Consider the following 576716-nt stretch of genomic DNA (forward strand, 5'->3'; position numbering starts at 1 on the left):
TCTCACATAGATCATTATTTTGTAACTGCATGGTTCACCTTATTTCTCATTTATAAACTGTGTATTTCTATGTGAGAGAAGAAATAAAGATTTTTTATTATTATTATTATTATTATTCAAGACTTACACTGACTAGATATTCCATATTATTTATTCTACAGTATTTTAAAATAAAGGTAATGAATGATCTGTTCGTATCGCGTCGTCAATAAACCAAATAAATACATATTTTAATCTAGCGTTCTGGCAACATAGCAAAACTATATTTTCCTCGTCGTTTTTGCAGTTTTCTTTCAGAAATTAATAATTTAAATAATATTATAGTTTGAAAATCGAAGATTGCTTGAAAAAGATATCACTTTAGAATAAAAAAAAAAACAGTATCAACATTCAAAACGTGGAATTCTATTTGTTTAATATATAATTAAGTAGCAGTAAAATTAGTCATTTAATTATGATCGAAAATTTCTAGAATTATTTCCAGCGTTGTATATCTGTGTTTTAGACCTCCAGCGCTAGGATTCAATTCCTCCGGCCGACTATTTTATGGTGAAAACGAGTGTTTGTTAGAGATATTATTTATTGTATTTCAACTATAACTCAGGGCTATTGTCGTAGTTACGATAATGAAACCAGATACGGATAAATTCAAACCTAATACCGCTAATAAAATAGAATACACGATTGAGCAAATGGCAACTTGACGATGGAAAATATATTTAGTTTTCTAGATAAAGTAAGTTGGTAGTACTGCCAGCGTTTTGGGCACTGCCAAAGGACAATGAGCATAATATATACCTAGTTAGTTAATTTCGTTTACTCTTAAGTTTGGTGAGATTTAATATTTGCTAAATAAATTAAGTTATTTTCATTTTGAAGTTTGGTATTCACAAAGTTTGGCATTTAGATACTTATAGGTACAACATGGAGTTCTTCACTCAAACCCAAAATACTGGTGCACCTTTGGAGATGCTTATATCCAGCTGTGGACTGCTATAGGCTGATGATGAATTTTTTGTCATCATCATGAATGATGATGATGAATCATCTAAAATCCGATTTATAATTGAAAATGGATTTAATGCAAAACCATTAAAAAAATCTTTCATAATACAAAAAAAAAACTAATAAACTTGAAACATAAAACCACCACATTTTTTATTATAGGTATAGCTTTAATACAGTCTCGTGCTACAAGGTTGAAATCCTAAAGCGCTTAGTATGCATTTATTATCACGCTCTCCCCAAAAGTAATATTTCTCTCCTTACCTATGCGTTATTTATATGCTAATACTAATAAACTCATTTAATCTGTGAGGATTGTATAATATTTTAAGCTGGTGCATGTAAATTTATTAAATACAGTATATATGGACAACACTCAAACTCACACCAAGATTGTATCGCGGGTCTGTGTGTGTTTGTGTGTCTGAGCCAGTTTGTTTTTTTATCCAATACACCCAGAACCGCAGGCAAATATTTGTGATCACAGTACCAATATTTTTCTCGCGCTGGGAATCGAAGCCAGAACCTCCAGATGGTGTGGGCGTGGTGACCACTACACCAAGGAGATCGTCAAAGTCACGTCATTATGCCTAAGAGTAATGAAATACTTACGAAGGAATTTGATTTCAATTCCACCAATCAGGGTACTAATCAGCTAAAAGTTACCTTATTGTCTGTTATATATATTCTTTTGTTAAAAAATATATCAAGACGCACAGTTAATAAATTAACTTGGTAGGATAGTATTTTAACACTATGTTTTTAAAAGTTATGCATACTAATTATAAATGATAAAGTTTGTCTGTCCCGATTTCACGGCCAAACCGCTGCTGGGTCGATTTTGATGGAATTTGGAACATATCAAATTAATGACCCGGGATAAAACATAGGCTTACTAAGAGCAACGGCGAGATACGAGCAACCTTTTTAGTAGTGTTGAAAATTACTAACTTGATACTTCGAATTCAAGATCTACCCGAGGATTACTATACTTGTAGGTATTTTGTTATAACCTGTCTTCTTTTTTTCTGCAAGTGTGTCTATTAATGATGATGATGAACATGAAACACTGATGTCAGTTTTTATTTAAATCGCCTATAACGGCATCACATTCTGACATGACTGTTACGAATACCGCGTATAGTGCTAAGTAATAGCACACACACTTGTTTACCGTATAAATAATTTGTCATCATTATACACTAGGCATTATGAAGTCTTGACGTAAGAATTATTATAAACACCTTTACTTCATAATGACAAGGAAACCTTATACTCCTGGCTTCGGCCAATCGCTGTCACGGATTGAGCTTGTGCCGGATGGGCGAGGCCTGGCTCTTTGGTATTGGGTTGCAGCTCACTGGCAGTTGTATGGTATTCATAGATATTTTGAATAAAATTCACCGTAATTTATTTTCATATTCGTCTTTGTGTGCGCCTAAGGTTCTGTTATTATTTTAACTTTGTCATAAATACGTAATACGCAAGCCAATCAGAATAATAGAATATATTTTAAGACGGACGAATTTTAAACTAAACCGGAAAAAAAGCGGTAAATAATGTTGAGAGGAAAACAAAGGAGCCGTTTTGTTCTTTTTAATTGTACGTTTACTGAGAAATTGTTTCTAACAAATCATGGAGAATTTGAAGAAAAAAGTCTTCAATTTTGTAATATGCTTATAATCAAAAATTGTCATCACTTGATTATCTATCATATAAATTAAATATATTGCTTTAGTTGCATACTAATAATAAGAGCCCATACAATCATATTCAAAATGTATTCGTATAACGAAGTTACAATTGATATAATTAACATATTCAAATCAATAATAGAAAAAACAAAATGGTAAAACTACTTGGTGAAATTGTTTGCCTACTATACCATTAACAAAAATTACACTAACAAACAATCGCCAAAAATCGCCAAAATACAACTATCCAACATAGACAAAAAAATCTTACAAATGGACAAGATAAACAAACGGTCGAAACGCTCAAGTACAGCGCAAATCCCAAAAGCAGATGGTATCTCTAACAGAATAATAAACCCATGAGCGATTTCCTTAATTTCGTGAGCCGAATCAAGGAGCGATCCCTGATCGTAGTTAGCGATAGTGATACAGCATAAGGGCGGATATACACGTACATTTTTTCTTACCCTTTCAATGATACTTGAAGAATAGGTGTTTCAGCGGGTAAGTGCTATTATTATAAATATAATTAAGTCAGTCATATATCGTAATGAAATGGAAATAAATAAATGAAATGATACGCCTACTTGTGCTCGAAAGGTTTCAGGTTCGAATCCTACTCGTGCTCAAATGAGGGTAAAATACACTAATAGTTTATAAGTTTATCGCGAACAGACGCGGTAGAGTACTATGTAAGGATGTGTGAAGTGGAGAAAACAATGGCAAACTACTCTTTTAATGTCCATAATGTCGTTGTGTGTACATTCCTATAATGGCTATAACCCTCAGCCATGAGGAATACGGCTTTATGATAAAATAGATGCGAAAAAAATATAATGAAAAATCTATATTTAAAATAAAACATTTCAAATAGGTATATTAAAAAATAATGTAATATATATTTTATCCCAACGCATTGTGACGTCGCCCTAAATATAAATCTTTATTTCGATCAGGCAGCAGCATCCCTAGATGTCAATCGTCAATAAGGTTAGTGAGATAATGTGACATCGCACTTTTTCTCTTGTTTTAGTGCTCGAAACGACGCTACTTTATCCACACTTGACATTGAGAATATTAGGAGAAGATGGCTTCCTTACGAAGTCCGTAATGTCATTTACACCGAATTAATAAAATTAATATATACGTATATTAACATTTAAAAGATAAAGCGGGCGATAAATCTTCATAGTCGTATTCCTCATGGCTGAGGGTCGTGGTCATTACGTGGAATTTAACACACACAACAACTTTCAAAAAAAAATTCACATTTTATTTTATTCAGCACTCAGTTCCTCACTCACTCGAGCCCATTTTCACAATCACTCACTCCTGAAATTAACAGAGACGTCGTAGTTAAATTTATTGCTTTAGAAAAACACCAGTATCGTGTTCTTTCTTTAAAACTACAGAAATAAATATGTATGTAACAAACCGATTCTTCATCTCACCAACCTGCCGTCTAGTCGACCGCTTGTCATGTTGTCAGCGGTGACAAAATGTCCCACAACGCGTCAATTGTCATATTGTCAGAAGTGACAAAATGTCCACCCGTGCACCGTCTCCGGGTGGTCCGCTAATTGCTTGTCCAATATTTGACAAATATTCTTGACATGTTGTTAAGAGATAGGTTTGATAATTTGTCTTAATCAAGAATGTGAGTAATATAATAAGTAATTAGTTGGTTGATTGATTTCTTATCGTATTCATAGTGTTCAATTGTTCATGACCTAGCTGTTAGACTTTTATTATGGTCTATGTAATAAAATGATTATAATAATAAAACGCGATATGGTTTGTTTATGTGATTTTATTATATGTTGAAAAATAGACGTCACGCAGCGACCCACATGCATCGAGCCTGCCAGCGAGCCTGCATTTTAATTTAAAAAAGAATAAAGAAATAAGCTCTGTCTCTAGCCGAAAATTGAGAATTAACCTGATTGAAACCATGTCAATTTTATCTCCACAGTTATTGTCAATGTAATATTAAAAGTCTAATATATAATATGTAATATTTGATTATTTTTAGATATATGAAAAAAATGCATAATGAAGAAATGACCATTCATTTGAGTAAAGTTATGATAATTTATGTGTAGTATTTACATAATAATTAAAAAAACATAGTTTTATTGTCTATTTGTAAGAAACAAGCAATATTCTGTTTCTTTTTTCGAATCGAATTTAATTCACAAGATTGGTTTTATTTTTAGAAGATAGTGGGAGGATGGAAACTTTAGTAACAGTAATCGTTTACTTTTGTACATAATTGTCTATTCCCAGCGCTGAGACAGGGTGGTCTGTTCAGAACAGACGAGAGAATTATTGAAAATTGCCTCTCTGTATCAACTGTGCTGTCGTTTAGTCGTAATTGCAGTGGACTGTTGACGGGTGCAGGATTGTCTCCATGTTAAACTAAAATAGCTCCTTCTTAAAATAATATTGTCATTTACGATGCGTTTATGCATCACAATGATATAATAATAATATATTTTTATTTTTTTAGAATTAGTAATTCTTTTTCGTAGTACAAAAAATATTGGCCATCTACATTTATCAAGGTGCCGTACAGCGAGGTCAGAACGATGGCTGATTAGAAATAGAAAGATATGGACAGAACAAAAACGTTGCTCTTAAATGTTATCAATAATATTTATAACAAAAAAAAACTTTAAAAAAAGTTTTATTGTCGCCAAATAACTTGTTTCTTTTTTGGCAACGATAAAACTACGTTGTTTTTTGATATATTTTGTAAATACTACACATAAATATCATACCATTACTAAATTTGGCTCATTATAGGTACATTTTTTTCAGTCATTAATGCGCCCACAGCAAACACGAGTGTGTGCATATAAGTAGAATCTGGCGAATTCTAACGCTGATTAAAGGAAAAGCCTAGCATTTGAGCAAACGCTAAACTCTGGTGCGTATTTTAGGTTCTATTACAGTGCCTTTCACCAGCAAACATAATTAAGAGCTAAACTACGAAGATAATAAACAAAGCTGCTATTTCCAATAATTCTGTCGTTTCAGAATGGGCCACCCAGTATGAGAGGACATACGGACGCAATAACACGCGGGGCGAAACCGTCGACTGCCAAGGGAACTAGGTTCTTCGCTAGATTAACTTAATACAAAACCCCTATAATTATTATAGCATGCTGATAGTCCGCAGTTGCTTATGTTTGACCTAGGCTAATTTACTGTATGTATTCAAAATTTCATCAAAATCGACTCAGAGGTTTAGTTGTGAATACGCCTGATCCAGATTTTTGCTTTTAACAAAGTTTTTCGAAATAAAGTTCTTTATTTACATATTATTTTTTCTAGCCAGATTATTATTACCTAAAATTTAGTTATTGCAATGCAAGATACAATTTCCATTCTAATTTATTGCAATTTAGTTATATAAATAGATCGCGTAGTAAACGATATATAAATAATTGAATTTGAAACAAACGCTGCTGAAAAATCTACCACCATTGCACAGAGCCGATCGTTTCAAGCCGCAATTCCCTCTCGTGTGTTCCAATGATTGCAGAGCGTATAATGAGGGCAACAAAGGGCAGCCAGTCACGACCGTCCTACATGTGCTGCGACCTTCAAGGCAGCTGCTATGATGCTTAACTTTTATTGCCTTTTATCTTCTGGCATAGGAAGACCACGAAATTGCAAAAATATTTTTCTTTTCTTGTGTATTTATGGCCAGTATGAGCTGTCTAAACATTCTTCTCCAAATATGTCTGCGGGAAGATATTCTAGGAGCATCCACCCACATACCGAAATCAGGCTGGCTTAATGTTATCAAGTAAAACTCATACTTATAATACTATTGTTTTAAGAAAGAGGTAAGTACCTTTATGAACATGGATATATGTCAAAGGTGTGACTACTAAGGACCCCGATGGTGCGAAGTGAGGATAAAGTAGGGAGGCGGACTCTGAGTTCCAACGCCTTACACATAAAGAAGAAAGCCACAAAAACGCTCAGATGAGGGAGATAACCATCCCATTCGCATCATGGTTCCCATCATGGACCGCAAGTCTGTTTGCTTGCCCAGTTGTTTTAAAAAAATGTGAAATTAAATAAACATGCTTTTCCAAAATGGAACTCAAGCGCCATATATCCTCCTGTGAAAATCCATTTTAAAACTGAACAAATGAACTGTTCCAGTTTAGTTAACTGTCGTCCCCCACTTGCACAGGGAACGTTGCGTCTGTCTGTCTGTCACGCGCAATTGTATCTGCGGACGACGCTGAACATAAATTTCGATCGCTATCTCCCTGCCTGGGTTGTTGTCATAGAGTTGTTACTTACTAGACGAACAGTTTAAGCGTTCTTTGAAAAATAAGAATTTTATTAATGATTGAAACATTATATATCTATTTAGCACAAATGAACTCTATTAAGGTTTAATTAGAATTCAACATAATTCATTCAAATTTAGGATGACATAAATCACTTATACTCAAAAATCTGTTACTTACCTTTTATGTATTTAATAATACGAAGCTAAAATGATTTGTACAGTCTAAACATACTGTGTCCATCTATAAGCATAGAAATAAGTCTATGGCTCTAAACATAAACACAACAAAAGATATTTAGCGTGAAGACGCGATTATTATCATCAAACGCGCGGTATTTTAATTTAACTGTTACTACTTTTAAATATAAATCTAAAACTTGTCTAAAAGGAAATTAGAAATCTACAGATATAGTTTTAATTGTTGGAAATAAAATAAATGTTTTTTTTTACTTCAAAAATGTATGCCGCTTTAAAAAATATATAACCAAACTCAAAAGTGTATTAAAAAATTCTATACAATATAATTTGCAAATTTATTTTGTCATTTTTTAACACCAATATTTAGATTAGGTCCATTAAAAAAAAGAGGACGCTCTCAAATCAATTTATAAAGAATATTTATTAACGCATAAAATTTCTATAAGCTATTGTTAATTGCAAATTAAATAGTTTCGGTTCCATCGTCTTCCTAATGTTATCCATTAATTTAAAGAAGTACACGTGAAGATCGCAGCCATTTCCCATGAACAAAAACCTTACAGCTAGTAACACTAGTGCAGTTTATAAATTGACCAATTAAAACCAAAGATTCCAGTCACAGTTGCGACAACGTAATATTTTACGACAGATTGGTTTTAGAACGCGCGCATTCCAAATTCGAATTGACGTCTGAGCGGTTCGCCTCTTGGAGCTGAGGCGTCTTATAAGGTTGTACAGAGTGGAATAGATTCCAAGGCGGGCTTACTTCACGCGTTGTCAGACTGAATAAACTTCCAAATCGATTCCGCAGCTGCCTCTGACAACACTGAGGTTCGTTTCTCGATTTGCATAAAGAAAATCGAATGCAGGTGTATCAGTAAAACTTTAAAAATTTTTATATCTAAGATAGTCATTATTGTTGAATTTTTTTTTTAAATCTGAATACATAATTGTTTGTCAATTTAAGTGCGTCTAATATAAAATATTTCGTACTTACATATAGGTTTTTATAATTCTATTTAATATGAGAATAACAAAAAGTTTTTATTTGCACAAACATAGAAAACCTATATCATCCCAAAAATATAGAAAATCAAAAGATAAATAAGCGGATTTATATTAAATAAATGTTTACGATCATAAATCAGTTATAACAACAAAATATTTACTAAAAGGAGAGGTTATAAAAACGTCAGATATAACACATTAGGGCGCCCGCAACATTTTTATTGCATTCATTCGCGCGCCATTTGACGCATCAACCTATCGAAGAGCTTTTACACACAATTTGCGTTTATCCTTAAGGCATCTATCCATTACTACATCAGCTATCTAATAGGCTGGTAATAGATAAATATTTCATTCGTTGAAATGAAATAGATGTCCCGATAATAATTTAAAAATTTAAAACAGTTCTAAAAATCGAAACATGTTTCTTTATTTTGAGTAGGGTAATTTAGTCCCAAAATATTTAATATAGAGTAGGAGCCTTATTTCAGCAATAAGGAGATTCTGCGCAGGACAATATCAAACCTATGGAAAACCATGCAGCACAACGGAGTAGCACGACGCAATGGAGCAATGTAGCTGGACTTGTACCTGGTACAAGCGCATGGTACAGAATATTTAGGTTTGAAATGGTGTTAGTCAGTCCAAGTGCCCAATAGAATAACAAGAAATATCAAAATATAAAACGAGTACTTGTTTAGTTATTCAATGAACGTGAAGGGTCTGGGAACGAAATAATACCCACTTTGCTCTGGAGGACATCCCAACTAATATTATAAATGCGAAAGTAAGTTTGTTTGTTACCTCTTCACGTATTATCTATTGGACCGATTGTTATGAAATTTGGTACACGGGTAGAAAATAACCTGGAGTAACACGTAGAGTACTTTTTATCCCGAAATTCCCACGGGAGCAAAGCGTTGGGGCGCAGCTAGTTGAGTATAATATTGGTCAGACCGTATCCGGATTCCACTTATAAAATAAACTGTGTAATTTAAAACTATGGCAACACAGCGTTCATAAATTTAAAAATAAATAAATAAATAAATAAATAAATAAATATATTGGGACAAATCACACAGATTGAGCTAGTCCCAAAGTAAGTTCGAGACTTGTGTTATGGGATACTAACTCAACGATACTATATTTTATAATAAATACATATATAAATAAACATCCAAGACCCGGGCCAATCAGAAAAAGACCATTTTCCATCATGACCCGACCGGGGATCGAACCCGGGACCTCTCGGTTCAGTGGCAAGAACCTTACCACTGCGCCACCGAGGTTGTCAGAATAAACGAATTATGAATTTATTTTTATGGATGGATATCAAAATTGATCCAATTTTAAATAACGTGGCGTCCAAAGAACATTATAACAGCATTTTTAGATTAGATTGGCAATTTCGTTTTTAGTACGGGAACTGTGATTTGTTTGACGAGTTATCCGTTTTTGAAATTTTGCTAAAGAATTAGATTAGTTTGTTAAATATTATTTATTGGATTTTAACCGCTGAACTTTACTTACGTGAATTTCCCGCGGGAATTACCCTTTCCTCTGGCTTCTTTAGCTGAATGCCCCTTTGTCTAACCGGCAAACAATTAGTCTTTAATGGATTCGACATATATTGCTGGGTTTTTATTGCGGTGCATAAAATCTCTCATACAAAACACGACGTACGTTCATTCGTGACCACAACTACCTTAGTATTGCGAAAGTGTATATGTAGCCAGCATAATATACAATGATGTGCTCAAAAGGTGAAGGCTCGTATGGCCCTGGCAGAAGACAAATCCAAGAAATGCCGGTACCAATGGTCTTACAACTATGGAAACCGACGAGTAACTGGAGACGCAAAAGTAGGAAAGCGACCCTTGGACTCCAACTCTCAATGGCTGAGGAGGAAATCGCGAAAAATCTAAGCGAGATTTGAGATAGTGCTCAATAGGCGAATTAGGTTTTACCAAATTGATAAATTTTCGTGTGTTTCCATAGTGAATAACCAGTAGGAACAACACGTAAACACGAAATGTTTTCAGAAACAAATTCCGACCATTCGTTGCAATTTCACGGCTTATTTTACCCGAATTTAGTCCACAATTGAAAATCTGGAACCCTTTTGTGCCTCGGTATTTTTTATTACCCACTATTTTAGTGTTTTGTGGATAAATTACAGACATTATTTATACGATTTGGCTAAAGCGGATGTGGGAAATGGGTGGTTTTGAATAAATGGAAAATAGGGTGATGGGGTTAAATGTAGCAGATGTTATGATATTTTGTTGATAAGGTATATTTTTGTCGTTTATTCCGAAATAATTTATTATTTAGCTATATCAGTATCACTTAGTAAATACATCAATAATAAAAGTGTAAAAATGTTGGTGGTTATCACATCAGGCAAGATTTTCGCGCTATTAACCTTGTAATTTTGAAAAGTCAGCGGTGATTCTTAGACCGGCCGCCTGCCTGTCACTACTTTTTAGAAATGTTGTTGTTGCCAAACAACAGCTGACATCTTATCCCTTAGTCCCCTCGTACAACATTCACGAGAGAATATAGAGTGGTCCTTTTCTAAAGCGAAAATCATACGCTGACCATTCATTTTATTCTGATCAATTCTAAGGGTGAGTGGCACCAATCAACGGTTGATGTTGACTTTAACCCCGCCGACGTTTAGACAAAATGGCGTACTTTGCGTTTTTCTGCGCAGGTTAAAGTTAACGTCAAAGTTGATGGTGCCAGCCACTCAAAGAATTTTGTTCAACATTTTTTTATACAGTCGCCAGCGCATGAATATCCCCAAATTCAATGCAAAATCGCCGGTATTAACACTGCATAGAGTTCCAATTCAAGTTTGATAATGCAGTTGACGGTACAGAGATGAAGTCAGGTAACGAACCAGAATTACAATTACGGACGTTATTTAAACCATTGACAATCGACTTACATTTTACATAGGAATTTACCCGGTCCGAACGACTAAACGATCGCACAGTCCATAAACACACGCTGATGAATCACTACTGAACACTTCTCTTTAGTTGTAGTTTCAGGGGTGTCAACTATGAGTTTTTTATTTCACCAACTAACTGTTGGAAATCCCAATACTAGATGGCTGATGATGATGATGATGAACATTTTGTATACTAACTAAGCGTGTTTACCAATGCAATAAGTTAATTTTGATATGTTTATTAAAATAAAGCATTGTAAGAATGTTAGATTTTAATGCCATCCTAGAACACCGAAACGTTCATTTGGGGCTATATTGATTTGAGTTATTTTTCTTTTAAATTATTTTTTGATTAAGTAAAATTAATAGATTATAATAATATAGTACGTAAAATTGGTATACAATAATGGTATTTAAAATAAATTGGCTTAAAATGGAATGAGGAAATTTATTTCTATAAATAAATAAATCATTTTATTTCATCATACACTTGGGTTCAAAGCGATTTCTTTTCCCTATTTATTTTCAGAAATAAATATTGAAACTTGAAGGTCACCAATTCATCATCGACAACCCTACAGGCCTGAACGGCGGCCTCAGCAGGGCGCCACTTACCCGCTAAGTGATTTTATTTGTACACATGTGTATCAAATTACGACTGTTTGATCGATAGAGTCTGGTGCGCGGCTCAAATAATTATCTGTTTTACCCACCCTGCTCCCGGAAGGAGTAGAAATTAATTGCAGCTAGCTAGTAAGTCTAACTGGGTATATTATGTCCTACTCATAAGGTTTGCAATTGCAAGTCAAATGGAAAAGAAAAGACGCCCAAAATCGAAAGGTTGTTCGAAACATTCTTTTGCCACGAAAATTTCAATTTGACTCGCATCTTCTTCATTGTCATATTCCTCATGACTGAGGGCCGTGGTCACTACGTGGAATGAAACACACACAACAACTTTCTTGGCATTATTAATGGAGTGGTTTGCCATTGCCTTCTCCATTTCACACACAAGTTAATAATAATCAACCAGTGTGTAGGTTTCCTCACGATGTTTTCCTTCATCGGAAGCAGGTGGTGGTCTATGAAAACTACTATACATGAGTCAGATTGGTATACAAACTCATGTGGCACGAGTAGGATTCGAACCTGGGACCTTTCGATCCACAGGCGGGCGTCTTAACCTTATGAGACACATATATGTTCTCATAGACTACCTGCTACCGGTTAAGGAAACCTGCATTCTATTTAACTATTTATTAACCAATGTGAGAGATTTCAATGGCAAAAATGGCAATGGCAATCCCTTCATTTTCGACGTCATAAAAGTATGTGTTTAGGTTAATTAATCATACCAATAGAGCGTGTAGCTCAAAAGCCCTCGTTCGTACGGAGTAAAAAAGACCCCATTGGCAATCGACTTAGGGTGAGTTGCACAATCAGCTTTGTCGTTAAGTTTAACCTGCGCACTATTAACATTTACACAAAATGGCGTGCTTTGCATTTTTCTGTGCTGGTTAACGTCGAAGTTGACAATTCCAACGAATTATGCGCGTTGAAAAAACACGGAACAAAGCCTTAGTAACTTTGTTGGATCAATAAAATCGAGTTTTAAATAATTATCTGTGCTAGCTTGCTCCCGGAAGAAAGAATTAATCGCTGTACGCTGCTTACACAAGATATTAATGTCCTACCTATAGGGCTCTGCGTGTATACTAATGATTAATAAGGTTCTATTCTAATGCAGCTAGTAATTAACTGATATTTGAACTGCGTATATATTTATGTATAAAAGCTTCTAAACAAAATTTTGTGGTAAGAAAATAGTTACGATTTTTATAAAATACAATATATATTTATTGTTTATCAATAAGCTGAATGGATTCTGGGGAAGTTAAGGCATTTCTGTTCGAACATGGAAATAATAAAATGTTTTGTATAGTGGAAAAAATTGTGATAAAAATTCTCTTTAAAGTGGATAGATAGTTTAATTTTAGAAAAAAAAATGACTTTGCTAATTGCCCTAAGTTTACAACATAAAATAAAATAAGAAATTTACTTTCCAAAACCAAAATTTTGAAATCCAATTATATTCTAAATAAAGGCCTACAATATAATAACCTAACAATAACCGACAAAACAATAAAATTACGCTGAATGCCAGTTGCATTGTTTGACTTCCATATAAGTAGTCGCCGCTGACATAACGCCTTATTACATCGCTATAACGGTAACACAAGTTATACCTTATTCCGGATTACTTCTAAACACGATGTGAAGGCCTTTATCATAATACACAAATATATATTCAACCACCGTCCTATGCTCTACTATCAAATACAATGTTATGCCTCTATAAACCAATCAATTATGACCCTTAAAGTTGAAGAAATAAGATTGAGGGGATTAGAAAAAATAATCTGGTTTTGAAAATGTCTCACGCACTTGTGGCGCCACACTGCGCTGCTTGGCGGAACTAAGGCGATACTTGGATACAATATATAGAGGACACAGAAGTAGCACTAATGCAATACATAAGGATACCTACCAATAAAATGTTCAAATTAAAAGTTTTTTTTTAATTTCTGGAACTCGGAAATTGTTGAAATTTTGTTTGGTACTTACTTCAATTCCATTATCAAAACAATGCAAATCTTTTCACTCAAAAGAGTTCTATGTACATAGACAACAATAATGTGGTGTTTGTAAATAGGTACTTTTTCTTCATACTTCACGTGCAAATGGGCAAATAGCGCGTTTATATTTTTAATTTCGATATTCGTAGTAAAATTGCGTCCATTCGAATTTCAAAAGTCAAATTTACCCCGCGGCCTGTATAAGCTAATTCTTCCGTGAATTCTGAAGTGTTGCTTCTATACCATCTTTATTTTAAACTTGGGGGTTCTTGCCCTGCATTATCACCTCATAAATGATGCATGCTTTAAAATTGTTGTTTTTATTGATCGTTAAAACGTTCTCCATCTCAACATATATATCCATCCATAAATAAGTACTTCGGTGATTTATATCTAATACGATATTGATAAAGTTTATGTACGTTACGTGTTAAAAATGTAGACCATACGTGCTCTGAATTAGTTTAAAGTTAAAGTCAAATAAAAAATGCCACAATTGGACAAACTAACCTAAGGTAATTATTAACTTCCTAATTATTTTTTTGATAATAATGGCCAGAAAGTTGTGTGTGTTTCATTCCACGTAATGACGTGAATACGACTATCAAGAGAGAGTATCTGACTGTCAGTACTGAATTGTCCTCCAATTCACAAAACCATCTGTGTGTCAGCCCCGCACATGGTTTCTGCATAATTTCAAGCTAATTTTACTAATTATTTGTGACTGTCAATTTCCTTCGAAGAGTCGGCCACCCCGCGTCAGCCGTTTGAAACGAACAAATATCATAAAATTAGAATTGCGCTTGCTTTATATGCCGCTAATTTTATGAAAAACAGTGCTATAATAATTTTCATTATAAATTTGTCGCCATCATCAGCCATTTTTAATCTGAATTAGATTCGAAATCTGGCCTTTCTTTTGAATGGGATAAATAATGTTAGATATTTCTTTAAAAACATTTTGACTGAAACTTACACGAATCGAAAATCGTAACAGAAAAAGATCATCTTTTAAGTTTAATTATCTTAAGTAACTAATAAAAGAACTTTATATGAAAGATACATTCTTAAGAAAATGGTGCCGAGGTTTACAAATTAGGAGAATTATGTAGGTATCCCATTACAATTACGAATAAAGAAATAGACGATCTGCATAAATTGCTCACTCAAAAAACAATAAACTTCCAAACGAATCTTAAACAATTTAACCAATTACGAAAGATAGCAATCCCAATGAAACTACTTCATCTTTACACAGCCAAATTGGTCGTAATAAATTACGATAGTTGAATTTGAATTGAAAGGCGCACCCTTCTAAATTTCTTCCTCTATCAAATGGTCCGTGACTGTTAACCGTTAAGCACACTTTGTACAGTAAACCATCTATTTATCTTCATTAGATAGTATTAAAATAGAGGCTTTTAGCGATGTTATCACAGAGATAAATTTGTAGACGGAATGATTTTTTGAGAACCGTTTAATTTGGTTGTTAGTTAAATTTAAAGTACAATTTAAGTACTCACCTACTATTTCTCATCTAAGTAAAAACTATTCTACAAAATTAAGATGTGCTCTGCGAAATAGTTTATTACTTTTAAACTTTTGCGTTGCATAATTATCAGTACACTAAATAACGGGTACCTATTAAATGCGCATATACCTTTTCTATTTCCCAGACGTTTCGGACCTTGTTACAAAGGTCCGTGGTCACTGGGCGACTGACTCAGCAAGCTACGGCGACGACGTCTGCCCGGTAGAAATAGAAAAATCTGGAAAATAGAAAAGGTATATGCGCGTTTAATACCTGTTATTTAGTGTAGTATAACACTTAAATATTACTAAAAGTACTTTCAACTCACAATCATTGTTATCGACGTAATGACGAATCGAATATTATATATTCACTAATTTCTACACCTACATGTGAACCAATCCTTATAAATATTACAATACTTGCGAACGAAGCGTAGCGATAGCGCCTCGTACAATTAAAGTCACAATTACTATCTGTTCAGCGAAATCAGTTCATCCGCGGCTCAAATGCTTGTATCTGCGACTGTACCTCCCGCGGAGTCACATGTAGACTTTGACTAAAATATCTTCATCGAGTTTTATTGTGATTTTTTTTATTAGAAGAAACATGTGAAAATGGGCCCGTAAAGAACACGCGTATGACACACTTTTGGTATTGCAAGTGTCCATAGGCTGCGGTGACCACTTACCATCAGATGGGCCGCTTGCTTGTTGCTTGCTCAGCAATAGGTACCTACTTATATAAAACATACGCCCATATTTATGAACTAGCTCCCTCAGTGGTCATTTCGAAAAAACATTCGCTGTCCCATTGTATCGTCGTACGTTGCGTCTACGAAACGCGTTGCCGCACCGTTATTTTGAATACATTTTGAAAATTATCGTGCGTCATACCTACGTTGAAACTCCATACAATGTCTGCGTTATTTTAAGTTGATCCATCGACAGATATGGTAGGAGGACAACGGAATAATGTGTCAAGTAAAATGAGATATGGTTGTATAATATCAAGCATTTGTTGCGCTGAATGTGTCAATTATCACCTCACAAGATTGCATACAACAGGCATTTAAAACAAAGACAAAAAAGTGAATTCAACGAGACACGTAAAGTTGAATGGGAAGACTACAAACAGAGCATCGTCAATCGAAAGTTTTGAATGCCGTCCAGCGCTATTTCCAGACTCGATCTCTGGCTCTTGTGACGATCGAGATACATTATATCTTTACATATTATAAAACAAGTCCTCTGCCGCGTCTGTCTGTCTGTTCGCGATAAACTCAAAAACTACTGCATGCGGTTTTCACTAATAGATAGTGTGGTTCCTGAGGTAGGTTTAGATGTACAATTTATTATGTTCTTACCCGAGCGAAGCCGGGACGAGCCGCACGTGTCTTAATAAAATTTATTTGGTGTAAAGTAAAACTTGTTATTAAAAAAGTTTTATCAATTTCTATTAGTTAATTTTCTTTCACCTCAACACCATTGTGTTTCTTTTCAATTATAGTATCTTCTCATTAAGGATATTGGGCTTCGTCGCAACTTTTAATACAGCCTGTCGACGAGAGCGAAGCGCTAGATTTATAGCTCATTATCTACCGCCAAGAGCTTTAATGTGCTTAGCGTTCAAAAGCGTCGACGAAATATAGGCTTGTTACAACAGTTTTTTGTAATTTAGACGAACTTTATAACTTGGTTATTAAGTTAACAAAGATGTTTGAGTAAAAAGGTTTAGAGTTATCCAATAATGTTTAATGGGGCCAATAATGTTTCCAACGCTTAGCGGCTGAGGAAGTAGCCGGAAAACGCTCAGATATGAGCGAGAAGAGAGAGTGTGTGTACGTTATCAACATAGGTGATGCTAATATTGGTATCTTGGTATGATTATCCAAATTTTTACTTAAACTTAGTGACTAATTTGTAGCTATAATATTGATCTATTGGTACACATTTTTACCACGTACTATTATTGGCATAGTTATACTAGTTGCTTCTGCTTGTATTCCTAAAGGCACAACTAAACACTATCATTAATGATATTTCTCTCTCATCATTTTGTACTACCGGTTTCATCCACGGCCGTGTCGTCCTGAAGCCCGGTGTACATGTCAAATCTTTAAAATTTTGTTGACGAAAACGTGACTATGAATGTGAACGGTTAATGAGTAAATTTGACATTAAAAGTTATGATTCACATTTACAGCCATATATTTTCAGATTAATCTGCTTTAGTATAATGTTTTCTTTTTCGAAATTCCCGAAGGATACCAGTTCTAGTTGCAATTAAAAACTTCAACCCTCTTAATTAACTCCTCAACTAATTCTCACAATTACCAGTCTGTCGATTAGCTTGTCAAATTATCTGAGACAAAAGGTGACTTTAAAATTAAAAATATGGTAATTTCGACTTTGTCCGAACCCAGCCGAGTAGAAGATTATAATTATTGGGACATTGTTATGCTCAGTGTGGACCCCACAAGAACAGGGTCACTGGTTAGATCCGGTGAGGGATAGGAGAAAGTTTGAGAGGCGTGAAATCATTATAATAGCAATTTGAGTTAATTTATATGAATTAAAATAATGGAGAGATTATACCTAATATTTATCAATTTACATAGAAACTGCAGTATGAAATAATAACACTAGTGATAGAAAAGTGTGATAGAAAAGATTAACTATAAATTAATTCTCTCTCTTTTTCTCATTGTCTTATAAGAAATTATGACAGGTAGTCGTGAAGTTATGCCAGATGCCTTTAGGTAACTTGAATAAAATCTTACAACGGTGTTGGCAATGACATAATCGAAAAGAGAAGAGATATATTTACTATTTACACACACAGCCATACATTTACACAGCCGTTAAGAGTCGGAGCCCAGGATCCTATTTTCTACTTTTTCTTTTCTATTTCACACGGCCTTTGATCACGGCCATGCCTCTTAGATAATTGGCACGTAAATCCGCCATAAAGTCATTAATATAGTATTTTTTTAGTTTGCACCTTTTGCCTTTAGCAAGAAACAGACTGAAAACTGATGTTCAAGAAGACCCTGTAAATATTTCATTAGAAACAAAAATATCATCTATAATTGTATTGTTTAAAAAAATATATTATATGGTTCAAAATTTTAATATTTTAAAATAGATTTTGAACCATAAAAGTTTATCAGTACAAAACTCATCTGCATTTGATATGAACATGTAGTGTACTACACTACACTAACAATACACTCTTGACCGACTCTCGGCCGAGCTCGTCCCTGCAGCTACATTAATTAACTACACACGACCCACTCTGGAAAAACATACCGAAAATGTTTCATGTATTTGGTTTTTAACCGATTTTAATAACTATTTTCAAAAATTAATCACTTGGCTGTTATTTACCGAAATGCTTGGTCTCTTAATATTTTATAACTTTATTGTACGAAAATAAGTACATTACTCAAATTTAATACCTACAAGAAAGATACATGTATATAGGGATCTTTATTATATATTTAGATATTTTTTAAAGAGTTGACATTACATAAATAAGGTCTAATCACATAAAATTTGTGATTAAGAGTTGCCTTATAATACAAAGATAAATGTGGAAAATGAATGCGTGTTCATACAACTAATTTCTCATACGCACGTTCGTCTTTATTTTACAAAATGATTGTTCCCATTTTCGAGAATTGACATCAGGCATAGTCTGACAAAATGTAAGCTAACGTTCAAATGGGGGCGCTACGTACGCAGTAAAACATAAGTTTCAATAGCTCTGAATTTAGTTCCCTTTTCTGCCACGAGTCACCTTTTACTTGCCATATTGTTTACGACGCTCATCTAGGATAAAGCCTTATTTTATTGATCGTTAAGTTTTACGATCGAATCTTATCTGTTGTCAATTGATAATAAAACCAATTATATTCACACGTTATTTAAAGAAATTTATACCCACTATGTATTAATAACTAGTAAATCCGAAAATGGCAAGATATTTGAGCCATTTATTGATAGATTTAATAAAATATTACGTGAATTTCTGTAAAGAAAATATCTAAATATGTAAATCAATTACAGCTCAATTATTTTACTATCTAAGTAAGTTAATATCAGCGAGAAATAATAACTTATTTATTTACGGAGACGGTGTTCATTAAGCGACTCTAACTGAATTTTGTTTAAACTGTACTGTTTTTAGAAATACAATTCTAATATCATCTCATTTTCTCAATTCCGCCAGAAAGCCTGTCATAGTCAAACGTGACATTCAAATTTCGCAACTCTGCAGATGGAGAAGAGAAAACACGGCAGAAAGAGCCAGGAGTCCAAATTTTGTTGTGTGGAGCTCCGACGCTCAATGCCTGTGGAAATAACCGGGAAAACGCTCAGATAAAAGAGAGAGAGATTACCAGCCTATCGCTTATGAATCTCCAATAAATTAACCAAAAATAATAAATTCCTCAATTTGAAAGCTTTCTGCAATAAAGTCACAAACAATCAGTAAAATCAACGATAGCTTCGGTTTATTTACAGACTAAGAAATTGTAAATTCAGGAGACATAAAATTAAGTAATCAGGGAATCGAATATTTTAATAAACATTGAAGCTTCATCGAGGTATAAAAATGGATTGAAAGGGATCCAATAAAAATGAGAATTTAAAGTGATAACATAGGTACAGTCAACAGCACATCAAGTTACTCCATGGCGCGGTAATAGCGGCCAGTTTGCAATTAATTTGGGTAGGTTGACGTGCTGTTGACTGTACCATGAACATCAAAGTGGGGTGCAAGTCTTTTTTCTCTTAGTGACATGTAAAAAAACCTCATTGCTAAAAAAAACTAATGATTTGAAACAACTGTAGTGATTTAAAAGATTATATTTTAGCGTTACTTGCATCATTTCTATGTTAGGTACTATCGTACTAAACTAAATTTAGCTTAGATCGCATTGTTAGTTTAGCTTAGGCCGCACAGTTTAGCTTGACTTAGGCCGCTTAGCTGGTATACTTTGCGGTTGACGCACATATATGAAAAACTGGCTCAACTATGCGAGCCAAGCTAAACTAACTCAGTTTAGTTGGCAGTGGACGATTGGCCTGATGGCCCGAAAGCCAGCTCAATCTGCATCGTCCCTCACGGTGAGACACATAATCCCCTGAAGATGGTCCTCGCTTATTGAGTCGGAATTTTCTATTAGTCTCTGATTGATTGAAGCAACTCTCGCCGAGCATTTTATGATCCGTTCTAGTTCTTCACTAGACTAGTATAGTATGTGCTAAAATAAGAAAGTATTTTTCGGTTCAATTATGACAATTTTGTGAAAATCTTTTTTTAGGATACTCTGATTAAAATAATATTCTTTTATTTTAATCAGAGTATTAATTTAATAATACAAATGTGAATTTCAAGATTAGTTATTTTTTCAGATATTAGGCATTTCTTCTCAACGGTTATTCAGAAATGGCGTAGTTAGTAGCTTTTTAAGAGAAATAAAATATATTTTTTTGATTATTAAAAGTTATATGTTATAAGAATTGCCCGTAATGGCCTAATTTCTGTACAAATGCTTTGACTCGTGTACCGTGATTAAAGGTATTCTTATATGTTTTATTTTTTTGTCTTTTTGTTTTATTCTTCATGTGCTTAAACTACCAAGATCATTAAAATTTTTTACTCAAACTTCTTCAGTCTCCATTATTTGCTAAAATAAAAAATATTTTTCTAATTAAATGCTCAAGTTAGAAAACTTCATAACTTTTAAATTTAATAAAGTTTGGACAAAAGCAAAAGCCTTTAACCTTGTTAAGCCTTTCACTTGAAGAGATTTTTAAAATTAAGTTCTAACTTTTTAGCTTAATCTATTAGGTGTACAAGTAAAAGGGTGAGTTGTAACAGCCATCTTTGACGTTGACTTTGACTTGCGCAGCGCTAACATTTAGACAAAAGGATGTACTTTGCGTTTTTCTACGCAGGTTAAAATTAACGTCAAAGTTGACTGGTGCAACCCACACTATGAGTACATCATAAATTTTAATATCGACGATAATTTTTTTTTAAACTCTCGCAGTATCTTTATTAATGTGAGAAATCTTCATTAATGTGAGAATCTTTATGAATGTGATTTTAAGCTAATTAATTTCTTTATATTTTTGAATTATTCTCGACGAATATTGATAGCTTCGTAGTAAATTTAGTAGCAGATTCTAACATAAAATATAATATGAAGAAGGTACAACTAGAAAAATTTCTCCTCTTTCTCTCTCTCTCTCTTATGGACGTTTTCCCAGTTTCTTCCACAGCCATTGAATGTCGGAGCCCAATTCCACTTTCCTACATTTTCGTCTTCGCCGTTCTCCACGTTATCGAGATCTGTCGAAAATAACATATAGTTTTAAATATTGTTAGATTTGTCTGATATTATCAAGTATACTGTAACGTATCTGTACACAGGTTCTAATGCAATTTTCTATAATACAGCGTGGATACGTCTACTGACCATGTCACTGAAGATGCGGTTTTAAATTACTCTCACGTTTCATACGGTAGACCACTCCTGCATGGGAATATTGATTATGTAATACTTATCTGTACTAATCCATACTAATAATATAAATGCAAAAGTCTGTCTGTCACGTTTTCAGGGCTATGAAATTTAGAAATGGTCGGTTTGATAACTACGGATGCCGACGACAATGCGAATTGGAGACGAAAAAGTAGGAACGCGGACCCTGGACTCTGACGCTCAATGGCTGAGGAAGAAACTAAGAAAATACTCAGATGAGAGAGAGATACGAGTTAATGACCCGAGGTCAAATATAGGTTACCGCGGGTGGAGCTGTAAACAACAGTAAATTTATTCATAAAACAATCGTACTATTATCAAGACGAAAGTTAGGATGCCCTTTGTTTTTATCTATCTATCAAGGCAAATCAGCTGGGTAGCTTTTTATAAAATGAGGTACCAAATTTTATATAATTGGGAACATTTGATTGCTTGATTCTTTTCACTAGGCCTAATTCATTTCTGTATTTGACTGCGAATAATATTTTTTTAAGTACATCAAACGATGCTCTAAAATGTTACCTTTATAGGAGGTAAAATTTATAATTCCGACATTGTCACATCGCCACCACCTGGGATTGTTTAGGATGAGCCCGGGGACCTCCGAAACGCCTTTGACCCGGACATTTCAACATTTGTCCTCGGCAAATATTGGCGAGAATTACTTAAATGTGGGCAGGATCCCTCACGATTCCCGGCACGGTTGGAATCGACGGACAAAATTTTGTTCAACTTTTACCTTTTTCAATCAGTTCTTTCACTTCTTGCCCTTGTGGTGTTTGACCGATTAACTACACTGTATTGAGATTTAGAACTATCGTATTCATTATTACATTTTCTGATTAGAAATCAATCCTATTCCAGAATAGCCGATGAAAAACAGAGCAAAAATAATATCAATGTTATTTTAATTGCTGTTTGTTTTATATATCTTCTCCGTTTTATATTTTACGATTGAAAATTCAAAGTGAATGATGTACCGCAAGTGATCATTAGATTATTCAAATTTCGAGCCCACGTACCTACTGGTGAGTAAACTGGAATGAAACGAATTCAATTCCATCCGTAGATATTGAGCGGCTAAAGGACAAATAGCCTTGGCAGTTGATAGGTATCAATAGCATTTCCAGAAAGGATTGACGTTAGATAGGTGGCCGGTTGTAAAATCACAGGTGACACAGCTCCGAGTGAGAAAAACTAGATTATTCTACGTGCTGTACGTTTATGTGATGAATATTATTGCAATTCATACTTACAGAAATTAGCTTTGTCGTTTCAAATATCTATTTTTATATCCGAGTAATAAAGCTCAGTAAAGAAGGCTGTATTTCTGATTCAGCTAATCAGCAGAATCACTCGTATTAAGACATAAAGCTCATTATTTTTGCACAAATCTGCGCCTGACTCGCAGCCATACATGATTGATGAAGATTACTGTCGTCAAAGGGAGCTGTGATTACGTCTCCATTTTGTTGGTACTTACCGGAGACACAGATTACATAATACCCCCCGGAGACGTGAAAATGTCTGACCAAGTCAGAGTCTTTCTCATCTGTCTAATTTGATCGTTTTCTCGGTTACTTCCTCAGCCATTGAGCGTCGGAGCGAAGGGTCTGTTAATAATAATCCTTGTCGACATAAAGCTAGCATTTCTTAGGTTTGCCCCTTCTGCCAGGTCCAGTCGGAAGCGACATGACCAGACATTTGTTCCAATAATACACTTTGTAGTTCTGAAAATATCATGTATATTTTTAACATTATGGCACGAACTTAATTGGCGTATATTATTCAAACTTCCATGCGATTCTCTTTGTTAAATAAAACTCCTATTATGAATGAGGCATTTATCTTTTTGTTCCATTGTTCACACTCTTAATTAGCGAGGATCCGTATTCATATGTTAAAATTAACCTAAGGGCTTTATTTCAGACAAATAAAGCCTTTCTATAAATAGCAAATTCCTTTGTTTATTGTTTTTATTTCGTTATTTAGAAAGTAGATAAAAACGATTTCGGGTGGCTCGACGTTGCTATTACGAGTAGAAAATCTATATGAATTATTCATAGTTGATATTACATAGATTAAATCATTAAAAAAATTTAAGAAATCATATAAAAATCACACGAAATTAAAATCACAAAAGAAAATGTAATTACAGGATTCTGTAGCACAGATCCTAGTAGGCAATGCGCGTGTGACAATGGTTTTGCAGGTGTAGATTAGATAGGGTGCGGTGACCACTTACCAACATGTGGATTGAAGGCCTGTTTGAAAAAAAAAAGAAATAGACCTAAGTAAATCACGTCTAACTTTTACCACTAACCTCAATACAATTAATTCTCCAGTGTTTTACTTTGATTCGTCCAGTTATTTATACGGAGCATTTTTCCACAAAGGCACGGGTCAGCTTAAGAGGGTGGGGCCTAATCTGCTGACTTTTATTTATTCACTGAATTAATCTCAGGGTGGCGCCCCCTCTAGGTACCGCTGGACTTGGCGATAAAACATCCGTGCGCCTCAAGATTTATTAGTGTCATACTTGTGGGAATTAATTTTTAGGATTTCTTTGCGTTCCACTAGTTTTTTGGGGGCATTGTAAATGGGAGGTAATTAATTTTGTTACTTTTATCGACTATATGCCCGCTATTTTGTGTTTTTGTGCAAGACGGACGCAGTAAAGTCGACAAAATGTAACTTATTTGTGTCTCACATTTTGATATATTGATATGAATTGATCGCCATCTCAATCCAGATACCATAAGTAGTTATTGTTGATCAACTAGATTACTTTGAGTATTGAAATTTCTTTATGTAAAACATATATCATATGCTAATTTTCTAAACCTTATGAGTTATCACTATACACAAACTATTTACTATAAAGTCTGTTTTTATTTGTGATATTTTTAACCTCAGTGGTTACTATAGAACAGTAATAGTTTTATACATCATATACTATCGCAGATAAACAGAGAGATATATGGTAGGTAACAAGTTACTTATCTCTCTCTCTTTTTCTGCGATGGTATATGACCTGGTAGATAGCACCAATTATATTCGTTGCAAATCCGTCACCTTCATTTTCGACGAATTTGAGTGTCGTGTTTGAAAATTTGTGTGCTATTGATTAAGCATTACTTATAAAAACTAATAAAGATTTTTTTATGAGACTTACTACAATAGTACGGGCTAATGCACTTAGCTGAAGTTAAAAAGCAAAATTGAAGTGACAAGATTGCGTGAGCCTAGCGAATTGGAATTCTATTCATTAATTATTCACGAGTATTTTAACTTAACTCGTACATAATTTATTGCGAAGTCGGATTATCGTTTCAGGTATAAAGTTATTGAATTTTCATTCTTTGTTTATTAGAAAACTTAATTGTATTAAAGAATTTAAAGATTTCTTTAACCCAATTTGTAAATGTAATGTAATGGTAATATTTACTTTTAATTTATTTTAAGTGTGTTTTGAGCACTCTCTCACATCTTTTACAGCCATAATACGTCATCAGCAGATAAAAAATGTCAATTAAATAAAATACCATTACTTTTAGACTCAATAGATTGATTCAAAGTCTGAACTAATAAAAAAGCAAAAGTAGATGTAAGAAATATTTGGAGCTGCCATTTTATATTATTATTTCAACTCAAAAATGAATTTTACAAATGGCCCAATTTATTAAATTCTGTTCCCCCTAATGTTATTGATATTCCGATAATAAATCTCATTAATGTCAACATTAAGACAAAATAAAACACCCAATTCTAACACAAACAGAATGGGGTTAATCGCTAAAAATAAAAATCCAGATCTGTGAAATTGATCGTAAAATTCCTTTTCTGTTGATATGTTTATTATCAGAAGGAAACAAGGAAATCTATTTCTAGATCTGGTATATTCTACTTGGCTCCAATACTATAAGCCCGAAATATGTTAACATTGATACTTATAATGTTTACAATGCTTTTGTTAAGTCTCCGCTATTTTAAGTTTTAAAGTACAAACAGATTTGTTTGACCCAAACTGAATTGAATATGTAAATGTGTTCCCGACTTAATTCTATCATTAATTACAATTTGTCTTGTATGCTTTTTCAAATTTTAGGTACGTTTATAATTTTATTATTTTTATTTAGTGTTTTAGCTATATACATTGGCTCAATGTATTTATTGAATCTTTTGTTGAGTTGAGTTTTGTTTGATTTTTTGGGCAAATATATTTTGTATACAAAATATATTTGCTATGCGACAAAATGTATATATATAAGTGACATCGAATTTCACCCAGTGAATTTTATATGAAACATTTAATCATCCACACATCTACATCTGGGTTACACCAGGTCCAGTCAATTTTAACGATGACTTCAACCTGTGCAGAAAAACGCAAACGACGCGGCGCACAGGCCAAAGTTAACATCAAGGTTACTGGTGTAACCCACTCTTACAAACTTTAGCAGTCACAATATTTTAGTCTGATAAGTAGTAGAAATATTTCTAAGATTTTCAGGCCGCAATCTAAGTAAATTAATGAGAACTGGGTAGAATAAATGTGTCCAAGGAGAACCAATCTTTAGCCGTTCAAACTTTTATAGAAACGCATTTATACCCGCCTTTGATCGTGTGTGGTCCCGTGTGTACACAAGTCCTTGCTAACAAGTGTAATTCCGTTTAATATAACAGATATTTCATTGGTGTGTACTAGCCCTTTGATTTTTCGATCCTTGCACGTCGTTTTTCAAGTTAATAAGCCAGTTTCTTAGGATTTACTGGTCGTTTGTAAATAGTTTATTTGAGTTGTGAAAGTGTACGTGATTTACTCGTACTTTCAATTAATCAAATAATTTGGTATGAAAGCTATCGCCATGAAGCAAGGAATTGATTTTTTATTATTATATTATAATTATTTTATTTAATTATCTATGATTAGCTGTCGGTATTATACGCAATTAAACATTTTTTTATAATTCAATTGTTTCGAATTAGTATTTGATGTTTAAGCTTACTTATTGAATATTCACTTTTAAATTTAATACGATTAAATTGAAATTATTCTAAAACAGTACTTTTATTTCATAATAAATATATTTAAAACCATTCAATTCACTTAGAAACTAATTAAACGCTTCCATGCTGGAAACACATAGAATATACACTGTTTCGCCTCCCGCGCATATTGTAAAATCAATTCAGGGTAAGTAGGTAATGAAAAATGACTACATAAGAATGTTTAATTACAATGCTGTTTAAATTGTAACCAAAACAAAGCATACAATATCTACTACTGGAATACTTAATCACTGAACTCACCTGCACCGGGAAGCGAACCCGACACCACCCGTTAGAAAGGTTCAATTATCAAAACAAGGGCCGCTAAGTGGAAATGTTTGTCCCTGAAAACTAAACAGGGACACTTGGCTACCAAAACTCCCAAAGACATTAATGCTTAAATAAAAACAAATGACGGTTGCGAGGACAGGAAAGAAAAAAGTGTTGACCACACAAGTCTTCCCGTAGCTTCGCTTTTTAGGGTTCGGTGTATCAAAAACTTAACCCTTGTCGAATTTACTTTGTTTGTTTTCAACCTTTTTGTTGGTATAATTCAGACGTATCATATCTCGGAAGAAATATCTTCTTTAACGCGAATGAATACGCCGCTGGAGGCGTTTTTGTCGCGTAAGGTTAGTTTTAAAAACAAAATATTGACGTTTTTGTTGTGCATATCCCACGGACACGTGCTAAGTACAAACATCAAATCACAATAGAATTATTCTTTTATTTATTACAATTAAAAGAACAATACAAATTGTTCTTTACATAATTATTTCTATAAGGAGCCGATATAAATGTTGTTATGTATTATCTTCAAACATGATACAAATAGGTATCTAAATGCAGAAATGCAGATTTAGTTTAAAATTAATTTCTAAATAGCATGTGTTGTGTTATAAACAATATTTATAATAAACATGAAAATAAAATAAATGATAATAAGAAAAGAATTATCTATTTAATGAACAATACTTTAAATGACAAGTATTTATTGTTCATTAAATAGATATTTTTTTGTTTACTCGCTCAGTAGTATTATAAATTATGTCGACTTGTACGGAACCTATTCGAGATTGTTTACTTAAAGTTAGTTTCAAATAATGAAGGAAGTGTTTTGTATTTTGGGAAAACATGAATAACGCATTTGAAGATGTTTATTAAACTGCCCAATGTATAAATAGTTTATCTGTCTGTCATTGAACTGTATTACATCATCTATGTGCATATTCCCGTTGCGTTATTACAGCATATTGCGTTCGGGGTTATGAAGCCGCGTAGCCCGGGATCAGCGTAAACAAAACCTTAAAATTTTGAAGTGATTTTACAACCGGTCGTCTGCTTGACTTCAACCCTCCTTGGGAATGCTATCATTGAATATCAGCTGCTAGACTGTTTCCCTTAGTCGCCTCGTACGACATCCACGGGAGTATATAAAGTGGTCGTATTCTAAGGCGTAACCACATGCTTACCACAACTAATATGTGTACTTGCAATTATAATGTACAATTTCAAAATCAAATTTTTTATTCCGAAATTAGGGCTCCACAGCCACTTTTTCACATCACATTCTAAATTAAATGATATTTACCAAAGCTACAAACTACTAGCATTTCAGACGTACAAAAAAAAGAATAGAATTGGTCAAGCGATAAATTATGAAATTATTGAATGCCGATATATTGATATTATTGACGTCGAATGAGCAGCAAAAAAAATCAAATAAATATCAAAGTAAAAAATAATAATAATATATGACAGTAGAATGAGATGAACAAATGTACTATGTTTCTGTATCCTACGCATCAAAGGAATTTACTATATCTATGGTAGCACATGAATTTTGTATTCACTGTTTGAATACCAAAAGTATCGCGTATATTTCTATACTGATATGTCAGTAATTTTCAATAAAAGGTAGTATTAATGGGGCTGGTTAATAATTTATGAAAAATTATCTTTCGAGCGAACTCCATAGAAATCTATTGTTTCGTCTAAGAGTGCCGATTTGCATCACAAAAGTGTCAAAGGAATGTCTGATAGAACTTTTTGCATTAGTAACGAACCGCGGCAATCTATTGGAATAAAATGGAGTCTTTCCATGTTGGGACTTCTGGGTGAAATTAATGTTAAATTTATTTCTTGTAGTGTCAGATCTGCCCGATATCTTTTAAAAGGCGAATCTGTTTTTTTTTTCTTCGAAATTGTTTAATATTCATATTTGGAATCCCAATCTGTGTGCGTAGTGCGACTTTGCTATATACATCTCACCATCGAGTCACCGCACAACAACTGACAACCACACCGTAATGGGATTGGTTCGCTGCGTTTCACTTCGAATTGATTCGTTAGTGAGAAGTAAAATGTGAACCCGCACTTCGCCCTCTCCTGAGAGTGAATTGCGTCGTAAACTCTGACGTTACGTTGGAACTGCACAGAAAAATCCAAAGTAGGCCATTTGGTATTAACGCCAACATCAAATTTAACTGGTGCAACTCACCCTTACACTATCAAAATTAGGTATAGTTGTCATAGTTGTGGCATGGACTGGCCACTTGCTTCTGTATTTTTATGACGATGTTATTAACTGTCAGTGTCAAGTTCAATAAATCAGTCTACAGCCAGCTTCCGTCTTTCATTCGTTGCAATAGTGACATCTTGTAATTGAGATACTTCGCGCATAATTGCTTGCTGATTACGTATATTGTATAGAACTTATTTTCTAAAAGATGCAGAAATACCTACTGTTTTCGTATAACTTTGAAATTAGAACATGGAGCAGTAAATTTCAAATTTCGAATGCACTTTTACCCTACCCACCCATGACCCAACTTTTATCAGATTCGCGAATCGAAATCATGTTTTACGTATGTTTTTTTATGCATTTCATAAGTTATATGCGCTCGGAGATTAAAGGATACCGAATATCTGAATGGTCATTATTATTTAGTTATATAATAATTTACCTTTACTTACTTATATAAAGATAATATTTTTAAATTACCTCAAATACTAGCAATTGATCCCATTACATAATACATACTAACTGATATCGATAAACACATATCCGCATATTGAACGCACTACTTTCAACTTGGCATGGCGACGTATTTCCAAGAAAACAAGTGCAATTTAAATTATGAAATCACTATAAGTCAATAATTTATTTTGCCAAATTGCCCAATAATCCTCACATCAACACTCCAATGATCATTATGACGATACATTAGCGTTTTAAAAAATAAATTTGGAGCCAAGATAATTTAATAATCGCTCGAGTATGGAGGCCGGCCAATAAATGCGTTTAATAGCATTTTTATTGTGATGCATAAACGTGAATCATTCATAACTAGAGTAGTAAGTTTGCCAAATATGTCATATACTAGATATATGTCCCCGATTGACCCAAAACTTTTATGGAAATTTTTTTCGAAAATGCACAGTTAAGTACAGTACACTTTTTTCAAACTAACGTGATGAATGAAATGTGTCCAGAACTTTTGTAAATAAATTAAAATAAATTGGTTTTTAATGTTTGTAATGTATAGAATGTACTGTTTTATTTATCACTAGCGGCCCGTCCCTGCTTAGCTCAGGTAAAACCTTAATAAATTATACACCTAAACCTTCCTCAGGAATCAAACTATACATAAATAAAACCCGCATCAAAATCCGTTGCGTAGTTTTAAAGATTTAAGCATACATAGGGATAAAGGGACAAAGAAAGCGACTTTGTTTTATACTATGTAGTGATAGTAAAGTAAAAAATCGATCTTAGCAAATGATAGATAATTATTTGCTAATAACTAGGAACATTATAAAACATAAAATACACCTTGGGAACCGGAGGTATTTTAGTGAAAATAAAATCACGAAGTTATTCTTTAGTGGCCATAAAAATAAATAATCTTTTCTCATTTATGAGAAGTATTGTTGAAGATGAAATCAATATTTTTAAGTATAATTGCTGAGACAAAAGAATTATGTGAGATCTCAGTTCAAACATGTATGTTTCCATTGTACAGTTGATAGTGACGATTAAGGCACAAGAAAAAAAATGTACATAGCCTTATTTTATTCTGTTTTTCATACAAAATGTAATTAGAAAATCACTATCACTATATAGTTTCAACAAAGTAGGTTTCCGCTGTTTGTCTGTCCCTATGTATGCTTAATTTTTTAAAACTACGCAACGGATTTTTATGCGCATTTATTTTAATAGAGTGATTAAAGGCGAAAGTTTATTCGAGCGAAGCCGGGACGGGCTGCTAGTTACTTATAATTTAAGAAATTTCACATACTTTTAACAGAAGTATTAGCAATAATTTTATCAGTTTAATATGGTATTAATCAGTTTCAAAATATTATGGCAGTCGCTGCTACTATTAATTTATATGTACACGACAAGCATGTTTTTAAGTAAAATAAAAATCTGATTTCTTTGGCGCTTTTACAATTCCCCTAAAAATACAAAATAGTTATAATATTCCAACTTTAAACTTGACATTTTTCTTTTCTTACTCATCAAATGTTCGTGTCGGTGTGTACAATGAAAACGCGCCCGATCACAATCTACCTCGGAGCGCGTGCACCCCGTTCGTGTAGCTCTCGATAAACATCTGCCGATATGCAGTTAATAATGCAGCCATACTGCAACACCTACGATGCACTCGGTGCGTTTCCGACCGACCGTTTAAAACGATATGAAATTCTATTCCATTTTATTGGGTTTTGTAATTTCTATTTCTAAATGTTTTAAAAAGAGACGAGTGGAAGAAAAAAATGTAGTCATTTTCCATGCAGAGAAAATAATCAAATGAATAAGACACTTTGAAGAAATGAAAAGAAAATATATTTTCTGATGAATATTTCAATCCCAATCAGATTCCAACACAAATCCCGTAATCTGTTTACTGTGCATTTCATTCCACAAATTCTCCAAAATTAAAATCTAAAGATGTACGAAAGTAATTCGATTGGTCGCTTTCAAAGGCATTCTCTGTATCCAATATGAAATTTATTAAATTTTCTCTGAATCTACTTCAAAATCAATCTCAATCAATCGTCTGATTGAAAATTCAATTGCTGTCAAGATGGCGGATTACGTGACTGACTTACTTAACTGATGCTCAGCTGATGTACTTTGAAAGAAATGTATATACTGTGATTTACTAAATGGCTAAATCGAGTATCGAATAGATTCAACTGATTGTTTTAAGTGATTTGGGTAAAATCAGTTAAAACAAGAATCTCATTAGCAGTTATTTGACTGATAAGTATTTTGTTTGATAAAAACAAAATATTTTATTATCTAAAGTGCATTGTTCGAACTGTTAAAAAAATATCAAAATTGCTTCAACTGTTTGACTGATAGGACTAATACAGATCCACAAACAAGTTAAACTTATAACACAGCTAGTAATAGAATGTCCTATCTTTTTTGGAATATTAACATAACATTTAGCCTATATAACACAATTAGCAACAATAAAAAGTTCTTGTTCAACCAACAGCAACGACGCCCTCCCCGGACCAGATAAGTTTATCAACATGTATGCCAACCTTTAGTTTTTATCCTCGTCTCTTTCTAATTAATCAATTACAATAAAAATACGTTGAGAGCATCATCAATATGAGAGCATCATCATCAAAGCAATCATCGTAAATGCATGCAGGATTCTCTCAAATTTTGAAAAGTCCCACAATAAATGTTGTGCAATTTTTAATACAAGTACAGTCGCCCTACATTAGATCACTATGCGGTGTAGTAACGACTATGCGGTGGTAATAACGACGATGAATTTGAGTAGCTTTATGTGCTGTTGTATCTAATTACTTAAGATGCTATTTACCTCATTTTATATATGGTATCCAGCATTGTAGCGACCAATACAATACAATATTTATAGGAGGGTCTTCAGTTTCCACATGGAGGGTCCGTTCAGGTGAGGGCTGAATTAACATGAACACGGCTCGTTTGGAGGATCAAACAGGGGTATAAAGTTACTGGAACTGACTGGTGACTAAATTGTGTAATTCGACAATCAGTATTTTTTTACGTTCTGATTGCCGAATCTCAAAGTAAATCGGGTTATAATAACCGGAACGGAATGAAATTATTTTGCCAATTGAGGGCTTCGCTACTGTTAAATAAATTTAACAAGATTTTTTTATAAATAAATATTAACAAATGAGTATTAGGACAAATCACACAGATTAATTAGGAAGAAAATAAATTTTATAATTGACTTTTGTAAGTTGCAAAATTTCTCGTCGGATCTTGTATTTCTATATAACATCCATGGATCAAATTTTAATAATTATGGTATAGAAGATTAACTGCCCCTTCAACCGTGCATATACCGCATAAAAGCATATTGTATGTATGAAGACATATCTAGGATAATATTTAATCAGTAATATACAAGCGTGTCTCATCCAATTAAACAAATAGATCCTATTAATAAAAACTATAATATCACACATTTATTAACCACAAGCTTTTAGCCGAGGCTTCGCCCGCGTAAATTTTCCACGGTAACAGTTATTTTACAGAAAGGTATATCCCTATATCTTTCTCCATACTTCAAACTACATGTATACAACATTTCAAGAAGATCGGTTGAGTAGATAGAGCGTGAAGAGATAACAAACAAACTTAGACAAATATTAGTTAGGATATCTAGACAACCTAGATCTTAAATGTGGTTGCCTCGCCTCGGGACGTGTCCCAAAGCCGTAATTACGTGAACACGCCCTCTAGTGCAAATAGAAACGAAACCACACGCACCCGCGGAACTCACCAAATCCACATATGTAAATAGGGGTACCTCTGGGAATTCCTTAGGACTTAGAACTTGAGGTTTCGCCCGCATCGGATTATTATTTTGGGATTTAGAGGGAAACTAATTAAGATTCTGACGGTAATTCCCATATTAATTTATAATGAAGCTACTATCCTTGTTCCATAATAGTTTAATGGTATATTTTAGTGTTGCTCAAGTGGTTGATGTTTAATATTTTTGCAATAAAACTGATTAGGCAAATAAGAGTGGGTTGCACCAGTCAACTTTGACGTTAACTTTAACCTGCGCACCGCCGACGCTAAGACAAAATGCCATACTTTTCGTTTTTCTGCACAGGTTGTTTATTGTTAACGTTGACGTTCACTGGTGCAATTCTCCCGCTTCTTACAAAACTGTCGCTGCGAAAATAGTTACGTACCGCTTTTTCTTTAATCTCTCAAGTCAAAGCAAGCATTGAAAAACTGAACATGTGAAATTTATAACGAACTAAACTCTTTTCATGCCACTAAAGATCTTAATGAATATTAGGGATCACGTGTCCGTTACACTGAAGTAAATACATATCAATTAAAACTACGTCTGTGCGGGTTAGGTGACCACATACCAAACTTACCTGTGTAACATATACGTCGGTAGCCACGTTAGAAATGGCTTAAGATATTGATATTGTGGGGTCAGAATGGCAGAGGGTATGTACCCTGAGCATTTATTTAGCGATGGCCGAGAACCCGCAATCACTGTATAAATGTATCTACTCCATTAGATGTCTACTGAGTTTGGTAGACGGAAGACATTATACTATACATTTTTAGTTACTTTGAATCAACAATGGAAAGCCCACAAAAATGGGAAACCACAATAACAGGAGCAAACTTGTTACAAGCCTTTTTTGTACTCAGAACATGTAATACAAAATTTATTTTTATACACAGTATCAATTTATTTGTCATAATAACCGATGATATAAATATGATTTAGTTTTCATATAAACACTTCGGTCTTTCGAATATGATACAATTTTGATAGATGAAAATCTTTGGTCGCTAACTTAAATATAATTTATAAGTCTTCTTGGATATAACTGTTAATGCATAATGCCAGTATTGCGTAGTATAGGTAAGAGAAATACAATATAATTTAATATATGACGTGAAAAAGTACCTGTTAAGGTCCAATTCCTGAAGAAATGCCTTGAATGCACGTAACATAAATCAATTTGCGATTAGTCGCACGTCTGCACCTTAGACCACTATTTCAATATTTAACAAGGCCACCAATTATTTATTCACACGGTACGGGCCTATAGTTGTAAACTAACAAACAAATAGCCAATACAAACTATAATTTTGATATAACTGCGTTAATATACAGCGTAGTTTGGAAATTTCTTGTGGGGAACTTGAGAAACTAAAATGAAATTATTGATGAGTAAGGTTTATAAATTCAAATTCAAAATTCTTTATTCAATATAGGATGATATATTGACGTCAAAAAAATTACTTAAACAGAGTCTACTGCTGACTTCCAAAGAGCAGGTGAAGAAGAAACGGCGCAACAAACTTCACCGCGGCCTTTTCTCGTCAATTCTCCTCAAAGACGTCAATTAACAAATGTAGGTCTTATACATATAGATATTAAAAAGTAAAAGATCGAATTCACATCATTATTAAAAAATGACAAAATTTAAATAAATAAATGATAATATTATCAATATAACTATTGAAAATTGTCAAAAAGTAGCTTCTTCTCATGTTTAAGAATTATGGTGAAATAAAAATTACTTCATACGCTTACATTCTTCCTTATCGCTCCACGGTGTCGTCAAACAGATTGCCAAACTTTGGCGGATTCGGTATACAATGTTGGTCGTTCATTGCGGCAAATAAAATCACTCATATTAACTACGCAATATTACGCATTCGCGTCGGTATGTGTCAGAGTTTGGCGACAGTGTGACATTACAATCATATTCCTCATGGCTGAGGGTCGTGGTGTTTAAGTGGATTGAAACACACACAACGACTCACTTGGAAATATGAATGGAGTGGTTTACCATTGCTTCTTCATTACACACATTAGGTAAATTATCAACAAGAGCGTATTATAGTTTCCTCACGACGTTTTCTTACGCCGGAAGCAAGTGGTGGTCTCTAAAAACGTGAGACTGATTACAAACTCTTAAGTCGATGGTACGAATTTGCGATGCAGTTCAATTTAGGTCGTAAAGTGGATCGCCTTAAAGAGATGATAGTAAGCCCCCTGAACATCGAAAATTATGGCCCACAACATCCATAGTTAATTTAGTATTCCTATTTTGTTAGAAAATGACAAGTAATAAAATTAACATAAACAAGGAAATGACATCAAATATGTCACAATCCTTCCCCTCAGAGATGTTAACAGGAAACTAGCAAAACTTATAAATAAACGATAAATAGGATTCGATAACACGTGCGTGCTAAATGATACGGAACCGTAATATTACTTATTGTTGTAACGTTTGTGGCAGTTTATCAGTTGGACAGTAGTATCGAATAAATAATACTGTTTTTTATTAATTAAACATATATCTATTTAATTAAATATTCATTTCATACATATAATCGATCGAAAGATTTCAGTAAAATACAGAGAAGAAATATTAGGCATAAGCATTTAGACTGTTATGCATAAAATATATAGAGCATACTTTACGTTAAGGTATGTTTTGTCATTATCGCACTTAACAAAATTTGCCATTGACAGAACGAGACAAAACATAAGTATGTTTTTTCATTTTTATTAATTACAGGGTTACTTTGAACAAAGAAAACAAAAGTTAGAATCATCAGTAAGGGATAAGCACAATCAACCTTAACGTTAAACCACCTGCCCTCTTGTTCCGACAAAATAGCGTACTTTCAGTTTTTCTGCACAGGTTAAAGTTTCATAATTGACTGGTGCTATATTACCTAAAACTATTTAATTAGGTTCGGTTACATAATTAAACAGTTTTAGGTAGTATAGTGACTCGAGCTACTGATTAAAATGTACGTATACAAATTTTCACTTGAATTTTAGTACACAACAAATAGGAACAAAAATCGCTGTGAATTTTTCAATTTGTCGACCCGCACTGCTCTCATGTGGTCTATTTACTAAAAACAAAAGACTGTACGGGTACCTGATTGGTTGGTTGTTCAACCCTAACATATCGGGTTGCAGGCATGAGAAGCATCGGTTAACAAAAATGGCCGACATACGATGAAATCGAACACCACAGGATAATGTACTAGTGCAGTCACTCGACTGCGCACGCCAGAGATCATTAACGTAATAATTTATTTTAAATGCAGCTTACAAGACATCTGTAATGGCTGATACAAGTTTTATGTGTAAATTCACTTTTGACTTATTAACTTTATTTCATATACTATTATGTATACAGGGTTACCCCTCACAAATTATCTCTGTACCCCTCTGTGTAAAGGTAGGTAATTTGAAAACTAGGTACCGAAAATGGATTGATTCATATAATTCAGAAAATATTAGAAAAATACTTTCCTAGCAGGTCAGGTCAACATGGAAAATGATCTTTTTCAGATTGACCAGGGTCTTGGATGTTTATCTAAATTGCATATGTTATAGAATATAGTTGAGTTAGTATCCCATAACACAAGTTTCGAACTTACTTTGGAGCTAACTCTATTTGTGTGAGTTGTCTTTATTAATTTTATTTTAATAATTGACCATAAAAGAATTGAGTTGTGAATTTGTTTTCGTTTTTTACAAAGGGGCTAAAATGTCGATGAGTCCAGACCTGTGCTTCACCTGGGATCACCACCTGGGTGAAGCACAGGACACTTAAAAGTCCTCAAACATCAAAATGTCTCGCTAGTTCAATAGTTCAACTAATCAATTTTATTAGTGGTAATTGTCGATAATCAATTATATCAGTGAAAATTTCCATCGTAAGTAAAGATAATTATTCTTTAGATACTTTGTGTTAATGCCAGTGATTATTTTAATTCAATCATTACAATTATCAAGATTTCCTTTCTAAAACTTTAATGACTATTTTCATTCCTACATCAAATAGGACAAAAGCTAAGGGCGGCACAATCATAAAAACATGTTTTTAAGTGGGGGTTGTCCTAACTACGAGTGGATAGAACTCCACCAATGAGAGATCTAGGTTCCTAGGGTCCTTTGTTTCAAAAGCACTACTCTGGATTAGTTTTTAAGCGTAGCTCTAAACAATGTCCTAGGGGAGAGAAACGTAGGGTCCCGCACGTATTGTAGTTGTATACAAGTGTAAGTATATAGGAATGATAGCCTGAAGTATAGAGTGTATGATCATGATAGAAAATGTAAAAGCATGCTGATTGTAAAATTAAATATTCGATGGGTTTATAGTAACTATTCATACATATTTTATAATATATTATTCATGTATTTTATTTGTATATGAGACCTTTTGTTTTCGTTTTTATAACACGATTATTTTTACAAAATTTTTTTAATTTTTTTTTTAAATCCCAATGTGATTAAGGCCATTTTTTGTTACTTTTTCATTTGTGCAATAAAGTTTAAATTAAATAATTTTTGTTAATAACAATACTATATCCGGCCATTATTGAATGCGCTTTAGCCATCTATAATTTAAATAAATGAATAAATATTAGGACAACTCACACAGATTGAGCTAGACCCAAAGTAAGTTCGAGACTTGTGTTATGAGATACTAACTCAACGATACTATATTTTATAACAAATCCATATATACATAAACATCCAAGATCCGGGCCAATCAGAAAAAGATCATTTTCCATCATGACCTGACCGGGGATCGAACCCGGGACCTCTCGGTTCAGGGGCTAGCATTTTACTACTGCGTCACCGAGATCGTCAAATATTCATAAATTTCTAAATACTATGATTCTGATAATATTATAGTATACAATATATTAGTTACTTTATTTTTATTCTCAAATTCTAATAAATTTCCTCACAAATTTAAAAATGTTGTACGTATAATATTTATAATTTCGTTTTGACAATCACACGTAAAGAAAAAGACAAAGATTATTTATTTGCAAAAACATGAGTTTACATTTTTTTACAATGTGGTGTTAAAAGAAAAACTTAATCCTACATGTTTCACCGTCTACGGGTATGCAAATTCAAATGCAGAGCATGGTATCATCCCACAAAACAAAATCAAAAACAAAGTCTATCATTAAAGAAATCGTTCAAATTATAATAACAATTATCAATCAGAATGGTGCTTTTTAATTAAATTTAAATTCTGATCTTTAACTTGTTGTGGAATTTTGTTACAAACTTTAGGTGCATAAATACAATACTTTTACTGAGTAACGCCGTTTTAGAAGGGTGTAAACATAGTCTATAAATTATCCCAATGATTTCTTAACACAACATCACAAAGGCGGAATAAACAAGCATTACATTTAACAAACATTGCAACCTCAAATATGTAAAGTGAAGGAAGTGTTAGAATTTTATGTTATTTACAAAGCGGCTGACAACTATCAATACTTTGTAAACCAAACATTGCGCGAATACAACGTTTTTGTATTTTGAAGGCTACGTTACGTTAAATTACTCATATTATTACATTTCAAAATTGTCTGTAAATGGCTGCGGTGTCGCAAAAAGAAAAACCGAGTTGACACGAAGTATAGAAAGAACAATACACATTACTTTGTTACAATACAAAACATAAAATTACAGGAAACCATAAAATCTTACAAATTGCTAGGCATTAACGAAATTAGTCCAAATTATGGCACAGATGGGCGATACAGGAGTGCATGTTGCAGACAACAGTTGTTAACAAAATACCGATGGAGACAGATTTTACTTTGTCCTGACAACATTATTTAGCTTTTACTAGCGGCCCGTCCCGGCTTCGCTCAGGTAAAACATAATGCATTATACACATAAAAACGTCTCCAAGACTCAATCACACTATGTATGCCCGGTAGTTTTTGAATTTATCGGAACAGACAGACAGACGCGGCAGAAGACTTTGTTTTATAATATACAGTGATAGTGACGCAGCTCTCTCTCATCTCCGAATGAAATCCGCGTTGCGTTCGAGGCTGTGACAGCACCAGCATTTAAACTGTGCGAGGACAAGAAGCATATATTGTATCCTTGACTTGCCCCTTAGAGTCCTAAGACTCATACTTAGATCATTCAACGATAAAATACAATAAAATAAAAAGCAAAAAAATATTAACTTCTCCAACAATTATTGTACATGAGAAATACAAAATTTGGTATAGATTATTTAATGTTATAATTAAACTGCAGACTGATGAAGGCAGGCATGTATAATACTCCAAGCAGTGCTTCTCGCCTTTAGATTAGGTTATAATATGACACATAAATACATGGGCTTTCGTCACAAATGGTGATTTAAAATATTCTTACAACTAAGTAACTGAAAAATACAAAGCGTGATATTTCATGTAACACCTGTGAAAAAACTTTTTCTCAGAACACGGACTTCAGAAACTTGTGACAGATTTCTTTACAAAACTTACGCGGACTCTGGAAGAAAATTTTTCAATTCATATAGTCCGTACAAATGTTATTCCATTATTTACATGGACAAAGTTTTATTACCTGTAAAACGATGGCGATGGAAAACATTTCTACTGTGTAGAGTTTTAGATTGAACGAAAATATATCGATATACCATGGTCCGCGACATATGCTGAGCGAAGGCCATTTTGGTGCATAATTATGTAAATTTTATGTAATTTTAATTGACATTAATGTTGCCAAATAAACAATGTTTCTTTCTTTCTTTATATAAATAATATCAACAATAGTAATGCATAAGAGAAAAGTGTACAATAATATGTTTCTAGAAAAGTAAAGCAGAATATTACATAATATGTGAAATAAAGTTGAGAAAAGAATACAACAATGGGCTGTGATAATCTTTAGCGGTGGAAGAAACAAAGAAATCGCTCAGATGAAAATAAAACTTATTATTGTACAAAAATACTCGAAAAGTTTTTAATTCTTAAAATGCAAATTTTCCTACAAGGATAGGTATGATGATATCTAAAATAGGAACATTACAAGACTGTCTAGACGCCATCATTCTTGATCACCCTGTATTCCCCGGGGACTATGTTGTAGAGTTCGCAAATTACAAGATGTTAAGAATTCATAACTGAGATAATGTAACCTGCTGGTCTCTTTTGACAAGCTTTTCTGAACCTTCTGAAGATAATATTTTCCTATCATCTATGTTGTATGTCCCCAAGTATACTGGCAGGCAAATCTTAGCATTATAGTAGTATTTTTGAATGCAATGAACTTTACATATAAGATTTTCTTCATATTTTAAATGTTCGAATTTTGAACTAATTTATGCCAAGATATAACTATTTTTTTTAAATCAAACACGCGGGTCGCCTGACGATAAGTGATCACCGCTGCTGCACTGCACGAAGATAACTGCAACGCCCAACATTCTATTATTGTGTTTAAATATTGATATTTAATATATGTATTTTTTGTTATTAATATACAATATGGTTATTTCAATTTAAACAACAATTTTTTTATTCCCTATCGAGAGATAGGGAAAAATAGATTTTTTGCGTTGATATTTTTATTTAGTTATTGCTCGATCGATTTTGATCTACACTAAGAGTGGGTTGCACTAATCACTTCTGAGGTTGATTTTATCCTGCGTTGCCTTCCTAGTTCAGACAAAATCAGAGAAAAACGAAATGTATGACTACATTACGTTTTTCTACGCAAGTTAAAGTCAAAGTTGACTGATGCAACCCACCCTAATTATTTCATATTATTAAAAATGTAAAACCTGCTAATACGATTATTTAAAAGCTTCAAATTTATATGCATTTTATGGCTTCATTGATGATTGCATAACTTTGTTTCGTTTATTTTAGTATTAATTAGTCGTTTTCTTTGTCAAATGACCAAAGTACATTCAATCCCAGATCGATAACTCTGTATGGATCACTATTCCACGGTGACTTTGCAATGATTTTGGTAGATATGCTGATGCGCAATTTCCTCGAATTACAACAAAAATTTTAATAATACCTCCCGTTTTCATTACCACAAATACAGTAACCGCAGAGCTTTGAATTAACATGAGTGAACATGTTTGAGACGCAATAAACCCTCATAGTTGACGACTACAGCACCTTAGGGGCTAATTCTCCGTGGTGAGGAGTGATTATGCGCCTTGCAGATGGCCTGGCACAGACCGCAATATGCAAATGAATTTAGCCTTTAGCGACTGAAAGGACGCTCCTGTTCCATTATATTATGAAGGTTATTATTTTAATATTAGAGCTTCAAGGGTTAAGTTGAGGTTAAGATAATAGAAAATTGTAGTCTAGGGATCGACGGGTACTATAAAATTTAATATTTATTAGAATAATATCTAATCATTATACGTGTCAATCATAGTATTGATATAAAAATGTACATAATTTTGACATAAGACTTGGTTTGGACTTAAGCCTTCTTATAATCTTACAAATACAAAACAGGCGATTTACTATTACCGTTAATTCGTCATTCACAATATGTACGGACTAGATGTATTAAATTAACTTTCTATATAAAAAACTGATACATATACATATAGCAAATGGCCTATATGAGTAGCATACAGATATCTGTATGCTACTAATAGCCCATACAAAATAGCTATGTACAAAAAACTTTACATTTTTCATTGTTTTGTTTGTGGTACTCTCTCGTCGGCGTTTTCCCGGTTTCTTCACAGCCGTTGGTTGTCGGAACCCAGAGTCCGCTTTTCTACTTTTTCATTTCCACTTCGCACGGTTGTTTACATGCCTAGAGGAGGTATGTAGCAATAAAAAATACAGTTAGTCACCTGCTAACACTGTCAATCCTAACCAATCCGCTGGGACCACGGGGACAGTCGTGAACCATGAAATTGGCAAAACTTCTACATCCATCACGTGTCAAATGACACTGCGAATGTAAAGTCTGTAAAAGCACTCGTCACAGAAATACAATTTTGTAACACCTTTAGGAAATATCTTTTCGATTTTGTTTTGAACACACGTTAAAGTAGCATTATAAGTATTTATACCTATGCTTACTTCTAAATCAGTTCTTCTATTCTAGTTCGCTTTATATCTATCTTTTTTGCTCGAATCAAAAACATAGAAGTTTTGTTTTCATAACGATAGACATTATATTAATTACAAACGTTAAAATAAATAAATAAATATATTAGGACAAATCACACAGATTAAGCTAGCCCCAAAGTAAGTTCGAGACTTGCGTTATGATATACTAACTCAATGATACAATATTTTATAACAAATACTTATAATGATAAACTAAATAAATAAACATCCAAGACCCGGGCCAATCAGAAAAAGGTCATTTTCCATCATGACATGACCGGGGATCGTACCCGGGACTTCTCGGTTCAGAAGCAAGCACTTTACCACCGCTTCACCGAGGTCGTCAAACGTTGAAAATTTCAACTCTGGACTACAACAAATCGGGACTGGTGACACTAAATATGTACCTATATATGTATATAAATAATGCGCTTGTAAAATTATAGGTCAACTGTATACCTTTCTGTATATTTTTCATTTTGTAATAAATCGACGTCCGAAAACAATTAACGCGGAATAGCGAAGCGAAAAATTGGTGTAAACAATACAAAAAGCGGAATGAATGTTGCAAAATTCAATTTCAAAAGTACAAGTATAACAGCGCTGAATATTGCTACTATTTATTATTACAATAGACTCTTCTATCTAAAACTAAAAATATATAAAACTAGCTCTTGCCCGGTACTTCGCCCGCGTTAATTTCCCAAGCGAACAATTATTTTTCCGGGATAAAATACCTTTTATCCCTTATCTTTACGCTCTATCTACTGGACCAATCTTCTTGAAATTTTGCAAGGTATTTTTGAAAGGTCAAGGCAATTTTGAAAGGTAACAATCAAACTTGTTTTCGCATTTATAATATTATAGTCAGGACTAGGATAGAATATGTTTCAACGATTTCAACAATTAAAGTACTACCATACTTTTATTTAAACTCGGTTATCTGGAAGTTCTAGGTGCGATTTAGATATTTATACTTGTGTTGTCAGATGTTTATGTAGGTATATTTGACCCACGGATATGCACACGGCTAACTGACAAATAACTTAAGGCAAATTTATTTAGCAGTTAGTTTATCTGTCAGATTACAACATGATAAATAGGCCGTAAATCCATTTTGTGTTACTTTCCATTGAGCATATAGTGAGACAATATAAATAAATCTTATATCCAATTTATGAGTGTAATTCCATCCCATATCAAGAGCTCTGATAACCTAATCTTTTGACACGAACTTTCACCCCGATACAGAGACATGAAACTTGAAGGTTCCTACATAATGTAACGACGTAGGCGGGATTTTTAAACCTCCCCAGGGAAGAGGGAGCGAGCCACATTCAAATTTACTGCGGAAGAACCCGAGGCGGCCTCTGGCGTGATATAAAAATATAATGTTGCGAGATATTGAATATTGAAATACTCGTTCTGTTTTTAAATTGTGTAGAATTCCAGATTTCAAAAATGTTTTGAGAGCATTTAGCTAAAATATCATTAGATTTTATAAAACTGTAAGATATAAAATGTCTTATGGAATTTATTTTTGAATATCGAACGCTCTGAAGTTTGGATAAAAATAATAAAAATAAAAGACCCTCCTCTTTTTTTAAGTCGGTTAAAAAGTAATGTACGGATTTCCATAACATTTGATGTAATTATATACTTACATAAAATATTAAGGAAATCCAGTAATTTACGAGAAAGCGAAAAGTAAAAGCATCCATTCAAATCTTCTCGCAAACATTGTAGTATATCTGTCTGTATTTTTCTATCTCGTTAACACGAACACAGTTACCGATATTGCATTCCATTAAATACAAATCTATTACGTCCCAAAGTCCCGTAATTTTCGCAGGCTCGTTTAAACAATTGATTATCAATTTAAAGAACAAAGTTACCGAAGGCTGTTTGTTGAAAGCGTTGAAATTGAGCATAACGTAGCCATTAATATTTCAACGAATTTCTAACTACAAACACCTTGGTTACAAAGGAAATTAGATTTTATTTCAACAACAATAGAGTATAGATTTGTAGAAATTTGTTCGGTTACGTATAAGGATTGCGGGCATGTATGTACTTTCGCAAACGCATCGCTCGCCGCCCCAAAGTTAAACTCTGGAAATTTTAATACGTCCTGTCTGAGGGTGCTCAGAAAGTAGTAGGCTCACATGGAAAGGAGAATATACCAATGAAATGATCATAAAGAATAGGCTATTATTATCATAAGATTATATCAATACATACTAGTATAAAACAAAGTCGCTTCTCGTTATCTGTCTGTCTCTATGTATGCTTAGATCGGACGGACGGATATTGTTACGGTTTTTTTTATAGATAGTAATTCAAGGAAAAAGTTTACATTGCACCCGTGCGTAGGTCCTTAAAATGTAACTCAATCTTCCATGCTGGTCAAGGACTGAAAGAAACACCTAGAAGCTTAGTTCGGTTGGAAATGATGTAATGAAGATTTTTCTCTTACTGCATACGAGTATATTGTAACATAGAAATAAAATAATTAATTATAAATTACTAGCGACCCGGCCCGGCTCCATATGGTTTAATACGCTGTTTTATTGTATAAACCTTGTTAATAAATTGACAAAATAACAACGAAAACTGCATAAAAATCCCTAGCGTGGTGAAAATGAAGAAAGCTTAGAAACACACAGACGAGAGAATATATTGTATGCCTTGTAGTGATTAATTATAAGTAAAATATTTCTAGTTTACGATATAAAAATAAATAGTAATAAAATAAATAAAAAATGACAAATAAAAGTTAAAAGTCAACCAAGAGGAAGGGCTATAAAAAAGCTAGAAATAATAGAAACAACGAAACTCCATGTAAGCCGGATGTGAAATTAAAATCTATTCCACTAGCGGCCGCCGGCGAAACTCTCGAATGTTTAAAAATTCTCATCTATCTCCCTATTTTTTCATTTTTTTTTTGATACAAAAAGGCCAGTCCCTTTGATTGTTGCTCGAAAAATTCATATTTCGGGATTAAAATTGAGATTATGGTTGGATTTAAACCAGGCATAGTTCGCTTTTGGGAATATCAACCATGCTTCGTTTGGATTTAGCTTTAAAACTTGCTTAGTACATAGCCAGCTATATGACTGTAGCAACAGTATTAATATTATGCAGAATTTTATACATAATATAAATGAAGAATTTTATACATACTCTAAATATCGTCTAGAAGCGGTGGTGGTGTAATGCTTAAAACGCTCGCCTGTGAACCGAAAGGTCCCAGGTTCGAATCCTACTCGTGCCACATGAGTTTGTATACCAATCTAACTCATGTTTAGTAGTTTTCATCGACCACTACTTGCTTCCAATGAAGGAAAACATCGTGAGGAAACCTGCACACTGGTTGATTATTAACTTGAACGGAGAAGACAATGGCAAACCACTACATTACTAATGCCAAGAAAGTTGTTGTGTGTGTTTCATTCCACGTAATGACCACGACCCTCAGCCATGAGGAATACGACTATGAAGAAGAAATATCCTCTTAACCTATCATCGATTAACCTGTAAGATAACTTACATGAGGTAACCTCGGCGTTTTACATGTATCATTATTATATAAAACGTACATATATATTTCCAGTCATTTCAGGCAAACGAATTTCTATTCGTAATTACACCATATTATTAACACAGTCACAAATTACTAGGAAAAATCTAAATCAAAATCAAATCATTTATTCAGAAATTAGGTCTTTACAGGCACTTTTTCACGTCATATTCTAAATTATATGATATTTACCAAAGCTAAAAACTACTAGATAATTATGAGAGTTGTAATTCACATTGAACATAGATGTAAAAGAAAGTGCGGACAAAAGTTTTAGCATTTTTCAGGGGCGTTAATATCAAACGAGAGATCCGTTAAGTGAGAGTGAGATGGAAAATCCCGCTAAACAAGGCCAGAATACAGATTGTGTACTCAAGAAAATTGCTTTGTACAGCTTGAGGCAGTTAAAAAATGTTTCTGTGCCTGTCACAACCCGGGAACAATCATTCCCGAATACCTTATTTAAATATAACAAAAATAAATTGAAGGTAGATTACTTTTCCTTCACAATATTCATGTATATTGCCAAAGTAATTTTAAATCTGGCAATGACCTCAAAGTAAGCAAAGAAAGTTATTAAAATTATAATTGTTTTTTGGATCATACGAAAACTATTCTAAAATTTTGAGACTCAAATATCAACACAACAATTTTGTATGGTCTTTATTTTATTTTCTTTGCTTGCTACCTGTAGGACTAGATAGATAGATAGGTTGACCAAGTGTTCACAGAAAAAATAACAATATTTTAGAATAAACAGATAGAAAATTGTGCAATATTACTATAGTTTCTTTATAACTAAAATTACGTCCACTGTCTTATATCTTTTGGTCCAGCGAACGAGAAAATTAATGAAGTTTAAGCAAACTTCAAAATTAATATCAGAAACGTAAACGATACTGCAACTTCTGATATAAAATGCAAACTACATCAGTACTAAAGTCTGTAGTTTCTGAACTCTGAACTCCCTATCAGCGTCTGACTACTTATAGTTAGTTCTAAGGCGACGGGGTTTAGTATTACAGCTATAGATTTTATCTTTGTATCGTACCTTTTGCTCTGAAAGTACTAAGCGGACTCGATTCTTGATCTTAAAGTTATAAGATTCGAATCCTAACCGTGCCACATGAGTTTGTATACCAATTTGACTCATTTATAGTAGTTTTTGTAGACCACTTGATTCCGATGAAAGAAAACATCGTGAGGGAATCTGCGCATTGGTTGACTGTTTAGTTTACTAGTGTGTGTGTGCGACTACTTACCACTAGATGGCGGTACGTATTTGTAAAAGTCATGTAACATGCCTTAAGGCGACTTGAATAAAATCCGACAAGAGTGTTCGTAATAATATACTCGAAAAGAAAGAAAGCGGTTTTGATCTCATATAACAAATGCGACGTAATATGGACAAATAGAAAAACTGGTGCTCTGAACGGAACCGTTAGGTGTTATATAAATGGGTGCGAAAAACGCTATTGCAAACCGTGAGCATAATTCCTTAGCTTGTTTTTCCACAAAATATTCATAGCATTAAATTTTCACGCCCGCATTGCATCAACTCCTAAAGCACGTGAAAAATTATATTCAAAGCAAAACTGCAAACAATTCTCACAAATTATGGAACCCCTTTCTATAGGTTGCACTTAAAAGGAACATTCATTATAAGTGTAGCGCCATATAGAGCGGAGTGTGCAGTGGTTTTTACTTTAGGGAAAATAGAGATGACATCTTGAGTAAAAAAAATATTTTTTTATGTAATACTAGCTTTTGCCCACAACTTCGTACGTGAGTAAAAATCCGTCTCCCGCGGGAGTTTCAGGAAATCCCTTCTTAGTGCTCCCCTACACTGTTCTAGGAAGCTACACACGAAATTTCAGCTTAATAAGCTCAGCAGTTTCGGCTGTGCGTTGTCTGTCAGTCACTCAGTAACGCAAGAGTTATATACAAATACATATATATATTTATCAACGATCTTAAATGGAATTCGAATATAAGTACTGGTCCTGCCTTAGTTGTACCTGATTTTTATTTTCAAGTACCTTGTAGCTTTCCTGTTAAAATCCATGATGTACCTCAAGAACAGAAAATAGTATAAAAAACAGTTTGCATTACAATCTTCGTTCTCAAATAATTATACTAAAAGCTGCAGTATGGATGCCTGATGAATTGGCGAAATATATTTAGCATTATTATTGATATTCATTATTGTATTTTCGACAATTTATTAGGTATCGAAAACTGGAAAAGAGCTACAGATGATGAGTCTATAAATAAGACAGAAAAAAAGATTATTTTTCTGGTTAAGAGAATATGTAAAAAACCAATATGACTCGAATCAGAAAGAAATACTTTATTGTGATCTTTCACATACAAACATATATACACTATAGAAAAACTTGGTGTGTGCGCACATTATAGTAGCCTCAGTGTTCCGTTAAGCAAAAAATGCCCAGCACTGATTTTCAGCCATTACCTAGTGTAGGTGGCGCCGCGGACAAATGCAATTAATTATACAAAAGGGATGGATTTATGACAATGCAAATAGGTATAGTTTTCAATTTAGACATTTCTCAATATGAATAATTCCAGTTACCTCAGTTTTCACTGAACATACAGATATATTTTATTTGTGTTGCGGGTAAATACTTAGTCGATTCTATATGTTATAGGTCAATGTGTTTCAGTGGGAAATGCAGTCGACCTAAATTTGACACAATGGCCGATGTTTTCGGGAACGCGCTGCAGTTTGTTCAGGTGGAGCTTGCAGTTTACGGCATTGCGCTTCCGAATCATTCGTATTGTGGAGGTGCGAACACTTTCTAATTGGAACGTATGAAATTCGTATTTACATACTATAATAATCATACAATAGAAATGTTGGTAAATGTTAAACATTACTGATATAATCTTCTCCTTGTTGGCTGCTATAAGGTCATCATAAGTCCAAGTTAGAGTACTCAATGAAGATCTATCTCCAGATATATCTCCATTATGTTCACACTGACATGATTTAACTAAAATATTTTTGATATTTTTTCATTTCCCAATTTATGAATAACCTACTCCATTAGTATGAAAACCGAAAAAAAATATTGAAACTCCTACCGATCGATATGAATCCTAATATTTGTTTGTTTTGAAAGCGCTAAAAACAAAACGATAGATTATTATAATCGTACCTATTATTTTTCTCTCTCACTCTCTCGTCTCTGCATGTTATCAGTTGCGTTCGGGGTTGTGAGGCCGCGAAGCCGGGGATCAGCGTAAAAAAAAATTTAAAATTTTGAAGATTCGGCTGTGATTTTACAACTGGCCGACTACCTAACGGCAACCCCTTGCTAATGCTATTGATACCCTTACACATTTATTATATTATTAGATTAATAACAACCTGTTTTTCGTGTTCAATTTACAAATGCCAATACGGGGGAAATAACATAGCGAAATATAACAAGGTGTACTTGAAATATCATCGCAGTTACCTAATTGGCCACAGTAGTGGCTGTTCGTATAATTGGATTGTCTTGGCTCTGCGGTCGTCCGACTGGGTCTGTTTACGAATAACAACTATAGTTTCGCTTGAAAACCATAAATTTATTTTCATGAAAACTCGGCTCGAGATTACGGCAAAGCTGATTTGTTTCCTTGTCATGTTCAGATGTTGAGATATTTTTAACGTGTACCGTGTGTTTAAAAAGGTAGCTTTACCTTTTTAATTTATAAATAAAACATTTATAGAATGATAGCTTCAATGCGTTCCATACTTATGCATTACAAAACATCTCATATAGCAATGTACCAACCTCAACGATTTCCTTTAAAATAAAATTACATTATTACATTTTATGTCTTACAAGACCGCTCCATCTCGCCACAAGCTATCCTCAATTTATTTCTAAATCAATAAGACTTCACTGATATGGAAACCGATATATATTCTCGATATTTTCAAAGACGAAAGTTTTCCTAGACGTTTGTAATGTTATTTTTAAAATGTATTGAATCTTGCAAAATTTTATATCCCGATATGAAATAATAACCGAAGATAAAATGTGGTCGACACTCAATAATCTGAAAATATAGGTATCTGCAGAAATCACAGCTAGGATATATAACTGGATTGAAAACATGAGCAATCAAAAATAATACAGAGTAGGAAACTTATTATTGCCTGGTGTGGGCGTCGCTGCTGTTGAATAATTTTGACAAATTCAAATTCAAATTCAAATCATTTATTCAGAAATTAGACCTTCACAGGCACTTTTTCTCGTCAATCTTTATATTTATAGTTATTTCTCACAAGCTACAAACTACTGGCATTTCGGAACGACCACTGCTGAGAAGAAATGCCGAAAGAAACTCATTTGAACAGTGTTGGTCCCTATCATGCCAGATCGGCTTACCATTATTGTTTCTTACAATGTTTTTTTTTCTTTCTAATAATATATAAAAGTACATAATGTACATAGTCAAAAGGTATATCAAAACAGGTTATGATTGTGATCCGAGCGCTGATTATAATATATATATATATATATATACACAAGAAAGCGACTTTTCAAAGTTGTTCTAATTGATTGTTGATTGCTACCAGATAAAATGTCCTTAATGTACTTTACCAAATATATATTTATATACATATTTACGCAAGCAAAAATGAAATTTATGCCAATGATATTTAGATCATTTAAAAATACTAATTTTGTTCACAAATACTAACCTATGGATAACAGAATAAATCACGAATCCAATCTATGTAACTTAAAATTTATGATTTTTGTGGCTACACGACATATATAGATATATCATATGATTTATATCTCTGGACAGTGCTTCTAAATGTGGGACATGACTACACTTTGCACTTAAGTTCGAGGGCGCAAGATGTCCGCTTCTATTGTGGGATTTTGCTTGGAGTTTGACAAAGTGCAGTTTCCTATATTTCGTTCTTATCTGGATTTAATTCTGATCAAATACTTGTCATAAAATAAATATTGATAGTTTTGGTAAAATAATGACATTCTACGATTTGACGAAAAAAAAATTTGTTAGCTCTTTTAGATATAAGCGTACAATATAAATTATAATGTAACATGAAATATATTACCTGTGAACATCTAACATCAAAATAAATACTTCAACTTTGAAAAAAAAAATAGATGCAAAATCTAAACGAAAAATGGACGTGAAACGTTTTTAGACATGACACACTCAAATTGTTCTTCCAAATTGATTAGTGACATGCAATAAGTCGTCTATATAGGATAAGATCAATCGTTGAAATCGAGAGCCGATTGAAATTCATTAATCTTTCAAATTGGGCAGACCAATACCGTAACAGATAGCACTAATTAAATAACCCGGCTACCCCTGTAGTTGGCGATAAATCACCCACACCTCTCTCAAAACTAATCGCCGAATTAAGTAATTACCGAGGGCCGTGAAATGTGGAAATTAATTCAATTGAAATAATGGCTTTGCTATGGTTTAAGTCAGATTTTGATGTGAATGCAGCAGGTATTCGAGTTGTCAAATTTTACCCTCAGACTTTTATATTTTATTCGCACATTTTTATTTCTATTCCGTATAGGTATAGGTACATAATTTTTAATAGATAAATATCCGGGAAAATACAATTCTGATATGACACGCAAAGAAGAAGTAGGAGAACAGATAAATACATCTATATTAATATTAATTCATTATATTACTTATTTACTATGCGTAGAATAAAGAATTTAATATACTTACAGTTGGACTGTACTCGTAGATCTGTCGTTTGTCATTATCACTTCACCCAAAAATAATCATAAAGTCACTGCTCATACAACTGTCCAATAAGCCATATCACCTTTTCAACACTAAAAGATCAAATGCTAGATAATACGACGACTTGTCATCTTATTTTTTACTCCACACATTAATACTGTTACTCCCAAAGAAATTATATTATTCACGGATATTTAACGCCAACAGGACCTGAAAATAATCGCGTCAAGGCCCGTCAATATTCTGCCTGCCTGATTAAGTCTAAGCCTGTTCAGTCACAGTTTGACTTGTCGACAATGATGTTAAATCTGTATGAAATTTAATTTAATTGGTTTTGAAGAATATAAATGTAACATGAAAGTAAATATGTCTGTAAAGTAAGAAACCTGTAGTATAAGAACATGTTTTCTGTTATGTCTATGTAGTAGATATATTTAATTAACTTTTTTGAATAACATACTATTTTCTCTAAAATATTGAACGCGTTAATTTGGATGTCAACGTAGACACAAATTTGAAACTTTAATCGTGAAGGGGTGAAATATGGGGTGAAAAATTACATGAAAGATTAATAGCTAAAACAAATACCTACATCCGTCGTTGTAATTACGTGGAATGAAACACATACAACAACTTTCCTGGCATTATTAATGGAGTGGTTTGCCATTGCCTTCTCCATTTCACACACAAGTAAATAATAATCAACCAGTACGCAGGTTTCCTCACAAGGTTTTCCTTCACCGGAAGCAAGTGGTGGTCGATGAAAACTACTATATGAGTCAGCTTTGTATACAAACTCATGTGGCACGAGTAGGATTCGAACCTGGGACCTTTCGATCCACAGGCGGGCGTCTTAACCATTACACCACCACCGCTTCAATACCTACATGTAAATATATAAACGCATAATGTCTATTTCACAATACGTCAAACACAAAACACAGTTAATTTGAGCTTTTAAAAGACCACTTGAACCCACGTCCATTTTTAAGGACTAAAATGACCTTTTTAAAGGACACTTGGACCCTTGTACCTTACCTTTGTTTTACTGAGGTAAAGGTTTTAAGTACTTATCATGTTTGTTTACCATTTAAATAGAATTGAAATACAATCTTTCTACAAAATTTACTCATACAAGTTGACCTATAGAAGTAATAATATTGTTTGTTATGTTTGTATGTTTTTGTATTTTAGGACCAGTATTTTTTTACGGATTGGCATTTAATTTTTGTGAATTTAGTACCTAATGAAAGTTAGAACGAAAAAATATAATTTAACAAAACTACATAATAATCACTTGTCTCTCTCTAATCATGACTTATATATAAAGGCACTCATAAAAAATATTAAACTTGAAAAAAAAATTCAGCCCGACGTCAACTCTCCTTGGGAATGCTGGCGTTGCCTATCAGCTGTCTTAACAGCTTTACATCACTTAGTCGCCTCGTAAAACATCCACGTGAGGTTATGGTAGTTCTATTCTAGGGCAGAACTAAACGCCTGATAATAATAATCGGATATCATATGACTTTAATATCCAACCCATTCAACACCATCCTAGCATTTCTATTCCTCTCATGAAATGTGTCGTATTTCGTTGTATGGAATGTAGGCAGAAACATTCCATAGTCAACCAAAAAAGCGACACAAAAATTTAATTAACACTGACGTATGGACAGATGCCGCTTTCATTCAGTTAAACGATGTCGCTTGAATTTTTTTTAGTTTTTCTAGCCCTGTATCGGCTGTTACGTGTGTTGTTTTGTTTAGTGTTCAAGTGAAGTGAAACTGAACAATGGGGCCTAATACGAGTATCTGAGTCTTTGTAAATAGATCGCACATATTTTTTGACGAACAGATTATCATATATTTTTTTTCAATGGCGCAGATGTTAGCGCGCTCGGCCTGTGTTAGTGGCGGTTAAGACACTCTCACAATGGTTGGTCATTGGATGGGTGATGAAAATTATCTTGAGCTCCTCCGTGCTTCGGAAGGCTCGTAAAGCCGTTGCCGTCACGGTTCATGAGAAGCCTGGTAACAGACGGATCTTAATGAGACCATTAACAAGTATATTGCAAAGGCTACGAACTGTTCCAAATTAGCATGTCTTCTCTTTCGTCTAGTAACAAGAAGACAAAGAGCGTAGTCTTAGTAATAGCCTGTTTTACTGCTTGGGTATGGGACCCTAAAAACAAAATTTTCACGAATCGAATATTCACAGTAAATATAAACCGTATACTTTTAGTATATATTCATAAGACAAAAAAAAAATAACCAGACTCAAATGTCAACATATTTATCTGAAAACTATTAATATAAATTGAGTGTAGTTCATACAAGCCTTAAAAGCACGCATAGGATTCCAGTACCGTATGAATTATAACGGCAATTGCTAATGAAGTTAATAATGTTCCACCAAGCAAACTAACTCGACACGATTCTATTTTCAGAATAACTGATGGAAATGTAAAAGTTAGCACGTTATTAACAGCTGAATTTACTATAACTATTATATGAATTAATATTTATATCAATGATTCAATAAATTTCTAGCAATATGACATGATAATATAAATTATATAATAATATAAAGATAATTTAATAATATAATATGAAATGATAAATTGAATACAGGACATATTAATAGGCTAGTAAAAAAAACGTTTTTTATTTAAATAGATGTTGCCACTTTCCTATCCTTGATTTTTAAAAGCACTCTACAATTGTATGTCATCAAAGTTTTAATTGAGAAAAGGATCTATCTATTCCACAATAAAATAAATCTAAACGTTTATTGTCCCGTGTCGCAATGCTGATCAAAGATATAATTTTTCTATTCAAACCTTAATATTATTTATCACACAAAAATATATGAAAGTCTTCACGCATTCAGTGTTAAAATTCGTCATTCGCTGAAATACAGCGCCGTTCTACGAAAGTCTTTGAACCCGAGTCGTATTTATTTAAAATGATATCATTAGACGTTCCTCTAACAAGCATTGTTGAAAGTCTCTCGTTCTCAAGTTGGACCCTTTTCTCACTTTGACGAGTCAACCGTAAAGATTGCTTAGATCCTTGGCCCTCAACTCGAAACACGCTTATCTTTGGATTAATTGAGGAAATACCGTGCCCTATGAAGTTATAACTATGATTCTGGTATAATCTAGCAACGTTTTGATTGCGTCGAAATCTGTAAGTATATTATTTTCCTGTGAGAATAATGATAAATATTAGCTTTCAGATTATATTCCTGTTTTACGATCGGACGTGACTGTAATTATAAAATTTTACTCCTCACGATTTGTATTGTATAAGTGTTTTAAAAAAGGTCAACACTGTTGATATGCACATTGATGTGAAACATATAATATTTAAAGATCCATATGAATAAAATATTTATGAATTCGTTTTAATTGGTGATCTCTGTTGGTTTTAATATTCGCTAGTTTCGATCAAATTATGGCTACTATTATAACAATAATAAGCTCAATACAAAGAATACAACAATGAACTTGTTGTAATCCATATAGGCATTGAGTTAGAAAAAAAAAGGTTACGATGAAAGAAGAACTTAAATTTTACTTACCATACTAAGCATCAGTCAACCTGCATGCTGCGGTTTGTTTACACAAAATTGACCTACAATAAAAACTCAATATACGCCATTTTTCTGGGTAATGTGACCATATTATAGGTGCAACCCACTAATCCACTATGAGCCGATCAGCACATTTGTATAGGAGAATAAAAAAAATAAACCAACTCGGATTCATAATTAAACTCATAGACGTATTAAATAATACATCTATGATTATAAAATCAGGCCATTTAGAAATTTTAATAAATATCCTGCTTATGTCATAAAACTAAATGACGTGTTAAATTTCGTCCCCCATATATATTGCTGCTGTTATAAATTAGTCGTATAAACTAAATATTACCCCATTTCTCAGTGATAATAAAACAGATACTAGGAAGATAAGGGTCCACAACAGCCCCATTATAAGGGTAGTATAGCAAAACTTTTTAATTAATGGGCTCAAACATGGCTAATTTGTGAAATACCAGGCGTGCCGATTGCACCTTCAAATTTATTATTTTAAAGTTATTATTTGTGTTACAATATCGAAATAGTTTATGGTCTTCAAGAAAAATATGTAATTATATAATACAGACATAATATATGTACTGTAAAGATAGTGAATTCCTATGAGAGTGCGAACTAAGAAACCTTTAAGCCCCTTGCTTCCTTTGGTGTGGTTAATAAAATATGTAATGGCTTGTAACACGAATATTCGCTTAGTTGAAATATGTTCTGAAAGAGAATCACAGATTTTGCTAAACATAAATGGAACACAATCAGAAAATAGTAAAGCATCAAAACAAAATGTGCGTACGTACTTAACATTTGAAATAGGTAGAATAGGGTAAATTATATAATAAAGTAAATTTGAGTGCGTTTGACCTCAATCTAGTCTGATGGGAAGCAGAGAATAGGTCTAAGGTGTTACACGCAAGCTCAGATACCTATTCACTCTTGCCTTTAAAACTCCTAAATTGTAGGATTCGATTCGTAGGAAGTGAAATTTAATTTGCAAGATTTGATTACAGACATGATTACACATATTAAACTAAAATAAAAGATTGTTCAACCTTGACATCAATTTTAAGGCTAAGAACTCGACCAACGCGCTGCTACGCTATGCTGACCAACGATTGTTTTTGATCAAATAATAGAATTTCGTTATTTACACAGCCCAGTAAGTCATAGAAAGATTGCTGAGCGGAGTTTGTCAATTTTGTGTGCGCCAACTAGAACTCTACTAAAAATGCACTGTGCTGGTCGAGGCTGGATTTCGAATGGTTCCGATGGAGATAAACACATAAACGAGCACAATACGCCGTCTTTGATATAATTAAGTTTAAGTTACTGACGGAATAACATTGAATATGATCATGCTTACTTTGCCACGTAAACTCTCTATCATCTGCAATAGTTAATTTGTCTATCACAAGTGGTATTTTTCCAGATTTATGGAAAAACGCTGTAGTCAAACCTTTTCCAAAAAATAATAACCGTATAGAGTTCAAAGATCTCAGGCCTATCAGCATCTTACCCTTTCTGTAGTATGTCAACTATTAGTAGAATATCTCAATGTAAATAATATTTTACCATCTAAACAGAGTGGTTTCCGAGCTGGTAGAAGTACAAATACTACGCTCTTAAATGTGATAGATGATATTTTGTCGGGGAGAGATATAGGCAAGGCTTCTATTCTTGTACTTTTAGACTACTCCCGAGCTTTTGATACAATCAGTTCAACTTTACTTATGGCCAAACTAACATATTATGGTATTGATGGTTCCACCTTGAATTGGTTCTCAAGTTATTTAACAGGACGTTATCAGTCGGTCGAGTTAACGCAAAACGATGGTACTGAACAATATTCGGATAATTTGCCTATCAATAGAGGTGTACCTCAAGGCTCGATACTTGGGCCGATATTATTTATTTTATACACCTCAGATATGCCACTCCATGTGAAAAACAGCAACTATCATTTGTACGCAGATGATTTACAGATTTATCAAAGTTTCAAGCCATGTGATACCAATTTTGCTGTAAACAATATAAACGAGGATCTAAACCGTATAGCCGAATGGTCAAATACTAATTGTCTAGTACTGAACCCATACAAAAGCAAGTTTATTGTTACTGGCTCCAAATATCAAATATTAAATGTTAATAACCGATGTTATGACGAAACCGAAATAAAAAAATTGTACAAGTTCAGATACACTGCAACAAGATGTTGGAACAACATCCCACCCCCCATAAGAAACTTAAGTAATGTTAGATCCTTCAAAATTAAACTAAAAGAATATATTTTAAACAACCAAAAGTCTTAAAGTTGCAGCATTATAAAAAAATTACACGCATTTACTATTCATCTCAACCCATTTATTGTTATAATTACAGCCATAGTGCTTTGCACTTGTGCTTCTAACGTTTTATTATTTTATTTTGTGTCTCCTTTTATGGTATTCGCAGAAGACCAGCGTCGTGACTCACACCATGACATCATGCTGAGCGAAGACCATTTTAGTACAATATTTTCATACCTACTATTATATGTCCAGTGTTATATATGTCATGTTTTATTGTGCTAAATAAACGTTATTTCTTTCTTTCTTTTAATTCACCCAGAATCATAGACATAAATACAATGAAAGATCTTTCTTTCGAATCGAACCCAGGTCTTGCACGTAGACCAAATACGCTGTGGAGATCGTTCAATACAATTAATCTTTGGCCTTTGCACTACAATTCTCGGCTTAGCTCCGAAATGTTTAAGCTCCAAAAAGCCAAATATTTGCGCCCACTAATCCTGCAAACACGCTTAAAAGTCCCAAAGCAAATCCTAACAAAACGTGATCCGATACAAATGTCCAACCACAGAGTTATAAATAAATAGATGTCCTTATTTATATAAAAAAAATAGGTACTCCGCAAGTTTTCACTGTGTCGGCCCAAAGCCTGGGGTGAGCGTTAAAAGATATCTAGATATTTTTATAATTTGGAAGTTTTAATAAGTTGTTATTTCCCATAATAGGGTACATCAGTGTTACTGGTATGCAAAAAATATTTTTAGATTAAAGATTAAAAGATTTTTATTCAAAAATCACTTATTACAAATGCCAACTATCCATTATTATAAAACACAAAAAGTCATCATGGGAAAATAAGCGTGAGGAAAATCCTATTTTAGTACGGAATGGCGGGAAATTTGCATGGCTGATTGCTGGCCGCTGCTCAATCAAGGATATTTAACGAAATTAGTTAATTGAGTGAACGTTCCACCGTCCTGGCTAACTTGTTCGCAAATTTGCGCTGTTCTGCGCCGACAACAAACTCAACATATAGGTAGGGAATTTAATTTAATTTTCTCAACTTATGTTTAGTTTCAAAGTTTTTACATTATTATAGAGTAGTCCCGTAATTGAAAGGTAAACTGATGGTGAAGATGATGAATTGATAATTTAAACAAAATACCAATAGGGTGATGAAGATGTTAAGGTAAATATGATAATAAAGTATCTTCTTTTTAATCGGTCACTCTTATCAGAGAGATCGTGGTTGTATCGATGGTTTTTGTGTGTCTAGTTTGTGGTTGCTTTTTTCGCAATAGCTCTCCATCTCTGTCTACAGCTTGCATCACTGGTGCCCTGGGCTATAAAATAATGGACCTTGGAATGATGGTCTTGATAGTGTCTATCTATCTATCTCTAAAGTATGGAAAAATGAATTTCCATAATTGAATCGAGACTTCTTAGTTGTGGTAGTTACTTTTCTGTCGATGAGATAAAGCTTAAAACCTGATGTCGATGATGCCTTAACCGAAAATCCTTAAGCAAATAATTTATTCCTGGAGCAAAAATGTTCATGAAGTTTCTGAGAACTCAAAAATTTAAAATTTTTAGGACCAAATTTCGTATCATTATCGTATCAAAAAATTAATATAGCTAATACAGTTTTTCTAATATATCCCTAATTGCCCTTGGGTATGTCTGACCTTAAAACCACTTACAGCTCCACTGTCAACAGAGTAGACAGAAAAACAGACAGATAGACTTCGTAAAGAGAAATGCGAATTAGAAATACAAGACAAGAAATGGGACAGTCCCAATATAGTTTGTCCCTTACCGAGTGCTCCGTTTCATAAGGTTTAATCTGTCCATTTTACCCCTTTGTATGAGATGGATCAGGAAGTTGTATGGAAATCTTATTTGGCAACGCTAGCCCGTCATATCTATTTTTAATTTTGTACTTCCATCTTTATATATATATCTTTTGATAGATAATTTTAAAACGTCACAGCAGGAAATGTTTTAAATATATTAAAAAAACAGACCCTGGAAAGTACCAGGACATATATATTATATTGCCAATAGATTTCTGAGGTTTTCCAAAACTAGTTGTCGGGTTCCAAACAACCCTTAATTAGGCAATAGAGATTGGGTCGTATTAAATAAAGGCTTTTGTTGGGGTTTGGGCTCTCAAGGGCGATAGGATTCCACCGAAACACTACCGTTCTAACATACTTTAATGAATCAAGTTATAAAATTGATTACGTTCTATTTTAATTAACCTCCGACACAAAAAGAGGGGTGTTATTAGTTTGATCGCTAAGTATGTTTGCCTATCTGTCTGTCCGTGTATATAGCACCGTAGCTCATCAATGGGTGAACTGATTTGGATGAGGTATTTTTTTATTTGATAGCTAATTTTTATGCGGTGGTTCCTAAATATGTTTGATAGAAATCGGTTCAGCCGTTCAAAAGTCCCGACTTTCAATATTCATTGCGCTATAGATTTGTTAGACAAATTAAAAAACCTACGGGTATTTTAATTGTTAAATTTTAACTATTACTTTTGTGGTTTATTTATATATCTGTTTTCTATCTAATACGATGCAATATACCAATTAATGCCAACGAATTTTATTTTTCTTATATAATAATAAATTACTGATTTTTTGCAGTTATATTTATTTAGTGGATATATGTTTGGTTCAATTTGTTATAGAGGCGAGGGCCAAGAAAAGAAAAGAAGGTGGAGACAATAGCTGTTTTACAGGGGATGATAGAAAATACAGTTTTTTTCCGTCGCTTGTCCTTAAATTTGTTGGGGTCAAACTGAATTAAGGAGTGTTGTTTTAATGTCATAATGTCTTATAAATAGTACATTCGTTTTTTTTTTATGAGTTTGCCTAGTTCACAGTTTCATTCAACTCTTCTTCGTAGTCTTTCTTTTTCTCTTAATTCTCATCACAGATATTCTTCATTCAGTAAATGTAATTTCATTTGTTAGAGTATAACCTCTCATAGTTTTATTCTCAAGTAGAACATATCTATACTATTATTATAAAGAGGTAAGCGTTTGTGAGTTTGTATGTTTGAGGTAATCTCCGAAACTACCAAAACGATTTAAAAAAAATATTTCATCATTATAAAGGTGTATTATCCAAGATTCATATAGGCTATATTTTATCTCAAAATTCCCACGGGAGCGAAGCCCCGGCTAACATCTAGTAGAACATAAAATTCGAGGCAGTTATCTTACTTAATTGAAAATCATATGCACTAGCTAATGAAGAAAAATGTGTTTAAGCGAATGAACATTTAAATCTTTCAACTCATTCACAGTGCATACAATTAAGTGCAAAAAAAAAGTGATTCCAAAGCTAAATACGAGTACAACGGGAATTCAAATAAAAATTAGAGTGAACACGACAGATCGTACGCTTCTAATTATTCCAAACGTTCAAAAAGGAACTAATGAAATTTCCCATTGAGCAGCTTCAAACGAACGTACATCCAACAACACATTAACCTACCTTAATTCGTTTTAAATTCGCCCCTATTACCGCGTCGTATAGATGCGTGAAAGATTACTTAACGTATGGTCGTCTGTACCTGTACCGAACAAAAAAAAACCATTGTTAGAAAAAATAAAACTTCAATCACAATGTGAAAAAAATACGGTTTCTTCCTCAGCCCCAAAGCATTAAAGGCCACTGTCCTTACGTACTTTTTCTTTTGAGAAAATCATCTAAGTAAATAAATATTAGAAGAAAACGACGCCTATAGTCACATTATCATAACTCGTAAACTCAAATTATTGGCAATAATAAACGAATAACAAATTCAATGCAAAATCTAATCTCCCGCTTTTAAGAACCAAAACTTCAAATTCACAAAAGTATTCGATTTCCACAAACAAAAAAAAAATCGGTCGCCCTCAAAAGAAAGTGGCATCTTAAAATAAGGGAAATTAATCGCTTGACAAGTACCGTCGTGGGTTGAATGGAATAATAGAGGGCTCTTCAGTTGAGAGTCCTTATTTCTGTTTTTATATTTCATTATTGGCCCTACTCGTACGCTCTCCATTCGGACGCATAGAGACCGCCATAAAGGATTGAAACGCTACCGGCTTTCAATGGAGTAATTGCAAATGCACTTTTTTAGGGTTACTTTGTAAATGTGGATTAAGTTTTATGACAATGTACTGAAAAAGTAACAGACTTACAAAATTTTAAATACTGAAAATGGTAAAATTTCACCCGATAAAAATAAGTGTTCGCGTTTAAAATTCACGCGGCCGAAGTCGTGGGCAAAAGCTAGTTTTTAAGAAATGTGTTTGCTTATACATGTGGAGATACGAGTATAATTTCATATTTGGAATCATTCATAGACAGATCAACAATATAAATCAAACTAGACATTAAATAAAGAATAATAAAAAATACTGTCATTAGTTTTTTATAAAATATAGACTGAGGACCGAGGCATGTTGAAAGACCACGTGTCCACAGCAGTCCTAACTATTGAATCAAAGTTACGGCAAATGTTGCGGATGATGTCAGTATAACTCTTGGGCATTCCTTTGGAGCTTAGTGCCCACCAGATCATATCTAGTGGAACACAGTCGAAGGCCTTCTCTATATTCAAAAACCAGACATGCATGATATGACCTATCCTTAGCAGAGATCTCTTCCTGTCAACCGAATATCAGAAAGAACATTTAAAAAATTAATATTTTATCGCTCCTTCATAATATACAATAAGTGAAGTTATTAAATTGTACGGATCCCTTCACAAATTGACGATCAAGTCTTACATTTTTTTATTTAGTTCCTGTCGGCACAGGCAAAGCTGGAATGCACTTCATTGATATCGCAATAAAGTAATGAGTATTTTTTTCATAAACTACGCTTTGCCTTTGTTTATTTTTGCAATACTTTGCATATTTTGTATTTATATATCCTATTTTGATATTTAGTAATAGGAAAACTCATATTGTAATATGATTTCAATAGAAATGACTAGTCCACATCTCGAAATAGAGATATTTTATGAGAGCGAACCTTGTTTATCTTATTTTGGGTGTCTATATAGATCGCTTGTTACTCAAACTGCAAAATATACTGCAGTTATTTCGATGAAATTCGGTATACTGATAGAATGTTATATGGAATAGCACATAGGATACTTTTTAACCCAAAATTCTCACTGAAGCAAAGTGTCAGGACATAGCTAGTTATATACAAAAATTAAGACTTTTCAACTGCGAACGGCATAAATTATAATATCACTTAAATATTTCTTAATTAATATTTAATACAAAATGTATACTAACATACCATCTCTTAACTTCTTACTCATCTAATTTGACTGAATGTTGAAAGTCTAATAGAACTCATAAATTACTAATTACAGTTTGTTAAGCAGCTTATTCCTCCCATAACGGCAATACGTGTGATCAACTTCTGAAATGAATATTAAAGGGAGATGTTCGATGACCAACTTCAAAATCGACAAAGTATGTTTGTTGCTATAGTGTACTTCAAAATATTAAAGGCAACTATTAATGTGAAAATATCTCACGAAACAGATGGCGGGATGACATAGATAGATTACTGATGATGGGTTAGTTGCATACGAGATTTTTGAAAGAAAAGGGTGTTTGTCCAGCAGTGGGACAAAAAATTAAATACAGGCTAGAAGAAAAGAAAATTACAACACGCTATAAAAATATGCCTGTGATTGTGTAAAATGTGCCTAAATAATTTGACTTCGACAAGCTTATAATTCTTTTATTTCGCTCGAAATGATTTTCGGGTGGAATTTTGCTGCACGATTTTGAAACTATACTCGATTGAGTTGAAATTATTCCTAATTATAAGATAACTTACAGAGGCAACATTTCATTCAACATCCACATTCTATTTATTATTGTGTCAATGGTGTAACTCTTAGATATGGCGGGCTAGGGAGGATTAAAATTAATATAAATTGCTTTACACTTTAATTGTATTTCGGTATAATTTTCCGTGCGCCTGAATTCTAGCTAGTCCTGGGATTTGTGGAGACGCCTTCGAAGTTTGCTCCTAAAAACTTATGCGCATTAATTTTAATTCTCTATAATTTAATTTGTAGTTTTACATTGTTATTCCTACTTCTAATTTCTAATATTATAAATGGGTTCATCTTTCTGTATCTTACGTACTTACTTACTTCATATAAACCAATCAAACAGATTTTGATGAAATTTAGTAGTAAAAAAAATCCGCAAGAGCCTAAGTAAAAGTCGATAACGTTTGTATAAAAAACACTCAGGCTAATGCTTTCTGTGTGCATTGCATCACACACTGAGTCTAGGCAGGATGGACATTGAAGACGAGATCGGGTCTCCATACGAGCACTGATATATATTTACGAACTCCCACCGACTAAGTTGCTTTTGCAAGTACCAACCTGTGTCCTCAGCCTATTGGTGACTTTCCACATGGGCCTAGGGTATATATGGCCCGCGGGTAATACTTCGCAAGGTATTAACATAAAAATATAAAAGTAAAAAGCCACTTTATAATAATCCCTCCACAGACATCGTGTGCCGGTATTCGCTAAATTTCATTACTCGTTTACCTCGACGACGTAATTGCTCATTTCCCAGCCATCTCCTGAAAAATGTCGGCGCCACCTGTTTTTATTATATACTCTGTTATCGTGGCGGTTTCAAAGTGCCGTAATGTTTTTTTTTTAATTCTCATTCTCTTGCAAAATACCGGTTTTATACTTTTGACGTAAGGTAATATTACAGATCCATTCCATCCATGACATCATAACATGAACAATAAGCATGAACTATTGGTAGAATTTATTGTGAAGAAGGAAGGAGTTGTTTTAGAGCTTGAATCAATTGTATTGAATTTCTTTTCGAGACAAATAATTTACATCGGATTTTACGTATCGAAATTGATAAAAATGATACATATAATATTAAGTGATTTGAGTATTCCTTCTGTATAATAGTTTTTAAACATAACAAACATGAAACAATTATTATTAAAATTTATAACATAGTAGTGTAATTTTTAGTTAGAAGTTATTCTGTCACATTGTTCCTCGCAATCTTATAACCCAATGTATGCGCCATAAGAAAGAAAGAAAAACATTTATAGTAATACTTCATTTGACATAAAATTATATATGTACCAAAATGGTCAAGCTTAAAGCGACTTTATGCTGGGTGAAGATCGCCGCTGTTAAAAATAGTTAATATATTTATATACCTACTATACCACAAATTAGTTAAAGTAATGAAATATCCAGTATAAAAATGGGAACCGATTTACAAAATCTTTTATGTAATGCGTCCAATCCTTTTTTGTTAACATGTGTGTGGTTAGAGTCTAGAAAAAAACTGTTTGTACATATCAATGTAAAATGCATAATACTTGGCTTAATTAAAAAAAACTATACAAATTGTTCCACATAAATCATGATAAATGAAATCCGATTTGAAAAATGGTTTCATCAAACTTATCTAACAATTCGTCCAGCAGGACCGTTCAGATCTAATTAACATCTCAATACTTCGCCAATCGAGTGACGAATCGATTCCGAAATGAATTTACCGACCCCTCTGTCTATCATCAATCATACGATATTACCCCTGATAATACACGTAAGACATAGAAGAATTTATCATAGTATAACATACCCTCTGTATTATTCTAGATATACTTGCAAAGTGATACTCGATTTCTATTGGACTTATTTATACTGTGGTCTGTAAAAAGTCGTGGATGTTAAGAATTAATCTAATAAAGTCTCAGTAAATCTATCAATATAAGAGCAAATTTTCTAAAGAGACCGTGATTAAAAAGATGTTTAATTTGTAGTTTCAACTGGTTATGTTTGGAAGTGTCATGTTAATAAGCTGTCAAAATAAAAAATATTATCACACTGTTATTTATATATTTATCAAGGGAAAACTTCCAGATTTTAAAAAATCAATCAAATTCAATTGTCTTCTGGCAGTCAATAACAAATAAAAAAGAAATGTAACAGCGAAAACATAAAAGAATGTTAATAAAACCATACAAGAGACGTTTGAAAGGCAATCAATTGTTTGGCAATTTCAGTTACAAGTTAGTGACGAGAAAATTGTTTGTGTATAAATAAAAAGATTGTGAGAATCTTGGCGTTCACGGGCCGCGGGTCAAAGTTGCCTCAAGTAGAAACAATCTCCACAGAATCCAGATGCTAATCATAGCAAATTATGTACAGTAAAGAAGTTTAGATTAAATTGAAATATTATTCTTATGAATGACATGTTAGCAAAATATACAAAATTACATGGATCAAGCGGTCAAAACGGACAAAAGGTAATTTTGTTATTGTAAAACAGTATTGCGCTCAACGGGCTAAATACATAGTAAGTAACATATGCCGTATACAAATACAAAAGGATCCCAACTCAAATAGTGCCTTTGTTTCTTTTAATTTTCTGCCCCTTCGTATCATCTTCCTAATTTTTAATGTTATATATAATATATAATATTACATAAATCTATTTTAATCTTTGATCCGCTCTTCACCCGAAACGACATAGTTTTTTACGTACAATTACGAATCTTTATTTAATACTAGATGTTGCCCGAGGCTTCGCTACCATGAGAGTTTTAAGATAAAATCTGTAGCAATCTTTGATAATGTACCTATCTAAATTTGAAAGAATTTCTGAAATCGGTTCATACAAAACATACAAATGTTTGAGATGGGCAATCTCCGAAACTACCGAACCGATTTCAAAAATTCTTCTAAACTAGGTATTATTACAAAAATGTAATCGTTTGCGAGTTTGTACTCACAAACGCTTACCTCTTTATAATAATAATATAAATAAACTCTTCAACTACTTACTTATTTGATTTACAAATTCCTAAGGTTAATGTTAATTTACTGGTGTACTATTTGTGCTATGGTACACAATGAAATTGAAGACCCAACAATGTCATCGTAATGAAATTCTCTCTGCGTTGTTGTCGCGTTTGCTTGCAGTTTGCATACTTTCCGTTTTATCTACTACGAAAATGTTTAAATTACAACATAATTTGGAAATTGATATAATAGTTTTGTTGTCTTTGAAAGTAAAATGAAAGAAAGAAACGTTTATTTAGTACAAAACTTAACTAGACTTAACATAACACTAGACATAAAATTGCGATATTGTACTGAAATAGTTGTCGCTCAACATAATATCGTGGCTTGAGCAATTTTCCATAAAAAGGTATTTTAGGTAGGTTTAAAAAATATATAATAATTTTGACTACTTGCTTAAATTTAATTCAAGCAAGTATCGTCAAAATATACTATAATGTGTTAAACTATAAATACTTAATAAAAATTTGTTAGACTTATGTAATCAACAAGCAAATGTTATAATTTACTAACTGATTTATAAAAGTGCGTGTTTGAAGGCAAAATATAATAAAATATACCTATTTATTTTTGTAAATAAAAAAATCTCGCCTTGACACCTAAAACCCGGGCTCGCGTAAAAAATAAACCATTACATTTTGATAACTCTCTTTGGCAATGCTGTTCTTGCCTAGCTTTCAAGAGTTATAATCCCTGTCAATTTATACTATATATACCCATGCGATAATATGGAATGGTCCTATTCTAAGATAGTAATCACAGCGAAAGATAACTTTAACCTGCGCGGCGCTGATTAGATAACTTGGTTTTGCGTTGTTCTGCGTAGGTTAAAGTTGACTGAATATCACGGTGGAAAACTGAAAAGTGATATATTCCACAGCCAAAAGCGAATTTCCTCAGCGGAATTATTAATACTATCGCGTCGCCACGTAAATCATGCGAGAACACGCGATCTTGACGCTGTTATACTAGAAATTGTTTTATGAAATCTTCTTTTCGAGTCGAAAACTGTAGTCATTTAGACCAGGACGTAACCACAGCGATCGTGTTGTCATTACTCCCATTTAGGTTCTATGGAGGAGGAGGGACAGTTTAGGCTAGATAACCGATGAGCCGTGGATTGAACCGCTTCACAGTCACACAGTCTGTTTTCTTAGCACCTTCCAACATATACGTTAAGATATAAACACCTTGATAGCTGACGATTATGAAGATAGTCGTATTTCCTCATGGCTGATATTCATTACGTGAAATGAAAAACAAACAACAACTTTCTTGGCACTATTAATGGAATGGTTTGACATTGCCAGATTTCTGGACAGAGATCAGGACATCACAGCTAAAACTACGGCCGTGAGCACGCTCACATAAGAAAAATACTTTACTTGACCGAATTGACTTCGAAAAATATTATATACGGTTGGCTATTTACTTTAAACTTCATACATTTTCATATTGAGTAAAATATGATGAAAAATAAAATAAAATATCATATCAGAAGAACAATGTAAAATATCATATCAGAAACGGTGGTGGTGTAATGCTTAATGCCTGTGGATTGAAAGGTCCCAGGTTCGAATCCTACTCGTGCCACATGAGTTTATATACCAATCTAACTCATATATAGGTAGTTTTCATAGACCACCACTTATTTCCGGTGAAGGAAAACATCGTGAGGAAACCTACATACTGGTTGATTATTAACTAGTATGTGACATATTATAATGCCAAGAAAGTTATTATGTTTCATTCCACGTAATGACCACGATCCTCAGCCATGAGGAATACGACTATGAAGAGGAAGAAAATATAAATGCGCAATTCTATGTGCTTTTGTAAACACATTTAAATAGAATTTATTATTAGTATAATTTACAACGATGATTTGGACTATCTGCACAATTACTTGATTTAGTATCCAAATACAAAATACAGAATTCAATTTCGTAATTTATACAGATTGTTTTCATCATTTGCGTGAATAGATATATTCAAAGCTAACTGTGGAATTACTCAATTTAGTTTAATGTTATCAATTAGAGCAAGTTATAACGTCATCAGTGACGTCACGTGTGGATTGTGACGTCTGTGATAAAGTACGTGCCTATTATCTAATTCACACGATCATTATTTGTATAGTATAGGTATATTAGGGGACCTGTCCCATTGACGAAGTGTGCTCCGTTGTTTTACATAGGTTTTTACATTGACGTACCTCGAAATTTTATGGAGCAATTTTGCATTGTTCTGCTTTGATTTAATCATCATCGACGGGTTCTAGTAAATGAAAACATCGTGAGGATTCTGGTAATTATCTCATCCGGTAAACCATTGCCTTCTCAACTTCACACTCAAGAAGTCTCTACTTCGTTATTTGCCATTTTACTTACAGATTACATTTATTATATTAGATATTGGACCATAAGAGCCATAATAACAAATCCGTTAACGAGAAGGTAAAAGCGGGGGAAACTGACGTTGTACGGACGGATTGGCGGATTTCGATAGAAGCAACAGTCAAAATTGGAACAGAATTCATTTTATTAGGCCAATGAACTTATACAAAATATCATTACAATTCGTTAAATAGGACATATCCATCAATGTATGAATCCCAAGATTCCAAGATCCGATGTAAGAATTTTACTTGCAGATTACCATTTATTATTATTAGATATTGGACCATAACAGCATCAGTAGTCAAATATTGGCTAATAATCTTGTCTAATTTTTCTAGTATCAAAACCCGTAAGATAGTTAATAATATATATAACAAAGTAATAGACATTAATAACATATTTTATGAACCTCTGTTCAATGAACTAATATTGATTGAACAGGTTCTTTCAATAACTTCAATAACTAATTACAGTAATACATCCAGCGCATATTATTTCGCAGCAATATTTCCAGTTTACGATTTCGCTTCATCGCAACGTCAGAGTATGAATTCACCAGGATTTATTACATTCAATCCCTAATAGTCTACAAATTGATCTCATTTGCCAGTTGAAGTAGCGAACAAACTCGCAAATTATGCAAGTACCCACTGTCCAGAGGAGCAATATTGGAAAAGCACTCTGCTATGTGCTAACGAGATGCGAGTCTAATGAACTTGAAATCCTGCGCTCCCATTTTGTATAATGGACATTTACGGGGATCTACGAAGTTTCAGTGCAGTGCTAGGTGCAAAATAATAAGCATTTTAGGCACTCTGGATGTTTTGTCTCAGTGTTGCTCAGATTTCAGAGTGTCCTTGCCCAGAATGAATTTGGGTACACGTTGAGAGGCCATACGTGTATTAACTCAAATTCATTTGAGGGTAACAAATTATATTCAAAATTTAATATAAATAAAAAACGTGCGTCTAATGTATTTCAACTTTGCCTGACTTATATTATGTCAAAAAGATATTGTATTGATATGATAGTGAAAAAAGAAGTTGAGGATAAAAAATATGGCTGGAACACGTTCAACAGGATGTTTCCAGAAAAAAAAATAACAAATCAGTTAACGGGAAGGTAAAAGTGTGCGAAACTGACGTTGTACGGACTGAATATAAAGTGAAGGATTGGCGGATGTCGATAGAAGCATCAGTCAAAATTGGAACAGAATTCGTTTTATAAAGTCCAAAGAACTTGTATAAAATATCACTACAATTCGTTGCATAATTTATATAGGACATATCCATCAATTTATGAGTCCCAATAGTTTCGTAACTCCATGCTGCATCAATTGTGATGACGCGGCCGATGCGCTTTCCCGATGTAAGCCAAAACGCACTCAGTGGAAATGAGTCGACGTTTGTAAGCAGGATTAAGTGGTTTCCATCGCCAGCAATTAGTTAATGTTCCATACTCAGGGGATTGTGGGTGGTTCTGATGCAAATTGTCAGATAAATGATGCAGTTCTCACTCTTTTTGATGATGTTCTATTCATGCAATGAAGCCATTATTTGGTTTTGATTGCAATATTATAATAAGCTGTAGTATTAGTTTGCAATTCACTTTTCAATGTTTCAATCTCTTGCAGTAAGACGAAGTCAACTGAATGACTCATTATTACAGCAAAAAAATGTAATAGGGAAGATAAAATGTTACCTCAATTTTTTTTGTATTGATGTATATTTTTATAAACTGTACACAAAGGTCTGTTTTTGAAGCATGTCAACCCAGGCATCTGCTGCAGAACTAAAGAGGGTTCTGAATTCATATTGAAATATTATATATTTCTTGGCCAATAAATTCAGCATAAAAGCATGGCAAAATTATACTAGACTAACCAGAAAATCTAGCTACATCCAAAATGAAATGGCATTCAGAAGCGGAGTGACGGCTTGTGAGCCTCAGTAAATCTACAACCTGCGACAGACTCCCATCTAAATTGCTAACGTCACATGTGCGTTTGCAAAATGCAGCTTTATATACTTAGTAGGGATGCTACGTTATAATTATTAAATGAGAAATGAACAAAGAAAAATATTTAACATCGTACGCACAAGTTCTATTTCATTATTTATTTTGTTATCATTTCAATACAATAATACATAGAGTGTATTAAGCCAATAAAAGTATATAACTGAGGTATATAGGATTGCACTGGTCTATTTACTTGTCTGTCTGGTTATAAAACCTAAAGAAAAAATCTTAATTGATCTTTTCTAGCGTCGCTACTGTGGACTTCCAATTTAGATGACCTGAACAACTCTAGGACTAGAACTTTAAACATGCAAAATAACTAGTTATATTGCAATTACGGCGATTTGTCATAAACAGATAACTATTGGACCAAATCATATAATGAAACCATTATTTGGTTTAATCGTCGTAACTTGTGGCACACATACATAAATTAGTTGCAAGTATTTTAGAATCAGGCAACAAGGTCGATATGGCCTATTATTGTCGTCATCTGTTGCTCTTTTCCAATTTTTAATACCTAATAAATTGATTTAAGTATATTAACATAATTTGTCTTATACAATCATCAGACATCCCTATTGCTGCTGTAGATTTTACGAACAATGTATCTCCAACTGCAGCTTTTAGCATAATTGTGCATACCCTGTTATGAAATTACCTGGTTAATTACAGCGGTGTTTACGAAGCCGTAATGAGGGAATGAAGTGCTACAATATTTATTGCTATGCTTCTCCGATTGCACTTTGGAAGGGTTGATAATTAATTGATGACGTCATTAGGCTATACCGCCTGTTTTGTAATTTAACACTTTTTGACAGAAACTTTCGCCCGTTATTGGGACGTCATCTTAATATCAGTATATTGTTTATTAATATTTAAAAAAAATAATAATATAAGACCACGAGAGGTCTGATATGGAGCAACAATAATCTGAAGTTTGATGTAGTCTGGATTAAACATATTAGAAAGCAACGTGGGGAAACATTTGCCATTAGGACAATAGAAGTTAACTTAATAGGACCCAATAAAAATTACTTTTTATTTACACTAAACCAAAATTGGTAAGCAAGAGTGTAATGAACTTGTTTAGAATCTTATTTTTAATTTAGAAGATCTCCAGCCTGTATTAGTACTTCGTTAAATCAAATTATAAATAATTAGATATCTATTAATATATTCAGTGACGAGAGGCTATGTATATTCTGATTTTTGAAAAGTATTTTAATTATAATAATACTCAACAGGGTGTTTCAACATACCATAACAATTACAAGACAACAAAAATTTACAAGGCCATAAATTGTAATTCATACATTCCCATTCACTGAAGATTACTTGACGTGTAATGGGGGCATTACCATATGAACGGTGGGTCAACTTGGTTGAAGGATTAAGTGTTAATAGATCATAAGATGTTATATCTCAAGGGTTAATCCCCTCCTAATGGCTACAAATCTAAACGTGGCTAGAGTTATGTTTTGATTGGGATTTGTTGTTGATTCAGCTTCGGCTGTGAGTTTTAATACTTTTGATTAATTTGTTAACCCTTCGATCCTGGAGATAACAAAAACAATTGAAAAACAATAGGATCACGTCAGATCGGGCCGTGCGGGAATTAATAGGGAATTAACACTTTTGATTAAATATTGTTAAAACGTGTGTTTAGTATTGTACAAATGATACTTAATAATCAATTATCGTTGTTTTCTTGAACCTTGTCCAAGATCATTAAGTTTACCTTGTAAAAGTCAAACTCAAAAATCTTTATTGCAATAACTGTATAGTTACATGCTATATATACTTGTATTGACAAATTTCAACTGTTTGTGATGTGAGCGTTAATAATATATAAGTAATAATGTACTTTACTACATTATTTAATGTATAGATATTTAGATGATTAGCAAAGTTATAAAAATTTAAAAAATAGTAGATACCTATAACTATAATATGCAGATTTTGCAAGCACCCAATAATAATGTAAAAGGTAAACAAAGGCAATCTTATGACACGCAAATTGGATATTTTTTTGTCCCATTTTAAACTACGAAACATTTATATTATACAATTTATTTCCACTTCGCAAAACCTATAACCATAGAATATTGATATTACATTGTCATTTCGTTTTACGGGCCTATAGCATAAAAGTCGAGGTGAACGACGGCGTAGATGAAAACATAAATTTTGGCATTTCACAGTGATCTCATAATACCTTTATTGTTATTAAAACTCGAGAGGCTCTCGGTATAATCATTTGAAGTTAAGCTTCTGAATACGCATCGGCTTTTACGGTTTAGTAATAAAATAGGTAAGTATTTTTTTTTAAAACATTTATTGCGTCCTGAAATCCTCGATGCTATTACATCGACTGTAATTTAAATGTTCAATTATATTATGTCAGTTTTCTTAGATTGTAAAATTATGTCATAAATTTTAATATTTACATTGATGTATTGATATTGTTAATTATATTTAATTTGTCATCAACTCATACAAAAGCGAAAACTTATTGCGCAAAAGTATCAGTAGTAGTAGTATAATCATGTTAGTAATTCATGATTTAATTCATTACTACAGCACTTTTACACAAATGGCCATGCTAGACAAAGTACCTGCCCTGTAGCTTAATTTTTAATAACAAAGATTTACATTTAGATAATTTTTTAACGACCATTTGTTGGTTAAATTTTTCATGCATAAAATACAAAGATATTGGTTCATCAATGACAAAATGCTTTATTAGTTTACATTTAAATAGAAAGAAGAAAAAACATGAATGAAAATTTATATATCAGTGTTAGGAAAAAAGCGTGTATGTACCTGTTTATATCACACAAAAAAAAATAATATTGTGTTAATAACAATTCTGATTCATAGGCGAGCCAGTCATCTATTACTATTTAATCTGAATTCAACCAATAAGCTGCTATACAGCTAAATATGGTTTTGTAATTTCGTAACTCTTAACTTTGTCTACCCCGTAAGGGATAAAGACGCAAAATCACATCTATATCTGTATAAGAATTCGAAAACGAAGTTTAGGTAATTTTCTTCCAAGCAACGGTGCTTATCTTGCAAATACATCAATTAAACTTAGTCAAAACCCTATTGTTTCGGCGAAATCTAATTAACAGATACCAAGATGACATTGACCCTAGAGATAGCTAAGACGTTGTTATTAAGACCATCAATGACCCTTCAGTACACTAGCCGGGTTTGGGGCGTGGCTCCAGTGTCAGCGAGAACGACAACTAATCTCAACTAATAATATCGTAATGTAAAAGTAAGTTTGTTTAATTGTTCGTTAACTCTTAACGATTTAATTTTGTATTGAGTTTATACATGTAATTAAGAGTAAGAGAAAGTAAATGGTGCCTTACCATTTGTCTCGAAAAATGAACTATTCCCGCAGCAAAGAAATGCGGGCGGAGCCGCGAGCAAAAGAAAGTATAAAATAAACATAATTGCATTATTTCTAAAATTTACTATGCAACATAAATTTATGTATTCAGATGAAATATCAAACTAGTGTTGCCATATAATCGACAGTTTATATTTTCTATTTTTCATAAAGTCATTAGTTTTATTCTATGATAATAAAACTAAATATTTACAATTAATAATTAATAGTTGTTTTCTAGTCTAAGAGGTTAAATACTATTCATTATTCAGAAAAAGCTTTGATATTTTGGATCTTGAGACCACAATGAGAGATAAATATTTACTGCGAAAAAAGGCCAGGCGCTTACAAAATACAAATTACATTTTTTCTCACATTCAGGTAAAAGGTTCCAAAAATTTCGTCACTTACCTACCTAATACCTGTCACTGCCGCTTCTCTTTTACGAGTTCAGGGTGCAAATACGGGTGGTATTTTAGCTGTATATAGCGATACCGCTTTAAAGAGTCTGCCACAATGCTTTTCGATATCAAATGCTATGTTAATAATTCTAATAACAAAAAAGTCCTTTCACGTTGAAAAATAATAAAAATAATATTGTAGTTAATAAAAACTTTAATAGATACGATCTATATAAAATTTCAGCTACGTCTATATTGTTTGAACTGTTATTAGGTATGTATTAAAATCAACAAAGATAATTGTGATTATGACATCAAACTTTCACAAAAACACTTCACAAACAAAAACACAAATATTTTCATTACAGAAATAATCATATACTAGGTCCATACATATAGCAATATTAATAAACGTATATATCAAAGAGCTTTAAAATGAGCGTTCTCCTGCCAGCAAAACGAGCAAACTCGAAACGCACTAGAGTTTTAAAAGGCTATTTTGAGCTTCAAATTGGTGTTTCATTCAGTGGCCAGTCGGTAAGAGGTTGAATGAGTAAAATTTTAGGGTATGGTGTAAGTTTAACACGTCTAATGAATAGAGTAGCGCTAGTGGATTAGGCAAAAGACTTGTTGTTGATCATAAACCGCACAAGTGGAGATGGGCAAGACATGTTGCGCGTGGGTAAGACACATAGAAATCGAGCGGTTGGCAAAATAATAGCTCTAGAAAACCCCGAGATTCGAATGCAACTAAGATAACTCAAATACGAGAGAAAACATACTATCCGTTTTTTGTCGGATTGCAAACGTCAAATCACTGTTTCTGTAAACGCTTCAGCTTATGCATTACACCGTATACGTTGTTAAATCGCAATAACGGTCGGCCCGTACGTCGAGAGACTCAGGGACGTTATGACGGCAAACCTTGTCGGATCGGAAGAGTGAGAAGTCGCTCATTCTGCAAACGCTTCAGCTTATGTATTACACCATACACACTGTTAAGTCGCAGTAGCGGTCAGCCCTTACGTGGAGAGGCTCAGGGACGTTATGACCGCAACCCTTGTCGGATCGGGAGAGCAATCCCCACTTTTCCTCTTTTTTAAGCCTTTCATTGCATACAGAATAAGCATTTTTTCGGACAAGAAAATTAAACATACCTGTTATTATATACATACTCATACTACATTTTTAAAGTACTATATTTTTTAAGTACATATTGTCACGAAATGTTTGACACTTTGCAGGACAATTCATAAGTTTGTTAACAATCTGCTATAGCTGAAACTATTATAGAAATTGTTAACTAGAAGCAGTTATGCTCTCACGCTATCTCGTGTTCCTTTTACATTCTTGGCCGTGACACCCTGAATTAACATTTAAATATTGGAGATGCTGCCGTGATTTCACCTAATTTCAACCCTTATTGGTAATGCTACTGTCGCCTATAGCTAATAGTTGTCAAAATCGTTCTTATCCCTTTCTCGCCTCGTACGACATCCAGGGAGGGCATAAAGTAACTGCTGCTGCATAAAGGGCTGTGTCTCCTTGGAACTGGACAATTCCAAGGAGGCACAGCAGCAGAATAATACTAAGACTCGAAAAAGACAGCAAAGACTCCACCCCTAACTTGTAAAAACCAGAAATAATCAAAGAGTTTGAACCCAAAAAATCAAATCATTAACAAAACATTATACAAACATGTCAATCCATAATGTTTTGACACATTGAAATTCACATTTTTATCTCATCCTCTGTAAAAATGGAAAATCCCCCAGGCGTATAGACTCCGCATATTATGTACATCATACTGTATGAGATCTTCGAAATAAACATAATTTATTCAACAAAGGCATACACGTTTCATCTTTTCGTATAAATATTTGCTGAATACTTTATTTAACTCCGCACTTGGCAAATTAACTAAACGTTGTTCCTGTTTCTATATTCGTTCTGATGAATGACTTTTTGTAATTAATCTCACGTGATCTTTTATCTCACTCTGACATAGCGAATATATATGTTTTATCCTCTATGATTATATCCATATTTGGTGTTATGATTAACTGTGTATTCTCTAAGAATACCCATTTGTATATAATTTTTTGTAATTCTGTGTCACTGTTTATGCCTATGGAAACCTTTTTTACTCTTATCTACTGAAAATACTAAATAAACTACGGCTGAATAAGATCTAAGGCTCATATCTGTAGTTTCAAACTGGAACTCATTAGAGAATTTTCCCGGTATCTTCTTCAGCGATAGAACATCAAAACACAGTTTGCGTTTTTACTTTTCTGCAATATTTTGCACGATTTTCTACATCTTTATTCATAGTGCCAATGTTTATGAGAGTATTTATAAGATTAATAATATTTGTATGATTAATATCATAGTAATAAATATCAAAGATATCTAGACCGAAACATATTGTCTTCTAGGAACCAGCAAAGGAGGTCAGTATAACAGTTCCTTTTTTTACAAACTGATGTAAAATGTCGTCTAATGATATTATAATATTTTCACTAGATCTCAATCCTCGTAATGAACAAAATGGCGTGTGTTCAAGAGAAACGCTCGCGGAATTTTAAATTTTACACGACATTTACTCCAAAGTGATACACAGTACATTTGGTCGACATGTTCTTTGTACATTTTACGTACGTGGCCTTATTTTCCAGTAGACTAAGCCACACTAGCACACAAATAGAACAAGCGCAAAATGTACTCGACCAGTCTTTTTTAGGTGGTCTTTTTTTGCATGTCCATAAAGCATACCATATTGTTAGAAAAATATTTTGTAGAAAATATAAATTAATAGTCTTTTTGGCCATTCTTTACAAATGAAGCCAAAAGAACTTATTTTACTTCATTCTTTCTTGATTACTATTTTGTAAACACACCCGGAAAAGTCTAAAACTTCTTTTTATTTGTGTGGAAGGTTCATTGGTGAGATATACTATATACTCGTAATATAATTATTTGGTATAAATGTTGTAGTTATATTCCCCTGAAATCAACGTTTGATTTTAGGAGAATATAATTACGAAAATCTAGATCTGGATCTATCGTTTCAGCTGGAAATTGGTAAGATGTGACCGGTCACTACACACACCGCTGTAGTGTAAATAATCCAATTTTCAGTACACTAACACGTACCTTAATGAAGCGTAGTACGAGTTTATAATACAAACATAATTAGCTGGAACTGTTATTGTTGTGATCCCGGCATAATTGAATTCCAGAAGTTCATTCAGAGTTAAGGCAATTGGGTCTCGCACCCAATTATCAATAAAAACTCATAGTTTTAACTATTTCTTAAAATTTAAATTTAAAACATCTAAGTGAGTGATTTCTTAAGTATGATGTCTATTTGTCACGTTAGTTCTAATTAAATAACAGTTATTTGTTTTCATATATGTGCCATTTGTACTACTCTAAAGTGTGAATCTAAAACAATTTTTGCCTTTGCTTGCTGGCTGCGGAATAAGATGGATTGAGGTATTTTCTCACTATTATAGTGCAGTGTTGACCTTAACAAATCGTGTCAAGTTTTTCTAAGAGCATATTATTGGCTTAAGAGGCCGCTAGTACACTACGAATAGCCCTCAATGTAATGTAACCTTAAATTGAGCCTTGAGAGAATATTAAAGAGCTACCTGTTCTCTACGGTTCATTTTAGACTCTTTTTAATGAACTACTTAAGATAAATTATATATTTACATGCTACCTAAAGCTATTGCTACACTACATAGTCAAAGATGAGTGGGTGCAAGAGCAGCAATCGGGCAATTTGGGGTCTTGATTAAACTAAACAATCTTCCACGTTTGTTTGGGGCTACCCTCGCCGATTATGTGGGTAGGACTGTGTTTTCAATAGGTAATTGAATTCTAATTATAAGTTCGTTAACTAACGACCAGTTATAGATGTCGCGAAGAATTTGATTATTATACTACTGGAGGTATTGTATAATCTGTGGTGATACTCTTAACAGGACTGTTGTCATTTTGTTGTCGACGGAACGGCTTAGAAAATGTAATAAATTTATTTTACGAAATTTTGAGGATGTTATTAAGGACGATTTTCAAAATATAAGTTTCATTTCATATGAGAGATCATTACGTAGATACTAAATTAAAAAATTCGCACGACTAGAATAAAAGTGACACAATTCCAAAATCTTTTTAAATGAAATCGTAAAAAACTATTCACATTTCGGAACGCTCGCTTTGATATATGACAAATCGCTCCAACGAAAATATTTTTGCGTTTTTATACTATTAGTATATTTAACACACTGTCATTACTCAATTTAGCACATAATTAGTGTATTTTGGAACTTATTTTGCAACTGTGGGTAGCTTAAAATTAATGCAAGAGTATACTGTATTACATATAGATGCAAACAGCATTCGAATTTGCAAATAAGTAAATCTTATTACTAACAGTTGCTCTTGAGTGATTTTTGTTCCTGCTTTATTATTTACTTACTCAAACTAGCTTGAATCTTTTACTAAAAAGTATAATTAAAATTTGTTTTACTAAAGTGCTGCAAGTTTCAAAATAAAATTCATTCGCTTGACGGCAATCTCAAACTCCGGCGTCCTTTGTACACAACACAAGACGAAAAACGATAAAAAAACGAACTACCCTTGATGTGCGACAGACGGTGCTCCAGACAATGGCGTCCTCTTAATGCCTGTATCATGTGCACCTACTTAATCATTAAATCCTTATCGCGCTCCATATAGAGTCCAAAATGCATTATCCAAGATTTTGTCACAGTCTAGTAATTAGCTCGACTAAAACCCTGTTTGCTCGAATACATGAGCTCAAAATAATACGTTTCTAGTTTCCGCTGTAATGGTTAGGTTTTACATTAATTTCTGTGTTTTGTGTACGCTCTGGTGCAATTTCATGCTAATGTTAAGACCACAGCTTAATAATTAGTGCATATATACGTTTTTTCCCGAGAAACATGTATTATAATAGTACTGATTTATACTAGCCGTGTTTTTATTTGAAGTATAAAAAGAAAGAAGAAATGAATAATTTAAATGAATGAAAACACAGATAGGTATTGTAATTAAAATTTACTATTGTATTTAGTGCAGTTTATTGCGTGTAAAAATGGAACCAACAATTTAAAATGTTTGTTTAACGCTGTCTTTCTTTGAACTTAATATCACGAAAGACATTGCAATAATATTGTACAAAGACTTTCTACGTAAAATAGTATAAGATCATTATAAAATAATAATAGAAAAGTAGTTGCTGTGGAAAGCATTTTAAAATTTAACTTTCTAGTTAAGATTTAAAAGCATCCACGCCAATTAAGTAACCTACACTGCCCGAGCAAGGGTAACAGCGAATAATATACACGCTTTCTTTTCAAGTCCATTGCTTCTTCTAAGAAAGAGATTCTTGGAATCAAGAGATGATTGCAGTTTGCTGCCATTCCGAAAGAAATAACCTAATCTTTCGCGGTATTATTTTACTCCTATGGCACCCATATGACGACAAATTTCTCCATACATATACGCATACTGTTACACAGAAAAGGTTTTCCTATCTAAACATTCTACACTAGAGCTTGCGGGGTGCGCGTTCAACCAATGCAGTCGTGAAGGGCGTCGCTCGCTGCTAAGTGACTCTTTAGAAGAAATACTCTTAGCATGTGGCATTGGGAATTGCATGTTTCAAATATGTAATAAGTATATTATACTAGCCGTGCCCCGGGGCAGCTCTCCCGTGGGAATTCTGGGATAAAAATTACCCTACGTGTTATTCCATGTACCAAATTTCATCCACACTCCGTCTAGTAGATTTTTCGTGAAAATATAGTAACAAACATACATCCTCACAAACAATCGCATTTATAATATTATTACGATATACAGCATAAAACATTTTTCTTTGATAAGAGATGCAGCAGAACCCGGAAAAAAATATGTTATTACATAAGTTAAGAAATGCGATATTTGAATTCGATTGACTTCCTTCTGATAATAAAAATGACAAGATTTATCAATATTAGTATATTAATAAGCCAACGTTTAATAATGCCAAGATAGGTACTTATTGGAGAAAATGATATAAGTATATTACATTTTTCAAATTTCCATTATTTAATCGAAAAATATAGGTAATTTATATTTTAATTTACTATGAAAACATGCGTCCGAAGTTAAGTAATCACGAATCAGCAGAAACTGAACTAGTAGAGTTTATAAACTTTATTGTTGAAGACCAAGTTTAAACAACAGCAATCCATTTCAAGCTTAGCTGAAGTCTAGCTCAAAAATCCCAGTAGATGGAGCTACTATCCGATATAACAACGTCAGAGTTACACGTAGCTTATATTCCATTAAACTTGGGATCAAACTCGCTACATTGAAATTAAGTTGAAAGAAGTAGGACTGAGTGCTCATGCCGAGGTGTACGTGCAATGATCCTTTATAATTGAAATTTAAGACCAGCTGAATGTAATCTTCATCTTGGCTTGAATGGCTGATCTAGAGGTTTCTGCCACATCCTTTTTGAAATGATTTTTTTTTTTCACCTAACTCTGTACAGGAAACTGATGAAAATATTTTCTTTACTTAATGATACTGTCAAAGTAAAATATTATAGAATCGAAAAATGATTTTCATTTTTGTTTTGATAAATAAGTTATGTCGAAAACACCGACAGATTAATATTAAGACTTGACAATTTCAAGAATCTAAACTGAATTTTGATATGAGTAAGACAGCTACGTAGAGAAATGAATGGATAACAGTCAATAAATTAGATTTTTGTGTTGTATATTCACCTCAATACTATTTTGATGAAAATGCCGACAAAAAGAAAACTTCCAAAGATATGCAATGAAAAATGATTTTTAAATTTTCGAAAATATATTTCGCTATACTTCACCCCGCTAAATCGAGCTCCTCGTCAGTTCTTCGCAAATAGAGGCACCCAATACCCAACAAGAGACGATGGTAGATCGATTTCACCACTTTTTTTGGCCAGTTCTGTGAAACAATTTCCAGCTTCCGAATACGGAGTGCCGGCGCGATGTATTTGGTTGAATATTTCATCTCTGAATGTGCTAGTTGGTGCAGTGTTGTATGTAGCTGGCTAACTTTTTTATGGCAATAACATTTTTGTCTTATCAGTATTTTCTAGAGAATGATTTTCCACTTTACCTATGTGTCTTTAGTTCTGTCGATTTTATATTTATGATTATTTTTGTTTATTCAAATGTACTTTTAATCATTATTAGATGTGGTATAATCGTTTTCGAAATCGTGGGACTCTTTGTATATAAACTAACAAAATAAGGCATTTCCATTCTCTTTACCTCAATCAATTGTCAAATAAAGTTCTTGTGTAGTTCCCTACTTACACTATGCATTAATCTAAGTCGACTGAAATACTGGAAATATTATATTCTAAATTTTAAAACTAAAACGTTTGTCACTCAAAATCTAATCATTTATGAAATTAGAACTTCAGAGATAGTTCTTTTTATAATATGTAATTATTTCTCTAAGCTATAAAATATCATTTCAAAACTACCACTACCTACTGAGAAGAAATAACGAAATATATTCTACACTAAGGTAAGTAGATGATAACTTACCTCACCGCTTCCAGCCAGTCCAGGAACTTGGAACTAGTTCCAACTGTAACTTCTGTAGCCATTATGCTCGCGACTGATTTGTTATTTATTACTCAGCCCGCACATTCAAATGAGTTACATGTGCATTTCAAATGACGTGGAGACATTTTGTTTTATTACATTTCCGTTTTTGACCAGTATGTTGTGGTTTAATTGTTAAAACGCTCTGACTGCCACTCGGGTGGTTCAATTCCGTAAGCCCGCAGTCAGTTTCATCCCTCGTGCCTTTTAAGCCCTTACTAAAGCTGTGAGATAATGGGACCCGTCACTAGTTAAAGTAAAACTAAAATATGAAATGTTATTTTAATTTTGGCTATTAACCATTTTTCATGGATTTTCGCAATAAAATGAATTACTCAGCTGTCAGTCAGTATCCCATAATTTAAGACGTACTTTGCACGTGAGTGCATAGGAGACAATTCATTTTGAGTTATTTCAACGATTATGACCAAATCTGGGTATGTGCATAGCGTAGCTGCTGTTTAGATTTAAATTAAAGATTAAAATATTATTTACAACGCTTGTATATATTTTCAACCTAGGAATATGAAATTTGGGATAGTTTCGGATTAAACGTAATTTTGCAACATTTTGCATTAGCATTCTAGCATTAGTTAAGTGAATAAATATCCGACACAATCCATGTGTTCATGTGTGAGTAGTATTGAATAAGTCGTAAATTTTGTAAATACAATCCTTATTTTCGAAAAAATGTGTGTTTTATACAAGGAAATATAAGGATTACTGTATAACCATTAGTACTTTCTTGTCTATTCAAGTGTCCATATAATAAAGCTTTTTATATTTTGATCTTTTTTATATTGTCTAATATATCATTATTGTATTGTATTTGTGGGAATAAAGCCGGTTACCAACATATTTCACATATGCCATATCAACGAATCCCCAAATATCTATTATGTTTTAATTTTGTATCCACTTTTGGTAATACAAAACTGTTTCACAAAAAAAACTTACTTATTGGCTTTAAATTGGTTTGGAACATGTAAATGTGTTCCTCGTCAGCTACTTAATGGAAATAATATCATCGAAATTTTTATCTTCATTTTGTATTCCAAACATTGCACTTCCAAAATTAATAACATCGGTATGATGAATTCGATTGAATTTATCGAACAAAAGAGAACGTAATCCAATTGCCTAGGTATACGAATATGTATATATCCGACTGGATGAACAAAAGCAATATCGTCGAAACTAGCATTCGTTAAGCACTCTTTGTGATGCGATTGTGAATTACATTGTTTTATACAATCCAACGTCGAGCCAGAGGCGGATCCACATTTGCGGGCACGATGGGCATGCCCAATGCGCTTGGGCCAAACTTTAATCATTTACTGAGAATGCTGAAGCAGACACTTGCCTCTGACGTACAACGACTGAAAAGTAACTGGGAAAATTCTCAAATGAGAGAGAATAAATTCTACTTCTCAACGAGATTTACTTTAACAAAAAATTGAAATTACAGTGAAAAAAGATTTTTGTCCAGATCCATTAGTATCCAATGTAAATGGAATGGACCATGATCCACTCTACTTCTTCTTGTTCATCATCCGTATGCGATTTCACTTGGAGGTCACATATGATCAACTTCTATGCCCCAGAAAAGCTGCACACAAAAAATAATTTGCGGCAATTTTTTCAACAGACAGATCTTGATATTGTTTATTGATAACAATAAAATCCAAAACAAAGTATGAATTCAAAACAGGGAAATAACATAAATACACATTTAAATACAAAGAAGTCAATATGAACATAGGTGAAACATGTTGAATGTTTTTATAATAATCCTCAATGAGTTTCGATTCATCTGCCGGTATCCTGTTCCAACTGTACGTACTGCTATATAGAGGATTTGATATAGACCAATGACAGGGCGTCCGGCTTGGCCACATTCCTGGTCGAACACAGTTTGAGTAGCTACTTCGACTCCACAAGAAGAAGTAATTTTCGGTGGCTGTGATCACAACCTTTTTTAAAGAGCTAGATCCGCACCTGCGCTGACCCGAATTTGGGCCAATATTTATCATTACTCCGTTTGTCCGTAGTTGCAACGTTTTCCATTCTTTCAGTTCAATAAAGGTGCACCATCAATGCAGATTTTTCACACGTTTTTGATCTTTATTTTCTGTTTTTTTTTTTTTCAAGTTTATTTTTAGTTGCAACTAGACAGGTGAGAGATTGACAGACATGTGTAATCAAATCTTGCTACTTGCTTACTTAAATTTCACCTTGTCCGATAGAGTTGACATTTAAACGTCGCTTCAGTTTTCCTCCTCAATTGTTTACTATAGACTCTATTTTTTTGTCACGCGTTAAGTACAACAAGGATTCTCTAATGACAAAGCTTGTATCTATAATATCGTGTAATTTTAACTGACTTCAAAAAAGGAAGGAGGTTCTCAATTAATAGTCATATTTTTCCAATTATATTTTCTAATCAATAAATACCTACATTTTATATGGAATTTTAAGTTCTATAATATATATATATATATATATATATATATTGTTTCCTATACAAAAAATAAAAGAGGAAATTTTGTCCCTTTTTGCGCAGCGTATAATAAGAAAATCGTCTATATAATATAGCAGAAAAACCCCTAAAACAAATGGCGAAGCAAGAAACACACTTAGGATTATTAGGAGCGCAGTAAATCGTAGGTTATCGCGATTGCAAGTGTCTTACGTGACAAACTGACTCATTAAGGCGTGGTCTTTGATAAAAATGCTAAACAACTGACCCTTAAGGCCATTTTGTGCTATGTGAAAGCCATATTTTTACCATATTCTGATGTTTTGTGGTTTACCTATAATATTATATGTAATAAAATATATATTTACATGGTCGAAATCTGTATAAACAACATAGCTAATTATGTAGCAGTCGGAAATGCGTAAATACTATCATAAAATTAAATCGCGAGTTTCAAAAACAAAATCGATTTTGCACCTTGCATAGCGATTTAAGTAGAGATTTGGCAAATCGATTGATTGTGATCTCATGCAGTATTGTATGTTATCTGTGATTGACCCAGGCGTGCAGGTCACGACTCGAGCAGGTGTATAAGATACAGGTGATGGCTATAATTATTATTTGATAGCAACATTTCTGCAGTCTCGGTCAGTGCTATATCGCGTCATCCTTTGTTGAACTTACTCAGTTTGTCACTCCAGCGCATCCGTGGACGAACCGGCCGCTTTCGCCATTCGGAAGAACACAATCCGTCACTTGCTTTTTTAAAAATTATAACTCTAGTACTGTGATGTTTTATTTATCGATTATTAGCTCAAGTTAAATAAAATGCAATATTCCTATGGCTCCGTGTAAATAACTCGGAGCCCTTCAATGTTATTCATTTCTTTTATAACTAAATCTATGCTTGCAACGTCCATAATTTTGGTTTGTCATTAGAAAACAAATTTTAGGGGCACTAATCTATATAGCTTGTTTTGTGGATAGGCGTAAAAAATTCCTGTAAATCAAAGGAAGATTCGAAACTTTTTGGCGACAGTATTTCCTTAAAAAAGTCTAAATAAACCATTTACTCTATAACATGAACAATTTCCCGCAACAATCGACTACGAAATTTCAGTCACGCCTACGCCGTAGACGTGTTCGTAGACATACTCGTAGCTGCTCGTAAGTGATAGAACATGTAAGAATTCTGATGTATATGTGTGAATGAATTATGCCGATATTTTTTTACAAAACCTTACGATTTCTTCTCATCTCAATGTAACAAAATAAAGGCATAATAAATGTTACAAAATAAATTTTATAATTTAACATTACACCGGGCGCAATACGGCATTGTATCGCTGATATTTTTCTCAGCGAAATTCTTCCTTTATATATATTTTCAATGAATCCGGTATATAAAAATTGTATAATTGATATAAAAGCTGTAAATAGTCTAAGTTTAGTTTATTTGTTAAACTACAAGCTACTTTAAACAAATTTTTTTTTTTTTCAAAGAAAACACAACGACTCAAGAAACAGAAAAATCACAACGGCAGACTTAATACCATTATAGAAATCACTTCCAATCTTTAATATGTTGAACTAGAAAAATGTGTAGTGATGCGAGGGTTTATTTTTAATTACAATACAATAACTTTAAAATAGATACCCTTTGTAATAAACGAATAAAAATATCGACTCTATACAAAATTTACTAGAAAATTCGTGATAAACATTTTAGCACTTTTATCACGAGTTATTAAGAAAATATGGCTAGAATTGAATAGAAATGGAAAAACACCCTATTTATTTACCAGATTACACCTATTATTCGTTCAGTGGCTAAAAATGCATGATACTGGCTAATAATAAAATCCGAATATTCCCCGTAAAAAAATAAAAATATAAGTGCAAGTTTCAAACTTAGAAGTTTTACGGGCGACATGTGCCGTTGAAGCTCAGATTACGGCATTCAAATTTATAGCTCATAGTTCATAACCCAGTGGATGGCCGGGATATTAGAATACTTTAATGTTTTACAGTGGAACGTAACCATGCATTTGTGTGGAATGAAATTATTACTTTGTTGCCAAAATGGCTGTTGTTACAAGTTTATATTAGGCATAAACTTAGTCATTGACTCTGCAATGTCAACATAAATTCTTGTAATTTTAATTAAAATATCGTGCGTGAAAGTAAGAATATAAGAATGACTTCTACGTCAACAAATAATTTAATAGGACATTAGAACTTCAAAGGTAATTTTTCACGTCAAGATTTGAATAGGTATATAGTATGTAGTTTCACAAAATGGCATGGATGCGGTGGCAAAAACCACAATGTTCAAAGTTCCAGATATTTTTTATAAAAATGCCAAATAATTTCGACAAAAACTGCATAAAAAACGCAAACGCTATTCTGTGGCTTAAACAACCGTGTATATCACCCAAGTAGTCCAATCAAAAATCACCCCAACATAATTTCCCCTGTTACGCACCAACGTCGCAATTTGTACGAAGTAATGGCACAAAAATGGGATAAAATGGGATAAAGCCCAAAATTTATGTGTCAGCTCATCGGCCCATTAACACGTGCCTGCATAAAACATTAAAGCCTGCAACGGAATTTATGGTACTAGCCTTGCTGTTGTTAATTATGATATGCATTTATATTCGATGTTATAAATGATATTTGTGATGATTCATTATTCTCCTTTTAGGGTTCCGTATTTAAACGGTGAAACGGGAAATTACATACTAAGACTCCGCTGCCGTCCGTCTATCTGTGGATTTAAGAATCCCGTAAAAAATTTAAATTCATCATCTGTGAATTATTTTTATTGTTACTACATCAACATCATGATGATGTAGTAACAATAATACACAATACAACAACAATAAACATAATAAAAATAAATATAAATATACCTATGAATTCCATACAACGTACCAGCGTGTTTTTATTCTTTTCGTTTTTATACATGGTACGAGTCCTTCATGCGCGAGTCCGACTCGAACTTGACCGGTTTTTTTACGGTGTGTGTTCCGCCACTTCATATCCGTCCGACGAGATTATGAGTTATGAACAGCCTTGGCAGTAATAGGCAATAAGGGCATTCTCAAGGAGGGTTGACGTCAGGCGACCACCAAAAACACAGCCGAAACTCCATTTAAAAATTTTGCTATGACGTATAATCACATGGCTTGGACACTTCACTGCCGAAAAAAGAAAGGTATAAGCGAAAAAGAGAGAGATATTTACATTGTACCCTCAATACCCTCACTTTATTTTTACAACCTGTAAATTCTTACTCTCATGTAACAACATCATATTATAAACTACAAATCACGATTAATCGTGCAGGCACTTCAGATTTAACGCAAACTGTTTACTGTATAGTTTGAGGTTTACATTTTTAGAGTCTGATGGTGTGGGATTTACTATCAGTACTTGCAAACAAAGTATGTTTTGTAGTTGCCTTGATAGTTCATTGTGGTACTACGTGAGAGCGTTTCGACCGCTCCGACCGCTCTGTCATCACCATCCGTCAATTTTCTTAGGAAGGAATCATTACCAGTAAAACTAATTGTTGTCTTTGTTAAAATTTTAAAAATGCTAATAACAGCGCAGCCGCAGCTGTCGAAATGCTCTGAGAAACATCTGCTGGCGAATTGAAATGTACGGAACAAAGTCGAGCTACACAGGCCCCGCCAGGCAAATGGGATGAGCCCAAAAAGTGCTGGCTTTTCATCAAAGAAGTTGTATGTTACATATCAATAGGCTGAGAATTAAGGATACCGAAAACTGAGCGAAGTGGAAAAGAAAGCGTTACGCGCATCAACTTTAGTGACAAACTGGAAAAACGATACAATACATATATATTTTTTTTAATTTTCATTTGGTTTTATTCCTCTTTAGCTAAAGCTACTAATATAATCATTTTTTGGGATTGGTCCTTTGGGTCAAGGACCAATAGACTCTGCCAAGAAAATCAATTAAAAGTAAATTAAGTCGTCAAAGGTCATTGTGAAAGATAATCGGTATTTTATTCAAAGAACGACACTTTAAAGCTGACCCTATAAAAGTGTCGCTGATAGTTATCGCTGTGTACAGCTGCTATAAATTTTTGGACACGAAATATACCTCTAATAGAGCATAATGGCCTTAAAACAGCAGCATAGCGAACTATAGGCGGCAAATTGTCGTAGGCTTAAAATGGTGGGTTCTTATTGTAACCTAAAGAATTTTCATAATGGTTTGGAAAAATATTTACCTATTTTCTATTCCTTAGAAAATCTCATTTTCGTCCTATTGTTAATATTTTTACAATACCACAGTATATAATCAATATCTGGTAGTTACAAGTTTCAATTTAAATTGAATTTATCAATTCCTCGAAAGCACTTATCGTTTCCTGATAATGCAAGCGTTTTCAAGCATACTGGAGTCCAGTTTACCCTCCTTTGTCATATCGCATACTGAATGTAAGTAGGCATTTATTTTAAGATGTAAATAGACTATTTTTTCATTTTACAGGGTTCCCTTTCTTATTGACACCAAAGTAAGGGTGAGTTTGCACCGTTAAATTTGACATTGATTACCGGCGGTGCACCACTGACATTTAGACAAAATGGCGTTAAGTGACGGACGTCAAAGCTGGGGTTGCAACCCACCCAAAGTGATAAATTTCAAGTGAATGTAAAGTATCTATTCGATTTTTTGAATACAAGTATAAAATTATACCACATTTTATTCACAGATATAAGAACAATGTGATTTTATTAAAGGCTTATAGGGAAAAGAGGGCGTATAGAATTGGCTCTAATTCATCACTCTTTTGTTTTAATTGAGACATTAACAGTAAAAGCCCGAGGTTAAGATACCAGCTACACGAACGGTCATTGAGCGATAAGACCGCCAACTAAATTATAGACGGACAAATTGTAGAAAAAATTGTTTCAATCAATGAAAATGGTAAGAAAACAGCGCGAAAATCAAAAAGGACGTATATAAAAAGTTTTGGAATGTAGTAAAGCTATTCTATATTATATTATATTAACTAAAGTGTGAGCTAAATGCAATTTAGCATTTAAATTCAAAATAATTATCAATATGTTTATAAATTGCGAGTTTTCATTTCGATCTAGATGGCTTTTAATGCAGCCAGACGCTTCATGTCACGTTTATCCATGTAGCCGACGATGACGTGTGATAAATGAACGAAGTAGGCTAGTTGACAATTCTTTGTTTTGATGACTATTCAAAGGCCCTTATGTTAGTGAAAACATCAGAGAAAAAAAATAATTTGTATAATTATTTCTCGACTCCATTGCGATTTAAAAAGCTTGAAAAGTTTCTGATTTTTATTTTTACGTTTTTCTGACCAGTGAGGAAGAAATAATTTCTAAATAAATTATCAACATCCATTTTCAGTGAATTAATATTCGAGCATTGAAAACTTAATACCACTTATAACCAGTCATTACTGGTTTATGAGGTAAGGCACGCTTAACCTGACCTCTGCTTCAGATTGAGTCATTATTTAATAAAATACTTAGTACAAAATTTCTGTATAATTTTAAGTGTTACACGAAAATTATACACACAATATTTCTACCTTATTTTTTTCAATGACATAAATAGGCGTAAATTTTTCCACTTTAAGAAAATAATAACTTTTTCAAAACTATTAAACGAAAGAATAAGACGATCGTGAAATAAAATAAATAAATTAAGCAGGATGCCCAAGAAAAAAAATATATATTGGCACTTACGACTAAATGTATAATGTTTTTTTTTTTTTTTGGTTAGGTACCTACTTAGTATTCTGTCATTTACGGATGTTTCTTGACATGTAGTTTGGACATTATCAAAAAAAAAAGTCCTATTTAAAGATCTGATTTAGAAAATACTAAATGAATGACCCGAGATTTCAAATAATTGTTAATAATCGATTAACAAATATTGAATTTTTCCATGGTAAGATTTTTGGATACTTGGGACGGATATTTTTCTGTTCCTACACATTTTAATAAGTAAAGCATGTTGCGTATATACTTCTGTAGAATTTTATTTAGTGCATCGAGCAATTTGTAAGAATAAATACCTAAATACATTTTTATATTGTGACTTCATTTTCTCAATTAGAGAATTTGGAACGGTAATGAATGAACAGAAATTTGTTTACAATTTGTGTTTGTCATAGAAGGCAAACAATTGTTAGAGTGCGCCCCTTCGCACGGCAAATCGGATTTGTCTAATTTATTGCTGCTTCGAGGCACCGACACGGTTGCTTAGCTGTTCAGTGCAGATTTAAAGTATCTGGATGTTCTTTGAATCATACTCTTTTTCTGTCATCTTCGCGTGTTCCTGATTTCTGAAAAATAAACCCTTCAAATTTTGGCTTCCTGACTTTGGCTCCTGTTGTTGCCTCTCATCTGCTAGGGCTATGTGTCTGCCCTTTAGTCGCCTCCTACAACTTCCACGAGGATATGGAGTGGTCTTATTCTAGGACTACATAATAAAAATTCGTCAATCATTATTGTATTTAGTATCCACCATCTACTTGCTCTGTCAGAAATGGAAACCTAATAGAAGCGTGATTAAGACAGATATTTTGCCAGAATCTAAGGCAATATAATTAATTAGGGCAAAATTAAATTTCTTCGATATGAGAAATTGTAATAATAAAAAGTGACGTCGCTTGTATGGACTTCTATGCGGTAAATTGGAAATAAATTTTGGGTAAATTAGCTTTGTGTGGTTGATTGTACGAGATATTTTATTTGTAATATATATTACAAATAATTTATAATTCACCATAATTGGTGAAATATTGGTTATTACATATGAGGCGTGATTCGCGCGATACGAAGCGGAGTGCTACAATAAAGCCATGTTTGTAATGATCAATGTACGCGTGTGTTATACGACATTTTAGATCTTGAAGTTAAAGTAAAATATCGATTAGTGCTTAAAACATTTAACTGCTGGGCAAGATCTGCCAAAAGAGTACTTATGCGAAAAAATCTTATTTCGAAAGTTCACTTCCAGATTTCTGTATCCCCTCTCGACACCTTCACAATGATAGGATCCCTAGGGAAGATTTAAATTGTATCCAATGCAGCACTCTGTATTTAAGTCCGCTACAAAAGGCGCTTAGGAATTTCCATCGAGTATTTTAGGCCTTCCAAAGTAGGGCGTTCGTTAATGCTTTTGTCGAGTTGAGTGAGTTTGAGCACTCGGCTGCCAAGATTGGTTTTCCATTGAGCCTCTAGACTGTTAAAGAAAGCCAATCACTAAGTACACTTTTGTTTTTTTTTTTATTTACATTGTTATTGGCCATTAAAAAAATATATACTTACATATTTTATTCTTTGAATTCGTTCCTTTTTATAAATCTTTTTTCTGTTACCCACTTATTGAACATTAAATTTTATACCTTAAGTTATTATTAAGATTCCTTTGATCTCACTTTAATAGTGATCATGATTATCATTTTAATACATGTCATTACTTATTTCACACTGCCAAATATTGTAAAAAATTATATGTAACAGTCGACTTACAAAAATTTAAGATTTTTCTGGTAAAACAAGAAAGATTTAATTTTGCTCATTGTAATCTTCTAGTCCACAATAAATAAAAAAATATTCATTGAAATTTTATTATTTATGTAAAAAACGTTAAAAAACAAATTTCAATCTCAATTTCAGTATATCAATTTACTTAAATTATATTCAATTTTTGCCTTATTTTAAATTCCTCGCTCAAACAAATAGAAAAAAGTTGTTATTTTTTGTCTAGACGAATATATCAGAGAAATTCGCTCTTTAAACAAAGGGTTTTTGTTTAATAAAAAAGGAAAGTAGGGTATATTTCATTTACCCTTCAACGATGTATCAAGTGAAGACAAGGGTGCAAAAGGGGCAAGCAAATGAAAATACACGGTGAACGATCGTTTGCGCCCCTCAGACCTTATGGAAGAGGAAAACTGTAAAAAATGTACTGCGACAGTTAAATATAGACAAAATGTAGCCTACCTACTTTTGCTTTAGTTTTTTTCATCCCATTATATGATCTCTTTAAGATTTTTTTTCATACCAGAAGGTGGCCAGAAATCGCTATTGTCCACTTTTTGCTTTGCTTTCAAAGCTCTAAAATTCGTAATTCTGAAAATGCACAACGTTAATATCACTTCTGCCGGCACTCCCGGAGTGCGACCCGTTTTTTTAACATATAACAGATACAGTGTCACGTTTTGATCCCTTACGGTACAGACAAGAGACTGGAATTGCGAAACTCGAAAGCCACATTCAGGCGGAACCACACGCCTCAATTATCCAAACAAAGATATCGTATTCAACTATCGATAAGGCAATCTTACAATGCGCATTCTCTCACCTATTTAGTAAGTTATTGATTATAACGTATAATACATACAATATAATATAATACCATTTTTTGCATATCTATAATCAAATGTAATAAAGAATTTTTGTAATGTATTTCATGATAATAATTATATTCCTCTATTTGCATGTATACTTATTCAATTTCAACTCTAAACTACTCTTCTGGAAATTCCACCTGAATAAAGTATTCGAATTTGATTCATCGTCATCGTTTTTAAGTATCACTGAACTGACTGAACAACAAACATCGACATGTCAATTCAGTCCCCCAAAATGTCTCGGTCGGTTTCACTACTGTTATTTTCTGAAGAAAAATTTAAAGAAAATGTTAAACTATAAGACTTAACTGCGCTTTTAAAACAACAACAAGGGTATAAAGTGAAGAAACCCTCACACAAGTGGTAGTTGGATAACTTAGGATAAAATGGAAATGTCAGGAAATTGACAGTAAAAACAATGCCATAGATGTACAATTATTCATGTTTATTTAATTAAAAATTCTTAGTCTTTTATCGCAGGTTGAAAGTAATATTCTGAGCTATTGCGCTATTGATGCTATTGCGGTGGCAATTATAAATTAAAATTATAGCGAAACACTTTATACATACGATTCATACAGAGCATTTTTATTGCAGTAGGTTTTTTTTTTATTGCGATTCGAAAATTAATTTAAATTTAAAATAAACAATTCGTGGTATTTGATTACCTATTTTTTTCTTTAACTTGTTGGCGAATTTAATTTTTACACGTAACTTTTATCTTCCCTGCACTAACCATTAAGAAAAAAAAAGTACATTGCTATGACATTGTACAAGACTATGACTAAGAAAGCATCGATTAATCTTATGGGATTACAAATACAAATCGTTTATTGCCTGTACATATTTTACATCAGTTCTTAACGCTAGGCACACAGTTTCTAGTTACGTACTTACTATAGGTATATGATGCCTGTCGAGTATTTGCAAAATAGGAAAAAGGACACCAGCAATAGACTACGGTGTTATATGTATGTAATATTCTTTATTACCTCATATATCCAAAACCGCTGAACGGATTTAGATACATAATTCGTTACATTCGTCTTAGCTGCTCGAGTGTTCTAAGAAAGGTGACGGTAAAAAAAACGTGGCGTCTGTGCAACGCCGAATACTACAATATGTGTATCAAGTCTCAACGCAAGGAAAAAAAAATTAGCATATTTGCTTGTTTAAATCATAGAGGGCTTTTAATACTTATGTGAAATAGAATTTAAAATTCTTTTTGGAACTAAAACAGTAAGGACTTTGCTAAGTGCTAATTTCAACAAATTATTCGCCATAAATATAAAAGCAAAGCAGGTGGCTGCCTAGTCATTACTTTTACGGGTTTGGTCACGCTTGACCTGGTCACCGATTGAGCAATTATCATAATATATACGTCAACTCAGGTTGTGAAATTGTAGTGCTATAATAACTACCTACATAGTTTTGATATCGTATTTTACATGAAGAACAAAAAATTTCAATGAAATAAAATTACAGATTCAAATACAGATAAAGTAGGTATCACGTCTTTATATCTTACCGAGTAGACTCATGTGCACCGCATTTTGTACAAAATTGTCACAATAGTGCAAAATTTATTATTGTGGTTTTATCAATTTGGAGAAACAATTTTTTTTTTTGTAAAAAGAAACTTTCGAAATTTGTATTGTTGTTTTATATTACCCTGACTAACATTATAAATGCGAAATTGTTTGTTTATTTGTTTCCTCATCACGATCTATCTACTCAACCAATCTTCAAAGGGTGAAACCGCGGACAAATGCTAGTCATCAATAAATTTATGAAGGAGTTTATAATCTATGGCAGGGAGTAGAAAGGAAAAAGAACTGTGGACAAATGTATTCAAAAATGTTCCAAATTTAAAATCGCTCATCCGAAAACGGGAAATGTAAACCGATTTTTTCAAATGTCTTCTGAGGATAAAAGGCATATTAAAAATAGCATTATTTCCACACAGTTGCCCCCACCATTCCGAACAAGAAAGGCAGAGCAATAAGCTTAAATACTTTAAGTGGCCCGAAACAAATCTTAATTTCCCTAAACAAATTGAAAAAAAAGCAAACATTTAAAAATAAAGATGCCTCGGCTTATTTGGTCACGTGGCTATTTCAGATCGAGATATTTTTTCGATTATAACGATAGATATCAGATTTTTTTAGGTTATAATTTTTATAAGATGTTACTTTTTAAACGTTGATTTCTTCGTTTTCCGTAATAAAATCAAAACGCAAAATTATTATTTAGATTATTATACAGAATTATTTAGTTTCGATTTCTTGATGCTATCATCAATTTTATCGAAATATAAATATTATTATTAATACTTACGTACTTACAAACTCATGCACACGATTGATCTTATCACCAATGGTTCTTGTTATGTATTGTTTTAATAAATAAATTATTTATTTCTTGTGCTATAAAAGGAACATCGTATCGATTGCTTCCATCTATTTCTGCAAAATCATATCATTTATTCAGGATCTAGATGTTCACAGGCACGTTTAAGGTCATATTCTAAATTTAAAAAATATACCAAAGCTATAAATAAACTACTGCGAGGCAGTTTTAGGTTTAACGCTGGCCGCAAACGAGTAAGAAAAAAAAAATAAAACATAGCTAGCAGCTAAAAATACTTCCGTGAAAATATTAAAATTTTCCTTATGCTTGCATGTAGCCAGGTCAGCGACCACGATCGTATCTCGGATGTGACTCGAAAGACGTCTGAAGGACCTCGCCGAAAAACCCAAAGGCTTCAAAGAAAAAGCAGCCTTAATGACGCCGGTTCTGCAATTTCCGAGGTTTTGTTTTGTCTGAACTAGATAATTTGAAAAAATGGCTCTCGCCTCGTTACCGTGGCTTAAGGAGAACATTCGGAACGTAATGTCGTTTTAAGGGCGCCGTGGTTCCTTGTTAAATAAAAATTTTCTGTACATTCCCTTAATTAATTTATGAAATAATTTTTCATTATATACCTACTACAGTCGTAAAACACAAACCACTTATTTTTATTTATTTGAATTAATGTCAATAAACTTTACTCAATATATATGTAACAATTTTATTGTATTTAATTCTGTATACGGGTCATCATCATCAGCCATTATCCCACTTTATGTGGGGTCGGTACAGCATGTCAGTCTCCACTTCTCCCTGTCTGATGTTACATTTTTATTCTGTATACGGGTGTAAATAGTATATATGAAAAATGTGAAACACTGCATATTTTAGAAGTGAAAACTTCTTTAGCGTGTGAACTGTGTGATGGGTAGAAAATTTTAAACTCGCATCAGGACACGGGACTTCTAGTTTTAGTTTCAAAAACAACAATTAACGTTCGGATACGAGTTACAAAATAAACATGGCTCAGGAAGAAATGCGATCGGATATTCTGTCACTAGTAGACGGAATGGAGAATGGCGCGGGAGTAGCGGCATAAACTACGGAGAACACAGAATTTGTTAATTATTTATTTATTCAAATTTAATTTGCCAATATAATACAAAGGGATTAATGTTAAAGGCATTATCTAATATGTAAACTTCGGAAAAAACTTAAAGATATATTATAGCAATAGGTGTATGAAATATTTATAAATAAAAAATTTAAGGCACGCCTCATAAATTTCTCTAAAAAAATTACAAATCAGTTATTTTCCTGCTAAATAGTGGTGTATATACTATTTAGTGGGAAAATAACAGGATTATGATGATATATAATAGTAGTGACACTTCTGTATGCTCATTATTTTACAACACACAGGCAACAGGAACGAAATACTTCCATTTGTACGATTGGAACGTAAGTTTGCGCTAAAAGGAATAGTTTAATGTCGCGAAATGTGTGTAAAACTATATACAATTTGGTTTTTATTCTGTGACGGAATTTAAAGTAAGCTCCACTTAGTACCTACTAGGTACCTACCCCTATGTCCTTCTCTACATTACATTGTATGCAAAATTTCAAGAAGATTGGTTTAGTAGATAGAGCGTGAAGAGAAAACTTACTTTCACATTTATAATAATAGTAAGGATAAGAATTAATAAGGGTATTAGTTAGGATTTACTCACGATACTCTAATACTACCTACTTGTATTTGCCAATTGTACGAGTACTAACTATCAAAAACGATAAACATTGACATACAAAAAAACACAATTCTACTGTTAAAAATAACAGGGTACAACAATAAAAATTTATGAACAGAATTTTCCGGCAAACAGTTGGAATAAAAATTTTAAGATAAATTCTGAGAAATATTGAATTTAAAACACCTTACGCCCGTTTAATGCACTTTCAACAAATCCTTTGTAAGGAAAACTGCATTATTTGAACGTCAAAGAAAACCAGTGAAATATGAAATAGAATACCCGACAAAGAAAGACAACCGCTATGACTGGAGTTGTTAGAACTAAGGGACGTGATATTATACTGTAATAGGTTACGTATTATGTACCATTATATAATATATCATGTGGCGAGATCTTCATAAATACCGAAGTAATCTACGTAGTGTACGCCTAGATACTAGATTATGTTAAAGAAGCTATAAAAAATATTTTCTATGCCCACATAAATGTATGAGAACAAAACTAATATTATTCCTTTTAATAGGTATATACAAAGACATAAAAAGGTTAATTAAAACTGCTTTCGTATGGACAATACATTACTAGATAAATAAATGAATAATGGAACCCCATGTAAATTTAAATAATTTTCCGAGTTGTATTCTACCCGTGTACCAAATTTCATAATAATCCGTCCAGTAGATTTTGCGTGAAAGAATAACAAACATACATACATATACACATCCTCACAAACTTTTGGTATTTCTAATATTACTAGGACAGGATTACACAAATTTCAGAACGTTTAAGAAAATTTCAAGTTATTCAACATTGTTTTACGGAATTATAAAGTCGTTTCTATAAAACGTTTTAACTCTATGTTCGATTTTGCTACATAACGCTACTGTAATGACTCGTGTTGCTTGGCTATTACATAGATTAAGATGTGTAGAATCGCAAATTAGATGATATTTGTTTAATATGAAAAGTCGTAGAATAAAAGTTGCTTATTTTGATGTACCCAAGAAGTCTTAAAGAGGTTTTGCGTTTGATACCAGTAACCCTGTATACACGAGCAATAAACACGCATACCTCTGAATACATCCTTGGAACGTCTTTGACCCGAACAGGATCTTACATTGCCTGCCCTATTAAAATTCTTTGGCTAACTCCACAAACTTCATCTCAAATAACCGGCCATCTAAACTCAAAAATAGGGGGAGCTCTACCTACGTAAATGTACGTAGGAAGCGACGGATAAACGCATTTTCCAAATTTTTCCCCGCCCAAGTTTTGTAATTATATTTTCTGAGTTGTTAAAATAAAGTTTATTTTTCTTTTGACTTGATGTAAACAGGAAAAGGATATTTTACGGGCTTATAAAACGGAATTACTTTTGGAGATGCTGTTAAGTAAGTTGTTACATTTTTGATTATCTTTGATGAACATTTCTTTACAATTTATGAAATCCAATTACTAAGTCTATAATAACAACTCGCTATTGCCATGTTATAACAAATTAGATTCAGGATTATTTCCAAATTATTTTTTTTTATGTTCTTTTTTTTACCTTCTACTAAGGCCTTTGTATAACTGTATAAAAAAATAAAAAAAAAAAACGACGAGATCAATTTATATTCATAAACATAGTACGTAGGTAACGTAGGAGAAATTCAGAATTCTAGGGGTGGCACCCTCAGGTAATCGACTGACAAATGTCTAAGATATTTTACCAACTTCATTTCGTAGATAGTGACGTGCACACCCCTTCCTCCCCTCGTATTTGTATGGAAATTTTAATACACTCCTCCTTGTACCAACGCTGCAAGGTCTGAAGTATTTTTAATTGTGAAAGATTTTTTAAAAGGAAGTAGCAGAAGAGATTATCAAAGTGGAAACCAATTAATAATAATTTCTATTGATTTTCCTATATACCGAAAACCATTTCGTCCTTTAGATATAAATTATGTTTTAAAAACTGGTACACTTAATTTTAATAAACTTTTCTTAATCAAATTCATTGCAAAACAATACAGGTGGCTGGCCACGAAAAAAGAGACGCGAATATTATTATGTTTCTGAGACCGTAGTGCGTAGAGTTTTTGTAAGTAAATACAATAAAAAACATGTTTATTGTACATTAAAAGCAACAACCGTATGAAAAAATATATAGGTAGGTACTGTAGTACTTTAAATATTATATTTAAAGAAAATATTATTGAAAAAGTTGTCCACAATGTACATTATTGTAGTATTTATAGACTGTTTACCTTTTTGTTTATTCACTTTATTAAAAACAATGATAACGGCGGTCTTAAAGCCTACGGCTCTTTCTACAAGTCAACCGAAAGAGTGATGTAAAAATAGCATATCTATACATATATTATGGGCCAATGGCAGACTTAATACCCTTGACTTATGTTATGAACCACATGCTTTAATGCAGATTTTTATGGGATTGACGCAACTAATGTTTGCATCGTGTCGAATTCCATTCAAGGATCTAGTCACCCAAGCACAAGAGGAGTCCGCCAGCTCCCGTTTGTTTTACATTTTTACTTTATTTTGGTAATGAGCACAGGTATACCCCCGGGAAATGAGGCGCGAATATATTTCTGATGTTGAATTTATTTTCTGATTGTTTCATGACCGCGGTTCGCGCTCTCGCCGCGTATTTCGATTTTTATTGCTCTGGGATCGCATATTTTTAAAATATTTCAAAGAGTATTTTTGTTCATTTTTTTTTGTGAAGAACAAATTCAAAAACGTCTGAACCATGGGCAACTTTTTTGAATTTGGGAAAGAGTTACAAACTGTCAGAAAACACTAGAATGAAACCGCGAAATTTATTATGCGAGCGAACGTGACGGACCGCTAATAAAAAAAATAAAAAAATATAAAACCAGACAAGGGCCATAAAAACAAAAAACCCATTTCCCACTCCGCCAAAAGTGACCATCAAACAACTTAGTTCATCAAGAACCCCTACATCCCCACTTGGAACCTGCATGGAATTTTTATCAAAACCATTTCCCATTTCACCCTAACAAAAAGGTGCGAAATTAGGAGAAGAATTAGCCCCCTACGATCGTGTCCAGAATCCGCGATGCAGGGTGCAAGACAAAGCCACCCTTTACAGAAGTAATTTATTCCCTATTGATTTATATTCCGAAATGGTATTTCTTCATTTGGCCGTGTAATCTCTGGGTAATTCGCATCTTGTTTCTGAGAAGTAAGGTTGGGTATTTTAGAATTTTAACTTGAAAGGAATTTTCAATTTGCCACTGATTAATATTATGGCTGCGAAATTATGTAGATATTTTGTAATATTTACGTATTCTTTGTATTACTTACTCTTGTATTTTATATGGAGCGAAATTTCAACTATGTTTTTATTACCACAAAATCTAGGAAATATTGTGATATTTACAACCCCAGCTAGAATTTATAGATATATTGCCATCTAGTGTCGCAGTCCATCGAGTGAGAATCAACCTACTAAAATAAAAATTAGATACACCACTCTTGACGTTAACTTTAACCTTCGTAGAAAAATACAAAGCTCGCCATTTTGCCGAAACGACGTCGACAACGTGCGCAGGTTAATAGTTAATATCAAAGTTGACTGGTGCACGTCACTTAAATGTAAAAAAAAAAAAAAATAGTGCAAACTATCACACAAATATTTATATTACCGCAAAAATGAAAATATTTGCGCTTGTTTCATGGAACATGCAGAATCCCTAATAAGAGGGGCTTATGGCGTATAACATCTGAGGCTCAGTGCAAACACTCGGAGCAAGAGGATGAGAGAAACATGTTTTTGTTTCCAGATTGGGGGAAAAATAAAGACGCCATACTACTTCCTTCACATAACGTATCCTTCTCTCATCTGAGCGTTTTTCTGGTCGCTCTCGCAGACATAGAGCGACGGAGGCAAGGGTCTGCTTTTCTTTACTCTTCTACAACTTTCTCTCCTCCACTTTTCACGGTCTTGAACATACTTAGTTGTGTACCATGTCAGATATATATCATCCTTTACGACAACAAGCCAGCACATCATGGTTTTGCCCCTCCTGCCAGGGCCTGGCGGTAGCGGCAAAGACAGAACTTTGTTTTATTTGCTGGTGTAACATATACGCACTATAATGTGAAGTTTCTGTTAATTTCCACATCATTATCATTTACATGTTAACTTGGGCACTGATCTTCTCAATCAATGGAAAAGATGGCTCGAATTCTAACTGACACAAGAGTTTGTAAGGTACCAATCTGATTCATGCATAGTAGTATTCACCATACTTATATGTATACACATATAGACCATACTTTCGGTGAAGAAAAACAGCATGAGGGTACTGCGCACTGGATGACTGTTTAGCACAATAGTATACTGTTTAAACGACTATTTGCCCAGCCTGCAACAAGGCGACTAAAAAATCCGACTCCTCTCTCTGAAGAAGGACTTATGTTTATAATCTATAACATGAACCCAAACCAGATCAAAGGGTTTTCCAACGGATGTACGCACTTCTTTCCTCGTGCACATAGTAAGTCCTTTTGTTAATCTTTTTAGCAAAAGCTAGTTACATAATAAAGCACTTTTACAAATTCGATGATCGTCAAGACTCACGTTAGCTCCGTCTCATTATTTTCTTTGGTTACCCGCATTTTTTCTCATATATTTTCATAAGATATTCTGTGCTCGGATGGCTGCCGGCGATGCAATATGTTGTAATCATCCCTTCCTAGTTATCTGAAGGGCGGTGTCCCGAATAGCTTATTTATTCATAGAGAATTTTCAAAATGTCAAATGAATATTGAACCGAATTTTATCTTGTAAACTTATATTCAAATTTGTGTCTTGAGGTATACAAAATAAATTGTTCAGAATAGGCATTTTGTTTGTTTAAAGTTTTAAAAATAAATCCAAATGATAACATTTTTATACGGTTTAAAAATAAGAGCACTTCTATTATTTATTATAAATATTTAAAATAACCAATATCACTGTACAAATATAAATCTACGAATTTTTTGTCCAAAAAATATTATCTTTTTACTTTATCAACAAATAAATATTCAAAAATAAATGTGGAAAGTATAACACAAAAGAAAAACCGGTCAAGTGCGAGTTGAGTGTTTAGAGAGAATCTCACTCAGCACTTTTGGTGTTTGGAGTGAATACTCACCGAGATTTCCGTAAATTTTGTTCCCAAAATATGCGACTTCTATACTCGTAGTCATAATCTGTTGTTTGCGTTAAATTTTAAGTAGTTTTTTTACAGCTAAAAGGATGCGTTAACCTACAACTTGTTTAATTATTTAATTTAAATTTAAACTTCAAACCTCTAGGTCTTGACAGACAGACAGACAGGCGATGGTATCCTATTAGGGTTTAATTTCTCTTTTGTGGAACGGTACCCGAAAACTTAATTAAAATCTGAAATATTGAACAAAATATATTTTAATAAAAATATAAAAGTTTTGAGACTAACCAAACTAAATTGCCTCGGCTCAATATAAAATACTCAAGCTGAATCGCTATGAAAAACATTCATAAGAAAAGACTAAAGGATCTCTTTCAGAGGCACAGGTACAGTTACCCGCTGAAAATGTTAAAGAAAAATTAACTATCTAAGGTAAAAATCCAGTCCAAATTCAAGAAGCAATCTCAATTTTAGGAGCTCCCTTCACAATGAGTATATTAAATTACATAAATTTATTTTTCTTAACTTATTGTCATCGCCTGTAGCTTCAGGCGAAAGACATTTGCAACAAAATTACAACATTTCTGGTGAAATAACAAACAGACTCGTATTTATATAACTATACAATAAATATACACAGCAATAGGAATAAAAAAACGAGAAAGATCTGTGAGAATGAGTGACATTTTCTTATTTTACACTCCGACTATCATAACTTAAGAATTATATTATTCATAATAAAACTATCTAAAGAAAACTCATTATAGAAAATCTTGCAAAATGGTCGTTATTTGATCAACGTTTTCATTCGGGTTTGAGTCTGCGGTGGGATGCACTATCCGGTATTGACGCGATATCTTAGTACCTACACCTGATACATAGTACGACTGGAATTCGATCACAATAATTAGACTGTGGTCTAACACAATAAATTCATTACGAGTAAATTGATACCATCATATTTAACCGACTGTACTGAAAACCAGGTAAGTTTCAAGTAACTAGTACAAAGGCAACGAGCTAGTTAGCCCAGCGCGGAACTTCTATTAAGGTGAGCGTAAGAAAAATAAGATATAACTTTCCTTCATTTAAACTTTATATCTCGCTGCATTTGAGAGAAAAACGCAGTTCGATCCTTGACTTTGCTTAAAGAACTTCAATATTTATTGCGAGCGTAAAATTAAATGAATACACCCTGCATTTAAGAGATGGGAAATGAGTAAGTAATATATATATATATATAAAGTCAAAGATAAGTTATTCGTTTTTAAAGCAGAAATAACTTAGAACCTTATTAATTGTATCTGAGCCATAGAGCTTTTGTTTATTTGATGTTTTTCAATCTCAAAGAGTTTTAACGATTTCCAAAATCTATTAGAATTAAGTAATAGCCAATGTAACAAGTTCATTCCCCGACTATATATTCATTTATTATATATATATATTATATATTCATTTCGCCACAACTTTTGAACGGTTAAACCGATTTTGATCAAACATATCTAAGAACTACCGTATAAAACTTAGCTATAAAATAAAAAAACCGCATCCAAATCGCTTCACTCGTTGATGAGCTACGGTGACACGTATACAGATACACTTACCGGTCAAACTTATAACACCCCTCATTTTGTGTCGGGGCTTAAAAAAAGTATATAAAATACACTATTGACAACAAAGTCCAATTTTTCAAGTTAAAAGAGTGAGCCTAAAAATATATCCCAAAAAATCTGACTAAAGCTTCACGTTATACCCGTCCACTCGTTTTACAGCACAATCAGTCATAACCGGTATCCATATATTCGGGAAAAATCGGGAATATTTTACGTTCGGTCAGGTGTCGCGCTCCTCAGGGAAATCTAACTTTCCCGGAGGCGCAGACACCAATCGATTCTATTCAAATTTATGACAGAGAGGAACGGTTTACCTAGTATCTGTATAGAGGTGAAAGCGTTTTTCTATTAGTATCTGAGTGACGAGTTTCGCTCGGTATTTTTGTTTGTTTGTACTAAGCCAAAACATTAATTCTGAAATTAATCCTTCACTGGCACTTTTTCACATTTTAACTTTTTTTTTGAGATTTTACTATAGTAAATTCTTATACACCGCATTATTATTTCAACGAGTACAAAATCTATATTGCTCTATAGCGTAACCAATCCTAGAAAAGTTGTATTCAATGCTTGTTGAATTAAAGCAGAGCTAAAACAACAAACTAGGACGCTGAAAATACACAGTTTATAATGTTAGCATTAGTTTTGTTGGATTTCTCGAAATTTCGATGCAAAATGGAACTATCTTCCGCACATTAGTTCATTATTGTGTACTGATTATCTAAACCGATACAAAATAATGAAATGGTATTACACCAATTTTTAAGTTCTTAACATAGGATTATATTTAAATGTGTAGTTAGTATTCCTAGGTAGACATATAATCTATATATATATAAAACTCTTGCGTTACTGAGTGACTGACTGACTGACAGATAACGCACAGCCGAAACTACTGGGCGTAGAAAGCTGAAATTTGGTGTATAGTTTCCTATGACAGTGTAGCGGAGCACTAAGAAGGGATTCCCACGGGAAACGGATTTTTACTCACATACGAACTTGTGGGCAAAAGCTAGTATATTATAAAAATTATGAAATCAATGTCGTTACCCAACAATCCGCATTAGTCCCGCATATATCCTGGCCCATGCCTCCCTATGCATCCATAAGTAAGCTGGAGACATTAAAATGACTGATGTTGTTTAAATATTATCTGTCTCGTACTGTGAATGTCAATATTTTAAAGTGCTATAAGTGCAAACATATTTTAACTTAAAGGCTTTAAATATTCTATGAATAAAGGGTTGCTATCAATACACACCATTATTAGTGAATGTTTTTAAACCTTAATAATATCAGTCAATGTTTAAACTTTGTTCCTAATTTGAAAATCCCATAATGTGGTATTATCATCTCTTTATTTCCATTTAACATTTGGAACCTTATCAATAGCTGTCTGCAACTGGCATTGCGACGAGTTCTGGCGAAATTTGCGCCTTATTTTATTGCCATCCACCCGAGATTAAACTCGCCTACTTTTTCAAACCACTCGATGTGATAAACCATAGGAGATATCTGAGTACATCTTGATTTATTAACTTCCAAATTTTGCTTATTTTTACTCTGAAAATTATCTTCTTTTTTCAGCATTCAAAGCATTCGATATGCTAAAAAATAGGGCTTTTATTATAAATATTTTCATCACTATCATTTTTGATTTTGATGCGGGTCTTTTAATAGATAGTTTGGTTCAAGAGGTAGGTTTAGACGAATTTTTGCTCACATACGAAGTTGTGGGCTAAAGCTAGTAACTTATATATACCGAAAAGATTGATATAAGTATGTATATGTATGTACCATATATAAGTGACTAATAAAATTGTAATAACCCTTTACAGCCTTGGCATAGTCGAATGAAAAATCATGAAATTACACCTAAAAATTCATTCGCAGCAATAAAATATACGAAGCGCGAACTCATCTCACGAGTGACGTCATTGGCAAGATGAGGCAGTTGAGAAAGAGATCTTCGGTATGGGTTATTCACTACTAGTTGATGATCGCGACATCGTTCACGAGGACTCTATAACTGTATTGAAATATAAATACGAAATTGAGTATGTTTGTTACTTAGTTATGCTAAACCAGCGGGATGGATTTTATCAAAGATTCGTGTACGAGTACAGGAACAGAGAAGATTTTACCCCGAAATTTCCATATATATTTTTTTGCTAATCGACTTCCAAAGGTGAAGATGTGACAACAAACTTCACCGCAGCCTTTTCTTGAGAGATGAAGAAGTCAATTAACAGTGGCGGAAAATATATTTTTAATATATACAAGTATATACATAATAATCTTATTATGTTTACAACTGTTTTTGAATGTTAATAAATATAACTCTTCTGATAGTGGTTAGTTTTTGTCAAAAATGTCACTTTTGCCACAAGCTTTTATATCGCCAGAGAGATTTTGATGCACTCAAAGCATGACAAAAATATCATGTCTATTCAGTAAACCGTTGAGGACAGATAAAGCTAAATAACAAGCTTGTAAATATTTTTTTTTTTTTCAACTGTAAACATTGGTGTTTACGAATAACCCTCGGCTTGGTGCTCGCAGTTTTTATTTTATTTCATTTGTTATTGACGTCGTAAATAAAATTCTTCTGATTCTATAGGGACCTTTCTTAGCTGTATATTACAAAATTCCGCGCTACCTATTTAAGAATTTTTTTTTTATTTAAGAAAAAATTTTTTTGGATTTGTAGTGGATAGCATGCTCCTCTTTATTTATTTATATTTGCATACCTATATTCGGTAAAACGTGTAGGTCTAATTCATTTTGACTATTTGTACTCATGTTTTTGGCAAATAAATGTTTTCTTTCTTTCTTTCAAAAAAAAATAAAGGCTATTAATTCAGTTTGAATGTTCGACGGTGTTTTTCCTCGAACACCAAAAACGCCTGTCAAATTATTACGTATTGAAAAGAAAAAAGACTTTGTCTATCTTCATTATAGTCGTTAGGAACTAAGTCAATATTTCCGTCTCTAAATTCGTAATTTTAATTTCGTATCTTGCGATCTAATAGATATTCAAATGAAAAAAAAAAACTCCTATAAACTCATCCCACACTCCCGTTTCTATTATTTCAGTTCAAGTATATCTCAATAAATAAAGAGTTCATTCACCCAAGATCGCTCTTTTGTTTCTTAACACAAAGTAGATTTGAAATGAAAATTAAACAGAAGCCAGGTCAGGTCAATCGACTTTTTCTTTGTTCATAAATGGATGTAGAAATACTACATCTATTTAATTTAAGAGCAAGAACCCATCCACGTGGGTGGATTTTTAGACAGCATAATTGTAGACGTACATTTTTAAATTCAGAATAAAATTTAAATAGATAACTTCATCGTTTTCTAAAAAATGTAACACGAACTTTCAATTTATAAGTCTGTAATAATAAAAACCGTTTAACACATTAAAAGTAAAAATAAGTAGTAAAAATACTATTACAAAAAGGATTTTCTTTTCTCCTAAATTATTCCCAACATTATGCAAGGGAATAAATTTTATAGAAACTATCATAAACCCGTACCGTAAACTTAGCGTCTATCAACAAATTTCCATTTTAACGGATTAAAGCACGTTCTTTTAAACCCTATTTATAATAATGAGTTCCTTTTATGAGTTTAAGTCGAATATTTTTTATATCTTTTTGCAGAACTTAACGTGTATAGACGTTATAACAATTAAACTCGATGACCTATGTTTGGCAAAAGCAAGATGGGTCGATGACATAAGAAAAGTTGCGGGTAGAAACTAGTTTAGTAAAGCACAAAACCGATAAGAAAGCCCTATTCCCAGCAGTGGAAAAAGAAGACTGTCTATGATGATGACAATGATTTAGATAATTCATATTAAAAAAAAAGCAGGTTTACCTTTTATGTTTTCAAAACATCTGAAAAGCAATGCGTATAATATCCCTTATATCTTCGAATACGTCCAAACGGCTCTTTGTATCCAGATAGGACCATTTTCGAGTTATATTCTGAATTCCAAATTCAAAAAAATTCTAACAACAGTTTGCAGCCAGTGTAGGTTGGTATAAAAAACATTTCTTTTTAACTCAACAAAATGAATTGCCAAACTTTTCTCTTCCATTTTTTAAAGTTTTGATCGAGATGCGCCGTGAAATTGGCGTTTGAACCGAGAAATCTTTTTAACTAAATATATGCGAAAAAGTTTCTTTTAAGCCCGGAGGAAGGTATTTTTGTTACGCCAAGACCAAAAGGTGGAAGACTAGCTTTACTAAATGTTATACTGAAATAACACAAAGAGATTTCTATGTAGGATTTTACCTACATTAAATAAACATACCAATTTCAAACTAAATATTATTTCTTTTTCGGTTGAATACTATTAAATAATTTGGTATAATATAATATTCTGATCCAACAAAAGTAATAAATTAGAAATTAAGTTTCAGTCTCAGTTTAGAAATTAGCCTCCTCATCATAAAGTATAGAATATTTTCTACTAGCGTCTTGGTAGTATAATATGCCTAAGGCATATTATGCCTTGGCATAATATGCCTTGTATGATTACAAAATCATCTACCTATCAGTAATTCTCATGGAAGCAGAGCTCCATGATATAAGTAAGTAGTATCTATTTATAATTCATTAGACTAATAAAGCACTTAAATTGAATTCTGACCATATTTTCTCTTAAATTACACAGCAGCAGCGACTCTTTCACCGATCAGTTTATTTAATGGTATTGCAAAATATTATTTAAAAGAATAAATGTCTGGCTATGCCGCTCCGGCCTGGCCCTGGCAGAAGGGGCAAATCTAAGTATTGCTGGCTTGATGTCGTCAAGGACGATATGTGTGCCAATAATCTGTTAACTAGGGATGCTGATGACCGTGCGAAGTGGAGACAAAACAGTAGAAAAACGGCCCCTGGGCTCCGATGCTCAACGACTGAGGAAGTAACAGGGAAAACACTTAAATGAAAGAAAGAGAGAAGAATCAAACACCTCTATTCCCTTGTAATAAGCTCTAAACTTACACTAAATACGGGTAGTATATGCTCTTTTCACATAGTCGTTATAATGCTTAAACTTGTTCAAGTATCTCCAGCATAACTTGTCTAAGTTGAGGTGGCCCACACTTCAATATCCTATATAGGACGATGTGACCTGCCGTAGTTCTAGACGAACAAGTAATTATACTGCACTTAATTAAATTCTATGTACTTATGAAACTAAAATGTCTTCTTTACACTGAAAGACTAATTAAACAAAGATTCAAATTCATTTAATTCATAGATAGAAAGTGTAAAGTAAAATACATTGTTAGGCCCTCTAGTAAAAAGCCTGGATGAGAAAGTCCTACACTATTTTATAAAAATATCTAGATGTTACATGAATAGCCTATTTTTATTACAATTGATTGCTTAGAGCTATATAAATAAGTAATAAAACAATGCATAGCCCATAGCCACTCAGAATACAAACAGTGATATTGGAAAATCTAATAAGTACTCGAAATATTTTTATCTGGAATATTTTGTTTGCCCTAACTTTATAATAAGCATTATACCTTCCCCGTGTGCTTCACACATCATCCTCATTATTTTCAACCTACAAAAACCCACTGATGGGTAAGACCTTCTAATTTTCACGCCATTTTTTACTCAAGCCAGTCTCATCCATCGCTTTCCTGTGACCCTAACAATGTCATCTGACCAGCGGCTGGTGGTACACCAACCGCTCCGTCCCTGTCTCGCTCACCACTCCATCACTGCTTTGGTCCATCGATGGTCTTCTCTTCTAACCAAGTGTCTTGCCCATTCCCACTTTAACTGCGCGTTTCGTCTAGGTACTGTTCTTGGACCTGTATAACGTCAATTTTTTTATGATGTGCACTGTAAATTTTCGTGCTGTTGTCTTTCTGTTTAATTCGTGAAAAATTGAAAATAAAAATCAAAATTATATTCCTTGTACTTTACACGAGTTCAACTCGCACTTGACGGTTTTTTATAAAGTTACACAATATCGCTGTGTGTAGACCAGCCTTCCACTATTAGCTGGCCAAGACCAGGTCGTGGCAACTTCACGATTAACTCAAAGTAACCAACTTCCATAATACCTTTGAAGCGGTCTCTTTGAGAAAAATAATGAATTTTACGCACACCTGCCGCCATTCAGGATTAAAGTTCTAAAGCGTGTCATGAGATAAAAACATTCACCCTTGTTACTTTGTCCGCGGATTGTGATAAATAAAAAGGGATATAGGTATTTTTAGACAATAATACATTTGTCGAAATAAAAGGTCAGATTAGTTCTTGCAATATTAATATTCGATAAATGTCAGTGGAGTTAAAAATACGAGTTACAGTTACACATACATCCTCACAAACTTTCGCATTTATATTATTAGTAGGACCCGGAACACGCGCTCGAAAAGAAATATATGTAGATTAATCGCAAAAAATTCGTATTTATAATTCGCTCATACAGCGAAAGTACAAGTAAAAAATTGTAAAGCATTTTCTAACGATCCCATTTGAACTAATACCTCTAAACCACTTGCAGTCCCTACCTGAATATCTACGCAAAATATTCATACACGAGTACAGTAAAAAATCCACAATTAGTAGAAAACGGGGTTGGGAAATTGCCTGACTAAAAGGGATTTTTACAAAAAGTATAAGTTTTAGTCCGTTTCAACTCTTCTTTGACCAAGAAGGTGGAATGATATAGGTGTGGACCTACAGAAACCAACAACGACTCTCACTCTCATCTCTGCATGTTCCCGGTTGGGTTTAGGGTTGTGAGCCGCGAAACCCGGGGTCAACGTAAAAAAATAACCTTAAAATTTTGAAGATTCTGTGTTTTGCTTTCCTGACGTCAACCCTTCTTGGGAATGCTATTATAGCCTATCAGCTGCCTAGGCTGTGTGTTCCTTAGTCGTCTCGAATGACATTCACGGGAGGATATGGAGTGATCCTATTCTAGGGCGGAACCTCACGCCAACCTACAACGACATTTAGGTTTTACAAACTGAGAAATCAACTAGCTTTACTTTTGTTTTCCCATGGATTTCTCAAATAGGAACCAGATATGATTGATTTACAATATTTTGAGGGAGGATTCGAATTAGAACCACTAAATAAAGATGACTTAGACTAATAACAGCACGACTACTCTTCATACCTATTTGATCTAACTGGACATTTTGCAATAAAGACCGGTCTGGCCATTGTCCTTTCTCTGAAACTCTCCCCAGGGCATATTGCGGGTTTTCATTAAACAGCGGGAATGTCCAAAAAATGCTTAGCCCCGGGTCACGTATAAGGAATGTTGTCCCACAGAAATTAGTTCATAAAATAAATTCCGACCGCAACGACAGACCGGTTGATACTGATTATTTTTTTTATGTATTATCATAATGTTTTATCTGTAGAATAGTCCCGTAATGTATACTGGCACAGGATAGTAGTAGATTTGATTTATTTATTTAATTGAGTGTTACGTCAAGCAAATAAATAAAAAAGTGGACATCGTATCAAGAAGAAGTGACGCATAAATTATGAAGGAAAAGCAAGGATGAATGACACCGAGAAAATAAATCGCTCCTTTTGATCGAAATGATGACTTTTTAACAATGTTAATACAAAAGCTATGTACCGAGATCAGTTTAGTATGACACGATTGTCATCACAGATACTTTACCATATGTCGACATTTTATAGGCCGAGCGGGTTTATAAACGTTATTAAAAACGCGCATGCACACACGGCACACACGTCACGCAGTTGGCATGCACCGATGAATTCACCTCCCAAAACTTTAAATATGATTATCAACAGTTTTTAATAGACATTTTTATTTACAGTTGCGCATCTTTGTATGAAAATATCATAGTTAGTAATACCTGTAAGTATGAAACGTGGGTGAAATACCATTTTCGCTTCGTGTCATTTTATTTTTTCACGTTCTATGTTCAATATAAATGCGATGTTGGTGAAATTGAAATAGGTGCAAGGTAACCTATGTCACGTTACTGCTCCCTCCGCGTTAACCTTCTATAGGTTCCATAAGATAATTTCGAGTCATCAAGCAATGATTTTTAGAAGTAAAAATACCACTTAACCTCTTGTTTTAGTAGATAGTATTTTATCTGTCCCTGTATTTCTCTAAAATCACCTAAAATCGTATCAACAAGTCAAAATAATATGTCTGTACGATTGAAATGCAGTTTTGCTTTAACAATTTCAAGGAAAATATTCTGATGACGATTTGCCTGAATACTTAACAAAACAACGCAAACTTGGTTTGTTTTCATTTAATTTTTTATCAAACAAAAGTGCAATTTTTAGAAATATATACATAAAAAAATAATATCAACCAAATTAATAATTATTTTAACGGAGCATAAGCCAGTTTTGATAAGAAATTTAATAAAATATGTCCTACGAGATCACATTAGCCGATTCAGCGGGTCCTTTTTATTGCGTTTCAATATAAAACCACGTGTGGGGTCGGCTTGGCCCCGTATTACGGGAATAACAGGGACACTTACGAAAATTGCTTACACAGAAAACTAATATCAGTGTTTGCCAGCCGCCCGCGATTGCTATGGCGCAAGTTATGAGAGGTAAGCGGTTTAAAGAAAGAGGATCCGGTAATAGATTACGCGGCCACTATATACACTCAATAATATTCTGCAATATCTTTCGCTGTTAAGCGTCAGACAATGTTTTCTTTTCCACTTGACGATTTATCAGATCATTGACACGTATATTATCCTTGACGACATCAAGCCTTTTACTCCTTCTCCCTGGGCCAGGCGGGAATGATGAATGTAATGGAATAATAGCACTGTCAGACATTTGTTCCCTAAATAGTATTTTATTAAACAAACTGGATAACTTGCCCGATGAAAGAGTCACTGCTTCTGTATAAGTTTAACAAGAAGTGGTCAGAATTCAATTTGGTATCCTTAACATATAACAAAGTTTAATTGACCAATCTGTTCGGAAATACCAAGGGAAGTTTATTACAATAGCAACTTAGGTTACTATTGATTGTTGTTACTATTGTTGATGCATTACTCCAAAATTATTATTTGGTTTGCAGTTGGAGAGACAAAAATAAAGTATAAAACTGAACATAAAAATCTGCAAACCGCAGATTATCCTTACAAACCATTATTTTATTTTATTGCAATAAATATCTTTCTCTTGTAACTTAACCCTCCGCTTATAGAATGAGACCGCTTACCTTATTGTGTTGGACTGCCAGATAGGCGCATTTGGATTTGCCATTCTTGACGACACTTCCATTGTTTCTATATACACAGTTATATAACTATATACAAAGTAATCCTATCTCTAAACACAGGGCAACTTATGGAAACATATGGAGGAAAGTCAGTTTCGAGGTCTTATGAACAGTTGTGAGAAATGTAGATGCGTCATGTGCAGGAAGGAAGGGGAGGAAGCAAAAAAAGCTTCGTAGATGAAAAAAGTATGTACGATTTCAGCAATATAGGATTTTTAATAAATTTCTATGTATATAATTTATCTAATCGATTAAGTAATAAATATCTTCTGGAACTATTTTTTGTTGTCACAAGGTTGTTACAACGTCCTTCACGAAAAATAGAAGACGTGTGCCGGACTTTATTCCGTTGCACGAACACAATATATTTAATTTGGCATACATTTATCACGTCCCAACTCAAAATGTTAGTGTTAGTGTTTTTTCCAGAACATTCAGCGGGTTATATTAAATTCAGTGCTAGTACAAAGAATTAACTCGGTCGCGAGATTCTGAAAAAGTATTAGCACCACGCTTATTTTAGCGCTTTTAGGGGTCCGCACCCAAAGGATTAAATATAAAACCCTATTTTTTTGTTTGTCACAGAGTTTTATTTATAACAGATTTTTTCATTAGAGATAATATCAACAACTTACAATTTTCAGTTGGTTTGCCCGGGCTTACACTTTGCATTTGTTAAAATCCACTAATCCGAATTAGGGCCCCCTTAATAAGGAAAACCAATAGTGGGGATATTGAAAGTGAATGTCAAGATGGCTCCCTTCAGATTGAATTTTGCTCATCATCTTTTAGTAAGAAATGGTAACTAATTTGGTACTCGTAATTTAAATTTTGGTACCATCTTAGTATAGAAGATATTTAAGACGATTATTAATAAAACAATGTAATCTAACCCAACATTTTCATCAATAACTTCGAACATATTTCACAAGTCCGTTTCGCACTTGGCCGGTTTTTATTTTTGCTTTGCTACTTCGCTGCAATATATTGTTAGAGTGGAGTTACCGTCTTTTGTTATTTTGTGTCGTCATTTGCAGCGGTCGGGTTTAGTGAGCTAATGAGTTGCATTTTCTTTTGTTTATCCTGATTTAAGCTGAGATTTGTCTTAGATCCCAGGGAAAATATAGGTTAGACTCTAACCTATATTTTATGTTATAGGTCTTAAAATCCAGTGGCGTAAGGTACCGACTACACACTACGTATACTCCAACGGTTGACTAAGAGATACCTTTGTCAGCTTAAAGTTGGGTGAATTTTCGAGCATTTTGACTTCCGTCATTACCGGCTTTCAAAACAAAGAGCCCGTCTAAAATTTTAAAAATCAAATATTGATATATTTTTACACTACCCCCAACAAACAAATCCAGACAAACTCACACAGGCAGGCTCAGGTAGGCGGCCGGTTGAAAAATTACCGCCAATTCACAATTTTCAGGATTTTTTTTTATGTTAACCTCAGGCATCATGGCGTCATATCACCGAATACTACCGAGAAAAAAGGGAGATGAGAAAGGTCTTACTGAAATTAGCTTGCCCCGATGTTTGATACTCCCTTCCTTCATAGTCATATTCCTCATGGCTGAGGGTCGTGGTCATTACGTGGGATGAAACACACACGCCAACTTTCTAGCAACAACGTCCCATACTTATACTTTTGAAAGTAGCTAGTAGACAAGGCAGGTGTTAGTCTAGACTGGCAGCTTAGGACTTATTATAAAGGTCGATGAGATTTATAATGCTCGTGCCCCTTAGTACGACATCCACAGGAGAATAAGCAAAATGGTCCTTTTCTAGGACGGAACCACACATCACTATTCTTCGCTATTTAGTGTATTCCACAGTTTTAGCTAACTTTAGATGAACGTGTCATAATAGGACTTTAGTCTGATCCCGTTTATCACATCCAAAACTTTGCAGAAAATTGATTCCAAAACTCAATCAGTCCGGCACGGATAGTTGTCAACACACATTATAACTTTAGCCATAACTCCAGTTCGATCCCCGAAATCTAACTAATTCGAAAATGGAAATGAAGTAGAGGGGATGAAGTTTTACCCTCTAACTTTTTAAATTTCTAACGAAGCGGTAAGTTAACTTAATGAAGCAAAGAAACCCCTTTGTCGTCAGATGACGGGGTCGTTTTAGGTTTCATTAGTTAAGGGGTAACGTTGCCGCTTAATAAGTTAAAAGTCAAAAGTGTCGTAGATGGTATTTCGTTTACTTAAATTATTTAAACGTTTCAAGTTCCTAATTATAACAATATTAATATTAACATATAGTTCCTAGTTCATTAGGATGATTTTATTCCCCGATGTGTGGAAATGAAGTATAAATTGTTCGGAAGTTTTGAACCGTGTTATTCGATTCTCCGACAATTGCTTCGTCTACGAACGTTTCGTCGACAGAATGTTTCGACATCGGGCGTTTGAACGACAGAACCCTTCATCTACGAATCGTTCGAGCGACTCCGATGACTGCACGACAAAATGTTCTTCCACAGCCTAGTTTTTGTTTCTTCGCCAAGTACCGCCAATAACACATTGAAAAGCGAAAATTTAAAATTAGTAAATTATTTTTGGTATTTATTGGTAGGTAAATTATTTTTAGGTACATTTCATTTTATAACAAAATTAATATTCATTTAACGACTACGTATACATTAATTAAGTCTCCGTCTAAATTTTCAGATGGTACAGAATTAAGAATAACAATACAGAAAAGATTCAAGGAAAAATCTGTGCTTAACAGTGGGTAAACCTGAAACGGTGAAAAAGAGATAGATACAAAAATAACTTTGAGAAATAAAACATATTCATAGCATATTAAAAAATACAGTATAAATGGTCCTCGAAATATCAGACTCCTTTTCATCAGACAAGTACTGTTCTAGTAAAAATATAAAATGAACGAGCCCATACCAAAGGAATTTTTGTGCCAGCATTGTTACTAAACACACAGGTGAGGTCATTAAGAAAACAACGTATACACTTTGCGACACGGGAAACGTTACAAGAGAAAAATGTGTTTTAAGAATTCAACGGGTGCTTTTGGGACATGTAGTACGTCGACTATTTTAATAGTACATTTTAAACTAAATCACTAACTTAAGTGCAATAGACTGTATAACTATTTAATTTCAAATTCCGTTAAACGCAAGGAAAAATATGCTAGTGATCTATATATTTTTTGTAATTAATCTATTACCATTCAACGACTGTGTCAGATTCTGTTATGTCTTATGAAGTTTAACGTGTCGTAACGGGTTGTACCACAGTTATTCATAAAAAAGCTAAACTTTTGTTTAATACATCGGTTGAAGAAAACAGGGTAAAACGTTTGTTATAGGTATTATATACGTATTATATACCCCATACTTATTTATTTTGATTCAGACTTCAAAAGGCATGATTATTATGTGAAAATACCAACATTGAGAACCTAGGAACAGTCAATAGTACATCAAGTTACCCTGTATGAACCTTTATGGCGCGGTAATAGCGGCGAGATTACAATGAATTTGGGTAGGTTGATATGCTGTTGACTGTATGTCAAGTCTCTTTGGGAATGCTATTATTGCCTAAAAGCGGCTATGTATCGTGTTGTCGCCTTGTACGAGATCCACGCACGGTTTTAGGGCATTAAAAGTAATTAGAATTATTTTCTTTAAAAAAAAAATTAACAATTCAACATTACTTTCGTGTTTTTTTTATGTAGTTGCATTTTAGCTTTTTACGTTTATATAGTGTAGTACGCGGCTTGTATGTCGTACGTTATCCTTACTTTTCTCTCTCTCTTTTAATATCGAATTCAGAGCGTTCAATAACATTTCCCAAGAAGCAGTCAGCAAGATTCCCAGCTGATGGTACCAAATAAACCTCAAGACAATGGGATAATGGAGCTTATTGCACATTCCTGCGCGCACCTAGCTTATAGTACAGATACGTGTAGCTTAAATCTTTGCAGTTAGTGTTAAATCTTTGCAAAATACCTATTATCTATAAAGAATAAAATTTGAACAAGTTATAAGGTAGATGGATCGCTGGCCGCTTCTGTTGGCTGTAAACTGCAAAGTAGATAAATAGAGACCACATCAAATTACATTGAGTAGTTTTTGCGTGATGTGCATGCAAACATACAGACAAAAAAAATCCTTTGACTTCTAATATTACAAATAAAGACGCCCATAATTTTACTTAAATATATCTTATGTTATGTACAGATATAGCCCACTTAGAGTTTTATCATATGTATAGATATGCTTTCGACAGTTCGATCCGGCACATAACTGGCGAGTCACTCTTGATTTGTCCACGTCATCGCATTGAACACAGAATATATTACGAGGTGTTGCATGTTGAAAATAAAAATATACCAGTTTTGTTTTTAGCTTGAACACAAACGCGGAGTGCATCGATTTGTGCAATAAAACAATCTTATTTTGTGATTGTACAATATTGCCACAGTCGCTGTGTTTGTTTCATTCCACTTAATGACCACGACCCTCAGCCATAAGAAATATGACTGTCAGAGAAACAGATCATTGTAAACATGTATTCTGCTAAAACCTTAAACATTATATAGATATCAATAATTTTGTTTGGGTCCAAATTAAGTAAAGTTATAGTTTCGTCATATCTGATACCATTGAGATTATAATACTGAACTTAGAATAATCTATTCCTAATTTATCTATTTAATCGATTTCCGACACCGGCTTTATAGCTCATATACTATCTAATTACTATTTCAGAAATATGGTTATATTTTATAATTTTAGTTTTTTTTTAATCAGTATATATAAAACTCTTCCTTTACTGAGTGACAGACAACGCACAGCCAAAACTACTGGGCGTAGAAAGATGAAATTCGGTGTAGGGGATAGAGGAAGGGGATACGAAGTTGTGTGCCAGAGCTAGTTGAAACATAAAATTCATTATAGGTTTTTTATTTCACTATACACAAATGTTTTCCATTCTCAATTCGGCTGTTTCAATGTTGGCAACATTTATGAAATGTTAAAGAATTCCGTGGAATTATCAAACCGGGTGTTGAAAACTGTTATTTGATACAGATAGTAAAAGTAACTGTTAATCATGACCCGATGATCGTATATGAAATTAACAGCAATATTTGAAAAATAATTGAGGAAATAAAATCCGATAATCTGACGGGGCGAATAAAATGTTTCAGTTTAATACTCCAAGTTGAACCATTTTGGAGGAAAACCCTGTACTGGATGTAATTGGTTCTCCCAATGTTGCAATCCAATTATTTTTGTAAACCCTAAAAAGATTTAGCCGATATTGTTGGGCCGAAGTTTCCTCATCGGAAAACGATATTGTGTGAGTCGACTAGAGTTGAGGGTTCGGAGAATACCTCAGTTAATTGGATGAATTTTGTAGTTTTTCGATTTGAGTTATGTGTTTTGATCTTATTAGTTAGAATTTTATTTTGATCTAATGGCGATATTGCACAAAAAGGGGAGAATAAAATATTAGGATAGATATGAGATATCACATTAAATAAGTGGAGCTTTGAATAATCAGAATGTTAATGAATATAATAATATAATATATTGTACTAGCGACCGATCTGTAATTGCCTGTTTTTTCTGTACTTGACAGAAAACTTTACTTAATTGCTTAACCAGTGAGATTTTTATGCGGGTTTTTAAATAGGTGGAGTGATTTAATAGGAATGTTTATATGTGTGTAACATGCACCTGGGATGCTGTAGTCGGTAATATATATGGATAAAACTACAGCATTATTATTAACGCAAAGAACAATCATTTTTTATGTTAAAAATGTATCTCACCCTGTCCTCTGCGAATATCAACATTAAAGTCAAGAACATTGCAAAGACAAGACAAAGTTTCGATTCCAATCAACATCCACTGCGCACATTAATGACCGCTTCTGTGCTGTTATATGTGGAGATGGACTCTTATTTTTCATATTATTCCAAACTATTTATTAGAATTTTATCTCCTCTTGATAATAATAGCATTTAATACACGGACTCATGTTATTTGAAAGTTTAAAATTAGTCAAATAAGTAGAGGAAAATTGAAACTTTTTTGTATTTAAAATGTAATCTTTTTTTCTTTTCTTGTCTCGTTAAATTTTCGTTTCTCTTACTAATATTAAGCTTTCACATTGCATTATCATATTGTAACTGCTACAGGTAATTCATGCGTGCATATACTTAGATTATATCTAAGGTTCGGTTGCACCAGTCAATTTTGACGTTAACTTCAATAAGTATAATATTACCAGCGGCGGCGGCGGCGCGCAGGTAAAGTAACTTCAAAATAGACTGGCGAAACTCACCCTAATATGTTTCGAGTCGTTTTGCAACAACCCGTGGTCACATAATGATTAATTCTCTCTCTGCGTTTTTGATCCACTTTCCTATATCTTTTCATCTCTATTTTGCCTCATCCAGAACTTGCTATGGAGAGAGATGAGTGGAAAAATAAGGGGAAAGCCTTTGCCCAGCAGGACACAACACATGATTGGCACGCATATATTTAATTATTTTAAAGAATCCCTTTCCATGTTTCATACTTATATGGCTTGTGACGCACTGAGAAATTGTATTTGAAGCTGAAACTTCGCCATTAGTAACTTTTTCAACGCACGAGAGGCCAAGCCTCAACTAATGGACTCGCTCAACTTCTGCAGCGCAAGTATAAAAAATACATTTTCTTTGAGTTTTGTCTCGTTAGAGACAAGTTTCAGCCAACAGAGATTATCCTGGGTACAAAGTAACGTATGAAATTTATAATTGAGTTTGATCATTAAAAAATATTTTAGTATTTTCTTTAAGTGTATATTTGAATTTGAAAATTATCAATTAACGGATGCAACTTTCCACAGAAATGCGGGCATTATTTTTTTTTTATATGGGCATCGAAACTCACGAATCTAAATGTATGTTTGACGCCCATAAAACTAAGAAAATACCACATATCCTCCACTTATACGTAAAGTCAAGAAATTCCCGACATAAGGTTACCTTCAATCTGGATTTCAGTCCCGTATTTCTAGTTTTCACACGTGTGCCCCCGCCTTAAACTAACATCGTATTACATAGAACTGGCTGAACTAGGGTAGAGTACTGTTGGCATATGCCCTGGGCACTGGATATAAAGGGGCGTCTCTTTGTTTTCGACGCGCCTTATGATACTGCATCTGTAACATATAGCCCGTGGCGTGGAGTCTATTCTAGGGCGGAACCGCCCTAGAATAGACTCCAAATCCATGGATGTCGTACGAGACGACTATAAGGGACATATGCCTTAACAGCTGGGTTGTTATCAGGCAGGCGATTGTAAAAGTATAGCCAAATCTTCTTTAACGATTGATATTTACGCGAAACCTGAACTTCATGGCGGCACAGCACCGAATGCACCTGAGAGAGATGTTATCTGGACAACACGTCCGGCGGCCCTAGAATTACAAATAGGGGGAACCGTAGAAACTTTACCCAGGGCACTTTTTGAGCTAAAACTGGCACTGGTATTACATGTGAAACCTACCCTCGCTGATATTAGCTTGCTTGTAGTTCGCGAACGCTGCCGGAATAAGAAACGGGCCAAGACAAGGCGAAGTGACTTATTAGAATGTCTGCGGGGTGCGGTGGTATTGATTTTCGACAGACTTCTGGAAGTCATTTAGTTGAGCTTGAGAGTAACCGTCCCTGCTTAGCTCGAATAAAACCATAATCCTAACTAATATCATAAATGCGAAAGTAAGATTGTTTGTTACCTCTTCACGCTTTATCCACTTAGCCAATCTTCTTGAAATTTTGCATAAATGTAGTTTGAAGTACCAAGAATGACATAACTTTCATGGCGGAAAAATAATTGTTCCCGTGCGAAATCTTCGCGGGCGAAGCCGCGGGCAAAAGCTAGTAAATTATATACCGAACCCATCTGCTTATATCAAGAGTGATATAAGCAGATGGGTTCGGTATATAATTCGTTCAAATTATTTACCTACAGCATTCAGTTTTGATGCGAGTTTTTTTTAATAGATAGTGATCTATAACCAGTTTTGATGCGAGATTTTTAATAGATAGTGATCTATTTAAAAAACTCGCATCAAAACTGGTTACGTAGTTTGAAGTATACATTGGGATAGATAGCGGGAAGCGACTTTGTTTTATCCTATGTAGTGATAATGTGAAGTGAGAGTGCTGTTTAGGTAAATAATTTGAAAAAAGTTAATATACTTTGATCAAAGTAAATGAATTCATATACCTAGTACTAATTCTTGCCTAGGGGGTAGTCACTTTGCACAACTAGCAAACCTTTCTGCAATGTTGTTTTTATGACATTCAGTATTAGCACCTACATTGACGGCAATAACGTGCAAAAACTCACTGAGTTATGGCCTTTTTGTCTTGCTACAGCACATGAATTCGTCTAATTATAAGTATTTTGAAAAACTGTTTATTTTTGTATCAGTGTCTGCAGCAATACAATACGTTTTCTATGTCTATGTATAAGTTTACTGTTTTATATGTCTATGTCTTGTCTGTGATAAGTTTACACTTTGTATAAATGTATCATTTATTGCAACAATATGTTAATTTTCAATGTACAAAATATATCGGTCAATTAATGTTGATAAACAAACCCCTCCTGATCATATTGCCAGAAAAAAAATAAACATGACATGTAACTAATTAATTAATTAAAATAGTCAACCAAAACAGCTATCATTATTAAGAATAACTTAATGAAAAGCTAGGAAATTATTTTTTATTATTTATTCACTTACAACGAACACGACAATATTTAGTCATATTATGAAAGTGCAAAAAATCTGATGAGATTTGAGTGCACATACGGATTATATACTCACTGTAATGCTATAAAAAGTAGATAAAAAATTGAACATCACAAAGAGACACGTATCTTTGTGTGCATGCGATACACGTATAGAGGTACATGCAGGGTAATTTGATGTGCTGTTTGTTGACTGTACAGGTAATGTAACTATGTACTAATCTACTTACCGATAGCATACTTTATTCTGTAAAGAATTATAAGCTCGTAGATAATTTATATGTACCGTTGGTGGCTTATTCGTTTTCACTAAATTAATCGCCGACTTGACACGCTAAGAATAAGAAGTTCCTAGATTCAAAAGCTGTTTTGACATATCGTCAAACCACTAACCAAGCCCTTCTGGCCATATCAAAGTAACGTCATCGAATCAACACCCACAACTTCATTACTAGCGAACCGAATATTAAATAATTGATAGGTGTCGATACTCAAACACCGATCCCACTTGACATTCGCCAAGTCAAACTCTAGTCCCGAGAGGTAAATTAATCAAACTTGGCCCAATCAATGATGCAAAGTATAGTACCCACTTGTGGAGCTCTGAGGGACAATTACTCAGTTTGATTACTTTTGCTGGTAGTTTGGGGTTTGGACTTTGGACCTCGAACGTAACATAGCCACTTCCAAATTGTCGATGAATCGTGCGATTTTAGTGGTTTAGTTTCAGGACTGCAGTGATTGAAAATATGTTTACTTTTTAATAAATATGTATTTAATGATACTACAGATCTTTGTCTCTAGGGTAAACAAAGCCAAAAGTTGCCAGATTTAACTCAAAAATCCCCTTCACCTCCTTCAGTCGTATTCCTCATGGTTGAGGGTCGTGGTCATTACATGGAATGAAACACACACAACAACTTTCTTGGCACTATTGATGGAATGGTTTCCCATTGCCTTCTCCATTTCACACACGGGTTAATAATCAACCAGTGTGCAGGTTTCATTATGATGTTTTCCTTCCGGAAGCAGGTGGTGGGCGGTGAATACTATACGAGTCAGATTGATATACAAACTCATTAGGACCAGGGACCTTTTGATCCACAGGCGGGCGTTTTAACCATTACACCACTACCGCTTTTAATTTTTTATAGGGACAACGAAATAAAGAAAATTGGTTAAAAATATACGAATCACAAAAATACATTAACTGAAAAAAAAAACAGTTAACACAATGCTAAACAGACCTTAATTTTTTTAAAATTTAATTATAAGTTTAAGTTTTGTCAAGAGTTTCTTGGTCAGTTACAAATTTGAATCTCTGCGACTTAAAAAGGACGAGTTTGTCACACTGCGGAGACAATAAAGCCCCGTATACACATGGAAATCTAACTAACTTAATTACTTGAACACACTTAGCGTTGTCTTGTGACAGGTAACTCGCTAACTTAGTTAATGAGAACATTGCGATTGTGTCTGTGTGTATATACATGTTCGTTCAGTAATTGTGTTTACTTAATTAATACCTATTCCTTTGTCGTAGGCCGTCATTGCAATTCGGAGGTTCGGTGCACTCGATTGAATGTAAATCTTAGATAAATTGATAGGTAGATAAAAACTTGAAATGTGACTTTTTCTCACAATTACATACAAAAAAATATTTAAAACTATGTGCTAGAAAGTAACAAAAATACTATAATCTTAGCTACGTAGCAGGTAGGCGAGTATCAGCTGACACTTTAAAGGAGACATGGATTGGTTTAACTAATACATATAACAACAAACATTTGTCGATTAGACGAATACAGCAATCAAAATATTTACTCTAAAAATGAAAAGGTTTAGCACGAGTAGGATTCGAACATGGGAACTTTCGATCACAAGTCTAAACTGTCTAGTGTCTACCCTGTTAGGAGGTAGACAGAGTTTATTTTTCAACTCTGAATAATATTGCCAACTTAATACTTCTTAATTTTCTTTTCAAATGTATTATTACTAAAACTATACTATTATTATAAAAAGGTAGGCGTTTGTGAATTTGTAAGTTTGTATGCGTTTGAGGCGGGTAATCTCCGAAACTATACTGAACCGATTTCAAAAATTCTTTCACCAATAGAAAGGCTATATTTTATCTCAAAATTCCCACGGGAGCGAAGCCCCGGGCAACATCTAGTTAATACTAAAGGCAAATAATTCCTTAATATTTATTCATTTCATTACAAGTATTTGAAACTCATCTGTATGTTCAAATACCTCGAAATTCCTAGTTATTTCTAACCACAGACCGTTCATTAAATTGCTGTGCTAAAATAATATTACAAACGTTCACGGGAAAAATTAAATTAATTTTGAACAATTTCCAAATTACTTTCAGCTCTAGCATACTTTCGGGAACTTTCTTCATTTCAAAATCGGTGCTATTCGCGAAACAAAATACAAGTTGTGAAACTCGCGAACTTCGTTAAGGCCAATAAGTATTTTGAAAAAATATTTTTTTAAATCTCTCATCTTCTCCTGATTCGGATTGCATTCGGGGCTGTGACACCGCGAAGCCAGGGATCATGGCTGTTAATAAACCTTAAAGTTTTAAAGATTCAACTCTGATTTTACAAGCTGCCCTACGTCAAAGAGGGTTCTGCCATATCAGCTACCAAAACAATAAGATGATATGAAGTTATACTAATCTACGGCAATAATGAGAAAAGATATTTTAAAATATACTGACTAGGTACGTGAAAAATCCCGTCATTAAGTAGGTACTTAGGTACTTCGTCATATTCGTTCTATTAATAGATACATTTTGTAATTATTTTGTAAGTATATGTTATACTTACAATATAACAAATCGTTTTTCTTTAAGTATAACATTAGCTTAGAAAACACAGGAAATGCGAAACTTGTCAATTACAAAACTCTCTACATTTTGGGCTCATCCTCAAAAAAAAAAAATTTAAATATACTTACCGATTACTTTCTCATAAGCCTCGGTTTCCCATCTAAAAGGAATAACATCTGCGCTGTCCTTAAGACGAGGCGAATATGTTAAAAATTGGACGCATTAGGTAATGTGGAGGCTCGAAGGCTCCATCCATCAGGCTCGATTGACACCGACGTCGACGCTTAACCCGAGCTCGTAGCGATGGGTTCACATGGGCGTGTTAAAATTATAGTCATGAAGAGTTTCATTATCAATAGTTAATCTCGAAATTCAGATTAAGTTACGATGACTACAATATTAATGGGACTCCAGATATTCCAGTCTAATTGCGATCAGAGTGACTTGATCATTAGCATCATCAGTAAATTGATTTTGAAAGTGTCAGTTTTGTTATATTTTTGTAACCCGCATCTTTTGTTTTGGTAACCCATCCATCGCGCATGTGCCATATTAATTATATTCATAGTGTTTGAAATTGATAAACTTATGGTTTTATTTAGGATCTGTTTCACTGTTTGCCGAATATCGAACAAATGGTGTTAAAAATGTTGTCTCACAGGAAAAATGGCAAATAACTTCACCAGAAGTTCCGAAATTTTAGTAGTTTGTAACTTTAATGTATTATATAATTTAGAATATGACATATGCCCGTGAAGGATTTCTGAATGTTTTGACTTTGACTATGACCTGCCTGTTTTACCACTGTATGATAAGATGTAGTATTGTATTTTTAATGTTTCAAACAAGCTAGATAATTCTGCCAAGAATAGACCACTGCTGAGACGAAATGCCGAAAGAAACTCATTTAAACATTAAAACGTTTTTTTAAATGTTCATGATATCGATTCTACAAGTGAACTCACCATTAATGAAGATTTATGGCTCCACGCACGCGAGATGACTCCTGTCCGTCACTCTGAAAATTGTCGTTTATATTGACGTTTGGCAACTTGTGATTTCCAGCACGGTCATGTTTACTAAGCTTTATAAGTAGAACTATATTAATTTCATTTAAAATTGCATTAACACTGATATGAGAGAGATCTCATCTGAGCGATTTTTCCGGTTCGTTCTAGATGTTAAGCGTCGGAGCGTGGCTATGTTCATTAATATTGTTAAGTCACTTTCTCATTTGAACGTGTTCATTATTCCCAATTATATTTTCAACTATCATAAATAAAATAAATATAATAAATAATATCTAAGAAATATTAACGCACCAAGCATCTGTTTTTCAAGTCGGTCAAAAAGTTATTCAGTAGAACAAAGCTGACCCGGGAAACTCCACAATTAATTTACAAAGTAAGCCGCAGTCTGGAACTCATTAAAAGTAAATCCTGCATTTCCAAAGACGCTGAATTAAGGCTCCTTGGTGGAATTTCCTTAAAACAGCAGCTCGCCTCATTTGCCACTATTCAGCTGCTGGAATGCAGCTGCAATGAGGATAGATTCTTTTGAATCTTTCTGCTTTGGTGTGGATCATTAAATGGTCGTCGGTTGTTGCGAAGTCCTTGGTCGCAGATTCGATGTTGGTGTAGAAAATATGTTGATATATTTTTGTGAGTTCATTTTATTGATTTCAATATATAAAAGAAATTAATACGACTGTGAGAACTCTTATATTTTGATACAAAAGTACCTATACTATTAGTACTTATTCTAGCTCTTGCTTCTATGATTTTCAACAACAATTAACAACAAACTATTTTACAAGTTCATGTATACTTGATTGATTATACAAATAAGGGTTACTGGTTTATGAAGTTGTATTTAAAAAATCCGGAGTTTGAAAGACTTTAAGTAAACGCTTAATAGGTAAATAAAATAAAACAACGTTTTAGTATTTTCTAGAACATCTCAAATGACGTAATAAAGTAGAAGTTCCTTTGAATTTAGGTGGCCTTATAACTGAAAAGTGCAGTTTCGTCAGAGCTATACCTCATTTACCACTATTCAGCTTACATTCGACGCTTTTTCAAAAAAAATTGAAAAATTGCGGATTCAATGCTCTGAATAAATTTTGTTTAATCGTCCTCAAAAAGACATCCTCCACATTAAATTATACTCTAGTTTTATAAATTACTTAATCAGTTTATGTATGTGTGTTTATTAAGTTTTTACAAAAATATAATTTGCTTGCAATAAATCCTTGACACGAAAGCATTTATTGCCGTAATCTGTTGCATTTGGCGCGTGACAAAAATATCACATTCGTGCGAAGTTCCCTCGTTGGACGCCAATCCTGGTTCACCATGCTTAACACAAAAATACCTATATTGTTAACCAAACTAAATCTATAAAGTTTCAGTTCAATCGGCAGAAGAACCACTTCAAAATTGAGTTAAATAAAAATTTAATAAATTAATAGGATAAAATGTCTGTCTGAATTTCCAATGTCTCTAAAGTACAAAATTAATGTTAATTTAACACAATATCAGCGGATTTCAATACGGCTACACACGAGTGTAAGCCGCTGATAGCACTAGCGCGTGTTTGTTTGTTTAGTACGCCACGTCTCCTAGATAAACGTTATTATGTACACTTTGAGGGTAGCTAGGATGCGAATAATTTAACAATTATAATATGCTTGGTTACACTGTTCTGGAAATGAAGTGTTCTAATCTTATAGTTAAAAATCTTTATTGATAGTTAATATAACAAATTTACCACGATATTAGAATGGGTTATTCGTAAAATAATTAAAGTATACCTTAAGCTAAAGTATGATTTATCACTGTCGCACTTTATAATGTCAAAATTTGACAGAAAGAGACAAAAATAAGCACAATAATATATCTTTTTATTTACGGTATAATTACATTGTATGAAACAAACTCGCACCCATAATATAGGCTATCTGATATAATATCACTGACACCATACATTTATAACATTTAGCTGTCTACATAATGATGAACAAAAACTAAACGTTAGGGTTTTAGCAGATATCATACCATCATAATATTTATTAGGTAAATAGTACCTAAACATTAAACCTTTTAAAACCGTTTTAAATTTTTTTTATTGTATGTAATAAAATGTACTAATGCAAAACTGGTAGATGTAACATACTGTTTTATATATTTATATTGTGTCCCGTATTCTTATTGTACCGAGTCACCCCAATTCTCGAAAAGCGACGGCTTGGCAAACACTGATATTAGTTCCAGCAGAAGTACTTTTCTTGAGTGTTTTTCGCTATATATCATTCAGCTGTATACCTACTAGCAACACTGTTCATATTAAAACGGAAAAGTTCCCTTCATTTTCTGAATGGTGAAATATAGTGAATTTTCGCTATTTTCGGAAGAAAAATTCAATAACTCACCTAAGGAAAAAAGAAATAGTCAAATGCGAGTATTTTCGAACTAAAAAACAAAATAATAATATAATTAATTAATTTAATTAATTTATAAACGTTTAATTCGTACGCAGTTTGCAGCCAGCTACCTATTAAACAAATAAAATAAATAAATATAAATATATCAGGACAGGATTGAGCTAGCCCCAAAGTAAGTTCGAGACTCGTGTTGTATCCCAGTTAGTATCCCAACTCAACATGGAATATTAATAATCGTCAAGACGATTTGTTAAAAATAATACATTCATTATACAGACTAATGAACCAAATCCCAAATGTATTCTCCATATTTACATAAATATCATTCTTTAACGATCGCCACCCGACTTTTTACCATATTCAAATCTAACTACAAAAATATCTGAGGACGAAAAAATCAGCAAATCTGACGTCTCGCTCAGCGTACTGGAAAATGGGCATCTCCAAAATTAATGGGGATTTTATTACGTTACGAGTTAAATTGCGCGTGAATGTCAAAAATACCTCAAATATATATACAGCTTACATTGAATCATTTTGTCAGAAGCGGACATTCTTTTCTTCTCGCTTTTATTTGGAGTCAACTATCCTATGGGTATTACGCCGCGCTGCGACGTACGGTTGTGGATTGTCACTTCATCTGAATTGGCTGCTCTCAGGTTCTTATTTATTCCACTAATTTATTGAGATAACCAAGATATGTTGTGTTTATACAACTTCTTCAATTATTCGTAAAATATTTAATGACTATTAAATAAAAATGTTCACTTAATTCTATAACTAAGTAAATGAAAAGTCACTAAAGTTCTCGAAGTATATCTTTAACATTTTTAAAGATGTTTACATATCCCCTCGATTCTGGATCTCAATACAACGACAAAATAATATAAATATTTTTGCTATTTAATATTTTATTTCCTTTTCTTCAAAACAAAAGTATCTACTTACTTTAAAGAAATTATACCACATGGATAGAAAATATCCTGCATGGAATCAATATATTTAATCCCATGCAGAATCTTGCAGCGCGAATAGTGAATATGCCACAATAATTTTGGCACGTCTATAAAAATTTTAGCTCGATGGTCGATAGCGCTTTAAATGTGTCGCCAAAATGTCAGGCTGGATAGGAATCGGAGTTTGAATACAGTGTTTTTCGAAGGAGAAGCGTTTGATATTGTCTTTTATATATGTGAATTTCAAGCAAAACGTCAACAATATTCTTTTTATTTGCGAGTTCTGTTTGACATGGGTATTTAATCTTGGTGTGTTTCAGTGACAGTTAAGGAAAAGAAAAATGAATAAATTTCGTTTATTATATCCTAGTTTCCCATTACAGAAATTTGTAAATTTGACTAGAAACTGAGGCGAATAACCAAATTTAGTTTGAATGAGCTATTCTGTCGAACTAGCAGTTCGACAGAATAGCTAGATACGAAGGTCCTGGATACGGTTCCCGATGGGAACAAGATGGAAAATGATCTTTTTAATGCATAATTATATTATAATATCTTAGAAAATATCGGTTTATAATATAGTAAATAGAAAAGTTCGTTTATTTCTTTGTTCGCTTCACACTTTATGTACTCAAGCGATTTTCTTGAAATTGCGCATACATAAGTAGGGAAAATCTTTGATAATATAAAAATAAATTTAGTTATTAGTAAAAAATCACACATCATATTTTATTTGTGCATTCAAACGCTCGAATTGGAAACTGCTAAGTTGCAAACAAAGGAATATATTCCAGTTGGCGGTTCAGAGTGTTCATATTAGGCGACAAGATTGGAATTCATTTATACAATGTACTATCGCGTTTTGTATGATTTTGGTAAACACAAATATGTACGATGCTTTTATTTTAATTCTAAATGAAGATATACCCTGGGTAGGTACAAATAGTACAATCATTAGGCCATGCTTTTTAAGCCTTCCACGAACACTACACGAAACACAAATTGTTATACTTAACATCAGTAGATGTTAGGTGTGTCCGGCAAAGGGTTAATATCGTGTCTATTACCGTCTTGGCGCAAAATGTCCATTTCTTACAATGTCCTTTCTCATATGGTCCTTTTCTCGAAATATCCTTTCTCATAATGTCCTTTTCTCGAAATATCCTTTCTCATAATGTCCTTTTCTCAAAATGTCAATTTAGGTATATTATTAGGCTTTGGACTAATCAGGTAATAGAAAACAATAGCATTCCTACTTTAATAGAATACTAGGTAGTATTCTATTAAAGTATACTAGTAAGAATACTAGGTAGTATTCTTTTAAAGTAGTTAGCTCAATCGTTTACCTAATTCATTTTCCAGTAACTCGACCGGTTTAAACTAACTTTCTGCGCTGAAATAAATTATCAATCAGGTGTTACAATGCAGTCGAACTTACACAGGATCCTAACTAAGTAATATTCGGATATCAATGGGTTTAGTTTCATGCACTTCTGAAATATGACTAGAATTTATGTCCTGTTGAAAGTGCCCTGTGTTGTTTGATGTTCAATGTCAGAGATATAATAGAACCACTCCATATCATCCCGTGGATGTTGTACGAGGCGACTCAGGGACACATAGCCTTAAAGGCTGAGGCAGCAATAGCATTCTCAAAGAGGATTGACGTCCGGCAGCAGGTTATAAAATCGTAGCCAAATTTAATGGTTATTTTTTTACGCGAATCCTAGGCTTCGGGGCATCACAGCTCCGAATGTAATTACGAACACGTGAAGACGAAAGAGAGACACCTTTACTGAAGGCAAAAAAATTCTATTCTCACAAGTACAGTCACCAAAATAGATGTCAAAATATGTATTTTATATTTTAAGCAAACAAATATCGTGCAGCCGCGGCAAATTCCATATCAGTACATCCACTTTGGAGTAAAGTGCAGTCACTTGCACGAATTTCAGCTAAGGAATGGCATCGCGGGAGATTTTAACTCATTCAGTCGGAAAAGTGCTATAGTAACGCCGCAGCACCAAGTAATTTTCTTCAAAAGAAATACCTAGAGCAAATTGTCTCGGCTTTGTTTCCTATAAATACATTTTACACTGCATTCACAGTGCATTTTCCTTAATTTTGCCGGGAAAATAGTTTTTGCCTGCAACTCGCTAAGTATTATTTAACAACTTGTGTCTTATACAACTCAATTTGATAACAATAGGCTTCATTTTAAGAGACTCTTTAACTAAGACTCAACTGTCCGTCTGCTCTCATGAGCCGTGATAGTTAAAAGTTGTAATTTTCTCAGATTATGTATTTCTATTGATACAAAAATAAAAACAGAATGGAATAAATACATAAGGAAGTTTAATTTCAATTAAAATTTCAATTTTCCACACATAAAACGTTTTTTTTTTTTGCCATTTTTAATAGATAATGGTTCGGAACATATACATCTGGTTAATGTTCTTTTGAAAACTATCAAAATAATTTTAAAGTGAATATTAAATAATTTTACTATTTACTATAATTATCAAATCACACTTTCTTTAAATATATATATATACTCATAAATTTCATCATTTATTTTATTAGAAAGTAATCCAATCTCACTTTCTTTAAAAAAAAAATTAAAATCGAATGTAAAGTACATGGAATTTTTGAACATTGAGTACTTAGTACAAGTTATCAAGTGAACATAGTTTACAAAGTAAGCTTAGCTAGCCACAGTCTATCCTATTCACCAACATTGTGAACTATTTAGCACGTCTGGACACAAACGATCGATTTATTTTATCCTGTACACCTTTAGATATTGAGAACTGATGCCAAACAAACGACAACATATGCTGAAGCTACAAATAAGTAAGCAGAATAGATAATTAATCGGTATATACATATTATACATCCTAAAACTACATTCACTGTTTATTTGTTGACGAAACTTCGATCAAGATCGGATAATCTTCATGCAAAAATTTATTTTTTTTTATTTTTTTACAAGAGCAGCCTACTTTAATCTGCCGATTATTGACTGTATTGATAATTCTCTCATGTGGCTACGCTAACCTATATTACCACCACTTAAAATTTCTACAATCCCAACTAATAATGAAATTAAGTTTGTTTGTTACCTCTTCACGCATTATCTACTGGACCGATTGTTATGAAATTTGGTACATGGATAGAAAATAGCCTGGAATAACACATAGAGCACGTTTTATTCCGAAATTTCCACGCGACGAAGCACCGGGGCGCAGCTAGTCTCGTCTATAAAGGGTAAAAAATATTGACACTTGATCAACCATTCTTGACATTCATTTTTAATATTGCTATGACCAAAATCAGTTTTCTACTTTTCTAGTCTTTCTAGACCGACAACAAAGCTCAAGAAATATATATTTCTGTATTGTCTCTACTTTAGTGTCGAGGTGTTGCCAACAAATAGATCCACAGACAGCTGTTTGGAGCCATTCATTCGGCTTGTCAAGTAAATAAAATGTATTGTTTGTGAAGACTCATTTACACCTGACCGCACGTACACACTATTGCCAACTTTTGTCCATAAGATCAATTTATTTTCGCATCGGTGTGAATGGTGAGAGGAATAGAATCTTAAATAAATTGACGACCTCGGTGGCGCAGTGGTAAAGTTCTTGCCACTGAACCGAGAGGTCTCGGGTTCGATCCCCGGTCGGGTCATGATGGAAAACGATCTTTTTCTGATTGGCCCGGGTCTTGGATGTTTATCTATATATATTTATTTATATTTGTTATAAAATATAGTATCGTTGAGTTAGTATCCCATAACACAAGTCTCAGTCAAGTGGTTTGTCCTCATTTAAAAAAAAAAATATCCTACGAAATCATAAATTAAGTCGGAGAATTAAATCAAGTACAACAAACAGCATTGTCAAGTTACACTGCTGGGTCTCCATGTGGCGTAATAACGATGAATTAGCAAATCGACTGTACAATATAAATTTGTGTGACTTGTTCCATATATTTATTTATTTTATACAATGCAACATTATATACATATTTGAAATTTAAATATATAATATTTAGCTAATGAGATGGATCAAAATAGCCCCGGTTCACAGACGGACGTCGCTTTTAAGTAACAAAGTACTTAGGTAATAAGATCTATAATTAAGTATATCATTATCACGGATTTCGATTAGTAGGCTTTATTTCCACAGCCAGCATTTCACAGCGCGTCACAATGCGGGACGCTATTGCCAGCTAATATATTAGCAATATGTTTACCCGGCAGGGCGTTACACGAACTCGTTAATACACGTCGCGGTGCCGACAAAATATTGCCACAGAGATATAATAAAAGGATGCCAACATACGGGGTAAGATTTCGGTAGAACCCGCTCTGCATAGCATAAGCAAAAATAGGCAATACGACTGCCGCCACTTGGAAATGCTATCTAACTAGGTGTTACACATTTCTCTCGTCGGCGTCGGAGCCCAAGCTCGGCTTTCCTTCTTATTATTTTCTATTACACATGGTCTTATCGGCACTCTTGGTTATCGGATCATTGTCACGCATATCCTTGACAGCACTTCTATGTAAGTAGATGTACGATTTATATATTCATCACAAATTCAAAATATTTACATTAACTTAACTTTTGTTTATAAAATGTTTAGGTCTATTTACAATAAATTTTACTAAAGGCTTCTTAAATAAAATGGAAAATGACAATCTCAACATAAACCATTATGTAAAAATAAATATGCAAAGTTATTGACAAAAGTCCATTTTGCAAATTTTTGAGTCGCCTCAATGATCGTAAGCGGTAACTCATAATATTTAGCCGAATTTAGTCCCGTATGTCTCCACGCCTATTTGCACAAGCTTATAGCTTCTTTAACGTCTACGCAAAGATTAAAGCTCTCTTTTTCTACTTATACAGCTATACCTTTAATAGCTTATTAATCTTTAATGGTTATTAAAAGCTGTTCAATAAGTGCACGTGAAAATAAAAATAAAAATCTATATTAATTTATTGGAATAAGGTGCAATTAAAAGCTCTTTGTAAAGTAGCTTTACGATAAATTCCAGCCAGTCAACAAATTAAACTTTTAAATTGTAAAGTTTGTTTTAATTTAACAACAATTTGGTAAAACTTTTGATAACAAATACATATGTAATGTAAGTACCTAATTTGCGACGACATAAAAGGGAATTTGATGCTAACACTGACGCACATTTTCAAACAGTTTTGTTTCAAAGTTGACTGTCGATCGCTTGCCTGTTTTTTTTTATACATATCGCTTTTTATAAGCTTATATAGTTTTTTATTTCTTTTATTGCCAATAACTCGCAACAAAAACATATTAAGCGAAAAAATACTATTTTTTTTAAATCACGTAAATCCAAACTTCGATCTCCAATAACTCAATCTTAACGACTTCACCAAGAATAAGTCTTGTTGGAAACTATTAACTATGCAAATGCAAACGTCCTAAAAGTCCCAAGTTCGAATCCGGAATCGACATCGTGGTTTTGATTGGGAACTTCCACACTTTGGAATCCCGAATGATGTCGGCAGAAGTTTTAGGTACCTTGCCATTAATGAGAATTGAAGTACCCAACTTAATGTTTCAAGTATCGATACCAGAAATATCACTTAGGTTTGGTTTCACCAGTCAATTTTGTCGTTAACTTTAACTAACGCACAACAATGAAAAGTACGCCATTTTGTTTTATCTTTAACCTGGCGGGTTAAAGTTATAGTCAAAGTTGACTGGTGAAACCCACTTTTAATTTCAAGCGCCAAAGCACGGTTTTTCAGGAGAGCAAAAGAAGAAGAATAGTAGTCGATTGATATGGATCAATGGACTTCTCCATGGCAAACCACTCCATTGTTATTGCCAAGAAAGTCGTTGTATGTGCTTCATGACCACGACAGGACATTACAGTCGTATTCCTCATGGCTGAGGGTATGGGAGGTATAAGGATGCTGTGATTATCCATACCTGATGAACTTAATATCTAAATATAAAATGTTGTAATATTAGTATATATATCTCACTTAATATTAATATATATATTTATTTAAATATATATCTTATTTTTATATACCTATGTATGTATAATTTCTAGATTAATAAAATTTTGATAGAGCACTTCATAGGTTCTCTGTACAACTGTGCATGCTTCAATGGATTACAGATAGTTCTTATAATTAGAATTTTAAATATGTTCTTTTTTTGTCTGTATTCTGTTTGTGTGCCTTATGAATAAAAATAAAATAAAATAAAAAGAATATGCATTACGTTACAGTTGTCTTTTCGATTGAATTCTAATAATATGTAGGACCTTGGACCTTGAACATAGATAAAAGAATTACATTTTAAAGTTTCAAAAAGTATTTAAAAATTAAAGTTAAATCCTATTTCTGAGCTATAGAAAAGAGAAAGAGCTTCTAGAAATAAGACATCCTTATTTATTGAAACAAAATTATCAATTAAGCATGATTTAGACAATTTGAGAGGCAACAAATTAGGAAACAATTTTTTTTTTCTATCCAGAGATGTAGCAAAGTTGGATGTCCCATTTTCCCAGTTTTTAGAAGTTAATTATAAGCGGTTGTCTGCTAATGTTTGAAAATTATCAATCCGCAGTCATTGTTCTTAGAATTCCGCCGTAGAATGGAAGGGAATGAATATGAAATGTGAAGTGACGACCTAGTTTTCTGCTTATCTTATATTCCTCAGCCTTTTAGAGTTGAGCAAGACTTGAGCAATGCTCGTTCTTCTGCGAAATTGTTACTAAATTACTTGGCCTTTTTGAGATTTAAATTCTACATTGTTATTATTATGTTTTGGTTAAAATTTACTTATATAATTTTAGGATAATTTTGTATTGTTGCGTATTCCTGGTTACATTTGGAGCTGTGACGCCAAAGCCTCTGGCCTCTGGGTTCGCGTAAAAAATTTTGAATATTTTAGCTATTTTACAACCGGCCGCCTGACAGACGTCAATCCTCTTAGGGAATGCTATTGTTGACTATCAGCTGTTAAAGCTATCTTTACCTTAGTCGCCTCGTACGACATCCATGGGAGGATATGTATATGTGTCGTCACCACTCAATAGTTTTGTTGATGGAATACTTAATTGATAAGTAATTTTCAGGATATTTCATGGATTCACCGTCAGCTGAATATATAAACTTAATAATCTCCTTATAAATACCTTAACTACATTTAATTATAGTAAACAATACAGTCCGTGTTCCAAGGAGTTAGTGTCCACGATAAATAGCGCAACACTTGCTGCGAACAATATTAATTGCATTTTAATGTCAGTTGTAGCGAGTGGGCTTTATATACCTAGGTACGGCATGCTTGTTTTTCTTTTTCTTCTCTCCTCAGTTCGTAATGGAGCCCGTTTAAAATGCAAGGAATTAAAAAAAATGTGAAATGTATGGTTTTGGTTATAGAGGTTCCAAATTCTACTCTTCTTGCCCAACTGTAGAAAAATTGCATAGAGAGTGCATATTTCGCTATTAGGTTGGTAACTGTGTTAATAAATTTACGGTTTTGGTCTAAATATAAATGAAATTTAAATATTAATAGTTGTCAAGAAGTAAACGAAAATTTGAATAATTAGTACTGGTAATTATATTAGATTTAACCTATAGAAAGCTACACTATTCCTGTGTGATATAGAGTACTTCTTATTTCAATATTTTTAGCGATGCCCTGGAATGCGTGTTCTACACAATAAAAAACGTCTTTTCGGTCATGTGATGTCTCGTGGCAGTTTTAAAAATGTCATATAGCACTGGCCATCCACACACACACACACACGCAAAAAAGGTATTTTGCAAAGTGAGCGGGATTTTCTCCATCTGCCATTGTGAATACGAGTCTTAACAACGTATAGGGTTACATAATACATACAAATTACACACGCGGACAAGCACTTTATTGCGTTAATAATGTTGACCGTACCTGCATTATGGGTAGAATTAAATGGCGGCTGACTGTTGGTTGGAATTATAAAATATATAAAGAACGTATCGTCCACTTTATACTGATTAATTTTTAGTTCTTCCTAGACCGTTGGAGTACAATAGTAGAGGCCTTATCTGTGGACAGAAAATAAATAGACTAAAATTAAATTTGTTTTGATTAGTTCTTTACACATAATAATTTTTAAACATGACCATAATATAAATATAGTGCTATGCCATTTGAAAATACTTGATTGAAGCGAGCAAATCTTACTGGCCTTTATTATCACACTCTGCTGCGTGTCGAATATCCCGCCTCGTGTGCAATGATAAATGCACGCGTCTGTAAGATACAGTTTGTTAGGTATGGTTATATACAAGAAATATATTTATTTTATCTATGGTTAAATATGTAGTACTGTTGAACTAATGACATACGAGTTTTTTCGTATAAACACGAAGTCTAAATGTGTGAAGTAAAATGTCGAATTAAAATAAAAACACTAAGTAGTGCTAAAATGTTGGGATTAAAAGCAAGTGTGTTATTACTTGTTCAATACAAAATAGGCTTCTTTTACACATTCCATGTTCCACATCCGAGCTTACCCGGGACAGTGGGACATTAAGCAAATATTCCTGTAATTGCGTTGTCTGAAAAATGTGAAGATAAATTTTTCCGTCCGAGGCCCGCATACGAAATGAGTCCGCTATTTGAACATGCTAATTAACGTGACTTTATTTTTTTTTGTTAAAGTAATAAATAAATTTGGTTAACTATACTAAAACGTTGTTTCCTCGGGTTTTTCGTTTTTAATTCGTAATCTTACTGTCGCTTAATTAATTTATCTTTCAATTCCGTTTACTCAATTTCGCTTTTCTATTTTTTATTATTATTCTTTTTAACACTGTGTGGCTTCACCACTGAAAGGCCAATAAACACTTGGAACCTGTTCTGCCTTAGAGAATTTATTTGATTTAATGACCTTCCTTTTTGTATATCTACTTAAATCTACATAAATACCTATATTATAATATCCTTTCCAACAATGACGGAAACGATTCGACGTTACGTTTAGTACAGACAACAGCACATCAACCTACCCAAATTCATTGCAAACTCGCCGCTATTACCGCGCCATAGAGGTTCGTGCAGGGTAACTTGATGTCCCCACCGACGGGTTCCCATCTTGTCGCGATGGTGGGGCTTGGTAACCGGGGGGGCTGGTCTGACACAACCAACCACCCCGGTGAACCAAGAGGAACCCAAGGCCAGAGACTTTGGTGGGTGCTCTGGGCCTGGTAGACGGTCCCCTCGGTAGTACTGCCATTGGCTGGTGACCCGCCACCAGCCTTTGGATGTGGAAACTAGAGGGGACCAGAGGTGGGGTCGCGGGGTTTTGTCCTCCGCGACCACAGCGCGGCCGTGGCGCTGAACACGGTGCGGTGGGGCCGCAGGGGAAGAGGAGGAAGAGGAGAGTCGGTATGTCTCTCGACGATCCCCCTGTCCTCTGCGGCCGAAGGGTGGCTGCCTCTGTATCGGGCGCAATGTGTGGGTGTCACCTGCCTATCACCTATTGCGCCCGTACAGAGGCAGACTTGGGTGCCCTATGGCACCCAGGATTTTGTTGTGTGTGTCCTATGTATGTTGTAACCGCTGGTCCCTTCAGGACCAGTGGTCGGTGATGCCCGCTCCCCCCGTCAGCTTTCTGACTGGTGTGCGGAGTGGGCTTGATGGTCCACGCCACGCTCGCGTGGCGTAAGGGGCGGGTGGTTAGCACTTGTGCTTGCTGCCCGCCCAGGTCGGGGCCGAAAGGCCGGCCGGGGGGGCGTCGCGATGAAATGCCTAGCGACCCCGTGACGTCCCCCATAACGGCAGCGTGAGAACGCCCCAGGGGTTTAGTGGGTAGGCTGGGCCGACTAGCGGCCCAGGAGTCCCACAGTCCAGTGCTTTATGTACCAGTATGGTACATAAGGCACATCAATAGAATCTAGAAGAGCACGTCATCAGACCCTCTATGACCGACCCACTGCTTCTATCCTTTCTATTCTGGGCTCTATCCTACTCTATTCTGGGCCACCCTTTTCTAATTGTTGCAACGAATTTCCTTTACAATACAACATGACCGATCAAATTATAGGTAGGGTTACTGCTAAATTTGGGGATGGGTTGATAAACTGTGGTGGTAAGTTACATTCAATCCCGACATTACCATCAAATTCTCGTGGACATGACTACACACTTATTGGATATTTCATTCTAACGCTTAATAAAAATACTGCTGACTTGGCGGGCCCCTAAAATTCGCAGCACGTGCTCGACACGTCTAGACAGTAACCAATACCGCACCAGGCCGTGTGAGCCGAAATACACAAGTGCCCGATTACCATGTCAAAAGAATTACGGGTTGTTTACATCAGGTTTGTCGCCGAAAAATGGCGGAAGCTGGAGAGACAACAAATAAGGTACGTACTTAGTAGGTAGGTAAGTACTTACTGCCGACTTTGTAATTTTTATCTTTTTTATATTTGTTTGTTTTATCAATTTTGGGATTCTCGTAGGAAAGTCAAAACATGAACCTATAACGCCAATTTGCTTTGTTCTATTGCAGAGATTTTGTTTGGGATTTCATATGTGAAATTAATTTGAATTGTATGTACACAAATGAATTTGCTGAATAAAACTTTGCATAATCGCTCATTGTGGTTATGTGTAAATAGATATTAAATCACTCAAAAATACGCTGGTAAATTAAATTGATACAATATATTTTTATTCTAACATTTCACCTAAAATCGAACAAACACGCCGAACAACAAATACCTTTTTATCCCTCATTCATATTCCCAGGTTGGACTATAAAATGCACGCGAACTGGATCGATGGAATTTCACATTGGGAGAGTAAAATAGAAATGGAAACAGAATATAGGTATTTACAATTTCAAAAATATGACTTGACGACATCCGTGGCCTAATAATGGTCATCACGCCGGACTGCTACACTGGAGGTCCCGGGTCCGAACCACGGTCAAGATGAAAAATGAACTTTTTCAGATTGACCTGGGTCTTAGATGTTTATCTATATATGTATATGTTTTAAATATACCTATATTATACAATATAGTATCGTTAAACCTTACCCATAACACAAGTCTCGAACTTACTTTGGGGCCAACTCAATCTGTGTGATTTGTCCACACATAGGTATTTATATACTGTTTTCAGACACCAATTTCTAGAAATACTTAGAAAAATACCTAATTCTCTCGATAATAATTTTTTCTCTAGGATTTTCTTAATAATTATTACATTTTTTCTAGGAATCACGCAACTAGCAGACTTGTCTAAATATAATACATAATACAAAACGATTCCATAAATGCCAAATGAAAACATTTTAAATAGAAAATTATCTTATTATTGAATTTAGCATCTGGATGGAAGAGTAAGAATTTCAAATTGGATTTTATTACTTTTAACTTGGAAAATAGTATACAACCCATTCTTCCATAGCCATACCTACTTTATTATAAAGATAAAAGATTTGTATATTTGTTTGTAATGTAATAAACTCAAGAAACGTTCAGGAGGTCTGTAACATATGCTATTTTATTATTATTTTACGACGAGTTCAAAAAGATAAGTTAAAACTCTTTTTACATAAAAAAAATTAACGACTCGTCCAAAGTGAAGTTGGCTAGCTCAGAATCTCATTTTCTTTTATTCGGGCTCTTGGGAACCCTTTCGAGGGCTTCCAAGGGTGCACTGGATAGTGGCAATTAGTGGTTGCCACAAACATACTCTGCTTTTACTTAGACTAAAGAAACTAGTTAGGTACTTATTTGTTAAGAGGAAGAATTTGTCCACAAAAATCCTACCATTTGGTAGTTACTCATGTGGGCGTTTATTGTGTAGGAGGTACCTAATAATTTCGTGGAAATATTTATGTAAATAGGTATGTGACTAGGTACATTACTAGCTGAACTGACTAGTATTTATACCTACCTAGCTTCTACTTATTCATAGCATATTAGGTAATGTAGCGGGAAATATTTTTGGTAATAGGTTATTTTCATATGGCGCCATTTTTTTAGACCGACCAGGGTAATTTTATTATTATTTTGCAGTATATAAAGGAACTTATAATCTTAGTGGTAAACATTGTTCGAACTACCTAATACGGGCGTATAGCATGGCGTCCAGTGGAGTACCTACCTAGGTACTTAATTATTATCTATCAGCTCCAACATAGCTTTTTATCTACTTTTTAATAAAGTTTGATTCTCTTGTATTTATTTTCTTACCAAACAAACCCAAGTACCATAGAGTGGCCGCAAAATATTCATATGTAACATAGCTAAGAAAATTAATACTTTATAATGTTTACAAGAACTTGTAAAAATGTCAATAATTTAACTAATTACTAACTTATATATTATTTTAACTTTGCAATTACAGGTAATGTATAGGTTTTTTAGAAATACAATTTTATTTGGTTGAATTTGAATTGCGTAATTGAAAATGAGAAAGAGGCTGTTCTTATTTCAAACAAAATTACATAGCACCTACAGCAGCTATTCATGTCATGCTAAAATCTATAAGGATTGATGTTCAGGAGAGCCTTGCGGAATAATGGAAATGGCTTCGTTTCAATCAAGTCACGTCTCGGCCTTTGCCCAGAGACATCCAATGCAATGAATGCTGTTACTATCTACTGTTGTTAGCCTGAATTGAACCCACAGGTCTAATATTAAATATGGCTTAGTTGCATTATGGCTTAATATTTAAGCACCTAAGTTTCCACCATTTTTAGATACTTAGCGCGGTCGAAACGTCCGTACGTTCCGTATCTACGTAGGTACGTAACGGACACAGACAACATCGGAATTCTAGGGTAGGTACATACTAGCCATATTAATTAACTCTTCGGTTCGGTTTTTTTGTATTCGGAATCCAAACAGACAAGCAGTGTTGCCACTTTAGTGACTTTGTCGTTAAATTTGGGGAGATTTTAGGTTCAACAGCGATTGTCTAAGTGTAGGTACCTACATATAATTGTTGAAACTATTTTGGTGAATATTTTTACACACATTTTTATTATAAAATTTATTTCCTTAAAAAATCGTATTTTAATAACAAAATATACCTACTCAATAATTTGATTGATAAATACTACAGTTACGACAGCGACATCTAGTGATAGATAGTCAAACTATAACAGGATGGTTTGCTTACTTTAATTGATTATAATAACCTAAGTTAGGGTACCTAATATGGTTAGATGGCGCAGGCAACTTAACGTTTAGACAATTATTTTGAAAATGTACCTAAGTACCTAGGTATAAACTGAAGCTCTTTTTTCGCTGGCTTCCAATCAATAAATGTTATTTACGACTTTATTAGATCTCTTTTCGATTCATTTGGGTACCCAAGTTACAACCACCTATGTAGCATAATTAATACCTAATTTGAATGCAACCAGTAATTATAATAATAACATACGTATTATTATAATTATTGTTTGAATGTAGTAAATGAATTCATTCAATAATTTCTAATGATGTTATATTATTACAAGTATCTATTCCGCAACGTTGGCTACTGGGTCACACAACAAAACAATACACAAACCATATAACAGGTGTATATAACAGATATAGATATAATATAATAGATCCATATAACAGATATAGCAAAACACAGATGCGAATACGTTGAATATTACCCTCTTTTTTTCAATCGGTCAAAAAGCCAGTTTGATGTTTAGGAACCGCATCGACGATGATTCGGTAATTTTCAATAAGTTTGCTTTCATTGCGCATATTGTTGAAATTTGATTCGTTGATATGTTGTCAATTCATAGACGCACAAGTTTGACGTTAGTAAAAGTTCCTTTTTCATGTCCTTATCAAAACATAATAATGTGTTTTTAGCTAATGAACACTTCACGCTCATAGCCTTTACATAAAATTATCAAAAGTATCTGCCACATAGGTAATAATCTTTTATATTTTATTCGTTTCATTACATATTTTTATTCATTTCTTTAATATTCCGTTTACATTTGGCTCTTGTTAAATTAGTGAAATGGAACGTATTTTGACGTCCGCTGTACTGTCTGCTGGCAAAGAAAACGCACCTATCATTTTTAAGTTTGCTTGTCATTGCCGCTGAACACGGTAAACGAAAATAAAATACTACTACAATATTTACACCGATAAATGAGTGAAATTAATCAATTGTATTTACAATAACGTTATATTTAAAATATTATAAGTAGGACAGATCATGAGTTCAATCGGAACTGGTGTAAGTAACTATTTTCATAGGTTATAGTGTATGTGTTTAATTTTCTATTTTTACATCTTTTATAACAGTTTTAAGCATATACATTTTTGTACAAATTAATCATAATCAAATCTCTAGTTAAATTTATGCGTTTCAATGAACGATTGATTAAAAAAATGTTGCTTATTCATGTTGTGGAATTTCTCTTTTTCTCTTCCAGTATGACCTTTCGGCGTCTCAATTTTCACCAGATGGACGAGTATTTCAAGTAGAATATGCAGCCAAAGCTGTAGAAAACTCTGGAACTGTAATTGGTCTGAGAGGAAAGGATGGTGTGGTGTTTGCAGTTGAAAAATTGGTGACATCAAAATTGTATGAGCCTGGTGCTAACAAAAGGATCTTCCATGTTGATGAACATGTCGGCATGGTGAGTAACTTTATAATTGTAAAAAGTTCAACATCATTTAAAGATGTTTAAGTGTCAAATCTTGAATAATCTGACATTATTAAGATAAATTCATAAATAAATAAAAAAATAAAAATGTTCTGCTCTATTAAACAAAGTACGGACAGCAATTAATGTAGCCACATACTGGCTGAATATGATATTTATCAGCTAGTCTAACATAAAAGTAATAAGACCAAGTTTTCAAGGATTTGAACTGTACAAGACTATACATACATTTCTTACAAATTATTTTTGCAGGCAAAGCCAAAACTCGCAAAACTTGAAGGTCACTTTAATTTCATTGACACTATACAATCTATGCAGACCATTTCCCGCTCAGATTGTTAAAGCATCTAGCACATTATGTTTTTTCATTTCTCAGATACGCATTTAAGTTTGTTTACTGACTCATACAATCTTACGAATTATGTTTTCAGGCAGTTGCAGGCCTCATTTCTGATGCGAGGCAGATTGTAGAGACAGCTCGTTCTGAAGCGTCCAACTACAGATCTCAGTATGGAGTCCCAGTGCCTCTGAAGTATTTAAATGAGCGAGTGTCTATGTACATGCATGCGTATACACTCTACAGTGCGGTCCGTCCGTATGGCTGCTCAGTGGTTATGGGAACTTGGACAGATTATGAAGGACCACAGATGTATATGCTTGATCCTAGTGGTGTCTCATTTGTAAGTATGATTTTGAATTGATCTTGAGAACTATAATTGCACATATCTTGGAAATATGAAGATACCAGTATGATTCACGTATGGTGATAATGTATGTAATGTCACTGATAAAACCCATAGCACAGCTTGATCTATATTTGGCCAAACTTTGGGGTTTAGCCATAATATAATTATCAGATTATGGTGAGTAGTCCTCTCCAGAAATAGGACCAATTGATATCCTATCATGGACGTCATTTAAGGCGCACATAGCCTAGGCAGCAGCTGAGGCAAGAACCTCATACCCTAGTCATATATCAGCCTAATTTTAGGCTTATTTTAATTCCAAAATGTATGTAATGTAAGGATTATTTTTATATGTGAATTCCCCGAATATAAGCAGGGCAGGATGATAGACATGACTAGTCAAGGGAGTATAAATCGAATACCTTCTAGGCAATATAGTCTTGTGCCTGCTTTTGAGCTCGCTGACTTTGCTGCATATACTTCAAATAAATATTGTGAATTTTTATGATGAATAAAACATTGACCTTTTCAGTCTTACTTCGGCTGTGCTGTAGGCAAAGCAAAGCAGGCTGCCAAGACTGAAATTGAGAAATTGAAACTTGCTGATCTGACCGTCAAAGATTTGGTGAAGGAAGCCGCACGGATGTGAGTATTTTATTTCCATTTTGAGGCGTATGATATCACCTTAAATAAACCATAATAACTAACCTAACCTACCTAGCCTAAAAGTTAATTGTGCCACGTTTACCCAAAATATTTTATGCCAATACTGGCATGCCAATGAACAATAGGGCAAAATAAATTATGCGAAACAAGGGACTCCTCATACAGCATTTAAGACTAGAAACTTAACCTTATCTACAAAAATAGAGAATGATGAAGGAAGACAAAGATATTTATTTTATCTTTTTAGTGACTATAATAAAAGGTTGTGAGTTTAGAAATAATTTAGTGCCATCTTTATTTTGTTCATCGAACTTTTATGTATTTACAAGTTGCTTGCTAGTTACATTTTAGTTCAATAGATGGCGTTGTGCGGGTTTATTATTTTGCCGGCTATACATTCGCGGGTCCACCATTGTTCGGCGAACTGTATTTCGATTATGTATAGTATAGTCGGCATATTATTAATGTCAATGCGCATGAACGTAGATTGCGTCGTTTGTTTGCCTCTTATTTTCTGCAATAAAATACCACTAATGTACGTCAAATCCGCCAAGTTTAGTAATGGAGTAGTATGCCGTTGCCTTCTCCATTTCATACACAAGTTGATAATCAACCAGAGTGCAAATTTCCTTCACCGATTTTCTTACACGGGAAGCAAATGGTAAATATAAACTACGGCACGAGTACGATTCGAACGTGGGCCCTTTCGGTTCACAGGCGTCTTAACCATTACACCACCAGTTTAGATAAGGTCTAACTGGTAAAATAAGAAGTTCTTACGGGAAGGACACCACAATCATAACCAGTAGACCTTTCGGTTTCGGTCTTACCTACCCATTACACCACCGCATCATTATAATAAACAACAACGTTGCAATAATAGGCTAGGTGACAAATTTTTGTTTTGATGACTACGAAGACCCTTATATTAATAGAAACACCTGTGAAAAAAATACTGTGATAATGACAATGCTTTCAAAGATATAATATTAAAATCACACATTTTTACACTCGTCCTAACGCTTCATACCGACATGCAGTAGTGACGTCACAACTTGCTAAATTGTTCATTAAGAAAGCTATGTTTGCTCGACAGTAACATTAAATATTACGTTTATGGTAGGTAACGACTTCTTAACAAAAGTTTTTACGAAATTTTTTTTTTTTATGATGGTTAAATTTATTTTTACAATTTCATACTTTATGAAAAAGGACTTTCCATTTCCAACCAACTTTAAATCTTCGTATTTATAACCATTGTTACGGTCTATGAATAATCGTAACGATATATAAATTTTATCTAGATTATACATATTGTTTGGAATGTCTACTCCAGCATCTACTTAGTGCACGACGAGCTGAAGGACAAGCAGTTCGAGCTGGAGCTGTCGTGGGTGTCGGCCGCCAGCGCGGGCCGCCACACGCTCGTGCCGCGCGAGCTGGCGGCCGAGGCCGAGACTCTGGCCAAGCAGGCGCTCGCTGACATCGAGGACTCCGACGAGGGCGACATGTGAACTTAGATTAAACTTTTATTATTATACATTTGGTGTTTTATTTTCGGTTATATACTTTGTCCAGGTTTCCCTGTGGTATCTACTATCGCTTCTTACATTAGACAGATTTTTTTATGATCATACAGAATTGTTATTAGTTGGAAAAAAAATATGATCTGTATTGTGTACCTATAGTGTTTATGGGCAAGAAATGTTATTATATTTGGTACTTGAATATATAAACCGGCGACATTACAAAATGGCGCCGTGTCACAAAATGGCGGCTTTATTTAAAAATAGCGCTGTTTTGTAAAGCAGGCAATGTCATGAGCTACTGCTTGAGTTCTGAAGCTGCGAGTTATATTGTTGCTAAGTCAAATTAACGTTGGTTTCCTGACTTTTAAAATATTTTAATAAATCAGAAGTTATCGTCACCTTTGCGACAGTTTTCATACATTTGTCTGAGAATGAGACCATAAATTTGCAAAGATAATTGCCCATAATTTATCTTATGGGAATTTTTATGATCATGTAATTTTTGTTACATGATTATAAAAATTGCTCATCCACCTGCCGTAGAAACATCTTGACTGGTAATTTATAGGTCCAGATCGGGACGCCACTTACAGTAGTTTAGGGCTCAGACTGTGTAGGGTTTATAGAATATGTCTACCGCTGAATATGTCTAATCCCATGTGCAAGATTTTTACAATTTTTTTATTGTAATACTTAATTGCATACACTTTGCCACAAATAGTGTATCTCTTGAACAAAGGGCTTGCCGGCAAGGCCTTTTAGACTTGAATACGTTCACATAAAAACAAAATTTAAATAAAAGCCATCAAATAGTTCATGATTTATTTGTATTGTCAATTTATGAGTAATATCTCACAATATTCCAGACATTCTAAGAACAATATACAAACTTTATGACCAATATTTAATTATGACTCGCGTATTTATAAAATGTACAATATAATCTCATTCGTTTTGGACTTAAGTATTTAAATATTTACAAAATATTCGATCTGATAAAATTGTATACAATATCTATATAGTTTAGATTACAGTGATATAAATACATAAAAAATAACAGGAGCTAACAGTATTTACAAGATAATCAGGTCATAATATGTAAGCTTCATTGATTCATTCTTGCTGCGTGGTTACCCTCGGATATAACTGGAAAAGAAAGGAAGAATCATTTAATATTTTTCCGTTCAAATAACTAAATGAGACATGGGTAAAAAATATCCGATTCTAAATGAAAACATTACAGACCACGCAAGAACAAAAAATAGTCGTTGCCCATGCCCTCTTCACGTCGAGTCGAGGGTTTTGCGATGTGCCAACGTCATCGCGTGAAAAGGACATATGGTAAGGACACCATAAACACAGAAAACCCAACATTGACCTCGTTTTCGTGTTGATGTTTTATCTTGGGTTGTCCGGTTCGTCCACCATAACACTCCTGCCACTTGGCGTAATGACACCACAATTATGTTGTGATTATGGTCTCCAACACCAAAAGTGTCGCTCCAAATGTTAATGGTCATCTCATCGCTTCTGCCATCTGCTTTTGCGAAAGAGATAACGCGAGTGTATTGTGATGCGGCACTCTTTTACTCTTTTTCGCACAATGAGGTTAGTGATAATTACATTTCAGTCATGAACCTGCCCCAAGCACTTCCGACCATCCATCTCGCTGTCCCTCAACATGTGAAGTCTCACCCCAAAAGTGAAACTCGTCGCTTCAGCCATCTTCTTTTCTAACAAATGTGAAAGAGATCATGTGCCAGGTATTCTCTATTACACATGAGGCTATTGTTTGTCAGACTAAAATACCATTGCATGACGGCTGACAATCTTGTCAATTTCAAATTTATTTCGACCAAACGAAGACAGCTCACATGATCCTCATGAAACGTTGATCAAGGACATGGTGTTGATGCTGGAAGTGGTCTTCAATAGAATCATGAACCTACCCCGAGCAGATTCCTGGGCACGTATCCCTCCTGCGCCTTGTCGTCGCGACACCACCACCACTCGCGCTCGCTGTCGTCGCCCTTCCTCAACACGTGCAGTCGCGCGCCAGAACTGAACGACAACTCGTCGCTCCTGCTCGCCGTGTACGAAAACACTGCGTAGACTAGGCCGTTGTTCATGATGCCCAGTTTTTCTTGGACGCCTGGAAGTGCAGAGGATTGGAAGGTAATTTAGATTACTAATATTAGCAACATTTGAAATAACACAATCATTCACAATTATCATCGTCATCCCAGTCACAAAAAGTCCACTTCTGGATATTGCCCTCTTCCAAAGATCGATTGAAAGCAGCGGCATCTAGGGTTCTCCTGCTAATTACTTTGACGATATCATCAGACCGCCTGCATGGATGCATTTTATAGGGACGATTATGTGGGTGGGTGTGAGATTTTAGAGTGATTAATAAGTAAGGCAGATGATTATTATTTTAGACAATGCTTTTGATATAAACCTCTTATTCATCCGAGAAATCTTATTGTACCTAGGTACCTATTTTCCAAATTGCCCCATCAGAATAAAAACTACCGTTTTTCTTCTACCCGTAGCCGTAGGTACCCATAGTTATTCTCACTAATAAATTTGTGATTTTAAAATGATCAAAAAGTTGTTTTAGATAGATAAGAAGTAGATAGGAGGTACTTACTGTAGAGATACTCTGAGCAGCCGTCGAAGCCTTCCTCGTCTTCTTCGCATTTCTCCGCCGCCGTCTCGTGGTCAGACAGCGTCGTTGCGAATATACACGCTCCTGGAAACAATAAGTAGGTTGTCAATGTAAGTGAAATATAAACACACCAATGGATCGAGGAGCCAGATTTTTCAGATTTTTTTTAAAAGGAAACAAGGTACTATTGATCAAATTATACCTACCTTGTTTCCTTGACATTTTAATTAACGCGTTCTATTATGATCAAATGAAATAATTTTTATTTGCTTAAATAGGGTAGTTAATACAATATTCACATAATGGTTTAGAACAAGCCTATTTAGCCGTTGTCAACAGCATGCAAATGTTAATAATAGTACCTATATTGATTGATCCTTTTAAACATTTCATCATTTATACACAGGCACTACCCTATTAATTCTATAAGTAGTCACAATAGCCGAAAACGGATTATTATAAACTATTAGCCCCATAAAGATTAATGGGGGCATTGATTATTTCTCTTTAATCTCCTATGTATAGAGATAAAATTCAACTGACTCAGCATACATGCGTACAGACAAAGTTAATTTGATGTAAAACGATATGGTAGTAGAAATAAAGGGCTTTTTTTATTTTATTTATGTATAGCCCACTTTATTATATATATAGATGAAAAATAAATCTTAGGTCCTTAGAACCTGTGTGTGAAGAAGGAGAGGAATGCGAGGGTCTCACCATTGTCGACGAGGAAGCGCACCATGGGCAGGTTGTTGCAGGAGGCGGCGCAGTGCAGCGGCGTCCAGCCGTCCGAGTCCTGCGCGTTCACGTCGCAGCCCAGCTCCACCAGAAATCTGGTTATTTGGTAATATTAATTCTTTCTTGATACTTTTATTAAATCATGTACCTACACATAAACTTCCGCGGGTTAAAGGTAACAAGTGATACTTAGTAGGTACATTTCAAGGGGTTTCGCTAATGTGTAAACTACTAGATTTTTTATGTCCTTCTATATGCCGCTATAATAGGAAATTTCGAGTTTTTTTTTTTTTTAATAATAGAGTCCGTCTCCGTTGCTAAGTACGTTAAACCTCGTAGACCTTGGTTGCGTTGACGTCCAAACTTAACGAGGGATTAACGCAAAAATTGTGGAGTTTCGAGGTACTTTAACTACGGGTACTAAAACAATGGATCATGACGAGCAATGAGGCCAATTGTCTTCTCTTGCGTTTTCGTATTTGTTAATTTTTTCTCTGTTTAAAGCCTTGTTCCATTGCTCCGTTGTACTTTTTCGCGGCGATAATTTTGACACGGACATCTACACAAGCACCCGGAAAACGCTCAACCCTTCGCAACCTTTTGGTGGCTATTTTATATTCTAGGTATACTCACTTAACGATTTCGAAGTGTCCCGCACAGATGGCGTTGTGGAGAGCTGTGATTCCTTCGTCGTTGGCAGCACTGGCGTTCTGCACCTAGAACAGTAATACAATTTTATTGGTAATACGATTTGCATATTGATAACATTCAGTACTTAGCACGCAGGAAAACGATTTTCAATAAACGTTATTATTATTTTCCGTCTGGCATGTCGAGCGCGTGATTTTGCATTATTTGCGATTGCGGAGTCATTGAACTATCCTTTTCTTCTTATCCACGCTTTTGTGAATATTTTAGATAAAAGTGCAACTATACCGGTGCATTTCATTGTTTTATAAATGACACCAAATAGCCATGGCATTATTATACGAAAAGGCGGTGGAAAATTTTACTTCACGTCATGAAATTATACAGTATTACATACCTGGGTCGCTGTTTTCTTGACCAGCTCCAATTCTCCCTCCAAACTAGCGTCAAGCAGTAGCGCAAGCGGATCGAAACTGACCCTTCTGGCCAGCGGCGCCTTGCCTCCTTGCTTCAAGTTGCCCTTCTTTGACCGCCTCAAAACATTCTCAGTGCCCTGAGAATCCTGACCGTTCAAATCGACAGAACTTATCTGCTCAGCTATATCCCCTACATCATCCTTATCACTACCTAACGATATGTTATTATTTAGAGCCTTATCGACTTCGTCTTTCTTCGTGTCTTTTAGGCCGTTCTGCATTTCGTTGGGAACGGAATCCAGAGTCAGCCGATCCATTTCTGGGAACAAAAACGCTGGTGGCATCTCTATACGGCGGTTGATGCTGACACTTATTCCGTTCTTTGTTGGATTCAGATTGCGCAACTTAGGTTGCTCACTTAAAGGTGGTTTTCTTATCGTTAGTGGACGTGCTTTGATGATCATTTCATTGTTGTTGCTACCATTGCTGGATTCCTTTTGATTCTGCTGAGATTCCTCTGAATCGATGGATGTGGACTCCGAGTTTTGGTTGAAACCTACATCATTATTTGCCGATTGTCTCGGTGGTGTCTGAAAAATTAAAAAGGCATAAAATTTCAACTTTTAAATGTAACCATAAAAATACTTTCATCTAAATGTAAGATTTCATACCTTGATCGTAGGTTTTGGAGGTAAGGCTGGTTTAGGAGATTTATCTGTGCCGCTGACATCAGGCGTAGACAACGGCGTACTGGCACTTTGCGGTGGAGATAGAAGAATACTTTGTGACGTATTCTGGCCACTGAAGTTGCTTCCACTACTCGACAGCCCTGATGCCGTGTTTCTAATGATCTGGGGTTGGGAAGTTGCCATGTTACTAGCTACATGATTGGTTGATGGTGCTGTGATACTTTGAGTTTGAACGGTCTGCGGTTGGACCGGTTGGATCTTTGTGGATGATGTCTGATATATGGGTGATGGTTTTCCGCTTGATACCTGAACTGTTGTGGGTGCTACACTTGATACAGGTTTCTGGAATGAATTAATGAGCGATATGATATTTACAAATGTTCGATGAGCAGCAACTTGATGCAAGCCGTTACTAAATTCTAAATGAAAATGATATAGGAGTGAATTTGAAAAATTATATCAACTTACCCCAAAACCTATAGAACTGCTAGCAGATGTTGTATTGGATCCCAAACTCGGAGAACTGCCCTTTATCGCATTACCCTGTAGACTTTTCCCTGAACTATTCTTCGAGCCATCATTGCTCTGACTATTACTCTGACTTAGCCTAGAATTTTGTGGATATGCATGGTTCTCTTTCCCTTCTTGATTACATCTACTAGAGGAGTCTGATTTCTGCAACTGATATGTATGTTCCTGTGGATATGTAGTTTCAGTTTGACTTAGAGGTGTCGCCAGACTCTTGTTCACAACCGTGAGTGGCGTAGAATGTACTGTCATATGATTAACATTTATATTAGCATTCTTATCATCGACATTCTTTCCGTTTACTTCTGCTTTCAACTTTCCATTTGTACTTTGAGGGAATTTGGTGTTATATGGCAATGTTTGATATTTGGGATCTGATTTGCTTGCGGCAAATTCTGGCAAGAATTCCTGCTCGTTTATTTTAAGCTCTTTACCAGTTTGGTTACTGTTCGAACTGCTTGTACTATTAGGACTGTACTGTGGTTGTTTATTATAATCTTGGTATTTCATATGATCAAACATTCCTTTTTGATCATAAGCGTTGCTTATTCCCTGTTGAACGTGACTAAAGGCATTTGATTCATGTTTATTTGGATATTGATTCTGGTATTGGTTTTCTCCAGGTTGTATGTGTGGGTATCCATTATATAGAGGGTTCATCATTTGTTTCTGTTGCAAATAATGAGCTTCTTGTTGCGTCAAATGAGCTTGTATATTGTCACTCTGTGTAAGTTGTTTTAATGGCACGTTATTTTGTATTACATTCTGCTTCATAGCCTGGAAAAAAGATAAACAAGATTTTTTTACTACTTTGTCACAGTGATATGGCGCATCAACCGTCCAGCTACCAGTATGAATGTCCATTGGGTGGAGAATTAAATTCATGCCTAATTACAACTTTCTAGTGCCAACAGAAATATAGGTCAATAGAAAACTATCTAATTATAAAATACTAGTGACCCGTCCCATTTTCGCTCTGGTAATCTATTGTTGAAAATCCGTGCAGTAGTTTTTGAGTTTATCAAAGAACTTTATCAATGGACTACCTGGAAGTTAGCATTATGACTGACGCTCTGAGCATGAGGCACGTGGTTGTAAGGCTCAACTGCAGCAACGTTTCCTCTCGCTTGCTGGTTCTTTGGTTGACTCCCGTTGTAGTTGGAAAGCTGCTGCATTGGTGTCAGGTTGTTGGTTCTGTAATTTCGACGATCAATTTATCAATATTATAAAAAAGGTCATGATTTGAAAAAAAATAGAATGTACCAAAATGAAGTGGGTAAATTTTAATAGAATTGGAAACTCAGCACCGCATCATAATTTTATAGCTAAAAGTAATGTGGTCTAAGAAAAACGGACCTAATAGGACAGTCGTGTATTTATGTATACGTAAGTACGTATATTTTGTGTACATAGGTAGGTACCTACAAGCCAATTTTCTGATAAAACTCTTGGAACTTTCGTAAGTTTGGATATGAATATTTAAACAATATGATTTACGAATCCTAAGGGGCACACAAGTTTGTATTCCTTTGTAATACAATGGGCTGTTTTTTCACCAAAAACCAAGTTTGATGAAAAATTATGTAAACTCGCCAAGTGCAAAAAAAAACTTGTGCGTATACCAAATTGATTGTTCATTTATTTCATTGTTATGCGTTTGTATGATTTATCGTCATCGTTTCATCTTAAAGATATAAATATTTTATTATCTTGCAAATTTTCTGCGACTCCTGAATTCACCTATATGGCATACTTACCTAGTTATAACTATTTGAACAATGAACATTTTAGCTGTTTAGCTGAGGATGTCTAGCTATTTAGGGCTAGTTCTCTCAGTAGCCGCGTTTGTAGCTTTTTAATACTTTTATTACTCTCCTAATCGATGCTTCTCATTTTTTAGGACTTCATTTATATTGCCGATATATTAAACATATCTGGTCTAAAATTTGAACATCCATTTGTAACATATATTTACCTTTGCTGTTGCTGCTGAGGATGTCTGTGCGCCGCCGCTAGCTGTCTGTTTAAGGCTCGCTTTCTCAGTAATCTCGCTTGTAGCTCTGATACTCTCCGGTCGATGCTTCTCATCTCCTCTTGTCTAGCGCCTAGCGCCGCTCTCTGAGCCGACAGCCTTCCGTTCTGCTGTTCATTTAGCTTGTTGCGGTACTGAAATTGAAAAAATAATAATTTTACAATGACTTAGAAACTTTACCTGTGCAAAATACAGATTTAATTTATATTTTCAGCAATTAGATTAGCTTATCTAAGTCAAACAAATCCTAAGTTTCATTATGTCTTCTTTATTTTATTGCTGGCATAACCACTATCTGCAATTTTTCCTATATGTGTATTATCAAAAACATATCTAATATTGCTTCACATTGTTAATGTTGTCAACATTAATCATAATAAAATTATTTCATTCAGAAAACATAAATGCACCATTTTAATTAACATGCTCTCAAGCACTCACATAGCTTGTTCTAATTTAAAATGCAGTCGCCTGGGAAAGAGACACCGATGTCAGATTGTAAAAGGACAGTGAAAACGTTATAGCTAAACTTTTTAACTCTGCCACGTGAAGTGCATAAAGGTGTGTGAGGAAGTGCACTAGTTTAAACTTAATTTCTTTTTCAACTTGTTTGCACGTTGCACTTTTCGCTTGAATTTTTAAAAGTATTTATAGGTATCACATCTCTTCCCTGTGTTTTTGGGAAACATACTACGGCAAATAATACATTATCGAAATAGGTAAGTTTTTTCGGTAGTAAAACGAAATAAAGCACAATGACAGCGGCATCTTTAGTACTTTATAGAAGTTTAAATTTGGATAAAAGCGCAACTTAAATAAATGATAATGTAATAATACTGCTCTCCTCACTCCACTTCAATTATCATTTATGGCCTTGGCCACGAAACGACGCAGCGAGACATCGCTTCAGTTTTAATTTATTCTAATTCCGTGTGAGTCGTGTGCTTGTGTTCTCGTGGTTGCGAACGAATTGTGAACTTAAAAACATTAGTGTGGACGTGAAAATATTTGATTTCTGTTTTTTTGTCGCGTTGGCAGCATATAATAAAATATCGTGTTAAATTCAAAATGTGAAAACTGTGGCTTAATTACAAGTTGAATGTATCAGTTAATAAGTTTTTAAAAAAATAGGTGAATAAAATGAGGCTCACTGGAGTTTTGAGAAATGTGTAAGTATGTTCTACTATTTAATTTTCATTCCACTATTTAAGTTATTGGACAAATCCGTTATCTACTTAACTAGTGATTTATTAGAATTTTGTGCGAAAATAATTCAACTATATTTACTTTTAAATTGGACTTTACACTTTATAGGTATCGCGATATCAGATATACCTACGTAAATAGATAAGATATGAAGTTAAATTTTATTAAAGTGCAAAGTCACACATATTTGTTTTATTTGATTTGTTTATAAACATTACTTAATAAGAATATTTATATAAGTTTATCAAATTAGGCAAATTTAAATTTCAGCGTATCGAATACTCTGACACATCGATTAGAAAAAGAAATTGTCATAAAGGCGCCATGGGGTAATATAGCAGGTGGGTGAGTGGACTTAATTCACCGTAATAAATTATTTGTTTTAATTTCAGCATATCTATTTTGCTAACGATGTCTTTGAAAACTTGCCCAATTTCTTCATTTAATTATGCTGCGAAAATTTGGTATTTAAAAAATCACCTAAATCCTTTACTTTTTTATTACCATTCGTGGTGAATTCTTCTAAGCTCACGACAAAAATATTTTCAATATGTAGTTATCCATCATTTGGGTTATGTTATGTCATCATTAGATCAAATAGGTCTAACTACATCAGATATTCTATTTTTTTCAGCGCTTACGTGGGGTGATCCAGCGAAACCACCTGTATGCCTGGTCCAAGGGAAACTAGACGCATGTTCATCATTCCGTCCTCTAGTGTCACTACTACCTGATGATTATTTCTATGTATCTATAGATCTGCCTGGTAATGGTCTTTCAGACCATCTGCCTAAGGGTATCAGATACACTGCAGTGGATTTAGTACCTAGTATAGTTGAAGTTAAGAATCATTTCAAATGGGACAAGTTCGCGTTCGTAGGCCATTCCCTAGGAGTTCTTGTTGGTGAGTACAAAAAGTTAATTTTAAAACTGGATTTTTGCACTAATATTTTATTGAACCGTTACGTTTATCTAAGATCAAAGTACAAATATGTTGTGCTTGTCTTTGGTATATTTGAGATAATAATTTTGCATTGTCATCTAATTTGTAAATGAATGCAAAAGTACATCTTAGTCAAATGTTTTTATTAAAATTTAATAAAAAGTACATCTTAGTCAAATGTTTTAATAAAATTAAAGTGAGTATGCATTGGTTTATAAAATGTGTTTATAATTTTCAGGCAAATATTTTATTCTAGCGTATCCTGGGCAAATTACAAAAGCGGTAGAATTGGACCCTATGCCTGCGTACTTCTCCTGGGAAGTCAACCAAATTAGCGTATGGTACAAGCTGAATTATGAACGGTACTACGGGGAGCAATACCTTAAGTGGAACAGTGGGAAGGAAACTGCCCCGAAATACACATTCGAAGAAGTAGGGCATACGTTGATTTTTCCATTTGACATAGAAAAGATAAAACTAATGGATAAATATTACCTACGTAAATATTTTAGAAAACTGGCAGTAATGAAGAAGTAAAAGACTGCGATGCAGTTTCATGATCATGGATCAATATCCATGATCATGAAACTGCATTGCAGTTTGGTAACTACCTTTTGATCACGCGTTTTGAGAAAATTGCCGACTATATGTCGACATGAGTTAGAATTTATCTCATATTTTGCTTATAATTGCGGATATCTACCTAAAACTATCTAAATACTTTCAGATACAAGAAAGGATGATGAGAGCCCGAGGTCTATCGAAGGAAGCCACTGCTCATATTCTCGAGCGATCTTTGGAGCCGGCTGGAGATGGACTTTACAGGTATTCTAATATTCTACTGATATGACAATAGGAGTGCTTTATTGACAATATCTTTTGGCTAAGACCTCATGAAGACAAGACCAAAGTTTGTATCTTTTTGCGAAGGCCTAAGACAATTCGAAAGTTTTTGTCGTGGGCTAAATACACAATTCGCGGATGCTATTGCGGTTTCCGGAATATTTGGAAAAACAAATGAATATAAGCTGGCTAAACTATTATAATTCGCTACTTGACTGTATCTATATAATACATATAGACATTTAAATAATCAAATACAATTAATTAGTTTTATTAATTACAAGATTTACTATTGTTTCGGTCTCATTAAAATAAAAAATGATTCCAAAATCCTTATCGTCACAATACCTACTATCATACAATCTTCGTATAAAATTTTGTTTTTGACATTAGAAAAAAATATCTATTTTCACTAGTTGGAAAGTAGCTAATTAAGGAATCTTTTATATATAGTCTTATCTGTCTTTTCTTATATATAGTCTTAGTGTTTCATATATAGTCTTGTCTTCGTAGTCAATTAAGGAATCTTTTATATATCTGTTATGTATAGTCTCAATTTATAAATCACCTAGTTAAGAGAACTATATTCAATTTCAGAATAACGTACGACCAACGCATGAAGTTTGTCACCACGCCACAACTTTCAGCTTCAAATCTTCAACAACTGTACACAAGTATCAGATCACCAACATTCGTCATCCTTGCTCGAAATACTATAGATGGTGGTTTTTATGACAAAGCACCCTTCTTACAAGACCCTAAATCCTGGCCACACAATAATTACAAGTACATGATTGTAGATGGCAGCCACGATATTCACGTAGAAAATCCAGAATGTGTGGTCAATGAGATCAGCCAGTTTTTGAAATTTGGCTTGGCAAATTCTTGATGTTTTTAGCATTTTTAGAAGAATTCATGAGAAATACGTCGCAAACAAAAGACTTATGCTATGGGATCCCAAATTTCTGTTTGTCTTGAAGAGGCCTGGAAACAATGTTATTTTTAACATACAGAGTGAATTTTGTATTTATAACCAAACTAGCTTAATGTATAAATATAAAATGTGATGTGACATAAAAACCCGATCAGTTTTACTTCAAATCATCCTTAGATCAGAGTGGGATTAAGGGGGAAACTTTGCCAGTAATTCTTCCGTAAAATTGGCTGGTTATCGACCAACGTCTTTCGAAAGTCTTCAAAGTTTTTTGTGACCCAAGTTGGCACCAACTAAAGTAGGTACTTACCTACTATAGATATAAATTCTAATCAAAGTGATACGAACGCTGTTTTTAGAAATTGATGAGTGGCTTCGTAATACTTTAGTGAGCCAGCAAACTAAAATATTGGTATCATGAAGAAGAAATTCGATAAAAATTATATGTGTAAATTTCTAACGTACTTATACGTATATTTGAAAATTTGTACCTAATTTTCTTGATCCCCTTTGCTATACACATCCGTAATAGGCACCTATTTTACCAATCGTTCAAGTCCAACAATATAAAAAAAAACATCAAAGAAAAACAAATAACTCAAATAAGATATATTCAGGACAATCCAAATACCTATACCCACAAACTGCTAACGATAACAAAAAACGCGCCTTCTGCGAACTATGATTCAATTCCACAAAACCCAAGTTGTCGTTCCAAATATTAACTACCATTTATTACAACCCTTTGGGTTAGGTCCTTGCTCGGTAGACACGCCATTTTGTGGCTTCAAGTTTTAGTGGTCAGTTAGTGGGAGTATGAGTAACCATAACTAATATATTTTATGGCCAACAAAAGATATATAATACTTAATATCAAAAATTTGGCAATGGCTTAACTGTTGATTATAGTTTGAATGAAGTATTTATACCTCGTAATATGAACAAAATGAACCCAATCATAAGGGAGGATAACAACAACAGTCGTGTAAAAAGTATCGCGTCTGCACAGCGCTGGGATCACACGGTTGAACTTTATCATAATATAGCATTCATTCAGCAATATCCAAGCCATTATATCAAGCGAGTTTATCTCGCCGCGAACCCATTTCGGGGGGGGGTCGATGTTTAAATAAATTCTGCCGATTTTAGTTCGATTTTGCATCTTTATTTGGATTTCTATGATTGAAGATATTTTATGATCGTATTTATCATCTCATGAGTAGGTACTGAAAATATAGAAGATTTTATTTCAATTCAATTGTTTGTTTTATTCTGTGTTACTGTCATTTTGACTGATGTTGGTGATTCCTATTTGTTAAAAAATAGAAATATTTGCCCGTTTCTAATTTTGTTTTTCTGTGCCAATTACACCAATTGATTGTTCTGAAAACTAGACCAATCGATGATTAAACGATCGCAAAAGTTGTTTTCAATGAACACAATTAAGAATGCGCACATTTTCACATGCTCACAAAATTCAATAATCGAATCCCTGAGGAGAATCTATTCCATGTGAACGAACTTTTCCATATGATTGGTTTCGGCTGAAATCAAGATTGGGTCTAATCGCAATAATAAAGAGAAGTCTAAAAAACATTTGGTATGTAATCATCTCTTTACTAAGTCTAAGACTTAGGTCAAGAATACGTCTAGTTACTAAATAGGATTGATTGGCCACATGCTCATCTTATTTTTCTTAAATATTCAGGATTTCAAATTTAGAGGTTAATTAATAATGTATAATTTGAATGACGCTGCCTACCTGAGTAGGTAGACGTTTCGTCCTATGGATTTTTCATTCTATATACCGTGACGAAAAGACACTGAAAATAAAAAAAAAGTGTTCTGAAATTTGTATCTTCAATGCTATCATATAGAAGAGCCCTTAATACCTAATATCATAAATTTGCAATAGTAACCTGGAAGAACAGAAGCACATAATTAATAATACTCTAAGCGTAGAAGTTAGCTCTATTTAATTACACGTACCTACCTACAGTCTGTCGTCTGCAGTGACCAAAGGCCGCTTAAACCCGTTAATTTATTATATTTATTGATAGCATCAATAAATAAATTTAATAATTTATTATTACTATTAAATTTAATAAATAAACGGGTCGTTTATTATGACAGTCATAAAAATTCGTCATTTTTTCGAAAACAGATTATTTTCGAAAACAGATGTTAGATAGTTGAATAGTAAATACGAAAAGGGGTACGCCCACAAAGATTTTTCACTCTCAGAAACAGTAATGCTTGGATGATCGCTACCGTACCTACCTATATAGAAATACACTGTAGCAACTTCGCTACACGTTCGTACGATGTGACAAAGATACGAGTAGCAAACGAGTCGGCATCAGGGGCGCTGTCAAACAGCTCCCTCCAGGAAATTGGAGGAGTATGCCTCAAGAGCCCCCTTTTGATCTGCCTCGACAGTTATTGAACTCACTACGAAATATCACGAATAACTTCGTACGAGAAAAGTCAAAGTTCCTACGCATTGTCGAACGGAGCTTGTTAACATCAAAAGTTTCGCCAACTAGGTATATCAATTTCTCTTTCATGTCTATGGTAAGTAATTTCGTTTTAGGTGCGCGAAGATTTATCTCGCGAATCAGTTTTACCTAATATCAAATGTCACTACATTTGACTTAAGATTCACTAAACTTTGTAGACAATAACTTATTGAATTAGATTCGAAATAGGTACATGATGATAGTTGTTGTATCCGACATGGAATTTATTAATCCTCACGAATGTTAAATAATCCAAAATTAATTTTGATAGAAGATTTCGAAAATGTAACACATGAATTAGATAACATTTTAGATATGTGACGCATTAAACTAAAATGTTATTTTGGTACGATCAATTTTCAGTTTCAATTTTAACTCTAGTCATAATGCATTATATGTTTATGGACGACTTCTGTGGCCTAATGATCATAACGGACTGCTCACTGAAGGTCCCGGGTTCGATGCCCGGTCAGGAGAAGATGGAAAACGATCATTTTCATCTGGACCTTGGATGTTTATCTATATATGTATGTGTTGTAGATAGCTTCATTCAGTTAGTATCTCATAACACAAGCCTCGAACTTACTTTGGGGCTAATTCAATCTGCATATGATTTGACCCTATATATTTATTTATTTATATTTATAGAAAAATATCTAACTTAGGGTCTGCAAAAGTCTGACATAAAGTCCAAACTATCTGCAGAAGTTAGGCGACAACGAAATAGCGATCTCAGTAGAATTCTATTCAGTGCGAACTTGCGAAGTTTTTGAACTAGAATCCAGTACACAAATTCCTACTCTCTTACGTATCCTTGCGGTATGGGACTAGCTAGACTTGTGGATATTATTTTGTATCTAGTATATTATTTTGTATCTAGTATATTACAACACTAATATCTGGTTCTCTTTAAGTAATCTAAAGATCACCGAAATATTTTTAAACTATATTGACCTATACAAGATATAAGACCTATATTTGTTAATTGACGTCCTTGGAGAAAAGGTTGCGGTGAAGTTTGTTGCGCCGCTTCTTCTTCATCTGCGCTTTGGAAGTCGGCAATAAACTTAGTTTAAGTATTTTTTGACGTCAATAAGTTATGTATATCATCCTAAATTGAATAAAGAATTTTGAATTTGAACTGAACAACTAACTAGTATGCATGCCTCACGATGTTTATCTTCATCGCTTATTATACTGACATTCACTCAAATATTTTTCTTTTGTATCGAAATATGATTGAAAATAAGTATTTTTATTTGTCTATCTTAGCAATTAATGTGTGTAAGCTCGGTCATAATGATGAATATAACGTTTTTTTACAAATTTTTTTGGAAACAAATCATCAATTTATTTCAGAAACTTCATCCACCCATATTTAATTTCACAAATTAAAATTCTTACACGTGACTCCATATTTCATGATCTGTTTTATTAATTTCACCGCCACCATAAACTCGAAATTCCATGTAATTTTGCCGCGGCAGATTTTTATTACTGGAGACAGTATCAAATTTAACAAAGCACGCCTCCCGGAGGTGTACCGGTAGATTGGCGCAGTAAATTTCCACCAAATTAGAAGAACGGATCCCGATATTAATCCAGGACTCAGGGGACGCTCGTGTAGGCACTTCTGTTTCGCTGTGGAGACAATTAAGGCTTATATTTTCCTCGATTTTATTCATGGCCCACCTTTTGGTAATATTTAGCTGGTAAGAACTTACCAAAGTAAGGATAAAAACCTGGGAAATAGTTCTATTTCCTAGGTTTTTATCCTGTCCTAATCCTAACAAGTTCTAACTTCCTAACTAGATTAATATTATAAATGCGAAAGTAAGCTTGTCTATTGTACGTAGGTATGCAATATTTCAAACAGATTGGATGAGTAGATAGATAATTGAAAATGTAACACATTTTCAAGCTTTAACTACTCATCCAACCTGTTTGAAATATTGCATACTTACGTGTAAGTAGTACTTACGTTAAGAGTGGAGATAGGAAATGGAAGGACATATAGCGCACAAAAAAAACTGTTTCCGGGGAAAAAATCATTTATTTTCTTTTCCCTATAATAATTTAGTTTCGACGACTGTCAAGTAGTAATCAAAGACCGAGTTATTAAGTTTTACAATTCTATGCAGTCGGTTAACTGCATAAATTGCCCTGAAATATCCATTTAATTTGGCAGGTTCACTGTACATTAAAGTCTATTGACAATACAATTTGATATCAACTATTACGAGAGGCCATTTTAAAGCAAATACGACGGTAATTTTCACTCCGACATACGACCCTCAAACGACCAAATCGATTCTATTCGTATCGCAACACATTGGAAGTCTAGACTCGAGTCGTAAATCGATATCGTTACTAGAACATCTCATCGGTTTAGTCATTTGATTTTGGAATCACAATTATTCGATTTAGACTCTGATTTGAAATAACAAGTCAAATGCATAATTATCAAATATTTATAAATATAAATAACAAACCGTTTTAATATTGGAATGGACATTTTATAGAAATTATATGTTTTTCTTTCATCTTTCTACATGAATTTAACTCATCCCTAGTCTTCAGAGTAAGGGTTAGCAATTAACACACTCGAAAAAAAGAAAGGGTCAGGGTTTTTTGATACAAATTTCAGTAAGTAATTTAAGTTTATTTTTAGACATCTAAATAATGATTTACACCTAAGAATATAATTTAAGTTTAAGTAATTTCTATCATCCCAAAGCGCAAAAAAAAATATAGGTACCTACTTTGGATGCTTTAGGTATAGGTCACTATGAGTGTACACTTCGAACTAGATCTCCAGATCTTCAAAAATTTATTCGTCTAATTTAACAATGATTATGAAATGATAATGTATGCACATTGAAAGCATTATTGCAAACGACGTACCGTTACATGCAGATGGTAAGCAATAACCCACGACGATGACACATGTAATAGTTTTATTATGGCAGCCTGAAGTTTCTACTCGATAGCGTAGGCTCTAGGGCGGAAATGAAATTCACCTGCAGATACTGGAAAACAACTACTTATAGGTTATTATATGATAAATGCTGTCGGCCTTCTGAGCACTTTACCTCTATTTAGTCTTATAAGAATTCATAAAAGATGTTGGCATAAATAGTCAAAATGTTTTTTAATACGATCCAAAAGCTATAAAGGAACTTTAATACTTAACTATAATATTCCGTCAAAAAGTGATGGAGACAAATAGGCTTTATCTTCCAATCTAAAAACTGTGAACTAAAACTCTTTGAAAAAATAATGGAAAAGAAATTAAAACTTTTTGATAAATGAAAACAGTCAATTTTAGTTTACTAAATTTTAAACCAATTCTATATACCTATTTTCAGCTTCGGAAAAGAAGGGTGTTTACTTCATTTGTGTTACATTTCAGATCACATTGAGCAAACAAAGTTGCCATCTCATTTTTCCAACTCGGCTTTATTTGCGTAGTCAGCCGTTCTCACAATAAACCAGCCAAATTAAATATCAAAACCGATTTAATTTCGCGATTTATGCTCACTTTTATGTTCTCTTTTTGCAGAAACGACGTTTTTTTTTTAAATTTGATTCATTGTTATGCCGCGAAAAATAAACACTTTGCAAAGGTAACAAATACATGATACCTGTTTTAGATTTCATTCATTCTTATTCTTTATCCTTTATTACGTCTTATAAAACAAAGTCCGCGTCTGTCTGTATGTCTGTTCGCGATGAACTCAAAAGCTATTTGCACGGATTTTTGTGCGTGATTCCTGAGGAAGATTTAAGTGATAATTGATTATGCTTTTACCCGAGAGAAGCCGGGATTGGCCGCTAGTTTTACGTAAATAGAAAAGTGGTAATTTTTGTGAATAATCAATTATTTAATTTGAATATAACCTATTTATTATCTCATTTCAATTTCCAATTTTTTTCTTAGGAAACGTTTATCAATTTTTGCTTTTTACAAATTTAACTTTTGTTGTAGTAAGTAGATTGAAATATGAGGTTTCCGATTCACACATCAAACGTTAACATAAAAAATATGCAAAATAATTTCGGTAACATTTCACACAAGCATTATTTACGGTGACGATTTAATAAATCGCTAACAGATCAGACACCTTGATAGGACCCGTATACGAGTTGACGCATCGATAATGTCTTTCATCAACGCAATTACTGCTCACAAAATCAAATTAGGCGCGATATTTTCATAAATAATAATTGTTGCTGCACTGACCTTTTGACTTCAGTAAAATTGACACTTCACAACACTAAATTCACTATTTTGTTTACCACGAGGCCAGTGTGTTAGTATGCGATCAGCGTTGTCGAATTGGCGTCCGAATCAATGTTGGCACAGTACACGAATACATTTAGTTCACAACGTGTTCCAATATACAGGGTGGTACAGATTCGAAGCTGATTTCATTGATGGGTTAAGAGGTGACCTTTCTGTTATGAGATGCGTAACTCCCGAGAGATTAGGAGAGGAAACTGTCTCTGTACAATACGACAATAATAATGAATTGACAACACTCAACTGGCCGCACTAAGCTTATCGCGATCGAGTCCCAATGATATCCGAGTAAAAACTCTACGGATTTTGAATTATTCATGTTTCAATGTCTCGTCTTACTAGTATAACCAAAAATCAAATGAAGCTCCTCCCCCTCCCATATCATCAACTCCTATATCCTATATCACAATCTCATTAAATAAAATCACAATATTGCTTCTTTGACATTTGACGAGCGTCACAATCTGACGTTCGAGATATTCATAAAGGCAGAGTTTTGTTCACATTATAAATTCAATATGGTATTTTTTATGTTTATCACCTAATTGATATTATTATATTGCGTTTATGTTTGTAACAATCCTATTAATATTATGGATGCGAAAGTTTTGATACGCGTCGGTGTGTTTTTGCAAAAATCAATTGGACGAATTTTGGTAAGAGTACTTTTTATTTCGAAATTTCCAACGAAGCGAAGACTGAGTACTACTAATTATTTTTTGATATAATATATAAATAATGAGAATGTAACTAATGTTATTTAAGAAGTACCAAATTCATTTAACATATTGGAAAAAATTCAAAGACCAAAATAGGTTTGTTAGCCCCAAGAACAAATTTACATTAGTAAATCAACTACTCAATAAAATAAAGCTATACAATCTACATCCTACGTTGATAAACAACAAATAATGGAATTTAATATCTGTACGTTGGTACGAAAGCCTCATATATCAAACAACAAACATTCCCTAGAAGCCTCATATCAAAATATACCAGGCAAACATAAATTTAGAAGAGGTTAACCACATGTGAATACGATATGACTCCGAAGTCTTAAAAGTCACGTTGAGACAATTAAACTTGTACCAATACACGGGAACTTATTAACGCACGTTTATCAAAGGAACGCATACTTTGTTTAATTTATGTAATCCTGGTAATTGGAAAGTTAGAAAATAGGTTGATGTGAAATAAGCTGATATAGTCATATGACTCTAACATTTTTAATAGGAAACAATACACCTAAAAGATGAGTAAAGAAAGAAAAACTTTATTCGGAAAAAAATTACATTGTTAGGTATACAGTTTGCATCATCATTCCGAAATGGATCGTAACTTAGCTATATGTTATGACTATGAAGCCATAACGCAGATTTTAAGCTGTAACCAGAGAAGCAGTATATTTGCAACTGATGAGAAAATATCAACATACTATTAATCAACTAAGCAGCATAAGTATCACACACACTTTTATAATCATAAATCATTATGAATCCCACTAATTAATATTATAAAGGCGAAAATTTGTGAGTAGGCGAAAATGTTTGTTACTTCTTCAAGCTCAAACGGTTGGGCCAAAATGGATTTCGTATTTTGGATTAACCTTGGATTAATGGCTATTTTTTAACCCTAAAGTTTAATATTCCCGTTGGATTTTGTCCAAAAATCAGATAGTTAATGGAGCGTAGAGTAGATCCATCTACTTTATGAAGCGCCATTTATGCACACATAAAAACGTATTTTAAAAGTTTTTTTAAAATATTTTATATTACTCGCATAATATAATATTTTATATTATTTTTTTCATATTACTCGGGTAACATCGCAGGGTGCAGCTAGCTAGATACTAATATTCCAAAAGTGTACCTTCATAATAGATGCCTTATTGTTTTCCAACAGTAATTATCCAAGTAATAGTTTACAGTCGAACTATTAAGACTTATACCAGCTTCGGAAGTGGGCCAAACTGCAAGTTAACTAAAATTAGCGTTAACATAAAGCTGGTTCGGTTAAGATACTCAAAATGAATATTATTCTTTAAACAGAACCGTAGTTTTAAATTTTAGCAACAAGTAAGTAGGTACATAATTATTAATGTCATAATGTAGAGGTAAAAATATGGATGGAAATAAAACTATGGATCTCCACTTAATATCCTCTTCCAATACTTTATCATACTAACACTAACTAACTAACAGATAAATAAATCTGCCTTATGGGTTGGCCAGTTAGCCGTATCCAACACTTGTAAAACACAATTTTTAACCAAGGCCATCTTTCTAAAATTGAAACAGAAAAGAGGTAAAATTGAAACAGAGAAAGGTCTGAAAAGTAGATTCTCGATTAAATTCCTATTTGTGACGCCCGCATCCGTTTAAAAAATAAACTTTAAACTTTGAAGACTTGGGTCTGTTTTATATACTGGCCGCCTGCCTGCCGTCTATCCTCTTTAGGAATGACTGTTGTTGCTTATTTATTTATATATAATAGGATAACTCCATACACCGAACGTTAATTTAATACGTATTTATGACAAAAATGTTGAAAACATTTACTTTTTTACAGACTGGTAGACGGAGACAAAGTTAATGTATCAGATTAAAAATATTATTCCATACATAGTTATTAGATTCAAGCACAAATTTTAATTTATTTTTATAAAAAAAAAAATTCGCATGTCTGCCAAAAGTACGTCAAATAAATTAATTGCGTCTTCAATCAAGATGACAATATAAATCGCTTTATAATATCACATTAGAGATAGGTCAGTGTCTAATCTATTAATAAGATGTCATTGAGCCCGAACACTGATTTTGTCAACACAACATTTATATTAGTTATTATCTCATAGACATACAATAATTGACACACAGCTGAATGAAATTTATATAGCTTAAATAATTTGGCGAGCCACTTGGCTATTGGCATTGGGCGTTGATAGTTACATCGATATTTGATATCGATGATTATCATACACTAGCTATTTACCCGCAGCTTCGCCTGGATAAATGCCCTCGGGAACAGTTTTTTCTTCGTATTAAAATGGCATCGGGATAGTCAAAATAAAATATCTATAGCGCATTTAAAATACACACAGCGCCATCTAGTTTTCGAATGCGGTTTTATAAATGGACTGGGTGAATTATGTGAATGGTTTTGGGGTAGGTTACCAAATAGAAATATCTAACAAATAGAAATATCTAACAACTAGTTAGATATTTCTATTTGGTATTTCGAGGCAAATGCTGAGCGGAGGCCTAGTTCGCCTAATATTTTATGTTCTATTTAGTTATAAGATAGCATTCGTGGCTAATGATCTGGACCTATTTTGTTGCTCTTTGAATGATTTCAGAAGAATTGGACTATATGTGATTTGCTACAGATTACAATAGGCTCATTCTAACGCATTAGGTAATAACCTGTAATGTTAGATGTAAGAAATGTTAATAAATAAAAAAAAATATACTTTTTTATTTATAATATAGAGGCGAAAACTATATATAACTTATAAAATGAGGTAGACACATGCTGTTACTATATACAATAGCAGAAGATCAGCATGTGTCTACAATATTCTTAAATATTACAGTTTCTATTAAAATTATCACACAGTTTTGTGCCAATTTGGAAAAAAAAAACTATATATAAGTATTTTATGTTGAGTTTTTACAATGCTAAACTTTGGACCATCAACGCGGGTTGACGGGGTTCAACAATTGATCCAGATCATGTTATTCTTAACTAACTGTTGCCGGCTTATCCATACCAAAAATCATTACCTATAAAACAATTTTACCGTTTTGACACGAAAAACAAACACATTCACTCTTATAATATTAGTAAGGAAGCATTGATTACAAAGCAGTGTAAAAATACAAGTAAACTTAATTACACGCTATCGCTGAACTCTGAGAGATATTGCTTAGTTTGTATGAGAGCCGTTATTTACCGCAATGAAAAACCAGCAGTGTATACCGAACGTAACCGAAAATTCGGCAAACTGTATAGCAATAATGTAAAGCCGGCATAAAACTAGGGCTTTTAATAAATTAGTTTCTTTGAACGCCACTTTTAAATAAACAATCACGCGAGGAATTTGGGTATTTAAATAATTGAAGTTTCAGTGTAGTCTCAACCCTATTCAGTGAAAGTTGGGGTGTGCGGTCATCAACAATTAATTAGAAAACCACAAGACCTTTGGGTTCTTTTGAAGTAGGCTTCACAGCGAAACTAATTGTGTTTCAACTTCAAGTCAAAAACTGTATTTTTTGTTTTTTTATTAGTCCTACTAATATTATGCGAAAGTTTGTGAGGATGTATGTGTGTAGGTATATTTGTTACTCTTTCACGTAAAATCTACTGAATGGATTGTTATGAAATTTTGTACACGGGTAGAATATAACCTGGAATAACATATAGGGTACTTTTTATCCCGAAATTTCCACGGGAGCGAATCCCCGGGGCGTTGCAAGTTAGGCATAAGTTAATAAATAATCACGAAGTCGGAATGCCAACACGATAAGATAATAGAAAGAAAGAGACAAAAACTCACCATCAACTCCCTCCTCAGTTTGTCCAGCTCATGCGCAGAAGGCGGGGCGGGCTGCGCGCGACCTCGCCTCAACTCCTCAAGCTGCCTCGTCAGCTCTTCCACTTTGGCCACCGCCACTGACAACTCCTTCTCCTTCTCATTGAAAAGCGCGCGAATCGACTCGAGGTCACTGGCTGTGAACAAGGAAATGTTATGTTTACACAAAAAATCAAAATCAGATGTTATATATAAATTTATTAATTAAAAAGATCTTCGTTACGCCTGTATCTGGTGAATTGTTCTATCTCGACATATCGGTGTTACGTGTAGGTATAATTATAAGCAAATAATTTATCACTATTTACACAAGTTTTTATTTTCTAAAAAGAAAACATTTTTTTTTGTTCTAAGTTAGATACTATAGTCTTTTTTATTTCTTAGCGTAGCGATTTTGTTGATTAAATTTGTATGAATCTGCAGATTCGTACAAATTTATTTAAGTGATTAATTTGTACGAATCTGCAGATTCAAAGTCTAAGCATTTATAATGTGCAGATGGAACTTATTTCGTTATTGTAAATTTATTTTGTTTTTCTTAGAAATTAACAAAATGTATTTTATCAACTTCTAAGAAGTAATTAAATATTTTTTTATTCTTTTTACCTAAAATATCAAATACCTTTTCGAACTAAAGCTTAACCGGTAATGTACCTTTATAAACCTTATCCTACGGGACTTTACTCAAAAACAGTCTTCCATGAAATACATTTCTATATTAATTTTAAGATTCAATTATTTACAAAGCACAAGGTAATATTATTTTCTTTTCTCGTGAAATATCTCCCGTAATCCAGACACATAAATAAAGATGGCGTACAACATGGAGTTAATCTAGACAATGAGGAGCCTAGCTTCTTGACACATACTAAAGCACCTAATCCCTCAGACGGATAGGACTGTGAGTGAAAATGCAAATAAAATTGCACAATCTATCTGTTTCAATTAAAGTTACTTTTGCTTTTTGTTGGCATTTTTATTAATGAAAATCTGTTTGAATTTTCTATTAATGAATAAATTGATAACATTAAGAAATTAGAAGTAAATGAGCAAAAATATTGTGGTGCTCTAAAACAAGATACACAAAAAAATACCAAATATACAAACAGACAACGGAAGCACGTTCGTGAAATTGTTCTTTGTGTTTGAGATTGGCGTAAGTATCCTACAAATATTATAAATGCGAAAGTTTGTTAGAATGTATGTTTGTTGTAGTTCTCTGGTGCGTTGCACCAGTCAACTTTGACGTTAACTTTAGCTTGACCAGAAAAAGGCAAAGTACTTTTTTTTATGTAGACGACGACGGTGAGCAGGTAAAAGTTAACGTCGTATTTCTAGTTCTCGTGGAAATATCGCCTTACTGAGTACCCTTATAGAGCATAATACAATAATTTGCTTTCCATGTCAATCGACTCATAAAATATAGCGTGAAAGCGGGTGTTCATTACTCAAGTTGTGGAGAATACCTCATTTTTACGGGTGAGAAATACCTCACGTGAGAATACCTCATTTTAACAAGTCCGTTTGTGTCTCATAATTAGAAGCTGCGATTTGATAAAGTCACTGTTATTTAACTACGAAAATTCCCAAATTTATTTATTGTCAAAACTTCCTACAAATAGCTTTGTGTGAAGTTTTTACCGGAAATAAAGTTGTCTGAATTTTCTCGAGTAGATTGAGAAACGATAGATTGGAAATATGTAGGTATTTTTTTCGATTTTTCCAACTTACTTCAAACAAATCGTCGAAATAATGAAAATGTTCGTTACAAGCTAATTTTTAAAGTTGTGTTCCTTGAATAAAGACATTAAAATAGACAATTCCAACCATCGACTCGATAGGTTGACAAAAAAGTACAATAAAATCCTACTTACTTAAAAAAATGACTAATAAAAGAGAAATAAGGACATTCCTCCTGAAACGAGTGCTTACAATTGAAAAATTGCAGCGCATTTAGTAGCAAAAATGCCATTTTCCGCTGAGCGGGCCCAGCTGGGCACATTTGCTGCAAGGACCTTAGAGTGACAGAGTGTATAGAGCACGATTTTCACTAAGATTTCTAGTTGTTTGGAAATTTCTTCCTGAAAAGATAGGCGCAAATTTTTGGCAGTGAATTTGGACAAAATGCGCTCAACTGAGACATGCATTATGTATTTTGATTGGATAGCCTAGTTTTTTCAACTATGCTTATCCAGTGTAAGTACTAACGGTACTGTAATAGAAACAATTGATGTAAAAATGTAATCATGAATGTGAGTGAAGAATCATGAGTGTGTAACGATGAAGTTACACAACTATTATATATGTTGACGACCTCGGTGGCACAGTGGTAAAGTTCTTGCCACTGAACCGAGAGGTCTTGGGTTCGATCCCCGGTCGGGTCATGATGGAAAATGATCTTTTTCTGATTGATCCGGGTCTTAGATGTTTATCTATATATGTATTTGTTATAAATATAGTATCGTTGAGTTAGTATCCCATAACACAAGTCTCGAACTTACTTTGGGGCTAGCCCAATCTGTGTGATTTGTCCTAATATATTTATTTATTTATATTTATTATTAATGAGTCTAGCTACAGATTTTACTGAATAGTATACTTTTATTTGAGACGTCATATTTTTTCATGTGTAGCGTTCTATGGCGGAAAAGTAACTGTTCTCTAACTCATGGACCTTTCAATTACAGAAACAATAAAGATTTTATCTGGGCCCTTGTTGCGAACATTGTAAGCTTAACGAAGCTCACATATTAGTTACAGCTTAATGTTCTGTTCTTTTATACTTTTTATTATACTAAAAATATTTAGCGCAAAAATTATTTAACGTCTTGAATAAAATCATATGACGGCACTTTTTATTTGACGACATTCCACCATGAAATAGGCTCTAATGTATGTGTTTCTATATATATAGACAGGAGCCTATACATATATAAACTTTATCACGTTGTATAGCTCTTATGGGGTAGACAAAGGCAAAAGTTGAGAATATCGAAAGCCACGTTTAGCTAGATAGCGATAGATGACTTTATGATGGAATGGTAATTTTGAAACTGTGACCCATTTCCTTGATTGACTTTATAATTAGCGTGGGAGAAGTACGTGGCACATTCTGTGTATTTTACCGTCCTAGACAAGCAGCCTATAAGGGTATATTCAGTTCATATGCAGCAAGTCGGGTTTATTTCATTTGGTGAGGTATAAAGTAGCTATATCACCTAAATGTAAAACATTTACGCCTTAGGTATAAAAACAAATCTACTAATCATTAGCTTACTAACAAAACAACCCTTAATTCCGCTACACGTGTATCATCCCGGCCACATTACCCCAAATCCGCAATGTTTTTGTGTGCAAACATTAATGGGATAGTGTTTTCTAATGTGTCTACACTCAAGGTTTACTACATTTTGGTGGAAAAAGACGATTTGTTTATAATAAGGATAATTTGAGTATATTTACAATATCCACCTCTTTAACAATAGACTTTTTGACAATAGATGATGGAAACAGTCGTAGAGCGTTTCGACAGCCGCGGTTATTATAATTTTTCAAATAGTAACAAAGGAGAGAATTAGTTTTAATTAATCTGTACTGGGGTAATGTTATTTTTAAGCTTCAAGCCAACATAGGTAGCATGAAACTCGAATTTAAATTGACAGTATTATGAAAGCTAAATGTTCTTGCTGGCGTTTCATCATTAAATGGTTTAACTGTTACTGTTGTGGTAATTCTATCAGGTCTTTTCAATGATTCCATTCTCTCTTTTCTCGAGCTTCACAGGGTTATTGTAGTTATTGTATTTGGACTTCGCCTTCACGTGCCGGTAGACGCATATAATGATGATGCGCAGTATAACTGTGATGACAAGAATAACAAGGGCTACGCCCCCAATCAGTATAAGCTTCTGTTGGTCCCGCCACAACGGCACGCGACCTGCGTTCATTATTTTTGAAACTAGGTAGTTAAATTAATTCACATTTTTACTAACAATATTTTCATGATGTAGGTACACCTTAGTGAAACATAAAATTTCAAAACAAACAACATAGGCATTTTAATTGATCTCGACTTCCATCTAACACGTTCAAAGGTTATCCTATATCCTACTAATGTCGGGTAGGTACCTACTACCCTACAAAAACACATCTCGACAGAGACTGATGTGTAGGGACGAACGAATTGGACTTTCAACTGCGCGATTACACTGAGAGATGGCTGGTATTGCTCCAGAAAGTAATAGGTTTATACGTTTTTTTTTTATTTAAAAACCATAAATACATTTTCTTAATTGAGAGTTACCGATAAGTTACAGATCTGGTTTACCTAGTAGGTACCTAAGCAAAATAACGGAATAAAATTAAAGTCGCCTCTAGAATTGTTTGTGGGTCGATGAGAAAATTAATTTACTTTACTGTTTTATGTGTATTTGCCTGATCTATCTTTATAATTTACATATATAATCTTCAGGAATTGAATTTAGTTCAAAACTTCAAGTTATTTACACAGAAAATAATTCTTATATTTTGGTGGAGATAAGTTAATATATTATACGCAAGTCTTTATGGAGTCCGATGTGATTAATTAAAAAATATTTTGCTTTATTCATAGGTCATGAAACTGATTACAATGTATAAATAACTTGCGGTAAAAATGTCTGTCACGTTGTTCAAAGCATATGGTATTGATTTTCCAGCTGGTATGCGTCATAGTGGGTGGTACCAAAGACTGGTACGGCCGGTACATACATTATGTATAGCTGCGGCCTAATGGCGGCAACATTTGTGCCACGGCTCAAAATATATCTAGAAAAAATATTAATATTACGCAGTAGCAGAAATAAGGATAGACGGGTGAAAACCATTTGTCTCTACGGTTTCTGTACATTAAAAAATGGATATGTAGCCAAATTAACGATATTTAATGAAAGTAATATTCTGCGAACAATTTCAGCAAAATTTAAACTTGATCACTTGCATACTTACTTCATAATAATTCTTTAAACTGAGGGCATAAATATAAACATGACGCAACATAATTTGTGTTCACAATTTTATTGTATACATTGACATAATGTTTTGCAATAATTGTGAGCATCTCCTTATTTATGCCAACGGGATTTTACTCAACACTCAAAGAAAAATCTCGAATTTCAATTCGCGAATAATCGTATTCTTGTCGCAAAGAATAGATTCTTTTGTATCCTAAAATCCTATTGGGTTTATTTTATTATCTTTGTAACGATTCATTGGGGGAGGCACTAAGTAATTGGATATTTAACCGTATGTGAAATAAAAGGGGGTACTTGAAGTGATTCAAGGGATTTCACTCTCTGAGTACTGAAGGGGCTTACAGCAACTTAGTAGTAAGTGCACATAAGCTGCCAGTTGCGGTACAGTTTCATTACCTCCGGAATACCTTGGAGGAAAGTACACGGTATGAACATTAAACTAACATACAAAATATGTTTAATAACGTTAATATTTTCATGAAATATGTACTTACATGAGAAATATTAATACAAATAAAATAAAAATTATTATACAAAAATTATTTTTATTTTATATGTATTGAAAATATAGTAATTAGACTGAATGTTTCCGAATGTGCAGTTTATATCGGTTACTGATACAGTTTATGACGGAAAATTGTTCAGTCGCAATTAAATCAACATATTCTAATTAGTCATTTTAGAACAATTGAAAGTGACCGTTTGACTGTGTTGATATATCGACGTAGATAGTAAAATATAACAGTTTAGTTTGTCAAATTATCATAGACTATTTTACAGGATTAATACTGCAATATCCTAAACCCAATCATAGCTAATATTATAAACGCGAAAGTAAGTTTGTTCGTTACTTCTTCGCGCTCTATCTACTCAACCAATCTTCTTGAAATTTTACATTTATAGTTTGAAGTATGGAGGAGGACATTAAGAAAGAAAATTACTATTAACAGAAAATTAACGCGGGCGAAGCCGCGGTCATAAACTAGTTTGCAACAAATCCGTGTTTATTAGTGTAGAATGTGCCAAACAGGATTGGTAACATATGCAATCGGAATCAATACAAGCACTCTCATCTACATGGCCCTGGGGTACGGCCTACCGCATACATAATCTATGCAAACGCTAACACGCCAATTCGGAAGAAATACTCCATTGTTTTTCAATTTTTCCCTTATTTTTCAATTTAACTTGCTCGACTCCGTGTACATACATTGTTTTTTGTACGATCTTTGATTTGTTAACACAGAAATAGTATTTTTTATGTTAGAAAACGCAAACGTTTGTTCGCGGTGTTGTGATTCTGTTCCGCAAGAATGATTCAAGGAGTATCTATTTACTATTTTTTGACCAAATTTCCATTGAGGTAGTTAAACATTTTATATCCTTTGTAGTCTCCGTAGAGGCTGTCTTTGTTTTATATAATGCGAAATCAAAGTGGAATAGTGAGTGCTGCAAAGTCCCACGAGGACCGGACTAGGGGATCATAGCAGAATGAGCGTTATTTTCAAAGTCCAACATTTTTCTTTTCTTATTTTTTTACAGTAATTCCACCAATTATATATAATATACAGTATCAAGTCTATTTCTCTTATGAAGTAGACAAGCCAAAAGGTGCGAAACACGAAGACCACATTTAGGTATCTACTGGAATCGAGAGATAATTGCTAGCCTATCGGCTATGTAAACAATCTACAGTTATAGGTTTTCCCTCGATTGACTTTTACAATCTGCGCCGGAAGAGAAGTACTGTTATATTTTATGTTTTTCCTTCGTTCCCAGACCAGCTTGGAAGATATGAAAGATTTTTTACTTCTTTAATTGCACTGGTATCTAAAATTATTACGAGAAATAGTATAAATATCAATAAATAAATGAAAGACTGTATTTATACCGATTTATTACGGGAAGCAGTGGATAAGCAGCAAAAGCAGTAATGTATCTAGCGATACTTGGAGTAAAGTTATTCTTCACAGAATAACAATATAACAAACACAATATATCAAAGCTTAAAAGGATAAGGCAACAATTATGTGTCTGGTCTATTTTACTCACCAGATGAGTTATGGCCCACAAAATAATTTCGGAGAATACACTCCATCACACGCCGTGCTACTCCCTATCCATAATGATCAGCGTTATTTTCGTAACGTAATTCAGATGAGACAAGGTAATAAATAAAGTCATTCGGACATGTATCATTTTTTAACGTATTTTTTTGTCTTCTTGAGTTTTCGTCACGGTTCATGTATTTTAATAAACATGAACAAACTTTATTTTGTTCTCAAAACGCGCCTAAATTGCAACTGTTTTTCTTATTCCATTTTTAAATTTATTCTTTTTTCTTAATGACCAGCTGCTGCAGTTTAATGGATTAAAAAAATATAGACACATTTAACATTTAAATATTTGTGAGCTAAATTATAACTAAGTTTGTCTTTCTCTCTCATCAGAGCGTTTTCTCAGTTTCTTCCTCAGCCTTTGAGCTTCGGAGCCCAAGGTCCGCTTTTCTACATTTTTCCCCACTTCACATGGTTGTTGGCATCTCAGATTTCAAAACCGATAATCTTATTTAAGTATGTCATTGTATTAGAGCGGAACTCACCAGATACTGGTTTTACAAGACCCGCAGCAACTTTTTGTTTAAAGAATAAATAATTTTTGTATGTTTTTTTTTTTAACTTATCGGACTTGCTCACTCTACTAAAACAGAAAAGAGGGTGTTGTTCTTCTATAATAATGAACCATTACGTATCACTGTGAACATATATCAGACATTTCACGAGTCATCGCCTGCAAATGGCCCGTGAAATTTTGTTGATGTCGCGATAAACTTAAGCTAGAATGTGTTTTAAATTTTATCACAATTACTGTTTTTATTAATTTCTGATATACTTATTTACAGGTATGGCTAAAATTGTATATTGTAATTATTTCATTTTTCTAAAGGATGTTAATTACAATACTACCTAACTAATATTTTTCAAATTGAATCCTTACATCCTCTGCCGCATCTGTCTATCTATACACATAAACTCAAAACTACTGCACGGATTTTCATGCGGCTTTTCATTTTCACCAACAGATAGTGTTATTTCTGAGGAATGTTTAGCTTTATCATTTATTATGTTTTTACCCGAGCGAAGCCGGGACGAGCCGCTGGTGTAAATAGTATTAAAAATTATTTTTCCCTGAACAAGTTTTCATTCATGAGGTTACGCCACGAACGTGTGACAATTGGGAATTCGGAATGAAAAGTTTATAATCATAAATCAAATTTCATCAAAATTCGTCTAGTACTTATTGATTAACAAACACGTCGTATAAGTTGAGTAATACTATTGTACGCTATGGCCTTAGCATGGGAGTATTTAGATCAAGTTCATTTATTTTAAAATAATGTCATTGCATTATTTTACAGTCTTATGCTTCTATAAAATGGTAGACACGTCAGATCACATAGTTATCCTTCACGGGGTGTCTTAGAAAAATAAAGAATTTTCTGTTTTATTAGCTAGCACTGGTGTCCGATTTTATTTAAGTCGCCTAACGGCATCTGACGTGACTTTTACGATATTTTACGATTACATTATTTACTGTATAGTTTTATCAAGTATATGTTCTAGCAACAACGTAACTCCATATATATTTCTTTTATCGCCAGATTACCTCAAAAAATATCGGAACTATTGACCGAAAATCGAGCAACACTACACGCAGAAGCAAGCGACAAGAATTTAATAGCAATGTCACGTTGTTAGGTACCGCAACGTCATCGGATATTGTATTGGAACTTCAATTCGGTTAGTAGAGGACGCAATCCCAATCTATAAATTGACTTTAGTCAATTCTGACAGCCAATTTTGGAGTCTGTTTAATTTTATCATGTATTCACATGCTAGTTATACGCGTGGCATCGCCCGCGTTAATTACTAACGAGAACAAAAGGCTATGTCCCTCTCCGTACTTCAAACTACATCAAAATTTCAAAATTGGTTATAAGTAGATAAAGCGCGAAGAGGTAACAAACAAACAAACAAATTTACTTTCAAAGAGCTATGGCAGATTTTTAGGTCAAGGTTTTAAAAGCGTCTATAAACGTCGGCTATACCAAAAATCATAAAATATTTATTAATAAATTATCAACATATCAATAAATTTTAACAAAGCTAGGTAAAAAAGTGATCCTAATTAAAAATGGCTATTATGATACCTATTTGATTTTATAGGACTGGCCATTTGTTGTTGTCACGGTGTTGACAGCCTTTAAAATATTTTTGTGAATATTAACTAAATAATATTTTTCTTGACATAACGATTTAACAGATTTTCAATATTATCAAGTTTTATTGTTTTTGCTTTATATAAATTCATATTATATGGCTTTACAATGAAATGCAGTCATAATAAAGCCTCCTTGATACAACATAAACTAAAATATTAAGGTCGTTGGTGACCTACAAAACTTCAAAACAGTTTATTTCAAAAACCTGGCCTTATACGATTATATATTTTTTTCATCAAGATCCAGAAAATAAGCTCTATTAGGCAAGATATATTTCATTCATAGACGCTAATTTTGGACATGACCTAAAATGATGTATGGGAAGCTGCCATAGCTCTTTATAATATTAGTCAATAGGATTGAGGCATGCTTATGGTCTGACAAGAAAAAGTATGGAAACGGCCCCTGGACTCAGACGCTTCACTCAGTTAAAAATGAACCAGAATACTCAAATCATAGAGTCAACTAGTGCGTTGATAAAAAACAAAATATTACCTAACTCAACTACTAAAATATCAACTGATAGAGATACTACTTCATAAATTTAAGCACAAATACCAAACCCAATCACTACAAATTGAATCTGCAACACAATGCGGAACATTCAATAATATCTGGCTTTCAATTAATCCCCGCAATGTCCGTCTGGTCAACTATTGGCCGGATCTTGCAAATATTTGCTTTGCTTCAATCCAGGTCATCATCGAATAAGGAATAGCATTATTAATTCGAGATTTTGTGTTCAATGCACCAACTTGCTTTTTTGTTTGATATGGTGACGTATGCGTGCGCGAAATTCCTTAGCAAATACAAGCATGCACGTCGGTTTGTTTGTATATTTTAACTAGTTAGTGCTAACCGCGGTCCTTCATTTTAATGTCCGTCGATGGACAACAAAGAACAACGCATAAATTGTGTGAAGTTTCGACGTGCGTCAACGCACGTCAGTGTCAAAACCTATAGAAAACATCAGAGTACGACGAACCCACAACGTGATGCTTGGACTCTAATTTTAAAAATATTTTATGAATAAAATATGACGCCTGCAAGGAGTTATTAAATACTGGCTGTTACTAAAAAGAAGTATGACATTTCGGTCGCACACGGTCCTAAATCGTAGACTAAATAATTTATATGAGTTTTGCACGTATCTACAATTATTATTTGTGAAATTTGGAAACAGTATCTAATTTAAGTAGTATGTAATGAAATTGTCTTATCAGCCAGCATTTAAAGAAAGAAGTCGCATTAATTTAAAATACATTAAAAATACTCTTTGCATCGAAAACAAAAGAAATTTTAATAATCCTAGCAATAAAGGGTTGTTGGAATGACTTTAATTAAGTTTACCCTACCGATAAAAGATGGCCGCCGCGCCGGTGATTCCCCTGGCAGCTGACACTCACTGAGCGTCCTAACTTAGCTACTATTACAACAAGGTAGCACAACGCGGCGGGATAATGTCAAACTATAGCGCTTTTCGTGTGTCTATATAAACGCGACTACTCGTGACTTCGTACGTACGTAAAGTAAATAGATAAAATGAGAATTCCTCTCTTGCTCTCCGAAACTTCCCAAGAAACTTTAATTTCAGCTTTCAGTTTGCTATAGACGAACAATAGCTAATTAGATCAAACTGGTTATGGCCCTCGATAGCTCAGTGGTTAAAACCCCCGGTCTACGGGTTCGACTCCCGCTCGAGTTCAGAATTATTTCATCTCAAATTTAACTATGAAGTGTGAAGTGAAGTTTTATTAGTATTGATTGATGTTTGAATTAATACTTGTGCCGTCTTGCCGCTATAATGTTTAATACGTAGCGTCGCATAGCGTAGTGTAATATGTTGTAGCGTAGCTGAGACGCCGGGTCAGGTGCACTTTACAGTCGGCTATGGAAGATTTTTGAGTATCATTTACATTTTTAGGTTACAATGTTAATAAGAGCTTGAGGCGTTTTGCGTAAATTAATTGTTTAGGTGTCATTTATGGTAGGAGTATTTTGTATGTGGATTCTAATTTGTATTTTAATACAAATTTTATAAGTGTCAAATTGTATAACTTAATCTTTTTTCTATCTCGCCTCATTTTTCTCTCTCTATTCAAGACGAGATCCCAGCTTCTTCCGCTATACCACTAAAGCACCTTTGTTCTGTCTTGTTGAGAGACGAGCACGAGACAACGAGAACACGTCGCCCTGTGTGTTGAGTCTGTTCAATTTTCCGTATTAAGATTTATTAAAATATCTTTATCATTTCAGTTACTAAATCAATGGTTTAAAATAATATAATATCTTAGTGGAACCTACTCCAACACAATGTTTGCAGAAAAATCAATAGTACTTCATCTAAAATGTAAAAGAGGGCGATCGGAAGGCTCAAGGGGAATTTATAGATTTTCGTATAGTTTAATAGTCTAGAAAAGGCTTTAATTATCATAGTACGTTTTAGGGTTCCGTTATAGTTTCGACTTGTCTGTCCGTCCGACTGTCATCCGCGTTGTGTATTATAGCCATGCAATTACAGAACTCTGTATGAGTGAAAACAAGGAAAAATAATAAAAAAAAACTCCGAAATAGTACAAAGTTTCTGCACGAGAATGCTTCGACCTATTTGCTTTGCTTTCATGATCTGTGCAAATGCTTTATGTTTTTTTTTCCACATTTTGTTCGTTATTTGTATTCAAATGTTATGGAATTTAAGATTTTGTCAAGAAAACTTTATAACTTAGTTATTTTATTTAGTTGAATTGATAAATTCCTTTATAGATTCGTCATGTCTGTCTTTTCATACATAAGATACATAAAAAAATTCATTCATGGATTTAGTAAGTACTTTGTACAACTAGTATCTACTAATTCCAAAATTATTGTGCAATTGTGCAACCAACTTATTGTGCAATAGGATGCAGCCCGAGTGCTTTTTTCTTTTTTATTTGATACATGGATGCAGCTATTAACACAGTTGAAACTTATAAATACGTAATTAATCTTTTACATTTTAAAATTCTTCTTACATTGTTTTTTTATTTAAACAAATATTAATAATAAAAAGCAAAGCAAAGAACATAAATAAAAGTTTTTAATTACTTCATGTCGGTGTTCTCTAAAAGCAATATAAACTTTTTAACGACGATCACGAAACATATTATTTAATTACTTTCAGGGAGTTCCCGAATCCCAATTGAAATAATATTAGGGGAAGACAACAAAGTAATCAAGTTTAATGACGCGACTATTGTCTGCAAAACAAAATGTTTCGTTTAACTTTTTGGTAGAAACCCGACAATTCTATTAAAATGTAATTGGCATTGGGAAAATCTGAGACGATATTTGTTTTTGGTAAAAACCAAAAACTTAAGACAAATAATGTATATACAAATTATTTGTTTGATTAGTAAATTCTATAAACAAAATAGTTTTTCATTGTTCCAATTCAACGACAGTCATAAAAAACTAGACAGTTTGATACACAAATCTTTTACATCTCACCATCGAGTCGATTCGTAGTGAGACGCAGCTAACCAATCACAGTGCGCTATTATGACGCAACGACAATCACATCGCAATGTGATTGGACCACTGCGTCTCACTTCGAATCAACTCGATAGTAAGATGTAAAATGCAAAGCCGTACTTCGCCCTCTGAAGCACGCTTGAATGTTGAATTTCGTAACATACGGAAAAACCGTAAACGATCTACACTCAAACACGATACTGCCATCACAAAATAAACTCCATTAGCCAACTCACTAAGTGCGATATTTGCTTGCTTGTTCCTGTCTAGCTGGCCTCGTAGCGCTCGTAGCCGTCGTAGCTTCAACTCCTGCGCTTCTACGCGTTCTCGTAGCCTTCGTAGTCGCTCGCCTTCTACGGCCACCTGTAGAGGAGACATTATTTTAAGGCTTTGTTTCAACTTTAATTTATCTAATATTAGCTTATTTATTTTTTATTCTATAAAGAAACCTACCATACAGGTAAAAGTGGCTTTTGAATTTCCCAATTCTTGGCTCTGTCTACCTCGTAATGGATAAAAATTTGAACTGTATTTTTACTTAACATTATAAGCAACTAATACAGATTATTTTGAGTGTTTTAGTAAAAAAGAACTACATTTTAATCTTCCTTATGTTTTTTGTTCTTTTAAATACCAAACCCTTAAAATAAATATCAATATGGATTGAATGAATCATCATTGAATATAACAAAAGTCTTTCCATGGGAATATCTTGCCCTTGCATATTACAAGTACTCAATTGTGAAGCAGATATCTTCAGCCGAATATACGTTTAGTGGTGACATAAATGAGCACAAAAAACTTTGTAAGAAAACCTTCTGAGGCCGTAGTGTTTCACAAAAGAAAAATCCATTGCCAAATGATAAATGTACTTGTAACTATCCACTATATCTTCACTTTATAGCTCGAAGGAGCCGAAGAAGGAATTTATGGGACATTTGTTACACTGACCGGATAACCGGTAAACAACTGTGTAGCTGCGAAAAATTCCCAGGGAAATAACCTCATTCTTAGAAAACGGGAGGTGCTTTTTCCCACCGAAATATTATACCAATAATGAACCAATCAAAATCTTGAAAAAGGAAAATTTTTATCGTAATTGGACATAGTATCTCTAATTAAAAGTTTAATATAGAACAAAGTAAAACAAAGTTGTCCAGCTGAATAAAATGTCAGCTATACCTGTACCTAAAAACTTAACTTTGAATAATTAACCTACTACTACTAACTAACTAACCTACTACTAATAATAACCTACAACTTACTGTCACCTCAGCTAAATAATATCCGCCGCTGGACCAAAGCCTATATCTCTCATAATGTTTATCACAAAATAATTAAACTTTGCACGTATTTACTCTGCTGTATAAACTAACCAGTTCACTTAAATTCATTTCAGAGATCCTTTGCACAAAATTTGTAGCAGCTAAAGTGCAACAGTTAGCCCATTAATTTAACTTTTCACCACACTGGTACAGTCAGCTGCTCAATGCCCTTACTTAACTCATGGTAATTTCGGCTTTATTACCACCGCATAAGGTCCTAAGTTGTTGCTTGTATGTGTAAACGAAGCCTTTTTCACTGGCTACAAAGAAAATACCTATCTAGGGAAATCCAGTGGAGAAATTGTTACTGTATGAAATCACTTAAATATTTGCGAGATTTGTATGAAAAAAATGTAGCTATTAATCTTCCTATATATCGGTTTCAAAAAAAAAAATACTAATTTGTCGACCACCGTGGTGTCACCACGCCCGTCCGCTATTTGGAGTTTCTGGATTCGATTCCCAGCGAATGAAAACATTCATAACCATATTGTGATCACAAATATTTTGCCTACGGTTCTGGATATGTTGTGCCCATTTCTGTATTTGTATCCATTATACCAGCGATAGAAGCTTAGCTAGTGTGGGCTGTTGAGTATTGTCCATTTAAATTTACAAATTTTATTTCGTTTACGTAAATGTACATCATAATCAAAACCAGAATACATGTCCTTACTTTTGTGAGATGTGTTCCTGTACATCCATATGAAGAGTTTTGACATGACACTCACATGAGTCGATATGTATTACAAGGATAATGTAACGACGCAATATATAAGAAACAAATGGACACGAAATTATACTTAAGTGATCAACTAAGCTTGCTCTCTTCTATCATCCATTTTACTGGCTCTTTTTCAGCAAAAATCGAACCTTATTTATTTTCTTAATGGTTGATTCGGAAACATATCACGAAGGCCGACCCTCGAGACGTAACACCACAGTAACATTCCTACTTTATGATCGGGGGATTGCTCTAGAGAGAGGAGAAATTTATGGAACAATTAGCGCCTTAGCATGAAGACTATCGATAGGGCAAATTTTTTTTATATAAGATTCTTTTTTAGTTATCACAGAATCAACTGCACTTTTAAAATATATAGCAAATGGTGGAGGAAAAATAAAATAGAGGCATATTATTTTCTAATTTTGTATCTTTTTGATTTTGCCAGGTGGTTAAAATTGTTTAACCATGATAATATTTCCAAATTACGCAGAGTACTTTTGGCTAATAGGTTCACTGGACTAAGGTTGTTGGTTGGTCTACTCGTTATTTTTAATTTATTTGATAATATAGTGTCATATTTAATATGATATTAATTTATTTTTGATGTAGATCGTATTAAATATATAGTATAGGCTAAAAATAAAAGCAATTGTAACGTTCTTATTTATAACAAAAAGTACTCGAGAGAACAACTGAAGGATTTATAGCGACATTATTAGTCAAGACGGGTAAATAACTACAGGAATCCTTTCAGTACGAAGAATCTAATAAAATAAGAAAGTAAAAGTCAATAAGTAATTCAATTTAATACATTTTTAACATATCCTTAAATTATATTCTTTATTCAAAATAAATATATTAGCGTCTTAAGTGTCATTATTACACAAAACCCAACCTCAGGCCTACTCATAGAAATTAAATCTTAATAAAGCTGGAGATCGGCCATTTTGTTTATTTTACGGCCGCTTTTATTGCGTGCGAAGAGTTTATTTCTTTTAGGACCGATAAATATCGCATTAGGGTAATACTAGAGTTTCCACTGCGTGTGTTCTTGACTTTATTATTTCAATGACTCTTTATCAAGTTCATTAAAAAATATGGTCTGTTAAATTTGAATAAGGATCCTGTGAGAATACTACAGTATTTCCATTTTGTCATTTATACCTAACTATTATATGCAATTGATTCACGTGTAAATGTTGTGTAATATAAAAGTATTTTGAATCTTAATAGCTTCGTAAAAGTGATAACTTCATATAAAGGTTTAATCTAAACTGTCCACCAGTGTGCAGGTGAAAGGTGTGCAGAAACAGACAATAATATAGAAATGACGACACCGACTGAATAATTCCAACGAACAGACTGACATTACCGAATAATACCTTATAAGATGAGGGCAAAATTTAATTTCACTCCCCCTAGCCCACCCCTTATCAGCATTCGCAATCCCCAAGAATCCAGCGACACTTTCCTAACAAGCAGCCAACTTTTTCTTGAAAAACAATCGGACTTGTGTGTTGCGATAAGCAAAAAATAAGCAGATTTTTGTTTATGGTTACCGAAATTATGAATTCAACAACTTTGCTAAGAAAAATATATGAGTTTCTGTACTTTTTATTTGAGTTAACAATACGCCAGTATATTAAAAATAATAAAAGGCTCTTCAGCTTCTTTTTTCATCTGAATATCACTATTTATGTGCTAAAGAAATTCCAAGGCAAGTAGTTAACATAAAAATATAATATGTACTAGTTTCAAAACATCATAAATCCAAGAACATGAAAGTAAAACTTTAAAACTTGGACATGAAAAATGTTTTAAAGAATGAAATAGTTCACTTTAACGTGTTCCTTACGTTCCCGACTTTTGTCCCCCGGCGGCGATCAATCATAATTTTCAAAAGTAAGAAAAAAAACTCAATTCATTCAAATTAACTCAGTTTTTAAACTAATTTGGTCTTAATTGAAGATAAACTCGCTGGACTCTTCAAGTTGGGACGATACTTTTTTTACTTAGAAGTTGTAATTTCAAGTCAGCGAGTAATTAAAAGGTCGTTTTTCTCAATTTGCTTGTATATAATTTTTCCATTTAGGTATTCGTTGAAAGTATATACCTGATGGTTTCATTCCTCATTTTCAGTATTTAAATAACAATATCTAAAATTAAGTATTATTACACCATTAGCATTTTCGAATTTTTGTCTGTATATATAGAATTTTTCTTCTCGACATTATTTATTCTAAAATTAAGCTAATATTTTTATTGGGTTCATATTAAAAAAAAACGAGTCATGTAATAAAATCTTTGGGGCCTAAAATCATTCATTAAAAATCTTCCCTTTGTGGCGGGCGAAACGAGATCCTTTTTATAAATTTATGACCCAAGTTACACCTCCCCTATTCATACACGTCGCCACGTTTATAAATTAAAAAAAAAAACAAATTTTTAGGTAATAGAAAAAGGATTTAAACAAGAGGCTTAACATTACATTTTCTGATTATTTACCATCCATTAAGGAACCCAGTGTTCACAAGAGATTTATTTCTCAATCTTTATATTTATCTCTCCAAAGATTTCAGATAAGAAAATGTAGGCACATTTTCTTGTCTCAAATCTTTTGAAATTTTTGTCATATTATTTAAATTGTTATAGTTTTCTTGATAATACTTGTTTTTGTTTGATACCTATATGATAGCCGGCAGAACACGACCGAAATATAGCTTCACGAACATTTAGTAAATACTTAGTACCTACAAGGGCGGCAAAGAAAAGTGTCACAAGAAACGTCAAAGTCAATTTGACAGCTAAAAAAAACGAAGGCTATGCCACAACAATTATATTTAGCACATTGCAAAAAATTATGAAAAAATATCTCATGAAAATCTTATTAACTGCATACAAATGTTCAAGTATATACTTGATAACAGCAGCTCTCTCGTTGCGGTGTAGTTAATTGCTAAGCAATACTTAAACACCTCATTAATTTCAACACAACGCGAAGGCATTTGTCCGTGCCACCTCGACAAATAATGGTTACTGTCGCCCCTGCGCTAAGACAGGCGATGCATTTCGCCCTCTAGTAAGTAACTAGTAACGTTTTAAGGCCGGGGCAATGGTTGAAATGGTCCTAAAATAGGAGGATCGATCTCTCGTTGGCGTCCTCAACCAGGAAGTCATAATCCCGGTAATATTATAAAGGCGAAAGTTTGTGAGTATATTTGTTAATTCTTCACACTCCAGCTGGACCTATCAAATTGGAATTATCAAATTTGATATTACGGTAGCTGATAACTTAGATTACACTTATAGTAATCTCATAACATATGCGAATCCCGTAGGATTTAATCAAAAAGTCTGATAGTCAATGGCACTTTATGAAGTACATGGAACTACCTGTGCATAAAAGCAATTACAAATAATATATTACGATAAATAACGATAAATTATGATAAACTGGAACATAGAACCTTAATTTAGGACTAACTAGTGGCCTGGCTCGACATCGCTTGGGGTCATTTATATACATATAAACCTTTGGGGATAAATTCGTCTAAATAACTATGAAAATTGCACCAAAATCCGTTACGTGGTTTCAAAGAAAAAAAGCTTAGAATCAGATTGCTGTAAAATCATAAAACGAAATGGTTAGATTTTTTACAAAATAAGATTTATAAAAACAAACAAACTTTACATGTCTTTTTATGATGTTGTTCATTACAAAACTTTGTTCATTCGTATCATCGACAAATACATCGAAACTTCTAACAAGATTGTGATTACTTTTCCAGAATACGTAGTCATATAAATGTTGTTTGTGTAGTATGAAGTTATGGGAAAATTTGACACTAGAACTTTTGTTTATTTATAGCGTATATAGTAATCTTGTACTACAAGAAAAGTAATCTAAATATTAGAATTGAAAATGTGCATTTTTTTTATTTTGTACAAAAACACACAAATCCAAGAAAAAAATAAATCTGAGTAATCCTTAAATAAAATATTTTTTTGGATAAAATCTGCCGTTCAGCACACCAATTCGTATTGCGCCTAACGGTTCCGTTTAGCGCACCAGTCAATATGGTTCAGTTGTGATTTGTACTTACCCTCAAGGCAACCCAGATGCTCGTTTACCCACTATGCTACAAAAAAAATGTGCTTTTCTTAGAGCACTTAGAGCTAAACTGCAAAACACATAAACTAATCTCGAAATTAGAATCATAGTAAGAAAGTACCTAATATTCCGTGTTGAGTACCTAGTATGATTCTAATACTGTGACCTTTTTAGCTTCACTCGATTATTACGGAAATCATATCACGTATATGTTAGTGCTATAAGCCTAGAACTGGTCAGTCTAATAACGCTTGTTAAATATTAATGAGGAATGAAGGAAAAATTATGACTAAGAGCGTTCGCCTAAGTTCAGAACAGCAGGAAATGTATAATTTTCTAGTAAGTTGTTGAGGTACTATACTATTTTACGATCGAAAGGGAAACTATCATGGCTTCTTATGTATTCGCAAGGAAACTTCTACAGTTGATTTATTGTCACAGACTTTTTATCGTTCGGTAAGATCGATTGACTTTATTTCCAAAATTTAGAAACAATGTATGTTTCGCTTCTTCAGATAGCAATCGAGTAGAAAGATCTGTAATGTTGTCGTAAACAGGTTTTTTTGCTTCACTTTTATGTGCTCAAATTCCTAAACCTGTGCTAATATTATAACCATGACCTTGTATAGTTAATAACAGGGTATAATACCAAAGTTTTTCATTCTTATGTTCAAGTTCCTTACCTGATGTTGCCTCGCTTCTTGTTGCTTCAGGTACCTCAGCCTCTGCTCCTTGGCGCAGAGCAACTGATGCTGCGTGTCGATCTGCTGCTGTTGTCGGAGCGCCATCGCGCGCAGCTCGCCCAGGGTCAACTCCACCCCTTCCCCCAACTGTGGACAAAGTTATATCAACATTAGCTTTCTTATAAAGTACTGGCTACGAGTGCCAATGGTTAGATAACTAAGGATGTCGAAGATCGCGCGATGTGGTGAAGAAAAAGTAGGAAAGCAAACCTAGGTCTCGACAATTTATGGAAAATATATAGCTTTGATGTGAAGGAACCGGTGGTAACGCTCATACGAGAGAGAGCTTTCGCAAAAAAAAAAAAGTTTCTAATAAGGTCAAGAATTCATGGTCATGTTCTGCGCCTAATATGATCGAGGAAATAAAACCGATTTTGGTATAATTTCGGTAATAAAAAATAGATATTAGGTTGTAGTGTTATTAGGCTAAGAAAAGGTTATTGTAGTTACTTAGCTTTATAAAAAATCGTAATTGTTATATAATTGTTTCCTTAATACTTTAGAATTTTTTAACTGATTTTACAAATGTACAATTGAAAAAATGTACAATTTGTTTACGCATTATTTACAAAACGATATCATTGAAGACCTTTATTGATTTAATTTATCAGTTACGGGAATCAACGCCATTCTGTTTCCGAATTCCCATGATTTCCGAGGGATATTCCCTAATGGATCTAAGGGATTTGAGGCATCGCTCCATTACTGCGTCTAATTTTAATCTCATTTTAATCATATTTGTGTTCGATAATATTATTTCACGGGAATAATGAGAATTTTACGATAACATTTCTGTAATGAATTCATAGGCCTTTTAGGTATTATTAAAAACAGTAAGTAAAGTATATTATTATTATTTATGAAATCAAAATATGTAAATATTCAGAATTATTAATTATATATTCACAAAATGGTATAGATAAAAACTTGCATGACTTGCATCTACGATAATATTATAAAGGAGTTTGTGTGAGTAGTTGCAGAACTACTCAACCGATTTCCAAAATTCTTTCATCAGTAGGTTATTCCTGAATGCCATCCAATTCCGACATTAAGACGGGAGCGAGGCTTCGGGTAGCACCTAGCTTGAAATAAGGACATGTTTAGTAAAAAAAGGTATTAACTTAACAGGACATAATTTGAAGTTTATAGCTAGGTAGGCACATATTGAAGCTCATCAGAGCATTTCAACACATCATTTAATATTAATACCAGATCAGTGAGCTGAATTAAACATGCACTTTACATACAATTTACAGAGCTTGCCTCCAGCGTTTACACACCAAATGATAATTATGGGCCTTTAAACTGACGTTAGTTATCTATTGTACAAATGAACACCTAAGCCAAAGCAAGCTAATGAATACGACAAATTATTCAGTGAAGATTATTATGCAGAATACGTCCAGCAAGAAGAACACATATATTATATGGAAAGACGGCATCAAACAGATAGGCAGTAACTGAATTTTACATGCTTGGAATAATGAAAAGTGGGAACTGAAGGAGTAGGCACACCAAAAAATTGATTGTACAAAACCGAAAAGAAAAAAAGAAGCGCAGTTTTATTTGTCAGTTTTATTCTGATTTACCCAAGGGTGCAGAAACGAGTTTGTCTAATTAAAGCTAAAATTGTCAACCCTATGTTCTTTAACGTATATTTTTAAGACTTCCCTAATGAAGACTGCGACATATACAATAGAAACGACTGAAAATCGTCCACCGAAAAAAGAGTGTCGTAGAATTACCAACTTTAGAAATAATGGCCGCGTTACGAGAACAATCCCAAGCCGCGACCGCTAATGCTGGCGCCCAGCTGACCTGCCTGCCGCTATCTCACGGAGGCAGGATTCCGGCTATACTCGCTAATCCTACGATAAAACTTTTGTATCCTTGCGGAAATGTTGTGAAAATTGATATGGCCTTAGTCAAGTTTAACTTTTAATTTAAGGTTATTCAGTCTTTTCTAGTAATTTATTAGCGGAAATGGTCCAGTCCTCAAAACCGTCGGCCTGTGATTAAAAGATCGCAAGTTCGAATGCTACTCGTACCACACATTGAGTTTGAGGACCAATATAATAGAGCTTATTGATCTTCAGAATCGTATTACTAACAGAATACCTAACGTTACATACTTCTTAATGACACAAGACGAAAAAGTATTCTAAAGATTTATCTATATGAAAAACTTATTACAGTAAAGATTTACTGGCTCAGAACATAAAGGGAGAATAGATACAAACGACTGCTGTAAACTCCCAGACAATAAATACAAATTACAATGTACCTACTTTATGCCTTGGCTGAGGACGTAGGATTCACGGTTTGTGACAAAATTTACTGGAGATTTGCCGCGTTATTTCGAGACAGGAAAAGAAAAAAATTAAAAAAGAATTGTGTCTATTGATTTTGATATATCTCATTCGACATTCAATCATAAAGCGATTTAATGATGCGCGTACAATTAATGTGCTTGGATTTTTTCAGAAGAAAAATTATCATATCGATAGGCACATCCGTTGAACTCATCATCATCATATGGAGTATGTTAATACTGGTGTCAGATTTTATTCAAGTAGCCTAAAGGCATTTGACATGACTTTTACGACTACATACCGCAATCTAGTGGCAAGTAGTCGCATACATACTAGAGAATTAAATTGTCCACTATCCTATTTCCTCACGATGTTTGTTAATACTTAATTAATACACCTTAGCTCATCAATCATCATTCTCATTTTTTCTTTCTTCATAAGAAATCTATGACTATTACCTACATTTTAGTATTTTAATATTTAATATAAGTCCCAAAATAGAAGGATTTTCCCAAAAATTCTCGTTCCACGGTGAAGAATGCTCACAATTTCAAAGACGCTGATACGGCTGAAATATTATCAAGTGGGCGTCGAATGGACATTGATGCAAAATATCTAAAGTACGTAAGATTCCTCTGTTGTATGTTATTAACTATTTTATAAACTAACAAACAGGCATACCACCTGGTTGGCTGGCCACCAACAGGCCACCAGTTGGTCATTGTGGTCACCACAGCCTATCAACGCCTACAACATAAGGATTGCCACACGCGCGTTGCCTACTTTGTGGCCTAGGATCTTGTGCCTCAGCACCTTCTTTCTTCCTTCAGTCCTTCAGATAGTTTTGACGACCTCTGTGGCGCAGTGGTAAAGTTCTTGCCACTGGACCGAGAGGTCCCGGGTTCGATCCCCGGTCGGGTCATGATGGAAAATGATCTTTTTCTGATTGGCCCGGGTCTTGGATGTTTATCTATATATGTATTTGTTATAAAATATGGTATCGCTGAGTTAGTATCCCATAACACAAGTCTAGAACTTACTTTGGGGCTATCTCAATCTGTGTGATTTGTCCTGGTATATTTATTTATTTAGATAGTTACCAAACAAAAATCCTGAAGCAATAATATTTTATTTTCATATTTTCACAAATAAATTAACTTTTTCAGCCTCTCTGTTTTATGTATTTCCTTTTTCGCTACGTCGGATAAGTTCGCCGTTGATTACTGTACTTTTTTGAGTTTCTTTTTGTGCAAGAAAATCGTTGAAAACAAACAAACTGTATAATGGTCAGACATAATATTAAGAAGTATCTGTCATCCCTATAATTTGATTCACCGGTCGCCGCCGACGGAAATTCAAACAAATGAAACGTCTTATTTCATCCAGTGCTCACGGATCCTAGGATTAGGTATACTCACAGTGAGTTGCACCAGTCATCTTTGGCGGTAACTTTAACCAGCGCCCCCCGACATTTAGACAAAATGGCGTACATTGCGTTTTTCTGTGCAGGTTAAAGTTGACTAGTGCAACTCTTACACTAAAATATTGGAAGAACTCGGCTCGCCAGATAAAATCGAGGAAATTTTCTTATTACACGTTTAGGACCTTGATTAAATCAGTTATATTAATATTCACCTCCCATTCCTCGCAATTTACTTTATCGCCCGAGTGAAAATCAGTCTGGAGATATTGAATTATATTTTTACATTTTAATGACTCCTAAATAATCTTTAGGTACTTAATTAATACGAATTTACTCAATGAAGTAGTAATGTTACCATTTTATGTATAACATTACTCCTGAAGGTTTCGTACCAAACGAACGAACGCAAACTATGCTAAATTTCATCAAAATCGGCATACCTTTTCTCTTTTTAATAATAATAAAAATTGGGATGATAAAGTTTTGATGAAAATAAATCTATAAATTAACATAGTATATCTATACCAAGCATTCTAAAAAAGTCTTTCAATAAAATATACGAATGATGCGGACAGAAGCTCGTAAGGCCATAAATCCAGGAAACTTCAAAAAGAAACCAGTATAATGAAACAAAAGGAATATCAATAAAATCCTACTAAATATTCAGTACCGAAATGCTCCGGCCTTCGAGGTCGCATCGCAGAGATGGACTGTGGATTTATGTGATCATAAGACACTTGTTGATAGCGCGTGAAGTATTGCCAAGATAAATAGGGTTGCCATAACGAAAGCCATTGAGCGTTACCGTAACGCCGCGGTTCTCAAACTGTGCTCAGCGATTCCGCAAAGCATCTATTGGGGCTCCGCGAAAATTTTGGTATAATGATAATAAGTATCTTCTAGTAAAGTTATAGTATTATGAAAAACGTGCTTCAGAAATTATTTATACGCAAATTTATTATATTGATTTATGAGTATATTTAAATATGATAAAATAAACACAATGGTGGAAAAAATCAGCAGTGCATCACACATTTAGTCATTTCTGACGTGCAACAGACAATGTCATGATTATTAAAAGGGTTCCGTCTCAAAAAACGAATTTAAGAACCGCTGTTGTAGTGAAACCCGTTCGAAATTATATTGACATGGAATACTGTGATGTTATTATTAATACATTAGTTAGTTATTAATTATGAATTAAAAATAATAGCTACCAAATCCTAGTTCTGTTTTCCTATGTTAATTTGTTAGTGGGCGTTCAATTAAAGTTAGTTCTCGTTCGTGTTTGTTTACATTGGTAGTCTGTAATGGAAATCGACTATTTATCTATAAACTTTTACCATTTATGCATCCTTCAACGGTATTTGATGAGGAAGACGCACTAGTTTCTTTGGATTTTATGCATCTTTACAAAGAACAACTAAAAATATTATAAGATATATACAAAAAAAAAATTTGACACAAACTTTTATTATCGTCAGAGACATATTTAACCGCCTAAAATGTCATGTTTGTACAGTAAACCATTGAGGAGTTCATTCGCCGGTGGTCGATACTGGGTGAATCATCAGGTCATATCATAATAATACATCCATGTCATCCAAACTAAACATGAATGAATACAAAAGCAGTTTAATCAATTGAAGATAAATATAATTACTTAATGTTAAAGCGATCTCTATCAGTCAACTTTCCAAAAATTAAATCAACAAATTCAACTGGACGTGAATTGTGAAATTTGGTACACGAGTAAAAGTACAATATAAACTAAAATAACATTTACATGTTATCCCATATTTTATTTACGGCATCACTCCCGTGGAAATAATAATTTCCACGGGAGTGAAGCTTCGAGGCGCAGCTAGTAAGATTTATGCTTTAAAATTAATTTGCAAGATTCCTACCAAACATACATTTCTTCAATGTATCTAAGTATATTATGTGTAGGAATAAATAGCTTGTATATTATTAACATAGCAAGTTTAAAGCTTATAAAAATATAATTACGTACCTACATATTAATCAAATAAAGAAATTGTCTTGTAAACGAGAAATCTTTTATCATCAAAAAGTAAAAATATCATAGTACCTTATGTAATAAGTTACTTAAATATATTTAAATTACATTAACTCTAATTGGCGATGTTCCCAATAATCCGTGATCCGTAACATGAGCATCGTCACTGATCTGGAAAATGTGTGAATTATTCATGAGTGTTCGGGACTCACATACACACATTTTTACAATGGCTGACACAGAAATCCACTCCGCTTTATGCCCCTAAGTGTGTTTGGATATTCTGGTGTGAATTTCAATTATATCTGGTCCCATATTTTTCTTACAGAACCAAACGGTAAAAAGGAATGGGACGGGAGAGAGTAACACGCTGTGGTATAAGAAAAATAAAGGAGAAAAAAGGGTCAATACCGAAAATGTCTTGAAAATAGATGACCAACGTATTTCTTGATCTTCAGGCACATATAATGTTGCAGTTTACTATAAAAATATATAATAAATTAACTAATATTCTTCTTGTCCTTTACCAACTATCATTTTAATAGGGCTGGCGCATAATGGAGCATTTAAAAAACCGATAACTGACCATGTATGCAAAAGTTCTAATTCAAAAATATACTTATCGTCTGTGTTCAACAAAAAAAACACACGACTTTTTACTATTGCTTACTCTAATTTAAATATCAATAAAATTACCTTACGAGTAATTTATTCTCTTAAGCAAGTAACAGACAATCCACACTTATGGTTCCTTTGTATTTACTTCACTTTTATCATAAACAAAAAGCAGCCAGTCCCGACTACGCACGTGTAAAAAAACAATAAATTATAAACCTAAACCTTCCTCTAGAATCACAGTATCTATTGGTGAAAACCGCATGAAAATCCATGCATCAGTTTTTTGAGTTTATAGCGAACAGAAAGACAGACGTGTCGTGGACTTCGTTTTATAATATGTAAGGATTAACTGTGTCTCTGTCGCGTGATAAGAAAGTCTAATAGCTTAATTACATATGCAAGTTGGGTTTGTTTTTGAAACTCCGCCAGACGAGCATTACAAACACCGGTTCATACCCGCTCTGTTTACACTGTTACTGACGAAAAGTTGTGGACTTGTGTGCCAAGCGATCCGACTTTCTTAATTTGGTTAAAATTGTTTGTTTATTGTAGTACCTAATTCTTTATAAACAAAAGATCCTGGTTCAGCAAGGAGAACGTTAAACGTGTTTTATTTGCTACATTTTTCTCTCCAGTTTATATTACTGAGTAACTTATCAAAAGCTGTATAGTTTGTCAGAATGAAAAATCTCTATAACTATGTGAAAAATCAATTAAGTATATTTATTATGATAGCCAATAACATTCATCAAGCAGAATCTCAAAATTCTCACGGGTGTATATTTGTACCTACGATAGATTTATAAAAAAACATTAGAGAAAATCCTGACTGCCCTGTGGTTCTAAATTAGTTAGGTGTGGGATTCGTTTTATCTGTACTGACTGTACAAAAAAATAAATTCTCTTTATTATTGTGTTGTGCTCACCATCATTTTAGTTTTTATCGCCCACTACTACTAAAAATATTGTATTTATAACAAGCATTTTCGTCAAAATTGCTGTTAAAACAGCTTGTTACCAATTTGCGGATGCTCAGCGGTTTTCTGCCACAAATACCGCTCTAATGGCGATCAAACACAAATATTGGCGGATACATTTGCGGATTTTCTTATTTGAGTTATTTTTGCTCAAGTGCGACGAATAAACGGGAGAGTAATGAGATTAACACCCTCGGTCGAGATTAACCATTTTTTAGTTGTTGCGAGTATAGTTTAATGTAGTGTATGTTTAATTTCATTGATAGCGTATATGTTTACATACCTAATAATACTCGTAACGACCTCCGTGGCGCAGTGGTAAAGTGCTTACTAAAGTGCTCTGAACCGAGAGGTCCCGGGTTCGATCCCCGATCGGGTCATGATGTAAAATTATATTTTTCTGATTGGCTCGGATCTTGGATGTTTATCTATATATGTAGGTATTTGTTATAAAATATAGTATCGTTGAGTTAGTATGCCATAACACAAGTCTCAACCACACAAATTGAGCCAGCCCCAAAGTAAGTACTTTGGGGCTGGCTCAATTTGTGTGTGTATTTACTTGTGTGTATTTACTTATTTATTCAATATATTTATATAGCAGATATTAGTAAAAAAATCTTTACGATTCAAAATAGCTGATAAATTATATTAGTTTAAATCAGTAAATAGCCACAATCATAGCCATTTCAGTGGTTTCAATAAGGTCGTCTATAGAATAGAAGGAGTGACAAATTGGGCAAGACAATACTCATGAATCATGGATTCAACCTATTTTAACTACTCCGATATATAAAGATTTCGAATTATTAACTCAATCATAGAAAAGAGCTCGCTGCATTCAACTCAATCAAAACTTTGCGAGGCAATCTTCGTTCAGCGAAGAGCTAAAAACATTACCCTATATACTCTGGCGCAATCGGGCAAAAACGTCTCTTTCGAGTGGTCCATACGGTTTTTCCTGAAAAGTGCCTGACTCAAAGCAAGGAGAATGTTTTAACTTTGCTTCTAAAAATAATTTGAATAATCTTGTTAATTCATTCATCATCATCAATACATATAATAAAATTGAAGAAAGGCCAAATTTGCACATTGTATATATTTTTTTTAATTCTTCATGCAATGTACTTAGTTACTGATATAGATGACGAAAATATAGTTTTGGAAATTTTTGTCTGTCTGTCTGTCCGATTTGCTTGAAATTTGGTATGTAGGTTCCTTATATACCGGGCTAACATCTTAGATACATTTCATCTCGGTAAATGGTCAGGTTCCCGTAGGATAATGGAATAACTAATAATGAATCAAAATACTTTACATTAATAAATCTTATAGACATTTTATCCCGGAAAATGAGGAGGGTCCTGTGGGAAAATTAAAATAACAATCCATTTACTTTAAAATATTTACTTTAAAATATTGCAGAAAGAAAAGGGGGTGAAAAACTGTTAATATAGTTCTACACAGTTAAAGTTAGTGACTTGAAAATTTGGATTTTGGTTGTTTACAACAAATTAATGAATACGTGTTTCAGATTTTTCTGATAATTAACCCTCAACCTTCAAAAGGGGGGGGTGGGTGAAAGATTATATGGGTCATAATACAATTTTCAAGATAAAAAGCTGAAAATTCTTACTTTGTGTAGTCAATAACAGTAAGTAAATACAAAAAAAAAGTTTGTGGTTAATAAAAAACCGGGACGTAAAACGTCATGGAAAATGGGACGGCACGCGTTGGAGAAAGCGGGAGTGGGAGTCGGAGCGGGAAATGGGAAGAAGACACGTAGTGGGAAACGGGACGGGACACATTGCGAAAAACATGATGGCATAATATGTAGGAAACGGTACGGGATATCTATATTACATAGCAGGAAGCGGGATTGGACAAGTTTGCGGAACGAGATAGGCAGCGGGAAACAGGAACTAAAGATGAGAAAAAATGCGAATTTTAATCGTATATGTTTACCAGTCTTACAGAGTACGCGATAAAAAAATTACTAAGATTTTGCTATGCAATTGATGCGGGCGAAGCTGCGGACAAAAGCTAGTCCGTTTATAATTACGTTAAAGATGGTTTCAGTATGTTTGTGAACTTTAAACTGAGCTACAGATATATGGAACTATTTCGAACTAACGGATTGGGGAAATATAGATGATTATTTTTATTTGTTGTTGAGCATTACATATTATTTGTCATACATCAGATCAGGACAAAATCCTACGGCTAAAATATTCCAATCGGTGTGAACGAGGCTTAACCCACTTAGTAAATAGTTTAATCCAACATAAACAGAGTATTGCAGCGGTCGCAAATTCAAACTCCATTAATTATACTAACATATGGTGTTAAGCACGTTTAGCCCTTTAAAGGACGAATAAACAGACTAAGCCGTGCTAAGCGCAGTATATTGAACTCACACTGTAAAATGAGCTGGGTAATATTATGTAGATGTCATGTTATTTTTACACAATACAAAACTAAAGTGGGTTGCGCCAGTAAATTTTTACGTTAACTGTAATCTACACGCCGCCGTTGTTTAGATAAAATGGCGAACTTTTCGTTTTTGTGCACTGCGAGAATTTGTTAATGAAAACTATGATGCAAAAAGTGAAAACTAAAACTTTGTCCATTATTGACGTTCTACGAACTTTCGTTCGGCGAAGTGCGGGTTTGCATTTTACTTCTCACTATCGAGTCGATTTGAAGTGAGACGCAGCGAACCAATCCTATTACGACGTGGTTGTCGTTGCGTCACATCGTGCTGTAATTTGTACGCAGCTAACCAATCATAGCGCGCCATTGTGAATCACTGCACTCACTGCGAATCGACTCGATGGTGAGATGTAAATAGCAAAGTCGCACTACGTCACGTATCCTGACGCGAGTTTAACATTTTTTACCCATGACAAGAAGGACACAACGCCGCTAAAGTAGTTTTTACTTCAAAAAGATAAGAACAGACACTGAGCTTCGACGCTCCTTAGCTGGGAAGAATCGGGAAAACACTCAGACGAATAAGATTTTCCGCAGTCTGTTTACAAGGAAATATATTTATAGTGACAAAGAATATCCCTTAAAAGAATGTCCCTTTCCCTTTGAGATAAGGAAACCTCGTCATATTAATTAAAAATGTAATTTACATCAAAAGATTTAGCATTAATTAAGGCGTACATGGTCCGCAAAGGTCATTTAGCGTTGCATTCAGGCTCGCTCGGCTTCGGCGGCGTTTTGCTTAAGCAGTAATTAATTTTCAGCTTTCAATGCTTCGTGAAAGACTCCATATATAACCCTGGAGAGCAAGTACCTAAGACGTACGGTAATAAAGCTTTAAGATATTTTTTTTCAGAATTCCTCGGGTTTCGGGGTGTTACAGCCGCGAAAGTAAATTGTTTTGGAATAGTATTCACTTGAGATATAAGATCCAACCCGTCGCCGGTAGTGGTCAGTGTCGCTGAGTAAGATGTGCCTTAAAAAATTGTGGTTGCGTTTATCTCAGGTTGAAACATAGGTTGTGTTTTTAATTTTTCTTTCTTCTTTTTCTCTAAAATTTGACCTTTCACATTACAACTGTAATACCAAAAGTATTACGTGACGTGTTTTTGCTGACTGACAGTCTAAAAATTATTATTTCACTAGCATAATGCACAAAAAATGTACACAAATTTTCCTATTAACATGACTTGATTGCACTGTACCTACTGTGGCTATGGCTGAAAACAAAAGCGTTGCTCCCCGCGAAGCAATATTATCATTGGACCATGACGATTTTGTATTGCTGCAGCAGACGTACACATTACTTACTTATTGTGTTATTTTTTGTATTTTTGTGTATGTGTTCTTTTGCTGCGAATAAAGTTTTTTATCTATCTATCTATCTATCTATAAGACAGGGTCTTGCAAAATTAATTATCTGTTCAATAACATCAGAATAGGACATGCAAAGCTTTTAATCCTTTCTTTTCCATTTACTATTAACACTCTCTCTCTCTTATATATGCGCGTTCCCATTTTCATTTGAAGCTGTGAGGCTCGAAAGACAAGGTTGGCATTAAAAACAAAAGCGACAAAAGTAAGATGTCTACCCATTTTGGGAATGCTATTCTTGCCTATCAGCGATTAAACCTCGTACGACACCCATGGGAGGATATGGAGTGGTCCTATTCTAGGACTTTCCACACGGTTATTATTTGCACTTACCATACCATCTATTACACTAGCAGAAACAAAATTACTTATACCAAGTTAATCGCACAAATAAATACTATCACTAACTTATCAAGTGAAATAAGTAAGAACCTATTAAGAAAGTAATTAAACACATTCAAAGAACGTTTCGGCGTGCCGTTAAACAGCTTCCAGAGTGATGAATAAAACATATGTTACACTTATACGGAGTATGTGTGGTCCAAGTGCAAAACGCTCTCGAGTCTCAGCTGTTTTGTGATACTAGTGTGACATGAACTTTTAATACCTCGCAATCTAGCAGTCTTCGTAGTATTAGGGTGGCTTTCACAGTGAACTTTAATGTTAACTTAGATCTGCACTCCGCCGTCGTCGTTCAGATAAAATTGCGTACTACGGCTACTGACAGTTGACTGAAAATTAGTATTTGACAGTTATTTGGGTATTAAAACATGGTAAATGTGTTATTATTTACCACCATATTTGATTTTCTTTAGAAAAGTTGTGTTCTAGTAACGTACGTTTGTTTTTGACTCTAATTTCAATACAAATCAAACATATAAACTATTTATTTTTAATAATGACCTTTAAACGATAATCATAGATATGTAATTATATCCGAATGTGATTAGTTTCATTACTGAAAAGTAATCTAAAAAGTAGTATAATAATAATAAAGATCTAATCAATAAATCAAAATAAAGTTCGCCTTTCGCATGTATCTTAGACCAAACGACACGAATCTCGTAGAAGCAGTGGATCATTGGGCATATTAATTCATTCGAACAAGTTTCCCTAACTTAAAACTCATTTATGTTGACTTATACATATTTTATTTTTCAAGACTTAAAAATAATTACTTTTATAATTGATCAAACTTTCCGTGGAAATCTGGCATAATCATCTATAATTTATTTTTTAGAAAAAGGTGGGCCATGTCCCAACACTTCCATACGGTACAGAGTGCTGTATGATGTAAGTAATATGTGTGACATTTCTCGACAAAGAATACCTTATGGAAGTCGCTTATTAAGACGTTTTACTTGCTTATTTGTATTATGTAATATTATGCATATTATATACATATAAACCTTCCTCTTGAATAACTCTGTATATTTAAAAAAATATCAAAATCTGTTGCGTAGTTTGAAAGATCTACACACATAGAGACATACATAGAGACAGAAAGCGGGAAGCGAGTTTGTTTTATACTATGTAATGATTATAAATTCTGCCATTAAGTACCTAGGTCAAAATATCAAGAATTTTAAGTGAATGATTTTATCTTGGCTTTTCGATTTTAACGTAATAGTGAACCTTTCAATGTCTTCGTAACTAAGCCCATATCAGCTGTTCACTGAGCTGTGGCCTTTTTTGCTATGGCATACATTTGCACTTAATTTGACATTAAAAAAAGATAAAAATAAAAGATAAACCTTTTATTTTGATAGATTTTACATATACGTGGTTTTTGTAATAAATAAACGAATTTATCTATTTCTTGATCAATATTGAAGAGAAAACATTAGTACATTAGTATTAATAAATCAATCATAAATAAACTTAATTGACACACATTTATCTCAAAATATCACTCATGCAATCATCACATGCAATAACTTGTTCAGTCTTACGATTTAAAATTATAAACAAAAAAACAATTTATCAATAGTTTTCCGTTTAAAATCTGTATTTCATGCGTTCGCGGTGGAAAGTTTCAATGAAAATAAACAACGAAACGAAAACCAATTAACCCCGAGAATATACCGAACAGTTGCAGAGTTTTATATACGAGTTTTTTATTCTGAAATCGAAGTTTATTCTATAAATTTATCCGAAATTATATTGTGTATGTTACGAAAGAATGAAACTACTTGTTAATGACACTTCAATAAATTGATTCGACATACACGGGTATGATATAATCTGAATTAAAGTAAATAAATGATATTATAAACAACACTTTAACACTTAACACGTTTAGACAAAATGGCGCGCGTTGAGTTTTTCTGCACACGTTGAAGTTAACGTCAAAGTTGACAGTGCAACTCACCCTTAAACACGACGGGAAGCTATACTTTTAGGAGTTTGTTTTCGTCAACTTAAAACTGAAATTTATGTCTTTACAAGATACGTGCCCTGTCGTGGAATACTTTCAGAATAATTCATGAAGTACGGCGTAGTAATTAGAAAATGTTTAGAATACACAAGAGTTTTTGCGTGTTTCGCTGACGTTTTATAAATTAATTGATAAAGTTTGTTCCAGACGTGCAATTCGTTGTATTCATCAAATTGAATGTAATTGAGCTATCATTAAATAAAGTAATTAATTAGTTATATTGTTTTATTTGTAGACCGGAACGTGGAATGTGGAAAAAATTAAGTGCCACTATTTAATTAATTTAGGGAGCGAAGCCTCGAGCCTAGCTAGCTTTTATATAATTATTAATTTCATCAGTATTTTCAGTAGAAATAATGAAACATGAATTTCGGAATTTTTATTTAAGACAATGAAATTAAACCAGCGTTTTTATTTAATCCTAATTAATATTATAAATGTGAAAGGAAGTTTGTTTGTTACCTCTTGACGCTCTGTCTACTTAACCAATCTTCTTGAAATTTTGCATACCTATATATAGATTAAAGTATGGATAGAGAAGGACATAGGGTACTTTTCATCCCGGTAAAATATATATTTTTTTTATCCGTGTGAAAATTACGCGGGCGAAGACGCGGGCAGAAGCTAGTCTGTAAAAAAAAAAACAATAAAATATAGAAAGAAAAAGTATTTTTCATAGACGCTCGATCGTTATCTCCTTGCATGCTTCGCAAGTGTACGAACTATATATAATCAACAATGTCTGTAACACAAAATAAAACTAAAAAAGTGTCTTTATCATGCCATTTCAGCAAGAATTTGGACATTCTTATAAAATATTACCAGCATATTTGTAGTTCCCTTATCAAGTCGCATCTTTATTTGGTCATAACCCGAAATATTCGGATAAATGTGGTTCTACAATGCCCGGACGAAAATAGTGAATAGGGGTTGAGCTCGAGAACCTGCTTGACCTATATGTTTATGTTTACGCATTTGAGACCCACATTTTCTACTCTATAAAGATATCTAAGGATACTAAACTCATAGTAAATTTCTAACCCGGAACGGAAAACTTTTTATCCCTTTAAAAATTATAAAAGAAATTAGAAGATTCTATTTGAAGATAGATAGTTATAAAATTGTTTACTTAGGGTGAATTGAACTGTGACAGTACCTACCTATTCGAAAAGATAATATTTTGGCGGAAAAATCGTGTCGGAAAAATCCTCTCAAAAACAATAAAGTCCTGTTTATAATATTTGTAGACAAAATAAAACTAAAATATTTCTATTTAGTTTTATTTCGTCCGCAAATATAATAAAGAGGGCAAAATTGAACAATTTAAACATATTAATATTTTATTTAAAAAATCTTGTTTACAAAAAGAAAAAAATATGTAAGTACCTATATAAAAGAGTAAAGATGACATTTCAACCAGCTTTCTAGGCTGTGGGTGGAGACGCGAAATCGATAGGGGCTATCAGCTGACTGCCTCGAATTGATGAGATAAGACGAATGTGAGGTTGGCACTGAAAGGCAGTATTGATAAAGCCTTGTGGTTGAAAAATATGATAGATAAAAATGAAAAGTTACTTTAATGTGTACTTTTGCAGTGTATATTGTAACTAGGATATAAAATTTCGCCCTATTCATTCGTCATTACGCCCGCTCACTTTTCGCCCGTCGGGCGTACCTCTACATTTTAATATTATTTTCAATGTTCGATCAAATCGAAATCTCCATCACAATATATTGTGTTTCAATAATTGTAAGTCAAAAGAAAAATTCATTTTTTCCTAGTTACCTAGTTGTATAGACGACAAAATATAGGAACCTGCAAAAGTCATTACAAATGTCAAATTTATTTGTTAGCAGCGACATTTTACCAGGCAAGTAATATGAAAGATAGAAACCGCAGAACTAATAAAATACGTTAGTTCCATTTACTGTTGATTGATAGCCCAGTGCCAAGTCAATATTTAACTTGGAACAATATAGCTGAAAGCCTCGTTAGCCACTCGTACGTCTTAAGTAATAATGTTTACTCATCAGCGCCGACATTAATCATTCGAGAGCCGACAGCACCTAATCTTATTTAGTTCGCGGAGTGAACTATAGATCTTAAGTGCTTCGCTTACCTTGCCTACTACTAAATTGTGTTCTTGAAACACAGGTAAAATTGTCTTACGAGAGCTGAGAACCACTTACTTGAGATAGAGACATTTTAGAAATAAAATATTTGGGGGCACTACGGCTGTGCCCCCACTAAGTCGAGCGCGAAGCAAACACTGCCGTACTATCTTTAATATAACATATCGACCTCCTATTCTATATTGAACTATTAACTAATATTAAATTTTGTAAACTAATAATTGGTCAGACGTTTATAGTTTTTTGAAAATGAAATTACCTAAATAGCCACTATATACCTAATTACAGATTGGTTATTTTTAACATAATCTACTCAAGTTAATAATTTAAATTCATTTGTCCACCTGTCTTAAAGTTAGAAGGAAAGAAAGAAAAATCGTTTCTTTATTACATTAGAAAATACATTTCCATACTCTCTCGCTGTAGGGAAATAACCTTTATTTATATTTAATGGAAGGCCAGTAAATGTTTTGCGTTTTGTAATCATTTACGAGTTGCTTTGTACATTTTTATTGCGTTGGATTTTTATATAAAATGTAGTTTCAATGTAGGTATATAGACTATTGGAAATATTTTGTGAGAAAAATTAATTAAAATTGCTATTGCTTATTACCTAAATCAATACGAAAATATGTTGGTATTGTCAAGTCGTACCAGGCGACTAAGGCATACATAGCCAGCTGATTGGCAGCAATAACATTACTAAAAGCGGTTGGCGTCAGGCAGGCGGACGGTTGCAAAATCACAGCCGAGTCCCTGGAGTCAGAATTTTTATTCTAAAAAAAATTGAGTATGTTTTTACTCTGACTCCGGGTTTCGCTGCGTCACAGTCCCGAATGTAAAAGAGAGAGAGAGAGAGAGAGAGAGATTTAGATTTAAATAATAATTATATTATTTTATCACTTGGTGACTAAACACCGCAAGAACTTGAAGACAAATGACGTGGTAGACTTCACACGATGAATCTTACCTGAAACAAGTAAAAGCGACATTTTAACAAATAGGTAATACACACAACGATAAAAATATATTTATTCATGTTTAAAAAAAGAATAAATAGGCGTGTAAACATTCTTATCAACATTTCCGTTCTTCACAAAAGTGAAAGTCTGTCTGTTACGCGTCTACGGATAAACTGTTTAACTGATGTTGATAAAATACGGTAAGTATATAGTTCTTCTCATTAATTTGCCTTCACTTTTTTTTAGGATCTTAAGAATTATTTCACGAACACCTAATGCACGCTTCACTTGGCCTTTCGTGTGCTTGGCTGTAATAAATACACGCCACAAATCGGCCAAGGTCTCCATTAGAGGTTATTATGTACAGTGTGCGATAAGTCCACCCCTATATACCCTAACTATAAAGGAACTTAACACTTTTACGTTACATTTGCCATACTTTCCATATATCAATGAAGCATTATCGTTCCAAGACATATTTTTATCAATAAATGTGGAAAATTGAGTTTATGTTTTATTAGAGATTCCCGCCCTAGAATAGATTCTAAAAGTATAGCCCAATCTGCAAAATTTATTGTTTTATTTTTTACGCGATTCTTGGGCTTCGGGGCGTAACAGCTCCGAACGTGAGTGGAAACATGCGGAAATGTAACAGAGACATATTAGTATGGATTACGAAACTAATGTAAATGTAATGTAAAAATATCTCATAATGGTACATTTAGCTAACTGTGTTCTTACTTATTTACGAGTAAATAGCACCTCTTTTCTTTGTCTTAACTTAAATCTCCGACTCCGCTCATCAGCGAAAAAAAAGTTCCATAAACAAAACACTGAAAGTAGGTAAAAAAAAAAGTATTTTTATCTCTGAATACCCGTCTCGTGACAATGGCTGTCAGCCACTTGAGCTCCTAGACTATGCTGTCACCTGGTTTTGTCTGGGAGCTTTGTTCTCTACGTTTTGTTGGATGAATATTCTAGTTACGTCATAGTTGACAATGTTTGTAAATTGTTGAGTGTCGGGGACAATGAACCGCCCGGCATTTTAAACAGCCACTTTCACCTACATTAAAGAATTATAAAATATTTTTTCAGCAATGCAAATATAAATAAAATTGCGAAAAAAAATGCATGGATACAAACAATACACGTATATTCAATAAAATTGTGTGACATGGCGTAATTTAAAATATTTGAATTGAATGTTTTCATGTATAACTAAAATTTATATCAAAATTCCATAACAAATTAAAGATCAGAATTTAAATTTATTTAAAAGCACCTCAGGTCCTTGCTGATTGATAAATGTTATTATAATTTGAACGATTTTTTAAATGATAGATTTAGTTACTTTTATTTATTCGATTTTGTTTTGTGGGATGATAGCATGCTCTCCATTTAAATTTGCATACCCGTGGACGGTGAAACATGTAGGATTAAGCTTATCTTCACCACATTGTAAAAAAAATGTAAACTCATGTTTTTGCAAATAAATAATCTTTGTCTTTGTCTTAAACAGAACTATCATAGTTGCATTATATTATATATCAGTCCGAAATATTTTAGGTCTTTCGTAAAAATATACTTTATAATGTTATAATAATGTACGATATAACTAGATATATTTACCTTCAATGTTATAAACAGAAATCCTCGGTCACGTCTGTCTGTATAAATGCAATTAAATCAAAAACTATCAGATGGATTTTTGAATAGTTTTGACCAATATATAGAGTATTAAAATCAAAGTCAAATCATTAATTCAGAAATTAGGCCTTCAAAAGGTACCATCAAAGAATTCTGATAATTCATAATTTAAGTTAATCATTGGGTATAAAATATACTTGAAATCGTCCCCATTTAATTTTATTTCTATCCTATAATATATAGAGTAATTCCTGAGTAAGGATAAAGGTATATAATTTATTATGGTTTTATCCGAGAGAAGCCGGGTCGGGCTGATAGTAAGTATAACATAAAAGTTGGATTTAGATCAAAACGCAACAACATTATCTCGTCACAAATTAACAATTTGAGACGGCGAAAATAATGAAACGAAAAAACCCATTTGTTTATCTGAACGTTGTTTCGAAATAATTCGTTACGCATGAGGAATCCGACGCGTCGTAAATTCTCGGCAGCGAGGAACTGAGGAATTAACGCGTCCGACCTGAAAAGCTGAAGTGAACAAATATTTTCAAGATTCAGCGTAACACTTGAGAATTATTCTAATCTTGTATTTTTTTTTTTTAAATTATGACGTGTGTGGTTAAACTTATTAAATACGAGTAGCGGTGGGGTTTCGCTAAAGGATTTTCGGAATATGTATAAAAGTATTTTAAAAAGTCTATCGTTTACTACATTACTGATCGAAAGTCAAACATTTATCCAATAAAAGAAAAGTTGTGGCAAAAACTAGACTAGCGCTAACTTTTAACGTTTTAAATCTAAAAGCCAGCGCCTGTCCATTTTAAAAGGCTGAACCGTCTTTTGTGGTCTGTCTGAAAGCTGCTACACTTTTCTGCACTTCAGCCCTTATTATGTTATGTTGTTATTATGTTATAAACATACACGTATGTATAATATCGGTCATCTAAAGTGTTTGATTGCATTTATCCACAAGGCTTGGCGATTTGGATGTACTTATGAACGTGCAACATTCTTTATGACAATTTTGATGCTAATATATAAGTATATCATTAAGAGTGGTTTGCACTAGTCAACTGTGACGTTAACTTGGACTTGCACGCCGCTGTCGTTTACATAAATTGGTGTACTTTGCGTTTTCTTTGCAGGTTAAAGTCAACGTAAAAGTTGAGCTGCAACGCACCCTAATTATTATTATATTATATTGTCTAAAGGCACTGGGCAGAAAAAAATCTATATTCAAAAGTAATTTTAAATATTAAAATTACTTTTGAATATCGAAATAAAATGCTATTCTAATTTGTACCCTATGTATACACCAAACACGATCGAAATCTGTGTAGTTTTGCATGATTGAGTTCTTCGTTGTCACAAGTAGCTAGTAAAAAATTGTATTTGCTTTAAATCTAAGATTTCTAACATATCTATATAGAAATGTAGGAGTGTCTACTGCGTTTAAAAACTAGTTTATTAGCGAACTCCGCCCTAAGTTCGCAAACATCGCCCTCGATAAATTTTACTGTGACCTTTACAATCACACCTTTGATAGCTGTACAGTGTACACTCTGCATCAAATCATATTACTGAGACGTTTTTATTTGATACCACTCTGATATAATAACCTTTTTTTTTTGAGATAATAATGTAGCAACATTAGTAGCTGGACAATTCTGCAAAAGACACTAGCGCGAAAGACATTTGCACTGAATGACAATTAGTGTTAACGTTACGCGAAAAGCCATTTACGCGAAAGAACGCTTGGATTATTTTGTGGAAACTATTATTCTCTATTTATTACAAATATTTTGCAAGGCCCAATATACGGGTAATTTATTAAAATTAGAGATACTTCAGCTACTACACAATTTATTTGAAATGTCAAAAGAATTTCCTATACCTACAAAATTTTTTTGTCCAATCATACCGCAGTTCTTTAGAACATAGAATTGTTACAATTACTTTTTCTTGATTCGTTAGAGGGCCCTTGACACGTCTTTTTTCGTGTAATTGAAGCATTTTCCTTCAGAATACTTCACGATAAAATTTTATAAAAGAAAAAAACATTAGAGATAAAGAGGTAAATTTTATCAAAATCAAAATCAAATCATTAATTCAGAAATTAAGCCTTCAAAAGGTACTATCAAAGAATTCTGATAATTCACAATTTAAGTTAATCATTGGGTATAATTTTATTTCTATCCTATATCCCTAATTAATTATGAAAATAAATATTGTTCAACAACTACCACAAGTAAAATAAAAAATTAAGTGATATTTTGCTTATGGAGTCTATAAAACAGTAGTCGTTATACACTCATTTTAATATAATCAATTGCCATTGTCTTCAGCTTATCTATAGGTAGAAATAAGTGTTAACAATCACATAAAATCCTTCGTACATTTGCAGATTGTTTCAAGGTAGATCTATTAGATAAAACACATTTCAGTTAGCATTTGACGGCGAAATCCACCGAAGCAAATTGTTTTTCCCCTTTTTATTCCCTCAGGTAATAGAGGTGTACTAAAACAAACGATACACAAAAGGCTTTTCCATTAGCTAAATGGCTTACGATACTTTTTTTATGATTTTTATGGCCATATATATATTACATATGGCGATCGCATTTGGTTAATCTTGATTTGTATTCTGAAATCAGTATTGAAATTAATACTGTTTCGATTTGTTTTAGAGGTTTTGATCTGCGTACAAATTTCGTGTAATCGGTTTTAACATTCCAAATGGATTTCATTGAAAGGTCAGAGTTTTTATTCAATTTTATACATGAGACAATGGTACAGTTTTTTATTCCTTAACCTATTTCAAAAACTTTAGGAGCTGATATGTATTATAGTAAGGAGTGTGCTAAAAATATAATTCTAGCAAATTCAGTACAATACAATTAAATATTAGTATATTATATATTTCAGTACAGTACAATCCAAGGCTGAACATCCGCAAAAAATAAGATAAATAACATCAATTACAACTGGATAATCAACCGGCCTGAAACAAGTCGAATCAACAATAACAGCCGAAATATTTGTTACAAAATGGTTTTCAGCATTAATCTTTGTATCCATTTGTTGTCAGTAACATGACATTCCTGAATTTATTTACAAAGGCGATTAATTAAAACTGGCAATTTGGGTGAATTAATTATAGGTTATAAATGATGTTTGCAATTGAGGTGTTTTAAGACAATATTTGAGTGGCTAAAGAAAATTATGATGCCATTTTCAAGTTCAAATAGCTTAGGCTTTCAAATATTCAGCTCATCTATAGGTAGAAATAAGTGTTAACAATCACATAAAATCCTTCGTACATTCGCAGATTGTTTCAAGGTAATAGATATATTAGATAAAACACATTTCAGTTAGCATTTGACGGTGAAATCCACCGAAGCAAATTGTTTTTCCCCTTTTTATTCCCTCAGTAATAGAGGTGTACTAAAACAAACCTACATCATTTACAGCTAATGAAAATGGTAAAGTTGACAAATGTAGTAATTTAATTTTTTTTTTGTATAGTTTTGCAATAATACATAAATATCGATATGACCAATAAATTGGGACATTTACCACAACGTGCGTATATTATAAGAACGCGTGAAGCGATTTGATTATAATTTTAATGGCCTACGTGGCAACCATAATGATAGCCGAAAATGTCGAGTTTTGATCAGTCATAGATAAAAGAATAATATGGATATATATCTAGGAAAGTACTTACGTGATGCTCTTGGGCTTATGTCCTGTAATTTTGGAAACTGTATTGTTTGTTTGATTGTGACGTTGACTGATGAAACCAACCTTTGAAATTAACAATTGTCACAAAAACGTAACCACCATTTTTCGAACTAATATTTCGATAAATATAGTTCCTACGAAAATGGTTTCCGTATTCATAAGCTGAAACTTGAAAATCAAAATATCAGATGACAATGATATTTTCTGATTGGCCCGGGTCTTCTATCTATATATGCATATAGTATCGTTGAGTTAGTATCCCATAACACAAGTCTTGAACTTACTTTGGGGCTAGCTCAATCTGTGTGATTTGTAATATATATATTTATTATTACATATATTCAAAATATTATTGCTACAATTGGAAAAACATTTAATAAGTCAGTCTTCCGAAATTCCTTTTAAAGTGTAATAAACAGCTGAATATGCTTCGCAGGATATAATTATGTACATATATTTAGTGTAAACCTTAAAATCAAAATTAACTTATTCCTAACTTTAAAGCTGAAACCGAGAAGTTAGTGAGAAGGGATCACCCTTTGGTTATTTCGACGCAGGTGTTAGTTTAGGATAAACCCTTTCAATTAATACCAAAAATATTAATTTGGATTTGATTAATGATACTGACCGAGGACGCGAATGGGATAGTTATTACCGAGTAGTTTCGTTCATTTTATTACTTAGAGTGAGTTGCATGATTATATTTTATGTTAACTTAACTGTATAAACGTCATCGGCGCGCAATCCTGAAGGTGCAATCCGTGCAAATTTACCGTGTTCACAATTTTAACGTGATCTGATTTAACGTGATATGACTTATTACTATGAAAAACGTCTTCAAGAGAAAAGATAGAGTAAGTAATAATTATTATTAATTATGAAGTTAGATTCACAAAACTCAGTACCTATTACATAATTTTTGTAATTTTGCCCTAAAAAGTTTTAAATAATTAAAATCTAATGAACTTGTTTTCGTTTTCAAATTAGCAGGAACAGAAAGTAAATAAACAAAATCTGCCGGTCATTACTCAATACAGTAAATAGCTAAAAATACTGGCAGTTCATTGTTTTACCAGCGTCTCGTGTATTTTACGGTTCATAAATAAAGCTCCATACAATTGGAGGCAATTTCAAAGGGCCAGCATAGAAGCATTCTAAATGTTTATTTTTATAACTTGACCCGGCAATTTATGTGTGAGGGAAAACGCGTAGTCACCTCTTACAAAAGAAAAATGGACGTGCGCGTACTAAGATTTTTTTTTATGGTCCTGTATGCATTTTTGTTTTTTTTTGTTATGCCTTTTTAATTATGACTCTTACATACCATTTATAAATATTACATTAATTTTTTTTCATAACACTTCAAAAATTTTAAACCAGTTTTCGGCACTCTTCTTTCTTTCACAAAACATCAAAAAGTCGAAGTAAAAATTAAGTGTCTTTTTGCTTATTTCGTAACCATCAAATACGCATGACATCGCATGGCACACTTAAATAATTTTTAGTTTAAATAATAATTTGGCCAAATAAAATTTGTTTAAATAAAAATTTGGCTAAAAACTAAAAATAAAAATTTATATTTTATTTTGCACATCGAATACAAATCAACTTAAGAGATTGTTACATTATAAGGGAATTTATTGCCGTTTGTGTTCGTGTTTTGTGTGTTTGTGTTTTGGTTCAGTATATATTTCCCAAGGGCCCCAAAAATGTTAAACGAAAGCGGGGCGTTGAGTAACGAAACATCGTGTTTGTAGGTCGCGGCCTCAGTTGGTCAGAGAAAAAAAAATGTTTTCGTCTCTCCAGACTTTTCTTACTTTGAGTATGTTTGTATGACACTTGTATGCTGGCCTAGAAATGCTGACGGTTGAAATGTTTCCGCGACCTTATTTTTGATAGTGGAATTCAACGGAAAATAGAAGGCGTATGTAGGAAGACTTGATGACTCGTAACAACGAATAGTAATCAAATTTTGTGCGATTTTGAGCGGCCAAAATTAATCTCAAACAACTAAATTTACAAAATAAATGGTGAAACTTATTGTTTACAATTTACTTAGAATTATACCAGCCATTTAGAGTTAGTTAGGGTGAGTTGTACTAGTCAACTTTTACGTTAACTTTGATCTGCGCGCAGCTGATGTTTAGACAAAATGGCGTACTCTGCGTTTATTTATCCACGCAAGTTGAGGGTGCCACCCATTCTTAAAATTATTAATTTCAACCTGCTAATAAAATATGAGTAGGTATCTTTATTCATTACTCGTTACTACGGTCAATATACTCGTAGTCCAATGTCAGCAAAAGAAGAAGGAAAGTTGTAAAAGTACGATTAAACACGAAATTAAAATGTTAATTGCATCCAACACCCTCTTGTTAAATACACATCTCTTACAGAAATAGACTGAGACCTCTTTAACGTTAAAGGTAGGGTCCAAATACAAATTGCAATACCCTAATTTCGCGATCCTATATCGTTAGAAATTAAAATACTATTTAATAGATTATTATTACAATTGGAGAATCACACCTACACACGGAAAACTATTAGAAACTCGCCTCTATTACTGCAGCATAAAGTGGCGGATAATATGACAAATTATAATGCTCCATCCAAACTGAAATTTATTATCGCGAATGTTATATAGATGAGATTTCTTCTTCATAGTCGTATTCCTCGTGGCTGAGAATTGTGGTTATTACGTGGAATGAAACACACATAACAACTTTATTGGCATTATTAATGGAGTGGTTTGCCATTGCCTTCTCCATTTCACACACAAGTTAATAAGAATAAACCAGTGTGCAGGTTTCCTCACGGTTATTTCCTTTACCGGAAGTAAGTAGTGGACGATGAAAACTACTATACATGAGTCAGATTGGTATACAAACTCATGTGGCACGAGTAGGATTGGAACCTGGGACCTTTCGATCTACAGGCGGGCGTCTTAACCATTACACCACCACCGCTTCTGAGATTGCACCGCACCGCACCGCAGATGAGATTTTAATTGTTATAAAGATCAGAGTTTTTTGGCACATGTGAAGAAGTTTGGTTTGCCTTTCGTTATCAAAATTCAACAATGCGCTAGAAGATAGATTTAGCAGTGGGCACTTGTACTTAAACTTGCAGAAATACATTGTTTGTCAGATATTATTTTTTTAATTTTACAATTGGACGAAATGATAATGAAAGAAATGCTTTCCTACTTGCGACAACGATGAAAATTACTACAAGACAGTTAGATATTTTAAATTTTCTTTTATACTTATACCTAATATTTTAAATATTTAATTTTTTTTATCGCATAGTCATTCGAAACTTTGAAAATAATTTTGAATTTCGATGAACTATGCACGTGATATTGTGATTTTAGGCGTTTTAAGAGTAAAGGTGTAATTTTCAATGTAGTAACTCTAGTTATAAACATCAATATTACCTTCTTATATTTTGATGCTAAAACATTAATTTGAAGAACCTCAAAAGAATGAAATTAGAAGTCGACCCACTTACCTACAAACTTGAAGAGCGGGTTCCCCGATTAAGGAATTTCTTCCCTGGATTTTCTCAACTCAAATAAGTAAAAAAATGAAGCCTTTGTCAAAACCGTTTTGTTATCCAATTAAAAAGTTTTCAGTTCAAGTTTGAAAAGTGACCGATCGATCTGACTTCAGAGGTTTCGGCTTTTACGTAAATACTTATTTGTGAGAAAGTCTTTAAATAGAACTTCGAGAAACCGAAGTCACGCTTCAATCAGAAAACATGGAAAAAAAATCAATTTGAGGAGAATTTTTTCATAAATGGGAATTTTTTACACTAAAAAAACAGAAATTTTTCGTCTGTCCTACAAAAATAAATTTTATTTTATCTTTCGAAAGACAAGTGTTTATTTAAGATATGCGATTTGTTTATGATATTACTAATTCATTAAAAATAATATGAAATAAAAATACAACATGACTAAGTTATAAAAGAGAGATAAATAGTAGAAAGAAAAGAAGCTAATATTATGATGATGACGACCTAAATTTAGCCAAGATATTTTTCGCTTTTAATTTATTATTCTACATACTACAAATTGTAATTCGCAAGTGCTGTTAAATGGAAAGCAACGTCGACCATAATTGTTATTCATGACCCGCTAAGTTTTAATCTGCAAACACTATTAAAGTGTATTGCGGACTGCAATTTGCAGGCGCTGTGAATACAATACAATGCACCTTGCATTGTATTAATAACAGACACAATTAAAATATAATAATGACGCATGTTAAAGAGTACAACTATTGTTAGTTTTAATTTTAATGGCTCAGCTTGTTGCCTGTAATTTTAACGGGCTTTTTAAATCACGCAGGACGTCTAATAATAGGAATAGTATGATATGATCACATCATGCCTTTCAGGGTAGATAGAGCCAAAAGTTGCGAAACTCGAAGGCCTTGTTCAGTTGTACAGTGAAATTATTTGTAGAATTGAGATTAAAATAGGTCGCTAGTTACACTATCTTGTCTTTCAACATTTCGTCAAGTAATTTGTCGAATTCACATTTGCTAGCTTGGAATTTTATTCTGGTTAAAAACTCGTTAAATAGTTCATCATCATGCTGTTCAATTTTGAAAAATATTAATCCTTCAAAAGAGATGTTTGTCTTTGGTGCGAAATACTCTTTGAACTTGTTTTTTATGACTTCTAGGTTATTTTTATCTTGATCGCTAAGATTGAAACTGTTGTAGATTTCGATGGCATCTGACCCTATGACGACCATAAATGTTGCGGGCCTCAGCTGGCTTTTTACTTAATTGAATAGCTGTTGCATACCACTCGAATTGTTGTAACCATTTTTTCCAACTCGTAGATTTGTCCGAATCGATTTGTAGGTTAAGCGGCGGCTTGATTCCAGAGACGGCATTATCTGTCGTGGACATTTTACACTTTTCTTACGTTATTGTATTGTAAATCACCATGTAACGTGAGAATCTTCACAATAAAACATTATTGAATTTTATTTGCAGTCAGTCATATTGGTTACAAAGCTAATGTAGAGGGAGGGACCATAGATTATATAAATTAAGAACATAAAGCTCGCCACTACTTATACTTTACAGTTACCGATGAGATGGCCTATGAGAAATCTCTAGTTTATAGCTCCTTTCTCTTGATTGACGGGAGGAGAAACAGCTGGCGTATTTTACGTTTTTCTTTCCTAAACCAGCATGGAAACAAAACGTCCAAGAATAGCGTCTGATTTTCCAGTTTCGAAAATACAGACAACACTCATTAAGCCAGCAGATCGTGTTGTCTAAAGAAACCAAATATTTGCGGCGAGCGATAGACACTCGATTGGAGAGCTAGGGGTGTGTCATCAAAGTATCGGGTGAGTTGACTGAGAAACTCGATTGTTAGTATATGTCCCGAGACTAATCGAGAAGAATCGAGAAGAGATAAAAATAATCGATTTTCTAATGAGATTTTCTGAAAGTAGCATAAATCAACAAAAAAAACAAGTAACGATTTGTAAGTATTGTTGTTTATAATGTTTAATATATAATTAAGCATTGTAGTACGAAAAAAAAAAGTTTAGCCACAAATAAAATAATTTGGCCTCAATTTTTCCAACAATTTCCATACTTAGTAAGATTACATTCCGCCTGTGTTCCGCCTGTCCCGCCCTTACAGGATACTACATATTCTCTTTTAGATGTATGAGGAGACTAAAGAGCATTCCCGAAGAGGGTTGAAGTAACGCGGGCGGACGGTTGCAAAATTAGACCTTAGGGCGTCACAGCTTTGAATGTAAACCTTGCACAGTAATATTTAAAACATAATGAATATTTTAAATTGTCTATCATGGAAACCCGAATTTTAAACAAAGCAAACAAAACGAAATTAAATTTCGGGACAAATGTTTCATTACGTTACCTCTTAACGTCTACGGCTTAATCTCTTACCAGAAATCAACATGAAAACATATAATATACATAGATAAAATATATACATAGATAAAACCCGTTTCAAATTTTTTTTCATAAAATATTCCATCAATTTAATTTTGAGTAACGGGAAATTTTTAAATTTAAGATTTACCATCTATACTATTATTATACAGAGGTAATTGCGAAATATAGTTTCGACGGCAGCTAAAGTTCAATGACATGCACAATTTTATTTTCTTTGAAAATACTGTTTCACTGCAAACATTTTCATGGTAAAATTGATAAAATTGTATAACATCACATTATAACTGAAGAATTTACTTGACTGATCACATTATCATATCATCCAAGTATCGCATTACCTATCTAAAGTGGCGTACATTTCGGCAAAATAAGTCAAGAAAAGGTGTCCTAATCTAATAGAGTGTCATTTACATTAGTGTGTTACGTATGCTAATGTAAAAAATACGTTTTACGTGAGAATTTAGGTAAAATACGAATACATTAGAGTCTTTTAAACATTTGAGATATAAAACTCAGGTCCTTTTTGAGCACAGGATTTAGTGGAGTGGAGTACGAGTTAAAAGCTAAAAAAAATTGTCAGTAGACGAACATATAAAGCGTGTAATATCACTTTTCCTAAGTTTAAATTATACAAATTTTTATTTCATCTATGTTATATGTTACTCGGCTGCTAAGCCTCGAAGTCCGGGGTCTGTAAAGAAATCAAATCTCAAAATTTTAATCTGTGAGTTTACGAATAAAAAAACAATTTGGGTGTATAAGAATCGAATAGAATTTGAATTTGTTGGCAGATAAGCGTCAAAGAAAAACGTAAAGAAATGATAAACCTAATTTTAAATTTCCAAGCAACATTTGAGAATGGCGTAATGATATCAGAGGTCCATCAAGTAATAATGAGAGAGACAACTGTCCTCCATTCAGAGCCTCATTAACATACAGATTGAACGTCCTGAACAGATAATGAACAATTCTGTACACAAATTGAGTTATCATTACCAACGCACATTTCTTTAATTAAAATTAGAATTTAATTTCGTTTATACTAAAGAATCACTAAAAAGCAATGAGTTTTTGGATCGATAATTGAATTTTAAATATGGAACCCCTATTAAATGTAAAATATATAACTGTATTTTACAGAAGAATTTATTTATATAGACGCTCATATAAGAAACTGAGAATCAAACTGAGAATTTAAAAAATATTTAGTAAACGATATCTACTCGTAGATTAATGAAGATTACTATATATAAGTACAGAAGCAGGCTCATTCGTGACTCAATACTCACTAGTGTAATGTTAAAATACTCAATGGAGTCGATGACTTTCAAGGCACACGTCTAATATGTACGCCTAATTATAATTTTAATTATCAAATTTAAAATTGTGATAAACATATGGCCCTGGAACGATGAGGAATAAATAATATATGATGGCAGTATATTTTCTTTAAAAAGTATTATAATATCAGCAGGATAAAACTGATCCTTGTTAGTACAAAACAAAACGTAGTAAATCCTTATTAAAATCCCTAGTTTCAGTAAGCTTCTGACACTTGTATGCAGATATAAATAAACATAGGTTCGCGAGAATAGATACCTATTTAATCTTTTATCGTTAAATATTTATAATGATATTTTATATAAGGTAAATAAATCTTCGACTAATTATCAATAATTTTAATTTGCAGTTACTCAGGCTTCACTCGCGTTTATTTCGTGCGTTTTTATTGTCAATATTTGGGTTTCTAAGCAACGTATCGCGATTAAATCTATACCAGATTTTAAGTTATATACCATCAGCAATACAAATGTGAAAACCGCATCTATCCAGTATTGGTTCTCTAATGCGCGAAGAAACATACTGACAGAAAAACAACCACAAAATAAAGAAAATATATTTAGGCTTCTGTTAGCCGCATAAAGAGCTCTATAATTATTTTTCTTTTATATCTCCTATGTACAAATATAGCATTTTTACAATTTTATAATAATGTATATAGACATATGTATATTAACCTGCAATACTGTAGGTTTTTACACATTTTTCAATAGTGTCAACGCATTAGATTTACCGATAAGATTACATACCCAATACTAACCGAAACATGGGTAACATGGGAATTCCCTGGAAATACATTTAATCCGACATTTCAGCGAGTTGCGACATTGTTTCCCAAAGTGCCCGAATTCCAACCATAAGTACTGTCGAGAACACATGTAAAATTCATACCTACTCATACCAGACCCATATTAAACAGTCACATTACAAGTTACCCCAAACAGCTCCTTATAGCTTATAGTAATAGCTGTTAAATTGCAATGAAATTCTGTAGTATGTGTAACAATTAATATAAACTTACCTCTTTGTCCTTAACCGCTATGTCAGTCTTTCTCGTACTCAATTGGTCATTTTTCAAATCATCCGTCATCGTGCTTTCATCAACTAGAATCTCTTTACTCTTCGTGTGATTAATAATGTCTGGTTTGTCTACGTTTAGATTGCTAGCATTCTCATTAGTGCAATTCTCGCCTCCAGATTTTCTATCTTCATCTGAACGTGATTTATCATTGGAGCATTTCATTTTGAAGCATGATATTGATTTCTTGTCTCTTTTTGCTTCGCGTCTAATTGGATCATTCTTATCGCATTTAGCGTCGTCCTTTTTATGATTCTTACTATTCTCAGTCTTGAGGCGCTTTTTCTTACCATTCCATCTGTTATTAACAGTTTTTGAATTATAGCTGTCATCGCTCGTTCCAGCATCAGAGCATACTGGATTGACAAGTATTTTCGTTGATTTTGCTCTACGTTCGATCTTCCTTAAGTTTAAAAGGCTTGCAGAAGGTTCAATGCATGAAGGCGATGAAGCTGACGAGCTATCTTTGGTGTCTTCACTGAGTCTTCTGTCTGGTTTCGGAAATATAGTTTTCATGACATTTGAATTCTGTCGCATTTTACTAGTACCTAGTGGTCCCATGGCTACAGGAGGTCCACCTTTAAACAACAACGCAGTTTCCATTGGTTGGCAGACACAAGCTAACATTTTTAAGGGGTCATTTATCACTTAACACTATATCACTCACATATTTGGTGTATTAATTTTATTTTAACACTAAACTGTTACACTTTTGGTAGCTGGAAACCTTTGGATTAGAATTGAAACAATAAAAATAAGCCACGTCAAATTGAATTAAATCTTTAAAATTAAATCTAAAAATAGTCCCCAAATCTCTGATGACCGAAATCGCACATGTCCCAATAGCGTTGTAATCTGTGCATTGTAAGATGTGTATCTACAAAGTTATATCTCTGTACAAAAGTAGGATATTTGTTAGGATTTCGTAAAAGATTTACGTTTCAGTTGTATTTGCATTATTATTACATGTTAAGTCATGCTTAAGAAATGCCTCCTACGTATGATATTAAACTTGTGTGAGAGAGAGCACTGTTTTCCAAATGGGATATTGACGTAACCTTTGGATACATTGATAAGTTGAGGCGGAAGCGGATGCGATAAAGTATCACAATATTGAGAAGTAATCGGTTAGATTACTTCTCAATATTGTGATACTTAGTTATTAATAATGTGTTGTGTATTATTTATCACATTAGCAAAATTAAAAGCCACAAATAGGTATACATCGCAGATATTTATTATAATGAAAGCTATGCGTGATTTGACGACAAGACGAATGTACGTTGTCGGCAAAGACTTATATGCCCATAACCAAGTAAATAATGCTATAATCCATATAGCCGAAACCAAAGTGAATCCCTTCCTGGCAATAGTAGCAAATCTGTTGATGTAATGGTACTTTGAAATACAGCTCTGGCACCGTGAATACCTCAAAAAATTGGCTTTCCACGGGCTTTTGGCTTACAATTTGTAAAATAAAAAAATAAAAAATATTTGCAAAATCGCTACCGTACACGCTATCGCTTATTGTATATCGAGTATGTCTAATATCCCGCAATATTTTAACATAACAACTTAGCTGACAGTAAGTGAATGTAACGAGGACGGTGCGACATTTTCTGAGTAGATAATGGGAGGCTTTTCCCTATTACGCGATGTAAAGAGGAATTTTCATACGATTATGGTTTAAATCGACTGGATGAATACGAAGTAAGAAAGAACGTCTTTCTTACTTCTAACAAACTTCTATTTCATAAAAAAAATGTAATCTCCTACCGATCAGGTAGGAGATAGGCAGTCGGAGCACGTACCCAGAGGTAAAACAGAATGTCAGTCGTGTGTCAATGGTATGTCAATAGTAAATTTGATTGTCTAGTTAAAAACCATTGGGTTACGCAGGGTTGCCGTTATTTAAACATCTACAAAAGAATATATGCTAACCAAAACAAAATGTTTTTACACAATTGAAAGTGTTTTTTACTTGAGACCCAAATCTTGACCCTTGAAAAATCTTTCTCAATGTTAATATAATGTGTTACAACAATAAGATTTTAACGTAAAATAAGTAACATAGTTTAAAGCATCAACCACAAAATCGGTCTAACTCAGATGTAAGATAGATAAATTCCACAACTAAAATTGGACTTTACGCCATAGTTGGAAAGTTAAGAATGGAATAAATCAAAGACTCGTGTTGGAGGCGACAACGGAAGCCGGAAACACTTTCGCGAGACCCTTTCGCTTATCAATGTGTTATGTGTCTGTGAGTGTGTATAATGACATCGACACATTAGATTTTTTTCAGCAATATTTTCAAAAGTAAGTATAATTACTTCACTTTAACAGTAGGTACATTATCACTGTCATATTTTTATTACACTTTATTGTTTAGGTTCGATAGATAAGTACCAATATATTTTAGCTATATATATATATATATATATATATATATATATATATTAGATATAACTAATTAAGAGAAAGATCACTTTCATACACTTAAACGACCGTCGTATGCAATATTATAAAAAATTAAAACCTTATATTCCGATTTCAGCGGTTGAAACTGTTAACGTCGCAAAAAATAACCCGACTTTCATGAGGATCATATTATGAAGGCGTCTCATAATTACGCGAAAATTGGCGCGAAATAAAAAGCGGGAAAAAACGGAATTAAAAGGCGTTGTTATTCCGTCCGCGGTGATGGCGGAAAATTAAGAAAAACGCCACAAACAATACCTAGGAACGCAACTTTGAAAGGACCGGTTTAAGAGAAAAGTTAACTTCTTAATTGCGATTTACTGGGCGAAATATCTGACTGGAAATCTGTTGTCAAATGAAAAATAATTTAGTTTTGTAAAAATACGTGCCGTAACATAACATTTTTTTTGTACACGATTTTGCATCTAATAACAGTTTTCGCAGAACATATTTTTATGGCAATATGAAAATTAAGCTCAAGAACGTACTTATTAATATTTATTTTTTATCGGAACTAAGAAAACAGTGTCTGATTTATTTAACCTACGTGCCAATTATTTCCACAATCGAGAACTGGCATGATTGAATTCGTTTAACGAAAGAATATAAAAATTCAAATAAACCTCAACAAAAAAAAATTAGCACCTACTCGATACCAGACTGATTCGTATAATATCGACCACGAAAATTGTGAAGGGCGAAAGATTCGCAAATCCAATTTCATAAGAATTACTTGTGTTAACCAGAATGCGACGAGAGCTGTGAACGAGGAGATTCTTATTTCCTTACATACAGACATCGTCTTACCAAGTTTTCCTATGTGCTCCTTATGCGGCGGTATTAGCAGCTGATTTGATAAAATGGATAGGTTTATGTGCTGTTGACTGTACTAGAATATGCGTGCTCCTGTCTCAATAATATATAAGCGGATTCTTTCACGTAGATATTTTGGGAGTTTGAGCTTTAGTGATAATTTAAGTAATAATTGTTATGGGAAAATAAGGCACTTAAATATCTCGCATTTGAAAAGAAATGTTGGAAGTGGTGTTACGTCAACAAAATAATATCATTTTAAAAAACAAAATTGTGTTCGGCACCATGTTACGTTACAACTTTGTTTTTAGCAACTTCAGGGTCATACGAGTATAAAGAGATTTAATTGTTCATGGCTTTTGTTAGTTTTTTTTCTTTGTCATTCAAATTTAGAATCTAAAAGTCTGCACGGAAAGCATTTTAGAACGCGCGGTAAGCCGGCAAAAAGACGACACGGCGCAAATTTAATCCCATACTCCCTAAACCATCCCGAACTCAAACCATCGCGTTAAAGTTAACACCCCCATGCTTCGACTAAGGAAATCAGGACTTTACGAAAACCACCTTTTCGGAAGCAAGACTCGCACGGATGAATAAATATGATAATATAAAGTTAATGTTATTTTATTTTGACTGAGTCTGGCGATTTCCATATAGAATGATTGTAAAGGCTTTTGTTTATTTTATGTAGGTGGCTTATACGTTTGCCCACGGCTATTACAAACAAATAACAAGTACTAACTTTCACAGACTACATCGGTATTTTGTGCGTGAATTGTTTTTATCCTTGGTATGCATAATTAAATTATTTAACAGTAGAGGCCGGCCTCAGTTTCAATTAAGAAAAAATATCTACTCAATTATTTATACAAGACAAAACATACATAATCATGTTACAAATACGAAAGTATGTGTGTTAGTTTTTCTCTCGCGCTGTCGCGGCTAAACTTTATTGGGCTGATTTTAACCAAATTTGGAATAGATTTAATATGACCGGAGGTCATACATAGGCTTTCTTAGGTAATAGCTAGGATAGAATATTTTAATATAATGTTTTTTATCAAATTTACATATACATACATATATACATACAATCGACGTTAACACCCAAACTTGAACAAAAAATTAACCACGCCGATTAAATATTGGGTCGATTCAGCCGATCACAGATTTAATTAAGCGCTCGAGTGTTAATTGATCTTTATGACACTTGACGTCAAATTTGGTAAATTGGTCAAGAGGGGGTGCGGAAAGGACAATAATGGGAGGTAAAGTACCTTACTGAATCATCGGTAGTGTAATGTTCACGATTGATGGTAATTGAGTTCTGAAATATTGATATATTTAATTAGTAATTATTAATTTATTTAACAAATAAATATAAGAATTTCGAAATGTCTTAAAATAATACCAACAATGAATTCACCGCTAGCGTGATTCATGTTGACGTGAGCGCCATCTATTTATTAGCGTACACAGATAATTATTTTTATGATCTGATAAGGAACATGCGACATTGACGTGAGATATTTTCTTTGGCTCTATGCAATTCGTGATATGTGGGCTGGAGGGTCAAGGTATATGAATTGTTATAATATGGCTTTAAGTAACTGCACTTAATATAGGTAATCAACCTTAACTGTAAATAAAATGAAAAATCAAAAAAAAAGGTCGATATTTCGTTATATGTTTGATGTGAATAGAATGTAACCTGATTAACAATACATTTACCAAAAAAAATGAGAGGAAGCCCATTTTATGCCCAAATGTGATATTATAAATTACATAGCATACGTAAAGTCCTCGAAAATTGTTAAATATCATTAAGAAAATGTAATAAAACTTGATCGCCTACAAACAAGTGTGATTTAAGTAATTCCTTCCAGGGGGAGTGAATAAATGGAATAATTCATAAATTAATTATATTTAAAAAGTTTACGCGGAAATTTTAGGGTGGCAACACCAGAGTTTAGTGTTTTACTGACTTGTTAGCTTCTGAATGGCGCTCAATTTCTTTGATTTAATAATGATCTTATTGTATCTGAAGATATACACACATAAAATATTCATAGCTTGGAAAATTAGTGTTATTGTATAGATCGATTATTGTTATGTAAAATTCCTTTAATTTTGACAAAAGTGTCTAGGTACAAAATTAAAAAAAAATTGGTCCTGTAGTTTAGCCTTGAAAGCATAAATATAAAAGGTAAAATTTTGTATTAAATTCTCAGTTTAGCTTTATTAGATATATAATTTTTAGTCCATATCATCCTCAACTCGATTCGCCTGGCTTCCTTTTAAATTGGATCTTGAACGAGAACAGCTCACCAACAAGAAATAAGATTTCTATTCCTTAACTTTATTGTCCTGGGACGTCTCTATTAGGTGCATTAACTGTTATTAATAAATATTTTTTCTACTCAAATATTATGACTTTGTGTGTAACAAAACTGAAAATATTGGGAGTCTGTACAATTGAATGAAAAAAAAAATGCACCGAAAGATGAAAGAATTGATGCTGCCTGTGTGTAAAATTAATTCATTTATTTCAGGTTGATTCAGAGTGAATTCATCGAAAATTTAATATATTTTAGATTTCACAGGTGAAAGTTATTAGTATAATTATCATATACTTTGTATCGCATTTTAGTCGGCTAAAAGGTGCTCCAAACTTCCTAAATTACGTGCGGACATAGCGAGGACAAAACTTTTAGGACTTTTGACATTAAAACTTTAACCTACCGCTAAGAAAAAATGGCGCACGTTATTTTGTTCATTGCGGCTTAACGTTAACATAAAAATTGGCTGGTGTAACCGAAACTTGATAAAGCTTATTCTTATTTGTGCTTCTAATTTCAACCTGGAGACACCGCGGTACCCTGATACATGACGCATTTTGTGTCAATGTCACGTCAATCGATAAGCCCCAAGGCGATCGCGTGAACTGTTCGAATTCAGCTATATTGTAGTATGAGGGTGACATAATACAATGGTAGGTATATGCCTCATTTATAGTTTTTAGGTTTTAAATGTATTTTTATAACAAGAAGAATGTATTGTATAGGCTCTTCATACAAACTCACCGCTAGATTTATCTAAAGTGAAATAACCCACCTGATACTTATTTAAATTTATCTAAAATTAATGATGATCGTTTTATTTAAAAAGAAAAGCCACATTTCGTGGCAAAACTCTTATCATTATAAAAAAAAACTCTAAAACTCTTATCTAATATATAAACTAATATTGTTTGGAAACGATGATACGAATTTTAGTTACTATTATCTTAACAGTTGAGAAATAAATTCTAATGAATACTAATCAAAACACCTCCACTTATATCCCAGAACTATTCAATAAACCGTTTGACATATACGTCGATAAATAATTCATTTCGCGCGTTCGAAGGCATCCGATAATCTTCGGACCATTAACCCAGGCCGACTCAGTTTTAAACTGCTGTAAATCAATTGGACCCCAATGGAACCTTCGGATCCCACCGGGATCGAGTTAAGGACACACGTAATATCGCGCGTTAATTTGGATAATATTTCACGGACGATTCAATTCCACAATTCAATTGATGAAGTACGGGAATATAATCTTGTCATGGTGGCCAAATGGATTGATCCGAATTTCTGTGCTATGATCCATATTAGTGTCGTGAAGCATGGCCCCCTTGGAAATATCGGGAGAAAATAATTATACTGAATGACAAAATGCCAAATTTCAATTCGATTACATTTAGCCTTTGATTTGTTATTGGTTATTAATATAGTAACATTAGTGAGGCTCCATCAAGATTCTCATTTGATTTGCATAAACTTAATTTATTTTTTGCAATTTATTCAAATTGCATATTATTCATAGTAAGTTATTAGGTACTCTACTCATACAAATCTATAAGATGGTTGTTACTCTTCACCACGCCACCGGAAAATTGGACGAAATTTGTTTACGATAGAGGAAAAGAAACTCAGCGTACCTTTACATTCTAAAATTTTCCACGAGAACGAAGCCCCGGGGCTCAGCTAGTTATAAATAAACACGAAACAAGAGCCGCACATCAAAATGATTTACGCGCTCAAAAAGTAGCCGACAGAAAAATTATTTCCTAAATTCGGACGAGGGAAAAACAACTGGGTTAGGATACGTCCAACAGGTAGGGTCAGCAGTGGCCGATAAGGATAGGGATCTGGGATGAGTGAGATAGGAATGTTCTGGATAGTTTTGTAAGTGTGTGACAAACTCGAGCCTACTACTGATGGTTGCTTTAAATTTATTTCCATATAAGATAAAAGTTTTGTGGTTTGTTAATGTCATTCAATTGAAATATCGTGTCTGATATATGTTATATTACTTTTATTCTTGAAACGGTAAACAGATTTCGTTTTCGTACACTATTGGAAATTAAAATTGTTCCGATTCATTTAAATTTTATTATATCCCTAATTTTAGTGTGAGTTTCTGCGCAACTGTCTTTCCAAAATAGTAGTTGAAATCGATTGATAAATATCCTAAAAACATCGAAATAATTTTCAAAGGTCGCGATTCTAAACAAATATTATCATTTATTTTTAAAAACATTGTTCTTTCTTCATCGTAAAAAGTCAATTCTAGAGGAAACTAGCTGCACTTTGCGGTGTTACCTGCGGTTTGTAATGATTATTAATTTTACTACTTACCATTAACTAACTATTAGACTTTTTAACCAAATCCTACGGGAATCGCGTTATTTCGGAATAAAAAGTATCATACCTTTTAATTCAAGATATCAGCTACCGTAATACCAGACTTCATTAAAATTGGCCCAGCCGTTTGAGTGTGAAGAAGTTACAAATACCTTTAGTGGAATTATTGCATCACTAGTCGTAGCGATGCTATAATTCCACTAAAGTATTCAGGGACAACACTTTGAATTCCCTGAAATGGCACAACCTGAATTGACGATCATCGCGACAGAGTTCCCAGTACAGTTCGATCAAAACTTCCACCAACTTCTACTTGTGTACGGTTTGTTCCCCAAAACTAAATACGTGCCATGATACTTTGTCTATTAACCCTCTGACTTTGATAGATCTATATCCTTATTTATTATAAATTTCTGTCATTTGTTTTTATCGTGTCATGCTGTCATCGTACCAGCTACCAACCGTTATCAGCCATCTGCTATTACAACTGTGAAAAACGCATCAAATTCCATCCAGTATTTTTAGCGTGATGCCCAAACAAACATACAGACAGAAAAGCAGATAGTTTTAAAAAATCTGAAAAAAAATATTTTGGCTTCTATCAATCCCATAACGTGTCATAATAATCTCCTATCTTTAAATCTCATCTATACATAGCCCTCTTAGAGTTTCAGTTCATATTTTTTAGTTTTTAAAGCATAACACAAGTCTTTGTTAGATATAATATACAGCACAATACAATCAGTACAGATTTCATTCACAGTTTAACATCCAGATATTTACATTCACACATAAAATTGAATTTTCCCTAGTGTCGGTCCGTGTCGCCAACTCGTGATCGAAATATATGAGGCGAAGACCTTTATGTAAATCCGATAAATAGTTCTTTCCTCTGAAAAGAGGAGACGATATGCTTTCTATATTGGAATAGTGGAGCTAAAAATGTATGACATCATATCGAGCTTATTACATATACAGTTAAAATTTTTAACACATTTATTGGGATTCTATGTTCGATATCATCAGAGACATAACGTGTTTAGTAATATCTGTGCTTACTATGGACGGCCACATCGGAAGTCCCGGGTTTGATTCCTGGTTAGATTGGTATAGGATATCAAAGTCGCCTTTATTTAGATACAGCGACAGGGAAACTCTTTTTATAATATGTAAAGCTTTAGACTTTCGCTGGCATACTTTTCGAACAAATTTAAATTGTAAAGTAAGTACTGTCATAAAGCTAAAACCTACTAGCATTTCAGGATGACCATTCCTAATGAAATGCCGAGAAATGTCGAAACTCAAATGTTCCTATAACTACCTACATGCTTGACTCGATAGACGAAAATGTTTCTAATTATTAAGGCCTTCAAACTAAGCCTTAGTAGGCTAAAAGCGACGATGGGCTCAGTCTACAATTAACTAAAAATCAGGCTGGCTCAGAAGGTCCTGAGAACCACAAAGAAATGTATTTGACCTTCGTCGAAAAAGAAGTGGAAAGACGATAACTAGAGCTTTTTCGTCTAGAAATGGAAAAACATAGCCTTACTTATATGTAGTGTTCATCTGAAGAGATCTTGAGATTCTCAACACTATCAATAACCTATATCAATGAAAAGTTTTAATATCATTCCTGTTTTCCATTGAACTGAAATCAGAGTCGAGGGTATTGCAATAGAGAAACAGTAAAAAAGGCAAATTTTAAATTGAAAACTAGCGAGAAAACGCTCGCGATGTTTAAAATGCGTTTCAGTTTTATTTTCTGACATTTTCAATATTCACATCGTTTTAAAAATATTTTTTCCTCCGTACAAAAGCGAGCGATGGAAAACGATTTTCGAACTATGCATAAAATTAATTGATACAGTTGTTATAATGGTAAGTTTAAAAAAAATATACATTTTAGATATTTACTTAGTTTTAGAGCTTTCGCATATAATATTTAATTCAATGAGTATTTTTAAGTCATTCTTAAGTTCAAGGAGTCACATCCCTACGTCCTCTACTGTAAAATAAAAACAAGATGAACCAGTCCACATCAGTAATAAATTGCAATCAAAGAGCTATAAGAATTAGGTACTAGCTCAGAGGGAAGATACGGTATCGGCAATTACAAGAACCCTGTAGCTAACAGGCAGTAGCAATCTATAGCTAAACTTAATTCTCATAGATATTACCTTCTTCGTGGAGACTGACTGGCTCGAACTTCGCTCGAAAGAACATTTTGCAAAATGCCTTTTATATAAGGTAATAGATCTATCTATATCTATATATAAGGATATTTAAGGTATATTTAATTCATGATTTTTAAACGCAATTTTGTCATATAAAGTATTCGATTGGTATTCAGTAGGTACTACTGTACCTATATTTCAGAATGAACAAATAAATTATGAATTAATACCTAAAATAACTAAAAATATATTATGATAATTCGAAATGTACTGTGTAAATGGCTAATTTGCTTATCTTTGCAAAAATCTACAAATTTACAAATTTCCAATTTTGTAATGGCTGACATATCATTTTTGGAATTAACAAAAATTGAAATTTAAATGAGATTACTTTTCTTATTACCTCAAGATAATCTACCAAACTGAATACTAAAATAAGTTTGTCCAAAAATTCCTTCCTAAATTTTATGATATCGCGACAAGGAAGTTTTAAAATCTTCTAATTACATATTAAGCGATGATTAATTACTGAACGAGAAAGAATTTAGGGCTTTTGTCTTTAGCAAGCATCTTTTTAGAAGAAGCACAAATCTCTTTATAATCCAGTTTGATCAAAACGAAAATTTAAATTATCATTCCAATTTAGTGGTATCCTACGTGCCATAATTGAAATTGAGAATATTCCCCCCTCTCCCAAATCTTTAAAGTATTTAAAGATTTATATGTTTTCTTTTTAAACAGCAATTTATGTTTAGTGCATATTCAGTTAAATTTTGATGGTTTTATTTATCAGTGGCCCAATTTATCAACGATTAAATCCGAGAAATTTATTCATACTTTATGTTTAAAAAAACTGTTTTTCTTAGTATTTACGCACGAATATTCAAAATGAGCAAAATCTCAAAAAAAGAGTAACTTAAAACAAAAATACGATTGCACAAAAATGGCCAGATCTTAAACACTATGAGGTCTCTTTCAATGACATATCTATTCCTTTTTTTTTTCTTCTCTATATTTTTTTATTCGTCGGGATAAAGGGCAGACACGACTTCCCGCCGTCTCGAATTGTCCGATTTTTTATATACTACACTAGCTTTAGTTATAAGGTGTATTGACAATAAGCTTGTATTATCAAACTTAGCTGACATTTTTTTAAACCCGCAAGCATTATAAAAAATCATTGCACGTGCACACTATATGGTAATGTCAATTTTAATTCGGTATTATTATATTTTTACCGTTTGTGTGAATTTGGTGGTTTTGAGTTTAATTTATTGATTTGTAACTTTCAAAAAGTTAAAGCGGAATTCTCAAAGCTCCATTAAAACTTTTACAGAGTGCATTAAAAAGTCATAAAAACATTGAAGTGGTCCCGTATGTTGCCACGTGGAGGACACATCGAACGGTCTTTCAGGATTTATACACAATGCATGTAAATATAAATCCTTTTAAAAGATAAATATTGAATTTCGAATAGTTATTGAAATCTTGATTAGTAAATTAATGCGTTCAGTGGACTTTTTTTGTTATTTTTTATTTATTAATTAGTAACCCATAATTTACGTGAAGTTGGTAACATCTTGTGAATATTTGTACAAAATAGGGTTTGTAAACTTGTGATTAGGAACAATATATTTTTAAATATTCCTAAACTTTAAAATCAAAAATTGCTCTATAAATGTCAAAAGTCATTAGAAATGTAACTTCACAAAATTCACAGCTGACGGCGAAAGAAACACATCACCAAAAATGAGACAGAGAATATCATACCGCTAACGAATAAAGTTACTATTAATACCCAATCTATTAAAACCTGAATTACCGTACACTAACATTTAAAACTATAACCAAAGGCTTCCAGCATTACACACGTACTACACTTTTCCGAAGGGGCGACGCGACCTACCCCATCGGCGACCGGAGGGCTACTGAATAGAACAACTGAGAAGTGCCGCAACTCGCACCCTCAACCCCCACCCTAACAAAAATGCACGTATTAAAAGAAAAAAAAATATGGTATGCGGTGACTGGTAAAAGACGACTTTGGTATAAATGGTGCATAAAATCGCTTTTAAAATTATATAGGTAGGTATCGTGTTTGTTAGCTTATTATTATTGTAAACTATAAATTTATTCTAACAAGTAAACTAGTCTTGAATTTTTGTGAGCTTTATCTCCGTCTATCATATACGGAATAAAGAACTGAAACTCACCTCTAGACAGATACTTAAATGTAGAGGACATGTGCCTTAGAGTAGGACCTCTCTATATCCTTCCACGGATATCATACGAGGACTAAGGATCAAATAACCTAGGCAGCTGACAGGCTAACATAGCATTCCCAAGACGGGTTGCTGTCAGGCAGGCGGCCGGTCAAATATATTCAAAATTTAAGGGTTATTTTTACACCAATAATGGAATGGAACATGCGGAGATGAGAGAAGTAAAAAGGCGGTCGACACGACCCAGACTGTTTTATTCTATTCTAAGAATTAATTAAATTGACCTTGAAAACTTGAATGCCATTTTCATTTCTGGGATTCTCCACGTCCAATTAGATTATGTTTAAGTTTCCCTGAAAACTAGTTCAGTAAATGTTACGTTGTTTTAGAATTCCTTTCACTAAAATAATAAAAAAATAAACATTTCGTGCCAAATTACACAGATCGAGTTAGCCCAAAAATAAGTTCTATACTTTTAATACGGCACACTAACCAAACTACCCAAATTCAAATAACATCAAAATAAAACTAATTTCAAAGATATAATCCCGAATTTATAAAATCCTGAAACAGGGCGGAATCAGAATTATGATGCTTCGATTTACAAAATCAACCGAAATACTCAGTAGGTACCTACTAACTATGAACTAGGTACTACAAAGCTACGAAATGAGAAAGCGTCGAAGCTCTGTTTCATCTAATAAGTTCTTCGAAATACACTCATATTTTTAAAAAGAGCGCTCAAAAACACTTTATAAACGTTTGAAACTCGCAAAAATTTCCCACTAAAAGGTTGAATGCTTTAAATTTGTATGGCCCTAATACTTGGTAATCTCGTCACCACTTGGGACGCTCAAGTTGGAGGTAATGGCATCTTCACTCATCCAAAAACTTGGCTTTTTGTTCACAACTTAGTCCGCACCTGTGGATTGGTCATAGACTATGCTGAAACTTTAATAGAAGAGCAATTGTGACACCTTTATTTGCATGAAAACATTAAAAGTAAAATATACACTGGAACATACCTTATAACCTCCTCTTTTTTTGGAAGTCAGTTAAAATATGTAATTATCATTACATATTATAAAAATAAGTACCCGAAGGTATGTGCATGTGTGTGTCTGTAGGAACTCGAAAATTTACCGGACGGATTATCTATGGTTTTCACCAATGAGTGTGATTCCTGTAAGGTGTATAGTTTAATATGGTTTTATCTGAAAGTAGCCGGGACGGGTCGCTAGTCAACTAAATAAATAATAGCTATTAAATTAGCAAACCCTTTGCTTTGACGCTCTGAGACAATCCTCAGATTGGACTGCTAAGGTGATGAATATTAACTAAATAATTAACTTTCCTATTACGGTTCATCACGCAAATAATTGACGTCGGTCTGCGAAACTGAAGTGGGATTGGGCGGGTCATGTAAGCCGCGTGGCGCCGGAAAGATGGGTCAGAAGAGTGACTACATGAGTCCCGGCTGATGGGAAAAGATCGCAAGGCAAGCCGAATGTGCGATGGTCCGACGAACTGTCGGCCTTCGTTATGGAATGGCAACAACTGGCGAGGAATAGAAGTGGTTGAAAACAAAGAGGCTTTTGCCCAGCATTGGGATCTGAGAAAAAGTTGTATTGTATGAAGAAAATATATCACAATCTTTTAACTTAACTCTCATTACTTGAATATTAATGAAATAAACTTTTTCAGTACAAAAATAGATAAGAATAAATATTTTATAATGTATGATATAGTGAATTTTACTGAAAAGTTTTGTGGACCACAAATCAATCGTTACGAATTTATCAGTTTGCTTTCAAACACGATATGTATAATATGAAGATGAAATCATTAAAAATAATTAAACGACCTTGCCATTCTACACGTCTTATATTCTACAATTCTATGTCATTGGGAGGACAGGGAGGGATCTAGGATTATCTGCTTTTAGAATAGGGTCGTAATTAATCTTCTCAATTGAAACTGCGGGAGCGAACTATTTTTCATTTTCTCTGAATGGCGGCCATGTTTACAGCTGCCTCAAAGAACAGTACTTTGAAAAGAAAAGCGGAAAGATCCAAGGCATATTGCGGTCTTAAAGGCAATATTTTTAATGTATACTAGTCATTGTTCAATAAAATTCATTATTGCTATCGATACGTTAAGACCTTAGCGCGCAAGTTGTTTATATGAGTACTTAAATATTATCTATTTCTGCAGCCAAATAGCTGTTCTTACTTAGTTGTCACAGGCACTTTTTCTTGTCAATTTTTATATTTATAGTTATTTCTCACAAGCTACAAACTACTAGCATTTCGGAATGACCACTGCTGAGAAGAAATGCCGAAAGAACTCATTTGAACAGTGTTGGTCCCTATCATGCCAGATCGGCTTACCATTATTGTTTCTTACAATGTTTTTTTTTTCTAATAATATATAAAAGTAATAATGTACGAGTGAAATCGTACATAGTGAAATATATATATATATATATTGACGCATGGAACAGCCATCGCGTAGCTCAACCATAATAGAGGGAACCTCACGACCCGGCCCACGACGCCACACCACACAGCATGACAAATCTTATTCGTCGAAATAGAAGTATAATTCAGACACTTGAAGATCACAAATCACGTACATGTTTTACAAATAAAATTTAAATATCACAATATATGAATTATTATAACAAAAATAAAAATTTTGAATAAAATAATAAAAAAACAGTAAAATAAAAATTAGGAGATCATGTGTGGAGTGGCAAAGTTGTCGGGAGGATGCATGCGTTTTTATCAGTCAAATAGGCGTTAATTGTATAATATGCTTTATCCATTAAATTTTTCTTAACATAAGTTTTAAAATTTTTCATTGGCAAATATTTTTGCATTGAAGCTGATAGCAGATTTTTTATTTATAAAACTTTGGATGTTTCATAAAAATGTCTCAACTAACGAGACGTTTTCCGAACCAAACTCAAAGCAAATATTGGTAGAAACGAATATTGGAAGTCACGAGGCTCCAATCTCATTTCGCCATTCACCGGTGGCGCACCATCCAAGTGCAATTTATTGACTGCAATATTTTAAGTGTTTCTTTCAAAGGAGTAAAGGAAACGTAGAGATTTAGATCGAGATAATATTAGTTGTCAATGTCGGGTTATTTGTTGATTAATATTCAGCAATTTACGTTCGTCTTACAGATTGCATAAGTGTTATTCTGCTTTGGTGGCCCAAAGGTCCGTCCGTCTGTGATCGAATCCTACTCGTGACACATTTTGTATACCAATCTGACATATGTCTAGTAACCGATATCTGCATATACCACCATAGTGGTGGTCTATGAAAACGCGCGAAAATGCGCCCCTCTTCATTATGACGACAGCCTTGCGTCCGGTGAAGGAAAACATCGTGTGGAACCTGCACATTGGCGGAGCGTTTATTACCGCCTATTTGGTGGTCGTGTTTAATAATTGCATGAAAACACTATTTCTAGGACTATACTTATAGAAATAAACAACATTCTTAGGTTTCAAATCAGCTTATAAATAGAACATTTAATTTCAAGGATGTTTATAGCGAATATTTCGAACGAAAAGGTCCAAAAGAGAAAAGTTTAGTCTAGCTTCACTGGGTTTTCAATAAATCCAATAGTCTGACAGCACGAGCATTTTCTGTATTCATAACTCAATGCGCGGAAAAGGGGTAAGCTGCTCGAAGAGTTGGTAGAAAAATTTTAAGTTCGATATCGACTGATTTTAAAAAATATCCATGACATTTACTGTTCTAATAAAATGCTTTTGGAGACTATATCTTTAACAAAATACACTTTTCTGTAGACTTTAAAGTTGATTGCACTATTCCCTACGTATGTGTTCACGCGAGTCAAATCGCAAATAAAAGACATACTGCAAATGATGTTGCTAATGACAATATTAAAATAACAAACAAAACCTATTCACGATTCAAGAAACCTTGAACTTAACCCCAATGAGAGCTAAAAAGTAAAAGCAATCATGAACTCTTTACAACAGGTAAGGAAATGAATACATTTGACGAACTAAAGGTGTCCCACTTTGTTGCTGCTTTCAATGGGTAGAAGAGACCAGGCTTGATCATAAATCAGACTTTTATGTTACAACGTCAAAGAAAATTTAACTTTATAACTAAACGAGTAGAGATGAAAGTCGTGGACGTAAATTTACACTTTGTATCTTTTTAGAGCCAAGAATGCTATTGAGAAAAGGGTGCTCAAGATAAGGCCTTTATCGATGCATAAAGTATGTTATTATGAAGTTTGTGAGCTTCATAGTAGTGCCCAAGAAATGTGAGGAATTTGAAGAAATCTATGAAACTGAATTCTCTTTTTAAAATATACCTAATTATAACATACATTTGAACTCATATAATGTAAGGATAGAAAAACAAGCACGTATTTAATTTCTAGAGACCAAAGTTAGATAACTAGTTTTTATTTTGATGACTATTTCGAACGTTCTTATAATAATAGAAACACCAGTGATGAATGATTATAATGTTGTCAGTTTTTTGTCTTTTTATGATTATAAACTAAAATGAAGAATGCATGGTATCTATCTATATCTCAACGGTATTAACAGCGAAATGTTACCAAAAGAAGTAGTCATACTGGTTTGACAATTACCTGAAACAAAAATGTGAAAAAATATTTAAATACATTAACAAATATAGTTACATTTCAGATGGACACGATTTGTTTTAATTTATGATTGTATCGATGTAAGATACTTTTTATCGTAGTATACTTTTTATTATATTATAAGTTTATATATTTCAAATGTCATCAAATGGTCATGAGTTGAGGAGCTTTTTGATTTGAGATACTGGAAATGTAGTCTAACGGGGCTAACGTTGATCGCACAATTTAATACTATTTCGTAGCCAAATAACTACAATGATACTTTCAGAAATCAAGTATATATTTAGTAAATTTATATTTTTATATGATCTATTTTTATACAATCTTTATTTATTATATGATCTGTACCCTAGCGATACCCGGTTTCTGTATTTATAATCTCAAAATTCGTGGATTCCGAATTCTCAGAACATCTTTCGACGCAGATTTAAATGTAATGTGACCAATGGATTTATATGAAAGTTGTTATATTACACCTATGGCACATGTAACCCGCGTTGAAGAGTTCCCTCGTTGGGCATCGATCCTGGGTGCACCATCAGATCATGCTTATCATAATAATGCATTGTCATAGAAACTGAAGCGACGACGTCGGAAATTTCAACTATATAGGACCACTAGAAGTAGGAGAAATCCAACTTGGAAGATTTTATTATAGACAGACAAGCAAACATCGGGACAGGTGAAACTAAATAAAAGTTTGTAAAATAGGAAGCCTCCAAAACATAACTTTGTGTGAACAAGACTCCAGCGGGATTTGATTCTCACTCGAGTTCCATCTCATTCACATGCATATTATCTAATATAAAATGTAATATTCCAGATAGTTTACTTAATTTTATCCGACCTGCAGCCGCCTTCACTCAATACACCTACATAATTTAAGTTGGGAACACGCCAGGTACGAGGTAGTGAATAACTCGCAAACTATACCTAACCTTATGAGGTTATTACACATTCCTGCCACATTTTGTTATGCTATTCAATGATCCAGGTTACCTGTCGAGCTGAGAACTAATTACGTCAAAATATAATGGTTTATGTGAATATTGAAAATTATTAAGTTTCTTCTCCGGTGTAGAGGCTGATCAGCGTGAATCGATAGCTGTCAACTGTCGAACGCTAGCGCAGAACAAAGCACTCTCTCGTTGCGGCTTTGGGATCCCTGAGCCGGAGGAGTAATAAGTTCCGTCTGGAGATACGACAACCCGGCTGGTCGAGCACGAAGCAACCGTCACTGCCATACCATCCTATTTATATACCTATATACCTATATAGCAGATTTAACCCACAACTTCGTATATGATGAATAATCCGTTTCCCGTGGGAATCTTAGGAAATCTCTTCTTAGTGCTTTCCTACACTGTCCTAGGAAATCTCACACAAACTTTCCGCTTTCTATGCCCAGTAGTTTCGGCTGTGCGTTGTCTGTCAGTCAGTCACTCATTAACGCAAGAGTTTTATATATATAGATTAATAGGTATTTACTTTTAGGTATTTTTTTGCACAAAGTAATCAGATTGTGTTTTATTATATAAAATAAATTGGAAAACTTACAAAAATCAAATTGTTGGAAAAAAAACGTGTCCGATATACTAGTAGCGTCTCCTCGTTGTATTGCGAGACTTGCACGCTGAGCAAAAAAGGTGCCAGCTCTCAAATCTCCTGTAGCCTCCATGATGCGCGTCGTGATATCTCTTAAAAATAATTTTGCATCAGAACCCCAAGGGCCCATCGTTTCCACGGCAAAGCGTAAAAAGTAATACCAACTTTTAGGTTAGCTTAGTTATGTTTCAAATAGATATGCGTAAGAACGTTATGCTTAAAAATCATAATGCCATAACACAGTATTCTATATTACATTATGACTTAAATGTTTATGCATAACGAACCTAAAATAAATCAACCAATCTCAAAAAATATTCTCCTCAAAGGAAAAACGTAAATGAATAGATGGCCAGTATTTCTATGAATATTATAAACATGTAGATCAGAGGGCGAATCCCAGCCTCCAGTGGGACAGCTTTCAATTAACCCTCTGATGTGGGTCGATTCGACCCCTATAAAGAATTAACGTTATGCTATGCCCTATAGCTCACAATCCTGTATTTACAGGAATTATTATTTGAATTCTTTATACAGTCTGAGGTTAACAAATTTATATCAGTTTTTATTTAGTGTCGCTTCTTATTGAAGATTGGCGACAATCATTGAAGTTGCTGTTGAGATACACTATCACGTCTTTAACCCTTACGGGGTAGATTAAACTCGTAGGCTACATTTAGCTGTATGGCTATTATGTTGATGGACGGAAGAGAAACGCACAATTGCTTTACGCCGGGCACATCCACAGCTGATTACGCACCAATCATATACTCATTATTTAATATGTAAGTATGTAAGTGTAATTTTTAAAACTTTTGACAATATCTATCAAACTGAATTTACAATAAGATTTTACAGAAATGTCATTTTGACACAAGCTTTTATTGTTGTCAGAGAGGTCTTAATGTCAAATAATGTCAATGTGAGAAAAATATCATGTCCGTGCAGTAAACCGTCGAGGAGTTCCCACATCTGGAGTCGTTTCTGGGGTGCACCATCGAGTCCCGCTTATCATAACAATGCAATCATCTTGCAATGCTTATCAAAACAAAAATATTGCAGCTCAAGCTGTTGAAAATATCTGCTTTTAACTTGAATTGCAAGATTCCACACGAGACATAGGGACATAGCGACATACATAATTTGCAAGTTAAATAAAAGCTATTAAAAAGCATGTGGAACATGCATATGCTGGATTATATAATCTTTAATATCTATCAACCAAAGATATACAGCAATATAGATACAAGTTCAATGATGTGAATGGTTACCATTGGGTGGATCTTCGTAAGGGCAAAGGCCGCAAATCGTGCGTGGCACTCGATGTTTGCAGGTCATTAGACAACGCCGCTTTATCCCGGCGCGTCGTCATATTACGTTGTATTGTGTACATTATATATTCTGAGACATTCATCGTTTATTTGTTAAGTAGTTCGCGTAAATATGTTTAAAAGTATTATTTAGCACCTAGTAGATTAAATACATTTTTGGATGTCATTGTTTTGTGTGTTGACCTGTATTTCATGATAAAAGTTCAGTAGTCAACGCACAAAAAGTCACACAAACATGATATAAAAATAAAACTTCTGTTCGCTTTTATTTTTATGTCCTAAATTTAAAAAAATACCAAATTCCTTTAATTACGTCTAATTTATATGAAGGCATAGCAAAAGTATCCGATGGTTTATTTAATAGATGCTGCTATAAAGTGCTTCGAATGAGGTTAATTCGATTTAAAACGCTATTTTCTCAAACTATTTACATCAAAGGAAATCAACGAGACTAAACGAGATAGCAATCGACATCGACAAGTTTATGGAATCCCGTATAGAGTTGCTGTCCCAAAACAAATTCGATGTTTAGTTTCAAAGGTTTTTTTTTAACAACAAAAACTCAATGTTGAAACTTCTGTATGTTGTGGGAAGTTTCATTCATTTTATATGTATTTATCCCTACGAAATACTACTGCTTTAATAGAATCATTTATTTAATAACGCTTACATTTTTAGTTCTTACATAAATATTTTTAAGTGACGCATGTTAGATGTTAGAAGTCATAAAGTGTAATCAATTGATTAAATTAAAGTTATATGTCAGCGGTCAGCTCTCAACGGCTGAGGAAGGTGACGGGAATACGATCAGATGAAAGAAAGAATAATAAATATCAAAATATTTTTCAAAATAAGCCACTAACGTCAGATATGAATATAAGTAAACATAAAATAAGTTTTATTGTTACAACTAAAAAAGCCGAACAGCCAAAGTGTTAAAGAAGTAATCAAACATCAATAAACTATATTATATGTATGAAAATCTCTTTGGTGTCGAATGGTAAAATGTAACATTGAGCAAAGCTGCAAGTCATCAAAAGGAACCCATCAACAAACTATACCCATGGATCGCACCAGATTCGGACATAACACCTCGAAATTCTTCTGTTTTTGCCTCGCACATTAGTAGCTTGTGACCCAAACTTTTTGCTCGAGTTTGGCCATAGACAAAAAACTTAAACGGCTGTTTCGCTATTTGCTTCTTGTCGTCGTTTTATGTTTGCGTCTTTTTGCATTTTTGCTATATGCTTCATTTCAACGTGTTAAATGGAATTCTAATAAATTTGGTTGTCGTATCAAGTGTTTGCAATTAACATGTGATACTTGTCTTTACATTTATTTATTAATTATTTATATGACACTGAAGGTTCTGGTGTACTTAAGTTTTCTTTCTTTCTTACATTAGATTAAATAGAACTGGATTAGGTTTTTTTTTTCAATTCTGGATATTCTCACAAGGCACAAAACAATTCAAAATTGTGATGATTATAAACGTTAAGAAATAAATAGAAATTACCTATAATCAATAAAACAAACATACATACATGGTCCATTCCTTAACTCAATCATAGTGATGTGATGTAATTTCCTTAGACCCCACAATTTAGATCTATGTCTGCGGCTGACATTTGGATCCTTTTAAACCCCACTGAGTGCATTATCGAAGGCCTTAAGTGGTTCGCCTGTTTAGCATAAGGTACGATAAGGGATAACACACATTTTTGGAATTACTAGTTTTGGGAGGTTTTAGTTGATAACACTGTGGGCATATTGACGCGTATCCACGCGTCAATATGCCCACAGTTATCTAATAGCTGTTATCCAACAGCTATAATACATAAATGTCAACAGCCTTGTAACCTACCCAAAATCAATGCAAACTCGCTATTACCGCGTCATAGAGGGTAACTTGATGTGCTGTTGACTGTACTTTTTGTAATGACACAGTATGTTGGAGTCAAGTGCGTGTACTGTCAAGTAGTTTTTCCATTTTGGTTTGGTTTTTCAAATAAATAATAAATTATATGCAAATGCCTCTGCTTTAAGTCTAACACACGGCCATTATTGAACGGTTTATTAATCTTAATTTTAATACCAAACTACCAATCACTTGACCAATTCAATGTCTTTCTAAAATACCACTACACTAAACAAACTATGTAAATTCAAAGAATTCTGGCCACATTTTTGAAAACAATTTTAGAATCCGGAACTACGAAATTTGAAAAAGTTAAATCTCGTTCGGAATTTAAAATCATTATTAGAGGTTTTGTGCGGCTGATTTACAGAAAGAAAATAAACATTTTTTTTTTCTTTTAACTTTATGCCTCGGGACGTGGAATTTCACGCCTCTTAATTTATATTTCCTCGTTTGGACAGAGGGATCTTTGTCCTTTACCGACGACTCTGGACATAAAAACGGACTTAGCTAATGCGACTTATGTTTTCTTTGACATGACTTTTAGTATCTAATTAAATAATGTTATTACTGGAGACTTATGCAGTCTAATCCGGATTTAAATGTAAGTCTTAATGCAGTGAATAATGAACTTATTTTTAGAAATCACAACGTAAATTTTGATTAGTTATTAGTAACGCATTAGTTCTCGTAGAGCTCCTGATTTCGTAACGCATTAGTATCTGTAATGTATATTGTGTTGGTCAAATCACAAACAAAACTACAACCGCCTTTAATCTTGTACGTACAGTGTCAACCACATATTAAGTTCCCATGCAAGTATAGGCAATGGCAAAACCGTCAAATTTCGAATGACTTTGAATATTTTTATGTGATTTTAACCTGTACATTTTTGCGATCAAAATATAATCCAATAAGTCTTCTACAAAAATGACATATCGTTCGACGATTTCCAACCTCTCTTGTTCAACTGCAATACAGGGGATTGGTTTGACAGTAAAATTGGACATCACCTTTGTTTTTTACAAAAGTGTTGAAATGATAATGATAAAATTAAGTAAGTATTACAAATATACAAACAAACTTTTCTATCTACCGTCTGCAAATTCGTCGGCGTTCTTCAAACTTTATTACAATCTGTGTTTGTTTATTTTATTCGTTTTTTAATTTATTCGTTGCCAGCTTTTACTCGCGGCTTCGCCCGCGTGAATTTCCCACAGGAACATTCATTTTTCCGGAATAAAAAGTACCCTATATACCTGTTGATACTTCAAGCTATGTGTATGCAAAATTTCAAGAAGATTAAGGAGGTAAAGCGTGAAAAAGTAAGAAACAAATATACCTACCTTCGTATTTATAATATTAGTTATAATTAGGATAGTAGGCATAAATATGAAAAAATACAAATCTTTATCTCCTTATATATTGAGATAGTTTACCCAAAATTCCCATGGAAATATTGCCCCGGGCAAAAGTTAACTAGTTGATGAACTGACAACATAACTTGTGTCAAATATTACACCTACAAATTGCAGCTGACGTTATGTGAATCTGACCTATGTTGGGCACTATTAAAAAGTCATTAGTCGGCCATTTTGTAAATGGCGCCGGCATTATCAGGCTGTGTTGACGTTGATTCCGAGAGCTCGTAAATTAGAACAGCTGTGACGTCATGAGGTGATGGAAAGGCTGGAGGGTAAGTGATTCCCAATAATTACAATAATACAAGAACACTCACTCCTTATTGTGTGTGAAAAATAAATATTTTCTTTCAGTTTCATTTCCATACGGGACAGATAAATACACGCGGTAGGAGCCACGGGCAAACGCTAGTAAATAAATAAGTATGTATCTAATTTGTAGTAAAGTAGGATAATGTTGTCAATTATGAAGTTAAATCAGGCGATCGTTTTTTGTTTCGTTATTTTTTATGTTTTTATAGTCAATGTGATTACTATTAATTATTTCGTTAATATAGGTAGGTATTTATTATCTTTTAAAATGATCATTAATGTAGATAATATTAGATACTAGTGGTAGTAAACCGAGGTCTTAATATCCGTTGTACGTAAATAAACAGCCAATGTCTACTAATGAAGGAAGTGAGCGTGTCGATTGCTCAGGAATCGTTGTGTGACTGTGTGTAATGCGACTTTGCTATTTACATCTCACCATTGAGTCGATTCACAGTGACACGCGGCTAACCAATCACAGTGCGCCATTGTGACGCAACAACAACCACACCGCAATGTGATTGGTTCACTGCGTCTCACTTCGAGTGATTTAACCAAATCATTGTCTTAACGGAAAAGAACACGTATTTATTATAATGATAAAAATATAACGAATCTAATTCAAACTTTTGTGTTTTCTTTAAAAAATATTTTTTCTTTTTATTCCAACTAAACATAATTACTATTAATTATTGATTAACTATTAATTAAAAAAATAGTATACTATCCATATCCTTACTTTCATAATAACAACATAAATAGAAGTTTGAATTTTTGTTTCTTTGTTAGTAATGAATAAACTCAAAAACTACTGCGCCGATTTTGATGAAATTTAAGCTATCCAAGCTAAGTCGGTCGCTAGTATATAATGTTTTCAGAAATCAATCGGAACAAACTAATCACGTATTGAATATAGTGACTAGTAATTTGACCACAATGGGACTTTCTCCACCAAACAATCCTCTACTGTACATTCTATTTGCATAGTTTTATGCTCTCGTTAAACAATCTTATTTGAATTAGCGTAAGTTGAGAGTATAGACATGTGTGTATGCATATTTGTTGCTCTTTGACGCGAAATCGAAATTTGGTACACGGGTAGAATATAACCCGGAATAAACCATAGGGTACTTTTTATCCCGAAATTGGAAGCCTCGGCGGGAAGGTAGTAATACAAATAGAGTAAAGGCGAATTTGGTGCTCAACAATCTCTTCCAGTCAACCAATCAAAAAAGCCAGTAAATGTATAAAAATACTTATTCGAAAATCTTGGCCAGAAGTTAAATAAAATTCAGAGAATTATGAATACAATCGCATTGCGACGGAGACGCTTGCCAACTGCCAAAACAGAATAATTTTCGTTTGCATTTCCATTGCTGAAGTAAAATCAAACACTTCTGGCTTCTGGCACCACAAAAAAAAACCTTTAATATTATAGTATACCTAGTAGCTCTACGCGTGCGTAGAACAAATACGAGTGTGTTAGTTCGTATTATGATTGTGGAATGTAGTTCAAGTCCCGTGGAGAATATCGTACGAGGTGACTAAAACATAGAAAACTTGACAGATACATAGGAACATTATCGTAGAAGGGTTGTGATCAACCAGGAGATAAATTTGTAAAAATTTAAATGTGATCATTTTATGCGGATGTGGGATTAGAGGCGTTATAGCTGAGAATACAACACTCGAGGATGAGACAGAGAGTGAGATGATTTTTGAAGAAAAAAGTATATGATACCTCTAGATGCTCGTGTTTGAACTGTAGTTAAATAGTAAAAACTTTTAGACAAAGACAAATTCAGACGAGTTCAGTACGAGTACTTAAATACTCATTAGTTTCGGTTTTACCTAAGTGAAGAACGAAGTTCTGAAGTTTCTTCCTTAAGTGAAAATACTGTGGATTGCCACAGTATTCTATCACAATATTCTAATATTATATCTAGTATGAAATATTTACATTAAAAGTATTGACTTTTAATGCAAATATTTCATACTAGATGTTGCTTGGGGCTTTGCTCCCGTGGGAATTTTGAGATAAAATATAAGCCTATGGCAATCTTGGATAATGTACCTTTCTAATATCGAAAGAATTTTTGAAATCGGTTCGGTAGTTTTGGAGATTACGCTTCAAACATACAAACTCACAAACGCTTACTTCTTCATAATAATAGTATAGACTAGATAACGCGTGAATAGGTAACAAACAATCAAACTTAATTTCGCATTTATAATAAGTTGAGACTAACGGAAAATAGAAAAAGCTAAATGAAAGAAAACTCAAACTTAGCCGGAAGGTTGAAGGATAAGAAGCGTTAGTAATTAAAACATACAAGATTTTATTATTCCAATTAATATTAATTACTCTCTCATTCTCTCTTCACATCACCACATCTCGAAACCTATCCCGGCATCATACGAGTACCATTGCATGAAACATCGCTTGTACATTGACAATAATTTTACGACCAGATTCTTGATGTCTGTTTGCTGTTGTTACCCATCAACAGATAGACAACAAGGGCATCAATAATCAAGGCTTTCGCTTAGCCGCATACACTTTATGGAATAGTTAAATTATAAGGCGGAAACTACAAGCCTGGAATACTCGCTAATTACATCTAAATTATAACACGCTGACACAATGCTCGACCTCTGTCGGTATTCTGAGCATCGTTTGCATAGCTAAATGACGATAATATATTGCATTGTGCAATTAATAATGCTGTATGTTACAATGAGACAGTTGTGACTAGAACGGTAATTGAACTAATCACGCATGCATGACTCTAATTTAAGTATGTGCTAGCATGTTATTAATCCTACTAATATTATATATACGAGTGAGGATGTATGTATGTATGTTTTTTCGTTACTTTTTCAAAGCAAAGTCTACTGGACGGATTGGAATGGAAATTTGGTACACGATTAGAATATAACCTGGAATAACACATACGGTACTTTTAATCCCAAAAGTCCCATGGGAGCGAGGCCCCGGGGCGAAGCTAGTATGACATGACCCAATTATTTGTAGATACTCCAAGATTTACCAAGGGTTCATTGGTTAACCTTTCAAAATCAAAGTCTGATAGTTAATCGCGCATGGAGGTGGTGATGCTACTGTGCATTAAAAACGTAAGTATCTTTTAAATGAAAAAGTATATTTAACTAACATAAGGAGTTGAATTTAAATAGTAAGATAAGATTCTTCTAAAACAATAAGATAATTTGAAATGCGCTTAGTTTATATCCCACTGTGATTTATTAGGAGCCCGCTTAGCTTCTTCAATTGTTTCCTCAAAAGCCACTGGATTTGTTTTAAGTGATTGGTTGGAAACAACCTCTCTTAATGTTTTTTTCACTTCTTTAACAAATATACTTATAACAAAAATATATTTTCAATTACACAATGTAGTCGCACTTGACCAATACAAAAACGGTGACCACCAGAATGTATAACAAAAACTTCCTAAAAAATATTTCTATTGTAGTTACAATTTATTTCATTAATTTGTCATGTTTGTTTATTTGTCGCTCTTAAAATATAAAAATCTAGATGTGTTAGTAGAATAATGTTGCCCAGGGCTTCGCTCCTGTTGGAATTTTGAGATAAAATATAGCCTATTGCAATCTTGGATAATGTACCTTTCTAATGGTGACAGGATTTTTGAAATCGGTACGGTAGTTTCGGAGATTACCCGCCTCAAATATACGAACGCTTACCTCTTTATAATAATAGTGTAGATTATAATAAATAAGTATAGATTGAAAAACTGATGGCAGCGTAAACTAACGTGTTCTAATTAATCTCCATCAGCTACTATAATACATACGTATCTGTGTGTGTAAAATAGTACCTACATGAATTTTATGAGAACCTTCAATTAATTAGCTTAAAAGGTATCCAGTGATAGCTCCAAAGGTTAGGCAATAAACATTTTATGACGATATAAACATTGTGGCACAAAATAATGATAATCAGGTGAATTTTCAAAGAATCACCACCATCACATTTAAAGCAAATTTTGATTTTGATTGAATTGAATTATTGGTGTTTATTAGCGAAAAATAAAAAATAATCTTGACAAATTTGAAATTTTGATATTGAAACCAAAGTAGAAAAAAAAATATAATATATATTTTTCATGTGGCTACCATGTTCGATTTGGCCAAAGGCGACTATATTGTTTAATGGAAAACTAAAAAACTTTGCAATAAATTCATTATTTACTATGGCATAATTTGTCAAGATAATTTTTAGTTTTTTTTTTTTTAAACCTAAATTAAAATGTTATGGCCGCGTTAGCGTATTCGAAACAGTATGTACAAGTTCCGTAATAAGTAATATTTATCAGTGGCGTGTGATTCCACCCTAGAATAGGACCACTTCAAATCCTTGCATGGATGCCGTAGGAGGCGACTAAGGGACACATGGCCTTGTCATGTGATAGGTAACAAAACTAATTTCCAAACAGGATTGACAGGCTGGTAGCTAGTCATAAAATCACAGCATTACGCTGGCCCCGATCTTCCTAGCGTCACAGCCCCGATCGCAATGGGTAAAAATTGTACATAGATAAAATATATTACACGTCAAAAAAACTCATCGTTGCGCCGTTGTCGTTGTAAATAGACCCGAAGTTCCCCGAGGAAAACGTTCCTATATTTACAGTCTGATTGAAGTCCCGTCTTTGAATCTACAATTTTCAAACGTTCGCTGTTCTCGGAGCGCGATTTTATGGATTTATTTGACACAACAATATATTTGCCTTCAATTCGTGATATAAAAATAAAGTATTTGAGGTTGTTCTTGTGTTGTAAGTGTAAAGATACCACAGAATACATTTGATTCATTTAGTTTTTTTTATTGCTTATATTTGTATCTATACCTACCTATTACATATTTGATCACGCATAGAATAGCAAGCGACACGAAACGCCGTACCAAATCTAATCCATCTATTTAAGACACAGGTACCATACATCGAATAGAGTTTAACTTTAGTCTGAATAAATAACGTCCCGGATAAAATTCAGGGAGATAAGTGTCGCGTATTAAGCAAGCGCCTATCTTACAAAATCCCAATAAATAAGGCGAGAGTTTCACTAGCGGATTTAGGGAATATGCCAACGTTGCTCGGCGTCTTGCCGACACCGCTCCTCAAACTGTAAAGACCAAACTGTAAAGAAGAAGCGTTAAGATGATGGTAAGACCACCAGGGGCTATCCACTTTGCGACCTAAACTAATCTTCATAGCAAATTCGTACCATGGAGTTAATTTTAGTATGAATGCGATTCATTTTAGGTTCCTAAATTGAACTGAGTTGCGTTGGAATCGTTCCGTAAAAGTTGATGGTAGGCCTGCAGGACCCCGAACGCTCTTTATTCCAGCTGGATCGCAGTTGCTTCTGAATCGTTCCTACATTTCTTAAATAATTTGGCAACTAATACAAACTGTCGTCGTTGTGAAAACAACTCGAGGAGAATTTTGTGACTGTCCACTCATCGCGACTTCATTGGAATCGCTGTTCTAAATAATTTCCGCACTTTTTTTACGCTTCGATAAGATACCATAAAATTCCTTTTTTAAACTTGTTAGACAACCGCAACGTTGGTTAACCAAGAATCCGTTAAACTATTGAGTTTCTATCAATAGGTAAATAAAATTCATAAAAGTCACAGACAATCTAATATTTAAAAACAAAAAGAAAATACAAGTGTTAAGATATTCCAGAGTTGCTTACGTCATGATTTCTGTATATTAACGAAAAAATCTACCAAAATAAAATAACTTCTTCACACTTTAGAAACCACAGACTGGCGTCATTCCCCATATTTCCATCGTCGCTATCTTATGTCCGACTTCATCAAAAATGGAGGCGGCACTTTGTTGCCAACTCAGCAACTTGGGGCTTGATGCATAACATAATATTAACATAAACATGAAATTATTATAGCGCTTACTTGACACAACACCAACCTTTATGGCCGATAGTAAAATATCACACAGCATTTAGAAGGTCTCCGACGTTCATCGTAGCCTACGATGAAGGCCTAAAAATAAATCAATTTTAAAAATGCGGTACTTCAGATAAATATTTTTTTGTTTATATTTCTCTCATATCTTCGCGTTTTTCACATTCAAATTTGTGACGCCGCAAATCTCAGGGTACGCGTAAAAAAAGTACTATTAAATTATGAAGATTTGGCTAACATTTTACAACCGGCCGCCTGCCAGACGTCCCACAGTTTCAAAAATAGTAAAATGTTTATTTAGTGCGAGTTGCACCAGTAAATTTATCTGCGCGCTGCCATTATTTAGATAAAATGGCGATCTTTGCGTTTTTCTGCGCAGGTTAAAGTTAAATTGATGTAACCGAATCTCAATGTAATGACCATAAAGCGTCAAAAATTAGTATAAGTGAAGGGAAAGTTGTAAAAATCGCGGTTATGAAGCGTAATAATTAAATTAGTGTAGATTCATGTAACATATTATTACATAAAATTATGTTTGATAGTCTACTACTACAAAATTACATTTGTTCTGTTAAAAATAGCAATGCTCAGAAACTATGAAAAAAAAAACAATCTATATTTTCTGGCTTGTTTTCCGTTCAGATCCGGGACATGAAATTTTTATTCAAACATTAAAATAAAATAAGTGAATATTACAAATATTAATGTCTCATTAATTATAATAATTTTAATCTACACTAATGATAGGTAGTGTTTGTGTGTGTGTATGTAGGGGATAATCGTGTATGTTGTCGTGCTCTGTTATTTTCTATAGGATTTGATACTGTCGTGTTGACACACATATAAACTTAATACAAATTTCTACGTTGTTCTGCGTTGATCCGTTATCGGACGTCAACGTGTGGACGACGGAGCAGTGGGGCAGGCTCTAAGAAGGTACATTATTCCTGAATGAGATTTGGTAATTTATCTCTATAACCCAATTGAAGCCGAGCCCCAGGCAAACAGCAGTATGAATGTTATAAATTAAATAATAATTTTCCGTCTACATTATTCTTCTTCTTCATAGTCGTATTCCTCATTCTTCATAGTGGTTCGCCATTGCCTTCTCCATTTCACACACAAGTTAATATAATCAACCAGTGCGCAAGTTTCCTCACGATATTTTCCTTCGCCGCAAGCAAGTGGTGGTCGATGAAAACTACTATACATGAGTCAGATTGGTATACAAACTCATGTGTTGGTCATTGGTATACAAACACGAGTAGGATTCGAACCTGGGACCTTTCGATCCACAGGCGGGCGTCTTAACCATTACACCACCAACGCTTCTCTACATTGTAATATTGCCTTATAAAATATTACAACGTAACATTAAAATAAACTTCACACGAGATATACCTGCCAATAAAATCACTGACGAGAAGACCAGTCAATGTTCGAACGGAAAATTCTTTGGCTACATTTTGCATCCAATTTTCTCCTTTGCATTACCAACGGGAAATTTGTGGCGAATGTGGGAAATTGTTGGCACGGGAAATGTTGAAGGCGACAATATCAGTGACGGTTATATACTATGAAACACATATATTTCTATGTGTCTTTGATAAGTATTTCAAGTGTACATAGAATTTAAATTATTTTGGTTAAAGAAAGTTTTAATAGATTAAAAACGCAGTTAGATTGTCTTATGATATTATTCTCCTTTACTGAGAGTTGAATAGATTAACACCAAGGCTTACCAAATATAATTAACTAGCGGCCCGTCCCGGCTTCGCTCGAGTAAAACCATAATAAATTACACAAATAAACCTTTCGCAGGGATCTATTTAAAAACCCACATCAAAATCCGTTGCTTAGTTTTAAATATCTAAGCATGGGACAGACAGAAGGAAGCGACTTTGTTTTATTTATACTATGTCGTGATGTTTACTGTTATTGACGTTAAGAAAATAAAAGAGAAAAGTGGATGTTGAGATGATCATTACTTTTTCTTATCTTTTATAGTATTACTAGTTTTTGCCCACAACTTCGTATTTGTGTAAAAATCCGTTTCCCGTGGACATTTCAGGAAATCCCTTCTTAGTGCTCCGCTACACTGTCCTAGGAACCTACACCGAATTTCAGCTTTCTACGCCCGGTAGTTTTCATTGTGCGTCAGTAACGGAAGAGTTTAGTATATATAGTTTTATAATTCAATTTTATAATTAAAATACTTATAATTAAGGCCTTTGTGTCCCTTAATCGATACGTTATAGAGTGGTCCTATTCTAGGTCGGAACCACACGCCACGGAATAAGAAATTCACTAATAGGTGGAAATTCAGTTTGCTGAATGGTGAAAACTTAAAGTTGCTAATTTAAGCGAACGGTGAAGTAAATGGGGTAGAAATTGCAATCACCTGAGTAAATATTGTACACGGAGTGATTTGTAATCAGAATTTCATAATTTCCTTATGTAAGTTATTTCGAAAGGAAGTGGTGGCGAATACGCCGCTAATTTAGGAATCCAGTGTCCATATGTTTGCTTACCATCAAGCAACTCGCTTGCTCGGATCGTTTTCTAAATGTTTAGGATGCTGGTTTCGAAAATGGTTCATTGAGGATTTTTAAATATCCGTAATCGTGATTTGCCTTTGGTTTGTTCAACAATAAAAGTAAAATGATTTTAGCTAAAATAATTTCTATTATTAGCAATTACAGAATTAGAAAGATTAAAGATATACGCGTTTTATAAAATCCTAGTTACCATAACGCGTGAAACGTTACAAATGTTTTAAAAAACGCAAACTACGAAGTTCGCTTACCATAAATAGAAAAGAAAAAACGCGTTGCACTCCAGGAGTGCCGGCAGAAGTGAAAACTTGAATATTAACGTTGTGCACTTTTGACGTCTAACGAATTTTCGATCAGGGTAACGTGTCCTGACGCGAGTTAAACATTTTTTACCCATCACAAAAAGTGCACAACGCCGCTAAAGAAGTTTTCACTTCAAAATATTTTTCTGCACTAGTGTTGCGAAATATTAATTCTCCGGTCAATTGTCTTTACTCATGCGTTATATGAGTACGGTGACTGAGTTTTAATTGACATAAAGCAACAGAACTTCACTTGCAAGTTCGAAGTTCCGTACGTTAGGTAATATATTTGTGAACAGCTTGCGATTAAATAAACAACTTGGTATTAAGGCGGGTGTTTGTTCGAAACTATCAACATAGTCAATATATCACTTCGGCATCCACTAAGGAATATGGGTAATGTTTGAACTGAAATGTTGTACAGTCAACAGCATATAAAAGTCGGAATTAAGGGAATATTGGCCCAATTACTACTGCTCCTAAGATTAACTGGTTGTCATTATTGAGACCAAGCGGCGCGATGCGACGCAATGCTTATAACGAAAATATCAAATACTAGATGTTGCCCGGAGCTTCGCTACCGTAGGAGTTTTGAGATAAAATATAGCCTATAGTAATCTTGTATAATGTACCTTTCTAATGCAGAAATAATTATTGAAATCGGTTCGGTAGTTTCAGAGATTAGTTAAGTAATTCAGTAGATTGTGACTTTAGTGAATTTTCAGTAGATATATTTTTTATGATATTGAAATAAGACGTAAGTAAATAGGATGCCAAAATAAATTTAACATTGAAACTACTTACGTCTACTTAAAATGAGATTGATAAAGTTTTAAATGAGAAACTTAATAACATCGGGAACGAAAGCCTTAAGTTTGTCGTTCAATCTTCTTCATTATAATAATAATGCCAAAGAATATATAAATCGTCGTTTAGATTCTTCCTCAATCTCAGTGAAGAAACATTTAATTAATATTATTTTTTACAGAATAAGGTACATGAAAATACTGAAGAAATTCTTCGTTCAAAACTTTGCTTCCTGTGGTGCGAACATGAGATTTAACAAAATAAACAGAGCAAAAGGAACTATTAGTTTTCCGTATAAATTTTAACGTTTTCGATACGATTACGTTCTCACAAAAAAAAACATGCTAAACCCAGTGATTTAAATAAAGTTTTCAACTCATTTTTCCAGTTCTACAACAGAAGGCGGGTTTGCATTTCACTTCTCACTATGAAGTGAGACGCAGCGAACAAATCACATGGCGGTGTGGTTGTCGTTGTCTCACATGGCGCACTGTGATTGGTGCGCACAGTGCGCCTAGCACTGTGTCTCACTGCGAATCGACTCGATAGTGAGAATGAATAACAAAGTAACATTACGCATACTGATCCACTAAATGTGATCGCTGATGCAAAAAATATATTAATATTCACCTTAACAAAATATATTGTCAACGCTGAGCAAGCTAAGTTATATATTTTAGCATCTTAACAGAAATTAGTAAGTTAGGCAATCTAGTTAGAATTTAGTTGAAGTCAAGAATGCCAACTCGCGTTGAGTTACGGAGTTCGGCTTTAGTCGAGCATGGCTAATATTTGAACACTATACGATGTAACACCATTATACTGGTGAACTTAAGTTACTTTTGTATATCGTAATATCATTGCTATTTCATTTTCAATGTACATGACTTTCTAACGTTGAAGAGGTACGGTATATGTAAATTCTTACAATTTTATTCTTTTAATTTGCTATGAACATTTATCTTATCCATGTTCCATTAATATTATATTCGTAAGTATCTCAAATTGCTTACCACAAAGTTTAATAATATTTTAGGTACACGTAATCGCCCTTACCTGAAACAAAAGAATATGTTATATGAAACACCATTTTATAAACAGCAGTAATTTCAAAATTATGTGAGCTGACGATTATAAAAATGTAATAAGCTACCGGTGAAAAAAAAACTACATTACTACATTTGATAACCAAATACGACAAGGCCTTTATCACACTATGACTAATTTGAGCATATATATATTACCTATTCGTTTTCTGTTCATTGCATTAAGAAGATCAGATAAGCTTCATAATTTTCCAAGCTTCGAATAGTTTTTGACTATAATTCACTTCATCAAAATAATTGGAAGGTGAAGTGTCGGAAGTTATACGACGGTGTGAAAATCCTTATTTTCTAGAGTCTTGAAAGACTGAAAATGATTTTTCTCAAATATCTTAAGTTAATAAAATTTTATACCGGCTATACACTGTCGCTGAACAATTCGCTAAACTTACATACATATTGTCTATATCATTGGTCTCGAAATACATTGCCGGTTTTTCCTTGCAATAAATAAAAGCATTAATACAAACTACTCGATGTTCGTGCATTCGCGTCGTTATCTGTCTAAAATAGTTCGGCGATAGTGTGTAGCCTGAAGTTTTTACATAAATTAGAATTAGTTTCATTCAAGAACATCGATATATTTTTCTTCTACAATATAAGAATCTTATGATGTTATATATTACAAAAATGTAAAAATCATGCAAATATAGCAATTTTAAAAGGAAACGTGAGACAAAAACTAACTTTGTTGGTGAAATCTTCAGTGACATTGTCGATTGTGTTATCCTAATCCTAACTAATATTATAAATGCGAAAGTAAGTTTGTTTGTTACCTCTTCACGCTTTATCCACTCAACCTATTCTTGAAATTTTGCGTACATATAGTTTAGAGTACAGAGAAGGACATAGGGAGACATAGGAAGCACCTTTCATAACGGAAAAATAATTTCTCATGTGGGAAATCACGAGGGCGAAGCCGCGGATAAAAGCCGGTATCCGCGGTGGTGGTAGTATAACTTGATCTAAAATGTAACGTGACAAGATGTCATGATTTTCGATGGACCGATGTATTTTGGTGCGAAATTACATATCCCATACATTGATGGATGGTTTATTTGTAAGAAGTTATTAAAGTGAGTATTTTTGTGGATTGGATGAATAGCAAAATTCCTCTTTTTTTGAGGCGCTCGCGGCATTTGATTTATGATACGCAGCTTCCATGTTATTCCAATGCTTTTTCATAAACTTCTTTATTTCATTTTGAAAGGCAATATTTTGGAAGTGAATATAAAGTTTTAAATCTGATGAAATGCCAACTGATATTAAAAATGCGAAAGTTTGTTTGTTTTTTTGTTTGCCTCATTACGCATTATCTACTGAACCGATTGTAATGAAATTTAGTACACGAGTAGAAAATAACCTGGAATAATACATATAGTACGTTTATCCCTTTTATTACGAACATATAGTATTTATTTTCACGAGAGCAAAGTCTTGGATGCGCAGCTAGTACGTATTAAATGAAAAAAAAGTATTTTTTCAACAAACTTTCTTACTACACAAAAATAAAATACTTAGTATTGAAAGACCATTGCCCAATATTGGAATGAAATTGTAAAAAAAAACATATTAAAGTATATTTTAATGTGTTTCTTTTTTTTTGTGTGTTTCATGTTTTCAGAAATCATAACTATTATTAAACCTAACATTAATAATAACATTAATATATTTGATAGGACTGAACCAAATGCCATTTGAATACTGCTTGTATAAATAAACAGGAACATCGTACAAAGCAAAATCAACCTTACCCCCTACGAGATAAAGTTAAACTATGCTTAATTTTACCACGATATTATCCTGTTATCTGTGGAAACTATCTCAACTTGATCCAAGTACTGCAGTTTTGGGGACTTGCAGATTTGATAGGGTTAACTTCGATATCGTCTCTTGTGCTAAACTGACCAACTTATGGAAATCAAGTTAGTTTTGTACTTACCTGTAGTTGCATTTCGAATTATGATAAGCATAAACTTAACGTAATAATTAATAGGAATGATTTAATATATACTGACTGAAGTATTCTACTTTGTTCTTGGGAATAATTAAATGATAATATTAATTAATAATATTGGAAAAAAAATTATAAAAGCATCAAATTTTATCTAAACCCGAATGAGGAACATTTCAAATCCTCGACCTAATAATTATAAATGCGAAAGTTTGTGAGGTATGTATGTTTGTTACTCTTTCACACAAAATCTACTGGACCAATTATGAAATTTGGTATACGGGTAGAATCCTGGAATAGCACATAGGGTACTTTTTATCCCGGAATTCCCACGGGAGCGAAAGCCCGAGACGTGGCTAGTAGATATAAATAAATAGGCCTTTGCCCATCAGTGGTACACACAAAACGGCTACACAAAAAAAAACCTATGTTAAAAAATCTCGATATTCTCGTCAAAAGTAAAACAACTAAAAATACAAACTTATTAACTAAGATACATAGAGGCAGGCTACAGTCGACATCAAACATTACGTAACATGTTCAGTCTATAATAATTCTATATCAAGAAATGACGGAAATAGACTCATACTGAGACGGGACTCGCGACGTTAACAAATAAATAGCCTCAACCAAGTATTTGGTCTGGACTTTAAAAGAAAGATAGGACTTTTAACGGTACTGGACGTTATGTCTATTTGTCTGGAGTTTATCTGCTATATTATGTCAATACTCAATACTCAATACTTTATTGCGAACCATAAAGTACATAAGATCACAACAATACATTTTAGAACATTTATGGACCCTGTCGGGCACAGCAAATGGTTAGAAAAGAGGAGGTCGCACTCAAATAATAATATTAAATTAAATAATTATTTCAGTATTTATCTTATATTTCATTTGATATTATAATTAAATAAGTAAATAAATAATTTTATATATCGAACCTACATATTTGTTTATAATTTTTCATTTAAAAATTCATTGACGCTATAATATGCTTTATTTATAAGGTATTGTTTTAATTTGCTCAAAAATAATTTATCCTTTTTTTCCTCTGTCAGTTGTTTAGGCAATTTATTATAAATTTTTATAGACATTATTAACGTACTTGTTGAATTTAATCGAAGACGGTTTATTAGCATTACTAATTTATTTTTATGTCGTTGTGGGTATCTCCTTTCTAGGTCACCTAGTTTTGTAAAATATTCCGGATAATTCCTAACAAATTTAGCTATTTCAAATATATACACACTAGGTACTGTTAGCACATTATATTTTTGGAAATATGATTTACAGCTTTCATATTGTGGGATATTTGCAAGTATTCTTATTAATTTCTTTTGCATGGTGAGTAGGGTGTGCGCGTCTGGACTGTTTCCCCAAAGAATAATACCGTAATTAAGCCAGGCATAGGCATAAGCATAGTACATCGTTAAAGATGCATCGATATTAGTTGTTTTCTTTACTTCACGAAGGGCGTACGCAAAACTGGATAATTTGGAATGAATTTTTTTTATATGTGTTTTCCATGTTACGTGATTGTCTATATCTAAACCGAGCAAAGTGAAATTATTTACGCATTCAATTTTAGTTCCATTAAATTCAAAGTTTATATTTAGTGGCTTTTTTTGGTGAGGGTGGAAGCACATAATTTTTGTTTTTTTGAAGTTAATATCCAAGTTATGTTCGTTCAGCCATTTTGAAGTATTGGTAAGTATGGAATGTAATTTATTGTGAATATTAGTCCCATTTTTACATGACGTGAGCAAAGAGATATCGTCTGCAAAAAGGACGCACGGTTCTTTTATAACTTTTGGTAGGTCGTTTATGTAAATGAGAAACAAAAGACATCCGACTACACTTCCCTGAGGGATAGATGCATTCACAGTTTTACTTTCTGAACGAATTGTTTGTATTTCCTTCGTGTTATAGTCATAGTACTCGATTTCTACGTACTGCTGTCTGTCTTGTAGGTAGGATGCAAACCAGTTTAGTGCAGTACCGCGAATTCCTATTCCGTATAATTTATTCAATAGTATGTTATGCTGGACTTTATCATATGCCTTAGTCATGTCCAATAGTATTCCAATGCCGTATTGTTTATTTTCTAAAATCTTTATTATTTCCCGCATATACTTGTATACAGCCAAAGTGGTGGACCGATTTTTGCGAAAACCATTTTGGCACTCATCAAATAATTTGTATTTCTCACAAAATTTATAAACACGATCGCAGATAATTTTTTCGAATATTTTCGAAGCGGTTGGAAGAAGGGCTATCGGACGATAGTTATTTAGGTCGTTTTTTTTGTCCTTTTTATGAATTGGCCTAATGATTGTTTGTTTTAGAAGGCTAGGAAAGATACCTTCGCTATAAGATTGGTTTATAAGTAATGTTAGTGGTTGAGTTAATTCTTCATAGCATTCTTTAAACAAACAAGGTGGTATTTCATCAATTCCGAAACTTTTTTTGTTTTTTAAGTTCTTTATGGCCTTTTGTACCTCTTGCGGAGTTACTGGGGCGAGGAACATGCTATTTTCGGATGGACTTATAACTGAGCGACCGCACGGGCGCGGGCGGCTGCTGCCTGGTGTATGGTCAGGGTCGCCTATACTCGCGAAGAAATTATTAAAAGAATTTGATACTTGTTGTGGATCTGAAAATTCCGCGTTATTGATTTTTAATTTAATGTTTACTTTCTCTTTAGATTTATTTTTATTCGTTCGCTCTTTTATTATATTCCACATTGCTTTCGTCTTATTGTTTGCTAATTTAATTCTATTTATATAATGCAACTTTTTAGAGTAAGTGATACATTTTTTTAATGTTTTTTCGTATGATTTGTAATGTTGGTTTAAAATAGGACTATTCGTTTTTTGAGTGAGTATTTTTAATAACCTTTTATTTTTGCAAGATATTTTTATACCTTTTGTTATCCAATATTTGTTAAAGTTTGTTCTTAGTTTTATTTTTATTTTTGGTATATTTTCGTTAAGTAATTTATCTAATATATTATGGAATATTTCATAGTTGGTATTTATATTTACATTAGGTTTTAATACGTTCTTCCACTCGATCGAACTCAATTTTTGTCTAAAATTTGATATGTTTTTCTTATTATTATATAACCGTTTTTTGGTATACCAGCATGTTTTGTTATTTATATTTTGCTGTGGAATTTTTAGATTTATACTTGTAGATGCGTGGTCACAAAAACCTAACTCTTCTACAGAGGTTTGAATAATAAATTTATCGTCGAAGTTGGTATATATGTGATCTAGACAGCGTGAAGTTGTCTTTGTTATACGCGTTGGTTTGTTGATGTGTTGTTTAAAATTATATTCTGACATTAGATTTAAAAGTTTGAGACATTTATTGTTACGCTTTAGAATATTTATGTTAAAGTCCCCGCCGACGACTATATTATACTTAGAGTATTTTTTATTTATAAGATTAAGTATTAACTTTAAGCGACTGTAAAACGCGGCCTCATCTAATCCATTCCAATATAAAAGAATTATAATTAAATTTTCCTTTACAAGTTCGACTGCGCATACTTCCACTCGATACTGAAGAGACAGATTTGTGATATCTCGCTTTTCTTTGTATTCAATATGATCTTGCAGCAGTATGCATACTCCTCCTCCTGCTTGGTTTTTCCTTATAAAAGATCCTGCCATTTTATACCCGGTGAAGTGTATTAGGTCTTGTTTTGTCGGCTCCATACTACCGCGGACCAGGGAGCTTGCCATCATCTCTAACGATCCACTGTGCGATCTAAACTGATCTGCATCACAAATTCGTACTATCGACTTAATTTTTACCACGAATGCGATTCATTTTAGGTTCTTACATTGAATTGAGTAGCATTTGAATCGTTTCGTAAAAGATGATAGTAGGTCTAGGTCTACGGCGAACTTGACGGATTCGGCATACATTGCTGGTTTTTCTTTGCGGCAAATAAAAACATTCATATACAGCTATGTTCATGCATTCACTATCCAAGTTCGGTGATAGTTTGTAGCCGGCAATATAGTCACAGACATGAAGACAACTTAATGTGAGACGTATGATCTAGACCACATAGTCATGTAATCGAACACTAGTGTCACAAGCTAGTGTTGATGGCCGTAGCCTAATCGTCATCGCGCCGGACACTGAAAGTTCCGGATTCCATATACGGTCAGGTCAAGATGAAAGATGATCTTTTTCAGATTGACTTGGGTCTAGGATTTTTATCTTGTATATGTTATATAGTATGGTATCATTGGGTTAGTATCCCATAACACAAGTGTCGAACTTACTTTGAGAATTGCTAAATCTGTGTGATTTATCCATATATATTTATTTATTATTAGTGTTATCTGTAACCCCTCGAAAAACAAATGAAACTAAGGTAAATATTGGACGCATTGCACAAGAATACTTATAGTCCGAGCGACGTTTGCCCATCACTGGTTTCTGCAGTCTACTGTCTGGCATGCGAGAAATAAAAAAGTTATTTGCGAGTTTAAATTTAGAATTCCCGGTAGTATTGACTGCGACGACTTCATATATAGGTATATTCTATATGGTTACAACTAGTACCGTAAACCTTATTTTTATTACGTTACTAATTGCATAAAAATATTTTCGATGGCGTTAAATTACCCACCAGTAACAATATTTTTGCGTTTAAATCTTAAATAATATCTATCAATAAGATTGTTTTTTTGATTGGCGTTTTATTTCAGTTTGACTGATTAATTCACTATTCTGCAGGGAACATTGCTAAGACGAACTAATAAACGTCAAATCATTTACATAATATATTTTCTCCGGATTTCCTTGAAATGGAACATGACCATTTATTCAACATGAAACGCAAATTTTATTCATGGCACGTAATAAAACACATTAAACACGAACAGACGACAAGATACATGTGCCTCTGTATTGTCTACTTACCTGTTGCAATATATTATAACATATTTGAAGAAAACTAATTATACGAGGTTTTCATTTTTGATGGAATTTTGTCAACTTGCCGAAACCGTGGCACGGTAACTTTAGTTCACTAATAATCAATACTTGCATGGGAAAAATAAGTTCGTGTAAATTTTTCAGATCTATTATTATTTTCTAAACATTTTAATGAATTTTGTTTGCAAAATAAGGAGTGAGTTTTGCAAATTTTTCACAGAAATTCTGGTATCATTGACATAATGCTCCTTTTCATCCCTACTTTACGGCATTGAAAGAAATAACGAATTTTTCCTTAATATTGCAATTTTATTTACGTTAGGAATATCAAATTCACGCCCAACTTTTTTTAATATCTCACATCAGTCAAAGTTATCTCGCCTAATCTCGAGAGCGGCGTAAATTTCAATATAGAGGGTGTTCTGAGAAAATGACTGGGACGATGTCAACACTCGTTATGTTATGATGATGTTACATGTCAAAATTACCGTTGGTCTCCAATCTCAAATATATTTTTGGCGAGTTTATACTCATGAGTTTTTCTCGACGTTTTATGACAGTAATATTAAAATGTTTTTAGATTTTTTTATAGAAACATAAAATTAGCAAGCTAGCTAACTAATTACTGCAACCAGATTGTTTTAATATTCAGTTGTCCGGTAATGGCAAGGAAATAGACTAAGAATGTTTATCATTATTTTCGCTATTACATGCACAGGCAAAGGCGTATCTAATAACAATGATAATAATAAAAAAATATAACAGTAGACTGACACAAACAAATTTTAATAACAATTAAAACAAAACCTTACAATAAAAATAAACAAAATCTTACTAGCTTAAGTAATAAATATTACAATTTACAAATCAAAATATTTGTATTAACGAATAATACAATAGAAATTCATAATGAAATAACAGTTTACACTAAAACTAAACAAACTTGCATATGATTCTAATTACATTAGGTCTTCGACAGATACGTGTGTTCTAGCTTAAAAGGGATATCAGATTATTGTATCTTATCTGAATCTTACCTCTATTTATAGCCTGGATAAGTATCTGTTAGTAACTGGTCAAGCAGATCTTGATTCAATGAAATTTAGACACTCATATTAACACGTTATTTTGTTTAATATGCAATATGATTGTAATTAAGTACCTAATATTTTTGTCGAGTCGATGGGCTATTTAGATGGTATCTAACGTTGTCTTATATGTTAAATAGTTACCATTTAAACTTGTAAGTTATCTAGAATTGGACCTAATAATAAAATCTCACTTACTAATTTCATATTTACCTGTGTAACTTTCGTTTCGCTTATTTTAATTTTTTTACCTTTAGAATTTGCTGGTATATCAATAAAGAGTACTCTCATACTAAAATTTATATGCAAAGCTTATACGAATATCGATAAAGCCGATGGTTCCTTGAACGTTATTAAGAAAAAAAAATTGTATAACGAGTAGGTAAAATATGACGGACATCATTTATGTCATTGATTCAAGATATTATTAATAAACATTTAATTCTCTGATTAGGTTTGGAGTAGTATATCTTTATTTTGTCCTTCTCTCTCTTTTCAGCATTTGTCATTGAAAGAACGAGACAATACAAAGAATAACTATTCCGAGGCTAATCAGAGAATAACATTTTTATTAATAAAGGGGCTAATGTTGCCAGCCAAGTAGATACAGGTAAGACTGTAAGGTTCTAGAAAAACCTCACACTAAAAGCAACTTTCCTAATAGTCCTGCTTTTCATTTCATTTTCAAGAGGATAATCACCTTTCACGACATTGAGATAAATAAGATGTCACGAGATAGACAGCGCCTATTTCCGACTCCTGACGTTCCATTTTCTTAAAGCTCTAGCCAGACAACATTGAACATTATTCTTATATTAATAAAGTATTTAAGATCGGAAAATGTAGTCTAGTTTTCACGCTTCGAAACGAGATGCTCGTATCAATTTTTCTCGTATGTTATGAAGATCTAAATTGCCTTTGTTAGTTGGAGTTTGACGAACGAAACTGTGGTAAAGCATATTGTGAACGGTGCAAACTAAATTCAATTCTAATATAATCAAAATAAGGTGTGATTTCGATTAAAAAGTTAAATTCCAAATTAAACTGAGAAACAGAGTTAGTGGTTTGGCTACACTATGCTATAAATTGTAACTAAAACAGCGTTGTTAGTCTTTTATCAAAGAAACATACATTTTGAAGACCAACTAACCGTAAAAAAATTCAGTTTGAGTTGAAAATGAAATGTTTCTCTTGTTTATATTTTATACTGAGATCAAAGGAGTTGTAGAAAAATCGAATTTTACGTTACTATTTCATGTTACTGGTTGGGCACTCACACGATTACATAATATGATCGCACGAAAAGCTTACTTATATATTAACATTTGCACTGAACATTGAATACTTCAAAACAAAACTTTTCTACAACGAAATGCGGGGAAATAAAATAAATTGAGTGTTTGTTTATCAACTCGAGAACCAAAAATACGTAGTTTGAGAAAAACAAAATGCATATAAACTGAAAGTTGGCGTGCACCCAATACACACAACGATAAAAATCAAATCATCCAAATAATGCAATTTGGTATCCTAGTCGCGAAAATATTTTTATCTCAGCTCGTCATTGAACAATAAATTATTCTATCATCATTTACGATTAGATATATAACGTGCAAAGTTTTGATTACGTTAGACATCGATTTGCATGTGCATACGATTTGTGTCAAGCAGTTCTCAGATTCAAGTTTAATGCAGTAACATACAAGTTTCAGAGTGAAGTCATTATCAAACTAATTTCTCCTCCATGCTTTTGATATCTAACGTGATTTACCTACCAAAGTAAACGTGGCTGATTGCCACATTGTGGTCAATGACAACTACTACACACGAGTCAGATTGGTATACAAACTCACGTGGCATGAGCATGATTCGAACCTAGGACCTTTCGGTTTACACTAATCATTACACCACCACCGCTTCAACTTTACAAAACTTTTTCTCTATTTATATATAAAAGTATCGATAACTCGTGCCATATCCGTGAAAAATGTCGGGACTCGTTAGTCACATATTAAATAGAACAGTTACAATCATGGCGGCAAATTCTGTTCTCTCACGAATGAAAGACAACAAAAGAAATGGGGCGCTGTCGTCCAATTAACATTTGATACACTGTACTTTGAGACTGCATTGTCCTGGTTAGCGCATGGCACATTTGTTTTTTTTTTAATTGCTCGCTATTTGAAAATGGAACACGTTGAATATTCAAACATTTATTTTCTTTTTTATTTATGATTCAAATATTGTGTGACGACTAGTGAAGTGTTGTAATTTTAAGTATTTTGTTAGTATTTTTTATTTGTATCATATTTATTACTTTGATTGGATTTAATTGTGGCGGATTCTTCATTGCTATAAAACTTCGCGAATATCCTATTCAACTGATCTGAAAGTTTGTGTTCTAGATTAATTATTGCTTATATTCCATTTTTATGTATCCTTCAACTATATCACCAAATTGATACCTCGTTTTCTTAGTTAATTAATAATTTAATCCTAGAATAGTTATTGAGATAGAAACAATTCTATTCAGCTTTTAATATGAATTCTGAGCGCAGGACAATTCTGCAAATGAGTTTCGAATGAGCGCTGCAGCCGAAATGTTAGTGCAAAATTAGACTAACTTTAAATTAAGAAGAGATCGCTCATAGGGTGGCTGTGATGATAAATTTAGTGAAGACAAAAATAAATATAATTATGTTGTAGGCATCTATAGGCTGCGGTGACTGTAAGCTTGTTTAACTGCTTTATAGTAAATAAAAGTTTTCCCATCATATTTTTTTTGTTTTATTTATTCAACTTTATTGTACAACTGTAGATTGTACTAGATGTTTTTATTTTTATGTGCAATAAAGAGTTATTATAGTTACTGTTGTTTTATGTATAAAATTATAGTTTTAGTTTTGATGTATTCTAACTTTCTATGGTTAAAATGGAGTGATATGTTACATCTGGGTTTGAAATTGCTACAATTGAATTTATCTTACCAATTGAACTGAGATTTAATTCTACCAGAAAATCTTATTTTATTTTTTAAGTAATAGTGGGCAAATAAGCATGCGAGTTACCTGATAGCAAGCAAACATGGGCAGCGTTGCCGACTTTTTGACATTTTAAATTTGTTGCATTCGCATGGTGCCTCTATACGACAAAATTGCATTAACAACTTTATTAATACACACAGAGGCAGCTTATAACGTAAGGCTTCGGATTTTACGCGAACATCAGTTGGATGTCATAATTAGTTTGTTAGTTGATCAATAATTTGCAGTCATTATGGCTTCTTTAACTTAGACACTAACGTTGAAATCAGATGTTATTATTTATTGAAACTTTCATTATGTCTGATAATTAAATTGTTTAAATCTCAAGTCTAGAGGAGCTATCGAGTTTTTTCTTAGTACCGATGTCTCCTCTAGCGCATGGTATGGCATTAGACTTATGTTTTTATCATAATTCTAGCGACCAGCCAGGCTTTCACCATCATTTATATATGTACGTACAAACATTCGAGAATAAATGGGCTAAATAACAGTGAAAATTACAACAAAATACAATACAATACAATACTCTTTATTGCACCAAAAGCGAAATAAAAAAAAAAGAAATAGCACCAAATCCATTTCGTGATTTAAAAGAATAAAGCATGTAAGAGTACTCGACTTACCTTCTTATATCCTGCGAGACGCAACGCCCTCCCCAATTTAGCAGCTCTTGTAGTTGACAAATACACCACACTGTTCTCCAAATTTGCTGTTTCATCTTTATCCATAACGCTGATCTCTTCCAAAACCACTTTCGGCACAAATATGGGGTTTTCGAGTGTTATTTTCTCACTCGAATCATCACTATCCGGATATGTGATCAAATAATTGTCGTGAACTTCGTCACAGTCGAATTCACTGACTTCAGTGAACGCAGTCCATTTTAGTCCACTTTTTAGTCGGCCGCACTCCATTCTGTCTATCTGACTTATTTAGTCACTATTTGTATAGTGGGCGTATTCGGTGTCTGATAACGATCTTATCTAGTCAACATGGATTGTTTGGATTTATATTGTTAATTTGTTTTATTCTTAGTTTCAATTAGCTTAATTTGAGGTAGGTACGAAAGTTTGTGAACATTTTTTGATTAATAATAGTGATCTTGCATTATTCCCATAAATTCCCAGGAGTGTAAAGACTCAAAACGCAGAATGAATTTAATTTCAATACCTGCACTTACATTTTTATTATAAACTGCCACTTAATTTTGCCAAGCCACAATTTTCGTTCCGCTTTCACAAAATAAATTATTTAAAGCGTATCTTACAAACAAAATTAAAACAACTTAAATGTTGTTTTAATTAGCCACTAGAGGGAGCTACTTTATAAGCGGACGAGGCAGTTTTACCCGGAGCTGGAATCAAACCCTGATTGCGCGCATCTTATGAATTTTAAGTCGTCCATTTCACTCGACACGACTACTAAATAACCCGTTCTATTTTTGTTGCCCATTCCAGAAATGGAAAGAAATATACAATGAATTTAAGAGAATTTAGTGTAAAAATAAGTACAAAAAGTAATTACCTATAAAACATTACTAGGTACAATAATTATACAAATTATCCACAAGCATATATTGCTTTTTATAATGATTGATTTGAAAATCTATGAGTTATAATTTTTATGGTACCTATCATATAACACCTAAACGAGAAAAACGTGCTATACCTGTAGTACATTCACGCGAACGAAGCCCCGGGAAAAAGTATATTAAAATATTTCAGAATGACGATTTGTGACAGTTTAAAATCTGCGTAAAATGGCGGCCAACGCCAGGTGGCGGCGACAAGGGTCAACCTCTTGTGTCCTATTAAAAGTCTGTTGGGATTTCGCATACGATTGACCCAATTTTATTAGATTTTTCTGCTAATAGATTTAAAAGGGCAATCCTCTGGTGAAAATTAACCCTTTTTTTCTTGACAATACTTAATTTTAATTGAAAATTATTTTGAAAAGAAATAAAAAGAATCGTATATAATATAACTTGTAATTAATAATGTGTATTTATAATTATTGTAATTTGAATAATTTTGTGTGTGTAATATGTATGTTTTTTTTCTGTTTGTAATATATTTATAATTATGTAATGTTATATTTTTGTGATATATTTGTAATTTGTGACTGAATAGTTTTATGAGGTATATGTAAATGATTGTTCGAATGATAAATACGATAAATGATTTGTTTTCATTTGTACTACTTATATAAGTAGTTTTCTTTAGTTCGAAATTAAGCTTGTATTGTTCTAGTTTTTAAGAAACATTTCATTTAACTACTAATCTGCTAAATAGAAAATTTTAGTTTTCCTTTGAGACACCTGGAGAAGGTGATAAACAGGCACTGATTTATTACTGAATTGGAAGTGCTTGTAAGTTTGTTTATAAGAGATAATCTTCAGAACTACTCAATCGTTATGTAAAATCCCTTCTCCAGTAGGAAGCTGAAGTATTTCTGAGTTTTTAGTCTAAATTATTACTTTTTAGTTCAACACTCTCACGGAAGTTAAGGCCCGTACGTACATAGCTAGTCTCATTCAAATTCAAAAATCTTTATTATATTGACGTAAAAAATTATTTAAAACTAAGTCTTCCAAAGCGCAAGCGAATAAAAAGCTGCGCAACAAACTTCACCGCAGTCTTTTCATCTATTTTCTGTTTGACCTACGAACAATGAACATATGTATAAAATCCGCGGCTAACTACGCACTAGTATCTAAACCAGTTTGAACCAGTAACTAAACAAACTCTTCAATGGAGTGCAGTAACTATATATTAAGTAGGAATGCGATGAAGTGGCCAAGTGTCAAGCGTATGATTTATTCCGTCTGCCCAGCGCATATCGTCTGAAAGTTAGTGCCAAAAGTGACTTGGTTCTCGTCTAGTCAAAATCCCTTCGTCAAATCTCAACATTATTTCAAATTTTTTTATAGCCTCTATTTTGTATCCTACTGCTGGGCAAAGGCCTCCCCTTCTGTCTTCCAAGGTCCATATTCTGAGCCATTTGTTGCCATTTGTTGTTGCAAATTAAGGTGTAATAATAAAGCGGGATAATTTCGTCAAAAGCAAATAATAGAAAAAAAAAACTCATTAGTAATTTTCACAGTTTTAATAAAAATAAAAAAAACTAAATTAGCCGAATTTGATTGAAAATTCGAAATATCTAATTCATAGTTTTATCCTTTGTGCAAAAGTATGCCGATATCGTGTCTTTTTTTGCTTCCTATATCTGAAAATCTAACAAATCAAAACAGAGCTGTGCACAGGACAGCCAATTCTTGAGTCAAAAATCGGGACATCTAGCAACACTGTGTTTTACATATTATTACATCCCATGGGAAACAGTCATGATAATATATGTACAGTCAATAGCACATCAAGTTACCCTGCATGAACCTCTATGGCATGGCGCGGTAATAGCGGCGAGTTTGCAATGAATTTGGGTAGGATAACGTGTTGTTGACTGTACTATGTACTATGTATACTATGTAACGTGTTGTTGACTATACTATGCAGAGTGTGGATTTCCATAATGTGCTGTCGACTGTACGAACAGAGGGTTCACCGACCGTTAGTTTTGTTCCGTGACATTTGGAAGCAACTTGTTGTGTCGGCTTTGAGTAGGGTTGCCAACACCTCCTTTATATAGCATATTATTCTAAAATATAGTAATTATAGGCAATAATACTATATTTTAGAATCATAGCGTCAGTCAAAAAACAAATTGGAAGCTAAACATAAATTAAACTAAACATGGTACTGATCGAATAAAATAAAAGGAAATTCTGTTATTTTATTTTTGTGGTGTCTTTGTAATATAACTAGCAGACCGTCCTGGCTTTGCTCGTGTAAAAACATAATATATTATACACATAAATCTTCCTCAGGTATTACAATGTCAGTATTTCTTCTTCTTTTCGAGTCAGTTATTGCTACCACTGATGTCAGAATTTTATTTATTTAAGTAGGTACTTATTATAATTTCATATTTTCTAATTAATTCCTAAAAATACTATATTTGGTCTGATATAAATTGGTAACCCTGGCTTTGAGATTTATTTGAGCTGTGTTGTGACTGCGATTAGTACAGATTTGTAAGTTCGGGCGGACATTTTTGAAATTTTGGTAGACACGATACACGTCATTCGTGATATAACAAGCATCTAGATTGAATATAATTTACGTTACACATCTTGTTATTTAAATAGATAACATTTCCAATTTTTTTATCGATTTTTATGAATTGAAAAATTTACGAATAGGCAACTTGTTTTCAAATTAACTGAAACTTACTTTAATATTGTTTTAGTCTAATGCAGTTTACATCTATAATTCACTTTTGATTTTTCAATATGTAAGTATTTTTTTATATTTGTTAACCCAAGGTAGCGAGGTAGCTACCTCAATGCAAAATTTCATAAAAATTGGCACAGTTGTTTGAGCGTGAAGAAGTAACTTACATAGTCACAAACTTTATAATATTAGTGGGATAAACCACGTCCAATTGACTCACAGTTCTTTCTGTCACTCTCTCGTCTATGTTCCCGGTTGCATTCGGGGCTACAACCGTCACAGGACCGTCATTTAGTTGAAATGGCGCACTTTGCGTTTCTCTGCGTAGGTTAAAGTTAACGTCAAAGTTAACAGCTGAAACGCACTCTTAATTGACAAATTGTATCTACCGTACTAAACGATGTTCAATACACATTGTTTGATTCACTCAATGAAATCGTCGCGGGTCCCAAAACTGTCAACAATATTTTAACACACGATAGACAATGGGCTTGTTTCACATGTTTTGACAGCTACACACTGATGTTGACGTACCAGATGACGTTATTTTGTATGTTTGGTTTCGTTGAGTTTATACAAAGTGTTCCTGTCCAATTTATTCCCGATATACTTGATGTTGCCCGGAACTTCGCTCCAGTGGAATTTTTTTGGATAAAATATAGCCTATAGCAATCTTGGATAATGTACCTGACTAATGGTGAAATAATTTTTGAAATCGGTTCGGTAGTTTCGGAGATTACCCGTCTCAAACTTAGAAACTCTTTATAATAATTGTATAGACAACTCGATGGTCCCCAAATTTTCTTGATATATCCCATAAATGTGATGTTACACGATCGATTTACGGACATAAAAATAATCATTTGAATAATCGAGGTAAGGTAATTATTATTTTTTATGAAAAAGAGCAAGATAAATTAATCTTTGCTAAACATGTTAGATTATATATTTCAGTTTTATCTAATTAATAATTACCTAAAATATTTCAGTTTTCAGAAATCAAAATAAAATTTACGAAAAGTCCACAATGAAAGAAAAATTAAATTCATAAAATGAAACGTGTTCAAAATATATCATTTATCTTCTATCGTATTATAAACAAAATTCAGAGTGGTTTATAGAATTGAAAAATAAACCTAAAAATCTTGATTTTACATTCTGCTGACTGCCTGACCTCAAGCCTCTATACGATATGATATATTATTGCCTATCAGCTTCCAAGATCAGGTATCTCTTAGTATATCCACGAGAGTATGTAGGTGGTCTTATGCTAAGGCGGAAACACAATAAATTTATGGGTTTGGAAATTATAATTTTTTCATCTTTTATATCCTCTATTGTAATTGTCAATACAATATTCTATAATAATCAATAATCCTAAAATTTAATACAAGCGTTAATTAACCAAAATAAAGCCACGCGTTATTAACAAAGCAGTGTTGAAAGTGTCGAACGACATAATTGTCAGTCGGGTTGATTGCGGGGAGGCAATTTAAAAACAATTTACGTAGAGTGATAAAATTTGACAGTTAAGCTGATTTTGTATCTGTTGGCGATGTACAGTGATGATTTAGTTATTTTTCACGTGGTAATTGACAAAAGGCGAAATTGAGATGTAATTAAAAATTATAGATTCGATTAATATTATTCCGATTAATACATTGCTTCAAAACTAATTGGTAAAAAGTTTATTCAGTAATTTTTACGACGATTGTAAAATCTATGATTTTATATACTCACTTATTTCACATAATACTAATTTATTAGACAGAAAATTTAAGTAATATATTTTACAAATCATACACTTATCATAACTCGTCGTTGGAAACACAGTATAAAAGTATGATCGTATCGAAGACTAAATAGTATTTTCTTTAAAAGTAACTCGCTCTTTATATAACATATTAGACGAATAAATCAATCGAAGAAAAATCTACAAAATCCATTATTATTACCTAGACGTCATACGTTAAACTTATTCCAAGAAAAACATTCGCCAAGTTCACTCTGAATCTAACAATATCAAAGTTTTTGAAAAGGTAATGAACTGTTTGTCAAAACAACGATTAATTTTGTAACTGGCTGGAAATTACTGACACAAAAACACTTAATTTAAAACTTTTTAAATGTCAAAATGAATTGAAAATTACAATCACAGATTCGAAATTCGAACACGAGGCGACGCGCGCGCTCGCTCAGTTTGTCTCAACTGACCGTTCTAATTTTGAAATGAAGTGGATTTAATAACATTGCGTACATTTTCCCTGTTTTCACTGGCGACATTAGTGATTCACCCATTCATTTTTTTTTAGTTTTTGAAACTTGGAAATCTTGGCACGAACATCAGACACTATTCGACCTCGTAAAAATGAAGTTCTTTTCAAGATAAATAAATTAATTTGGATCACAGAGCATTGACATCTTGGCAAAATGTACCTATGGGTTTGAAACGGTTTGAATTTATAACAAAGAAGCAAATTCTAGCCACAGTAACGAAAATATCTTCGAGCAAAATAACTACTTGAAATCGCAAAAAAAACAATATACATACCTATGTGCCTGGAATAATGTCTCTTAATAAAATCTGGAATGTAACGCCGAATGGATGTGGAGAGTAACTTTTAAAATATAAAATTAACGTGTACGTAAATACTGAAAATAAAAATGTCACCTACTTTCCTGTAGTGAATCATCCATCATCCTTGAACTCACCTCGCAGAACTATAAAGTTTAAAGTAAAATATACGTTATTTACCGTATCACGTCCTTGGACTACAAACGTGGGTGAAAACTTCTAATGCACCAACCATAATGTTTGTTTACATCGAATTCTCTGTAATGGATGTTAACGAGATAGTTCATCAAATTGTTTATTGCTTCCGTTTTTTTTTTACTACATTGAATTGATATAAGTAGTTTCTAATACTAACCCCTGCTTGTATTTCAGGTAGATACAATTGATTCCACTTTACGTAAATGTCAGACAAGTGTCAGACTTAGCTTAATTACTACAAATATTTTAAAAAATTGCTAATTAATATAGTGGCTGAAGGAGTTTGTTACTCACATAAAACCTACAGGACAGATTTCGACGAAATATTGCACACAGAATATTACCTGGAAAGTAGCCCGGTGCTGGCAAAAGTAAATAAAAAGAAGAAAAATAATAAAATTTGAAAATAGAAAACGAAATATTCTAGAAACTACGCCACAACTTAGGCTTTGTTTATCTGTATTTAGTATTCAATTAATTTGTGTTCGGTTTATCTTTTAAATCCGGCATAATCTTATAGCGCACATGTGCTGCCCTCTGGGATTTCGTTAGCGGCAGAGAGCAAATATTTGCCGAAGGAAAACATTTATTTTTGTTTGCAAAGGCGTTAGACGCTGTACGGCCTTTTTGCTGTTTCATTTTTGAGCCTGCCACTGTTCAGATTTGTTTAGGTTTTAGAATATATACCTATTTTTTGTTTTGAAATAAATTATTTGCAGGTATTAGTAGGAACGACATTGTGTACTAACATATTTTATAAGCACTACTAATAAAATGAGTCATTGTTACTTATAAATATTTTAAAAAAACATTCATTTATTTGATTTGATAAATTATTTCCCTTGGTGAAGTTTCAAAATATTTTCCATATAAGAATGCAACACTTGCGACTCAAAAATTATATTCATCAGTCAGTTTACGTGCTATGGTTTCGGTACACTTAATATTTTTATTATCTTAAAATAAGCCTGTTTGATTATTTTATAATAAATTTAGCTAAATTATTTCTATCAATGATCTTGTGCGTGATTAATTAGACCGTGACGAAGATATAAATTATATTTTCTTCTGATCTCTTAACATCTTTAACATATCACTATGCATTACAAACAAATACTTACGATATAAATTGTAATGTAAAACTTCATAAAACCTGTGGTATTATACTGGAGCGAGTCTCGGAGCTAAATCCGGAGTCAAAGCAAGCGTGGAGCACCCTTCAGCTACTGAACCCTCGCTTTCATCTCAAGATCCACCTGCCTTCGACGTATTATTACCTCCTCTCGTATTTTCTACGATATGCGCCTTGTTTGCGCAGAAAATTATTCAATTAATGACGATTTTTGTGATAAGATTAGTTCTGCTGAATGTATTAATGAAAAACAAAACGTTTGTGTACAGCAAATCGCTTGTTAAAGAGTTATCAAACAAGGAAAGTTCTGGCTTATTCACGTAATAACCAAATAATAGTTTCGGTACTTTCAATAAAAAGTAACAGCTTAGAAACGAAACTCGCAAAACTCCTCAACCTTGGGTATAATGACGTTTTCGCGTGCCATCTCCAATTTGGACACACGCTTGGCTTCCAGACAGTAGCAGTTGGAATTAGGCTGGTAATGATCACACGCGATTCCCAGGCTTTGCGTGGAAATTTGCATAATGCGACAAAAAATGTATTATAAAATTAAACGTTACAAATTGAAACACAAAATCAGATACTTGGATACTTTTGAGTTACTTCAGTTACATCTAAGTTACGTGATAGTCATCTCGTACCGTCCATAACGTAAAAAAATATCAAATATTTAACGTTGAGTTGACCGGCGGACCCAAATAGGTATGTATGGTTGGCTGGCGACGTCTCACTGCGAAAAGTTTCGCGTATCGAATTCGTACTGAAACCTCGCACAAAACACTCGGAGAAATAGAGCAGTGACCAATTTTCATGATACAGTTGGCTTGTGTACATATTTATGAAGCGAGTGATTTGCCATTATGATAGCCCATTCATCAGAACTGTCAGTATATTCAGTCCTAATGCAATTGGGCGCTCTATTCATTGACGGGGCTTCAAAAAAAAAGTAACTTTTTTTATTGGCCGCATTCTATGTTTTTTTATGACTAACTGCATATTGCTACTTCACAAAGACTTTCGGCATGACTATCTATACTCTACCAGTGAACTAAATTATATCAAAATTTGTATTGTTTTTTTTGTATTTGTATGTTAGCGCTTCTCCAAGTGCCCAATTCTTCATCCTTTCAATATAAACTAGTATATTATAACACCACACCATATATGCATGCGAGACTTGAAATATTGTACTTTAGCAAAAATCTAGTTATTCATAAAATATATTAATATCTAAAAATGTAGCATTTAGAGCTGAAACATTGAACAGCGCATCAACCCACACGAATTTACTGCAAACTAGCCGTTAAAACCATTGCACAGAGGTCAATGCATGACACCTGACATACAGTAGATTGAACCATATCTCAGAAGTCGGAAGTGTCCCGGGTGGATCGCATTTGATACAGTTTATGAACGAGAGACACCGTGCAATTGCCAATTGCATATGCATGCGCAATGTAAATTATGTCATAGGGTTGTAAATTCATTTTTAATATGGAACATGGGAACTTACGTAATGTATTTTAATTTAATTACTGTGTAAGAAATGATGTATTCGTTGCATAAAGGAAATAAATCCTTAAATGTATCTCTCGGAAATAAATTTCAATATGAATTTCAGTAGATTGAAACATGCGAAATAATGATCAACCGAATCGCTTATTAATATTAATTAAAGTCATTTATTTCGCCCCAGGCAAGTTGTCCAATTTAATCGCAATAATTTACAAGCTGCAGGCGTTTTATCGGATCACCGCTGTGATAGAGAAGCATATTTCGTTGTCCTTATTATAATTCGACGAACTGCATTTTCCATTCTAATTTCAAAAAATGGTAATCGACATTTATACATTTACAAAGAATAAACAGGGAAAGCAAAAATGACTGACTATGGAGAACTAGTGCAATATACTTGTAAATTTTATCCTGTATTCACTTTTATTAAATGGAAGTAAGTAAACCGCTTGTAGTTTGATAATACTTTGATAATACATTCAGATTTATTTATTTTAAACCTGGAAGAGCAGCGAGTCTCCTAACCATTATTTAATTAATAATAGAACACATTAGCATCAACACAACTTTTTTCTCAGGTCCATTTCTAATTCAGTTTTTCCGTGTGTGTATTGCACACGGGGCCTACCTATAGAACTATTGGTCCGGAATAATCCAGATGTGGGTATCATCCGATATACAGATTCACACGGCTGATCTGCCAAAATCGGAGGCTAAACGTTGATTCCAATTAGTAAACCACAAAGGATTTGGGCTCTGCAATTTGGTTGTTTAGTCCGAATTTAGAGATACTTCCACAAGGGCAGATAAATAATTGTAGAATTGATGAATTTACCATTCTTATCGATAAATCATTAACCAAACTTGAATTAAACTTTAATACCAAATTAACTTAAGTTTCAACAACTTATGTATTTATTTTAATTCTATATCGTATATTAAATATATGTAGATTAGTCAGATACACAATCCTTTAAAATAGAATTGCGAACGTTCAATTTCAACGATGTTTGCTAAGCAAACTTGAAAACCGTAAAATAGAATATCAGATCAGTTTTGTTATGATTTTGAAAACGGATATAATGGATGAGTGGATTCTCTCTGTGTTTACCGAATGTTAACTTAAAGTACTTATCAATAAAATATTGTTATCAATAACAAATACAATAGACAAAGACAATATAATTCCAAGAAATGCGATAAAGATCACTAAAAAATAATTATCTACCATAGACGGGTTTATGCCAATTTATTCCCGAAAAGTCTAACAACCCTATAAGCAAGCAGAGTCGCAGCAACGCGTTAACTCAATCAGTGATCGGTGAATTTTCATGTAAATATGCCTAACAAGTGTCTCTCTCACCATGTTCATTTTGGTTTGTAACAAAATGTTGTCTCTTTAATTTTATTATGCCTGTATTTGTTTATGCGCCGTGTATATGAAGCTTGTTAGCTAGTACAATCTCCTTGATTGAGAAATCATAAGTGACGCTGAAGAACTCGTTAAGAAGGTATTCATATGATAAGGCTGTAATCAAATCATATTTACTTTCGTGATTTTATCTTGTACAGAAGTTGTAAGATGTTTTGTATGTATGTATAATCATGAATATAGGATATTCTATTACAGAAATAACCATACGATATAATATAAAGTGTGATGTCGTGTGACGAATGATTATCATGCCAAACTACTACTCGGCTTTGATGACCTCGGTGGCGCATTAGTAAAGTTCTTGCCACTGAACCGAAAGGTCCCGGGTTCGATTCCCGGTCGGGTCATGATGGAAAATGATCTTTTTCTGATTGGCCCGGGTCTTGAATGTTTATCTATATATGTATTTGTTATAAAATATAGTAACGTTGAGTTAGTATCCCATAACACAAGTCTCGAACTTACATTGAGGCTAGCTCAATCTGTGTGATTTGTCCTAATATATTTATTTATTTATATTTATTTACTAATCTAGAGGTACCGGATTCAATCCCCGGTCAAAATGAAAAATGATTCTATACAAATTGACCTGTCTTGAATTATCTACACCTCTATATGTATAAGTAAATATATATATATATATATATAAAATATAGTATCGTTGAGTTAATATCCCATAAAACAAGTCTCAAACTTACTTTCGGGCTAACTCAATCTGTGTGACTGGTTTATTATATTTATTATCCTCTAGAACAAAACTGATTACGATATTTTTTATGTAAAGTTCTTTGTTGTTCTCGAGTATGAGTGTAACAACTACATTATTATAATTTATCTTTTATATTATAAAATGTTCCCTTGCCGGGATTAGAGACACCAGACATCATAATACCATCATAGTCTGGCGCCGGTAATTTAACGTGGGTGCGGCAATTCATTATTTCAACATTTGACATCGACAAAACAAGGATTAAGCTAAGCTAACCCATAGATAAACTTACGAAATTCCCTTGTGAGTCATAACACCTAGTATGGATACTCACGCGGTCCAAATGCCAGAGCCATATTGAGAGTATGCAAACGTGCAAGCGCCTGTAGTAACACTGTTCCACTTTTGGATACAGACGTAATTTTAGTGATTTGTAAAGAAATATCGGCGGAAATCAAAGGGATAATAGATATTTATCCTGTCTTTTTATAGCTTTAACACTTTTTTTAAAATCTCCTAAGATTAGTTATGACTTCTTGATTACTCCTATTCAATCTTAGATCATTTAAACTAGTCAGATATTTTTCAGTCGCTTGAAGGCACCTGGCTTTTACGACTACCTACTGACATCTAGTGGCAGGTAGTCGCATACGAACTAGTGAACTAAACTGTCCACCAGTGTGCAGGTTTCCTCACGATGTTTCCCTTCACCGGAAGCATTCAATTCATGGTTCTGTAGTTAAACATTTATTGTGAAGAGCATTCCACAACAGATTTATATAGATTCTTACGTAATCTAGTATACAAAAATATCCTCCGACCGATGAAGATACACATAAAATGAAACGCATTTACAACACTTCACCTAATCCCTTATCCGTATCCGTGTGAAGTAGATGTACTCCGACACAATTGCCCTACTAAGGAACACACGAACCTGATTTAGCACTCGATGTGTGTCGTACGTAGTTTCCGTTCTCTTTAACTTGTCCCATCCAGTTTTTCTATTTGCATGCCTACTTATCGCCGTATCTCATTAAAGCTGACGTTTGCATGACAGCGACCACGACACGTTCTACCAATGTGTTAATATAGCATGTGGTTTTGATATTTGAGCATCTAATTACTATGCGACGGATAAACCTCGATAATTCAGGGTCCAACTTAGTTTAATTGGGTTGATTGCTTTTATTAAGGGCTATCTTAAAGGATGCTCTTCTTTGAAACGGAATTATGAAGCTTTAAAACGATACATTGAGATTACATCGTTAAATATTTGCTACAGCAATTGTGTGATGTTGTTATATTGAAATACATGTTTAATGTGAAACAAGCGCCACGTAACTGTCCATCTGGGTGGTAGAAAAAGGTGTTTTCCACACTTTAAAAAATCATTAATCCCAAGATCGCTGTCAGCCCAGCGTGAGTCGGAACGCGTCTCGTGTGACACCGCAATCGGGGTCACACCGTTATGACGTTTACGCCGAGCCTACGCGACAGAGCTATGAAATTATAACATCCATGAGGATGCTTGGATGCGTTGACGTGTTAGTTTGCTCTAAATATAAAAATGTTTGTGGAAATTGACATACGACAATTTTATCGTAAAGATTTTTTGGCCCACATTAAACACTAAGCTTGCGATTGCTATCGTGTGTCCGATGGACGCAAACTCAGAAACGGACACAACATACCCTTAACCGCAGACAAAGATTTGTGATCACTGGTACAATTATTTTCTCGGGCTGGGAGTCGAACCCTAGATAGCGGACGGGCGTGGTGAGAACTAGGCCACGATGGTCGTCTTCATTATACACATTTAGATAAGATTTCTATCTACACCAACCTTCTTTTTCCTGTACCATTCGTTCTTTGTCAACCACGAGAAATACTCTAAATTTTTATTCGTTCTTAGAAAAATGTAAAAGTAAAATTTTACAAGAGGAATCCTACATGTGTTATGTAAATGCTTGAGACCATAGAAGAAAAAAAAGACCATAAAAGAAAAATCTCGAGACTCATGATGATAACAAACGTACGCCACTCATAACTTTTCAACATAAAGACATAAAACTTAACATAAATACTTTATGTTAAACACAAAAGAAGAGGAATCTAAAGAGAATAATGTTAAAACAAGATGTAAGTACTTTTCATGAAACATTTTTCATGAAAAAACACAAGCTCAGGTGGAACGGACATCATAATTTATTCAGTTTAGGACATTCGCATGTTTTACGGATAACATGTTTGGTTATGAAAATGGTTGAAATACGGGTATACAGTCACCACTACTTTTAATAATAAGGATGTAAAACAGGTTTGGTTCAATCTTCTAGGTAAATATATTTTTTAATCGCATCTTTATATAATGCTTCTTCTTTCCTTGTTGATGGTAAATCTACAAACGCTCTATTAGATACTTAATATTTAGGTATAACTTATGTAATACTATACAATGAAAGCTATTATTTACCGCAACGTAAAACACCAATGTATGCCGAATCTGCTAAAGTTCCGCGAACTGTTTCGCGATAATGTGTATAGCCGGCAATATGTTTTCTTAATTATACCGTGCCGTTTCGCAAAGATGAAAACATTTTTAGCACATACCTAGTGTGTGCCTATAAATAGATTGAATTTTTATTTTTATTTTTTTAAAGACTGTTTGTGTGTCCTACTTTTGGGCTTGGCTTAAGGGCTTTTGTCTTCCTTAGGTTTTTGTCCTGGGCCCTATGATACTTTTGCAATTCAATTTCAAATTTCAATTTATAATATTGTAATATGGTTCATAGAACAGATAACTAGATCCTAATTAAACATCAAAACGCATTAATGTTAATTTAGTGTAAGGTAAATTAAATGAAGGTAGCTCAATAAAGGCAAAGGGGTTAATGAAAGTTATATTAATATTTACAGGAGCTAATTCGGATACTGCCTGAGAAAATGTGCCTTTGAACTCAATTTCCTTATCGTAGATATAATTGTGTCTTATTAACTTCGTATTTTATGTATAATTGACATGAGGAAATTAACTGTGAAAATCGTAGATAAATTAATATTTTTCAAGCCCGTTGCGGATATTTCAGATGCATTAACGAAGCATGTAGCGAATTTATTTAAATCGATAAAATAAATTTACAGATATAAATATGTCCCATTATTCATAAAATAGTCAAGGCATAGTTTAAGCTAAAATATCTTGTGCCAATATAGCACTTTATAATATTTAAAAATTGACAGAAAGAGACAAAACCTACTTTAGCTCAAAGTGTGTTTTAACATTTTTATGAGTAAGCTAGCCTCCGTTCCACTACTGAACTTTGACGTTAGCTTTAACCAGCAGAGCGCCGGCGCCGATTAAGTAAAATAGCGTACCCTTCCATTATTCTGTCTGAAACATTAACTGGTGGATTGGCTTAAATTTCGATTTTTCTAAAAAAAAAAACTTTTTTTTTTCTTTTCAAATAGTTCCATACATTAATGAAGTTTAATCGAATGCAGTTGCAAATGTCATTTACCGTAAGGAGGAGTCTATTTATAACCGCTATGGTTGGCGCGCGTCCAACTGCTCGGAATTCGATTCTGAATCGGATAATGCGAGTATCGGAAACCAACCCATTTATCTCCGGTTAAATATACAGGGTTACTAGGTATGTGGTTCTGACCATATCATATCATCCCATGGATGTCGTAGGAGCTGACTAAGGGAGACATGGATTTGGCAGCTGTTACGTAGCAATAGTATTCATATTTGGTTGTCGATTTTGGAAAAAAGTAGTCTTTGTTTAAATAAGTAGTTCAACGGTTTAGCCGTGAAAGCGGAACTGACAAACAGACATACTTTCGCATTTATATTATTAGTATGGAAGTATAGATTAAAGTAAAGGCTAGGCTGCCTAGGACATTCAAAAGGAAACATCTTTTAACTTTTTTCTTTTAATATAACTTTACACATTTTCGATTAAAAAATCATTTGAAAATTCCTCGTAAATATATTTCCCGCCAAAAAAGTGGAAAACTTAAATAATTCCATATCATGCTTAGCGTTCAAACTAAGTTCTTGCAATGCTGCAGATTTACCTCGCGTTAGACAACTAATCTACATTTAATGACAGACAGACGATCAGTCATACTCACACACATCTGCTGTGGCGTCCTGCGATCTGAATCGACGTTTGATTGCTGTCATTTCATTATACCTTACGCAGGAAATAGCAACGATAATGAAATATGAAAACAAATGCTACTTTAAAAATAAATGCTAGAAAATTTATAAAAATATAGGTACATAAACATTTCTTTGATTATAAAGCAAATATTTCCATAATAAAATTTATAAAAACTTAGGTAAAATGTTCTATTAGGTGTGGTGTACATGTTCTTAGGTAAAATCTATTGTTCTCAGGCAAAAAAATCGTATCAAGAGCAATTTTTTACGAAAAAACTAAGCTCAAAAATATATTTACAATAACAATAACGTGCTCAATTTGTGAGTGATAGAGGCGACGTATTTTATAGTAATCTTCAGTTATTATTCCGCAAATCACAGTCCGGATCACGGACCAAATAAAGTACGACCCGAAGACGAAATGCGGATTTGCATTTCACTTCTCACTATCAAATCGATTCGAAATGAAACGCAGCGAACCGTGATTGGTTGGATAGCGGTGTGGTTGTCGTTGCGTCACAATGGCACACTGTGATTGGATAGCTGCGTCTCACTGCGAGTCAACTCGATGGTGAGATGTAAATATCAATGTATCAACTTGTGTACAGCTACCATGAAGCGTGCACAGACGTATTGCGTCCGCCGTGACACATTCATTTGTTAAATTCCTTTTTCAAAATACTTTGTTGTGATTTTCTGTATCTGTATGCACATGTAATTTGAATACAATCTAGTGCCCATTTACGCCTTGCTTAAACCTTACTTTGATCGTAATATTTTTGTGTATCACGTGATTAAATATATAATTCAGCACAGTACTATTGGATTGTAATCTGTTTTGTTTGCTAATCCTAAAGCTAACTGATACTATAAATACGAAAGTAAGTTTGTTTCGTATACTCAACCAATCTTCTTGAAATTGCATACAATATGTAGTTTGAAGTACGGAGAAGGATATAGGGTAGCTTTTATCCCGAATAACCGCTCAAAACTCAAAATCGGAAATATCACGCGGACGAAGAAACGTAGGCAAAAGCTAGTAATAAATAAATAAGTTGTCTCCTCTTTGTTTTTTGCTCCGTGGCGGACCGCGGAAATAGTATAATATCGGCCGAATAGTCTCGACGGAAATGACTTTCCATTCTCAACTACATTTATATTACTTACAGTCCTTTCATGGCCCTTCATTCTATGGAAATACGCTTATGGCTCTATAGCATTGCATATATTATTCTATAATAATATATGCAATGCTTTCCCGAGTATTTGCTCTCTTTATGTTTTCAGGAAGTAATTACTTAGGGTGAATTCACTGTCATTTTGACGTTGATTTTAACCAGCGCGCCGCTGACGTTTAGACAAAATGGCAGACATTTTTCTGCGCACGTTAAAGTTAACGTCAAATTTGACGGTGCAACCCACACTCAGATAACTACTACTATACATTATGTAATGACTTTTGTAGCAATCTCCTCTGGTACAATTTTAACATAAACATTAACAGAATTTAAGTATTAAAGATGTCTTATAGTATTAGTAGGTAGTAGGTAACGATGAGCAACGAAGTTTTCTATTATAACTTCACAGTTTTATGAAAAACGGTGACTTGTAAAATTTTATTTGTAAGTAAAATGGCTCCTAGAAGCTCTCATATTTTCTATTTATGTTATATAGATCTTACCATATTCAAACTAAACTAATGACTTGCAATAAATACATTTTAATCTGAGTGACTGATTGATGAATGTAACCCATCACATCATGGGGCGCCATCTTCGAATTGAAGTTTGGATTTCAGCATACGGAAATCCTCACGACTTTGGGCCGCTATTTTCAGTTGGTTGTATCTAAGTCCGGTCCAATCCTTTATATCATCAAACCACTTTCGTCGAGGGCGGTCTTTTGCCAGGGATTTTTCCTTCAAGAATCAGTCTTAGAAATTCAAACTGAATGCAACCCAATAAGAATCGACTGTGCGTTGCTGACTTTTAATTTTACACGAAAATATGTAGTCTTCGTCAAAAATTTCATGAACGCCTGAAGCCTTTAAGAAGTCAAAAGTGAAAAGTAAATTGCAAACTCGCACGGCTTAAGCTCGCAAAGTGTAAACGTTCCTTAAAACGTATAAGAAACAATCAAGTTGAAAACCACAAATCTAAATCTGGCTCAAATGAACGAAACGTGACGACACTGGGATACCCACGAATCTTACCCTCTTCAAAGGAAATCTTCACAAAGCAACTGATTTTACCTTTAGGAATTTGCTAAAGGTCAATACGTCGTACATAATGCTGTCAATGCTATCCTCGATCCGCACTAAAAATAGGGAAAAAGATTTGTCTGGTTTCATTGTTGATTTTTTTTTTGTATGGAACGCCAGAGAAATCGGGAATCTTTAACACAATTTCATATATAAACTCCGTCATATGACGTAACCTCGTATGAAATTCTATTGGTTGTTCTAAATCTAGATTTGGTTAGTAGCAGAGTACTATTCGCACAGCTTAACACAGCTTCAGTCGAGTATAGCCCTAAATAGGTAAATAATATGCAATCGTGATTCATGAAACATAACGTACCAATTCCTCAGGTGATCCCGGTTCCTTCATACCATTGCTCTTATCCGTACTCCCCGTCTCTGTAACAATAGATAAAATATATTACTTATTATTAAACTATTACCATGATGTCCAGCTATTGATATACAATATTTTTATGTAAAATGAATTTCAAAAATTAATAACTGGGACAAATCGGCTTTATATTAAACAGCACGCTTATTGGTGAAAACAAAACGCACAGTTTTCGAGAATAAAGGACTTTTTAAGAGGCAAAAGTTTAATCATGTTGACAGGTTATTCGGGAGCTCTCGTTTATTCGAATCTTAGATAGCAAATAAATTTAACTCATTCGAAAAGGTTTGACACAAGGTATCCTTTAGTTTTGAGCGGAAATTTACAAAAGAAAAATCGAGTCAACATTTTTTTTTGGACGATCATTTCAGTGGGAATTTCGGGAGAGAGTAATATTTTCTAAAAAGGTATTTTAGATATTTTTTTTCCAATCAAAACGAATCTAAAAACCAAAAGACATGCTTCGAGTTTTTAATATATGTTAGAAATAACACAATTGTATATAAATATCAGTTCGGGTTCGTTGATTCACTTCATAGATCTACAAAAATCCCGCGCAGTTGTATCGTACAAGGAGATCTCTCTAGAAACAGACTTGGTATTCACTTCACACACTTTTAATGAAGTTACAGCAAAACAATATATTGTACCAAAATATATAAAAGTAGTATCTATGAAGAGTTATTCAAATTATTGAATATTGAACAAATCATTCAAATCATTGAATACAGACATATTGAATATTTGATTGGAGTAAATTCGTTGCTAACAAACACAATTGTTAATAACTAATAACATAGTAAATTGTCAATATGACAAATATTGAATAGCTCATCAACAGACTAGTGGCTGACAAACGTCGAGTGTCGAAAATTGGACTCATATCGCCACTTAATTGGTTTCGATTCAAACCCAGTGAGGCGCCATTTTGGACCGACTATTTGTACGCCCAAATTATTAAATAACCACAAATTTCAAAATTACATTTGCGGTAAAATTAAATTTTAATGAGATTCTGAAATGTGTGACTTCTTATATTAAAAACATGTATTTCAATACATATTACCGATAATATGAAAGTGTTAAGTAATTATGTTATAGAGAAAAAATCTGCGGAAAAATATCAGGGTTTATTCTAGCCAAGTACCAAATTCCATCGAAATTGAGCCAATAAAATTTGCGTAAGATATTACCCATACTCACTGAAATTCCGAACTTTAACTTATGAACACATTGATATTAATTAATCAATAAATCAAACTCAAACAATAAATTAATCAGAAGTGTATACTTATTTGTTTAGTCCATGTTAATTATACTCGATCAGGCACTATAAGCAAAACTCTGAAACGTTAATGTTGTGAACTTTCTGCTAGTAATATTTGCACCATACATGTTTAAATCAAACGCATTTTAATTGGCCGCTTTCATTTAAACTAAGTTCATTTCAAAATTATTTTGTTTGTGATAAATTTTAAATATTTCACGTTAAAACAAGTTTACGGAACAGTTTGTGTACAATTTTATCAAATTGCAAATTAGTAGCAATAAAGCCAGTGGTGCGCCCGAATTAATACGAATTTTAATGATCACAGAAATTTGGTTCACCAAAATGTAGTTAACATGTTATTTGGAGTTGGCACTTCGCGATAGTTTCGCTAAACGGAATGCCATGTTCGGAATTTTCCCATACTGTTCTAAAATTGAGTTCCATCCAGAATTTTGGCAATGTTCAAGCACTTTTGTGGATTTCTATAATTGGTACGAGATTTCGAAGTAATATTAATATGAAAATAAACTCGTAATGTTACTACAGATATTATAAGTCTATGGGCTAATTACATTTCGTAATTACAAAATGATTATTTATTGCATTTTCAAAAATTTGTAATAAAAATTTCAAACTTTAATAAATTTGTACAACTTCTTTTTTGGCGATATAAAATAGCACATTACATTGTATTTAAGCCTAATCAAAATTTAAAACACAAATTCCATTTTTAAATTTTAAAAAAAGCTTTCAAATATATAATCTTCATAATATTTGCCAGTTCATAATATTTGCCAGTTCATAATATTCGCCTTTCATAATATTTGCCAGTTGTAATTTAATTGAGTGTAGATCCAAACTTGAAAACTAATTTTTTTTTCGTAAGTATAATTTCCAGCCAGTGACAGTTTAAATACAAAATACCACTCACCGCTCACTCGACACTAGCAAAAGGACAAAGAAGTAACATAGCCTACTTGGAATTCGCATCCCGATTGTGATCTTTCCCACGATTACTTCGCGAACTGAAACATACTTTATATTTTAGAGTAAAGAGTTCAGTATTGCAATTGAACAGATTTTGTCATAACTTATAGAATTGACATGACTTATTTATGGAATACAATATATTTAAATTAGCATTAAATATTAACAAGTTAAATGTTAATTACCTGTAAGATTGAATTAACATTAAGCGAAGAATTATTTTACAAGAATTTTCGTAAATTTTAGCGAAATATTTGTTTGTATGAAATCAAGAAAATATTTGAGATAGGTATTCCTCGAAGCACACTCGTTAAGAAACGTACCTAATTAAGCGCATCTTTTAGTAACCAAAAGGTGCTCTTCGAGCAACTAAAGAGTGCGCTTCGAAGAATAATTAAAGTGCGAAGGAAAGAAAGAAAAAAAATATTTGCAATAACAATGAGTAATATAAATTGGTGTTAAAAAAAGCTAAGCCTACAAGTTTTACAGACTATGAGCATGTGCGCTTGATTAGATGCGTTTCAATATGGGTTTTCTTCAAGAATTAAATTTTTATAGAGCACTTAGAAATCAAGTAGAACATAACAATACTGCGGTGAATATTGTGTCCAATTGTAGTTAACATAACTTGCGGTTGCACCACAGACTATGTATAGACAAGTGCAATTTATTGTACTGTGGGTACGGAGATGGAATGACACTAAAGACCGTTACAATGATACAATTTGCGGGGCCTCACGTAACGTCGGCCACTCGGATTTGTGGTTGTGAGCGCTTGGGAAAGTTGATAAAGGCAGTATTTTTACTTTTTCTATTGAGTGAACAGGTTATGTAGGATATTTCTACCATATTTTTAGGGTTCCGTACTTAAAGGGTAAAACGAACCCTATTGCTAAGACTCTCTGTCATATAGACAGTTTAAAAAATGATGTATTCTTGTTGCCGCTATTACAATAATATAAAAAAACAGAAAAAACAATATTTGCTACATGGAAGCTAAATATGTATTATTTACGCTTCTATACAACAAACGTGATGTTTTGCCATTTTTATAGATAATAGTATGGAACCCTGCTGCGCGAGTCAGACTCGCACTTGGTTTTATTATTTTAACTCTAATTGGCAGCTCTAAAAATGAATTCTTTGTCACAAAATATATTGTAAAGCAATAAATTGTCACTCTGGCAAATTTTAAGACTTTCGCCAAGGTGTACGGGTCGATTGACAATGTAACCTACATAATAGAGGTTCTCTACCAAAGATTTGTTAACATAACGTACTTTCAACTTTCGCCGTCATTTTCAGCTGCAAACGTGACCTGTGTTACGCAATGGACTATTGTATTATGAAAGTGGACACACGAGGAAAAGTAAAACTGACCACTCACTGAGCGAATTTATTACATGAATTTACGTATATTCAAAAATAATTGTCTGTGCTGATATGGCTATATCTTGCGTAAACCGACAAGATACATAGAAAACAAATGCCTGGCTATGCCGCAGGGCCTGGCACAAGGGGAGAAAGCCTGGCGCTCTGCGGCTGTGGAAGTAAACGGGAAAACGTTCAGATGAGAGAGCGATTCGGAAATAATTAACATTTTTTATGATAACTTGAATCACATTTAGAAATAAAATAGCTGATCAAAAAGTCTACTTATGGCAACGATGATAAAAACCTTTGGGTTTCACTGTAACCAAAATTACTTGTGAAATACATCGAAGTTCAAAAATGATTATTCGCAGCTGCCACCTAAAAATTACGAACATAATAAGCACATTCACGAACAGTTAATGAGTAGCACGCTTTACCGGTTATTAACGATAACAAGAGTCGTGATTAGACTATTTATAATGGTTATTAATCGTCACATCGTTATGTCCTCTTTAGTGACATTCAGATGTCCACAACGTCACGATTATGTGACTTCCCTGTTGAGGGAGCCGTGTAGTAATGCAAATTATTGCTTTTATGTTGCAACTTTCCGTGAAATACTACACAGTATTTTATACATTCCTTTACCATCTAGGTGTTACGAATTCGAAACGAAGGTTTTAGAGCATAGGTGAAAAAATTTAGATAACCGAAAACCTATGTCTATCCCTTCCAATTGCCACATAAAACATCACTTTAATTAATTGCCCCGTTTTGGCGTGAAAAAGTGACGTTGCCCGCATGAAAATTAAAAAGAAAAAAGGACAAATACCATACTTTAATATTTATAATATTAATGTTATGTATATTATATTAATGTTATATATAGCCCCAAAGTAAGTTGGAGACTTATGTTATGGGATACTAATTCAACGATGCTATATTTTATAACAAATACATAAATAGATAAACACCCGGGCCAATCAGAAAAAGATCATTTTCCAATAAGACCCGACCGGGGATCATACCCGGGACCTCTCGGTTCAGAGGCAAGCACGTTACCACTGCGCCAACGAGGTCGTCAAATGTATGAATTCTACTCTTCTGTTTGTTTTATTTATTATTTAGAGCTTTATGCCAACTGTAGCTCTGCTGAATATCGTAATTACTCGAACAAAGTACAAGTAACATACTGAAGAAGGAATATAATTAAATGAAAAAGGGAGTTTATCTACTTTGACATCTTAGAAACATGATAAAAGAAACGCGTTTTATGAAGCTAATAAAAGGACAAAGTAAGGCATCTTTCTCAGCTAGTTTTAAGTTTGAAGCTACTTAAATGACGTTGGATCCTTTTTACTTTGAAACTAACAGCTATCCAGTACAGTCAATTCAAATTATAATGGTAATTAATTATGTGGCTGTGAGAGCAGGGAATCGACACTGAATTTGAGTAGTTGATGGAGTCCGGTGAGCGAGCTGGTCATGAAGCGCAGGTCACGTTCTGCTTCGATAAATAACATCGTGAGAAATTGGGTCTTTTTCGCATATTGTAGTAGCTACATTTTTCGAAAAATTATTTAGTTAATAATTATAAAGTTAAAAGTTTATTATAAACATTTTGACTTTATTCCATTTTTACTTTATTTTTATTTTATTCCATCCTTTTTACTTTATTCCATGAAAATAAAGTTTAAGTTTAGTTATGGAATAAAGTATTAAGATTTTGCGCATAATGTTTTTCGTATAATGAAATAACATTTTACAAAAGTTAAGAAATTTTCAAGATGATATTTTGGGAAATGGATGTCCAGGTCAAGACATCATCATATGCTGTTGACTGTATTCTCCAAGTGGACAATGAAAAGATAATAAAGTTCTACTCTCGGAGAGTTAACAAGCCTAAGTTTTAATTAATATAGGTGCTTTGAAGGGTTATTGTTTTACGTGGCTTTTGAGATCGTTAATTGGGAGACAGGAATGAGCAATCGATATCATCCTGAGTTAATTGGGTTCAATTGGGCGAAGAGTTCAAAGTTTGGTAACGAAAGTAGTTGACGAGAAGTTAGCCGGAAATATTAGTGGAAGATTGTTTTGAACATTTTATTTATTTGACACAAGTCCGCCCGCTGTAAAAAGTAGCTTATATCACTCTCCAGCTCTCCAATGAACTCTTCACCAACAATTTTATTTGTTAGACAAATTAAAAAAAAAACCACTTTAAATATACATTTCGCTACAACTTTTGAACGGCTTAACCGATCTTGATCAAACATATCTATGAACCACCGCATAAAAATTTGCTATCGATAAAAAACCGCAATCAAATCGGTTAACCCGTTAATGAGCTACGATGCCACGTACACAGATAGACACACTTAGCGGTCAAACTTATAACACCCTTCTTTTTGCGTCGGGGGTTAAAAGGACTCAATCCATACGTAGTTTATAATAGACGTAATTCCGAAGGAGCAAAAGGAGGAAAAAGAACACAATTTCACATTTATATTTACATGGATAGGGAATTATACTAAGGTTAAGAATTTTCCTGTCATGTGATATTGAGAGGACAAGACGAGATGCTAAAACATCATTAGATGATAAAATCTTCGTCCGGAGGAAAGGTCGATGTAGCGACCAACTGACTTCGATATTAAAAAAGGAAAATATATGTATAATAGTTAATCCTAATTAATGTTGTAAATACGAATGTAAGTTTGTTTCTTCCTGTCTTCACGCTCTCTCTACTTAACCGATCTTCTTGAAATTTTGCATCCATGTAGTTTTAAGTACGGAGAAGAACATAGGGCATCTTTCATCCCGGAAAATTCACGCAGGCGAAGCAAAAGCTAGTTGTGAATAAATTAATAGACAATCAATAATTTGTACGAAACAAAATTTTCAGTTCCCCTTCAAATAGTACGTCGTTTTGCAATTCCCATCACGTTAACACACAAGGCGTCTGTACTCATGTTTATAAGATGAATATGGCCGGTCCTCGAAAACAAAGGACCCAGTTAGGGTTAATTAAGGCCCTTTATGCGGATTGTTGAGGTCTGATCACATGCAGGGATCATCAAATTAGACTAAAATAGACGCTTAGACCGCCAATGTGCTATGATATGGATGTTTATTATATGTATATAGGTTGAGTTTCAAAGCCAAAGTCAACGCAAAGCATTCAGAAATTAGACCTTCACAGGCACTTTTTTTTACTCCAAACTTTATATTAATATATACCATGGTAATTTCCCCGCTGTAAAATTCGAAAATGGTTCTTAAACTAGTTTTATGTAACATTTGTTTTTCTGCTTTTTCTTTGTTTGCCATTAGTATAAGTCTTACTATTTTCGGAAGAGATTATTCGGAAGAGAGAAAAAAAATTATATACCTATATTTTTCTCTCTCTTCCGAATTATTATGTTTTGCATGTTGTGTTTGTCTGTAATAGACTGTACAATTAGCCAAACAAACAAAAACAAATAGCAACAAACTACTGGCACTTCGTAACGACCGCATATAGAATCGAATAATACTCGTACAATATATTTTTCAGGTCGAAGTTCCTTTAAAAAGTCAGATTTCTTTGATCGCTACATTTATCAGCCAGTATATATTTTGCACTTCAACAAATCTTCCATTACGTTTCAATAAGAAAGTTAATGAACATGTAACGTTCCTCAAAACTAACTGGTTAACCTTGGAATAAAATATTTAGAGCAAAAAAAACCATCAAGGTAACGAAATATCAGAGCTATCACATGACCGATATTGATTGAAAATAAATTATTCGTCGACAAGTATTATGTGGTTGGCCTCGGGTTCCTTGGAAACCGGTTATTTGTATATTTAACTAGTAATTCGCCCTGGTTTCCCATGGTTTAGTAAAGTATATATAATATATTTATTGTCTATATTTATTGTCGATAATTAAGTTTTAATAATAAAATAGTTGCAAGCGATTATTAGAATTATAAATTGAAGTTACTGATGTAAATTTTTAAATTTTAATTCTACTCAACTATTTGTTTGGCAAATTAATTTGTAACATTTCAAATATAAAATTAAATGTACTCGTAACAGTCTTGTTCAGAGAGCGGATAACATTATGTTTTACGTAATGTTTTTGATTAATACTTAGGTAAACATACATAAATAAGAAAGATTTCATTTTGGTTTCGCTCTAACTGAACGTTATAAATCACGATTTTCAACAAAATTTGTATTGATTTCGTTTACTAAAACGTTTCTTTCATATTCTGGAAGGTCCTTCTTCTGCGTGATGACTAGAACAACTCAGCTGATTCAACCGCCTCTGCAGAAGCAATTGTTTTTTTATTTAAATGTTCCAATTTCGATTTTGTTCAGAACAAAATGTGTACCGAACTAAATAAATATTACGAACATTAAAAAAAGTTTCAGATGTCAATTATTATTGGGCGTTTGAAATAAAATTTGAAAATAGTTTTAACAAAAACAAGATCGATTAGAAAAAAAATACTAAAAATCCATATATATAGAAGTACAATAAATATATTTACTTCTTGAAAGGAATTCAGCCAGATACGTAAATTGCAGCTAAGATTCTAATAACAACAGAACAATAACACACAAATTCTATTGCCAGCAGAGATCCATGTAGGGTAGTATGTTGTATACGAAAGTTTTGACATGTACCAGGCGACAGCACAACAACCTACACAAATTCATTGCAACATCGTCGCTATTACCCCGCCATATTTCTTCAGGGTAACTCGATGTGACTTGATGGCTGTACTATATTTCGCATAGTAATTAAATTAAGTTGAAGTTACAACATTTCACAAAATATTGCTATAGTTGATATTTATATTGTGGTTATGTATTGTCTATTCCGTGTGTGCGGAATATAAGTAGTTTTAACAATGTCCACAGCAATAGTGTTAATATAAAAATTAATTGAGGTTTAAAAAATATTATTATAATAGTTCATGTTTTGTAGGTTCATTTGGACTATCAATATATTACGGGTTCGTCTCTTTCTATTGGTCGAAGTTGTCACATTCTATTGGACAGTTGCCACAATTTACTAAACCGAAATAAATTGCATTTTAACAAAATTCTTCAATTTTTGTGTAGCATAATTTGTATACATTTTTTCAGTTTTTGCTAATAACAGAAAAAGAAGAGAAAAATCTGCTGGTGGCGCTAGTGTGCGAGTACTCATAATAGTATCAAAACAAACTACAGCAAGTACAGTATAAAAAGCAAAGTCGTAATCTCAGTACAAGCTAGCTTGTCCAAGAATGCAGCCCTGCCCGCTTCATACATATGGAGTTGCGATTAAGGATTGCAGTCGCAATCCTCAACATCCTTAGTAAGTTTACAAGAGCTTAGTGTGGGTTCGCAATTCACAATTCAGGGTGAATTTGAACGCGGCGTGTACCATTTCATTGGATTTTTTTTGAATAAATAATCCTTTTTTTTTAAATTAAATATTAATAAAATTAGATAGTAGGGTAATTAAATTGATTATTGTTTATGGTAAAATTTAATAAACACTAATGACAGCCCGAAGCGGAGTTAAAAACGCTCGTGAAATTGACCCTTAACTTCTTTCTTCCCTTTTGTGTGTGTTGAGTTGATTTTATTCAAGTCGCCTAATGGTTTCTGACATGACTTTTACGACTACCTACCTACGTCTAGTGGCAAGTAATGTTTCTAAATTGTCATTTTATCTGAGGTAAATATATGTTGTTATCGGAAAGATGGCAAACGCTTGTCGTAAATGAACAGAAAACAGTTTGTGTTTGTTTATTCAGTATTCCTAACGTCGAAGTCCAGTAAAAACCTACTAATGTTTGTTACTCTTTCACGCAAAATCCACTAGACAGATTTTTATGAAATTTGGTACACGGGTTTATAATCTGGAATAACACATAGGTTATTTTGTATCCCGAAATTCCCACGAGAGCTTAGTTTTCTCTAGGGCACATAACTATTTTTTAATTTAATGTTTTTTTCTGGGCTTCACCTGCGAGGCGCAAGTGGAGACAGGTTGAATTACGATGTGTGGTTTTTTATAGTATTTATAGAACAAACTGGTTACATGAGTGTGGCGATTGGGCCTTCGGATGATGATTCTTGTACAGTCGCCAGCACATTAACCTATCCAAAGCAATTAATTTGGATAGGTTTATGTGCTGGCGACTGTACTTCATGTGCTTTTACATGTATTCAAATTTTAGATATGAATTGACATTATTTTTAGTTACTTTAAGATAAAAAATCTGTCAATTTGACGCACAATTGCAGACTGGCGACAATTGTATATAAACATTGAACATAACATTCCTTAACGCATTTAGCGATTCTATCAACTCCTTGTATTGTAGTTCTATGTCGTTTCATCTGAGGTAAATAACTGTAATGTTATCAGAGAGACGGCAAAATGAGGAGGACGTCCGTTTCGACACCCTTTAGAATAGGGTGGCCATATACACCTGCGGGAATTTTCTTTACCTCCAAAGGTATAAAAAAACTGCGACGGTAAACGATAAAGTGTTTATAGGTATCCCAACGTAAAAATTAACTTTTATAAAACCCAAAATGTTTATACCATAACTAACTACACACTTTTATTATTTGTAGCAGCACTTCAAGTACAAAATTCTTTGCGGCGGAAATACTAATCTATAAATGGTGTTAATCTTAATATATTGAAGAAATTGAGTAAAATTTTGAACGTTAACCCATCTCTGTTACCAGACTAGATTATAAAAAGTTTACTGTTAAAAAAACAGTGAATCTATATATCCGATACTGTATCAGTATGATGTCCACCCTACATCAGAGTCCCTTGAGGCATAGACCGGCGAATCCAGATAGGATTATAGGTCCATTCACAGCTACACTCTGAGAAAAGAAGGCGAATCTCCACGAATTGTGACGAAACGACACCTCAGGGGAACTTAATTATTGTAGTACGAACGCTGATGGACCAGTGGGTCGGGTTTTATGACCTCACTCTTAGATTAGGTCCAATAAACCTGTTACTGTAGATATGATATGTTCTAATATGGATTAGAACGTTGAAATTTAATTTTTTAACCTTTATTATAAAAATAAATCGCCTGTCGCGTCTTTTTTTAATGAACTAGCAGACGGATTTGTGATTGAGACGCAGCGAATCAATCATATTGCAGTGTGGTTGTCATTGCGTTACAATGGCTCATCGAATCGATGAGGTGAAAAGTGAAATGAAAACCCGCACTAAGCCCTCAGTTTTTAGGTGTGTAATTTATGATGGTTTTATCCGAGTAGTAATAATTATAAAATTATCACACGTTACCTAAGATAGTATGTCCAAGACTATATCATTATAACGGCCAATTATATGACCCAAATTATTGTTATTTTAGGATGAGTAAAGAAATACTAGGTATTACAGATATAGCCAAAAACAATCCAAGTTTTGCAATCAGCCAACGAATGTGAAGCAGTTAGGAGTAACGAACTATATCGACATGAGTTATTCCGTCGACTTATCCCGATTTAACTGGACCCGCGGGTCAAGTAGAAGGATCATATTCATTTAATATATTATAATACAATTGTGTTGAAAAATTACATAAAAAATCCAAATAATTAGACCACCACTATAATATAAAATATCTTTCGTCAAGTGAACAATCTGGACCTCTCTTTCAGAAAAATAGGTAAATTATAAAAATTAAATGTGTAATAGAAATAAATAAATTCTCCTTTCTTCTTTCTAATCCACAAAGAAGAAAGGGTCTATATAGATATACAGAACTCAGTCCATTAGACTCAGCGGGGTCAGTCGACGGAATACTCACCGAGAATTCGCTTATTTTAGAAAGGGACGTCCAATTTTAGTTTCAGCCAAGTTTTTAGTGAAAGTCCGGGGAAATGGTCTAATGAATGAACTTAATGGGAAATTTGAGACGGTCCCTTAAGTTGGAAAATTTGGTAAACGGAATGTTTCGACTCTGTAATTTATGAGGCGTATCAAAATGGTATTACATCGAGTTACATGTCGCATGCAGAAGTTAAGATCAAGTAAGAAAGTTAGACTATGTTTGGAAAGTAAATACAATTTAAGCAGAGTATATTCATCCATACTAATATTATAAATGCGAATGTCTGTCTGTCACGCTTTCACAGCTAAACCGCTCGTTGGCAGATTATAATAAAATTTGGAATAGATAAACGAGCGGAGCTATGGGCAACAGCTAGTTAAAATGTTTGCACGTACTTAGCTTTAGATTGTCAAATACTGCATTTTCGCCGGATTGCTATTGAATCGCGGCCGTACCGCAATTTTTTTTACCGTTCAGGCATCGTAAAAATAGATTAGCAAATTGTTGAATAAAAATTCAACCGTAAACCAATATTATCGTTGTCAAAACAACAATTCTCGAAGAGAAACCTATAACTGAAAAGGTTAAAAAATGGCGGAACATGAACTTATGTGACTGAGGGCTGATCTCTGCCTCTGCCTCTTTGGAATACAAAACACTAACATCGAAATTACAATACATCCTAAGAAAAGGGGCGTACGCTTTCTCGAAAAGTCGGCAATAGGCATCAGTGATACGTATCGTGTTGTGTCCTTGGGCGGTGTTTACTTATCATCAGCCAATCTGTATGATCGTTTACCCACCCACTCAACATCAGCCTACCCTTATCCCACTTTATATGGTCGGTACAGCATGTCAGTCTCCTCCACTTCTCCCTCCCTTCTATGTGATGTTAACCGATCTGTTACTTTCTTTTTAGCCATATCCTGCCTAACGCACTCAATCCACCTTTTTTTCGGCCTGCCCCTACATATTATGCCATTCTATCCCGAAAAACCCTTCTTACAGCGTTATTTTTCTTCCTTTTCATAACGTGACCATACCATCGAAGCCTATTACTTTCCAATTTTCCTATGATTGGTACTACCATGAGACTTCCTTTCATACGTTTGCCCGCACTATGCTATAAAGAAGGCATGTCGCAAATCTCCAACGTTAATTTCCGAAATTCTCCTGAGAGTCCTCTAAAAGCCACGGTTGCATAATTTATGCGCACGTGGGCGATTGACCACCGCTCTTACTTTCATGAAATAGCCCTGCAAGAATGACCTTTGTGACATTGGACTAGATTGTGACATTGGTAATACATATAAGTATTTGTATAGGTCCTTTAAACTTTTGGTAGATTATTTATTTAAATTATACAGTTAATTATAAAATTAATATGTTTAAGTATCGAAGTACTCTCTTTAACTGCATGGCCACATATCGTAAAATATATTGCAATCACTTTCTCTCTTCTTTTTTACAATATTGACATTTTGACAAGGTTTGATTGTCGTCAGTCAATATTATCGCATTCAACATGTGAAAAAAAACATATTCGTATAAGAGACCTTCTAAAAGTTATCAGCTTAAATTGAAGACGTCTATTTCAAAATTGAGTTTCAAGAAAATTGAAAGAAGAAAACTTGTAAAAATGTGACAGTTTATGAAAACTTATCGCGAGGCGGAATGATTCAATTCGACGGGATAAAGTTTTACATCTTATTTTGAAGGAATGCGCAGTCTTGTGTTCCACTGAAATAAAGATCTATGAACTACACAGGCTGGCCCTTGGCACAAATGAAGATAATTAGGTGAAAGGTCTCCTTTGTGGCACCCGGAGCGGTCACAAGCAGGGGTAATACCCAATATTGTTTATGGAAATTGGATAAGAATTACGGTTATTATGAAGAGGTAGAACGATTACATACATCAAAATTGCTCTTTTTATGTTTTAATTGCAAACATTGGTGCTCAATATCGGATTTATTGACCCATATTTTTGTCCATAGAAACCGCTTTTCTGTAGAGATATTATTAACCAAGTGACTCTAATATTTCTCAGTACAATACATTCTATGTGTTGTTAAATATTTGGTGAACGTTAATTCACATCTATTTGGTTGAAATCCTTACGTTGTTGTTACAAACCCTTTCACGATAAAACAATGCGGATTTTCTTCAGTTCCCTGGTTCAGGGTTCGATCCCCAGTCAGGTCAACATGGGAAAAGATATTTTTTAGATTGACCTGGGTCTTGGATATTTATCTATGTATATGTTATAGAATAGTATCATTGAGTTAGTATACCATAATACAAGTTATGAACTTATTTTGGGGCTAACTCAATCTGGTGTGATTTGTTCCTCTATATTTATTTATATTTCATTTAAAGGTTGACGCACGAACGGTATTCACATAGAATATCTTTTTGGGCTACTTATTATACGATGGATCGTCATCAGGCAATCTAAATGTGCCTACTGTAGCCTTTTTATTATAGAATTCACATACAACTCGTACACGAATTCACATTCACATATTCACATACAACGCATACAACACGGACTTACGACCTCGAGGTGATATTTTGTTAATAACATATCGGTTTTCAAACTCGTCTGTAAGCGATAAAGAAAACGTAGAATGTACGAGCTGCTTGTGCTCCCGTGCTAATCGTAAAAGTCAATCAAGAGAAAGGACTGAACATTTTTCTATTCGAGATGGGTAAACCCTTTTATGCAACCAGTATTTCAGAATCTCCATTCTATAAATTATGACCTACGAGCTAATAACTTACACTAAAAACTGAATAATCAGTGACAGCTAACTTTTTATCCACAATGTCCCATATATTTAGTATGTCCTTGGAGCCGAGGCATGCTGTTGGCCTTGCTATCAAGATGCAGAATTGAGATGCACCCATTGTCTTTTTGCAAACCGGTTGGCCGGAAGGCTTTTGTACTTGGACGGGTGAGGCTTGAAGGTTGACTGTAATTCTAGGAAAGCGCGTAGACGAGACTAGTTTCGCCATGCATTGTGCAATCTATAGTTCTACATTATTATATTAAAATATGATACATATTGCCGTCTCTTACTATCAAATTTATTACATTTTTATTTATATTAGTTTTTGCACTGAACAAATCTCTCAGTTTCCCCTAGAATGGTTAGCTGGGAGTATGCTTTTGCTTGGAACAATAAAGTTTATTAATCAAATAATACATTTTTTCACATCAATAAATGGTTGTCTAAAACAGGAGAACTTATTACAAGAAGTAATTATTTAACTTTGACGACCTCGGTGGCGCAGTGGTAAAGTTCTTGCCACTGAACCGAGAGGTCCCGGGTTCGATCCCCGGTCGGGTCATGATGGAAAATGATCTTTTTCTGATTGGCCCGGGTCTTGGATGTTTATCTATATATGTATATGTTATAAAAATATAGTATCGTTGAGTTAGTATCCCATAACACAAGTCTCGAACTTACTTTGGGGCTAGCTCAATCTGTGTGATTTGTCCTAATATATATAATATATAATTGTCCTAATATATATATATAATATATATAATATAACTTTTCCGTAAAATTTTATACGGGGATTATGGTCAAAAAGGTATTTCATGTACTTCTTTTTGCTGAATTTTGAAATGGAGTTAGCTTCGGGAATCGAAGTTATACTATATATCCTTACTTACGATGGTTTATATTTTTGTACCTACGAATAAGTAAACATGTTTATTTAGTAGATTTAAAAACCATCGAGTGCACAGCAAAACAAACTAGAGATCTATAGTTGACAATCAACATGTACCGTATATCGCCGCATATAATATTTTAAAATCCTGGGTTCATTGACTCCCGCGCAGGTTATTAGTTTCTGTTATGGTGCAGGCAACATGTTTTAAAATAATCATAAATCTGCAAAAGTAATTTAAATACTGACTATGCCTTTTCTAAATACGTTTAGGTATCTGATTGAAGAAACTTCTGCGATATCTAAAAATTATGTTTATCCCTTATGTGTAAAATGTGTGGTATATATATATTATTACTAGATATTATTTCCTTCGACTGTCAATATCTGTCATCATCATGAAGGTAATTTCGTGACATTAATGTCATCAACGTCAAGGTTTAAAATTCATTTCTATTATTTAAAGTTGGATGAATATACGTAATAATATACCGTATAGGTACACATAAAATAAGTTTTAATTTTCCAAGTGTAAATTCAGGGTTCCGCCAAAAGCTTGGCTTTCCAAAAGGGTTTTTAAAAGGTTTAAGAACGCGAGAAAGTGATGAAAGTATTTATCACAACATGCAAAGATTCCAAATGATCAATACTCTCATAGACCATGTAGGTACATTACTATCAGAATGTGTACAGCAACCAGTTCATTGTCTAGGTAATCCTAAGAGAAATTCCTGCCGTAACCGAGTGAGTCACAATCAAAGGTTTATTGCACTTTGGCGTGACTAATATGGCGTACATGTATTTGTATATTGCCGATTCATATTAAAATCAGGGCTGCCAAAAACAGTAGCTTAGTTCGTGAATACGTAATGTCTTAGATCAATAAAAAAATCTTACTACAAACTAACAGAACTTGCTAGTGAATGCTTTTTGTATTAGTAAGTATTTTACACATACCTATTTTTGAACAGCAGTGGGACGTAAACGAAAATCAAACAAGAAAGATTTGTATTAGTTCACCGTTATTATATGTCGATGTCGGTGTGTGATATTTCATTTTTTGGAAGGTTTGGTCAAAACCTTGCTACTATCATAAACTTTCATTAACTATACCTAGATGTAAAAAAAATAATATCTAACAAAATTACATAAAGGTTCGCCTTATAATTTTACGTGTACGACAAGCAGTTATAATACTAAATAATGTAATGTACACAACCTTTGCAAATAGAACCTACATGACCACAATATTACCCTAGAGCGTCCAATAAATCTGCTTACAATCCACCACCTACTTAGCTTCTCAGCCATCAACTCACACATAACTCACACCCATTACTGTCAAGTGGCAGCCCTGACAATAATTGGCCAGTTGCGCAACAACCACGTATTCAAATAACCAGTAATAACTTTCGTATAGAAATCGCCAAGTCACGACTGCACTGAAATTCGTATCTGTTGAGAGAATTATGTCGAATGATTGAGCACTTGAGACTGATATCGATTAGAAAACGATCGACCTCTCGAGTTTGGGCTAACATTCTTTAACAAACTATCATTTTATAATATCGTTGCTATAGGGGCTTATATTGCTGCTAACATTATAAATAGGATTTCATCGAATTAAAAATGTATCATATAACGAATAACGATATATTGTGACGTACTCAGGCATAATTTTGTGGCAAACATTGCCTAATGACAAGTACCTAATGCCAATAAAATGCTTCTCTAGGTACATTACATTTATGTATTTTAATTCAAAATTAAAATATCATATTAAAATAAATATTACGCTTACCATTTTTGCGGACCACTACTTAAATGAATTTACAGAATTATACTAAAAACGTGATAACATTAAATGAAATCAATCAGTGACCAATCACATCAGAGTTAACTATAAGAAACTTGTTAAGTCGAAGAAGAACTCGGAATTAGGCAAATCTGTTTCAAAATTCATAATGAAATTAACACGACTTTTCACTACTAGTAAGTAAGCAAATTAATAGAAAGTGTTAATATAGTCGAATACGGGCCATTGTTGCAACAAAGGAACTTTCTAGTTCTATATGTGTTACTTTCGTATGTGGTTGTTAGTTTGCTAAAGAGAACTATGAGTTTATATAGATGCATCTTCATATTTTTATTATGAGCATAGCATACATTTTGTGAGTTTTATCTCTAATTATCATAAAATTATTAGTAACAAGGAAGAAATCCTACTAATATTACAAATGCTAGTTTGTAAGGATATATGTATGTTTGTTACTCTTTCATGTGAAATCTACTGGATGGATTGCTATGAAATTTGGTAACATATCGTTCACTTGCGACGACAATGTGACATCTCAAAAACCCCAACTTTACAGGAAACAACTTTTAAACTTTTGAACGATCTTATTTTTTTAAATACTGTTCGAACGACCTAACTCTGTTAGAACGTATTATAGGTTAACTAATGAACAAATTAATTATGTATAGTCATCGTATGTTTACAAAGAGAATACCCATAATTTATACGTTTAAAAAAAAAAGAGAAAACTTATCACCATTTTCCTGAAATATGCAAGATTTTTGATGTGTTATAATGAAATGTAACGTTGAAGATGATAAACTAAGTTGCATCGTGTTGAGTCATGAAATGATAAAACGTTGATATCGAAAATGTTTCTTTAATATAACAGCAATATGAAATATCAAAATAGTGGTAACTAGTACTTAACAAGTTTTACTTAGAAATATATTTATGATGAGATCTTCAATTACAATTAAGACATTAAAATAAGGCACATAATTAAATCACATATAACTTCTTTTCGTCTTTATTCAACAGTCAATCAATAACTAAGCTTGGCCTAGTAAAAAAAGCTTACAATAATTATCACAATCATGTATGGCACGTTAGCAGAATCATCAAAGATGAAAAAATACTGATATCAAAATTAAAAATTCTAATAATAAACTTTTAACAAAAACTATATTAATTCAGTCTTCAGACAAAAAAAGTACTCCTTATCTTAATTAATCAGGTTAATAAAAAGCTACAAACTTTCAAAATATGATCTGTAGTATTCAGGAATGTGATTACCATTCAGCAGAGAAAATATATCTTCTTTCTTCTTTTCAGCTAAACCAGGTTTTCTGTCAAAAGCCTTCTTGAGGGGAAAGTTAAAATCAACCTTCTTTTTTATTATGATAGCTCTTTTGAATTCTTCAGCGTAAGAAGTTTTGAAGTATAATGTATCAGGCTCATCTTTCAGGAGCTTAAACACTTTTATCTCTGAAATTTTAATGGTATTTTTATCTTCATCCTTTTGAAGCACGAAATTTACTTTACTTATTACAGCTTTCCAATCGCAAATATCACTATAACAGATTTCGTTGACGTGAATCGGCGTAGATTTCTTTCTGGCAGCTTTTATGGCGCCTATGAAACCTTCAGGGGTATATATAGGTCCAGATCTCAACTGCCTTTTCACATGCCGTTCAATCTGAGAGTGAACTGAGTCGCCTTCGTTTTGGGTATGCCCCTTAATGAGAAATTTATGAGTGATAGACTTTATATTTGGATAGTTCTGCACAGAATAAAAATACATAGCCGTCGTGAACTTATTCTTCTGCTGTCCAGCAGCATTATCAGAGTAAAAAACAACGTCAACTGGTTTGCCACCCTCTGAAATATTTTTTATATATTTAAAAACGCATGTGGCAATCTCGTTGGCACCTCTATGAGCCTGTGATTCGTCCCATACATAACATTCGACAAAGTGATTTTTAATATCGTAAATTGTCAGATTCAGTACGTTCCGTTTTGATTTGTAATAGAATACAGATATTTCTCCTTTAGGGCACTGAAATACTGCCTGTAAATCATAAACTGCAACAACTATATTATCATCATTATCCTTTTCCTTCTCATTTCGTGATAAAAGTTTTTCTTGGTGGTGTTTTAAGTAACTTTCCTTCTTCATTTCTTTTTCTTCTTCAGTGCTATTTTTGTAAGCCTCACAAAACTCACAGGTGTCTTTTTTAGGGATAAAGAAAGATATATTGAATTCTTGTGTGAATATTCGATAAAACATAATATAATTAACAAAACCAACATTATTAGTCTTGCATTGTTCTACATAGTCTCTGTGAATATCCGAAATAGTCTTACTTCCGTCAATGTAATGTCTTTTTGAATTAGCTCGCAAATAGTGAGATTCAATTTTAGGGATAGCTTCAATGAAACCTTTTGCACCATTGTCATCTACGTGGGCATGGTTAGAGTGACACCCACGTTTATCTTTGATTAAAGAGATGTTTGTATCTTTATTTTTCTTCTTTAGTGCAGTTTCTATAGGTCGGTTATTTATTGCCAGAGTGTTTCGAAAGAAGTCCTTGCAAACCCTTATTTTTACGCCTTGCAAAGTAAAAAAGAATGCATTATTATTGTTTCGTTTCGGTGCTGGAGTTCTATTTTCATCAATTCTAACATAACGTTGTACTGGCTTTACTTCATCAATGGACTGAAGTATAAATGACCATTGTCTTTCAATATCACCCAAATTCCAGTAATCATTTAGAATTTCTTGGCGTTGGGTTTCATTAATGAGGGATCGGCATTTAAATTTACAGGTTTCTTTACAAGGGGGCTTAAGTATTCGTTCAGGCATTACTATTTTAGTTTTAGATGATACATAGGACTTACCACAATTTCTCAAATTTTTAGCAACATTTTTCTTCCAATAACTTTCCTGTCTTGGCCATTTGTTTCCCTTTTTTGTAGGCGTCTAAACTATTTCATCTTCATTTGAGTTTGGAGTTTGATTTTCAGTTGTAGCTATGTTTGACTGATACAATAAATCTTGTGGTAGTGTATTTTCATTTATTGCGACGGTAGACATGTTTTCATTTTGGTTTATTTCTTGAGAGTTCCTTTCAGATGTCATTGGAATTTCACTAAATTCAGCTAGTGTAAATCTGAATTTTGATTTTTCACGTAACTCTTGATAATCTGGATCTTTAACTGAGTCATCGCTATCTGCCAAGAAGTATAAATAAGAGGATAATGATTTGTATTCTAGTAAAGTTATAAATTTAGGTACACTTTAGGTTATCAGGCAGTCAAAAACTTATCAGCGCAAGAAAATTAAAGAATACATAATAACAAATGGATACAAAATTTGCAAATAATTTGTTTTGGTTACTTAGCTTTTAAGTTTTACCGACCTTCTACAAAAGATGATGACGAGGAGCTACTGGAAGAACTACTGGACGATGAACTTGTAAATTTAGAACGGCGGCGATAGTTTTGAGTTGTCTCTGAATTTTCTGAAATCGATGAATAAGTATAATAAAGTTTACACCGATATTTTAATCAAAGACTTTACTCTCGATGCAAAACCAATACACGGACATCCTTCATACAATAGACTATCTATTGTAGGATGTCAATGATAGTGGTTTCTAAAGCCGCAAAGTACGGAATAGTCGTGAAGCATACTTACCGATCATTTCATTCTCTTGAGTATCTGAAGAATCCATGTTACGAGTATCATTTGAAACAACATCGCAACCATCATCATCTTTTTTTTTTCTTGCTAACTCTAACATCAATTTGGTCCTCGACCCCATCTGTAAATAATATTATTAGCACATACAGTGTAATAAGTGGAAATAAATATTTAAGCTGACTTAAAATTATTCGGCAAAATCAGCACATCTACAAATAACCCAAATTAAATTTCGCTAACGTGTAATCAAATTATCATCTTCAATGTTACAATAAGAGTTATCTAAGTGAAATTAATATTTTTTACAAGAAAACTGTGATATCAATAACCTAAAATTTTAATATTTTTTAAAAATTTCACGAACACTGTGATAACAAGTTGAACCATGTTATTGAAGGAAGAAAGAAATAATATAAATACTTACTTTTCACACAAAAACGCTGATATTATCGTGATGTCACGTTTTTGGCGAAAGCCGGGAGCACTTCACACTAGCAACAACAGACAACAACTGAGCTGTCACAGTCTTGATGCTAACTGCATCGCCGAGTGAGATAGTGCTATACAGTGATATTTGCATCTCATTCTCTCGTAACTCGGCTATTTTTAAAGTAAAAAATACCGCGATTTTACCGAAAAATAGATCGCGACATCGCGAGTTTGAATTTCAATAAAACAAAAAATTGAATATTTATAAATGTCACACTGTTGTCGCAAATGAACGATATGTAGAATATAGGGAACTTTTTATTCCGAAATTCCCAACCCAGCCAGTAGAATCCCGTTAAAAGTTTGAATGATTCCTTGGGCTTTAACAGCTCGTGCCAGGATTATCCGGTGAAAGTAATGAATTTGTTATACGATTGAATTTAGCTAGTAATTTCAACTATTCAATAATATTCTATGGAAACCATCATAATAAAATCAATCGACCAGAGGTACATTTTGATTCCTCATTTATCTTTTCTATTTCACTGTTATCAATCTGTTGTGAGAATTATTAATATGTTTTGTACATCACCATCATAATAAAATTAATCAATCGACCTTAGTCTTACACTTAGATTATCAAACATTAAAGAAAATATTTCAACTCCTTTCCATAGTAGGGGCTCTAAAACTAAGAACACTAGCCATATATTTCAATAGATGTCTCAATTACGTCCAAACAACGCTACTGTCCGACACAGCCACTCGAGTAACACAGCTAATGTTAATTTGCTGCTACGTACACAGTTTCTACGAAATCGGTAAACAAACAGGGTAACATTAAGCCAATTTGTTGTAGACGTTTGTTCGACATTACAATTTTAGATCTCATTCAGAGCATCAATTTGAGTTTCTGGTTGAAGAGCGCCAATGTATTTAAATAGTTGCTAGCTGTTTAGCTGCAAAGTTCTTAGAATTGTTGTGTTAGATATAGAAACTATATCACGATTGTATAATAAAAATTGTAATTGAGCTATATCTGTACATAGGAGATATTAAAAAGAAGTGATTATGGGACTAATAGAAGCCAAAACATTTTTTTTGTGAGCAGAAATAAACGTAGGCGAAGCCGCAGGCAGACTCTAGACAATAAGTCCAAATGCCCAAAACGATAGTGCAAAACCGATCAGTTTTGTACTATCGTTCTGAATTTTTAAACTACGATCATAGTTTAAAATAAACTGTGTGTACCTACCTAGATTTCAATAAAGTTTTCAAGTTTTCAAGAATAAATAAATAGGTGATACCTAACTCGAAAAAAATAATGACCTAAATTTTAACCTCTTTTCCCAATGAAAGAATCCCATCAATGTTATTAACAAAACAAGTCAGTTAACACTATCGCTAGCCGAGCGAAGAGGCTCTTCTCTCGAGCCGTCAGCCAATTATACGATGTGCTCCAGTTTGAGGTTAGGAATGTTATGATTTGACCTGGCTCGTGCCTGCTCCCGTCTTAAGATTGTCGAGGGGATTTCTGCTTCAATTTGTGGTGTTATTTCACTTGGAGCTGACCGACAACTGACAAAAGGTAACGTAGGACGGATCAGAGAAACATGTAGCTAAAATCCTTTGGATCAATATATTATTACAGATGTTTGTTCAATGAATTTTGACCTTTTGACTGTACAAAACATACCAATGTATAGTTTGATTTCCCGTAGATAATAAGTAGCATTAATAAGAAAATGCCACGATTTAACAAGATAAAACTGCTATTAGTATTCTAGCACGCTTTCTTGACTACCCTGCCTTCCAGTGTCGGCTCAACATGTCAGAAGCAGCGACGGCTGACCTCCTTGCCCTGGCATATGACCTAAAATGCTTCTAATAAAAATGTTAATTTTTATGATATCATGGTGTAGATTATCTTTGGATGAGTTGGGAAAAATTACAATAACAAAAAGATCCAATAGTTTTCATCAACGATTACTAATGAAGTGCGATTAGAAATCTATAAAATACCTATGTACAAAGTTTAAGGTTATATCAAAAATTACACTTCAAGAATTTTATGAAAATGCACAAAAGCAGACTATTTCTTGAAGACTTGTGATGTTATACTCATATCAACCTGTTCTAATATGCAATTAGAAAAGAGATTTCGCATTTGTTTCTTTAGAAATATTTGGAAGCCATTGAGTTATGTTTCAAAATTAATCAAAGCTATCTGAAGACCATAGATAAAATTGATTCTTTTATCTATGGTGAAGACGCCACTCATTATATATTATCTGTACAGTGTACACAAAGGCATGTGGTCGCAAGTCAAGCACTGCACTCTAGTTGTGGGATGAAAAATGTCGAGTTGAGTGCTGAAATAGTATCATGAACGTCGTCGATTGGTTGTTCTGAATTTCTACCTCTTGTTTTATATGCTCTTGGCAGCGGGTTAGGCGTATTCTTTGGTAACTTTGGGGATTTCTTAGAACACAAAATAACTTCTAAGCACTAATAATCTTAAAATAGTTAATTATGTACCAGCATTATTAGAGACTGGCTGCCCGCAACTTCGTTTGCGTGCAGTTCGATATATGCAATATTTTCTTTTACATGAGATCCCTATAGTATCTTTTCGATTGAAACAGAAGAGTTTGTGTGAAGTTATTTCTAGAAAACAGAAAGTACTGGTCTGATAAAAAAATATTTCTTTATTATGATGTGGTTGTCATGTGGTTATCTTATAGAAGAATTCCAAGCTATTTTAAATTTAAGTTATCACAAACAAACAAAAATATTATAACGCTTTTTGGAGATTAACAAGCAAATTTTGTTCCCCTCTAAAATAGCTTTAGTTAACCGCTTATTTTTATTCATTTATACGGACTAAGGTCTTTTAATTTTTTACCTGTTAAACTAGCACTAACGTAGTACCTAAATTATGTTCATAATCTCCTTTAGCTTACTACTAAATCTAATTATAATAAATTCGAAATCCTTTAAAATACTCATCGCTAAAATTAGTAATATATAAATAAAAACTATAATGAAAAAACCGCCTGCTCTTTACATATTTATTTGCTATATATTCCTTTGTCTGACTGAGTTTAGCTGTCGTCCAGTATTTACAGGTTATATACGAATGCATCCAAATTGTTGCAAATTCAATGTAGACTAATTTGGAGATTTATAAAATCAGTTGGATTGAGCTCATGGAATCAACAGACAACCAAACAGAGACAATAATAGAGTCAAACGGTAAATAAACGTAAACGAATCTAACGGAGAAAGAAATAGTAACTGTGTTTGTATAGAATTACAGGTCTATATAGTATAGGTATTCCGCTGACTGGCCCCGCTTATATTTAACTAGATATCTAGTTTATTGGAATATTCTCCAAAAATTGATATTGAAAAAATTCGAATCGAAAAAATTGAATTGATATCGAAAAAAATTGATTGAAAAAATCTATGTTGCTATTAAATAATAGTTTGTCTAACTATATTTATATTAAATATTTTTATACATTATTTTAATACTTACGAAATCGATATAACATTACTCTCCTCTTTTGTCATGATTTGTCTAACGGATTTTTATACCATAGTTGGATAGTTTGAAAATCAAATAATGCCCTAGATTACGAAAATAGGAAGTAAAAAATAGAACGCCAACATTTTTATCGAGGAAAATTTATATCGCAACAATTTACCAAACTACTATCGCCACGATGTATTGTGCCGAGTAGTCAAAGGGCTTTCACGTTAAATACATCGTCAATTCGTCACGGGCTATCTGAAATATTTTTCTTTTTTGTTCACTATATTTACAGACCCTTTTTAATAAACATCTGGTAATATTTTACTGGAATAAAATAATCTGAAGATATTTTATTGTCCTTTAAAATTAAATTGCATCTCGAATAAGAATTTAGCAATCGAAATGATTATCAACAAAAATCGATAACGTGATTTTTTTTCATAAATCGAAAAGTTCGCCATTAATAATATTTTAATAGGAAAAATATTGTCAACAAATTCATAAAAAACAAACCACTACAAGCTTCACATTTTTTTAATTTAAAAAAAAAACGAAGAATCTTAACTTCTTATAATGGACATTTAACATTTCCTACCTCGCCATATTGCGATTACGTAACCGCAATTACTTCGCAAACTGTAACAAAAACATTAGAACAAAATAGAATCTTGCAAAACAATAGACAATCTAAATTACAAAGCAATATTTTCGTCTACGAAAGGTTTGGAACAGAGCGAGATAGCAACTAAGCCCTTACAAAGACACGCTAGGTACAAAACTGATATGGTCCATTCCATGTAAATAAGAACTACTATTAAAAATCTGTTAAGACACGATTCTAATTTCACTTTATGCTAGGGGAACTGTGTAACTCGAATACAGCTAGCAGAGCATTAGCAAAGATATGGCTTCTCGCACTAAGACTATGAATAGCCATGCCATTTTTAACGTAGGTAATTCAATACGATGTTTCTACAACGGTAATGTCAAATGTGAACCGCTCTATAACTTTCCAGATCGGTTGATTGCTGACTTAATCATGGCTCTTAGAGACACGAGAAAAACATTCGCTTTAAATAAACTCAGTACACTAGTGAGAATTTAGAAATAATGTAATAGGGTAGTTGACAAGGTCAGAGAATTATAAAAAATATATATAAACTAGATAAAATTACATATAGGTATACATATTTAGGATCATTATGATAACTCATAGACTGTAACAAGGCAGATGCCCAGATGGATCTAAATACGAAGATTTAAAGTTGACTGAAAAATCCATTTTCAATAAGTATGAAATTATAAAAATAAATATAACCATCATAAAAAAACAAATTGTTGTAACAACTTATATTAAGAAGTAACCATAAACGTAATATTTAATGTAGCTGTCGAGCAAACATAGCTTTCTTAGCGAACATTTTAGCACGTTGTGACGTCACTCCTACATGTCAATATGAAGCGTCAAAAAATGTGTGATTTTATTTTTGTCATATCTTTGAAAGCATTGTCATTATCACAGTATTTTTTTCACTGGTGTTTCTAATAATATAAGGGTCTTCGAATAGTCATCAAAACAAAAATTTATCAACTAGCCTATTGTGAAAAGTTGACTGTATTTGCAATTTCAAAAAAAGAATATCTGATTCGATTAGGTTTTTTTTTCTTTTGCTTATAGCCAGACGCAACGAATACAACATACGTTAATACATATTATTCATGTGTCTTCCACACATGAATAATATGTATTCTATGTTAAAACCTTAACCCACACCTATTTTAAACGACGCCAAGCCTTGACACGAAGACATGATTCAAATTCCGTCTGTCATCGATTCATTTTCTAAAATTCATAAACAATACACTACGAATTTGAATACAATGCTCCGAAATCGGATGCCGTACTATGGAGGAAGACCGTTATTAACCACAGAATGATTCTATTGTTATGTGTTGTATATCTCCGAAAGTACGCTCATATGAATCTTTTCGCTAGTTTATTTGATACATTACTATCTAACTTCTTCTTAGTTACTATTTTACTGTTTATAATGTGAATGTGACGTTTTATGGGTGAAGGATAGTCCTTTTAGGATTCCATAGTCCAAACAAGGAACCCATAGAACTTCACAAAGTAAACTAGCTTTTGCAAGAGGATTTGACCTCGGCAAAAAGTAGCTCTAGACCAAAAATCACCTCAATCCCTGTTCTGGTATGACGTGGTATTAAGCAACTACTTTAAAATTATTAGGAATTTGTTTGTTAATCTGTGGAACTACCAATCAAAACCATGGTTCATGGTAGCTTTTTGTATCAATTCTTGTGGAAATAAATTGACAAAAATATTAATTTCCTTAAAAAAAACTAATCGCAAAGTCACCAAATGCGGTTAAATGTCCAATGGGTCTTTTAAGGAGACGATAAAGACTCGAAAGACAGCCGTTGCCCTCCGAAGTAATTTTTATGACGTGCCAATTATATTTTGTCAGACGACATAGCGTTTTCATTACAAAAACCCAATCAACAGGATCTTTACTACCAATTTAGGTCGAAGTGTTATTTTAATGATTAAGAATAATGACAGTATGAGGTATGTTTTAATTAGTTTCCAACGACGCGGTTTTATTAACGAAAATAATGTTGAGTTACGAATAATGTGTTTTATCTTGTTACTTATTGGATTTTCGTCTTGGTTTCACACTATCCTAACTAATATTATAATTGCGAAAGTAAGTTTGTTTGTTACCTCTTCACGGCTCTATCTAGTCAACTAATCTCCTTGAAATTTTGTATACATGTTGTTTAGTTTGAAAAATGGAGAAGGGCAATCTTTCAACCCAGAAAAATTATTGTTCCCGTGGGATATTCAAGCGAGCGAAGTCGAGGGCAAAAGTTGGTATTTCGCTAAAACTAAAAGAGAAAAGAAAAGACAATTCGTTTTACAAATGAACATAATTGGTTATTATTTCGTGTTATTAGTGAAATTGGATAAAGGAAGGTGTGATCCCGTCAAATACGACCACACCATATTAAGCTTTATTTGAGAAAACAAGAAAACTTGTAAACATAATTGTGTCGAAAATACGAAATACTAACTGATGAATTCATAATTTTCTGCCACTCCGCCAAATCCATGAATAATAATAATTCAGATTATTCACGTAATGTGTTTATTCACAGAAGGCGATATAAAGCTGTTTATTCACTTGAAGATAAGCAGAATGAATAAATAAATATAGGTTGGTATCGTGAAGTATTTCCTTAATTGCTTTTGGCATGGAAATTGTTGAAACGTAGCTGTTTTCTTGCGAAATTGTCTATGTTTTATTCCTAAACACAGAGTCAGCGAGAATTTGGGTAAATCAGGATAATTTAATTATTCAACTAATAGCTTTAAATAAGAAATCGAAGTTTAAGATTGTTGTCAGATTTTATTAATAAAATTTGAGTTTGACTTCAATCTAGGGAAGCTAGAGTTTACGAAGTTGCACGTAAGCTCAAAAGTGCCTATTCACTCGTGCCGAAAATTTCAGTTTCATAAACTTCATAATCATTGTTCAACTAAAAAACCTATTGGAAACATGATCATTTTTATATGTATTCATGTTTATGATAAAATTGTCTCCTACACACAAACTTAACCCCGTTACAGACTATATATATCATATGTCACAAAACCGCAAGCTTGTCATATTGTTCTACAACGGAAGTGCGCCCGGTGCGCCTGGAGGGTCCGATGACGTCACGTGACTTCCGGTTCCGCATGGGGTGCAATCATAATAGCGGGAGCAAAGTGATTATTTTACAGGTGGGTAGTTTTGGAACATTGCTCTTAGAAATGGCCACAACTTAAGTACATTTTTGAAGTCAATAAGTGAAGAAAGAAATTTGTATAAGAACAAAAATATTTTAGCTAACGAAGTAAAGGGGTGGCCTTTGCTCAGCGGTGGGACACCACAAGCTATTTTAAAAAAAAAGAAAGGTATTTAAGGAAACACATGCTATCGCCACTGCGCTAGTGGCTGACGGTGATAGTGCGATAGAGAGTGCGAGAATTCCAGCTTGATTGATATGAATTTTTTGATCAAATTAGCGTTTCAAAACTTTTTTACTAATGAAATCATGATAAATCTATTTTATATAGGCCTTCTTCTGGTCGTTGTTATCATAAGTATGTACTACATTCTAGGTTTGTAGGTTTTCTTTTCTTTTAAGTTTGTTGCGAAGTTTTAATTACAAAAATAAGTTTATTCAGGTGCCAATAAATTTGAACCTAGAAATCCAGTATCAATATGAAACTAAATAATATTTAGGGGTAGAAAAAAGTTCTCTTTTTGCATGGGCAAATTTAATGTAGGTATCTAAATCCTCTTAAGTAATATTTAACTATGGATTATGGATATTGAATAACATGGTTTTAAAATTAAAATTTGTAAATTATTTAGTTTTTATTTACATTTTCATCGATCGCATCAACCGCAATCGGAGCTTTGTATTCTGTACTCTTTTTATTTTATTCTCGGGTGAATGACATAATGGCGCTTATGCACAGTTAGCTGTGTTTGTTTGTATATCATTAATTCAAGTTTTTATGAATGGATGCATGCAATTACAATAGAGGTGCAGTGGACGGTGCATCGTCGTGTGCATTACGTGATGATGTGAGTACATTTCAATAAAAACTGTTTACTAAGAAATTACTAACATTTTTTTTACATCAAGTTAATCTATAACTATAGCATTTAGGAACGAACTCTGCTGAGAAGAAACTCGTTATAATTTAAATCGTTACCTCAAAATTATTTTTTATTTCTTTTTCTACCTTTTCCTTTATTGTATTACTGGAACTGCAAGTTAAGCAATATTATATAAAAATTAATCTAATCTTAAAAATGTTATAGTAATTCGTTACTGAAAAGTTCAATATTCACAGAAATTAGCTGAACATAGGTTATATCTCAGGAATTTCCGAGATTAATTTCTGACAGTTTCCGTGCTTTCTTAAAAGATACGCCAACGGCATAACGCTAGTTGTACAGTTTTGACCAAAAAGTTGTATAAGTATATACGTATGCAATATGTTACCACATATTTACCAGTGCAGTAGTAACTCAAAATGATTGCATTCATTTGCTTCTCCGTGGTTTGACAACTAGGGATGCCGACCGAATAGTAGGAAAGCAGACCCTGAGTTCCGACGCTCAACAGCTACGGAAGAAACCGGGAAAACGCTCTGATGAGAGATAGATATGGTTCTCCGTGTTTCAGAACACATTTAAGGTATGATGACTGTCCGGACACTAGCTGACTTAGTGAAAAAAAAACAGAGAAATTAAAAAAAAAACACAGTTTAAAGAAACGCCTGACTATTACGCCAAGTCATATACCAATCCGCTGTCAGGAAGCTGCGGACGGGAAACGCGAATGGAACAAAGCCGCCGAATAGTAGGGGTGCCGACCGAATAGTAGGAAAGCAGACCCTGGGTTCCGACGCTCAACAGCTGCGGAAGAAACCGGGAAAACGCTCTGATGAGAGATAGATATGGTTCTCCGTGTTTCAGAACACATTTAAGGTATGATGACTGTCCGGACACTAGCTGACTTAGTGAAAAAAAAACAGAGAAATTAAAAAAAAAACACAGTTTAAAGAAACGCCTGACTATTACGCCAAGTCATATACCAATCCGCTGTCAGGAAGCTGCGGACGGGAAACGCGAATGGAACAAAGCCGCCATTTGCATATTGCGGTGGGACCTGAGCGAGGTCTATCTTCTAATGAGGGTCGCTGATAAGGGGACAGATTTTTAGAGACCTATTTCCGATTGGTTTTTATTTGCTAACTCTAAATTGGAGCTATCTGAACCCTGTATCGTATGATGATGGTGGAGAATACCTTCTGGCTTTAGGTTCGCTATTTGCACTTATTTCTTCTGGTTTTGTATAACGGTTTACTTAAATAAATAGTTATTAATATTCTTTCTCTTTACATATTTAGATATCAAAATGGATTCTGGTGACTAACGCTTGACAAATAGTGATGAGATGAAATAAATAGACAAATGATAAAGAATAGTGTAAGCATAATGGATTTATAATAACAAGAGTTGAAGAGAAAAATTTGACAGATTTGAAAGTGATATCGTTGAATAACGGAAAATAATTTTACAAATAACCCAAGCGTAAAAATAGCTTGTATATTCAAATTACACTAAGATATGGGTCAAACAGACTTTAAATACCAATGATCTTTTAAAATATTTCACATGCCATAATAAGTCCTGTTCAATGCATCAGCAAAAATTCCATTGGTTAAAAAAAGACACTGCTTGAGCCAGCGCATCACCGCATTCCCACAACATCTCACATTTATGAATTCTGATAAATTATTTGAATTCCAGCAATAGTGCCGGGACGAAACCTGCGCCCAAACGGATCGTGACGGCCAAACGTGACTGTCTGTTCGTTTGGTAATCGCTCGCTCGCAGCGTAATTGCATAAAATCGCTATGGAATTTAGCTTGCCCAACGGAGGGCCATTTCCATGTTCGACAGTTTTATTGTTGCATCTTTAGGGTACTTATGCTTTGCTAAATAGCTACGAAATAGCTTTCTTTCTAGACGCCGCGGCTCCATTTTCTAAATAAACGAATGTGTTTACAATTTGTATAGTAGTATTTAGAAATTATATTGTATAATTTAAATATATTAAATGTTTTAATTATATTGGTTGGTCTTTTTAGCATTTCTATTATCAAAGTTAATCGAAACAAAAATAATTAATATTCGAAGCATATAAACATGGTTTATACAAATTCTGAAGTAACATGGAACATCGGCCTCTGTTACTACGTTTTTCCAATTCCTACTTATATACAATTTATGACCAGCCAGTTTTGTAATGCCCTAAAGGTGTCGCCACTATATTTTTCTAGAGACTCAGTGCACCATAACGCAATAAATTCCTATCAACAGATAAGCCCAGACATATTTCACTTTCTATTGCAACACCAACGTGCCTTGCTTTCTAAGGGTATTCTCACACTAAAATATTTACATCTACGAGGTAGAAGTTTCATTTTTGATATTGACAGTGCATTTTATTTACTAAATTTGTTCTAACCTATCTCACAATACGAGTAGCGATAACACTTTGATTGTACCCTTGCGGGCATGGTGTCTATTTCTAGACCAAGGCAGCTATTTTGTCTTGTTCTGTATGTTCTTTAAACTTAATGCTAAGATATGCCATCACAATCATATTGATACTCAAAAATATAATACACCAGACACCAAAAATATCATATGATAAAACAAGACTTTACGAATACGAGAATAATTAACATTATCATTAATATGTAACAGAGCTACCCAAGTTATTTTATGAGTAATAAAATGATATAACGCACAATTTCGAAGGTTTGATAAACAATCATTCATAACAAAACGTGAACACAAAAAAATATTCAGGATCGAATCCATTCATTATAATGGCAATTATTATAATTAAATAATATTTGTTACATATAAATGTGGAAGTAAATACCTATATATCTGCGTACGTATCATACATAGCGATTGGTTCCATATATGCTCATGATCAGTTATTTTTCCTAAATAAATTTCCAATTGGGATGACAAATTTATTAACAAATGAATCGGAGGCTATAAGTGATAATACATTTAATAAATAAAATATGTAGATAGCAAAAAGTGCATCGGTTCTTGTGTTACGGTACCTCGCGCCAACACCTAACAGATTGTTTTGAACCCGCGACTCCGAGGTCATGTCGAGTCACGACCAATGCTCAGCCAGTACCCTTGACACAACAATAATGTGTTTAAATATTAATAATTGACTTGAAAATTATTAAAAATAATAGTTAGTTTTTGGAGATAAGGTCACAGTGGAGTTTGGAGCGCTCGTATTATTCGCTAGCCCTATTGATGCATTACAACAAACACGAGGTTCACTAACGGCAAACTGAATAGAAACAATTAAAGCAAAACAATATATTGTTTTAATATTATATACTATGGTATTATTGAGTTAGTATTGCCCATGACAAGTCTAGCATTTAAGTTGGGTCTAACTTCAGTGAAGTGTACAACATTTCCTTATCATATTCGGCATTTTTTATTATACCGCGGTTAATTAAAATGTTGGAAAAATTTGTCTTTTGGTTCTCAACTTCACAATCCATTAGACAATAAGTGAACTAAACTATTTCAGTCACAATTTTTCTCGCTAAAATTTGGAATGTTACTCCTGAAGATCTAGTTTAATACTGCGTCAAACAAATTACAATCGGTCAGTAGTTTTTGAGTTTATTCATAACAAACAAAAGTACAGATATTTTTCTCTTTATAATATTATATTGGTTATAGTTGTCGAAACTTTGGCCATTAGGATGTCTCGTCACGTAGACAACCACCAACACACGTATATTTTTATGGCAAATTATACTAACACAGGGACCAGGTAAACAACGAAATAGCTGGTTATAACACTGTTATAAAACGATTATGACCATTTGTTAAATAACTTGCCTGATCATTAAATTTTACCGCGAACTCTCTTTTTGGAATGGAAGCAATACAAATAGGGCTACACATTTTTCTAAACACCACATTCGTTACATAGAGACATACTTAAAGCAAAATAAAAAATTGACGGATTTAAGTTTACTCATGAATTCTCATGAGTAAACTTAAATCCGATAATGATCCTGAAACAACATCTAAAAGTCTATTTCGTTGCAAGCTAAAGTATTTAAGCACAGCAATGCAGACATTTTGTTTGTTTTCCATCAAAATTCGTTTAGAAATTTGCTACTACAACATGTAGATAGATAAATTACTCAATAACAGCACGTCCGGTAAATTATTCAATTTCAATAATGAAATTGTCATTGCTTGTATCAGCTGTATGTTTCTAAAAATAGTCGTCAGGTGCAAAAACTTCTATAAGGAGGGAGTCAGTGACGCGTGCTATGCTATGCTCATCTGCCATCACACCTTGGTCACTCAGAAGGGCAGTTGTTTAACCGGATAATTGTATAAACAGCCCGTGGAACTTAATTTTTACTGTCTTTACGTTCAAAAGGGTCATTTTACGACTATTAATGTTTTTACCGCTTACGTGTTAGACATACATATTAATCAGTTTAAATTGTATGGTGTGTAGACTATAACTTTTTATGTTTACTTTCATGAGAATATGACTTTCGTGTATGTTCCTTGGCATCTATAATTAGATAAGTAAATGTAGTATTAGCTTGTTTTATATACTTTTAGTCTTCATCGTTATCCCATCACCAAACGTAGTCTCATGCTACACTTTTATCATCTACGTACGATCTTTGACTTGATTTTATATATCAATTCTTCACATAATTAGATGGCCAGCTTCCTTTTTCATTTTTTTATTTATTTCTGTATTTAAATCTGAATCTTATTAGAATCTCGGGGTCTGTAATACGCATGTAATAGTTATGCTTTAGAAGCGGTGGTGGTGTAATGGTTAAGACGCCCGCCTTTGGATCAAAAGGTCCCAGGTTTGAATCCTACTCGTGCCACAGAGTACCAATCTGACTCATGTAGTTTTCATGATTATTAACTTATGTGTGAAATGGAGAAGGCAACGGCAAACCACTCCATTACTAATGCCAAGAAAGTTGTTATGTGTGGTTTAATTCCACGTAATGATCATGACCCTTAGCCATGAGGACGAAGAGAGTTATGCTTTTATCGTTTTCAATCTCCTTTCACCAAGTAGGTCAAACGGGTGTTTAAAAAAAGCTTTCACCTAGCGCGTGCTGTAGAATTTATCTCGTTGATTCCGATACGGATTACATTGATACGATAGGATTATTATTCTGATAGCTGTCACAGCTACACTTATTTACATTGGAGTTGATGCGTGATTGAATCCATACGATTGTTATTTATTTAATGTTAGTGTAATGTACAGCTGTTGTAGTATGTGCAGCTGTTGTATGATGTGTGCGCGTAATGTGTAACGTGTATTGTATGGAATTGTACGCACATGTGAACGACTCATATATTTTCATACATGATACTGGCCTTGTACAAATGGATTTAAATAAATTCAACGATCTCTAGTCTTTAACTATTTGGCTTTTACAAATACACTCCTCTGTTCATAATATTGAAGAAATACTTTATGCTATTATTAGCCAAACGTGATTTTATTTCACGACTCGATTCCCGTTCGATTCCAGATTTATTCCATCTTATTATTATTTTCAAAAAATTGTTTGAAAAGCATATGTATTGTGCAGAACTTTATGTCTGGAACTACATTTGGACATTACATTACTAAGACACATCATAATTTTGTTAAGGTACATGAGTATAGACCTAAATTAAATATTTATACATTTAATAACAAACATATGTAAACGCAATTCCCCAACCGAAGCTAAGTTAATAATAGCCACGTGAAGGCTTGACATCGCCCGATAGATATGCAGCTTACATAACTCATTTATAATTGATTGTGACACATTGATTTATGTTACAGAAACAATGCAACGAAACTAAAACCAAACGCAACTTTATTTATGGAACTGACATGCGTGATATCTATTTTGTATGTTGTAAATAAATGATAGTTGGATCTACTGGTTTTACTCAATGTAACTTAACGCGAGGTGGGTGTCCGGACATTGGTATTAGAGATAAATTTCTAGGAAGATTCATATAGTGAATGGAGAAGAATATTCACGATATAACAAATACTCTAAACAATAACATAATTTTAACCATCAAATTCCTTACGGAAAATTATGAAACATATAAGAAAAAAAAACATAAGCTACGTTTCTTTCTCTTACGGGGTAGACATATATAGCTATCAATCATTACAATAACTAGATCGTAGCTATCAATATGTCTGTATTTTGTATCTGTCTAGATAATAAAACCGTAAGTGGGCTAGGTCTGTACATACGAGTAGATCTTAAAGAAAAATATGTAGGGGAGGACTAATAGAATCTAAAATATTTTGTTTTTAAAATTTTAGTCTGCCTGTCTGTATGTCATATCACGCAAAAACTACTATATTGATTTAGATGTAGTTTTCACATATTGGAGGTTATATAGCGGATAGTCTAACTTAAAATCTGGTATAAGTTTCATCGCGACACGTTACTTAGAACCCGTGATATTTACAATAATAATTTATGAGTGGACGCACGAATTAAACGCGAGCGAGGCCACGGGCAAAATCTAATAAAATATTTTTTTTATCTAGCTACTTACCAAAAGACCCACTACGATACGTAATCTAAAGCCAATATTTGCAAGACACCCAGCCTACTGAACAAATAACAAGACACTTCCGGATTTACTACTGATAACTACGAGAATTGTGACATATTCAGGTGGAAATAAAACCAATAAAATTCTTGAAAGAACAACTTCGTATTCAAAAGGTACTGATCTGGAAGAAGCCATAGCCCTTTTAAAACTGTATCGCGGTTTTCTGTTTTCATATTTGGTGAATTTGTAAACAAATAGAAAATGTATGTATTATTTTTATCTTCATTTAAAAGAATTTCTAACTGTTTTCAAAAATTTTTGACTCACGTAAAATGTCATCATTTTCAGCTGACATTAACTACTAGTTAGTACCACTGGAAGTATTGTATAATCTGTGGTACAGGCCTCCTTTTTTTCGTACCACTTTCTATGGTCTCCTGCCAGTCTCATCCATCGCTTTCCCGTAACCCAAATAAAAATATATCTCATCAAAATTCAATGTTTCTCATATGTATTGTTGAACAAAGTTATCTACCACGTCTGTCTGTTTGTTCGCGATAATAAGTTAGTGTGATTTCTGAGTAAGGTTTAGGAGTATAATTTATTATTTATTTACCCGATCGAAGCCGGGAAAGAGACAAAGAGAGAGAAAATTTGAAGGTGGAATAAAAATACATATATTTATCATCGATTGTAACTAATCATACAGACACATAGAAAACAAAACAAGCCAATTAGAAAATATACAAAATTCCAGCAATACATTAGCTGAGTTGTATGGTCCATAGCGACCGTTAAATGACCAGCCTATGGTAATCGAGCGTTGTATATTTATTTATGTATATTTACGAGGTTCTGCCGACCTTATTAATTTTATAGAGCCGCTCCAGTGGAAAACTGGTTTGGACGAAAGTAGCGAGATAATGTGAATGTGAGGCTATGGTGTGGAATTTTATGTCCATTATTGGTTACGTTCAAGAATATTTGTTTCAAAGGACAAAGCCATTATTACTTTCTTGGGTATTTACTGTATGGCAAAAACACCAATATAGTAAACCAATGTAATGTTATCGAGAAAAGCATAGAAAAAATACTTGCAAAATTTTTAAGTTTGACATGCGCCAACGCAACATTGTGAAATATAGAAGAACACTATAACATGACTGAAAAATTCGTTTTAGAAGGATGCCCAGTTAAGATTAAAACCTAGGACATTTCGACCACAGACGAAAGTTTAGAACACAACCGCCGCCGCCGCCTCCCTGACTCTTAATCCTATTTAGATATCTGCTTCTCTTATCTTCTTCTTTATCCTCGCCACTTCCCGCTGTCTATATGGAGTCGCCTTTTTTTACTTTTGAGGCGCCATCAAAAGAAAAAGCATTTTCAGAAAGGCCTCTGCTTTTCGCTTCATCTCCCGCGCTGGACTCTTGGTTTGGTAGCCAATTAATATAAACAATAAAAAAAATACTTGCGTCTCTTATATAACATGTATGTCTTCAATAGAAATTTCTCATTCTTTTTAGTCTGACCCAGCCGTCTATCTAGATAACACTACAATGAGACCTCGACAATTAAGATCGGAACAATACACATGGGAGAATCGCACGTTTTTACAATAGAACCATTTATTCGCGGCTTCGGACGTAATCTATGATACCACTACATTGTTTATACAGTATTTCGCCTTGGTGTAAATCTTCTAACTACTCTGTTGCAGCAATATTGCTTCGCTTCCGCGGGAATTTTTTTACAAAATTGGTTACCAGAGGGCCTAAGTTGAAATAAAAATTTATGGTTTTAGTTTACATGTTCTAATATAATTTGCATGATCCAGTGGAGTGTAGTCCCGCCCTAGAATAGGACCACTCCGTGTTTTCCAGTGGATGTCGTACAAGGTGACTAAGGAACACATAGCCTTAACTGTTGATAGGTAACAATAGTATTCCCAAAGAGGGTTGTAGCCTGGCAGGCGGCCGTTTGTGAAATCATAGGCAAATCTTTAAAAAATAATGGTTAATTTTACGCATCACAGCTCCAAATGTATCCAGGGACAAGCGACGATGAGAGAGAGAGAGAATATCAATAAGTTCCATTTACTGGTAGCTGGTACTAGATAGAAGTAATATAGTTTCTATTAACATTTCATGATAAAGTTACTTACAATCCAAATACGTCACAATAGACGTCATTTCTGCGATGCAATTCAATGCATGTATGAAATGCAGCAAACGCACGTTTCAGGTTACTTTGTTGCAATATTCCACATTCATTTCCCTTTAACGTATTGGTTGACTTTGTCTGTTTTAATTGCTCACATGTTATATGTTAAAATACAACTGTGTCTCTAAAACCAGTTTAACAATAACAATGAATAAAATAATGTTATTATATTTAGACACAGATTACTTTAATAATAAACGAAATCGACAAGATGTGTTTAGATTAAAAACAATTATTTGCATACCCTTTCTTATGATTACTTCGAGCTGGCTAGGCCGGGAAGATTGATAAAAGAAAGATTATTTAGTAACATTATGCGCGGATTCGGCTTACATGGTTGGTTTTTCTTTGCGATAAATAATAGCTCTCAAATAAACAACGCAATGTTCATTCATTCGCGTCGGCATCTGTCTGCGTTATTCCAGTCTGATCTATCAACCGGATCCACCCTTAATTATTATAACTACTTTTGTCCGGTCTGATCCACTCTAAAATGTATTTGTCCGATCTCACTCCAAAATATTAATAAATATACTCGTATACCAAACTAACAAAACTTACAAAGACTGTATGTACCAAAATATGCATAGGGATCCGACCGAAATACAATATTTAATTATTTATTCTTATTCCCTGGACGGGGAATTAGAAAGGAATAGAAAATAATTAACGTATCAAATTTTGGGGATCAGACCTGAATAACTCATCCGTCTGAATTTGGCGATAGCGCGTAGTCGGCATTAAACTTTGATACTACTTAGTATGAAATAAACGTTGATAAATTATAATGTTCTAAGATACAATCTTAACTGATGTGGAGGGAAATAACTACAGGAAAGCAAACGAGCGCGTGGCCGAGTGGGCGCAAACAAACACATCGAGAATGAATCTTGGATATGTTAATTTACCGCACATCTTTGAACTTACCAACATCATTGGAATATTAAAATGAAAAAGAATTTCGTCTAGTAGTTCGATTAACAGAATTACTACCAACCGATCTTATGTTACTAGAGAAAAAGTCATTTGTCATAAGTAGTTAAAATGATTGCGTATTTGCAAAAGTCGATGTAGTTGTTAGACTCGATGGCTCGAGCACTTTCTTATATTTTTGGCAAGAATTATATGGGTCCAGGTGATACAACCAACCAATCGATATTGCGCCCGGGTTGTGGATCTTGGCTCATCTTCATCAAGAAGGCCAATATCCCAACAGTAAAGATATTAAAATGACTGACGAATTAACAATGCAAATCAAACAGTGCCTATGAAGTACTGATTTTTATTGCAGATATTACAACATGCCTAAACAGGGGAATAAGTGACTTCAAATCCAGCGGCAATAAAAGTAAAGTCTTGGTGGACTTAAAAAACAATGTTGAAAGTTACCGCATCCAATTATCTCAACTCCGATCAGCACATACACTTGCCGATTCACAAAACTGGTTCCGGCCGGCCACTTGATCTCTGTGGCCAACTTTCTCCGGATTCCAAGCCCTGATCATCTGACATTGTCCACAATTGTACGATGACAACTTATACACTGGTGGACAAATTGGCATATTGGAACTGATGAAGGTCGTGTGTGGAAATTTTAACAATAAGCATTTGAATCGGTGAGGTCAGCCAATCAAATCTCGATATTCTAAAGCTTAGAAATATGTGTTACAGAATGAATATAATGTTATCGACAATTTGACAGGGGTGTCAAAACCAACAAAATGTACGAAAATGAGAGTGGATCGATGGAAAGTTTGTTGTGTATTTATAGCTGCTTAGAAATACATTATACAGAATATTACGCCTGTTGCGTATGAGGTATACATGCAGAGACATCCTGGTCTATGCATAGAGAGTGGAAATCCCTATTTCCACTACACTATGAACCTGACAAATCTCGCTTGCTCCCTCTATCACTTCACCAATATCTTATATACGACACACGGTAGAATTTATCGAAAAAGTTCATCACATTATAACCAGATTTCGACGACCTCTCTCTCAACTTGGCGTTTTCCGCAGCAGTGTGCATCGGAGCCCAAGGTCCGCATTTACTTTTTCGTCCCAGCGTTTACCGAGAGCAAAACAAGAAAATACTTTAACTACTATAAACTATGCATATTAGAACTCCTAGGAATTCCCATGAAAATGAGCAACTTATTCTGTTATTGGTATAAAAGAATGCAGAAAAAACAATATATTTGCAGACTTAATAACGTGTCTGCACATTGCATCCACAATAATAAAGGTGTGTAATCGCTATGCAAAATATTCATACACTCTCGTAATCTTTTTTTAAATTATCAATGTGCATCTAAAGTGAAATATGAACGGGTTTGATATCGTTCTTTATGTTTCAATTCACATATAAATTGACAGGATATCGCTCGAGATTGCATTCACTGACGCTTAGAACTAACGTGATGAAATTTGGTATAACTATGGGTATTACGACCTGGAATGGCACATAGGGCACTTTTTATACCGAAATTTCCACGGGTCCTTGGGTCGAATGTGTTTTAACTCATATTCTAAATGCAAAAGTTAGTAAGTTTGTTTATTTGATTGTTACTTATTCAATTCTTGAAATTGATCGTACCTATACTGGATACTGAGAAAAATTTAAGCTACCTTTAAAAAACCTGCTTCAAGGGATATTGACGCATGGGCAAAAATATATCCGAGGAATGAAATTCTCATTCGATATTTTCTCTGAAACGGGTTTCTTTAAAACGCACTATAAAAATACAGATTTTACACGTCATTCCATAAATCTTTCACTAATATTTCTCCTAGTTTAAAGATTTATGAATGGTCCATTAGAATTAACAGCCATTAGATAGTGATCTGTAGATATGCCAGCATTTTTCAAAGTGCCCGCTTCGAAACATGATAAGCCTTGTTCTAATCAGGCGTATGTAATTAACAACTAGTTATGTGCCGTGGGACATTATCTTCTGTCTCTATCTCTCGTGACAGACAGCTTATCTTCCGTCTCGCTCCAACTAGTTCTACAAGTCCTGTCAACCTTCTAGTAGATACAGCAAATGGCCTGTTTTGAACTAGAGTAGGGTGGCCAGAAGTTGGCAGAAAATTCTTGACCAAAAGCCGTAAGCAGTTCAAGATATTGTCAAAAATATAAACCACGTCTTTAACGCCGGGTGAATACAGAACATGATCAAATTACTAAAAGGCATTTATCTTTATAGTACATATTTTCTAAAATATTCGACGGCTAGTATAAAACAATAATATAAAAAATAAAATATACATATAGATATACCATAGACAATAATAGACACCATAGAGAATAATATATATATATATTTTATATTATTGTCTATGGTTTCAAGTGTAGTACGCAAAAACGACTTTCTAACTTAAAAATTGGCGTAAGAAAAACCTCTAATTCGTGAAGTCCTTAATGTCATGTCAATTAAATTCGTGTCAGATTCTGAAGTCTTGTCACCCTACGCTAGTATCCGTATTCTTCATCTATCGGCAATAAAAATACTTTAGTTTGTAAACCTACTACTTGAGGTAGCATACTACTTGAGCGTGCTGGTATGAAAAGAAATAGATAAAATTCTTTTTAACTAAAAAATAAAGTGGCATTACAGTCTTAATAACGAGCTGGGAGGACGTGAAGTATGTTACGCGTTCTTTTTTTTAATTCTTGGTCGTAGTTTATCAACTATTTGCGGAAAATGTTGATATGCAATTTATAGCGTTATCAATATTTTTGAGATTTTATCTCTGAATGAAAATAATGCTTATTACTAGGGTTTAGAAAATTATTTTCATTTATTATGTACCATTACGTCTAGTTTTGAAAAAAAAAATCAAGTCTCGAATTTTTTTTAAAGAGTTCGCTGTATTATCAGAAATTCTATGAATAGATGGAGTTCCAACGAAGTTCGATCAAAAACTTTTTCGAACGTTACATTTTGAAAATGTCTTAAAAAATCTAGTTTCGATTTTGTCCGAACATTTGGTCGATTGGCTGAGAATCGGACCGCACAGGACTGAAGCGGCTAAAACGAAATTAACAAAGGTCACAAACTAGTTCTCATATAAATTACTTCTACCAGCCTTCTTCCCATTAAATTCTCCTAAACATTATTCTCAGAGCTGGCTGTAGATATTCTAGTTTATCCAAACGAAATACAGAATATTCTATCCAAATATTTTATCAAAACAAGGCGTGACGCGGCAATAAGGAACCGTTCCAGCCGTACCCGTTACCTGTTCTAATTGAGAATGCGAGGAATGTCCGGAATGCGCCTTTTCATTCACTATTTACGGATGCTACCTTCACAAATCCCTAATGAAGGGATTCAGCCAGCATTTCGAGGCAATTGTCTCCTATGTTGTTCTAATTTTGAAACGTATTCAATTTTTTAAAGAATTTTTATTTTGTTCATGGCCAGTGTAGTTGAATCGAAACCTAATGCATTTTTTTTATTCTATCTATTAATGTTGCGAAAATCAATAGGTTTTTTTACTTAGGTATATCAGCTATACCTAATATCAAAATATTGTTGATGAAATTCGATAACATTAATTAATTCTTACTTATGCAATTTATTAATGCCACAATCATCACGTATTTTGAGTTTTATATGTGATGCCATGCGGAAGTATTACGTTTCTGTTTGGATATTTGAATACTAAACAAATTGCTAACAAGTTGCACAATAGCATTTTTATTTTCTTTATTTTTTAAAATCAAAACTATTCCCTGCCAATCCAAATCGAATTAATTCGGAACTACAAACATTTTTTCAATGAAGTTTTAATTATTTCGATGTAGTATGCTTTTTAATGAGAGTTGATAGACAATAATCTTATTTTCTTATTTATACAAAATACATAATTATATGTATACTCTCATAAACAAGAAGACGTAACAACAAAATTTTATAATTACACAGAAAGCTTAATAGAAGTGATAATGAATTTGAATTTGCAAGTAGTTGGGAAATTTATGCTTATTAATTTTGAAAATTTGTAAACAACGTTTCAATTTGTTATGGGCATATTACGTGGAAAGAATTTTATGCGGGAAACACTAGATCATCGTGAGGTATGAGGTGCAGTGGGCAAGACTGATTATCGTAAGTAGAATATTTTTTTTAATTCACGTTAGCACGTACAAATAGTTTAACAGTATTATATATATATATATAGAAATGTTAAGATGCTGCACTAACCGCTCCGCTTCCCCTTTCAACTTCCCTTTTAGGTGTTGCATTCTTTAGCATTAAGTTAAAAGGTTATTATTATGAATAGTTTCATTAAATAAATCAAAAAAAGTACAGGCCACTGAATATACTTGCCTGTAAAAACCGGAATATCGATTTTAGGGGATGATTGTTGAAGATGGGAAGTGGATGACAATTTTTGATTTATGGATCTTTTCATGTTTTTATACATTGTTTCATAATAGACAAATTCACCATCATATTTTAGGTTGGAACCATGGTATCATCGATCTGGAGATGTAATTTATCAATCGTATCCCAACGCGTTTGCAAATTGCGCAGTTCGTCTAGACTAACGGCTCGTCCCGACTTCGCTCGGGTAAAAGCATAATAAATTATACAACTAGACCTTCCCCAGGACATCACTCTAGATATTTGTGAAAACCATGCAAAAAATCCGTCCGTAGTTTTTGAGTTAAGCGCGTTCATAGTGGCAGATGAGATAACACAGGCTTCTTTTTACAATATGTAATAATAGATTATATTATAAAGAGAATACTGAGGATAATTCTTCAGTAGTACAAACAATGGTAACAGTTTGTATGTATGTATACATAGAAATCTATCGCCTAGTCGTGATTGGTATTCCTCTAAGCAGCGCGCAGCGGCGCGTTGAACTCCTTTGAAGGGCGCAGTCGACACAACAATCTATGGCTCGTGTTTATATACTGCCTGTACCCCGAGTCTTTGCTCCGCTTCTTCTCATCCAGGTGTTTCAAGTTTCATTCCCGGCTGTGACGCCACAAAGCTCAGGGTTTGCGTAAAAATATATTTTGACAATATTTGATGTTTTTGCGTAAAAGTAAACCTTGAAATTTTACGAAGATTCTGATTTGATTTTAGGACTGGCCGCCTTACTGACGTTGACCCACCTTGGGCATAGGTGGGTTTACTCTCAGTTTCTTCCCAAAGAGTCGGGCGCAAACCCAACTTGTGAATTTGTTTGGTTTGGGTGACTGGTCCATGTCTCTTTGAATATGATATTGTTGCCTATCAGCTGTCAATGTATTTCTATCCTTTAATCGCCACGTACAATATTCATAGAAGGATATGGAATAATATTAAAAATACCATCTATGCATTAGCACAGACTAGAATAAAAATCAAGAAAATTTAACACTTTTTATTGAGCTAGTCCAGATTTTTTTTGACTATTTATAAGTTAACTCATAGATTACAGCTTACATCTATTCTATAGAATTTATTATCGTTTTTTTTAAATATAGTTTATAAAATTATCACTTTTTAATACAAAATTTTCACTTTGACAGCCCGTAAAGTGCTTATTACCCGACTGGGGGTCGGGTCATTATGGAAAACGATCTTTTTCTGATCGGCCCGGGTCTCGGATGTTCATCTATATATGTATTTGTTATAAAATATAGTATCGTTGAATTAGTATCCCGTAACAAGTCTCGAACTCACTTTGGGGCTAGCTCAATCTGTGTGATTTGTCGTAATATATTTATTTTATCACTGTACCGGTTAGAGATAAGAGATTTTTCACAGGCAAAATTTTAATTTTGTTCCTCAAAGTTGCGCGCGCGCCTACTTTCCAAAAATAACATAGCGCGGTGTGGGCGAGCTGCCTCCAGACCAATAGAATTCACTCACATGTGACGTTATCCGAGTTAGAATTTCATCAACGAAGCCTTATCTTGTACGGCCAATGCATTTTATATGACTTTTTTTTTAAATCTTGGTTTCTGAAGATTTCACGAGGTTAAAAAAGGCAAAATTTTTGCCACACCTTATTATCTTAACTATTAATTTATTCCAACGGGAAATAAATCAACTGCCTACACAAAAAATATCTGACAATTACAACTTTTTTCCAATTTAACTTTTTTTGTGTCAAATTCCAAAACTATTGCATGCAAAAATCGACCTTGACATCAAGAGCGATACAGTCGATTTTCCCATCTCTGTGACATCGTTACTTCATATAAAACTGCCTGTAAAAACAATATTGATATCCCGTTACATAGAACTTTAGTACATACCCTTTAGTTGAAGATAACGAATCACTACTTGGGCCACACTCAACACAGAATCACTTTCACAAACTAAAAGCCAAGTAGGCTTCACTACACAATCTTCTATAGCACCGAAGCTTGCAATCAGCATCCGAGATGAAGGCTGTATATCCACACTTTAGTCACACAACAACACTGACACTCCACTTAAAACACTTTCAAAACTACACATAAACCGTTGCTAATTCAAACTTACTGATTTGAATAACATTCCCTTAAAATCGAGTTATTTCGCGTGAAACACACGCTTAGTGGCGGTGCTAAGTTAAAACTAAGTTAAACCCGCTATGAACGACCGTTGGTCCAGTTTGGTGTCGGTTAAACAGCATACTGTTTTACCGACGCGGGATTTGTATACACATCCCGCTCATACCTTCCGCGCTAGACAGAGACAACGATATGTTGTAATGTTACAACCTGCGTCTGCGCAGAGAGGCTCCACAACAGGTGAATCGTGCGTTAGTGTGCGTCTGTCGAAACACGATTTATTCGTGTGTGCATTCTTGATTGTAGTAGAATGATAACGTAGTATTTTATCAATCTTTAATGTGTTTCTCGGCCCAATTAAAATTTTAGATCAGATCACGATTCAATTATATATGTATACTAGATAAAAAGTACCCTATGCGTTATTCCAGTTTATATTCTACCCCCATACCAAATTTCATAACATAGTAGATTTTGCGTGAAAAATCACGAGAACAAACATACACACATACGTCCTCACGAACTTTCGCATTTCCAACCGGGAAATCGCTCAGAGAGTCATTATTAGTGGACCAAAATTTATTATAATGTCTCAACATTACTTGCTTAAACTTTAAACCTAGATCACATCGCAAATTCTAATCTAAGGTACGAATATGAAGGTATACATAGGTATATATATAGGAAAAAGTAATATCATAGAAACTTAAAATCACTATTTTTATAATTGAAAAAACAAAGATAAATCTTTGATTTGCTTGTACGCGATTGCTTTGTAACAATTATGTTATATTCGTACGTGTGATTATTATTTCTCCAAAACGACAGATCTAACAATTTTACTTAATTTCGTATATCGAATTTTCGTATTTAATGGTCTTCATCAGATCCATGATAATATAATTCGTTTCCATACAAAAAAAAAACAAACAATTATATATTATGTATCGAGCAAAGCTCGGTCGCCTAACTTGTATACCTAAATAAAGTGTATATAAATAAATACCTTCGACAATAAAAGTTCTAGATTTATTTCTACAGACATTAGCATTCTGAGACATCGGTATCCGGCTTGGCCGTGGCTACAAATTCACTTTGAGTTTATTGTCTCGGGCGAACGTTTAAGACTTTGATGTAGAAAGGGCATGAACTTATTTATAGATGTTTTGAATGAATTTATTTATACATAGAACCATAGATAAAAGAAATATGATAGAACAATGGTGGTATATATAGCAGTGATATTGCAATCATACATTTTTCGCACAACCACTGTTACAAGTTTCAAACTTGATAAAAATATATGTAATTTCCAAATTAACACTCAGTCACCGTAGTTCAATGCTCCCCAAATGCATATACAGTACAGATTGCATAGAATTCTATGCAATTCTATGCGTATAATTATACGCAATGCTAGTCTAGACTAGTCTCTAAAACAAAAGTAAAGACAATTTCCTAAATGATCAATCTCAATATTATTTTTAATGAATGTTGCCTTTTACAAAAGAACACGAAGCCCGTATTAATTTTAGTTTACCAAAATCCTATTACAAAATCAGTTACATGATTGGCCCAGCAATAGTCCTTGAGACAAAGCGAAACAAACATCGCATCAAATTAGATTCAGCGGATATCTATTACGCGTGACATTTGAAGGGGGAGAAAAACTAATAACCCGGGGGCAATTGGAGGCAGTGACGTCATTAGTCTTGTCACGATCGGCGGCAAGCAATTACTTAGCGAGTATTTTAGGAGCTAGTTTAGGTGATTGTTTTTTATAAACAAAAACACACACATTTTGTAACACACTGGAACTCGTAATCCTATAGCTACTTGATTGGATAAAAAGATAACTGTATAAAGGTATTTAAATAACCAAACACAAAACAAAACTTTTCGCATTGACACGCAGCCAACCAATCACCGTGCGGTATTGCAATGCGACTACAACTATACCGCATTGTGATTGGTAAAAATCAGTATAAATACGCTCGTACTCACCAGAATCCACATATTTGAGCACGAACTGCACGTCAGGTCCTAACGCTAGAGCCACTTCCAGAGGTAACTCCGTGTCGCGCAACACGTGAACTGAAAATAAAATATTTTATTAACAACTGAGTTGTCTTAGAGACATTGAACATGTAATCTCAGGGCGAAAAAAATATTCACAGCAATGGATAACGAAATAGAAGCAGATATTCAAAGAAATCTAGAGCAAAAAATTACAATCAAATAGGTACGTTCCCAGACAAACAGACGGATCACTTAAACGAGCGTCTCTCTCTCTCTCTCATCTTATAGTGTTTTCCGCGTTGCTTCCGAGCTCTTCTCGTAACCCAAGGGCCGCTTTACTACTTTTTACAAGCTTTTATATAACTGTGTTATAAACTATGTTAATGTGGGTAAAATGTTGAAAACCTGCAATGTAACTGCTTATTTCATTATCAAATAATCCTTTATAAATTAAAATGTGAAATGATTTTATCTCATAAGAATATTGCGACCTCTCAAGCATTCAAGAATATCTCTTGAGATCGTTTCGTAACCATTAAAATATTTTAAAAAACCTCTTCTTAAGTTATCGTGCAAGACAATCGCCTTTGTGTTATCATCGAAAATTGTTTAGCTAAATAGCCGAAGAAAAATGTCTCGGTTTGTTCCCTTTGCTTCCATGGGATTAAGTTTGGAGATACTCGTAACCAAGAGGCTAATAGTGAAGTGATCCACAAATATTTAATTACGAATTTTTAAGTTTTTGTTTTGTGTCGAGTGCTTACAGTAATTTAATTTAGTTAATTAAATTATAATCATTATATTGTATTACAGTAGCTTTAATAAATAAAGTGTAATTTCTTTGCGAAAAATAAAGATCTTTAATTGAGACGTAGGTCTGAACCTCTGGATTTTCAAGCGTGTCTTTGTGCCACGAAAAATAGTCTAGACCAATCTTACACCTATGTATTACAATGAAAGGAATACAAACTAAAATTACATATCGTCTAATTATTGTTACTCCACTAAGATATACTAATTAGGTAACAAACTCGAAATTAAAATTCAAATTAAAAAATCCAATCTTTTATCAACAAACAGGTAGGTAACAGAAGGAACACACTTTTAAAGCATTTGAATAAGGCCTATTATGAGGACACAACAGCACCCACTCTTTGTGAAAGTAAAAGGGTCGCAAATTCAAAATAAAGGGAAACTGAATTGTGGTGACACAATACGCTTTCAGTAATGGTGACAAAGTTGATTTCCACCATTTTTATAATATTCGGTCAATTAATATGACTTTTATTGTGTACTATCTCAGTTTTTCTTTCTCTTTTTCGAAATGGAAAATGTTACAAGAAGATAAAGCAAATATAAAAAGAGATAACAAAAGAAATGGTAAAGCTATAGGTGGCCATATATTTATTTTATCAATGGTGGCCATTCAAAGCCTTATAAAATGTACCTATGTATTTTTGTGATGGTGTGGCGGCCCTCTTGTTATGGCGACCCATAGGCAACTGTCTGTGTTGTCTATGCTTAAATCCAGCACTGTCCCGATCATTTCTAAATAATAATAAATCGAAAACTGTGATGGCCACCAAAATACGTTTAGCTAACTGAGTCCACATTGTATTATAGAAAACTAAATATAATACTCGTCCTTCTTCATAGTCGTATTCCTCATGGCTGAGGGTCGTGGTCATTATGTGGAATGAAACACACACAACAACTTTCTTGGCATTATTAATGGAGTGGTTTGCCATTGCCTTATCCATTTCACACACAAGTTAATAACAATCAACCGGTGCGCAGGTTTCCTCACGATGTTTTCCTTCATCGGAAGCAAGTGGTGGTCGATGAAAACTATACATGAGTCAAATTGGTATACAAACTCATGTGGCACGAGTAGGATTCGAACCAAGGTCATTTCAATCCACAGGCGGGCGTCTTAACCATTACACCACCACCGCTTCCATAATACTCGTACTTTGTTCTAAATTCTTTGTCGCGTGTGGCCCGGGTTTTTTTCTTTCTCTTTTTGATGATCTGTGAGTGTTGCGTAATCATTTATCATTTCATTATACTTAAATAAATAAAAAATATAAAAATGTGATGACGGCGCTTGTGTGCGGGTGCAAAGCGCCTTAACCTATTCAAATAAAACACTTTGACAACTGGCACCGCGGTCCGAATATTTCGACCCGTGGATTTCACGTTTAATAGCAGTTCCCTTGTACAGTAAACACGGGATGATTTATGTGTATCTGTAACTGCAGGAATGTTATTAACTAACTAGACAACAAGAAACCAGTTACGAACACAAACAATATAAATTAGCGCGCAGTTATGACGAAGGATATTCAATGGAACATGCCATTTTGGGCTTTATTAACATAGATATTAAACATCGACCTTTATCTTCCTACCTAAATAGGGGGTCTGATATGGCACAACAAATAAACCAACCAACAGACAAGCATATATATTACATATTCTAAACCGTAATTCAATAACGACATTGAATTACGGTTTAGAATATGTATTTTCTAAATCTTCGACTATTAGGTATTTTTTTTTTTAATTAATAACAGTAACAAATTATGAATTAAATATAATAGTTTTATAATATTAGAATGGTATAGAATATTATAAGTAGTCTTTAAAATCAAAAAACTAGGTATATCAAATGTACAAAAATACCTATAAAGGATTGGTTCTAATATACATACCTATTTGGATAAGCTAGGGTTCGCGACACTAATTTGAAATCCATAGAATTACTTTTGTCTAATAGTTAGGACTCGATAATTAACAAACAATTTAGTAGACAACCCTATGTGGAACACAAGATTCCTGTATGTTAGTGTAATTCACGGTCGCATAAATGTTTTACTACCTCGCCATAAAACGCCTCTTAACTAATGATTAAGACAACGAAGCTCGCAGTACAGTGCGTTATCAGAAAAAAGAATTGCTTTTAAGTCCTGAAATAATACGTAATGTACATAAAACAACTAAAGAACAGTAACAAGTAAATTTGATTAGAGCCCACCGATGTATAAAATAGGTGCAAATTTTAAAGGGTATAATAAAACATATATAAAAATTGTACGAGTAGGTACCTATTGAGAGATTAATTATTATGTGTGACGTATGATTCATGATTGTGACGTAGCCAAAAAGTTATTTTCAATGATATTACAAATTGCACTGTATAATTTATAATTGTCCATTTATAATTACATTACACAAAATCTAAAATAAAAATAGTTACCAGTGTTTCCCGCCCTAGAATTCGTATTAGGCGTGTAAGCAACAATAACATTCCCAAAAAGGGTTGAAGTCGGTAGTAAACTCACATCGATCTTCGAAATTTGAGGCCCTCGACTTCGGGGAGTTATAATGTAACTAAAACTATGCAAGGATGCGAGATAGAACGCCTATAATAAAAGTAATGGCAAATATTTCAAGCGGCAACGTCTTAAATTATGTGTAACAATTTTCACAGGAAACATTGTTGCAGACTGCATCGGTTATAGATTTTTACGGCGATAAAATGATAAACAAAAGTAAAATGATCATTTAATGTGAAAAGGAAACAGTGAAAGGTTCTCACGCGAATAACATAGTATTAGCTACCCTTCGCTGGCGTCGCGTGCTACTTTCTGACCTTAACTTCGAACAAAGAGTTGATTATTTAGGAAATTATAGTTATTACGAAGTAATTTGCAATTCAGTTGAAAAATTATTAAGGAGATGTCATTCTTGATGACGTTTAATCATTTGTTATTTCATATTTTTTGATGCTCTGCAATAGTAAAAAAATAAATCTCGATTGACCACGGAAATCGGTAATTGGTTCATTTTTTTTCATGAAATAAGAGGTACCTTAAAAATGGTGCTTGATTTGAAGAAGTCGTAAACAAAGTCTATATCTGAGTAAACGAGAATCTGTTGATATGCGTATGCCAATTATTGAGAAAAAGTAGGGAAACCCGGAAAATGCTCCAATGAGTCAAATATCAAGTAAGAGCATGCTACGTTGCGCTCCGTTGCGACGGCTCCTTTTTTTCTGTAGGTTTGACATTGACGTGCATTGATGTACGTCGAAATTCTATACAACTTATATGTTGCTCTGCGTTAATCCAACGTGACGGAAGACGACGGGGCGCAACATAGCAAATGGGACCTAGCCCTAAGGTGTACAATAAATAATAATAAATGACCTCTTAACTCCCAGTTCCTTTGGCCGCAATCGGTCGAAGGGCGAGCCGATAACAATCTTGATTAATTTCACGCAAAAACATGACCCTCTCCTTGTTATTAAGCCTTTGCTTATGCAACTCGCTATAATTACTTACTAGTGGAATGACCATTTTATTATTAGTTCGTGTTGGTTTTCATTTCTACTTATTTGAAATGAATAAATTTCACTTATCAGTCTTATTGTTATTCTCTCATTTTGCATTCGAGGCTGTGACATCGCGAAGTCCGGGTCGGTCGGTCGAAATTTACAATCAGTCCTCTGCCTGTCGTCAACCATCCTTGGGAATGCTACTGTTACCTGTCAGCTGCCAATGCTATGTCTCTTAGCCTCATGCAACGTCCAATGGAGGATATGAAGTGATCCTATTTTTGAGCGGAACTTCAAGACTTTGATTGCAATGTGCCAGTGAATATAAATTACTAGTGGCCGAATCACAATCAAATATTGTAGCCTATGTTACTCCTGAAAGTTTCGTCTGTCTCTGAGCCAAACATCAAAATCGTTCCAGCAGCTTGAGTATATTCATAACAAATAAAAATACAAATCTTCTGTCTTTATAATATTAGGCAGTAACGGCCCATCCCAGCTTTACTCGGGTAAATCCATAATAAATTACACCTAAACCTTTCTCAGGAATCTATCTTAAATTATATAATAGGATATTTAAAGATCTAAGCATACGTAGGGACAGACAATGAGAACCTTCTTTATTTTATACTATGTAATGATAATGATGGATGAGGGACCAGGACCGGATTATGCACAGTTTGTGCCTGAGGCCTAAAACTCTGTGGGTTTGTATGCAAGCTAAGATTACAAATTTCAATGTAGGATTTCCTTTTTTTTATATTGTTTTGAAAAAAGATATATATAATCTTAAATACCCGTACATCAAAAGAACCGCTTTAAAGACAAATAAAACTAAAAATTAAACTTACTCATTAATTTATTCATAATCGTGCTGTTTGCTGTATATGTAATTGATTTATGACATTATTACGTATGTTTTGTACATTTCGCTTTTTATTTATATATATTTTTTTTTGTGTAACAATTTTCAATGATTTTATTAGAAATACAACTTTTATTTTATTTTATTTCTTCATTCAAATTTTGACATTTTTAATAATGATGTAAATTCGTCCTCCTAATTATTAATATATGAATAAGACCTATATTTGTTAATTGACGTCCTTGGAGAAAAGGCTGCGGTGAAGTTTGTTGCGCCGCTTCTTCTTCACCTGCGCTTTGGAAGCCGGCAGTAGATTTAGTTTAAGTAATTTTTTGACGTCAATAAGTGATGTATACCGTCCTAAATTGAATTCACTAAAGAGTTTTGAATTTGAAAAATTTGAATTCACACTTGAAAAATATAGCGGTAATCGCGATAACATAATAATATGTACAGTCAAGCTCATATCAAGTTTATCTTAATGGATCTTTACTCCATGAATTTAGCAATAGGTTTGGGTATATTGATGTGCCGTTGGCTGTATTTTGCAGTATCAATTTTGATTAATTCAAGCAAAAACAGGCAGTTTGTTTTGACAGCAATGGCAGTGTTTGTTTTTAATTTCCCGCCATTTTCCTACCGGTTAAAGTACGTTATAATGGCTCATGAAGGATGGATATTATGAGAAACATTTGATCTACGCATATTAATACTCACGTATTGTCCCCAGTCAGGTCAAATGATTTTTTTTTCAGATTGACCTGAGTCTTTGTTGTTTATCTACCTATATTCAAGTAGTACATAATATTTAGCTAAATATAGCTAAATAATATAAATAACGCTCACCGAAAGATACTACATACATTTAACTATATATAATAAGATTTGAAATTTCACTGTATAAAGAACTGGGGTATAACAACTTTAATAATTCCGAAAAGCATTTAAATTTCGACTGGTCCGTACTCAGCCACAACTTTTAAATAATTAAGCAAATAATTAAATTGAGATAAAAATCAATAATTGTGTAAATAAGTGACAAAACAATGGGACCACATAAATTAAGTATGGAGATATCGACCTCGAAAGTCGGTGCAGGGTCGGACTCAGACAAAAACGACAGTAAGTGCCTCACGTCTCCTCCATCGCTGTATAATAAACATCACAGGGCTGGAGTTACCAGGTACTTCCTGTTGATATTTTTTTAACTATATAAAAAAAATATACTTCTTAAATTTACATTATTTGAATGGTAAAGGAGTCATAGAATGATATCAAAAAAAATTACAAATATATAAACGTATGACGTACTTATTATAATTATATGACATAAAAAGCGTATGTATGTTTATACATTTTTAGATCATTCTATGATAATAATAAATGAGTAAATGTATGAATGTCCATTGAAGAATATGTATAAAATTTAATAATAGAAACGCAAAAATTATATAAGTAAGGGAAAGTAGTTATTTACGAGAGTTTCTCACTTCCTGTCAACATGGCGTATTCCCATGTTTTACTCCTCAAGATCGGGGTGCGCGTAATATATAAACCCTTGGCTCTGATGTTACCTCTATATTCAGCCGGCTTCCTTACGGTAACCCTGCAGGGTATTTTATCGGTTGTTCACCTCGTCCTATATTATGGCGAGGACTGCACGCCCCATACAAGAGTGGAGTATCTCTCTTTTATGAAAAAGTAACCTAAAACAAACACATTTCTAGCTTCACAGGAGTCACAGAGCAGAACTATCAGAGCAACAAATTTTTACAACAAATTCCCAAATCCATCTCTGTTTTCGGCCATTTGCAGTGTTGTACACGCACTGTAAATATTTATGAGGGCTCGATAATATTCCCCATGCGAAATTGGGGCCAGACAACCCTGAGATAACATTATAAACTAATCTATACTGCTAGCTATATTATCGCAATTGATCGTCAGCGGCATACTTCACAGCAAAGTACTGATTACCAATGATTTTAAAATTCGACCCTTGGAGACCCCGAAAAAGGCCGAGACAGCAATTGAAAGATTATCTTAAAAAGATCTAAAGAATTTTTTTTTCTCTATGCTGAAGAAGCTAAAAAGTAAACAACTTGGCGCCGGGAGCTCACTGACAGAGCGAAATCGAAACACTTGGAGGAGTCAAAGACCCATAAAATGTTGTAGCGCGAAAGGAAGTAAGCAAGTATATATCTTCCATGTATCTTTCGCAGAAGTCGGGCTATTCACAATATAGCTTATCTTTTGCTGTACGCCACACTTGTTGTTTACTTTTACTACCGAAACGTAACGAGTATGTCCGCACTATGAAAATAATGAGGTAAGGAATATTTTAACAACCCTTTTTATATTGTATGTATGCTATTTAAAGTCTTGATACGAATATTAAAACTTGATTGCCAAGTTTCATTTTGTAAAAATAATATTGAGAGAATGTTTCAAAAACAAAGTTCTTTTAAATTAAAACAAAGTAGATTCATTTTTGTCTTTCAATATTATTTCTCTTTTTGAATCCTATCTCTATGTAATTCCGTAAGAAATAATTTTTAAAATACGTATGTTTAAAATATGTGTGTTAGTTTTGCATGTTGAATGGCGGCAGTGACCTTTATTATAATGACAATCAAAAATAATTTAATGATATCATAATTTATTACTATGCAAACAAAAAGACATTTTTATGACATACAAACAAATTCTTACACACAATAAAAATTAGAAAGACAGAATAATGACGATCACTCAATAATTTTTATCGGTAGCTCTTATTAATTTTATTGCACACATTAAAGTTATAAACCGATTTTAATTGGCATTGTCAATACCACTCCACAACAGTACAATCACCAACAAAACTAATAAAATAAACAATTATTGTGAAACTAGTTTTGGGACGAAATTTATTTACATTTTTACTATCACCGTCCTTTTCAGAAATCTACTTATACCAAAGATGAGATTAAATACAGATTAAATATTACAGTTTCAGAGTTTTATTTGTGAAATAACGTTTCATAGTAATCTAATCTAAATGATACTACTGACCTATAAATGACAACATTTATTTCATGAGACTTTTTATTAACGACACTTAATAACGACGATAATGACACTTTTTATTTTTTGTGTTTTTATTTCTTTACTTCAATGTCAAACCTTTTTTTTTACTAAGGAAATTTCCCTCAATGTTAATAAAATTTGGAAGGACTTACGTATATTCATGAAAGTATTTAGAGTGGATAGGGTGAATATCATAATACATCTGATTAGAACATTGTACAATATAGCAATGTGATAATTAACTACTTGCATAAATGTTGATTTATTTTCTAAAAGGCCACACATAAAATCAGTAATCTTGTTTCTTTTACTTTTTAAATATAAGCTTATCTTTAATTGCATATGAATTAGTTAAATAAAATTTATTTTTAATTAAACTAGAGACATGAAAATGTTTGCAACACGCTGCGCAATTCACCACATGCAACGTCAATATGGACACTAATGGACAGTCTTCAGTTTGTTTTGAAATATTATTGTAAAACTTTTGTACCCGATCTTACCAAGTAGCGATTTACGGCCGATGCGTGCGAGAGTGAAAATGACATTTCGGCGAGGTTCCCACGAGCGGTGAGCAATTACAGATGCCTCACTTTTTGCCAACAGCCACCGATCGAAGGATTAAGGCCTGAGTAACATATACGTTATCTGTACAACTTTTTAGTTTTGAATTATGGTTAATCACTTCAATAATGACGGCTGAAAAGCGGAAGCTATATTATTATTTTTACTCATTGACCTTTAAAATCTTGACGGACGGAGCTTGGAAATTTTTTGTTGCTATGTCAATTTTGTCTCTCGCCTTATTATTGGCAGATAGCCGTGTGAATAAAAAACATGTTTGTGCAATAAACCGTTGAGAAATTACCTCTTTAGAAGCAAATCCTAGGCTCACTATCTGGTTATGCTTATAATACCTAATACATTGTCATAGAAAACGAAGCGACGTGGAAAATGTTCAACTCTACACATGTGGAAATACTTAGATGAAAATTAATTTGCAATATTAGATTACAGACAAACAAACATCGAGACAGGTGAAACTAAATAAAATTTTAAAAATATATTTTTTGACTTTGTTGTTAGTTTTGTAGTAATGGAAATGTGACTCGCGCAATGGCTATAATACGATTAGAGTGATCATCACCATTTGCCTACATTCCGGACATCAGTCCTACAATCTGCCATTGTCCATGGTTTACACCGGCGTGCCTAATGCTGGAATGGATGGTACTGTTATATTGCTTAATGCCAGCCCTGATTTATTTACATCACAGGGCTGAACCTATTTTACAAGCATAATATTTGACTTGTATGCATATTAGGTGCCTTTAGACGACAAGACAAAAGCCTAATACCAGTGTTAGCGAAAAAACACTTGAAAAGTAAAAAAAAAAATTTAGTACCCATTATCTATTAGTTACAATATTATGAATAAATGTAGAATACATTAAAGTTATATTGTTATCACTTCATAACGTTAGAAACTTAAATTAAGTTTGAAACTGCACTGAAAAAGCTCCACAACAAAGTCTGGCGTTACATTTTCTAAATAAACGTCCCACGGACCAAAAATAAGGAGAGTGCAGAATCATGACGCATTTGTATTCTATATGTTAGGTCTATATGTTCTGTTTATATCAGAGGAAGTTCGAAAGTTGTGCCTATAAATGATATATATTAGAGGTAATAGACTCGGTTGGTTTGGACACGTGATGAGGAGAGAAGAGAATCATTTACTGAGGAAAGCTTTAAGTAGGAAGGTACATGGAGGATATAGAGGACGAGGAAGGCCTAGGAAGAGATGGATGGATTGTGTCAGGGAGGATGTGAGGGTGCGGGGGGTGGATCCGAATATGGCAAAAGATAGAGAATTGTGGAGGGAACAGACATTTTGCGCCGACCCCAGATGATGGGACAAGGTAAGGCAAATGATAATGATGTTAGTTACAAAAAAAAATAACATTGAACATGTAATATGTTAATGAACTATTATTCTTACCCTGTGTAATAATGTCTTTAAATTTATTTAACGGAAAATTAAAATAACGAAATTTAAAAAAAAAACAGCTTTTAAAACATAATATGAAATAACAGCTTTAAAAACATAATAACATTTTGATCTTTACTTTCATTATTACAACATAATTTACAAGAACAAACCATATTGAAGTTCAAGTGATCTATACTTACTTCAGTCGCAGGAGTAGGGAATTAAATGCCACTTATACATTCAGAAATATTTAATCTATAGTGTACACTCGTATAAAGACGAGACTGTAGATTCTACACGACTCTAGGTGAATATTTTGTACATTAATTATTTGTGTTCCTCGGGCAGGGTTAAGCCCATCAAGTACTGTTACTGAATTAAAGTGACATCCAGTGTAACGGAGACCCGTTTTTGTGGCGGCGACTGTTTATTGGGTCGAGTAATGATAGACTTCGCGAAGACGAGCAATCAAGGACAGACGAGACATTACGTGATTAAACAGTTTTTGTTTAATTTATGTCTAAAATACAAGTGGACAGCTGGTTTATGTTAGTATGCCGGCGATATATCATCTGGGGAAATGGAAAATACTTCAAACGTCTTTTAAAGTAAGACATCTCTCGAAGCTCTCCGAGATACAGCCATACGGATTGACAATAGCTGATGACCATCCTTTCGTCTATTAGCGCTACACTTTTTTCTGATAACCTTAATGAAAATGATCATTTTCCCTCCGAATCAGGTTGGAAACCTGTTTTAAAAAACAGGTTTCCAACCTGATTCATTTTGCTGATTTTTTCAGATTGATTCTGCTAGATCTCATCTCCGTAGCTGGCATCCACGCTGAGTAGCAGGCAAGGCTCCTCTCATACCTCACTGTAACACTCGAATTAAGATGTACTTGTGCGTTATAGTGAGTTAAGAGACACGTGGTCTGCCAATGATCAGCAATGCATGGCCAAAAACGAATTACTATATGCAGCCAGAGTTGCTCTTACCTCTGTGGCTGAGATGCACCCTGAGCAGCAACCAAGGCTCGTCTCCTAACTCACTGTAACACTCGAGCACGAGACACGAGAACACGAGGCTCTTGGTTCGTGGTCTACCATAGACCAGGCAGTACATGGCCAGTAACTAACTGCTAGATGCAGCCAGAGTTTCTCTTACCTCCGTGGCTGGGATGCACACTGAGGAGCAGGCAAGGCTCGTCTCCTGGCTCGCGGCAGCACTCGAGCACGTCTTGGCTCGTGGTCTGCGGGGTGACCGGCACGTGCGTGGGTGCCCAGCCCGTGCCGCTCTCGCACCACACTCGCACTATCATCTGAGAAAAAAATAAATATGTATATAAGCATAAGCTTAGTCTTAAGTCCGATGAACATAAACCAGAAACGGGCACGACACACCCAGAACCACTGACAAATATCTGTGAGCACAAGTACCGATATTTGTCCGCACTGGGAATCGAGGACCTCCATGGCGGAGTGGAAAAGAGAAATTATGCCTCCTAGCCTTTTGTACGTATTTTTATACGTATCTTTGAAACCTTCTCGAAATTACGTTGTCTGTAACATTATAAGAAAGGTATTATAAAAGAATCTTTTCATCTATTTTAGTGGAAAATCAATACAAAACAAAAATACACATGTACTTCCCAAGCCATGTTTCGATGTTTATATTCATTGGCCCATTTTAATTCCAACATTTTTCTTAAATAATTATTTTATAATTCACGCACGATATAGTCATAAAAGTTATATACATACAATTTTATAAACGAGAACGTTTATATGTTTTTCTGTCTATCTGTGACACAGACAGCTAAATCTTTAGGCTGATTTGACTGAAATTTGGAACAGGCGGCGGAGCGGGACGGCCAGTAACAGCTGGTAAATAATTTAATTAAATATACAGTGATTTGTCTACTAACATAAATCTATATTTTTAATGACACAAAATATCTAAATGAACCGAGCTAAGAGCTCACTACATTATGCAACTTTAAAGTTCTTCATGGCAGTGAATTAAGTTTTAAAAAAAATCTAACCCCCGCCGACAGGAGTTATAAGTTTAACGTGTCTGTATGTCTGTCCGTGGCATTGTAGCAGCCAAACGGCGGAACCGATGATGATCTAGTTTTTGAAGTGAAAACTTCTTTAGCGGCGTTGTGCACTTTTTGTGATGGGTAAAAAATGTTAAACTCACGTCAGGACATGTGACTTGTTCGAAAATGCGTAAGACGTAAGAAATACACAACGTTAATATTCAAATTTTCAATTATGTCGGCACTCCCGGAGTGCCACCCATTTTTTTTATTTGGAAGATATATTTATCGATAGTGTAAAAACACTATCGACGATTTCCAAACGGCTGAACATACTTATATTTTTCCAAACATAGCTAAAAAGCTATGTACATTCCTTTATTGTCGTTAGAGAGATCTTGTTGTTCGGCATAACAAAATATTAATTAACAAAGGGCTTATTCATATTTGGTAAGTATACATACATTTCAGAAGTTATCATAATTACGATCACTTTATCCATGTCAAAAAAAACACGTTTGACCGTTCGTCTTACACAAATCCAAAACCACAACATTGCAGATTCTCGCAATAGAATTTTCATTTAGTTCCCTGTTTCTCCACTCAGGTGGTGGGGAGCTAGTGTGTTAGTTCGTAACTCGTTAGCCTGCAGGTACCCTCTTTCTTGCAAATTGCTTGTCCCCCACAGTTCGCTCGCTATTCGCTTTATGTTTAAACTTTGGTGCGATTTTTCATATTGTTATACAAGTTGCGTTGTTACTTTGTAGACATCGACATTTTATGTGATATTTCTGTTATTGTTATACGATACTAGTGCCCGCCTCGGTATTTACAAAGCCGTGTAAATCTACCTATCCATGTGTGTCAACTAAACAGTCGCCCAGTGGTCGCCCCGGATGAACTAAATTATCAATCATTGTGTGTTTCTTCACGATGTTTTCCTTCACCGGAAGCAAGTGGTAGTCTATGAAAACTAGTATATACACATAAGCCAAATCGGTTTAAAAAGTCATGTGACAAAAGTAGGATTCGAAACTGGCACTTTTCTCACACTGGCACTTTTTTTTTCTAGTGTATTAAGTCCTACACTGGTGTCGGATTTTATTCAAATCGCCTAAAGGCATGGCATGAAAATTAACGACTACATTATACCGCGTCTAGTTGCAAATAATCGCATGCACCACACTAAGTATACCCGTCAACAAGTGTGCAAGTGTCCTCATGATATTTTTCTTCACCGGAAATAAGCAGTTGTCTATGAAAACCTTGTAGCTAAAGTCTCTATTGTCTGTGCTACCGTTCTGCCATAAGTTAAAACTTACAAGTAACATTTCTAATAAATCTGTCGACAGTAGGAAAAGTAATATAAAATGACAGGTACCTAATTATACCTACGTTACTCTTGTTCCTGTTAACTTCAATAAACTCATTATATCTACTGATGATATAATACCATGATAAATTAAATTACAGCTTCACATTCTAAACTCATTAAGCTAAGATTATAAGGTATGTGCAAACAACTTTCATTCATTATATACATAGTTTTATCGGTATTATCATGGAAATAGAGGTCAATGGATGTTAACTTAACGTGTAGATGTGTGTACAATGAACTGATATATTCATCGGGATTCCCTTGAAATATGCAATTTGCATAGAAAATGGCTGCACTAATTAAAAAAATCTCACAGTTCACGCCTGGAATGCAAATGAGTCTCTTCCTACACAAGTTTCCTCTAACGACCTTGCGATTACGATTTTATCTTGTGATGTGAAATTCTTTCAGTTACAGTATTAATTTTTGTATTTAATTTCAATTATTATCACGATGGAGCTATTATCTGCGGGCTTACAATAAAATCTGACTGGGAGTACTTACGCGAGTTAAAACTAATGGAGTGTTGTAAGGCGTTAATTTGATAATTGATATTTCCATCTCTCTTATCGTCTCTCTCTCTCGTATCTTCTACTTTTTCTCTTTCACTTCGAATCTTCAGCATCCGTAGTTATCAGACCATTGGCATGTATCGACTATAACGGTATCATGCTACTCGTAGCAACATACTTGCTGGAATATATCCGCTGCAATACATTATCCATACTTGTCCAATCATACTTATTTATTTACTTATCATACTTATCATTATTTATTTATTCATGGTGGTCTTGAGATATGTTTTAAAAGAAGTGATATTGTACAGTTTCTGATGACAAGACGAACAATTTAGAAGATTACAGAAAAGTGCTGACTGACTAATTAATAAATGTGAATGTGCGTACTCCTTTTACGCTAGTATGGAGTAGTGATTATTGCTGTGGATGTAGTTGGTGAGCTGGAGAGTGACTTAGCTACTTTTTGTAACAAACGAAACTGCGGAAAATCGCTAGTGTACATACAAATGTGCAATAGAGAGTGAAAAATCCAATACTTAACAAAATAAGGAAGGTAGATCTGTATGTATCGTATTATATGGACATAACATAGTGTTTGCAGGAAATGAGAGATGGCGTGATAATATTAATGAAATTCTTATGGCTCCACAAGGTTTTCAGCTACTAAATCTATATTATATTTATTCCTTCACTATCCTAATTGCATTGCAGCTAATGCCATTTTTAGACTTCCGAGCCATATAACAGTAGGGCGCCTATTAGAACTATTGCAGGGATTTTGCAGGCGCCGTATGTGGTGTATGATTTTCCGCTGTTTGCACTTGCGTCCGTGATCACTAATGTAGGTACATATCATTATTACCCTGTATGGGTATCTACGGACAGAGTCTCCATTAGCTTTTTGTGGTAGTTCATGTCTTTGAAATGGTAATATTATATAGTTTGTGATACTCGTTTTTATAAGTTATAAATTTTTTGTGATTCAAATTTTAGGTAACATCATATTATGCGACAATTTGTTACAGCTAGGACAAAATCGATTGAATTAGACAAATATGGACAAAATAATTTAAGACAGATTAGAAAGCAATGAAAAAAAACTTATTTAGTATGAAGTTGAAAGAAAGTTTGGCTATGATTTTACACCCGGCCGCCTGCCTAACGTCAACCCTCTTTGGAAATGCTATTGTTGTCTATCAGCCATGTGACCTTTAGTCGCCTCATACGACATCCACGGAAGGATATGGTGTGGTGGTATTCAAGGGCGGGACCATACACCGTCACAAATTAGTGACAGTATCATTATAGAGACACTAAATAAATAATACCTAAATTAATATAAATTTTCTTATGTATACTATCTATCTACACTGTTATTATAAAGCGATAAGCGTTTGTGAGTTTGTATATTTGAGACGGGTAATCTCCGAAACTAACGAACCGATTTCAAAAATTTACATTATTCAAGATTGCTATAGGCTATATTTTATCTCAAAATTCCCACGGGAGCGAAGCCCCGGGTCACGTGTATATTTTGAGAAAGAGACATCGCTTAACATATACTTAGACTAGACTTAGAAGACTAATTAAACAGACGATTCGGCAACATGTACGTTGTGTATTGAATATTTGTTGCATAAACTGTGTCAATCATGATTCCGATCAATCACGCCTGACACGGACATGTCACGCTGTCCGTTACCAATTATCTCCAAAACTAGTAGGTAATTAGCACATTCACTGGCGAATCGAGTTCAAATATTATTAACATGCGGCCGACCCGGCTTCGCCCGTGAAAAACCATGATAAATTATACACGACAATTGAATCACTCTAGCGATTAATAAACTCGCATCAAATTCCGTTGCATAGTTTAAAGATCTTAGCAAATAATCTATATAAATAAATATATACGGATAAATTACACAGATTGAGCTAGCCCCAAAGTAAGTTCGAGACTTGTGTTATGGGATACTAACTCAACGAAGTATCGTTCAATATAGTAATATTGTATAACAAATACATATATATATATATATATATATATATATATATATATATAACATAATTCAACTACTAGGACTGGGACTAGTGTATTCGACGCCAAAATTTTGACTATTATCTTAATCTTTAAGTTATTCATTATGTAAATTCAAGACTCGCTTTTCCACACAATAAAACAACAATGGACGTCGGAACTATAAATATTCAACTATTAAATTCCATAAAACGGTCCTGCGACGCCGCCGTCCGCCATTTTTGGCATAGATTAAAAGTTTGGTGCGGTCCAGTGATCAGATTTAACGTTATTAGTTTCGAGTTGAATCCCCCGACACTAGAACTAGGTTTGTTCCCTTTGGTACTAACAGTTTTCGGAAATATTTGTGTACTTAACCTCAAAATTCTGAATACTAAGAATAAACATTTCACAAATGACACAGTGGAAAAAGAGATAACATGTATTTCGATCAAAAGTATATTATGCATTTTGAATATTAAGATTTTTTCAAGAAACATAATTAAATTCCATATGTTAAACACATGCTATGAAAGAGAAAGCTAGCTTTTTATCCCTTTTTGACTTCCTGGATATTATGCCTCCTACGTTTTCATCCATATTCCTCAGACTTTACCTACCTAACGAAACTTTACAACTAACCAAGATGAAAATTGTTTTAAACTCAAAAGAGGATTAAAGCATCCAGGACCCAGCACGGGTCGCTAGTTCATAATAAAAAATAATTGCAACTTTGGACTGGCAACTATATAATTATGTCGGGCAGTGGCGCGAAATATGAATCGCCAAAATTTTGTCGCGTCAATGTTTTCATAATTCGCACGAATTCACAATTAAAACTACTAGCATATTAAATTTTAAAATCCACAGTTTAATATAGTACGGCTTCAGTTATTTCAGCCTCTGCTAATGAAAGTCTATTTTAGTTAAAACTGGTTTTTAACTCTGTTGGATAAGGATTTTTGTTCATACTAGTAGCAATGTTTGTTTGTAATATTTTTATTTCACAAAGAATACATAATAAAAGTACATACATAACGAAAAGTTAAATAAACAACGACTGAATATCCAATGCAGGAATATCTTCCAATAAACGAGCGATAGTTTGATAGGATATATTTACTCAATTAATAAATTCAATTTATAAAAATATATGTTATTACAACAAAACACGTAGAAAAAAAGCATTAAAAACAATTTCATCACCTCTGAGCCTCTATAAAAGTGCGAGTAAAGAACTTTATAATGCGCGACCTCACTGTATAATCAATTTCAATCACGTTATTTAATTGTAAACTATTATTGAAGCCTTGCGGCAGAATTGAAAAGGTATTAATGCTAAAAAAAGGGGTTTGAAAAAACTGCATCGTATGAATAAATGCAATTTACCTGAGTAAGTTCAATACCAATATTCTCTATGAAAAAAACAATTATAGTGAATAAATTATTGCCAAAGAACAGTTTATTTTAGATGTATTATTTATTTTTCAATCATCATCATATCGAGTGTGTTATTGCTAACACTGGTGTCGGATTTTATCCAAGTCGCCTAAAGGCATCTGACACTACTTTTACGACTACTTACCGACATCTAGTGGCAGGTAGTCGTATACACACTGGTGAACAGTCCACCAGTGTGCAGGTTTCCTTACGAAGTTTTCCTTCACTAGAAGCAAGTGGTGGTCTTGATAAACTGCTATACATGTAATTGCAGATTGGTATACAAACTCATATGGCACGAGTAGGATACGAACCTGAGATCTTTCGATTCACAGGCAGGCGTCTTAACCATTGCACCACCACCGCTTCAACTGTGTGTGTTCAATTACAAATAATGATTAACACCACGATAACAATAAGTCCTGTGAGCATTTCAATACCTATGAATCACTTGCTGTAAAAAATGTACAGCTTAATATCGAATTAAATCAAGTGCGATGTAATGAAAAATAGGTAATAAATTGAAGCATTCTATACTTATATTTACTCATGTAACTTCCGGTGACCTTTCATCGCGCGGTCTTTGTTTTTTAGTAAATAAATAATGTGCCAACTCCGTATAGGGTTTAAGGTACTTTACACTCGTAATTATGAGCGGATAATAGGTATTTATTATATTTAATATTCCCTGTGTAGAGGCCATTGTGAAAACGGAATGCTTTACCTAACGTAATCCTCATTTTATGATCCTTTTAATTTTCTCGTTTTAAATTGAAATGAAAACTTTTTGAAATGTTTTATATTTTTTTCTAAAAGTGATTTGTATATTTATGCCACTGGTATTCGTGACAGAGTTTTGTCTCATAGAAAAATGTTTGAAATATTGAGATAGAATACGTTTTAGAAAACACCGAAATTGGCATATTTTGTTTAGTTAAATGCGCAATAAATTTATAGAAGACGTAGAAAGTTAAGTTGTTGAAAAATATGTAATGAATACCACTTATAATGCTGTACTATTAATAAATTTTATATTATTATAAAAGAAAATAATCCTACTAATAATCCAAATGCGAAAGTTTGTAAGGATGCACGTCATGTATGTTTGTTACTCTTTCACGCAAAAACTACTACACCGATTGTTATAAAATTTGGTACACGGGTAGAATATAACATGCAATAATACTTAGGGTACTTTTTATCCCGAAATTCTCACTGTAGCGGATCACCGAGGAGCAGCTTGTTCTTATATATAGAATGAATGTAAAAAATGTTTATATTGTAATAGGTTTCGATTTATGGACATTGTCGTTCTTCAAAGAAGTAAATATTTAAACGCATACCCAGCTTTAGAAATTTCTCAGCAATGTTTGAATATTGTACTCGCCTTAGCAGATTCTAGGAAAAGCTTGTAAAACATATGGCTTGTCTCGAATATAAACAGCTAGATTTGGTCTACAAATCGTATAAATCCTTCCAGCTGCCTAATACGTAATACTGTGATATTATTCACACTGGGCGAATTTGTTGGGCGAGTAGAATACCATTCTATAATGTTTTGTTTTATGTGTATGGTGAATTGCAAAATGTTAATTTTCTTTATATATAAAAGGGGGTGAGACAGTTTAAACATACAAATATGCAATAGAAGTAAATTATATTCCGGTATACAATAAAATTAATGTTTAAAAATAATGTGGAGATATCCATGTTTAAATCATGTGCGAACAATTTTCTTATGCCAGAAGTCACGATTTTGATCAGTGTTCTGTGTAGCTCTCATTTTTCAGTCCTCATCCTTCTCTTTGATATTTTTTTCTTTGACATTTTATGAAAACAAAAGTCACTGCTCCTCGCGTTTTCGAGAGAACTAGCACAATGTGAACTTGTTCAGAATGCATGGTTGCAAGACGCATATTACTGTCATCTGTGCTGCATACAAAGTATCATCCCAGCATCCATCAGATATAATTATGTTACCGTATCTAAATTTAAAATTGTTATACGTTTTACCTTTTATGGGTAGTTTTGCTTGTACTAAATCATGTTTGTATTTCAAGTCCTAGGGGCTACGTCTATAAATTTATTAAAATTGATTTTACTGCCACCGCGGCCCAGTTTACGTAATAACTTTGATGTTACTTATTGTTTCCTGAGTGTATGATGAATATTGTACAATAAAATGCATATCAACCAACCTTGTATAGACCTCTATATCGCAACAGCGGAATATTTGCAAAAAATTGAAGCAAAGCAACACACATACCTAAATTTGTTGCTATTTTGTCCTTATTACCAATGCTTAATTCTCTAGCATTTGACAAATTCAAATCATTTATTCAAAAATTAAACATTCACATGCACTTTTTCGCCAATTTTTATAATAAATAGTTATTTCTCACAAGCTACAAACTACTGGCATTTCGGAACGACCACTGCTGAGAAGAAATGCCGAAAGAAACTCATTTGAACCGTGTTGGTCCCTATGCGGCCGACTGTACTTCGAAAGGCTTTAGATAGCGTCCAATATCGTAGAAAACCTCTACGATATTGGACGCTATCTAAAGTCGGCATTTTAAGATAATCATAACGATAATCATAACTTCTTTATACTTATATTAGGTATAAAGAAGTTAACATACAATGACACTTAACACTTATTTTTATGCGGTCATGTAAAACCCAAGAGCAAATCACAAGAAATCTCATCAATTCTTCTGCCTTTTCACATTCAGTGTTACAGAATTTGTTCTCGGACAAAGGCGTGTTGTTCCACTAAGTACACAAGCCTTATTCAATAACGGCCCCTTTATTAGAACTCCCAGCTGCGGCAGATGTATGCCTTATAATTCTGCCGTGGTATAACTAAAATGCCGTTATCTGACATCAGGGCGATTTTTAATTTTGGTTTGCAAGAAAATGAGAAAAAAAAGCTCTTTCGATCTGTATTTGCGATTTTTCGATAGCTTGATTAGTTTTGGAAATAACAATTGTAAAATTGCCGTTATGTACACATATTTTGCTTGTCAAATAGGCTAAAATGCCTTTAAGTAACTTTGCGAGTCTATACAGCCGCTAAGGTTGGATAACTCATACCTTTGTTAAAAAAAATATCATAAGGTTGCTTGTCAATATTGCCGTTAACTGCATTTTTTGCACTATAAAGGGGTAAAAATACTTTAACTGTGTTATTGTTATTTTATTTCTAATAGAGCAGTATTATATTGTTAAGTTAAAACGTCGTTAATTGAAAAAGCTAGACTTAAATGTGATTAACGTCGTATAACGGCTTTATAGCTTACTACTAATGTTTTGACTTTTCGTATGTTACAAGCCAATAGCGGCTTTTCGAAAATATTCAAACAATGTGTTGTCCGCCACTGTTAGACTGCAGTGTCGTTATCTCACAGTGATACACTAAAATGTCGTTAACATATCTCACGCGCGGTACCATCGGAGAGGTCGGAGGTCGAATTAGTGAGTCGCAAGCGCTTGCTCCGGGTCTGCTCCCGCCAATTTCGCAACGATGACGCTTTAGGTGAGTAGTTTTTTAGCTAGGTGTTTATATATTCATAAAATACCTGCCATGCATGTAATATGTATTCAAATAGGTATATTCATATCGTTCTATTATGATGTTACGGAGAGGCTATGATGGAAAAGACTAAAAAATACTCTCGAGGTCTACATGTGACATAGGACAACTAGTAATAAATATTATTTTTGTGTTTAATAATACACATACATATATACACATATTTATTTACATATATACACAGTATTTATTTTATTGTTACAGAATTTCGGCTGTTTCCATGAGAAGTAAATGTATTTTAGAGATGGCAAAGAAAAAAAATTATATCTTGTAATGAGCTTTTATCACTTCAAAATTTACCCCGTATTCTCAGTCCTTAACTCATTCCTCCACTCCATTTTGCAATAACATACCTCAAACTAACATCCAATCAAATCGCCTTTAATTTGCTAACCACGCCCATTTAAGGTACAATAACGAACTGTCAGCTCGAGGAATAACAAAGATATTTGATCTGACGACCAGAAATAGAAACTTTCTGAAGTTATTTTGAAGATTTCAAATTTATTCAACAGCAGCGACGCCCTCTCGGGCTGGATAAGTTTGCTTCCTTCAGTTCACATGGAATCTTAAAATTATATAGAAAATTAAAAATGGCATTTGTAGCTATTCGGTTTCGGGAATTAAGCAGTTTTGAAGATTGCACAATAAACTTATCCTGTCTAATGACAATAACATTAGTTTGCTATAATACTCTGGGAGCTTGTGACCTTGTGTGATTAGTGTTAGCGACTGCCGTAAAGCGTTTCCCTTGTAGTCAAACACGATTAAAATATTGTATTCTTGATAGATGTTCGATCGATAGTCACCGCGGAATATCTTTTTGACGTAAACTTGTTAATAGAAGATGTGACTGATGACGCTAAAAAAGGGTCTAGTATATAAGTATATTTTAGCATCGCATAATGTTTGGCATGTTGATCTTGAGGAACTTATGTACACTACATCGCATAATATAGACTGTCAACATTTTGGGACTGATGGCGGTCAAATGGTACTTTTGACAATCAAACGCATATTTTGATGTCAGTATGTAATATTCTTCTTAAGTTTCAATATGGCCATCCGTTATAATTAATATTTTTTTAAAATAAAAAAGTAAAGTTAGCTTTCGTCAGTCCAGAGTGATGTTCGATCAAGGGCCGGACTATGAGGAAGATTCACGGGGCGTTGCGCGGCGCGTCGAGCGTGTCCGAACAACGCATTAGTCCGACCAATCAACGCTTTAGACCCGCCCAATGAGTGAGGTTATGTCAAATTCAAGTCGAGTAAGAATTAGTAAGCCAAATTATCAAATGATCTTACGAAGAACTTTAATATTAACCAACAACATAGAGTCTCACCGATACCTGCAGCTGTAAAAAGACTACACCCGAGCTACAAGGCCTCCGCAAGCGTAAAAATAATGTTGATGGCAATTATTGTTCCGAAGTACCTACCTGAGATTTCCCAGCTACACCCAAGTGTGATTCGCAGAGCGTTTCGACCGCTACGGTCGCACTGTCATAACAATCTTTCAAATTTTAACAAAGACAAGAATGAGTTTTACTATATGACTTTACATTATTTACTCTGTACTGTAGTTATGAATGATTGATTTCATTAATTAATAATAATGATTTATTTTGCAAAATACAATTTAAAATATCCGCCACATGCTTCGTCAAATATTTTATTAATCTAACAGGAAAAATATAATAAAAAATATGGTTGTTGTATGGTTTTAGTAATTGGTACTTAGCATGTTTCTGTTTAGCCGCATTGTCCGCTGCTGACCCCGCCTCACGAACGAAATCTCTGATATGAGAAGCGGCAAACGTACTTACACACGTTGCGTCCCAAAGCAAACATCGTCCCTTTTGCCAGAGTACCAAAATCAAGCCATTGGGACGCTTGCCATCCATGCGACTTAGTCCAGGTGGTTCCAGAACACAAGGAATATTTGCACTTACCATAACGAATTATATCATTAAGCGCATGATGTCTGGGAAATCTACCAGCACTGATGAATGATTGATTTTGGAAATGATTCCTTCCTCAAAAAAAAATTACGGATTGTAATGACCGCACAGCCGCAGCGGTCGAAACGCTCTGCGAACCACCCCCAAACGAATTAAATATAGAATATTAGACACCCCTTTACAACAGCGGAATTTGAAATGATAAAACAATTTTCAAACCTGTATTTTGATAACTTTAAATTCAATTTGATCAATACTATCTTCCAATATTTTTTATACTGTTGCACTTAAATGCCGTTAATTTAGAAGGTAATTAGTTTAACTGCGTTTAAGCGTAACAATGAACCGAATTTAATCTTCAAATTAAAATATATTCATAGTTTAGCAGACTTGAAAGCAGTTAAATGCCGTTAATCACACAAAAGCCTAACATGAATTAGTATCATAAGTATAGTTTTATGTAACTAAAACAACGTTATGGGATATAACGACATTTAAGTTACCATGAAGTCATGATTTTTTTAGCATTTTAATAAATATATTTTTTAAATGAAATAGTAACGCTAAAAAGCCGTTACTCTTTACGAAGCGGCATTTTAGTCGATGACTCATAAGATTTTGGTATCATAGATAATATACTAAAACGCAAAAAACGTTTTATTATTATTAAAAAAATGTGTTTCTAAAATAATAGGTTAGTCATTAGATAGTATTTTACTTGATCTATGTTTTGGTACCTTCAAGTTTTAAATAAGTGTTGTCATTTATGAATGACATCGATTTAAATTTTTACCGCGCTTTTCGACGTTTTACTCGAAACAAGCCTTTGGCAAATAACGGCGTTTTAGTTATACCAGGGCAGCATTGTAGGCAGTAATTCGCTGGCCTCCGGGAAACACACGTCTTTGTCTAATGTAATAACTAAGTAGGTGTTGTACGATTTAATTATTTCGTTATAGCTTCCTCCTGGAGGAAAATATGTCTTCGTGTATTTTCATCTTACCATTATTATTCAATTACTGGAGACTATGTATGTGACTGGTGGCCTGATAAAGAAGTTTGTGTGTGAGACAAAAAGAAGAAGAAGAAAGAGAGAATTTTATTATTTTTTTTTTTATTAAAGTTAAAAATCACAGTGAATTGATTTCGATGAAATTTGGTGCACAGGTACAATGTAACCTGAGCTAATCCCCGGGGCGCTAATTAAGATCAAGCATATTATGAGTGATATGATGAAATTTTGTACAATATTATTTAAGTGAAGATATTGACATTGGCAAAAAAGAGAAGGCAGACGTCGTGTCGTATAGGGAGGTGAAATCGATGGCTGAGGATAGAATGAGATGGAAAATGCTCCACCGACAAGAACAAAATTCTTAAATTAATTGATGATGATTGACATAAACATTATTTTTCTCACTGTTGCGGCTCTACCGTCTACCTCAACGTCACTGAGTAGGTTTACAGGTAGAAAAGTCACATTTACTTATGTGTAATAAAATTAAATCCATTAATCTAAATGCGACAATCTTCTAAACAATACACAATTACTACCCACTTACCGGTATCATTTCTGGCACACATGTGTGGACGCACCTTAACGCCGCGCCTCCTGCGACAAAGGAATTACCACATTAACATAAAACTATCGTGAACAATGAATAGTAGGTCACCGTTATATCCAATGGGGGAGAGGGGAGACTCCTACGATACTGCTTCTACTCCCGCGCAGACATTAAAATGGAGTGGGCTTGCGATTTCAATGATTATAGTTGAAGTACTCAATAAATATAAAAGAGTAATACACTGCCTGATATAGAAGCGTCTGTCTGTCTATTATTAAAAGGGCAATACGAAAACCTCCTTACCATTTTTAGGAGTGTTAATATTAACTTGAAACTTCGCATAAAGGATCTCCTTTATACGGAGTTTCAAGTTGATATTAACACATTGGATAGATATCCAAAGTACCTACCGTACCTTACACTTCATATGGATATCCTGTATACAGGATATCCATATGAAGTGTAAGACTAAGAACTATCCTATAGATATAGTCTGTATAAAGAAATAAAGTCTTCTAAACCAAACAAAATAGAATGCGTACGTTCTTATACAGGCTTACCTTTAATACATTGGTAATATGTTGTCTCCATGCTCAGTCCATGATTCTGAACAGCTTTTAGTATGAGAGTAACTCCGAAATCGCGATAAAAAAAGTCACCTGTTCTCAAAATTGAATACCTAACTTGTGGAAAATGTATGGATCAGCAGTTTTTTTTGTTGTTTAGTACCATGAACTGAGCATGTAGACAAAAAAATGCCAATTTATAAAAAATCACTCTGTATATTATAAAAAAAAGTCTTCTGCAGCATCTGTCTCAAAAACGACAGTCAGTGTGACTCCTGGGGAAGGTTTAGGTATGTAATTTATCATATTTGTGCCCGAGCGAAGCCAAGTAAAAATATAATTGAATGTGAAAAGAAATGCACAGATGGATGGAAACTATGCTGACCACTGATAGGGAAATCGGTAAATCCCGTTTACCAAATTGCAGAGTCGGGTAATAGCTACCACTTTGAAGTAATACCAGAGGCTCTCGCTACTAAATGTTTATAGCTCTTCGCTGAATCTCTTAGGCATGATTCATACGAGAAATTAAAAAAAAATTGTTTTGGTAGGTATATCATTTTTAAGTATAAAAACTAAAAAGCAATAGATCAACATAAGGCATTTTTACTTTTTATTAATTAGTAAGCCAAATAATATATATACAAATCACACAGATTGAGTTAGCCCCAAAGTAAGTTCGAGACTTGTGTTATAGGCTACTAACTTAACAATACTATATTTTATAACACAGATTAACATCTAAGACCCAGGCCAATCTAAAAAAGTTAATTTTCCATCTCGACCTGACCGGGCATCGAACCCGGGACCACCAGTATAACAGTTCGGCGTGATGACCATTAGGCCATTGAGGTAGTCAACTGCAAGAAGAAAAATTAAGCGATGCTTTGAGACTTGAAACAATCTAATATATGTATATACATATACATAACACGTCTATTTTCCATGGAGCTAGGGATCTCCATTAATAACTTCTAAGACTAAGTTTATAAGTTACATAAATAAAAGATTCACACACAGTAACAAAAAAAAATCATTTTTAATCAGCCCTGTAAAAAGTAACGAAATCAATTGCTAGCGATAACCGCTTAAGAAAATTGTGGATAGTAAAGCATGCAATGCGCTGCAATAAAGCAATAACAGGGTAGATGAGACAGCAGATAGGTAGCCGACGGGTAGGTAACAAACGGTGATTGACAGATGCCCGTTATAGCCACGTTTGCTACTGGTGGTCGGGGTAAAATAGAATAGGACTATTACTGATCCATTTCCCGCAAAAAATAAATGATTACTTTACATACGAAATCAGTTTTTTGATACCGCTGAGCAAGTATACAGGCTTGCGGCCTATCCGATGGGAAGTGGTCACATCAGCCTATTGACGCCTGCAATGCCATCCAGATCCAGGGTTTGCTACAAATAGTTTTAGTAGTAAATATTATAGTTTTATATAATACAACGTGATCACAGTAACTTCACATCGAAACTTGTTGATGTGATGTTAACAAGCCTAGACCGCGCAGACAGTGCGTTTTCGATTGGAAGCATAAATACAACCTCCGACATGACACCGTCGGAGCCATGCGGTTCCCCAGGCGCAACACCTAGCCTGGCGGGATGATCTTTCCTTTGTGGCGGTCGAGCATAATCACCTAGCTCCCGCTACAGAATAAAAGGAATTTAGTGGCCACCGTTTTCTATTTAGTCTACTACATTATGCAATGGAAAACCATAAAACTTTCTACTAAAATTATTTATGTAGTGTGGCATAATCTGTACAAAAATATATTAAATTGCTAAGAAATTAATAAAAAATGTTAGGTGACGCTAGTGCACGAGAAGTAATCGTCGATTTTCAAAAAAAATAAGTTTGAAAAGTCCGCAGTAGTAAAAGTCAATGTAGTTGTGTGATCCGGTGTGTGTTGGTTTGTCGAAGTCGTCTGAACAGGTCACACAATATGGCCATCAAAAATTTAACTATGACATTGTGCTTGGACCGACAGCATAGCAAGATATCTCTTTACTTTGTGTTTGTTAACAAACCTAAAAAGCGTGGGAATTTATATTATATGTTTCAAGTATTTGTGTTATGTCTCTAAAATATATTTGCAACTTTAAAGTCTACTAGACAACTGATTTTATTTCATAAATAACATCAAATGAAAATTGAAACTTAACTTAAAGTTATTACTTTATTTTTTAAACCATCATGCTCTCAGCCTGTGGCAACCAAGCAAATAAAAGACAAGTGGCAACGCTAAGATGAAATAAAGTTTAGCACTAAAACTTAAATTTCATGTTGATCTTAATATTATCTTTGAATCCATATAATTTATTAAAACATTTAAACGTACTCCACTTAGCACACCATTATCATTCTTGCAAATCCAAGCAGGTAATAAACTTGTTAAACCAATACTGTTGTAGACACGACGACTTCTACGCTATCTCCTGGACTGAACGTTTGAGTTTGCAAATATTCAAATGCCTCTTTCAATTGAAGCTCTGTAAGAAGTAAGCCTAGGGTTTAACTCCGAAAGAATAATACAAGCAAAGCGTATGAATATATTTTTTGGATTAGACTTCTAGCAAGAATGAACTACGGAAATGTAATCAACGATCAGCACCTCTTCTTATTCTTCTTCAACCGTTGCCCACCCACTACTGAGTGTAGTGTAAAAGTAACTGTTATTTTTAGATATTTTTTGTTGATGCCGATATTATTACGTTTACAAAATATTCATGATAGATATTTAGCTACAAATGTAGCTTGTCCAATTTATTTATTTTAGATGTAAACATCCAACATCTGACACAGAGTCAAACAAAAGTAAAAGCGAGTTCCAAGCTTGCTATCAGTTTCAGAGTATGGCGAATTCAAACTAATATTTCTGATCCTGTGCCTCATAGTTGCTATGATCGCTCTTCGCTGTCAGCAACGACAAAGCCGCAGATTTTGTCGAGTTCACTGCTAAATATTCATAAGCGCAAACACTCTTAACCGTGGGCGGGTTATTATGACTTCAGTGTCGCGTCGTGTCCCATCAAGACCAGCGTAACATTCTCACGTACGTAGTTTTACCAAAATGGAAAACAATGATTGCATAGGTTTTTGAGAAATTTTCTTTTAGTTCTTGTGTACTATTGTGTTCGTTTCTTGTATGGTGTGATTCAGTATTATCTATTTAAGTATAGCCATCAGCTTAGTCTTCATTTTTTTCATTTATTCCTCTCAGCCGTGGTCACAACATCTACCTACACATGAAATAGTAGCTGTTATAATGAATGTCCTCTTTTCTACTTGAAAAAAAAAAACTTCACGGTGGTTATTTAGTAAAAGCCAAGTCAAAACGAATTTCTACACGCCTCGAAAATTGCCACAGTTCAGGTGAAAATAGAGCATACATGACAACAGAGAACAAAAGATCTTTTAGGAGTAATTTAAAAGGCAAATGCTACTCTTGTCGTGACTTGGCAATGTGTAGGGTTACCGGCTCACTTCGCAAACCATTCGAGATTATTATGCATTCTATATTATATAACATTATGGGTCGTTGTGCCCTGATAAAAAGTAAATAATTAGATTACGAGTATATGCCAATTTCTCTGCTTAACTCGTTTCCTCCATCTAACTTTTGGGATCTGGTTAGGCCAGCTCTCTTGTTTATCCAACAGTCCTTGTAAATCTTAGTTCTCGTAAGTTCTACGCCTAGGTTTTATTAATTCTAGGCAAAGTCTTCTAGGAGGTCAAAAATTATAAGGACATATTTTGTTCATAAAATTGCTTTTACGACACCTTATTAATTGTCTTGCGTGTAATTTTTGGAGGAAAATATCCTTTCAGATTTTTTTTTATCTCATTCAGGCAACCCTAAACTTATCGCATTCTCTTCAAAGCTACTTGACAAGTATAAAAGACGGCGAATACGCATTGAAACGTAAACGAAAGAGAGACTCCCGTACAGCGAAAGTGTTTGTTTGTACACAATGACATCTACATTTTTCCAACGAGCCATTTGTCTTTTTCAAAAGATATGACAGATCGCTTCATTGAGAGCTTCTCGAGTATCTATACTGCACTTAAATAGATAAATTTAATGGTCAGTTAAACGCGTCTTGAGTGCGATGAACATTTAAACAACAATATGAAAAGTTCTTTTGCTTTTCCGATTCAATTCAAAATGTATATTTCAGACAGAGTGCATGAGACTTTAGTAACAATAATAATTTACTAGCTTTTGCCCGCGGCTTCGTCCGCCGAAATTTCGTGCGTCGGCTAATAAATTTTATTGTCAATATATACGATTCAATAAGCAACGTATCGCGATGAAACGTATAGCAGATTTTAAGTAGATTATCCCCTAAACAGCTGTTAAAACCGCATCAAATTCCAGTAGTCTGCGTGTTGCGCGCGAACAAACATACAGACAATAATTTTAAAGCAGTGTTGGTGTAATGATTAAGACGGCCGCCTGTGACTTATGTATAGTAGTTTTCATAGACCACCACTTGCTTCCGGTGGAAAACATCATGAGGAAACGGAGAAGGCATCGGCAAACCACTCCAAAGTTGTTGTGTGTTTTTCATTCCACGTAATAACCACGACCCTCAACCATGAGGAATACTACTATGAAAAGAATTGAAAAAAAATTTTTTTGGATCTATTAGTCCCCTATAATTATTTTTACTTACTAATTATATTATATGTATAGATACACTTACAGTTTATATATATAGTGCATGATGCCGAACGTTTATGGCCAAAACTCATGGTTAAAACTAAAATTAAAAGCATGAAAATACTCATTTCACTTAATTCCACATACCGTCAAATTCCGTACACAAATCGAAGCGAAACAAGGTGAAAATCGGATGACATCGGACGCAATTTGAGGTCTGTGGAGCGGTGATGTGACGCGGAAGGGACAAATTGGTGGCGAGCGGGGGCAGTTCGAGGAGTTAGGGTGTGGCTACACTGTATAAGAGTGATTATTTCTAAATTACATTGATATCGTAAATTCGATATACGGTTACTGCTAAATAAGTTTAGTAAATCTTTAGATGAATTGAGTAAAAATGAAGTATATATATGTTATTATCTCTCTTTTTCTCTCAATATGTTCTCGTACAGTCAACAGCACACCAACCTACCCAAATTCATGGCAAACTCGCCGCTATTACCGCACCACAGAGGTTCATGCAGGGTAACTTGATGTGCTGTTGATTGTACGTGTTCTGCCGGTTGTATTCCGGCTGTCACACCTCGAAGCCCGAGATGCAAAATAAGCATGCGGCCTGTCTCACGTCAACCTTCTTGGGGAATTTCGAGCGGGAACAACATACCTGAAAGTATTAGTTGTGCTATGATATATCATAGCACAACTAATACTTTACATGGAACAAAGTGAGTCTAGATCTAGACCGTAAACATTTAAAATTGTTATTGAAACTTATTCCATTATCGAGTCTGTGATAGTTTTTTCCTTATCAACATACATCAATTGTAGATAACCCAATCCCAACTGATAAAATGCGAAAGTAAGTTTGTTTGTTACCTCTTCACGTATTATCTACTGGACCGATTGTTATGTAATTTGGTACATGGGTAGAAAATAACCTGGAATAACACATAGGGTACTTTTTATCCCGAAATTCCCATGGGAGCGAAGTCTCGGGGCGCAGCTAGTTTTCTAATATAGCTTTGTCACATGTCACTTCGACTCCAATTTATCAAATGATCAATCCTATTCATTCTTATTGTGGTGGACTAAAAGAAATAAAATTCTATAGCTAATGGTGTGGAACGGTTAAATAGGGGTTGGCGGCCATATACAGGAGTGACGGTTTCCAGCAGCGGTTTTAAATTGATTATCTGTGGTATCGACCTCTGCCGCCTTGTAATTAATTTTGGTGAGGTCTATTAGACCTGACCTTATGTCACCTTGACCTTGCAAAGGATTATAATTCGGCACTGTAAGTAAGTAACCATTATGTCTGTCTGTCATTATGTTGAAACTTAAAATTTTATATTATTTGACGATGACGATCACAATGGGTCAATTTTTTGTTATTAATTTTTATATTTTTACTTTAGTTTTAATTTTGTTGTATAAAATGAATGATTTATTTAATAAATTCAACATCTAAGTATTCAATTTAAAATTTCTAATTGCAATTTAATTTTGACACTTTCTGATTGCCTTTCTTCACTTGACTGTTCTCACAGAGCACATTCCACATGAAGAGTTTTTTGAGAACTTACCAAACTCAAATTTTATGTTACAAGTATTTATTTCTAGCGAAGTCCACTGCCGCAGGCGAAGTACAACAACAGAACGCGAAGAAGAGCAACAGTCTTCACCACAATTTTCTTCAAAAACGTCAATTAAAAAACGTTGAGTCTTTTTCGTTGTCAAAACCACAGACATACGAGTATCCTATCCTATTATTATAAATGCGAAATTTTATGAGGATGTATGTGTGTATGTGTGTATGTATGTTTATTACTTTCACGCAAAATCTAGATGGATTGTTATGAAATTTGGCACACGGGTAGAATATAACCTGGAATATCATAGGTTACGATTTAACTCGAAATTCCGACAGGAAGGAAGCCCCGGAGCGCATCTAGTTTACCATAAAACTAAAAGCAAACTATCAACGATAAATCGCTCGTTCACAACTACTGCATCGGACAAGCCTGTAAAATATTTGGTAGCATTACCATACAATGGCAGGGAGGGCCTCGGAAGTGGCCCAGATTCTAGATACATCGCTACAATTTAGATGCGGCCCTGTCTCCCCTCGATTGATGGACTAATAAAGGAATTGTGAATTGTAAAGGCGTCGTAGAAATAAATGTAATGAAACGGAATACAATGGGAAAGAGATATTTTATATCGCGCCATTGAATTTGTTGCTCTGTTGTTTGTGGTTTGTTTGTGCGAACTACTCAAACATATTGGTCAAAAAATTTTGAGTTTTGGGATTTTGAAGCAACAAATTCAACTTGTGTGTAAAAACACATTTGCAAATTGTAATTTAATGAAATACCGTAGAATATTACGACTTCAAAATATTCAACCAAATCACACTCGGCTGGAAGAAATCGCTTTTAAGTACCATAGCTTGTACCTTTTTATTTTCTGTACTTTTTATTATAGATGCATTAAATTTTATTCGGTTTTAGATTCCACGTGTTTTTTTTTTAATTCAAATAGATACAGCAACCTTTTTCAACGATTTTTTTTTATAAACCTTATTTTATATTTTCGAAAAATGTAAATTAATATACATTGTACCTGTATTACATTTAAACAACTTGTTCCAAAATATAATTTTATGTCAAATAGTCAACTTTGTGGTCATCAAGTTACTATCTTTACAAAGTATCAAATATCTTAACCTTATTATCCGTCACTCAATTAGGACCTCCCAGTGGTCCGAGTTAGATCCGCAGTCCTAAAGTGGGATTAGAAGTGGGATTAACGTCACTTGGCTGCTGTTTACCGCCCACTGTGCCAGTGAGCTGACGAATCGGTTTTTTTTTTACCGAACCTTATAATACTGAAAGGAAAGGAAAGTGTTTATAAGCTTCTTTCTGTACAATGTTTATGCGTTTATGTTAAACACTAAAATTATAGATTTGATCCTGTCGTGGAAATTTAAGTTTTTCCCCTAAAATTATAAACTACCAAACTGAATAATAAATCGAAGAATGGGTAATGTTATTTTATAACTTACGCAGTCTTGTGGTAACTACGGGTAAGTATGATAAGTAGTAAAGGTGAAGTTTAAAATAGTTTGCATTCCAAACCTATAAGAGATAAGTAACGCAGTACAAAACATTCGTGAGCTGAGTTATATCAGTGACTTTATTTTTAATTTAAACATTTGGGTGCGTTTCATATTCTCTACTTTACCTAGGTACGTAATACTATTCCATAATACTGCTTCTAACTACTAAGAATCTAACTTTATGGAATGTAAATATGAGGTATTGAGTCTAGAAAGATTCCAATAAATGCTGATTTTCAGTTATCACCTTGGAAGTAGATCAAAGTCAAATCATTTATTCAGAAATTAGACTTTTACAGGCACTTTATGTAAAATTTTAGGCTACAAACTACTGGCTTAGTTCTTTGTTTATATGTCAAGATAATAGGTTTTGGAAACAGACAACTTTAAGCATTTATAAGTATGCTTGTAATGATGGTAAGCTCACGATCTCTCACGAATGTTACAGTTGAAAACTGCACTTTGCAGTTGTCGTAAAAAAACAGTGAAAGTATAGAAATAACGCTCCAAAAAGTTTGCAAAAGTTGCAATTATTACGTAACCAAGCCAATAGATGCAACTGTTATCAAAATTATCTTCGAGAGAACGAATGAAATAAATGAGGACCTTTCTGTGACCGGGATGTAGATCCAATGATCCGAAAATGTCCCGGATACGTACATGCGCAAAACAAAAATGTCAAAATTTGGAATAAAAACTAACGGCGAACTAACTGGCGGCGAATCTACTTGTGGTAGCCCTCATTGCAGATAGCTAACATAGCGTGTACCTAAATAAATAACGTTATGTTTTTCTGCTTTCGAAGCTCAGTTGATTCATATACGTCGTCTAACTAATCTCTACGTATGGTGGAACATCAGAATACTGGCTGAATGTACAGTTACGTGCTAAGACGGGGCACATTATCTAGCCAGCCACAAGCAATAGTCTCAAAAACACCAAGAAAAAGTTATCCATAAAAAATGATTTTCAAAAGTAACACCGCTATATATCATTAAAAATCAATAAAATTTTCTTCTTTGATGAAATGCGAATATTTTAAACTTTATCTTTTATCTTTAAACAATATTCTTGATCAGTTCGTTCCAACCTCTATTTCTAGACAATCCATGTTCTGTAAGCGCACCAACCGACAAAGGCAGTGCCCAATCAAGTTGTCAATCCGTGTCAGTCAGTATCCTCCAATACTAGGATACTGTTTTTTTGTGCAACTGCCCTTTACAGCAATTACTAATTACATACATATACGTCTTGCATATGTTAGGTATGGCTTATACAACGACTGCAAAGTTTGGTGTTTCCATTATAACATTCAGGCTATTTTGGGATAGTCAATAAAATCATATACGTTTTCTCAACATCAAAACAATATTTTATACGTAACTTGTATGACGGTAACGTTGTACGTCGCTATGTCAGAGTCTAAATGTTTGTTTGACATGATTTTGTAGCACCCAATAAAGTATAGTAGTGTAGAATAACTTAATATTCCTTATTGACTATATTCTAATAGATTTATGTTTATCTATAGAAAAAGTGCTGGTTCACCCAACTAATAGACCGATTGGCCAAATCCAATAAGTGAAATATAATTGGATATATCGAAGATTTATGTGTACTAATGATTTCAATAACGCACAATAGCGCGTTTCGCACAAGTTGGAGCGAATAATAAAGATTGATTATGTTATTAAACCGTTAGCTTTTCATACAATACCTTTTGTTATCCAATTAGGATAGTTGAGTAGGTATTCGGCTTTTTATTATGTTTTTCTTTTAAACTCTTGACTTGAAAAGAGTATGATTTATAGGTTATAGATTATTTTAACAAATACTTATGTCTTCTATGCACAGCAGCGCCATCTACTTTATAAAGCGCCATTGACTGTCAGACTTTTCCGGGAATCGCGTAGGTACTTTTATGATAAAAAGTACCTTATATGTTAATCGAATGTATCAGCCGAATGTACCTCAGAATGTACCTCAATTTCATAAAATTAGAATTAAAAAAAAAATAATTTTAATCAAAACTAAATTGAAAACATCTTAAACATTGGGTCACAACAAGTCAGTGGTCGCGGTCGTGTCGGCACCGGCAGAGACTGTCATAAGCATTGATAAAAGGAATATGGTCATAAGTGACTATTAGCATAGAGTACCCTGATGAACCCGAAACTATAGCCAGTTCTCGCTGTCATCTTCACGTGTTCTGGAATACTTTAAAAGATGTGAAGCCTCAAACCCCAAGGTTCGCGTAAAAAATCAACCATTAGGTAAAATTTTTGAAGATTTAGCTATTAATTTAAAACCGACGACGAAAAAAATCACTCTTTGGGAAAAAATATAACCGGCTTAACAGCCATCATAAGACATGACATGAGTGATCACATTCACATAGCAGTAGGTAGGTAAATCAGTACAATGTTTCTGTGTGTTTCAGAGTTACAACGAATAACGATTCACATTTGTTTCTCAGGTAATTTAATCTAACATCGTGATCTAACTTTGATAAAAATGTAACCATCATATAGACAATTTAATAGATAAGTAAACAAATTTCCAAGCTTGAATTCAAATAAGCTGGAGTAAAAAACGGTCTCATAGCAAAGGAACACATAGATTTTTAATGTATGCCTACTCGTGTAGATAATTGAGGAAATCGCTAAGGTTGACCCAAGGCCATTAGCGAGGCAAAAACTGGGGTCAAGACACCCGTGAGTCACTCGAAAAAGTTCCAACAAATTGTGATAACACTTGAGATTGTTTTTGTAACTAACGCCCAATCGAAAAGCAATTTTCATACTATCACTATCTGGCCACATAGTGTTAGAAAAAGATAGCAATGGCTTAGGTATATTGTTGAGAGTTTCATTCTGAATATTTATTCTTATTAAATTATTTAAATATTATCTCATTTATGCTGCTTGATGGATGCAAAAGGTCATGATCACACTATGTTTTTCAATATTAGACGAAACCTTAGATAGAACGGAGTTTGCTCAGAGCAAGACACGATCTTTTCTAATAATATATCATTTATTTTAACATCTATTGATCTATCTATCTATCAACATAAATAGTGATATTGCAACTACTGGCCATTTGCACATCTATGTCTGTAAATGATATTTTTATCTAGCATTTTTATAGCTTATTCTGAAATAAATATGTACTTAGATTGCCTTGGTAGTCATGATTACTAAATTAGAGTTCCGTACCGATATTTTGCCGTATATCATGTTACTGGGCTGAATGGACGCTGTTTTTTCACTTAGCTGAATGAACTGTATACCGCATCACGTTTGGCCGAATCAACGTTTGATATCATTCAAATTTACAGAAAGAACCATATATCGAATCGTATTAATGAAATGCAAGTTTCGCAAAATATTTTTTTAAATGTTTTTGACAATCGGGACTTGCTAAATTATACCTTTCTTGGTTAAATTAAGTGTGTAGATTCTGAATTTAGGAATTATGGTGGAAAAAAGACTCACATACACAAACATAACCTTGAGACGTGTAAGATGACACTCGAGTGCGTTTAAATGATGGAAGCATATAATGACCGTGACCTTGATAGAAGCTCAGAAACTTAATGCCAAGTCGGTTTGCCTTGAATGTACTAACAATGGTAAGTAGATCTCACGTTTATGATACCGAATTAGTACAGTTTTGTTATGTGCTATTTTATGTTTTGTTTATTGCGTAAAGAGATTTATTAGATTCTAAAAGTTAATCAAAAGAATCTCGAGACACGGTTCACTCTTGATTAACTTTTAGAATCAGTCTACTTTCTTATTTTTACATATTATAAAAATAAATTCCTCTGCTTGTTTGTTCGTGATAAATTCAAACACTACGTATTTTAATGAGGTTTCTTCACCAATAGATAGTGTGATTCCTGAGGGAGGTTGAATAACTTATTATCATTTTACCCGAACGAAGCCGGGACGGGCCGCTAGTACTAAATAATAAAATGTATCTATAACCTGTCTTCATATTCTGTGTGAAAGTCGCCGATTTGATTTGCATTTATGATCATTGTTGGTGGATATTAGATGGTGATGCATCACGTCCATTCGTGAACACTAATGCACCGTGGTGTACCGTACATTTGTATTGATATACATGTTCCCGTAGAATCAGATGATGAACTCTATAAGTGGACGCATTATGTACGTGTGGTTGTAATCCATTTTCATATGATTTGCCGGGCTTTAATGGGTTATGAGTTCAGAAGTAATAATAATGAATTTAGTGGCCGAGAAAATTGATCATTTCTCCTGTTCTCTGAGTGAATTCAAAGTATACATAAGTAATGTAAAATGCTAACCGGTCGTATTAGAATACGTTTTCTGTAAGGGAAGGTTAAGTTTGGGTAAATAAATAAATAATTACCTCCAAACTGCTTTTCAGTATGATAAATTACAGCTACGTAAGAAATAAATTCTAAACAAATAAACAGTAGTTACTACCAAAAACATATTGCTAGCTTTTGCCCGCGACTTCGCCCGCGTCAATTTCCCACGAGAACATTCCGGGATGAAATCCTATGTCATTATCCGTAGTTCAAACTATGTGTATGCAAAATTTCACAAAAATTGGGTAAGCAGATGTGAAGAAGTAACAAACAAAATTACTTTCGCATTTATAATATTAGTTGGGATGGAATAATATTTTTATCTCACTATTGATAGGTCAGTAGGCGGTTCCAAAGTTTATATAATATTATATAAGTAAAATAATATAATATAATAATAAGATATTCAAACTATGAACCGGTCCACGGAGGCTCACAATATCTTGATTTGGAAGGCCACGTGCAAACATTTTAATTGATGATATGCGGAAGACAAAAACATTCCGATGGAATTTTGGGTTCTGTAGTCATTAATCAAGATTATTTTAAATTATTATTAATAATTTAGATGAAATATATTAAGTGTCCGTTTTATACTGTTGTAATAAGATTCTCTTTCTCAAATATTTTTTTTACTAAGTCTCCTATTTATAAGTCTTATATCTACACTGTTATGTTAACACTGTTACATAAATGAATAAATAAAAATTTGTTTAATTTAGTTGACTTCGTTCCACAATATCTATAGAAGAACCTCTTCTTGTTGAGTCGGATCTCTGTAGAAGTAGTAGAATTCTAGTGTGTTTTTAACATTGTTTTTTTATTTTTGTTACATTTGTGAAAATTTAAGCATTATGGAATTTTATAATAAGTCGTAGTACTTAGAACTTCGAAGTCACAAACATCAAATATAAACAGGTTGGTTGTACGGAACCTGAGAATGCTTGAATGGCACTCATGCTTGATCAGTTTTTTCAAGTTTCTGTATAGTAAACTATTCTTCGAAAACTAATAAATAAATAAAATAGTTTTATTAGCGAATTTTAGATAACGCTTGTGGTCGTTTGCGAAATCGTAAACATACATACATGGTGTTCTAAATTTTTATGTTATCGTAATTTTTATATAATGGATTAGTCAATAATAGCTTGCTTAAATGTGATAAATAAATATAAATAAATAAATATATATTAGGACAAATCACACAGATTGAGCTAGCTCCAAAGTAAGTTCGAAACTTGTGTTATTTATTTATCAATTTATGTACACAAAAACTAAAAATTGAAATTACATTATAAAAATGAGTACAAGGGAGCTTATTTATACTTATTTCAAATGAAATCTCTTTCAGTAGACCCGTGAGAGGAGATGTGGTACATAGAGGCAGACTGGCGTGTGCATAAAATAAATTTAAAAAAGAAAAAAGAATGAAAAGAAAACGAAAATTTATTTATTTTGTGTTATGGGATAAACTGATGATACTCTCTTTTATTACTTCTTTGCAAGGTAAATGGAAACTTTGAATAAACATTTGACTCTAATTTATTTCATAATGAAGATCTTTTTAAACTTCATAAAGCACATTTTTTGTATTAATACTATACATACAAGTCACTTTTTAAATAGCAGAGTTTTGGCTAGGATTTGTATGATGAAATTGAACTGAATACGAAAACAAATAAAAAAGATGTTTTTTTTCTATTTGACGACGGAAACCTGGAAATTAAAAACAATAAATGGACAGTAACAAAAATAAAATTAATTTGTACTAACATAGTCTATAGCAGTACCTACTAACAAATTATGAGTCACCGTTACTTAAATAAATAAAAATTCATTCATTCAAAAATGCCAATCTCCTTCCGGTAATAAAAGGACAGGACTCCAATCAATAAAATTGTGAATGTTATCTTAAGTATTTAATCTCCAATAGATATCCTCAAGAGATACTTAGAATCAGAACTTTATCTTAATTAGTGTATTTGGGTATTCCAAAATATTGTTTAATTTTGTGAAATAAGGGGGATTAAGAGATTTAATTTGTACTATAAAAACGGAAGCTGGCAAATTTTTTTCATTCACTTGAATCTGATCGAATCAACTGTTATATCATGCGTGGTCTGGTTTTGTTAACGCTTGTGAGTGCAGCCATAGGTACGTGTTTTTACTTTCTTTACGAGTATATATTATATTTTTGATATTTCCTCGACAATTTATCCTCTGCTATCGATTGTACCTCCACATACGATACGATACTTGCCTTTCTTTTAACTAACCCATAAATGCTCTTCGTGGCTTTCCTTGTCCGTGCTTCAACTTTTCCTTCAATCAAAAATTTGTTATGTCTCTTATTTTCAGCGGCCCCTGAGCGCATCGCCAGGATCGTCGGCGGCGATGCAACCACCATCGACCAGTACCCGTACATGAGCAACATGCTGTATCACTTGATTGGAGCCTGGTGGACGCAGTGGTGTGGCGGATCGCTCATCACTCCAACATCTGTCCTCTCGGCGGCTCATTGCTATTAGTATGTACTTCATATTGTTTTCAATACTCTTCAACGAATTTACAATTAGATTGTCCCATGAAAGAAATTTTTCATCGTATAGAAATATATGATTTATATGAAGACGTGTCGTGTAAGGTAGCCAATCATTACGTCTTTTTATTGTCTCTATTGCTTTGAGTAACAAGTATTGTACCAAGGCCATAGCTTTGTCATGGTAATAAATCATTCCGAGTGAAGAAGTTTAGAGTAAAGGAGGCAAGAAGTCTATTGTTTGTGTTCATCTTCATTCGCGTCAACCACCAGGCTGATGTCTTGTGAATGCAGTGGAGTCGGGAATCTCTCATTATTTCTGTTCTCTCATTGCTACATTATTTCGGCCACTTATGAAATTGTGGAATACAACTTACCCAAACTATCTAAAATGTATACTTTCTAATTCATGGAAGAATCATAAAATGGCTACTAAGTAGACGAAGAAGAAGAAGTCGAAGGAACTTTAATCATTTCTCTTTTAAAATATACTTCATACCTAATTATCTCTAGTGAAGATTTACCAACCCAGTGGCAAGTCCGTCTTGGCTCGAGTTTCGCCTCTAGTGGCGGACAAGTGATCCCGGTCTCCGCTCTAGTTCTACATGCCCAGTATGATCATAATATGAGGGAACATGACGTGGCTATAGTCAAGTTGTCTTCCGCCGCTGTTCTGTCATCACTCGTCGCCACCGCCCGCATCCCTGGCCCCGAATACATCCTGGCTGATAACACTGTTGTCACTTATATCGGATGGGGTGATTTATGGGTAAGAATCTTTATTTCCTATTTCAAATCAAATTTAAACAATCTTTAATTTTCGAGTGATAATTGGAAGTTGAATTGTTTTTATGCTCTGTTTTCCTTTCAATAGTTTAATGGTGTGCATGCTGAGCAGCTTCAACGTGTCCACGTGGATGTCATCAACCAGGCACTTTGCGCTGAACGTTATGCCTACCTCAGGACCCTACCCGGGTTTCAGCACTGGCCCGTTGTTACCCCAGAGATGATATGCGGTGGTATCCTTAATACTGGAGGGAAAGACGCTTGCCACGGTGACTCTGGAGGTCCCTTAGCCCACGACTCAGACGTGATCGTCGGTATCACCTCCTGGGGCTTTCAATGTGCCCATCCCTTCTACCCTGGTGTGAGGTTAGACTAAGTACCTATTTAATCTTCTATTATGTTAATCTTTGTACCACCTATATAATTGTGTTATTCCTTCAAATATAGTAGTATTATTCGAGCATTCACTCGTTTCATTTACCTGACTACGTCACACCCTTATATGGCGACCCTGCCTATGGAATCTTCCACCGCGCCGCGAATTTGAGACGTTACTCGTGTAATCGTTAATAAGGACAATGGAAAAGTACCAGTTCTATCTTTGTTTCGGACTAAACGCTAGTGTACACGTGAATAAAAAATTTCACAAAAATAATGGGCTCCCCACAGTCTAAAGAAGAAACCCTGGTCATCCAGAATGCTGCGGCTGGCGATAATAAAGCAACTACAGAACAAATTCGCTTTCATATGAGCACCACAAATATTATCCTGTGTGTTATCCTGTTAATTATACTGTGTGGCGTGCTGTTCTTCATATATCGACTATATAGAAAATGCCATAGAAAATGGATTGTTAAGGAGATAAATCGGGCGACTATAAGAAGATCACTTTTCCGGCGACAGTTGGAAGACCTTAACCCACCCCAAAAAATCTATTCAAAAGAAATGGTGTAAAAAATAAATAAAAATAAAAGTGCATAAATATATTTCAAAAGTGAAAATTTATTATATAAAAATAAATATTAAAAAAAAAAAAAAAAAAAGTGAAAATAATAAAATACAATAATCTACTTAAAAAAAAAAAAAAAAGTATCTTAAATATATAATCAAATATCCTAATAATAATTTTATGTACGAGATATAGGTCACCGGTAAGGAATGCAGCGACTTTCCATATACGGACGGACGGATGATGCACTGTGACTGAACTTTGGACTTGATAGTGTTAATTGTAATCGCGATTATATTTTAAAGTCTATTTTTATTTATTTTTTAATGTGTTATGTTCTTTATGTGCACAGGTACAAGAATATTTTACTCTACGTTATGGTGGTAAGTGACTAATGGAAACTATTATATCATTGTATGAGGAATTAAAGAAAATTAGAGTATATTTAATTAAATTAGGAGCCAGTCGAAGAACGGAAAAAGTGTTAGTAAACAAATTAAATGAGATTAATGCAATCTATGAGAAATATGAGACGTGGCTGATAGGTTTTGAAGAAAAACTTAAGAGAAAATATTATAGTTCGGATGATATTATATTAATCAAAAATTATTGTAGTCGATTTTTAGAGTTACATGAAAATATTTTAGTGTTGTGTAATAGTGATAAGCCGAAGTCATCGTTCAACATGAATTCTTTTGATTTAAAAACGGCGTTAAATCTTTTACCTATTATGACAAATGAGGAGTCGAGTACAAAACAGTTGATTGATAACATTGAATATTATAATACTTTATTGAAAGAAGATACATGTAAACAAAATTTAATTAATTTCGTATTAAAAAGTAGGCTTTCTCCTGAAGCTAAGTTAAAATTAAAATCAAAATATGAATCAGTTAATGAGTTAATTATTGATATGAGAAATGTATTATTGTGTAAGAAAGCTGCAACGGCAATACAAAATAAATTACAAAAAATTAGACAAAATGACTTGTCAATTGCTGACTATGGTAAAGAAATAACGGAACTATTTGTTGATTTAACGATAACGCAAGCTGACGGGAATGATCAATGCTATAAAATATTAAAACCTATTAATGAAAAAATGGCTGTTAAGCAATTTGCTGACGGCTTGCGTAATCGTCGACTTAGTACGATTATTTCTGCCAGGAATTATAGTTCACTTAAAGATGCTGTACAGGCAGCCCAAGATGAAGAAGTATCAATTCCTTCAACATCTGGAGAAATCATGGGTATGTACAAGAAACCATACCATAATAAATATTTCAACAATGGTTCAAATTATTATAGAAGCTGGCGTGGAGGACGTTGCCGCTATCCTGTACATAGAGGAAGAGCTCGAGGACAGCAAGCAGCTCATCTAGCTTCTCGAGGACAAGGGTCACGAGGTCAGTACACGCGAGGAAGTAGCGGAGGTCCACAGCAGAGAGGTAAATTTTTTAATTCAACTAGAGGAAATCAAGGGATGCGTAATAATCGTAATATTCATTTAATGCATGGTAATGATAATAATAATTTCGAAAAATTTGAAGAGTCAGAACTTTCTTTGAATCAGTTTTTTCGTGAGGAATAGTGAAAAATTTATTTTAGCCAGTGATAGTAATTGTTATATTTCTTTACTTTCATCATCATGTAATAATTATAACAAAAAATATTTTTTAGTAGATTCTGGAGCATCAATATCGGCATGTACGTATAAACATGCTATAGAATGTAACATTCCAATCCATAAGGAGAATGTAACAGTCAACGGTTTAGGTGGAAGTGTACAAGCAATAGGATACTTATTTTTACCATTAACTTTTAATAATGAAACATTCAATCATAAGTTTTTTGTTTTTCAAAATTTACCAATTAAAGGAAGTGGAATTTTAGGCCGTGATTTTTTAAATAGATGCAAAGCTCAATTAGACTTCAGTAAAAATACTTTGACATTATTTATTAATTCGAAAATTACTTTACCTTTAATAAATACATGTAATGTTATTTTTGAGATCCCAGCTAGAAGCGAGTCAATACATTTTATACATACGGACATTAATGAAGATTGTGTCATATTATCTCAAGAAATAAAACATGGTATATTTTTAGCAAGTTCCATATGTTCACCAAAAGATGGATTGATTCCTGTTAGAATACTTAATGTTACTGAAAATGATGTTCAACTCACAGAAATAAATCCAAAAATTGATAAAGTTAGTAACTATAATATTTGTGAATTTGAAAAGTCAACGACCGATTCAAATAGAGTGAAAAAACTTTTCTCATTAATGAAATTGCAACATTTAAATATTGAGGAACAAAAAACTATTGAGAACATTTGCGCTAAATATTCAGATATATTTTACCTCCCTGGTGATAAATTAAGTACTACTGATGTATACACACATACTATTTCTGTCAAACCTAATACAAATCCAATCTTCTCAAAACAATATCGTTTGCCATACTCTCAAAAGGACGAAATTAAACGCCAAATTGATAAAATGTTAGAGAAAGGGATAATTGAACCTAGCAAGAGCGATTGGTCTAGTCCAATACTGTTAGTACCTAAAAAATCAGATTCAACAGGAGACAAAAAATGGAGGCTTGTCGTAGATTATAGGAAATTGAATAATCAGATTGAAGACGATAAATTCCCACTACCAGATATTACTGAAATTCTGGACTCGTTGTCAGGTAGCATTTATTTCACACATTTAGACTTGCATCAAGGATACTATAATGTTAATTTAGATGAAAACAGTAGAAAATTTACAGCTTTCCATTCAGGACAGTATCAGATGACACGTATGCCAATGGGACTTAAAACTAGCCCAAGTTCATTTTCCAGAATGATTACATTGGCAATGGCTGGTCTAAATTATGAAAAATGTCTAATTTATTTAGATGACTTAATTGTTTTTGGCCGTAATTTAACAATTCATAATAAAAATTTACAAGATGTTTTTGAAAGATTACGTCAGGTCAATTTAAAATTGAACCCAGTAAAATGCGATTTTCTTAAAAAAGAAATTTTGTATTTAGGTCATGTGATTTCTAATGAAGGTATAATGCCGGATCCTGCAAAAATATCTGCAGTACAAAATTATCCAGTTCCTACAAATTCAGACGAAGTAAAAAGATTTGTAGCTTTCACGAATTACTATAGAAAATTCATACCAAAATTTGCAGAAATCGCATATCCTTTAAATAAATTAACTAGAAAAGGCGTACCATTTGAATGGAATACCGAAAGTCAAAACTCTTTTGAAAAACTAAAAGAACTACTAATAAGCCCACCTGTGTTACAGTATCCCGATTTTTCGGAACAAAATAAATTTATAGTACAAACTGATGCTTCAAATAATGCTATAGGAGCAATTTTATCAAACAAAAATGGACGACCAATAGCTTATGCTAGTAGGAGCTTAAATAAAGGTGAAAAGAATTATCCAGTGATAGAAAAAGAATTGCTAGCAATAGTATGGGCTGTGAAGTATTTTCGTCCATATTTATATGGACGCCCATTTAAAATACTGACAGACCATAAACCACTAGTATACTTGTTCAATATGAGAGATCCTTCGAGTAGGCTCATGAAATTTAGAATCATATTAGAGGAATATAATTTTGAAGTAGAATATGTTAAAGGTTCTGAAAATGCAGCTGCAGATGCATTGTCTAGAATCACATTAAATGATTTAAAAGAAATGCACGAAAGTGTTATTAATGTTATGACAAGAGCGGGCGCAAGAAAATTAAATAAACTAGATTCATCGGTAGATATGGATGCTTTAGACTTGAGGCCTGATCAACCAAAGGTCGTAAGTACCCATATAAGACCGAAAGAATCAGTAGAATTAAAACTTATTGATATTAAGGGACTAAAACAATTTAAAAAATAGGGAATTATCACAAAAGAAAATAAAATATTATGCTATATTGAAAGTAAAAGAACAATTTATGTGAAATTTCTAGATTCTCAATCACAAATGACGCGAGGCGAATTTGTGAGAGATTTAGATAATTTTTGTAATTTATTAAAGTTAGAAGAAATATACATATTAAAGAGTAAAGATAATGAAATTTTTATAGAAAAATTATTAGATAAAATCAAAAACGATAAGAATAGGTCCGGACCGCGTATATGTATTTTAAGTAATGTAAAAAGAATTGAGAATAAACATGATAGAAAAATAATTTTAAATGATTTTTGGTGTCAACGCTAGAGTTTCTTCTTACACTGATTGGATTGTCGCTAATGCCTAGGTAATAGGTAATAAATAATAGTTGCATAAATAGTTCGTTTTATTAACTACTAGTGGCCTGTGTAGCTTTACTTGGGTAAAAATACAATGAATTATAAACCTACCTTCCTGAGGACTATTGGTGATTGGTGAAAACCGTATGAGAATTCGTACAGTAGTTTTTTAGTTTTATGCGAACAAACAGAGAGGCAGACTTTATTTTATAATATGTAAGAATAGGGAGGTATAGTCCCCCCCGACGGGTTCCCATCTTGTCGCGATGGTGGGGCTTAGTAACCGGGGGGGGCTGGTCTGACACAACCAGCCACCCCGGTGAACCAAGAGAAACCCAAGGCCCAGAGACTTTGGTGGGTGCTCTGGGCCTGGTGGACGGTCCCCTCGGTGTACTACCGATGCCATATGCCATTGGCTGGTGACCCGCCACCAGCCTTTGGATGTAAAAACTAGAAGGGACCAGAGGTGGGGTCGCGGGGGTTTGTCCTCCGCGACCACAGCGCGGCCGTGGCGCTGAACACGGTGCGGTTGGGCCGCAGGGGAAGAGGAGAGTCGGTATGTCTCTCGACGATCCCCTTGTCCTCTGCGGCCGAAGGGTGGCTGCCTCTGTATCGGGCGCAATATGTGGGTGTTACCTGCCTATCACCTATTGCGCCCGTACAGAGGCAGACTTGAGTGCCCTGTGGCACCCAGGATTTTGTTGTCACACTGGTCCTGAAGGGACCAGCGGTCGGTGATGCCTGCTCCCCCCGTCAGCTTTCTGACTGGTGTGCGGAGTGGGCTTGATGGTCCACGCCACGCTCGCGTGGCGTAAAGGGCGGGTGGTTAGTACTTGTGCTTGCTGCCCGCCCAGGTCGGGGCCGAAAGGTCGGCCGGGGGGGCGTCGCGGTGAAATGCCTAGCGACCCCGTGACGTCCCCCATAACGGCAGCGTGAAAACGCCCCAGGGGTTTAATGGGTAGGCTGGGCCGACTAGCGGCCCAGGAGTCCCACACTCAGTGCGTAACAAGCATTCCCCTGTATAAACAAAAAAACAAAGGGAGGTATAGTCTGAATTAAAATGAGAGTATCTTCTAACCCAACGCAACGGTCATTCCATCGCGGGCGGAAACGATTTGAAAATGTTGGTTCACATTTTTACAATATACGACAACCTACAGACTGCATGCAGCGATCTCTATTTGCTGTAATTGCATTGGTTGAACATGAAACTTATTTTCACTGGAAATGAAATTAACAACGATTTTCTTAGTTACATTGGCAATTTATTTTATAGCACCGTCATGATGGTCATCATTAAGGTGTCATTTTAAACCATTATTGCCTTTTCAGAAATATCCAACCCAAATATGTCTCGGGAAATGCGTTTTATTTACTTTAATGATTGCTTCTTAATATAAAAGTTATAACACATCTAGAATGTTCTCCCATCCATGTCGCAATCATCGCAAATCCATTCTAACTACATGCAACGTAAATCTGTCAATACACAAATCGCGGTGTGACATCGACACTGCGGTTTGAGTTTAGATAAGTTAGGTTTAGTTTAGGTTTAGATAAGTCATACATCAAATGCCACCACCATCTATAAGTCACCTCTCTCTCATCTGATCTGAGCGATTTCCTGGTTGTTTTCACAATGTATGTGAAAACAACCAGGAAACAGAGCCCAGAGTCGAATTCGAAGCCCATTAGGGTCCGCTTGTCAAATTTGTTTTTGTTAACAGTTCGTTCTTAGTTAACTAGCATTTATCTTTTCTCATGACTATTATAATATTTAAGCATTTTTCTCCTCATTTGATTTCAAAATTACATTTTTCTTTATTTTTTCATTAACAAAACAAAATTTCATTACGACCGATAAATTTATCTATCTGTAACGGAGGCAAGTGCCTCAGCAGCAACATTAAAATGGCTGATGATTTCAAATAAAAAAAATCCACCTTCACGCTATAATATTTATTCGATTTACAAGCTGTAACGCAAATCAGGTCAAAACACTAATCCAGGTTTCCTAAGTAAATAAACCTACAATAACTGAATACTATAATCTAGCAATAGAGACAAGAAGGGGAAAGATGTTTGGCCACCTTATACGACAGGACAACTTTATGAAATATCTGATCTGATCTAACGGAAAAATCGAAGCAAGAAGAGGAAAAGGAAAGCCAAGAAGGGCAATCCTAGATGAAATAAAAGAGCCTCGATGGCTGAGGATAGAATAAGATGGAAAATGCTCCATCGACAAGAACAAAGTACTTAAATTAATTGATTGATTGATCTGAATACTCAGATATATTGCTATAAATTGTAATGTGGTACTTAGGTACGTTTTCAAATGCTAAACCAACGCTGGATAGTTCAATGACTCAACACATTACCTATTCATATGACAAAAGCATTTGGCTCCATAATTTGCCTTTACAATCATAATTCTAGTTTGAACAGTGTCGTGTACGGCCAGCTACATATCAAGTGACCCTGCGTGGCCTCTATGCGATGATAATAGTAATGGTTTTGTAATGAATAGAGTCAGACGATGTTGGTTGATTGTACTTTTGAATGTCATAATTTGTCAAGCAAATACGCTCATGACATGAGTCAATATGGGTATCGGATGTTGTTCGCGACTGAATGGTGTTTTGTATTGGGAATGTTTGCTAAATCTCGGGTTAGTAAAGTAACCGTTCGTACGGATCATTGAACTTCCACTTGCTTACTGATCTCATGGTGCGCGTGTTTTGTGTAATTTTTCCTGACTAACTTAACTATCGCACGTGGCCGTACCATACCCCCATGGTTTGCCACTTATTTCTGTAGAAATTTAGACTGCATTTAAGTAAACTAAGGTCATATAATACATACACAATATTTCTCGAAACAATATAACGTTTCTTTAAAAAAACCGTTCTTTTTAGGTAAAAAAGGACATTAAACCAAAAGAGTTTATGTCTGTTGCTACAGTCAATTTGTCAATTTATTCTATGTTGACAAATTAACTAATATGGAACGTATGGCGTACATTCAACAGCATATTAACCTACCCAAATTCATCGCAAACTCGCCGCTATTATATATCGCCGCGCCATAGAGGTTCATGCAGGGTAATTTAATGTGCTGTTGACTGTACATGATTACGCCCTGAAAATAACCATTTAAATAGTGATTTATAATGCACAGATAATATAATAAAGCTCGTTTCACAGTATGGCAGTCAAGGTATAAGTGAGTACGTACTCAGTTTGTCCATGATTATCAGTTATTTATAGACGATTCAGCGCTGTAGGGCTAATGTTTTCATTACTATTTGAAGTTATTTTATTGCACATAAATTGTGGTTTTCCTCGTTTGAAAGCGTACAAGTCACGAAATCATGTGATTGGAATAATGTACCTATGTCTGTCGAATCCGTCAAAGGTCGGCGAAGTTTTCCGCGATAGTTAGGTAGTTTTTCGCTGAGGGTATTTTTAGGTTAGGTTAGGTTCATATATATTTTGGAAATTCGCACGATGTTGTTGTTGGAGATTTCGTTGGTCCAAAATAAAATGTATTTGTTTCTCAATTTCTCCTTTCTCTTTTTAAAGAAATTAAATAATAGTAATGTATTGCGTCATATGAATGCTTCAAACTCCATAAGCTCCGTTATAACAAATTATATTAAATACTCCGCTTGATTCACGCTCTCGTTTCAAAGTTGAGCAAAGTCAATTAGTAGGATTAGCAACACGAAGCGTGTCTACTATTACTTACTCTGTGGCACCCTTGCTCGAAAACATGGCAAAGTAGCATTTATCGTCACGGAATAGAGATGAATTTCCGGCTATTTTTATGCTGCTTTTCATAAATATAAAAGGAACGTGTAGGTTCAATAACCAACAGAGGGGTTGTTTCCATGCAATAATCACAATACCTACATACATCAAAATTTCGATTATTATTTTTTTTCCCTTCATCTTTTCTTTCCGACATGTTTTGGTTGGCTTGAAGAGATTGCAAAAAGCCCGCCATTGCATAAAGTATATTGATAAATTTAATTTTAAATATTTTGTTATGTTTTATATTATCTCGTAATGTGTTCATTATCATATTTATATGGCGTAGTGCCACTGAAATAAATAAAAAATAAATAAAATTTCTTTATTCAGACCATAAGTCCATTTTTTATAAATAAACACGGCTCGTAATAATTTCCGAACACGGCTCGTAATAATTTCCGATTTCGTGTACCTCGATAGTGAACCTTCTGTACTATTACATATTCACTGTCATAACTGATCTGGTACAAAACCACACAGAATGGACTGGACTACACTAGTTTCACACGGCTACTGCGAAGAGAATTCAATTTGTGTAATTACCTCGCTTTTTTGTTTGCCGTGTAAAATGTACGTAAGTACATTATTTACACATTATTTGGCTTTATTACATCTGGGAATTTGGTTGTTTGTGGTTTAATGAACTAATGTTATCTGCGTACATGTTCTTTTAATTTTGATTAGATATGAATGTGCGCTAGGACATTTTTATAAACCAAAGAAAAAGGACATTTTTATACACAAAAATAAATATAGGTTAGAAGTATCTATAAGTATTTTGATAATTTGTTTTTGAAAATATACTTACATAAAAATTTATCTTTTGGAAAATATGGCCGAACATTGTAACAAATGAGAGCATTATAATTTTATAAGATACCTTTCGAGAAAGATCTTAAAATTAGACACTGTATGCATTAAATAATATTCTCCAGTCGAATTTCGCCTATCAAGCTACTACTGTTTAAACTGAATTTGCTCCAGGGTGTGTATTCTGAAAGTGCAAAGGGCATATTCTAGTAGGCTATATAGTACATGATGTACTTGTGCATTACGTTTTCAGACTGCGTCTCAAGAATTTGATTGGATTCAGTATTGCCGATCTACAGGGGGACTTAAAAAGTCCCCCTGTAGATCGGCAAATATTGGCTACGTTGGCAAATATTTCGTCAACATGCTCAGTCAAAGATTCTAAACAACTTTTAGTATGGGAGAAACACCGAGATCGCGAAAAAAAACAGCTTTTCTATACAAAATTTTTTTTCGCGATTTCAAGGTTGCTTCCATACGAATAGTTGTTTAGTGCCATTGACTGAGCAAGTAGATAAAATAATGCCAATGTATAAGAAATCAACCTGTTGGGCCAATATCGAATAGTCATTCGTCAAACTATTTAAGAAGAAGACTACACAAGTACAGAATTCTGATCATGATGAAACTTAGCTTATAAAATACAAGCAGAGCAGAGCCGCGGGCAACGCAGCTCTGCCCGTGATGACATAGTTTAAACTACATCTATTCCAAATTTCACCAAAATTGGCCCAGCGGACAGTGAGCCTTTCACATTTATAACATCACTAGCAGTCTGTCCGGCTTCGCTCGGGTAAAACCATAATAAATTATACAGGAATCACACTATTAAAAAACCCGCTCAAAATCTGTTGCGTACCTAGTTTTAAAGATCTATATATATATATATATATATATATATATATATATATATATATATATATAGGGACAAACAGCGGGAAGCTACTTTGTTTTATACTATGTGATAGTGAAGTACAGATTGCACTTTACACAGTATACCGCAAAGTTTACTAAACATATTCGATAGAGCCAAGTAAAGTATAGCGTTGCTCCTCACACTTCCCGGACAAACTCAAGTTACAAGTTAACTCAGATAAACTGTGTATACATAATGTCTTTACTCTGAAATTAGGCAATTAGTCTCCGTCTCATTAACGAGACAGATCCAACTTGATCCAGACACGAGCGTTTGAATTGAAGCGGATTACATGAACACCCGGGAATGGATATACCGAATAAGCTGTTTACTTTTTAAATTTCGAAGTTCATTGAACCAAACGGTTTTTTCTTTTCGTCATTTCGATTTTTATTTGGAAATAAATTTCGAATATGACATGGCCATTATTGTTTAAAAATAATTTAAAATATATAAAGAGATTTAGGTCTTTTATTAAAAGTTTTTTTTTGTTTGGTTAATTATACACATATACCTATATAGGTATATATATTTTCCTTTCATCAGCACTTGATCACAATCATTATATGTTTCAGTATACCTTTTGACCATGTACTTCATTGTGTACTTACATTGTTATATTACTGATAAAAAATTATACATAAATTTATATTTAAAAAATGGTAAGCCCTTCTGGCATAATAGAGACCAATTCTTTGAATGAGTTTCTTTCGGCATTTCTTCTCAGCAATGGTCGTTCCGAAATGCTAGTAGTTTGTAGCTTTGGTAAACATCATTTAATTTAGAATATGACGTGAAAAAGTGCCTGTGAAGGCCTAATTTCTGAATAAATGATTTGATTTTGATTTAGGTACATGACCCTCAGCCACGAGGAATACAACGAAGAAGAAGAGTGCAATAAATATATGATAACTTCATTGTGATAATGAATGTGTGCTGTGTATGTTTATGTATCATCTATCCTATTTGTTGTTAAATAATTATTAATTTATTGTTATTATATATATTGTTATTCATATAAATGTTGTTTGTTTTAGCTTATTTAATTATTATGCGCCGCACATTTTTTGTTTGTTTGTCCTAAAGGTTAGCTGGGAGAGAAGGCTTAAGTTCTATATTTGTTTATAAATATGTTTTTATTTTGGAAAATAAAACTTAATAAATAAATAAATTACCTAGGTATCATTGTGGTTTATCTTAAATAGGCAGGTGGCTTGGCATTGCAGCTTCAGTGTCAGTTACACGTGGCGATCGAGTTACCATGTGGTTAGTGCAAAAATACTTTAACGCACGTCAAATTTAACCTGGCATTGATTACTCGCCAATCTGTCGATTTTGATTAACATCAAAATTTTAAGTTTAAAAAAGCAAATATTTCTTTTAGTTTTTATTTTGCAAAAATGCAATTCAGCTGGGTTTTACGTTTTTATTTTGCAAAAATTATGGTTTATTTATAACTAGCGTTTGCCCGAGACATCGCACGCGCATTTATTTCGTGCTTCTAAATTAATTATTGTTAATATTTCGGGTTCTTAGCAACGTATCGCGATAAAACCTTTACTAGATAGACAATCTTTCCGCTATACAACTGTGAAAACTGCATCAAATTTTATCCATTAGTTTTTGGGTGATACACGAATACCTACTGTAAATAGATACTACCTGTAAAAATAGTTTGATTTGATTTATTTTGTTTATGTCACATATCAATTGATTTAGGGGTTTGTGACCATGAAAGGACCAATCCATATCTCTCCATGGATGTGACCTGATATATAACAACAGTATTGCCAAAGAGATTGACGTCAGGCCGATCATAAAATTACAGCCAAATCTTCAACATTTTATGGCTTTTTATGCCGAGTCTCGGCTTCAGGGTGTCATATACCGTGAATACACGAGAATGAAAGAGATGGCAATGGATTCCTAGGTTTGGAAACTTTCCACATAAGCACAATGGTTTTCTAAAACAAACCACGCTTCGATTCCAGCCATTTGTGAATGGATGGAAATGGAATAAACCGATCACTGACATATAATGTAAGACGCTGGAATATATCAGTCCTCAAGCAAGTTCTTCAATGGTCCTCATTTTGTGTATCTAGTCGACATAAACCGACATAACTATCTTTTCCGAATAGTTAGAAAGAAAGATAGATAAAAAAGATCGACAATTATATCTCATCATTTATAGCTCAGTGAAGGTAACACTATAGTGTCGAATCAATTCAAAATGATAATGACATTATACTATAACTTTTATAAGGCAATTTTGATCAACGGGTCAGTTATCCTCATTGGTATCGTGCTTTAAACATTCAATAACAAAGTTTTTCTTATTTTATAATGAGAATAACGGTTTTTATGTCATAGATATAATTAAAGAAAATCTAATACAAAAAATCACGTTTTTTTACACGTAAAATAACGTAAATAAATAAGGGATTATTAAAATCCCTCAAGGTATCGAATAACTACTAACTAGTACTTGCTATTTCACAACAATTCTCCAGTCTGTTGTCCAGCATTCTCTGTTTGACGTCTGTGGTACATTCACAGTCGAACGAAATAGAAATCTTTTCACCGGTCGTCGACCCATGTTCAGGATATGGTCAGAGACAAAAAGAGTACGCACAAAAGGTCTTTGTTCATATGTTTACTCTGTGGTCTATGGTCAGTAATCAACGTATAGAGATTTTATTGTATTATGTTACTGTACCGAGTGAAATTTGGAATTCATTTTGGGAAATTAAAATTTTATGAGTAATATAAACAACTGATATATAATTAAATAGTATATAAAATATTCTTATTATCCTTTGTTTCTCTTCATTTGTGTTGAAAGAATCAATCAAAATGAGCCGTTTCACTTCGCAATTAGGTAAAAAAGAAAAAAAGTGCCAAATGTTATTAATAGGCGTATCGAAGAAAACAACTGAGAAATCAAAAGAGTCAGATTTTATTCTAGTCGTCTAAACGCATCTGGCAGGACTTTTACGACCACCTGATATTTTGAACATTAAACATTACATTACAAATTGTACTTTCGTGCAATAAAGCTGGAAATACATAAGGACAAAATAATATTTCTGTATTTTTAAACTTTACTTGATTTCAGCTTGGTCATTTACGTGTAGAGAAATCGTCCAAATAAATTACCCATTAAGTTTTAACTTTGTAAGTACCGCCGACGAAGGTGTCTATAGTAAGTGCCACTTATATTAAGTAAATGCCACTTAGTCGCCAATTGGGCGCACTTTACATTGGAATTATAGTGAAGCGTGCCAATGAACTATTAGGCTCGGTCCACACTTCTCAGATTAGGCCGACCTACTTTGATTACGGTCGCTGGTTTGTGAAGTTAGATGAAAAATTATACGTTATATTACCATCATTTTTTCGGCTCGTGTGGCGGATAAACGTCCCTTCTTTCTTTGTTTCTCTTTCTAATCTGAAAGATTTATCCGTTGCTTTCTCAGTCATTCATGATCGAAGGCTTTTCGTCTGTGCGTCTATAAAGAAGGCCGTGCGTGATAAATAATTTTAACTAGTTTTAGTATGTAATACATTTGTTCACTAAACTGGAGGTTGGAAACAAATGACCTTTTAAATTTTGGATCATAATATATGTTTAAAAAATAAACACAATTGAATCCAAGAGACGTTTGATCACAGCATTGTGCATGTATTGTAAGATGTAATTGTATGATCATCAATCGATCACAGTATTTATTAGGTCCACTACCACATCAGGAAATGATAGCCCTGATAATATATTCGGATTCCCATCCCATAAACTGATCTGAATAGAACTTGAGATTAATTTGCAGACAGGTAGGCAGCAAATTATCACAATACATATATCAGAGCCTAAATCTTGCGTGTCGGTCTCAACGCCGAATCTATTTCCACCGCGAAATGAGATTATAATTCCCCAATTATATTACTTACGTAGATTTGATTTGTGTGTAATGACTAAATTCTGTTAAGGCGGCTCATGCTAATAAAATGAGATTTTTTTTCCTAATTAAGGTTAAATTTAATGATGTTAATAAGAAACTTTTTTTTGATCATTCGACTGTGATTCAAGGTTGCTTTACAATCCTCCTTGTACGAAATACAAAAATACATTTTTCGAAGTATTTTGAAATGAAATTTGTAATTGCAAGAAGGCTGCCTGTGAGATGGGCATCTTGTCTACCCTACATATTTTCAATTTATAAGATAATAATTTGTATTAAGTAATTATAATTATTAAAAACAATTACCTACTATAATAAAATCGAAAATTTTGTAAGCGCTGGGTAATCGATTCTAATTTAATTCTTAACTATTAAAATGACTTTTGTATATAAATAGGTAGTTAATGAAATCTATTTCCCGTGGTAAGGTAATACACCTGTTCTAGCAGAAACTATCTCTTAATGTCGACGACCTACTAAACGACTGGATGTAATTACACGCGACTATCTCCCGCATTGTATGTAGGTTGGTCGTTTCTAGCTGATTTATAGGGTGGTTAGATGGTTGTGGTTATAATTTAAATTTTCGCTACTGTATTATTGATATAATGAGTTTCTCGAGTTAAAGACACGTCTTTCGCCTTCCCCTCTAAGGGGGATCCCACCATCAAATAGGACCATAAAATGACCTTCCATGGATGTCATACGTCGTGACTATAGAGACACGGCTTTGACAGACGAGTTCCACCCGTAAATGTACATAAGGCTGGAACTCGTCTGTCAAGGCTGTGTCTATCGTATCGTAGCCTGTAAATGTTCTGGTTCAGAAAGGACATATCAGACATACTTATAATATTCTGTCTCCATGCTCAGTCCATCATTCTGAACAAGTTTTAGTATGGGAGTAACTACGAAATCGCGAAAATAAATCAACAGCAAAATTAAATAGAAATTGTGGAAAATGTATGGATCAGTTAATTTTTTTTTTCGTGATTTCAAGGTTAAGCAACCTTGAAATCACGAAAAAAAAATTATCATACGAAAAAATGTTCAGTACCACGGACTGAGCATGTAGATAAAACAATGCCAATGTATAAGAAATCACCCTGTATACTATGGATATCTATCTATACTAATATTATAAAGAGAAAAGATTGGTACGTTTGGACCGATTAAGTATGAATTTGGTACAAAGACAGATAAAACCTTCATGAGTAACATAAGCTACTATTTTATTATGATTTTACCCGAGCGAAGCCCGGTCGGGCCGCTAGTTGCATATATTGCATTACACGAGGACAGTTGCCGGTGCACTCGCGAAGCCCCGGAAGCCCGGGGTCGCCCGTGCGGGTAATCGGACTTGTAACACTAGTAGCTTCAGTATCTACAGTAATCAACTTTTGTATTTACTCGTAATGATATTATCACGGCATTTACAGAAATGGACATGTTCTTGTTCCAGTGGGAAATTCACATGAACGAAGCTGCGGACAAATGAAAGTTATGAATAAATGTGAGTGTTATTATGACCACAGATCCATACTATTATGATAAATTCTCATTTATCATAATAGTTATTTTTAGTTATATAATTAGCCTATAATTTTTCGACTCTTCTAAACACGCATGACATTTCTTCGAAGTTCATACGAGTATCGTTCAAATTTTGTTTCAAATCGGTTTCAATGAATTTAAATAGTTTGGAGTGCAAAATATCAGTTGTCGTAAAAACGGTATCGATTTGAAAACCACGTGGAATTCCGACATGTAAGTACTTACAACGCAATCGGATGGGAAATTAATCGAGTATTGGACTATCAGACAATTCGAGCCGTCACCTGAAGGACTTGGGCGCTAGGGTTGTCAGATGCAAGCTTTTATTTATTTATATCCACACTTACAAATGGAAAACTAAGTACAATGGTACCTACTAATAAATTCTATGGATTTTTTTTGAAGTAAACTCACGACGTCTTTGAGTTTATTGCGAACAGACAAACAGAGATGGCATAGGACTTTGTTTTATAATATGTACCAAGGATAATATAAACGAAAATGTAGGATTGCAGATATTTACTTAAAAATTCGATGACCATTACTAAGAATATAAACGTCCGATGTAATTACCACAAACTTTGGGTGTCTCATAAAAAACAAAATTACTTGATACACTACTATCATAATTGTCGACAACAAGATAACAAAGTTGTCGACAATTATGATAGATATATATTCTTCCTTCATAGTCGTATTCCTCATGGCTGAGGGTCGTGGTCATTTCGTGGAATTAAACACACACACAACAACATTCTTGGCATTAGTAATGGAGTGGTTTGCCGTTGCCTTCTCCATTTCACACACAAGTTAATAATCAACCAGGTTTCCTCATGATATTTTTCTTTGCCGGAAGCAAGTGGTGGTCGATGAAAACATGAGTCAGATTGGTATACAAACTCATGTGCCACGAGTAGGATTCAAACCAGGGACCTTTCGATCCACAGGCGGGCGTCTTAACCATTACACCACCACCGCTTCTAGATATCTATTACAAATAATAAATTTATCACTTTCAAAGAATTACAACACACAAATTTAGTTTATTTCATGTTAGGATCTTAAATTCCTTAAAACCGGTTAGGTTACCAAAACTACTGAAGAGGTTATAAGTCGAGTAAGAGATCGTAGCAATAAAACATTGACTGGCAACCCTACCCAGCCCTGCCTGCGGTCACACCTCGTTTTATGACGATTTAACAGCCCATTTTGCCGGGACAGGCTTTGAAGTATGGCGCTTCCATATGCCAAATAATTGGTCGAGACGTGGCACATTCTTGATGGCTAAACGCAGGAAATCGCACACATATCTTGCGGCTTCATACTGATTACCCCTAGGCTTTACATATAAATCTGTTTAAGTAATATTTTTAAAATTGACACAATTTTCGGTTACTTCCGCAGCCGTTGAGCGTTCCGTCGCCCAGGATTTCATCTCGACTTAGTATGGTCGTCGGCATCCCTAGTTTTCAGACCTTTTTAGCACGCATATTTCGACAAAGTTTATATCCCAAATCCCAACTAATAATATTACAAATTCGAAAGTAAGTCATTTTGTTTGTTTGTTACCTCTTCACGCATTATCTACTGAACGGATTGTTATGAAATTTGGTACACGAGTAGAAAATAACCTGGAATAATAAGTACGGTACTTTTTATCCCGAAATTCCTACGGGGGCGAAGCTCCGGGGCGCAGTTAGTTATGTATAAACTCACTTAGACTTTGCTGATCCTAAGTATATGTATAATTTTAAGACATAACGCGGTGTTAATCACAATATCTGTGCAGGCATTCATATCCTTGTAATTACAATCTCAGAATTAGCTTTTTTGCATATTTTATCTCTCAATTAAAACTTAAGTGTCTATTACATGTGCAAATGTTGGTAAAAGCCATTATTTTGAGTTGCACCATCCCTTCAAGAAACTCAATTAAAGATTAAATTGATATGATAATACTCGTATACAACAGAATATGACTTAAGTGATAGAAATCGTACAACATCCTGTTGATAAATTTAAGCTCGAATCAACAGCTGTTGCGTATCGTCGAGCAAATTTGCATCGAAAACGGCTTTGCATAAATTTGGTACAGACCTAAAGGCAACCATCCATCGCTTCGCACGCACGCGCTAAAACAATGAACGCACGAATATATTTTGTGTGCGTTGAATGTATCATAAATTACTTTTGGTAATTATAATTTTCAATCTTACAATATAGTTTTATATCAGCGCTATACTCTATAAATTAATATAGATTAGTTTTTAGAAAACAAAATTGAAAAACCAAAATAGGTACTTCCTACTTGTATGTTAATATACTGTTTTAAACTTTATAATATATTTATATGAATTTCAAATTGCCTCATATTTTAATATATCTTTCTCTACGCTTATAGCTCAACTTGGATTTGACACAGTATAGCTTATCCACTGTAGTGTATATCAATTCCTTATTTTAAATCATTTGTATAGTACTATACGATTTTATGTTCTGAGTCCCTTAGTGATGACTGCAGGGGTATTAGGTTTTGCTGACTTTAACGCTATTGCATCTTGATCATAAATATTAATATGCTAGTCCTTGATATTAGGCTTTATACAATTATAAACGTTCTTGGGTTTTATTATCTCGTAAACTCCTAGCATTTACGCTCGAGCACTGGACTGGGCACAGACGTGTATGGAATAATTTTTATTTATTTTTTTATCTAAGATCGAGATACATAACACTTTTATGTCCAACTTTATGGGAACCGAGCGTGCCAATATTTAGCACCTACTACGACGTCATCAGAGTGTGGTGTGTGGATGTCGTAACAGGCGTCTATGGGACACACATAGCCTTAGAGGGCTGAGGTCAGGCAGGCGGTCGGTGGTAAAGTCCATAGCCAAATTTAATGGCAATAGTTTTAAACTAACCTTTGGCTTTTTTAAATAAATTATTATTATTCGGGGAATAACCGAGAACACGCGAAGATGAGAAAGAAAGAGAGAGACATCATTAGAGTGTTATCTAGTTTTGTGGTTGAAGTGATGATAACTCCCCGTGCGCGGAACCGATTAAAATAAATAAATATATTAGGACATCACACAGATTGAGCTAGCCCCAAAGTAAGTTCTAGACTTGTGTTATGGGATACTACAACGATACTATATTTTATAACAAATACATAGATAACATAAATAAACATCCAAGTTCCGGGCCAATCAAAAAAAGATCATTTTTCCATCGTGACCCGACCGGGGATCGAACCTCTCGGATCGGGACCACTCGGTTCAGAGGGAAGCACTTTACCAATGCGCCAACGCGGTCGATTAAAAGTATAGTTTCTACAGCTTAATTCAGCTTGGTATTTTTCAAATATTTGTATTTCGCTCGACACAGTTATCGGCTGAGCGCGGTACATATCTGGCTAGCATAAATATTTTTAAACCCTTTATACAGATGGGTTTTCGTCCTGGGCATGGTATATCATCAATATCCTTATTATTAATCATTTATAACAGTCCTCACGGATCATGAATGCCTCCAGCCATTCAAAGTGCATGTGGGTGCAGGTCAACTAACGTCTAGCAAACGCACTTTCCCAATAAATCTTAATCCTACACGCGCTGGCCACATATCATTATGACAACAATCAGAATCGCCCACGCAAAATAACTTATCTATATTTACGTTGGTAATAGTATATTATATTGTCGGTTAATAAGCAGATATAATATTATTATCACACAATCTTACTATCATATTAATTAATTCGACATTTTATTATCCTAATCCTAACTATTTTTATAAATGCGAAAGTAAGTTTGTTTGTTACCTCTTCACGCATTATTATTACTGTACCGATTGTTATGAAATTTGGCACACGGGTATAAAATAACCTGGAATAATACATATGGTACTTTTTATACCAAAATTCCCACGGGAGCGAAGACCAGGGGCGCAGTTAGTGATAATATAAAACAAAGTCACTCATAGCCCATGTCTGTGTATTTCTAAGCTTTCCTCTTTTTAACAACGCAACGGTTTTTCACAATACTAGAATTGCTATTACTAAGAAAATGTATTTCCGACGGTTTATACAATAATTACGACAATAAGGAGTTCTTTAAAACGAGCGTGAAAGATTCAATGCCATCAAAAACATGCTGTAAAAAACCCAAGTCTCGCAGCTCAGTTTTTCTACCGTAAAAAGTTGTGAGATCCATGTAATACCAAGTCGATTAATTTATTTTGTCCCTATTTATGGGATATACTGTTTTAGGTTATTAAGTAAGTTATTATCAAATCAATATTAAAAATCTTTTACGTTTTATATGAATAGTATCCCGAATAAAACTAATTAAGAGACAAATAAGACTGGAAAGCTGATAAATATAATCCAAACTTCACATCACACGGGCAAAGAGATAATATAAAATCTAACTATGTTTACTAGAATTTAATTTCTATTAACACTCTACACGAAATAACCTTATCCATTTACATCACAGTATACCACAAAGTAATTATATGCATGAGAGTTCGCGCCATTTTCGGAAATTCCAATTATGTGCTGTTGAAAGTAGATTTCTCTGTGGTATGGCCATTGTTTACGTTCTAGTTGATCCTATGGTCTCAGGCGGCTCAATGATTTTCACAATACCATTACCACTTACACTTTAAAATAACACCTATTATGGTATACAAAAAAAACTAATCTTGCCAATGAAAAAAATCTATGGGAATTTTTCGAGTTTATCAAAGACTTGACTCGTCTAATAAATAATAATATTATTAAAGTAAAGAAACCTTTTTTTTCTATTCTATTGATATATGGAATAAATAAATATCATTTTAGCTTAATTATATGTGAAAGTATATTTTAAGACCTTATTTGAAAGATGAGAGTCAAGAACCTCCGAACTACTTGTAGGTACTTGACGTGTCGAAGACAAGAGAATGTTGGAATTTGTCTACAAATTTGGGATAAAACCGAATGAAAATAAATGGTGAAGATAGACAAAGTGGCTTTATTGGAAAAGGAGATTCTTTAACACTGTGCTGTGTTAAAAATCACAAGATTTTTCGATCAGATTTGGGTGGTGACATGGATTTAAAAAGGGCCCCGCAGGTGGTGATACCTACCGAGTTGGTTTCCAAAGAAATCGATGTCAATTTCGACGTTTTCGTTTTCCCACATTGGACCCATTGACTGAATATGTAAAAATGTGAGTGAAATGCTAAAAACCTGAATGTGGAAATTCAAAGTTATATTTTCAATTGTTTCTATGTAACTATTTTTTGTACTGGCATTATGTGGAACCGGCCTAATCATCGCAGGTGTGAATAGCTGGATCACGAGTTAACAAACAAAATATAACTATATATGTGATAAATGGATGTAGGATAACTATTCCATTAACTAAATGTTAACAATTATCGACGTATGCGCACGTTTTTGAATTATTTGCAAGTTGGATTCAAGGAATTAACTGTGTTCTATTTTAAAAATATGCTGAAGAATTTACTAATAAATTACGATAAGTATTTTATTTAAATTAAATAATTAAATTTGCTAGATTATATTAAATCAATCGGCCACACTACTTATTCAAATTAAAAGAAATAAACTTTTTTAAGAAAAGCTCCAAAAAGAATAAAATAAATGTTTCCTTTCAATTTTTAACTATCAACTTATAACCACATAAATTATAAAATCTTTTCTTTTAATTTATATTTTTCGCTAATCGATAAAATAAATTGTTAATTCATGGTCCGCTATTGTAATTACCTTCATGTTGTGTATGTACTTTGAACGTGTATTTTTTGTATAATAAAGATATAACAAAAATAAAAATGTGTTTATGGCGGCATCGCCAGTGTGCGGTGTAGCCCCTTAATTCCTCACAGCGCGGCGTCTTTGTTTCCCGCTCTAAAGGCCAGTGAGATTTTCAATTTTCTTAGAGCTAGACTCTTCCGTCTGATAATAGAATGTCGAATCCCATCGGCGTGTCACTTAGCACGAGTGAAATCTCGCCGCCGCCATTTGTTTTCATAGTATATTATATAATCTGTCAATATATAACGTTCTTGGTCATAATATGGTTTGTTTTATGTATATTTTTGTCAAATGGTCAAACCGGTAGCGGCGTCGTGGATCGGGTCGGGAGGTTCCCTCTATTGTGGTTGAGCTTCGCGATGGCTGGATGGCGGCACCCGTTCACGAGTTGACGCGTGAGTGTCAACTCGTGAACGGGTGCTGCCGGGGGAACTGGTCAGCTCGATCTTTTATTAAAAGTTTTTTTGTTAGGTTAATTATATATATATACATATATATATATATATATATATATATATATATATATATATATATATATATATATATATATATATATATATATATATATATATATATATATATATATATATATATATATATATATATATATGTATGTATAATAATGTATAATATATATATATATATATATTTATATATATATATATATATATTTGTACTTACATGTTATATTACTGATAAAAAATTATACATAAATTTATATTTAAAAAATGGTAAGCCCTGCCCTTCTGGCATAATAGGGACCAACATTGTTTGAATGAGTTTCTTTCGGCATTTCTTCTCAGCAGTGGTCGTTCCGAAATGCTAGTAGTTTGTAGCTTTGGTAAACATCATTTAATTTAGAATATGACGTGAAAAAGTGCCTGTGAAGGCCTAATTTCTGAATAAATGATTTGATTTTGATTTTGATTTCGATTATGTATGTAGTATCTATCTAGTTTCTTACTGCCATGATAAACATTATTTTTATAAATCAGAAATTATAATTTCTGATCACAAATGAATTTAAAAAAGAAATTGTTTAGAATATAGTCTAATCCTTAATAGTTGTTGAATTATTTATTTCGTTATTTATATTATTGACCTAAACTTTAAGTTAAAAATGACGGTACCCATATAACAAGTTATATTGTTATGGAAAAAAAAAGTTGACTTTAATATTTTATTGAAATATTCTCTAAATCATTCAAATAAAGTCTGCCATTGGATATCTTTTATGAAATATTAATTGAAGAGCCGCGACCCGTGGCATCATTAATGGATTAAAAAAAATTCAACCGGTTTTTGTTTTGTAAACAAACGAAAGGAAACTTCAAAAGAAAATTTGGTTTTTTGCAAAACGTAAATTGAGTTAATTTCAGCTTGTTAACTTTCGCTTCGGCGCGAAAAAATAAGATGTTACTGCAATAAAATTGCCATTCGCCGGTGTTTGTTTCTACAATTTGTTTTTGATATTCCACTTTGTAATTTGAACAACGTAGATTCTGCTTTATTTCTTAATAGGTACCTACCTATTTAAAAATGTTTTTGAAAATCCATTAATAAAGACTACATAGAAAATATATTTATTATTTTTAAAAATAGTAAAAAGCCATTCACAAAGACAGTAGTCGCATTTCTGTGACATCAGACCTTCACATTTCACGCCCCGTTCTCTCGCTTTCTGTTTTCATCACATTTTATGCTTTTTAAATCACTCACATAGCAGTAAAGTTGCAAACACAACGATCTTTTTGATCTTCTCGTATGTTTAGTGCATCAATTTATTATTCATCAATATCAGCAGTTGGCAGTTGACATCTAACAAACTCCTACGCGTCATCCTGTGGGCGGGACTATTGTTCCAGTGTAAATCGAAGTCCACACAACGCACACCATTGCTCCCAATAACTACTCTGTACATTAATCTTAGACCTACAATGAAATAGACTTCGAGATATATTCAAGAAAACAGACCCGCTCAATAGAGCGTTTTTCCGGTTTCTTCCTTATTTTCTAAGATATAGAACGTCGGAACCTAGGATCCGCTTACCTTAAGCTTACTTCGGACGGTCTCCGGCATCCTTAGTTGTCAAATTAATACGCATATATCATCGTTGACGACATCAAGCCAGTACTTTTAGATTGCCCCTTTTGATAACCACGCGAAAAAGGCATAGTCAGACATTTGATAAGACAAGATAGATAAATAATTTGATGGTATACGCCGTACCAGCGCAAGTGGCACTCCTGGAGTTCATCTGCTACGTCACGGTCACTGACTGCTGTTAATGACACTACATATATATGTAGTATTGTCATTTTTATTTATTATAAATTCCATTAATTAAATTTTAAAATGTATTACTTCTCATTTTCCAAAATCAAACGTGCGATACGTTTGATCACGATGCGTTTGATAATATCGTCATATGCGGTATTATATTCGTCTTTCTTGTCTATATAAAACGTTGTTAATGACATCAATATGTAACTGCAGCCTCATTGTAATTTGGATTATGACGCATAGGCACGTGTTTGACAAAAATGGTAACATAGATCTAGTGCAAGTTTGGCCAAACACACCCGCTCCATTGGGCAATGCTATAGTCAATTGTTTTACATATAGTTTTGTTAGTTGCCACCCCAATGGTGTAGTGGTTATCAAGTATCCGCTGGTTTGGAGGTCTCATTCTCTGGTCGGGTAAAAACCTAAAAATCACAAGTTTAATTTTACCTATGGATTATTATACGGTACTTGTAGTTTAGAGTTGAAGCTGTGGTGGTGTAATGGTTAATACGCCTGTGAACCGAAAGGTTCCAGGTTCTTATCCTACTCGTACCCCATGAGTTTGTATACCAATCTGACTCATGTATAGTGTAGTTTTCATCGACCACCACTTGCTTAAGGCGAAAGAAAACATCGTGAGGAAACCTGCACTCTGGTTGATTATCAACCTGTGTGAGTAATGAAAAAGGCAATGGCAAACCACTCCATGAATAGTGCTAAGAAATTTGTTGTGTGTATTTCATTCCACGTATAATGACCAAGACCCTTAGCCATGAGGAAAACGACTATGTAGAGAAAGTAGCTTTGGACCTCGAGTCCAAATTTAATAAAAATACTTTGCTTGGAAATAGCAATTTAAGTATAAATCAAGTAGTAGTAGATAATAAGATCAAGCAAGTTAACTAAGTACAAAAAAGCACTGACAACTGAAACAATTATAATGACGAAACATGTTCATTGAGGACGTTCTTGTTTTTTAGAATAACGAAGACGATTTTACTTACTTACATTAAAAGTGAAATAAAAGTTTGTGATTACAAATTTTCATTTAAAATTGACTAAAAGTATTCAGCTGAAACCTGATTTTTTACAGTTTTTTTTTTATTCGTTGTGAACAAAAACCAGACAGGCAGTAAAATTTTAATTGCAATTAAATTTCGCCTGGGGAATGTCACATTGAAAACGTTATGTTAATATATCTGTGTATTGCTTTCTTTGTAATGTACATACCTGCTTTAGATATATTTAACCAGATTACATGCAGCATACATAAATCTCTGGATTTGTCATACAAAATCCCGAAATCTGCTGGACATGCTTCAATGAAATTTGATGCAAGGATAGAATATAACATGGAATAGAACATAGCCTACATTATATCCAAAATTTCTTACAGCTCCAAAGCCCCGAGACGCAGCTAGCTTTAAGTGTTTCTTGTGCTTAAGATTCTTATCCTATTTTACTTTCTGACTGCAGCCGAAATTTTCCAGCTAACCCACTTTGAAACAACTCGTAACGAGCCAAGACAAATCCTTTCCATATCCACTGCAACACTTTGAAGCTTATCCACGAATAAAGCTTGGATATAATGTTTAAATTTGCATACTTTCTAACTTTTTATTTTATCATCTTCGTCGCAAAAAAATGGATTATAGAGACATGATTTGATTTTGATGGCATTTCTTACGATGAAACTTCCACATCCCGTGAGCCGTGAGTCAGATGTCAACAAATCAATTTTGTGAAAAGGAAATAGTTAACTATTATCTATAACAGTGCCGGAGCTTCAAGTGTTACTCAAATTGGTACTATTAACAATGTTTGTCTTTACTAAACAAGAGCAAAATATATTTTCAAATTTATCCGTTCAAGTGATTTTGATAAGTACATACAAACACCAGCAGATCAACGTTCAAAAATTCATTGTAAATTAGCTTTTATCGCACCATAGAGATATTTGTTGTGTTACTCAATAAGAAGATTTGGCATGTTGCCTTCAGCTAAGGCTATAAATAAAATATAAAGCGGACATATTCTATATAATTTTTATTATGTGTAATTAAACGAGCAAAGAATATTATGCATGCAATAAATCTGTATAATTTATAAGTACGCTTACGAGTTCCAAAATAGGCTTCAATTACAATAATACAAAAAATATTTTACGACATTTTTTAATGTTTTCTGGCTATAAATAATTTTATAACCTAAAGAGTGTCCACTTGACCAGTCCACCTGCCGTTATATGGCTACCGATTCTATAGCATGTATTGCAGATTAATGTGTTGTTGATTATTATAAAGGTACAACAATAACTATTCATTAATATACATATCATCATGCCTGTTCCAATGGAGGTAGGGAGAAACTAGGGATTTCTACATATCACGATCCTGACAAATCTCAATCGCTTACTCATCACCCTCTTCATGCTTGCTCTTCGATTTATATTTCTTAATATATTTTGTAATAAGTTTTCTTTTATCTATGATAATAAGAATACTTCATTATATAGCAACCCCAGTTACACGTAACTCTGACGGAGTGAGATATCATCTATTACTTCCGAGCCCCAATTAAAAGGCCCCAGTAAACCTCCTTGAGGTACTCCCATACAAATGCCAATTTTGTAATACGCTACGTGCGCACGCCGCTTGGTTTCATTACTTCATACATTTGAGCCCCTGATTTCATATTCTCTCTAAAACGAGAGGTTAATTCATTCAGGTAAATAAACTCTTGTGATATCTTTATTAGTTTGAGTCACGGAGTCAAAAGCTATAAATAAATCTATTTATTAGATGTAGTCAAAGTACGTAATGAATTTCTTGATATTCTTATTATGAATTTCTTGATAGGAAAGGAAAGATTATGTAAGTTTAAGTAAGTTTTCCTTTATGATAAAATTATAAAAGAAAGCTTTTTCATAATATATATTTAGTTGTAAAGTATGTAAAATAAAGTTCTTGTAAAACAATAAAAAGTACCACCGAATGTTTATTCTCAAACCTATCATAATAGGCATTTATTTAGCTTTGTAAATTAAAAAATTATGTACATATTTTGTAACGTCTTACTTATCTACATCTAAGAAAACATCAAGAAATCACACATTTTCTTTAAAATCAAAAATATATATATCTATCTCAGTGATAGTCATCCTTCGCGTGATATAACGCAAAAACGTGAAGCCAATTGGTTATTATACCAACAAATATACATACAGAGTCGTTGACCTCTAAACTACTCGCGTTACAGTTACCTAATAAATTAATAAAACAACGGTATTCACTCAATAACCAGCACGCGATGTCGAGTACGAAACATATAAAAGCAAACAAATATGAAGAACAGAAATTTGCTCTTATTGAAGATGAAGATAAAATCAAATCTTAACTTATCACCGTTATATACTGACTTATGCTTTTTTGACAAATTAATATCTGTTGAAATAGGAAAGATTAATATGTTGATTTCAACAATAAACTATCAAAATAAGCAATTGTTTAATTTAATTTATTTTGTTCTCTGTCCTGTGCTAATCATTAGATCACCACGTACGATCTACGACTTTAGTTATGTCATATACCCATCTCGCTGATGGCAAATGGCATGTTAAAGAAGGTTGGCTTAAAAGATAATTACATAAACTTAAAACTTAGCTCAGTAAATTTCAAAGTGCAAAAACGTATGTTATAACATACTACATACGAGTATTTGAGAACTATTCAAACGAACATCGAGTGAACGATCTATCAAGAACTCGCAATCACATGCGATGCAGCTAATTAGAAGGGAATCGAGTCTTCAGTCAATACTCGAGTCGAATCGTTATTATCGTCAATATTTGAAGTGGACTCAGAATCTTGATTACAAAATCGGTTTGGTATTTTTGACGAATCAGCGTTAGGTACGTACATACAAGAAGAGGGACTTTAGACTTTTAGTACTTCTAGGATGATCTTGAGATAATAGTTTAGTAAGCATATATATAGCATAATGTTTTGCATCTTTATCAGTATCATCAGCCATTATAATGTATCCACTGATGAAGAATATAGAGGTCATCATAAACTATCACACGGGCCTGAGAGCTACTCGGCTATTGGCAGATCAGATGACTTCGTTGAGAACCTATATTCCCGTTTTATATCCGGGCTTTTGGTGATTCTTTTGCGGATAATCTGGGCTATCGCATGAACCTTTATGTTTTTCCACAGCACATGCTGCGCGTCGTCGAATTCTTGTTATAAAATTTAATTTGTTTAACTATAATATACCTAAACCTCGTACAATAAGAACGCTGTTATTATGCATTGCTTCCTTTTAAATAATGATAAGTATTATATGGTGTTTCACCCCAAATGCATTTGTTTGATATGAGAGTTGCTGGCAAATGATTTAAATAATCCTTCCATTGCTAATTCGATGATGAAATGGCATTTTCATACAAACAGGACAGAAGATTAAATGGAATTGTATAAATAAATACTCAAAGCTTGTGACTCGTGCATGACGAAACAGATTCACTGCTTAAGAAAGCTTAAAATATGCTCTGGAGTTCTTTTTAGGATATTTTAGTATTTGCATTGTAAATATTTTTTCATGTTGAAAAAATATTTAAAATGCAAATACTTAATATTGATTGGAAATTAATATCAAATAATATCCTGATCATCATCAGATCAGTCATTCAATAAGAGCTGTCGGTGCGTTCTATTAGAAGATATTTTTAAATATTGAAGTGCGTCGACGTGCGTAGTCAAAGAAATATATTATAACGTACCCTAAACAGATACATCTTTTACCATTACAGGGTATACAGAGCGAAAAGATACGATAAAAATAAGAAACAAGATTATTAATGTTGTTTTCATATCAAAATAAAGACATTTCATCTGGAAAATAACCGTAACCGAAGTAGTTTCGATGATGAAATCCCACATCAGGTCATGTCGTTGACCAGAAGAGGAATTTCAAGGGTTTTTATGCGCTGTCAGACCCTGGGATATTGGCGATACTTAGCATTTGTATGCGGGGTCATGCTTCCGAATATGAATATAGATGCGAAGTCTGTTCATCTTACAACCTTAATTAACAAATTGATTTGTGACAAAAATCCCCGACATTGATTAGCTTAAAGCTACTCGAGCTATATATATATAGCACATAATCAACATCATTTAAACAAAACACCATAAAAACCAAATCACATAATATTCATCTGTTTGGACATTACATTAAACTCACAATATTCCTCTACTTATATTAGAGTCTACATGTATTGAAGGGATCTCAAAAAAAAACTAAATGAAGGCACAAAATAGACAGACTTTATATTAAAGTTGTACGGATAAAATAAAAGCTAAGTATCAAATTGTATCTAAAAATCTATCAATATTTCGTCATAATACCTCTTTTTGGAGCCGCAAGGCGCAGCAGGATGACTATAAAGTTGTCTATTATCTCTCAGTATCCATCGTCAATCAATGTTTTTCCGCAAAGCAATCAATAGTGAATACTAAACAGTCTGCATAATCAAGTCGATAATGAATTATGTAATAGCAGTGAAGTCGTAACTTAGATGGGCTATTACTGTTCCAATCCTGAATCTTGTGAGAAGAAAATTTTCAGAGGCGATAAAAGTGATTTACTGTTTTATTACAAATTAAACATTTCTAAGTAACCGATAATCTGGATGTTCAAAGCTAATGGAAGATCACGCTGTAAAAGGTTTATTTTGCACTAGTTGAAGCCTGTGGTTTCAAATGCCGTTAAATTCCATTAAATTGGTATGCGACTAGTATCAGGTATGCTTAATAATAGAACCGGCAATGTAGTTACACTATTACAAAATCTGCGCTAAAAAGATCAAGTTTTTCAAGATAATACAGATATGAAAATATATTTTCTTAAAAGTCTAAATTGTGCGGCTAGAGCGTTCACGTTTCGTCGCGTGCCATCAATCGAACCAACAACTCTACTGGTTATTAACTAATTACAGAATCAAAGAACAGTACAACAACTATATTTAATTAGCACGAAAAGAACGTGCGTATGAGTGCTAAAAGTAAGAAGAAAAGAATAAAGATTTTACATTATTATGGCATAAAGTAATTTTTCTGGATTCTAATATTTAAGATTACTTTCATGAAAACTATATGCTTTGTAGCGTTTCTTTTCCTCTAATTACCTTGAAACTAGATACACAAATTAAAAATGTAAGAGCACGAAACTCAAGTGTCATTCTCATTAGTCTGCGCGTGAGACGGTAATGAGACGATCGTATCGACTCACTTTCACTAAGGGCAACTCTGGAGGTGAAACTTTATGTAGGTCTGCGGTCTTGTTAAACTGTAACACTATCATTTATTAACTACTTCTTTTATAGTTTGCGATTTTATATGCGCGCACAGCTTTGTCAAATTATTTTTTTAAGATTTTTGTAAATGACACGGTTGTCACGTTTTGGAAATTCTCGTATGTCATCGATAGAACTTGACGATCACCGTCATTCGCCCGCAACCATCTATCTCGAACTATCCGCCCAAATGATAGTTTTGTTTGTTTTGACGAGTTGGTTGCGATGTTACAACTTAAAGTTTCTAACAAAGCCAAAGTTTCTAAATAATTCCCATAGCTCGCGTAATACTGAGCTTAAATCACTTTTACGTAGAAAGCAGACAACTACTGGCATTGCTCTCACCTTTTACCTACATACAACGTGCGTAGGCGCCGTGGGTAATGTAACAAACTAGACAATAGTTGTGCATAACGTAGATGGAAAGGAAAATGTTCAAAAAGATGCAATTTTCTGCTTCTGATTGTATCTTTCATGCTGTTTTATTAGATCTCTCTCTTTCTCATCTGAGCATCTGACCGATTTCTTCCTCAGCCGTTAAGCGTCGAAGCCCAGGGTCCGCTTTCCTACTTTTGCGTCTTGACTTCGCACAGTCGTCAGCATCCCTAGTTGTCAGATATAGTCCCTTATTCAAAAATATAATTCAAAGTTTCATTAAATGCACCGCGGTTAGTTACTGTTTGAGATTTAGATTTAAGATTTCTTCTTATCAATATTTTTTGCAACTGTACAGCACGCAATGTAAAACAGTAATTATTTTCCAATGCATAGTTTTAGTTTAATACAGATGAGAATAGTTCCCCATTATGCTAATCTATGCAGCAGGCAGCGTACCATTTACCTAGCTTTTGTGTAATTGATGCCTTTAAAGTTTGAATAAAATATGCAAACATACTAACAATATATGGGGAACCTGAATTCAGAAGACAACAGGACTTAATATTGACTTTCTTAGATTCCAAATACTTTATACTTTATTCCAAAAGTAAGACTTATACAGAAAATTAAAGTGTAAAAGTACAAGATGGAACAACACTTTGAACAAAATGTCTCATAATATCCGCTATATCTACCATCTACGCAACCAAATCTTGTTTCTTTCCATCATAATTCTTTATACCACATACAGTCGTACAAATATAATCGTATTTATAATTGTTGCCAAATGTATCACATAGATGTTTCATATTTACCTGAATAGTCGAATAAACTAAACTAAATTATATCATCAAGTCCTGATATATGTCACCATGGCAAAACATATTTCACGTCAATACTGAATACGTTACGCGAACGTTCGAGTAAATCTCATTCAATAGTGTTTTTACCTTTTGTGGGTTCTACAATAGGTTACTGCTTCCTTTACTACTTGTCCGGTTTATTTTCATGGCCCAGTTGTATAAGGCGGCAACTACATTGTAAATTCGTCGCTTTTACCATCGCGTAAGTGTAACTTTATACTTCAGTACTTTGACGACTTTAAGAGCTTTATGACGATATCTTGATAATATATCGTATTGTAGTTATTCAAGGGCTCAACTTTCCTAGCATTTATTTGAATTGATCATAGACAATTTTAGACGAAATAAAAAAAAATAAATAATATGAACCACAGAATTATTAACAGACGTCGCCGCCGTAGCCTGCTGAGTCAATCGCCTAGAGACCACGGACCTTTGTAACAAGGTCCGAAACGTATGGGAAATAAAAAAGGTATGCGCGCATTTAATACCTGTCGTTTAATATATAAATATTAACAACATTTGGTTTAAACCTGGGTATATGGTTTAAGTTGCTTAGTAATCTCTCTGGATTCTCTGTATAGTACAAGCAACCCTATGCCACATCTTAATTCATCCCAAAATGTGCTTGACAACATAACAGCAGGATAATCTAATCGAACCTCACTCGATTAAACCCGACTCGATTGAAACCTCAACAGTATTCTACACATACACGCGATCACATTATCATGTCATCGCGATACACGAAATGACATGTTAATATTTTCCAAGACACGACAAAGCTGAGCCGCCATTGCTTTGCGACTTTAATAACACCTTGTCTTCGCCAATTATTATGTATGTAAATAAATGGAACTGACAATTCTATGTATGTAAATACTTGGAACCAGCAATTACTGTTGCGTGTGACATGAAACGTTGTCACACGCATTGAGACAGGTCAGTGTAGTCTTTACATAAAACAACAACTATGTACAAAGTATGTATAAAATTAAAACCCCAAAATTTAGAATAAGTAGGTACTTAAGTAAAAACAGATGATAGAAGATCAAAAATTTACTTAAAATGATATTCTAAAACGTTACCTCAATTCTCGACTCCATTTTAACTTACAATTTTTAACATTTTTTTTACAATATTGTAACTTACCACAATATAAAATCTAATGAAAGTCAACCGCCGCCGGCACAACAAACTTCACCGCAGCTTTTTCTTCAGACGTCAGTTAACAAATGAGGGTCTTATACGAGATATGGGTTAAAAATTCCATGGTGAGATAAAATAATATATGGTTAAAACATATAAATGCAAGTGAATAATATATTTGCATTTATAATCACAAGGAAATAATAAAAAACATACCTAATTGATTGGCATCAACGAAGTTAATTTAACATCATATTCTCGATAAAACTGGCAATCTACCCCAGAAGTAGCCTATGAAAAAAAAGAAGAAAATAACTGGAAAAGTGACATATAACGTTTTATTTTCAAACGGTGATCAATTACATCACAGCTGCGTGGACGGTGGCTTTTCGTGTGATTGGTGATACGATACGTACCTTACATAAGGTCTAGTCCACATTATGATAAGTACTATACAAGAATTTGTTTGATAAATATTTCTTTTTCATGTTTCAGTGGAGATATTTCCATTAAAAAGGATGAAATTGAAACCATTATGTAATTTGACCAATGAGCGTGATCTGTTTACATGAGAAGATAGCATTATGACGTGACTACTATCATTTAAATAAAGTTCTTTTTGATGCTGTCTTTTTTACACGTAAAATTACAGCAGTATATTAGAGAGAGTGTTGGAAAACCCAACACTAAAATTATATTTTTATTTTTTACTATAGCAACATTTACACTCACATTTAAAAATGTTTTCTCTTCCTCTTTGTCTTTCGTGCCAATAAAAAGTGCTCCCAAGTAATTTCGGCATATTTATTTAACCGGCTCCGAAAAACTACAATAAATTACAGTCCACTGCACCACGAGCCGTCATTTATACAGACAGATACAGTTAATTTACAAATAAACTATTTGATTGATTGATTACACAAAATCCGTCATATTGTAGGAAGACACAAGAAGACGAATCCTAAGCATTTACATCAAGCTCAATCATCAAGCAACAAGGGTAAAATAATTCAGTCAAATTGATTCTTCATCTTTTGGCAAGTTAATCATAAAGTCAATTATTTCCTTTTGACATTTGGCTCCCCTATCTACAGACAGGGGTGCCAAATGTCAAAAGGTAGGCAGTAGTGATGGGCAGTGTGTCTCCCCCCTTGCGAAGTGGCAGGTGCATGTCGATCCGGTAAATAAAGATAAAGAAAACAGATGCCGGTCATCGGAGCTCGTAGCGAAAATGGACGCTTTACGCTTAGGTCTCATTGAAAGTAGTGTTTTTTAAGGTTTTTTTTAGGCCTGATATTTGAACTCATTTACAGAAATAGCGTCAATTTGAATGTTACGTTATCCGGGTTTGTTCCAGCTATATAAATAATTTTTTCTAATTATATTTTATCTTTAGATTGTATGCGTTGTTCCGAATAATATAAATCATGTATGGGTTAGTATTTTTTCGTAATAAGTTATTTTTCAATATCAACTCAGATATTTTACAACTTGCCTCGATCATTATAACTAAAATGTATGTACATACTACATTCCACGGCTGTTTCCCGCGTCTGTCTGATTACTAACGTAGATATTTTAAACCACGTAACGAATATGCTTGTGTTTTTTTTTCAGTCACTTAAATAATTCTTTTCGAGAAAGATACTTCTCATAAAACTTCCAACAAAAGTTGAGTAAAAAAGTAATTGAGATTCGTGTATACTATTCTCAAAAAGTTTGCCTGTATGAAATTTCTCACAGCGAAAAGGCCGCCGTTTTACATATACGTAACTATATAAGTTAAGATTGTAACCGTATCAATATTTTTATTATGTACAATAAAGGGCTATTGTATACTATTTTAATATGACCAACAATGAAACAGATTTATAGAGAAAGCAATCAGTTTCCACAAATAAAACTCTCGCCATAAATCCTAAAACAAAAGGTAACCTATTTCATCCGAACCCATTTTTCAGGGTGACTATCGCCACTAAACCAACACAATAAATTTAAATATTTCACTTTGAACATATACCGTGACGGATATATGTGATCCTCTGTGACAAGGGTCCTTTCTCTGAGTTGGACCTAGTGTCATACCGCTTTAGAAGATTCAGATATCTTTTAACTTTTTATAACGACTTAGACCGGAAATGAAAAGACGTAATGCCTTTGTTAGCAAATGCTACAAATATACAGCTAACTACCACTACCACTTATCTTTTCGAACCTACATCATTACGAAGGATATAGCAATAGTAATTGACAATAATTTTATCATTCAAAAATTTATCAAGCAAAAATTTCCCATTCTCAGTAATGTAACTACCATGGAAGTAGTGGTTTCCGTTAGGAACTACCTATAGTAACAACAGGCTTTTTGGTTTTATTCAAAAATTATACACAAAACGTAAAATAATGAAAATTTTGAATGATTTCTGGCATTTCTTTATTTTATGATACTGCATTCTAATGAATCAATGAACTGGTCTTATCTAGTTTTTTCTCAATAAAATCAATAGTAAACCGAAGAAAATGTACATACTTAATAACTAAATTATTGGTTTATCTTAATAAGTGGTATAGTTATTAAGGGAAACCAATAATTTACTTCAAACAAAGCTGTGGTATTTTATCCTCACCGCGTAATAGGCTGTTTGCCTCATTTACTTTTTTCTAAACCGCATATATATATAGTATCTGAGAGCTTTAAAGTATAATGATTTAACAGCACAGTTCAGAGATAATTAGGTACCTTACTAGAAGGCCTGCTTGTTTTAACATAGGTACATATATAATTTCATACCTGTACTAGAAGAATAAGGTAATCCGACCAAAACATTTTCATGTAAAAATGTTGCTAAGACGAGTCTAGTTTGCTTCACAAACGTAGTTTGTTTACTTACTTTAGTCAAAATGTATGAAAAAGTGGTCAGATCTCATGTAAAGCCAAGATTCTTGATATATGCGCCCTAACTTTACCAGACCTAACTTCACATACTCTATATTCTAGTTAAAACGTGTAACTTGGCCGTTTCTTTACTCTGGAAATAAGATAACGAATTCCTATGAAATCTACGTGACGGTAGCAACGTAACGGTTTGCATGTTTAATTATTGTACTCATGGTATTATATCTTGAAAATGTTAACTATCAGGCATTATCCAAATCAAAGTTGCGAGGGTGCAAAAATACGACGAAACGTTTCGAGAAAAGGTAGGTAGTGCCCATGCGCTTCGCTTGGCTCGTCTTGGCGGGGTCACTCCCGTGCCCCCAGATTCAGTCAGTAAGTTGAAAATTAGTTGTTTAGTTCAGTAAACTAGACGTAAGAAATTATTGCATCGTCTCACTCATTTTGCGCGTGGCGTGTAGTTTCGGCCTAGAATAGCGCCCCTCTATATCCTACCGTGGAGACGAGACGACGGGAAGACATAACACTTAATATCTTTAAAGTTGTAAGGTTTATTTTGTTCGCTGTTAATGATGCCTAGCTTCGTGACGCCACGGCCCCGAATGTAACCAGGATCAAGGGAGTATAAGAGCCTTTTGTATATTTATATTATATTATTATCTATTTACTAAACTATTCCTTGTATGTACCTACATGTACTACAGCAAAATACTTCTTAGAAAAAATGATAATACTGAAATAAAATATAAATAAATAAATATATACGGACGAATCACACAGATTGAGCTAGACCCAAAGTAAGTACGAGACTTGTGTTATGGGATACAAACTCAACGATACTATATTTTATTACAAATACATAATATAGATAAACATCCAAGACCCGGGCCAATCAGAAAAAAATCATTTTCCATCATAACCCGACCGGGGATCGAACCCGGAACCTCTCGGTTCAGAGGTAAGCCCTTTACCACTGAGCCACCGAGGTCGTCAAAATCCAAAGATAAAAAATGCAATTAACATCACAAAAACATAAGTCGGATGCAGTCGACCTAACATGTCAAGTTAAACTTATTGCGGCGTTAATAAGTACGAATTTGTAATTAATTTATTATACTTTGTGTTGCCTGTATAAATACCAACTATCTTTTATTTGTAATTCTTTTAGAAAATACCGAAGCTGACTATGCAGATAAACAATTCAGGATAGCATCATAAAGAGGACAAGCGCGCACAAAAACACTAGTTAGTCTCCATATGGTCCGACATAGACGGACGGGCAGTTTGAGTCCTTTTTTGGAAAAGGCAATGGCGACCCATCCGAGTGTTTGATGTAATACCCACTGGCCTACATAATTCGATCTACGGTAGGACCCGTTCGATTTAACACCACACACATTGGACCTTCAAAAATTGATATTATCTACCTAAAGAGGGTCTAATTATACGGGTCTAGTGAGAACCAGATTGCGAGTTCTTGAAAATATTCCGTATTTAGTACATATTGAATATAAATTTCGGAAGATTTAATGAGCCATGTTAATTATGTTCAATAGACATTTTTTGCATTTGGATCCAATCTTTAAGGTCCAATGGGTATAAAACCTAGTGTTTCTGATCCCGTAGAGAAGCGATGACCCTAGAAAATACAGCCTTCTCCTTAATCCAGCCCCCAATGAAATATATTAATATATTTAATCTCGCTCTCTCTCATCTGAAGGTTTACCCGGATTTTCCTCAACTGTAAAGAACGAAGCCCAGGATCCGCTTTTCTACTTCTTCACCACTGCGCACCGTCTTCAACTTTCTTAATATTGGTATGTACAGACGATTATAAAGGCTTTTGATTTAGTGTTGCACACGCATATAGAATAACAATTCATAATCGTAAACTGCAAGTAAAAAAAGTCTACATACATCTTGGAAAATACATACTTTATGCACGAATTTATGAGCAAACTTATTTCATCACAACTCCACAATATTACTCTCCAATTTTAATCAAATCAACTAGAAGGTGCTTAACCCCAGTAACCCGTAATAAGTTACTTGTATTCATAGACGTAGATGGAAATAGATAAGGGACGCAAATGTCACGAACTGTATAATATAGTTCAACTTATCGGAACGATGGTCATAAGGTTTAATCAAAAAGCAAAAGCAGAAATGGTGATGACTTATTGTCGTTTTTCTTACACACACAACAGCAGAAGTAGTGAGCGCCCTCGAACAAGTTGAGTAGACGATATACAAAAAATTGCCGGAAAGAACTAGAAGAAGAAAGCCAAAGATAGATTACTGGAGGAGGCATATACCCAGAAAGGGACCTTAACTAATTAGAGGATTTTTTATCTTTTTATTTTCTTTTCATTGCAATCTTCTATATTGTATTATAAAGTTAAGGAAATAAAAGGCTTATTTAATTATTTTAATGCCGTTCTTCTAACAAAAGTTGTGTAACAAGGCGCTCACCGACCGTCCACCAATCCATCGCCCATTGGACATAAAATAAGCCAAATTCAAAGTTTAGGATCGAATCCTACTCGTGCGACATGACCCACGATTCTCCGTTGTCTGTGCACGGACGTCGAAGCGACGGAGCGCGACTGAGCAACGGGCCTGGATGCATTTGTTTTTAGTTGCAAATGCCACTGACCGACGTGAATTAAACAAAAAATACCATCTATCGAAATATATCTAGCTGTTGACCGTAGCTTCGTTTAGGTTTAGCTATCAAAGCGTGAGACATAGACTTTCACATATATACAAGCGTACAGTCCCGGCTTCGCCTTGTTAAAACCATAATAAATTGTACACTATTTACTATTTTAGAAATCACACTATTTCAAAAATCTACATTAAAATCCGTTGCGTAGTTTTAAAGATCTAAGATAAGGACAGACAGCAGGAAGCAACGTTGTTTTACACTTTGTATAGTGAAGTATGGCAGTGTAGATGTCATGTCTACGTTTTAAAAAGTCAACGGATACTCCACATCGTCATAACTCAGCTGTACAATGCTCATTAATTTTGCAAGCTAATGATTGCAATTACCTGTGGCCCAACGCGTGATGCTCCCATCAAATATACTGTTGGCAACGACTTTGATCCCTAATTGCTACATTCAGAAAAGCACTACAGACATGCTTCATTCATAATCAAAAAGGGGGTGAAAAGACGAGTGGAAATTCCTAATATTTACACACACGGGAAACAAGCGTGATAATACGTATAACTATGAAAACGAAATGTCCATAATTTTGTAAAAAAATATTGTATACGCGAGGTCCAAGTTCGCGGTGAACAACTAGTTTTAGCGACTATATCTTTATTTTAATGTAACTACGAGTATTATATTAGTCGGTGAACTTTTCATTGGCCATGCCTCTTTTGTTATTTTGTTCTACATAATGTAATTAGCTGTTAGTTTTCCAAAAACAAAATAAATAACAATGAAATTACAAAAACTTTTCCATTGACTACCTCCATGGCGTATTGGTACCAAGTTTGTCTGCTATCTGGAGGTCCTGGGTTTAATTCCTAGCGCGGGCGAATATTTCTACTAGTTATGACACCTATTTTTTTTAACCGCTACACCACTAAACAAATCATAGATATTTGCCTACGGTTTTGGGTGTGTTGTGTTCGTTTCAGTGATAGTGCATATGGCTATCGAACCCGCGATATAAGCTTAGTGCTTAGTATGGGCCGTTGAGCGTGGTTCATTTAATTTGTGTCCATTATTAACTAGGACAGTTTTCATTTACGTTATTAAAATTAGAATTTCAGATGATCAGATCATATCCCGAGTACCTTTTTAATCGGATAGAGGAGGCTATTTTCCAAATTTCATACTCCACAGGATTAAGCAAATCAGTTATTGTAGCAAAATCCAATCAACATAATAAAACTTTAACATAAACTGCGTATTAAAATATGAAAATGTTATCGTGCGGATTTGTAATTCACTTTTCATCACCAATGAAAACAGTCAACTCCAGTCATCCAATCACAGCATTCACAGTGTAGATTTATAACGCGACGACAACCATAACGCGATGTGATTGGTTAGCTGCTCGACACTTTGAAAATATTCGATAGTAAAAAACGAATATTTGGATACAACTTTCCCTCGGTGAAAATAGTGTAAGCTCTTACAGCTAACATCGTCATGTGAGACGACTACCAAACGTTGACATAGTCAGCTCCACGGACGTAAAATGGCCCAGCTGACCTTGACGTGTACAACAGATTATGAGACGGTCTATTCTGTGACGGAAATTAGGTCATTAGGTTATTACCATTGGGTAATTTGTCTAAACTAATATTATAAATGCAAAAGCAAGTTTACGCTTTATCTACTCAACCAATCTACCTACTTGAAATTTTGTATACGTGTAGTTCGAAGTACCGAGAGGGACATAAGGTATATCTCATCGCAGAAAAATCCAGCGGGCGAAGTCGTGGGTTAAAGCATTTTTTTAATAAACACAACAATAAACTTAATTATAATAGTCATTAGGGTTCAAAATCCCGCACCGCCCAAAATAATCTGGCAACGTTACTTGACGTATACATTTCCTATGTAGCAGGGGATTATATTCTTAAATTCGTAATAAAAGTTTAACATGCAAAAGGGCCGATATCATAATCTGCAATCTTGGGTTATTTAAATTTAACGAACAGCAATTTCCGGTCATACGTTCAACAATTTACTTTACAACAATGAAGTCTCATATACATGGAATTTCATGCTTAAATAATATACATAGACTATGTAACTTTACTGTAAGTAAATGTAGGTTTTATCAAAATGCATATTTTGATAAAGTTTGAACATTGGACCAATCGGGTCACATTTCATGTTTTTATTATTATCGATCTAGATAAAACGTAGTTATGTACATAGTTTCACCAGAATATGGCCAACGTATTATCACATGCCAAAAACTGAGATTTACTACTACATATAAAATACTTTTTCAGAATGTCTTTGTCTACTAAACTACACACTAGCAACTTCGAGTTCAGTAATTTTCACCAACCGAGCTACAAGCGACTTAAATAAGGTAGTGTTACATCAGTAAATTGTAACGTTAACCTTAACAGTTTGGTATTTTATCTAATCGACCTGCAGGTTAAAGTTAAAGTTAACGTTAAAGTGGACTAGTACAACTGACTTAATAATGTATTGATTGATCCTACTAGAGAGCAAGCGTTTTGCGATTTTTGTGAACGTGCCGCGGTGCGAATCTATCCGTGGTTCAAAATCGTATATGGGGCCTAACTCTTGTTCGTGTAAGATTGGATGGAGAATAATTAACAGAATACTGTAGTTATTGAGTACACCTCATTGTTAAGCTATAGCTAATTGGTTTCCTTCTTTTCTCCAGGGTTTCTAATTGTGATGTTGCAATGAAGAAAGCGAACTATTTAATCATATACTCTATTTAATAAAAATCGCATCCTATTATCACTACATGATGAAATGTACAATACGAATGCAAGGTTTTCACTTGTACAAGTATATGTTTTAACAAACCTAAATGGCTTGTCTCAAAAACATATTAAATAAAGTACCACAGAAGATCTAGATTGACATCTGTGAAAAGTACATAGGTTTTTATAAGTACAGTACTACAAAGGACATCCTTGTGTCTGTCCTTATAAAAAAACAGATATTTCAATGAATTTCCATTGGGCCTAACCATTGGCTGTAGCACAGCTCACTTAATTTTTAGTATTTAGCTTGCTATTGCTAATCTATGATAGAAAAACTTGGAAGTATTACGAATTGTATTGTTTAAAATCGCTGATGCGAGCCATGGCCTTGACTTCGTCAAGAACAAATTTTCCTCGTGTAATAGTGAATAATTTCGTAATCGTAAATTACTGTATATCATCAGAATACTCCTATTTCCGGCATTTCTGGCAGCTTTAGCCCCAGACAGAGCATTAATTTCGGAGATAATGCCACAAAAACAGTTACAGACCGCGCCGTAGTTCTTTATAATTTGAATGGCCCCATGTTTTGCAAAATATCCACTGTATTCTGACCCCTATCAATCACTGGTAAAGAATCTCACTTTTACTTTGTAGTCCCTGGGTACTGCCACAAAAGGTTACGATAGATCGTTTTTTAATGTTTTCTGTTTGTTATGTTTTGTTCAATATGCAAATTTATATGAGCAAATATTTTAACACGGCTCAAACAAAGTCGCGAATGAAAGGAAAGACGACTTTCAAAAATTCCGAAACTCTAAAGACCTTATGATTTATACATTACTTACAAAGATTTTTTTAAATTAAGTAATTAATTTAAGCGTTCCGAATTTGCAACAACTAAAAACCTGTATAAATTCGAAAAACTAGATTATTATCGTTCTTTTTTTTTTATTTTTACAATTCGTACCTAATTATGACAGAATAAAAATATCATCGAAGAAAAAACGCAGATCAAATAAAGAAAAATTCGCTTGTACATTGTACAAGAGTCCAAAGTTGACCGTGTTGCGAAGGTCCCGTCATTATTTGCTCGCGTCAACCTGAGTGGCCTCCGCCGCCCACATGTTCGCTATTTTATGTAACCGACAACAATGTACATATTTGTCAAAGGAATGTGACTCGCTATTTGTTCTACACTTGCTGTTGACCGCCTTATTCTTAACCGACTTCAAAAAAAGGTTCTCAATTTATCAACAAACTTTTAGTAAATTGCGTTACGTTGACCGCTAGACTGATTTCAAAAAGTATGCATTTGTTTATTGGCATACTTCCAATTAGATCTAATAGTGGCATCCTAACGATTCCAAAGGAACTCTTCAAATTTTATGAGTAAATAAATGCGCAGTGATTTTTACCTTTTTCAAAGTTTAGGTAATAGAAGTATGGGGGCACATGGTTGTAATTAACAATCAAATAATACATTGTGGGCTTGGTAAAAGCTTATAAAATAATATTTAACAATTTAAATTTTATGTGGTGTTAAAATTAGCATAAAACTACATAATATTTATAATAGCCTTTCTGACTTTACAAGAAGAATAGAAGTAACTAATAAATACATGTTTTCAGAAGCAGTCGTAACAATAAACCTAAAAACTCACTATTATGCAGACAGGAACTCGTTGCGTATGCGCATTCAACAAAACCTTTTCGAATTCTCATAAAAATGCGTCGTAAAAACGCAGTTATTCCCAAATTCCCACAACGCCAAGACTGATTTAAGAGACGAACTGATGTCAACCGGGTTCAACACCCCTCATACATTCACACACATAAAAGTAATTCAACCAGTTTATCGTCGAAAAACTACAAAAGTTTATCAAAAATCCCGCCCCAAATGGTAGGTAGGTAGATAGATAGATGGGTGCAGAGCAATACAAAGCAAACCATACTTTGAACTAAGAACCATCCAGAGCGGAAGGCACGATTCCTCCAAAACGTCCCACCTCAATAGAAACCTTAGCTAACTGGACACAACGGTCCAACTGTTTCTATTTCTATGATATTTTAGTATACACTAAGTATTCGCCTAATTTTAGGGTAAATATATTTTTATGTCCAGGCAACGTCACAATTTATGAGTTTGTGTACATACCTACATGCAGTAACTTTATCGTATATATTATGAAATTACAGTACATATTATATGTATTTGTGCAGCACATTGAATGCCAAAATATTGTTCAATCTATCCTCTATAATCCTCCTAATCCTCTTACAAATATAGCTATCAGATTTGCAAATGGGCGGAAGAAATTCTGAATAATATTCTTTTTATATTCTAAACGTAGAGTTGAGACTAAACTTTATATAGGTCACAAAAACCATGTTTATTTGTTATTTCTAAAGTTTATTTAGACTTACAGAATACTTTTTTATATAGATTTCAGACTTTCCACCAAATTATAAAAGTGACATTATGATGAGCGAAATAAATCGAAACACGTATTGCTCGAAAACATGTACAGAATCACTGCGATACGAATACAAATGCACTACTATTTGTTTTATGTATTTTATTATGTAACAAAACTATAAGTATATTCCAAACAGCGATTGATCCAAATAAATATTGTAGGTACACTCGCCGGACAGCCATTGCCACGTATGAACTTAGTTACTCCAAAAAAATACAAAAAAGTGTGCACGCACGTCCGATTCTATTAAAGCAGCGACGAAACTAGTTTTACAGTTACGGAGTAGAAATTGATACAAACTGACAGTACGTCATCGTATGCGCACTTTTTAAAATGTTGATGTGACAGAAATCTACATAAATATATAAGTCTGTGACATAGGTACTTGAATTTCCTTCAGAGCCTTCAATATCTTTTAAGTTATTCAAGTTAGTTATATAATCGAAAGAAAGCGTTGTTAGTCATGTTTAATTATATATTGCAAATAAAATTCTTACCTAATAAGATTACCTAAAAATTAAGCATCAAGTTTAATTTTCTTTTTCCAAGACTTGCGGCCCGCCCCGGTTTCATTCGGGTAAAACTATAATAAAAAATTAGCCTATGTAACTCCTAAAGATTTCATTTATCTATGTGCCAAATTTCATCAAAATAGGCCCTGTAGTTTTCGAGTTTTCATTACATAAACTCTTAATAATATTATTATAAATAGTATGGATTCAGCCTGCTATTACACCGCTACTGATACAACACGAATTACCCGTCTCTAAAATGAATCTTAATTTAAGATTAATTGCTGTAATCATTGCCGTGTCGAGGTTCGATTCCGCGTAGAGCTAGTAGCTCCACGAACGAAGGTCGCGAGATCTCGGCCGGCACTAATCAAGAATTCGTTCGACAAGTTGACGGTCACCTCGGACATACAATGTGGAGATTACAGAGCTCTCACTCTCTCTCTCTTGCCTGAACGTATTTCCAGTCCCTTTCCTCAGCCGTTAAGCGTCGGAGCCCAGAGTCCGCTTTTCTGCTTTTTCGTCTGCACTTCGCACGGTCGTCATCGGTATCCATTGCGATTTTATTTACTGTGGCAAAGCAACAACTGTGACGCATTCTAAATTTATTTGGTCGAAGCTAAACCATAGCGCGTTTTATTTCTGTATATCGCCATCTATAACTTGAATTAGGTAATAATTAGAACAAAATAAAAAACATTCCATATTTGAACAAAATACCAATAAAGTTTTTGAACAAGTAACTTATTACAAAATCATCTCCAATCAACAAACTTCGTCACTACCATTAGGTATACGTGTTTCCGTACTCCCAATATTGTATGACTCACGGCATCTATTCCAATGTATTTATCTCCATCTACGTAGAGTATCGTTTACACCGTAAGTCTCAAATTTCAACAAAAATCATGACTGGCCTCACGCTGCCCGAGCTAATTTTTTACGATTTTCAATTGTAATTTTCCGAGATTTCAAGGTTCTTTCTTGGTCGACTATTGAAGTATTGTGATTGTGCTATGTTATGAACACTTACACAATAACATGGCTTAAATTTCCATCATTTGCTATAGGTAAATAACAGTGTTATATTTATCATTCCGACACCACTAATGTCCCTAATTACTACAAGCAGTTATAAATGGTTATTCCCAAAGTACTCAATTCTATTGTTTCGAAAAAAATAATATCCACACATTCATTCCCAAAATACTCCACAGAATTCATATTATTTTTAAATATAATATTTTATATTTTTTCAAATTGTTCCCAAAATGCTCACGGTAAATTTTTAAATTGCTTTATTAAAATGATTGGTTGATGCATTGGAGATCAGTAGTATTTTTTATTTATTTATAGAATTTTGAATCGAATAAAACTACTAGCCTTTCTTATTGTTATTATCTATTTAACAGTTTACGAGCACAGATACAAGAATAATGGATAGTAAATTAAAAGTACCTAAGTAAAATGTTGCTGCATATTTCAAAAGAAAAACCCAGATAAATAGGGTACTTGGAAGGTATTTTTATCTAGTAGCAGTTAACTCGCAAAGATTGGTTTAAATGTATTTAAGTTCGTGACTAAAATATATGTCTATCAATAAATAAAAATAATAAATTTAATTTTGGATATCAAAACATGTCTAGACGAGCCATAAGTTTTTTTTAAATGACTTCCACAAACGACCTAAATATTCAAAACATAAAAGGCAAAGAAAAATTGTTCAAGCAAAATCTATATCTAATCCTGTTTCCTGTCGTGCCGTTTCTAATCCGCCTATCTCGTCCGACCAACTCCAGATACGAGAATTTTCCCGCGTTGGAATATAGAAAGAGCCGCTAGGTACCACAGTTTGCTAATTAGATATGTGCCAAAGATATAAATCGAACTAGATACAGACAGAAAATGCACTTAATCCGTCAGTCTGTTTTTATGGCGAAAGCGAAGCATTGATACCGGTTTGCTTTGTACAGTTTTAATAAACTTGAGTTCAAAAGGTAATTATGAATGAATATGTGCACAATAACTGATTACTTCAAGTTACATTATTTATGAAAATGCAAAAATGACTATAATGTAAATTGATACCTATCTATTAGCAGCAAAACAATATAAACATGGAGCTCGAGTTATTATTGAATGTACAGTCAACAGCACATCAAGTTACCCTGCATGAACCTCTGTGGCGTGGTAATAGCGGCGAGTTGGCGATGAATTTGGATAGGTCGATGTGCTGTTACTGTGACTGTACATGAAAATCTGGCTCTTTCTCACTTGGTTTATACCATGTTTTTATCACATCGGAGTGCAAATGAGCAAGCACCCACCTGATGGTAAGCGATAGTGACAATGACAACTGCGACGATTATGTAACCGATCTTAAGAGATGGGGTATCTAGTTAAATATACGTCAATGTACATGCGGAATACGCAAAAGGCTTCTCCTAACTCTGACCCAGTTCCTTATCAATGTAAATGCACTGCGGATAACCACTGAATAGTTAATTGCATTGCATACAGATGTAGAATGAAGGAAATGTCGCCTGATTCTAAGCAGAATTTTCCTGAATCTTTCTTTGTGAAAATATTGTTGTCACGTCACATAGTGAATATGTTTAGGTTTAGGTTTGAAATGTCTTATATATATGTATCTTTAATTGTATACTGTACAGTCAATAGCAGATCAAGCTACTCAAATTCATTGCTAATTCGTCGCATTTAAAGGCAAACAGAGATCCGTTTTGGTTAATATTGACTGCACATGCTTTGCCATTTTTTATGTTTCTTGGAATATTTATTGATTATTAAAAAGTTTATTGGAAAGAAATTTAAAGAAATAAAATGTATTGTGTGTTGTTGTTATTTTCTCATTGATCATCGTCATCTGCTGTCCTCCGTGACCCACTGCTGGGTATAGGCGTCCTTCCGTCTCCGCCAACCATCTCTGTCCTAATCCATCCTTATCCACTTGCCTCTCGCTCTTACTTTTATCATATACTAGGCTAAAACATATGCCCTCAATCAATCATGTCATGCCTCGAAGCATTCGAAGCCCGATACCTATATTATATAAGAAACAAAATATATCTTAAACCAGTTTGATAAGAGGCCATTTATATACAGAACGGCACAATAAAATCTATGTTAGTAGGCATATTTTTATAATGCGGAAGATGATTTTACTAATGCTTTAATAAGATGGCATATTTTAAAATACATAATTCAATTTTATCAATGGATAAGTATTTGCGAATTCTAGTTTTAAATCATTTAAATCAGCACAATTTTCTCTTCCCATTCTCATTTGAGTATCTTCTTAGTTTCCTTTGCAAACTTGCTTTCCAAGCGTTGGAGAATCCGCTTGTCTACTTATCTAGATAAATTAGGCATACACTCAAGTGTTAATTATCCATATTAATAGTGTATGTATGTACAATATGTACATTTATTATTTACGATGGAAAATTAAATGCAGTTGACATGTTCTACGCGTTGAAGTCTTTCGTATGACGACTGACAACATTATAATCCTATTATCTCTGTAATTATATAATTAAGTAAGAATAGTAGTAGATAACAGTATGTACTAAAAGTGCGAAAGTGTAGAAGAAAATTAGGAAAGCGGATCCTGGGCTCCAACGCTTTAGGGCTAGAAAGACACCGGGAAAATATAGAATATACTATGTAGAAGAAGATTATTATTTATTGTTTTATTATTATTATAATTTAAAAGTCTTATTTTTAGGACGTTTCAGGGACACATTTTGCTTACAGCTTTGACAAATAGTATTCCCATTCTCAGCTGAATCTTCAAAACTTTAAGGTTTTAATTGTTTTAATTCTTACGGCTTCGCGGGACTACAGCCCTGAACTCCTCCGGGAACACGAATATGAGAGAGAGGCAAGTGTTTAACTTGAATATGATTTTACTAAAATCATTCTAGTACAAAACCAAGTGAAGTACAGAAGTAATTCTTGAGATAAAGACAGGTGGCGCCTCGCGGTGAATTCTCACGTCTTGTATCATTTCACGTCGTCTTGTTGTGAATGAAAGCGGAGAAAGGCCGTTTATACGAGCTTTTGACGACCTCTGTAGCCTAATGGTAGCCCGGACTGCTACATCGAAAGTCCCGGGTTCGATCCCCGGTTGGTACAGATGGAAAATGATCTGTTTCAGATTAACCTGAATCTATTATGTAAACTATACGATAAAAATATAGCATTGTATTAAAAAACACAAGTGTTTAACTTTGAGGCTAAATCTGTGCGATTTGTCCCCAAAGTCTGTCTTTATTTTTTATTTTTACATATGTCTGTTTATAAAATCTGTTTGTAAGCTTGATAATCTTGCGGGTTTTAAATAATTCTTCTATTCAGATTAATCCGTTGCATGCTTGTGCAGCAAAATAAAATTCTATAATTATGAAAAAAAAATCTAACATTTAATAGATATATATATCCTCTATATCAGTAATTCCGAACGAAAGTCATTCTCAGAGGTATTCGGCGAATCATACTTTCCAAAAATAGCTGCCTAGTTGCCGAATACAGTAAGCCATTAATTAAAGCCCATATACAATTTAAATAAATGACGAATGATTGGCGGAATCGCCGCGATCTCTGCAATTAGTCGGTAGCATTTTTCGAACAAAGCTACCGACAATTTTATAAATATACTAGTGGCCCGTCCCGGCCTCGCTCAGGTAAAAACGTAATAAAATTATACACCTCAACCGCAGACCTAAACCTTCCTCGCGAATCAACTATCTATTATTGCTAATTTCTATTAATATTATTGTCTATTAGTGCTGTAGTTTTTGGGTTTATCGCGAACAGAATGAGGCAAAGAACTTGCGTTTTATGATATGTAACGGATATTAATATAATACTTAATAATATATTTCTCTATGGTTTTGAGGACCTTTAGATGAGATATCTACGTCCTTGATTGTTTTTAGAACAGATATAATTGTAATCTTCAATCTTTCGCGTACTCACACATTTTCATTCGTAGCTTCATTATACGTAGTGAGTAGGTAAAATATATTAGTTATTTTGTGACTTTAAGTATTGGTTAAATAATACTTTAAGTATTGGCCAATGGTGGAATCACCATGTAAAGGAATATGTACGTATAATTTTGAAAATGCCAAAGAATATAACTTGTAACTATCTTAATTATGTCTTACGCACGTAATAGAAAACAAGTTTATTTGTTAGACAAATTACAAATAAATTAAATTAATGACTTTCAATATTCATTTTCATTTCGCTACAACTTTTGAACGGCTGAACCGATTTTGATCAAATATATTTAAGAAACCACCGCATAAAAATTATCTATCAAATAAAAAAACCGTATCCAAATCGGTTCACCTGTTGATGAGCTACGGTGACACGTACACATACAGAGAGATAGACAGGAGACAGACTTAGCGGTCAAACTAATAACACCCTATAATACCCCTCTTTTTGCGTCAGGGGTTAAAAACTGCTAACTTAACCTACATTTCTAAGTTATGCGATAAGTCTCCATACTCCCACTGGAATTAAAATTGTATTACCTACTTCATCGGTTATACACTATATAAGTTTATTAACTTTTATTATATAACTTTGGATTTCATTACACTTTTACTCTTTACGTTAACAATGGAAAATTGTTAGTCACCTGTTACTACGTTGAAAATCATTTTCTCTTATCAGCTCTTGATAAAAATAAAAAAAAATTCTATAACCTTAAAATGAAAACGGCTATTGTATTGCACGTTAAGTCATGCCAATTAGCATAGAGAACAATTCAAACAACAGAGATTTATTTTCAATTTTCCAAGGTTACGCATAAAATACCTAGATTTAGAATTCATTTATGGTATGATAAATGACATAATACATTAAATCCAAATACAGAACACAATATAACAAAATAAAACGTCACAGCGAATGCGTGTGGTCCACAAAAAAGTAATTAGCAGATTTGATTGATAAGATCCGAAACTTCCGGCATCCAAAAATTGCTATCCAACATACCTGTGCTGGGTAATTAGCGTCCAATCAGTTCAGAAATCCAAAACAACACAGTCATCCGACTTTGACACCAATTTGTTAACGTTATCGTCACTCTCAAACTATAATTGACAGGTCGAAACAAAAGCACAATGAAGATGATATCTGGGCACAAAAAAATAAAAAGAACACTCAAGAGGCACAAAAACACTGGCAGTTAAAAACGCATGATTTTTGAACACGGAACATTTTTCACGTTTCATTTTCGGAACGCGCGAAAGTGGTGAGCGGCTGCGCGCACGACGCGCGTCCACTGCGCACATGTGCCGTCAGATGACTGAATGGCAAATTAGCAATCATCAATTCAAAACAACTTTACTATCCAGATCAATTTATATAAAAATCATTTGTACACGCACTTTTTTATCGATTATGTGTAGAATTTAAGACATAATCTATAAAAGACATTGTAAAATAATGAAATGATAAACGGTCACGGTCTCAAAGACAGTGCCTGTCATGTAACACGTAATTGGCTATAATTGGATTTCAACAATTTAATAAACAGGGAGAAAGGCTAACCACAGGTTGCGGATAGGTATACTATTACCTACACCTTCCTATGTTTAGGGTTCATTATATTGACTGTGGTTCACTGATAGCTGCTATGTTACTGATGTTACGTGTAGTTTAGCGTATCAATTTATGGGCTCATAAAAACAATACATTTTCTTAACTTTCAATGCCATACAGCGCCCATCATTCTTAATATAAGGTATCATAATTTCTTTAATCTTGTGCGAAGGTTATAACTAAAATTAATAACATTATGTTAGTGATGTGTAGCAGAATTAGTTACTATTAATAACAACTTACCTAGGTGCTTATTTGTTTAACTTCGTTATTTACAAATACTTAAGTAAACTTAACATACATAGGGCAGGCAGTTACGTGACGTCACTCACACTTCGTGAATGGGTACTTGATATGCCTAATTAGGTTTACCTAGAAAATCCCATGGGAGCAAACCTCTAGGGCGCACATAGTATTTCATATTTTCGCCGCACATACGTCCACAGACATAAGCTATCTAACCATGAACAATATTTCTCTCCGATTATTAAGTAGTGTAGAATGTTCTTGCTAGAACAACGTTACTCCAACGGAAATCGGTTTTTCCATTTTTTAAAAAGAACTACAACAGGCACATTTTTTTATGCCGGGCGCACAAATAACTTATTAGGCACTAATTATACGTTCCACTCATATTTCTGTAGGAGATACTTTCTAGCTGGAATAACGTACTACACCATAAAACAATAGTGGACACAATATCTCCAAACACAAAGACCGAGACACCGGATACATAGTACGGTATCATTCTTACCTCGATCCAGATTCACTTCCTGTACAGAATGCGGCGCCTACGCATAAAGCGATGTACACATTTAACATTTATTGGGTCGAGAAAATAATGCTGGAAGAACGGGAGTTCAAACACTGAAAGAATTCAAGAGAAATTAGTATGAAATGAACTAATGACTGACGTTTGTAGTACTATTTGCCTACCTAACATATTACTAAAAACTGATAAGTTACTAATTCGTGAGGAAGGCACTAAAGAGGCCCTGGCAGATCCCAGTCGTAGGTATATAGAGAACTAAGACCTTGCCTGTAGATCCCTCCTCCCACGTCAAAATATAGCCTATGTCCCTCTCCAGCTGTCCTACAAAAAATCACCTCAATATATTGCTTCATTTTGACGTGAAAAGACAAACAAACACACTTTCATATTTAAATTCAAACTATGAACTGTACCTACTGTATCTAAACTCTACGAAATCAAATTCTTTAGGCATTGACGTGAGTTGTTCACTTGATTCACCCATCTCCACAATAATATTATGAATTTAAAATAACTAATACAATACTTAGTAAAATACAAATTACTTATATTGAATGGAGATTATCTATATTGATAAAGCCATCTTTGTATTCTCTGTTCAAGAAAAAAGGAAATTTTCCCAGTCCAATAACAATGATTCTCCCCCTTCCTAACAATTTCTCTCATCTAAATCGCGCCTTATACCAGATGATATACCGTAACGCATGATAAATCTTCGATCCTGCAACTAGATGTGATTTATGCACACTGCATCAAATTAACAATTACTACTAGATTCGCCATCGCGCCATCTAGCACCTGAGATCAGGGAAACAGGAGATATTATACAATATAATCATTGTTTAATCTAAACTTGAATAAGTATGTCATCAAAAACATGCTGTAAAAAAACCAAGTCTCGCAGCTCAATGTTTCTACCGTAAAAATGTAATGTAATACCAAGTCGGTTAATTTATTTAGTCCCTACTTAAGGGACCTTCTGTCTTCAGTTATTACGTAAGTTATTATCAATATTAAAATTCTTTTAAGTTTTAAATAAATAGATAGACTTGGCCATCGCATGAAAACACAATGTATCTTACTACCTTATTTCTTATACATAGGTAAGTACTTCTTCGCGTGTTGATGTTCAGCAACGATTTCAGAATTAGATAAAACTAACTAGTGACTAGATATATTTCTGTAATGTTTGAAAAAGGGGGAGGCCTTTGCCCCGCAGTGGGACATAACATCCACAAAAATATGTACACTACAGCCACAGACTACAGCCTACATAAGTACATTCGATACATAACGCCAGTCGCCAACACCTAGTCCCCTCAGACATTTGATCTACGGTAGCACCGTTATTGTGACGTGGGACGACATAGACGAATGTTCCGCAGGTATTTTGTATGGATGGGTATTGTACTCCGTACTTGCTTCATTTGCTAGGCGTGTGTGACTCAGAAGATAGTTTGACGACCCCGCTCTGGTAGCATCATAGATCTGCTGAATAAGTCAAGAACACAAACTGGTGGGATATTTGTAAGTATCCCATAATTATATAGTGAGAAAAAACATTATAATTTTTCTCTGAAAAAAACGAGAAGGATCGTTTTTTTCAGAGAAGTTATATATAGTTATATTTCAAAGTTATATAGGTACTATGACCTTTCGTGGCCACATTGTAAACACAAAACAACAGACACATAGATGAGGAAAATCCTTTTGTTACTTTTTGATCAAAGACAACATTTAATATTCAAATGGCATCTTCCATGTAAATAGGAGGTCAGCTCAGATTTATTATAATTAATTGTTGTAGTAATATATTATTTGTCATATACGGGCAAGTTTGTGCTACAAAGTAACACTCATTTATAACATAGAGGTAAATAAAACACAGCGTATACGTTGGAAGATCTCAGGATTTATTCTAAACTACAGTGGAATAGGACAAGAGAGTCCGATATAAATACTTCCAGATACAAAACGTATAACCAATGTAAATCAGTCTCAGAACATAACACATGAGACAACTTGGTGGAATGCAGGGTTTAAATGAACATATTTGCATGTTGTAAGTCTGTCAATGGGCGGTTATGTGTGTGTCACATGCATACACATCCAAGCCTGTATCACACATACACATTACAAAACTTTAATAATTATAAGGTTGTGGTGTTAAAATTAGTATTATTGGTCCAATGCCGGTGGCTCAGTGGTTAAAACGCACGCATATGATAGATAACGTTCCCAGATTCGAAACCTACTCGTATCACATTACTTTTTATACTACATATTAAGTATTTTGATGTGCAAAGATTGTCAGCAAGAGAACACAGTGCCTTAATTTATTTTCACTGGACAATTAAGACTGTTTAACGTATAAACAGAATTATTATGAACTAGCTGCGCACCGGGGCTCCGCTTCCGTGGGAATTTCAAGATAAAGTCAGGTTATATTCTACCCGTGTACCAAATTTTATAACAATCCGTCTAGTAGATTTTGCGCGAAAGAATAACAAACATATAGGTACATCCTCATAAACTTACGCATTTATATTATATTAGTAGGATTGAGATTTCCTAATTTTAATTTTAATATAAGCTGATTTCAAACAATCAAAAAGTTAAATAAAACCTATATTTTCAACTTACTTAGGGGTTAAGTGCCTCTAATTAAAATATAGTCTTATACTAAGCTGCGTATGAAAATATAAATACAGTATTTCTTCACAACTTAAATTTAAAAATCAAAGGTCGGTGCAGACCTAATGCTTTGCGGTGCACGTTTATTATACGGAGTGGTGAAAACTGCACCGGTTTAATAGGGTAGCTGCCTGCATGTTTTTTATACAATATTTTGTATTTTGTAATTTGTAACAATCAAAAGACGTCAAGTAGTTGAGCGTAGACCACCTTTACACAAGTTATTATGTTATTTATTCATTTATCTTTATATTACGTTTATATATGAACTGCGAGCAGATTTTCTACCCGTGCCAAGTTTCTCGTGTAATTAAAACTAACGTAATAACTTACTAGTGTAAAGGCAGCCTTAGAAATAATAAAGTCGTACAAAATTTGAAACAAACCATATTTTTCTCTATGTGAATATTGAAAGCTATCTGTTATCATATAACAATTATAATAAATTGCATATCACGGAATAATTCAGCACAAATGCGCATTAATAAATACTAAATATACACCTATGCATACATCCCTATTCCTATTTATAGTTCAAGCTCGTACTCAATATTCTATAATTAACGAATTAGTATGATAATCTATACTAATTTAACAACAATCAATGTATATTTAAATAAAATCTCTGGAACTATAAGTTTTGATATGAGAATTACTTTTTTATTACAGATTCATAAGGAAGGCTATAAGAAGATATAAGGCCTAAGTTTCCACGGCTAGTCTAAAATACTTATCAATAATCTACACTACATTGAGTACGAGCTTGTATTCAAATCTGCACAACACAAATACTTATTTCTTCAGTCTTAGAAAATATAAAGATGAATCACAATCTCACTTTCTATAGAAATTTAAAAACCTAATATAGTAGTTTCTGAGCCAATAGGAAAACGAGTAAATAATTTTATCCGTCAGAAATATTTATTACAAAATAATATAAAGATCGCAAATACCAAGTTACCGCGGCAATGTTCGATGATACAAAATAATTCATTCTTTAGCCCGACTCAAATCGAATGAAATCAATCAAATAATGACTTATTGCTGTTTAAGTCATAATATAAATAATACCGAATGACGCCGCTCGGAAGCAACCAATAGCGGACGGATTTCGAACGCTGCGATTGGCCGAAGTATATGATTGGTTGTAAAATATTCGCTTGATGTAATTTTTTGTAACTAAACATGTAAAGCTAAAACGGTACGATTACCATAACGATAACATATGGTAACCGTACCGTTTTAGCTTTAAATATCCTGACGATTTATGGGACTATATATTATTCGTAATACGGTTACCATAAAGATAACAAGATTGTTTTATGTTACTGTATACAGCAAAATACTTTGGCAATGACGAATTAATCCCTTAAATTTAGTTTCATAACACTGTAGCCTTTGTGTGTACATTATTTATTGCTTTATCATCATCTTTGCCACTTTGAATTCAGCGACCAATTGTGGGATTAATTGTAACTAGCGGCCCGTCCCAGCCTCGCTCAGGTAAAATCATAATAAATTATACAGACAGACAGCGAGAAGCGATTTTGTTTTATACTATAATGTGAAGTGTTGTAAGTAACCTTAAAGTATCTAATGGTACCTCTATAATCAAACCGTACACAGATTAAGCTTTTAGTAAATTGTTAAAATCATATACCTACTATATAAGTTTTAAAAAAACTTACATATCGAATTTGTGACATTCCACAGGCAAAGGCACCTTAAAGATAGTTTTTTTGTATGTATTTTTATTTTGATTTGAATAGTTTTTAAGTAGCAGATCACAGATATTTTGCTTAACTAAAAATCGACTATAAAGTACTTTTACCTGTGGGACATCACATAAATTACTGCAGCTAATACTTATAGAATATTTATAGTACAGACATATAGCCATATATGTAGTTCACATGTTCTCATACAACAATATAACAAAATATGATAACGTTAAGGATGTATTCCACCAGTCAACTTAGACGTTGACTTTAACCTTCGCGCAGACATTTCAAAAATATAGCATAGTTGTGTTTCTCTGTATAAATTAATGTAGACTGGAGCAACCCTCTCTAAGCCTGACAAAACCAAAAAAAAACAAAATGGAAATATAATAATTTTCCTTTCACGCAAGTCATAAAATTAAACAAAAACCACAATAAATGCTATGATATATTCTTTTTAATGATTATAGATTATAAAATACTTTATGACTTGTTGTATGTAGCGAATCTACAGCATTTTCGATCTACGATTACAATTTATTTATAAAAATAAATAACTATTCATATTCAATACAAATAATATTTTACATGTGTAGAGGTAAGTATATATAATTTTTATCACAAATCATTTAGCATTTATTTAAGTGCAGTTATGGTTTCAGAGTAGACGTATCTTTTGACGTTAAGACTGAGCCAACCGCAACTAGCGCCACCATCACACTTCAATTTCTTTTATTTATTAGCGAAAACTAAAAAAGTGGTCCAAATTATTATACACTAAATAATTTATTTTATTTGAAAGCATTATATGTAGTTATCTAATGGACATAGTTGCAATAATTTACAAAAAAGTATACGGTGGTCAGGAAAATCGTGACTAAACTTTGTATAGTGGAAAAGTTAATAATTTTTCCACTAGATAAACAATTTTATTACTGTGTGAATTTCTTTATCTTGTGTAGCATAACTTCCTATGGCATTATTTTTTCGCTATAAATTTTATCTGTAGTATTAATATCTATTATTATTAATAATAATTGCATTGGTCTATTGGCTACGGCATACTTATCAGCAATTTAAATATAGAATACTTCTGATTATAAAATAGGAAAACAACTAAATTACTCATTATTAAAATATTGTTTAATTATAATTGTTTTTTTTTTTATTCGATACTATATTTTAAAAAGTCAAGTGCCCCTTATATTGAGAATTACCGTAATGCATATAGTAAATATTCACTGGATGTATATAATATATAAATATACTTACAAATATATCCTTTTAGAACAACAATGCGCGCCAGCACGACTTTTTTCTTCATTTGAAAATATAGAATTATACAGATTAGAAATAGAACGTAATTTCTAATCGGTTTTCTACATTTTCTTCAAAATATTGAAATCACATATTCGGAATCACAACTGACTATATTCAGCGTTTAAAAATATACTATTTTAGCTTTAAAATACTTCTATGTTGAGAGCGAAAGAAAAACATAGCCAGCGACTTCTCCCGCGCATATTGTAAAAGTCAATCAAGGGAAAGTCTATATCTAAACTGGATTCTTCTCATAGGCTAGGTATCTAAAGCTGTTTAGTCTCAATTCCACCAATAAGCCCGCAGTACAGCAAAACGTGGCATTCAAGTATCGCAACTCTCGGCTCTGTCCACCCCGTAAGGGATAAAATACTGTACTTTTGAAAACTATTAAGCGTGCCTGATGTCTTTCATGCGCAAGGAAATAATAGAATACATAACAGAATAACAAAACATACAGAAATTAAATTTAAATATTAACAATGACAACCGTCTCTATCCATCCATTAAAATATTTTTTCCCCTAGCTTTTAATCACTCAAATGCTGTGCATACTTTAGAAGCTGAAGCAACATTGATCAGCCCATTTAACCTAAGACTAGAATCTCCATTATTATACTTATTCCTACTAACGGTTTCGTCTATACTATCTAACAGATGCTCAAAAAAGTTAGGGAAATTATCGTAACTTGGATACACATTTATATCTATAACTGCATGGTTACCCGTCTTATTGTCTAAGACTATATCAAAACCAGCTAATAATAAACCTATTTCTTTCCTAAGGACCCTAATAACATGTTTGATCTTTTCCTCGTTGAGTGTCATTCGAATATCAGCCTTATCGTGAGGGTCTAAGATTGAAAGTGTTGATTGACTGTCGGCTTTGCAAACCTCTCCAGTGCTGTAGAATATTGGTTCCAGGTCTTCGGAAGCGTGGAAGTTTTTAAGGCTCGGTCGCTTGCAAATATGATATCTGGAAAATATATTTATTTTCAGAAATTATAAATATCTATGCAAATTTTACAAAGGGTAAATTTTAACTATACCGATTTCCTACATTCTTTCACCAGTAAGCTACATTATTCCTGCTTGAATGACATTGGGTAATTTTTATCCCGATATTCCCACGCGTGCGTGTGTGACGTGTAGTTCCGCCCTAGAATATAACTACTAAATGCCTTATACTCCCGTGGATATCTTACGTGGCGAATTAGGGACAAATAGCTTTGGCAATTGATCGACAACAATAGCATTCCCAAAGAGGGTTGACATCAAGCTGGTTACGTCATGTTATTTTTACGCTCACCCTGGACTTCGTAGCGACACAGCCCCTAATACAACCAGGAACATGCGGAGATCAGAGCAAGAGTGAAAAAAGTCCGGTTAGTTTCTAATGAAGATAATTTTTAAGCTTGCCTCCTGGAGTAATTTCAGACATGGTAATTTTGAAGTATGTGTGTACTATTCTAGGTTATATTTGCGTCAAAAGTTCGTCAACAGATGTCGCCACTGTTATCATACGTCAATACTTTTACCTTGTCCTGCTGAATAATTCACAGTGAGACTCATAAAAAAAATGTTTTTGCAAATAATAAAATTATAAAAAATCAACATACCTTTTTCCAATTAAAAATACTTTATGCAACACAGCATTATGGTTAACGAAACTCTGTACCACGCACGGTGGTCTGCACACACTAAGGCCCTTTTCATTGAAAATCACAACCATCTCGTGTGCTGATTTCGATCCGTGAGCGATCGTTGGTTTGCATATGACTGGGAATTGAACGCCTCTCTGTCGCATTATCGCTGCGTTTAGTTCTATATTGTTTGTCGTGAACTCTGCGAAGGTAGGTGTGAATATGCCCTGGTTGTGGAATGACGGCTCGTTTTGCAGTATCGAGTAGTAGCAGTATCTGAAATGGTATAAATGTTTTAATTTTTATTTTGATATATATTATGTTTTAAATGAAATGTCTCTAAATTCTTATTACGTCGGTATCTTGCTCAAAATATAACACAAATTTCGAGTACATTATAATGCAATATGTTGTATCATTTTTTTTTTATCTATTTTTTGTCGAGGCTTCAGTTGCTTGTTGCGACTATGCCAGCCTCATGGGGAAATTCCATTTTATTTGGTATTATGTCTGCCTTTGCGTCATCACCCCTCATGTTGTATCATAATATTGGTGTTTCAGCAATTCGACCACCGTTTCTCAATTGGAGATACTGGACTCTGAATCCTTACGGCTAAGATAGGAATTGGGAAAACGCTCATGTGAGAGATATGTCTGTTACTTAGTAAGTACTTAGTAAATATGTAAGACATGTACCTGTTGAGCAATATTCTGACGTTGTCCAAGGGATCAATGACCGATATGTCTGGGTGATTCGACAGGTACTGCTCCACACGGTTGATGATAGCTGATGCCTGTTCAAAATAATAGCAATTTAAAATTACTCAATCAGAAATGTAATACAACCTGTTTGAATGTGTGTAAAATTACCAAATCACGCAAAATCTATTAGACATAGATTATTCCGATTTTTGATATGGGTAGAATATAACTTGATAAGTGCATAAGGTAGATAGGTTCTTATTAATCCCTAATTTCTACAGGAGCATGCTTTGTTTTCATACCTGTGACTGCTACAAATATTGCGAGAAATTCGTAACTTATAACATTATCATTACAGAGTATATAAAACAAAGTGGACCAACAATACATAAATTACCATGTGTGAATCCGGGCCTGGGCCGGTAACTAATTTAAAAATAATATTCAAAGTGTGTATATATCCAATTATTTGGACTAACATTGTTTTACTCTATGTTTCTAGTGAAACATCTTTTCCAAAATATTCACCCCCTTAAAATATATATAAACATTTAAAAGGTATTCAGAAACAGGGTACAGAGATGGATCCAATTCAGATTATTTCATCGTCAGTCTTAGCTTATACATAATAATGCTTGGAATTTTTCAGTCTCACTTTTTGTGCACTGTACAATGAATGTGTAAAGCATTATAAAGGTAAAAAAAACATTTAAAAAAAACTTGTCATTGACTACTGATATCACCTATACAAAGATCTTTTATGTCTAAGACTTTGTCAACAATGAATCACAATTAGTCATCCATGACACCTTATTTAGCAATGCTGGATCTACTTCTATCGAATATTATAAAGAGGAAAGATTTCTATATGTGTAACGAATAAAATTTAAATTATGATTTTTATAAATTTGTCACAGAGATAGAAAAGACCTTATATTGCAAAAAAAGTCGCAAATGGCCGTTACTGTTTCATAAATACGAAAATTAGGATGGATGAAATTTGTGTACCAAGATGAGATAGAACTCATCCATACAACTTCCCAGCCCATCTCATACAAAATGGCAGATTGAGAGACAGAATAGCACTCTGTCCTGTTTCTTCTCGTGTATTTCTTATACATGATTGTCATGTATGAGCAAAACAGAAGATATGATGAAGTCTATAACTTTCCCTGTCTACAATAAAATCGTTGAGAAAAACATAAACATTAATGTAAACAAATTACATAATAAGTAAACAGTACTAAGGAACAGGTAGTATTGATTGTACCTTGGCGTCACCTTGATCGGCCGCGGCAATGATGTCGGTCAACTTGTGGAGAAACACATCTATCTGACCCTGATCCTCTAAGGGTCTCTCAAGGTCCATCTGTAAGTATGTTAAAGAATTTAAAATTAAATTTACAAATTACACACATTGAGTTAGCCCTAAAGTAAGTTCAAGACTTGTGTTATTTTATTACATATATGTACACAGATAAACATCCAAGATACAGGACAATCTGAAAATTATCATTTTTCCATTCTAACATGACTGGGGATCGAACGACGCAGTGGAAACGGTGGAAGAACAATGGTATATGCAGCGTGGAAAAAACATTTTTGTTTTTTGGAATACATAAATATAAGTAGGTATATACATAAGATAATTAAAATTACAAAATAACAAACGAAGTAAACAGATAAATATTCTTACCTTGACAACGTTGTATCCGTGATTATTACAAGAATGAATTAATTCCTTCCAATTTATTTTCTGGCTTTTCTTTTCCGACATCCATATTCCGATAGTTTTACAACTTTCGACTCCACTCATTTTGCCGTGTTAATAAGAATGCGGTTAGTCACACTTTAAACGATGATTCACGATATCATACACGTTCAAAATGTATAATTCTCATCTCCGCTGATACAGTGAATATATTATCTTAATGAATTTATAATTATTTATTATTTCACCACATCACACGAATGAAAACAAGCGGCGTGGTAGAGTAGGTAGTAGTAAGTACCCCTACCTACCTATTTTGACTGAACTGACATGACATCTGCTGAACTGAATGACGCTGTCAGTCAATCAGATTATCGAATATGGATGTAATCGAATCTAAAATTCAATATAGATGATGATAATAGGTATCAAATCAACTTTTTTGGAACGATATTAATGATATACACAGACCATTTAGCCCTAATAGCCTGACGCAAATGGCGCGGCGGCACGACTGGCTAAGTGGCCTGAAATTCGCGCGGCGCGAATTTCAGGCCACGGGAATATTAGAAAGAAGATAATTATTAGCCGCAAACCGTGCTATGAACATATTTTTATCATTTCGTTTTATTAAAGATTTATTTTATTTATAAATTACCACGAAAAGTTACTTTTTGGCTAATGTACAAAAGTAACATTTATAAGAGCATTAAAAGTCACCTCATAGGTTCCAAAAATAATCTTCTGAGATTATTTTTGGAACCTATGAGAGACCTCTGAGAGCAATGTCTCTATCAAAGTTAACTCGATATTGCTTAGAAAGTAGTAATTTATTGGTTCAAGACATTATTATTTAGAAGGTATTATGGAGTAACGATTTGAATAAAAGTAGGAGTACAGAAAGCAGACACCCAAAATATTTTTTCAAGTACACTAAAATGAGTGTTAAAATTGAAACCTTGACGAGACTTCCATATAGCTGGCCTAGCTAAAATTTCTGCGATGAAACTTTCTGTAGCCATTATAAACTGAAAAAATGTGTTCCTCCGACTACATAATTCGCCGCGACTACCGCCCGTCCCCGTAACATGCGCCATACATAGATATAAAAATATTACGTGGCGGTCGTACGATATTGACGCTTTGTTTCAAACGCCCGCCGCGCCGCCGCCCGCGCGATTCGTCTTGAATGTCTTGATTGATACATGATCCGTCGGCCTCCGGTGCGCGTAGGGCATGGGTGATCCGTTTAATTTCTGTTGTTTTACTGAAGTTTTGCCATAGTGAATGTCAGGCCGTAAGCTTTGCACACAGATTTTCAAATGTAATGTTTTTATATCTGTGGTTTTTCACCTAAGCCGGCTATCGATACTGTAGCTTTTCCTCAAACTATCGATAATCAATTAAAACGTAATCGATAGGTGACTGTCGAGTGGCAACACTAACCTACCCTACCAAACACCGTGTGTGTAGGTAGGTGGGGTGGGTACCCCACCTACCTACACACACATCTTTGAAAAGTCGAAGTCAAGTCAGTTGTTGAAAAGTTAATTTATAAAAAAAGTAATTCATTACGTACTTTGTTGCGGTTCTGTTTATTTACATAATGTCTGAAGATAATATTATAAGCGTAAAATGCCGATTGTTAGAATTATTTTCTACATTAGATAATGAAGAAGTAGCTCACGTTGAAAAGTGGATTTGTAGTCATGCATTTAAGAAAGGTAAGAACCTTTTTGTCAAAAAGGTAAACGAAAAAGATATACGCTTTAAATTATTATTCACAACGTATAGAATTCCTTCTGCTTTTGTTATAGGTAATATAGATGTTCTTTATTTTTAGTAATAGGTATAACCTCAAAAAACTTTTTACTTGTTTTTCTGTAGATGAAGGGAACTTTAGGAAGAATTATTTCATCCACATCAGCTGCAACATACAAGTGTGATCATATAATGTTTTTGATTTTACACTCTTTTCAGACATTGCAAGTTTGTATATTATAAGACATGTATTCATTTCAGACTTAGAAATTAAGAAATCACTGACAAATTCAGAAAAAAGTTTAGTAAAGATTGGAAAAACCATAAAAAAGCTAATTCCTTTCAATGCCGAGCTTCCTTCAGAAACCATAGCACCACCAACTGTTGGAGACCAAGCAGATGTGACAAAAGAGAGTTCATGCCATATAGATGAGTTCCTGTATGACGATAATGAAGTAGAGGATCTAACTAAACAAGGGAAACTTAAACGCTTTTATTGTTTGGATTGTAATTCTAGGAATATTAAGGTAGTGCACAGATAACTTTATTTAACTAAACAAAACCTTATTTTTCCTGTGATGTTGTGCATTGCTACATGTTGTGTATATTTTCACCTCAAAGTGTGTAGACTATTGTATAACAGTTTAAATAACAGCTTGGGCTTTTGTTATGGTAATAAAAAATAAATATTTTTCAGGAACTCACACTACTGTCACACTCAACCTCTAGGCGAGCACTGCAGTGTATATTTAAGTTTCTTCTACCAAAAGATATAGAGGATAAACAAATATTAGATGTGGGTTCAAGATTAGGAGCAGTTTTATATGGTGTAAGTTAAACAGTATGCAGCTACTTTTATAAGAGCAAATGTAATGATTCTCTGCTGAGCAAATCTGATAAGGAAATGTTTAGTTTTTTTTTTTTCTATTTTCAGGCATACTACTTATCAAATGTTGGCAGTATTGTTGGTGTGGAAATGAATAAGGAATGCTGTGAGCTTCAAGAAAGAATAATTGGGCAATATTCAATGGATGCTGATAGAATTAAAGTGATCCATTCTGATATACTTGACCGAAGTGACATAGTCCATAATTCTGACATAATTGTAGTCAATACATTGGACCACTTCTTAGATGCCGACAAACATAAACAAATATGGTATTTCTTCAAGAAACATATCAAAAAGGGAAGTTATTTAATCACAAGCAGAAGTATGGCAGATACACTGTCCGGTCTAGAAATTTTTGATGAACTAATTAGTTGGATAACAATCTGTAGGCCAAATCAGATGGAGAATGAAGTGTTTTTTGCTCCTGAAGATTGTGATGAAATATTTTTGTACACAGTGAATTAAAGACTATTTAACAGTAATTTATTTCTGTGTTTTTTATTGACACACCATAATGTTGTAAATAGAATATGTCTGGCTCAAGGTAAATTGACTAGAAATCACAGATTCTGGTAAAATATGTAGGTATACAGTTATTTAATATAACAGCATACTCAAAATGATTCATGACATAAACATCATGTATAATATGGTAGACCTTACCTATGTTAGCTAGCTATATGACAAGAGTCCTAAACGGATAATAGAGCTAGATATACACATATAGATAGATATTTTTATCTCGTAAAGTTGCCCATTTACCCATTTTTAAAGGCTGCTTATCCAGACTAGAATCCTTTGAAAAATCTTTTATGCTGCGTTTTGTTTTTACTTGTTTAGGAAAAAAAAATCTCATCACATGAGTGATAGTTCTTTGCTGTCAAGTGTCAGCCGCAGCGGCAAACAAGTACTAACTAAACGTTTTTGGTAAGATGGCGTGCTATTGCGTTTGAGAAAGCTATTTACTTTTTTCAAAATATTATTGAAAAGGGAAACTTTTAATGCAACTATTTGATTACATTTTGTTGTAAAAATGTGGCACGAAGCGAGAAAGCAAGAGCGGATGATCCGAGGAATGATAGTGGATTATCGGCGTCGAGCGGAGCGTCGTAAGGATTTTTATGAGAAAATCGTAAGTTGTGCATTATTTAATGCGTTTTCATTGTGATTAGAAATAAGTATGAAAGTATTAATATTATTTCTCAACTAGGTCATAAATAGAACTATGCCTTTTGCCTTTTTACAATTTTATTAGTTCAAAATTTCTTATGAAATTCTTTATTACCTTATCATAAATCAGTGCATAAACGTATACAAAAAATTGTATTTTAGAAAGCGGAACCAACACAATTCCTGCAGCTTCATGGACGGCCTTGTAAAATACACTTGGATCCGGCGGTAGCAGCGGCTGGTGAAGGCCCAGCTATTATGTGCGTATCTTTGGCTACCTACATCTTATCGTTCGTGAACCAGTTCTCTAATTCTCATTAATACTTAAGTGATTTTTTTTATTCAATTTTAACCAGTATGATCAGAATAAATTTCTTGTCCGGTTTAGGCAGCTGGAAAAGTTTATAACCCTTCATGGTGTACTTGCACATGCAGTACACCTGGATTTTATCTGCTGTCACAGGCATACATAAGACCTTTGAGCCAAAATGTTCACATTTTACAAAAAAAATAAGTTTCAAGTACCTATGTTATATTTCTTAAATATTTCCAGGATGCAATGGCAGGGTGACCCACAAAACATGATAGACCGTTTTGATGTGCGGGCACATTTAGACTTCATACCAGAAGTGAAGTATCCGGACATACCACCTGAAGAGCTAAGTACAGAAGAAAGGCAATGTAACTATGAGAGATACAGAATCCTGGCTCAAAATGCATTTCTTGGCATAAGTGAGTAGTTATTGAATGAAAGTTTTACAACATACATTAGCCTTAGTGGCCTAGCCTTATCATATACTGGATGCAAAATAAGGTAACAACATTTTGCATTCAGTCCTTCAACTTTCGAAAATTCAATTTTGATCTTTGGGAATGTTTTTTTTTGCCTATCAGCCTCCAAAGGCTATGTATCACTTAATTGCCTCATACAACATCCAAATAAGATATGCCGTGGTTCTATTATAGCGCAGAACTACATTCAAAATGTAACATTTATGCTCAGATTTGCCTATAAAAAAGTTGTAATGATAGTGTCGCACCAAAAATTAATATAATATTTGCTATTGTTACAGGTGAAGATAAATTCCTCCAACAACTTGCAATCGAAGAGCAGTTTGGTGTCACAATAGAAGAAAAGGAAATGCAGAGAGAAAAACTTCACGAAAGGAAAGGGACCGGTGCAGCTATAGGCTACAATTATAATGATCCAGGAGCCCAACCCTCTAGCTCTAACGGTAGATTCAGTTTACCTTACATTGCTGCCAACTTTGAAGGATTATACATTTTTTTGGATGCGGGGTAGTCATTTTTATGTAGGAAATATTTGGGAGTATTTTGATGGCTATAGCTTACATTACAGGCCCCGAAGTAAAAAAAGTGGAACAGAAAGAGTCTGATGATGATTCTGACCTTGACATCATTGATGTGGACCTCAGTATTGATGTGAACAAGATGGATGCATCACAGGTGAGGTTTTTGTTCACATTTGTTTAATTTTTTTGTCATTTCATTTCAAGTTAATGAATAAATAAAAAATATATTAGGACAAATCACACAAATTGAGCTAGCCCCAAAGTAAGTTTAACTTATATTTTATAACGTATACATATATAGATAAACATCCAAGAATGAAATGAATGAATAATCACTATGGGTCTGTGGTTACAGTGAAAAATTCAAAGTAGATACAATTATGTGAAAATCTATCTATTTTTATTGAAATAGAAATGATATTATTTTTTAGTAAAAATAATAAATATTTTTTTCGTGCTATCTGTATTGAAACTTCTGGGCAAAAGCTTTTAAAAAAATATTGTTATGAAATTTTAAATACTTATTCATTATCTCACATCTTTTTTCACTTTCTTATCAAGTGTGTTATTGCTAACACTGATATTTTACTGTAATCGCCTAAAGGCATCTGACATGACATACGACGACCTATACCTATCGCTGTCCAGTGGCAAGTAGTACTCTATACACACTAGTAAAGTTAATAGCCAACCAGCAGCATTCCTTATGTTTTCCTCCACCGGACCAAGTGTTGGCTGTGAAAACTTCTTTTCGAGTCATTATGACTATTTACATAATGCCAGACCAGTAGTGTTCACTATTATTGTCCATGGTGGAAATTTCACAGTTAGGGCAATACTTTTTTTAACTAATGCACGAAAGCTCTTCATGACTTTCTGTTCCCTCTCCAAGCTTCGACTTTTCCTCCCAACGACATATAACATAGTTACATACTGTACATGGCGATATTGTAACAATGGTTTCTGGAGAGCAGGCTCACATACTGAACTCGGTGGGACCTCAATTTGGAATGGCTGGTTGCGATCTGTTCTCCTTCCTCACCGGGGATGCAGATGACGCGGAACACCAGAAGCAACTGCTGCGAGAGGAGAAAGAGAAGGCGATGTTTTCTGGGAGGAAGAGCAGGAGAGAACGCAGGGCACATAGGTAATATATTATGTCTGTTCCTATTAGTTCTATTTCACTAGGTTATTTTTATTTACGTGGAACCGAGCCACTTCTAATAATTTTAAACTACTACTGCTCAGTCGAATAAGTGCAAACAAGACATTTTGCGCAATCCCAACCTCACTTGTGTTCCCGCCTACGTTCCCAGCTGTGATTTTGCGACCGTATTCCCAAAGAGGGTTGAAGACGGTTAGGCGTTTTCTATCAGTTGTCAAGGTTTTTATGCTTTAGTTTTCTCTTTCGGCATCCATGAGAGAAAATGGAGTGGTCATCGGACCTAATAATCTAACTCATATGTGAATATGAATAGTCATACGCCGCGTGCATATCGCCAGGGGCGCAGTTTCAATGCGTGATTTTTAGCAACGCTTAAAGATAAAACTGATTAATTCCTTGGTTTGTTGCAGAGACAAGAAGTTAGCTACCCGAGTAGTGTCCCCGCCCTCCTACGCGGTGACAACCACTCCCCGCTCGCGCTCCGCCAGCCGCAGCCGCAGCTCCGCCAGCCCGGAACACACACACATTGAGTTCATCACCTCCTTCGGAGACGACCGTGAGTCTATGATCACTTTGTACCAGAAATGAGAGACTACATTAATCGCTCTCTAAAATTACATTCCTGGTTATGCCCCTCCAAAAAGCCGTGTACAGTTCAGTACAATCGCAAACGATTTGGCCATTTAAAAACAAAATTGCGTTTGTAATACTATCCTACAGCTTTATAGTTCATTGGTTTTCAAATTCACATTGTTCACAGCCCCTCCGCCTCCCAAACCGTTGTACTCTGATAAATTAAAGCAGAATTTGAAGAGGGAACCGCTTTACTCCGATGTGGTTCGCAAACCAAAACCCAGGTAAACATTGTTACTAAACCTATCATCACTTACAATCATGTGTTATCGCTAAAATAGTATAATAGTAGATTTCGTTAAGCAAACGTTATTGTCAACATGTCGCAAATTCAATATAAAGTATGTCTACAGTGGTCGCTTTCAAGCTCATTTTTCAATGAACGGCAACTTGCCGGGAGCGGCGCGAAGTGTGCTAGGACGTTACATGTTAATGTTTACATACAAAAATAGCACTACAGGTCCTGATTGTTTCTTTTTTGTCCGCAGGCGATCGAGTTCCTCCGAAAGACCAGAAATGGGACCGCATTTCCCTTCAAAATCCCGTTCGCGCTCAAGGTCAAGGTCACCAATGAAGTCCCGTTCGAGGTCTCTATCGAGGTCCCGAGGGTCAAGATCCGTTTCGAGAGCTCGATCTGATAGATCTAAATCTCGTTCAAGACCTCGATCGATTTCTCGCTCGCGATCGCGGTCGTGGAGAAAGTCTCGGTCGTATTCCTCGAGGTCGAAGTCAAGGTCATTCAGCCCGAGACGGTCAAGGTCACGGTCAAGGTCACGTAACTACAGGAGACGTTCGCGAAGCCCTCAAAAGTTTGTATTTTCGTATATTTCTGCTACATCAAGATTTTCTACGAATATTTTTGTTTATGAATGTTAGTTATGGGATTTTAATTAAATTGGTATAAACTTATATAATACTGTTGTATTTATTTAGGATTATTGTTCAGTCAAACATTTAACTTTTTAGGACCAAAGTTACTTTTATAATTTAAACAAATGTTAATGCAAAATGACTAAGAAAATATTTATAAACAATATAATTTTCCGTGTATGTTGGTCAATAACATATATCTGTTTACTATTTCCAGTCAGACTAGTGGCTATGACAAGCATATTAACTCGAGGTCCAAATCTTTTGAAAGGTAAGCCCAATTTTATGTTTGTTATTTATGAAGATGGCGACAATGCTCTTTGTTTTACGTATTTTTGAATGAGGTAAGTTTTAAAACGATGTGTGTGCGTAATTATCATAACTACTGTTCGTATGGTACAGATAGTGTTCGGTTGAACAAAATTCTGGAATGTTTTTTGTTGGCATAAATGATAGATGGCTCGACGTGAATATGGGGCCAACTTTTTTTTTATTTTTAGGTTTTTTTTTTCAAAATAATCGTTGCGTTAAATTTATGTAAAAAGAAATATTCCACATTGTAAAATACATAACTGTTAATAATAATTATTGTCGAATAGGTAACCACAAGTTATCTATTCTATCGAACATTTATTAGGGTTTATAAGTAAGTTAATGAACAAAACCATTATATTGAATTTGTAAGTAAAACATCAGAAAATACTGAAAATATATTTACGGGCACATTCACTACAATTATTATAGGAACCGGGAGTTGTAACTATAGTAAGCTCGACCGCTATAAAAAGTAGTGAGTGTCCCGTATTTATTTTTAGTTACGCCGGAGTGCAATTGCTAAGATTTATCTTATTTTTTTTCCAATAAAAACGTCCAATAATTGCAGTTTTGAAACAGTCTGCAACTTTGGTTTAAAACTTTATACATATAGCTGAGTGTAATAAGAATTTTTGAAAAAATAAAGAGCATATGAATAAACATACACATTTTCCTATAGCTCGGATCGCGGTTCCCAGCCCGTGCCGCGGTACTACGGGCGACGAGCTGAGGACAAGTCTTCTAGTGAACTGTCGCTAGACTCCGACAGTAGCGACGACCAACAAAACAAGTGAGTTTTCTTTATTTACTACTCACTACTAGACTACTTCACTATCACTACATAGTATAAAACAAAGTCGCACGGCTGTTTGTCCCTATGTATGCTTAGATCTTTAAAACTACGCAACTTATTTTGATGCGGGTTTTTGTAATAGGTAGTGTGATTCCTGAGGAAGGTTTAAATGTGTAATTTATTATGGTAAGACGGGCCGGATCGCTAGTAAATAACCTATTTCACTGCCCAAATCTATCTACACCAAAAATCTGAATCTAATGCTCCGTTTTGACGTGACTACAGTGGGCGAAGTACGAGTTTGCATTTCACTTCTCACCATCGACTCGATTCGAAGTGTTGCAGCGAACCAATCACATTGCGGTGTGGTTGTCGTTGCGTCACAGTGGCGCGCTGTGAATGGTTAGCTGCGTCTCACTGCGAATCAACTCGATAGTCAGATGTAAATAGCAAAGTCGCACTACACACAGTTCTTTATGTATGTATATATGTATACACTTTCTCCACACTGTCGTTATATGACCTGTAGCGCGGTTGTTTGCGGTACGGCGCGGACGGACGGTTACTAGTAAGCTACAACAGTGAGCATTAGTAATGTGGTAGTGATGTACAGTTACGTGCGAGGATCGTGCATGTAACCTTGCCATACTCTAGAAAGACCAAGAAACATACACGCTTTCAATTATAATATTAATTTGGACATGGCCTAGCTGTCGTCCGCGGCAAATAATGTATAGATTACCCGCTTCTTCACCTGCATTTTGGAACACAGCGATAGATTTCGTTTTAAGTAAATTTTTGACTGTGTGGGCTTTTGCCTAGCAGTGTAACGTAAATAGCTAAAAAAAAGTCATGTATATAACCCTAAGTTGAATAAAGAATTTTCAATTTCAACTCTTTTTAACCCCCGACGCAAAAAGAGGAGTGTTATAAGTTTTACGTGTCTGTCTGTGTATATGTCTGTGGCATCGTAGCTCCTAAATGAATGAACCTATCGTTTAATTTTTTTTTAGTCTTAGATAATTTTATCCCGAGTGTTCGATAATTTTATCCCGAGTGTTCTTAGTCATGTTTCATGAAAATCTATTCATCCGTTCAAAAGTTGTAGCAAAATGAATATTGAAAGTCGGGGGTTTTTTAATTTGTCTAACAAATAAACTTGTTAACTAGATTATTTTTTGTGTCGTGACTGTTAAATATTTCTGTTATTTATTCTAATTGCATTGATTTTACATATTCGGTTGTTAAAACAGCAATTTTGTAATTTCAGATCGGCAGTCAATAAAGCCAACACAAACCAGAATCAGTTACGATTGTCTGGATCCAGCTCCAAAGTCAGTAAGAATCATTGCTTACACCGTACGCTTATGTTTAGCCGCGCAATACCTATTTTGTTAACCTCCCTATAAATTGCCGATTGATTTTGCCACATTTGTTTACCTTGCCTATGTTTTTATGACGATTTGTTGATCGGTTTCGATATAATTAGTTCGTTTTAAATGGTTTTTACCATCTTATGACCTTAAAAAACTATCGAGTTTGTAGTTCAATAAAACTGGACAGCTTTTACCCAAGTGTATATATCGCAATGTGGAATATGCACACATTTTTTAATGCTTCAATTTATCTTCATTATCAAGATTATTAAATTAATAAAGAGAAAAGTTTTTAGTTTCCGATTAGACAGAGATACACTGTTTTGCCAAAAAAACATAGAAAAACTTAACGTTAATTGATTATAAATAAATAATTTATAAATTCTTTTTTTATAATATAATAATTATGTATTATTGTGCACGTGTCAGATGGCACATCGGATCTCTGTCTAATCGGAAACTATAACTTTTCTCTTAATTAATTTAATAATTTTGATAATGAAGATAAATTGAAGCATTAAAAAAATAATCAACGTTAATATTTGTGAAGTGTTTGTGAACTGATTTTTATTCTTTTTTTATATTAACTTTCTAAGTTTGTTAAATAATTGTAATTGTCCATGCATATTCCATATTTTACTGATGAATCGCTTTGTGGCGTCCAACGCAGTACAGTACAGACTACATCACATTTCCTTTCGTTAATTTAATTCACAGGATTGTTTCATCGGAATGTTTCAATGGAATTCCATTTAAGTGTTAAAATGTCCCGAAAGTTTGTCACTGAGGGCTGCTGATGTTGATGATTGAAATTTTATATAACTGCCAAAACCTTAAATAATATACGGTAGTAACGGGATGCAAACGTGCAATTTTTTGATATTTATGTCACAAGTGACATACATTACAAAAAATGTCATTATCAGGGCCTCGAGGGATTTCATACGCACGTTAAAAATCCGCTTTATCCCGTTTCCGTGGCAAAAAACATCCGTTAGGGCTACACCCCGAAGTGCTACACCTCTCAGAATATTACACCTAGGTGTAGCCTGCTTATGTTATTTCGTAGATAGATAAATCAAAAGTATACGAAAAGTATTTCATCTAGGGCCGTGTTCAGTGAAGAGCTGGCCCTGTAAGCATATCTTGAATATTAAAATAAGCAATGTTTACAGGGTCCTTCGCGTGAGACGCTCTCTCTCAAGGAGAAACTGAAGAGGAAAATGCAAGCGCAGTTGTCAAGGCAACGTGAGTCTTAAATATTAGATCGGTAGTATGAGTTTGCTTAACGCTCGTATTAGGACGCCGTCAACCAATCACATTGCGCCATTGTAAAGCGACGACAACCATGTCGCCGCGTGATTGGTTGACCGCGACTCACTGCGAGCGTTTGCGTTGTATTAGTGTGTGTTCAGATATTATTATAATTGATGTTAAGTAGTTAATAATATAATATATTATATATGTAAGTTCTATAACTTACAGTCAGAAATATACTCATTTAAACAGCGCTGGTGGTGGTCCCTATGAAATAGGTGGACTGTGGTATGACGTCTAAAATAATATGTGTGATGGTGTAACAGTGAAGGCGGACAAACGCGCGGAAGCGGCGCGCGTGGAGCGCGAACACAGGAGACAGGCGCGACGCGAACATGAGATGAGGCAGCTGGCCATCAAGCTTAGACGCAGGTAACTTTTCACATATCTTTCTCTCTCTCACTGTCTACCTCCCTCTCTCATCTTGATATGTGAGAGAGAGAGAGTGTACCATCCCGGTTACATTTGGAGCTTTTCTTATCGAGTGTGTTATTTACTTACGGCCGGTAGTCTGCCTGACTTTTCTTGGGAATGTTATCGTTACCTATCATCTACCAAGGTTAGTATGTTTTAAGCCGCTTCGCACGACACCAAAAGATATACAGTGGTCTTGAACAGAACCACACTCTTGTTGTCTAAAAATTAAAGTCTAAAATATGTTAACGTTTGCAGGCAACGAGAGATGAGGCATCAACAAAATCGCAGGTCCAGCGACGAATTCTCCGACGGTAGCCGTTCGCGATCGTCTTCCAGGTTAGTTATTTCAATATTTTATTTTTATTGTAAAAAATATATTGTTATTTTGAATATGAGTGATGGTGGGGATATACAGGCATGCAAATTGTAATCATTGTCCACGAAGCTGAATTTTCGTATTTAGAAACGGAACGTAATGATAAAGCAGAGTACGTATTGATCGATTCACACTGCGCAATGTGCTTTACGAAGCGTCGATAGGATTTTTTTATTAGTGTTAATTTTTCTTTCTAGGGATTCACATCCAGACAAACCAAGAGAAAATCGGAGTCTTTCGAAAAGCCCATCTCCTAAACCTATCCCAGTGTGGGAAACCAACAGAAATGTCCCCCCGCCGCCGTATACCAAACCGGAAACAAACGAAAATAGCTCTTATTCCAACCCACGAAAGCGTTACACAGGTACCGAGCACAAAGAACACAGAAATGAATATAATGACCACAAAAGTGAGTATAACGAACACAGGAATGAATACGAAAGGCCTAATTATAATCCTAACAGATTCGAAAGGTACCCGAATAGAGATTTTAATAACCGTCAAGGGGAAAATTTCAATCGGTTCGAACATAATGATAGTAGGTGGGACCAGGGGTATCCTAGAAGGCGACCGTATGGTTATCGCGGGGGACACAGGGGGATGAGGCGCGGGGGGGAACACTATGACGATGGACCTTCCAATAGTTCCAATCAATATCATAGACATAATGATTACAGGGAGGAATCTGACGAACAACCTAAAATTAAGCTGGTAGATTATTAGGACGATATATCAAATTAACCCCCGTTTACATGGGCGTAAAAAATAAGATGGCGTTGGCGTATTTTTATTGATTTCGTATATATGTATATAAGTTTACACGGCATTCAACCCACCGTGACAACCATGAAGCTATATCACTTTTTGATGCAAGGTTCATCTTATTAATATTGCTATCTCTTTTAATACAATATAACCTTGCCTTTAAACGTTCGTAGTAGCGCTGATTTCAGTATTACCTATTTATAGTTTCATGTTCCCAACACATAGTCCTCAAAATACGATAAAAATGCGTGGACGGACATAGTGTTCCATTCTCCCACATACGTTCCACGGGAAAAGGTATCTTATGAAGAGAAGTCAATTTCTCTTGTTCATTTTTATTATAAATGCGTATAATACGTTGTAAGCGGTTACCTTTTCTCGTGGCTTATCACATATTTTTCACGCATTAAAATGACGCCACATCACATATTTTTCACGCTTGACGAAATGACGCCCGTTTGAACGAAGGAAATGAACGTAAAATTGCCAATTATTGGAGATAAAAGTTGTTTATTTTTATTTTAAACCGTTTGATGCATTTTGAATTGTTCAGTACTTTATATTTCATGACCTATTTAGCCTATTAGTGTTCTTTACAGTTTGTCAAGGAAGTGTCTTCACTTTTGGAACAGATTTTTGATGAATTAAATTTGTTTGCCATTGCAACATCAAACATAATTGTTAAGATTGGTTGGTAAACACACTGGGTGTTCACTACTGTGGCCAGCCAACAGGAGATAGCACCCTCGTTTAATTTCTTCATTTAACAGATTGTATTTGTTACTATGCTAAGGATAGCCATAGTTTTTGTAATTAAAAAAAGTTTGTTTTAGGTCATTACTATTATTCATTTTGATTGTGGCTCGGAAACTGAATATAGATTAAGCTACACGTCTCTACATATATCATGAGAGAACACAAAGGTTGTGTGAGAGGGACGGCTTTATAAAACGTACCTGAGTAACAAATATGGCTTTTAATTCATTGTAACTAACAATACAACATATTCTGAGTTATGAGATTCGAATACAATTAATGATTATTATTTTAATCAACTTTTTCAGGCTGCTTGGTTTTTAGTATAAAAGTATATTACCATAGAAATTTCAATATTTACAATATTTATTGTTTTGTATATCAAATAAAGGCCGGTATCTATTTATGTATAAAATTGATGACTTTATTTATGGGCCTAGTATCATATTGTCATTTCAGTTTGTATAAAATTTTGAATGTTACACAATGTTTCAGAACAACGCACGTACTTCAATTTTAAATCACACTTCATAAAAATAATAGTAGCTTGGCCAAATTATCGTGCTTGAAGAGGAATCACGAACAGTTAAAATCAATTTCATAGCCAATAGTCTTTGTGATGGTATCCTATATATATATATATATCAGTCCTCCAGATATAAACTTATGTAATAATGTTATAGAATCGTGTATTTCACCAAATATTTTAATGTGTCGTTACATTGATGTTAATCGTTAAATTTTTTTATCAAATAAGAACAAAGACAAACGTAAAATCTTCCCTGTATTCGACTGTTCTATGTATAATGTAATTTAGTGTAAATACCAGTACTGTTTATATTGAGGCATGTATTAAAGCAGCTATTGTATATTATGTTCTAATGAAATGAAATAAAGTACATAATAAATATATTGTTTTATTTCATATCATAAAAAATCTTATTTACGTACATAAAATTTAAATATAATAATTATTTTTAATGACTCGATTAACTCATTCATTTGCAAAACAAACATAAAAATACATTACTTGTGTTTTGGAAAACCATTACCTACATATTAATACAAAAATTACTGTAACTTATTATTACAATTTCTTAATCAACTACATAATTATTAGAAAAATTAAAAATATTTTACAACTGATCAAAAATTATGATGAACCAATTTTTTACTAACATAATTCAGTCTCGTAGTATATTGAAATTGACCATTTTGATCAAGCGATAAAATCGATTTTCGGTTGGTTTAGTACTTTTTCACTTGAAATGATATTTTATCCGCATCATTTTTTTGCATTTTCACTATGCCGGCTATAACACTATCGTAAACAGTTCGTCAAACTTTGGCGGATTTGACAGGCATTTCTTGCAGCAAATAAAAGTTCTCCATGAAATTAGTAGGTGCTCCACGTAGAACCTACTAATTCCATGAAGTTCTCATACTAACTGCGCATTGCGACGGCGCGGCGGTATGGCATCTAAGTTCTGCTATAGTGTGCAGCCAGCGTTATATTTTCATCAAACACCAACTATTCCCAATTTTCTATCGTAGTGAATTCAGTCACTAAGGGTGTCCACGTCGATGTCTTCACTGTCATCGTTCTCGGCCCTGGGCGGCAGGGGCGTAGCGCCCGGGACTCCGCCCCGGCCCTCCTTGGTGTGCCGCCACTTCATGCGCCGGTTCTGGAACCACACTTTTACCTGAAAAGAAGAATGTTTATGTTCGCTGAGACATTTTGCTCGATATCAGTTCTCTGCATGTCCCGGTTGCGTTTGGTGCTGTGACGCAGCGAAGCCTTCAATAGAAATAACCTTAAAATTTCTTACATATTTAATTTTAACTATTGCATTAGATGTCAAGGAGCTATGTGTCAGTTAGTCGCCTATCGTACGAAATCTGCCGGAACATATGGAGTAGTCATATTCTAGGGCGTAATCATACATCGGATAAATGTTAGGATTGGGGGAATTTTGGAAAGAATAGACATTGTGCTTCGACGGGACCCCAGCTAATGAGATAAAGAAGTCAGATGATGTGGCATTTGGTTCGCGTTCTATTATTTTCTCGGTCTTTGTTAAACCATGGCACAATACATGAAACATAATTTTGTTTTAGCATATTTCGTTAAAAATACATATTACACTGCACCTCTCACCGCTACTGATTGGCTGAAATAGATAAGAGTGAGGTACTCAGGTAAACGACCTTTGTACCAAATTCTCATCATCATTTCAGCCTCTTTGTGCCCACTGCTGAGCGTAGTCCTCTATTCGCGTACGCCACCCTCCTCTGTTCTGTGCCTCTCTCATCCATGTACATCTTGCGGCTTTCATTATATCGTCCGCTCATCTCATTGGAGGTCGTCCAACACCTCTCTCGCCGGTTCTACCTCTGGTAAACTCTAAATGTCGACTAACCTGCGCATCAGTAAGTCCTAGTGTAGCCGCCAACTGCCTTCGATCAGGCTTGGTGATATACTTCTGTATCTGGAACCTCCTCTCCAGACCCTTCCTCTGGAGGTTGCTGAACACGGCCCGCGACCACGACCGCTTGCGCTTGCCCGTGGAGGAAACGTCGCAGCGGGGCGGCTGTTGTGGGGGCGAGGACGATGGGAGGGGAAGACGGTACACTGCGTAGAATTATGAAGTATTTATCATCCATCAAGATTAGTCTGTAGTGTCTATAGGGTTGAGGGCCTGTTTTACAATTTTCTGATAAAGTATCATATTATTGTAATCTGGCAGATAAACTTACTGCTAGATAGATCTGCCTAAATTGATTTGCCGTTAGTCCTGTCCACAGGCCCTATCTCCCTATTTTAAATTTTACCACGTTTTTTATTGTCACGTCATGCATTGTCAATGTTCATCCGGACTCCTTGCAAACTTTGTATCCATTAGCATAAACTGCAAGGAGCCCAACCTTAGCCCAAATATAAATGCCACTTATATTTGTTTATACTTTGCCCAATATTTTAAATACTAGCCCTTCTAAAAAAAAGACAATAGGTACGTGTAGGTACCTATTATATAAACAAAGAAAACGATTAGAGTTTCTCATGTAAAATTGTAAAGCAAAATAAGTATTAGACACGTTTATGCAGGCTAAAGTTGTAAACTAAAATGTTGATGGATGCAATGGATGTTAAAATAAAACTTGACGCAACGTCTCCTAACAAATGGCACTTTCATGGGATGGCTGCAGTAAACTACGAAGTTATCTCAAGCAGATTGTAAATAAATGTTATTTTATTGCAGGAAATATTATTAACATTGCTGAGAGTGGGATTCAAAGCAGTTTTCCAGATAGGTACTTTATTTTCTTTTTGTATTTAATGAGATATGTACCTAATATAGGCAGATAAGTACCTATTTTGTTAAGCTAAATGTTTGTTTGCTTTATCTAGGATGAAAACGGCGGAAAGCGTTTGTATTTAAATGACGATGGTCTAATTCGAAAATTTTCAGTAAATTTGTAAAATAAGTTACGAATTGTAATTTGTAAAATAATTTACGATAGTTACATATTTATACTTATTTGTTACTTATAGTACTTCAATTTTATTTGTGAGGACCAGTCATTGGCTTTTTGATTTTTAAGTGTTTACCTATTGTTATTTTAACAGCTGTTTTTTCTTCCTTTTATTAAAATATAAAAATAAAAAAATTATATGTTCGGAAAAATTTAACCTCTTTTAAGAAAGTAAGTGATTACACTGCCTTGCGTTGTAAATACAAATTGTTTGTCCCCGGGCATTGGTTGGCTATATTTTCAGTAGCCATGACCCACCACGCAATCTCAATGCGGATTGGCGAATTTTAATGACAATTTAAAAAAACAACAAACAAATAATAATAATAACATATAAAACAAATAAAAAAAGTTGCTGGAAGTCTTGCTAATATTATAAACGCGAAAGTTTGTGAGGATAATGTGTGTACCTATATATGTTTGTTAATCTTTCACGCAAAATCTACTGGACTAATTGTTATGAAATTTGGTAGGTACACGGAGAGAATAAAACCTGGAATAACTCACTCAGGGTACTTTTGATCCCGAAATTCTCACGGGAGCGAAACCCCGGGGCGCAGCTAGTATTATATACTTGTAGGTATAATCTGAGTCTAAGTATTTTTAATACCTGACATTTGAATATTAATATTGATGACCAACTGAGTTATAACAATAATTTTTGTACCAATTCTTTTAACATTTAATTTACATTCGCAGTGTATTTCAGGATTTATACGTATGAAACGTTTCAAACTTTCTTCCCCTAAAACTTTTGCAGTTCATTCTATAGTTATAGTGTTGGTTAGAAAGGAGTTTCATTACCTAGCTAATTTGAAAAAGATCTAAGAAAAAAATGAGAAACCGAGATAACTGCAACTAAAGAAGATACTGCGTACTGTAGAAGAGAGCAAAAAGAAGTTTGGGATAGAAGAAAATCTGCGACGGAAGTATAAAAGAATATTCAATAAAAAATACCAGTAGTAGGTCTCAAGGCCGGGTGCAAATGGCTATATGGGAGCGGCAAAGGCAGCTGAAGAAGGGGTGGTTCGTCCCTGCAACACCTGTACAGGGCTGCCACACATCCAGCACACGGAGGCTCCTGTCGCTTCTCATTTTCACTAACCGCCACTGAATCATTTGCCAGAATACTCTCCACACTAAACTTTAACTTATTCGAACTCTGTTCACTGTTCAATGACGTCATTCTTACACCAAAACCGAATAGGACCTCACGCATTGACAGCGATTCAAAAACTGAAACAAGCTTTCGAGTTTCCGGCGGCGCAAGCGCAGTGGGCGTGGTTTCGTTATTACTCACACCTGATTGGCTGTAAATAGCTGGGCGGAGCCGGGTAAACTGCAAGTAATATAGTTTGTACTACAGAGTGAACAGTTGTTTACAATAAAATACCACATAATGGGTTTTATATGGGTTTGTTAGTTGAATTCAATTTAATTGCCTATTGGTTTATGTCAGCTATTTCTTGGGAGTATCTAACATAGTGTCAGCACGCTACTTACAAAGAAAATAACCTTATGAACTTTTGTTTCAATTATTATCCAGAATTAATATACACCTACCCTAGGTAATTACAAAAAAGAAGGTAATTAATGAAACGCAAATTTACATTTTTATGTGAATTAAAAAACCCAACTTTACTTAAGTTGGGATTGGTACATTTATTCCAAGGTAATTTCATATTTCAAGATACCTATTTAGTAAGTACATACTTTTATAATTAATGCTACTTAGATGGACGTGTGGAAGTTTTCTTAAAATAGGATATTGATAAAAAAAGAATCTCGGACATATTCTGAATTTCTTCTTCTATAACGTCCAAAAATTCCGGCTCAAAATTACCGCTCATTACACAATAAGCGACTCATAAACATGCTCGTCTGTCCGAGTGGTGCGATCATTCGATCTATATCGAGATATCGGAGGACGAAGCGCAGGTGCTCCCGACAGTCAAAATAAACCAAGCGGTAATCGATTTTAAAGATTCTCAAACGATTAATAGCTATTCGAGTGCGCTTATAAACAATAGGCTCCGATAGTTTTTAGAGGAAATTTTAGGTTAATAACAATTTTATATCTATTAGTAGTGTATTCTTTGTTCGTGTTCAAATTTTATTGTTGTCCATCAATAAGCCAAGAAAAATCTTTTTACTGTATTTCAGGGTAGAAACAAAATGAGAAAAATGTTTTGGTTAGAATGGAAGTGACACTACTTAGTTCCATCTGCATTCTAGAATCGTTTTCAGAGAATCGCCAAAAAGATAAGTTTTCACAATAACTAAGTAGATAAACTAAGAGGCAAATGACCTTATATTAAGTATTACGTATTTTTTATATAATTTGCTTACCTAATATAAAAAAATACATTAGTTGAAAATAAAATCTTTGTACATAGAAAGAATTTGGTCTTAACAAGCATAAATAAGTTACAAAAATAAATTATAGGCAGTAGGTAATTCAGCTATAAGGTGACTAGTTACTTACTTACATACCTACTAACATTATAGTTGAAAATTAATCTCTACATACCTACTTAGACTTATCTTTACAAGCACGTGGAATAAATACCTAATTTATATTTTTTAATTTATTTACCAGATATAGGTAAGTATATCATTGTTATAGTTTTGATCATAATAACTGGATAACAATAAATTTATAATACCTAGGATTTGTTCTTATTCAAATTAACAGCAATTTCCACGGCAACGAAAATCTAATGATAGAAAAAAATATATAGAAGACTTTCAATCAACAAAGTAGGTATTAGTAATTATTAGAGGACCTGTGCCAAAGACTTATTAAAAAAAAAGAAAAAAAGTCACTAACCGTTAAAAAGAAACGTAGATAACACAAGTCCAATAAAGCATGCTATTGAGTCGCAATAAATATCGAATGCTAATAATCGATTAATATTTATACAGCGAGTATCGAGTATTCGTTCATTACCGTATAAAGGCGAGTTGTAAATCAGGCTCACGCTTGGTTGTAAGTCACGTCGCTAGGTGCTAAGGACCATATCGTTAGCAGGATTGTTGAGCAACGCCTGTGAAGATTTGTTGCGACATGTAAAAGGGAGCTATACATTTCAACCGAAATTAATTTTTTGAGAGATATGTTTTAAATACTTATAATTTGTTTTTTACTAATTATAACAACTTTTTTTTTATTTAAACAATTAATGCATGCATGTAATTGATGATTTTATTTTAAAAAATATTACTAACTATACTTAACAATTTTTTTTTTCATATAAACAATTAATGCATGCATGTAATTTTGTGGGAAAAGCAATATTGCTTTTCCCACAAAATTATATAAAACAAAATTATATAATTACATTATAATTAAGTATATACTTATTGTATAATTTTTTGTACTCGTATACAAACATAACGCACTGTTTTTGTTCAGTTATGAAAAAAGTATAGAAATGTTTAGCACCAAAACAGACACTGCGATTGCATAAAAACTACCACTTGACGGTTAAAATGTGTATAGGATACCCAGAAATACGTGTGGAATATCTGTTCGCACCTCATGATCTTATCTCTATGAGAAACTTCTGTTTAATATCCTGAAACGTTCTATAATGATTATTATACGAGTAATAACAAATCGGTTTCAGAATAAAAACTAAAGACGGGAACTTTAATTAGTAGTAATATTTATAAACAGTGTTTTTATTTTATTTTTAGCGCCCCGTACCTCAAAAAGTGAAAACGGAACCTTTATAAGATCGTTTCCTTGTCCGTCTGTACTAGCCTTTATAATAAAATAAAATTCTTTTAAAAATAGGAAAGTAACCCGTGTATGACCGTGCCTACTATCAGATTCAAAGCTCAACCACAGATTATATTATGGCTCAAAGCTAAATCATGGCTTATTTATCGACCCTTTGCAGCTCTGCATTACATATTGAGCCTTAATTTGTTGATACGTTTTCAAACAGTTTATACTGACCTGATTTATTAGATTTAGATTTTTTCCTTTATACATTTTTACATAATAATCTCCATAGTCATTACGGATGTATTAAAATGTTGATGAATTTCCAGTTGCTCAATACCAATTCCAGTTGATCAGGTGGAACTGGTAACTGGCTGGTAAGGAAATTTGACACACCGCTAACACAAAATAAGAAAAAAATCTTCATTCACTTTTTTTAGAACATCAAATTAATGGCTTTGCTACTTTTGTTACGTAGCTATTTAGATAATTTACTGTCGTAATCAAACCCTGGACTTCCGTGTATAGTTTCAGGGAATCACTCGGGAGATTTATTAAGTCTGCTCTTGTTTACTTGATAGTAAAGTATTCGATTGTAAATCTGGATCGTCCACCGAATTACGCCACGGCTCTAGAGTTGCGATTACTAGATGTGTCCTCTGAAAGTCGATCGTATAAGGGAACAGATATATCAGGGAAATGAAGTATGTTACGATAAATGAGTTTTAGACTACAGTAGACTGTAGTTGACAGAAAGCTGAAATTATCAGTAGTTTGTTAGAATGAAAATTCAGCAGTAAGTAAATTTATTTTTCCTACCTACAAAATAAATGGGTAAAATCTTCCCTATGTAATATTTAAGATCTTCAAATTATTATTTTTGTAATAAAATGTGCTCTTTTCTGTTAGTTCATAATCTATATTCTTTCCAATAAATCATATCACTCATTCTCGCTTGCTCCCGGTTGCATCCACAGCTGTGATACTCGAATCGCAGAACCGCGTAAAAAAAATAACCTACAAATTTTGATGAGTCGGCTGTGACTTTATGATCGCTGCCTGCCTGACGTCAACCCACTTTTGGAATGCTGTCATTTCTTATTAGTTATTAAGGCTTTAAATTATATTCGCCTTGGATACCCATATGATAATATGGGTTGATCCTATTCTGTGGCACGAACCACATGCGGGAAGGGAAATTATGTCACATCTAGTTCCCCTAGATCTCTAACGAGGGCTGGCCATCCGGAGTGAGATAACAAACAGAATAACATCCTCCGAGGGCACTGCTCTCGGTCTAAATTTGTGCTAATCATTTGTTTTCATTTCAACAATTACGTTTCATTAAGAATCGACAGCTGTTGTTGCCGAGCTTGAGTAACTTTAAAGTTTCGGTTTCTGTTTGGCTTCGGATATAATTTCTCGATACGAGTAGATCTGTCGATGTACAGACAGATCATGTATATGAAATACTAATAGTTTTTTGTAATTTTGATATCTCCAGCGGAGAACTAAGCAGCAAATAATTACACAACATTAAAACAAAATAAATAAATAAATAAATAAATAAGATAAGATAAATAAATAAATGCATTTGTAATTTTGAGCATCGTAATTTATTTTCGTTTTTTTTTTACCTTCAAGTAATATTCGCCATTCGCTTTCTTGTAAAACCTTAAAAACTTATTGTTGTGCGAATTTTTAAAATAAATCTTCACAGAGATCTGAATATGAAACAACAATGCGAAAACAGGTTCCGTCTCAGCGCTTACCTAAAAATTGATCAAAAGATGAACAAAGTGGTAAACAAAGAAGATTAAAGTAATATTTATCAGCTGTTACACTTTTGCTACTATGCTTTAGATTTTTCTTTTACGCGCATATTTTTACGTCGACTTGTTTTTTTATAATTCAAGAACATTTGTTAAACCGCCGTTTGCTAATTTACCTACGTCTTTGTTGAGAAGGCTGCAGTGAAGTTTGTTGCGCCGCTTCTTCTTCACCTGTGCTTTGAAAGTCGGCGGTAGACTGTGGCGTAGTGTTCTCGATTGATTTGAATTTTAATTTGAGCAAAATTTCTTTAATTTTCAAAATACAACCTGTTAACAGTTACAAGTATGTTATTCATAAAAAAGTAAGTACTTTAAGCTAAGTTTGTTTTGCTTCTTTTTGTCAACGGCAATTTTAATTAAGAAAGTGTGATAGTGACAAAACATATTTTAGCTTAAAATTATTTAACGACTGACAAAAGAAAAACACGCCATACGATTAAATAAAACAAGTGTAGATGTGTGCGGTGGTAATAGCCACAGTAAGTAGCTTAGCTAGACAGACAGACCACCATATTATGTCAGTAAATAGCCATGGATTATATTCTAGGTAAACTGCTTTGTAGGTATATTTTTAGGTAGGTATAACTCTTACAAAATCTTCAGTAATATCTAACAGACAACAAAACTTATTTAGCTCAATACATGCGAATAAATAACCAAAGCGTATCAATGAGGTAATATCAATACCAACAATATTAATATACAAATGGCCAGTTATATTGGGTGTCCCAATAAATATTAAATATCGGAGTTCGACGTATCAGCTTACAGTTTACGGGCATCGACAACTTTACGCACGAGGGCGGTAATACATTATTTTTTTTCGATGCTCTCTCACGAATCTGTTTCGGATACACTACACGCAGCGCTTTCTCTGAATATGCATGTCGCATGCAATAAAGACGTCATACAATAGGTAACTAGAAAATAACATAGGTATATATAAAGTACTCCTTCCATAGTTCGGAGTTTGGATACTTAAAAGAAGTTAAAGAATGTAGTTATGACTTTTTTTTGTTTTAATACAATTTGCCATTTTCTGTTCCGTCTTATTCGTGGCAGAGAATGCCTTTTGGTATGAAACCCATTTAATTGTTATCTTTTTGAGTTGTGCAATTAAGTATAAATAAATAAGTAACAAAATCCAAATTTCACTTGGGTATACCCCAAGTGAAAGTAATAACTTAAATGTATAACTTATAAAGTATATAACTTAAATGTAATAGAGTATCTATTTAACAACATTACTGTTAAAAACGAGACACAATTTCGCTTCAACCTAAAAATTATTACGAAAAACCTGTACAATTCATAAAATGCCCGACTTCTATTAAAAATGTAACATTCATTATTGTAATTATTAGTATGAATTGTGACGTGGCAAGATTCAGCCCAAAGTAATATTATACAGAAATGCTAATTAAAATCAGTAAGTAAGCGGAATTAATCGATTATGAAATGCTTATTTTTATTCGATTTTAATAAGGAAGATTCCTAACATTAATTATTCAAATTGATTATATTATTCTTTTTATTTATTATCAATTATTGACACTATGAAAATTTATATTGTTAATCGGATATAGCATAATATGTATTTGTCTCATTAATTAGTATATAGGTTCTACATACGTACATAAAATTAGTACGTACTCCCTACTAATTTTATGGTTATCTGCCTATCTCAGCCAAAGAACGACAGACAAGAAGAAGAAAAGACAATCAGCACAGATAGCTACGCTTTACAACTTCTCCACTTCATACATGCTAACTTGGGATTAAATACCAATACAAAGTCGTACGATAACTCCCACATCGTGACGCGATCAGGCCCTCGTTAAAGGGCAATATAAATCGAATCGAGCATATTAATATTTAATTGTAGGCGCGATATCATCACAGACGTAACTAACTGTTAATAAAGTGTATTGTTGACGGGAATTGTTGTCGTAACTCTGGGCGAACGAGGCGAACCGCGGGGGCTATTTTCAATGTTGGAGATGCTGATAAGTGTTTGCGTGAGATAGTTTCCTCGTAAAATTATAGAGCAATCGAATAGAATGCAGCGAATTCTTCATAGTTTTAATAGTTGTGATAATATTTTCTTGTACGGTAAACCGATTGACTAATCTGACATATCCTTCCAGAACATATGAATTTCCGTACCAAATGCAGCATGCATTGTCTTCTTGATAATGAATTGATTTTTAGTCAGCATTTAATTTTACCGTAGTTCGATAGGACTAAAGGAAGGAATAAATCGTGGTGTGTGTTGTATTTGAGAATAGGAACTCTCAAGAGTGGAACGATTGGTAGTGTCGCCTGGGGAAATGCTTTATATTGTCGATGCCCAATAAACGCATAAACATGGCGTTCGTGTGAGCCTGCCATGTTATGAGATATCGCTCCACAGACACACGTACTCTCAGGGCTTGAGGTTCCGTACAATTTATAGCTAAACATAAACAACAATAGTGTAATTTAAGTCCTATTATAAGTTTATAATGATGAACATTAGATTAATTGGAAAAAATATTTTTATATTATAACTTTGCAAGACAACGTTTGTATGAAACTTATCATGAAATTTACAAATCCACATTGCAGCAATAATGAAGAAATTAAAAAAAAAAAGCGATCAATAAGAAGCCGTGAATGAAATGTTATTTCTGTGTGAAAAAAGTTGAGCTCTGACTTTTGGGCCGTTCCTTAATCGTTTATTGCTATCGATACATCGTGTAACCTCCAAATCGATCACAAAAAAACAATAAAACATATCGATACGAGCGCCCCGCGTGGACGGAACGCTAAAACTCGAATCGGCGGCGGCGATAACCGTACGTCACCTTTATTAGTATCGATAAATAACCGGAATATTTTCACATTTGATCGATTCTATTGCCTCGATATATTTATTGTAATTACCCCCAACTTGGTGGGCCGCGCGTCCGACTACACACAATTTATTAACTGTTTAATAATAACTAATAATATTTGCATAATTGTATTTTTAAACATTAGTTCAAATGAAATTCAATCTTAATCGGCCATTAATAATGTGAATTCGAATTATGAACGGTTCTTTCAAATATTGGAAGGCAATAAAAATATAAGTAGGTACGATATATTGATTATGTTTAATCACTAAATGTTCCTATTGATATTATTCGTGTATCGTCGGATAAATTAAGAACAAAAATTAAATGACAGTTATGTTCATTAATTTTAAATACCGAAACTTGTCTTGTTTGTCTCTAGTTGCCGATGCCGGCGGTTCAATTTTCTTTGGAAACATGTCAAAAATGAATATAATTTTTGATATGTTTCCAAAGAAGTATGTTAAAAAATGATTATCCAATGATTTAAGTCGATGTCATGTCAATCTTTTATAGTCAACCGGTAAGTATCATAAGTATTTGGTAATTTGAGAATGTTTTCTTCTTTTTGGCAAAGTATACTCTCATAAAGTGTAGGTACAATCTCTACATAGTATAAAACAAAGTCGCTTCCCGCTGTCTAGGTATATGTCCCTATGTATGCTTAAATCTTTAAATCTACGCAACGGACTTGAGGCGCGTTTTTTTTAACAGATAGAAGGAAGTTTAAAGTGTTATGGTTTCCCGAGCGAAGCCGGGACTGGTCGCTAGTATGCTACAAATAAATGAATAAAACAAATCTTACGCCTTTTTAATATTATTATATAACCATCTTCATTAAATCCTCGTTATTTTAATACCTATAAGTATTTAGTTCTATTTCTATAAGTCACAGTTCCCGTAAACCAGGCAATATGCTAATAACTCGTGTTTCCTACCCCGCCATAAATCCACGTTGCCAAAGACAGCATTCGTAGCTCAGTGACTGTGACATGAATTATAATGTTCACAGCCTTTATGATACACGCGAGTCGACGATTTACGACGAATCCAATGAAAGATATTCTCACTGCTTATCCTATTCCTCACATACCAACTTTCGTAATATGCAAATGCAAAAGTTTGTATGTGTGTTTGTTTACGCCAAAATATACTGAAACTTGGTATACGGATAAAAAACAAACATTTGATTTTTTTATCGTTTCAATTAGGTATACAAATGATTGATGAATGAACGATTCAAAAAGGGTGATGGCATCAATTCAAAATTGAGAATGCTGTTGTTGCCTTTCAGCTGTCAAGGCTTCTTATGCTTCAGTCGCCTTGTACGACATTCACGGGAACTAGGAGAATGGAGTGGTCCTATTCTAGGACGGGAACTACAAGTCACAAGCGAAATCTATGACTACATATTTGTCGAAAAAAAAAAACACTCAAAAGCAAAAGTAATTCAAAACAATGTTAAAAAGAAAATTAGTTATTAGTCAGTCTTTAGAATTACTCTAGTTTTTGTTATTATTTTTTCGAATACAGTTTTTTACATATAACTTAAAAAATTATGAAAAGATTTATCTACAAATTCGGTACAAATTAAATTACGTCTATAGTAACAATCGAAGATTTAATTCCGCAAGCATCAGACAGGGATAAAGTAGAGGACAGCAGTGGGACATTACACGCTAATAAAATAAAATATATTTACTATAAACAAAACGGGGTAAACAAAAGACATCAACGCGTAAATAACAAAAATATAACTTACTAGCTACGCCCTGGGACTTCGATCCCGTAGGAATTTCGGGGTAAAAAGTACACTATAATAATAATAAATAAATTCCTTTATTCAATTCTCACAAGATAATAATTAACAGAAATAAGCATATAAATAAAAGGATCACAAATTAATAAGGCGCCTGAACCAGGATGTAAATAAATCACCCTGTGTTTCAAGAGCTACAGTACGGCCTATGTCTATTCCAGGTTATATTCTACTATTGTACCAAATTTTATCGAAATTCGTGAAGTTAAATTTACGTGGTTGACAAACATCCAAACTCATCTAAATACACATTTTCCGAGTATAGTTATGTTGAACTAAAATCTTATGAATGGCATTCTCAACATTAATATAAATCATTTGTGATGGTGATTTGAAAAATATTTAAAATTCACATTACGTTTCCTTCAAATCCGTATAAAAATAAATACCTATTTAGATTCTATTATTTTTTTATACAATATTTAACTTTTCAGCTAACTGTTTTTGTATCGCGGTATAAGTTCCATACCAAATCATATTTGTCAATGTATCAAATAGGGTCGTAAAGAAGGTTCAGATTAGCGCTGGGTCGTGCAAAAAGTAGAGATTATGTGCTTGTAAATCACAATAAAAGTCATGGCCGTGCCTGCGCCCGCGCCGCCGCGAGTTATGACGCCGGTTGTGATGGAAGAGCAGCCCGGACCGTAGGGTGCATACGAGTACACTGTGGATGGTATTCTCTGTAATGCTAGTAGTTTGTAGCTTTAAGCACTATAATATTAGATTACGATCTCCATAGAAATTGTAAAAAAATGTATATATGTTTTAAAAATAAAATAAAAATATTATTTTATTTCTATCACAAAATTCCAAAATATTATATTATCACAAAACTTTCTAGTATAAAATAATTAAAATGTATTATATATGACTCATATACATTTGAGTAAATTAATAAAATCTTGATACATTTCATATTTCATTCAGTTCATAATTACGACATTTTCTAAATGTAGGTATGTTAGAAATATATGTAAATTAACTAAGTTACTAACAGTGAAATACATTTTACGTCGACAACATGCGTAGTACGACAAATAGCAGGCTGGTAATGCTAACTATTATATAATTTGCCCTATATGTAACCAGTTAAATGTTATTTGGTGTCCCTACTAGCGAGGTGGCGCAGCGAGTGCGAGGTGTCCGGCGCAAGCGCAGCGTGCGATAAAGCATGCGCCGCGGGGCCTTCGACTGTTGCTGTGGGGGATTAGAGTGGATATGACAGAACATTTTGTCTCTCAACCTCGCATGTTCCTGGGTACACTCACATGGTAGTGAGACCGTCAAGCCCTGGTTAGTGTAAAAAGTACATTTTCGTTTAATGTTCAACTATTTCCATCACTTATCTGGTTGTTAGATAATTAATACTCGGTTTTCTGATAAAAAGTCAAAATATCACCTGAGTAAAAATAATCTATGGGGATTTTTGATGCAAACCGCCCTTCCCGTGTACGTGAAGAGGATAATTGGACAATACCTAATTGCGAAAATCGTTAATGTAAAGGGATTTATGAATTAAGCGGAATGAACAAAAATCTTTACTTGCGAAACGAGAAGTAAACCTACCTACGCATGAGTATAGGTATTTGATTTTATACGGATTTGAAGGAAACGGAAATATGAATTTTATTTTTCAAATCACCCTACAAATGATTTATATTAATGTCGAGAATACCATTCATAAGATTTTAGTAACCAATCGGTAACGATGTGAAGCGCTGAGGGCGTGATGTGTGGTTTTGCCTTTCACTTCTCACTATCGAATTGAGACGAAGCTATACCAATCACAGTGGGCCATATTGTGACGCGACGACAATCGCACCGTAATGTGACGACCTCTTTCCACTGAACCGAGAGGTCCCGGGTTCAATCCCCGGTCGGGTCATGATGGAAAATGATATTTTTCTGATTGGCCCGGGTCTTGGATGTTTATCAATATATGTATTTGTTATAAAAATAGTATCATTGAGTTAGTATCCCATAACACAAGTCTCGAACTTACTTTAAGGCTAGCTCAATCTGTGTGACTTGTCCTAATATAATTATTTATTTGTTTATTGTTGTATTAGATGCATTCTCGAATTCTGCGAATCGACTCGATGGTGAGCAGTGAAATGCAAGCCCACACTTCGCCCTCTGTTGGTTAAAAAAAATAAGTACCTTTGAGTATAATCCACACTAACCTATCGTCAGCGATCGCCCACAGCGCCATGTAAATAATAATTAATTTTATTGTAAATGCTTATATTTTATTGCGGGATTTGTCAACAGAGCGCGATGTATTTTGTCGGCTGATATTTATTACATTACCCAATGCTAAGTGGCCTGTACCGTGTGTGAGTTCTATCCACGTAATTCTCCATGAGGAGTTGGTAACGAATAGTATTTAACTGACATTGTAGAATAATTTTTTATTATATATTGACCCTTTTGTCCAGCAGTGGGATGGTTATAGCTATAAATTTCTCTCTCTTTCATCTGAGCGTTCCCGGTGTCTTCCTCAGCCATTGATCGTCGGAGCCCAGAATCCACTTTCTTACTTTGTCGTCTCCACTTCGGACGATCGTCGAGTGTTATAGCTATACAAATAGTAAGATAAATGTGAACAATAAGTAAAACATTAATGATAACTTATAGAGAGATCTATTTTTGTATGTCAGAATTTAAGGGTTGTAAATGATTTTGAGTAGATAGACATATGCAAATCTGTTTGCGTCCAATTAAAAAAAATATTCCTACTAATATTACCATACAATTACACTGACCATACAATACAATACAATACACAATCGTAGCTTAAGTATATTTGAACTTTAAATAATGTTCGAGAATGTGCATTTTACCGTAAATAGGCACTCCATCTGAATACAGTATTAATATTACAGCGCGAAATAAATATACAATCGTATAAATATGTCCTTCAGGTAACATTACAAAAGCTGGCAATGTTTATATATGCATTTATTCAGTAAAATTACCCATAAATAATATTAAATGACCACTGTTTAACACTTAGCTGCATTTCTGTTCATGTAAGTAATTTCTATCATTAGTTTTGCTAAATGTACTTATTTTACAATATAAAAATGTCCATCTATATCTCTCTCTCTTCCACTGCGTTTACGAACGTTAACCCTCTTTGGGAATGATGATGTTGCCTATCATGAAATTGTTTCTAACGATTACCACGGGAGGATATGAAGTGGTTATAATCTAGGACGGACACATTAATTTTTGTAAATTAACTAATTTAATTATTTTATACATATAATATTAAACTTTATTTTTGGTAGTGAAAAAACTCAATAACTACTTACCGAACTACTACATACAAAGAGAACAATAAAAACCATTTTGTCCAGCACCATAACTTTCACATGGACTGTCCTCTCCTACCATGCCAAGTATTAAGTACTTCTGGCGGCAAATAGTTAAGTACTTACAATTAGGTACTCAACAACAGAACTCAATCTAAAGTTGCATTTATCGATGACATCCTATCTTCAGGTAGATTTCAATTAGTAATTAAAGATCAAAGAGCCGCGCACTTTCAATTGCAAGTAAATGCAAGCTTGATTGCAGTCTTACAATGTCACTAGGATGCCCTCATTGTATAGAAAGGGCTAATGATAAAGGTACAGGTACCTAATTTACCTAGGTATCTAATTTAAAAATATATTTTGTCATTTTTATAGCTATTCTAAGGAAATTCATTTAAAACACACTATAAGTTTCTGTTCTTAAAACTGTAGACTGAGGGTGCAACGACAACATTCTCATTGAGTTTATTCCATTCTCAAACTATACGAAAATGAAAACGCGTGAAAAATGGTCGATCCAATCATTCATTATGTACATTCAAACTAAATTGATTTATCAGTAAGAAAGAGAATTACAGTGTATAGCAGCACGCTTAAGAGTTTTCAAATAAAATTAGCTGCGTCCCGGGCCTTCGCTACAGTATATAGGGACTAATGTGTTTCCTACTGGTGAGAATTTTGGAAATGGTTTAGTAATTCCGAAAATCATCTCCTATCCACTTCCTAAAACCTAAAAACACTTCCTCTTTATAATATTACCTAATCTAGAAGTATAGATTTGTGTATATAGGTAAATCATTTTTTACCTATTTTTGAATTATCTGACTACATTTCAGTCAGATAATTCAAAAACACGTTCAATATTGACTGGCCCATTATGTCACTATAGACAAAATGGCAGACAGGACAAATCTTTCCCATTGTTTTAGCAAACTTTCGCGCAATACGCGCAATCGCCATAAAACCGAATGCCCAAACATTTTTTGTTTTACGATACCTCATATCGAGAGAATCGATTCCTGACTCACCTCGTTTACGAGCCAGCAGACAAATTCAATTTAGTTTAAAGGTGTCTTGCTGTAAACGACTGACCTAACCACCCCAATGTCTATCTCGAGTATTAGGAATAAATCGAGAATCGATGATACGTCCTCGGTTTGCCGTAGTTTAAAAAAATTAAAAATATCATTCTTCTCTCTTAGGTACATTCGTGATAGTAGGTAGGTACCTACTTTTGATACTTCATCCGACGATTCGGGAGTAATTTTTCGATTGGACGCATAGATCAACAAGATAAATAAAACTGATCACCAAGAGGTAATTTCATTTTTGAGATTTTCGTCAACAGAATTTTTTACTTTTGGACTTTTCGTCGAGAGATTCCTCGTCAGAATGAAACCCAGTTGTTATTTTCTTTTCCGTTCAATTTTCTGTTGTATTTACGAGTTAACCCCGAGCAATAAAAAGTGATTAGCCTTAGATAACGGTTATTGCTGGTTCCCAGTGCGCACTGTCATCACGCAGACATGTGCTCAGTGTACCACACGCCTTATTAACCACCAGCGTCGCGGCCCACTTGCAAGAACTCTGCTTAAACTTTATTTAACGTGAGGTTAAGTTTAAAACAACACATTGTTAACTTACCACATTTTCCTACAAAATTACAGCTTGATTTCGCCGTTAAATGAGATGATTTTTTAAATGTATTAATTAAACATTTTCTCTTATGTATTTATTTAGAGAACGAATACAACTGATAACTAACTATATCATTACTGTTATAGGTAGGAATTTTGTAAGTATTGTTAATAGTTCCAAGTATTCAATAATTATTGATTAAGATTGTTTATTTTGTTTTATTGAATAAGATACAATCACAGAAATCAAAACATGATATAAACAAAACAATCATAAATCTAATTATTTTGATTCTGATATCCTACTATATAATAAACGATTATACGCAGCATTTCTAATGCACCTACTACATGCAAATAAGATAAAAATAAATGATAATAATTATATTTTTCCTTGTTTTACGTTAGAAATTAATGTTTATATATATAATAATTCTATTGCTGTCGATAACAAATATTTTGATTTTTTGCTCAGATACAACCTTAAAATAGTTCAGTAAAGATAGCTAATCACAATCTTTGGGATAACAAATAATAAATACCTATACTTGTATACATATAATATTAGGGTTACCCTAGTTAATCCGAATGTGTTTAACGTAGTTTAAGTTATATTAAATCTGTGGTGCAGCCGGCTTGTAAACAGTAGAGCACTCGATGACAGACCGAAGCCAACCGCCTCATTACTGCTTCATACAAACAAAACCAAGCACTTGCTGCGTCTTTAAATATCTTAAAAAACGAATCCCCATCCATAGCATAATACACCGTAAAGTTACCGCAGTAGAGTTTAAAATAAAATAGCTGCAAAATTTCCAAATTCGACTTTAATATGCGTACAATAAGGATCTTTTGGCTATTATTAGGTGTTAGCGTGATTATTTGACAGGTTGAAAACGTTTACAGATATTGCGGGCAATCTGGCTTCCTGCTTTTGGTGTAAACAGCATTTGAAAAGCCGATCTATATAATACCTTCATAACATTATAGTTAAATTGGACTAGGTATATGAAAGAGATAAAGTTTATATTTACTATTTTTATCTCATTATTCAAAAAAAGTGAGCTGGATGACTACAATCTAGTTTATGACATGAACACTCACCATCACAGAACGGATAAAAAATTATATTTAAATATATCTATGACATAACTGTCTACTTATAAATACTATTAATAAATTACTTATCCTGTATTTATAAAGTAAATAGTTGTAAAAGATAGAACTCTTGCTCTGTATGTCTCTGTATCTCGTGTGTCCACAGATAATGATTCTTTGTATTCGTCCCAAAGTCACTTTAATTAAACACCATCAATGCCCTCACTCCACTTGGCGTAACCTTCACATAACTGCAACAACGCACTGAACAGCTGATCTGGAGTGAGATCTATGTTCTCCAACTTCCTGTGTTGTCGGTTGTCCCTCTTCCTCCTCCCGTACGACGCGAACTGCGGCTGAAACTGTGACTGTATGTGAGGCTTCTTCTTTATCGCAGAATTGACCACCAATGTAGTCTGGGAGCCAGCTGCGGACGCGTACTGTTCTTTCGCTTTCACAGCTTGGACTATCAAACACAACAAATAACCACCGAAAGCCAAAAAGGCCAGTGTTGTCACAGACATCGAAAAAATATTGCTTATCTTTGATTCCTTCTTCCAAACGGAGTCTTCATAATCTGTCCTTTTTATAGGCGCCTTCATCGCTAAAGCTTGAGCGCCAAACGCCTGCAAATAAGTAGGTGTTATTGATGTTGTATTTTCTATATTCTCCATGTTGTCAGTCACGAACTCTTGTAAGGAATCCTTTAACTTCAACAACTTGTCTAAAGGCAATTCGTTGAGGAATTGAAGGTCTTTGTTTTGTATTTCGGCGTTTGCAGCCTTGAAAATAAGTAAGACAAGGAGAATCATGTTGAGACGTTTGGTCCGTGGCCTGGTGGCTGACACAATGGTGTGCTATTACCGTGGTCTGCTGAGCACATCTCACGTTAAGCATGCGGGTCACAGCTTTGGGTAAGTAAATAAATGGGTGACACTGTATTTAACAGATATCTCAATCAGACCGAGCTCGTTCCAGAAATTGCATTGCTTCAATTATATTATTTTCGTCAATATTATATTCAAGTATATTAAAATATTATTAAAGCTGAATACTCTGTCAAAAATATTCTTGAATAATTACTTCTCCAAGAACCGTATTATGCTTTTTCCGCAAGAATTAACTGTTTTGTATTTATTTATATATTTATTCTTTAACAAAGTTAACATAGAAAGAATGAAAATAATCTAAAAAAATCTATATGTATATATAATCTAATATATATACTCGTAAAACTCTTGCGTTACTGAGTGACTGACTCATTTACTGATTGACTGACAGACAACGTACAGCCATAACTACTGGGCGTAGGAAGCTGAAATTTTGCATGTAGGTTCCCTGGGGAGTGTAGGTGAGCACTAAGAGAGGATTCTTGGAAATTCTATCCCGAAGGGGGTGAAAGGGGTGAAAAACTTTTATATGAAAGTTCGACACCGTTGAAGTTGTGACTTGAAAATTTGAATTTTAGTTGTTTATAACAAATTAATGAATACGTGTTTCAGTTTTTTCTGAAAATTAACCCCCAACCCCTTCAAAAGGGGGGTTATAGATTGTATGGGACTTAATACAATTTTCAAGATAAAAAGCTGAAAATTCGTAAACATACTCTTCATCATTTTTTAAGTGAAAATAATTTGAAATGTTAGGTAAGAGGAAGAAGAAAGTACAATAACGCCGGCACAAGCTAGGTTCTGTATATTTGTCTTCCTCTTTCTAGACATAACTTTTTTAAAAATCTTTGGATGACATGTCCCACTGCTGGGTAAAGGTCTACCACAACATAAAGTATGAACTACAAAACTTAATAAAGTTATTTTAGTGTGTTATTAATAAAACATAAGTTGTACACTCAGTCAGGCGTAGGTGTACACTACATTTATTGTGAAAACTTGGCATCATGTTGGCGTTCTTGGTAAAAGGTACTTACGTAGCTACTGCACATGTAATGCTCAAAAGATTCTGCAGCTATTGTTTCGGTAAATGTCACATTTATACAGGGAGTTCACATAAAGTGAGTTTATAGTAAGTTTTCATTTCATTGTTTTTCGAAAATTTCAATTTATTTTCCAGCACGGTGTAGATTTTGTTAACTTGGGACTGAATTCAGTGCCAGTGATTAGATAAATCACGTCAGAACCGACGTTCTAATATAAATAAATATTTAATAATATTATTAATATTAAATCTTCGGGTAATATCTATAGGATATAATAGATAGAGGTAACTATCAAACTAATCCTTAGGAACATATATGATGTAGTAAATATAATAAGAAATGGACTATATTCACTGGAAATTCATCGCAAGCAGTTGCCTACTATTGCTTGACGTGGGGTTGACTTGTAGATGCATAATCAGGTAAACAAAAAAGAATACATAACATAAAAATAAACAGCCAAACGAATGCCACTAGTGCCATCTATGAGCATTAAGGCAAACGTGGAAAAAATAGATAGTTTTACTAGATACGATAAATAAACTCATTTTGTGCCAAAAAAATAAAAATTTTACAAAGAAGTGATATTTTTTAAACATCCCCTATAATTAGAAAGACATTCATTATAAATCCATGGTCCGCGCGCTGAGTTGCGCAGGCGCTTGTTACTTCAGTCAGCAGAGCGCGTCGAGATCCATCCACAATGTAGTCTGGTGTTAGTTCTCAAGATGGCGACACATGTTCTCATTGTGGTTTTATTGTTGAAGGTGGTGTGTGCGAGTGATTTAGAACGAGAGGGCAGAGATGGTTTTATTGATAGGTTGAGCGGAGGGATGAAGCTTGCCTCGGACTTTTTAGGTAAGTTTGTAGATAGAAATACAACACCAAATAAAGTCTAGAATTCTTGAGTTTGAGACCCAGTCGTGGTATCAGTGAGTGTGAGGTATCTAGTAAAATGTTTCTGGCTAATAAAACATTATTGAGCTATGGGAGCTTTCAGCTCATAGATATTTCTGTCCTACATTTAGGCTTAGTGCAAGTGTCAAGTACACGAACTATAAGTAGTTTAGTATGGCTGATGACTAGATGTTTTTAAATTCACGTCTCGATTCTTATTCAATAGAAAAACATATTATTAAAAAAACTGTAAATCAAATTCCAAAATACGAAAATTTATCAGCTTCAGAATCCATCGCATCAAAGGTAGCAGAGTTCGTGGTTCGCGCATTCCAGGCCAACACAAACACACAACCGACACCAAGTCCAACATCAAACAGACGTCGACCAGGCTTCAATGAAGCTTACCAAGATGCTAGCGCTGAGAACTTTGCAGAGGAAATCAGACCTAATTACCAGGTCAATGAGGCTCCAAGTCCGATGACGCCGTTGAAGTACTTAGTGAAGCTGATTGGATTGCAGCCTAATCAAATAAGCGCGGTGGCTGTCAATGCGCTAGTTTTTGTTGCACAAATGGTAAGTTGGTATACTAATTGCACGAATTTATAACTTCCATAGATAAAAAAGCTAAAAGATTTATTTCCAAAACACATGTAAAAGATATCCTTATCGATTTGATTGAACATCTCTAACTAGAGACTTCTAAGTAGAAGTCTTCTAGATACTAATCACTAAGAATGATGGTGTTTCTTATTTCAGATATCAACATTCCTCGCCGGACCTCGTCCGTCTAAGCCATATCGTTCTGAAATCCCTACAGCTTGGATATTAAACAAGAACTCCAGAAGCCTACAAGACTTGATATCAAGGGCCAAGAATGAATCCATTTTACAAGAAATAGACGAAGCAATCAAACAGCAGGGAGAAGAGACCAGTTGTATAAGACTTTTAGTATGTAAGATTACTCCCTTTGTTCATAAAATGCAGAATGCTGTATTTGGAAAGGAGAATAGCACAGATTTGAGGGGATTGCGCGGATCTGATGTCATGTACCGCCATCTACCGACAGCGGAGGAAATCAGAGAAAGTGGCGACTCATGTGAGCAGAAACATAAGGAGTGTGATCTCAATGAGTGATATTCTAACTGTAGAAAGTTACAATAAATGGTGAAACATCTAAATAAATTCTTTTAAAAAAACAGTATTAACTGCAGCGTTATTCGAAGTCTACTTTTCATGCAATTCATACTTAGCAAGATTTAATATGATTTTGATACCATCCAATGTGGAACATTTTTTCTGTGATTGCTCCGCTTCAGAAATGGTAACAACTCGATAAGGTATATTTAGAAGAAGAAGAGTATTTATATAATAATCAAGATATCTGAACCACGGCATGTTAAATAAAAGCTTGTAAATATATATTAATATAGAATGATAATAAAATTGATTTCACAAGATTAACGAAGTGATTTACGTTTGTCAGTTGCTATAGTTTATTATTATAATTTTAACTTTAACATACGCAGTAATATAGTTTTCAAGCCAGATTGATAGACGTTACTTACATAAGGGGTTATTGACCGAGCCTGCAAACAATTATAAAATGTCTGTACTTATGTCTGTTACGTCTCATGACCCCCGCAGACTGCTTGATGAGGACACGCGTTTAATTTGAAAGTTGTATGTTGGTACTGACCTGAGCTCAAGCCGATTTTAGGACTACTCAAAATGATCTCTCTCATTGAGCGTTGTCCCGGCTTCTTCCCCAGCCGTTGGGCGTTGGAGACCAGAGTCTGCTTTCCTACTTTAAAGAATGCTGTGCTCCTTGACGTGTCCGTCCACGGCAAACCTTTGTGCAGTTTAGTTCATAAGGTGTGAGTATATATATGAGGTGTGAGAATATAACGTGCAAATCCAAATTTTGTTTTAAAGATTATATTACAGGTGAATCAACTAACTTAAGGAATTATAGTTTTAGACGTTACATGTAGCCATCAAGTCAATTCAAATGTATTTTTTTCCAAATGACATTAACAACAATTAGGTATACGGGGCTTGTATTGCTATTGAAATAGCAACTCCTTATTAATATATTTCCTTCTACGTATAGGACAGTGGGCACAAGTGACGTCACTTTTCTTGGAATCAAAGCGTTCAAATATGAATCAATAAATGAAATCTCAAAAATAATACATTAAATAATATAAGATATAAGCAGTAAATGATCCGAGATCAATACGCTACCGCGGGCAGAGATGCGAGCAACAAATAGTAATACATATGCAGTATCATTATTGTATATTACTGCCTTCTCATTGCCCACAAATAAAATAGACGATGACCCTCATAAAGCATATCACGGCACAAAGAGTCATATCAACGGACTGATGCACATCAATCTACTAAATTCATTCCAATATCGCCTCTGTTGCCACTGAATAGAGGTCCTTGCAAGCTAACTCGAGGTGCAGACCGTACCCAATATCAAAACCAGTTGCTAGTTTATGGAGGATATTGTAAATGACCAAGTCCTAGAGAAAGTGATCAGGTAAATGACCCCTACCCGAATACCACTCCCTGGATGTAAGTAAATTTGAATTAAATAAATTAGGTACTCTTGTAACTGCCACTGCGGTTAACTACTATGTTTAAAATATGTATTTACTATTGATATAATTTAGGTATCTATATGTAGGTACCTTATTTTGTTACTATAGTAACATAAATGTTTACATTTATAAATCGTAATCGTGCAGCTGCCCCAGCAATAAAATTAATGAATTACTAACAAAATGTTAAGTGAAATTGTTACTAACTTTTAGGATCGAAGTTATCTGAATAAACAGTTATTATTATTATTATTAATTATTATTTGGTCTGAAAATAAATGATTATTATTATTGTAATAAAAAATATAGTTACAAAATCATATTTGTTCGTGATTTATTCAAAAACATTTTTACACATTTAATACTTATTTCTGATAAAATTACACAATGCATTTATTAAGAAATTAGACCGTCACAGGGAAATTTTCACGTTAAATTTTAAATAATAACTATTTGAGAAATAGTCTATAAATTAACCTATAGAGCATTTATCAAAAAGCTACAAACTACTAGCATTTCGAAACGACCATTTCTTTTTCTCTGTAAGCATAAACTAAGAACTTTTTATATATTTTTTTTCACAATTAGAAATGTAAATAAAGTTCATGCAAATATTTACTGGCCACCCGTTAACTTAAATAAGAAATTGAAAATTAGAAAGACTACAACCTAAAGACCATATAGTTTAATCATAAATATACAGCAGCTTAGTATTTATTCTAACCATTGCCAATACACTATACAAAAACCATTGCCATTAGACAGATGAAAAGACTTTTAAAGAAATCCAGTAATGAAACGCATGCTCATACAAATGATCTCGACGCACGCGCACCGCCGTGCGGGATTTCCACAAAACTTTCGAACATAATTTCACATTTTATAAACAGGCTGTTTATTTTGTACTTTATGTACTTATTTAATAAGTTCGGTAAAGTTTTTAAAATTGCACTTATTTATGAAGCTCTCGGTTTTGCACAGGGTCAACTTATTTTCAAAATTGATGTACCTACTTAATCATTACATATTATAAAAAGAAGTCCTCCTGTCGATCTTCACCAATACCTAAATCGTGTGATTCCCGAGGAAAGTTTACGTACATAATTTATTGTGGTTTTACTCGAGCGAAGCCGGGACTGGCTGTTAGTAAATATTACAGTATTACATCTGAAACCGTGAAAACCTTTGAAATTGGCATGAATAACAGGTATATACGAGTATGTGGTCTATAAGCTTGTTAGCAATACAATAATTTTCTTTTTTATTGATATGTGCTATTCAATAGGTAGTCATAAATAACAAGCGAAAAAGCGTAATAAAAAAAAGCATAACAAATTTGCATATAGTGTCTTTAATTATTGTTTAAGTATTATTTGAAGTTATCCGTAATCACAACTCAAAGTCATATGTTGTGTGCATTTGTGTAGTGGATAACGTTACTTTCTTTAGTTCACACGCAAATTCCTGATAAAAATTAACGAACTATAATTTATAGCAAGTACATAAATTCAGGAGAATATTATCGGAAATTGGTTGGTCAGGTTAAAGTGCCGGGGTTTATAGTTTGATAGATGTCTAAATTGATTTTAAATATCAAAGTTTGGATAAAATAAATAAATGTGTATGTAAGACAAATCACACAGATTGAGTTGGCCCCAAAGTACGAGACTTGTGTTAACATATACGTATACATATATAGATAAACATCCAAGACCCAGGTCAATCTGAAAAGCTTTTTTTCCATCTTGACCTGACCAAACCAGGGATCGGTTATGGATGTGTGTAGTTATTAGCTATTCGTTACTTATTTATAAATAAATAGTTTGTAAACCAATCTGATTCATGTCAAGTAAATATGGTGGTCTTCATCACTTGCTTCCGGTGAAGGAATATACTTATTGCGAAGAAATCTGTGCACAACTTATTTATAACCAAGAGAAAACCGTTCTGGGTGGAGTTTGATAATTGAACATTGGCTATTTATTTTATCCAAAATTTCTAAGGGATAACGTGGTGGAGAGCCCTGGCTCACAGCCCTGGGTCGAAGCCAGTAATTTACAATTTTTTTTGTTGTAGATGCTACAAAATACGACGCTCTCTCGTTTCGATCCATCGGATCACGTTATCAATAATTCTTATTACGCGGCAATAAGAAGTACAATTGAAAAACTTGTAATTTAATGTTAGTAGAAGCGAGCCCCAGGTCATTGCGCTGCGTGCATCCATCATCTATCTCATGAGCGTCATAACTCACACGCGAACACCCAAACTAATGTCAATAACCAATTATGTAACCTTGTAGTGATGCAATAATTAGATAATGTTGATGTTGGTGAGTGGGGTTACGCAATATTGGTGCGAAAGTTCGTCGCGACCTCATATGTATTATACTTGCATAAAAACAAAGAAACTCAAATAATAATAATAATAATAATAATGTTTATTGCCATAAAAGATTACATGTTACAGATTATTTGTATCGAAACACGTAAGAATCTAAACAAGCAAGAGAACATGCAAATCCGATTGTTATTAACAAAGGTTCCCACACTAGGCTTAGCCTGTCTCGTGGATAACCTTATAATTAGAATTCACAACAAGAGTTAATGCGGACTAAAACGAACGCGATGACAAGTTTGGCATATTAAAATAGCATGCAATACAAATTTACGAGAAAAATAATATTTACAAGATACTTTTTATGAAAGCTTCAGTGGTGATGTAGGACCAATTTAACAACTCGGTTTTAATTTTAATTTTACTAACTCACCCAGTTTTAATCAAAGGTTTTAAGCTGTAATATAATTTTGGCGCGCAAGTAATAACACAACGACGGACAAATCCACAAATAAACTACAAATTTGTTCGTTACTACAAGTTCAGTAATGATCTGTCGAATCAAATCAAACCATTTTATTTGCTTTAATAGGGTAGGTACAATATCCACATAATGGTTTAGAACAAGCCTATTAAGCCGTTGTCAACAGCATGCAAGTGTTAAATATATTTTTTTAAAAATTATAAAATGACATCAGATTAAAATAAGATAAAATAAAATGTCAAATGTTTAGGTAAACCAATGTAGACGTCGTCAGACGATATCTAGAGTTTCCCTAACCGAGAATCGCCAACAAATAACTATGTAACAAAAATTTTTGATTGTTTTACACAGTATGCGGTACAAACGCAGAAATTTCTTCAATGATTTCATGAGATATTTAGAACAAAGATCGTTCGAACACGAAAATATTTAGGATACGAGATAATTTGGCTCTTGGTGTCAGAAGAACTGAAACGCGACGGAGTTTCTCTCGTTAGCACATGGCATGGGAAAGGGCCGAGAATCGTCAACACAAATGATTATCACATTCGACCATTGCAGCTCGGTCTACTTTGTGGTAAAAATAAAGTCATAAGTTAACACTCCGGATTGGCCTAGATCGACGACTTGTTTTGAATTAATATTAAATAGTTTAAACGGCAGAAAGCTAATGAAAATCAAATTTATTATATATACTAGCGGCCCGTGCCGGCTTCGCTCGGGTAAAATATAAAACATATATAATAAATTATACACTATCTATTGGTGAAAACCGCAAGAAAATCTGTGCGGTAGTTTTTGAGTTTGTCGCGAACAGATAGAGGCGGCAGAGGAGCTTTATAATATGAGTGTTTTATAATATGTAAGAACTAGGTTTATACGTCATGTAATTGAGAAGATTGACGGCCGTCAGCCGGTCTTAAAATCACAATTGAGTTAACAATATTTAAAGATCTATTTTTTGGATCTAATTTTCAGGGCGTCTCAACCTGGAACACGTGACAACGAGGGAGAGGCAACGTTAATCGAAATTTAAAAAATAGATAAGGTAAGTACCATTTTTTTTCAATTTCGATCAACCGAACAAATTAAATGTACCAAATTTAAATACTATATCTGATAATATAAAGATTTCTAAACGTGTAAAACAAAAATACCGCAATAAACTCTGTTATTTTTATATGCCAGTCACAATTTAATCCACTCGGAAAGTAGCATTAACATAATACAGAATAACATAAAACAAAGCGGTAACGTGTTTGTCACGGGCTCTCGCGGCATGAATGGTGGTCGAATGAATAAAATGAAAATCCTAGAGAAAACTTTCTTTATAATTTGTCACCCAATATTAGGGTGTTGTTGATGTAGAAACTGCTACCAATACTCGTCTAAAAGTTAATTAAAAGTTTAACTAAAATTTGAAATAAAAACGAATTGGTTTTAAATTCTTTCATTTTAACATTTACTAATGTATTGAGATCTCTTGAAAATTTAATTAGTTATTTTGGGATAATAAACTAGTGTAGCGGGAGCTAGGTGATTATGCTCGACCGCCACAAAGGGAAGATCTTCCCGCCAGGCTAGGTGTTGCGCCTTATTTATGCTTCCAATCGAAAACGCACTGTCTGCGCGGTCTAGGCTTTTTAGCTGTCCATAGTGAATCGACCGTCGTGCCATCTGTCCGTAGTGTCCTGGATCACTTGTGTGGCTTGTTATTAGTTGCGTTTGGTCGGCTTTTTACATCTGCGCCGTTGTGCATGTGGCGTGGTAGATGTCGCCACACTAGCATGCAAAAAATAGAAGTGTGTCTACACTCTAGTTCTAGTTATATTCTCTATAGTATCAGTTGTCAGGTTAATATAGATGCCATCAAAAACATGCTGTAAAAAAAAGTCTCGCAGTTCTAAGCTCAAGTTAAAAAGCTCAGTTTCTACCGTAAAAAGTTGTGAGATCCATGTAATACCAAGTGGATTAATTTATTGAGTCCCTACTTAAGGGACCTTCTGTCTTAATTGTTATTACGCAAGTTATCATATCAATATTAAAAATCTTTTAGGTTTTTCGAAATTGGCCTAAATTGCTTCGAGAAAAGGATGGTATTCTCTATACTATCAATTGTCAGGTAAATATAGATAGGCGACGTGCTGGAACCTCTTTTTTTACTTATAATTTAAGCCAACTTATAATATTTCTTGTAGTTAAATTTAATTTAAAAATATATATATAGATGTCACATAAATCACGCCATATCCATACTTTAGTTAATTTGTTTCATTGGTCAGTCGGTGAAAGTGGTCGCGGAAAAAAATCAAAAAGAAACAGAAACAAGATAATGAGTGGGAATTCTTGTGAGCTCTTGTCTCTTGAAACGAGATAATTATATACTTAAAATAATAAGAAATTACGATATCTACTTTTTTTAGGCTATCCATACTAATATTATGTCAGTCACGCTTTCAGGGCTAAACCGTTGGGCTGATTTTGATAAAATTTGGATTAGATATAGTTAATGGTACGGGGTCAAACATAAGCTACCGCAAACGGAGCTGCAGGGAACTAGTAACTAAACAGATTTATCATGACTGAACGAGAAACTAGTTAAGCCAAGCGAGAAGCTAATATTTTTAGTTCAGCTTGCCGTTAATTTTGTCTCTTATTTATGTAATAAATAAATTAAAACAATTTCACTCTTAATAAAAAGGAAAGATAAGCATCTAGCCAGCCGGCATCAATCAAAATAGTTACTTTTATTACAAAAAAATGAGAAAGTGAAATAATTGTGCGGCCATTAGAACAAATTAAATATAATTTATGAGAATGAGATCGGCTGACACAATAACCTGCTAGACCCTTTATTGTTGTTTGAAAATTGAAGGAAAAGTTTGAAGGCAATTTACACAATACAAATTGTTTTAAAATTTCTTTTCTGTCGCAGAAGAAATTAATTTTTATCCACAAATATTAAATGCAACGAGCTCAACTTTATCAAAACAAAACATACAATATCCACTCATTTCGTTTAAATATACTAAACTTGAACATATAAGAAGCATCTTTATACCTATTATTCTTGGAATTTGGTTAAGTATTTGTTGTGTATGAATATTTGTGAACGATACAAAACAATGTTATGAAAATCATTCAGCGTTAGATTATTTAATTACTCATCATACTCGTATATTTAATATTGCCCGCATTGTATTCTTTTAGAATTTTTCTTCTAATCATTACCCATACAATTTAACATGTAAATAATAATTTTATTGCAATCAATAAAATAGCGACCTTGTCCTGAATTTCCTAGGCAACAATCTTGATACATACCTATTATTTTCAACCGACTACATACATATAACTATCTATATCGTTACTACGTTTCTAGAAATTAATATTTTTCACAATCATGCTTAAATCTAATATCTATGATAGTTTTGTTTATGCCTATGTACCTAAATAATATGAATAATATATATGGCTACTAAAATATTCTTTACTTAATTTGAATTGAAAGATTTTGCAGCAAAAGTTTTTGACAACTAAGGTGTGTGTGTCTACTATAAACTTGGAGGTTTCCACAAAATAGGTAAATATTAACGATAACCACAAAATTAGCGCAGATATGCTTACACGTCTATGGCTGTGACCTAGTTCTATATCGATATCAGAGTTCTTGTCATAAACTGTACTTCTAAAGTAGAATACGCCAACAACTAGGCAACTACGAAAATTGTACCACCACCGATTCAATTTCCAAGTTACTAAGAATCGGTGGCAGTTATTAGGACTATAGTAGAAATATCCTTTCAAATTCTACTCGTGACATTGTGTTACGAGTAGTATTTAAAAATTGTCTTCATAAACATGAACAAAACTACTTCAGAAAGTCTAAAATAACACGAATGAAAGTAGCCAATCCTGCTAGTGTCATAAACGTTCTATAAAATTCCAGTATCCACAGTTTATTTGCTGACATTTATTGCAATTTAGAAGCTATCACCTTGACATAGAGATCTACAAGTATTTTTATATTCCGATGTCAATGTCTCATAACCTATTGTTAGCCTAGCTCCGCGCTCCGTCCTGGTTCGCATTTGGTACGTTCACTTTCTACGATATTGCGACTCCTTATTATTATATGGAGCCTTTTGTCCCTAGTGAAAACATATGATGGCTAAATAGGCTCCATTACTTTTGTTGGACTGTTGTTACTGAAGGTTATTGACCTGTTGAAGAATATGGTATATCGCAGAGACATCTTAAGGAAATGATGAGATGAAGAAAAATAAGAACCATTAGCACTTGCAATCGGAATTCGGATCGATTCGAAGCAAAGTTTAAAATATACAACCAATTACATAGACGGTAGACACATGGAGCCAGTTTGTGGAATGATGTCGATCATGATATCTGTGAGGTATCAAAGCGAAAATAGTCATACAATATTACTTGTATGTAAAAAACTGTATGTTTTCAACGTGATCGGGCTCGGCGGAGACGATTACAAAACGAGGTACATAACAGAAAATCTATTATCTCTCTCTTTTATATTGGAGCAAAATAAAATAAGAACCTAAGATTTCTACACCGAAAGGGAGATGGCTGAAAATGGATATGGCAGTAAAATAACAAACGCATGATGTATCATTTTCCATTTAGGCTCCAACTTCCGATAAATATAGGCACGGTTGACATGCAGTGTGTCGGAATGCGCTGTCCTTGTGGGTCAGGCCGATCAGACTGTCATTGAGAAGGAAAGCGCACATTTCGCCGGCCCACTGGCCCACTGCTGCTGTGTTTACGTTCAATATTATGATAATACCAGCCATATCGTGAGCTCCTTTGGGATTTCAGCTATGGAAATTCCACTCCCAACTTCTAGCTAAGGTAGCTGAACCGCAATATAATAAATTGTAATACTAAAGTCAAAAACTTAACAACAATAGGTATGATCCTCAAAGAATCACCGAGCACATCACAATCTTATTGCTTGCTATCGAATGTGTTATTGCAGACACTGGTGTCAGATTTTATTCAAGTTGCCTTAAGGCATCAGGCAGACTTTTACGAATATCTAGTAACAGATAGTCGCATACAATATTGAGCTATATAGTCCAATGTACAGATAGATTCCTTTCAATAAATCTACTGAAATGAAATGTATAACAGTGTACTTACGGCCTTTTTTCTAAGGAATTTTTGCATAAACTGAGACTTAAACTTTAAAAAACATCATAGTGAAAATATTCAAATATATTGTTGAAAATGAGACCAAACATAGCGGTGTATTCCATTTCGCAAAACTGGTTTGCCTCATTCATGCAACGGTAATTTTCTACGATACAGATATCAGGAAAAACTACCTCTAATTAGCAGAAAAATCATCTTGCTGACAGAATTAATTAAGACCCTCTAAATAGTAGATAAGTACCTCACCTGCTCTAGTTCATTAAGACTACTATAAATTACATTTCTACTGCTAGTTACGATCATAGATATAGGTATTACTATCTAAAATCATACGTACTTAAAACTGACATATCTAGGTATAAACAAGTACCTGAGAGATATAAAATATAGATAAAACCAAGAAAAGACCATTAAAATGAAAAAAAAACTATCCCTATTATTCATAAATAAGTTAAAGCATACTTCAAGCTAAAGTATATATTGTTTCATTCTGTCATAGTCGAACATTGTATAGTGCTAAGTGACAAAACATATTTTAGTTTAAAGTACGCTTTAACTTACCAACCATTTTAGAAGTAATTGTCACGAACGGAGTATTTTTCAGTGAATTGACAGAAAAGAAAATAACAAATAATTTCAGTTTTCCTTGGGGTGGTTCATAGTAACGATCGGTTTTCGATTTATTATGATGATCACACTATAACGGTATGCTAATGCCGATGCGGTTACGCTAAAGCAGCTTTGAATACAAACATGTAATGATAGTTATCTTGCTTCAGCACTAAGCATATACTTACGTAGTGCTTAGTAAGTTACACGGCACTACTTAGATATCTTAGTTACTGCGATAGCTCCGTAACCCAAAGAGGATCTAGATTGCCACATATTGTTAAAAACATTTCAATAGTGTTAATAACTCTTCTTTACAGAAGTATAAAAGACGAAAACCATGTATTACTCAATGCAGTAAGTACCTAGATATTATAAGTTTCTTTGACTGTTTCTTAGATTCCTCCCCCTAGTTGTCAATCTGGCTATTTATTTATTTAGAATAAGGAATAGTATAGATGCGTCGAAAATTAAATTAAACAAAAAACAAAAAATTAAACAAAAAAAAACATTAATAAACAATTGGACCATACTTGAATTGAAATACACACTACACTATTTTCCTAGGAAACAATCCACCATACATTCCTAGGCAAGTTTGCTAGGATAGAAAAAACAGATATTATGTTAGTTAGGTTCAAAATATTACTTTATATCTGTATGCCACAAATTTATAGGGAACCTTGCGGTTTTATCACAGAAACCGCTATAAGGTTAAGTATTCACATCTTGATAACAGTTCCGGCATTCTGTTCCGGTTGTAAGCGGCACACCTAATTATAGCACAGTATAGTAGTCATAGTATAGTTAGATGGTAGTACAAAAAGAAAACTTCAAATATCCGGAAAAATAACATTAAACATTTTTTTTTCGACAATATCTTTAGTACAACAAATGAGTAGAAAAAATCTCATGATTCTTGACAATTTTTCTTTGGTACATGGATTGAGAAAACACCGAAATGTTTTATTTTTTGTGTTAAGGAAACAATAGAAATTGGAAAAAACAATTTAAAAAAGATTACTTTCGACACTGACTAAAATTGAATCTATTAGTATAGGTTAGAAGCAAGTTTACTTCTGTATGCTTCAACAATACAGCAAAGTTGAACTACCTACTTGAAGGTATATTTTAATCCTACTTCCCGGTTGCTTCCCCAGCCATCGTCCCCAAATCGTCGGAGTCCAATAACTATTTCTCCTGCACTTCGGAAAGTGGCAGACACCGCATGGCCAGAAATTGTTTCCTAAATTATATGCTGGCTAATGCAAGACATGGCCATATCAGCCTATAAGGCATACTATATTTTACTATAATAATATTATTATTTATGACTCAAGGACGCTTTCTCTCTCTCTCTCTATATATATATATATATATATATATAAAGGAAAGTAATGAAACAAAGCCCACGCTAAAGCGTTGGACTGGGGCGTAGACTTTACGAAAGCAGGAAATATTTCGCATATCTACAGCGTGAAGCATAAGATAAACGAAATAATACGCTACTAATATTATAATAGCGAAAGTTTGTGAGGATGTATACGTGTGTTTGTTACCCTTTCAAGCAAAATCTACTGGACAGATTGTTATGAAATTTGGTACACGGGTAGAATATAACCTGGTCTAAGTATTTTTTATCCAGAAATTCCCACGGTAGCGAAGCCATGGGGCGCAGCTAGTTTTAAATATATTTTGACTAAATCAAAGTAAAAATGTTGTTTTACTGATACGTTCGTCTTGATGATAATTGCAATTTCAGAATATTGTGAAAAGTGTTGACCTTTGTGGCTTAATGGTCGTCGGACTCGAATCCAGGATCGAACCCAGGATTTCCGGTGCTACACCGAAAATCCCAGGTGCGATCCCCGATCAGGTCAAGATGAAAAATGATGTTTTCAAATTGAGCACGATTTATTTGGATTGAAAATCGATCTTGGATATTTATTTAGTTAGTATATTAGTGTCTTCCAACACAAGTTTGAAACTTAATTTGGAACTTAAGCTGTGAGACAAATTAAATTATTGATATTTATTTTTTTTCTATATTTCTAAATAATTTATCTACTTGTGCTAAACTGTGTTTGATTGACTAAAAGTTTTTCTATTGAGTCTAGACACCCCATTAAGGGTTAGACATGTTTTTCTTTTTCCCACTTTTTCTCAACTAATACTAAGATCATTAGCTTTCTCATGTTCATTTCAGATTCGTTGTCATTACGACCTACCCTACACTGGCTATCAAGCCAGCAACTAGAGCAAAACTAGAAAAATATGCAAACCGTGGGAGCCAAGCCTATATTAACCTAGGCACATGATAATCAAAACATCACGATAAGTCCGTATATATATTTGAAATCGGGATGTAGGTAAGTATGTACAGTCTGCCACAGAGAAATCTGACCCCCTAAGAGATGGTGTTCAAATCGCGGGGGGGTCAGATTTATCTGTGGCAGACTGTACTCCAAAGTAAACTATCTTGACTTACGAAGGTAAGATTAAAATTATGTTATCAGTGATGATATATCAAGTTTCTTTCATATGAACAATAATAATGGAACATTGTCTGAATCCCTTGGAGCTAAAACACTTATCATTCTAGAGAAAAATTTACGATATACGATCTTCATACATATAGAAAGATGGAAAAAACTCCCATCGACAAGAACGAACGTCCAACGTTCTTAAAATAATATTGAATCCTTTATTCGCCTAATAGCATATTATCAATATGGCAATAATACAGTTACAATCAAGGAAAAAAAATATTATTTTGCTAATAAAAAGAAAATGTAAGATTACATGTAAAGATATAAAGAAATGAAGTTTAATGTAAGTAGACAAAATTCGTTGATATCTTTTGCATGGCCAATATTGTTCAAGTATTGGCCATGTACAGTCAAACTCCATATCCTCTCGTGGATGTCGTACGAGGCCACTAAGGGACACACAGTTTAGACAGCTGATAGACTACAATAGCATTCCCAAAGAGGGTTGAAGTCAGCCAGGCGGAGGTCGTAAAATGACAGCCGAATCTTCAAAAATTTAAGGTGTTTTTACGGTGACCCTGGGATTCACGGCTTCACAACCCCGAACGCAACCGGGAACATGCAGAAATGAGAAGTGAGAGTTTACGTTATCAAATTATGTTTCGTTGAATTAGTATCTCGAACTAACATTAATGACTGTTTTATTACTTTGGGGCAAACTCGAATCTGATTTACGGGCAAATCACACAGATTATATATTTATTTATTTAGTTGCTGCTCAGAATAACTATGCTTTTGTGAGCTCATTAATCTGCGAAGTCCTTTCATAATGGGGACTCGTGAAAGTAAATACTAAATACTTACATTTTTCCTCATTCACTTTCAGTTCCTGTGTCATGTTGTTTGCAAACATTTCTTTGAAGTTCGATATCCGGTTATGTAATGTTTGTAGGTCTTTCTTTAATCGATAAATTCGTGACTCATGCTTTAATTATTATGTCATTAACTTATAAGCGTTGAAACACTTGTAAAGTTATAGACCACTAGCTTTTGCCCGCGACTTTGTCCGCGTTAATTTCCCACGGGAACAGTTATTTTTCCGGGATGAAAGGTGGCCTATGTCCTTCTCCACATTCCATTTAATGAGTAATTCCCATAATTGGGATTCCCAATCAATTAAAACGATGTAAGGAAATGTCTTAGCAAATAATTTAAATAATGAAAGTAAACGTGTGTAACGATTTAAATTTATTTTATGACGAGATTTCATTTTTAGAATGTTGAAAACATTAACATAATTTGTTCAGTAAATGGAATACAAAATCTTCCGAGAATATTGTGCAAATATAACCTTACTATACAAAGTGCCGATCAGTTAATCGGTCAGATATGGGAAAGCAAAACAATCTTTGTATGGTAACTTTGAATAGGTACTTGCACTGGTATCATCAAAGTGGAAATTTGGCTGGTATATAAGAACCAAGCCTGTACATGTAACCTTAAAGCAGAATTTCAAGTCTAGTCTAAAAAAGACTGAGAGACTATTCCAAGCGGTTTTCGGTCAGCGGCAAAGATTAAAAATATATATATATGAACCTTAGAGATTAGAACAATCCTCAAATATTATAATTATATTATTTTTATATAATTTTTATATAAATATTCTAATTTCTTCGTCTGTCTGTAACGTGATAAACTTAAAAACTATCGGACGGATTTTCACACGGTTTCTTTCTTCTTTCGGTTTCGGACGAATCGCTAGTATACGAGTACAATAATAAATATACAAGCTGTGTGGTCCAAGCTACTTGAACAAAAGTGAAAATTACCTGTAATAAATAGGTGCTATCAACATCGTGTGGAGACTGACGATAGGTTGGCACCGGCGGTATTCAGCGCAGCGCGGGCGAGTCAGTAATGACCTGTTATTATGTATATATGCTGAATTGTATATTCCACGATGTTCTATTTAAATTAACAAGAAATTTAGTTTGGTCTTCCTGGTACTATTTTCTATATATTTAGTTTTATTTTTTTCATCTACGCAAATGTATAGACCTCATTGGTGCAGATGCATGAAAAAAATAAACTTTTTGTTTGTTTTCCCTTCCTAAAGTTCATTCGGAGATCGCTTTAGCAATAAGTCCGCCTTTGTACCTGTGTTTATTTCTGTTATTGTATTTTTATTTAGTGCAATAGAGTATTTGTATTGTACAATTTATAACAAAACAGCATTCAGCTGACTCTGCTATCAGTTATCCTCTTGGGCACAGACAGTCTCTTCTCTCATTTCTTTGTCATCCAAAACTGCTGTTTTTTTTATAGTTTTGCACAACAAAAATAAAGAACAGAGATGTGATGCGCTGTGTGTTATTACTAATACATAACTATTACTTTTTAAACAAATATACTTATTTGCTTATGTATGGTCAATTGATTCGCTTAAGTATACAATCAAACGTTTTTTACTATAGTGGAATAAATATCAGCATTAATGAACTTTTTATTATAATTACAAAACTTGAGCGAATTAAGTAATAAATATTACTAACTATACTTAGTAATTCATATTTTTATTGAGATGTATCAAGTGTATTAGTTTGAAAATAAATAAAACAAGGTAATGATTTGAATTAATTAATCACTTATTTAATAAAATCTCACATGTCTAACAATAAATTATAAAAATATTATACGTAAATTAAAACACTTACATACATGGCTTCTTGGTTCCTGTAAAATAAAATAACAATATTAAAAAAATAAATTTACTTAGAACTGTAAATCAAAATTTGTATCTAAATATGAAAGAAAGCTAATTGTTTTGTTTCAGGATTTTTCGAATCCTTTTGTGGCGGAGGTAATGATGATCGCAAAATTCCACGTGTGGCAATTTTTGTAATCAAAGGCCGAAAAGTTAAAAGAAAACGATAAGACCGGAAGAAAATACACAATTCGGAGGATATCGCTCTCGACAATAAAGAAAACAGTTTCCCTAGTAATGAAATGCTTCATACCGTTTGATTTAACGGAGTTAGCGTGATCAGCTGAATGGCCACAGATCTGCGGTTCCGGACGTATTGGGCTCAGCAGTTAACACAGTTATCACGTGCAATTATTACCACTGGCTCTCAAACTGGAGTGGTTGTGGTTACAATAAAATCGCATTCCTGTCGCACGTGTAATGGGTAAAACGCGTCGCCGTTATTCAGGCGTTCGAAGGTCTTCGAGATCACAATTAAGACAATGTTTACTATACAGTTTATTGTGAAGTGAGATGAGATGTCAAACCGCCAACCTTCCATAATAAAATACAACAAAAAATAACCAATTATGTAGAAAATGAAACCGACGCCTCGATCACCTATCAGATTTTAATGAAGGTTTTCAACCTTGAGGAGGTTGAAAACGTGGAGGAAATCCTTTCTCGCTCAGAAATAGGATAAATCTAAAGAGATCGATATAGACCACTCCTTTTTACTATACTCTATACTCTTTTATACTATACAAGATTAGGAAGAAAGAGCTTATAGGAAACCTCACGGCCAGGCATCTATTCCCTATGTAATTTGACAATTTGCGAAAGACGTGGCCGTACCAGCTCAGACGGCGCTCCTAGAAGCGCACGTAGTGCCTAGATATTGAAATTGATCCGTATAATTGACCGTCTTCGTCTATACGTACGGACGGGCGGGAGATCTGTAACATTGCAAATAAACTAACTATACATGACAAACAGAAGGAAAATTTTTAAGAGAACTATTTCTAATAACTGTTTTTGGGTATCCAGTTTTGGAAGCAGTTGCGTCTCCTCCCGCAAAGCATGGCTGTAGGCAGCCAATTGGCGTGTGAATTGATTTGTGTGCCTTACCATGAGCCGGCTTGGGATTTCCGGGAACTCCATTAATTTACTTCTTATAGAGTAAATTAGCGTTTGTTTTATAATAGGCTGTCAGAGAAATCTCTCATCAACTTTGTTTGCAGACGGATTGAGTTCAGATACCTGTTGTAAGCTAAGAAATTACTTAATGCCGGTGATAATGAAGAGCTAATGGGTGACTAATGGCTGTAGTAAATAGAGCTTTAGAGTCATAGTAAAATACGCTTTTTGACACACGTTTTTGGGATCGAGAACACTAATAGGTTCTATAACAAAAATCTGATCAGAAATTCTCACAATCTACATACAATATACAAAGAAGAAGGAAATTATTGATGCAAATATGCACTGATTTCATTTGCTGATTTCTGATACTGAATTAGAGCTTTAAACATGTTAGATCTACTTATGTATTCCGAAAGCTTCTTGATACAAGAATCAACAAGGCACAATGGTTACATACAATACCTATTGTGTTATGATCTGAAGTGCCGCCCGAATTCGGAAAACTTACCTTTAAAAAAACCTTACCTTATATTGCAAAGTAGTTTTTCTTCAAGTACCTGTAACAAATTGAGAGGGTATAAATAAAAAAGTTAATTATATTGATATCAAATAAATTGCTTTAAAAATGGATATCAATTAAATTGCTTTAAAAATTGATATCAATTAAATTGCTTTAAAAATCTAATATATAAGAAAATGAAGGAATATCGACTTGAATTGTAAAATTAAAGATCATAAATGCATATGCAGCATTGTTGAAAGGTCATCCTTTATTCTGAACTGTACTTAGTTATAAATATCTATCATGCGGGATGGTAAATGAAGTGAGCTAGTGATTTCATCTGACTTGCAATACCACATACATGATCACAAATTTGATGAACTCATTACAATAATTCCATATCAGGTTTCTTATGAGCATGACACTAATCTCTATAAGAAAATATAGAATCTTAAATGTCTTATGCACCTATGTCTAACGAGCCATTTAGCCCTTATCAATACAACCGAAACTTGAAGTAGCGTTACCAGATGTTTCTTAAGGATCAAATCACAATTAATTTACTCAAAAAATGCTTTTCACCTTATAATCTAATTGAAATAATAATTCTCAAAAAAACTAGCATTTCGCAATGCCGTAGGTACTCTTCAGTATGAGAAGATACCGATAACAATATCAGACGTAAATTACATTCAAGGATGTGTAGTAAGACAGGTGGGCCGGTGTCCTTGACAAGGTCCAAAGGGATCGGCCCAAACAACGGGATGAACAGGTTGGACAGACATACAGACGGATAGCACAGTTAACCGCCAGCAGTATCTGGGTCAAGCTATATATATAGTGAAGTTCAAGGCGCGACGCTCATTGCAAGTGAGACTTTCGTGACGGCTCCACGCACTTTCCCCAGTGACTCCAAGTGTTAGTGATTTGTGATTCCCGTTCCAGACATATCAAAGGTAAGATTTGGGACTCAGTGATAAGTGCGTGACTTGGGAAGTGATCGGGTGACCTGACCTACCCTAATATCAGTGACTTCGGAAGCGACCTGGTTTTTGAGAAATTTTTCGTGGTTTGTGATGGTGTGTTATTATTTGATTCGGAAGTGCTAATTTTGAAATTATTGTGAAAGCACCCGTGTTCCTAAATTGCTGTAATTTTTGACAATAGTTGGATTCAAATGAAGACAACATTTTATAGTGATCACCAATAGTGACTGAAAACCGTACCTGCCTTTTGACATTTTTCAGTCACAATAATGTTATTAATTAAATATCATATTCATAAAATGCGTTTTATATTAATTCAATATTAAGTATTGTAATAAATAATACCTTTAAAACAAGTACTAATTTGTAATAAGTAAAAGCACATTTCTCAGAAACCAATAGCTAGCTCACCCTATTGCTTCATCAATACAACAAAAAACTCTGAATATCACACTATTCTCTTCCACAATTTAATGTGTATGAACTAATAGCAAGAATAAACATTATAGGAAACGTAATTTACAACAATAACAACTCTATTACACTGACAGATTTAACTAATAGTACAAATAACACTTAGGCAATACATTGTCATTAGTATTGCCGGCAAACGTGGCAAACGATATGAAATTTCACGGCATTTGAGAAGCCATCAGCGAGCGCATCTCAACTCATGTAAATAAGAACCTTCACTTTCTAAAATGTGAAATTGTTATGCCAAGTTTGTATTGGTCATGGTTCCAGTCAAAACATTTCGTAACTCCGTATAACAATAAGGACGAGATTCCTCAACGAGATTCCTTGTAGGTATTATTACTTAAATATAGAGTTTTGTATGTCTTGGATATGGTTGATTTCCTTGCAGTTTACGCGTCGATCAAACAAATAGAGCACAACAATTCAATAGTTACCGGTCTATTAATATTGGTCTCTAAAAAATTAACCCATCATAAATTTTCACAGAATTTATTCATGGTGCATTCTTTCTACGTATCGATGTGCATACATAAATCAAATTAGACGTTATAGATTTCACCTTTTTGTTCCAACTACTAAACCACCGCATTCTAAAACAGATACACGAACAATGGTGGTATCAGTGTGAGCCCACGCTCCATCTTCAATTATGTGATCATTGACATTTACAGAATTTAGAAAGCAATCAATTGCGTCAAATTATTTATCATAAACATCTCCAAGTACGTAGGGAACTTTCTTAACATCTAGACGGGTAAACAAAACGCTGGTTATGTTACCAGTGACAGGTTTAGTAATTAAAAATCTTGAAACGTGCGAGTGTCGAAAGTGGCGTGGAAAGCTGCGGTCGGAATGGTCAGCCAGCGCTAGTCGCCGCTTGCGTGCCAAGCCCGGACTTGTAGTTTCTCGCTACTAGGTTTTAGCTGGAACGAAATACTTGTATGCACGTGGAAAATTACGCATTTCGCATCAATCACTTGATGGTTAAATGTGTTTATTGGTTTTAGGATTATTTGGATTAATTTGCATCATAGGTATATACATTATAAAGCGGATTTGAGGCTGGGATGTACCTACTCGTACTTCATTATTAACAGAGTACTAGAAATCTTCAAAAACAAAAAGGCATAACTAAATATTGAAAGCGGTCAAAAGCCGCATAATCAAAACTCAAGATCAAATTAATAAATAACATTTCACTGCAGAAATTAATCAAAGATTACACCATTATCTTCATCAAAACAGGTGAAATTGTAAAAGGATAATTAAATGTTACAAAACAAAAGCGGAACAATAACAAAAGTGAGTTCAGAATCGTGATTAATGTCATCCAGTCGGATACGCCGGCAGTAAGTAACTCATGTCCAAAAAACTTTAAAGTGAAAGTCGTCGGCGAGAGGAATCTCGTATCTCGTCACCGCGTTGGGTAACCGAGTCGATTTAAAAAGAAAATTATACACTGCCTCGGTAAAATAAGATTGGCTATGATATCGTTAAATTTATATATTAATTATGATTATGACGATGTTGATGGTGATGATGATGACCAATATTAAATTATTTCCAATATTAAAGTTATTGAAGTTAACAGGGGTGTTATATTAATTAAGAGCTGAGAGTAGTTATCATGTCAATTTAAATTCAAATCGTACAATCAAAAACATTTTACGTGCATTAATTAATATACCTAAAAGAAACGCTCGAGACAGTTACGGTTTGATTGAATCACTCGAACAACTATCGACCACAAGTCTAGAGATCTATTTACAATAAGTAATTTAAATACCTGATAAATTCTTACATATTATGTTCTTCTTTGATAGGTTCATGTGCTGTTGGATAATAATGTACCAAACGAGGCACCTAAATCCAGTCATCCGGTATTCATCACAGCTAAAAAGCTGTAGGAATGTTCTGGGGGCTTACTATCATCTCTTAACGCGATCCACTTTACGGCCTAAACTGAACTGCATCGCAAATTCGTACCATAGACTTAATTTTTTGTTTGAATGCGATTCATTTTAGGTTCCTAAATTGAACTGAGTTACATTGGAAATGTTCTGTAAAAGTTGATGGTAGGCCTACTGTTGTACAAATTGGACATGTATCAATAAAATAGCAAACTTATCACGGCGATGTGATAGTATCATTTCTGATAAATTAACATGATCTATGACGATCATCTAGAACATCACATTACAGCTAAAGAGCTACCATCGTCGGATTCGTAAAGTAAGTAGTGGTGTGGCACAAATTGGACATGTGCATCAAGTGTACCGTAAGATCGATCTGCGAGGCCGGGTTAACGGTGGTTCTTGTATAAGATGTAGCACGTGGACGCTTCAGAACTTACCGGCGTATCACATACATAATAGAGCACCATTCTGTTGGTTCAAGTGCACAGTTTACATTGAAAATAAAAAAAATCCGACGATATTATCACAAAATTAAACCGGAAAGGTGTTTGACATCCGAAAATAATCTTTGTGTTTTCACCTCTTGAATTAGACTCGAATACAATTTGTATATATAATTAAATATCTTTCGGAAACAACTCGCGCACATATTTTATATGATTAGTTAACTTGTCACGCTTAGACACAAGCCTAATGGCGTACAACCACATGGTGCAACAGCGTAGGTAATTAAAGGGCAATTAATGGTTTTTTGCTAGATTAATAAAAACGCCATAAATCCATGCGTTAAATATCCTGTAACTTCCGAAATGGCGATGCACTGTACAGTGTGCTACAAAGGTATTAAACTTCAAACGATGAATTTTTTTAGTAAACGCAACAGATTCTTATACATACGTAACGTAAAACAATAAGTAATTAACGCTAACAACGTGTGGTAATATATTAAAAATAACAATAAACAAAATAAAGACAGAACATAACACATAACAGTAGCAATGAAAACGTAGCGCGCGTCCACATCCGCATCAGACCACGCACAGAACCCGTGGATGGTTTTAGAAAGCGCGCGCTGGACCGGTCGTGTAGCGGCGAAAATCAACCAAAAATACCGGGCCGTTCAACACTATAACCGGATAAATAATAACAAACACATTGTAGAAGATTTGATGGCTAAAATTGTAGGTAATTTAGCACTCAAATGAATAAAGATCTATTGATACAATCTTATCAATTAAATTTTATAAAAACTTGTAATATCGTCACTATGAAACAGTTTGTCTAAATTCTACTTTGTCTTAAATACATTAATTACCTTGTTTATTTTAATAATAAGTTTAATAATATTCATATAGGGTTGGAAATGACAACATTCATAGGTACCTACTGTTATTTTAGAAAAACTAGACAAATGAAAAAGGAGAAACGATGAGATATAATTACTTTATCAAACAAAGAGCAATAGGATCTTCAATCACGAGTCACTTTCCCGTGTCATAGTTTCCCCATGCTCCTCTGCATATAGAAACGTCAGCGGAGAGATGAAAATTGTGGGAGAAACTATTCTTTCCACGGTGAATTTCCGATGAAAGCGGTGCTGATCATGTGGACTTGTCCTCCGAAATTAGAAAAACGTAAACCTTGCACTGGTGACTTTCACCGTGTATCATTTAAGTCAACGTTCTGCAATACCACGCAACGTAATTATACTAACTTCTGTATAAACGCTATTATATATTGCAAATAAATTGTTTTATCATAGACTTGCTTAGAAAGTGCGATTTTCTGGGTGAAACGGTGCAAATGTGCGAAATGACGAGGAATCAAACGATATTCCTATTTGACTTGTTCTTAACAAAATGTCCATAGCAATACCTATGTCATATTTTTATTATTAATAATATTCATTCTGTTTTTTCGAATCGAAGTTGTGTAGTGTAATGAACTCTTGAAACTTATACTAATGAAGTAATTAAACCAGCAAATGTTAAATTAAGTATTATGAGAGCTTCAGACCAAGAATAATTAACACGATCTTGTTAATTAACGAAAACAAAGTTGGTTTAACAGAGTAATGCCGTCACTTTGTGTGTGATTGTTATCATTGTCATTTACTGTTGGAATGGAAGAAAAAGGTGTGGCCATAGCTGAGCTACGGGTGTATTGTATCAGGCTATTAAAAAAAAGTAATTTGCTCATTTACTTCTAACTGGCTCTAATATGTTGATACAAGAATACGGCAACAACCAAGGTAATAATATTTATAGCGTTTGTGCATATACTGCGGTAACCGATGTAGGTTGGGAATAGCAGATCCGCCTCAAACGAAAGTGAAGTCTCAGGTTATTGCACCAGCTCCAGGGTCAGTGGGTCACGCGAACGATAGCACCCCGCGAAACGTGACGGACCAGCCCTTGAGGAAAGTTGATTAGAAATTGCACTTGTAATAATAATATTTTTTATCGTAGATATATGAAATGAAGTTATTAGGTACACTGTGAAAAGGGTGTTTGGTCTTAAATGGTAAAAGAAATACTGAAGGAAAGTTAGGTGGAATATATTTTCAGCATGATAAGACGAACAAAATTAATCGAAGAAATAGATATAAAGTTACCATTAGAAGAGGTGACTCTATTCTCTCTATGATAAAGGTAGGCGACAGATGTATTTATGAACCTATGAAAAGCAATGTTTCTTTGGACAATTACATAATTTATGTTCACGGTATTAGGGAACCCATCATGTTAACGGAACCCCTGGTTAACACTGACAATGGTACAAAGCTGACGAACCAGCACTTGAAGAAAGCTGGTTGCAAATTACGACCATGTAGTTGAAATATTAAAAATTAAATAGTAATCTATTAAAATATTCACGCATAGACGAGATAAAATGATAGTTGATAACAGGACCCAATAGCATCCATACTGGTAAGTATGGATACATACACTTTTCGAACAACAAAAATATGCGCTCTAAATTGTCACAAATACGAGTATGGTTTAGGAAATACATCTAAATGTTCCATTCAGTTACTTACTTTGAGATTCGCACTTAGCTTGTGAATGGTTCGACACTCATAACATCGGTCGAGAATTATTCATAATACTCATATTGCTTTTCCGACGTGCCTTTCCAAACCACTTCCCGCTTTCTCTCACTACGATTGTCACGCCATTCCGTAGACGAATGTCGCATTGTTATTTTGGAAAAACTTGGACGTAACATTAATTGCTGTTTCGTTTACTTTAAATTATCTATAAAAACAAACTTTCAGAACAACTTTGCTTGTACACAACAGTGAAGCGAAGTTTTTAAATTAAAATAAAAACGAAGGTTTTTAATTCGAAATTATGTTCTTAATATAAACCAAAGATAAGGTCACAAATATTAAAGGGCGCAGGAAATAATGGAAGCAAAGAATAATTATTTTTATTTTCATGGCGATATATGTCTATTATAAATCTAAAATTACCTAAGTAGAAATGTCAAAAAAAATAATACAAGAAATATTGCGTTTGCCAAAACCGCAGTATTAAAACAAGTAATGGCGATTCAACGACAAATTTCTCCGGAATCTTGGCACTGTAGGCTTCGGTGCGCCGCCGCCGGCGCAACTTGATATGTAGGTACGTTTGTAATTTTCTTCTGAGTAACATAAGAAAACGGACTGTGTCACTACATACTGTGCACGGAAACTGCGGCTATTTGTCGCTGAGTAACAAGGTTCTATGTTGGAAGTACACTGTGTAAACTTAACTTATTTCAATGTAGTTACTTATAATTTTATACAATGAAGATTCGATTTTTAATATGCAATTTTTTAACATAAATACGACTGTAAAAGCTTTCGAAAAGAAGATAAACACAACTACTTTATAAATAAAGTAAATATTTGTATATAGATAACGCCACTTTATAGTTGTCTATGTCAACAAATAATCCAGTTGTAAACTTTGTGCGTCGTGATCGTGACGCAACTGTTACGAATACGGCGAAAAGAAGCAAGTGTTAAATATTTCCGAAGAAAGTGGAGCGTCCGCGGTCGTGACTACGGGTCATTTAAATAAATTTACAACAATTTATATAACTAGCACCTTATTAAACAGGTGCGAGAGGCGACATCCGAACTACAGTTAGCGGCGACCCGGTCACAGATCGGGGTCGGATACAACTCACAACTAACACACTTTTGTACCGGATAGGTGCAAGTGAAGCCTCTTAATGGATGCAGTAACGGTATAAATCCACTGATGCAATATCAAGTGGATTTATATTTTTTTTATGTTGAACGTACAGCTTGAAGGCCGGTGGACGGAATGAGCTGCGCATGCGCAAAGCTCTGACCACAGAGTAGTTCGGCATAATTTTCAAGATTTCTTCAACAAAACGTACCAGGATATTATATACTTATACGCTGAATAAACCGTTGTTTGGAAGCGCTAATAGGGTTTTTATAAAAAACGCTGATGACTAGTATTCGTCAACGCCAATAGGTACTTATCATCAAAAATCGCCACAGCCGTTCAAGTAATCTGTCCGTAGTTCGAATAAAATAAATCAAACTTGATGTAAGCTGTCTTTCGACTTATAACTTTGAAGGAACGTAAACACGCGTCGTAATTTTTCAGAAGATATCGTGCAGAGGAAAATCTGCAGAATATAACTATATTTGCACCGATACCATATAAAGCACACAAATAGTAAAAATCGCTGCTTTCTGACGCAATTACACAAATCTCTCTAGCATGGAATCTTCCAATTAATTTCCATTAGTCACGAGACAGTTCAATCGCCACATCCATCAGCAATTACTCTAAAGACTTCCTCCAATTAGCCCAACATCCTCGTAAAAATGCGCAGGAGTTGCTTTCCAACCGGCGCGATCAATTTGCGAGATTCACTCATCAGAGTACTTTCTAATCGACGCGACCGGCGCGAGAGCACAATTAAATTAGAAGAAAGTCTATTTAGTTAGGTAATTGATCGCGTATGGTTCAAGATTAACATGTGTGTTGCGCAATGTTAACTGTTTAGACAAGAGAGACATTTTCAAGTACAAGACCTGAGTCACATCAATTCGACACACCGGAGTTGCTACGGAAAATTTTATTTATAAGCATTACTTTGTACAAGGTCTAATCCTAAAAAAACACGGTTGTAAACATGAGAAAAGTGCAGTGTCGTTGTTTTAGCTACACATGAATTAATGCCATTTTACAGTTCACACTTCATTTTTATTATCGAAATGAAGTGGTTCCAAATCAGAGTGTCGAACTTACACTCTTATACTTACGGTTGATTTTCCTCCATTCCAGATGCATCCGAAGGTCACAAGCTGGGCGCTGCTGGCGCTCATCAGCTCATCCACCATCCTCCACACGCTGGCGTACCCACAGCAACACCTCCCGTTAATCTCACAGGTAAATAAGCATAAAGAACAGACTAAAATGTATAGTGTACCTAAATAGGTACCCTACACATTTGTTGGTTTGCTGTTGTTCCTTTTCTGGGAAGGCCACTTTCCATCCATAATATTGAAGCGGTGAATAGAAAATCTCGCACTTACTATAGCAATAACATGTTCACCAATGTTAAAGTATTGAGTGGAAGATGTCATGAATTCGTGAGTTTAAATATTATAATCTAAGTAAAGCAATATTTTCAAAAAGATTAGATGAGGCTCCCAACCCAACATACAATTCCATGAGAATATGTTGGGATATAGTTGTTTGCTCGATTATGTTAACCTTGCTCCGTATTTTTATAAAACATTAAAAATCTAATTTTAGTCGATGTTGACTTTGACTGAAAAAAATTAAATGTAAGAAGAGTCATACGTACATTTTGAAATCATGTAAACCAAAATTTTATAATTTTTAAGAAAAAGACTGCATGACAATTTCTTTTTATTTTCAGGCTACGAGTAACGTAAGGACACAGAACCAACCACAGTACTACAGCAACACTTTGCCTGTGCATCAGCCGGAGCAAGTTGCGCAGGAGCGTAAATTCGCGGAGAAATCCAACGCGCTCAAGAAAGTCGCCCTTGACGACCTCGACGACATACAAACCAACTCAATCTCGGATAGCGGCTTCTCCTGGTCCAATGTGCTTGGTAATTTAAACCGTATTTTTAAATATACGATGCACGATTTGTGCTTAGTGTGTGTCTCTTAAAATAAAATGATAAATTTTAATGTTGACAACAAGAGCACTGCGTCGCAAAATGCAAACTTCACTCAACTCAAAGTGCGAGTTTTAATTTTACTTGAAATCTTTCTCTGGCAACATGCGCGGTATCTTTCGTGCCACGATTTGGACTCGGTTCATAAATTTCCGTATAACATAATAACATTAGAGAAAAAACGAGGAAATGAAGTTCGCTATCTTTTAGATTAAAATAAATTTAATAATGCCGTCGAAATTAGTCAACTAATAAACATAACGATGCAATACATTAGTGAATTATTATTTCCAGGAATGTTAATGCAGATGATCTTCAACACGGGAGCGACCGGCCCCAACAAGAGTGATAACATCGACACCGACGCGTCCCCCTCACCCTGGGCTAACCTCTTCTCCATGGGCCTCAAGATCTTGACAGCAATCCTCGGAGGAGGACCTTCAAGCGACGGCATCGACAAAGTTGACAACGGTTCCTCTCCAATGCAGGTACGTATCAACTCCTTACAACATCGATAGTTTTCGATAAAAGACAAAAACAAATGTACAAACAAATTTTCATATCCGTATTGCTGTACTAACATTAATTTATGTAGATAAATAGATTTGTCACTCCGATAGTGTAAAGCACTTAGTTTACCTTCACATGTAACAGGTACTAGATCCATTGAGTAGTTTAGAAAAACCTTTTAATTCACACGAAATAATATGCTTCACGTTGTTGGGAGACCTCATAGAGATGTCCAAAAATAATAATACTTCAAAAATCTTAAAATTGTATTTCTTTGAGGTGCTCCCGAATTTGGAGTGTAAATAGTAAAAATTGGTTACGGAGACGGTGTCGCTTCTGGCTTGCTTCAGGGTATATTGGCTGCGGTACTGTCGACGGTGCTCGGTACGAAAGACCCCGACCAGGTCGCCTCCATGGCAAAACAGGCTGGAGAGGTATGCGCCCTGTCCCTTCTTCTTTTTAATGCGCAGATAACTTAACTAAATCGGCAGGTAACTTTAGATGTAAGATTTCTTGGGATGATATTCAAAGTTATATTAATAATGACCGAAAAAAGGCCACAAAGTCGGCAACGCTCTTGAAACTTCTGGCTTTGCAGGCGTCCATAGGCTGTGGTGACCATCTTACATGGCATACCACCCACTTGGGTGGTATGCCTATTTGCCTGCTTGGCAGATAAAAAAATCAGGTGGCTAAATTTGTGTTGATGTGAGATTTCCTATCATTAATACAACATAGTTTTGAAATAAAACTATTTTATTCTGCAGTTATGATTGAACTACATTTTTAATTGCGTGTATTAAAATTATCTGGACATTTACAACGTTTAATAACTGAACAGGAAATCCATCACCTCAATCCAAAGCCACTCGTTTAAACACCGTAAATGGCTTCAATGAAGATTTATTCACTACTTGTGAGTAAATGTAACATTGCTTCGTTGCAGTTCATCAACATCGTGGTGAACCTTCTGGACGCCCTGAAGACTTCCTTCTCCCACCGGTCCCTGGCCGCGCGCTCCATCGGACGCAAGGACTCAGTGAGCGACGCGGCGTTGGCAGGCATCGCCATGATGAAGACTTACGTGAGGTCCTTCGGCACCAACGACGACAAGTGTCTGCAGAAATACGTGTGCGACGCAAACCTTGAGTGCTCCAGCGACATCGGCCCTAAGAGTGTCTTCTGCCAACTTGGAACGTTAGTATTTTCTTTTTGGGTGCGATGTTTGTGAAGGCGTTTCGAAAACCAAGTTTGGTTTCGCGAGACATCAAGATTCGTCTTTAACGGATACATCAGGGAGGACTTGATGATAATGATTTTCTTTTAAATTGTTCCAGTCGTTAAGTTAAAATCTTCGCAAATGTACCTAACTGAAATTCGAAATTTGTTCACAACACGGACCGCCCAATTACCATGTTATTTTGCCAATAATAATATACATACGCATAACTTTTTTAGTTTTACGTAAAAATTTAATAAGAGGCATAAGACTCTTCCATTGACCCGGTAATGAAAGTTATACTTTACGTCACGTATAAAAATTGTTACAACAGTTAAATTTATTTCACGAATAGTACATCAACAAATAACAAAAAATTATTTGACAGATACGCAGCAAGCTTCGTGATGGAGAGGCAATCAAGCGGTACCTTCGAGCAGTTTACCGAAGCTGGCCGTCTGGGTCGCTCGGGCATCGACTGTCGCCAGATGTACCTCCAATGCAACGAAGTCTAAGGGCCAGCTAACCCATCGCCAAACCATCCCCACATTTTGAAGTTACATCGATAGCAGCAATATTTCAACACCAAACCATTGGAAACAACTTTCCAACTAGTGATTTGGACCGAGTGAGAAGTTACATTAGTCAAAATTTCAGCTTACTAAATTTTGTTTGCATCGAAACGAAATTCAGTAGTCAAGGGTATAATTCTGTAAGTGCCTTAATCTTAGGCACGCTGTGCTCAAAACTTATCCCATCGGTTAAGAGCGCGTCGAACCTAGTGTTTTAATTTATTTAAATTATTTATTTATTTAACTTATTTTAGAAGTTAATAAGTAGGAAAACAAATATTAAATATACCCAATAAATGTTCCCGTCCAGTGAATCCTTCCAAATTAATGAATTTTAATTTATTGGCATTTTGTTTGTATTTTGTGTAAGTATAAACAATTAACAATTCCGCCAGTTTTCGAATAATTAACGACTGATGTAAAAATAATTCTGTGTGATATGAATAACTAACTGTTTGTATCGCCTAATAGTTAGTATTGTATATTTAATGTGTGAATTGTATGATTGAGGACGTCCTGTGTGTATGTGATTGTTGTGAAATAAAAATAAAAGAAATATTTTCAAAACAATTATTTCATTCGCTCTTCCATCCCACAAACAAGTAGTTCGTTCATGAAATAGTAAAATTATTGATTCAAATGAATTGGTAGATACAAAACCACATCGACTTAAATCAAAAACTTATTGGTTATTAGAATAAATATAAAGACATACATATTAGTCAATATCATCGAGATAACCTTAGGCGAATAACACCAATCACATAATTTACACACGATCTTAGTGATCAAACTCTTTCTGGTGTAGTAAATTTAATCAAATTAATGGTTCATAGGTTGTCAACCTTCCACTCAGGCAGCGGTAAAAACCGCTACATCTCATGACATCTCGCGCCAACTAGAGCATAGGATGTACGGTGCGCGACATATCCACATTACCCACTCTCAAACATTGTAGTCAGACCTTGATTTCTGTGACAGGATGACGTTAGACAAACTGTTATCACAAATGGGTGCGGGGAAACAGCTTATGGAAAGGTGAGTTAACAAATCCGGTTAATTAAAAAGCCTTAATGATGGCGCTCCCTGCTCACTAGCGCCAGCAAATTGATATCAATTTTAACAAAAAAAAAATGATATCAATAAAAAAAATATATCACATGAGTTTATGCTACATTCGATAAACAGTGTGTCCGCAGCAAATGTTTAAAATCAAACCGCGAAATTTCCCTGAATTAACCTTTATTTATAGGTTTTATTTAGTTTTACAGTTTCCATTATACAAAATCTAGTCACAATAATTTACGACAAGAATTTCGGTGGCAATTTCTTTTTAGTACATTATGGCAACTGTGTCCAATAGAATACGAGTATAATACTTTCTAATAAAATCAACGAATTATATAGTGTAGCATAATCTCCTGTAGTATTTTTTTTAGTTTTCGCTATTGACTACAGGAAATTGATAAAAATGTGATGGTGGCACCGGTATGTGGATTGACCCAGTCTCAACTTGAAATAGATGAAATATTTTATTACAGATTTATCAGGTACAATTAGCCAGATTATAAAACGTTATCTAAGTTCGCAAAATCTGTCCTGGCTACGTACGATAGTTTCTGGTATCTGCAACTTTTTAGTTGCGCAGTCGTACAAACAAAATCGCTTCCCGCTATCTGTCCCTATGTATGCTTAGATCTAGATTTCGCAACAGATTTTGGAGCGTGTTTTTTTTTATAAATAGTGTTATAATTATATGGATTTACACAAGAGAATTTCGGGCCGATAGTAAGTAATAAATATTAGAAGTAATTAATTAAATAAACCATATGGTTAAATTAGCTAGTAGCCATACAAATACTGAAGGGCTCGAGCATGAGTATCGTACATACCATACATATTACTGCATCGTTTAATTTTAAGTTAAGTCGTTAAGTTATACCCTTTGCAGGATAAAATGAGGCTGTCATTAACGCATTATCTTCGGATTTGGATAAAATTACTTGCCAAAAAATATTTTTTACATAAATAAATACGGATCATAACTTTTCCCACAATGTTTAACTTCAGGGGCAGAAGAATGATCTCGTTTTAACGTTAAGATAATAAGTAAATTAGTTGGGTATTAACTTTGCACAGTGGTTTAGGCCGCGTAGTAAATCCTTAGCTAGCAGATAGAGAATGCTTTTAGCAATAAGACCACAATTTATTTTGAAATATGTTTTTGTTTGGAAAGATAAAGTTTAATAAATAAATATTTCGAAAATGTTCAAATTTTGAAGATTAATTAAATGCCGATATATCACTTCTTCCAGATTCTCGGAATACGGCGCTCCAGGTCAAGAACAACTGTTTTACGGATATGAGCCACCCGCAACCGTGCCGCATCATGTGCATGAACACGAAGTCATACATAAATAGTAAGTTTCCATCAGTCTTCAAAAGAAGAAAACCTCTGTATGAATTTAGATCCATGGATATTGTATTATATTTATTTAGATGTGTTATAATTGTAATAGCACACAGCGCGATATCGACGACAATCACATACAAATGGCGGATGAGGAACACGCAATATGCGTCCAGTCATACCGAAACGTTTTTTGTTATCCACAAAAATAAACCAAATTTCAACTGCTAAAAATAATAACAGCAGATGCGTTACTTTTTTTTTTCAGTAGCTACGGAGGCCATGGCGGAGGAGGCGGCCATCACAAAAGCAGCGCGGCCATGTCTGCGCTCACCTTGCTGGCTTTCCTCTTCTTCCTGCACATTCTGGAGCAGTGCATCAAAGACCACATGACGGCCATGAACACCCCACAGATCATGATTGTCACCGGCGGCAGAGAAGGTGAAACGTTACTCAAAAAGTCCGACGTCCAAAAACTGGACAAATCCGGACTGACGCACGTCGATAAACGCATCGAATCGAACGACAATAAAATCACTGACGGTGTCGTGGAAAAGTTGACGAAAATCAACACAGCAGAACCACCAAAAGGCAGCCTCAAACTTCGGAATACATACCAAAGTTACAGCAACAAAACCTTGGATTTCGGTGGATTTGTTAGCGCGATGGATTATAAATAAAAAAATTGTTAAATAATAAAACAAAGAAACTATAAATGTATTTATTGCTATTAGTTTATAAAATATATACAACTTTCAGCACACGAGGCCATTCATTTTACATATCTAACAAAGGATAAATGTGGAAAAGATGGCCTACGTCGTACGTTAGCTATTGAAATTCGTATGACTTCAGTTTATCTTGACAAGGGATAAAACAGATCTTAGTCCTAAAACATAAATCCTAGCTAATGTAATACATGACTAATGTACTCCAATTGTGAAGAAATTTCCACTGTTAAATAGAAGAAATATTGCGGGCAAATATTTTATTCTGCAATTAATGAAAAAAAGGTAAAATGTACTGGTTACAAAATTACGATTTTAAGAACAAGGTATTAATTATTATAAGGAAAATATAATATGTCACTTGTAACTTTTAGGAACACGTATTCCTAACAAAAAATATATGAATATTACTAAAGTAATCACATTATACCTAAATGTTTCTAACTATTGAACTAGAAAGTGTGCTCGAGGCAAAATCGAGATTTAAGATGTCACAGGCCGTCAACTGCGCCGCGTTCAACTTCATGTTGCCATCAGCATCGCAGGTCCGACCGAACCGAAATAACCGACGACTGTCATTTTCAATGACATACCTACCGGTATGTCATTATAAAAACCAATCATCGTTTTTGGTCCAGTACTGTGAAAACAAATTCAATCATGCTAGGTACTATAATAGTGAATTAATGTCATATACACCAACTATGTACGTACATTGTATTGAAAAAAAACCGTTTAATAACTAGTATTCGTCTATTTTTAAAGAAATGACATCGCGTCAGCGTCATTGGATAAATATAGAAAAAAAAACACAAGCGTATCACGGGCACGAAGTTGACTTTGTAATAAACGATAACAGAAGCAGAATATAAATCCTAAGTGCGCCTGACGCGTTCTATATACTTGGTTTGCGTAAGCGCACTAGAGCCCATAGTAGGGTCTGTCATACGATTCCAATCAGTTTGACCGACGACGAATCCGATCGCTCGCATCTTCTCCTGCTGCCTTCTCTCTTCTATGTCCGCCCAGCGTACCTGTCATAATTACAAGCGATGAAACCCACTGCCACTAGATCTTCATAAGATTATGTCAACTTACCTCTTTGTAACAAATGACAAATTTATATATAATAAAAAGGTTTGACAAGAGTAGGCGCCCAAAAGGGTCTGCTCTCGATTTAATTTCAACCGCAAAATGTATAATTGCAAAAGATACGATATCGCCTCGAAAATGCCGAAGCAGATTATCTAAATTGAAACAAAATCCAGTGGAGATGAGTCGCGATACATTTTTAAAAATGTGTAACCAAGGACGTAAGTTTCCAATAAAGTTTAAGTTTTGTGCAGTCTTTGAACCAAATTGTTAGTGAAATTAAAGTGTTAGTAAACAAAAGGTAAAGTAGGTCCACCTGAGAATATAAAAAAGTATGTATAAAAAAGTTATACATAACGACAAAAAAATCTATAAAATAGGTTTTCGTCATTTGTATTTACGAATAATAACGATAGTAAAAACCGATAATCGCGAAATCATTTTATTTGTACACGAACATCAAATGCAAAGGACCAAATGACCAACAACACTTTAGTCCTCGAATAGGAGCCGCAAAATATACTTCGGAAATACGTAGTCCGTAATGACTTGGGAGGCAAATAGAAATGAACAAGAAATAGACCACAAAATGATCCGTAAAACAAACGAATTCACGCGAGATAAAAATAAACATTGCAGCTAAGGGACAAGCTACGCACAAAAATATTTTTTTTTTTTGCCAACGCATTAACGTATTATCATATTCAGTATGTATGAAATATTTGATACACAGGCGATAATTTCTTTAAAAATATTTAAACTTCATATCACAGATATCACATCACTCGAGAATATCCATTCCATTAAACCAGATCTCAAAGTTGAGAGCGACGAAGACATAGGTATTAATCAATCTATTTAATTTATTACAGTCCCATGTAATAAAATAAATTTTCATTTATTTGTTTATTTAACGCAAAGCTGAACGTCAATTAGAATATTTAGAACGAACATTCTTTTGGAACTACTACAATGATAACTTTTTCGCCCGAGTCAGTCTCACAGTTACAAAAGGATTAATATACGCTGTCTATTGCAAAAATCGCAATATGATATTTAATCAGAAAGCTCTGAAACAGGCCCTAATTATTACAACTATGACAGTCGCGCGTCCGCGATATAAACATAAAAACTTAAACACGATGTCTCTCTCATCATCGGATTAATTCTCGGCTGTGGCGCCCGGAACTCGTAACAAAAAACACAGTATACTTACAGATTTCTTCCCCGGCTGTGACTTGCTCGGCTGCCAGTCGTCTAGCTGTAGGTAGTCCTCCATGGAGAGCTGCGACGGCCGTAGCGGCTTGCTGGTGCCGTCGAGGCGCGCTGCAACAAAGCAACCGCACCATTACTCACTTGCTATACAAAATGTATACTTATTTTAAGCTTATCTATTACTAGCGACCCACCGCGGCTACGCACGGATGCAAGGTTATGTTGTATACATATAAACCTTCCTCTTGAATCACTATATTAAAAGAACCCGCATCAATATCCGTTGCATATTTTTAAAGATCTAATCATACATAGGGACAGACAGCGGGAAGCGAAACTATTATGTAGTGATGCTCGATACTGTGTTACATATGTCAATTTTGTGAACCTTGATTGAAAAAGAAACTCCAATGTACTTTACTATAACAAATGCAAAAATCGGTTAGTCATTGCTGATCAAATTTTGAAAATTGTAGTAGTTAGTGCCAGTCACTTAAAACCTGCACTTACACTCGCACATACTAATAAAAACGCATACAGGCCTTTACTTTTACAAAAATGTTGTGTACTTGAGATATCGCAAACATTTTTCTTAAATCAATCCTTTCATGATACTTTCACAAGGCTTGTGAAAGTTAGTATGATTTTTGCCGCAGGCAACAGCGATTTTTTTAAATATCACACAGATTGAGTTAGCCCCAAAGTAAATTCGAAACTTGTGTTTATTATTTATTTAATATTTATGATAGATTTTAGTGGTGCTCCACTGCAGGGAAATATACGAAACTTGTAATATTGTTTATTTTAAATTATTTATTTTTTTAAATTAAATAATTTGAAATATTTTTTTTATTAAATTATTTATCGGCGTTCTAAATACGAAGATGCAGACAACAAATAAAAAAACATTTTACCTTTTAAAAAAATGCCGAACATAATCCGCTTATCCGAACACCCACTGACACCACGTTAACTTAAAAACGACAATAAATAGTGATGGGAAACTATCGATAAACCTACCTAGTTTGTCAGCGTCGTCCATTTTCTCCCACTTCGATGTAAAAACTGTTTCGACCTGCGGTGGAGCATCACCTTACGTGTTTAGTTACAATGCTGGAATAAAATGTATTAACCCTACCCTATTCTTAACTAAAGGGACATCAAAAATCTAACAGTTATTTAGAATGTTAAAGCAGATAAATTACCCTAAAACATACGGAGCATTTTTTGAATCTCCCATCTCCAAATAAAACTGTCATGTAATCTTGAACACATGCAATCTTATCAAATAAATATCACTGCAAATTAAACTACAATTAAATTATAAACTTCTTCCACGAAAGGAGTTTCTGTTCAGATCTTACTGCGCTGGCGAAAAATGAATTAACCTTTTTAAACATTTCACTTATGTGTTTATCAGTACAAATTAATGACACTTTGCAAACTGTTATGCACGCAGTAAAATTAGAATTGATAATTCTAGACAAGACAGACGGACAATAACTATTAAGATAACAGCTACACATACAAGGTTTTCTATTGTGAAATAGATTACAAATAGCACCATTTTGACAAAGAGAATATATTAAGGTGCAAAGATGGCGTGGTCCCAGAGTGGGAGGACCAATCACCCGTCCGGCGCTTGCGCTGGCGCAAGTTCAGCTAATCCGCTCACATGTTCATAGTTGCATTTCAGTACATCAATTATGTCGTCGTGATGTCTCATTAAGCCCATTGAAAAAATCAATTCATACATTATCTAGTTTTGTTCTACAACAAAGCGCCCCGCTCCACAATTCCATCCAAAGTATATAACCCTCTCTTCCCCTGTCTCCCCTCACCTCAACTCTCTCTCATCTCCACGCGATCCCGTTGCGTTCGGGGCTGTGACCGGTCCGGGGTCAACGTAAGAAATAACCTTAAAGATTCGGCTGAGATTTTACGACCGGCCGCCTGACGTCTCTCCTTGGGAATGCTCACCTCATCTTGAACATCTTCCATAATGACGTCGTCATCGTCGACGTCTTCCATATGGACTTCAGTGATGGCGGCGCTCTGCAGCAGAGTGGTGGGGTCGAGCTGTATGTGGTGTGGCGGGGTCGGGAAGAACCGCGCCGAGATCACTTCGATGTCCTCCAGAGAACGATTGTGGATGTTGCGCTTGTGGCAGACGCTGGCGTCCAACTCCATGGTACATACGTACGCCTGGAAATTGGATTTATTTAAAAAGATGCGTGAATTTGTTTATGACTTAAGTCATGAAAAAAAATTCGCCCCGTCTTATTCACTACTCGAAAACATAATAAACTTGTTTTTCTTTCGGACGCTGAACATTTAACAGCAAAAAAAATAATAGGCAAAAATGTTTGGGTTTTCTCCGGACTATTTTTAAAACCATTGTACACCTCTGAAATAGGGCAAAACTTGGGAAATTTGGACGGATGGTAATTTTTAATTAGTAATTTCATTGAATAAACTATTATTAGAGTATATATATAGTATATACTTATATAAAATAATACCTGGAAACCATTTTGTCGGGCGTAGTTCCAAATGTCGGCATAACACCTGAGGTGGTCGTTGACAGCATCGTAAATTAAGAACGAGAAGTAACCATCGGTGCAACTCCTCTTAAATGCACGTTTTAGAGAATTCACATACGTTTCCTCCAATTTACTATCGTACTCATACTTTAGGGATGGTTTCTTTACCTGAAAATAGAAAATTAAAACGTAACCTAAAAAGTCAAAAGATTAAAAAGTATCGAAATCTAGTCGCCTAGTGACACTACTGTTATTTTAACGCCACCATTGGATTAAAGAAAGCTCACAAGCTGTGACATAATAACCTTTACCGGAAAAATCTTCTTATTTCATTATCCTTGTATGTATATATATTATATATATATATATATATATATATATATATATATATATATATATATATATATATATATATATAAACAACATACAAAATAGCTAGTTACAAATATACAAACAATTTTTCCTGTAGCAGGATCAGTTTCCTCCATTTCTCCTTCTTGCATGAAGTAGTCATCTATGGACATGATCCTAGCCGTACCGCCGTATTCCGCTTCTCTGTCTCGAATCAACTTTGCTAAGTATGACTTTCCACTGCCAGGTGGACCTAAAAGTTTAAGATTTGTTTATAAAAAAAACTAGATGTTGCCCAGGGCTTCGCACCCGTGGGAATTTTGATATAAAATATAGCCTATAGCAATCTTGGATTATGTACCTTTCTAATGGTGAAAGATTTTTTTACATCGGTTCGGTAGTTTCGGTGATTACCCGCCTCGAAACATACAAACTCACAAACGCTTACCTGTTTATAATAATAGTTTAGATGATTGAAATGCAAAATTGAAATCATAAACAATACAAGTCATACATTAATTTTTTTTTTGTTAAAGTGGAATAATGTTTGAAACATGGATAAACATTCCATACTATACACACTTAACATCATAAATGCGAAAGTATGTCTGGCTTTCTGTCACGCTTTCCAAGTCTTAATGGCTGACCTAATTTTGATAAAATTTGATATAGTTAATGACTCTGGGTTCGAACACGGGCTATCACGCGGGAGCTGCGAGCAATAGCTAGTTTTACATAGAATAAATACAAAATTACATTGTCCGATAATAAAAGGAGTGTCTCTCATATAAAATAGATATATAAACTGCTGTACATACCTCTAAGAATAATAACAATTTTCGCAGGCCTCATATCCCGGCCTGGGGGTTCCAATATATCGTCTATCATTACGATATGCTGTCTAGGGTTTTTATCATCAAAATCTTTTGACTTCTTAGAATGAATTGATCCATCACTTATAATACTAATAGGACTTTCTTTACTCCGGGCCCTTTTGCGATTGTCCCTCTCATGACTTCTGCTTCTTCTCGTTTCCCTATTCCTATCCCTGTTATCCCGTCCTCTGTCTCTGTCTCTCTCCCGATCTCTAAAGCTATCTCTTTCTCTGTCTTTGTAAGGGTCATCTCTCCTATTTCTATCTCTGTCATCACGATTTCTATCTCTTTCGTCACGATTTCTATTATCTCTTTCATCATGATTCCTAAAGTCTCTTTCATCGCGTCTTCTATCGTCAAATCTGTTATTTTCAGGTAACCTATTATCCAGGTATCTCCTATCATTGTAATCATCTCTAGGTGGTACTCTGGGTCTATAGTCATCCCGGTCGTCCCTAGGAGCCCTTCTTTCAAATTGTCTGGAGAGATCCCTTGAATACCTGTCGTCTTCACGTTCAGGAGGCCTATAATAGTCGCGGTCACGAGAGTATCTGTCAAAATCATCATTCCTAGGCTTCCTGCCAAACATTTCATCAACTTCCTTTTCAAAATCTCTCTTTTTAGTCTCGCCGTCTTTTGATTGATGATTGTAGTCGAACATATGGACCGGTTCTATAAAGTCGCGAGCTGAAATAGACAAGCATTTATAAGTATATAATAATAAAAAAATCATGAAAAATGTTTTATCTTAGTAAAAATTATAGCAAACCTAGAAAGAGAAAATAAATCTGTTGCAGTTTATAACAAATCTTATCCTACTAATATTATAAATGCGAAAGTTTGTGAGGATGTATGTGTGTGTGTTTTCTTTCACGTAAAATCTTCTGGACGGATTGTTATGGAATTTGGTACACTGGTATAATATAAGCTGGAATACGTAGGGTACTTTTTATCACGAAATTCGCACGGGAGCGAATCCCCGGGATGCAGCTAGTGGTGTATGAAATCATCAAATTAAAATTCATTTATATAATTTTAAATTAATTTGTATCATTTTAATTTCATCGCTAGTATATCGCCTGAAATTCTTGCTCAAATAATAATTTACACGAAGCATTTTAATAAACGCATTTCGAATGATCCTAGGATTACAATAATAACCATCTTAAGATGGTGTCACACAGAAACATATTCTGAGTTTTTTGTAGATTTAGCAAAAATAAATCATATTTTATATTTGTAATTACCTTTCAGTCTTAGTGGTTTGTGTTCATATTCCACAATAAGAGATGGAGTGAACAATGGCTGTTCAACCCACATGGGTTTTCTAGCCGGCGGTGGAGGCGGAGCCACGCTCATGTTGTAGTCATCTTGCAAATCTCTATTTAAATCAATGTCCATCAATGGCCTAGGAGCTGGCCCATTTTCCAGCGGAGGGTCATTTCCCCGCGAATGGGGTACATTTCCCCTAGGATGGGGTACATTTCCCCTAGGAGGGGGTACATTTCCCCTAGGAGGCACATTCCCTCGAGGTGGAGGCCCAGCTCTTTGATTCATTTCTTGACCATAACCCTCTTGGTCATAATTCCCCCTATCACCGTAATTCCCATCATCGCCGTAATTTCCCGTCTCGCCGTAATTCCATTGATCCTGCCCCTCTTGTTCACCATAATAATCTCGATTTTTATTTGAATAATTTTGATTCTGATTTTGCCTATAATCTTGTTGCCTGTTTGGAGGCATTTGCCTGTTGTCAAACTTCTGTTCATTGTTTCTATTCCATTGACTATTATCATTATTTCTGCCCCATAGGTTAGGTGGTGGATTGTTGTAACTCTGATTGCCCACATTTTGTAAACCAGCACTTGCTGGACCAGTATTGATATTATTATTATTATTAGATGGAGGTGGACCAGATGTAGCTTGACCCCGAATCGTAGACAGTATATTCATTAGTTTCTCATCACCCAAAATGTTATTTATACCTTTAGATATTGTAGAATAATCAGGCATTCCTGGAGCTTTATTTTGTGGTGGATCTTGAGTAATGTCAATAACATCATCTTGCACAGGACCCTTATCAGTTTCAACCACCAAATCTAAACCTGGTATGCCTTTACCAGTAGTTGACGGCAAAAATGACGAATTAGAGTCTTCCCCGTAAACCTGCTGAGAATAATCCTCCATATTCTCGTAAGACTCATACCGGTCCTGAGGATCCACAGTAGAATTTCTATTGTAATTTGATTGATCATACTGTTGATAATTAGATCCCCTCTGGTCCTGATAATTATGACTTTGGATATTTTTATCATTATAGCTTTGTGCAGCATTCATATCCTGATAATTGCCAGTTTTATTATTGTAAATTTGTGATTGAGCATTATTGGGCATATTGTAATTACTTTTGTTTTGTAATGGAGGCGGTATGGCCGTGGATATATTACCTGTGTTGACAGCGGCGTTAGCGGCGGCCGGGGTCGCGCCGCTGAGCAGTTTGGCCCTCTTTTGGTTCATCTGCGCGCGCCGCTCCAGCAACTGCTGCCGGCACGACTCGAATTTGGCCTCGTATTCCTTGTACGCCTGCTTGTCTGGGTGATTAACGTTCTCTCGCCTCCACTTCTCTATCTCCACCTCCCATTTCTGAAACTGAATATCAAAAAGGCGCTCCTCTTCGGCGAGCTTCTTCAGAGCTTCCGCGTTGACAGACTGTTGCGACTGTTGTTGATCTCTCTCGTAAGACCAGTTCTGATTATTACCTGTAGCGTTGTTATAGGGTGCGAGGTTATTCCTGCCGGGAGGTGGTACGGGTGAAGGCTGTGCGGTAGTTTTCTGAAAGAGGGGCTGGTTGTTTTCATGTGGGGCCGGCGGTGGCGGATTGTCGGGCGGCGGCGGCGCGGGGGGCGGCCCCGAGGCCGGCAGGGGCGGCATGGCGCCGATCATCCCGCCAGCACCGCCTATAGACTGCATTGCTTGTATTTGTTCTGCATACTAAAACAAACAATATGCAGCTTAATTGAGTTGATTAAATTCTCAGCTTCAAGCTAAACTTACTGGAACATTTTCTATGGTCTATGAATTTCAAAATATGTCCTACATATATTATACATAGCACAATTTTTTACACAGTATATTAATTTTATAAAATTTGTGGTGGGTTCTTAGTTGCTTTGTTACTACACATTGCTAAACATTTTTGAGTTTCAATATGATTAAAAACGGTTAAGTGAAAGTTAAACTTGTGTGAAGACGAAGCATACAATTTAAACAATATGCTTATATGTTTTTCTGCAATTAACTATATTTTGTTTTTTTTTTTAGTTTTGACTTAGTTTCGGAGATCACAGGGCCAACCAATTCCTCACTGTCATCAAAGTCAGACATCACCACTAATCACTAGAGCTAACTGTAAATTTTTTCCTCATACACATATAAAGTGGTAAAATACAGTCCCTTGGGTAGATTCATGCAAAGTTTCAACTTTATGTCAACACTTCAAAAAGGGTAAGGATAAAGGTTTTCATATTCAGTGGGTGTGACTGTGTATACTCTTTGTGTTATTATAATTAACTTTAAACTTTGCAAGATTACTCAAGTTACCATAAAATATACCTTAATAGTACACCATGTATAAATAAACATAATATTTTACTTATTGTTGTAAATATTCTAACTTAAAATAAACAGAGTGACTTAACTATCAAACACAAAGTCACTTTTGAGATAATTAGATTATTGCTGTAAGAAAAAAATTAAAAAGCTATTGGAAATAAACAGCTATACAATTTTAAGGGTAGTAACCTATAGAAACTATGCAATATGATTTTATTTAGCTTTTAATTCTATTTGGTTATGGTACTCTGACAGCAGAATCATATTTCCTATTTGCGCAACATTCTTAAGTCTACTAGGTATTTGACATGACTCAATTTAGCCCTTAAAGTCTTTTTTTTTAATTTGGTACCCTAAAAACATGGTATCTTCTTGGTAGATACCAAGAAGATAACAAGGTATTTTGAATTTTTTTTACTTTTTTCAAATTTTTTAGAGAAGGTAAACGATTATATTGCATAATTTCACTGGGTACCTGTTAGGTTGGGTGGGTTAGTTCCAGTTTTCATAACGATGCCCAAGTTATCTTTAGAAACAAGTGACATGGTACTGGTACTTTTAACAAATGGCTAATAATATGACAGGCAGATGGAGAGGTATATAGGAATAATAGTATTACTAATATGCTGCAGACTTGTAGGTTTAAGAAGTCAAGTAGGTAAATACAATAGTAAATGAAACACACCTTCTCTCCATACTGACTCTGCCACTGGGCAAACTGTTGCTGCCATTGTGCCCATTGCTGCCAATTCTGCTGTTGCATAGCTGTCCATTGATCAGGAGTATACGAGCCCATATTCATATTATCTGGAGTAATGGCAATGCCGGGGTTCCATTGTCCAGTATTCGCAGTCCACGACATGTTTATAGTAGCAAAGAAGACAACGATGAACACGTTTTAAATTAATCGATCAACGTTAAAAGCCATTAGAATATTTTGTGTTATATTGGAATAATATTAATTTATATGACGAAAGACGAAGAAAATGTCGGCCATTTTGTTTGACAAGTAGATGATCTGACAGATAGCGCAGCCACACAGCTCACAACACACAAGTCTACGACTAGTGTTGTGAATTTATCGATTTATATTAGTACAAAAAACACTATTATTACATATTATAAAACAAACTCACTTGCCGCTGTCTATCTGTCTGTGGAAGGATTTAACGAGCGTTTTGAATTCGCCGCAGGGAGTCATTAGTGTTTATAAAATTTTACCACAGAAAATAATCAATTTAATTATTAATATTTTATAAGTATTTGTAAATAATTAAATTTAATTTTATTTATTTATTTATTAAAATAGATATAAATATTTATAATATACATCATAACAATAATGACACTATATATATATATATATATATTTAAATGTTTAATAGGGCATATTACGCAAAGCTCAGAGCTATGAAAAAAGCGCCAATTTTCAATATTATTGCAGATTTACAACCAAAAATACCTTCTACGCAATCAGGGTGCGAGTTTAAAGGAAAAAGAAAGGATTTAGTGGATTATCCTGATTATTTTGTCAACTGTGGTCATAAACTGATATAAACTTGAATTTGACTGAAGATCTTATCTGTATGAAGTCCATATTTTAATAAGTCTTTAATAAGTGTTCCGAGCTTTTTTTGAACGTTTACTGGCTCGAAAATTTTACAGCGTGAGCCGTATCCCTTAGTTTTCAAATTTTTTTATCTTATGCAAAACGATTTTTCCCAATATTTCGGCACCCGAATATGCTACATTGTTGTATATTTTCACAAACGAATGCTTACATAATGACAGGATTAATCTAGTACTCTAAAATAAACGTTTTCATTGACATAGCAAAAGACAGCAAAGCTTTTGTGTACCTAACATACAATGCTGTACTCTGGCGGGATAAATGTGCAGTAATACTCCCTATTCAAAAAAAATATTCTTTATTCAAAAGGACATTAATGAAACGCTACACGCCCCGTTCAAACGCTCATGATGTCCTATCCCTTAACACTTAAGTTTTTGGGACTGTTTCATCTGAGGTTGAAACTGTATTAAGAAGGTCTTCAAATATACTCGTGCGATTGAGCAAAATATTCAAGGGATCACAGTGGCATAGACCCGATTTCTATTTTCCATTTTTGTTAAAAACTTCGTTATAGCATTTTTCTTCCATACGAAAATATACATGTGCCTTATATATATTTACTTTGCTTCAAATAGTTCTTATAATGGATTTGTTTATTTGTAATTTCTTTATTGTACATAAATTTATTGTAAATAACACACAACTACATTAGGTGTAGGAACAAAATGCACAATGGCGGATATAAAAAGCAAGGAGAAAACATTAATTTTATGGCGAACTTTAGCGGACAGGCAGTTATACTACTGAGAAAGTCAGACACGTGATGATACTTCGCAACCCTAAACAAAACAAAACAAAACGAATACACTGCACTAGCATATCTATTAAGCCCTCATTAATATTAATGTATGTTATATTGGCGTAATCGCAACTATCACAATCCCATCCCAATCCAAACTTCCCAACTAATATTATGCGAAAGTAAGTTTGTTTATTACTTCTTTACGCGTTATACTACTAAAATACCAATCTTCTTTAAATTTCGCAAAATATAATTAAGAGTATGGAAAAGGACATTGGGTACCTTTCAACCTGGAAAAAACTATTGTACCCACGGAATTTGTGAAATCCTGTATTCTATTATAGGTGGCGCCAAATATAAAAACACTAGATGTCGCTGTGTGTATATTTATTGCGCTATGGATATTTTAATTCAACTACCTAACTCAATCCCATTTAATACGAAGAAAAAACTGTTCCCGAGGGTATTTAAGAGGGTGAAGCCGCGGATAATGAATATAGATAAATGAAATGATCTACCGAAGATTAACTATCTGATATCTACTGCATAAAATATAAAGATATGTTATTTTATTTATTGTCATGGTATTTGTAATAATAAAAAATACTTTTTAGTTTCAATTCTAAAGGCTACAAATGAGCCATTTGTAGACGTTTAGAATTGATTAAGATTTACTACATTAGGTCGTAAATCCTAATCAATTGAACCATTACTTGTATGTCTACGTATATAAGTAGTTACAAATTTTTTTTTTAAAATGGCTTAACGGTTTTAAAAATATCGAAAAACGTTTAATTTCTATTTATTAGATTAAGCAATTATTATTTTTTAATAAGCTATATCTATGAAAACAATTTTTAAAATTACGACATTTTTATTTATAACTTCAAAATTAAAATATGTATCGAAAATATCAGGTGATGTGTTGTCAATATCGATATCGATACTAAAAAATGTATTTGAGATCTGTTTATCCCATCACTAGATGGACGCCATTTTTACTTTGGTGTTCTGAACGCCGTTTCTGTGACTTTGTACACGAAAATAATAATTATTAATTAATTTTATGAGTTTATCAGTAGTAATGGTTAACCATATTAAAGTTGAAAAGTTTACGAATTGAATAAATATTAAAGTGACGCAATACGTTTTCTAACAGTGCAAATATCGTCTGCGCGGGAAATGTGTTTATATCCGATCTTGATTTCATCAACATATTGATAGATTTATCTTGGTTTTCATTTTTTCACCTAAAGAGGCATTTACCGAAATGATTTCCCATAAAACCCCTAGAAGAGCACGAATCCCGAAGATGCCGAAAAATATAGAACGTTTATACAAAGAAGGAAAATGCCGTGATTGTGCTGTGGTAGTGACTCGAATGGATTTTGCCAAAATATTAGGTAAATTTACGAAAGTAAAGATTCAATATGAAAGCAATTCCTCGCCCAAAGCGAAAAAGCCTGAAGTAACTTCTCCTAGTTCTAATGCACGATTGAAAAGTAATGAGAATGGTATGGTACTGCTGCATAGGAATGCTTATAAACCACATCCAGTGAAGGAGCACATTTCCACCAAAAGGGTTATCACATCCACACCTCGACTGGCAAGTAATGTATTAAAAGAGAACAACAGGTTGAAAAAGACTCCTAATATTAAAGACAAGAATTCCAATATAAATATAACCGTATATGAGGGAAAATCAAATAAATCAGGCTCCCGTTTGAAACAATATGGCATTGTATTTGTAAACCCATCGCAACAACGAGCAAATGATGTAAAAAGTAAAGTGTCTTTAGATGAATTGTTACCAGTCATCAATAAAAGTATATTGCCGAGTGAAGAGTGGTGTATAGAGTATTTTCCTTTAAAGGAAGTGCCAACTGATGATAAGGTATATGACAGGATAGCAGCAGAACTGGAAGATCTAATGTATAATGAGAAACCAGAGGTGAAGTCTGAAAACATGGAAGTTCCAGAGGGCAAGACTGATGAATTTCCTTCCATCATGGATATATTGAATGACAACTCAAATGATAGCAAGACAACAAACAGCCAAAGTAATTCTGTAGAATGTAAGCCTAACTTAGAGTCTAGTGATGTGGAGGCAATGCTTCTTGGGAAGTCCAATGAGGTTAAAGAATCACCAACACAAATGGATGTGGATGGTAATGATGTGTCTAAATTGATTGAAGATGTTGCTCAGCTAAATGCTATCCAAGAAACAGTCCCCAGTCAAGATAGTCTTGAAGTTCCAGGTATAGTTGCAGAAGAATTTGAAAACCCTCATAGTCCATCAATCTTAGATGAAACCTTGCAAAAAGGCATTGAGGAACATTTGCCTGTACCAAGCATGCAAGGAGAAAAAGAGTCATCTAAAAATACTTCTAATCAAGATCCTCATTCTGTACCAGAAAGCAATGAAAGCCCAGATGGAGAAATTGATAAAAAGTCAGTGCTGTTGAGTTCAGATGATTCAAATATAAAAAATACTGATAAAAAGGTAATACAAAGAACAGGTTTAACACATGTAACATTCAGGAAAAATGTAAATGGGACTTGCCAAAAATCGGTAACATGCCCTAAAAACATGAAATATAGTATAGAGATAGAAGGGAAAAAAGTTGAATTGATAGGAGCACCAAAATTCATATCTAGCCTTGAGGATTTGCAAGTGCTATTGCAAATTGTTGATGATACGGAGTTAAAAAGTCTGTACATCTTATATTAAATACTGTAAATTTATTAATTAAATCAATAATTATTCATAATTTTGTGAAACATGGTCTTACAAAGATATTTCAAAGTTATTAATTAATGGTGGATGTTTGGGTAATACAAATCTCAATCAGTTATTTGATGTCCTAATAAATTTATACTACAATGAAATTACTGCTACATGTAATTTTACACAAAATTGCCCAAGCAAAGCAAAAATTATGTTTTTCAATAGTGCAAGAAATCCACAGGCCAGTGCACCTAGTGCAAATTAATGCATACAATACAAATTAGTGCATACCTTTTTAAATGCACATATGTATTTGCATTAGCCTGTATGGAGTTATTGAAAAGAATCAGTGTTATAATTCTGTGGTTTCAGCAGTGATCCATTGCAATTGCAATGTGTGTGTGTGTTTTAGGAAATTTCAAGAAAGTTTGGGCACCACCAACTTTACTTTAATTATATTAATCATTATTTAAATTAAAATAATAATGAACTATTGTAGTTCTATTACCATAATCTAAGTTACTTTTTCACCATAACATTTTACATAAAATTTCCATCCATATTGCCCAATCTTTAGAAGTTTTAAAATAACTATTACAATTTGTGATCGTAAAAACTTCTTCTATATACACCTCTATATATTTATTATGACGGAAAGGAAAAATGTAAACAAGTACAGAAATATAAAATATGTTATCAGTGTCTATGTATTATTGCATTGTACATAACACCAAAAAATCTCATTATAATTAGGTATTGCCAATTTGAAACACATAAATTTTTGCACCACAGATTTTAGCTCACTCCTGCTTGGAACTAAATAATGAAAGTATAAAATACTTATATTTGGTATACAAATAAACTAGTAAAGAAGTTTATTATTTCAATTACTTTTTAGGGCATAGTTTTTAGATACGTACAATAAATATTCATGAATGGATTTTTAATCTATGTTACATAGATCAATCTATGCAATATTGATTAAAAAACTTATTACTAAAAGCAGAACAATATACATTTTATGTGTACCTATGGAAATAAAGTTCTTTCTGTAACTTATTACTATTATCCAGTGTTGCCAACGTAACTACGAATATGTGATGCTGATCTGAATAAAATTTATTCAGATCAGAATTAAATATAGGAATAGTTAATTCAACAGTAATTTTATCAATTTACAGAGGACATCAGCTCTCGTACTAAGATTCTATGTATATATTTACCAAGTATAAATATAATCCATCCACTGGTTATAGTAGCAACAGGACTGTCGTTAGCTGCGCAGGTACGTATTTAAACGAGTGTCCCACTTTGCCTCGGCCAATATTCAGTCTAAACATTCATATCGTCAAAGTAGTATTTTATTCGTCATTACGTCTCAAACTGAAGAAAATTAAATATTTATCAGTGTCAAAAAAAATTGATTACTTCCATTTCAGTTAAAAATCACGATTGCATGATTTCACTAATTTAACACACCTGTTTGGGCAAGTTTAAGATAATTGACTTCAGCATTATTCTGTAAAAAAAAATACGAGGTAGGGTACAAACATGGAATTAGTAGGTACTACTTATTAAATCCATGAGTACAAATATGATACAGGAGATAATGGCAACATCAAGGTTTTACTGCCAATTTTTTTTAGGATCGTCAAAAGGTTATCTTAATACATACCAGCTACATAATCTTTCATCTCACGATACTTTTTATGTAAACATATTTTCCATTTTTATTAATTTTGAATAATTCATAGGAATTATCGGAAACCTATCGATTTTTAGTAAGGATACAAAATATATATCGATATGATAAAGTGAATCGATTTATAATTATTATTTTGTGGATTGAATAGGGTTGTGCATTTTGATGACTATCGATTAACCCGAAATGCAAATCCAGAAAAAGCTATATCCCATGATTAATTTCCTAAAGAATCTATTTTGATGGTTGAAACGGTTCGGTCTTTGTTTCATTTCATTAACACAACAAAATCAAAAGACTACTGGCAAGTCCGCGTTGCAGTAAAAAAAACTAATTTCAAGGTCACCGAAAGGGCGCTGTAGACAATTCATTTTTTTAATAAATGGACGTAGGTACGTTTGCTTGGAGGGGACTGAAATACATTGGACCATAATATATCAATCAAAAGCACAAATATTGGATAATATGAATTTTAATATAATGACCTTTCAATATAATAAAATGTAATGATTAGGTAAATATTGCTGAATGTGATGTATGGTCTGGATTAAAATGTTACGTGTTCCATAGTTCATTCACATACTTTTTCTAACTTCTATAATAATGTTTATCTCTAAATATTATTATTTAACTTTATTAATATCTTTGTCACACTACGTTTACTTTATGTAGGTACCTTTATAATAAAGATGTTATTTTGTTTCTTGTAATAGGTTAAGACTTATTCGTGTATCACCTATTAGACCATTCTTTTGGTCCTGGTGTATTTTTAGATATGTGTAGCTACTATAAAAAAAGTTTGGCAAAAAGTTTGAGGGCGCCACTGCTGCGTGAGGCTGCTGAGGTTAAATTAATAATGATTATGAACTTATGCAATTAATTGCCTTGAAATTTGTAATAGTACATAAATTAAGTAAACAACAACAGGGTGTGAGACCATAGACGTTTTTTGCCAAGCTTTAAGTAAACACAATGGATAAATGTAAATCATATTATTTAATAAATGGAACGAAATTGAAAACTACTTAGATTTATGACTTATATTCTTATCCTTGTCCTTTAACATAGTTTGTTCCAGTTGTAAAATAAAACCTTGATGGTTTAAATAATAATGATGTTTTATTCATAATAATAGTTATACCTACGAATTTACAACATGACATATTTGTATTTCTTGATGAATACATTGTAATTAGTTGGATAGCTTGTTTGCGTGCCTTCTTTGGTGACAGATATGGTCGCTACATCGCACGCTGCTCCTACTATCTGATGCAGTGGAAGATCTTTATTTGAGACCAGAAACACTGCAAGTGCACCGACAAAAGCATCACCAGCTCCCTATAAATAATGATGATTTAAATATTAGCCTTTGCATGTACCTGAAATTAACCCTTTTACTTAGCCCATCATTCATAAAAAACAAAAAGTAGGTCTAATTTCATTATCACTATCGCACTTTACAATATATTTGACATTGACAATCAAACAGAACAAGACAAAACAAACTTTAGCGCTTTAGCGTATGCTTTAATTTTTTTATTATTATTAACAGGGACAGAGACCAGGAATTATTGATTGGGAAACTCTCTCGAGAGAGCACTCTCTTGAGCGTTTACCCGATTGCTGCCCACACGTTGAGCTTCGGAACCTACTTTTTCGTCTCCTCTTCGCGGTCGTCGGCATCCCTAGTTGACAGACCATTGGCACGCATATCATCCTTGACGCCATCAAACCAACTTTTCTTGGACTATCCGCATTATTGCCCGCAAAAATATTAAACTTAGCATAAACATTAGTAGGTAATAGGTAAGATAAAAATAACATTACAGTGGTATCAATAGGAGTGACAGATTCACACATTACGTGAACTGGATTAGGATCGCCTTTTGATGCGTAGACAGCTCCTTTCTCCCCCAATGTAATAATAACAGTATCACAACCTTTTCCTAATAACTTTTTCAATGCTAAAGCAGCATTTCTGTAAAAAAACAAAATGTAGAAATTATATGTTTATGATAATTTTGGATACTAATCGATTTGCCCAAAAACTTACGAAATATCAACATTCAAATTTGTCAGTAATGAAGCCTCAGGTTCATTAACACACAAGATGGAGCAATATGGAAGTATTTCATGTATATCTTCCCGAGCTGGAGCAGCATTCAACAACTTCAACTGAAATATTTAATTTAAAAATATAATTCATTAACATAGGTACCTACGTAGGTTACTAATAAATAGATATAGATACATTATATTATATTATACTCAATAATATACTGTACTACAAACTTACTCCTTTACACAATTTAAACGCTTCCAATGTAGTTTCATAAGGTGTTTCTAGCTGACCAATAAGCACATCGGCATTCTCAATTAGGTCTGAAGCATTCACGACATCTGTTTTTCCTAAGTGACCATTTGAACCGGGGACAATAACTATTTGATTTTCGCCGTTGTCTGCCACGCATATTTGTGCAATTCCTGTGGAGACATTCTCCGTTATATGGACATGGGTCACATCGACTCCAGCCTCTCTAAAGTGATCCCTGTATTTTGAACCCCATTGGTCATCTCCTGTCAAAAATATGAAACTTCAATAACAAATAACTTGATGGCGCCACTCCTGCTTGACTGCCATTTTTAAGATTTCACAACTGCACAACAAATATCTGCATGCTACTAAATATATACTAACTAGGTAGGTACAAATATACAACACATGTACAGTACATGTATGTAATTTTTTAAGCAATTTGTTTATTTAAATTCTGTTATTTTTCTAAATTGATTGACAACCCTACATTAATAGGTAATACATCTGTGGTTTCTCTGTATTATCGACTATTGATATATCGATGTTGATCCATTGAGTATTGATAACGAACAATATTCGGTGGTTTTGCCTAGATCATGGATTATAAAATCAACACAAACTTATAATAGATTTTACACATACAGAACATAACCTTAATCGTCACACCATTGAAATAAGTCGTTTACTATATTCGACAAATATTTTGGATAGGTCCTACGTCTACATTTCGGTACATGTGTAGTGTATGTCATGTGTAATTTACCTATTTTCTACCTCAAAAATAGCTCAAGTGATTATTTACTTTTTTGAGTTATTACCTGCTACATATGTTAAAAGATCTAATAAAAGCAAACTATCTATTTCATGGTTACCCGGTACTGCCGATATTGTACCTACCTACCTATGTTTCTACTACATACCTACTCTACAAATCATATAAGTATGTCCTCCAAGCTTCGCAGCTGCTACGCACTGATTAGCACCTTTGCCGCCAAAGCTGGTTGTGAATTTTGTTCCATGGAGAGTTTCTCCTGGCATCGGCAGCCTCGGAGCATATCTGTTAAACGAAAAATTACATACAATCAATACAGTATATTTAAACCATAATTAATGTATTAGGAGTCAATATTTAATTTACTTACGTTGTAAAATCAACACTGCAAGATCCCAATACGACAATTTTTGACATTTTTAATATTCTCACAATATAAAAAATCTGGAAAATATCTATAGGGAGGTACCTACTAGTTCTTAAATATTAAAATCAACGAAATAATGACAACAACAAATAAAGAGTAAACAGCCTCAGAAAGTATTAATGTCAATGTGGGATACTGATAAGAAACTGCGCTGCGATAAACTTAACCTACCTATTATGGGCCCACTTATTTATATACCTAAATAGCTATTGATATAAGTATCTTGAAAAACATCTAAATGAACTCATAATATTTTACTAATCATAACCTAAAAAGAAACAAACAATATTTTGCGCATTGAGCGGGCCTTTTAAATCGTTCGTTCATATCTTTCGACACGACACCGACTTCCAACTCCCAACATTCCAACACTCTTATTTAGACACAGAGTTCTAAATAATAAATCTAGATACCTACAATGTAATGTTTTTATATCTGTGGTACCTACATACTTATGCAGTGTACAGTCAGCTTTTTTACAGACATTGACCTGAATTCTAATATTTAAATACCTACCTACCTACAAAAATAATCAATCCCTAAGATTGGATTGATTATTGATTTGTGATGTATGTGGGCACCGCGCCGGCCCGGCCGACAATTCAAAATTTGCAGGAAACGGAAATTGATAATTCCGGATATCCGGTAGCCAAAAACGGAATTTTGTGTATGTTGTGTTGTGTACCACAGTGTAATACGGAAAAATAAATTATTATTCTTCCGTGTTGTGTACATAACTCCATACCAAGAGATTGTAGGTACCAACTATTGCATAGTAGTAGGTAGATACTAAATAAAACCTATCTACCTACCTACGGTAAGTTAAGTTACCTAGTGTACCTACCTATATACTAAATTTCCCACAAGGCAGGCGGCAGCTAATTTTTTTTTCATAATAGTTGCTATTTGATGCCCACAGTTCCGCCCGCTCACGACAAAAAGATTCGTAGAGTATATGTACGTGTTTTCATATAAACTTTCACCGTCCATTACAGCACTTTAGGGCTAGGGGCACATACCATTTAGCCCTAGGGCTTATTTTTTTAAAATAAATATGATAGACTTCGGGTTTATTTACTTGGTGACAAACAGACCTTCCCAATTGATAATAATAGGTAGGTACTTACTAAATACAATTTTCACTACGTTGTATTTAGTAAGTGCTACACGTATTATTCTCTGCCTCTGCTAAATACCGTAACAAGCTAGAAAGGAAAGTATAAAGTTGAATGGTGTCCTATTAAATTATGACTCAGTTGATACTTCTACAAATTCATGCAGTACAAGTAGGGCTCGCACCTGAAACTTTTAATTAGTCGGGTCGGGCGTCTTAAGGTCTTAACCACTGAAACGCCAATCCACTGTCACTGATACATTAGATTCTGTTCTTGGTGTGGTGATTTCAAGTTATGATATTATTTGGTTCAGTCATTTTCTGATGTGTTAAATCCCACTTCTATTTACAAAAAAAAATACTGAAAGTACAATTGATTTTGTACACACCCACATGTACCAACACTTCTCAGTTTTGCAATATGCCTCTTGGATATGAAATATAAGAATCAGATATTCCAGCAAGATTAGATCAATGACATTATTGGACTTCATCTAATAGGTCTAGATCTAATAAATAAAAAAAATATTTTGTAGAACCAAATACATTTAATGTTATGCCTAACAATACTAATCTATAAATAAGTGCTTTGGATTCAACTCTCAGATGATTTTTCTATGGGTTTTTCTTCTGTAGTTTCAGATTTGCCTTCACCAATGTTTTGAGCAATTTCAGCGTATTTTGCCTGCCTATAGTCATGCTTAGCTGCATCAAGCAGTATGTTTTGGATCAGTAAACGGTTTTTAGCCTGTTTGTTCTTTAGAGGTGGGTATGGATTTCCCTTCAGCTCGAGCACAGCTTTATCAGGATTTCTTGAATTCTGAGCCCTCGGTGCCTTCACAAAATTTGTGTAACAAGTGCTGAATTGTTCGTATCTTGGTACAAGAACTTTGAATAACTTGTGAATAAGTTGTTTCTCAAGAAGCCAGAAATCTGCAGTTTCCATTGTAGGTTTATGGCAGTCTCCATGGCGTATAGCTTCCGATATAAGCTGAAATATACAAATTGAGCATGTTACAAAGTTTTAGACAAAAAGAAACAATACTATATACAAATTATGCATGACTTGATAATATTTAACATTACCCGTTCGGCGTACTGGCGAGCCTCATCACCTCTGCTATGATTCAGCTCTATTCTTTCATATTTTATAAGACCAGTCACAGTTTTACGTAATTTATCGAGTCTGCCTTCAGGACCCTTTGGATTTCGCAGTCTCCGATGTTTGGCAGGAACAGGAATACGTAATTTTGACACTAGTTTAGTGACCTCTGCCTGGTTCATGATGATTGTTGATTGAACTTTTCTAAATGATTAGTATCAAATCTGAACCGAACTTCTTATTTCTAAAGATTTGTATTCGTTGACTGACTTTATTCCGTGGAAATTTTAGGTTATGTAGGTAATTTTTTTTATTGGTAGTATTGTGTTTTGATTTTCTGTGCTTAATTTTTTCATTCAATATAATTTATTATTTATGTGGGAGAAATTAGAAGAAAAGTTTAGTGAGTAATTATTTGTATTTTAAGCAGGTATGAAAGTTATAATTAAAAGATTGGTTAAAAAGATACTCTCTAGAGAAGTAGGAATCTTGATTTCTTTGCTTAAAAAATTAAGTAGTAGTAGTAATTTTGACAATAACATGTACATATTACTGTCGTCTCGTAAAAATAACATTCTTATTATTTTGAAATGGTGAATTTGTTTGTTCTTGTAGGTACTGTTTCTAGTTTGATTTGTAGGTAAAAAATGAAGCACATAATTAACTAATTTTCTGTAATTGTGAGATGAAGTGAATCAAATAAAATGTAGCCGATGAAGAATATTGAAGATCATTAAAATAAGTTAACTTCAGATAGTAGGTACATTTGTTGTAAATTTTATGTTCTAAGAATGGATTCTAAAGAAGACGCAGTGTTTGATCTTCTCACCGAGCTGTGTACTAAAACAGCAGTGAAGTACACCTCAAACATAAGACTCTCACAAAAGAAATTAGTAACCAAAATGAGGTCTCGCTCATACGAGATTATTTTAAAGAAATCATCTGAAGAAATACCACAATCTACGAGAGATCCTATATCAGATATGCTTTGTTATTACTTTGTTAATCATCAAAATTCTAAAAATATTGGGGAATATAAGAGATTGGTGGACCTAAAGAAGATTATAAGTGTTCTTAGATGTAAATGCTTTGGAGACCATCAAGATGACATCAAGAGTGTGTTGAAGTTGCTTGTGGGTTTGAGTGATACAGCAAAAGAAGATATATCTTCGAAGTTATATCAGGTATTAAGATTTAAAAGCTTAATTTATTAATGTCAGTAAATTTTTGTGATTGCTAGGCTAAGTATGTTCTTTTCAGCCTGTGTCACTGTTATTGAAATTTTGAAAGTTATATATCAGATCCGTGTCCTACACAAACACAGCAAGGGCACAGCACACTCAGACCTGCAGACAAGTATTCTAAGTACAAATGTTTCCCTGGGCTGGAAATTGAAACCAGGACTTCCAGATAGTGGGTGGTTGTGGTGACCACTAATCCACAGAATTGTCATAGTGATGTTTGGTAGAAGTGCTATAAAGTCTGGTAGTTAAGGTGTAATAAAAATGAAATATAGTTAAGTTGCATACAATTTTCATTCATTTTTTTTTTCAGAGTCCATTTTCCTATGGAGTTTTGGACAAGATGTTGCCAAAACCGCCAATTCAGGCATTTGGGTCCCCTCAACCATATTCATACTATCCATCCCAAGTGTTTGAGTTACCATACTCCTTAAGATGCCAAGCCAATAACTTGGAAAAGGGTCAATCTCAAACATACACTGAGTATACTGTGCAGAGCTTTGATTCTAAATCCCGTATGTATATATACGTATGTAATAGTATATTATTCTTATTTCCGTAATACATAAATAATTAAATATAATAACATAAATGGACAAATAGTACAGATTACAAAACTGAAAATACAATATTTTTTTCTTTATTCTGTTCCATCTGTGTTCTGTCTGGTCTTCTTATATGTTTATATAATATGGAGATACAACTGTAAAAATAATTTAATTGCCATACAGTTCTAGCAGACATAAATTCGCCAAAGCCACAGTCATCGGAAGTCAAGACATTTCTCAGCCCAATATCATTGGTATCAATGACGTCTACCCATTTATCTCCATACTCGGAGACAATGTTCAATTATCCTCGTCTCACTGGTCCGAGGGACCTCAACATACCAGGTTCAAGTGAAGTCAATGTGAAGGTAATTGCTTATTATGTTATCCTTCCTCTTCAGAGTCGTATTCCTCATTGTTGAGGGTCATGTGGAATGATTTGTTATGTGCAACTGCACTTGCTTGGCCGTTAAAAATAAATTCAATGACATGGGAAAGTCTCATGTGCAGCAAATGCATACGATCGGGGCTAACACATTAAGAGTTTATGTACACAGATATATAAGAAATAGACATTAAATAATTAGTAAGTAATTTCTTCCACAATAGTAATTTCTTCCAGCAGACCTATAAGTTAAAAACCATTTGTGTTGTGAAAATGTGCACAACACAAACATCAAGATTAACATGAAAACGAACCTACCACAACACCAGCGCCCCTAGTGAATTTGCTTGCGTAAGCTCCCCCATATTATAACTGCTCATATAATTTTTTTAATACCTCTCTATGTGTCCCACTACTGGGCAAAGGTTGGCCGCTTTGTCTTCCATATATTTCTTTTTACACATGAATATCATCTTCACAGGTTTCGTTTCAAAGTACGACCACAAAGTCTTACATGCGAGAGATGTACAGAGCAACCAATGATGACGGTATGGTCGATATATGGGAGTTAGCTACACAAGTAGATAAGGACATACCCGAAGACATTTGGGAAATTGTTGGTAAGTTTGGACTATGAAATGAAATAGGAATATATGTACCTTGCATCAAAAAGTTCTAGAAGAGCTTCAATTAAAACCTATGGCATCCCATCTAATATTGACAGGGTACAAGATTCGATTCGAAATGAGTTTGTATATCTATCTGACTCATGTGTAGTCGTATTTATAGACTACCACGTGAAGGTCAAGAAACATCGTGCATGAGGAAACGCGCACACTGATTCTCTAAGTCTGGTGTTAGGGACTTTTAGGCTCAGCGGTGGCTCTTGACCAAGCGACAAATATTCGAATATCATGCAGTTTAAAAAATATCTTTACAAAGTGTTTTTGTAAGTCAGGTGGAAATTTTAACACATTTTTACAGCAAAACTTCCGCCGCTAAACGAGCGCCAACTGATAGCTAGTTCCCCAAGAGAAATGCGATTGTGGCGCCTCCTACATGAAGATGTGATGTCGGAGTTACATATCATATCAGAGAAACAGTTTATACGGCATGTTATGTACCTTATAAGTAAGTAAAATATTTATTTTATAATTCCAAGCTTTTGTTTAGTTTCACCAGTTCCATTAATCATTCATCATATATATAAGTCTAAAGTTAAGTTAATAATAATATTAAGTAAATAAATAAGTTCTAAAATATTATTTAGTACATAAATGATTTCAAGTTATTATTTGAGAGTCATATACTATATTCGCTAAAGCTAATCTTGGTTTTATTATACGAACCTTTTGTGACTTCCATAGTGTCAGAATTCTTTACTATAAATAGTAATAAATAAATAACACAGCCATTCATTTTCATGTGATATGATTCTGCGAGAAAAAGGAGATAGCCTGGCGGCGTATCACTTGAAAATGAATCTTATTGTTGTGAACTTAGTGCTGGTTTTTATCTGCTCATTTTCCGTATTCGTGGTAAATAATATGTAAACCAATGAGCTTCGTGTAAAAATAAATCATTGATTTTTCTTGGGAATTTTATATTATTTCAAACGAGAAAACTTAAGGTATACCACGGCCATTAATTTTTCAGTTGGAATAGAAACCAGCTCATTCCCCTTCAACGAAGAGTGGAACTGCTTCACCATGAAAGATAATTTAGTACTGGAAGCTATATCTCGTGATAAGTTAAGAGGTTACGTATCGGAATTGTTGACGATTGGAACATATTACAGAAGGTTGTATAGGTTCGCCTTCAATCAGATCACGGACGACCATTTTCATACGCGGGGATTGGTTTATGAGGTATGATTGTTTTTACTTGGAATTTTTTTTGGTGCTTAGAATAATTTTTATATTATTGAAATGTTATCATGCCAGTATTTTTTAAATATTGACAACGACAGTCTTCCAAAACATGACAATTGATATTGACTTGTGCACTGTGGCAACGGATGGTATGTGTTGGTGCTGCAATCTGGACCAAACTGTGGGGAATATTCCCTAATGCTGTAGCTGCTTTGTGATATGTTATGCCGGATATACATTAACGCGAAACAGTTCGTTGTAATATGGCGGATTCGATATACATTGCTGGTTTTTCATTGCTGTAAATAAAAGCTCTCATACAAACTACTCAATGTTCGCGTCATCATCGCTGTCTGAGTTCGGCGATAGTGTGTACCCGGCTTTATATCTGACTTTTGCAACGGAATCTCATTCATTTGTCAAATCTAATTTTTCCAGCTTCCGGGTACACATTTTCTCCAAGTTTTTCCTTTTCACACAGAGGAAAAGATGTTTCATTAAAAATTATATAAAAATGTTCATATTTTTATCCCATCAGGCTGCCCGGGAAGTAATAAGGCGGTACCTTCTAGAGTTCCGTCTTCTAGCTACAGAGATATATGAGCAATGTAACAAAAGTTCGATAGATGACGCTAACTGCATCCCCACTCTTTTGCAAATCTTGCACCACGTCGATGCTCGTAAATATGAGATTGAGACCATAGCATCCATTTATAAGATGGCCGATACTGGTTTGTATTTGTTTATGTACCGATTAATTTCATTTCATGAATTAATGTCTTTCAGAAGGTATTCAGTACATAAAGGATCATATATATGTTAGTTGTCTGTGGTGGCTTCAATATAAAATAAATAAATGCATTCACACACCAAAACACAATAATCAGTTGATCAATTTTATTTATAGTAAGATTATGGAAAAATTACTTATTAAAGAAAAATTTTAACTTTTATGACTTTAAAGATTTGTGACGTCACGGAAACAAGTGACGTCACTGAATGTCAAAAATGTCTGTGACTCAAATTGTATATATCTTTTCTCTCTTTCTTTTAGAAACGAACACTCTGCCTCAAGGTGCTGAGCTGATGTCATATCTCTTTAATGAGATATATCTAGTCACGCACAAAAGAACAGCCTTCACTATGTTCACCTCACTCTTATCTCTATGCAAGGTTTACTTCAAGTAAGTTTTTATGGCACATAACATAAAATGTACAAAAAATAAAACGGTCAAGTGCGACAAATACTTTTCATTATTTATCTTCGTCAGCGCTCTCTAGTATATTATAAACATTATGTTTAAAAGCTTTTAGGCACAAATCCATTAGATTATAATTTGGAACATTACCAACATTTGTTGGCTTGTAATTTATCAATTATTGTATTGTAATCTGTAATATTGAATCTGGAAAAGAATGGGTTCTATAGGTATTGTGCTAGCGCCATCTATAACGAATCAGGATTCGTGTCCTTTGTAGATGGCGCTAGCAGCACCATCTATGTATTTTATTTATTAACACTCAATTATTGTATTGTAATTGTGTATAGAACCTATTCTTTTCCAGATTCATCGAACGATTCATATTCGAAGGTGAACTAGACGATAATTTCAACGAGTTTTTCATCCGCAAAGACTCGCAGTACATCAACAGTCGAACCAAACGGTATTGGGACAAGGGGTTCCACATAACTCAGAGTGTTGCCATTCCCGACTTTCTTCGAGCGCTTGCTAAGTGTATATTGTTGTGTGGGAAGTCATTGAGGCTTTTGAAGATGTGCAACCCTTCTGTGAGTATTATTTATTTATTTAAGTTAATAATTCTGTGATTGTCTGCTTCTACTCTTTGTTGTCTTCGCGTGTTCCTTGGTCTTTCCCGGCTGTGAGGCTGCGAATCCCGCCTTGAAATAAGGTCAGCCCTAAAATAAGAGTATTTAAAGTATTTTATAAGGTTAGGTGGAGTAAGAGGGGACGACGGGGAAAGAGGGAAAAATTGACATCACTCTGAAAACCTAGCTTTGTAGTTTTTACTCGAAAAGTATAAGTATAAAACTATAAGACGAGCTGTCCAAAGTCATACTGTATGCAGTGCTATTTGCAACTCAGCCAGAAGCATCTTTCGTGTTTCAAATTCTGATGAAGCCCAGCTTTGAAGTTCCATGGATGTCTTTCTCTAAAGCCGGGCCTTATAAGTCCGAGTGATTCCAATTCCCCCCCTTTCCCCCATCATTTATCTTAACCTACCTGACTTTGATTTTCGCGACTGTTTATACAAACAATGTGGATAAAGTTTGTGAATGGGTCGGTCGTTCCCACAGGACCCCTTACTCCTTCTGATTTCATCTGACCACCCCTCGATATCGTGCTGCGTGAGTTTCGAGGCTCTGTCCCGCCAGCAACAGCTGCTAGACGTGTACAGAACAAGATGTCTGTTCGTTAGCGGGGAGCCGGCCAGCTTCCAGCAGATCATGTTGAAGAGAGAGGCTGAGAGGAAGGCATTTACGGAGATGGCTACGCTGAAACAAGCTGAGACTATGGATAAGATTGTTGGTGAGTTCCGATGATGACAGTAGTTTGTAGCCTTTTGAGAAATACTATATAATAATAAAAAATGACGCGAACGGCACTTACTTGCCTGTGAAGTTCTAATTTCTGAATATATGATTTGACTTTAATATACTAGTTTTGTCAGCGGTTTCGTGGATAAATAAAAAAAAACGATTTATATATTTTCAGCTGAAAGAAAACGATTAGCGCAGCTCATAATAGCTGAGAAGCAGCATTCGCTTAGGGTCCTAGAAGCGGCGATGGCGGAAACCAAGGCAGCAAAAAGCCGGTCGAAGAGACGGGAGAAAATACGAAGCGATCTGGAGAAGGCTGCCGACGCCGTTAGCGACCAGATCGACGCCAAGCTTAGAGATGATGAAAAGTGAGTGATAGCACAAACAACCTACTTGCTGAAGCATGCTACTCTGGCTGTTTAACCAATGTTTGGCCCAGGCTGGCCCCAGCCATTGGTTGGACAATAAGATTAGCTCGCTTCGTGTAAATCAGCCTTTAGATGAAGTTTAAGCTAGTAAACAAATTATATTTTCAGGAATAAAATCATGGAATATTATTCAAAGCTTAACATAGAAGTGGAAAAGAGCAAAATTCACACAGAGTGGAAGATAAAGCGGCTGCAATTGGACGAGAGTAGAATTCAACTACTTTCCACTGAGGAGAGGAATCTGAAAAGGGAGAAATTGGAACTTGAACACCAGAAGAATGAAGAATGTATGGCGATGTCCATACAGAGTATAGACCACGATGACGAAAATGAAGCCAGAGATATATCCAATCCTACATCTGAAGTAGAGCTAAATGTTACTGATCTGAATGAGATACAAGACAATCCACCAGTTGTTCAAAGTCATACTGTATTCAGTGCTATTTGCAACGCAGCCAGAAGCATCTTTGGTGTTTCAAATTCTGATGATAAATGCGACAATAAAAAGAAACTCGACTCACAAGGCAACGTCGTCGAAATACAAAGCACGTCCAGTGCAGATATTGGTAAAAATTTAAACGAAGCATACGACAACTTGCAATTTCTTAAAATGCGACAAGAAGCGTTGGTCAATAAACAGAAAGTCATGGCGCACGAATTCGGACAGATCGATAAAGAGAACAATCAAATGAAAGATCCTTCAATGACTAGTATAGTGGATGAAGAGAATAATTTTCAGGATTGGTCACCGTTTGCGCAAGCTAGGAGGAATAAACTCAAAGTTCTCGGTGATGAGTTTGGTTTACCAGTGACGGAAGTAACAAAAGCCGAGCCGATAACTGATGCTCAAAAAGAAGCGTTAGTTAATAAACAAAAAATTTTAGGTGTCGAATACAACTTACCTGCTGAAGTGATGGTCAGGAATGACCCCGCTAATGTGGCTCAAGAAGAAGCTGTGAGGAACAAGATTAAAGTGTTAGGTTCAGAGTATGGTTCTGTAGAAAGTCCGAGAAGGGACGCGAAGAAAAATCTAACGTTGAATTTGAAGCCGTACGGAGAATGTTCTAGTCAAAGTCTTGGAGTGACGCCTAGCACGGGAGCGGTGACACCGGGCGACATATTTCCTAGGGTAAGTATTATTTTACTTTTGTATTTGCAATGGTTGAAAGGCCGCATGGAAGTAACGGTAAATTCTAAAAATGCTGGCTTGATGTTGTTAATTAGGATGTGTGTGCCAATGGTCTGTCCACTAAGGATATCTAAGACCGTGCGTGGAGACGAAATAGTAGTAAAGCGGGCTCTCAGGTCTCAGACTTACGAGTGGGAAGAAACTAGGACAAAGCTCAGCTGAGAGCGTGACGTGAATTAAATTTATTGATCTTAAAATAAATTTAATAAATTAAATGTAAATAATATTTCCTATTAATTTATTACATCCATAGACATTAAGTTATGGTTAAGGATTTCTGATTTTGAATGTTAATTTTTGTTTGGTTTTCAGCTGGATTTAGAGACCCCAACAACAGCTGAAATCCACCTCGAGGGTCCGATGACAAGCGACATATTTTCACCCCAAAGCGAAACCAAAGAGATGGAGTCATTAAAAACCATAGACAAAGAGTACATATCGACCGACGGCTTTGCTTTCCCTATCATAGACGACGAAACGATAGACTCAGAGGTGCCAAGTGATGTACAAATACAAAGTCCAGAAAATTCTCCATCTAAAACCACAGAAGCGACGTTTCGGAGGCAACTCTCTAAGAATTATTCTGTCTTCGACTTATTGGACAGTTCTTACGATCTAGCCGATTTTGATCCGTTCGGTGTCAAACACTGGGACAAGTACTCAAAAGATTATTTCAATAAAAAGATGGATACTGAAATGGCATTCTCTTGTTACACGCATCCAGCTGTGATTATGGAAGAAGTGAAAAAGTCGCCGTATTCAAACATTTTCGCGCATATTTGCGTTGAAGAAAAAGATGAATCAATTACATGTGATAATATAGCGACACTGACCGCTTGTTTACAAAGATCTGTGATGCTACCGCTGACATATCAATTAGAAGTTGTTAATAATTCTATTTTATCATATTTCTTGGTGAATCTCGATATGTATGAGCATCTAAGGTGTTTGAAGGATTACTTCTTTCTAATGGACGGCGAGTTTTCGAGAAGTATCTGCCACAATTTGTTCTCAAAATTGTCTAAGACGTTGAATCCTCACGAACTGCTGAACTTTGCGACGTTACACAATATTCTGGATAAGGCACTGGGGTCATCAATATCTCGTAAGTATATTTATTCTTATGCAGGATTAAGATTTCATCAGAAAGGTACAGAAAAGTTATTGTGTTCTAGTATATATATGTGGGATAGAGATTGGTATAAAATGGAACGCAGCGGATGTAAGAAAGGGAGGCATGAGAGAGAGAGCGAGAAAAAAGAGGAATGGTGATTTTGTTTTTTACGGCGAACGTTGTGTGGTCTGAAAATAACAGATTTTTTTTGAAAGATATCATTATTTTTTTTACGTTAATAGGTGACGTGTAATCATTGAATTTTGTTGAATTTATTTCTTCAACAGACTTGCACAAATTCTCAGAGAAGCTATCGTTCATGATGTCGGAACCGCCGCTCAGTCTCCAGCACAGTTCACCAGACGCATTGTCTTGCCTCTCGCTCACGTACGCAGTAAAATGGCCGCTAAATATTATACTGTCAAACGAAGCTTTGTTACGATACGCGCGGGTGTTCCAATTCCTGCTCAAAATGAGGAGGATTTTCTGGGTGCTCGGGGAGGATTTTCAGGTATATATCGTAGGTTCTTCATCTTATAATTTGATTATACAAAGATTGTTATCTCATTAACTACTAACTTGTTTTCTAGTTTCTGTGCAGCGAGGAAGACTCAGGCACTCTAAATCTAATGAAAACTATATTTTTGTAATTAAAAAAAAGGAAAATAAGAAAATATAAAAATATGATGTATAATATAAAAATATTGTTTCACAATATTTTTATAATAAAAATATTGTTTCACAATATTTTTATAATAAAAATATTGTTTCACAATATTTTTATAATAATAAGAAAAAATGTTGTAATAACAATAATTTTTCTTCGTATAATTATTTTTAATTTACAAAATCTCTCTTGGAAGATTTTTGTCTCTGAAATAGTGATGTCACTTGCATTGACGTGATTGTCATACAAATTTCAATTCATTATTATTATTATTTTTTGATATAGCCTACATTAATATCTCAATAATATTATAAATGCGAAAGTTTGTGAGGATGTGTGTATGTATGTATATATATGTATGTTTGTTACTTTTTCACGCAAAATCTACTGTATCGATTGTTATGAAATTTGGCACACGGCTAGAATATGACCTGGAATAACACATAGGGTACTTTTTATCCCGAAATTTCCCCGGGGCGCAGCTAGTTTTACATAAAATTTTATTCATATTTTCACGTCTCATTTTCAGCTCCTAAAACAAGCATCAAAACAGTTCTCCCGCAAACTGCTCCGCTCCCCGCAATACAGGTCCATACAAATCTACCGGCACACCATGGCTTCGCTCATCCGAGCTCTGGACAACTACATAGTAACCACATGCATTCTGACCTCCTGGGTGGAATTCGAGAATGACCTCAAAAAGGCCAGGACACTAGACGATCTGTACGATTGTCACGTGGTTTATATAAAAAAGGTGTTGTTTCGATGTCTATTGAATAACAGGTCGACGCCGGTCATGAAGTTGTTGAATGATATTTTCACAGTGATCTTGAAGTTTAGTCGCGTTTTGAAGGCTGGGTGAGTGTTCTTGTTTATTTTAAATAATCAATATATATCTATAGTTACATTCTAATATTATAAATGCGAAAGTCTGTCTGTCTGTCGCGCTTTCGTAGCGACATCGCTGGGATTTTGGAATAGATAGCTTAATGATCCAAAGTCGAACATAGGTTAATTCTTTCGTAGTTGACCGACAGAATACGTACAGCGTATAGATTTCCCGAAATTCCTGCTATAAATATTTATTAATGTAAAAAATTTTTAGTACATGACACATATTACATAAGTATCATTACGGCATATTATGTATGTCCGAAAAAAATAGTATACCACTTTTATGTACAAATTGTAATGCTGCTATAAACACTATCGCCAAACTCTAGAAAGATGCTGAATGAACGTACATTACGTAGTTGGTATGAGAGCTTTTATTTACCACAATGAAAAACCAGCAATGCATGTTGAATCAGCCAAAGTTTGACGAACTGTTTGCCGATAGTGCCAGCATAAAGTAAGAGAAATACACTACCTATTATTGTATTTGAACGATTATTCGAGACAGTAAAATATCTTATTTTGCGTTCGTAATTACAGGGAATGGAACCAAAAGGAACCCAACGGTCACTTCACACACTCCAATTTCAACCAGCTTCAAGAACTGTTCCATTTGTTCGAGAAACTTGCTAAAGTCGTGCACAAAGTGGTGACAAGGCTCATGGAATGCGGTTACCAGCGACATCTAGTGGAACTGTTGACTATGATTAATTTGAACGGGTATTATGACCCTGAGAAGTCCAAAGAGGAGCATAACACTAGCGCTAAAGAAAAGAGTATTAATGTTTCAGGATTTAATGGTTAATATTGTAATACCTTAGGTATTAAAATCGATTGCGAAGATTCGAAGAATTGATAGATTGCATGATTTTTGAATGATGTCTGAGTCAGTTGATTTTCGTTTTTTGGGCCCATTGTCCTTATCCTTCTGAGTAAAGCCATTGCTCAGGTTTATTAAACTGTGCAGTGGAAGGTTTATATGTATAAAGACACGTTGCAGAGTTGTGTTGTGACTGACAAGCACAGTTGTGTCTGTAGTTATTGTTTATCGTATACGTGTTCTATATTTGTAATCATGATTGCATACGAAACTCGTTGTGAGGTTAGGTAAATTATATACTACAATATTTTAGTGTACTTGCCATTATGTTTATGCTATCATGGAAATCTTTGTCTTATATTTTATTACAATTTCTAGAATGTGATATTAATTTTCCCACCAAGTGCTTTATATTGTAAAAGTATGTTAAATAATTGTGGATTTTCTCATTATTATTATGTGTTAATTGTTATGTGAACATGATTATTATAACCAGTTAAAATTAACTCAAAAAATATAATTTAGTTAAGTCGGATTTACACCTCCGGCAAAATTTATGAAATAAGAGCCATTGCCGCGATGAACTACGTTGTAGATGGTCGTGCTCCTGTTGTTTTGTTTAGGTTTTGACAATCACGTGCGTTGACGTACGTCGAAACTATCTGTCGACGGTCGACGGACGTCAAAACGACGGAGCCCTACTGAGCAATGAGGCATGGCTCTAAAGGTATTTTCGACCATGGCCCTTTTACCACCTGGTGCAGAAGCAAGTTTAGAAAAACTACAAATGATGTTGAATCAGTTATTGATTCTTGTTATCTTAATTTTTAACGTCTTATTGTTGCATTCATATATATATTAAAGCGATTTGTAAATAGCATTAACTGTATATGATCATTGTAATCTTCATTATGTTGTACGCTCTCTAATTAAACTTATTTACACTGAGTTCGTTGTTTCAGTTTATTCATTGTACTATAATGAACGTTTGAGACAATATTTTTAGTTTCGTTTATAAAACTAGATCAAATCGGTTCATCCATTTGCTAATGCCAGCTCTACCCTGTCGTCGAACTCTGACAGATGACGACGCGAATGCTTGAAAATACATTTGCGTTGTTTGTATTTACTTTTAGGGCGAGTTCCCATTGCTCCGTCGTGCTCCGTTGTTTTTTATAGGGTTTGACACCGACATGCGTTGATTTAATACAATTTCTACGTTCTGCGATGATCCATCGTCGGATGTTAACATGACGGAGGAAATCGCAACACAACTGAGCAATGTGTCCGTGCTTTTATTTACTGTAGTGAAAAACCAGCTTTGTATACCGATTCCGCCAATGTTCGGCGAACTGGTTCGCAATGGTGTGGAGCCGGCTTAGTTACAAATTGCGCCATCTTTCCGTTGCTCATTTTGCTTGTGCGTACTTGTAGCGAAGCTGCTTTACCATTGTTGCTTTTCCGCTTGCTTTTAATACAGCCATCTATTATCGGATAGCAGAACTATAACCATTGTAACGCTCTCTATTGAAGAGTAGCTTTTACAGGGTTTTTTCTTAGTTTTACTATTTTGGTAGGTGTTTTCAGTGATTTTTAAATATATTATCCTAATTTTTAAAGAAAATAAATATATCTCTGTGTTTTTATTTCGTATACAATATGTATACTGTTCATAGACTAGTAACGAGAGTTGCCTGTAAATTCCGCCGCGATAGTGGCGCCGATATTTTCCTTATATTCAGGGTGTGTTTTCACGAATACTTCATTCTACCGCAAATCGTCCTAAGGTGAACATCCTTGCCTAATCTGACCGGTGCGTGTGACTTTGAAGTGAAAGCTAACATATCCTGAAATCTAACTCTTAAACATCTCGAAAGACATTTATCGTTGGAAAATACTTTCCCAAAAAGAAAATAAAAGTGAAAATACAGCAATCACAGGACTTAAGTAATTATTTACATATCGATCCGCGAGTTTCCGCGAACGGAGTACTTTCGGTCAGCGGCCGGCATCCACCAAAAACGTTAAGACTAAGGAGTAACCGTCTCCGCCATCGAGATGGCGTTCATGATGCCAGTAGTAAAGAACGACTGGGACATTTACAACTCCCAGCGGTCGAGGCGCGAGTCCACAGAGAAGACGGGGCCTGGAGGTCGCGTGCGGAAGGTTTCAGAGTCGCGGTCGGAAGGGCCGGGGCTGTCGTCGGCGCCCCACCGCGGGGCGCTGAGCCCGCACCGCAGCGCCCCCGCCATGCGGTCGCTGTCGTACTGCCGGGCGCCCCCGTCGCGGGCCTCGCTGCGCGCCGCCGACAGCCCCAAGGGCTCGGGTAGCCCGCAGCGCGCGCGGGAGCCGGAGAAGTTCCACAGCAGGTTGGTGGAGAAATTGAAGCGGGCGCTCGGCCGCTCGGACTCGCGGCGGGAAGAACGCTCCTCGTGAAATAACGAGTGCTTGTGTGCAGGGCCCGCGCGGAGTCCCCCGAGCGACACTCGCGCTGCGCGGCCTGCGTGCCCTACCTGTGACTGTGCCGCCGGCCCCCGCAGGCACACCATCTGTGATATCTACCCGATAGCGACCCAGACCTCGGCCCTTCAAGGTCGGGACAGCCCTTAGTTTATCACGGCTCGCTTTATCTGTTGCATGCGGATCACGAGGTTGTCAGTATTAGGTTGTAATGAATGGTTAAGACTGCGTATTGTAAGAAAGGGGCGCTGTTGAATCAGCCCTTTTTTTTATTTACGGCTGACGCGCCCCGGTCTGGCAGACTTGCGAATGGTATCTGTGATTTGTTATTGTACCTAATTAAATGGTGTTATTTATTTTAGATGATCATTAGAATTTAAAACCACATATGTGAATGTCGGTATTAAGTAGTTTTAATTTTAATAACACTATATTTAATTGATGGAAATCTGTAAGTCGGGACATTTTATGAGAGTGTTCAGAGTAAAGATTTTTAAGGATAATAACTGTCGATATTGATATTTAAGGTCGAGTATCAGATAATGCCTGAGTATAGGTCCACACTTCGCTAACTTCATTGTTACATATTAGAATTTTGCATGTTTCTATCGATAAAATGCTGTTTGACTGTATACATGGACCAGCTTTATTATAGTATTTAATATAATGTTAGTTATTATAGATACAGTATAACTGAACCAAATTTGACTAAGTCTAAGGATGTGATGTTAAAGGAATATTCTAAAATGGAGCATATCTTCGCGATTGCTAAAATATTTTTATGTTTGATGCAGTGTTTGTTTGCATCTGGAGTTCCTTTTAATTGTAAGCGATCTGTTTCGCATAACAAATGTAAACAATAACAATGATAGAAAATAAACAAAACATACCCAACTGTTTTCTGTATGAAGATGTTTGACAGAAGAAACAGTAATAGCATATTTTAATCTGCCATGTTATAAAACGCTATTTTTATACATTAATATATGAATCTGATTGCAAAAAAAAATATTGCCATAGACAAGGGGACAAACAAATTATGCATTATCACCACTTTTTAATCTATAGTTGTAATCTCAACGACCAAATTAATATAGCATTCAAAATTATTAAGTACAATTTATGAACACCAATCTTTTTTTGCAATTTGAGATTCAAATTAATTTATTCCGAACAGCTTGATATTTTGTGTCTAGAATACACACTGCATGATAGTAACGTTTGATCTGACGTTTTATGTACTAAATAAATATGAAGCTTATTATGTACTACCATCTTTTATTACCCTCCAAATTCCCTCATAAATTCATTGTGTTTTTATATTTTGTGTGGCTAACCCAGTTTGGATTGATTGATTTAACCGATTATTTTTTGGCTGATAAAATTACATTAAAAGTGTGATTTAAACATTCGTAAATCTAATTTTGTTACATGATACTGTTATAAATGATATAAAACATAATATTCTATCAAAGAAAAGTCATATCAAAATTATTCTTTAAACACAAAAGATTTTTTAAAATATAAAATTTCTAATTCTCTCCCTTGAGCAAATTTAATAAGTATCTAATATTAGTCTTGAAATGAATACGAGTATGTAAGTGAGACAACAAAAAATTTATTCACAATAAAATCTCAGATTCTAGAATGATCTAGAGAGCAATGGTAACCAATAGAAATGATGCGTTCATAACGTAGAGTCGAGTCTACCTTTCTCTGTGTACAGTGGAGCGCGACTAGCTGCATACACGTAGTCCAAAGTGCGGCCAATCAAAGTACAGGCAACAGCAAATTAACTTATCCAAATTCATTGGACCTCTTGAGCAGTATGGCGTAGTAATCATACAAAAACAACCCTTATTATTATTGAAACACAGTATAGTTTTATGTACGCTCTTTTCACAATAGTTGTAACACAAGATTTGTTTATGAAGAGTAACCGCACCCTGCTATGCTTTTATAAACCCTACTTGTTCCGGGATGATCTTTGATTTGTTTGCAGCTTTATTATATACTAGCGGCCCGACTCGGCTACGCTCGGGTAAGAACATTAAAAAAGTTGCCCATGTTACATCAAAATCGACGCGGTAGTTTTTGAGTTTATTCATTGCAAACAAAAAATCGAAAATACAAATATTTTCTCTTTATAATGTTAGTATGGATATTATGGATGTGGACTAGAGGTATGTACTTAATAAGTTTTACTGAAACATTAATATTCCTTTGAGTATCATTTTTTATGCGGTTGCCACTACAACCCGTGAACAAGAAAATATAAAATTGTTAGGGTCAATTATAGTCACATAATAAATAAGAATGAAAATCGCGAGAGCTTTCGTCTTTGGAATAAAAATATACTTAAAATATAATTTTTAAACTGGAAAGAAACCAATGAGTTGCGGTTCAAAAAATCTAGACTGTATTTATAATACATAAATATTTTTAACATAGACAGATTTCGGGTACCTATTGCTGAATCCACCAAATCAGACACAAAACATAGGTTTTAATTTTATTTTTTTATTTTTTTATATATTTTGACAAACCATTATCACCGCGGGACAATGGGATTTCCTCTCATTATTATTGATCAGCCGGGTGTCAGGCAAGCCTATTTATCCGTCATACCACAGATTACTTCTATTATATTGAGACATTAGATTCATAATCCTGGCTGAGTGTCCGATGAATACAGATGGATCAAGACGTAAAATCTATTCTTTTTTGTTAACGTCAGTCAGTGTAAATATAAAACTATAACTAAAACTAAATATACTTATAGGGACAATTGTTACAGGATTTATAATCTGAATTTCCTATGAGAACCCAGGTCTATTATCCCAACAGTTGACCAGCTCCGAAAAGATGACCAACAAGTAACGCTTTTAGCGCAATGAAGGCAAAAAAATCAAAAGCCAGCAATGTATGCCGAATCTGTAAAGTTTGTTGAAGGTCCGCGATAGCGCGCAGCTGGCATTACAGTTAATTTGTACGAGCAGGTACAGTTGAAGCGTTTATAATTTCATAATCAATTAATATAACTATCAAAAAACAATGGGGAATTACTATTTTCTATGTGACAATATGATATTCTAAATAGAAGTCGATAATATGTATGTATGATAGAATTGACGTATGCATATAGTCATACCTACATTCTTCAGTAATCCCGATAATATATTCACTATCTGTTCCTTGAAGTGCTATCTGATAAAGTAAATGAATTTACAGCTCAATACTCGTAAACCTTTGATATCCGGCTATCACATGATTGTTTTGTGGCCACCGAATTGAAAATACGCCAGTAGAAATGCCTTTGTGGGCTTTCTTTTGACGCTCGTTCGTGTATTAAAAATCTATATATAAAACTCGTGCCTTACTGAGTGACTGACTGACAGAAACTACTGGACGTAGAAAGCTGAAATTTGGTGTGTAGACTGTACGTTCCTAGGACAGTGTAGGGGAGCACTAAGAAGGAATTTCCTGAAATTCCCACGGGCAACGGATTTTTATTCACATACGAAGTTGTGGGCAAAAACTAGTGTTTCTTTAATAGGGTAAATACATATATACCCGGATTGGATGTTACATGTTTTTTTTTCAATAAAATCAAAAGATTATAACATTTTATCACTGGTTAAAAAAAATGGTAAATGTTATTAAATTGAATTAACATTTGTTTCTTGACGTTATGTATCTGTTGTCTCTACCTTCAGTCATCGGTTTACTTATATGTATTCTTGGCGTTCCACTTCCTCTTTTTTTTCTACTAGGTTTTGACCAAGCGGTCATGTCGCATTTATGAATTATGGAAATGCTAAGAGTACCTATCTATACAGTTCCTCATGGATGGTAATTTATCAAAATTATAGATAATACAAATTTGAACGAAAATTCTACAGTGAGTGAATAGCCGACAAAATTAAAAGTAGGTATATTATAATAACTTGTAGTTCCCTGAATTTAAGGTTATGCGACACTAAACAGATTAGAGGTATATATATTTTTAGAAAAGTTGAACGGCTGGTCTCGACGTAGTGGCTAGACATAGTGGTCCTATGTTTATTAGACTGCAGAACCATAGATTCAGATCCCTACGCAGCTTGTGTCAGGAATGATAAATAACAATCATGTGTGTAAGACATTTCTATTTGATCATATTGTTTCGAATTCTGTGATATCAGCATATCACACCAGTGTATTGTGTAGTGACGCTTTGTGCCATTACCTACGATACTGCGTCAGTATGCGTGAAAATGCAGTGGTAATGTAGGAAAATTCCGTACAAAAATCAATGTATCAGCAATCAGTAGTTAACAATTAGTCGAAGTTTTTTGGAATTTCACAATGTTATATGCTTTTGTGAAACAAAGATACGGTATGGTATGGACTATAGTTATCATTTTGTTGACATCAAGTAAGTATAGAAGAATGACGTCACTAAGTTACATAACGGGAGCGAGATCTTAAGAAGTGAATTTCAAGTTAATGCTCACAAATTTGAAAATTACATTTTTTATATCTGCCCTCGTGGTCTATCTAATACGAGTACTTAATTTCGGAATAAAATGTATTAAATTCTAGGTTTTAAGTAGCTCCTACTATTACAGGTATCCACAAACTTTCCAGTAGAATTTACGTGATTAAGTAGTTACAGTATTTTTGTATGGAATAAAATCAGTCAGTATGGTAAGCATAACATGTATGTATCAACTGCGTGTATAAAATTATATGACCTACTACAGAACCGAGCTAAAAGGTTTAATATGATTCAATTAGGTGCTCGGCCTTTAGAAGAATCCTTACACACGTCTTTGTGGAAATATTCCGTTTATCGCGTTCAACCATTGACATGCATTGGGTTCGTATTATGGGTATTTTACTGAAGCAATATTGTTCTACTTGTTTTTCCAATGGTTCAGTGTATTTTTTTTAGTATTTAGACCATTAGGCACTTGACAATGAATACTTATTAGGTTAAAAGAACGTCATTTAAAACAATTGTTTGGCCACCTTATACGATACGACAACTTAATGAATTATATGGTCCAAGGAAAAATTTAAATTAGAAGACAGAAAGGAAAAGTGAAATAAAAAACAAGGTAAAGGACGTGTAAAATCTATATCAGGGAACAGAGTAGAGTGGAAAATACTCCACTGACCAGAGCCTCATTCTTAATTTAATTGATGACTAGATGTTACCTGGGGTTTCGCTCCCGTGGGAATTTTGAGATAAAATATAGTCTATAGCAATCTTGGATAATGTACCTTTCTAATGGTGACAGAATTTTTGAAATTGGTTCGGTAGTTTCGGAGATTACCCGCCTCAAACATACAAATGCTTAAAATCACAATCTCACAAATGCTTACCTCTTTATAATAATATTTAGTATTAGATGAATTGAAAATGTAAAATTGAATAAAGATTGAATTAAACTTCGTCAGATCGTCGATCACCAAAACTCCATATAAATGCACACATTTTTGAGCAAAATTTTGTTATTTTAGTTTTTGAATGAATTTTTAATATTAGAATAATAATAAGTTGAAGAGAGTTTAACAAAAGTCTACTTCTATAAAGGTCTAGTCTACTACATCGATTTGATTAGACTATTATAGCTACTAGAGTCGATATGTAAATTCGTCCTCCTAATTTTTAATATACTCGTATGTATAAGACCTATATTTGTTAATTGACGTCCTTGGAGAAAAGGCTGCGGTGAAGTTTGTTGCGCCGCTTCTTCTTCACCTGCGCTTTGGAAGCCGGCAGTAGACTTAGTTTAAGTAATTTTTGACGTCAATAAGTGATGTATATCATCCTAAATTGAATAAAGAATTTTGAATTTGAATTTGATGACTTGACAATCATATTGTACTAGTACCAAATCCAAGTAGATTACTTATTGTCAAATATTATGAAATTATGTACATTTTGACACTTGATTTTTTTTCCTAGCTTTTGCCTGCGGCTTCGCCCGCGTAAATTTTCCGGGATGAAATATGTAATATGTTCTTTTCCATACTTCAAACTACATGTATGCAAAATTTCAAGAAGATTGGTTATAGGGCGTGAAGAGGTAACAAACAAACTTACTTTCGCATTTATAATATTAGTTTGAATTCTAGCTTACTTTAATTTACTTGTTCTAGACTCATATTTTTCGAATCCAGGAAATGTAACGTAAAGTTCATTGTTGCATTTGAAAACACGATGATGTTTAATTGTATAGCGATTTTATTTTGAGATTATAATCTAGATAGATAAGGTAGGTATATATTTAATATACCAAATGGGTACCTAGTCTATTTATTACTTATTTACGCAAAAGTTCAGATGACTAAAAATATATATTCAAAATTTAGTACTTTTGCGCGAATCATTTTGCGCGCAAATGTATTTCCCGCATGTGTTTTTCGCGCGAATGATTTCGTGCAAATGTCCTAATATATTCGCTGTGTCATCATTATGAATTGGTTAGAGGTGATTCGACTCATTGAATTGTTGTTCATTCCCATAAAATAATTCTCATACAATACATCGGCATATTTACAGTTTTATAACAACCAGTCTTATTAACAACTCTTAATTCTAGCTAGTTTGTGTATATTACTATTAATTTAAAAAACTTATATAAATTGCTTCCTTTATCTACAATAACATAAGTCACTACACATTATAAAGTTGATCTTATATCAGATTCGAGGTACTCTATATAGTAAAAAAATATTTTAAAAATACACAAAAAATTGCAATGAAAACTTCAAAAGTATTTTTATAGTTTGTTTTGAATGTTGCGTATTCATGGCGTATTTGATGTTTTTTTTTTTATTGTGACTAAAACACTTATCTCCAAGTGATTTTTGTTGCCTCACTCGCCCGCTTAAATAATCTTTAAGGCCATTTAAACTAATTTTCTAGTATATAATAGTTCTCAAATTCAAATTCAAATTCAAAATTCTTTGTTCAGTTTATGATGATATACATCACTTATTGACGTCAAAAAAATTACTTGAACTAAGTCTACTGCCGGCTTCCAAAGCGGAGGTGAAGAAGAAGCGGCGCAACAAACTTGGACGTCAATTAATAAATATAGGTCTTATACATATATTAAAAATTAGGAGGACGAATTTCTATGTTCTATGACCACAGATATTTCTTTAATGTCGGTTACACACTATCGCCGAACCCAGACAGAAGTTCATGAATGAACATTATTTAGTTTGTATGAGAGCTTTTATTTACCGCAATAAAAAACAGCAATGTATACCGAATCCACCAAAATTTGTAGAAATGTTCAGCGGTAGTGTATAGCCGGCGCCCGCGTAAGAGTAACCACGTTGTGAAAACGTTTGTCGCACACCACATGTATCGAGATTTGTGCCAAAACTATTACGGTGCATACGTGTCGATTCGATACAAATAAATTTTCGTGTTTGTTTGTCACAATGCGCCAATTGGTTTTTATGACGTACTTTATAACATACCTACGTCAATCGACAGTATCTACTTGATTGGTTTTATAATGTAAGTGTAAATCTAAAATTTAGGACACGACATAACAAATCTGCTGATTTTGAAGAATACGAAAATTATCATGTTTGAAGATAAATGTTTTTTTGTCTATTACTGGTAGAGAGTCATTTTAATGTTTCCATATGTATGAAAAGGGATTGTCTAGGAAAATCAATTTTTGGATATAATCGCGACAACTTAAAATACTTACCATTAAAATGATGTATTACAAATATTAAAAAAAATGCCTAAATTAATTTTATAAAAAAATAATAATGATAGATCTATCACAGAAAATACCACCTTAATTTGGTTTCAGCACGTGTCTACTGGTTCATGCTTTATATTTGTTTCATGTAAAATAAATGGGCGAAGTCGGGACAACTCCATAGTAGGTATTCACAAATGCACATCTATTACTGTACCTATGTTATTGTTGCCAATTTTTTGTTGGCCAGACGTAGTAAATTGCCTCTTTGTTTTTTTTGTCTAAGTGTTTTTAATAATACTTTTCGTTGACCTTCTGAATATAAAATATACCCAACTAAACGTTTGGAAAAAAACATTTAATAAATAGCAATTAAATATTTTTTTCTGAAGATTAAAATTGTTATTATATCTATAATTTATTGTAAAAAAACGGGATCACTCGTTATATACTCGTATCGGTCAAGTCCACACGTTTTAGTTGCAGCCCGAGGTTATACCTAATTTTATAATCCTGTAAGATTCTATAGTTTATATTTTTATAAGCCTCATGTTTTTCTGTATTGTTAGGCAAATTCTTCTATTTTATTTCTATTCTTTTTTCAATTTCGGCCTGAGCCGAAACCAGATAAGCTGAGCCGAAACCGAGACAGATAACCAGATAAGCTGAGCCGAAACCGAGACAGATAGGCCAAAATTTTCACGCACGGAAATTCACAATCTAAAAAGTCCAATGAATCCACGCTTCGATCGTAAAATTCAATGAATACAGAATCTGTAACTTTGGACAATTCGAGTTTCGAATAGTTTTAGCTTAAATATACGAACGCGTATTATTTGCGATTGCGTGAGAATCTTGTGGTCGGAGCCTGTTTTGTTTATGCTTAGTGATCAACAGTATTATCAGCAGGTCCACGGTCTATCAGGCACGAGACCTTGTTTGTCAAGATATCCACGGGCTGGACTTATCATTTTGGCCACCTGATAACATAGAAGTAAGCATTATTTGGCCGTGGATTTGCGGAAATGAAGTTCAAGTCAAAGAGAAATGTTAATATTTTTTATAGATAAATCTTATGAGATGGATCTCACACATTTTTGCGTTGATTGGGATTTTAATGCATAGACCACATGAACTACTGACTATAGAAACTAAAAATTAAGGTAAGTTAAAAGGAGTTTTGAAAATAAAAAATTGAGTTTTTATTTGTTACTAGCTTTTGTCCGCGGCCTCGCCCGCGTGAATTTCATTAATCATTCAGTAAAATCTCGATCATTATTGAAGAAAAATTAAAATAAGAGTATGTTTACGAATTTTCAGCTTGTTATTTTGAAAATTTTATTAAGTCGCATATAATCTTTCATCCCCCTTTTTTGGGGTTGAGGGTTAATTTTCAGAAAAATCTGAAACACGTATTAAATAATTTATTGTAAATAACTAAAATCGAAATTACTTGAAAATTTGGATTTTAGTTGTTTACAATACAATCTTTCATCGCCCTTTTGAACAGGTTGAGGGTTAATTTTCAGAAAAATCTAAAACATGTGTTTATTTTATTAATTTATTGTAAACAACTAAAATCCACATTTTCAAGTCACTAACTTCAACGGTGTAGAACTTTCATATAAAATTCACCCCTTTCCTCTCCTTCGGGGTAGAATTTCCAAAAATTCTCTCTTAGTGCTCACCTACCTACACTCCCCAGGGTACCTACATGCTAAATTCCAGCTTCCTACGCCCAGTAATCAGTCAGTCAGTCACTCACTCAGTAACGCAAACGTTTTATTGTATATAGATTGACAGATTGGATTTACTGGAAAACTATCAAAAAAATAATGTACAACCAGTGTAGTGTATCGATATAATCTCTAGTAAGCGTGACTTTATTGTTATCATGAAAATCTAGTAAGTCACATGGAGAAAATTTATATTCCGGCGGAACATAACAAGCGTACGTGTCTATGCAAGCGTAACTCTGATACGTTCCAGTCATAATACCAAGGTGTGGCTTGTACTACGACTGATTGAGTTTTGACGTCAATCCTATTAGGTAGTACTCTATATAATATACCTTTATCTTATCTTTATAATATAATAATTGCACCATAGGGAGGTCCGAATTAATTAGATTTTGCGGCATAATCTCGTCCTTAATTTCTACAAGGTAACAAGGTACGCAGAAAGCTTTCTCTCACTTGAACGTATTCCCAGTTTGTTCCCCAGCCGTTAAACGCCTAGGGTCCGCTTTCCTACTTTTTTCCACATCGCATACTGGTTTATGCATCCTTAATAGACCATTAGCACTACATAACCTAGCCATTCCAACAAATACCACGAAACGAACACAACATACCCCGAACCACAGACAACTGTGATCACAAAAACCTGCCCGTGCTGGAAATCGAAGCCAGGACCTAAAAACGTACGAGCGAGGTGATCACTACCTACGCCACGGAGGTCGTCCTGTGCAATTCACTATATTTAGATAACACAGCGGCTGCTATGAATTGCACGGTGCATAAAACGCATTCGAGTCAACTGTCGGAAAGCAAAACAAGCAGGGTGACCAGGCTATACCTATAAAATTTTGTTGTAGCCGTAATCGATTAAAACTATTGGAAATATACGGTCGCGTTTTAAATATGTTCAAGGTATCACAATTCGCTTAGTACACTTTTATACTTACTTTCATATTTGTTGTCTATTTATTTCTTGTATCTCCGTGTATATAAGGTTTTAAATGTTTTGGTAAGTTGATAAAAAAAATATGTTTTTCTATAAAATTCTTCGGATATCTATTTCGTTATTCAAACCCGCTGTGAAAAATTGGATGGTGTTTATAACTTTGCATTTCTATACGAAGCTTGATACTGGCCACTAGAAAAATAAATAAGATCAAAATACAGTTTAAAAATTCAAGTACATTCAGTTACTGCTACGATTTTAAAGCCCAGAGCTTATTCGCCTAAAGATAAATACCCAAAACAATTTGTGCTACATGGCGACCCTACCAATTACGCAGTCAACAAATCGCAGAGCACCGTGAACCAGTTTGAACCGGCTTCAGTTGTCGCGGCGTCGCCGGACGAACTGGAAATTGTCAGCAACAACGGCGCTCTTCATTGTCTTTTAAGAGGATGTAATTCCATAATTTTCTCACCCTTTGGTAGAATAGAAATGGGCGACCTGCAGATCTGAAACGTAGGCGTGACCTAGTTTAGACTCTAGCCCCCTTTCTAATAAGTATAACTTTTAGTGATTGCTGTGGAAAATATATTTTTTTAATTATCTTTTATTTCCTAAATATACCTCTATCAAACACATACCAACACAAATCTTGAATATCGTTACTTCACATGAATCGTAAACCGGAAAGAAAATGTCTCATTGAAATTCAAGATCTGATTACAGAAGAATGGTAAAAATGATCAATCCTCATTGTTATAGTTAGTTATACCAATGAATGAAGCGTTAATCTTCGTAAAATTATTGTACTGTATTCGTGGTCATAATTTTGGACAAAGTATCAAAAATGGATAAAAATATGCAATAGTATAATATTAAAAAAACTATAATTTTTCCTTTTTACAAAGATTGCAGTAGTGCTTAAAACTATGCAATGTCTCAAATTTACTAATAACCTTTGTGGGGAGACTGGTTCCTACTCGTAAAATAGTTTCAAATGAACTTGTCGATATAGATAGCTAGATGGGTAGGTAATATTATGGTAGAATGGGTTTATATAAACTCATCTTGCTACTTTTCAGCCTGAATTTGTATACCAGGGTCGATTTATTAGAGCACATAATATGGGAAAGATCACTTCCTGCCGGTGACATGATCGATAGTTTGCTTGAAGTTTTCCGTCTGATTTTTCATACAAAAATGGAAATAATGTATGAAATGAACTACAATTGTGTCAGAATCGATTCTTAAATTATCGTTGTGAACATACGTGTCCTGTTAATTGTTCTATAGGGCCCCAGTTCTAGGGCCCAGAACCTTATAAGATCATTTATTAAACCAATCACTCGCGGACGCAGTTGTTAAGGTTTAATATGATTGGAGGTCGCTGAAATTATTTAAAACCATCGGATATTTATCGTTTTCTGGACAACATCCATCTTTACATAGCTACTTCGCTCGGGGATCACTAAATTATACTTGCATCCAAAAAATAATATCCTTCACAATTATATTAGATTTAAAATTACAGTTTCAATTCGTGGTAACTGTAAAGATCAAAGTTATATTACAAGCTATTTTTTTTATACCATTTATTATGGGCATTCTTAAACGCATACAATACTATAGTATACGTATTTTCATTCTAATCCATTGTTGAGTGTGATACATTACTTGAAACTCCAATATGACCGTTTTTGATCAAAATTACTTCCTCATACAATATACTTTATTTGGGATTAAGAATACACGTATTATTTATTCATTAGTATAAATACTTATTTACCGTTAAGTACATACATATATATGTAAATTGCTAGTTATATTTTTCTGTATAAGGATATGATTAGCATACCTTTTCCTTACACAACACTTGAATTTATTATTATATCAATTACAATCCTTACCTATTTTATAATTATTTCCTTATCTTATACACCTGTGAAGTATAATTACAATGATGTTTATGCGTACGTTTAACTTTAGCAAAAAGCATGTTGTTTTAATCAGTTCGGACGGATATTATACTTACATATGAATCATCTGAAAAAAATATCTAAACTAAATGATAGTGAAAACCACATCAAAATCGTTACATAGTTCGATAGATACTGTATCATTAAAGATATCTTTGAGTCCAAAAATCTTTAAATAAATAAGAAAAAACAGAAGCGGCGTGCGATTTTGTTTTATAACTTGATGATATTGATTAGGTAGGTGGTATTTATTTTTGTTTTTCATCAGAATATTATCCGGGTTTCTTCCCGTCCACAGATCGTCGAAGCTCAGGGCCCGCATTCCTACATTTCTTCCCGCTTTCCATCATCTTCGCCATCAGTAGTCAGATAATTGTCACAATTAAAAATATTTTTCCAAACTATGTGGATACGATTAGATGTAGTTAGGGTATTATAATAGGATCTGTTTACGTCGGAACTAAAAATACCAGAAACCGGAGCTTGTTTATCAGCGCTCAGTTACATTCTGAATAGGAACTGATCAAGGATGCCTGCGGCTTGTGGCTTCAATAGGAGCCGGGACTATTCATGAACTATTCATTGGATAAGCTTTTTGTCCCTTTATGTTTAAAGGAAATTTGTATTAAGAATGTCTCAGTGAATATTGCTTTGGACGAAAATCATCCAGACTCCGGCCGAACGAAAAGTGGAGTTTCTTCAACCATGGGCTGTGTGTTTGCGTTGCCTTCTAGCCTATATATCATCATTCATCAGTTACCGATACCATTCTGAGATACACATATAAGTATCTAGTATAAATCTTTATTTATACTACTTATATGTATATGTGTATGTGTAATAACAGCTACGTACGTAACAACTACGTATATGTGTAATAACAGCTTTCTGTTATTTATTTCTTTAGATTTGTATAAAAACACGATAGTGTAAATCTATATTAACGCAATCCCAAAATACTTACAAGAGTTTTGGTATGCAGCTAATACCCTCATAAAACTAAATATTTTTTCCCAGCTATTAGCAGTACGAAAATTTTTATCCTGTTTACACGTCCTTCCTTATTGGACAAAGGCTTCCTCTTGAAATTTGGTGAGAAATACAAATATAAGTAGAAATGGTTAGCTCTATCCTCGTAAACCCTTGTCTTCGAATCATTCCGCTATAATTTATCGATCGAATAAGTTAAATTATTTATGAATCAGATTATTACTGCCCCCATTTCCACGTCCTTGAGATACATATCTTGATTCAATATAAATCGGCATTCGAATGATCGATCGACCGGGAATTGGGTCAGGTTCGGATGCAATTTAACAAACTTTCAAGTAACGTAAGGTCGGCTACACACAATCGCCGAACTCTGACATATTGAATTTTCATTGCGTAGTTTGTATGAGACGCTTTTATTTACCGCAATGAAAAACGAGCAGTGTACACCAAAGTTCAGCGAACTGTTTCGCGATAATGTATATCCGGCATAAAATAATATCTGCTTTGGGGAAGAAAAAAATATTACCAATAAATTGGGTAGTCATATTATTTGGGTCGAACATTGTTTCAAATATTATTTGATCCAAAATGTATGAGAAAAATGACAAAAAGAAGATTTGATCCAAAATTTCTTTGGCCATCCATCGGAGCCATGCTGATTCTTCTCGGCATTAAAAGACGAATTTAATTTTACGTAAAGTTTGTCACACATATATTCCTAGTTTTTCCCAAAAAGACGGCACAAATTCAATTAGCAGATGGATTTGCGACGGACTGTTTGGGAACATATCTGGTAAAAGACTGATCGTAAACCCATATCTGAATACATTTAATCTATATTGGAATGTTGTATTTATCCATCCATCACTGATAAAATGGAATGTTTATTTATTATTTTAGTGGATTCTATCGAATTTAAGGTTCCTTGAAAATATTAATACTCAGCTTTTGGTTGCGGCTTCGCTCTCATAAATATCCCTCGTACCCTTTGTCCTGACTGATAAAGCGTGAAGCATAGTAGATATGCATTTATAATATAAGTTAGTATTAGTTAAAATAGTAGCGTAGTTGTTAAAACAAATTTTAACATTACCCTTGAACATTAATACCTTTAAAAAAACTTGATTATTAATTGAACTGTTTGAAATAATAATAGAAATAAGTATGACTTTATAAATGTTTTGTTTGTCACTTTCATGAAGAAATTTGGTGCTCGGATTAATTTAAACACGTAGATTTATTTAAAAATTGAATGACTGTTCGAAATATAGAAATTAACATTCAAATTTAATCAGTTTAGTTTTAGGCAGGCATACCGTAGACAATTTGTAGTTTGCGTAGCGTACTGTTTCACATTTATTTTATTTTTTATTATTCTTATGGTTATAAGATTGATGATGTTATTATATGCGTTCTTCTGAACAACCCTTCTGTTTCAGAGTGACCTATAATAAGTAACGTAATAATGTTCAGAAGCTGAAATAATCATAGATATTGAACTTCCCGTGATACATTCATTTTCTTTTGGCTCTTCGTCGTAGAATATATATCTTTGTATGTAGTCCATTTTATTTACGTTAATTACTTCTTTTTCTAATATTTTTCTGTAACATAATGAAATTTTTGTAATAAAGTTTCTTATTTATTGCCTGTCTCTTTCTTGTATATGTACGTACATAAACTGTAAAATAAATATATTCCGCATGTTGGCTGCGCTGCAGATCAAGACATTATACTAGCTACAAACTATCGCCGAATTTAGATCCATTCCGACGCTAATGAATATACATCGCATAGTTTGTATGCGAGCTTTTTTCGATCTGGTTTTTAATAAAACCAGTAATGCCACTAAGTTTCGCTGCACGGTCTAATAGTATGTAGCCGGTTTAATATGCGATGCCAATATTGTCTCATGTCGCATCGCGGTGCCACACAATTTTGGCACATCCAGTTATATAGAGAGTTTATTGAATTCGTTCATAAATAGTTCAAACGTGTCGTTACGTCACGAAGGTCAGAGGAGGAATGTTGGGGTTTGGCAGCCCCTACTCTGCTCTGTGCCAATCATACGTCGTTGATTCTTCATTGTCTAATTAAGGTCTGATGGGAAAATATTTATTGTTTATTAATGTAAGATAAAGGTAGCCAAAATACTTTCGCGGGCTTTTTTGAAACTATAATTACCTACTTAGGCCGCATTGGGCCCGTATGGTAGCTTTATGGTCCGCTCATCTTGTTTATTTGTCTATTGCCAAGAAGAATCCATTAACGGGAACAATGAAAATGGTTGATTGATCAATTTTCAAATTTGCTTTTGTGATAAGTCCGCATTTGTGCTCTTTAATATTAGAATATCGATTAAATCTTTTGTAAATGATCCAATAAAGAGTTAATCTATGTATGTATGTACTTATCTAAAATTTTAAAGCGACTATGAGAATTAAAAACTCACAAATGTTTTTCTCACAGCCGATGTTAAAATTGAATATTTTGGTTATTTTTTTCGTACCAATGTTAAAATATAGGAAACATTGCGAAGGACATACGTTTAGTTACCTTGTTTGTTTGTAATATCTTTATTCTACAAAGAACACATGTTAAAAGTACAGTCGACAACACATCAACTTACCCAAATTCATTGCAAACTCGCCGCTATTACCGAGAAATAGACGTTCATGCAGGGTAACTTGATGTGCTATTGACTATACATATATAACAAGAACATATATAACTTTTATTTGTAGTATTTTCCTGAGAAGTCGCCTAAGCGATTCGGTATTGATTTAGTACAGGCAGGAATCAGGATTGTTAAAATATCAAAGCTTTAATTTTACACATTTACGTCGACAACGCATGGATATTTCCATATCTCAAGAGTGGAATATTTACCATGAATTTTGGCAGTTTGGCTGTTAACTCTACTGTACCGACTTCACTAACACCCGTTGTACGACCACGTGACTATTTAGCTATGAAAACAATGGATTTTTCTAGATTCCCGTCTTATCTTTTAATAGGATGTTCCAATCGGGTGGATTATCTTCGCAAATGTTTTTCGCCCGCGCCATCTTGACGCCTCTATACTACTACTACTATATAATTTGTGAGGATGTATGTGTGTGTGTATGTTTGTTATTCTTTCACACAAAACCTAAAGGACGAATTGTTATAAAATTTGGTACACGGGTAGAATATAACTCTATATAGGATAACACATAGGGTACTTTTTATCCCATACTAATACCATAATACGAGTAATAGAATACCCACGAGAGGGAAGCCCCGGGCCGTAGCTAGTATTATAAATTTGTGAGGATGAGTGTATGCATGTATTTTTGTTACTCTTTATCGCAAAATCTACTGGACCGATCGATAATCGATTGTTTTGAAATTTGGTACATGAGTAGAATATAAGCTGAAATAATACATAGGGTATTTTTTATCCCGAAATTCCCACGGGAGCGAAGCGCCGTGGTGGAGCTAGTGTTCAATAAATACGATGTTGTTTTGATCGTTTGAAGTTTAGAAAGTCTATGTGATATCACGGCTAAAATATGCATCTGAATAGATTAGTGGTGAAAATTTTCATTAAATTCGGCTCAGTGTAGTAATAGCCAGTAACGTATAAAGACAAACATATCTTTAGATTTAATATTTTACTGCAGATAGGATGGACAAAAGCGATAAACATTTCAGTGCCTATATATTACTTTGTATGCCGGAGAAGCAATGCTAAATTTTATGGAGACTACTAAAATAATGCTATAAATACAAACTAAGCATACGCCGCTGGTTTTGCTTATTCGCACTTGGGTATATTGCATCTTCTTCTTCATAGTCGTATTCCTCATGGCTGAGGGTCGTGGTTATTACGTGTAATGAAACGCACACAACAACTTTATTGGCATTATTAATGGAATAATTCAATGGTTTGCCATTGCATTCTCCATTTTACACACAAGTTAATAAGAATCAACCAGTGTGCAGGTTTCTTCACGATGTTTTCCTTCACCGGAAGCAAGTGGTGGTCGATGAAAACTACTATACATGAGTCAGATTGGTATACAAACTCATATGGCGCGAGTAGGATTCGAACCTGGGACCTTTCGATTCACAGGCGGTCTTAACCATTACACCACCACCGCTTCTATTCACTTATATTGCATTCGTATGCATATTCATTTATTCACTACTAGCTTTTGCCCGCGGATTCATCCGCGTAACTTTGCGTGATCATAACTTATTATCGTCAATATCTCGGGTTTTGAGCAACGTATCGCGATGAAACCTATACCAGATTTTAAGTTAGATCGTGCACTAAACAATAATTTTGGGAATGATGTTATTGTCTATTAGCTGACTTTGTTAGAGAAAAATCGGCGCAGTAGTTTTTGAGTTTATTCATTACAAACATAGAAACAGAAATACAAATATTTTCTCTATGAAATATTATTAATATTAGTATGGATAGTATGGATATTTTACAATAATAGTTCTTGGCAATGCGGCAATCTAATGTTAGTCACTAGTATTGTGTAATACGTTGTTAATTTATTGTCTTTGTAGTGTCACCGCCTTTCTCAGTGCCAGACTTTTTACGTATAAAAACTTTGAAATTATAAATGGTATCTATAAATATTTAAATAACAATCTTTTTGTGCCCCACAGTTGGACAATTAAAAAAAATTATCTATACTATTATATTCAAGAGGTAAGTTTGTGAGTTTGGATGTTTGAGGCGGGTAATCTCCGAAACTACCGAACCAATTTCAAAAATTCTTTCACCATTGGAAAGGAAAGGAAATTCCCACGGGAGCGAAGCCCCATGGGTAACATCTAGTATACTATAAACTCCTTAAACTAAACTCATATCCATCCATAAAGAAAGCCAAGGCCCCAGCATTAAAATGACTGAAGATGATTAAAAAAAAAACTGCTTCATTATAGTATCCCAAGCGTAAAGTTCAATTTCCTCAATGCTTGAATGAACTATAAAAACGTCAATTTAGGGCCGAAGGAGGAAACACTTTGAGGGTAATTCGTACAAGCCTACTTGTAGGAAATTACATTTTAACGACAAGACAAAATCTACTCTTTAAAAAACGATTTTCACTTCTTCTTTTCGAGTGTATAATGCTAACATTGGTATCAGCTTATTCAAGTCACCTAAAGGCATCTGACATGACTCTTACGAATAATAAAATACAATTTTCGTACAATTAGGCCTCCTGACTTATTTTCTCATCGATTGTTTAGAAAATTTAACGTTATAAATGTGAAAAATTGTGAGAATGGTGTAGCCCAATTATTATTACATTATTCACATATATAATATGTTCTTATATCTGTGATATTATGTACCAATGCGAAAGTAAGTTTGTATGCGTTTGTGTGCTACCTCTACAGTTCTACACGCTTTATTTATTTAATCAATCTAATTGATTTTTACTCATACATAATAGTTTAAAGTACGGAGAAGAATATAGACTATTTTTCATTCTGGGAGTAAGTACATTTTCCGTAGAAAATTTCAGGGGATGAAGCCGCGGGTAAAAGCTAGTTATAATATTTGAATTCTTAATTTGTTTGGATGTTAATTGATACTTTTTTGTGTCATATCAGCGAACTGATTTCGATGAAAGCTGTATTACAGGTGGAATGAAATCTAGAACAACGGTACTTTTTGCCGGGTTGAAGCAGTGGTGGTGTAATGGTTAAGACGCTCGCCTCTAGATCGAAAGGTCTCAAGTTCGTATCCTACTCGTGCCATGAGTTTGTATACCAATCTGACGACTCATTATATAGCAGTTTTCATAGATCTCCACTTGCTTCCGGTGAAGGAAAACATGGTGAGGAAACCTGCACACAGGTTTTTAGTTTAGTTCACTAGTGTGTATGCGACTACCTGCCACTGGATGGCGGTAAGTAGTCAGATGCCTTTAGGCGACTTGAATAAAATCTGACACCAGTATTAGCAAATAACACACTCGATATGATGATGAGAGCCCTGGGTGAAGTGAACGATTAGTTGAACATGACACTCCGAAGGAAAAACCACGGAAAATTTCCTTGTTACTCGCAAATTGTACAATTAGACAATGAGTGTCAACTAAACAGCACCAAGTATAGTAAAAACAATAATGTGGAACGCAAAAAGTTGTGTTGATTCAATAAAATAAATCTAAGCTAATGAACTGACGACAATCGCGAGGTAGAAGCCACATTGGGCGAGTCGAGTGACGAGCTGTCCCAGTAGGTACTTAAATAACAGGATTTTACATAAACACTGAAAGTATTTGTGAAACACACATATAAAAATCAAATCTATTTACTAAACATCATGTTTCATTAAATTAAACAGTTGTTTGAAATACTTATGTGACTAATATGTGAAAGTAATGTCAGATGCCTTAAGACGACTTGAATAATATCAAACAATTTTTTTTTTATATATTAGAACAAGCTAGGCCGCAAAGTAATTAGTTCGAGACTTATGTTATGGGATACTAAACGATACTATATTTTATAACAAATACATATATAGATAAACATCCAAGACCCGATCGGGGATCGAACCCGGGACCTCTGGGTTCAGAGGCAAGCACTTTATCAATGTGCCACCGAGGTCGTCTGTATATTGTTTACAATAACACACTCGATAAGAAGGTGTATCAAATTGAATCTATTTTTTGGAACTTTGATCAATCTCCACAATTATGTGTCTATGATTTTATTATTTTGACTAAAATAGAAACATTTATTTAGGTACTTAAAATATGGTACAAATGGTGTGAACAATACAATTATATAAATATTGTAATAAAAATAATATATTAAGAAAATTATATATATCGATGCAGCAGAAAAAAATATGTACAACGATCAACTAGACTATGTACTTGAACAGTGTAAAGAAAGAAAAAAGTGAATTGAGTTTGAACATTGAGTTGAATAATATAAACATGATATTTTCATTTGCATAAAAGCTTTCAAAACATCTATTTAATGGATAGGTAATAAATAAATTATCACTTTTGTGATAATTATTCTATCAACATGGCGTGTGCAAATGTCGTGTGAAGAATTGTAGTGATAATTTTGTTAGTGTTTTCGAGAAAAACAAATGTTACATTTTTGGAACATGATAATGAATGAGCATGATTTAAAATGTTCACGAAAAATATATATATCACTTTTATTACTATCAATATTAAAAGTATAAGTCCTGCAAGCCGCCTTTTGTATTTACTGTATCTTATCCGCGGTAGGTGTTTTATAATATGTATCTATACATGTTATAAAAGAAAGTCTTCTGCTGCGTCTGTTTGTCTCTTTGCGATAAACTCCAAATCGAATGCACGGATTTTCATGGGATTTTCACCAATAGGTTATTCCTGAAGAAGGTTGTAGGTGAAGCCGGGACGGGCCGCTAGTAAATTCTATTACAAACAAAAAAATATAATACCTGTGGATTTTGGTCACCTAGGTGAATATCACCCGGGTGATCAATGATTAAAGTGGTATAAATTTAGCATTGGATTGTATATAATTATACATCATCTGTTGCAAAATTCCCGAGACAATATAAACCACACATATACGCATAAGTGTGACGTCATTCATTACTCATAAGTAGGGTAACCAAATAAAAAATATATATAGTCTCAGGACTATGCCAAAGAAAAGCCAAAAGTTCCGTTTAAAAAAATCTTGAAATTTTGTTGTAATGTGAGTCTCTCAAACTCAATTTACAATTAAATAGATCATATTATTATTGTTTTTGGAAACTAAGAATCTTTTGGGGCTTGTGCTCCATCGTCTGACTGACGCATGCGTTTTTATGTTTTTTTATTCGTGCAATATCACCCAATGATAATTGTTAAACCAGTGTCTATGTAGACTTTTGTTGTTTTTTAACCTTCCAATAGTATTAAAACTGTACTCTATTTTCTACAAAATTGTAAAATAAAATCCTAACATTTCACGAGTATACCGAGGTCCGGTCACGATCTTGAGAACGAAAATTCTGAAAGTTCAGGACAAATCTTGGTATATGGTAACCCTACTCATAAGTAAATGGAGATGCGGGGCGCGTCACTTTGCACAAGCAAAGTCCTATGATGGATGGAATCGTTCCAAAACTGTGACGTTTCTTGATCTTGACGACAGAAGACAAGTTCAGGGATTTTCCGAGACACTGCTCAGTGGAAATATTTGTCTAGTTCCTTCCCACTCTGATAGTAAAATATTCCTTTTAGAAGATCTAGTACGTCCATTGTTACGTGATAGTTGCTGGTAATATTATAGCTATTTTATTTCAAATTATTGTTTAGTCGCGGCCCGTCAAGGTTTCGCTTGGGTAAACTAAACAATAATGTGAAAACTGTACAAAAATCCATTCGGTAATTTTTGAGTTTATTAGGAAAAACGCTCAGATGAAAGAGTAATGAATATATAAAGAAAGAACTAAAAAAATATTAAAATCTTCTAGTTAATATTTACTTTAGGTTAGATTTATTCAAGAGAATTATACTTGGCATGAATAGAAAATATTTATTAAAATATGTGATGTTTTTTCAACCAGCATTATACAGGACCCTGACATACGATGTCGATTAAGCGCCATCTTGAACTACCTTGAACTTACAGTTGGTAGTACAGTCGACAGCACATCAAGTTACCCTGCATGAACCACTAAGGCGCGGTAATAGCTAGTTTGCAATGGATTTGGGAAGGTTGATTGTACAATGTTTTTGTGTAATAAAAAACATGTAATGTTATAGGTTCGACAAAAACGTATTTTTATCATTATACAAATGTGTGAATGCAAGAATTTTCCATTTTTTAACTGAAGTCCTAGACATGGCGCCGCGTCTCGGCCTTCAATTGTTAAAAAAAAACAATTCAATATAATAATATTGAAATAATTACTGGTTAACAGATCGAGTTTGGTATAAAAATAGAGAAACTACTCACACCGAAACTTTTTAAGTTTGTGAAAATGTATATCTTTCCACAATACGTAAACGCTTCGCTCGTCGAAATTATATTACTATTTCACTATAAATATACACAATGTTTGAATTTGTACTCCAAGTTAAAAAAGTGTATCGTAAAATACCTAATCGTAAAATGCGTAATGGGAAGCGGTGGTGGCGTAATGGTTAAGACGCCCGCCTGTGGATCAAAAGGTCCCAGGTTCGAATCCTACTCGTGCCACATGAGTTTGTATACCAATCTGACTCATGTATATATAATAAACTCATGTAATAGTTTTCATCGGCCATCACTTGCTTTCGGTGAAGGAAAACATCGTGTGGAAACTTGCACACCGGTTGATTATTAACTTATGTGTGAAATGGCACACCACTCCATTACTAATGCCAGGAAAGTTGTTATGTGTGTTTAATTCCACGTAATGACCACGACCCTCAGCCATGAGGAATAAGACTATGAAGAGAAAATACCTATGAGTACAACATTTTTAATTTAGATAGGTACGAAAGGAATGCAATAATATTTTGTAGGTATTGTTATAGATTTATTTGGATACCTCTGTATTTTATTTCGTCAATCAAACTTGCTGCGGGACTTACACCACATATTTAGGTCCTGTAAAAGAAAGTGCTGAATTTAAGAAACAACACATTTTTATTTTATAAATAACAAGCTGCCCAACCCAGCTTCGTTCGAGTAAAAATATAAATTATATAGCTAAACCTTCATCAGGAATCGCTCTATCTATTGGTGAAAATCCGTGCATTAGTTTTTGAGTTTATCGCGAACAGACAGACAGATGGCTTGATTTATATGTAGTGATGTGGAAAGGATAAAGATAGCGCCTGTGAAATTAGACCACATTCCGGAAAAAAATAAAATCTTTAGAATGGCATTAACAAGCTAAGAAAAGGAACTAAAAATGTACATATATATTCGCTGATGCCACGCAGCTAATTCAATCGGCCATTTTTCCTAGAATTTGATTTAAAAACATACAAACGTTAATGTGATTTCCATCATAAAATTTATGTACTGGCCTCGTAATGTGACTTGTCGTTGAAAACTCAACCTTTTCTCAATGTAAATAAAGTAGATTAAAGATTTAAGGAAACGTAGGTATATTTCTTAGAAGACATTTGTGATGGTTCAGCCTAGGCTATGATTGTGTAAACTTTATAGACTTGGTGAGTGACTAGAGATAATGAATATAAAACTTCTAATATATAAAATAATTATATAATTAATACCTATATTTAAAATACTTGACAAATTGTGAATATGAGATGATGAGATGACACGATGAAAGTTTGTCTCTTTCATGCAAAATCTATTAGACGATTTTTTATTAAATTTGGTACACGGGTAGAATATAACCTGGAATAAATAACACATAGAGTTTTTATCCCGAAATTCCTACGGGAGCATATATAATGATGTTTTATTGACGTTGTAGTTCAATATTGCTTCCATGAAAAAATAATATTCTGAATATGCCTCAACAAGAAGCGAAGTAATTTTATGTTATCAGGCATTCTTACGTAATTATACAAACGAGTCCTGCCCTGCTCTAGGACAAATGACGTCACACCACAGGTCGATCCAAGGTCACCGACCTTAAGGACTTGCGCAATGGATCATTACTTGAAACATTCGTTCATCAAACAGAGAAAATAAAGTCATTTTCTCACGCTCTATGTCGTGGTAATAGCGGATAACTTGCTATGGTTTTAAGCAATTTGACCTCATTCCATTTGTGGTGAAATTTAGGATTTTGGATGTAGGTATTTCTGGTGTAAAATCTCACTGAGTATATAGTAATATTTAGGGAAATCTTGCCACGACAACAAATCCATTATATTTAAATAGTTTCGGGGTGTAGATTCAGCAAAAAATAAGTCAGTATGTAGGCACTTGTCGCGTCTCAATAACAAGATATAATTAATAGCTCTTGTTCACACGCAGTAAAAACTGCAATTGAAACGCGATTTCGACTTAACGTTAATATAATCGAAATACTGGTTTCTAAAATTTCTCACGTTTGTTTTGTTAACTTATCTAGTGAGCTCTATCAATATTTGTACACTCAACTGTAAGTCTATTGCAATTAAACCTTGTGTACAATGCAAATGAGAGCCAATGCAATAATGAATGTATTAAAGACAAGCTTTTGTCCGCGACTTCACACGCGTGAATTTCTCGCATATCCATTGTTATTATTTTTCGTAATTGTACCGTAACTAAGTATTTGTATATGTATATATGCGAAATTATAAGAACATTGGATACTGATATCCAATTGTAATATAAGTAAATTATAAGAAAATCTGATACTTATCCAATACAGTTATTCCCGGTGTTCTATCCGTTTACCAAATTTTATAACAATCCATCCAGTAGATTTTGCGTGAAAGAGTAACAAACATACATACACACAGACATCCTCACAAACTTTCACATTTATAATATTAGTAGGAATTGCGTAGTAGGTAATTCGGTAAAAACAATTTCTACAAAAGTATGTCCTTTCGGCTCTTTCCTTAATGAAACCGAATTTTGGAAACTGGTTTACAAAAAAAAAAAACACTATAACGAACTATAGTTAACATTTTACAACCTGGATTATTTCATAGATTCATAATTATGTTTCTCTAACGTAACATGCCTAAAGATAGGTCTGTGTAATATCAAACATAGTAAAAACAGTTAACATTCTAAACACTGCAGAGGTTAATCACCCTATGTTTCAACATTAAGAGAAAAAGGAAAATCTCCCAACAAACAAACTCATTACTCTAGATTATGATGATAGATTGGAGTCAATATATGCAGTTCGTAATTTATTTTGGTTTGTATTAGACATCATATAGATAACATTTAAGAAGATGGTATATTCCATAGAAGCGCAGTGCGACGCAAAAAACAAGATCTAAAAATATTCGTCTCGTAATAACATTAGTTCCCTCCGCACGGGTTACCCATAATAATATAACTAAATTTTCTCAGGAATTACATTATTTATATTATGGTGAAAATCGTACTAAAATACGTTCGGTAGTTTTCGTGTTTACCGCGTTTATATAGACAGACAGATAGACGCGACAGGCTTGTTTTTATTATAAGTAGAAAACGAGATAATAGATACAAAGTATTTTTCTCAAGCATGCTTTTTAAAAATAATCGCGATACAATTCAATAATACTTATATAAAAAAATCCAAATACTTAATTATTAATAAGACACAAAAATTATCGTTCTTTAGAACATACGAGAAAGTACATAAAGGTACATAATTCGAATGGAAAAAGATGTAAGCATCTGTAGTTGAAGTAGAAATAGGTGTAATTTATGCGATGACGAATATGGTTGAATCAAAAGATCGGAAAAAATCGAGTGATCAAAAATCGAGAAGGCACACCCATATTCTTAGCCACAATTCAATTCATCAAACTTTCTTACTAAACTGTATAAAAATCGTTATCAACTAAAGTAACTATATTTTAAGATCGCGTCAGTCATCGGGTTGATGTTTTTAAATGCTTTATGCCGGTTCCACACTATCCGCAAACATTTCGCCAAACTTTGGCGGTTCAGTATACATTGCAGATTTTTCATTGCGGTAAATAAAAGCACTCATACAAAATACGCAATCGTCTCGTATTCCTAACTCAACTCTCACACAAAAGGAAATTATAATATACATATTGTAAGTATTGGATTTAGTCGATTTCCGTCGGAAAATCGACCGGGTCAAGGTGAGGGGTCACAGATATGGGTCAGCCGGACAAGGTCGATCGTCTGTTTGGACATCGACCTTTCTCCTAAATATAGTTTTATCAAGGTAAAAGCGCTTCCGTGTTATATGTGTATTTATTATTTTTTACATTACACAGTTTTTCTGAAGTATTTTTTCATACATGCTTTTATAATGTTTTTTTTTACATTATAAGTACTACAACTAAAATAAAAGAAATTAAAACTAACAAATAATAAGCTTTTATTGTTTTCAGGAAGATCTATTTGACGTGTAACAAAATATATTGTATGTGCAGTAAGTAGAGCGTCGAAGTGTTCACTCGTCGGGAGCCGATCGGGTGCAATTTGGACAAACAAACCAGTCAACAGCACATCAACCCATCCAAATTTAGTGCAAATTCGCCACTATTACCGCGGCATGACCCTATGGTAACTTGACAAGCGGTCGACTATATTTTGAATCGCGTCTGGACTCGCTGAAGGCGTGTTGCAGTGTGGACACACTGGTGTACTTTCGATCATTTCCGAGCTAAATACTAAACATAATGATTTTTATTACAATATTTATAGTTTTATTCAAATTTAGTTTTTGGCAAACATTCTTATTTTCGTTTTCACACGAGGTAATTACATTTTATGTGCGACTTTTCTTTGATATGACACAAGTAAGGTCAAATCGAAGTATTTTGCGCATGTTTTTATTTTCAGTTTTAACCCTGAAAATTTTCTTGAATTTTCTTGAAGAACTTTCGCATTTATAATATTAGGAAATATCCTAATTATTAATTATTAGTTTGTTTGTTTGTTACCTCTTCACGCTCTAAATCTACTCTACCAATCTTCTTAAACTTTCGGATACAAGTAGAAGGACATAGGGTACCTTTAATTATCTATCTTTCTACATGTATCTATCATTTATCTTCCTGATGTATCTATCTATATATCAGGAAATTTACGCGGGCGAAGGCGCGGGCAAATGTTATTCTTTTAATGAATGTCTTGAATTTATAATATGTACTTTTTCCATTGTATACTGTGTGAGCGAAGTAATTAGCCCAAGTTATATGTACGGTAAAAACAATGTATCCGAACATCCAAGAAATTAAAAATCACCGCTTTTACTTAGTGCCATCAGGTGTTCCAAGACAAAGGGCAAGACCTTTGCCCAGCAGTGGGATATATAATACAAGCCATAAAAAAGGTGTCTCACTGTTGGGTAAAGGTCTTCCTCCATTTTAACGATCTCGGTGGCGCAGTGGTAAAGTTCTTACTACTGAACCGAGAGGTTCCGGGTTCGATTCCCGGTCGGATCATGATGGAAAATGATCTTTTTCTGATTGGGGTCCGGCTCTCGGATGTTTATCTATATATGTATTTGTTATATAAAATATAGTATCGTTGAGTTAGTACCTGTCCCATAACACAAGTCTCGAACTTACTTTGGGGCTAGCTCAATCTGTGTGATTTGTCCTAATATGTAATTTAATATAATTCTTTCCATTTGGTTCGATTCTGTATTATAGTTATCCAGTTTTATTACAATGGGGTAATGACCTTTGCCCGACTTTGCCCTATTTACCTAGATACCGCACCGGTGCAGTATTCATAGCATATTACGTCCTCACACCACAATGTTATCGATCCATATAAGTAAATAATAAATTAAATTGATATTTGTAACAGTTCTGGACGTTGGAGATACGGTCATAGGTACTTGAATGACCGTAATGGAACTGATTTTTATTATGATAAAAAGTGACTATAGACGCGAAGTGTGTTGCAGTTGTGTTTTGTTTTTATTTCTATTTCGGGATGACGTGAATAAATATTGTAAGTAAGCGTAAAGTAATTTTTGAATCAGATGTACGTATAAACCTGTTACAAGGCTTTTGTACATCTTCTATGTTATTTTAAGGTGTTCTTTAATGGGAATAAATAAATAAATAACAACTGGCACTTCGCATCGGTGTGATGGTAGCTGGAGTAAAGCACTGACTGAGTCACCTAGGTCAGGTGAAGGAAGTGTCGGACGATCTGCAATGAGATGAGCGGACGATATATGGAAAGTAGCAAGTCGTACAATCAACCTACCCAAAATCATTGCAAACTCGCCCCTATTACCGCGTCATAAAGGTTCATGCAGGGTAATTTGATGTGCTGTTTACTGTACGCGGATGAGAGAAGGCTCAGGATCACATATTTAGATTAGGTTCAGGATAAACGAGGGTGACGCACGCAATGTGAGTAGAAAGTGGCTGAAATGATAATGATTATATTTGTAAATACAGGAAGAAGAAATTTTTTCAATTCTTTTGAATACTCGTGACTCGTGTCATGAAACATGTTATGCATGGCGTGCAAGACTTGTATTTGTGCTAGTCTGCTCATAGGCTTGCAATTTCCTAATGCAGATATAAAGACAAAGAAAATTTATTCGCAAATCATGACTTTGAGTTCATTGGTGGTGTTAAAAGTGTTAAAACCTATCCTTTTAGCTGGCTATCTCACTAAAAGATAATTAAGTGAAAGTTACAAGATTAAGTATTTAATCATAATAAAACTTTGATGAACCATCTTTATTTCATAATCTCGTGACGTATTTTGTGTAATTATCAGATATTTTGCTAAGCGCAAAGTGCGTAGGACGAAGCGCGTGACTAATTCGTTGTATCTTCTGTTCTATATTTACGAATTATGTTACACGCTTTACTTCAGTTTATGAGATTACTCACACAAATCGATTACTCACCACCACAGGTAAATAATTAAGAACAGTGGCGGATTTACCAGCAGGCTGGAGCCTAGGCCGTAAGATTTTAGGGGGCGGCAAATTGGGCCTAATTTTTTTTTATACAGAAATGAATACCTAAATGTTTAGCACCATATAACCTGTGCATTGAGCATTTCTTAGCTCGTAAAATAACTACTTCTTGTGTAACCTAAAATTATATTATTATACCTACTTCATAGATCTTACTAAATTACTGGTTGGAATTTGTTAAGGTTTTTACAGTTGTATAGCGGAAGGTTAACTTAAAATCTGGTATAGGTTTCGTCCCAACACGTTGCTGAGAACCCGAGATATCGCAAGGAATAACGCGGGATGAGCTGCGAGCAACAGCTAGTAGGGAAAATAGTATTAAATATAATATTAGATTTCCAGTGAGAACCAAAGAAGATTAATTTATTGGATTTGGTTACAAGTTGCAGCAGCGTAATGTTTTGTTGCGACAGTCATGAAAACCAACCTCCCCGTTTTCGCACTCAGGTAAACAAACTCCTATACCAGTACACTTATCATGGTCTTGGCCGGAAACCCCTGGAAATCAATACACATAGGACAATATAATCAGGGGGGAAAAAAGAAAAAAATATTGTCTATTTTAGTACCACCGCGTGTGGAGGCAAGTTGTTGCGTCATTCCTAACAACAACCGTTCGTTGGTAATAAATTTATGTACCCATACCAAATTACATGACGGACAGACTATAAGGGTTTATTGTCTGTTAGACTACGCAACCCTAAAAGTTGAAAGAAAGTTTAAAGTATGAAAATATTGTTTCTCATTCATCTGAGCGATTTCCTAGATTTATCTACAGCAAGGGCTGTAGAAAAAATAATAGTTTTATCTATCCATAAATTATATTATAGAAAAAATACACTTACCAGCCATAAAGGCGACGAACAGGAACAAAAGGATATTAAAAATATTGAAATTCATTTTATGTATATTTCAGTAGTCAATTCTGTTTGGAATTAATAAGGTTTGGTAGTATATTACCTATTTATACAGTTTTATTAATCTAAACAATTATATACACTAATTAATTGTATTATACTTACTTATCAATTTGAAGCCTATATGTCATGGTTGTGTGTAAATAATGGTTCCTTGCCTAAAAGGGAAAATATAAATATTATACAATAAAATAAATATACGATTTTAATTTATTTTTGTAAGTTTTTGTAAATCTGAGGAACAAAAGGGTGTGAGTAATTTTGTACGGGCCCTGGCAATTGATAATTGTACTCTTAAAAAGACATATAAGTTGGAAACGTTATTCTGTAATATCCGATTTGATAATATAACATTTTAAATTATTTATTTATCGAACATTTAATTTTTTTTTTAGAATCATAAAATAATATGTCTAATATGCTTTTTGGATCCACGCCACGTCAAATAATTTGTATTAAGTAGAAAAGATATTAGAGAGAAAAGGAATAATAATATCGGAATGTTTTATTCTCAAATTGCGATATATACACGACAGGAAACCAACTCAAACAGCATTCGTCGTAGAGTGATGATAAAACACAAAGAAACCATTATAAATTGTACACTTAAACCTTCCTCAGGAATCCTACTATCTATTGGTGAAAATCTTATGAAAATCCGTCCGGTAGTTTTTCAGTTAATCGCGTTCATACAGACTGACAGACAAGGCTAAAGAAGGCTAAAGAAAAAGGCTAAAGAAGAAGAAAGATAGTTGAGTTAGTATCCATTGTGATGCCTAGGACTGGACACCTGGCATCAGTTGTGGGCCTTGTTGCGCACAGCATATAGCCAGTCCATTCTGGTAGCAAACTAGATCAGAAATTGTTTTCCCTTCGCACTCCAGTGTACAAGTTGCATCTTCACTAAATTCACCGGAAATACCTGAAAATGTTTCACAACTGTTACCACGGTAGTCGGAGAAGTCCCAAAAGCTAGAACACCTAGGTCTTGGTGATGGTACAGTCTAGAACTGAACTGCAACTGCGTAGAGAATAAGTGAAAATTATTTCATAATATTACGATTGAGGAAATTATAAAATGTTATGCAAACTTGGACAAGAATTGAAATAGCCTATGTCACTTTTATCTATCTCCACACAAAAAAATCACTTCAATCGATTTTTCCGTTTCGTTGTGAATTGTACAAATGGCGTGTGGCACCGCGCTAGAATTGGACCAGTCCATATTCTCCCGTGGATGTCGTAAGAGGTGACTAAGGGACTCACAGCCTAGGCAACGAGCTATCGTTGCCTAGGCTGTGAGTCCAATTGGGAATGCTAATTCCCAAGGGTTGACGTCAGGCATGCAGCCGGTTGTAAAAACATAGCCGTATCTTCAAAGTTTTAAAGGTAATTTTTACGCTGGTCCCAGGCTTCGCGGCGTTACAGTCTCGAATATAACTGGAAACATGCGGAAGAGAGAAAAGACAAATACTAATGTACAAGTATTTTCAAGAACATAAAAGAAAATGTATTACTTTTGTACTAAAAAATTATACTAAATATACTTACCAGCCATAAAGATGGCAAATAGGGACAGAAGAATATGAAATGTACTGAAAGTCATTTTCTATTTCGAATTCGAAAAATTTTAGGAATTACTTCGCATTTTCTTAGTATATATACTCGTACAGATTCTTGAACTAACTTTCTTTTGCGTTAAAATAATTGTAATTAGTGTTTATGGTTCCTTAGCTCCAAAGAAAAAGATGATCTTTTCGAATTATTTTTTGTCAGGCTGTCTTTATCTTGAGAGGTGAACTTGTCACAAAATTATTTCCACAGATTGAACAAAGGCTAGATGGAGGTTGTGGGCGGGTCTCATAATTCATATTTCCCATTGCTAAGTTTATTTCAATTAATAAAAGAATAATAAAAGGTAGGAAGTAAAATACAAGGTAATCTTCAATAGCAGATTTATCTTATGAAGGGTCCTATATATTCCAGTTAACCAGACATAGATATTAGAATTGAAAATGTATATTTTTTCTTGTTTCGCTATTTTCATTTTGAGTATATTATTTAGCATGTTCATGTAAATAAAAGGGTCAATAATGTATTTTATTTAATGTCATTTCCGTTTCCGGAGATTGATACTTACCTCACTAAACAGTAAAATGAGTATAAAAGTCCCAAGAATGATATCAATAACACAGAACTTTATAGTGACCGACATGAGATTTACCCATAGAAAGTAAGTTGGTTATAATAGTTTCTACGGAACACTTCGGAATAAGAAATTGTGTAATTTCCGTGACTAAGTATTTTCTAAGCATAATAATTGGTTTTTTAAATTATGTGTTACCAATTCTAAATAATATGGTTATTAAATAATATAATAATCATGTCGAATGGTTAATTTATGCTATTATAATAATTATATAGATATTTAAGCGTTTGTGAGTTTGTATGTTTGAGGCGGGTAATCTCCGAAACTACCGAACTGATATCAAAAATTCTTTTACCATTAGAAAATTACATTATCCGAGATTGCTATAGGCTATATTTTATCTGAAAATTCCCACGGGTGCCGGGTAACATCTAGTTTTAAAATAAAATAAATATACAATTTTGCGTTAAAATATTCAGGAATAGCTAAGTAATTGTGACTACTTTTGATTTTACTGCTAGCCCGCCAAAAGTGAGGACCATGACTGAGGGACTGCTATCACAGTCGCTCAACCACTGTTTTTGAACAAGTTTACTGGGACCACAGTTGTCGAAGCGATCCGAATTTATTGGTGTATTTTTTGGAATAGATAGTATGTACGTACATATGTCATTCTCCCAACTTAGGTATGAAGCGAGCCGTCCCACACGACGATTCAGACACGAGGCTCAGCCGATTCAGGTGTACGGCCCTGTGTAGTGAGCGCGGTGGAACATCAGTGAGACTGGCTGTGATGTACAGTTACGTGGGGAGAACGGGCGAGTAACTTTTTTGTAAATTATTAAAATCATTGGAATTGTTATGTCATGATTACACCACAATGGAAAGATACTACACTGATTAGTAAATGTTGTATTTATAATATAATATTAGTAGGATTTTTAGGATAGGATATATGTATAGGTAATAACAAGATCAAATCTTTATTTTGGTATTCATTATATTATATGTATACTAGCTTTTGCCCACAACTTCGTATGTGAGTAAAAATCCCGTGGGAATTTCAGGAAATCCCTTCTTAGTTCTCCCCTACCCTGTCCTAGGAACCTAGAAACCAAATTTCAATTTTCTACGCCCAGTTGTTTCGGCTGTGCGTTATCTGAGTTATATATATATATATATTTATCACATTTCTTCATACAGGTCTTTCAATTAAAAATAATACACAGATTCTCCTATGAGGGTCACCTAAATTATCTTATTTCCTAGGATTAAGACTTTTTACGTTACCTTCAAACACTGCCAAAAGTCATATGCGCCTAAAATCTCTAGACAAAATGCAATTTGCATATGTTAGCTTCCGCAGACTCAATATTAATAGCAATCAAAAGTAACTTTTGACTCATAGCGATAAGGTCTAAATTTGTGTGCATTGCATGTGGGTCGACGCGAGGTTTCCGACCTTGGCGACCACGTGCTCGCTGCGTGTTCCGATTCAAGCTGCAATCGGACAAACCGGTCCACAGCTGTTTAGTCTTTAGGGCTACCAACTTCTTTTTTTCGAGTGTGTTATAGTTAACATTGATTTTTAAAAAGTCGCCTAAAGGCATCTGACATGACTTATACCAACATCTACAGGGCCAAGTAATCACATACAAACGATCACATTTATGTTGTCCCTTTCTCACCTTCATAAGCTATAAGAAATAGAAACGTTATCGGTCGTATAATTTATTATACGATTTGTCTAAGTAGGTAGGCAGGTATTATGGCGCGGCGCAAGGCCGTGGTGTCAATGACTTTAGGTGTTTAATCTAAAAGAAAAAATGTTACCTACAAATCTGTATGTCTTTTTTATGGAATTCTGAAGTATAAGCATTGGACAATGAGAAGTTTCCCTTATCCGCCATATTGCGCCGTATTATCGCCGCAGAAAGAGCAAAAATCCCTTTGTTTGAATAACCAAGGATGCAGCCGCAGATGACTTATTTTCATTTATTTATCAAAAATTTTGTGGCGATTGGCGGGGCTGAGGCAGACGAGTGGGGTTAGCGGTTCCACTATGGCTTCACCCCTTTCCAAAAGGATCAAGAATTAAGCCCTGCCCTTTTACGTGTTGTCTGTACATCTGTTTGTCATTGTAACTGTTCACAAGTGAATAAACCGGGTCCTTCTCTATATTTAGTCCGTTAAGATATTTGATAATATGATAGTATTACCACAGATTAAATAATACCCCAGTATTTCTCTCACAGAATTGAGAGAGGTATTACTCACATATTTCTCTCACAGAATTGAGAAAAATATACATATTCGCTTTTCTGTGGTAATGACTCTGTCTGATGACTCATCTTTTTTGTCAATTTATGATGATGACATCGGCATTACCATTATCTTATCAGAAAACAAAATATTACACTGGTGTTATTATAGTCTGGGATCAATTTTATGGCAATATTAGTGTATACTGGTAAGCTGTTTTATAGTAGGTATTCATATACTACGAATATGGTAATCCTTGTGTTAACTGCAAATATAATATTTGATAACGACCTCTGTAGACACCTCTGTAATGGTCATCATAATGAACACACTGGAGGTCTCGGGTTTGATCCCCGGTCAGGTCAAGATGGAAAATTATCTTTTGTATATTTATCTACTTATAAAATTATAATGGAGCTAATATTTCATTTTTTCACGGAAGCACGACTAGGTAAGCAGTCGTCGACCGTCCACGAAAACAACGTAATCTGTGTGATTTTTTCATATAATTTATTTACTAGCGGCTTCTCCCGGTTTCGCTCGGGTAAAAATGATTTTACCCGAGCGAAATTTTTTATAATTGCTTAATAATAAAATAATTGCATAATAATAAAAGCATTTTGTATAATTGATTATGAAATCAATTATACAACTAAACAGGAACAAACAGATATTAGCATTTATATTATTATAATAAATATGGATACAACCTTGATAATTTTGGTCAAGGTCTTCAATAAAAAAATCGTCTTCTGGAAAGTTCCCGGCGTCAATTGCTTTTGATTGAGACTTGAATGAAGGTGGGGTCGAATTCTCTACGAAGTGCGGTCGGGTTGTCTACAACGCTTCATGTACAGTCGACATCACATAAAGCTATCCAAAAACATTTTGAATTTCGCCATTAATGCAGCTGCATAGAGTCCTGGTTGCTTTTCTGCTGAAACTGAAACAGCTCAACTATTTTCCATTCTCAACTGTACAACTTTTCGATTATACCTAACATGAAAAATGCGTTTGAGAAAAGTTTCATTAATTTTGTTAAGTCAACAATTCAACTTACTAG

At 34.0% G+C, this 576716-nt stretch overlaps 20 protein-coding genes and 1 long non-coding RNA gene across 41 annotated transcripts; 12 read left to right on the forward strand and 9 right to left on the reverse strand.

Moving 5' to 3' along the window:
• The first annotated feature begins 144229 nt into the window (after positions 1–144229).
• Positions 144230–147724, forward strand: Prosalpha7 (Proteasome alpha7 subunit). Its single transcript, XM_053752851.2, has 5 exons — positions 144230–144399; positions 144599–144805; positions 145264–145512; positions 146051–146163; positions 147521–147724. Exons 1-5 carry the CDS (start codon positions 144379–144381, stop codon positions 147696–147698), a joined length of 768 nt encoding a protein of 255 aa, XP_053608826.1. The 5' UTR covers positions 144230–144378; the 3' UTR covers positions 147699–147724.
• Positions 147725–148521: 797 nt separating this feature from the next.
• On the reverse strand, positions 148522–424455 carry ASPP (Ankyrin-repeat, SH3-domain, and Proline-rich-region containing Protein). 9 transcript variants are annotated; one of them, XM_053752603.1, is made up of 18 exons: positions 424097–424455; positions 357548–357597; positions 344203–344356; positions 332755–332844; positions 285043–285101; positions 190427–190573; positions 183817–183943; positions 170742–170914; positions 155382–155572; positions 154453–154600; positions 153347–154183; positions 152861–153220; positions 152171–152779; positions 151759–151841; positions 151105–151220; positions 150367–150468; positions 149663–149865; positions 148522–148859 (listed from the first exon to the last, which is right to left on the reverse strand). In XM_053752603.1, the coding sequence occupies exons 2-18, from the start codon at positions 357554–357556 to the stop codon at positions 148827–148829; spliced, it is 3441 nt and encodes a 1146-aa protein (XP_053608578.1). In that variant the 5' UTR covers positions 357557–357597; positions 424097–424455; the 3' UTR covers positions 148522–148826. The 9 variants fall into 9 exon arrangements, with proteins under 9 accessions (XP_053608578.1, XP_053608581.1, XP_053608580.1 ...); XM_053752606.2 differs by having other exon boundaries at positions 152861–153040; positions 424097–424445; XM_053752605.1 differs by lacking the exons at positions 332755–332844; positions 344203–344356; positions 357548–357597; positions 424097–424455 and adding an exon at positions 330511–330833.
• Positions 156372–160584, forward strand: LOC128674199 (serine hydrolase-like protein). The gene is made up of 6 exons (XM_053752618.2): positions 156372–156607; positions 156915–156985; positions 157279–157548; positions 157826–158019; positions 158315–158412; positions 159028–160584. Exons 1-6 carry the CDS (start codon positions 156579–156581, stop codon positions 159317–159319), a joined length of 954 nt encoding a protein of 317 aa, XP_053608593.1. The 5' UTR covers positions 156372–156578; the 3' UTR covers positions 159320–160584.
• LOC128674196 (osteocalcin 2-like) lies at positions 302592–306489 on the reverse strand. 5 transcript variants are annotated; one of them, XM_053752615.1, is made up of 4 exons: positions 306196–306489; positions 305766–305892; positions 305488–305589; positions 302592–305299 (listed from the first exon to the last, which is right to left on the reverse strand). In XM_053752615.1, exons 2-4 carry the CDS (start codon positions 305890–305892, stop codon positions 305049–305051), a joined length of 480 nt encoding a protein of 159 aa, XP_053608590.1. In that variant the 5' UTR covers positions 306196–306489; the 3' UTR covers positions 302592–305048. The 5 variants fall into 5 exon arrangements, with proteins under 5 accessions (XP_053608590.1, XP_053608588.1, XP_053608587.1 ...); XM_053752613.1 differs by having other exon boundaries at positions 302592–305589; XM_053752612.1 differs by having other exon boundaries at positions 305766–306489.
• On the forward strand, positions 372282–378849 carry LOC128674201 (trypsin, alkaline C-like). The gene is made up of 5 exons (XM_053752621.2): positions 372282–372430; positions 372635–372803; positions 373329–373584; positions 373690–373958; positions 378765–378849. Exons 1-5 carry the CDS (start codon positions 372388–372390, stop codon positions 378817–378819), a joined length of 792 nt encoding a protein of 263 aa, XP_053608596.1. The 5' UTR covers positions 372282–372387; the 3' UTR covers positions 378820–378849.
• On the forward strand, positions 373980–378849 carry LOC128674197 (uncharacterized). Its single transcript, XM_064436281.1, has one exon. It carries the CDS (start codon positions 374945–374947, stop codon positions 376139–376141), a length of 1197 nt encoding a protein of 398 aa, XP_064292351.1. The 5' UTR covers positions 373980–374944; the 3' UTR covers positions 376142–378849.
• Positions 424456–427369: 2914 nt separating the features above from the next.
• LOC128674198 (inositol-tetrakisphosphate 1-kinase-like) lies at positions 427370–435597 on the reverse strand. Its single transcript, XM_053752617.2, has 5 exons — positions 435254–435597; positions 434828–434926; positions 433552–433649; positions 432832–433131; positions 427370–432188 (listed from the first exon to the last, which is right to left on the reverse strand). Exons 1-5 carry the CDS (start codon positions 435371–435373, stop codon positions 431747–431749), a joined length of 1059 nt encoding a protein of 352 aa, XP_053608592.1. The 5' UTR covers positions 435374–435597; the 3' UTR covers positions 427370–431746.
• A 1153-nt stretch (positions 435598–436750) lies between these two features.
• LOC128674200 (uncharacterized) lies at positions 436751–438404 on the forward strand. Its single transcript, XM_053752620.2, has 4 exons — positions 436751–436992; positions 437291–437556; positions 437727–437858; positions 437964–438404. Exons 1-4 carry the CDS (start codon positions 436875–436877, stop codon positions 438381–438383), a joined length of 936 nt encoding a protein of 311 aa, XP_053608595.1. The 5' UTR covers positions 436751–436874; the 3' UTR covers positions 438384–438404.
• Positions 438405–438823: 419 nt separating this feature from the next.
• Positions 438824–450092, forward strand: LOC128674195 (uncharacterized protein). The gene is made up of 16 exons (XM_053752608.2): positions 438824–439050; positions 439251–439348; positions 439642–439820; positions 440162–440323; positions 440449–440555; positions 441376–441548; positions 441977–442122; positions 442327–442423; positions 442688–443008; positions 443287–443340; positions 444064–444174; positions 445448–445511; positions 446729–446801; positions 447137–447242; positions 447543–447623; positions 447861–450092. Exons 1-16 carry the CDS (start codon positions 438952–438954, stop codon positions 448384–448386), a joined length of 2397 nt encoding a protein of 798 aa, XP_053608583.1. The 5' UTR covers positions 438824–438951; the 3' UTR covers positions 448387–450092.
• Positions 450093–450163: 71 nt separating this feature from the next.
• Positions 450164–454079, reverse strand: LOC128674044 (homeobox protein DBX1-B-like). The gene is made up of 3 exons (XM_053752317.2): positions 453676–454079; positions 451605–451816; positions 450164–450887 (listed from the first exon to the last, which is right to left on the reverse strand). The coding sequence occupies exons 1-3, from the start codon at positions 453935–453937 to the stop codon at positions 450744–450746; spliced, it is 618 nt and encodes a 205-aa protein (XP_053608292.1). The 5' UTR covers positions 453938–454079; the 3' UTR covers positions 450164–450743.
• A 14348-nt stretch (positions 454080–468427) lies between these two features.
• On the reverse strand, positions 468428–469848 carry LOC128674045 (uncharacterized protein). The gene has a single exon (XM_053752318.2). The coding sequence runs from the start codon at positions 469840–469842 to the stop codon at positions 469234–469236; it is 609 nt and encodes a 202-aa protein (XP_053608293.1). The 5' UTR covers positions 469843–469848; the 3' UTR covers positions 468428–469233.
• A 1815-nt stretch (positions 469849–471663) lies between these two features.
• LOC128674043 (uncharacterized protein) lies at positions 471664–473070 on the forward strand. Its single transcript, XM_053752316.2, has 3 exons — positions 471664–471824; positions 472147–472439; positions 472623–473070. Exons 1-3 carry the CDS (start codon positions 471695–471697, stop codon positions 472998–473000), a joined length of 801 nt encoding a protein of 266 aa, XP_053608291.1. The 5' UTR covers positions 471664–471694; the 3' UTR covers positions 473001–473070.
• A 15135-nt stretch (positions 473071–488205) lies between these two features.
• Positions 488206–515688, reverse strand: LOC128674040 (YLP motif-containing protein 1-like). 5 transcript variants are annotated; one of them, XM_053752310.2, is made up of 9 exons: positions 515348–515688; positions 512298–514041; positions 510994–511737; positions 510280–510428; positions 509804–509992; positions 509262–509486; positions 508302–508356; positions 507283–507392; positions 488206–490024 (listed from the first exon to the last, which is right to left on the reverse strand). In XM_053752310.2, exons 1-9 carry the CDS (start codon positions 515522–515524, stop codon positions 489989–489991), a joined length of 3429 nt encoding a protein of 1142 aa, XP_053608285.1. In that variant the 5' UTR covers positions 515525–515688; the 3' UTR covers positions 488206–489988. The 5 variants fall into 5 exon arrangements, with proteins under 5 accessions (XP_053608285.1, XP_053608287.1, XP_053608284.1 ...); XM_053752309.2 differs by lacking the exon at positions 488206–490024 and adding an exon at positions 504953–506008 and having other exon boundaries at positions 515348–515687; XM_053752313.2 differs by lacking the exon at positions 488206–490024 and adding an exon at positions 504953–506008 and having other exon boundaries at positions 513498–514041; positions 515348–515686.
• Positions 490809–502393, forward strand: LOC128674041 (uncharacterized protein). 2 transcript variants are annotated; one of them, XM_053752314.2, is made up of 7 exons: positions 490809–490925; positions 498667–498771; positions 499268–499466; positions 499830–500023; positions 500396–500479; positions 500992–501242; positions 501653–502393. In XM_053752314.2, the coding sequence occupies exons 2-7, from the start codon at positions 498667–498669 to the stop codon at positions 501777–501779; spliced, it is 960 nt and encodes a 319-aa protein (XP_053608289.1). In that variant the 5' UTR covers positions 490809–490925; the 3' UTR covers positions 501780–502393. The 2 variants fall into 2 exon arrangements, with proteins under 2 accessions (XP_053608289.1, XP_053608290.1); XM_053752315.2 differs by lacking the exon at positions 500396–500479.
• LOC128674046 (uncharacterized protein) lies at positions 502745–504947 on the forward strand. 3 transcript variants are annotated; one of them, XM_053752321.1, is made up of 3 exons: positions 502745–502874; positions 504152–504256; positions 504518–504947. In XM_053752321.1, the coding sequence occupies exons 1-3, from the start codon at positions 502819–502821 to the stop codon at positions 504924–504926; spliced, it is 570 nt and encodes a 189-aa protein (XP_053608296.1). In that variant the 5' UTR covers positions 502745–502818; the 3' UTR covers positions 504927–504947. The 3 variants fall into 3 exon arrangements, with proteins under 3 accessions (XP_053608296.1, XP_053608295.1, XP_053608297.1); XM_053752320.2 differs by having other exon boundaries at positions 502747–502874; positions 504515–504947; XM_053752322.2 differs by having other exon boundaries at positions 502751–502874; positions 504493–504947.
• A 2340-nt stretch (positions 515689–518028) lies between the features above and the next one.
• Positions 518029–522579, forward strand: LOC128674207 (uncharacterized). The gene has a single exon (XM_053752631.1). The coding sequence runs from the start codon at positions 518308–518310 to the stop codon at positions 519766–519768; it is 1461 nt and encodes a 486-aa protein (XP_053608606.1). The 5' UTR covers positions 518029–518307; the 3' UTR covers positions 519769–522579.
• LOC128674208 (uncharacterized protein) lies at positions 522568–525296 on the reverse strand. Of its 2 annotated transcripts, none has more exons than XM_053752633.1 (6): positions 525155–525296; positions 524705–524841; positions 523764–524044; positions 523521–523642; positions 523295–523445; positions 522568–522805 (listed from the first exon to the last, which is right to left on the reverse strand). In XM_053752633.1, exons 2-6 carry the CDS (start codon positions 524820–524822, stop codon positions 522617–522619), a joined length of 861 nt encoding a protein of 286 aa, XP_053608608.1. In that variant the 5' UTR covers positions 524823–524841; positions 525155–525296; the 3' UTR covers positions 522568–522616. The 2 variants fall into 2 exon arrangements, with proteins under 2 accessions (XP_053608608.1, XP_053608607.1); XM_053752632.2 differs by having other exon boundaries at positions 524927–525291.
• Positions 525297–526625: 1329 nt separating this feature from the next.
• Positions 526626–527505, reverse strand: mRpL17 (mitochondrial ribosomal protein L17). Its single transcript, XM_053752337.2, has 2 exons — positions 527184–527505; positions 526626–527088 (listed from the first exon to the last, which is right to left on the reverse strand). The coding sequence occupies exons 1-2, from the start codon at positions 527379–527381 to the stop codon at positions 526693–526695; spliced, it is 594 nt and encodes a 197-aa protein (XP_053608312.1). The 5' UTR covers positions 527382–527505; the 3' UTR covers positions 526626–526692.
• Positions 527506–527787: 282 nt separating this feature from the next.
• On the forward strand, positions 527788–539864 carry Grip163. Its single transcript, XM_053752336.2, has 16 exons — positions 527788–528383; positions 528754–528955; positions 529172–529356; positions 529855–529993; positions 530358–530504; positions 531030–531241; positions 531783–531975; positions 532299–532428; positions 532811–533033; positions 533562–533793; positions 533980–534172; positions 534341–535361; positions 535734–536526; positions 536823–537046; positions 537732–538060; positions 538637–539864. The coding sequence occupies exons 1-16, from the start codon at positions 527991–527993 to the stop codon at positions 538899–538901; spliced, it is 4881 nt and encodes a 1626-aa protein (XP_053608311.1). The 5' UTR covers positions 527788–527990; the 3' UTR covers positions 538902–539864.
• An 836-nt stretch (positions 539865–540700) lies between these two features.
• On the forward strand, positions 540701–541580 carry LOC128674056 (uncharacterized protein). The gene is made up of 2 exons (XM_053752338.2): positions 540701–541285; positions 541375–541580. Exons 1-2 carry the CDS (start codon positions 540975–540977, stop codon positions 541433–541435), a joined length of 372 nt encoding a protein of 123 aa, XP_053608313.1. The 5' UTR covers positions 540701–540974; the 3' UTR covers positions 541436–541580.
• Positions 541581–570660: 29080 nt separating this feature from the next.
• On the reverse strand, positions 570661–572893 carry LOC128674385 (uncharacterized). The gene is made up of 4 exons (XR_008405156.1): positions 572794–572893; positions 572033–572164; positions 571171–571400; positions 570661–570823 (listed from the first exon to the last, which is right to left on the reverse strand). It is a non-coding gene; the product is annotated as an uncharacterized LOC128674385 (long non-coding RNA).
• Between the last annotated feature and the right edge of the window lie 3823 nt (positions 572894–576716).

This window comes from Plodia interpunctella, chromosome 12, assembly GCF_027563975.2.
Source record: "Plodia interpunctella isolate USDA-ARS_2022_Savannah chromosome 12, ilPloInte3.2, whole genome shotgun sequence".
Classification (NCBI taxonomy): domain Eukaryota; kingdom Metazoa; phylum Arthropoda; class Insecta; order Lepidoptera; family Pyralidae; genus Plodia; species Plodia interpunctella.

Excerpts from the sequence above, each read along its gene's own strand:
- Prosalpha7 (XM_053752851.2), top strand. The coding sequence starts at position 144,379 with ATGAGTTCAATCGGAACTGGT. Across the intron at positions 144,400-144,598 it reads TGAGTTCAATCGGAACTGGT|TATGACCTTTCGGCGTCTCA; the intron begins GTAAGTAACTAT and ends TTTCTCTTCCAG. Across the intron at positions 145,513-146,050 it reads ATCCTAGTGGTGTCTCATTT|TCTTACTTCGGCTGTGCTGT; the intron begins GTAAGTATGATT and ends TGACCTTTTCAG.
- LOC128674199 (XM_053752618.2), top strand. The coding sequence starts at position 156,579 with ATGAGGCTCACTGGAGTTTTGAGAAATGT. Across the intron at positions 156,608-156,914 it reads ACTGGAGTTTTGAGAAATGT|CGTATCGAATACTCTGACAC; the intron begins GTAAGTATGTTC and ends TTTAAATTTCAG. Across the intron at positions 157,549-157,825 it reads TTCCCTAGGAGTTCTTGTTG|GCAAATATTTTATTCTAGCG; the intron begins GTGAGTACAAAA and ends TATAATTTTCAG.
- ASPP (XM_053752600.2), bottom strand. The coding sequence starts at position 221,632 with ATGTTAGCTTGTGTCTGCCAACCAATGGAAACTGCGTTGTTGTTTAAA. Across the intron at positions 150,469-151,104 it reads GCGCTTCCTCGTCGACAATG|GAGCGTGTATATTCGCAACG; the intron begins GTGAGACCCTCG and ends TATTGTTTCCAG. Across the intron at positions 148,860-149,662 it reads TGCCCAGGAATCTGCTCGGG|TTATATCCGAGGGTAACCAC; the intron begins GTAGGTTCATGA and ends TTTCTTTTCCAG.
- LOC128674196 (XM_053752613.1), bottom strand. The coding sequence starts at position 304,931 with ATGCCTGAACGAATACTTAAGCCCCCTTGTAAAGAAACCTGTAAATTT.
- LOC128674201 (XM_053752621.2), top strand. The coding sequence starts at position 372,388 with ATGCGTGGTCTGGTTTTGTTAACGCTTGTGAGTGCAGCCATAG. Across the intron at positions 372,431-372,634 it reads GCTTGTGAGTGCAGCCATAG|CGGCCCCTGAGCGCATCGCC; the intron begins GTACGTGTTTTT and ends TCTTATTTTCAG. Across the intron at positions 373,585-373,689 it reads TCGGATGGGGTGATTTATGG|TTTAATGGTGTGCATGCTGA; the intron begins GTAAGAATCTTT and ends TCCTTTCAATAG.
- LOC128674197 (XM_064436281.1), top strand. The coding sequence starts at position 374,945 with ATGGAAACTATTATATCATTGTATGAGGAATTAAAGAAAATTAGAGTA.
- LOC128674198 (XM_053752617.2), bottom strand. The coding sequence starts at position 435,373 with ATGAGTGGAGTCGAAAGTTGTAAAACTATCGGAATATGGATGTCGGAA. Across the intron at positions 433,132-433,551 it reads GTCAGAATATTGCTCAACAG|ATACTGCTACTACTCGATAC; the intron begins GTACATGTCTTA and ends ATACCATTTCAG. Across the intron at positions 432,189-432,831 it reads GTATTTTTAATTGGAAAAAG|ATATCATATTTGCAAGCGAC; the intron begins GTATGTTGATTT and ends TATATTTTCCAG.
- LOC128674200 (XM_053752620.2), top strand. The coding sequence starts at position 436,875 with ATGTCTGAAGATAATATTATAAGCGTAAAATGCCGATTGTTAGAATTA. Across the intron at positions 436,993-437,290 it reads TAGTCATGCATTTAAGAAAG|ACTTAGAAATTAAGAAATCA; the intron begins GTAAGAACCTTT and ends TATTCATTTCAG. Across the intron at positions 437,557-437,726 it reads GTAATTCTAGGAATATTAAG|GAACTCACACTACTGTCACA; the intron begins GTAGTGCACAGA and ends AATATTTTTCAG.
- LOC128674195 (XM_053752608.2), top strand. The coding sequence starts at position 438,952 with ATGTGGCACGAAGCGAGAAAGCAAGAGCGGATGATCCGAGGAATGATA. Across the intron at positions 443,341-444,063 it reads AGGTCCAAATCTTTTGAAAG|CTCGGATCGCGGTTCCCAGC; the intron begins GTAAGCCCAATT and ends ATTTTCCTATAG. Across the intron at positions 446,802-447,136 it reads AGCGCAGTTGTCAAGGCAAC|TGAAGGCGGACAAACGCGCG; the intron begins GTGAGTCTTAAA and ends ATGGTGTAACAG.
- LOC128674044 (XM_053752317.2), bottom strand. The coding sequence starts at position 453,937 with ATGCGTGAGGTCCTATTCGGTTTTGGTGTAAGAATGACGTCATTGAAC. Across the intron at positions 451,817-453,675 it reads GGCCTTGAGACCTACTACTG|TGTACCGTCTTCCCCTCCCA; the intron begins GTATTTTTTATT and ends AATTCTACGCAG. Across the intron at positions 450,888-451,604 it reads TAGGACTTACTGATGCGCAG|GTAAAAGTGTGGTTCCAGAA; the intron begins GTTAGTCGACAT and ends TCTTCTTTTCAG.
- LOC128674045 (XM_053752318.2), bottom strand. The coding sequence starts at position 469,842 with ATGATTCTCCTTGTCTTACTTATTTTCAAGGCTGCAAACGCCGAAATA.
- LOC128674043 (XM_053752316.2), top strand. The coding sequence starts at position 471,695 with ATGGCGACACATGTTCTCATTGTGGTTTTATTGTTGAAGGTGGTGTGT. Across the intron at positions 471,825-472,146 it reads GCTTGCCTCGGACTTTTTAG|CTTCAGAATCCATCGCATCA; the intron begins GTAAGTTTGTAG and ends AAAATTTATCAG. Across the intron at positions 472,440-472,622 it reads TAGTTTTTGTTGCACAAATG|ATATCAACATTCCTCGCCGG; the intron begins GTAAGTTGGTAT and ends TTCTTATTTCAG.
- LOC128674041 (XM_053752314.2), top strand. The coding sequence starts at position 498,667 with ATGCATCCGAAGGTCACAAGCTGGGCGCTGCTGGCGCTCATCAGCTCA. Across the intron at positions 500,480-500,991 it reads TGGCAAAACAGGCTGGAGAG|TTCATCAACATCGTGGTGAA; the intron begins GTATGCGCCCTG and ends GCTTCGTTGCAG. Across the intron at positions 501,243-501,652 it reads GTCTTCTGCCAACTTGGAAC|ATACGCAGCAAGCTTCGTGA; the intron begins GTTAGTATTTTC and ends ATTATTTGACAG.
- LOC128674046 (XM_053752320.2), top strand. The coding sequence starts at position 502,819 with ATGACGTTAGACAAACTGTTATCACAAATGGGTGCGGGGAAACAGCTT. Across the intron at positions 502,875-504,151 it reads GGGAAACAGCTTATGGAAAG|ATTCTCGGAATACGGCGCTC; the intron begins GTGAGTTAACAA and ends CACTTCTTCCAG. Across the intron at positions 504,257-504,514 it reads CACGAAGTCATACATAAATA|TAGCTACGGAGGCCATGGCG; the intron begins GTAAGTTTCCAT and ends TTTTTTTTTCAG.
- LOC128674040 (XM_053752309.2), bottom strand. The coding sequence starts at position 515,524 with ATGTCGTGGACTGCGAATACTGGACAATGGAACCCCGGCATTGCCATT. Across the intron at positions 509,487-509,803 it reads CCCGACAAAATGGTTTCCAG|GCGTACGTATGTACCATGGA; the intron begins GTATTATTTTAT and ends TCCAATTTCCAG. Across the intron at positions 508,357-509,261 it reads TGGAAGATGTTCAAGATGAG|GTCGAAACAGTTTTTACATC; the intron begins GTGAGCATTCCC and ends GCTCCACCGCAG.
- LOC128674207 (XM_053752631.1), top strand. The coding sequence starts at position 518,308 with ATGATTTCCCATAAAACCCCTAGAAGAGCACGAATCCCGAAGATGCCG.
- LOC128674208 (XM_053752632.2), bottom strand. The coding sequence starts at position 524,973 with ATGTCAAAAATTGTCGTATTGGGATCTTGCAGTGTTGATTTTACAAC. Across the intron at positions 524,045-524,704 it reads TTATATGATTTGTAGAGTAG|GAGATGACCAATGGGGTTCA; the intron begins GTATGTAGTAGA and ends TATTTTTGACAG. Across the intron at positions 522,806-523,294 it reads TCACTCCTATTGATACCACT|GGAGCTGGTGATGCTTTTGT; the intron begins GTAATGTTATTT and ends CATTATTTATAG.
- mRpL17 (XM_053752337.2), bottom strand. The coding sequence starts at position 527,381 with ATGAACCAGGCAGAGGTCACTAAACTAGTGTCAAAATTACGTATTCCT. Across the intron at positions 527,089-527,183 it reads CTCGCCAGTACGCCGAACGG|CTTATATCGGAAGCTATACG; the intron begins GTAATGTTAAAT and ends TGTATATTTCAG.
- Grip163 (XM_053752336.2), top strand. The coding sequence starts at position 527,991 with ATGGATTCTAAAGAAGACGCAGTGTTTGATCTTCTCACCGAGCTGTGT. Across the intron at positions 531,242-531,782 it reads CGCGGGGATTGGTTTATGAG|GCTGCCCGGGAAGTAATAAG; the intron begins GTATGATTGTTT and ends TTATCCCATCAG. Across the intron at positions 534,173-534,340 it reads AAGCTTAGAGATGATGAAAA|GAATAAAATCATGGAATATT; the intron begins GTGAGTGATAGC and ends TTATATTTTCAG.
- LOC128674056 (XM_053752338.2), top strand. The coding sequence starts at position 540,975 with ATGGCGTTCATGATGCCAGTAGTAAAGAACGACTGGGACATTTACAAC. Across the intron at positions 541,286-541,374 it reads CCGGAGAAGTTCCACAGCAG|GGCCCGCGCGGAGTCCCCCG; the intron begins GTTGGTGGAGAA and ends GCTTGTGTGCAG.